This window comes from Bos indicus x Bos taurus, chromosome 10 (genome assembly GCF_003369695.1).
Source record: "Bos indicus x Bos taurus breed Angus x Brahman F1 hybrid chromosome 10, Bos_hybrid_MaternalHap_v2.0, whole genome shotgun sequence".
Taxonomy (NCBI): Eukaryota; Metazoa; Chordata; class Mammalia; order Artiodactyla; family Bovidae; genus Bos; species Bos indicus x Bos taurus.
Genome location: NC_040085.1, coordinates 48,648,271 through 49,224,986, shown reverse-complemented (window position 1 = coordinate 49,224,986; position 576,716 = coordinate 48,648,271). Strand labels below are relative to the sequence as shown.

At 39.4% G+C, this 576,716-nt stretch overlaps 8 protein-coding genes, 1 long non-coding RNA gene and 1 other non-coding gene across 28 annotated transcripts; 2 read left to right on the top strand and 8 right to left on the bottom strand.

Moving 5' to 3' along the window:
* Nucleotides 1-68,807: 68,807 nt before the first annotated feature.
* On the bottom strand, nucleotides 68,808-68,879 carry TRNAC-GCA. The gene has a single exon. It is a non-coding gene; the product is annotated as a tRNA-Cys (tRNA).
* A 186,879-nt stretch (nucleotides 68,880-255,758) lies between these two features.
* RSL24D1 (ribosomal L24 domain containing 1) lies at nucleotides 255,759-269,407 on the bottom strand. The gene is made up of 6 exons (XM_027553961.1): nucleotides 269,261-269,407; nucleotides 263,996-264,109; nucleotides 262,591-262,663; nucleotides 259,820-259,883; nucleotides 257,716-257,801; nucleotides 255,759-256,529 (listed from the first exon to the last, which is right to left on the bottom strand). Exons 1-6 carry the CDS (start codon nucleotides 269,339-269,341, stop codon nucleotides 256,456-256,458), a joined length of 492 nt encoding a protein of 163 aa, XP_027409762.1. The 5' UTR covers nucleotides 269,342-269,407; the 3' UTR covers nucleotides 255,759-256,455.
* A 4,926-nt stretch (nucleotides 269,408-274,333) lies between these two features.
* On the bottom strand, nucleotides 274,334-355,266 carry RAB27A (RAB27A, member RAS oncogene family). Of its 7 annotated transcripts, XM_027553958.1 has the most exons (7): nucleotides 348,374-348,478; nucleotides 336,464-336,580; nucleotides 301,008-301,182; nucleotides 295,876-295,961; nucleotides 293,543-293,646; nucleotides 288,458-288,581; nucleotides 274,334-276,648 (listed from the first exon to the last, which is right to left on the bottom strand). In XM_027553958.1, the coding sequence occupies exons 3-7, from the start codon at nucleotides 301,158-301,160 to the stop codon at nucleotides 276,450-276,452; spliced, it is 666 nt and encodes a 221-aa protein (XP_027409759.1). In that variant the 5' UTR covers nucleotides 301,161-301,182; nucleotides 336,464-336,580; nucleotides 348,374-348,478; the 3' UTR covers nucleotides 274,334-276,449. The 7 variants fall into 7 exon arrangements, with proteins under 7 accessions (XP_027409759.1, XP_027409760.1, XP_027409761.1 ...); XM_027553959.1 differs by lacking the exons at nucleotides 336,464-336,580; nucleotides 348,374-348,478 and adding an exon at nucleotides 354,213-354,306; XM_027553960.1 differs by lacking the exons at nucleotides 336,464-336,580; nucleotides 348,374-348,478 and adding an exon at nucleotides 334,588-334,736.
* Nucleotides 355,267-367,772: 12,506 nt separating this feature from the next.
* On the bottom strand, nucleotides 367,773-371,079 carry PIGBOS1 (PIGB opposite strand 1). Of its 2 annotated transcripts, none has more exons than XM_027553953.1 (2): nucleotides 370,441-371,079; nucleotides 367,773-369,114 (listed from the first exon to the last, which is right to left on the bottom strand). In XM_027553953.1, the coding sequence occupies exon 2, from the start codon at nucleotides 369,037-369,039 to the stop codon at nucleotides 368,875-368,877; it is 165 nt and encodes a 54-aa protein (XP_027409754.1). In that variant the 5' UTR covers nucleotides 369,040-369,114; nucleotides 370,441-371,079; the 3' UTR covers nucleotides 367,773-368,874. The 2 variants fall into 2 exon arrangements, with proteins under 2 accessions (XP_027409754.1, XP_027409753.1); XM_027553952.1 differs by having other exon boundaries at nucleotides 370,437-370,669.
* PIGB (phosphatidylinositol glycan anchor biosynthesis class B) lies at nucleotides 370,810-396,622 on the top strand. Its single transcript, XM_027553946.1, has 12 exons — nucleotides 370,810-370,968; nucleotides 373,723-373,855; nucleotides 374,271-374,388; nucleotides 377,815-377,919; nucleotides 379,478-379,608; nucleotides 382,364-382,504; nucleotides 383,786-383,837; nucleotides 388,731-388,942; nucleotides 389,856-389,920; nucleotides 393,202-393,415; nucleotides 395,386-395,566; nucleotides 395,895-396,622. The coding sequence occupies exons 1-12, from the start codon at nucleotides 370,833-370,835 to the stop codon at nucleotides 396,030-396,032; spliced, it is 1,626 nt and encodes a 541-aa protein (XP_027409747.1). The 5' UTR covers nucleotides 370,810-370,832; the 3' UTR covers nucleotides 396,033-396,622.
* LOC113900305 lies at nucleotides 393,554-395,028 on the bottom strand. Its single transcript, XR_003513116.1, has 2 exons — nucleotides 394,506-395,028; nucleotides 393,554-393,839 (listed from the first exon to the last, which is right to left on the bottom strand). It is a non-coding gene; the product is annotated as an uncharacterized LOC113900305 (long non-coding RNA).
* CCPG1 (cell cycle progression 1) lies at nucleotides 396,252-438,575 on the bottom strand. 9 transcript variants are annotated; one of them, XM_027553941.1, is made up of 12 exons: nucleotides 437,827-437,846; nucleotides 418,553-418,621; nucleotides 416,210-416,330; nucleotides 414,471-414,547; nucleotides 413,048-413,252; nucleotides 411,196-411,291; nucleotides 409,132-409,383; nucleotides 408,001-408,027; nucleotides 404,725-404,846; nucleotides 399,595-401,000; nucleotides 396,938-397,035; nucleotides 396,252-396,377 (listed from the first exon to the last, which is right to left on the bottom strand). In XM_027553941.1, the coding sequence occupies exons 1-12, from the start codon at nucleotides 437,839-437,841 to the stop codon at nucleotides 396,361-396,363; spliced, it is 2,505 nt and encodes an 834-aa protein (XP_027409742.1). In that variant the 5' UTR covers nucleotides 437,842-437,846; the 3' UTR covers nucleotides 396,252-396,360. The 9 variants fall into 9 exon arrangements, with proteins under 9 accessions (XP_027409742.1, XP_027409745.1, XP_027409740.1 ...); XM_027553939.1 differs by lacking the exon at nucleotides 437,827-437,846 and adding an exon at nucleotides 438,186-438,575 and having other exon boundaries at nucleotides 396,257-397,035; XM_027553937.1 differs by having other exon boundaries at nucleotides 396,257-397,035; nucleotides 437,827-437,845.
* On the top strand, nucleotides 438,459-446,291 carry C10H15orf65 (chromosome 10 C15orf65 homolog). Its single transcript, XM_027553951.1, has 2 exons — nucleotides 438,459-438,757; nucleotides 445,806-446,291. The coding sequence occupies exons 1-2, from the start codon at nucleotides 438,740-438,742 to the stop codon at nucleotides 446,148-446,150; spliced, it is 363 nt and encodes a 120-aa protein (XP_027409752.1). The 5' UTR covers nucleotides 438,459-438,739; the 3' UTR covers nucleotides 446,151-446,291.
* On the bottom strand, nucleotides 438,625-523,068 carry DNAAF4 (dynein axonemal assembly factor 4). 4 transcript variants are annotated; one of them, XR_003513115.1, is made up of 10 exons: nucleotides 522,884-523,067; nucleotides 522,354-522,501; nucleotides 518,379-518,512; nucleotides 489,689-489,920; nucleotides 476,578-476,723; nucleotides 475,174-475,283; nucleotides 459,859-460,012; nucleotides 458,737-458,842; nucleotides 453,087-453,189; nucleotides 438,625-438,704 (listed from the first exon to the last, which is right to left on the bottom strand). XR_003513115.1 is itself a non-coding variant. In XM_027553949.1 (10 exons), the coding sequence occupies exons 1-9, from the start codon at nucleotides 523,004-523,006 to the stop codon at nucleotides 456,753-456,755; spliced, it is 1,266 nt and encodes a 421-aa protein (XP_027409750.1). In that variant the 5' UTR covers nucleotides 523,007-523,067; the 3' UTR covers nucleotides 453,103-453,189; nucleotides 456,736-456,752. The 4 variants fall into 4 exon arrangements, 3 of the variants coding, with proteins under 3 accessions (XP_027409750.1, XP_027409749.1, XP_027409751.1); XM_027553949.1 differs by lacking the exon at nucleotides 438,625-438,704 and adding an exon at nucleotides 456,736-456,865 and having other exon boundaries at nucleotides 453,103-453,189; XM_027553948.1 differs by lacking the exons at nucleotides 438,625-438,704; nucleotides 453,087-453,189 and adding an exon at nucleotides 456,400-456,865 and having other exon boundaries at nucleotides 522,884-523,066.
* Nucleotides 523,069-531,909: 8,841 nt separating this feature from the next.
* Nucleotides 531,910-559,178, bottom strand: PYGO1 (pygopus family PHD finger 1). Its single transcript, XM_027553936.1, has 3 exons — nucleotides 558,878-559,178; nucleotides 541,018-541,103; nucleotides 531,910-539,938 (listed from the first exon to the last, which is right to left on the bottom strand). The coding sequence occupies exons 1-3, from the start codon at nucleotides 558,924-558,926 to the stop codon at nucleotides 538,814-538,816; spliced, it is 1,260 nt and encodes a 419-aa protein (XP_027409737.1). The 5' UTR covers nucleotides 558,927-559,178; the 3' UTR covers nucleotides 531,910-538,813.
* Between the last annotated feature and the right edge of the window lie 17,538 nt (nucleotides 559,179-576,716).

The window sequence follows — 576,716 nt, the reverse complement described above, 5'->3', positions numbered from 1 at the left end:
GAGTTCTTTATATATTCTGGATGCTATTCTTTAATCTCTTTATGCACTACCTATCTCTCAGCTTGTGGTTTCTCCTTTGATTTTCTTTATAGTATCTTTTGATAAAAAGTAGTTTTCAATTTTGATGTAGTAATAGCTGAAGTGAAGTGAAGTGAAGGTCAGTTATGTCTGACTCTTTGTGACCCCATGGACTATACAGTCCACGGAATTCTCCAGGCCAGAATACTGGAGTGGGTGCCTTTCTCTTCCCCAGGGGATCTTCCCAACCCATGGATTGAACCCAGGTCTCCAGCATTACAGGCAGATTCTTTACCAGCTAAAGCCACAAGGGAAGCCCAAGAATACTGGAGTGGGTAGCCTCTCCCTTCTCCAGTGGATCTTCTCAACCCAGGAATCAAACCAGGGTCTCCTTCATTGCAGGTGAATTCTTTACCAACTGAGCTATCAGGGAAGCCCAATTAATAGCTAAAGTTATCAAATATTTTCCCCTCTGAACTTTATTTTTGTGTGTTAAGAAACCCTCTTCTATTCTCAAGTCATAAAAATGATCTATTTTACTCTAAATTCTGCTTCCCAAATTTAGATCACCTACTGATTATGTCTGGTATATGTCTTTGAAATACCACTTGTTAATGAACAAATTTCCAGTGGCGAAGTAAAGAACCAGCCTGCCAATGCAGGAGACAAGAGTCACAGGTTCAATCCTTGGGTCAGGAAGATCCTCTGGAGAAGGGCATGGCAACCCACTCCAGTATTCTTGCCTGGAGAATCCCCTAGACAGAGGAGCCTGAGGGGCTACAGTCCATAGGGTCACAAAGAGTAGGACACGACTAAAGCGACTTAGCACACATGCGGGTTTATTCGCTGATTTATTAAACCCCATCAATCTATTTTTCTCTACCTACACCATGGTTTAAACTTATCACAAGGTTTAAGCTGAAATAAATCTTGATATCTCATAGGTCAGTGCTCCCAGATTCCCTCCCCAATTTTCTTGCCTTCAACTGTGTTTTAGATGATTACTTTGTTCTTACCTTTAAAATACTTCAAGAGCACATTGAGATTTATTTCACTACTTTGGGGAATGTAATTCTATCAAAAATTATTTTGGTAGAGAACAATGTCCAATGTGTACAAGTGTGATGGAGGACAGGAGTGGAATAATAGGAAAAAATACTGAGAATGCCCATGGTCCATCTCATCTACACCAACACATTGACAAGTCTGACCCTTGGTTGGACAAGTCTGACCCTTGTTTGAACAAGTCTGATCCAGGCCCTTCAGCATATTCCCATCTTTCCATGCTCAATGCACACCTAATTCTTTCTTTTCTGTATTCCTGCGTACATTTTTTGGAAAGAGCCTCTCAAAAAAAAAAAAAAAAAGAGAGAGAGAGAGAAAGAAATAAAGAAAAGGGCTTTAATATGTATCACTGAAACTCAGCAACTTAGGAAAAGACTAGAGCTAGGGAAGGAATTCTAGATTGTGACTGTTTCCTTAGACATACACTATCAGGCATCTAAGTTGCCCATTAAAAAAAACTAACCCTTCCAAAAGGTTTTATTCATTAAACTACACCAACTACTCTTTTATCCTTCACCACTAGTAATCTTCCAATGCTATGCCACTGCCTGCGAGGAAATAAAAAGATGCAAAAATCACTATAATAATTGCCACATTCTTCGTAGCATCAGCTTCTGAAAGTTTCCTCTCTTGGCATGCAGAAGTCTGGCAGCAGAAACTGATGAATTAATTATAGGCATTCAAAACCTTTATTCCCCTTTTAGAAAAGGTGAAGTGAGGGGCAAATTCAACCACTGTTCAACAATAAGCTTTCCTTGAATGACAGTACAATCTCAGTAAATATCAGATCACTGCAAGGTTATTTTGACAGCCCTCTGGCTTTTATACATTAATGTCCCTTCCCCTGCTTTGGGTTCTATTTCTCTAAACACATTAGCCCTTTATTTTAATAAAACCATATAAACTGTGGATTATACTTTTAAAACAGCATACACAAGCATGAGCTCTGATAAGGTGTTTCAAATGCAACTTACAGCATGGTGCAATTGTTAGGCCATAACTAGCCTCATTTTCTATTCAGGTTATTTTTTTCTCCCTTTCTAGGGAATAAATGGGACAACATAAAGCTCCCTACAAGGCAAAGATGATATGATCAACTTTTGCTAGCTCAGAATGCAATTTTCCACCACAGCATTATAAATTAATAGGATTCCTTCAACTCTCAGAGCCGGCTCCTGGAGTACTGAGAATCCCTCTGAGCTACTCTTGAGCCAGTCTTTGAAACTTTCATTATGAAATCCAAAACTTCAGATGACATCACTCCTAACATTCTACTGCTTATGTGTCTAGTAAATAATTACCAGGAGAGCTTTCCTCTTTATTAAAAATGGAATGGACACCCTGTTTGTCACCCCTCAATTCCACCTCCAGGGATGTACACAAGGGAAAGAGCAGATGGATTAAGAGTAGGGACTCAAGCCAAACTACTTGACCTCAAATCTCAACTTTGTCATTTACAAAATGTTTGATTTTGTATAACTTACTTAACTTCTCTATGCATCAGTAAAATGGAGATAATAGTAATAACTACCTCCTAGATTTACAGTAGGAATTAATAATTTAGTATATATAAAGTACATAGACAGATACTGGCATATAGTACCCTGTAGATAAGAGCGTACAGTTATTTAATAAGGATAATCACATTCTTCAAATCATTATTTGAGAGCAAAAGTTCTTTGAAAATGATCTAGATTCCCATTGATTATCATTTAGTTAAATCAATAGTGTACTACTGAGAAATCCTTAAAAATGAAGAAGCAGAACCATATCACTTTAAGAAAGCCTGGCAGCATGGTGCTCATATCAAGGCAATAAAGGAAGATGTGCTCTTTAAAAGTATATTGACCAACTGGGAAAAATCAGACTCTCAGCATGGATGGTCATACTCCAGAGTATAATTTTACTTATTCTGGAATAGGAGTGGAAGAAATTCAGACATTTAAAGACTCAAAGGTATCTCCCATGTACATTTTCTAACAAAATCACTTGAGGATGAATTCCAGCTGACACAGTGAGAATTTTAGAACAAAGGAAAACATGGTATTCAAAAAGCTGTGAACCAAACCAGAAGCAGGGAGAAGGCTGAAAACATCACAGGTCTTAGGGAAAAAACTGAACTGCAGACCTAGAAGAAGTCAAAACACTCCTAGAATCAAGCCTTTAAGAAAGTAGCTTTAACAAATATCTCACTTAAGATTTAACAATAGCCTTTCAAAAGACACAAAAATTGAAATGAAAAACTGAAGGTGGGGCTTCCCTGGTGGTCCCGTGATTAGGAATCTGCCACGCAATGCAAGGGACTCTGGTTCAATCCCTGTTCCAGGGAGATCCCACATGCCCAGGAGCAAATAAGCCTGTGTACCACAACTGTTGAGCCTGTGCTCTAGATCCCTCAAGTCGCAACTACTGAGCCCACACACGGCTATTACTGAAGCCCGTGTGTCTAGAGCCTGTGCTTCACAGCAAGAGAAGCCATCTCAATGAGAAGTCCATGCACAGCAATGAAGAGTAGCCCCGCACTCAGTGCAACTAGAGAAATCCCACACATAGCAAAGACTCATCACAGTCAAAAAACAAAACAAATTAGTCTTAAAAAAAAAAAAACCCACAATGGGGACAAAAAGCCAAACAAAAAAATTATGGTGATCAACTTACAAAGCAAACTGAAATGTAACAAGATCTTTAAATCAAGCAAAGGCATGTAAAACAAGATCATTCTTCTACCTTTATGCTTAGGATTCTTCTGTAAGCAGCAGACCTTTAGTCACCTCAGAGTCTATATTTTCAGAAGGCTCATATCACACTTTTATAATTTCAGAGTGAATAACTATACAGAGTTATTATGTTTATTGATCGTCAGGTTTTAGAATAAACATATGGACAAACACTTCATTATAGTTGCAAAATGTTAAGCACAAAATGTATCTTGTCTTTTCTTGGCCAAATGGTGTATTTATATGAATTACAAAATAGTATCCCCTCTGTAAGACAGTTTACTGTAATAAGAATGTGAAACATGATAAAGAAACAGTACCCCCTGGAGTTGTCCACAAAACTATCAACTGTGGCCCTGGATAAATTAACACAACTCAGAGAGTAAAAGCCAAAAAGGGAAGATTGCTAGAAATGCAAATTTATACATTTTACGTACAAGCGAGTCAAGACATATATTTAAGTTTATTGGATCAATAAAACTACACTTCAGTTTACTATTTATAGTTATTAAGCAAGTGAAAGAAGCCAATATCTTTTTTACTAAAATTTGTAAATTGGAGGAGAGACGGCTATTACTGTCTTTGAGCTAAGTTTATTTTCTAGTGTTGGGATCCACTGATAAATCTATAACAGAGTTATTGGTTATTATTTGGAGCTATAAAAGTAGCTATCTCACAAGAATAAAGAAGAGAATTGGTCAAAAACTTCTACATGGGGACTTCCCTGGTGGTCCATTGTCTAAGACTCTGTGCTCCCAATGGAGGAGGCTGGAGTTTGATCCCTGGTCCGGGAACTAGATCCCACATACTCCAACTACAGATGCCACATGGCGCAACTAAGACCCTGTGCAACCAAATAAATAAATAAATATTTTTTAAAAAATACTCCCGCATGTAGTAAGAGTGATGAAGAGGTGGTACTGGGTAAAACACTAACTTTTTATTTCTTATCATTAAATACTGTTTTATCATGCATTTAGATTATTTTTATACAGTTGGCCCTTGAACAATGCAAAGGTGAGGGGCACCAAGACCCTATACAGGCAAAAATCTATATGTAACTTTATGGTTGACCCTCCATATCCACAATTATGTATCTGCAGATTCAACCAACTGCAGATCCCAGACATATTTAGTGAAAAAGTTCTGCATGTAAGGGAACTCAGGCAGTTTAACCCTTTGCTTTTCAAGAGTCAACTGTCATTATTTTAAAGGATGATTCTGCATATTTATGAACATACATATATGTATAGTACATACACAATTTTATACAGGCTATATCAACCGTTACTTTTACTCATCTCTGGACTATGAATTAAATAACTTATTTTATTTTGGCTTTTGCCTACTTTACATTTTTCCCAATAGTCTTGTCAACTAGGTCACTTTATAAATCACCATCATCAAAAATTGAAATACTCTCATTTTAAGAAATTGATAGTAAAGTCTCACATCCCTTCCCTCTGTCTGTATTATCTCCCTGCTCTTCTTGCCAATGGAATTACAGCTTGTACATGAACCAAACCAATGCCTTGTAACCACTGTACCAGAACAGATTCAGCACTGTACCTTATACAAGTTGACAGTGGAAGGCCAGAAAATATCATTGTTAAAATGTTTAATCTATATCTATAATGTATCACTTCATAATGGGATAAGATTGCATTTTGCCAAGTAAACATACTCTTCTCTTACTAATGGATCTGTATGGAAACAGTACTCTGAAAAGTACAATTTGTTAATTTTTTATACAACAAAAATACAAGACTCATCAGACTGTCAACATCATGAGAGCACACTCAGTATTTACAATTAACTTCTCCTTGTTTTCCAGAGGATCTACAGTGGTATTTTCAATATAAAGACACTAAGTTGTCATTAAATTTGAAAAATGAACAAGTAACTGAGATAATGAAAAATCCAAAAGCCAAAATTGAGTATTCCTCATGTCTGGGCAATATATTTGTGCTCTGTGGCTACAGAAACGAAAAAGACTTGTTCATTTTGCAATGGCCATCTTTTCTTTTTTTCACCAGGAAAATTTCCACTATGAATGTGTTCAAAGAAACCTAGCCTAGCCCAAAGTTCAAATATGACTCTAAATGAACAGCTAGGAACTGTCTAGACATTGCTTAGCACCCACAGTACCATATATTCTTACACTAGGTGCTATATAGAGAATATTTCTAATTAAAATACACAAGATGCCTTGTGTTTCCTCTAGAGCATTACAATTCTGTTTGGAAAAGCATCAGAAACATAGAAAGCTTGAGAAAATTAAGCCCCAACAAATTAACACATCAAAGAGAACAGATTGCAAATGAATCTGTTACATGACAAGGGTACACTCATAGAGAAATGAGCCACAGGGGTGAACTCCCGTATCTCAGAGGCAACTGGGGAAAACAGTTAATGGAGAGCATCTTGTTACAGATTCTGGAAGCAAAGTAAAAGGTTCTATAAACAATAATCCAGTGAGACCATTACATTTCATTCCCAAGGATCCTCTTCACAAACTGTCCCAGACCCAAAGGGAACTTAAGCCACTGAAGAAATAATTTGGATAATGAAATACTCCCAAGTCCTCTCTGCAGAACCACACTCCTCACTGCCACCAACCCGGCTCCCAAGGAGCCTCTGGGGAGTACAGACCTTCAGCAGAACCACACATTCAATCAATGGCTGAAGATTACAGGGGGAAGGAATAGAGATGTTAATTTATATTTATGACATGTTTCTACTTATATTCATTTCATCTTAAAAATCACCTATAAAGAAGCTAACATTAGCTTATTTTACACATAAAGAATCAGAGTTTCGGATTAAAACACCTGTTCAATGACACATCTAGGAAGTGGTGGTACTAGGAATCTAGCTTTGAGACCCATACCCTTCTCACTGCATCACACTCCTTGGCTTATGGCAAAGAGCCTTCACCCTGGGAGTTTGGAGGTAGGTGTCCACCATCCTCATAACTGGCCATGTTTCTTTGACTCTGAAGAATCTTACCCTCAGTTGGTAAGAAACTGCAACTACACACCACAGAAAGATGGAATTCAGCAGGAGAACTTTGTGGAAACAAACACGGGCTCCCTTACACCAGGATATCCAAGTCACCGGAGGTCAGTTAACCCTGTCTCACTTTCCATCTTTAACATGAAGGAACTGGATTTGATCATCACCTCTTGACTCTGCACTTGTCCTTTGTATTAGTAAGTCTCAAGTGTGATAATCAAATACTGAGCATTGATGGAAGAACACTTCAAATGTTCTCTCTCTTTGTCCCTGTGCTTACTGGAACTGATCCTGAAACATATGTCAAGCATTGGGTAGCCAAAGCATGAGTGAGTGAAGGTCAAAATAAATTGAATTTCAGGAGCAGCACTAAGACTTCACTTGGAAAGAAAACTGAAAAACATTTAGGTGCCTTACTGTGCAAGCAATCTGTCATACAATGAAGTTAATCAGATATTAGTAAATACAGAGGTTTCCCCTTACCCTGCCCCCCTGCTTGATATTTATGCTAGAATAGCTCATAGACCTCAAGTGTTTCTCCTCTCTCTCCCCACAGGTATAGTTTTGTTACAAAGGATACCTTTCAAGGACTGGGTAGTTACATGTTTCAAAAGCTAAGTTAATTGTTCTTCTCACCTATGGGAGAAGACCAGGTGGTCCTTAGAATTTGAAACTTCTACATTGAGTTTATAGTTATTCAGGCTAATTCTTGTTTAAGTTGGGGGGGTTCAGGATGAAGGCCAGCAGGGATGAAGGTTAAGAGAGAATGGAGCTAGTGTGGTTATGATGGACACCATGGGCTGAGACCTATATAGGATGCTGCTGCTGCTGCTGCTAAGTCACTTCAGTCGTGTCCAACTCTGTGCGACCCCATAGACGGCAGCCCACCAGGCTCCCCTATCCCTGGGATTCTCCAGGCAAGAACACTGGAGTGGGTTGCCATTTCCTTCTCCAACGCATGAATGTGAAAAATGAAAGTGAAGTCGCTCAGTCATGTCTGACTCTTAGCGACCCCATGGACTGCAGACTACCAGGCTCCTCCACCCACGGGATTTTCCAGGCAAGAGTACTGGATTGGGTTGCCATTGCCTTCTCCGATATAGGATGCTACCTACTAGCAAATAAAAAGATTCTACATTGTTCTTCCATGGGCATGGCTTAAAGCGAGCTGTAAGCAGAGAACAGCAGCAAGGAAGAGATAGAGAACAGTGCTGTGCAGTGGGGAGAGATCTGAACAGGATCAGCCTGGAAACCGGGATTCCCAGGTGCTACCCAAGTTCCATCATGGGCTGTTTTTGTGACCTCAGCCAAGGTATTAACAGTTCATCTCCCTAGGTCTTAATTCTCCCATATAGAAAATCATATAAAGAGCTTCATGCTGACATCTAAAGTTCTATAAACTATAAGAAATGGAAAAAAAAATATTAGGCCAACGCATTTATTTTTATGTACCTCAAAATGTCAGTCATTCTTTCTTCCCTTACTGTCCCCTAAGGGTCCCAGACGACCAGTCAGCTTTCTTACTGCTTCCAGCACTATCATTCTCAAACAGTTTGTTAAGATTTCTCTGTCCCCAAACTGACTACAGAGTACCATCTTCACTCTGCATGAAACTTCCTGTTATCTAAAAAGCATTCCAGTCTTTTATTTTTACTGTTATTACAGGAACTAAATATCTACTCACAAAAGTTGCAAATACCCCTTACTCCTTTTAGAAATGGTATCTGCATATCCCAGTTGTTGCTCAGTAGCTTTGCCATCCCATGGACTGCAGCAAGCCAGGCTTCCCTGTCCTTCACTATCTCTTTCCCCAGTAGCTCTTATAATTTCTTAGAAAAAAAGCATTTCTTACATATTTCTACTCTGCATGAAGACCCCTTCTGTCAAGCATGTAGAACTGAAGTTAAAGTTAGGACAGAAATACAGGGAAATTAACAGGCAGCCCATCCACAATCCATGCTTTCTCAAGCATGCCAGATAAGGTGACATTATGGGGAACTAAGCTTTACTACCCCAAAGTTATTCAAGGACTTTTTCCTCACAAGAGAGAATACCTCCGTAGAAATGTCTGGAAGACCCTGTCTGGAAAGGGCAAAAAGACAGCTACCAAAAAAATCTAATTGACTTCAATACTAAAGCAATACTTTAAACTCTGACTTCTAGGCATGAAATCTAGAAAAATTAATAAATTGAATCAGTTTTGTATCTTTGGAAAAAGTATGTTTCTCTTGAATGTTTATGAAAATTCCATCCTTTTGATTTCTTTTACATTCCTGGTGCCCAGATCCTGGTAGAGAAAAACTATTCACTCCTGAGGCAATGTTTGCTTGACTTGATGGTTCCCACTTTTTCTACCTAATTAAATAGCACCACCTTTACATGGAGCTAGCCATCGGCTGCCTGGAGGATTCCTGACTAACCAATCACCATTTTCTCCCAACTCTCCAACACTTCCAATGGGGCAATGCAGGCTAGGAAATAATCTCAGATGGTACCTTCCCATCTGATAGGGAAAGAGTCACAAGGTTCTGACCTTGGTCCTGTCATGGTCACCACATTCAAGTAGTTTGGATGAAGGCTTGCATGGCAAGATGTTTAATTCGCAGCTGACACAGATCTTGAAGAAGAATCCACATTCCCAAGTATCTCTCTTGTTATACTGGAAACATGGATCAAAACCAACAGAAAGAAATTAAGCAGTAGTTTGTGTAGTTTTCTTTATCTAGGCATAAAAAAGAATTGAACATAGCTATTCATGGCTTTTGAACTGTGGTGTTGGAGAAGACTCTTGAGAGTCCCTTGGACTGCAAGGAGATCCAACCAGTCCATTCTGAAGGAGATCAGCCCTGGGTGTTCTTTGGAAGGAATGATGCTAAAGCTGAAACTCCAGTATTCTGGCCACCTCATGCGAAGAGTTGACTCATTGGAAAAGACTCTGATGGTAGGAGGGATTGGGGGCAGGAGGAGAAGGGGACGACGGAGGATGAGATGGCTGGATGGCATCACTGACTTGATGGACGTGAGTCTGAGTGAACTCTGGGAGTTGGTGATGGACAGGGAGGCCTGGTGTGCTGTGATTCATGGGGTCGCAAAGAGTTGGACACGACTGAGCGACTGAACTGAACTGAACTGATTCATGTCAAATAATACCTAGAAATTTTTGACTAGAAATTGTTCATAAACCAACAAATACCATAATACAGCTGCTAAAAAAATGGTGTGATCTGGACTGCACCAATAAAATTGTGATGTTCAGATGAAGAAAAGGAAGGAAATGGTTGAATGCCAGGTCCTATTAACACAAACAACTTGCCCAAGATCAACACATGATTGGACCACATACTGTATTCTCTCCTGGATGCTGCAGCTTTAGAGAAACATTAACAAACTGGGTAGCATACAAAAAATACATCTGGATGTCTGCAACATTCAAGGAATCAAAAATGCATATGTTCGAGATTTCAGGGGAATTAGAAATTTTTCCTGGAGGAAACATATCTGAGGATGAACTGCACTACATCAGTGCTCCTGCAGAGGAAGGCACCAGAGCCAGTGTACAGATGTTCTGTGGACGCAGATTCCAATTCAAAGTAAGGAAATGTGTGCTCTCAATCTGGGCTCTCAGAAAAAGCAATGGACTGCATTACAAAGCCCAGAGTTCCCTGGTAAAGTATTTTTTTTTACATATTTATTTTTTTAATATAAATTTATTTATTTTAATTGGAGACTAATTACTTTACAATATTGTATTGGTTTTGCCATACATCACCCCTGGCAAAGTATTTAAGCAGAGTCTGCAAGGATCACTATCAGGAATAGTGTAAAGGAATGCCCAAATGGCAAGGAAGTTTGAACTCTATTTTCAAAATCTTTTTCCATGCCAGAGTTGTGTGATGCAGCATGGGAGGAAGAGAAACTCGATGAGTTTTAGTTCCAACTCTACCACTATGAAAACAGAACTTTAGTTAGGAGACAGTCTTTCATCTAGTCTACTTCTTTCATTTTGCAAATGTAGAAAGTCAGGTCCTATGAACACAAATGACTTGCCCAAGATCACGCCATGAAAAAAAACAGTAGGTCTAGGTCCCCAGATCAAGTCTCTCTGGAAAAACTTACAGTCACTGATAGTGATGATGCAAATCGAGAATAAAAAACACATGATTTAAAACTAAGTGAAAAAATGCTTCTTATATGAAAAATATGCTTAGAAAAAAAAAAACAGAATGGAAAGAAACACTAATAGGTATTGTGCTGAGAGATGAAATGGTTATTATTTTCTCCTCTGAATTCCATAATTTAATTTGGTGAAGGTGTATAAATTTTACTATAAAGAAAATATAAAAGAGAACTGTTCTAATTTTTTAATGGATTCAACCCTGTTTGGTGACAGCAGAGAGCCAAGTAAGTAATCAAAGCAATAGCCTTCGTGTATACGTTGAAAACACTTAAAGTTACCCTCTAGGTAAATTTCAAATACAAATCTTACTTTATTTATAATGAGGTTACACCCTGATAAATCAATAGATTCTAGTTGAAAATACCTTAAATCAAAAATGCATTTAATACACCTAACCTTCCAAACCTCATAGCTAAACTTAGCCTACCTTCTATGTGCTCAGAGCACTTACTTAGCCTAAAGGTGAGCAAAATCATCTAACACAATGCCTATTTTATAATATAATTAACATTTATTTCATATGTAGGTAACTTGTCACACTGTAAAAACACCAACAGGAGGAAGGGTCATCACTTCTGAGGTCAATGGAAGTACTCCCCACCTAGTTCAGCATGAGGAGGTCCCTGTTTCATTTGTTTGGACTCTAGTTGCTTTTGTAGTTCACTTCTTTGGTCTCTTCCTTACCTCATCTGAGTGTCACGATATTTTCCAGGAAGAGACAGCTTCCTGAATCCATGGATTCAGTACGCTTTATTTCTTTCTTTATATTCTTTGACTCCTAAGAACACAACTTGCTAGCTATGAGTCCATGCAAAACCCGTTTCCCCAGCTCCTCAGTTCAGTCACTCAATTGTGTCTGATTCTTTGTGACCCCATGAATCACAGCATGCCAGGCCTCCCTGTCCATCACCAACTCCCAGAGTTCACCCAAACTCATGTCCATCAAGTCGGTGATGCCATCCAGTCATCTCATCCTCTGTTGTCCCCTTCTCCGCCTGCCCCCAAACCCTCCCAGCATCAGGGTCTTTTCGAATGAGTCAACTCTTCTCATGAGATGGCCAAAGTATTGCAGTTTCAGCCTCAGCATCAGTCCTTCCAGTGAACACTCAGGACTGGTCTCCTTTAGGATGGACTGGTTGGATCTCCTTGCAGTCCAAGGGACTCTCAAGAGTCTTCTCCAACACCACAGTTCAAAAGCATCAATTATTTGGTGCTTAGCTTTCTTCACACTCCAACTCTCACATCCATACGTGACCACTGGAAAAATCATAGCCTTTACTAGACGGTCTTTTGTTGGCAAAGTAGTGTCTCTGCTTTTGAATATGCTATCTAGGTTGGTCATAACTTTCCTTCCAAGGGGTAAGCGTCTTTTAATTTCGTGGCTGCAGTCACCATCTGCAGTGATTTTGGAGCCCCAAAAAATAAAGTCAGCCACTGTTTCCACTGTTTCCCCATCTATTTCCCATGAAGTGATGGGACCAGATGCCATGATCTTCGTTTTCTGAATGTTGAGCTTTAAGTCAACTTTTTCACTCTCCACTTTCACTTTCTTCAAGAGGCTTTTTAGTTCCTCTTTACTTTCTGCTGTAAGGGTGGTGCCATCTGCATATCTGAGGTTATTGATATTTCTCCCGGCAATCTTGATTCCAACTTGTTCTTCTTCCAGTCCAGAGTTTCTCATGATGTACTCTGCATATAAGTTAAATAAGCAGGGTGACAATATACAGCCTTGACATACTCCTTTTCCTATTTGGAACCAGTCTGTTGTTCCATGTCCAGTTCTAACTGTTGCCTCCTGACCTGCATATTGGTTTCTCAAGAGGCAGGTCAGGTGGTCTGGTATTCCCATTCTCTTTCAGAATTTTCCACAGTTTATTGTGATCCACACAGTCAAAGGCTTTGGCATAGTCAATAAAGCAGAAATAGATGTTTTTCTGGAACTCTCTTGCTTTTTCCATGACCCAGAGGATGTTGGCAATTTGACCTCTGGTTCCTATACCTTTTCTAAAACCAGCTTGAACATCTGGAAGTTCACGGTTCATGTATTGCTGAACCCCCAAGCAAAACACAACTGCTCTACAGTTTGGGGGCTTACTTCCAGGTTACTTTCCAGAACAGCCTCTCCAGGCATCACCCCTGTGGCGCCCATGAACTCCTTGGTGTTCACATCACCACCCACACTAGGTATCACACACTCTCACGAATGCCTACATAATGAAGAAGTGGCACATTTTATTTTGACTTGTATTTGCTACTGACTCTCTCTTCACAGTTTGATCACTTTCTAAACCTAAATCTAAATCATTTCTATCTTACAGTACAGTTCATTTTCCCTACCCAGCACTTGTACACCAGGCTTGCTGCCTCCATGCTCAGGGCTCTATTATACCAGATGTTCTATTGCAGAATGACAGAGGGGACTGGTTCTCTTCCTCTCCTCTCTGCGTACCAGTCCTCCTCCACACACACACAAACCTATGCTGTTTATGTCCGTATGTGTTCTCACAGACCTGGGCTCTCCAATTGAAACTCACCTTTAAGACAGTGACCTTCATCGTTTTTTTTTTTTTACACCTTTGGAACACAGATCAGTGACTACAGAGATCCTGACTTTATTAGAAATAAGCAGCCTTCATCTCATTGTCTTATAAAATAATTCAGTTTGGACAACTTAATATGCCAGACAGATCCTCCTTTAGCTCCCAAAAGGCAAGATTTACTTCCTTTCAAATCATTTCTTAGATTATTTCTGAAAAGGCCATTTTGGTAGAGTCTGTACTGTGTTCCTTTGCTCTCTCCCATCCTCTGTGCATTCTTTCAATTACCACTCATCTTACTTACCTCTGGATTCACTGGTGGCTCAGATGGTAAAGAGTCTGCCTACAATGCAGGAGACCTGGGTTCAATCCCTGGATCAGGAAAATCCCCTGGAGAAGGGAATGGCAACCCACTGCAGTATTCTTGCCTGGAAAATCCCATGGACGGAGGAGCCTGGCGGGCTACAGTCCATTGGGTCACAAAGAGTCGGACACGACTGAATGACTTCACTTTCATTTTCACTTTACTTACCTCCTAACCCCTCAAAAGTCCCCTGATATCATACATGACTTTCTCATCGGACACTCCTGAGGTGCTTTTGTGATGGCTAGGTCTCTGCAGGTCAGTTTGAACTAGTCCATGTGAAAGTCTATGATGTGCTTCTAGGAACTCCCTGAAGGATAAGAAAGCTTTCCAAAACATAAGGAACAGCTTCTAATTCTGGTGGCTCCACGTGGTATCCCAAAGGTATGAAGGACTCACAGAATTTCACAGGTGGCAACAACAGAGTTCTACTCCTTCATTTGCAAAGAAAGATACTGAGGGCCAGAGAAGTTATTCAAGTTCTTAAAACACACAGCATTCAACTAGAACACTAGCATCCAGGTTATTCTGCCTGCTACCCTGTAATAGTAGGCAAGAAGAAAGATTTTTAGAAAAAAAATTGCTATTCAGGAAGACCTTCTCATCTCCAGGTCAGTTGTCCCCAGGCAGCCTGAAACTTGAAAGGATTGGCTGCCAAACCCCAATTTGTGCTAGAGACCCAGAGGGCTCTGCAGTTCTGGGGTCTTTGGGTTGGGGTCAGCCTGGAGTCACCTTCACAGCATCAGGAAGCTGCAGCCAGGCCCTGCTAGCTTCCACATTGGAAAATCTCTAAAGCAGAAGTCATTTATGAAATTCCCAAACAGCATACAACCTTATGTCTGATGTGTGAGCTCTGGTTTGCTTTATTTGTCAGTCACCCTGAAATGCAGGCTTTATGAAAAGACAGATATATACGCTTTAATTTTTGAAGGGAAAATGCCATGGATAGCCAAGGATTAAGACTAAAGCTGGCAAAACTCACAAGGGCAAGACTGAGCTCAGAGCCAAAGAAAAACCTTCTGCAGGAAGTATCCTAAGGCTAAACATCAGCGCCAAAGCTTCGTCCTTATGGAAAATTTTGCCTTTGTAGCCTCCAAAAGTAATATAACGGCAGTGTCTCCAAACTGAATCCTGCTGTTTCCTAGGAATTAGTGAAGATTCACTTGAAAAATGAAGAAATTACTGTCGATACTAGTCCTCGGAGTTTTATAAGATACAAACTAAGTGAAGATTAATCACTAACCATCCCAGGATAAAACCCCTGGCTATTGGCCTCCTAGAAAAACCTGCCACCCTGAAAGGCTGCCTGAACCAGACAGGCATGAACAGCGCTGCTTAAAGTACCACTAGCAGGGAGAAAGAAACCAAAATCTAACCCGATGAAAGGGGGTTTTGATGAGTGACCACATATTAATATCAGGATGATTGTATCCAATACCAGTGTATTTTTCATGAGCTAGAAAATAAGCACAGTGCTGCCAAGTAATGGAAAAGCTGCAGTATTATTTCTAAGTCCAGTGCTGACACTAGCATCTGAATATCCTCAAGGATTTCTGCTGATAACCTGGGGAAAGAAACTAACATAATGCATCTTCTGTAGCCCCTCAGCAAGACTGAAAGCCAAACGACTCAGACAGAATTCTACAGAGAAATTCCAGGAGTCTTCTGTTACTGTTGCTCTGAATCCACCACTAGTGAATGAAACAAACAAAAAATAATAATGACTCTCCAGGGCTTCATAGCTCTGATTCTGATAAGGCAATACGCAAAGAAAAGCCTAAATAAAGTAGAGAGACTAAACAAATCCTTCATTTTGCTTTCTTTCACCGTAGGCGAGGTGGCCATCAGGTTAACAGCCTGATGCTGTTAAGATGTTGGACAAGAGAGATGATGATTTTAGCAAGCGGTTCCAGAAAGTCAGGATACCCAGGAGTCCACCAATAACAGCAATGGAGGAGACATTAAAGAACTCTCAGAAAAGATATTTCTTGCTGCCTTTTTAGGCCTTCCATGAGAAGGAAGGATCAAGTTCATCTTTGAAGTCTGGCAATTTTCTTTTTCAAACTCGTTTCCCATTTCGGTTGTTATATAACACTGAGAGCAGAGTTCCCTGTGCTATGCAGTAGGTCCTTGTTAGTTACCTAGTTTAAATATAGCAGTATGTGCATGTCAACCCCAAACTCTCTAACTAGTCTTCCTCAGACTGCAGCCAGATTCAGGAAACATTGTTTTCTTCCAATGTATTAACAAGGCACATGATAGTTCTACAAAAGTAAAAGCTTATCCAAAGGAAATTAACTACTTGGGATAATTCAGACACTAATCATGGACTTGAAAGAAAATTGGTATTTTTTCCACACCAACTTTTGGAGTTCGAGTTCTTGCATTCACAAAACCTGCTTGTAAGCTATGGAGGAAGTTGAAGAGCTCTACTTAGAGAGATTGGTCCAGCTGCTATTTCAAAATCTAGAAAGATCTAGAGGCTACTGGAGCTTTAAACTCTTGTTTTAATTCAAATATATGGAAATAAACATTCAGAAAGGGTGCACCATGGAAACAAATGATGAATTAACAAGAAAGGTGCTTTTGTGGGAGCTTCTTACAATGTGAAAACTCGCCCACAAAGGGTTTTGAGGAGAGATGAACTGTGGGCACTTGTTCTCATCTGCTACCAAGAATGAAGACCCATTTTCCAAGATCTTTATTTCATTTTTCAAACAAAATATCATCCCATGTTTACCTGTCTGGTAGCTATTCAGTCTGGCCCCCCACTTCTCCTCTCTGGTATTTTCTTTTCCCTCCTCATCTGTTTTATGGAGGCATAATTGGCATATGACATTGTATTAAACTGTGTAATGATGATTTGAAATGTGTATTGTAAAATCATCACCATGATGTTTAGTTAACTTACAATACTGCACAGTTATTTGATATAAATGTTTGAGTACGTGATGAGAACTTTTAAGATCTACTCTCTTAGCAAATTTCAACATATTGGGTTAGACAAAAGTTCATTCAGGTTTTTCTGGAAGATTTTATGGAAAAATCTGAACAAATTTTTTGGCCAACACAATATAGAATTGTTAACTGTGTCACCATGCTGTATATTTATATATATATATATACACACATATACACACACACACACACATATACATATATATATATATGTATATATATATCCCCAGGTTTCCTTTGGGCTTCACCAGTGGCTCAGTGGTAAAGAAATGGTCTGCAATGCAGGAGACCCAGAGTTCCATCCCTGGGTTGGGAAGATCCCCTGGAGAAAGGCATAGCAACCCACACCAGTACTCTTGCCTGGAGAATCCCATGGACTGAGGAGCATGGCAGGCTAAAGGTCCATAGGGTCGCAAAGAATCAGACATGCCTAAAGTGACTAAGCACACACAGGTCTGTCTCCTTTATTACTGGAAGTCTGCATGTTGTGACCACCTTCATCATTTCATCCACCACCTACCCCTAGCAAGCACATATCTTTGAGAGTTTAACGATCTCACTTATATGTGAAATCTAATGGCATTTGTCTTTTTCTGACATAATGCCCTCAAGGTCCATCCATCTATTTCTGCTTTATTGACTATGCCAAAGCCTTTGACTGTGTGGATCACAATAAACTGGAAAATTCTAAAAGAGATGGGAATACCAGACCACCTGACCTGCCTCTTGAGAAATCTGTATGCAGGTCAGGAAGCAACAGTTAGAACTGGACATGGAACAACACACTGGTTCCAAATAGGAAAAGGAGTACGTCAAGGCTGTATATTGTCACCCTGCTTATTTAACTTATATGCAGAGTACATCATGAGAAACGCTGGACTGGAAGAAACACAAGCTGGAATCAAGATTGCCAGGAGAAATATCAATAACCTCAGATATGCAGATGACACCACCCTTACAGCAGAAAGTAAAGAGGAACTAAAAAGCCTCTTGATGAGAGTGAAACAGGAGAGTCAAAAAGTTGACTTAAAGCTCAACATTCAGAAAATGAAGATCATGGCATCCGGTCCAATCACTTCATGGGAAATAGATGGGGAAACAGTGTCAGACTTTATTTTTTTGGGCTCCAAAATCACTACAGATGGTGATTGCAGCCATGAAATTAAAAGACACTTACTCCTTGGAAGGAAAGTTATGTCCAACCTAGATAGCATATTGAAAAGCAGAGACATTACTTTGCCAACAAAGGTCTGTCTAGTCAAGGCTATGGTTTTTCCTGTGGTCATGTATGGATGTGAGAGTTGGACTGTGAAGAAGGCTGAGTGCCGAAGAATTGATGCTTTTGAAGTGTGGTGTTGGAGAAGACTCTTGAGAGTCCCTTGGACTGCAAGGAGATCCAACCAGTCCATTCTGAAGGAGATCAGCCCTGGGTGTTCTTTGGAAGGAATGATGCTGAAGCTGAAACTCCAGTACTTTGGCCACCTCATGCGAAGAGTTGACTCATTGGAAAAGACCCTGATGCTGGGAGGGATTGGGGGCAGGAGGAGAAGGGGACGACAGAGGATGAGATGGCTGGATGACATCACTGACTCAATGGACGTGAGTCTGAGTGAACTCCAGGAGTTGGTGATGGACAGGGAGGACTGGTGTGCTGAGATTCATGGGGTCGCAAAGAGTCAGACACGACTGAGAAACTGAACTGAACTGAACACTCAACTGTGATTATGTGTATACACACACATACATACCCCACATCTTCTTTATCCATTCATCCATCAATGGACATTTAGATTGCTTTCCTAACTTGGGTATTGTAAATAATGCTGCAATGAACAAGGGAGTCAAATTTCTCTCTGAGATACCCTAACCACAGAGTGCCATTCAACTGGAGGTTCTGAACTCAACTGTGGGTGTGAAAGTAACTGCTGAAACTAAGTCTTACATTAATCTAGCATTACAGTAGCTGTTACTGTTAGTAACCCTAAATGCTGGTTGCCACACTGCTAAATAGTCCAATGTGTGATTCTGCAAAACTTAAACCTACTTGAAGGACTGAAATTCTGTCTGATATACTATTGAAAGCTGTACACTTTATTTTTGTTTAATATGAACATAATAAACTACACAAAATTAAAATCACTTGAGAGGCATTTTAAGCTTTTTAAAATGAAGATAATTACATATTGATTTTGTTACAGTCATTTTTTCCCATCAACCAAAATGTATCCAAATTCTAATTCCTTTAGAAAAAAAGGTATTTAGAAGTTAAGACCAGATCATTTTTAGCTTAACTGAATGTATTTTAATGTTTATCTCAAGATAAAGAATTCAGGTTTTTTTGCATTTTTTAAAATATCACAGCATTTATGGTATTCTCATGTTTTTAATGTACAGTTTATATAACAAAAATTTTAATAGTTATTCTAAGTTTTAGAATGCTTCTCTTGAGAAGCTTACAGTTGAGAAGTGGAAAGTAGTCATGTTAAACCATCCATAATAAAATAATCCCCTGAATATTTATATAGCACTTATGTTCTTTTATCATGTAGAAATTATCATGTATATTTAACTATAATTACATAATTATAGGTTATTATGTGAATTCATTTTCCCCTCAAAATTGATTTTGGTCTTATCTTATTGGAATAGAAATTTCTTACAGCTAAGAACCTTGGCCTGGTTCTATCACTGTTTTGTTAATTGCATTATTTTTTAATCACTCTTACCTAAAAAGTTGTGCTTTGCTAATGCCTAATGCATTCTGAAATAACTGCCATCTTTCAAGATTATCAATGCCCTTACAAAATTTCAGTTTAAAATATTCAGAAGCAAATAAGGTAGATGGGACAAACTTGCTCTGAGAATCTCTGTTTTAATGATGTTACCCTCCAGAAAAGTGAAAATGAAAGTCGCTCAGTCGTGTCTGACTCTTTGCAACTCTATGGACTATACAGTCCATAGAATTCCCTAGGCCAGAATACTGGAGTGGGTAGCCTTTCCTTTCTCCAGGGGATCTTCCCAACCCAGATATCGAACCTGGGTCTCCCACATTGAAGGCAGATTCTTTACCAGGTGAGCCACAAGGGAAGCCCTACCCTCCAGAAGCCTAATTCTATTCATTCTCTGCTCCTATAAACTCCATGAAAGCAGGCAAGAGATGGGAGCTGGGAGGGGGCAGTCTTCTTTATTTCTATCTTTTCAATGCCTCATACAGTTCCTGACACTCAAACACTAACATAGCATTAACTTCTTGTGTGTACAATTAAACATCTCATATCACTCCGGAAAATACAACTAGAAAGGATTCTTTAAGTCTGGAGTCTTCTCATAGCCCTATGAATATGATGATCAATTTTCCAGGTATTATTAGACTCTACAATGTAGCTCTTAAAATGCAAGTTCATACAAAACTAAGTCCTGAATCAGCTTTCAATTTTTCAAGGCACATATACAAATTTACTTTTACAGTATTTTTATAGACACTTTCCATATTCAAATTTTGTGTGGTCTAAAGGGTATATGAATATATGGTCAACATCACTCATCAAGAAGATGCAATCAAAAGCCCAGTGACATATCACTTCATACCTATTAGGATGGCTACTAGCAAAAAACAAAAGATAACATGTTGGCAAAGATGTAGAAAAATTGAAACTCTTACATACTGTTGGCATGAGTATTTTTTTTTAATTGTACAGCCACTACAGACACCAGTATGGAGGTTTTTCAAAAAATTAAAACTACAATATGATCTGGTAATCCCACCACTGGGAATGTATCCAAAAGAAGTGAAACCAGAATCTGAAAGAGAGAGCAGTACTCTCAAGTTCACTGTTAACACCAGTCACAGTAGCCAAGATGTGGACACAACCTAATGTCCATCAATTGACGAATGGATAAGGAAAACGTGGTATACATATGTACTTGCTCAGTCATGTCTGACTCTTTGCAACCCCATGGACTGTAGCCTACCAGGCTCCTCCATCCATGGAATTTTCCAGGCAAGAGTACTGGAGTGGGTTGCCCTTTCCTTCTCCAGGGGATCTCCCCAACCCAGGGATCAAACCTGGGTCTCCTGCATCGCAGGCAGACACTTTACCATCTGAGCCACCAGGAGGCAGTGATAATGAAATATTATTCAGGCTTAAAAAAAAAAAGAGGGGAATGGTACCATATGCAACAAGATGGATGAGCCTAGAGGACATTATGCTAAGTCAAAATGGCCAGTCACAGAAGGATAAATGTGCATGACTCCACTTATGTGATGTAGCTAAAATAGTCCAACTCATAGGAACAATAATAGCATGATGGTTGCCAGGGACTTGGAGGTTGAAGAAATAAGGAGTCACTGTTCAATATGTATAAAGTTTCACTTGTACAAGGTGAGTAAATTCCCAAGTTCTGCTGTAAAACATTGTGCCTATAGGTAATACTTGATTATGCGCTTAAAATTTTGTTAAGAGGGTAGATCTCGTGTTAAGCATTCTTACTATGATTTTTTAAAGGCTTTGTGTGGCCTGACACTACAATGGTAAGGATCATTAGGCAGGATATTCTCTTATTGGATTTGAAATACATCAACAATCTAATACGTAATTCCATGTTTCCTTGAAAAATACAGCAACTGAGCTAAAGGCACTGAATACAATTAACATGTGTCACTTTCAAAAAAAAAAAAGTGTCACTTTCATCAAGCCAGGATAGTCTGATGAACCACTCTTCCTCTCTGTAGAGAGATTTTTGCCAAACTAGAATATTCACATTTTCTGCTAAAGGACTTTCCTTTTTTAGATACTGTGGGACCAACACTGATAAATCCTTATTTAACAAGTCCATTTTCTCTGCTGGAATGGGTTGAATTATGTCTCCACAAAAGATACAATAAAACTCTGGATCCACATCCCAGAATGTGACATTTAGCAATAGAGTTCTTATAAAAAATGACTGAGTTCAAATAATGTGATTAGGTTGGAGCATAAGCCAGTATAATAACAAAAAGGAGAATGTGGGCACAAACCAGATACACACTGAGGGAAGGTGAGATGAAGGCACAAGGAGAGGATGGACAGGTGACAGGGTGGGGCATCCGTAAGCCATGGAACAGCAAGGACTCCTCACACACCAGATGCTAGAAGCAGCAAAGAACACTTCTCTGGAGACTTCAGAGGGAACACGGCCCTGGAGGCACCCTGATTTCAAACTTCTAGCTTTCAAGTCTATGAGAATAAATCTCTGTTATCTTAAGCCTCCCAGTTTGGGGTATTGTATTAAGGTAGACCTGGGAATCTAATACATCTGCACTTAACATGCACATCCTTTCGTATCTTATTATACCTTCATTATAGAACATTACCTGTTTCAAGGCTTAGCTAGACACAGTTTCAATCCCTGGGTCAGGAATATCCTCTGGAAAAGGAAATGGCAACCCACTTCAGTATTCTTGCCTGGAAAATTCCATGGACAGAGGAGCCTTGAGGGTTATAGTCTCAGTTCAGTTCAGTTCAGTCACTCAGTTGTGTCCGACTCTTTGCGACCCCATGAACCACAGCACGCCAGGCCTCCCTGTCCATCACCAACTCCTGGAGTCCACCCAAACCCATGTCCATTGACTCAGTGATGCCATCCAACCATCTCATCCTCTGTTGTCCCCTTCTCCTCCTGCCCCAATCCCTCCCCGCATCAGGGTCAATGAGTCAGCTCTTCGCATCAGGTGGCCAAAGTATTAGAGTTTCAGCTTCAACATCAGTCCTTCCAATGAACACCCAGGATTGATCTCCTTTAGGATGGGCTGGTTAGATCTCCTCGCAGTCCAATGGTCTATAGTCTATTGGGTGGTAAAAGACTTGGAAACAACTTTACTGACTAAACAAAAACAAAGTTGATCATGTGTATAAATTGGTTCATTTCCAATGACACATAGGAAGGCATAAGTATCTGATCTTTCATATACCTCCCTCCAAAGAAATTCTGTGCAAGTCATATGCCTCAGTCTCATCCTTTAAATCATTCTTTACTCTGTTCTTTTGGGACCTTTGGATGAGCACATTTGTTCAGTTACTCATGAGCAACTCAGGTGCTCAGTTGCTCAGTCATGTCCGACTCTGCAGCCCCATGACAGTGTTGTCTTAAATGTTGTCTTCAGGTTCCTCTGTCCATGGAGTTTTCAAGACAAGAATTCTGGAGTAGGTTGCCATTTCCTCCTTCCTGACCCAGGGATTGAACCCTTATCTCTTGCATCTCCTGCATTGGCAAGTGGATTCTTTACCACTAGTGCCACCTAGAAAGCCCGTTAAACTATATGAGACAGGCCAAAAGGGTTTTTCCAAAGCCCCGTTACTCTGTCCAAAATTAGATTAAGTGAAAATTGAGTATTACGCAAACTGTTCCTCAGATCTTTAATGGTGACATTTATTTCCCTTCTCAAAGTCCAAACAATTTTGGATACCCAGTAAGCGCAGAAACAAGAAAGATTTCCTCAAGGTCAACATTCAAACATTCAACTTAAAGAGTCTATGTCATAGGGCATAGGCATTCTGATCTCTTTTGCTTACTTACCATAGAATAGAAATTATCTACAGAGATGATATATAATTTTAATATTTGTTTTCTCATGTAAGGCAGTAGGAGAATTTTCCCCATCTCCTATAAGAAACATTAATATAGCAAGCATGTATAATTGCTAGGGCTCCCCTGGTGGCTCAGTGGTAAAGAATCTTCCTGCCAATGCAGGAGACAAGGGTTTGATCCCTGGGTCAGGAAAATTCCCTGGAGGAACAAATGGCAACCCACTCCAGTATTCTTGCCTGGGAAATCCCATGACAGAGGAGCCTGGTGGGTTACAATTCATGAGGTCACAAAAGACTTGGACACAATTTAGTGACTAAACAACAACAACAATAATTTCTAAGCAGAGAGAAAATAATTTAAATATATTACAGAACACAATCTTTTCATTGAAATATAGTTGACCTTCAATACCGTGTTAGTTTCATGTGGACAACATAGTGATTTGGTGTTTTTGAAGGTTATACTCCACTATAGGTTATTAAAGGGCTTCCCTGGTAGCTCATATGGTAAAGAACCCACCTGCAATGCAGAGACCTGTGTTCAATCCCTGGGTTGGGAAGATCCCCTGGAGAAGGCCAGGCAACCCACTCCAGTATTCTTGCCTGGAGAATCCCCATGGACAGAGAAACCTGGAGGGCTTCAATCCATGTGGTCGCAAAGAGTTGAACATGACTGAGCAACTAAGCACAGCACATAGGTTATTAAAAGACAGTGGGTACAATTCCCTGTGCTATACAGTAAGTCCTTGTTGACTCTGTTAATACCATACCCTTAATGCGTCCCTCCCCCACTCCTCCTCTCCTTTTGTAACCACAGGTTTGTTTCCTAGGTCTGTTAGTCTGTTTCTGTTTCATATAAACATTCATCTCATTTGTGTTATTTTTTGGATTCCACATATAAGTAATATCATTTATTTGTCTTTATCTGCCTGACTTTATGTCACTAAACATAATATTCTCTAGGTCAATCCATGTTGCTCCAAATGGCAGTATCCCACTCTTTTCTATTTCTGAGTACTAGTCCATCGTGTGTGTACACACACACACACACACACACACACACACGCGCGCGCGCGTGTCTTCTTAATCCAATCTTCTGCTATTGGGCCTTGGAATGCTTCAATGTCTTAGCTATTGCAAATAGTCTGTTGAGGGGCAATGTGTGTCTTATTATTTTCTACAGTTCCACTGCCTGTGCTCAGTTGTCAGTTACTCAAATGACTGAACACATTTTTTTAATAAATCCATCTCTAAGTCATATAGAAAGTTAGAGTGAGTCCTGAGCAGGTTTCCAGTGAGTAGATAACCTTACTCATAGCTTGTGTACAGTACTGTCTTCAGTATCAAAGGGATGTCCTTCCACAGAGTAATGTCTTGGTCTTTTTTGGACTTTTTTTTCTCATTTTCAACCTTTGCCCGTTTACTACTGACACATTAAATCAAACTGGATCATGGAAGGCCATTCCTGTCACTTTTACTCTATGTCAAACTCATTTCTTGACAATAAGATCAGTCACTGAAAACACCTATATTTAGGCTTATCCCTAAAATTCTGGGTTGCAACTCAAGTTACACCAACAAATATCTGTCAAGCATGCAAGAGAACACTTGGTAAGCACTGTGAAAACTATAAGATGAGCTTATTGTGCTCAACGTGCTTACAACCTAGTTAACTTTGGAAAATCTAAGTGGCAGTAAGAGATTTCAGTCAAACATTAAGAAAATCATTATTTAGAATAATCCTTCTCCCTTCTTCCGTGCAGTCCTATTAAACCAATTCAAGAACAACTTTCCACGGGAAGTTTATTTGTTTGTCAACATACCCCAGTAAACAGCATCCAGGAGATGCCCCTTGAGCTGATTTAGTGGAGTATAAAAAGCCAATATTTTGTACAAACAAATCTGAGTTAGAATTCAGATTCTGCATACCCTGATAAGTCTGTGACTTTGACAAGTCCATTTTTCTCAGCCTCAGCTTCCTCATCTCTAAAACAGGCAAAGTGACGTTTACCACATGAAGTGATGATGAGACAAATAAATCAACATTTTCATGTAATCAGCACAAAGATTTTTATGCTGATTTTCCTTTACATTGAGATGTCTTTACTCAGGTCACTGGAGAGTCTGTATCTTAGTAATTTTTGTTACATGTTTCAGTTCTACTCCCCTGTCCTGGGTGCTACGTCCACTAAGAAAGAAAACACCTCTTAAAATCTCCAGAGTACATTACGGCCAACCCCATCCACACTCATATACCTCCTCTGGGAAAAAAAAAATTAATTTTTAATCCTTTTAGGATGAATGATTTCTTCTGATGTTGTTAGTGCCAGTGACAAACCCAGAAAAGTTCATACACATCACAGTAGCTAAAGTTGAAAAATCAGCCCCACTGTGTCTTTACTTCTAGTAAACAACCTCTGCTAAAGAACTCTATTTTCATCTGTATTGCTAAGCAACACCCTCTGTACCCCCCAGTCTTATTTCTGGTTCTGCATTTATTGTCACAGACACCTACAAAGTTCTAGCCCACATACTGGAGTATTTTTAGGTTTCATTTGTGAGCAGTCATATCTGCTATCAAGTATCTCAATTCACAATAATGATGCTTCCTACTTGTAGAGAATTTATCTTCACTGGCAAACACATTATGAACATTCTCACCCATTTAACGATTACTGAACTGTTCACTGAGGTTGCCTCTGGTGATCTCAGCATGAAGGGAGATGGCTCACCTCAGAGCCCACCCCACAGGAGGTAAAAAGACTTCAGAGCAAAGGTCCCTTCCCAGGTCTCTCACCCCACCTACAATATGGAGCCCTTTGACAAGTGATGGGGCTCAGTTTTCTTATCTGTAAAATTCAGAGATTTTGCTTATTTCTATGCATCTACCATTTACACACCACCTAACATTTCATGGCCCACAAGGAATTTTCTTGCTTCCGGCTGACTTGTGCCCTTTTTACAACCAATTAATTTTGAAAAGTGAAACAAATAGAAATTTGACTTACGTTTTATAAAAACTGATGGAATATACAGATGAAGCCAGTATTTAGAAAAAGCTTTGCAAAAGAAAGAATTTTAAAAAGGTATCGTTGACTCAACGTTTTTATTTTACCTTTTAGCCCTGTCATACCCTGATCTTTAGGATCAGCAAATACCTAAGAATATTTAGAAGATGCTGCCCACCAAGGAACAATAATTATAGTACCAGGGACTCAGAAAATCATGGGATTTTAAAGTCAAAGAGACCTTCGAGACCAAAAGGCCATAAGTCACAACTAAAGGAACATTTCACAGGAGGATCACAGTTGGTGATACAGGATGTGGCTGAGAATCAGGAACGTGGCCTGCAGGCTGCACCCAAAGTCAGCTTCCTAGGCGGCCAGAAAACTATGCAGGAGAGCTCGGCTAGTCAGAAAAAGAAACGAGAGAGTGCAGCAAGAGGCTGAAATATACTTGCAACCGTAACCTTCCTAGTCTGTATATATTTGTTTATTTATATCCTATCTTGTTCCCAGAAAGCATTTCAAGCAGTTTAACAGCCAAACAATACAGCAATTTAAATAAACTTTAAAAAGGAAGAAAAGTAAGGCAGAGAATATATACAAGTAGGAGGTGTATTAATTCATAGCTTCTAGTGTTGCCGAGAAACACATTTATCCATTCTAAATAAGGAATTTCATTGTCGTGGCAGGAAGCATGGGGCTTAGCACAGTGCCTGGCACACAAATACATTCTGTGAGTTACTCTTCACGTTACTAATGTTGTTATTTGAAAATTAAAGAATGTTATTTATTTCTTCTTCAAATAAGAGGTCAAACTTACCCTGATGGGAAACTTCCTTCCTCTCCTATCTACTTCCTCCCAACTTCCTTTCTGTCCCCAAATGCTCTAACTTTATGAAATAATAACTAAAAATATAAAGAGCCTTCTAGGTCCTGGAGTCGGTATCTGCACTATTGGCAATACAGCCAGCTCCTAGCACAGCTGTGGCCACATTCCTCATCTTTTTTCCTGACTTCCTTCTTCTTCCCCTTTTCGTAGGGGTGCTTTATGCCTAGGGCATCTCTCCAACTCTTCTGCCCCACCAGTATAGGACACTTCCATTACTCAGAACTCCACACACAAACTTCAAGTCCTGCAAGGGCTACATTTTCAAATGGATCAAAGCTTAAAACCAAAGGCATTAACTTTTTAAAGTATAAATCCAGTTGCCAGTGGGTAAAGGGCACAAGAGGTTTGCTTTTTCAGAGAGAGATATAGAGAAGAAACTGTGAATCGTCTCTCATTAAATACAGCACAAAGTTCAGAGTACCAGCTGAAAGTATAATCCAAGTATCATTACAGCACCCACATGGCAGATGTCATTTAAAATGAATCTGTATTCCCCTAAAACTGAGTTCCCTCACCAGATTTATGATTAATCTATCCAAAGCTTTATTCTCTTTCTCATTCCACCCATTCCCCCTCAGGACTGAGGATTATAAAAGTGGGAACTGAAACAAATCAGGACCCTGTAGGGCCTTCCCAGGTATAAAAGTTTCTCCATGTCCCCGTTTCTTGTTTGTAGAAAAAAGCGTTTGGTCTCCTAGGCCTTCCTCTGGGATCCAAAGAGAAGACTCAGCAGTTAATGATGAGAACAATAGAGTCAAAGGACTGCTAGTTCCTCCTGAAGAGATACAGATAACAATCTGATGCAATTTTTGAGTTGTCCTGCAAAAATTAAAATGCCACACAGAGGAGGATGGTAATTACATGATGACCACAAGCACATAAAATTTAAGACTGCTTGGAACAGGAAGGTTGAGGACTGAGATTCCCAAAACATCACCCTGTTATCTCATCACCAACCAGTCAGAAGGTCCACAAGCTGATCAGACATCCTATGACCCTCTCCCCTGAGATTGTCTTTAAAAACCCTTGCCTTAAAGCCACTGTGGAGTTCAGGTCTTTTGAGCCTGAGCAGCCCTGCTCTTGCTTGTTCAAACTGTTCAGTTGCTCAGTCGTGTCCAACTCTTTGCAACCCTATGGACTACAGCACGCCACACTTCCCTGTCCTTCACCATTTCCTGGAGCTTGCTGAGACTCATGTCTATTGAGTCAGCAATGGCATCCAACCATCTTGTCCTCTGTCACCCACTCATCCTTGTGCCTTCTATCTTTCCCAGCACCAAGGTCTTTTCCAATGAGTCAGCTCTTCACAAAAGGTGGCCAAAGTATTGGAGCTTCAGCATCAGTCCTACCAGTGAAAATTCAGGATTAATTTCCTTTGGGATCAATTGGTTTGATCTCCTTGCAGTCCAAGGGACTCTCAAGAGTCTTTTCCACCACAGTTTGAAAGCATCAACTCTTTGGCACTTAGCCTTCTATATGGTCCAACTCTCACATCCATACATGACTACTGGAAAAACAATAGCTTTGACTATAGGGACTTTTGTTGGCAAAATGATGGCTCTGCTTTTTAATATGCTGTTAGGGATGTCATAGCTTTTCTTCCAAGGAATAAGTGTCATGGCTGCAGTCACCAGCTGCAGTGATTTGGGAGCCCAAGAAAATACAGTCTGTGACTGCTTCCATTGTTTCCCCATCTATTTGTCATGAAGTGATTGGACCGGATGACATGATCCTCATTTTTTGAATGCTGAGTTTTAAGCCAGCTTTTTCACTTTCCTCTTTCACTTTCATCAAGAGGCCCTTCAATTCCTCTTCACTTTCTGCCATAACGGTGGTGTTATCTGCGTATATGAGGTTATTGATATTTCTCCCGCCAATCTTGATTCCAGGTTGTGATTTATCCAGTTCAGCATTTTGCAGGATGTTAAATAAGCAGGATGACTATACATAGCCTTGACGTACTCCTTTCCAGATTTTGAACCAATCCATTGTTCCATGTCCAGTTCTAACTGTTGCTTCTTGACCTGCATACAGGTTTCTCAGAAGGCAGGTAAGGTGGTCTGGTATTCCTATCTCTTGAAAAATTTTCCACAGTTTGTTGTGATCCACACAGTCAATTTTAGCATAGTCAATAAACCAGAAGTAGATGTTTTTCTGTAATTCTCTTGCTTTATCTATGATGGATATTAGCAATTTGATCTCTGGTTCTTCTGCCTTTTCTAAATTCAGCCTGAACATCTGGAAGTTCTCAGTTCACGTATTGTTTGAAGCCTAGCTTGGAGGATTTTGAGCATTACTTTGCAAGCGTGTGAATGACTGCAATTGTGCCATATACTGAACATCTTTGGCATTACCCTTCTTTGGGATTAGAATGAAAACTGACCTTTTCCAGCCCTGTGGCTACTGCTGAGTTTTCCAAATTTGCTGGCTTATTGAGTGCAGCACTTTTACAGCATCATCTTTTAGAATTTGAAATAGCTCAACTGGGATTCCATCACCTTCATTAGCTTTGTTCATAGTGATGCTTCCTAAGGCCCACTTGACTTCTCACACCAGGATGTCTAGCTCTAGAAGAGTTATCACACCATCATGGTTATCCTTGTCATTAAGACCTTTTTTGTATGGTTCTTCTGTGTTTTCTTGCCACCTCTTAATATCTTCTGCTTCTGTTAGGTCCATACCATTTCTGTCCTTTATTGTGCCCATCTTTGCATGAAATTTTCCCTTGGTATCTGTAATTTTCTTCAAAAGATCTCTAGTCTTTCTCATTCTACTGTTTTCCTCTTTCTTTGCATTGTTCACTTAGGAAGACTGCTTGGTGTACTGCAAATAAACCCTTATTTGTTATAAACACTCTGAGAGTTTGGCTTTCCACCCCATGGGCATACAACCTCTTGATTGATAATAAAAGACAATGTTGATTTCACAATTTTAAAAAATGAAAAATTTAAGCCTTTCTGTATTGAAAGGCTTAACTACTTAATCAATATAGAGTGAAAGTACTTAAAATTCTTTGGTTCATCTTGGCTATTCTCATTCTCCTCTTGATGACAATACTTCCCCTCAAACTGTCCAACTTAATCCCAAAAAAAGACATTCCTGAAACAGTAATTTCCTGGTCCCTTCCACTCTCTAAGACTCTTTCTCTATTCCTTAGCAAAATTAACATAACAGAAGGTCAGCAGCCCAGTCTAAAGACCCTAAAGTTCCTTTAGAAAGGTGGCAAGGAAGGAGGAGGAGGGGAAGAAGAGAGGAAAGGAAAGAAAAAGAGAGAAGATCTGGCCCTGCTCTAAGGGTGAAGTTAAGATTGCCACTGAAGAGAGCAAGAAAGATGATGGGATCTAGAGCAGGACCTCCCAGAACCAGGAGGAACCTCCCAAAACCATACAAGATGTTTTACTCATAGAGAAAAAAATGTACCAATGAAACTACAGCCTCAATTTCATAAACAAATGGAAAGTAATGACAAGTAGTTGGAAGGAAAAATCAGGAATGCTCTTTAGGAAAGAGCATGTAAAACCATACTTGAGCCTACATTTCAGATAGTGTAGAGGCCAGTACATCTCAGAGCCAGTCTCAAGGAAGGTCGGGCTGAGCTGTTAGATATCCCAAAAGGATTATCTCCGCACACTCTTAAAATATTTGTTCCAGGCTGTATTTCCAAAGACAACTTTGACATCATGCTATCCTCTTGCCCTATAGACCTTTTGATGTCCACTGCCTTCCTCCTTCAGATGCCTTCTAATGTTTTGCACGTGTACTCATTACCACAGCTGCTTCAGATCAATATGAGACCCCTCAACCAAGGGTTTGTCTCAGGTGCAGAAGTAACAACCCCACCTTTACTTATTAGACAAGGACATCTTCCAGAGTTACCTGATACTGTCAAGGGCAAGAACACTGCTCTCTGAGGACATAAGGAGCTATTGTACATTATCACAACACAGAGCTATAGCTCAATTTGTCTAGACTTAAGCACCTGGAAATTTTACCCCCTACAAAAAGCAGTATTTAGCTGTGATGTCATTTAGCCATAGGTATTCAACAATGTTTACATTTTTCCATGTTTCTTTCATTTTTTCACATTGTCTTTTTGATGTCCAGTGGTTATATAAAGAACAAAGAATCATCTTTATTTCAGCAGAAAAGCAACTCTTTGCAAACTTAACCCAAACATGCTACAGCATAAAACTACATGAATTAAAAGAAATTCAATAACCACCAGCATTGAAACTAAAGAGCTTCCAGGATACAAACCAATACCTCCATAGTTCAGGAGCTATTTCTGCCCATAGTCATGTTAAAATCACCCAATATTGGTTTTCATTTCCAGTGATGATAGAGAAAGATAAAAACGAACCACATTCCTATGGTAACAAGATAAATCTAGATAAAATATTATTTTTCTTTAGGACTAAGCAAGAAAATGCTGTTGAACTGAATTCCAGAGATAAAAGCTATCTTCATAAGTGAGCAGAGAGTTTATCCGCTTCTATACCTGCGAACAGGGTCTGATTCGGGTAAGAGCAGTGGGAGGGCAGGTTTGCACCAGCCTAGGGACTTTGAAGGGGTGAGTACAGCATTGGATGACAGTACCAGTTGGAATCTGAAAGAACCCAAAACGTGAACAAATCACTCTCCACCCCAGATGCAGCAGTAAATGCAGGACTATGAAGTAGGAAAAAAACAGTAATCTTACACATGTTGAGAGCTTCAATCCCATGACCCTGCCAGAAATGAACATAAAGGTAGACCAGCATCATCTGATGTTACAGTCTAATCCCATCCCAGAGGAACTACTGGACAGATCAAATAGACAATACTGGTACAGGAGATTGGGGTTTGGGTTTAACAGAGAAGAATTCAAGTTGCTACCTGCCCAGTACAACTACATTGCAGGATGAATCTAAATGATTAGCCCCTTAACCTAAACATATTATGGATGAAGGCCTTCATGCTTTAGAAACTATATAAAACAAAAAGAAACAAACAAAAAGTAGCTGGGATATGAAAGCATCCTAAATTTCCATCAGTAGAGAAATGGATAAAGAAGATGTGGCTCATATATAAATAGAATATTACTCAGCCTTAAAAAGGGATGAAATTGTGCCATCTGCAGAGACATGGATGGACACAGAGACTGTCAGGCAGAGTGCAGTGAGTCAGAAAGAGAAAAATAAATATCGTATATTAATGCATATATGTAGAATCTAGAGAAAGGGCACAGATGAACCTATCTGCAAAGCAAAAATAGAGACAGAGAGCAAATATATGGATCCAGTGTTGGGAGGGGGGACGCGGAAGAGGGATGAATTGGGAGACTGGGATTGACATCTATACACTACTATGTATAACACACATAGCTAATGAGAATCTACTGTATATTTCAGGGAACTGTACTCAGCTCTCTGTGGTGACCTCAATGGGAAGGAAATCCAAAAATGAGGGGAGATATATACACACATACACACACACACACATATAGCTGATTCACTTTTCTGTATAGCAGAAACTAACATGGCATTGTAAAGCAACTATACTCCAATAAAAGGTCTCAGTCAATGAAAATCCGCAGACTTTTGTTTTATTATAGCCCTCCCATGTTCTTTTTCCTCTCTATAAATGTGTTCTCCTTTCTTTGTCATGTGGGAACTTGAATGCGTCACACCATGGTTGCAGACCCTTAATTGAAATTACCTGCTGATCCTAAATAAAACCAACTTTGCTGAAGAAATATATACCACTCTATTTCAGATCAACAAAACAAAATCAAAAAACTATAATTCAGTCTCCACTGTTGTATCATACATAATATCCAGTGTATGATAAAAAGTTGAGATGTGAGAAGTAGGTGAACGTGACCCATAATCAAGAAAAGTACAGCCAATAAAAACCACAAAAGAATTAGCAGCTAAGGACTTTAAATCCACTACTATAAAGATGTTAAAGAATTTATAGGAAAATATGGATATACTATGTGAAAAGAGGGTATTTCAGGAGAGAAATATAAACAGAAGTATAGAAAATCTAGAGCTGAAAAAAATAGAGTATCTAAAATAAAACACTCACTGGATAGCACAGATGCCAATTTAAAACTGCATGTAGAAGGTTGATTAGTGGCCAGAAATTAATTCCAACACAGTGGGAATATGTCTTTTCCACTTTTGTGATGTGACTTTGCCACTCTTCTCATACAGAAGTGGGAACACATTTCTACAACCCTTGAATATAAAATGGCTTTATAACTGGCTTTGAATTAAAAAAAAAAAAAAATGTAGCAGCAGTGATGTTAGTCTTTCTCCTAAGGTCTTAATCTGCTGTTCCTGCTGTGCTAAGTCGTCTCTGACTCTTTGCAACCCCATGGACTGTAGCCTGCCAGCCTCCTCTGTCCATGGAATTCTCCAAGCAAGAACACTAGAGTGGGTTGTCATTTCCTTCTCCAGGCGATCTTCCTGACCCAGGGACTGAACCCTCATATTTTGTCTCTCCTGCACTGGCAGGCAGATTCTTAACCATCCTGCTACCTGGGAAGTCCAATATGAGGTTAAGCCTAAAGAGACATTGAAATCTTTGGCATGCTACTAGGAAGTGGGGTGAAACGGCATGTGGACAAAGAGATACAACCCTTTTAGCTCTCCCAGCCGAGCTTAGCTTCCAGTCAACTCCCCCGTTGAATGCAGCTGCATTGTGAATTTGGATGCATTCAGTAGAATAATGCATGGTCAACCCATACACTTCTGACAAACATTAACTTGATAATGTTTTAAAACACTAAGTTTTGTAGTGGTTTATAGCAAGAGATTATGAATACATTGCGGGTAAAAATATCAGTCAATATGACCACAATTCAATAGATGTTACCCAAACTGAAGCAAAGAGATAATAGGTAGAGAATAAATAAGGCTCAAGAACCCCAAGCTGGATAAATACAGAGAGAAGCATACCTAGAAATATTATATCAAACTGCTAAAAAATAGAGAAAATGTCAAAAGTACTCACAGGATAAACAACAGCATTACACAGATGAACACGATATAGAGAACAAAAGCTAACTTCTCATCAGACACATGGAGGCCAGAAAGCAATGGAAAGGTAACTAATGACAAAATATTCCAGCAAATAAAAATATTTATGTGCCTCTATATGCGATATACATATATATGCATGTATATGGGATATGTGTATACCCACACAGAATCTTTTTTTAAATGTCAGGTTGATTGAGGTGTAATTTACATACAGTAAAATTAATTCATTCATCCTTTTTAGGTATAAAGTTGGATGAGTGAAAAGTTTATAGTTCTGTAAGCAATTCATTCCCTTTTGTTGTCAATTACTACTGCCACTCACAACCAAGTCCTGACTGATTTGATATCTATCCCTATTATCTGGCCTTTCCAGATGTCATATAAATGTAATCTTACAGTATGTAACCTTTTGTGTTCAAGTTTTGTGGTTTTTTTTTTAGCATAATGCAGATAACACTCATGCATGGTGTTGCCTATATTACTAATTTAACTATTTTTATTATTGGATAGAATTTCACTGAATGAAACATAATTTGTTTACTCAGTCACCAGCTGAGAGAATAATTTGGGGCAATTATGAATTAGACCGCTGTAAATATTTGTCCACCATGTTCTTCTGGTAACATTTTTTATTTCTCTTGAGTAAATACCCAGGAGTCAAACTGCTGGGTTACATATAAGTGTATGTTTATGGGTGTGCTCAGTCACATAGTTGCATCCAACTCTGTCCGACCCCATAGACTGTAGCATGCCAGACTATGTTTAATGTTATAAGAAACTTCTAAACTGTTTTCCAAAGTAATGCTACCATTTTGAATTCCCACTAGCAAAGTCCAAGAGCATGAGACTTCCAGTTGTTCCACATTTTCTTGGTACTTGGTGTTTTAATCATTATAACAGATATTTTGTGACATCTCATTGTGGCTTTAATTTGCAAGTCCCCAATGACAAGTGATGTTAGGCATTTTTAATTATTTTGTCATCCCTCTCTGGAAAGGTTTCTTCAAATCTTTTGTGATTCTTATGGGGGTATTTGTTTTCTTACTGAGTTGTGTAAATTCTATATGTATGCTGGCTGTATATCCTTGGTCAGGTACATATTTTGTAAATTTTTTCTTGAAGTCTGTAGCATGGTTTGTTTGTTTTTAGTATCTTTCAAGAAGAAAAGTGTCTCATTTTGATGGACTCTAATTCACACCATTTTTGTTTATAGTTTCCTTTTCATGTTTTCTAAGAAATCTTTGCCTAACTCAAGACCACAGAGATTCTTTCCAATATTTTCAGGAAATTCTATAGCTTTAAGTTTTACATTTAGGTCTGTGACATATTTAATGTTAATTTTATAAATAAGGGGTATAGGTTAGGTTTCTTTTTTTATATATGGATATCCAAGTGTTTTGGCACCATTTGTAAAAAAAAGACTTTTTTCCTTATTGAGTTACCTAGTCACCTTTATCAAACTTTTTTTTTAAAAAATGATTGTTGCTATGTAGGTCTATTTCTGAACGTCCTAGTCTATTCTAATGATCTGTATATATATCTTTTCACCAGTAACACAATATCTTGATTTCTGACCAAATAAGTACAGCAAATGGCGGGTATAAAATAGAGTCAAATGTGTAGCAACAACAGCATTAAAGATGAGAAGCTAGAATAAATAGAATTACAGTTTTACAAAGTTCATACATTGCAATCTTCTTAAAGGTAGACTATGATAAGTTAACTCGGTGAGAGGAGTATTCTCAGCAAAGGGAATAGCAAAAGTTTTGAAGAAATAATGGTATTGGTTTATCTCAATGGAAAGTACACCAGAAAGGTATGACATAGTGAGCAATGGGGAAAATACAGAAGGTTAAGAGTGGAGAAGTGTTCCAGGAAAAAACTGTTTCAGGTCTTAGAGACTGTGTTCGATATTTCAAATTTTCTTCCAGATGCTGTAGAATTCCCTTGAGGTTCTTATATGCTAAAGTGTGTGTGTATTAATCACTCAGTCATGTCAAACTCTTTGCAGCCCCATGGACTATAGCCTGCTTATCTGTTCATGGGATTTCCCAGGCAAGAATACTTGAATGGGTTGCCATTTCCTTCTCCATTTATATGCTAAAGAAATTGTGTAAAATTTTAATTGTATCTCTCTGGATATTGTGGGCAGAATGGATGAGGATTGGGGGAGACAGAGTACAAACAACAGAATTCACTTGGAGACCAGCTTAGTAGTCAGCAGGAAGTGTCATGGCTTCCAGAAAGTAGGTGCAGTAGAAACAGAGAAGAGGGTGGATTTGGGAAATGCAATTGATGAACTCGATAATAGGTTTTATGTAAAGAATAATGATGGAGAGCAGGGTATCAAGAATTCCTGTCCAATGACTGACTCCTGCTGCAGGTTGGTAGGTAGGAAAGATAAGTGACCAGGAAAAAGGACTGATAAAAAGACAGAACACTTTCTGGGATATGTTGGATTTGGGAGAATTACACACTCTTCCTCCTTGTGTGCCAGATACAGTATAGCCCCAGGGCAAGCAGAACCATGATGGAACTGCTAGGGGTAGGCAGCAGCAGAGATTCCTAGGGTCGAGAGTATCAGCACTGTCCTGCAAGAACCAGAAAGCCCTGATCACGTGTCCTCTACATAGCTACAAGAGCAGGAGTAAGGGTTTGAAAAGGAAGACAGAGTGATAATTTAAACTGAGAGCCCTGTTTGTAAGCACATGCAATGCTTCTGAGGACTGCCAGAAATATGAGAGTTTTGTGGCAATGAGGCACTAAGAGATTTAATAAGTACATGAACCACCGACTTAAGCCAAGCAGACATTTCTGTTGAAAGACTGGTAGGACTTGGCCAAATCATAATATAATACCACATATGAGTAAAGAGAATTTGATTCTTGGAAAGCAAGTTTGTCCTAGAAACAGTCATGTATTGAACAAGGCTGCTGCTGCTAAGTCGCTTCAATCGTGTCCAACTCTGTGAGATCCCAGAAACAGCAGCCCACCAGGCTCCCCCGTCCCAGGGATTCTCCAGGCAACAACACTGGAGTGGGCTGCCATTTCCTTTTCCAATGCATGAAAGTGAAAAGTGAAAGTGAAGTCGCTCAGTCATGTCCGACTCTTAGCAACCCCATGGACTGTAGCCCACCAGGCTCCTTCGTCCATGGGATTTTCCAGGCAAGAGTACTGGAGTGGGGTGCCATTGAACAAGGCAGAGTTAATAAAACAGCTTTAGGACTTACTATCCTGGGTCCTTTAATTTGCCTGAAATGCTTTGGGAAAATAGAGAATTTTTTTTAAGTTATTTATATTCTTTCAATATTGACTGTTGTTACTCAAGAAAATGTGATCATACTTAAGAACTTTTAATAGAACTGAGTATTTTTAATCCTTTAGGATCCCCCCCAAAAAAGTTTTGCCGAATAAAATACCCCTTCTCAGACTCCCTTGTAATAAAAACTTATTTAGATCCAATTGTTTCTAAAAGCTGTACTCTTTTTCAGACTTCTTATTTTGTATTGGGGTAGAGCAGGTTAACAATGTTGTAACAGTTTTAGGTAAATAGTGAAGAGACTCAGCCACGCATATACATGTATCCAGTCTCACCCAAACTCCCCTCACATCCAGGCTGTCACATAACATTGAGCAGGATTCCCTGTGCTGTACAGTAGGACCTTGTTGGTTATCCATTTTAAATATAGCAGTGTGTACATGTCCATCCCAAACTCCCTAACTATCCCTTCCCCCAATCCTTCTCCCTAGCAACCATAAGTTCTGTCTCTATTTCTTTAAAAAACTGTACTTTTAAAGAGAACAATTACGTTAGTAATTATTCATATGTACATATAAAGAGAAGGCAATGGCAACCCACTCCAGTACTCTTGCCTGGAAAATCCCATGGACGGAGGAGCCTGGAAGGCTGCAGTCCATGGGGTCGCTGAGGGTCAGACACGACTGAGTGACTTCACTTTCACTTTTCACTTTCATGCATTGGAGAAGGAAATGGCAACCCACTCCAGTGTTCTTGCCTGGAGAATCCCCGAGACAGGGGAGCCTGGTGGGCTGCCGTCTCTGGGGTCGCAGAGTCGGACATGACTGAAGCAACTTAGCAGCAGCAGCAGCACATATAAAGAAAGCACTCATTTGGTCAGGACTATTAGTAATAAGTTGAATAAGGTATCTGACGTAACAACATATTTTTATTCTATTTCTTTATAACATTTGGTACAGTGCTACATAAGAATCTGACATTGGTGATGTTATAGGTGAAACTGTGTTCCCACCAAAACTTTTTAAAAAGTTTAAGAAGATTTGAAGTCTTAACCCCTGGTACCTTAAAATGTGATCATATTTGGGGAAAAGGTCATTACAGATATAACGAGTTAAGATGAGGTCATACTGGAGCAGTGTGGGCCACTAATCCAATATGACTGATAGCCTTATAAGACAGTGTGTGTAAATAGAGAAACACTGAGAGAATTCCATGTGACAAAGGCAGAGACTGGCCTTATGTACCAACAAGCTGCTGCTGCTAAGTCGCTTCAGTCGTGTCCGACTCTGTGCGACCCCATAGACACGAGCCCACCAGGCTCCCCGGTCCCTGGGATTCCCCAGGCAAGAACACTGGAGTGGGTTGCCATTTCCTTCCCCAATGCAACAAGCTAACAGACGCCAAAGATTTTTAAACCACCAGAGGCCAGGAAGAGTGAAAGCAGGATTCAGAAGGAACGTGACACTCTTGACACCTTGACTTTGGATTTCTGGCCTTCAGAACTTTGAAACAGTAACTTTCTGTTGTGGTAGGCCACAGAGATTATGGTCCTTCATTAGGCAGCCTGAAGAAACTAATGCAGGTGGTTGGAGGCTCTTTACTTTCACTGAGCCCCTTGCACCATCCTGTCCGGCCCCAATGCCTGAAGTTCTTGTGGAGCCACCTGAGAAATTTTAATTATTCCCAACTCTTCAGTGGTGGCAGTGGTTTAGTTGCTAAGTCGTGTCCACTCTTTCACAGTTCCATGGACTGTGGGTCACCAGGTTCCTCTGTCCTTGGGATTTTTCAGGCAAGATTACTGGGGTGGGTTGCCATTTCAGGGGATCTTTCCAACCCAGCGATTGAACCCATGTCTCCTGCTTGGCAAGTGGATTCTTTACCACTGAGTCACCAGGAAAGCCCCCAGTTCTGGGTAACTCCGAGTTCAGTTGTCACTCAGTCGTGTCCAGCTCTTTGTGACCCCCATGGACTGCAGCACCTCAGGCTTCCCTGTCCATCATCAACTCCCAGAGTTTACTTAAACTCATGTCCATCAAGTCGGTGATGCCATCCAGCCATCTCATCCTGTTGTCCCCTTCTCCTCCTGCCCTCAATCTTTCCTAGAATGAGGGTCTTTTCCAATGAGTTAGTACTTCACATCAAGTGGCCAAAGTATTGGAACTTTAGCTTTAGCATCAGTCCTTCCAATGAATATTCAGGACTCATTTCCTTTAGGATTGACTAATTTGATCTCCTTGTAATCCAAGGGACTCTCAAGAGTCTTCTCCAACAGCTTTAGCACTCAGCTTTCTTTATATTCCAACTCTCACATCCATACATGACTCCCAGTAAAAATATAACACATATCCCTCATCATGTAACTTTACAAGCACTCTCATTAGAGTAGATGCCAATGCTTCCTTACTCCACTGATGAGCTTTTCCAGGAACCTGCTTTGACCACTGAAATGAGGAAAGACGAGCCAGTGAGCTAGTTTCAAGCTAACACCTTAAAGAGGCCTGGCAAGACTCTTACGGTCTTCCTGGCACTTCTGCCATCCACCATGTACCGCTAACCAGAGACAGACCTGAGGCCAAATCACTGTCCATATCAAGGCACAGACAAACCAAGTGAAGCCCAAGAAAGCTACAATAGCAAGACCAGTAAACCCATAAATGAGAAATACATATTTATTTTGGTAAACCTCTGAGCTTTAGGGGTCTTATTAAGTGTTATTATTAATAGCCAAGTGAAACATTCACGTAATCATAGCTTTTACTCCATGTTTGGGCTTCTGCTCCACATTCTAATCTGGTTTCCTAAACTCTAAGCTGAAATATTCAGATATTCCTATCTATCTTTTGCCTCTAAGTCCTTAAAAAAAAAACAAAACAAAAAAAAAACTGCCCACCCACCTCTGCATAGCCTTCAGTTCAGTCACTCAGTCATGTCCAACTCTTTGCAACCCCATGGAGTGCAGCATGCCAGGCTTCCCTGTCCATCACGAACTCCCAAAGCTTACTCAAATTCATGTCCACTGAGTCGGTGATACCATCCAACCATCTCATCCTCTGTCGTCCCCTTCTCCTCCTGCCTTCAATTTTTCCCAGCCTCAGGGTCTTTTCCAATGAGTCAGTTCTTTGCATGAGGTTGCCAAAGTATTGGAGTTTTTATATCTGCATGAGTCCTTCCAGTGAATATTCAGGACAGATTTCCTTTAGGATTGACTGGTGGGATCTCCTTGCAGGGGCAAAATAGCATTTTTTTGGATCAAACCCCTTGGTTTTAGAATCAAACCCCTTACTCAGAGGGCTCAAACAAACCTTGTGCGCACCTGGACCCAGAGACCGAGCAAGAACTGTGTTTGAGTGTCTCCTGAGAAGGTATGGGTCAGCAGTGGCCTGCCACAGGGGCAGGGGCTCTGGATGCGGTAGACCTGGGTATGGCATAAGCCCTCTTGGAGGAGGTCGCCATTAACCCTACTATAGAGCCGCCAGAACTTACACAGGACTGAGGAAACAGACTCTTGGAGCGCACAAACAGAACCTTGTGCACACTAGGACCCAGAATAAAGGAGCAGTGACCCCCAAAGAGACTGACCCAGAGTTGCCCATGAGTGTCCAGGAGTATCTGGTGCAGGCGTGAGTCAGTGGTGGCCTGCTGCAGGGTTGGGGGACTGAGTGTAGCAGTGCATGCATGGGCCATCTTGAAGGAGGTCACTATTATCTTCATTACCTCACCATAGTTTGGCCTCAGGTCAGACAACAGGGAGGGAACACAGTCCTGCCCATCAACAGAAAACTGGGTTAAAGGTTTACTGAGCATGGCCCTGCCCATCAAAACAAGACCAAGTTTCCCCCTCAGTCAGTCTCTCCCATCAGGAAGCTTCCATAAGCCTCTTAATCTTATCCATCAGAGGGCAGACAGAATGCAAACCACAATCACAGAGAACTAACCAAACTGATCACATGGACCACAGCCTTGTCTAACTGAATGAAACTATGAGCCATGCCATGTAGGGCCACCCAAGACGGACGGGTCATGGTAGCGAGTTCTGACAAAATGTGGTCCACTGGAGAAGAGAATGGCAAACCACTTCAGTATTATTGCCTTGAGAACCCCATGAACAGCATGAAAAGGCAAAAAAGTAGGACTCGGAAAGATGAACTCCCCAGATTGGTAGGTGTACAATATGCTACTGGAGATCAGTGGAGAAATAATTCCAGAAAGAATGAAGAGATGCAGCCACAGCAAAAACAAGACCCAGCTATGGATATGACTGGTGATGGAAGTAAAGTTCCATGCTGTAAGAGCAATATTGCATAGGGACCTGGAATGTTAGGTCCATGAATCAAGGCAAATTAGAAGTGGTCAAGCAGGAGATGGCAAGAGTGAACGTTGACATTTTTAGGAATCAGCGAACTCAAATGGACTGGAATGGGTGAATTTAACTTAGATGACCATTATATCTACTACTATGGGCAAGAATCCCTTAGAAGAAATGGAGTAGCCATCATAGTCAACAAAAGAGTCTGAAATGTAGTGCTTGGATATAATTTCAAAAACAACAGAATGATCTCTGTTCATTTCCAACTCAAACCATTCAATATCACAGCAATCCAAGTCTATGCCCCAACCAGTAACGCTGAAGAAGCTGAAGTTGAATGGTTTTATGAAGACCTGCATAGCCTTAATGAGGTTGATTAGTTAAGGGTATGGGGCATCCCTGTTAGCTCAACTGGTAAAGAATCTACCTGCAATGCAGGAGACCCTGGTCCAGTTCCTGGGTCAGGAAAATCCCCTGGAGAAGAGAATGGCTACCCACTCCAGTATTCTTGGGCTTCCCTGGTGGCTCAAACAGTCAAGAATCCTTGTGCAATGCGGAGACCCGGATCCGATCCCTGGATTGGAAGATCCCCTGGAGGAGGTCAACCCCTTGCAGTGTTCTTACCTGGAGAAACCCCATGGACAGGGAAGCCTGGAAGGCTACAGTCCATGGGGTAGCAGAGAGTCAGACACGACTGAGTGACTAAGCACAGCAGCACAGTGAAGAGTACCCTCCACTAGAAAGAGAAAAAGGATGAGAGCTCTACTTAAGGAGAGATCATTTCATCCCTTCCTCAAGGAAATCCTCACATTCAAACAGAACAGATGTATTGTTTTTACATTTCTCCATTTCCTTCTTAGGCATCTCAGAGCACCCCCTCCGTATTTCAAGACAGGGTAAGCATTACATTTATACTCATAGACTGAAAAATGGATTTTTGTTCCCTCATTTCACATTTTCTTCACTAGCAGCGTAAAACACTGCAGGCCAGTTTAGCACCTGACAGCCGCAGTTAGGAACAAGAATTATGCATCAAGCTATTCCCTACATTCTAACCCAGAAAGAATGAGATGGCTCCAGATGATAATTCCTGATTGACAGAGCAAGTTCTAAATTGGTATCTCAGCCATGACAGGTACACAGATACTCATGCAGATTCGAATGCCCTTTGTACAACCTCTTTCACAGCAAAAGCCAGGTAAGGTGACTTGGAAGAAAAATTGCCAAGTTTGGCAGGGCAATCAGTGAGGAAGGCTCCAGAGCGAATTTCATTTCTCGGCAGAGGTGAGGTCAATCCAGTTCAATTTGACTTTCATAGGACATTTCACACAAGGTTTTTGTAGGTATATTCAAAGTAGAAAACACCCACAGGCCTTGACCTCAAAGCCTGTTTTCCTTCCTCAGGACATAAATTGGGAAGCAGTTAAGTTTCCCCTGAAGAGGGTCAGCAGGTAAAGCTATAGGGGAAAACACAGTTCAGAGTAAGGGTCACAGGACTAGATCACTTTGAAAATGAAACAGAACACAGGTCTCCCACAGGGGAGTCTGCACCGGCACCAAGGGACAGGGGTTCAGCAGAATGCCCAGCAGTGGCCACTTAAGCAGTCACAAGCTGGAAGGTAAGACCTAGCCGTACTAAGCAGAGCTGGAAATGCGATGCCTCCTTCCCTCAGCCTGGGAATGACACTAAGTTCCATTTGCTCAGCTTCATGATACATCACTGCTTTCACATACATTCACATGTACGACAGCATCTGGTCCTCACAAAAACCTGGCAAGGTAGGAACAACTACTGTATTAGTCTGCTGTGCTGTGCTTAGTTGTCCAGTCGTGTCCAGCTCTTTGCGACCCCATGGACGGTAGCCCACAGGCTCTTCTATCCAGGCAAGAATACTGGAGTGGGTTGCCATGCCCTCCTCCAGGAGATCTTCCCAACCCAGGGCTCAAACTCAGGTCTCCCACATTGCAGGTGGATTCTCTACCATCTCAGCTAGTCTTTTAGAGCTACTATAACAAATTATCACTAACTGGGTGGTTTAAAACCAGAAATTTGTTCCCTCACACATCTAGAGGCTAAAAATATGAAATCAAAGTGTTGGGAGGGCCCTTCCTTGCCCCCACCAGCTGCTAGTAACCACAGGCATTCTTCAGCTTGCGGCTGCATCACTCCAATCTCTGCCTCAGCCTTCACAGGACTGGGTTCTCCCTGTGTCTCTGCTTCAGAAAGAGTGTCCTCTGCTTCTTGCAAGGCTAGAAGTCATGTTGGATTAGGGCTCCCCATCATGATTTTACCTTAACTTTATTGTGTCTGCAAAAACACTATTTCCAAATAAGATCACATTCCCAGGAAACACTAATTAGAGAACTTCGACGAATCTTTTGGAGGAACACAGTTCAGTCCCTGACAGTTAGCCCCACTTCACAGATAAGAAAAATGAGTTTTTAACAAAGGTCAAGTGACCTAAGTTGACACTATCAGCAATAAGCAGGAGCTAGGACTTCAACCATGTCTGATTTTTTTAAGTAAAAAAATCAAAGTAAAAAAGTAAAGCCTTTTTTAGAGTAAAACTTCTATTATCAAGTGACATTGAACTAGAAAAATATAAAGAATAATCAAAATTATTATCTAGAAAGCAGTGACAAAAAATCAGAACTATTCTACATAAAAACAACCAGTTTGAATATAATTGAAGAACAAGAAAATGATAAAATATACATAAAATAGATAACTAATAAGGACCTACTATATAACACAGGAAACTACATTCAATATTTTGCAATAACCTGTAACAGAAAAGAATCAAAAAAAAAGGATTCATGTGTATGTGTGTGTGTGTGTATAATTGAATCACTTTGCTGCCCAGCTAAAACTAACACAACATTATAAGTCATCTATACTTCAATTAATAAATAAATAAAAAGAAAAAAAAGATAAAACACCTAGGAGCAAATATAAGGATGCATGTCTGGTTCAACATAATGGATTACACACATATTTGCTGTTCTAAATCCCTACTAAAATAACAACAACAGAATAAAAATACATTACCCACCTGGATAAAGAGCAGGAGAAAAGAAATACATGAGAACTATCAGAACTGTCAACCACAGCTTTAAAACTTAAAAATGGATATTAAATCATCCTTACTGAGCCAAACTGATTAAGCAGAATGACTTTGGAAAGCCAACCCTAAACAAGCCACTTTACGTTCTAGGACCATAGTCTCTAGAAGTGGATGCACCAAATGATTTGAAAGGATCCCTTCTCCTAACACAAAAGAACTGGAACAGCCTTACATTTTTTAGGCCACAGAATTACTGAATTAAACTATATATCAAAATTGTAAATGCACATAACACTGACTCAGCAACAATTAATTTTTTCTTATGAGTGTACTCACATATGTATAGATGTGTAAAATGATTTTTAGAGTATCATATTAATTTAAAATTATCATAGTTAAACTATTAAATATAATAAACTGATATATTCATTATGAAATATATCTATCAAATGAAATATTTTTGGATAGTTTAAAAAGAGAGAGAGAGAAGTCTGCATGTGTTCATAAGAAAAAAATCTCCAAGTTAGAAGAGTTAAAACTCAAGTGTGTGGTATGCTCCCATCTTAGGCCATTCACCCATCCTCCTGTGGGAAAAGATTTTATCTCAATCCATTTAGCTTTTCACTGGAATTTGATCTACAGTGAGGTCCAACAGGTAGATGAACCCATCTGTCTATTGGACTTTGGAGAAGGCCTCAAACAAAAAGGGAAGAAAAGGGGGCCTCTGAATGAAAACCAACATGAAACCACAAGTCTGGCAGAATGGATCAGACAGGAAAACAAGACCTGTACACCCAAGGAAATAATAGTTCCAGGTCTAGGATGAGGCTGTGTGACCATTCCTGAATCAGTCTCTCCTCCACCAACCCTTAATCAAACCTCACTAACTCACAACTGCACAGAGAACAAGGGGAAAAGACACAACCATGTGGTCAAGGCCCAGCAGCTCTGCTATGGGTAACCCTTTGCAAACACCTGGCCCTGTAGTAGGGCAGAAGCTCCCTCTGTCCAGACCTGAGGGTAAATATCTAGACATTTTCATAGGAGGCAAAGAATCTAGTCAGCCCAGGACCACAGCCTGGTCAGGAAATCAAGGGCAGCAGGCAGCATCTCTGATCAGAATAGAGAAGCCATTCTGTGCACATCCATGCCTTTTGGAAGAAAAAACTGGACTTCTTGTTAATCAAGCAGGAGATTACTCAGAACATAAAACTTGCACACTTATAAAAGTGACACACTTATAGTCATTTACAGCAAAATAATGAGATGCAAGATAACCGGCATAACTAGAATGCTAGTTCTATCTTGCATTTTCCCCTTTCAAATCTACTATCCATTCTTTTTTGTTCTGCTCTATGCTTAGTGAGGTTGGCCGGTTCCCTTCTCTCAGGATTCAGGTCAGGTTTGGCCTTGGAAATCCCAGCTAGAGGTCATAGAAACGAAGGGCAGTGAGGTCAAAATATTTACTTCCCTAGTTTCTTCCCACACAAGGTTACGTCAGGCTGAGGATACACCTGCATCCAACATCTCAGTTCCTCTTCAGGGAGTTCTTCACCTGACTCTCCTCCCAGGCTCCAGTAACATTCCCTCCCCTCACACCTTCAAGCCAAGGGACAGTAACTGCCAGATGTCACTCACTTGATGTTTCACACCATCCCCTGTGATTTCTCAACACCCTGTCCATAACTTCTAAATAACCCATGTGTTAAACTCACCTCAAACTATCATCTATTATTGTTGGGACCCTGACTGAAAAGTGATTTTTAAGGAAAAAAACAAATTTGTCTCTCTAAATATGTTTCTGAAAGAATTTTTTATCACATGTGATATAAAAATTATGGGGAAACATTGACCAATATTAGAGACATTGACAATGTTTCATAGCAATTCATTCATTGAATCTGTAAATAATTGATAATGTATTAGTACATACCAATAACTCTTCAAGATGTTGAGAAGAAATCATTAAACAGACAAAACACCTAATTTATCTTCTTTGTTACAAAATTAGAAACCAACTGAAACAAAAGGTTAGGTAGTCTAAGAGGTAAAAATATATATACTATAATAACAGGACAGTGGGAAGGGAAAGTAGAAGAGTTTATTTTAGGTGAAGTAGTCACAGAAGGCTTCTCTCTGTAAGAAACATTGGAATATAGACATAGGTGAAGTGAAGATGTAAATCAAATAATTATAGAGAAAGAGTGCTCAAAGCGGAAACAAGGGGAATAATATGATCATATTTATATTTTTTCTAAAAGCACTCTATAAAAGAACAGGAAGTCCTAGTCAGAGCCAACAGGCAAAAAATAAAAGGCATGCAAATAGGAAAAGGAGTAAAATGGTCTGTTTGCAAATAATATGATCTAATGCTTTTATTTAATTAGTACAGTAAAGATCTAATGTATTGGAGTATTTAGGCATGTACAGAAAATCCTAAATACAAAAAAAATTGCTAGAAGTAATCAACAAATGCAGTAATGTTATACACTATAATATCAACATTCAGAAAACAGCTGTATTTATGTATACCAATAGCAAAACATATGAAAAAGAAATAAAGAAAATAGTCCCATTGACAATACCACCAAAGCAGTAAAATGATCAGTAATATATTTAATCAAGGAGGTACAAGATTTCCATGCTGAAAACTACCATCCTTTGATAAAAGAAATTGAAGGCACAAATGAATGGAAAAATACCCCATGTTCATAGATTGGCAGAATTAATAAGATTAAAATGCCCTTGTTATTTAAAGCAGTCTACAAATTCAATGCAATCTCCATTAATATTCCAGTGACATTTTTCACAGATATAGAGCAACCAATCCCCAAATTTGTTTGGAGCCACATAAGACTCCAAATAGCCAAAGCAATCCTTAGTGAGAGGAGCAAAGAAAGAGGCATCACACTTCCCAGTTTCCAACTATACTACAAAGCTATAGTAATCAAAACAGTGTGGTACTGGCACAAAAATAGACATATAGATGACCAAAACAGAATAGAGAAATAAACCCATACATATATGGTCAATTTATGACAAAGGATACAAGAATATACAACAAATAAAAATAGTCTCTTTAATAAATGTTGTTGAAAAGACTGGACAGTCACATGCAAAAGAATGAAACTGGATCACTATCTTACACTATATACAAAAATTACCTTGAGATAAATTAAAGACTTACATATAAGATCTGAACCTGTAGAACTCCTGGAAGAAAATATAGGGATAAATCTTGACATTTGTCTCCACAGCTACACATGATATCAAAAGTACAAGCAACAAAATAAAAAATAAGTGAAACTACATTAAATTTCTGCGCAGGAAAAAAAAAACAATTATATGAAAAAGCAACCTGTGGAATGGGGTAAAATGTTTGCTAATCAAATCTGGTAAGGAGTTAATATTCAAAATATATAACAAACTCATAAAATCCAATAGCAAAAAAAAAAAAAAAAAAAACTGTCTTTTTAAATGGGGACAACTGATTAGACCTTTTTGCAAAGAAGCCATATAGATGGCCAACAGGTACATGAAAATGTGACCAACATCACTAGTCAGAGAAATTCAAATCACACCTACAATGAGACATCACCTCATACCTGTTGAATGGTTAGCATGAAAAAGAATTAACAAATGCTGAGTGGGGTGTGAAAAAAAGGAACCCCTTGTGCACTGTTGATGGTAATGTAAATTGGTACAGCTACTAAACAGTATTGAAGTTTCTCAATCAACTCCGAACTACCGTAAATTCTAGTAGTCTCACTTCTGAGCATATACTCAAAGAGAATGGAGACAGGATCTTGTAGAGATACCTGCAATCCTATGTTTATTGCACCACTAGTCACAAGAGCCAAGATAAAAAAATAATGTAGAAGTCCATCAACAGATGAATGGATAAAGAAAATGTGGGCGAGCCCACACACACACACACACACACACAGTGTAATATTACCCAGCCGTAAGAAAGAAGGAAATCCTGCCATTTGTGACATCAGTGAAACTGAAGGACATTATGGCAAGTAAAATAAATCAGACAGAAAGAAATACTTTAGGATTTCACTTATGTGGACTTTTTAAAAGCTGAAATTAAAAAACATAGTATAGTGGTGGTTACCAGAGGCCTAGGAGTAGGGGAAGTGGGGAAATATTGGCCAAAAAAATACAATTTTTATTTATATGATTAATTGGGTCTGTAAAATCTAATGTAGAGCATGGCAGTTACAGCTAACACCATATTATATACTTGAAAGCTGCTAAAAGAGTGATTCTTAATTGCTCTCACCACACAAAAAAAGAGATGGTAATTATGTGACAAGCTGGAGGTGCTAGCTAACTCTCTGATGGTAATCACTGCAATGCGTAAATGTATCAAATTAACACATTATACACCTTAAATTTACGTCACATCATGTGTCAATCATGTATCAGTAAAACTGGGAAAAAATAAACTGGCAAAAGACATAAAGAAACATTTCACTGAAAAGGATATACAGATGGCAACTAACCATAAGATATTCGGCATCACCAGTCATTTGGGAAATGGAAATTGAGACCATAATGAAATATCATATACCTGTCAGAATAGCTGAATTTTTAAAGTGACAATACCAAATGATGGTGAGGATATGGAGAAATTGGACTGGTCATAAATGGCTGGTGAGAGTATAAAATTATCAGCCATTCTGAAAAACAGCTTGCCAGTTTCTTTAAAAGCTCACACCATGTGATCCAGCATTTGCAGTCTTGAACAGTTATCTCAGGAAAAAAAATTATATATATATATATAATATATATATTATATATATATATAATATATATATATATATCCACACAGAAATCTGTACGTGAATGTTCATAGCAGCTTTACTTGCAATATTCACAAACTAGGGGTAAGTCCCTCAATAGGTTAAACAACCTGGAGTACCTCCAGACTATGAAACACTATTCAGCAATAAAGATGAAACCAAATTGATTCAGCAACACTACCTCGATCTTTCAGAACATGGTGCTAAATGTAAAAAGCCAGTATCAAATGATCACAACTGTGATTCCATTTATGTGCTTAACATTATTAAAATGACTGGACTATAGAGATGAAAAACAGACGAGTGGATGCCAGGCTTAGGGATGTGAAGAGGGAATGAGAGAGTATAAAAGGGTAGCAAGAGGGAAATCTCTGATGATGGAATAGTTCTGTATCTTGATTGTGGTGGTGGTTGCCTGAACCTACTCATGTTGGAGAAGACTCTTGAGAGTCCCTTGGACTGCAAGGAGGTCCAACCAGTCCATTCTGAAGATCAGCCCTGGGATTTCTTTGGAAGGAATGATGCTGAAGCTGAAACTCCAGTACTCTGGCCACCTCATGCAAAGAGTTGACTCATTGGAAAAGACTCTGATGCTGGGAGGGATTGGGGGCAGGAGGAGAAGGGGACGACGGAGGATGAGATGGCTGGATGTCATCACTGACTCAATGGATGTGAGTCTGAGTGAACTCCAGGAGTTGGTGATGGACAGGGAGGCCTGGCATGCTGCGATTCATGTGGTTGCAGAGAGTCAGACACGACTGAGCGACTGAACTGAACTGAACTCATGTGATAAAGTGACATAAATCTACATACCTACATTGGAGCAATGTCCAGTTTTACTATAAGTACATAACTATAAGGGGAAACTGAGTGAAATGTACATGAAACCTCTTTGTGCTAACTTTGCAATTTCCTGTGGATCTGTAATATTTCAGAATATCAAGCTTTAATAGTTCATTCTGGTGGCTATGGGGGGAATACATCATAGGAGCAAAGGTGGAGCCAGGAAGACTGATTAAGAAGTCCTCACCATCATCCACATAGAGAGGCACGTGACTTGTTACTAAAGTGGTATCTGAAGAAGTGGTAGAAGTATTTAGATTTGACATATTTTGAATATGAAACTACAGGATTTGCTGGTGAATCAAAAGTGATGTAAGAGAATGAGAAGTAGATAACCTTTAAAGGTTGTGTTTTCCGTTTGTTTGCTGTTTTTTTACACCTAAAGTAATAGAGTAAGTGTCATTTTCATTCACAAAGGCAGAAGACAGGCGGAGAAATGGCTTATGGTTTATTTTGTTTGTTTTAGTTGCTAAGTCATGTCTGACTCTTTTGCAACCCTATGGACTGTAGTCCCCCAGGCTCCTCCACCCATGGGATTCTCCAAGCAAAAATACTGAAGTGGGTTGCCATGCCCTCCTTCAGGGGATCTTTCTGACCCAGGGATCAAACACATGCCTTATGTTTCCTCCATTGGCAGGCAAGTTCTTTACCACTAGTGCCGCCTGGGAAGCCACAGCTTATGGGTAGTGGGACTCAGTTTTAGCCATGGTGAGGTACCCATTAGCCATCACATGGTTATGTCTGGAAGTAAGTTATGTATGTAAAGCTGGAGTTCAGGAGGAACATTTAGGCTAGGATATAAATTTTGTGATCAGTTTACAGATGATATCTGAAACTCTAAGATTTTGAGGTCACCCAGAATGTATATATAGAGAAAAGGTCTAAAGACACTCCACAATTTAGCAGTTGGGAAAATTAGTGTTCAGCAAAGGAGCCTGAGAAGTAGCCAGTGAGAAAGGTAGAATTCCAAAGGAGGGCAGGATACCAAGAGTTATTTTGGGTGAAGGGAGGGATAATCAACAGTGTGAAATATTACAGAAAGATTAAAAGTGAGAAGAACTGAATGCTTGGGTTGAAGAGACAATAACACTGGAAAGAACAGTGTCAGCAAAGTGAAGATCCTATAGAGGCATTCAAGAGAAGATAGGAGGTAAAATAACTTCTGTAAACACCCCTGTGCAATGTTGGTTGTAAAGAAAGCAGGGAAATTGGGTGGTTACTGGAATACTGTGTACAGATCAAATGGAAAAGATTAAGATGGAAAATATCATATGCCTGTATGCTGGTGGGAATGTTGTATTAGAAAGGAGAAGTGATGCCACAAAGAATGAACACATGGATGAATGACGTCCTTAAGCAGGTAAGAGGGAATGGGACCCAGTGCACAAGTTGAGGCCTTAGATATCAACACTGGATAGAAGCAGAGAGTAAGAGTACAGATGCATACACGTCAGTAGATTGTGTGCTTGGAACACGTGGTGCACTCTGATGCTACTGCTATGTTCAGTGTAGTAAGGTTATTCACTGAATGCAAGGAGGGGACAGGGATATTAGAGCCTGAGAAAGCAGAGGTATGAGATCCTCTCTGAGGATAAGAGCAGAAGACTGAATTCACAATGAAAAAGCAATAGGATTGTTTGGCAGCACTGAAAGCCCACTTGCATATTTAGTTGATACGTATATGAATTTAACAGTGAGAGCAGTCAGCATGGCGGTGGGTTGTTCTTCCAGCCTCCTTAAGGTGTTTGGGTGAAAGTGAAATTGAGAAGAATGATAGCAGTAACGGAAGATGGAATCTAAACTGGAAAAGGAAGCCAGGCCCTTTGAGGGAGTTGACGAATAGTTAAAAAGCAATAAGGTCAACTGAAGGGTATTCTGGGTAGTAAGTTATTGGGAGTAAATTGGTGATGAAAGGAGGCGATGGTCAGAGAAGGATGCTTTAACCTGGTATGACATGAGAGCAGTGGTAGAGGTAGTCTGGAAGAAAGAAACAATAGAGGAAAGGAGTTTAAAGAACTGAAAAGCCAAGACACTGAATGAATCATCCCCATGGATACTGAAATTTTAAAACATGGTATCAGAAGTAGTGGTAAACAAAATACAGTAAGCCAAGTGCTAAAATCATCAAAATGAAAGAGAAAGATTCATAAATTACTACAACAAGCAGGCAATAAGATGCTTCAAAAGCCCTGAGAAGAGATGGGGAAGAAATGAACTGAGGTTTAAAAGCAGGATTAATGAACAAGAAGAATATCCACTCTACCTTCAGGACTAGGAGTACCCAGGGTAGGATAGAAAATAAAAGGAAGCCATGACTGGGAACACTGTAGAAGTGGTCACCATATGATTCTTTCTATATCAACCCTCATAGTGGCAGAGAGGTCTATACAACCAGTTATCAAGAGGAATTCCACACAGGAATGCTCAGCTGCTACATGACAGATAAAGGTATAGATAGTGGTATTAAAGCACAGAATAGTTGATGGTGGAGAGATGCCATCTGAAAAGATGTTTCTACTTCACAAATTAGCACATTCACCTTTCATTGCTTTCTCATAACTCATAACCAAGACAGATCTATTGTATATACACTTGTCCTCAGCATCCTAGAAGGTTTCTGATTCTGTCTTCTTCTGAATCAAATCTGTGAACTCAAACTGGAGAGTTCACTTTTTTCTACCCTTGCATAAAAGTGAGTTAGCATCTGATTAACAACTCACCTTCATGCATTTGATACTGCTGTACGCATTCCAAACTGGAAGGAGTAAGAGCTTCGGGGATCATAGTTACATAAACAGGCTGCAATGATACTGTTTTAACATAGGTAATTCTCTTAGGAGCTTAAAATGCTGAGCCACAGAAACAGCTTAATTAGTCTCAACTTTCCTGAGGTAGAAGGGATGCTATCAAGTATTCTTCAGTAAAGAGTTGAGGTTCAGAGAAGTTGTGCCCAACCTCCCCACCCTTCTGCTTGCTCAAGGAAGCAGCTAAAGAATCAGCCAAGTTACCTCAACTGAACTCTGCTACAAAGACGGTCTGCCTGAGAACCTCTGCAAGCTCTGTTCTTTGTCTTAATAGGCTCTAAGCCATAAGCTTGTTGGCAGTAATAAGTAAAATCATGCATATCCATCCTCTCTCTTCCCCACACATATGCACACACCCTTTTTAGAAGAAATAGATTATCGGTACAAGGGTGATAAGAGGCCTTACAATAAGACAAAGACATGCCACACACCTCTGTGTGCTCAGTCACATCTGACTCTCTGCGACCCTATGGACTGTAGCCTGCCAGGCTCCTCTGTCCATGGGCTTTTCCAGGCAAGAAGACTGGAGTAGGTTGCCATTTCCTACTTGGGGGATCTTCCCAATCCAGAGATAGAACTCACATATTCTGCATTGGCAGACAGATTCTTTACCACTGAGCCACCTGGGAAGCCCTACCCATACAGGTATTGAAACTCTGATCAGGATGTTACAAAAGTATTATTAATAGACAATGCTTATGGAGAACAAGATGCTGCTCTAAATGCTTTCCATGGTTTGACTCTCCTAATCCTTATACCAGTCATGAGATATATATTATCCCACTTTACAGAAGGAAAGTGAGGCACAGAAAATTGAGTAACTTGCCCATGGTTTTATAGCTAGTTCAGATAAAGTCAGAATTTGAAGCTAGTTGTTCTGTCTTCAGAGTCTAAAATTTTAACCAGCATGCTTTATTATCTAACACACATGCTCCCCAATCTCACCAACTGTATTCGCTGACAGAAATCATTTCCTCACAGTTTCCAGGAGGTGTGGGACCACTTCCCAGAGCAGAGGTAAGAAACCCTTTGCTGAAAGACAGGATGATGCTCTTGTTTAATTTCACCCCAAGGTCCCATAAAACACAGAAGCAGCTGCAACTCAGAGAATAAATTTGTTCTCAGCAGAAAATTATCCTCTAGTACAGTGTTGGAAAGTTTAATGATTATAGTGTTCACTTGTCCAGCTTATTAAAAATGCATTTTCAGGGGACCTAGTCCCTGGAGTCTGATTCACTAGATCTGTGATTGGGTCTAGTAACCTGTGCTTAACAAGCCTTGCTACCACCATCGCTGCTGCCAGGCAGACCTAATGAAGTTGGCTCCCAGACCCCACTATGCCAAGGGCCACTCTCAGGAAGAGACAATTCTAGTTATAAATTAGTAGAGAGGAGAGGGGAGTCACATGAGGTAATGAAATTTAGTTATTGGGTGAATTACAAAAACAAAGCCTTTAAAAGAAAAGAAAATACAAAAACAAAGCCTTTGATATTTCTTTGAAGTCAAAAAATCAACTTAAACCATTGCTCTCTTTGCTGTGTGTGCTTAGTCGCTAAGTCATGTCTGACCCTTTGCGACCCCATGGACTGTAGTCCTGCTAGGCTCCTCTGCCCATGGGGATTCTCCAGGCAAGAATACTGGAGTGGGTTGCCATGCAGGGGCATGGCATCCTCCTCCAGGGGATCTTCCCAACCCAGGAATCAAACCCAGGTCTCCCGCAATGTGGGCAGATTCTTTACTATCTGAGCCACCAGGGAAGTCCTAAATTGTTGCTACTAAAATGGTAATAAAATATATTAGAAAGATCTGAGAGTTAGAAATGTATGAATGAACCCCTGACTTCCTGCCTCACTTACCTATCTTGGGAAATTGGGCCTCCATTTTCTCCATTTTATAAACCAAATATGATATTGTGTATAATTCTGTTGCAAGATTAGACTATTTATGTTTATTCCCACCATATGCCTGAAAATTGGGCACATACTTTCCTTCCTGCTTGGGATGTGCACACAAGGCTGAAGGTTGAATAGCCATCCCGCCAAATGAAGTGAGCAGAACAAGAGGGGGAGCCTCGGTCTGACAGCATCTTGAAATGTCCTGTCAGCTCTGGACTGTCTATCTCTCGAGATTTTACAAAGTATACACAACTCCAAATTTAAGCCATGGGTTTTCAGATTTCTATTTGTCACTACTGAATGAGGTCACTGTCCCTTTATCATCGTGTAATGTCCTTGTCTGCCTCTTGGTACATTCTGTTTCATAATCTACTTTGGTATTACTACCATAGAACCACAGTTCAGCACACACTGGGGTGCACTGGGGGCTGCACCCAGGGTGTAGGGCCTGGGGTCATAGCCTGGCACAGGCTAGGGGTTTCTTCAAGGTGTGCTAGATCCAGAGTCCAGCATAGGTGGGGGCTTCTCCCAAGGTGCGCCACCTTGGTGAGGGGGTGGACGCCAGATCCAGGCCCAGGCTGAGAAGCTGGGTGCCGGAGTGGCTATGGCAGGCTGGCTAGAGCAACAGGTGCTTTGCTATCTGCTGCCCCTACACTGGACTTCGAGAAAGTTTGCATGCACAGTCTAAGAGCAGAGTGTCAGTGTCCTACACTCTTCCAGCTCTTCTGATTGTAAGCCGGGCCGGTTTTCAAACCCAGTTAAGGGCTCTCATCTTCCCAGTACTGGTCCCTAGGGCTGGGTTGTTCAATGTGGAGCTCAAATCTCTGGCTCCTTTGAGAGAACCTCCAAGTTTTGATAGCCTCTTCCTTTTTAGGCTCCCTTCCCCTCTTCTCGGTATGTTTTTCCCCTTATATACTTAATTACAGAAGAGCTGTTCTATATGTAATTATAGTTTGGATGTGTCCATGGGAGAAAGTGAGCTCAGTTTTCCTACTTTGTTTTGATTCCCCTATTTGCTATATTTTTCCAAAATTAAAAAATAAAGAAACCCTCCATGGGAAGAACATCTCATTTGTTCCCTCTCCAAGAAAACTCATATTATTAATTCATAACACTACAAGGCCTTATCTACGGGCTCCCAGAAGCACTAATTTTATTCTCTGTGAAGTCATACAGAATGGAAATAGCTCTAAAAGATTAAAGAAAAAATGCCTAGTGTATTTCCTTAGAGCATTAGACCAGTATGTTTACTTCATTCTCCCATTATGTTCTATTAATAGGCTATCAAACCATTTGTCAGCACTTCTAGAAAACAGTCATCGCTATAAAACAGTATGAATTCATTAAGAACAAGCTCTGTTAAATTAACGGTTTTACCTAAGAAATAGGTTTGCGGCATTTATTGGTTATAGTACAGATGTCCCTGGGTAAGGTGGAGAAACATGGATTTGCAGCGTATATGGCTTTTAATTAAACAACTATGCCCAAAGAGGGCCAATTAGTGAATATACGTTAAGAAAACCAACAGTATCAGTATTTTTCATCAACATCCTAAAAAGGTTTCAAAAGTCTATCAATTTTATAGATAAGCTAGGAGGAATAGTTAATTTGTTATATGAAGCAATCAAAATCTCATCCTCTCTCAGAGTAGACATAAGAGCTTTGCTTTTATGACCTAGAGGATAAAATACCCAAGAATGCTTTGTAAAACCAAGTTTGATAATAGTTGATATAAAAAAGAAAAATTCCAAATAATTATGTGTATTGAAATGCCTATAAAAGCTAAAATAAACTCAGGCTAATTCAACAAAGGTAACATTTTCTGATTGAGCTGTATTTTCTTGCAGAGAAGGCAATGGCACCCCACTCCAGTACTCTTGCCTGGAAAATCGCATGGATGGAGGAGCCTGGTAGGCGGCAGTCCATGGGGTCGCTAAAAGTCGGGCACCACTGAGCGACTTCACTTTGACTTTTGACTTTCATGCATTGGAGAAGGAAATGGCAACCCACTCCAGTGTTCTTGCCTGGAGAATCCCAGGGATGGGGGAGCCTGGTGGGCTGCTGTCTATGGGGTCTCACAGAGTCAGAAACGACTGAAGCGACTTAGCAGCAGCAGCAGATAGCCCTTCTTTTTCCCCCCCTAGATAAGAAATACAACAGCTTGATACTGGGGGATTGACTGCAGAGAAAAAGATAACCATGTTCTTCTCTGGTGGCTCAGACAGTAAAAAACCCACCTGCAATGCAGGAGACCTGGGTTCAATTCCTGGGTCAGGAAAATCCCCTGGCGAAAGGGACTGGCCACCCATTCCAGTATTCTTGCCTGGAGAATTCTATGCACAGAGGAGCCTGGTGGGCTACAGTTTACGAGGTTGCAAAGACTTGGAGATGACTAAGAGACTTTTATTTTTTTTAACTCCAAGATTTGAAAGGCTATGGGAGATAGAAATTCAAAATACCACTTACTAAATATTAAGAGCAAGTATTTCTTATTCCCTGATCAGCTGGGATGATGGATGAGGGTTGTCCTAGAGCAGAGGCAAGAGAGGGAAGAAGGCATATGCTCCACTCCTGCCTACTCAGGCTATCATTTGCCTGCCTGTTCTCAGACCTATTTCCCATTCTCCTTTGGCCTCATCTCCCTTGTCATCTGCCTTTTAGGGTCCATCATTTAGTTGGAGGCAATGAGTAAAGACTAAAGGGGGAGTATTTCTGCCTCTTCTATTTGGGCAATGCCTCTAGCAATAATTCTGCCTGTTGTATGGCTCCAGCTATCACTGAACAGCCTGACCTCTCCAGCCCTAGCTCCCATAAGGCAGCCCCCTCCACAGTTCTAGACATCATCACCTTCCTACCAGCCCACAATGGCCCTGAGTTTCTGTGAGAACCCCTAGAAGCTCCTTCAGTTCTTTTCTCATCTAAGTAACAAATTTGTTAAATTGCTTCTGTTAAATGGTCTGGTGTGTGGCTTCCCTGGTGGTCCAGTGGTAAAGAATCCGTCTTCAATGCAAAGGACACAGGTTGGATCTCTGGTCCAGGAAGCTCCCACATGCAGCAGGGAAACTACCCGTGTACCATAACTACTGAGCCCTTGCGCCTAGAGCCTGTGCTCTGTGACAAAAGAAGCCCTCGCACCACAACTAGAGAATGCCCACACACAGCAGTGAAGACCCAGCATGGCCAAAAATGAAACAAGTATTTTTTAAAACATTATCTGGTGTGAGTTGTCTTCCTTGACAGACCCTGACTGATACTGTCTTACCCTATCACTCTCACTTAGTTACTGACTGAAGGAGGGTAATTTTTTTTAATTACCCTTTATATTTGTAAATTAGAGTTTAATGGACTTATGCCTCACTTATGACTGGGACTGTGAGAGCTGCTGCCTCTAAGAGAATCCCCAGTCTGAGCATGGTAAGGGCAACAGAAGGACTCTACCAACAGAAGGACTCTACCACGCTGAGAGTCCAGTGGCTGCCAGAAGCAAAGAGATGCAAGAGTTCCCTACGGTTACATTGTCACTTCACATTCAGTCTTAGACCTTCAGAAATCTGACTTCTCTTTTCTAAAACTATTTTTACAAAGATATGCAGTGACCTATTTTTTTACTCTATTTTTTTTTTCAGTATTCACGCTATTTGACCACTTGTCCACATCTGACTGCATAACTAATCCCTCAGTCTGCAACTCCAAGTTGGTTCACCCTTCCTTGTTGGCCTTAAGATGTACAAAACGAGACCCAGAGCAATGAAGGCTGGGCATTTGCTGTAATCCCAGTTAGACTGGTGGTTCTAGTCTTCTCAGTTTTACCTACTTTTATGTTAAATATTTACAGGCATTGGATTCCTTTAGGTTTAAATTTGTGGGCATCTTCTATATCCTTAAAAATGCTTTTTGGCTGAGATATAGCTACTACAGCTTTAGGTTTCATATACATTTGGCATATCTATCCTTTCTGGACAGGCTAGAGGTTGGTTTTAACCTAACAACTTCTTTGCTAATTTTACTCTCTATTGAAACTAGTGATTAATTATTTCAATTTACTTCTGCCATATTACTCTGTTCCATATTTTGGTGGAGATTTTTCCTTGCTCCATTTTACTTTATGTAAGAGTACTTTATTTGGTGATGTAACCCCAGAAAACAACTGTAGCGGTGAAAAATGAGGAAGGGGTTCCAGGACAAAGATCTGTAAAGCTGGCTACCACCAAGTGCCTGGATGCTCCATCCTGTGAGACCCTCACAGAACTCATCTCAAGACATACATCCAGTGGAAGAAGTGCAGAAGATGCAAATAGAAGATGCACTTCTTCACTGGCTTGCACTTCTTCACAGCCAAAGTTCAGCCACAATTCAAACCCATAGGTTTGAATCCATAGACACTTGGTCACTCTGTACAAATTCATTACCAAACCCCCATTCACCCCCTCCCTCTGTTGTAGTCTAAAGTATCAAAGTCATCTCTTTATCAAGCAAGCATCTCTCATCTTCCTGGTCAAGATACTCTTTTATTGCCTGGGCCATGTTCACCTGATTCTGTTGACCTAATAAATCCTATTCACATGTTAAATAAAAACATAATTCCCAGTTAAATAAGCATTTCAAATAAACAAATTTTTAAGTATGCTGCATGTAATATTTGGATTCTACTTAAACAACAAACCCATTTATGGAAAACCAAACAGTATGAATACAAATAATATGGAAAGCCAAACAATACAAATATAAAAAGTCCAAACCACTTGGAAGGTTTATTACCCGTATAATGTTGTTGCTGTTTAAGACACTAAGTCATGTCTGACTCTTTTGTGACCCAAAGGATTATAGCCAGCCAGGCTACTCTGTCCATGAAATTTCCTAAGCAACAATACTGGAGTGGGTTACCATTTCCTTCTCCAGGGGATCTTCTTGACCCAGGGATCAAACCCATGTCTCCTACACAGCAGGCGGATTTTCTACTGCTGAACCACCTTAACCAAACAAATTTCCCTGTCTGTTACAATGTATTTTTCATCAGTACTACCAATATTCTTTATTGCCTTTAAGATAAAGCTCTAATCCTTATCCTGTTACACAAAGCATAACATGAATTGACCCCACCTTCATTCATTCCCCAGTATCATGTCTCACCTAATTGCATTCTTTTTTAGGCTACATATAATCTCTAGGACAGATAGCCCACATACTGCCCTTCTGCTCCTACACAGTGCTCCCCAGAGCCAATATTTCCCTGGGCTAACTCCTGCCTGTCCCCGCAAATTTAGCCTTTCTGCCAATTCTCAAACTTACTCTCTTCAGCTCAATTCCACCAAGTCTCATGTCACCAAAAATCTGTTTAGTGTCAGAACCTGATAGTCAAATTCTGCAGTTTGCTGAATATATTGTTCCTGACTTTATAGCCAAAAGAAAAGTGCCCATAAATTATGCTTAAGTCCTATTACTGATAGAAATACAATTTTCTGAGGAAAACTGTCCCCTTAAATGTATTAGAGCCGCACTGAATGCTTTCACTACTGGCCTCCTATAAGAGATCATTGCCTTTGGACTATCCTGCTTTTGCTCTTTTTTTCTCTCCCATGACCGATCAACTTCTCTGCAGGATGAATGTTTTGGGTGAGGGTGGTAGTGAAAGGATGGTCTGGAATTAAGTGCCACTCATTTCTCTCCCCAGATTGCACTGGAAAAAGGATTACCAGCCTCTCATCAGAAAAGTCAGTAGTTCACTGGGGCCAGCATGAACAGAATAAAACCAGAGCAACATAGAGCCCTCTGAAGGTGAGAATTTAACAAGGAGAGGAGATAGGTCAGCCATCCTTGAGCATTCCTTCATCACTTACTACCTTCCTAAAATCCCAAGATGGTTATATCACAATCCCCTCATATCCTAATTTCAATGTCTCTGAAGTTTAAAGGCAAAGCCTGACCTGGAGTGGTGGTAGTAGCTCACAGTGGTTTTGTGGTATCTGGGTCTCTCTGCCCTGACTCTCATCCATCTCTCCCCTCTTCTCTCCTTTGAATTCAAAGGGAGGGAAGCAGGTTAGGACCTGGCCTTTGGTTCTTCTCCAATATACATGTTTATTCATTGCTCTTCAGTTGCTAAGTTGTGTCCGACTCTTTGCGACCACATGAACTGCAGCATGCCAGGCTTCCCTGTCCTTCACCATCTCCTGGAGTTTGCACAAGCTCATATCCATTGAGTCAGTGATGCCATGCAACCATCTCGTCTTCTGTCGTCCCCATCGAACCAGGGTTTCCTGTGTTGCAGGGGGGTTCTTTACCAGCTGAGCTACCAGGGAAGCCCTGATTATACATAGTAGCTAGTAGTAAGAGACCACAAGAGCACAAATGAAAAGCAACCTAAGACTGAAGATAACAAAACAAACTTTTAAGACACCAATGTATACCAGCTGAAACAAAATTATTAGAACTGATAGATTTTGAGCAGCCTAATAAATATGTTTAAAATGATAAAGATATGAGAAAATTATTAAAATGTTTGTACTACCCAAAGAGATGTACAGATTCAATGCAGTTCTCATCAAAATCCCAGTGGAATTTTTTAAACAGAAATAAAGAAAACAATCCTAAAGTTTACATATAGAATTAAATAAGATTCTGAATAGCCAAAGAAACATGGAGGAACAAGAACAAGGCTGGAGATATCACACAGCTTAATACCAAAGGTTATTACAAAACGACGTGGTATAATCAAAACAGCATGGTATAAGCAAATAGACATATAAACAAATGGAACAGAAAGAAATCCCAGAAATAAACTCATGCATATATAGTAAATTGATCTTTGACAAGGGTTCCAAGAACACACAACAGGGAAAGAACAGTCTTTTCAACAAGTGGTGCTGGGGAAACTGGATTTCCACATGCCAAAGAAAGCGGTTAGACCTCTATCTTAGGCCATACATAAAAACTACCTGAAATTAATTATATTCCAGTGTTATATTTAAATCTACAAAACTTCCACAAGAAAATATAGGGGGAAAACTTCTAGACACTGATCTACATGAGTTATTTGATATGACACCAAAAATACAGATAAAAGAAAAAATTAAGACAAGTTGGACTGCAAAACTAAAAAAGCTTCTATATGGCAAAGAAAACCATCAGAGTGAAAGGCAGTATACAGAAGAAAATATTTGCAAACCATGTATCTGATAAGGGGTTAATATTCAAAATATGAGGAACTCTGATAACTCATTAGCAGAAAAATGAAATAAAACCAAAACCAACTTGATTTTCTCTTAGTGGGCAAAGGACTTGAATGGACCTTTCTCCAAAGACAATATACAAATGGTGAAAAGACACATGAAAAGATGCTTCACATTCTTCTTCTTCTTCTTCTTCTAAGTCACTTCAATCGTGTCCGACTCTGCGCGACCCCATAGACAGCAGCCCACCAGGCTTCCACCTAAATGTCCATTGACAAATGAGTAGTTTTTTAAAAAGTGGTATATATACACAAGGGTGTATTATTCAGCCTTTAAAGGAAATCTAGCTTTTTTTTATTTTTATTTTTTCATTTTTTATTCAATTTTAATTTAAAAAAAATTATACATGTGTTCCCCATCCTGAACCCTCCTCCCTCCTCCCTCCCCATACCATCCCTCTGGGTCGTCCCAGTGCACCAGCCCCAAGCATCCAGCATCGTGCATTGAACCTGGACTGGCATCTCCTTTCATACATGACATTTCACATGTTTCAATGCCATTCTCCCAAATCTTCCCACCCTCTCCCTCTCCCACAGAGTCCATAAGCCTGTTCTATACATCAGTGTCTCTTTTGCTGTCTCGTATACAGGGTTATCGTTACCATCTTTCTAAATTCCATATATATGCGTTAGTATACTGTATTGGTGTTTGTCCTTCTGGCTTACTTCACTCTGTATAATAGGCTCCAGTTTCATCCACCTCATTAGAACTGATTCAAATGTATTCTTTTTAATGGCTGAGTAATACTCCAGGAAATCTAGCTTTGTGTGACAACATCAATGAACCTCAAGGCCGTAAAGCTAAGTGAAATAAACCAGTCACTGAAATAAAAATATTGCATTATACTAGTTGTGAGTCATCTAAGATAGTCAAACTCACAAAAACAGAGTACAATGGTGGTCTCCAGGGACTGCAGAGCAGGAAACATTGGGAATTGTTGCATAACAGGTATAAAGTTGCACTTTTTCAAGATAAGTTCTAGTGATCTGTTGTACATCATGCCTATATTTTATACTGTATTACACACTTAAAATTTAAGAGGGTAGTTCTGAGGAGTTTTATCACAATAAAGTTTTGTGAGTGACAATAGGTGAAATTTTTTAATCAAAATATTTGGAGTAACTATTACAGCAAAAGTGCAAGACTTAAAGTTGGAAGCTCAGATTGAAACACTCAGAACACAAGAAAATATGAGAAAGTTTTCAAAACAAAGCATATGGAAAATAAATGTGCCAACAACTGACTAATAGAAAAAAAAACTCTCAAGAGGCAAAACTATTTCTGCTAAAATTTGACATCCATTCATGAATTCAAAAGAAAATATCAGCAATCCATGAATAAAGAAGAATTTCCCGAGAGTATCTACAAAAAATCTGCAGAAAGTATTGAGGAAGAAGATGAGAAATAATCAAGAAAAACTATTCGAATGAGAATATTCAGTTAAGACTGGATTCAAAAATCTTCCTCTGCCCCTCTCACCCCCTAAAAATCAATACCATTTCTCTAACCTAAGATGACCATATAGGAAACACAAGAGTAATTTATTTTTAATAACAACAAATACAAAGTACCCAGGTTTCAGCTTTAAAAACCAAAGTCCTCTATGAAAAAAATTTTCAAAAATCTAATTAAAGACACAGAAGGTGTCTTTTGATAAACAGATGAAGATTTCTATAATCACAGGTGAGAGGTTTCATTATGAGATACTATTTTATCTCCCAGATTAATCAAATTTAATGTAACCCCAATCCAAACTCAAGCTGGATTCAAGGAACTGATTTCTAAATGTGTAGGAAAATAAAGATGCATGCAAACAGCTTTGAAAAAGAATAAGAAAATGTTATGTTATGCCACAGACATGAAAATATGCTATAAACACCAATAAAAATGAGGATAGTGCTAGTACAAAAACAGAAATCATCTAATAGGATAGTGTAAAGAGCTGAGATACTCATTTACATATGGGGATTTATTATTTAATAAAAACAGTACCACAAATCAACAGTGAAAGGATAATTTACAGAGAGCTGGGAAAGCTGGTTCATGCCTTGAGAAAAATTAAAATGCATTCCTACTTAGTTCAAAAGGGTAGACTCCAAATGGAATAAGGACCTAGACATATTCATGTAACCTACAATGTCAACAAAATATAGAAGGATATCCTCAACATAAAGACAAGGAAGAATTTCTTACACCAACAGAAACAGACCACAAGGCAAAAAAAACCAAGCTGAATTTATACCAAAATTAAATTTTTCTGTACAAAGACACCATGGAAAGAATTGAACAGATGACAAATGTGAAGGAGATACTACCAATATGAATACTTAACAAGGGCCTAACTAAAAATGAAGAAATTCCTATAAATCACTATGATAAGAAGTCCAATGGGAAAAAATGGGCAAAGGATATTAAAGGATATCAACAAAGAACCAACCCCAAAAGCTAATAAGCCTGTGGAAAGAATTGTATACCTATTAGTAATCAGAAAAATGCAAATTAGAATAATGCAGTATCATTTTATGCCTAATAAACTGCAGAAAAATTTGCTAGAGAATGCCAAGTGTTCCTGGCAAGTGTACAGATTGATCTCTAGAAGGTCTGCATCAATCTGGAAGCACTTAATCAGGTGAACTAATTACATACTCTTTGACCTAAAATTCCGTACCTGAACTATTATCACAAAAATTCCCACACAGATCATCAGGGAGCATGTGTGAAGGTGTTTATTGCAGTTCTGTTGGTGATAGGATGGAGATACAGCTGTCTGCTTGGTTCTACAATGGGAAAATGGATACACAATATGATAGTTAAACCACAGTGTGCCATGAAGTAGTTAAGAAGTAGTAGACTAGATGTACACACAATCACAAAGATAGGTCACAAAAAAAATGGGTCAAGGAATACACAAAATATAAAAATATCGTAAGTTTAAAATATGTAAGATAAAAGATGAAGTCTGGAATTTGCTTCACAATAACCTGGATAGGATGGGGATAAGTGGTTAAGGTAGGGGAAAAATTATAGATAAAATAATCTGGGCCATCAGTTTATTATTATTGACACATTATAATTTTCTCTCTACTTTTGCATACTTAACATGTTGTATCATTATTAAATATAGAAAACTCAAATTTTACCCCAAAAAGAGAATATATGTAAAATGCACCAGAATAGTTGCTTGAGGGAGTAGAAGAAAGGAACAGTAAAGAAAATATAAAAGGAAAAATAAGAGTCCTTATGTTGGCCAGTGAAAATACAAGTATAATACTTATTGTTAACTGGTATACTGCTATTAATTTTTCACTTCAGAGAAGCTTCTCAGTCTGTGGCAGTGAAAGGCAATTGCTGTATGCACCATTAATTGGTAGTCATTGCTTTCATTTCTCAAAGCAAACTAAGATGAAACAGTGTTCCTCAACCCAAACATTTATTCAATACCATGACCCTCCCTGTAACTAGACTATTTTTCAAATGCCTCCTTTGGCATTTATTTCACTACTGAGTTACTATCACTGTTTACTCCTTACTTATTTCCAAGTAAATGGTTCATTCTTTCCCTCCCAGCATGATTCTCAGACCTGAATATTAAATATTGACCGTCTCTTCCTATGAAACTCATCTTTTCCATATTTAGGAACACCACACACAGCCAACTGGAACAATACCGGAATAAGAGCAAAAAGAACTATTTATTAAAATGAAAGGGTGACTACTTTTATTTATTTTTTATAATACTAGATCTTTCAGTCTCTAGATTAGATATGTGCTACTCTGGGAAATAAACTGAACAGGTAAATTGCATGTGCAATCGGGCCCATTGGATCCAAAAACCAACCTCAATAGCGTACTCCAGTAGAAGACTTTGTTTCTCCATGACTTACAAGTAGAAAAATAGAATAACAACACAGCAATTATTCTGGACCTGCAATCAAATAGGCCCCAAAAGAAAGAAAAGGTGGAGGCGATGAAATATAGTATAATTAATAGTTCAAGTTAGGAGTTCTCAAATGTTAGCTTATATCAGAATCACCAGGTGATATTGTTACATCATATGGCACAGCACCACTTCCAAAGTTTCTGATTCAGTACACCTGGGTTAAGACCCCAAGAAATATGGTTCCAGCAAGTTTCCAGGTGCTTTTGATGATAGTGGTGGCAGTATTCCAAGGCTAAGGTTTTCCATCAACCCCGCACATGTCCAGGCCCAAACCCTTGACCACTAGAGCATATTGCCTACCATACTCACCTGATTTTGCTTAAAGCATTTCTCCAAACTACCAAAAACATGTTTACTTTGAATGCATATGTATGAGAAAAGTCTTGAGGTAGGTTCACCAGGATAATACTTCACTTAAAAGAAACTCAGTTCTGTCAGTTCAGTCGCTCAGTCATGTCTGACTCTTTTGTGACCCCATGAACTGCAGTATGCCAGGCTTCCCTGTCCATCACCAATTCCCAGAGTTTACCCAAACACATATCCATCACGTCGGTGATGCCATCCAACCATCTCATCCTCTGTTGTCCACTTCTCCCCCGGCCTTCAATCTTTCCCAGCATCAGGGTCTTTTCAAATGAGTCAGCTCTTCGCATCAGGTGGCCAAAGTATTGGAGTTTCAGCTTCAACATCAGTCCTTCCAATGAATACCCAGGACTGAATTCCTTTAGGATGGACTGGTTAGATCTCCTCGCAGTCCAAGAGACTCTCAAGAGTCTTCTCCAACACCACAGTTCAAAAGCATCAATTCTTCAGGGCTCAGCTTTCTTTATAGTCCAACTCTCATATCCATACATGACTACTGGAAAAACCATAGCCTTGACTATACGGACCTTTGTTAGCAAAGTAATGTCTGCTTTTTAATATGCTCTCTAGGTTGGTCATAACTTTTCTTCCAAGAAGAAAGTGTCTTTTAATTTCATGGCTGCAGTCACCATTTGCAGTGATTTTGGAGCCCCAAAAAATAAAGTCAGCCACTGTTTTCACTGTTTCCCCATCCACTTGACATGAAGTGATGGGAACAGATGCCATGATCTTAGTTTTCTGAATGTTGAGTTTTAAGCCAACTTCTTCACTCTCCTCTTTCACTTTCATCAAGAGGCTCTCTAGTTCTTCACTTTCTGCCATAAGGGTGCTGTTATCTGCATATCATCTGCATATCTGAGGTTATTGATATTTCTCCTGGCAATCTTGATTCCAGCTTGTGCTTCATCCAGCCCAGCATTTCTCATAATGTACTCTGCATATAAGTTAAATAAGCAGGGTGACAATATACAGCCTTGACGTACTCCTTTCCCTGTTTGGAACCAGTCTATTGCTCTATGTCCAGTTCTAACTGTTGCTTCTTGACATGCACACAGATTTCTCTAGAGGCAGGTCAGGTGGCCTGGTATTACCATGTCTTTAAGAATTTTCCACAGTTTGAAAATGTGGTTGTCTGAGAGGCCTTAAGAATAGCTATGAAAAGAAGAGAAGTAAAAGGCAAAGGAGAAAAGGAAAGATATACCTATTTGAATGCAGAGTTCCAAAGAATAGCAAGGAGAGATAAAAAAAGCCTTCCTCAGTGATCAGTGCAAAGTAGAGGAAAATAGAATGGGAAAGACTAGAGACCTCTTCAAGAAAATTAGAAATACCAAGGGAATTTTCATGCACAGATGGGCACAATAAAGGACAGAAATGGTATGGACCTAACAGAAGCAGAAGATATTAAGAGGTGGCAAGAATACACAGAAGAGCTCTACAAAAGAGATCAAAGAAAACTTTGATCACAGTTTCAAACACTTTAAGAAGTTTCCACAACAGTTTGTTGTGATCCACACAGTCAAAGGCTTTGGCATAGTCAATGAAGCAGAAATAGATGTTTTTCTGGAACTCTCTTGCTTTTCCGATGATCCAATGGATGTTGGCAATTTGACCTCTGATTCCTCTGCCTTTTCTAAATCCAGCTTGAACATTTGGAAGTTCATGTTTTAAGTACTGTTGAAGCCTGGCTTGGAGAATTTTGAGCATTACTATGCTAGTGTGTGAAAGTGAAAGTCGCTTAGTTGCATCCAACTCTTTGTGATCCCATGGACTATACAGTCCATGGAATTCTTCAGGCTAGAATACTAGAGTTGGTAGCCTTCCCCTTCTCCAGGGGATCTTTCCAACCCAGGGATCAAATCCAGGTCTCCCACATTGCAGGCAGATTCTTTACCAGCTGAGCCACAAGGGAAGCCTAAGAATACTGGAGTGGGTGCCCTATCCCTTCTCTAGCAGCTCTTCCCAACCCAGGAATCGAACCAGGGTCTTCTGCATTGCAGGCAGATTCTTTACCAACTGAGCTATCAGGGAAGCCCCTGCTAGTGTGTGAGATGAGTGCAATTGTTCCGTAGTTTGAACATTCTTTGGAATTGCCTTTCTTTGGGATTGAAATGAAAACTGATCTTTTCCAGTCCTGTAGCCACTGCTGAGTTTTCCAAATTTGCTGTCATATTGAGTGCAACAATTTCACAGCATCATATTTAGGATTTGAAATAGCTGAACTGGAATTTCATCACATCCACTAGCTTTTGGAGAATGACATGGCAACCCATGCCAGTACTCTTACCTGGAAAATCCCATGGATGGAGGGGCCTTGTAGGCTACAGTCCATGGGTCGTGAAGAGTTGGACACGACTGAGTGACTTCACTTTCACTTTTCAGTTTCATGCATTGGAGCAGGAAATGGCAACCCACTCCAGTATTCTTGCCTGGAGAATCCCAGGGACAGAGGAGCCTAGTGGGCTGCCGTCTATGGGGTCGCACACCGTCGGACATGACTAAAGTGACTTAGCAGCAGCAGCGCAGCCACTAGCTTTGTTCCTACTGATGCCTCCTAAGGCCCATTTGACTTTGCATTCCAGGATGTCTGGCTCTAAGTGAGTGATCACATGATCATGATTATCTGGGTCATGAAGATCTCTTTGTAGAGCTCTTCTGTGTATTCTTGCCACCTCTTAATATCTTCTGCTTCTGTTAGGTCCATACCATTTCTGTCCTTTATTGTGCCCATCTGTGCATGAATATTCCCTTGGTATTTCTAATTTTCTTGAAGAGATCTCTAGTCTTTCCCATTCTATTGTTTTCCTCTACTTCTTTGCACTGATCACTGAGGAAGGCTTTCTTATCTTTCCCCCTATTCTTTGGAACTCTGCATTCAAATAGGTATATCTTTCCTTTTCTCCTTTGCCTTTTACTTCTCTTCTTTTCATAGTTATTCTTAAGGCCTCTCAGACAACCATTTTGCCTTTTTGCATTTCTTTTTCTTGGGGATGGTCTTGATCACTGCCTCTTGTACAGTGTCACAAACCTCCATCCATAGTTCTTCAGGAGCTCTGTCTATCAGATCTAATCCTTGAATCTATTTGTCACTTCTACTGTATAATCATAAGGGGTTTGATTTAGGTCATACCTGAATTGTCTATGGTCTTCCCTACTTTCTTCAAATTCAGTCTGATCTGAGCCACAGTCAGCTCCTGGTCTTGTTTTTGCCTGTATAGAACTTCTCCATCTTTGTCTGCAAAGAATATAATCAATCTGATTTCGGTGTTGACCATCTGGTGATGTCCATGTATAGAGTCTTCTCTTGTGTTGTTGGAAGAGGGTGTTTGCTATGACCAGTATATCCTCTTGTCAAAACTCTATTACCCTTTTCCCTGCTTCATTCTGTACTCCAAAGCCAAATTTGTCTGTTACTCCAAGTATTTCTTGACTTCCTACTTTTGCATTCCAGTCAATTTGACTTCTGGCAATTTGGTCTCTGGTTCCTCTGCCTTTTCTAAATCCAGCTTGAACATCTGGAAGTTCAAGTTTTTGAAAAGTTCCTAGTTTTGTATTCCATATAATGAAAAGGACATCTTTTTTGGTGTTAGTTCTAGAAGGTCTGGTAGGTCTTCACAGAACTGTTCAACTTCAGCTTCTTCAGCATTACTGGTTGGGGCATAGACTTGGATTACCGCGATATTGAATGATTTGCCTTGGAAACGAACAGATATGATTCTGTCATTTTTGAGATTGCATCCAAGTACTGCATTTTGGACTCTTGTTGTCTATGATGGCTACTCCATTTCTTCTAAGGGATTCTTGCCCACAGTAGTAGATATAATGGTCATCTGAGTTAAATTCATCTATTCCAGTCCATTTTAGTTCACTGATTCCTAAAATGTCAGTGTTCACTCTTGCCATCTCCTGTTTGACCACTTCCAATTTGCCTTGATTCATGAACCTAACATTCCAGGTTGCTATGCAATATTGCTCTTTATAGCATTAGACTTTACTTCCATCACCAGTCATATCCACAACTGGGTGTTGTTTTTGCTTTGGCTCCATCTCTTCATTCTTTCTGGAGTTAGTTCTCCACTGATATCCAGTAGCATATTGGGCACCTACTGACCTGGTGATCTCATCTTTCAGTGTCCTATCTTTTTGCCTTTTCACATTGTCCCTGGGGTTCTCAAGGCAAGAATATTGAAGTGGTTTTCCATTCCCTTTTCCAGTGGACCACATTTTGTCAGAACTCATTTTGTCAGAATTCTCCACCATTATCCATCTGTCTTGGGTGGCCCTACATAGCATGGCTCATAGCTTCATTCAGCTAGACAAGTCTGTGGTCCATGTGATCAGATTGGTTAGTTTTCTATGATTGTGGTTTTCAGTCTGTCTGCCCTCTGATGGAGAAGGATAAGAGGCTTATGGAAGCTTCCTGATGGAAGAGGCTGACTGAGGAGGAAACCGGATCTTGTTCTAATGGGCAGGGCCATGCTCAGTAAATCTTTAACCCAATTTTATGTTGAAGGGTGGGGCTATGTTCCCTTCTTGTTATTTGACCTGAGGCCAAACTATGGTGGAGGTAATGAAGATAAGGGTGACCTCCTTCAAAAGGTCCCATGCATGCACTGCTACACTCAGTGCCCCCAACCCTGCAGCAGGCCACCGCTGACCCACGCCTCTGCTGAAGACTCCTGGACACTCATGGGCAAGTCTGGGTCAGTCTCTGGGGTTCACTGCTCCCTTCTCCTGGGTCCTAGTGGGCTCAAGGTTCTGTTTGTGCCCTCCAAGAGTCTGTTTCCTCAGTCCTGTTTAAGTTCTGGTGGCTCTATGGTGGGGTTAATGGTGACCTCCTCCAAGAGGGCTTAAGCCATACCCAAGTCTGCTGCACCCACAGCCCCTGCCCTGCAGCAGGCCATTGCTGACCCGTACCTCTCAGGAGACACTCAAACACAGTTCTGTCTCAGTGTCTGTGAGGTCTCTGCGTCCTTGTGTGCACAAGCTGTTTGAGCCCTCTGTGCATCTCTGGTGGGCATGGGGTTTGATTCTAAAAGGGATTTCGCCCCTGATACCATCTTGCTGGAGCTTCTCCTTGCCCTTGGATGTGGGGTATCTCCTCAAAGTTGCTCCAGCTGCCACTCCAGTGTCACGCCTAAAAGAAACTGGGTCTCTAGAAATTTCAAGCTGCCCAAATACTGTGCCAAACACAACTCATTCTTGTCCACAAATGCTTATTAGGGACTAACCATGTGACCAAGTATTGCAATAAGCATTGTTGTTGGTTTTTTTTTTTTAAGTTTTAAATTTTTTTAAACTTTACAATATTGTATTAGTTTTGCCAAATATCGAAATGAATCTGCCACAGTTATACCTGTGTTCCCCATCCTGAACCCTCCTCCCTCCTCCCTCCCCATACCCTCCCTCTGGGTCATCCCAGTGCACCAGCCCCAAGCATCCAGTATCGTGCATCGAACCTGGACTGGCAACTCGTTTCATACATGATATTTTACATGTTTCAATTCCATTCTCCCAAATCATCCCACCCTCTCCCTCTCCCACAGAGTCCAAAAGACTGTTCTATACTTCAGTGTCTCTTTTGCTGTCTCGTACACAGGGTTATTGTTACCATCTTTCTAAATTCCATATATATGCGTTAGTATACTATATTGGTGTTTTTCTTTCTGGCTTACTTCACTCTGTATAATAGGCTCCGGTTCCATCCATCTCATTAGAACTGATTCAAATGTATTCTTTTTAATGGCTGAGTAATACTCCATTGTGTATATGTACCACAGCTTTCTTATCCATTCATCTGCTGACGGACATCTAGGTTGCTTCCATGTCCTGGCTATTATAAACAGTGCTGCGATGAACATTGGGGTACACATGTCTCTTTCAATTCTGGTTTCCTCGGTGTGTATGCCCAGCAGTGGGATTGCTGGGTCATAAGGCAGTTCTATTTCCAGTTTTTTAAGGAATCTCCACACTGTTCACTTGTAAAAGAATGAAACTAGAACACTTTCTAACACCATACACAAAAATAAACTCAAAATGGATTAAAGATCTCTACGTAAGACCAGAAACTATAAAACTCCTAGAGGAGAACATAGGCAAAACACTCTCCGACATACATCACAGAAGGATCCTCTATGACCCACCTCCCAGAATATTGGAAATAAAAGCAAAAATAAACAAATGGGACCTAATTAACCTTAAAAGCTTCTGCACAACAAAGGAAACTATTAGCAAGGTGAAAAGGCAGCCTTCAGAATGGGAGAAAATAATAGCAAATGAAGCAACGGACAAACAACTAATCTCAAAAATATACAAGCAACTCCTACAGCTCAACTCCAGAAAAATAAATGACCCAATCAAAAAATGGGCCAAAGAAATAAATAGACATTTCTCCAAAGAAGACATACAGATGGCTAACAAATACATGAAAAGATGCTCAACATCACTCATTATCAGAGAAATGCAAATCAAAACCACTATGAGGTACCACTTCACGCCAGTCAGAATGGCTGCGATCCAAAAGTCTACAAGCAATAAATGCTGGAGAGGGTGTGGAGAAAAGGGAACTCTCTTACACTGTTGGTGGGAATGCAAACTAGTACAGCACTAAGCATTGTTTTGTGCACTGCATAAAACAGACAATCTCTCCTTCCCAGAGCTTGCCCTGAATTCCCATAATACAAGTCCCAGCCAGGTCTCTACTAGTTCATATAGTGCTTTCCTATGAAGTATAAAAAAAATCCCCACCCAGGAAGTGGAGCACAGGCTACATTTAAACTCCTCCTACACCCTGGGTTGGTCCCTTGTACAGTATAGGACCTGTATAAACAGACAGTCACCCAGAGACTTGTTTATACAAAGCCCTTATGTTTAAACTTTGTCTTGTTTATTTCTATTTAATATGCAGTTCTCAAACTCAATTATAGGTTGTCAAATCCCACAGCATATTTCAAGGTTTTAGAGACCTTTACAAGGTTGAAGGGAAACTCAGGTACAAAGCCTGGACAATCATACTCCTCTATCCATGGGATTACTCCTCTATCCATCATGATTACTCTGTAGCAGATTCATGTTTGTATTTTGAGTCTTCATCACTGGTTTTCCCCTCTCCCCTTCCTTACAGGAAATATACTGTATTTAACAGTAATTATATGCATGTATCATTTTAATGTATGTGTATAGAAATGTACAAACCTGTATTTCTTTAAATATAATGCATTCATGTTATTTTAAGGTCAATGTGCTTTTAATTTCCGACATTTGCAATATGCTGTAGGCTTAACCCTACTTATGTTTTTCACTCAATGCTAAATTTTTTAATTCTAATAATACAGTTAAATGTACATCTAATTCATTACTTCTAGCTGCAACAAAGTATTCCATGGAGTATACCCACCATATTTTGTTTTTCCATTTGCCAAGTGATGAACACTGAGTTTACCACCAATGCCCCCAATTACTTCCAACAATGTTATAATGAAAATTCTGATACACATCTCTTAGTGGACTATTTCAGGATGAAATAATTACAAAGTGAGAAGTGATGGTGGGAAACAGGTGGAAAAGACAAGAAAATTCACAACCTAGGCAGAAAATAAGTTTTCAATGATTTTAGAATAAGTGTTGCTGGAGTTGCCTTTTTATGGGAAGCAAAGGAAAGGCAATAAAAATTTCTTCAAGGACTGATAAATGCTTCATCACAGATGTGCTCTAATAACCACTCATAAAGAATAAACTAGATGTATTAGAGTTCACGGCAAGTCACTTAATGAGAAGAATTAATTTATAAATTTAGAAAAGTGGTCATGGTAACCTAGCAAGGATTATTTTAGTATCAGCTGTGTAAGGGGGAAAAAGCACTATTCCACTTCCTATAAGGACACTGCCCAACTGCTCCAGAGGTCATAAACTCCTCACTCTGGAATAGTCCAGGAATGTTAGAAGAAAAACTGTTTTTATTACTTAGAGAAACAGAATCAATAATTGTTGTTACCAATGGTTCTTAGTGCTGCCTCACTTCAAAATCACCTATGAAAAATTCCATTGCCAGGGCTCCATGCTGGACTACTCAGCTCAGATTCTCTAAAAGTGAATTCAAGAGTGGTATATTTTTAAAAAGTGAATTCAAGGGTGGTATGTTTTTAAACTGTTCATATAACCCACATGTGCTGATAGGATCAGTAAAAATCATGAACCAACCACTTGAAGTTACAAATACTCAGTTTGCAAATCAGGATATCAACAGCAAGTAAGAGAAAACATTGCTTCAAACTGGCCTAAGTAATAAGGAAATTTATCAGCTCACCCAGCCACAAGTTCATAATGCAGACTCCTGTGAAGGCACATCCAGGGCACAGCTACACATCTCCAAAGTTCTGCCACTCCTGCTCTAACGGACGCCTTCCTTCTCAGGCTGGTAACAAGATGGCTTACAGCCACCTCGACGCCACACATCCCAACACAGCCAGTAACCGTTGCTTCTGGGGGGAGGGGAAAAAAACTGTTCCCAGCAATCCCCAATGCATATATACTCATGGCTAATTGTACACGCTGATAATGGTAACTGAATTATCAAGACCAGCTGAGACTGATCATTCTCAAATGTGAGTGTGCATTAGAATCACCTGGGAAGCTGGTTAATTCAGATCACTGCCCTCCTCCCAGGGTTTCTTTCTCAGTTCTTCTAGGGTTGTTGTCGGAGAAGGCAATGGCACCCCACTCCAGTACTGTTGCATGGAAAATCCCATGGATGGAGGAGCCTGGTAGGCTTCAGTCCACGGGGTCGCTGAGTCGGACATGACTGAGTGACTTCACTTTCAATTTTCACTTTCATGCATTGGAGGAGGAAATGGCAACCCACTCCAGTGTTTTTGCCTGGAGAATCCCAGGGATGGCAGACCCTGGTAGGCTGCCGTCTATGGGGTCGCACAGAGTCCGTCACAACTGACGTGACTTAGCAGCAGCAGCTACAGCAGGGTTGTTGTTGTTTAGTTGCTAAGTCATATCCTACTCTTTTGTGACCCCATGGATGGCAGCCTACCAGGCTCCAAAATGGAGCGGGTTGCCATTTCCTACTCCAGGGAATCTTCCCAGCCTAGGGATGGAACCCACATGTTCTGCATTGGCAGGCAGATTCTTTACCACTGAGCCAACAGGAATCCCTCTTCAAAGGTAGGGCCCAAGTATTTACTTACACAGTACCCACAGCAATTGTGATGTACTTTGAAAACCATTCTGAGAAACTGCTGACAATATAAGCAGCTTTCCCTAAAACACATGGCTGTGTCAAAGAGTAAACACCTGTGGTTATTTAAATATGACCACAGATTCTTGGACCCTCCTTTCAAAAGCTGGACTCAAATTTCCCTTCCTTTGTGAGTTGGACTTAGTGGCTCACTTATAACAAATAGAATAAGGTAGAAGTGATGGTGTATGACACAAATCATGAGTCATAAAACACACTGCAGTTTCCATCTTGGTCAGTGTCTCTTCTGGATTATCCACTCCAAAGGAAGCCAATGGCCATGTCATGAGGACTCTGATGAGCATCCCATATGGTAAAGAACCTCCAGACCATAGTCATGTGAACCAGTCTTCTTGGAAGCAGATGCCCCAGCTCCAGTCAGGTCATCAAATGACTGCAGACCCTGCTGTTATCCTGATTCAAACTCCTAAGAGATCCTAAGCCAGAACTCCCCCAAACAGACTGCTTCTGAATTCCTGACCCACAGAAATAGAAGATTATAAATATTTGTTGTCTGAAGCCACTAAATTTTGAGGATAATCTGTTATGCAGCAATAGACAACTAAGTAATAAGTAAACAAAACCGTATGAGAGAAGAGTGAAACTATCTTGAGGAATCCACAGTGTCTGGTGCAGCTTGCTTCAGTTAATGAAATTGTAGTGTAACAACACACATACCAAGAAACTCAGGAAATCCAAACTAGATTTAAGAAACCATGGAAAGTTAAAGGTCCATCTATATTCAAGCAACCTCTAAGAATCTCAGCATCAGGAGCTCAGGGATCTTTATTACAGTGCTGTTCCAAGGTTAATTAAAGAAATATTTATTCCAGGAGTGTGGGGGAGAATGGATACATGTATATGTATGACTGAGTCCCTTTGCTGTCCATCTGAAACTATCACAACATTGTTGATTGGCTATATTCCAATATAAAATTAAAAGTTTTTTAAAAATTTGTTCAATTCTCTTCTTCCTATAGACCAGCCATCTCATTTCTATCCCATATCTTTTGTTATTAATCTCATAATCTCCATTCCTTCCTCCTGGTTTGTGCCTCCACCCAGGGTTCCTTAGACTCTCTTACTGCTGTTCAAAGTGTGCTCTATGGACCAGCATCATTGGTTTCACCTGTTAACTTGTTAGGCCCCCCCGTGGATTGTAGCCCACCAGGCTCCTCTGTCCATGGGATACTCCAGGCAAGAATACTGGAGTGGGTTGCATTGCCTAGTCCAGGGGGTCTTCCTGACCCAGGGGTTGACAGGTGGATTCTTCACCACTCAGCCACCTGGGAAGCCCTAATAAATAACTTTAAAAAAGAGAGAGAGAGAAAGCATTTGATTAACCTGTGTTATCTTTTAATACAAAAGCATGTCATAGGCAATTAACCATACAATTGTGGGGAAGAGTGAGTATTGCAGGATTACATGACCCAAAGCATAACCACTGCTGCTAAGAAAGGCCATGAGGAATGTAGTTTCCTGTAGTGCAATGTTTCTCAATCTTGACTACACATTAGAGTAATCTAGGGATCTTAGAAATCTCAGTGACTAAACCCCACAGAACAATCAATTCAGAATCTCTGGGTTAGATTCAGACAGCAATAGTTAATCCACCCTTGGGACTTCCCTTGTGGTCCAGTGGCTGGAGCTCCATTCTCCCGGTGCAGAGGACTCAGGCTTAATCCCTGGTTGGGAAACTGAATACCACATGCAGCAACTGAGAGTTCACGTGCCATAACTAAAAAGATTCCACATACTGCAGCTAAGGGATCCCACGCACAGTAACTGAGGACGCCGTGTGCCCCAACCAAGACTCAGTGCAGCTAAGTAAATGAATAATATATATTATATATATTAACTACATATGTACATACAGCTAATCCACCTAGAGTATTACAATTTGCAGCCAACATTGGAAAACACTTTTAAAATAAAGAGTGGACACAGCAGGTGACATGTCTCTATAAACAGTATTACAAAACCAAAACAAATCAAAATGATGTTAGCTTTAAAATCATGGTTATTTCTTTTTCACCTCAATGCAAAATTAGCTGAATGAATGGGAGTATCATGTAATGAAAAGAACACAGGTTTTGAATCAAACAGACCTAATTAAATGGGGTTTAATTAACCCCTTGGTTGAGTGAATGGGGGCAAGTTTTTTAATCTTGATAAACTTCAGTTTCCTCATCCATAAAATAGACCAAAAAAACCAACTAACTCACGGGGTTCTAAGAATAATAAATTTTATAATGCACATAAAACACCTATGACATTGTAGGTAATAAAAGTTTTTTCTTTCTCTTCTGTTTATGGGGAAATATTTTTTTTAATGTAATTTGGTGTATTATTGGATGTAGACCTCTCATCAACCGCATAGGGTAGGAGAACTGTTGTTTTTCTCATTTTATAGCCAAGAAAACCTGAACTCAAGAAAACGTTAAATAATGAGCAGTGGCACTAGTGGTAAAGAACCCATCTGACAACGCAGGGGCCATAAGAGACATAGGTTCAATCCCTGGATTGGGGAGGTCCCCTGGAGGAGGGCAAGGCAACCCACTCCAGTATTCGTGCCTGGAGAATCCCATGGACAGAGGAGCCCAGCGGGCTACAGTCCATGGGGTTGCAAAGAGTCAGACACAACTGAAGCAACTTAGCACACACTCGATAAGCAATAAAACTGAGATTCAAACACAGGCTACCTAACCCCAAAGTCTGAATTCTTTAACATCCCATTCTACCACCTTTCAAAATTAGCTACCCCCTGGTCATGAAAGACAAATATCAGTGTGCAGACAAGGTGGAAGGAGACACTGGGCAGAGGAGAATCACATCTTAGTGACAGGGTGGGGCTCTTGTGCTCCCAGCATCCTACTAATTGTTCTGCTCCTTCTCTTCCCTCAGGCCAAGTTGTCAAGTGTAGACATATCGTCCTGCCCCAGAAGGTCACAGTGCAATTCTGCAAAGGTGGCACTGTCAGTACTGTTCTGAAAAATCACTAGGATGTGCTTCTTTTTTCATACACAATTCTTGCCTACACAAGCATAACACAGACTGTACTTTTATAAACTAAGGAGTGGAAGAGATACAAACCTATAAATAACTATTTCCAATTAACCTCTTCTACTCTTCCCATCTTTTAATTTGATCTGAGTTCTCTCTCTTCCAGAAGCCAATTACAATTGTCACTTGATTTTTTTAAGATATATTTCTTTTATTGTTTATACTGCTTCTTCTATCTTGTTGTAGCTAATTCCTGCAGTCTCCCATGGTAAATTCATTGACCAGGCTGGTTTTCAATTTAACTAAATTTTATTTCTACTTTTCTGCATCTTTTCAACACACTCATCTCTCCATAACCCTTTAGTTTAATATGCATGCATAAAAGATGTCTATCAACACTTGAAACTAACATAATACTATAAATCAACTATCTTTCCAAATTTAAAAAGTGAGTTTGGATAGCAATGAAAGTGAAAGTGAAAGTTGCTTAGTCATATCTGACTCTTTGCAACCCCATGGACTATATAGTCCATTCAATTCTCCAGGCCAGAATACTGAAGTGGGCAGCCTTTCCCTTCTCCAGGGAATCTTCCCAACCCAGGGATCAAACCAGGGTCTCCTGCATTGCAGGTGGATTCTTTACCAACTGAGCTATCAGGGAAGCCCCTTGGATAGCAATGGATGTCTATATTTAAAATCAATTAAATCACCATTTTTTTAATAATAATATATAAAAAAAAAACTCAGATATAGATTTAAGAGTCAGAACTGAAGCAGGCCCAAGTCCTAAATTTCAGTTTAAGTTAAAAAGTTATATGTTTGGCATACTTCACTTACTCTCTTTAGTTACTAAGATCTCACATATTTCAGAACTTTTCCTATTTCTCTTTGTTGAAATGTAACCATCCCTTACTAACGCTCCTTGATTCTCTGCTAAATAACAATTATCTTCTCTGTTTTCTGTGTTTCTATACTCCTTTCAACTGATTCATTCCCACTGGTATACAAGTAAAACAGGAGGGAAGAGGACGGGGCACAGCCTTTAAAAGAATAACACAGGACAGGAGAAGATGAAAACCAGTTAGAACCAACTAGGTCCAAGATGGTGGAGTATTCAGAGCTAGATCTAGAGCTCATCGTATGCTTATTGTAACAAATTAGCACAAGCTAAATTGCACAACCACCAGAGCCATGACAGTTCTGATGCTGACCATCAGAGACCAAAAAGTAGACAGTGGCACAATTCCTGAAAATCTCTGCCCATTCCCCAAAATAGTTGGAATAATCTTCTCACTCATTAGCCTTTGAAATTACCCAGCCCATAAAAATTAATCACACCATATTTCGAGGTTGCTCTCCCCTTCTGAGACAGCCCTGAAGAGTATGTTTCACTCAAGTCCTCTTGCCCTCTGAGATGGCCCACTCTCTATCTGGAGTGTGTTACTCTCTAAATAAATCCACTTTTTTCCTATCACTCTGTCTCTCACTGAATTCTTTCTGTGATGAGACATCAAGAACCTGAGCTTCATTAAATCCTAAGACCAGATGTGTCTCAGTTAAAAGAACCTGGGTTCAAGTTACAATTTGAGTTATATATTCAAATATTTCCCATCTTAAAAAGAAATCTTCCTTAAGCCCACATCATCTTGAACCTACTATCCCAACTTTAACACCATGTACAATAAAATCAATTTGGAGTTGTCCATAGTCATTCTCGACTTCCTCACTCTCTAGTCTCTCTGAAACCAGTCTGAGTCAGGTAATATCTGGGCTCCAGGCTAGGCATTTACAACTAGCCTTCTGTTTACATTTTCTGAGGAAGGAGGCAGGTGGGCTCTAGGGTAGATATTTACAGCCTTCTGTTTGCACTTCAAGATGGAAATAACAAGAACAGAGTAAATATCCAGACTGCCTCCCATGGACACTTTCTAAGATAACAGCTATGGCAGGGACAGTTCAGTTCAGTTCAGTCATTCAGTCATACCCGACTCTTTGCGACCCCATGGACTGTACCACGCCAGGCTTCCCTGCTGCTGCTGCTGATGCTGCTGCTGCTGCTAAGTCACTTCAGTTGTGTCCGACTCTGTGTGACCCCATAGATGGCAGTCTACCAGGCTCCCCCTTCCCTGGGATTCTCCAGGCAAGAACACTGGAGTGGGATGCCATTTCCTTCTCCAGTGCAGGAAAGTGAAAGTGAAGTCGCTCAGTCATGTCCGACTCTTATCGACCCCATGGATTGCAGCCTACCAGGCTCCTCTGTCCATGGGATTTTCCAGGCAAGAACCATGCCAGGCTTCCCTATCCATCACCAACTCCAAGAGCTTGCTCAAACTCATGTCCATCAAGTCAGTGATGCCATCCAACCATCTCATTCTCTGTCATCCCCTTCTCCTCCCACCTTCAATCTTTCCCAGCATCAGGGTCTTTTCAAATGAGTCAGCTCTTCGCATCAGTCCTTCCAATGAGAATATTCAGGACTGATTTCCTTTAGGATGGACTGGTTGGACCTCCTTGCAGTCCAAAGGACTCTCAAGAGTCTTCTGCAACACCACACTTCAAAAGCATCAATTCTTCAGCGCTCAGCTTTCTTTATAGTCCAACTCTCACATCCATACATGTCTACTGGAAAAACAATAGCTTTGACTAGACGAACCTTTGTTGGCAAAGTAATGTCTCTGCCTTTTAGTATGCTGTCTAGGTTGGTCATAACTTTCCTTCCAAGGAGCAAGCATCTTTTAATTTCATGGCTGTAGTCACCATCTGCAGTGATTTTGGAGCCCAAGAAAATAGTCTGTCACTGTTTCCATTGTTTCCCCATCTATTTGCCATAAAGTGATGGGACTGGATGCCATGATCTTAGTTTTCTGAATGTTGAGTTTTAAGCCAACATTTTTGGCAGGGACAGAGAGGGGCTAAACCCTGTTTGAGTAAAAGATCAAGAGGTCACATATTTCCCATCCTGGGGCAAGGGAGACATTGTACACGTGCAATGTCAAAATGGAATAAAAAAGGAGAGGGTGCCACTCCATAATAGCTGATGCCAACGCCCTCCATGGGCCTCTGAGGTGGGATCCATCTTGGAAAAAAGTTGTGCGTGCATGCTGGGGAGGCTTCCCAGGGCAGGGCAGGCATGAAAAAGGAAGCCAGATAATTGGCCAAAGGTAAATAAAGACCTGGAAGAACTTCCCTATATAAATGATTTACCTATCTCTTTACCATGCATATCCTCATTAGGAAGGACCCCCCACACTCTTTCTCTCTGGGTATGTATCTCTGCCTTGTTTCTGTCTTAATTAAACTATTTCTCCATGTGCTCTCCCGCTTGTTGCTCTATGCTTCTAATAATAAACTTTGCACCTGTTTTTACAGTTTTTGCCTCCTTAAAACATTCTTGCTTCAAATAGAGGCAGTTCAGTTCAGTTGCTCAGTCATGTCTGACTCTGCAACCCCATGGACTACAGCATGCCAGGCTTCCCTGTCCATCACCAACTTCTGGAGCTTGCTCATATCCAAACTCATATCCATCGAGTCGATGATGCCATCCAACCATCTCATCCTCTGTCGTCCCCTGGCAAGAGCCATGGAAATTTTGCTTCTAGCTTTTATCCCTTGCTGATTTAGTGGCTAGGGTTTCTGATTTTCATCCAGACTACCCAAGTTCAAATCCTGAGCAGGGAGCTAAGATCTTGCTTCAAGCCACCGCTCACTGCTGCCTCTCTGAGATCAAGTTCAACAAACTTTCATCCCCACCATTCCACAAAACAACTCCTCTACAAAATTACCAGTTACCTCTTTCTTGCCAATTTCAATGGACAGTTCTCTGCTTTCATCTTCCTCCATCTCTCAGCAGCATTTTACAGCATTATGACTACCTCCTCCCTGAAAAACATTCTGACCTTGGCTTCCATGATACCAGGCCAGGCTCCATGTGGTTTTATTTCTTCCATTAGTTGCACTTTCATAATCTCCTTTCTAGTGTCTTCTTCCTCTGCCTAACTTCTGAGTGCTATCCTTCATGCACTTATCTACTCAAATTTTCCCAAAGGTATTATCATGAGAATAATATTTACATGAGAATACTATAATAGCTAGGTGCTAAGCACTCCCATATTTACATCTCCAATCCTGACCTCTGCCCAGTTCAAACCTGCATATCTACTTGCAAAACTGTAAGCAGTCCACTTGATGTGAATTGTATGTTTAACAAGCATCTCAAATTTAACATCCAACACAAAACTCTAAATTTTGAAACCCAAAACCTGCACCTCTGCAAGCATTTCTATCCCACCTGGTAGCATCACCAACAGCCCTTTGCTCTTAATTCATTGACTCTTTCATCCTTCGCCTTTATCCTTGATTTGTCTCCTCATTCCCTTCATCTCCCTACCTCATCCCACATACCACTCATCAGTCCATCAGCTGATACTTTGGTTCTACCTCTGAAACATATTCCAAATCCAGCCAACTCTCATATCTTCACTGTTACCACATTACTTCAAGCCTGTGTCAGTTTTATACAAAGTAAGTGCAGTGCAGTTCAGTTCAGTCGCTCAGTCGTGTCCAACTCTTTGAGACACCATGGACCACAGAACGCCAGGCCTCCTTGTCCATCACCAACTCCCAGAGTTTACCCAAACTCATGTCCATTGAGTTGGTGATGCCATCCAACCATCTCATCCTCTGTCGTCCCCTTCTCCTCCTGCCTTCAATCTTTCCCAGCATCAGGGCCTCTTCAAATGAGTCATTTTGTCACATCAGGTGGCCAAAGTATTGGAGCTTCATCTTCAACATCAGCCTTCCAATGAACATTAAGGACTGATTTCCTTTAGGACGGACTGGTTGGATCTCCTTGCAGTCCAGGGGACTCTCAGGAGTCTTCTCCAACACCACACTTCAAAAGCATCAGTTCTTCAGTGCTCAGCTTTCTTTATGGTCCAACTCTCACATGCATACATGATACTGGAAAAACCATAGCCTTGACTAGACGGACCTTTGTTGGCAAAGTAATGTCTCTGCTTTTTAATATGCTATCTAGGTTGGTCATAACTTTTCTTCCAAGGAGTAAGCGTCTTTTAATTTCATGGCTGCAATCACCATCTGCAGTGCTTTTGGAGCCCAGAAAAATAAAGTCTGTCACTGTGTCCACTGTTTCCCCATCTATTTGCCATGACTCGATGGGACCAGATGCCATGATCCTTGTTTTTTGATGTTGAGCTTTAAGCCCACTTTTTCACTCTCCTCTTTCACTTTCATCAAGAGACTCTTTAGTTCTTTGCTTTCTCAAGGGTGGTGTCATCTGCATATCTGAGGTTATTGATATTTCTCCCAGCAATCTTGATTCCAGCTTGGCTTCATCCAGCCCAGCATTTCTCATGATGTAGTCTGCATTTAAGTTAATAAGCAGGGTGACAATATACAACCTTGATGTACTCCTTTCCCTATTTGGAACCAGCCTGTTGTTCCATGTCCAGTTCTAACTGTTGCTTCATGACCTGCATACAGATTTCTCAAGAGGCAGGTCAGGTGGTCTGGTATTCCCATCTCTTTCAGAATTATCACAGTTTGTTGGGATTCACACAGTCAAAGGCTTTGGCATAGTCAATAAAGCAGAAATAGATGTTTTTCTGGAACTCTCTTGCTTTTTCGATGATCTAACAGATGTTGACAATTTGACCTCTGGTTCCTCTGCCTTTTCTAAATCCAGCTTGAACATCAGGAAGTTCATGGTTCACATACTGTTGAAGCCTGGCTTGGAGAATTTTGAACATTACTTTGCTAGCATGTGAGATGAGTGCAATTGTGCAGTAGTTTGAGCATTCTTTGGCATTGCCTTTCTTTGGGATTGGAATGAAAACTGACCTTATCCTGTCCTGTGGCCACTGCTGAGTTTTCCAAATTTGCTGGCATATTAAGTGTAGCACTTTCATAGCATCATCTCTCAGGATTTGAAATAGCTCAACTGGAATTCCATCACCTCCGCTAGCTTTGTTCGTAGTGATGCATCCTGAGGCCCACTTGACTTCGCATTCCAGGATGTCTGGCTCTAGGTAAGTGATCATACCATCATGATTATCTGGGTTGTAAAGATCTTTTTTGTATAGTTCTTCTGTATGCCAACATCTGCTGGATCATGGGAAAAGCAAGAGAGTTCCCGAAAAGCATCTATTTCTGCTTTATTGACTATGCCAAAGCCTTTGACTGTGTGGATCACAAGAAACTGTAGAAAATTCTGAAAGAGATGGGAATACCAGAACACCTGATCTGCCTCTTGAGAAATTTGTATGCAGGTCAGGAAGCAATAGTTAGAACTGGACATGGAACAACAGACTGGTTCCAAATAGGAAAAGGAGTTTGTCAAGGCTGTATATAGTCACCCTGTTTATTTAACTTATATGCAGAGTAAATCATGAGAAACGCTGGGCTGGAAGAAACACAAGCTAGAATCAAGATTGCTGGGAGAAATATCAATAACCTCAGATATGCAGATGACACCACCCTTATGGCAGAAAGTAAAGAGGAACTAAAAAGCCTCTTGATGAAGGTGAAAGTGGAGAGTGAAAAAGTTGGCTTAAAGCTCAACATTCAGAAAACGAAGATCATGGCATTCGGTCCCGTCACTTCATGGGAAATAGATGGGGAAACACTGGAAACAGTGTCAGACTTTATTTTTCTGGGCTCCAAAATCACTACAGATGGTGATTGCAGCCATGAAATTAAAAGACACTTACTCCTTGGAAGGAAAGTTATGACCAACCTAGATAGCATATTCAAAAGCAGAGACATTACTTTGCCAACAAAGGTCCGTCTAGTCAAGGCTATAGGTTTTCCTGTGGTCATGTATGGATGTGAGAGTTGGACTGTGAAGAAGGCCGAGCACCAAAGAATTGATGCTTTTGAAGTGTGGTGTTGGAGAAGACTCTTGAGAGTCCCTTGGACTGCAAGGAGATCCAACCAGTCCATTCTGAAGGAAATCAGCCCTGGGATTTCTTTGGAAGGAATGATGTTAAAGCTGAAACTCCAGTACTTTGGCCACCTCATGCAAAGAGTTGACTCATTGGAAAAGACTCTGATGCTGGGAGGGATTGGGGGCAGGAGGAAAAGCGGATGACAGAGGATGAGATGGCTGGATGGCATCACTGACTCGATGGACGTGAGTCTGAGTGAACTCCAGGAGTTGGTGATGGACAGGGAGGCCTGGCGTGCTGCGATTCATGGGGTCGCAAAGAGGCGGACACGACTGAGCGACTGATCTGATCTGATCTGTATTCTTGCCACCTCTTCTTAATATCTTCTGCTTCTGTTAGATCCATATCATTTCTGTCCTTTATTGTGCCCATTTGTGCATGAAATATTCCCTTGGTATCTCTAATTTTCTTGAAGAGATCTCTAGTCTTTCCCATTCTGTTGTTTTCCTCTATTTCTTTGCACTGATCACTGAGGAAGGCTTTCTTATCTCTCCTTGCTATTCTTGGAACTCTGCATTCAGATGGGTATATCTTTCCTTTGTGCAATGGCCTCCTAACTTGTCTCTCTGCTTTTGTTCTTGTTTCCTTCACAATCTACACTCAGTTTAGCAGAGACATCAAAGAATCACTCTCCCCTGACTAAAGCCAGTGGCATTTAATTACATTTGGTATAACATTTAACTCTTTACTTTGGCCTACATTTCTGATGGTCTGATTCCTATGGTGGCCTTTTCTGCTTTTCTCCCTTACATATATCCTTTCTTCATATGACTGGCCTAAAGCCATGGCTGTCAAACTTGAGTGTCAAATCGCTGGTTCTAGGACAGAAACAGGAAATATTCAAGATGATCCTGGAGCATCTTGTAGTGTTATAAAGTAAGGAAGCGCTAACAGACACACACACACACACTGATAGAGGCATATCAAAAAGGCACAGGAGCCAACTGAAAGATCTCCCAATGACCAACATTGGGATAATCTGAGCAAGAAAATACATTAAGTAGTATTGGGTTATAATCCAAAGAATAATATCCATCAGTCCATACCAATATAAATAAATGACTGAATAAAATAAATGGGGAGAAGAAACAATCTCACATGTAGAAGGATTCCAAATAAATTATAGACAACCATAAAGGAGAAATCTGAGAAGCACTACTTCAGCCAGATGATCAAGGTCAACATCAACAGTCATAAATCATTTTGATAGTATGTACTCTTAATGGAAAATGACACTTCTGTGATCTTCTGAAAACTCATAACCACAATATAATCATGAGAAAAACATCAAATTGTAGTAGCAGGGCATCCTACAATATACCTAATAAGTACTCCTCAAATTGTCAATCAACAAAAACAAGAAAGTGTGAGATACACAACTGGGGGCTTCAAAGGTGGCTCAGTGGTAAAAGAACCCGCTTGCCAATGCAGGAGACTCAAGAGATTCTATCCCTGGGTCAGGAAGATCCCCTGGGATAGGAAATGGCAACCCCCTTCAGTATTCTTGCCTGGAAAATTCCATAGACATAGGAGGCTGGAGGGCTACAGTCCATGGAGTCCCAAAGAGTTAGACACAACTGAGCATACATGTGCATGCAAGAAACTATCATATCTAAGAGGAACCCAACAAGACAAAAATTAATTGTAATATGAATCTGAGAACAGGAAATGGGATCCTGGAACAGGAAAAAAATATTAGATAAACATAAGAAAATGTGAATAAACTATGAACTTTAGTTAACAATAATGTATCAAAACCACATCACTAGTTAAAACAAATATAGCAAATTAATGTCAATAATAGAAGAAAAGGTCAATAATAGAAGAATTTGGAGGGTGGTATATGGAAACTATCTGTACATTCTCTTCAGTTTTCCCATAAATTTAAAATTGTTCTACAAAATAATAACTGTCTTTTTAAATTTTCTTTCTTTTTTTTTTTTTTTAAGAAAAAAAGAAAGATAAACCTTCTGGGAAAATTATAAACTTTCTGAGTAGGCAGTGGATTGCTCCAGGGTTTGAAATAGGACTGTAAGTCAATCTTATTCAAATCCCGGGTAACTTCTGATTTACACCACAAACTCACTAAGATGAAACACAGCTTTAATGCTCTAGGCAAAAATAAAAATCTGCTTTCCTCTCTCTGTCTCTTCAAAAGCATTGTAAAATTGGTCTGAAGTTTCCTAGATTGTGTTTACCTGAAGAAGTTCTGAAATCACTTCTCTTTGGCTTTCTCAAACTTAGGACGATGACACTATTGTCAATAAATCTCACAAGTTTATACCCTGTTCCACTTTGAATCATTGTTGTTTAGTCGCTATGTCATGTCTGACTCTTTTGTGACCCCTGTGGACTCTAGCCCACCAGACTACTCCATCAGTGGGGTTTCCCAGGCAAGAAAGCTGGAATGGGTTGTCACTTCCTTCTCCAGGTGATCTTCCCAACCCAGGGATCGAACCTGAGTCTCCAGCATTGGCAGGTGGATTCTTTACCAATGAGCCACCAGGGAAGCCCTCCACTAAAATATATGTGCTTAAAACAAAAACTTGAGCAGAAATCAAAATCACCTGGTGGGCTTATGAAACCTTTGATAACTGGATGCCACCTTGAAAATTTCTGATTCTTTCAGTTCAATTCAGTTCAGTTCAGTCACTCAGTCGTATCTGACTCTTTGCAACCCCATGAACTGCAGCACACCAGGCCTCCCTGTCCATCACCAACTCCCAGAGTCCACCCAAACCCATGTCCATCAAGTTGGTGATGCCATCCAACCATCTCATCCTCTGTCATCCCCTTCTCCTCCTGCCCTCAATCTTTCCCAGCATCAGGGTCTTTTCAAATGAGACAGCTCTTCACATCAGGTGGCCAAAGTATTGGAGTTTCAGCTTCAACATCAGTCCATCCAATGAACACCCAGGACTGATCTCCTTTAGAATGGACTGGTTGGATCTCCTTGCAGTCCAAGGGACTCTCGAGAGTCTTCTCCAACACCACACTTCAAAAGCATCAATTCTTCAGCGCTTAGCCTTCTTCACAGTCCAACTCTCACATCCATACATGACCACTGGAAAAACCATAGCCTTGACTAGACGGACCTTTGTTGGCAAAGTAACGTCTCTTGCTTTTTTATATGCTGTCTAGGTTGGTCATAACTTTCCTTCCAAGGAACAAGCATCTTCTAATTTCATGGCTGCAGTTCACCATCTGCAGTGATTTTGGAGCCCAGAAAAATAAAGTCAGCCACTGTGTCCACTGTTTCCCCATCTATTTCCCATGAAGTGATGGGACCAAATGCCATGATCTTAGTTTTCTGAATATTGAGCTTTAAGCCAACTTTTTCACTCTCCTCTTTCACTTTCATTAAGAGGCTCGTTAGTTCTTCTTCACTTTCTGCCATTGGGGTGGTGTCATCTGCATATCTGAGGTTATTGATATTTCTCCTGGCAATCTTGATTCCAGCTTGTGCTTCCTCCAGCCCAGCATTTCTCATGATGTACTCTGTATATAAGTTAAATAAGTCTTGATGTACTCTTTTCCTATTTGGAACCAGTCTGTTGTTCCATATCCAGTTCTAACTGTTGCTTCCTGACCTGCATACAGATTTCTCAAAAGGCAGGTCAGGTGGTCTGGTATTCCCATCTCTTTCAGAATTTTCCACAGTTTATTGTGATCCACATAGTCAAAGGCTTTGGCATAGTCAATAAAGCAGAAATAGATGTTTTTCTGGAACTCTCTTGCTTTTTCCATGATCCAGCAGATGTTGGCAATTTGATCTCTGGTTCCTGTTTTTTCTAAAACCAGCTGGAACATCAGGAAGTTCACGGTTCACATATTGCTGAAGCCTGGCTTGGAGAATTTTGAGCATTACTTCACTAGTGTGTGAGATGACTGCAATTGTGCAGTAGTTTGAGCAATCTTTGGCATTGCCTTTCTTTGGGATTGGAATGAAAACTGACCTTTTCCAGTCCTGTGGCCACTGCTGAGTTTTCCAAATTTTCTGGCATATTGAGTGCAGCATTTTCACAGCATCATCTGATTCCTTAAGTCTTGTATTTCTGAGTGCCTACGTAACATTCATACCGTTACACTTTGAGAACCACTTAACAAAACCAAGCATGGTAACTCCATCGTTACCCTAGCTTTTTTAAGAAAAGGATGTGAGACCAAACTTAGCCAATGATATATGAAAGGAAAATAGATGAATTGCTTCTGAGAAAGCCTTCCCCATATTGAAAGGAAGGCACAGACTCCTCTCTTCTCATGCAAGTATTGTGCTGAAATATAGCAACCAGCTTAAGATTAAGAGGAAAACTGCGAAAAGATGGCCTAGCAAAAGATGGGGAAACCTGACATCATTGAGCTACTGAATCAACTAACCTTGGAGTCCACCCTCGCTCCAAACATCCCACATGAGATAGATTATTTCTTAATTCTTTATGCCAATCTGAATCATAATGCTTGGTTTCTGATAATAAAGATCATCCTGAGACACTACTTCCCAAATTCTATCCCTTTCCACTCTCCTCATTGTTTACTAGTTCCAGCCACAATGGTGTTCAGCTTCTCAAACCTACAAAGCTCATTCTACATCAGGTTCTGCCATTGCTAATCCCTCTCCCTGGACACTGGAGGAGGGCACGTCACCCCACTCCAACGCTCTTGCCTGAAGAATCCCATGGACAGAGGAGCCTGGCAGGCTGCAGTCCATAGTGTTGCACAGAGTTGGACACGACTGAAGTGACTTAGCACACATGCATACTCACTGGTCACTCTGCTACTTTATGTATTTTCTTGCTCAGATATTTCAGTATTGGTCTTTGGGAGCTCTTTCAGTTGGCTCCTTGATGTGAGTCTATCAGTGTGTATCACCTTGAATGTTTCCTGTTTCCTTCAGAACAGTTACATCATCCTAAATTATGTTCTTATCTTTGTTTCGTTTCAACCTCTACCACTCTCTTTTCTTTCTATTACATTAGGTCCATGAGAATTGTGACTATCACTATCTTGTTCATCTCTGCATCTCCAGTGCCTGGAAGAGTGCCTACTGCTGCTGCTGCTGCTAAGTCGCTTCAGTCGTGTCCAACTCCGTGCAACCCCATAGACGGCAGGCCACCAGGCTCCCCAGTCCCTGGGATTCTCCAGGCAAGAACACTGGAGTGGGTTGCCATTTCCTTCTCCAATGCATGAAAGGGAAAAGTGAAAGTGAAGTCGCTCAGTCGTGTCCGATTCTTCGTGACCCCACGGACTGCAGCCTACCAGGCTCCTCCGTCCATGGGATTTTCCAGGCAAGAGTACTGGAGTGGGGTGCCACTGCCTTCTCTGGGAAGAGTGCCTAGGAATGGCGTAATTAACAAATATTTGTTTAATGAGTAAAATCACTAAAAGAGCTAACATATGCTCATTTTTATATAAATATGGACTTTTTCCAAATTTCCAAATGAGAATTTCCAAATGAGAATTTCAGAAAGCTTCCTGAGAGAAGATATTTAAAGGTAATTCTCATAGATTCCCTTCAAAAAGAAATGACTCCATGTAGAGACCTATGTATTGCATCTGTGTATATGGCTCAGATGGTAAAGAATCTGTCTGTAATGTGGGAGACCCACGTTCAATGCCTAGGTCAGGAAGATCCCCTGGAAAAGGGATAGGCTACGCACTCCAGTATTCTTGCCTGGAGAATTCCATGGACAAAGGAGCCTGGCAGTCTACAGTCCATGAGGTCGCAAAATGTCAGACATGACTGAGAGACTAACACCTTCACAGTGCATCCACATTCTTAATGAGATCAAGGAGAGATGCCATCAAAGCTCTGGGTGTACAAAGAGATTTGACAATGTATTCATACACCAGACTGCAGCAATGCCAGCAAAAGAAAGGAAAGTGACTTTCAAAGACAAGAGTCACTAAGAGCAGAGAAAATATCCTATCTCTAACCCAGGGAATTTCCAGTAATTAACAAGATAAGGGATTATTTCATATGTTTGTGTTTTTAATAGTGATATACATTTCTATATAAGTCTGAGAGTGGAATCACTACCATTTACATGACCTGGTCCAGAAATTCAAGTCAGTTTCTTACAAGAGGAGGTGAGAGACAGGCTTAGAAAGGAGCACAGCCCAGGGGAGCTGACAAGCTTCATTCTTACTTGTTTTCAGAGAAAAACTCCCATCCAAAGGGCACCCTGAGGAGCATCTGGAGCACAGTGGTGGGATCATCTGCTTCTTCCTCCAACACCTGTGAGTTCCCTGTTTCCTGGATTGATTGTCTACTTTGAACTCACAGGAATCACCCTCCCTGACTCCTTCTGGGATATCATCACACAGGTCAAATGGATTCTTTCCATATTCTGTTTTCATCCTCCTTTTGCAATTGGAGAAGCCTCTTTACCAAGGCCAGGCTGTCCTGATGAACGAGCAGAACCAGCAGCTACTGATGATGTAGAATTCATAGTTGAGAGATGATGCCTTTGACTCTTGTTGACAAATTTTTACTTGCTCCTGATTCCTATAAACACACCTACATTAGTCCTGTTTGGTCTTTGTCTCTGTTTGTCTAATGATTTGGAGCTGCTTGCCTTGTTTTTGCTACTAAATTAATTATTTTGGTTCTTTATCTGCCTGACTACTCTATTAAACATTAACAAGAGAAAAATTTATTTTTAAAGATTAATCTTATGTTAGTTAATTTATTAGGACTAACAGGCTGTGCCCTCACTTGTTTATTTATAGTTATCAATCACCTATGTATCGAACATTATGTTAGGCACCATAGGGAAAAATTAAAATGAAGACAGTTTCTACCCATATGTTAGTTGGACCATGGTAAGAAATGTATGAAAACAAGTGTTTTATGAGGTAGAAAGTGGTAAATATGCTCCAGAAACTTCACTAAAATTTGACGAGAGGTCACAGATAGAATGGGTTTCCCAGGTGGCACAGTGGTAAAGATGCCACTGATCTGGATGCCAGAGATGTGGGTTTGATCCCTGGGTCGAGAAGATCCCCCTGAGTATGAAATGGCAACCCGTTTCAGTATTCTTGCCTGGAAAATTCCATGGACAGAGGAGCCTGGTGGGTTATAGTCCACAGGGTTGCAATGAAAAGGACACAAATGAGCAAGAGAGAACACAGCTAGACTATAACAGAGGAAAGAGAGACCATATTCAAGAGAAACAGCTCATTAGGACGCTAACAAAAAAATTTAAACCAACAGGAAAATTGGAGGCTAGAAAGAAGCTGCTGAGCATTTGATTTTAGTAAAATACAGACTTGGGGGAGGAGTAAAAAACTGCAGAATTATACAATAGACCACATAGCAAGCTCAGAAAATATATGAACTATTAAATTTTGATGCAGGTTATAAACTTTACAGGTACAAGTTATACAAGTGACACAGAAAATCAACAATCAAGACACCACATTTGGTCAAAACCTTATCTGAGAAATTCTGGACTTTGCTTCCTAAATGTGTTTCTCTCTGAAAGTATAGTCATCTGTGGAAACTGCTTCTGTAACAGAAAATAAGGAGTTAATTAAATGAAAATGTCAAAACCTTGAGGAAAAGTAATCATATAACTTTGGAGTTTTGCAACACACAGAAAAAGAGAAACTTGGCCAAATCAAGAGTACACATTATCTAGGAAGCCAGGTTCTAAGACATTCAAAAGAAAGGCAAGGTTGAACCCATACTCTGGTCTCCCTAAAAGAAAATCACTTACAAAGTTGGAAGATAATTTAAAATAATTTTCATTATATAGCATCAAGTCTTCATTGAAATAAGTGTTATATGGGATTTTTTTTCAAAGTCAAAATAGGTAGGAGGAAGGCTATGTAATGAGAGAATAGATGCCCAAGAGGTTCCCTGGAGACCTCACATTCTCACAAATTAACTTCATATTAATTTGAAAAAATATACAAAATTTGGAAATAAGAAACATAATCAGGAATGAATATAAAAGAAGTCTCAGAACTAGAAAAAAAGAGTGAGACATTGGCTAAATCCTGTAGTAAACTAAGGATTGAAGAAAAATTGGGACAAAGGGAAGAAGAATAAATATAGAAAGAATGAAAGAAAACTACATAATGAAATATTTTTAATGGCAAAGGAAAGGAATCAAATAATACCAGTTGCAGCTCATAGACAAAGGGAACAGTAATAGAGTGGTGAGTTGAGTTTCAGCGAAACTGGTTTCTTTCTCCTGGAAGTATACATTGACTTCCTTGAGTGTCCACGTTCATCTTGGCCCTGCAGTATTCTTTAGACCAGAAAATCTATTTGGATCTATACACAGGTGAGACATGTACTTGATCCACCGCCTTCTTCCCAAGACCTCCTTCCTCTAGGTAGATTGTTTTCTTTTCTCAGTCTGGCTCTTAGGCAGTCCTGATCAACCTTCTTAGAGTCCTTCTACTCAAAAGTGTTTAGGTGAATAAGGACAAATACTGGGTTGGCCAAAGTGTTCATTCCTTAACATCCTACAGAAAAACCTGGACAAACTCTTTGGCCAACTCAATACAGCTTAAAAATAAGACAACTGACCTGGTTGAAAATGGGAGAAGAGATTTCCTTCTCCTTTTTCGTTGAGAATTTGGAATTGTAAGTATTTTCTCATCTCTTTGAAATGTATATCTATACTTTTGAAGGCCAGATGGGCCTTTTGTCAGCAAGCCTTTTGTCTATTTTATGATTTTCTCAAGGACAGGGAAGCCATCTGTTTGAAATGCAAACATCAAAGAGGCAGCAGTCTTATCTCTTAGTTTTTATTAGAAGGTAAGAGCCTAATTTCAGTGGGCACCTTACTCCAAGTTACAAAACTACCTCCTTATCACAAAGAGATGAGAAGTTTGCTTTTCCTCTGAATAAAGCAATTTGGCTAATACAGATGGTCACCCCAATTATCAGGTAAAGTTAGAATGAATTGTGTGTGACAAATGGTGTTGTTGAGTCCTCTCATTTGAGGACCAATTATTCTTTATCTTAAAAACATATATGTAAAGGGTTATATCTGCTTTGCTGTATAAGGAGATGTGATTCCTTTCTGTCCTGAAATCTCTCAAAGCTGATTGTGTGTGACACACAGAGCATTTCTAGTTTAATGCTTATTCAATAATAAAAGTGTTTTCTTTGTTTTATTACCTTTGTGAAGAGAATTTCTGGGTTGAGAGAAGATTTTGTTTTTAATCATATTCCTTCCAAAGATACCAACCTTTGTTTCTTGATGGCTCATTGAAAACTAACATAAAAACATTCTTCAAAAGACATGTTTATGTCTAAGGGAAAGAGCAAAATTTAAAATACACATAGTTTGGGAGTGTTGCTTTTTTCCTGTCAGCAGTCAACATCTTCAATGTTGTATTTATTGTTGAATAAAAAATTTAAAACAACTTTTTTTCCCCCTTGATTCTAAGTAAATAAAGATCACAAGTGACCTAAAGTTGAAAATCTGTCCTAAAAAAAAAAAATTCTGATCCATTTATTAACATTGAAATGACAACTGGAAATTTTTCCAAATGGAAAAAAGGAATAGTATTCAGGTATTTTTATTGGTATATCTGAATACTACTAAACATGTGCAGGCTATATAGCAGGAGAATCATTGTGTTCTACTAAAATCACCATCTTTCTATAACAAAACATGTCATTAGGTTATTGAAACCATAGAAACCATTTGGCAGCATATTCTTTCCCACCAGCTGCTATGTACTGATATCAATTGGCCTTTGACAGATATTTGCTAGTGGAAGTGGTATGTTTCCCCATGGGGTAGGGGCTACCCCATTGGAAACAGGCGTCATTCTCACGCATAGTCAACAGCAAAGCAGAGATGGTCATGTGGCGACAGATACAGAGGGCTGAGTTCCCTGTGGTCCGGAAACAGTATGTTTTATGAATACAGATTTAAACGGAATTGTCAGAGATGTCATTGCAATGCTAAGATGAAGACTACAGATGATGCAATACTAAGATGAAGACTACAGATGATACATGAGTTTAATTCCATGAGCCAAATTTAACTGGTAATGATTGATTGGAATGCTGTGCTGAGGAAGATTCTGAGGTTGTGTCTATTATGAATGTAGAAACAGGGAACAGCAGTACATGGATTACATACTTACTTTTCTTCATATAAAGCTTCTTTTGTACTTTCTAGATGAGACATTGTACTTAATGACCACTCTACAAAGGAGACCCAGGAAATGACTACAATTGATTGGATGACAAATTCTGACACAGGCTAGAACATGAGGAATGACTGGTAAGTTTTGACCATAAGAATTCAACTCACCCAAAGTTATAATTTGGGAAGGAGACAACTGCTCAACATTCACCCAATTTAAGAGCTGAACATCTTGGCTTAGGAAAAAAAAACAATTTAACATAATTCAACTAAGTTCTAAGAAAGCAAGATTAGATCAGATCAGATCAGTCACTCAGTCATGTCCGAGTCTTTGCGACCCCATGAATCACAGCACGCCAGGCCTCCCTGTCCATCATCAACTCCCGGAGTTCACTTAGACTCACGTCCATTGAGTCAGTGATGTCATCCAGCCATCTCATCCTCTGTCGTCCCCTTCTCCTCCTGTCCCCAATCCCTCCCAGCATCAGAGTCTTTTCCAATGAGTCAACTCTTCGCATGAGGTGGCCAAAGTATTGGAGTTTCAGCTTTAGCATCATTCGTTTCAAAGAAATCCCAGGGCTGATCTCCTTCAGAATGAACTGGTTGGATCTCCTTGCAGTCCAAGGGACTCTCAAGAGTCTTCTCCAACACCACACGTCAAAAGCATCAATTCTTCGGCACTCAGCCTTCTTCACAGTCCAACTCTCACATCCATACATGACCACTGGAAAAAACATAGCCTTGACTAGACGAACCTTTGTTGGCAAAGTAATGTCTTTGCTTTTGAATATGCTATCTAGTTGGTCATAACTTTCCTTCCAAGGAGTAAGTGTCTTTTAATTTCATGGATGCAGTCACCATCTGCAGTGATTTTGGAGCCCAGAAAAATAAAGTCTGACACTGTTTCCACTGTTTCCCCATCTATTTCCCATGAAGTGGTGGGACTGGGTGCCATGATCTTCGTTTTCTGAATGTTGAGCTTTAAGCCAACTTTTTCACTCTCCACTTTCACCTTCATCAAGAGGCTTTTTAGTTCCTCTTCACTTTCTGCCATAATGGTGGTGTCATCTGCATATCTGAGGTTATTGATATTCCTCCTGGCAATCTTGATTCCAGCTTGTGTTTCTTCCAGTCCAGCATTTCTCATGATGTACTCTGCATATAAGTTAAATAAACAGGGTGACAATATACAACCTTGACGAACTCCTTTTCCTATTTGGAACCAGTCTGTTGTTCCATGTCCAGTTCTAACAGTTGCTTCCTGACCTGCATACAAATTTCTCAAGAGGCAGATCAGGTGTTCTGGTATTCCCATCTCTTTCAGAATTTTCCACAGTTTATTGTGATCCACACAGTCAAAGGCTTTGGCATAGTCAATAAAGCAGAAATAGATGTTTTTCTGGAACTCTCTTGCTTTTTAGATGATCCAGCGGATGTTGGCAATTTGATCTCTGGTTCCTCTGCCTTTTCTAAAACCAGCTTGAACATCAGGAAGTTCACGGTTCACATATTGCTGAAGCCTGGTTTGGAGAATTTTAAGCATTACTTTACTAGCGTGTGAGATGAGTGCAATTGTGCAGTAGTTTGAGCATTCTTTGGCATTGCCTTTCTTTGGGATTGGAATGAAAACGGACCTTTTCCAGTCCTGTTGCCACTGCTGAGTTTTCCAAATTTGCTGGCATATTGAGTGCAGCACTTTCACAGCATCATCTTTCAGGATTTGGAATAGCTCAACTAGAATTCCATCACCTCCACTAGCTTTGTTCGTAGTAATGCTTCCTAAGGCCCACTTGACTTCACATTCCAGGATGTCTGGCTCTAGGTCAGTGATCACACCACTGTGATTATCTGGGTCGTGAAGATCTTTTTTGTACAGTTCTTCTGTGTATTCTTGCCATCTCTTCTTAATATCTTCTGCTTCTGTTAGGTCCATACCATTTCTGTCAAGGGCTGTGCTAATCAGTGACCATGCGGGGCTTTTTTAAATCTCCTGGCTTGCTGATTTTTAACTTTTTCTTTGAATCCCAGCATCCTCTATTTATTGAATCCTAGACCTGGAAAGTATCCTGGAAGTTATAACTCCATCATTTTCCTGGAAAGGAAGAAAGGTGAGGTCCAGAAATGTAAACTTTTTAAAAGCACACAGCTTCCAAGTGGCAGAACGAGGTCTAAAGCCCTAAGATCAGAAGAGTCCAGTGCTCCTTCATTTCACTATTCTGTGGAACTGATTCTCCCTCCTTCACTCAACCTGGAGTTCTTTTCACAAGCAAACACTCACTTCATGGAAGGGCTCCACCAGGTCCAGCACAGAGACTTGAACACATGTCTTAAACGAATACTGTTGAGCACAGGGACCTACATGGCTTAACCTCATGGGCTTCTCCTATGATTCTTGTAAGAACTAGGTACTTGTTATCTCCCAAGTGTTCTTTGTAGATGCCTGCAATCCCATCAAAAGTTGAATTAGGCTTCCACGCTGGGAAAAGGCCCCATCCCACATTTCACATGTAGGGTCAATCCCATAAATAGTAGGTCCCTTCCCTCAGGGACCTCTCCATTCCTTGAGGCTTTCAGTTTAGCATATAACTGACTAGCATAACTGTAGTCCTAATGGGTCCCATCTCCTATTCCTGACAGCTTCTGAGCAAAGAAAAAAAAAAAAGTAGCATTCTTATTGTCCTTAGTTGCTCTGTTGTGTCCAACTCTTTGCAACTCCACAAACTATAGCTCACCAAACTCCTCTGTTCATGGAACTCTCCAGGCAAGAATACTGGAGTCGGTAGCCATTCCCTTCTCCAGGGGATCTTCCTGACCCAGGGATCAGACGCAGGTCTCCTACATTGGAGGCAGGTTCTTTATTGTCTGAGCCAAGAGGGAAGCCTACAGCACCCTTATTACCTGTTATGATTTCTAGTTTCTTCTTCCTTCTTAATGAGGCTGACTAAATTAAACACTCTTGACACGGTGGCTCAAGATTCTCAGGTCAAAGCCTGTGAAATGGAGTTCAGTGGTCAGAGACAGAAGCTGAATAGCCTGACTTCTTCCCAAGACAGGATAATGCTTTGGGGAAGAGTTTCACACTCTTTTTTAACCCGTCTTAGTTGTTTAGCAAGCTGAGGCCTCGTGGGACTTCGCACTTATTTCAAAAGATCAGGATGAGAGAACAACTTCAGATCAGACCATTCCTCTCTTTGGTCAGGTTCTGGGATCAGTGCCAAGGAGACTATTTCACACCTCTTCTGGTGCTTTACATTTTTAAAATATTTATTCTTCTCCAAGTTTATCTAAAACACAATGCTGTGTACCTTTTATCACATTGCCCATATTATGGAACAATTCAGAGCACAAGCATGAAAAGGTCAGTTCATTAATATTTCATGATTACTCTCAGTGCATTTTGGCAACCAAGACACCATGGAATTTCAGTGCTTACAAGGAGACCAATAATCACATAAATAATATCAGCAACAGGAATCTCTTGGAAGGTGAACATAAGAACATTAAAAGTCTTATACCACACATAGACAACAAAGTTTTCTCTACTTCTATTAAGACCTTTTCAGGGTAGGCAAGGTTCTCTTGGGCACTAACAGAGCCAGAGTCAACAGCAGGTTATACTCTACCATAAAGCAAACCAGGACCCTGGAGGCCCTCTACCAGGCTTCAGCCTGACAGTGTCGGAACACCTTAACTTCCTAAGTTCACCGCTGCAAGGGGGCATCAGAGAGGAGAAACAGCTGAAAGGACAGCAGTGAAGAATTACAAGTAGACACTCCTTCTACAGCTGCTAACAGTCAGAGGGCTGACACACTCCCTTTGATCTCATCTTTAAAAGTTGCTTTGAAATGAAAAGACTCAGAAACATCCTAGCAGTCATGATTTTAAAGGTCATTAATAGGAGCCCAAATATTTCACTCTAACATTATGGTTATATTGAGAGAAACAAATAGCCATTTACTTCTTGTGGATTTTGTTAAGAAGAGAGTCTCAGGACCATTATCTATATGCATGCTTTGTCCTGAGAAGCAAAATAGAAAAACTACCTGAAGTGTGAATCATGAGAAATCAGACCCACAACAGAAATAGTACCAATGGTATGGATGAACTGACAGATTAACGTCACAATAGTTCGAGGAAGAGCAAAGGGAGCAGAAGAGACCCTGCCCAAGTGAAGACAGAGCAGACATGAAATTGCCCCCAAAAAAAGAGCACACCAAGAACAAATTTGAAATTGGGTCATTTGTAGAGATGTGGATGGACCTTGAGTCTGTCATACAGAGTGAATTAAGTCAGAAAGAGAAAAACAAATGTTGTGTATTTATATATATGTAAATACATGGAATCTAGAAAAATGGTAAGATGAGCCTCTTTGCAGGGCGGGAATAGAGATGCAGACATAGAGAATGGGTGTGTGGGCATGGGATAGGGGTAAAGGGAGGGGGAGATGAATTGGGAGCTCTGGTTTGACGCATATTTGCTACCATGTGTAAAACACACAGCTAGTGAGAACCTGCTGTGTAGTGCAGGTCCTCAATGCTCTGTGACCTACAAGAGGAAGACTGGGGGGGTGGGTAAGGTCTCAAATGGAAGGGATGTATGTACCTGCCTGACAGTGCAGGAGACATAAGGGACATGGGTTCGACCCCTGGATTGGGAAGATGCCCTGAAGGAGGTCATGGAAACTCTAGTATTCTTGCCTGAAGAACCCCCATGGACAGAGGAGCCTGGTGGGCTACAGTCCATGGGGTCACAAAGAGTCAGACACAACTGAAGTGACTGAGCACGCAGACATGCATAGTTGATTCACTTCATTGTACAGAAGAAAATAACACCATATTGGAAAGCAACTGTACCCTGTAAAAATGCTTCAGGATAAAAAATTGATTAAAAACCATAAGAGCTTTTAAAAAATATTCAAATGATGAGTTTGGCAAGGAGGTCAGCAAAGCCACAGCCATACAGACATTACAGAGAAATGCTATAAACCCTTTGCAAGATCCACAGGAAAATGACAAATGAGGAGATGCCACAGCAGCTAAATGGATGCTGGCCTGGCTTTGCCTGACCCAAGTTCCTCATCAATTCAGTGTGAGGAGGTTATGCTGGTAACAACTAAATTCACTGTTGTATAACATGCCCAAAGTAAAGTGCATTCGTTAAATTTTTTAACTGTTTGACTGAATTTATTAGTCACACATCTCCCCAAAGAAGAGGTATGATTGGTCCTCTGTAGCTAATGGAAGCCCTCAGCTGTAGTATCAGCCTTTCACACCAGTATAGCTAGAGCCATCATGATAAACCACTGGAAGCACTCGAATGTAGAGAACGTCTCTGTTCCAGGCAGGCATTGGCTGGTGGAGCCCCAGATGGCTACCAGTTTTACTCCAATCCTTCCCTCCTTCTTGAAAACAGGGGTCAGCAAACTATAGTATCGTGTGGTCCAGACCAGGTCAGCTGCTTGATTTTGTAAATAAGCCTTTATTGGGACACTGCCATATCAATTTGTCTACATGTTGTCTGGGCTCCTTTATTTCTCTAAGAGCAGAGTTAAGTAGCTGCAACCATCAGGACACTTTCTCCATCACTTGCCTCCCTCCTCCTCCTCATCTTTCCTCTTTCCCTTTTTTAGGACTATTATTCAGCCACAGTCTTAACATCAGGAAGTGTCTGGATCCCCATATAATCAAGCGATCTAGAACCCAGCTGCCACTAGTGGTTTGTTTAGTTTTGTTTTGGCATTTGGAGAATTTCCATTGTTATTGCTTTGAATTCATTGAATTTATTAAGTTAAAAAAATGTCTTTTGGTAACAATCAAAAAAGGAAGAGTTAAGAATCTACCCCTTGCCCTCCATTCTACCTCTTGAAATAATCCATACTAATGTTTCAATCCTTACACACTTTTCTCTAGGGATGACTTCTAAAAATAATCTTTATTATTAAAATAAAGTTGATAGGATAAAACATTTAGTATGCAGAGCACATTTTGTCACTCAAGAAATATTTTTGAATACCTGTCTCTTTCAAGCACTATGTTAAGCACTGAAAAACCAATGCTCTAGGCCAGATATTTGAATATCAAATAGCATCAACTGTTTCTTCTCAGAGAATGGCTAAAGAACTCCACCATGCCTCATAAAGTGATGACAGTTTGATTGCACACACCAGCTAGTCAAGTCAAAGATGGATAACATTAGGCAAAAAGGAGGACTAATAAATAGTTGAAGGCAACTCTTTCTCTAGATTGAGAAAGACAATCAATTCATAATCCACAGTGATAATGAACCAGTAGATATCTTCTTATATAGTTGACCCTTGAACAACACAGGGCCACTTATACACAGATCTTTTTTCAATAAATATTTTAGAAAAAATTTTGGAGATTTGCAGCAGTTTGAAAAAACCCACAGATGAACCACATAGCCAGGAAACATCAAAAAAAAATTAAGATTAGGTATGTCATGACTGCATAAAATATATATAGATATTAGTCTGTTTTATCACTGTGGCTTCCCTGGTGGCTCAGACAGTAAAGAATCTGCCTGCAATGCAGGGTTCAATCCCTGGTTTGGGAAGATCCCCTGCAGAAGGAAATGGCAACCCACTCCAGTATTCTTACCTAGGGAATTCCTTGGACAGAGGAGCCTGGCGGGCTACAGTCCAAGGGGTCTCAAAGAGTCGGACATGACTAAGTGACTAATATACACAAATGATAAAATAATGCCTTCCCTGATAGCTCAGTCAGTAAAAAATCCACCTGCAATGCAGGAGACCCCGATTTGATTCCTGGGTTGTAAAGATCCACTGGAGAAACGATAGAGTACCCACTCCAGTATTCTTAGGCTGCCCTTATGGCTCAGCTGGAAAAGAATCCACCTGCAATGTGGGATGCCTGGGTTCAATCCCTGGGTTGGGAAGATCCCCTGGAGGAGGGCATGGCAACCCATTCCAGTATTCTTTCCTGGAGAATCCCCATGGACAAAGGAGCCTGGCTGGTTATAGTCCATGGGGTCACAAAGAGTCAGACACCACTAAGCGAATAACCACATGGCACATGATAGAACATACACAAATCCATTATATAAAGTTGAAATTTATCAAAACTTACACAAACATTCAACAGATCATACATGGCACCATTCAAAGTCAAGACAAATGTAAACGTAAAGATACAGTATTTAATCATAACTGCATAAAATAAACTGCAGTACGTATTGTACTACTGTAATAATTTCATGGCCGCCTCATGTTATTGCTGTGCTGAGCTCCAGTGTTGTGAGTATCCACTTAAGATGCCATATGACACCAGTCATCTCTATGTAAGCATTTCACCTTTCCAATAAATTGAGTACTGCAGTAAAAGCTGATCTCTCACAGTTCTTTTGTATTTTTCCTTGTGTTTAGTGCATTACCGTGAACCTCAAATAACACCAGGAGATGCACATAGAATGACACTAGTGATGCTAGAAGTGCACCCAGGAAGCAGAGAAAAGTCTGACATTACAAGAAAAGGTTGAGTTGCTTGTTATGTTCTGTAGATTGAGGTCTGTAGCTGTGCTTGCCCATCATATCAAGATAAATGAACCCAGTGTAAGGATTATTATAAAAAGAGAAAAAAAAATTTGTGAAGCCATCACAAAAGCTACACCAGCAGGCATAAAAAACTTGCACATTTTACAAAATATTTTTTATCTTGTATTGAAAATATAGCTTTTACATGTGTGCTGGATTGTTATAAGAAAGGCATTGTTTTTGTTGTTGTTGTTTAGTTGCTAAATTGTGCCTGACTCTTTTGCAACCCTTGACTGCAGCCTGCCTTGCTCCTCTGTCCATGGGATTTCCTAGGCAAGAATACTGGAGTGGGTTGCCATTTTCTGACCCAGTGATCTAACCCACGTCTCCTGCATTGCCGGCAGATTCTTTACCACTGAGCTACCTGGGAAGCCCTAAAAAAGGCACACCTACAGACTAATACTATTTGAGAAAAAGCAAAGTTATTATATGAAAATTTAAAGCAAAAAGAAGGTGAAGGTTCTAAAGCTGGAGAATTTAATGCCAGCACAGGGTGGTTTGATATTTTTACAGAAAGGTTTAGCTGTGAAAAAAAAAAAAAAAAGTAAAGATAACAGGAAAAGCAGCTTCTGCCAACTGAAAGGCAGCAGATGAGTTCTCGGATACCATTAAGAAAATCACTGAGAAGAAAGGATATCTCCCTAACAGTTTTTAAACGCAGATAAAAGTGCCTTATTCTTGGGGGGAAAATGCCACAGAGGACATTTCTTAGTAAGGAAGAGAAGTGAGCACCAGGATTTAAGGCAGGAATGGATAGGCTCACTCTACTGATTTGTGCAAATACAGTTGGGTTTATGATCAAGACTTGCCCTCATCTATAAAACTGCTAACATCTGAGCCCTTACAAGTAAAGATAAATGACACTGCCAGACTTCTGATTGTACAACAAGAAGGCCTGGACAACAAGAACACTTTGCGTGGATTGGTTCCATCAATGCTTTATTCCTAAAGTCAGAAAGTACCTTGCCAGTAGGGACTGCCTTTTGATAATGGACAATGACCCTGGCTACCCAGAACCCCATGAATTCGACACCTAAGGCAGTTTATTGATCTACGTGACCCCAAATACAATATCTCTAATTCAGCCTCCAGGTCAGAGAGTCATAAGGACCTCCAAGGCTCATTGCATATGGTATTCTATGGAAAGAATTATCAACACTATGGAATGAACCCCAACAGAGAGAACATAATAGAAATCTGGAAGGATTACACCATTGAAAACACCATCTTTGTTATAGAAAATGCCATGAAGGTCATTAAGCTCAAAACAATAAATTCCTGCTGGAGAAAACTATCCAGATACGATTTCAGAGTATTTACAACAGATCCAGTCAAAGAAATCATGTAAGAAATTGTAGACATGGCAAAAAAAAAAAAAAAACAATGTGGAAGGGAAGGTTTTCAAGATATGGATCTTCAGAGAACTCAAGAGTTAATAGACATGACATGGGAGAAAGTAACATAGGAGTTTGATAGAGATGAGAGCTTCCAAACCAGTGCCAGACGCTGATGAACAAGATGTAGAAGAATCAGTGCAAAAACAAATTGACTTCTGACCATCTGGCAGAAAGGTTCTGAATATTCAAGACTGTCTGTGACTTCTTTTATGACATAGACCTTTCTACGATACAGGTACTGAAAGCAAAGCAGTGGCAGAAGAATTGGTGCCACACAAAAACATTTTTAGAGAAATGAAAAAGCTAAACCCTAGACAGAAGTTACAATGTATTCCCATAAGGTTACACCAGGGACACCTGCTTCTCCTGCCTCCCCTGAGACCACAAGACCAACCCCTCCTCCTGCTCCTCTGCCTACTTAATGTGAAGATGATGAGAATGAACATCTTTATAATGACTCACATTCACTTAAAAATAGTAAATAATTATCTTGCCATACCGTTAATAAATGTGTCTGCTGCACTTGTGTGTGAAATCTATGTGAAAATCTAATAACAACTGTAAGGCAAGAACTGTATTCTTGTCTCATTGTTTTTATCATCACTTGAGTAGCCATTCTTTAGAATATTGCATGCAAGACTTGTATTAAAGCCTATCCTTACAAAGGATAAAATATAAAATTAATAATATATATGCCTTCTTACAATTTTATAACTTTGCTTTCAAAGAACTACATTACTATACAGTATGCCATCTCTTTCATCACTGGAGAAACTGCATATCAGACTATCATCACAGGTAAGTAGTTTCTAAAATGTAACACTGTTCCCTATACTGTATCATGAATACGACTGTAATACTGTGTGCCACAAAAATGGCATTAACGATTCATTCATTACTGTAGAAGCTAGGCTACCATGAAGCAACTGGAAAGATTATACTAGGCTACCATAACACAATCATATGTTATTTTATTATCTATGAGTGAATTGTTATACCTGTAAATAAACATGCATTTTCTTTTCATACTAGTTTTTCATTTTTTATGTCTAGTGTTAGCAATACACATAATAATCTTACAGTGCTTTGTGTCATATAAGACATTATTGATGTAGGTACTGACAAACTATTCATCTTATAAATAGATGATATGAACTTTATGATATCAATAAATATAGTACAGTATTATATTTTCTCTTCTTTATGATTTTCACATTTTTCTCTAGTTTACTTTATTATGATTATATATAGTATATATAACATACAAAATATGTGTTAATCAAATGTTTACGTTATCAGTGAGGCTTCTGATCAACAGAGGGCTATTGGTAGTTAAACTAGGGAAGAGTCAAAAGTTGTATGCAGATTTTTAACAGCTTTATAGTTGGTGCCCCTAACCTCCACATGTTTCAAGGGTCAACTGTACTTTTTGATAGTCATTAGTAATATTCAGCATCAAGTTTGGTTCTCTTCCTTGCAGGATCTTGGTAGGACTCCAGTATTCCACATCCTTCAAGTTAGATGGTACTATAGCACTTTCATTGGAGGTAGGAAATTGGGAAGAGAGAGACCTGTTATACCCACACAGGAATTAGGTATATATCAAAGAAGCAATTAAGACAGAAATAGGGGTGTTCTGGTAGAACATGTGTCTACTAGCAATTTTAAGATGAGAATTCTGTGCTGATAGGATGAGACACTGAGTGAGAGCAAATGTCCAGTTTCTGGCCTGCATAATTGGGTAGAAGTAGATGATGCCATTCACTGAGAGAAAGAACGGGATCATAACTGGGCAGAAGAAGGACCCTACTAAGTTGAATTTGACACAAAATGCATTTGAGGTACCATGTAAAGACCCACAAAAGTAGGCTATACAGGACTAGAATGCTGGAAAGAAATCTATAAATCTATAGTTACATAAGTAATAAAGTCACAAGCTTGAGTTCATTCTCTCAAAGACAGTCTCTAGAGCAGCACAATGTAAATTTCTGTGCTGACAGAAATAGTCTGTATTTTCCAAGTCCAGTACTGTAGCAAACAGACACATGTGGCTATGGAACACTTGAAATGTGACTGGTGCAACTAAGGCACTGAATTTTTTATTCTAACTTTGATTTATTTAAATTTAAATGGCCATATGCAGCCATTGGATCCCATAATGTACACCACAATTCTTGAATGAATAGTCTCAAGAAACATTGACAAGCCTACTCCATAAGTGTATATTTGCACACATGCCCATATATGCACTCAGTGTTTATCTGTGTCAATAGTTTCAACTTCTGCTTCCAGCCAAGATAGAGTAACAGAGACCAGATTTACCTTCCCACTTGAAACATCTTTTCACGAGGCAAATGCATATAACAAATTTTTCAAGATATTAGATCTCAGGCAGTGAAAGAACACTGATCCTGGAAAAATGAAACAGATGAGGCGAGCTTTTTGATTACTCCCAGTTTACTGCTTGGAGGAAGTCTCCAGGCAGTGATACAAAATTAGGGAACGTAGGTAGATCCTGGATGACTCTGTTAGTTAAAAGCAGACAGAGTTAGGAGGCTGGAAAGCCATGGCACCTATAATTTACAGAGCAAAATACCAAAGAGGACAGAGCTGCCCAGAGAGACAGAGACAAAGTCAGAGAGCAAGAGCCCTCTAGAGATTAGCAGTATTCCCTTCAGTTTTAAGTAATCAGCCCACTCATGTGAAGAAACCACGTGAGGTCAGGATTAAAAACCTGAGAGGGTTAGAAGGAACTATTCTTTGGGCTCATACAGAGCCAGAAATAGTTTCTGTTCCCATTAACCAGAGCAGAAAACCACATAATTCCTGAGCATTGGATGGAGTACTCAGAAAAGCTCGGCCTCGGTAGTGGAAAAAAATGAGTACTAGATGAGTACTTCTCAATCATGTGTGCTTTTTGTCCCAGGGGACATATGGCAATGTCAGGAGACAATTTTATTTGTCACACTATGGAGATTATGTATACGGAGTATATATGTATGCATGTAGATATGTATACGGAGATTGTGTATACCACAACACTGGCATACAGTTAGTAGAGACCAGTCATTCTGCCAAACATCTCAAATAGCACCATCCTCCACAGCAAAGAATTATACAACCCAAAATGCCAAGTGACAAGGTTGAGAAAGATTCCCCTAGACTAAATGCTGCTCTTGCCCCACCTAACAAAGCTTAAAAGAAAGACCTGAAAGGATCACACTGTTTCCAAATAACTACATCCCACAACAAAGCTCAAGAATACTCATAGGAATACAAACATATACAACACCCAACAATTTAAAAATGATTGGCATCCAATCAAAGATTATCAGGAATGTAAGCAAACAGGAAAATAGAATTCAAATGAAAAGAAAAAGCAATAAATTGAAACCAATGGAGAAAAGACACAGATAATAAAAGTAGTAGACAAGGATATTAAAGGTTAATATAACCATATTTCATATGTTCAAGAAGCCAGAAGATTGAACATGTTAAGACATGGAGAAAGAAAAAAAGACACAAATAGAATTTCTAGAGATGAAAGCTATGACTAAAATGAAAAGTGCACTACATAGGATTAACAGCAGATTAGCTATTGCAAAAGAAAAGATCAGTAAGCTTGAAGATAAAACAATAGAGTATCCAAAATGAAAAACAGAAAGAGAAAAAAGCTAAAAAAAAAAATTAATAAAGGGTCAGTGAGCCATGGAACCCAAGTGATCTAAAGCACATATAATTCAAGTATCTTAAGAATAGAAGAGGGGTGAATGCAAAAAGTATTTGAGGAAAGAAAAGCCAAATGTTTTCCACGTCTAATGAAAGCTATAAACCCACTGATCCGAGAAGCTCGATAAATCTCAATATGAAGAAAATGCAATTATTTCTGTCCAGATTTTGATACAAGCACCAAGACTGTGGATGCCAACCTTACCTACCAAACCCATCTGTCATAAGTTGATACATGTCCTCTCAAAATATCTATTGAGTTCCTAACACTCTACTTATGAATATGACCATATTTGGAATAGGGTCCTTCAGATGGAATCAAGCTAAAAGGAAGTGATGCTCAAATAGGGTAAGCCCTGATCCAGTGTGATGGATGTCCTTTAAGAAGGTGAAACAGAGACACAGAGACCCACAGGAAGAATGCCATGTTACGGCAGAGCCAGGGATTGAAGTGGAATCCAAGCTAAGAAACTCCAAGGACTGTTGGCAACACTAGAAAGTAAGAAAAAGTACTGGAACAGAATCTTCCCCAGATCCTTCCGAGAGAGCATGGACCTGATAAGACCTTGTTTTTGGATTTTTTTCCTCCACAAGTGTGAGAAAGTAACTTTTTCTTATTTTAAGCCACCCAATTTATGTAGTTTGTTATGGCAGCCCTAGGAAGTCAATACACTCGCTATGCATACAAGACCTGTAAAAACTGGCCCAAACTGCTTTCGTCACACCCTACCCCTGCCTTGGGGGCTTCCTAGATAGTGCTAGTGGTAAAGAATCTGCCTGCTAATGCAGGAGATGAAAGAGATGTGGGTTCGATCCCTGAGTCGCGAAGATCCCCTGGCATAGGAAATGGCAACCCATTCCAGGATTCTTGCCTGGAGAATCCCATGGACAAAGGAGCCTGGTGGGCTACAGTCCAGAGGGTCTCACAGAGTCAGACACAACTGAAGCAACTTAGCACACATGTACCCCTGCCTTGAGAGCATAAAACTGTTTAAACTAAAAAGTGCAGGATGTGGGAGGGGAGTGAGGTTCAAGAGGAGGTGATATATATATAATTATGGCTGATTTGTATTATAGTACAGCAGAAACCATCACACATTGCAAAGCAATTTTCCTCCAATTAAAAACCAAAAAAAAAAAAAATAGTGCAAGATCTTTCCCATGTGCTCTGAGTCTCATTTCTATCATCCCTCACTCAATGTCTGATGAATGAAGTGATGCAGAATAAGACTGCCTTCATGTCCAGGGTGGCATTATATCTCACCTGCCACCTACACACAGCCCCAAACCCACAAAGCTGGGCTACCAAGGCAACTGGATCAAAATGACAAGGAGTGAACATTTCTAGGAAGAGGTCTACTTATTTGAGTCTCCTAAAAAAGTGCCCTCAAGTACAAGAGGACCCAGCTGATGAAACTCCTAGAAGAAATGTCAGTCAATCAGGAAAGCTAAATAATTTGTCAGGCAGCACTGCTAGAGTCAGATGCAGGGTTCAGAAAATCACAGAAGGAGAGTGGACCCAATTGACCTCTGGCCGCCTCTCAAACACAGCGTAACTCATACCAGGCTGTGGTGGAGAGTTTTACAGCACAAAGACCCTTTAATTCTCAACAGGAATTCAGTGGTAGACTCTGAGCTCTGTGATAACAAAGACCTAGAGAACAGAGCACAAGCAGGAGCATATCCAGAAATGTGGGCCGCCTACAGGTCCCTAAGAGCAACTCGGCTGCCCTGTTTAGCTGCCATTGCCAGCAGGCCTCCTATTGCACACACAGCTGCTCAGCGAGGTAGCATATCTCTCAGTCCCTCTATATGTGAGGTGTGTGTAAGAGTGGGGTGAGTGTGTGATGTGTGTGGTGTGGAATGGGTGTGTGACTGTGTGTGTTCTGTGGCATGTAGTGTGTGGTGTGTATGTTTATGTGAGCGGTATTGTGTGTGGTGTATTGAGGGAAGATTATGTACAGTGTGTGAGGTGGAAGAGTGTTGGGAGGCAGGGAAGGGGCTTTGTATGCCTGGCTTCAGGCTTCTCTAGGTTCAGATGGAGCGAAGCAAGCCTTGAGTATGTAGCTGCAACGTAAGCAGTGACTTGGAGCTGATCCACTGGCTGCACTATTTTTAGCAATGACGCCCCATGACTTTGCACTCTTCCCTAGTATAACTGACGGCAGCAGGATCCCACCGGGAACAACTGCAGCTAAGCACTCTCTGCTTTCCAGATCACATCGTCTCATAATGCTTTTGAACAAGTCATGAAGCATTCCAGGACCCTCTGAGACATTTCAAACACTACATAATATTTTCCAAAATTTGTGGAGCTAAAGAAAAAATGATTCAATATTTCAACGCTAACTCTATGTGGGAACTTTCAACCAGCCTCTCGAGTCAACTTAAAATTTGGAAGCTAACTAAACAAATGCCAACCCAGTACAAAATCATGTGCTGGCCAAGCATCAATAAAGAAAGGAAAATGGTGCCATAATTAGCATAAATTCATTAGCCTCTAGGCCCACTGTAAAACTATAGGGCATGCAGTGAGTAAATAAAATATAATAGCTAGTATTAGTGTCCTTTTATAAAAGGATGCTGTATCACAGATATTATAAGAATCACATCAAGATTGCTAAGAGATAATAGTTGCCCCAGGAACTCTAGCTATTTCCTCTTTAGAAATGAAGTGGAAAAAAATATTACAGACAAGTTCAGGAACTCCTAGAATGCCAATCTGATAAAAAAATGCAAGTCTGCACTTTAATTGCATTAATAATTAGAAAATGCCTGTGAGAATCACAGGTTAATAATGAACGCTGTAGGAGACATAGAGGTTGAGATTTTTATTTTACAGGCAAGGAAATAAATTTTCTGAGAGGTTAAATGACTTGGCCAAGGTCATATTCAATGTTAAGTGGCAGCTCTTGAATTAATCCAAATCTTCCAACTTCTTGCCAAAAGTTCTTTACACTTCCTGGACTATCTTAGAACTCTCTATGCCTGACCAATTCTAGGAGCTGTAGAAACCACAAAAATTAATAAAACCCAATTATGGCCAACTAGGAATTTACTAGAACTCTCTTGCTAGTATGGGCATCCTTAAAGAAAGAATTCTGAACTATAACCACATTATTCCCCAGGAAGAGTTGAAGTCAAATCTCCAGAATACACAAACATTAGAAAATGCTTCATGAATGGAACTTGTTGGTGACTACTTCCTGTTCCTAAGAGTATACCATGCCAGAATCCTACCACTCAAAGCCTAAATAATGAGTTGGTCTGCTCTCATAGCTCCAACTAGAGAAGGAGTTGTCTCTGGGTGAAGGAAAGCCAAATATGTAGCTAAGAGGCAAGAGGGAAAATAATTTATTTCATTTTCATTATAAATATATACTGGTCTAAGCACTAAGAATACTAACTTGAATAGCCTTTAAAGATTTTAACTAACTGATAGTTAAATGTAGTAGGTGCTATGCCAGAGGTAGGTAATAAGTCCTAATCTAAGAAGCTTTTCTGATACTGAATAGAAGCCCAAGAATACTGGAGTGGGTAGCCTATTCCCTCTCCAGGTAATCTTCCCAACCCAGGGATCGAACTGGGGTCTCCTGCATTGCAGGTGGATTCCTTACCAACTGAGCTACCAGAGAAGCCCCCCAAAAGAGGAAGATATCATAAAAGACACAATCAACAGTGTGAAAAGGCACCTGGTGGAATGAGAGAAAATAGTTGCCAAACATATACCTATAAGGGGATAATACTCACAATATATAAAGAAGTTCTACAACTCAACAGTGACAACTAACCCTTAAAATAGGCATACAATTTGAATAGACATTTCTCAAAATCTGTTATGCAAATGATCAACATGCATACAAAAAGATCCTGAACATCATTAATCACTATAGAAATACAAGTCAAAACCACAATGAGATATGATCTCATATCCCTTAAAACAGCTATCACTAAATAAGCAAAAAATAAGTGTTGGTGAGGATGTGGAGAAGTTGGAACCTTGTGCACTGTTGGGAATGCTACAGCCACTGTAGAGGTTTATTGAAGTCCCTCAAACTAAGTAAAAATAGAATTACCATATGATTCAGCAACCCTACTTTGGGATATTTATCTAAAAGAATTAAAAGTAGGATCTCAAGAGATAATTGAGCATCCATATTTGTAGTGTGGCTTTCCTGGTGGCTCAGTGGTAAAGAATCTGTCTGCCAATGCAGGAGACACAGGTTTGATTCCTGGGTCGAGAAGATCCCCTGAAGAAGGAAATAGCCACCCACTCCAGGGATGGGGGAGTCTGGTGGGCTGCCATCTATGGGGTCGCACAGAGTCGGATACAACTGATGTGACTTAGCAGCAGCAGCAGCCAGTATTCTTGCCTAGAAAATCCCATGGACAGAGGAACCTGGCAAGCTACAGTCCATGGGGTTGCAAAGAGTCAGATGCTACTTAGCAACTAAACAACGGGCAGCATCATTTTTCCAAACAGCCAAGGGATAGAAGCAACCCAAATGCCAGTTGACAAATACATGGATAAATAAAATACAGTATTCACATACAATGGAATATCATTCAGCATTAAAAAAGAAGGGAATGCTGTCATATGCTACCACATGGTCCAACCTTGAAGACATTATGTTATGTGAAATCAGTTAGTCACAGAAAGATGAATTCTGTAAAATATGATATGATATGAATAACATAATATGAGGTATCTAAGGTAGTCCTACTCATAAAAACAAGCTACCAGGGGCTGGGAGGTAGGAAAAATGAGGAGTTGATGTTTAACAAGTATGTATACTCAGTTTTGCAAAATAAAAAAGTTCTGAAGATCTGTTGCACAATAATGTGAGTATACTTAGCACTATTCAAATGTGCACTTAGTAGTAAAAGAAGGTATATTTCATGTTATGTGTCTTTAATCATGATTTAAAAAAAAAAAAAAAGAGGCAGATATAAATCTCTCAGAAGTAACAAGCTCTCCTTATTTCTTCCCACCTTCTATCACCAAAGAAATAAAGTTCACACAGAAATTGAGAGTAAAGACCTCAAGCATAATCTAATCTAACCTCAAGCCCATAATCTAACCTTATTACTAAGACACGAGCACTGGGAAAGCACTGTAGTCCCTGGTGAGGTTGGAGAATCTTCAGGGCTTCTTATGCTCTGATCAGGAAGGGTGGTGAGTGCCCTAGATGGCTGGGAAGGAATACTGTTGGTGAACAGAGGCAAATCAGATCAGCCAAGGTCAGACCAGGAGACAGATGAGATGCATAACTGGGCCAGCAACAACACATCTGCAGACTTGCCCAAGAGGGAAATTGTTTCTCACTGATGCCCACAGACTGAAAAGAACATTGGATAATTGCTACCATGGGACTAGGAGATCCTATAATTTGTTTATTAGAAGAGACATAATTTTGCTGATTTCCTTTGCTTCAGTAACACTTTCTTCTGAAGCACTGCAGATTGCAAGGGGTAGAGTAAGTATCAGCTTTGGGCAACAGCCAATGAAGGAGAAAGAGCATTGTTCCTAGACTGTAAATCCAGTGGTAACACCTCCCCGTAAAGTAATTCAAGCAAATGATTACATTTTCTCATACTCAATATGCACATTAGAAAAATGGGAGTAGTAAGGTCAACTCAAAGGTCTACTGTGAAGATAACAAGAGAGAAAGAATACAGATAAAATCACTAGTAAAGTAACTGCACACTTAGAAAAATGGATAAATTAAGCCTAGAAACTTCGGTCAGTTCAGTCACTCAGTCATGTCCAATTCTTTGCCGCCCCATGGACTGCAGCATGCCAGGCCTCCCTGTCCATCCCCAACTCCCAGAGTTTACTCAAATTCATGTCCATTGAGTCAGTGATGCCATCCAACCATCTCATCCTCTGTCATCCCCTTCTCCTCCTGCCTTCAATCTTTCCCAGCATCAGGGTCTTTTCCAATGAGTCAGTTCTTCACATCAGGTGGCCAAAGTATTGGAGTTTCAGCTTTAGTATCAGTCCTTCCAATGAATATTCAGCACTGATTTCCTTTAGGATGGACTGGTTGGATTACCGTGCTGTCCAAGGGACTCTCAAGAGTCTTCTCCAACACCACAGTTCAAAAGCATCAATTCTTTGGCGCTCAGCTTTCTTCACAGTCCAACTCTCACATCCATACATGACCACTGGAAAAACAATAGCTTTGACTAGATGAACCTTTGTTGGCAAAGTAATATTTCTGATTTTTAGTATGCTGTCTAGGTTGGTCATAAATTTCCTTCCAAGGAGTAAGTGTCTTTTAATTTCACGGCTGCAGTCACCATCTGCAGTGATTTTGGAGCCCAAAAAATAAAGACTGTCACAGTTTCCACTGTTTCCCCATCTATTTTCCATGAAGTGATGGGACCAGATGCCATGATCTTTGTTTTCTGAATGTTGAGTTTTAAGCCAACTTTTTCACTCTCCTCTTTCACTTTCATCAAGAGGCTCTTTAGTTTTTCTTTGCTTTCTGCCATAAGGGTGGTATCATCTGCATATCTGAGGTTATTAATATTTCTCCTGACAATCTTGACTCCAGCTTGTGCTTCCAGCCCAGCGTTTCTCATGATGTACTCTGTATATAAGTTAAATAAGCAGGGACAATATGCAGCTTTGACATACTCCTTTCCCAATATGGAGCCAGTCTGTTGTTCCATGTCCAGTTCTAACTGTTGCTTCCTGATGCATACAGCTTTCTCAGGAGGCAGGTCAGGTAGTCTGGTATTCCCATCTCTTTAAGAATTTTCCACAGTTTATTGTGTCCACATGGTCAAAGGCTTTGGCATAGTCAATAAAGCAGAAGTAGATGTTTTTCTGGAACTCTCTTGCTTTTTTGATGATACAATGGATACAAATATTATCTTTTCAATACATGTATAAATGTACATGACTGTATAGATCAGCACCATCCTTACTTCTGGCATTCAGTTTATGGAAACTGTCTGCCCTTCCCATCACATTAGTCAATGACTGATTGTCCTAAAAATAAGAGAAGGAAGGACAGTGAGAAGGGCACACTCACCAGGACCTGCACCATCACATCCACATTTTCATTGAAAGTATTTGCATAAAGTACAGCTTGAGCCTTCTTATATCCTAGCTCAAAAACTTTCCATGGTTTCTGATATGCATGCTCAAGCATTTAGGGGGAACAGTAAGATGGATTGACCCACAAACAGAAGAATAGATGTGTTTAGATATGTAATTATACATACCAGTTGCTGGTTATAAAATTATTTCAACTTTTCTCTATGGTTGAATATTTTCATAATAAAATGTTGAGGGGAAAAAAGCTATCCACGGTTTGTTAACACAGCAGTTTATCTACAGAAGATGCTCAATACATGTTCAACTGATAAAACCACAAGTGAGTGATAAATACTTCAACAGTGACAATGCCCAGTGATGAAAACAACACAAAGCCCAAAAGGATTTAAACCTGGGTGCAGAATAGAAGATCTGAGGGACATGATAACCTCTGATCCTTTTTCCAAATCTTGTCAGTATCCACTGTGAGTGGATTTGTCTTTTATCTGGTACAAGTCCTCTGGAAAGCCACTATCTAAACCCACAACCGTGCTCGCTTCGGCAGCACATATACTAAACCCACAACCATCCACACAGATGTTACCATAGAGCTATATGTGTTTATGCCAACTTGAATCACATTCACTCTCTTAGCACTGGTTGACTAACCAGGATACAGGAATGTGTTCAGTATAAGTTGTAGTCTCAACTCTATGTTCAACCTTCTAGAGGACATTCATCAAGTTATTCATCAGTATTGTTCTTTGGGCCCCAAAGTCACCAAACAGGAGTCATGCTGAGGATATTAGACAACGGTGGAGCCAAAATCAACAGTGCTGCCTCAGTGACACTGCCCATGAGGCCCCTTGCTGGATGTGGTCATCAGAAGCCCTGTAAGTATTACCCATATATGTACCCAGTAACAGATATGGGGTGATCACCTTGACTCCTAATCTTCGGACAGTAGTTCACCATTCACAAAGTATTTTTCGCATATATTATCTTCTCTAATACACATAACATTGCTCTTAGGTAATGTTGTCCCTGTCTTGTAGATGAATAAACTGAGGATCAGCAACATTATAAACTTCTGTCAAAGTACATATTAAAGTCAAGGACCAAGCCCAGGTCATCCCATTCTGAATCTCACTATGCTCTCCTTGCTTTGTTGTCTATCCCACTCCTTAAACCACCAGGCCGTCCCATTAGACATGGCTTTCAGAGTGACCTCTCAGGTCACAAACTTAGGGCCTTTTATCATCTCTGTACCCCATTCCTAGCTGCCATTTTTACTCCATAGCAAATGAAGAATGAACACCACTGAGGCAGGACACTGGAAAATTTTCTTCCCCTTGCTGAGGCTACCCGATCATTTATCTTTCCTACATGTCCAACTCAGCACAGGAGAAGTTTAGACTGTACTCCAAGATCTCCTTCTAATTAAAAAGTGCAAATAGGCATCTCCATCATGAAAACAGGTACTTGTCAAAAGCTAAAATGGATCTTCAACACACGTCCTATAAAATATTGAAAGACATTTGTGCAAAGTGATGCCCACAGAACTTCAAATAAATAAACATCTGATACTTCTGAAGATATAACAAACATGTTAAACAGGAAAAATGCATCATAGGAATTTCAAAATAGATGGAAACTAAAGGGGACAGGTTTGACAGTAACTTTAACTATAGACAAAGCCTTGGTTTTTCCAGTAGTTACATTCAGATGTGAGAGTTGGACCTTAAGAAAGGATGAGCACTGAAGAGTTGATGCCTTTAAATTGTGGTGCTAGAGACACCACAATTTGGACAGCAAGGAGATCCAACCCGTCAATCCTAAATGAAATCAATCCTGGATATTCATTGGAATGACTGATGCTGAACCTGAAGTGTCAATATTTTGGCCACCTGATGCCAAGAGTTGACTCATTCGCAAAGACCCTGATGCTGGGAAAGACTGAAGGCAAAAGAAGAGGACAGCAGAGTATGAGATGGTTAGATAGCATCACTGACTCAATGACATGAATCTGAGCAAACTCTGGGACATAGTGAAGGACAGGGAAGCCTGGAATGCTGCATGCAGTCCATGGTGTCACAAAGAGTCAGACACAAATGAGTGACTAAACAACAACAAAGGAAACAGGAGATGAGGAGGGTGGAATGAGAAAGAAGCAAGTGCCAAGGGTTTCACATGCTTCATCTCAACAATCCTTACAACCATCTGGCCAAGTAGGTGTTATTATTCCATTTTACAATCAAAGAAACTGAGGATGAGTCATTAGGGCATATGCCCATGGTCAACTAGTAGATGACTTAGGAGTCAAACACAGGTCTGTCTGCAGCTAGTAATCATCTTACACCTGAGGACCAGGAGAGGAAAATAGAGACATCAGGCCCCTTCTTTTAGAAAGAGACATATGTCACTTGCACGTAGAAGCATTTACTCACTATGCCTGACACTGGCGTTCTTTTTCCTTGGTATGATCATCATGGGAGTATGTACAAAGAGGGAGCCTCTGTTAGTCTGGGTCCCTCAGGAGTCAATGAAGAGATGTTCATAGTCTTTTTCACCTAGCCAAACCATCAGTACCTCTACAGGCTGCATTATGTCTATTAACAGTTCTTTACCCAACTTCTGAAACACCATCATGCTCACTAACAGGACTTCTCAGTCTCTCCCCTGTAGAGGTCACTTGAATCCACACAAGCATCAGTGAAGGAATTCAATGGTAGATCTTCAGCATCATCTGCCAGTCACATTCCTGGTTCCCCAGCCAGGGATAGGTCACCTTAGCTGCCTTTGTCTTGGGGCGTCAAGGGGAAACCAGAAAGCTACGTAAGATAGACTGCATAGATTGTTCTCTAACAAGAAGCACAGTGCTCACCTTACCCAGAAGTGCAAAACAGGTTTGTGAAACTGAAATTCATACTAGTCAGATTTGCTCCAGTGAGAGAGAACTTGGCCAACCTGACCAGAATTAGCAGACTCTGGGCCATCCAAGAGACTTATAACATGCTAGGGCTGGACAAAACATCAGAGGTCTCCTTCCAGTGGTTTTCACTGAGAGCATCTGTCTGCATACATTTACACTTTAGGTTTACTGGTGGATTTCTTTTGAAATTTGCTGCTAGAAAAGAAAAATTCTTGAAAACAATCTATTAATTCTAAATCTTTCATCTTACCCATGGGAAACTGGGGCTTCCACACATGAAGGCAATTGTTCAAGATCACCCTAATCAGCAAGATGAGCAGGGGTATAACACTGTCACAAGAACTCCAAAACTCCAAGTGGCTTAACACTGCAAAGGTATATTTTTGTCTCACACTCTTTGCCCAGCATATCTCTTCATAACCCCTCAGGGACCCAGACTAATAGAGGCTTCCTCTTTGCACATGTTTGTAGGATGACCACACCAAGGAGAAAGAAAGCCAGTTTAATTTCAGTTTAAAAGGCAAAATTCCAAGCTTAAGAGGAGACAGTACAAACTGAGCCAGGCAATGCATTTTAGCCCTATGAAGCAATGTTTGTTAAAGTGAAAGTGAAGTCGCTCAGTCGTGTTCAACTCTTTGCGACCACATGGACTGTAGCCTAGCAGGCTCCCCCGTCCATGGAATTTTCCAGGCAAGAGTACTGGAGTGGGTTGCCATTTCCTTCTCCAGGGGATCTTCCCAACCCAGGGATCGAACCAGGTCTCCCGCATTGCAGGCAAACACTTTACCAACTGTTTGTTAGGTTGGATATTATTTAGTCTTTCCTGTTTTGCTTTGCTTTGTTCTACAATCAGCACTGATTCCTATTCTTCTGCTATGCTCTCTCCGTATCACAAGAGCAGGTCACCCAGAACTACAGTTTATAGGTTTCCTTGCCTGCAGAGAGATGGATGTGAATTATGTTCTGCCTCTGAGATGCATTAACATAAAATCTGAGAGGAGTAAAGGAGGCACAAGTCATTTCTTTGTCCCTCCAGCAGTAGCACCAGATATGTGGGCTCCGCACAAACAAGTTTTTCAACAGCCTGTGCATTTCCCTGCCATTCATTCATCTCAGGATATGAAAATTCTGTGAAGTCAGCAGCAATTTCCTGCAGGTTCCTGACTCTCTCAGGTAACAGCCCTCTGACTCTGGAACATGGACATGGCAAAATTAAAAACTGATGGCTGATTCTCTTTCACTCCTTCAGGCTCGAGTGATTTGTAGGCACCCAAATAGCAACACAAAATTATATTAAATTCCTGTTTTCCTCACTGAACTCCAACAGAAACAATCACTTACTTCTGATAATAAAAGTAATACACAAAGTATAAGTAATAAAGCAAGTATAACCCATGACCTAGATATTACACTGTATATATATTGATATTTTTACTTTTTCTTTTCTATACAACACTGCTGTACTCAGTCACTTCAGTTGTGTCCGACTCTGCAAACCCCATGGACTGTAGACCGCCAGGCTCCTTTGTCCATGGGATTCTCCAGGCAAGAATACTGGAGTGGGTGCCATTTCTTCCTCCAGGGGATCTTCCCAACCCAGGGATAAAACCCATGTCTCTTATGTCTCCTGCATTGGCAGGTGGGTCCTCTTATCAACACTATTCCAGTCCTAATTCAAGGAGAATTCCATATACACACAGACAATTCCAACATCCTTAGCCTTTCAGTTCTTAGAACTCCTCTTCTCAAATGACCTTGTCCTCTGCCTTGCCTCAGTCACTCACTCCCATGATCATGTCCATAATGACCCCAACATAACTAATAACTGCTACCCCTCCATGAGCTCATTCTCATACATCTCACTCCCTGACCACCATATTCCTTTTCTGCTCACACCCTCTGGTACCCAGACTCCATCTATACTAAGACCCCAGATAAGACCTCCTATTCATTGGTCCTATCTTTCTTACTCTCCCTCATCCACTGATACCCTCTCTTCCCTCCTTACCCAGCTTATTCCTTGGTAAATAATTATAATCAATCCATTCCTTTGTATTCCTTCATCTCCCTTGCCCCCTCTCACGTTACTACACTTGTTCTGGCAAAACCACACTAGTTAAACCCAACTTGCTTCTACACTATGCCTGCTCCATGCAGCTGCATGTGACTGAAGAAAAACATACAACACATGATAACCAGTCTCACTTTAAATCCACTCCCTGGGATCACCTCTTGATAAACATCTTGTATTCTTGTCACAGAGTATGCCCTTTTAAGGAACCAAAGCCAAGAGAAGGAATTTAGACCAATGTTTGTCAAAATTGTGTGTTATATAATCCTTTAAAGTTTCCCCAAAGGTACACATGAGCACTCATAAAGTGAAATTCAGTAGGAATTCAGAAGTATCTCAAAAACCACCCAATGAGGTTTCATTTTTACCTGTTTTATGCATACTGTGGCCCCTTATAAAATCTCTAAATATTAGACATACTAAACCTTACAAAATAGAAAACTTTGGGTACTGTGAAACCAGATCTCTAGTGATCCCTAACACCCCTCTTAGTTCTAATATTTGGTTCTTCTATCAAGACACTTGTGAGTATTCACATCCAGGGAAGTTTTCCACATTCAGCCTTTGCTATAAGGTTGTTACAAGCTTCTCAGGGAGGTACCAGAAACAGGTAAATTCGGAAGGTTTCCCAATAAACTAGTAATGCATCTATCTGGGAGCATTGCAGCACCTCATACCTGGCTGAGTGCAATTGCCTAGAGATGATCGCCTTCCTCCTGGAGAGTTCAGTGTCACTCATACCCACACAACTTGTTTCTCTCCTGTTACCTCTTACCTAAACATCACAGGCAATGATAACCTGGCCATGGGATGAATGGATTGAAAGTTGAGGAATGGGATGAAAGTCGAGGACACTCGACTTTCCTGCTTTTTCCCCAGTCAGAATCTGGTCAAGTATTTGACATTTTGCTAGGGAGCTGAGCCACTGGTGACTTTCCACTGGCATTTCCAACAGACTCCTACTCTGCAAATGAGGGTTGTTTGTTTGATGTAATTTACATAAATTACATCATGTTTAGCTTGGCTGCAGGGTGTATCAATATGGACAAAAATAAGTTAATAATTGCATTCCCTATTCCCCAGCACTCACAGCCTTACTGCTGATATTTGCTTGAATCCACATGCAAAAATCTAATTAAACTCTTTATCCCTGATTATATAAATCATTATAAGAATCCCCAGATTGCAAGATTGTCCCTTATTGCCAATATTCTAGTCCTAAGGCTCTACACATCTATTTCTCCCCACTTCCCATCCCGGCCATACTCTCTGGAATTCAATCAGTCATTCTCAAAATGCCCTTGCTCAACTTTGTACCTATCATTATTATCTTGTTTTAACTAAAATAGATCTTCCATGAGGATGCTACTTCTGTGAAGCTCTCACAATGGAGCCTATTTTTTCTTCCAGAGCCATCAAGCCACTGGACCCAGGGGTGCAGTACGTGTTATCCTTGTTCTTCATTGCTACTCTAATTCTCCCTCACTCTTCCCTAAAACTCTCCAACTTTGAATCTCAAGTTATCAGATTATATCACCTCTTATACCCCACTGTCACTGCTATCAGCAACACGCAGGCCTATCTCACCTGTTTCTCACTGATTTTAGCTCTTGGTTCATTGCTCTTCTAGTCTTGTTTTAATCTTTGGTAATTTTAACAAAATTATAAACAATTTCCCAAATACCCTGGCCACTGTGTTCCTCAACTACCTCTTCCTCATCCCCTGTCCTTCATCCTACCTAAACCACAGACTCCCAAGATCATATGTTGGACCTTGTTATTATCGATTGCTGAAATATTCAGACTCTATAACTTATCAATCCACCTGATGGCATCTCCCCTAATGGTCTTGCCTTTCACCTATTAAGAGAGTTAAACATATTTCTATCTAAAGTTTCTCCCCCAATTTCACATTAAATTCCATTCCACTCTCCAGAATTCCCCTCTCATTAATTTTTCCAAAGAGAACACACATATATTGTTAATTTCCCATCTTAAAAGAAACGTTCTATGTCAACTCACTTTCCCCACAAGTTAGTGCCTAATCCTTTACACCCTTTTTCAGCAAAATTCCTCAAAGAAGTGCTCCATAATTTGTGTCTCTAATCCTACAACTCTCTTTTTAATCCACTCCAATAAACTTTTCTAGGCCACAAAAAAAGTCTCAAAAGTAAGAAGACAGAAACTACATCAAGCATCTTTTCTGACCACAACAGTATGAAACTAGAAATCAATTACAGGAAGAAAATTGGGGAAAACACAACTGCAGGAAAACTAAACAACATGCTAATAAGAAGTTCAGGAGTCAGTGAAAAAAGTAAATAGGATATCAGAAAATATCTTGAGACAAATGAAAATAAAAACAAAACTTTCCAAAATCTATGGGATGTAGCAAAGCAGTTCTAAGGGATAAGCCTATAGGGATACAGCCATACCTCAAGAAACAAGAAAAATCTCAAATAAAAAATAATAAATGGTTATTTATGAAAAGAAAACAAAGTCAGAAGTGAGCAGAAGAAAGGAAATAATAAAGATCACAGAGAGGAAGTAAAGAAAATAGAGACTAAGAAAATAAAATAAAAAAGATCAATGAAAGCAAAAGATGGTTTTTCTGGAAAAAATAACAAAATCCATAAAACATTAGCGAGGCTCATTGAGAAAAAAGGGACCCAAATAAACAAACTAAGAAATGAAGACGAGAAGTTACAACCAATATCACAGAAATATAAAACAATCATAAAAGAATGCTATGACTAGTTCTATGCCTACAATTTGAACAACCTATGAGAAATGGATAAATTTCTAGAAATATACAATTTCTTAAGGCTGAATCAGGAATAGAAAATCTGAACACATCAATTACTAGTAATGAAATTGAATTAGTAATCAAAAGCTCCCAGAAAACAAAAATCCAGTACTGGATGGCTTTACAGGAGAATTCTGCCAAACATCAAAGAAGAACTAATATCTATACTCTCAAATTATTCCAAAAAAATTGAAAAGGTGGTAATACTCCCAAATTCATTCTAGGAGGTCACCATTGCCTTGATAGCAAAACCAGATAGACACTATAAAAAACAAGAAAACTACAGGCCAATATCCCTGAGGAACACAGATGCAAAAATCCTCAACAAAATGCTAACATGAGGATTCTAATAATACATACAAAGGATTATACATCACAATCAAGTGGGATTCATTCCAGGAATGTGATATCAACAAATCAATCAATGTGATACACCACATTAACAAAATAAAGGATAAAAACCACATGACTATCTCAATAGACACAGATAAAAACCTTTAAGAAAATTTAACATCCATTCATGATAAAAACACTTATCAAAGTTGGTATAGAGGGAAAAATATCTCAATATAAAAAAGGCCATATATGACAAACCCATAGCTAACACCATATTCAATGCATGAAGAGTTGAAAGTTCTTCCTCTAAAATCAGGAATAAGACAAGAATCCTCACTCTCACCACTTCTATTTAACATACTATTGGAAGTCCCAGTCACAGCAATCAGATAAGAAAGAGAAATAAAAGGCATCAAAATTGGAAAGTAAGAAGTAAAACCAAAACTATTTGCAGATGGCATGATATTATACATAAAAAACCTAAAGTCTCCATCCAAAAACTATTGGAACCAATAAGTGAATTCAGTAAAATTGCAGAATACAAGATTAATATACTGAAACTCTCTATACAAGAATAATGAACTATCAGGAAGAAGAGGCAAGAAAGCAATCCCATTTAAAACTACATCAAAAAGAATAAAATGTACTAGGAATAAACTTAATAACCAGAAGTTGAAAGATTTTACTTTGAAAGCTATTACAGCATTGATGAAGGAAAATGAAGATTATACAAAGAAATGGAAATACATCCCATGTTCATGGATTAGAAAAATGAATATTGTTAAACTGGTCATACTACACAAAGAAATGTATAGATCTAATGCAATCCCTATTAAAAATGCCTATGACATTCTTCACAGAACTAGAATAAAAAAATCCTAAAATTTATGTAGAACTATGAAAGATCCTAAATAGCCAAAGCAATCTTGAGAAAAAAGAACAAAACTGAAAGTACCACACTCCCTGACTTCAGACAAAATTATAAAACTACAGAAATCAAAACAATATGTGGACAGAGGAGCCTGGCGTGTTGCAGTCCATGGGGTCACAAAGAGTCAGACACGATTTAGCAACTTAACAACAATAACTGGCCCAAAACCCAACACGTAGATCAGTGGAAAAGAACAGAGAGCCCAGAAACCAACCCAGGCACTTATGGTCACTTATTAAGACAAAGGAGAGGAGAGAAGAATGTACAATGGAGAAAAGAGAGTCTCTACAATTAATGGCACTGGGAAAACTGGACAGCTCCATGTAAAAGAATGAAATTAGAACATTTTCTCACACCATATACAAAAATAAACTCAAAATAGAATAAAGACCCAAATGTAAGACCAGAAACCATAAAAATTCTAGAAGAAAACAGAGGCAGACCACTCAAAGAACACTTATTTACATAAATCGTAGCAATATTTTTATATATATTTCCCAAGTCAAAACAAAAGCAAAAATAGATAAATGGGACTTAAACTTTAAAGTTTTTGCTTTAAAGCAAAGGGAACCATTAACAAAAGGAAAAGACAACCACTGAATGGGAGAAAATATTTGTGACTGATACAACCAATAAGGAGTCAATATCCAAAATATATAAACAGCTCTTACAACTTAATATCAAAAAAACAAACAATTCAGTTTAAAAATGGGCAGAAGACCTGAATACATAATTCCTAAGAAGACATACAGATGGCCAATGGGCACATCAAAAGACGCTCAACAATGCTAATCATTAGAGAAATGCAAAACGAAACCACAATTAGATATTACCTTCAGATCAGTTCAGTCGCTCAGTCGTGCCCGACTCTTTGCGACCCCATGAATCCCAGCACGCCAGGCCTCCCTGTCCATCACCAACTCCCGGAGTTCACTCAGATTCACGTCCATCGAGTCAGTGATGCCATCCAGCCATCTCATCCTCTGTCATCCCCTTCTCCTCCTGCCCCCAATCCCTCCCAGCATCAGAGTCTTTTCCAATGAGTCAACTCTTCGCATGAGGTGGCCAAAGTATTGCAGTTTCAGCTTTAGCATCATTCCTTCCAAAGAAATCCCAGGGCTGATCTCCTTCAGAATGGACTGGTTGGATCTTCTTGCAGTCTAAGGGACTCTCAAGAGTCTTCTCCAACACCACACTTCAAAAGCATCCATTCTTCGGTGCTCAGCCTTCTTCACAGTCCAACTCTCACATCCATACATGACCACAGGAAAAACCATAGCCTTGACTAGATGAACCTTTGTTGGCAAAGTAATGTCTCTGCTTTTGAATATGCTATCTAGGTTGGTCATAACTTTCCTTCCAAGGAGTGTCTTTTAATTTCATGGCTGCAGTCACCATCTGTAGTGATTTTGGAGCCCCCAAAAATAAAGTCTGACACTGTTTCCACTGTTTCCCCATCTATTTCCCATGAAGTGATGGGACCAGATGCCATGATCTTCGTTTTCTGAATGTTGAGCTTTAAGCCAACTTTTTCACTCTCTACTTTCACTTTCATCAAGAGGCGTCTGAGTTCTTCTTCACTTTCTGCCATAATGGTGGTGTCATCTGCATATCTGAGGTAATTGATATTTCTTCCGGCAATCTTGACTCCAGTTTGTGTTTCTTCCAGTCCAGCATTTCTCATGATGTACTCTGCATATAAGTTAAATAAACAGGGTGACAATATACAGCCTTGACGAACTCCTTTTCCTATTTGGAACCAGTCTGTTGTTCCATGTCCAGTTCTAACTGTTGCTTCCTGACCTGCATACAAATTTCTCAAGAGGCAGATCAGGTGTTCTGGTATTCCCATCTCTTTCAGAATTTTCCACAGTTTTTGTGATCCACACAGTCAAAGGCTTTGGCATAGTCAATAAAGCAGAAATAGATGTTTTTCTGGAACTCTCTTGCTTTTTCCATGATCCAGCGGATGTTGGCAATTTGATCTCTGGTTCCTCTGCTTTTTCTAAAACCAGCTTGAAGTTCACGGTTCACATATTGTTGAAGCCTGGCTTGGAGAATTTTGAGCATTACTTTACTAGTGTGTGAGATGAGTGCAATTGTGCAGTAGTTTGAGCATTCTTTGGCATTGCCTTTCTTTGGGATTGGAATGAAAACTGACCTTTTCCAGTCCTGTGGCCACTGCTGAGTTTTCCAAATTTGCTGGCATATTGAGTGCAGCACTTTCACAGCATCATCTTTCAGGATTTGGAATAGCTCACCTGGAATTCCATCACCTCCACTAGTTTTGTTCATAGTGATGCTTCCTAAGGCCCACTTGACTTCACATTCCAGGATGTCTGACTCTAGGTCAGTGATCACACCATTGTGATTATCTGGGTCGTGAAGATCTTTTTATCTTACACCTGGCAAAATGCCTACCATCATAAAGAACACAAATAACAAATCCCCATAAGGATGTGGACAAAAGGGAATCCTAATACACTGTTGGCAGGATTATAAATTAGTGCAGCCACTATAGAAAACAGTATGGAAGCTCCTCAGAAAACTGAAAAGAAAACTACCACATGACTTAGCAATTTCACTCCTGGGTATGTAGACAAAAAAAATTAAAATACTAATTCAAAAAGACATATGCAAAAAATATATATACATATACATTCCAAAGTTCATAGCAGCATTATTTACAATAGGCAAGATAGGGAAGTAACCTAAGTGTCCATCAACAGATGGATGGATAAAGGAGATATATATACACATACACATACATACATACATGGAGTACTGAGCAATATAAAAGAAAGACATTTTGCCATTTGTAAATCATGGATGGACTTGAAGGGTATCGTGCTAAGTGAAATAAGTCAGAGAAAGACAAATACTGTATGTTATCACTTACACGTGGAATCTAAAAAATAAAGCATGCTAGTATATCAAAAAAGAAACACTCACAGATGTAAAAGACAAACCAATGGTTATTAGTGGGGAGAGGGAGGAGAAAGACCAAAGAAGGGAATTAAGAGGTATGAAGTACTATATATAAAACAAATAAGCTACAAAGATATATTATATGACACAGAGAATACAGACAATATTTTTAATAACTATAAATTGAGTACAACCTCTAAAAATTCTGGCCTACTATGTTGTACACCTGAAACTTACATAATATTGTACAACACTATGCATACATAGATACATACATACATAAAACCATTAAAAAACTAAAAATAGAACTACCATATAATCTAGCAATTTCATTGCTAGTATATATATCCAAAGAAAACTAAAACACTAATTCAAAAAGATACATGAACCCCAAAATCCACAGCAACATTGTTTACAATAGCTAAGCTGTGGAAGCAACTGTCCATCAACAGATGAATGGATGAAGAAGATATATTCTATATACAGTGGAATATTAGTCATAAAAATAATAAATTCTGCCATTTGCAACATTCAAACCTAGAGGGTATTATGCTTGGTGAAAAAAGTCAGAGAGAGATAAATACTGAATGTTACTACTTATGTGTGGAATCTAAAAAATAAGACACACAAATATGACAGAATCAGACTTAACAGATAAAGAGAACAAACTAGTGGTTACCAGTGGGGAGAGGGAATGGAGATGGACAAGATAGGGAAGGAATTAGATAAGGAATTAAGAGATACAAGCTACTATATGTAAAATAAACAGGAAATTCCCTGATGGTCCAGTGGTTAGGACTCGGCACTTTCACTGCTGAACCGCAGGATAAAACCCACATGTAAGAACTAGGGGAGGGGCAAATTAGTGGTAGGGAATTAAGAGATACAAACTACTATGTATAAAATAAATAAGCTCTAAGTATATACTGTATAGCACAGGGAATTTTATAGCTTTAAATGGAATATACTATATAAAAATATTGAATCACTATGTTGTTCACCTGAAACTAATGAATTGAACAAGATTATAAATCAACTATATTTCAATAAAAAAATTTTTAAGAAACCAAATATATTGGGAAAAGCTAATAATAATAAATAGCAGAACTACTATATGATCCAGTAATTCCACTTTCAGATATTTAGCCAACAAAGAATTTAAATCAGGATCTCAAAGAGCTCCCACGTTCACTGCAGCATTAGTCACAATAGTCAAGATGTAGACATACCTAAATGGCCATCAGTTAATGAATGGATCAGGAAGTGTGGTTTATACAGATCAGATCAGATCAGTCGCTCAGTCGTGCCCGACTCTTTGCGACCCCATGAATCCCAGCACGCCAGGCCTCCCTGTCTATCACCAACTCCCGAAGTTCACTCAGACTCACGTCCATCGAGTCAGTGATGCCATCCAGCCATCTCATCCTCTGTCGTCCCCTTCTCCTCCTGCCCTCAATCCTTCCCAGCATCAGAGTCTTTTCCAATGAGTCAACTCTTCTCATGAGGTGGCCAAAGTACTGGAGTTTCAGCTTTAGCATCATTCCTTGCAAAGAAATCCCAGGGCAGATCTCCTTCAGAATGGACTGGTTGGATCTCCTTGCAGTCCAAGGGACTCTCAAGAGTCTTCTCCAACACTATAGTGAAATGTTATTCGGCCTTATAAAAGAAGGAAATCCTGCAATATGCAACCTCATGGATGAACCTGGAAAACATTATGTAAAGTAGAATTAGCCACTCACAGAAGAACAAAAACTGTATGATTCCAATTATGTGAAAAGTCAAAGTGAAAGTGAAGTCGCTCAGTCGTGTCCGACTCTTAGCGACCCCATGGACTGCAGCCTACCAGGCTCCTCTGCCCATGGGATTTTCCAGGCAAGAGTACTAGAGTGGGGTGCCATTGCCTTCTCTGGAAACTTGTTATAGATACTGCTAAGTCAATTCAGTCGTGTCCGACTCTGTGCGACCCCATAGACGGCAGCCAACCAGGCTCTCCCGTCCCTGGGATTCTCCAGGCAAGAACACTGGAGTGGGTTGCCATTTCCTTCTCCAATGCATTAAAGTGAAAAGTGAAAGTGAAGTTGCTCAGTTGTGCCCGACTCTTAGCGACCCCATTAACTACAGCCTACCAGGCTCCTCCATCCATGGGATTTTCCAGGCAAGAGTACTGGAGTGGGGTGCCCTCTAAAATAGTCACCTCATAGAACCAGAGAGCAGAATGGTGGTTGCCAGGGTGAAAGGGGTGGGGGAAATGGGGAGTGCTAGTCAATGGGCATAAAAGTTCATAAAGGTTAATAAGTTCTAGAGATCTGCCATAGAACACTGTGCCTATAGCTAACAATATTGCACACTTAAAAATCTGTTAAGTGGGTAGATCTCAATGATTATGTTCTTACTATAATAAAGTAATTTAAAAAAATTAAATAGGTCAGACTCATTCCTTGGTCAAAGTCTCTACTCCATCCTCACTTACTCTGAAGTGAAGTGAAGTGAAGTGCAGTCGCTCAGTTGTATCCGACTTTGCGACCCCATGGACTGTAGCCTACCGGGCTCTTCTGTCCATGGGATTTTCCAGGCAAGAGTACTAGAGTGGATTGCCGTTTCCTTCTCCAGAGGATCTTCCCGACCCAGGGATTGAACCCGGGTCTCCTGCGTTGTAGGCAGATGCTTTACCGTCTGAGCCTGCTGCTGCTGCTGCTAAGTCGCTTCGGTCGTGTTCGATTCTGTGCGACCCCATAGACGGCAGCCCACCAGGCTCCCCCATCCCTGGGATTCTCCAGGCAAGAATACTGGAGTGGGTTGCCATTTCCTTCTCCAGTGCATGAAAGTGAAAAGTGAAAGTGAAGTCGTTCAGTCGTGCCCGACTCCCAGCAACCCCATGAACTGGAGCCTGCCAGGCTCCTCCGTCCATGGGACTCTCCAGGCAAGAGCACTGGAGTGGGGTGCCATTGCCTTCTCCGCCGTCTGAGCCTCAGATCAGATCAGTCGCTCAGTCCTGTCCGACTCTTTGCGACCCCATGAATCGCAGCACGCCAGGCCTCCCTGTCCATCACCAACCCCCGGAGTTCACTCAGACTCATGTCCATCGAGTCAGTGATGCCATCCAGCCATCTCATCCTCTGTCGTCCCCTTCTCATCCTGCCCCCAATCCTTCCCAGCATCAGAGTCTTTTCCAGTGAGTCAACTCTTCACATGAGGTGGCCAAAGTACTGGACTTTCAGCTTTAGCATCATTCCTTCCAAAGAAACCCCAGGGCTGATCTCCTTCAGAATGGACTGGTTGGATCTCCTTGCAGTCCAAGGGACTCTCAAGAGTCTTCTCCAACACCACAGGTCAAAAGCATCAATTCTTCGGCGCTCAGCCTTCTTCACAGTCCAACTCTCACATCCGTACATGACCACAGGAAAAACCATAGCCTTGACTAGACGAACCTTTGTTGGCAAAGTAATGTCTCTGCTTTTGAATATGCTATCTAGGTTGGTCATAACTTTCCTTCCAAGGAGTGTCTTTTAATTTCATGGCTGCAGTCACCATCTGCAGTGATTTTGGAGCCCAGAAAAATAAAGTCTGACACTGTTTCCACTGTTTCCCCATCTATTTCCCATGAAGTGATGGGACTGGATGCCATGATCTTCATTTTCTGAATGTTGAACTTTAAGCCAACTTTTTCACTCTCCGCTTTCACTTTCATCAAGAGGCTTTTGAGTTCCTCTTCACTTTCTGCCATAAGGGTGGTGTCATCTGCAAATCTGAGGTTATAGTGGTGGTCAAAGTTACATGATTTTTGAATACTATATGTCAGTGGCATTCAAATGGACATGTCATCTAAATATTTCTCCTGAACTCCAGTTTTATAAATCCAACTACTTACTTGACATCACATATACGTCTGCCTTGGTTTTCTGTTCCTATAGAACAAATAACTAGTAACAGTCACTTACAACAGTCATTTATTATTTCACAGTTTCTGTAGGTCAGAAGTTTGTGTGGCCTAGTCGGGGTTCTTTGTTTGGAGATCTAAGAAGACCACATCTGGAAAGTAAAACCGTGGTAAACAAATAAGCAAGATTCAGGTCAAAATTTAGACCTCTTTATAATATTAAAAGCCAGAAACCACTGAAAAACAAAAATGTTGGCTGGGGTGAGCTCTTCTCTGAAGGTTCTGGGGAAGAACTGACTGTGAGTTCGTTCAGATTACTGACAGAATTCAATTCCTTGCAGCTGTTGTACAGATGACCCTGTTGCCTTGCTGGCTGTTTGGTATAGGTTGCTCTCAGCTTCTAAGGGGCACCCACATTCCTCATCACACAGCACCCTCCATCTTCAAACCAACATCAGCATGGAGAAATCTTCTCATGCTTCAGTTCTTTCTAGCTTCCCCTTCTGCTTTTTCCTTCTGCCACCAGCCAGAAAAAAAAAAAAAAAAAAAAAAAACTCTGATTTTAAAGTGCTCACGTCATTACACTGGGAGATAATCCAAGATAATCACCCTATTTTAAGGTTAATCTATTAGTATACTTAATTGCATTTGCAAAATCTCCTTCCCAAGTAACATAACATATTCATGGGTAAAATATCATCGTCATAGTCCCAGGATTTAAGATGAGAGATCTAAGAGAGAGGAATGTATTTAGAAATCTGTCTTCTGCAATATATAATTGACATCTCAAACTAGACATGTCCAAAACTGAACCTCGGCTATTCTGCCACAAAACCTGCTTCATTGTCAACTTTCCCCATCTCAATTGCTCAGGTTAAATACCATGGGGCCTCTCATGTGGCACTAGAGGTAAAGAACTTGCCTGCCAATGCAGAAGATATAAGAAATGTGGGTTTGATCCCTGAGTTGGGAAGATCTGGAGGAAGGCATAGCAACCCTCTACAGTATTTATGCTTGGAGAGTCCCATGGACAGAGAAGCCTGGCAGACTATGTCCATAAGGTCGCAAACAGTCAGACATGACGGAAGCAGCTTAGCATGCATGCTCATGTACAATATAGCAACTGGAAGGGAATATTTTGATACCTAAATCAAGTTTTCTTCCTTCCCATTCTAGCTAGATTCAAAGCCAAAATCCTTACAGTTCTTACAATGTTCTCCATGATCTATTTCTTCCTTTATCTCTTTGACCTCATCCCTTATTTCTCTTCCTTCCTTCCTAGGTGCTCAGTAGTGTCCAACTCTTTTGTGAACTCTTGGACTACAGCCTGCCAGGCTCCTCTGTCCATAGAGTTTCCCAAGCAAGAATACTGGAATAGGTTGCCATTTCCTTCTCCAGGGGATCTTCCCTACCCAGGGATCAAACCCGCATCTCCTGCATTGGCAGGCAGATTCTTTACCACTGAGCCATCTGGGAAACCAGCATTAACTATACATAATAGTTATATATAGATAGAGATACTATTCCTTCCTAGGAAGTTAAGATGAGGCAAGATTGTAAAGAAAAGTCCACAAAGAGAGCTTTAAAATTCTACCACATGACTACTCTTTAGGTCTCATTTGTACCCAAAACTGAACAAAATTAATAGTGAAAATATAACTCTTATCAGGCTTTCTTCTCATAATCATCATGTCTATTAGAACATCCCAATGTGCCAAAGGATACAAAAAGTTCATATCCTACTTAATTCTGTGTTCTTTCCTTATCAACTTCCTGAATGATAGGAGTAAAGCTATATTAAATCTAATAAGGACTAGGATATAGAAGCGAACCATAGTCTAAATTCATCCCTTGCTACTTGAGCATCTCCTGAAACATGTATATGTCTTAAATATAGAATGTCCCCAACTTGGTTTCCCATGATCAACACTTCCTTGACAACCTCTTTCAAATTCTAGGTACTAAGATACCTTTATTTTGTTACCTTGAGTCTATAACACCAATTCTCCTTCCTTTGAATAAAAAAAGTATCCAATACTCACAGACTCTTTATTAGATGTCACATTATTTTGCAAGCCCTTTTATCATAAAAATACTAAGGTAGATATTATTATTATCTTCTTCCATAGATGAGAAAGTTATATGTGGAATGGCTCAGATTGTAAAGAATCCTGCCTGCAATGAGGGAGACCTGGGCTCGATCCCTGGGTTGGGAAGATCCCCTGGAGGGTGGCATGGCAACCTCCACTCAAGTATTCTTGCCAGGAGAATCTGATGGACAGAGTAGCCTGGCAGGTTATACTTTACAGGGTTACAAAGAGTCAGACACGACTGAGTGACTAAGCACACACATAGATGAGAAAGAGAAACCCAAGCATGCAAGTTTAAGGAATTGCCTTAAGTCCCATGGCCAGTAAAAGTGGTTGAGCCAAGCATGAAATCCAAGCAACTCTGTTTCACCCTTACATTCCACATATAACTTTCTACTTTTCTTTTTTCAATACTAATTGTCTCCTATTGCTCTCAACAAAGTAGTTGGTAACTATCACCTTGCTTAAGGTAGCTGGCAATTTTATATAGAAGCTGACATCTTATACCATCCTGAAATCAGGCTTCTGGTAGGAGTTAGAATGAAGTAGTAGTAACCTAAAATTCTCTTTTACTGTAGGAATGTCAGGAATTGCCAAACTATAGGGAACTCTGCTGCTGCTGCTAAGTCACTTCAGTCGTGTCCAACTCTGTGCGACCCCATAGACGGCAGCCCACCAGGCTCCCCCATCCCTGGGATTCTCCAGGCAAGAACACTGGAGTGGGTTGCCATTTCCTTCTCCAATGCATGAAAGTGAAAAGTGAAAGTGAAGTCGCTAAGTCGTGTCCGACTCTTCTCGACCCCATGGACTGCAGCCTACCAGGCTCCTCTGTCCATGGGATTCTCCAGGCAAGAGTACTCGAGTGGGGTGCCACTACATTAATAACTTTCAGTTATACATTGCTACATATCTCTATACCTTATATACATTATACATTGGTACATATCTCTGTACATGTTATATAAATTAAAGTCCATTTATTTATTCAGGAAATATTTGCCAAGTGTTTTGTCCATGCCAAGCACTGATAACAGTTCCATGAGGTAGGAGACTAGTTTTCATCATTCCTGTTTCACAAATGAGTTAACTGAGGCTCAGAAAAATCACACGATTTGTCCAGTACCACACAAAGTCACTTGATGACAAAGCAAGGACTAACCAAAGGCACTTGACTCAGAGTTAATGTCTTTATTATCCACACTTTCTACAAAGTATACATATTTTTCCCTGAAACTATTCAAGATGAGTTACTTTATTTGAAAATAAAATCTTATGCAGTCTATGTACTCTCTCCTACAGTTCTCTGTACCCTGTGTTGTCTTTTTTTAATTCATTTATTTTTAATTGAAGGATAACTGCTTTACAGTATTGTGTTGGCTTCTGCCAAACATCACCTATTTTTCCTTTTTAAAATAAGAAATTTGGAAATGAAAAAAAAAAAAAAAAGCGGCTCAGCTCTAGCTAGCTGAGATCATGCTTAGAAATGAGGGGAAAGTTTTGATCACCTGAAGAAAATTAACAGAGGAAACCAGGAGAGCCTAAGAAATGCCAAGGGCCTTCATACCTTTAGAAAACAAGTCTCGTTTACTCTTCCAACACAAAGATAGCAGTGGCTGCCTTACCCTTTACCCACCAAAATATCCATTTTGTTTTAACATATCGTAACACTTGTGATATGCTATGCTGATTTACAAATATTCCCTTAAGAAGTCATCGAATTGCTCAAGCATCGCTTCAAGCATATCATCCTTCTCAGAAACCTGCAATGCTTCCAACTACCTCTCAGACTAGAAACTCCTTATTAAGGATCTCAAACATGACATGTTCCTGCAGCTTTTTTGCAAAGTAGGAAATTCAGTGTAAGTAGAAGTTCCAACCTCCCTACCAGTAAATATTTTCCACCACGCCAACTTTTCCAGTTCCAACCTCCCTACCAGTTAATATTTTCCACCACACCAACTTTTCCTCTCTTTTTGTTGTTCAGTCACCCAGTCATGTCCGACTCTGCCACCCCAGGGACTGCAACACACCAGGCCTCTCTGTCCCTCAGCATCTCCCAAAGTTTGCCCAAGTTCACGTCCATTGCATTGGTGATGCCATCCAGCCATTTCTTCCTGTGATGCCCTCTTCTCCTTCTGCTTCCAATCTTTCTCAGCATCAGGGACTTTCCCAATGAGTCAGTTGTTTGCCTCAGCTGACCAAAATATTGGAGTTTCAACTTCAGCATCAGTACTTCCAATGAGTATTCTGGGTTGATTTCCCTTAGATCGACTGGTTTGATCTCCTTGCCATCCAAAGGACTCTCAGGAGTCTTCTCCAGCACCATAGTTCAAAGGCATAAATTCTTCAGCTCTCTGTCTTTACAATCCAGCTTTCACAATCATATTGACCACTGGGTTTCCTCTCTACTCTAAGCAAATAAACATTTCTACTCTTTTTTTCTTTTAACCAACTTTCCCTCCTCTCATCTCAATGCTTTCCATATGCTAATATTTTTTCAAATTCTTTGGACTTGGTAAATTTCAAAATTCTTCTTATAAGAGATCATAGCACATTTGAGAAACTAGGGAATCTCTGAGGCCATCTAGTCCAACCCTCTTAAAGGTAAGGAAACTAAGACCTAAGAAATTAAAATAATTTCCCAGTATTTAAGGCAGAACTGGAACTAGACACTGATTTCTAATCATTAGCCATTTCAGCAAAGAGAAAAATAAGCTACATCTGATGAACAAATAGGAAATCTAAGCACAGATGCATCTATGTAGGATTAATTTTTAATTTGGTTAAAATAGATTCATGTCAAGTAAAATTCATTTTTCTTTAAGACAATTTGTAATATTCATTTTCTTTTTAGGAATTTCTACACTACACTGTGTACCAGTATTGATTTATGCTCTGTATTTCATATTGATCCAAAAGGACACCTCCAAGGTCTGCTTTAATCTATATTTAAAGAAAAGCCTCCAAAGTTAATTCCAGGCACCTTACACACTGCTGTTTCACAATTAAATATGTTACAACAGTTTAAGGATACATTTTGTTCACTATTTCTGCTGAAAGAGAAAAATGTTTAAAATAAATGTCTAGTCATTTGAAATAACATTTCACATTTATATGCCCTCAGGTTTTGTTTAAAATGGTGCTGATTGACAGGAAAAGGGCAAGTTCACTGTAAATCTTTCCCCTTTGTCTCTTTCGTTAGGTAAATGTTCCCTGGAATTTTTTTTTAACAACAGCCAATTTAAATTCAGCAACCATATTCCTCTCTGGCACAAAAAGCTGCAGTAATTACAAGTTAAGAAAAGATTGAGCAGAAATATATAATGTGACACTCATGGAAATTCCATCAAAAGAGTAACCCTTCTCATGGATGAAGTGACTCTTGGCCTGGACCTCCAAGATGAATTAGGGACTTTTGTAGGCCAGGAAAGACAGTCTAGACAGAGGCATGAGCAGTGGTGCAAAGAGAAAAGTCATGGAACACAGGTGGGGAACACAAAAGATCCATTTGGCTGGAGCGCCAGGCAGCACCCAGGCAGTAGGAAATAGATAGAAACAGAGGTTAATATTTATTTTGCATTTTGAGAAAAGTCAGATGGTGACTCCCCACTCAGCCAAAGAGGAATGAATTCTCCTGTTTCAATCACCCTAAGAAAGGCAGGGAACATTTACTTCCTATTCTGTCTTTATCTCTTTAGTGTAGCTTAGCTTGATAAATGGCAGTGTAATATACAGTTTGAGAGCACAGGGCCAAATAGACTAGATTCAAATCTGGTCCTCACCACTTACTAGTTATGTGACATTGGATAAGTCTCACATCTTCTCTGACTTCACTATTTTATAATAAAATGGTCTAATAAAGTGTTACTTTGAGGACTCAAGGAAATTATTGATGTTAAAGCACATAGTACATTGCTTGCCACATCACACTCATCAAACATCAGATAATATTATGGTTTTGTTGCTATTAATTTTGCCTTCTTTAGCTGGCTTTCCTCACTCATAAGTGTAAGGTATATCTGTATATGCTGGGAAATAAGATATTTAACAACCAGTGTGGCTTAGGCACTGGCCAGTCAGAACATACATGTACACTGGCAGCTCTCAGCCCAAGGAATATGTAAATGTGTGAAAGTGACCATGGACATTAAAACAGACTATTTCACGGGCAAGTTAAATTGAAAATTTAGATGGATGGTAAATGAAATGAAGTGTTAACTTATTAAGCAAATGCAAACTACACAGTGGGTGTGGGGACATAAGAACTAACACGGTTATTTTTAAAGCTCATATACCAAGATCCTTCAAATGAGTACCAAATGCATAGATTCCAAGGAAGTAACAAATATAACTTACTCAGTTTTAAAGAAACTTCTGAAGGTGCTTCAAGTCAAAGAATATTTAAAACAACAATAACAAAGCATACTATGGGATCGGGCAAAAGAGAAAGAGGAATGCTTTTAGGCAGACTGAAAAAATGTATTATAGGATAATATTTTTAAATAAATAAATAGATACTTCTCTGGGGATCTAATGTACAGCATGATGACAACAGTCAACAGCACTGTATTGTATACTTAGGAGCTGCTATGAGAGTAGGGCTTTAATAGTCTCATTATAAGAACAACAACAAAATTATAATTATGTGTGGTGAATGATGTATGAAATAATCCTATCATGGTAAACATTTTGCAATAAATGTATATCAAATCAGCACACTGTATACCTTATACTTACAAAATGCTGTACATTAGATCCCCTGAACTTATTCATCTTGTAAATGAAAGTATGTACCCTTTGACTAACATCTCCCCATTTCCCCCAACCCTCAGTCCCTGGTAACCAACAATCTATTCTCCATTTCTATGAGTTCAACATTTTTAGACTATTCATAAAAGTGAGATAATATATCACAGTATTTGTCTTTTTCTGTCTGACTTATTTCACTGAGCATAATGCCCCTAAAGTCTACTATGTTCTTGCAAATTATTTGCAAGATACATGGGATCTAATGTACAGCATTGTGTAAGTATAAGGTATACAGTGTGCTGATCACTCTGTTTATTTAACTTATATGCAGAGTACATCATGAGAAACTCTGAGCTGGAAGAAACACAAGCTGGAATCAAAATTGCCAGGAGAAATATCAATAACCTCAGGTATGCAGATGACACCACCCTTATGGCAGAAAGTGAAGAGGAACTAAAAAGCCTCTTGATGAAAGTGAAAGCAGAGAGTAAAAAAGTTGGCTTAAAGCTCAACATTCAGAAAACGAAGATCATGGCATCCGGTCCCACCACTTCATGGGAAATAGATGGGGAAACAGTGGAAACAGTGTCAGACTTTATTTTTCTGGGCTCCAAAATCACTGCAGATGGTGACTGCAGCCATGAAATTAAAAGACACTTACTCCTTGGAAGGAAAGTTATGACCAACCTAGATAGCATATTCAAAAGCAGAGACACTACTTTGCCAACAAAGGTTCATCTAGTCAAGGCTATGGTTTTTCCTGTGGTCATGTATGGATGTGAGAGTTGGACTGTGAAGAAGGCTGAGGAGAATTGATGCTTTTGAAGTGTGGTGTTGGAGAAGACTCTTGAGAGTCCCTTGGACTGCAAGGAGATCCAACCAGTCCATTCTGAAGGAGATCAGCCTTGGGATTTCTTTGGAAGGATTGATGCTAAAGCTGAAACTCCAGTACTTTGGCCACCTCATGCGAAGAGTTGACTCACTGGAAAAGACTCTGATGCTGGGAGGGATTGGGGACAGGAGGAGAAGGGGACGACAGAGGAATGAGATGGCTGGATGGCATCACTGACTCGATGGACGTGAGTCTGAGTGAACTCCGGGAGTTGGTGATGGACAGGGAGGCCTGGCGTGGTCGATTCATGGGGTCGCAAAGAGTCGGACAGGACTGAGCGACTGATCTGATCTGATCTGACACACTATGGTTTCTTTATCCATTCATCTGCCAATGAACACTTCAATTGGTTTCATGTGTCAGCTATTGTGACTAATACTGCAGTGAATATGGGAGTCCAGATACCTCTTTGATAAAGTGATTTCATTTTCTGATATGTACCCAGGAGTAGAATTAGTGAATCATACAGTAATTGTATTTGTAATTTTTTTGAGGAAACTCCAGACTGTTTTCCATAGTGGCTGGACTAGTTTACATTCCTTACATCAGGTTTTCCTTTCTCCACATCCTCACCAGCATTTGTTATCTCTATTCTATCTCTATTTAGCCAGTCTAAAAGATGTAAGGTGATATCTCACTATGGTTTTCATTTGTACTTCCTTGATGATTAATCATATCAAGCACCATTTCACATGCTTGTTTGCCATTTATATATCCTCTTTGGAAAAAATTCTCTTTCAAGTCCTTTGCCATTTTTAAACTGGATTGTTAGTTTTCTGGGCTACTGAGTTGTGTTCCTTATATATTTTGGATTATCTCCTTCTCAGATAGATGGCTTGCAAATATTTTCTCCCACTCCATTGGTAACTTTTTCATTTTGTTGACTGTTTCTTTTGTGGTGTAGAAGCTTTTCTGTTTCATACAGTCACACTTGTTTTTGCTTTTGTTGTCGGCTTGTTGTGTCATAGCCAAACAAAATTCTTGTCAAGGTCGATATCAAAGGAGCTCTTTCCTTATGCTTTCTTCCGTGAGTTTTATTATTCCTAGGCAGTATGTTTAAGGCTTCAATTCATTTTCAGTTAATTTTTGTGAGTAGTATAAAATAGTGATCCCGTTTCATTTTTTCCATATGAATATCCAATTTTCCCAAAACCATTTATTAAAGACACTTTCTTTTCCCTATTGAATATTCTTGGCTTCTTTGTCAAATATTAGTTGACTATATCTGCATGGGCTTGTTTCTGCACTCTTAACTCTGTTACCTTGGTATATGTCTATCTTTATGCCAGTAATATACTGTTTTGATTACTATAACTTTGTAAAATAGTTTGAAATCAGGAAGCATGATGCCTTTAGCTCTGCTCTTTCTCAAGACTGCTTTGACTATTCAGGATCTTTTGTGACTCAAAATGAATGTTTCAATTGTTCTTTTTCTATTTCTGTGGAATATACCATTAGAATTTTTATAAGAATTGCATTGAACCTGTAAATGGTTTTGGATAGTATGACAATTTTAACAGTATTAGCTCTTCTGATCCATGAACATGGGATGTTTCCACTCATTCATGTCTTCTTTAATTTCTTCCACCAATGTCTTACAGTTTTTGGTGTATAAACCTTTCACTTCTTTGGATGAATTTATTCTTAAATATTTTGCTGCTTTTGATGCTATCATAAATGTGACTATTTACATTATTTCTCTTTCTCTCTCCCTTTTTTTGGGGGTGGGGCAGGCAAGGTGCGGTGTACCATGTGGCATGCTGGATTTTAGTTCCCTAATGAGGGATCAAATCTGTGCCCCTTGCAGTTGAAAGCAAGAGTCCTAACCACTGGACCACCAGGAAAGTCCCCTTTACTTCTCTTTCTAATAGTTCCTGTTAGTGTATAGTAACATAACTGACTTTTTGTATGCTGATTGTGTAATTCAAAACTTAATTGAATTTATTAGGTCTAGCAATTTTTTGGTGGAGTGTCTAGAATTATCTATATATAAGGCCACTGATATATAAACTTTAGAATAAGTTTTTTGTGTTCTTTATAGTTCTGCTGAAATTCTAAATTAGAACTGAATTTAATTTGTATGTTAATTAGTGGGAAAATGACTAATTTATAGTGTTAAAATATTCAGTCATGAACATGGTGCTTTCTCAGTTATTCAGATAATTGTTACACCCTTTATTGGGCTTCCCTGATAGCTCAGTTGGTAAGGAATCCACCTGCAACGCAGGATACCTAGTTCGATTCCTGGGTCAGGAAGATCCCCTGGAGAAGCGACAGGAAGGCTACCCACTCCAGTATTCTTGGGCAGTATTCTTGGGCTTCCCTTGTGGCTCAGCTGGTAAAGAATCTGCCTGCAATGTGGAAGACCAGGGTTGGGAAGATCCCCTGGAGAAGGGAAAGGCTATCCATTCCAGAATTCTGGCCTGGAGAATGCCATGGACTATACACGCCCTGGGATCACAAAAAGTCAGACACAGCTGAACGACTTTCACTTCACTTCACTTACACCCTTCATTAGAGTGGAAACAGGATTTAAAAAGCATTACCTAAGTTACCAAAAAAAAAAAAAAAGATTTTAGGATATATTTCTCTAAAGTACTTTTTTACATATCTGATGAACTAAAAAACTTACCATCTCCAAGAAATAGTAATGTCTGAAACTATAAATAAGTTGGAATATCCGCCCCCTAGGCAGTTAAAGGAAACACAGTGTGGCAGAACACACGTCCTTTGAGGCTGGCATGAAAAAATTCTCCCATCTGATATTATGCCCTCTGCTCTATTGTCAGGCAGAATTACAGGCTTCACATGTAGAATTCTCTGGTCTGATTCAGAGAGGCAAATATTACGCAAATGGAAGATTGTCCTAAGACATTTGTCTGTCAAACTGTATTCACCCGAAGAAAACAAGCATGAATAACTAAAAATAGAGGTGCAAGAGAACCTGCTTCTTAGGATGCAAAAATAAACATCAGTCACTAAGTAAGGGAAGGAGAAAATGCTGAAAAATGAGGAGTCCCATGTGCTGAAAATCCATTCATTTTGTAGCTAATGCAGGGAAAGAAGAATCTAGAAAGAAAGTTAGTTTATAAAATGTTTAAAATCCAAGAACTCATCTATAATCACTGTATTACTGGTCAGTGGTAAGAAATACATTTTACCCTCCCTTATTCTTTCAACCTACCCCTAGTCGAAGAGTCATAAACCATACATACTACTTCTCTCTTAAATTTTCCTGACAGTCATTTACAACACTGAAGGATATTTGTGCTGCAACCTGAAGCCACCGTGTAATTTCGTGCATTCGCTTAAGCTCTTCCTTCTGTCTGGAAAACCTTCCCCTTCCACTCTGCCTCCTATCATCCAAGAGAATTCTAATTTACTCACCAAGGCCCAGCTCAAATATTATCTCCTCTCTGTAGCTCTTCCTCATCTTCCCAACCTCACAGGGGGATTTAACTGATCCTTCATTTGAGATATCTTTCCCATTTATCTCACTGAATTTTAGTTTACTGTTTAACTAGTTAACACACATATAAAGTTCTTAAAATGGTGCTGGGCACATGATAACCATTACATAAGTGTTAGCCTATCATTACAGTTAGCACTATTATTGTTATCATTACTATTTGTGTATCAATTCAGTTCAGTTCAGTCACTCAGTCATGTCTAACTCTTTGTGACCCCGTGAATTGCAGCACGCTAGGCCTCCCTGTCCATCACCAACTCCCAGAGTTCACTCAAACTCACGTCCATTGAGTCCGTGATGCCATCCAGCCATCTCATCCTCTGTCGTCCCCTTCTCATCCTGCCCCCAATCCCTCCCAGCATCAGAGTCTTTTCCAATGAGTCAACTCTTCGCATGAGGTGGCCAAAGTACTGGAGTTTCAGCTTTAGCATCATTCCTTCCAAAGAAATCCCAGGGCTGATCTACTTTAGAATGGACTGGTTGGTCTCCTTGCAACCCAAGGGACTCTCAAGAGTCTTCTCCAACACCACACTTCAAAAGCACCAATTCTTTGGCACTCAGCTTTCTTCATAGTCCAACTCTCACATCCATACATGACCACTGGAAAAACCATAGCCTTGACTAGATGGACCTTTGTTGGCAAAGTAATGTCTCTGCTTTTGAATATGCTATCTAGGTTGGTCATAACTTTCCTTCTGAGGAGTAAGTGTCTTTTAATTTCATGGCTGCAATCACCATGTGCAGTGATTTTGGAGCCCCAAAAAATTAAGTCTGACACTGTTTTCACTGTTTCCCCATCTATTTCCCATGAAGTGATGGGAGCAGATGCCATGATCTTAGTTTTTTGAATGTTGAGTTTTAAGTCAACTTCTTCACTCTCCTCTTTCACTTTCATCAAGAGGCTCGTTAGTTCTTCTTCACTTTCTGCCATAATGGTGGTGTCATCTGCATATATGAGGTTATTGATATTTCTCCCAGCAATCTTGATTCCAGCTTGTGCTTTTTCCAGTCCAACGTTTCTCATGATGTACTCTGCATATAAGTTAAATAAGCAGGGTGACAATATACAGCCTTGATATACTCCTTTCCATATTTGGAACCAGTCTGTTGTTCCATGTCCAGTTCTAACTGTTGCTTCCTGACCTGCATATAGGTTTCTCAAGAGGCAGGTCAGAGGTCTGGTATTCCCATCTCTTTCAGAATTTTCCACAGTTTATTATGATCCACACAAAGGCTTTGGCATAGTCAATAAAGCAGAAATAGATGTCTTTCTGGAACTCTCTTGCTTTTTCCATGATCCAGCAGATGTTGGCAATTTGATCTCTGATTCCTCTGCCTTTTCTAAAACCAGCTTGAACATCTGGAAGTTCACGGTTCACATATTGCTGAAGCCTGGCTTGAAGAATTTTGAGCATTACTTTACTAGTGTGTGAGATGAGTGCAATTGTGCGGTAGTTTGAACATTCTTTGGCATTGCCTTTCTTTGGGATTGGAATGAAAACTGATCTTTTCCAGTCCTGTGGCCACTGCTGAGTTTTCCAAATTTGCTGGCATACTGAGTGCAGCACTTTCATAAAATCATCTTTCAGGATTTGAAAGAGCTCCACTGGAATTCCATCACCTCCACTAACTTTGTTCGTAGTAATGCTTTCTAAGGCCCACTTGACTCCACATTCCAGGATATCTGGCTCTAGGTCAGTGATCACACCATCGTGATTATCTGGGTTGTGAAGATCTTTTTTGTACAGTTCTTCTGTGTATTCTTGCCACCTCTTCTTAATATCTTCTGCTTCTGTTAGGTCCCTACCATTTCTGTCCTTTATTGAGCCCATCTTTGCATGAAATATTCCCTTGGTATCTTTAATTTTCTTGAAGAGATCTCTGTTGCTGCTGCTAAGTCGCTTTAGTCGTGTCTGACTCTGTACGACGCCATAGACGGCAGCCCACTAGGCTCCCCCATCCCTGGGATTCTCCAGGCAAGAACACTGGAGTGGGTTGCCATTTCCTTCTCCAATGCATGAAAGTGAAAAGTGAAAGTGAAGTCGCTCAGTCATGCCTGACTCTTAGCAGTCTTTCCCATTCTGTTGTTTTCCTCTATTTCTTTGCATTGATCGCTGAAGAAGGCTTTCTTATCTCTTCTTGCTATTCTTTAGAACTCTGCATTCAGATGTTTATATCTTTCCTTTTCTCCTTTGCTTTTCGCTTCTCTTCTTTTCACAGCTATTTGTAAGGCCTCCTCAGACAGCCATTTTGCTTTTTTGCATTTCTTTTCATGGGGATGGTCTTGATCCCTGTCTTCTGTACAGTGTCACGAACCTCAGTCCATAGTTCATCAGGCAATCTATCAGATCTAGTCCCTTAAATCTATTTCTCACTTCCACTGTATAATCATAAGGGATTTGATTGAGGTCATACCTAAATGATATAGTGGTTTTCCCTACTTTCTTCAATTTAAGTCTGAATTTGGCAATAAAGAGTTCATGATCTGAGCCACAGTCAGCTCCTGGTCTTGTTTTTGCTGACTGTATAGAGCTTCTCCATCTTTGGCTGCAAAGAATATAATCAATCGATTTCGGTGTTGACCATCTGGTGATGTCCAAGTGTAGAGTCTTCTCTTGTGTTGTTGGAAGTGGGTGTTTGCTATGACCAGTGCGTTCTCTTGGCAAAACTCTATTAGCCTTTGCCCTGCTTCATTTCATATTCCAAGGCCAAGTTTGGCTGTTACTTCAGGTGTTTCTTGACTTCCTACTTTTGCATTGCAGTCCCCTATAATGTGGAGAGGGCAATGGCACCTCACTCCAGTACTCTTGCCTGGAAAATCCCATGGACGGAGGAGCCTGGTGGGCTGCAGTCCATGGGGTCGCTAGGAGTCAGACATGACTGAGCGACTTCACTTTCAGTTTTCACTTTTATGCACTGGAGAAGGAAATGGCAACCCACTCCAGTGTTCTTGCCTGGAGAATCCCAGGGACGGCAGAGCCTGGTGGGCTGCCGTCTATGGGGTCGCACAGAGTCAAACACAACTGAAGCAACTTAGCAGCAGCAGCAGCCCCTATAATGAAAAAGACATCTTTTTTGGGTGTTAGTTCTAAAAGGTTTGTAGGTGTTCATAGAACCATTCAACTTCAGCTTCTTCAGCGTTACTGGTTGGGGCATAGACTTAGATTACTGTGATATTGAATGGTTTGCCTTGGAAACGAAGAGAGATCATTCTGTCTTTTTTGAGATTGCATCCAAGTACTGCATTCGGACTCTTTTTTTGACCATGATGGCTACTTCATTTCTTCTAAGGGATTCCTGCCCACAGTAGTAGATATAATGGTCATCTGAGTTAAATTCACCCATTCCAGTCCATCTTAGTTCGCTGATTCCTAGAATGTCAACGTTCACTCTTGCCATCTCCTGTTTGACCACTTCCAATTTGCCTTGATTCATGGACCTGACATTCCAGGTTCCTATGCAATATTGCTCTTTACAGCATTGGACCTTGCTTCTATCACCAGTCCCAACCACAACTGGGTGTTGTTTTTGCTTTGGCTCCATCCCTTCATTCTTTCTGGAGTGATTTCTCCACTGATCTCCAGTAGCATATTGGGCACCTACCAACCTAGAGAGTTCCTCTTTCAGTATCGTATCATTTTGCCTTTTCATACTGTTCATGGGGTTCTCAAGGCAAGAATACTGAAGTGGTTTGCCATACCCTTCTCTAGTGGACCACATTCTGTCAGACCTCTCCACCATGAACCCCCGTCTTGGGTGGCCCCACAGGGCATGGCTTAGTTTCATTGAGTTAGACAAGGCTGTGGTCCGTGTGATTAGATTGACTAGTTTTCTGTGATTATGGTTTCAGTGTGTCTGCCCTCTGATGCCCTCTTGCAACACCTACCGTCTTACTTGGGTTTCTCTTACCTTGGACATGGGGTATCTCTTCATAGCTGCTCCAGCAAAGCACAGTTGCTGCTCCTTCACTTGGACGAGGGGTATCTCCTCACGGCCGCCCCTCCTGACCTTGAACGTGGAGTAACTCCTCTCGGCCCTCCCATGCCCATGCAGCCACTGCTCCTTGGACATATATACATCTCCCCTATCAGCACTTGACATTTCTCAAGGGCTAGGACAATATCTCATTCATTTTCATTTCCCCAGTGCCTGGCACAAGATGTAGCATACAACAGAAATTCAAAAATGTTCACTGAATTAAGTTTCCTTAGGACAGTGGGAACTGCCATCTCCAAAACTAGAACATGATGCTGACTCTGACATTTCCAAGCTTATTCATCTAGAACTAAACCTTTGGCTGTTCTTCCCCTCAACTGATGTAGTCAGTTGGGTAAAATGCAGCCATGGCTAGTGAAATTGTCCATAATAATTGAGGTAAATGAAATCTATGGTGCATAGGGAAAGCTTGGCAAACACGCTCTCAGAACTCATACTCATCAGGAAAAGAACGAATTTATGTTATATTGGTTCACTGCCAGCACGCCTGAACAATCTTTACCCCTGAATGACAATAAAGTTTGGTAACTTTATTTCCTGCAGGTAAAGGACTGGATATTCTTGATTATGTCATCTTTTCTCCAAAATCAAGTGTGCCTGAGGCAGTGATAGGGAAACGAATCACAAGTACCATATCAATATCCACAATGACTTTTTTTAATCTGGAAGAATTAAGCCTCTCTTTCCAATATCTGTCATGTTTATGACCAAAGATGTCAATATCTCATGCTTTCAACTGAGTCAATTATCTACTAAAATGAATGTACTGCCCTTATTTCTCAATTCACTTCTGTGGAACTAGTCTTGAAAATATTCTGGAAGAAAAAAAAATACATTTTAGACATTTCTCATCTAGAGATTCAAATCATATCCAGATGATTTATAAACCCAAACCAGCTTCCCAACCAAAAATATAGTCTTGAAACCTACACAAAGGGCAAAGGGTGCACTTGACACTTATCAATGAAGTTGTACATACCTGTGCATCCTAAAAATACTCTGGAATACTCATTAAGCAAATGTGTAGTTTCAGGAAGGGCAATGTGGAGTTGTACAAGTAAACAAAATTACCTCTACCCACATTAACTTTAGAAACAGGCACTTGCCCATGCTGCCAGAGTCTTTGGTGCCTACTCAGGGAGCATGTCTACCACCTGCATCCTTGGTTGCAGACTACATATTTCCCAGCAAGCCCCCTACACAGCAGGTAATATCAGAAAAGTCTATAACATGAAGAAAGACAGAGTCTTCATCCTTTCAGTCCCAGCTCTTCTTCCAATGCAGTTGCCATACAGCTCCCAAGCTGAACTTCCTTAGCCCATGACTCTTGTATAATTTCATCTTTCTGGAGCAGGATGACACTCAGGAAATTTATATGATCATTTCAGTTATGTCATACTCTCTTACTGTCCAAGAAATTGTTGAAATCTTCAAAGAAATATCCCCAATGTCAGAAATTATTCAGTCAAGAGGCTGAAACTAGCTCTGAGAAACTGCTGAACTAATTCTATCTGGGATCAGGATTTCCCTGGAACATGTACTTTTGCCAGCCTTCTTGGCCTCTTTCTCTACTTCCCAGTACCATGCTGTCCATTTAAATTAGACAGAACCTACAGAGTCCCTTGGACTGCAAGGAGATCCAACCAGTCCATTCTAAAGGAGATCAGCCCTGGGATTTCTTTGGAAGGAATGATGCTAAAGCTGAAACTCCAGTACTTTGGCCACCTCATGTGAAGAGTTGACTCATTGGAAAAGACTCTGATGCTGGGAGGGATTGGGGGCAGGAGGAGAAGGGGACGACAGAGGATGAGATGGCTGGATGGCATCACTGACTCAATGGACGTGAGTCTGAGTGAACTCTGGGAGTTGGTGTTGGACAGGGAGGCCTGGCATGCTGCGATTCATGGGGTTGCAAAGAGTCGGACATGACTGAGCGACTGAAGTGAACTGAACTGACACAGATTTGAGCCTTATGATTACAGGGTGAAGTCCTAAAATTGATGCAAGTCTTTATAAGACTGATCATAGGGTGAGGAACAGAAACAAATGGACTTTGAGAGATGAAGCATAAGCAGGACAGTCTAGGAGCTTGGGGGACAGTGTAGCAGAGATGGTCATTCACTGACTTCTGCAAAGAGCCTGGCAACACTCTGGTGCCCTAAGCACTAGTATTTTGTGGGACATAAGGAGACAACATGCTCAGAGTGGACAATGCCATGCCCACAGTGGGTACTGGCAGCATAAAGAGTGGCGAGGCTCCCCCAAACATTTCTGTGCATGTGGTCAGTAAAGCTTGCTGTAAGAAATCTTGGTGGTTAAATCAATTCCATTTACAAAAAAAAAAAAAACACTCAGAAATAAACAAACTAAGGAGGTTAAAAACTTGTACATAGAACGTGACAAAACACTCAGTAAAAAATTAAAGACACAAATAAATGGAAAGACATCCATTATTCATGGATTGGAAGACTTAATATTAAGATATCCTTACCACTCAAAGCACTCTACAAATTCAAAGTAATCCCTGTCAAAATCCCAATCACAATTATTACATAAGTTTAAACAATTAAGTTAATATGAAGTCTCAAGGGACTCTGAATAGTGACAACAATTTTTAACATGAACAAAGCTGGAGTCTCACACTTGCTGATTTCAAAATATATTACAAAGCTACAATAATCAAAACAGTGTAACAGTGGCATAAAGACAGAAAAATGGACCAATGGAAAAGAAAAGAAAGCCCCCAAATAAACTCTTGTATAATGGTCAAATGATCTTCAACAAGGAAGCCAAGACCATCCATAGGGAAAGGATGGTCTTTTCAACAAATGCAGTTGGAAAAAACAGATATCTACATATGAAAAAGATGAGACTGGAACCATATCTTATACCATATATCACAATTAATTCAAATAGATTAAAGATCTAAAATGTAAGACTTAAAACTATAAAAATTCTGGAATAAAACATGACAACAGTTTCATAACATTGGATATAGCAATAATTTCTTGTATGTGATATTAAGCATCAAAAGCAAAAAACAGATACTTTTTTGTGCACAGGCATCAGAAGCAAAAAATAGATAAATGGGACATCAAACTAAAAAACTTTGTGTACCAAAGGACAAAATCAACAGAGTGAAAAGGAAGCATAGAAAATGGGAGAAAATATTTGCAAATCATATATCTGATAAAGAATTAATATCCAGAAGACATAGAGAATTCAAATAACTCAACAACAAAATTCAAATAATCCTATATAAAAATAGGCAATGGACTTAAATAGATTTTTCTTCAAAAATGGCATACAGTTAGCCAACAAACATATGAAAACATGCCTCAACAAATCACTAATGATATGGAAGTCAAAACTCCAATAAGATACTACCTCACACCTGTCAAAATGGCTATTATAAAAAAATAAAAATCACAAATGCTGGTAAAGATGTGGAGAAATTAGAATCTTTGTATTACTGATGGAATTACAAAATGGGGCAACCAGTATAGAAATCAACGTTAAACTTCAGCAAAAAATTAAAAATAGAATGACTATATGATCTAGCAATCATATTTCTTGATGTATATCTAAGAGAATTGAAAGCAGTGTCTCCAATAGATATTAGCACACCCATATTCATAGCAACACTATTCTAAGAGGTAGGCAAGCCAAATGTCCACTGATGAATGAACAGAGAAACAGAATGTGCTACATACACAAATGGAATATTATTCAACCTTATGAGATAAAGAAACCTGTCACATGCTACAACATGTATGAAACTTGAAGACATTTTGCTAAGAAAAATAAATCAATTACAAAAAGAAAAGTACTGTATGATTCCACTTACACAAGGCATCTAAACTAATAAAATTCATAGAAATAAAAAGTAGCATGTTGGTTACCAGAACCTGAGGCAGGGAAAAGGAGATGCTGTTTTTAATGGACAAAGAGTTTCACATCTGCAAGGAAAAAAAGTTTTGGAGATCTGTTTTATAATAATGTAAATATACTTAACATTATGAAATTTTATACTTAAAAATGGTCATGATGGCAAATTTTGTGTTATATGTTATTTACCACATTTTTTTAAAAAACTGAAAAATATATTGATATTGCATTTAATGAACACGTGTATATGCGCATGTCATGTGAGATGTATCTTGGAGGCGGGTCACAGAAATATCTGTAGGAACACTTTAAGGGACTGAGTTAATCCAGGGAAGACTTCAAAAATCATTTTGATTTGAGAATTAACATAAATGCATATCTGTGTATTTATAAGCAATTATAATTATGTTAGATATTGTATAATATATAATATGCATGTATAATACAAACTTAAAGATGAGCCCATTTTTCATTACATGATAAGACCAGGAGACAATTATTAGCATCGATGGTAGTCTTCACCCAAAAGGATGAAAAGAACTTTCTTTTCCACATTTATAAATAACTCCAAATATCTGGCCAGCTCTAAACATCACAAAATGTATCCCCAAATATTTATATTACCTTGTGTATTACAGCTCCATGTGATCATATTATATATATATATATATGTGTGTGTGTGTCATAACTTCTCAACACTAGGGGAGCAACTCATGGTTTCAAAATAGACACTTAAATTATTCCTGATTATAATTAATAATGTGATGGACTCAGAGGAGAAAATAATTCATGAACAAGATCTGAATTGGTGCCTTGGGGATTCTTTAGCACTAGAAGAAGATCTATTCTATATCAATCCATCACAGCTTAAGAATAATATGCCATGGGATTGTTAGCAAAAGCTAAATAATTCAAAAAGACAAGTCTCTTGGGGTATAAAGGAAAAATTAAGTTGAACTTTAAAGCAAGCCATAAAATTGGCTTTTGGATCTGTCAAGGTGTATGACAAGTCCATTTACACCTTACCAATCAATCCAGTAGTTTTTAAGTCCTCAGCATAGGGGTTGTTTAAAGCCAACACCTTATCAGAATGGATAAGATTTTCCTTTATGAAGGAGAGAGAATGGAAAAAATAGAATCAAGGGCATCAATTGTGCCTTGGGGAATGCAGAGATAGATGTAGAGGAAGGGGACAGCATGGTGTCATTCTAGCTGATGAAGTGGACAATGTTTCTCACAATGGAAGAAGGTTCTGCATTCATATGCCTAGTTTCTGAGGGTTAAGTGATCATCATATAGTAGCTCCAGTCCCTGAGGAGGACCCAGGAGTGGAGTCCCAAGATATCCATGGTCAAAAATTAATGAAGTGTGAGAAAAAAAAAAATCTTTGCCCAAGGCAGGAACCAAGTTGGGTCAGGGAAGATTAAAAACAAGGAAAAGTTGGATGAGGGAGAACAATAAAATTTAGTCTGAATCAAGCCACAGTGAAAGGTCAAATGAGATGTAAAGATGACCCTTTGGGGACTTTCCAGATGGTCTAGTGGTTAAGACTCTCTTCTTCTAATACAGAGGGTGCAGGCTTGATCTCTGGTCAGGAAACTAAGATCCCACATGCTGTGTGGAACATCTGTCCCAAAAAAAAGGATGACCCTTTGAACAAAATTACAGACTGACTAGGGTCCTGACTTTACCAAAACCAAACACCATGTGGAAGGATTCGGTGATGCTCTATACTTCGGGGCTGACTAGCCCTGTGAGTGAACAGAGTTCCAAGGACTTCTCTGTACACCATACACAGTGGTTAAGAGCACCAGCTATAGCATCATATAGACTTCCAGCCCCACCCTGGATCTGTCACTTACACTCCTGTGACTTTGGAATAATAACCTATTCTTTCCAAGACTTGGTTTTCTGATCTATAAAAGGGAGATGATGAGAGTCTACATGTCATAGAATAGTAGTAAGAATTTAATGATAATGTATGGGAAGCACTCTGGAGAAGGCAATGGCACCCCACTCCAGTACTCTTGCCTGGAAAATCCCATGGATGGAGGAGCCTGGTAGGCTGCAGTCCATGGGGTCGCTAAGAGTCGGACACGACTGAGCGACTTCATTTTCACTTTTCACTTTTCATTCATTGCAGAAGGAAATGGCAACCCACTCCAGTGTTCTTGCCTGAAGAATCCCGGGGATGGGGGAGCCTGGTGGGCTGCCGTCTATGGGGTTGCACAGAGTCGGACATGACTGAAGCGACTTGGCAGCAACAGCAGTAGCAGCAGCATGGGAAGCACTCAGTATAGTTCCTAGCACATTAGCAAATGTTCAGTAAAGCTATAAAGTAGGCTAAGCCTCACCAATTATATTTCCCCACACCAAGGGCCCAAATTCTCTCAAGTCAATTTGGGAGAAGCTATTTCTATAATGTGTAGAGTCATAACTTTTATTTCCCAATACTTGTGAAGTGGCACACAAATCCAGTGAATCCTAGGTTGGGGAAGACAACCTATTTTGTCTGGGCATCCTCTATAATAAAGAGGAACTATCTATCTTTCGTTCTGGAAGGCTAGTGCTCTACAGTGGAAAATGCTGTCATAAACAGGGCCATCTAATAAGCTATAAATTTCCCCAGCAATGTTATTACTACTTCCAGAAAGCATGAGAGCCAAAATGAAAATCAGACCTGTTATGGCAAGTCATGAATTCTCAGAAGTAAGAAGGTACTTTGGGGACCCTGGACTTACATTTGGACAACAAAGTTGCTTATATACCAGTTCATGAAAGGATATAAGGAAGAATAATCCCATTCAACAGAGGGAGAAACAGAGGCTTAATGAGATGACATGGTCTGCCCAAAGACACACCATGTAGGTATTTGTAATGCTTTCTAGAGACCCAGCATATTTTTAACACCTTGCTATGTTTGGAAAACCTTCCAAGTCACATCTTATATCAAGGTAAAACCTAGACAATGATGTATGATATTCCATGGTACAGATATACTTTATCCATAGTTTAGATGATGGGACTTTGGGTTGTCTCCAGTTTTTGTTGTTATGAATTGTTCTTCATTAAACATTTCTAGACAAATCATTTCAAGGAAAAAAAAAGGCAGAACCTAAAGAAATCTTTACCCCAAACTCCTTAAAAGATAACACATGGACATGTGCTCTAGACTTCAGATGACACAAAGACTCAGAAGTAAGAAACTAAATAGAGGAGGACTTTCAATTCTGTGAGTAACAGAAAAGGTATCTAGATTTGGGGGTTGGGAACAACCAGAAGGCCAAGTTTCCTGTGCAGAAGTAGCACCGGTGCTGGGCAAAATGCCAGTGTTACTGCGGTGAGGTGAGGTTCTGGACATGGTTCCTGGGAACTTAACCTCAGGCCTGTTCTCCAGTCAGGTCAATGATACTATGAGCTTCCCAGTATCCTTTGAACAAAGTATCATTTCACTTAGTCAGCCACAGTCAGCTTCTGGTGCATGCTTCTAAGAACCTTGATGGAGTGAGTCAGCAGTTAAACCTATAAAAGTCATATTACTTTCAACATAAGATGTTTCTTCTATAAGCTTATTTGCATATGATCTCAATGATAATCCTTAGTTCACCAGAACAGACCATTCACCAACAGTTCCAAATAAGACAAGAATTTATTATAATTCACTTTATGTTGGAAAGGCTATCCTATGGCTGTGAGTGAATTGTGTCAAAGAAGACAGCCAGTTTTGTCCAAAGCTCTGTCAACTCACCAGTGAAAAAAATAAGTCAAAAATAGGTTAATTTGTTCCACTGTGTATGACCAATATATTCTCCTAATTAAATGAATTGTTCTCTTTTTCAACCAACTGTGGCACTAAGAAAAGACAGCTTTAAAAATTATTTCTTCACTATAAATGTCAGCATGTTAAACAGTATATAGTTATGGGCAATAAACTTTTCTCCAAGAAAGGGAAATTGAACAGACATCTTCCTTCTGTCAACACCATATTAGATCACTGGGCAAAATAAATAGCATGTCAGCGACACCATTTGAAAACACGGTAACTTCACTCTAGCCACTCTACTACTATCTCCCTAAACTCCCCAACAATTTCCCCTAAAGAGAAAAAGAGAGAGAAAGAAAACATCTCCTAAATAGTTTTTAAGACTATTTGGAAATTTTATAACATAACACCATCATCACATCTTAGGAAATCCAGGACACTTTGTCTGGAAGCCCCACCACTAGAGAATCCCTTCACTCTTAGTGGGTCTACTTCCTCAATTTAACATTATCTAGGTGCCATCTTGGAGAAGACAATGGCAACCCACTCCGGTGCTCTTGCCTGGAAAATCCCACGGACAGAGGAGCTTGGTAGGCTGCAGTCCATGGGGTCAGGTCGCTGAGTGACTTCACTCTCACTTTTCACTTTCCTGCATCGGAGAAGGAAATGGCAACCCACTCCAGTGTTCTTGCCTGGAGAATCCCAGGGATGGGGGAGCCTCCTGGGCTGCCGTCTATGGGGTCGCACAGAGACGGACACGACTGACACGACTTAGCAGCAGCAGCAGCAGCAGCAGGTGTCATCTTCCAACATTTCCTCAATCCATGAATAATTATGCTTGCTTTGCTTCCCAGACCAGAGCCTCCTAAAAGACTTACCAACACCCAACTTGTCTCAGACTTCTGCACAAACCCCATTTTCTGCATACACCAATACCATTCCCAACATCACCTTCTCCCTTACCAAAGTGGATTTAAAGCTTTCCCAGGAAAAATAAAAACTTTTGAACAGTCTTAATCCTTCTTTAAATACTGTCTAAAATTAAAAATACTAACATGGGACAAAGTACTGCTTGGTCTTCAAACTACATACTGTTGCCATTCATACTACTATTGAGAATTATTAAGTAACCAAAGAAGACTGATATACCTGGGCCCTAGACTCAACACCACTCTGAATGGATGGTGACTAGGGAAAGTCTCTTTACTTTCCTGGACTTTGTTTGCTCAGTTGTGAAAAAATAATGTTAAACTAAGCTCTAAATTTTTGTTTTTATAGTACATTTATTTACTGCAAAACTACCCGTTTTGTTTATGTTTATATTTATATTAATCTAAGATAAGCAGTTAAATTCATCTCAGAGAAAGTATGGTATTAATTCTTTGTATTCACAGGTCAAGTGGTTGAAGGTGATCTAATTTTCTAGGAGTTTGTCCCATGATCCTATAGCATGAAGAAGCAAGAACTGAGGCCCACCATTTCTGGATCCCAAAGTAGAACCAAAGATGTCAGACTTTCTGATTTTTGACAATGCCTGGGCCACAAACAGGCATAACCAGAGTTCTGTCCTGAGCTTTCCAAAGGTGTAACAGACTATTTACAACTCTTTCAAGTAAAACTTCAGAGTCGTTACCATTGGCCTCTCTTGTGAATACATCTGGGATTGTAGACAGCACAGGAAATAATGACATTCGCTTCTCACATTGATCCAGCTGCTGGAGCAGGAAGAATCAATACACATTACTGCAGTGATTTGCTGAATTTTCCATTTGAAGAAATCAGCTTCTATTTAGGCTGAGGAACGAAATTTCTATGGCTCCTCAAAAGAAGTCTGAGAGCTGGGAAGAATATTTAAGTCACAAAGGAAGTCAACGTTGGGGAAATTAGATGGAAAAAGAAAAGTCTGAAAAGTAGGGCAACCAAGTTATTTGAAAAGTTCAGGGGCCTATTCTTTCTACCATGGCAGATGCCCAAGTGGTGATGACTTCTAGGTAGAACAACACTGCAGCTTAATATGGGCTCTCAGACAGGAGCAGTTTCTTCTCCCAAACTGTCACCAATTGAGAATATAAACATTGTGTTTTTTTTTTTTCACTTGAAAAAATTTTAATCAAAAAATTAAAATAAAAATGATAATAACAGTTACTTCTTTTACCATACTACATGGGATGTTGTTGTTGTTCAGTTGGTAAGTCATGTCTGACTCTGTGACCCCATGGACTGCAACACGCCAGTCTTCCCTGTCCTTCACTATCTCCTGGAGTTTGCTCAAACTCATGTCCATTGAGTCAGTGATATTATCTAATCATCTCATCCTCTGCTGCTCTCTTCTCCTTTTGCCTTCAATTTTTCCTAGCATCAGCCTCTTTTCCAATGAGTCAGCTCTTCGCATCAGGTGGCCAAAGTATTGGAACTTCAGCTTCAGCATCTGTCCTTCCAATGAATATTCAAGGTTGACTTCCTTTAGGATTGACTGGTTTGATCTCCTTGCTGTCCAGGGAACTCTCAAGAGTCTTCTTCAGCAGCACAATTTGGAAGTATCATTCTTCAGTGCTCAGCCTTCTTTACGGTCCAACTCTCACATCTGTACATGACTACATGGGATACACCAGCATAATTTCCTCAAAACAAAACCATTAAATGAGAAATACAGTCCTGTTTGAAAGTGTCTTCTACTTTAAGTCTTGGGACATAAATACTTCTAGGCAAGAGGACACAAGGACCATAGCTGCCTTCATGTATTGAGAAAGTAAATATAAATACATTTATACTCAAAATGTAATTTTTGGTCTCAGGAAATCATCCTGCCTCTCAAGATCTGGGAAACTTCCCTAAATAGATAAGCATCACTCTTAGGTCAGCTGTTACTTCCAGAACTTTATTCTTCCATGTTATGCAAAAGTCTCTCAGATCATCCCTTTCTTCCCCAGTGAAGGTCACTGGGCTTCCCTCTACCCTCCTGATCATGGTCTTACCTTCACTGAGAATTTTGACATCTAATTACAGTTTTCCTCTCCTCCTCTAATACTACCACCATTCTGGTAGATTCCCAAATTGGTGTGGGCAATCTATACAGGTCGAGGTCAATAGTTCCTTGATTTCCTCAGTACCAGTGACGTTCACCTCATCTCTACAATACCAATACCAAACTTTACTGGTTGGCACACAGAATTGTTTCACCTCAAGTTAGACTCCATTATTCCATTTTCTGACCAAATACTTCAGCTTAACTACAGATCACTTACCATATGATTCCCCACCTGCTTTTCTTTTCCTTTTTTCTTTTCAATTTGACCACACCACTTGACATGTGGGATCTTAGTTCCCTGACCAGGGATCGAACCTGCAGCCCCTGCATTGGAAGCACAGACTCTTGACCACTGGACCTCCAGGAAAGTTCCTTTTCCACCTCTTTTTTTTTTTTTTTTAACTGTACTGCTTTCTGTACTATCTTGAGCCCTTTAATTTTTCCCAGCTAATCACCAACTCCTAGATCCACAGCATATCCTACTAGATCCTTACAGACATGATCAACCCTGAGAGACACAATTTAGCATCCGTATTGCTGTGATTTCCCACCTCACCTCACCCTAGATCAATCCAGCCACCTGCTTTTATTCTTAAGTATTCAGGAGCTTGACTCTGAAATGCAAAATTAAGACATTTGGCTCAGATGGCAAAGCATCTGTCTGTGGTGTGGGAAACCCGGGTTCAATCCCTGGGTTGGGAAGATCCCCTGGAGAAGGAAATGGCAACCCACTCCAGCACTCTTGCCTGGAAAATTCCATGGACTGAGGAGCCTGGTGGGCTACAGTTCATGGGGTTGTAAAGAGTCAAACATAACTGAGCAACTTCACTTTCACTTTTGTAACTAGGGCTTCCCAAGTGGCGCTAGTGGTAAAGAACCTGCCTGACAATGCAGGAGACAAAAGAGATGCGGCTTCAATCCCTGTGTTGGGAAGATCCTCTGAAGAAGGAAATGGCAATCCACTCCAGTATTCTTGCCTGAAAAACCCCATAGACAGGGGAGGCTGGTGGACTATAGTCCATAGGGTCGCAAAGGGTTGGATACAACTGAAGCAACCTAGCACACACACACAGCTTTGTAACTACTAAGCATTAAATAAGGCACTAAATTTTGAGACACTAGATCTTAGAAATAATCTAGTTCAAGTCTGCCTCAATTTACAGATGAGGGAACAAAAACTCAAGGCAGTGAAACAACTGACAAAGGTCTCAGAGCTCATTAAGCAGCAAGGCTGGGATGAAATCCCAGGGTTCCTGGCCACCTGACTCCACGCTTAAAACTATTTCCTTTATGCTGCATCACCTCCTCTGGCTAGTCACTCACTGACAACTGTCAGATAGGAGTTTGAATAAAGGACGTGTTGTTCTCTGAGGCTGGCCATTTACACCATATAAGCATCCTTTAATACATTAGAATACATTCTCTATGTTTTGTTTCATTCTGTTTTATCAATTACTCCCTTACCCATCTGGGAAAAATAACTTTTAAATACCAACAACACAGTGATTATAAACAATCTATAATGATCAATAAAACTAAAAATAAGCACTGAATTATAATACTAATACCCTATGTCAAGAGTTCTCAATCCCAACAGACATCAGCGTCACCAGGGAAGTTTGTCTTTTTTTTTGGCTGCACTCGGGCTTCTCTAGTTGCTTCAAGCAGGTTTAGTTAACCCCAGCACATGAAATCTTAGTTTCCCAACTAGGGATTGAACTTCTGTCCCCTGCATTGGAAGGTGGATTATCAACCACTGGACCACAGAGAAGTCCTGAGGGTTTTTTTTTTTTTTTTTTTTTAACATAGAGATACAGGATTTTTTAACAAATAGAGATAGGATTCTTGTATTGTCATCCAATATAAACAATAGAACACATAATATGTGCAAATTCCAATCTTAAAAATATCTCTGCTGCTGCTGCTGCTAAGTCGCTTCAGTCGTGTCCGACTCTGTGCGACCCCATAGACAGCAGCCCACCAGGCTCCACCATCCCTGGGATTCTCCAGGCAAGAACACTGGAGTGGGTTGCCCTTTCCTTCTCCGATGCATGAAAGCGAAAAGTGAAAGTGAAGTTGCTCAGTCGTGTCCAACTCTTTGCGACCCCAATGGACTGCAGCCTTCCAGGCTCCTCCGTCCATGGGATTTTCCAGGCAAGAGTACTAGAGTGGGGTGCCATCGCCTTCAGCACGATATTTCCATTATTTAATTTGTGTATTATAATACAGTAGTCCCTTGGTATCCACAGGGTGTTGGTTCCAGGACCCCCTGTAGATATTAAAATCCATAAATACTTAAATTCCTTATATAAAATGGCATGGTATTTGCATATAACCTACACACATACTCCCATATACTGTGTCACCTTCAAGACTACTTATAATACCTAATACAATGTAAATGTTATGTAAATTGTTTTCAATACAATGTAAATGCTATGTAAATAGCTGCCAGCCCAAGGCAAATTCAAGTTTTGCTTTTGGGAATTTTTTGGAAAATTTTTCCATATGTTTTTCATTTTTGAAACAACAGATGCAAAACCTGTGAATACAAAGAGTCCACTGTATATATTAAAGTTATTTGGAAATTTTTAAGAAAAAGTGAGATAAAAAAATACCGAGACATTTCTCTCTCCAAGCTAAACATTAGAAGTTTTGGTAGTGAGGCCAAGTAATCAGGACATTTTTTTAATTGTCCCAGGCAATCCCGATGCCCATCTTGGTTGAGAATCTTTATCATCTATGGCCATACTACCCTGAATGCACCCAATATCTTCTGATCTCAGAAGCTAAGCAGGGTCAGGACTGGTTAGTACTTGGATGGGAGAATCTTTATCTCATGTAGCGGCATCCTTAAAGAATGAAGTGGGTAGTGTCTTTTGGAATCCTGTTTCTTAAAGCAACCCAAATTTCTTGGCAGCTGCTGCACCTGAGCTGAAAATTCCTGAACTGGGCTTATATAGAAATCAGTCCAGGTCCAAAGCTCATACTCACTGTTACTCAGGTGGATAATTCAGTCATACAAAAAGCTTTTTAAGAACACTGTAATGTCATTAAATGTAATGTTAGTGGCCTCATACAATATCCTCCTATGGTTTCTTTTTATTCATTTTTGTGTAACTTTACCTGTATGACCTGTATGGGTATGTCAAAACTACCCTGAGATATTATTTTCTCACCTTAAAAATTAAAAAAAAAGACTTGAATTACTCTTAGTCTGAAGATCTGTAGTCACTCCCAGTGATACCGAACAGGACACTGTGGGGCTTCTGGGTACAAAAACCTTTATGTGCCCCCTGTTTCTTGACTATAGGCTTCATTCAACCTTCATGACCTTCCCTGAGTTCCAGTGGTCAGGGTCAAACAAATGCTAATTAGGGAAGGAAGAATATGCAGAAACAGAGGATGAGCAGTCAAAAGGAAACAATAGTGCAGCCTTGGGGCAGAGCCCTGGTTCCCCAATGGGATATACAGAACAATATCTTAGAGCTGTTTTACAGATACTGAAACCTCCACCAGGGAGGAGAAATACCCACAAGCACATAAACCCAAGATAAGACCTGGCAAACCAGAAGCTTGATGAGGCTGTTACCCACTTACCTCACCACCAACCAGTCAGAAGAATGTCCATGAGCTGATCACACTCTCTTCAAACAATTACTATAAAGCTTCTTACTACCCTCTCTAGTTGGGGCACACAATTTTGAGCCTGCTGTGGCCCCTTTTGACTGACAAAGCAATACTCTTATTGCCAAAATAGATTTAAATTGAAACTCATTATTCAAACTCCTTATTGACAAATTCAGACATACATTGAAAATAGTAGGAAAAACCACCAGGCCATTCAGGTATGACCTAAATCAAATCCCCTATGATTATATAGTGGAAGTGACAAATAGATTCAAGAGATTGGATCTAATAGACAAAGTACCTGAAGAACTATGGAGGGAGGTTCATGACATTGTACAAGAGGCACTGATCAAGACCATCCAAGAAAAAGAAATGCAAAAAGGCAAAATAGCTGTCTGAGGAGGCCTTACAAATAGCTGAGAAAAGAAGAGAAGGGAAAGGCAAAGGAGAAAAGGAAAGATAAACACATCTGAATGAAGAGTTCCAAATAATAGCAAGGAGAGATAAGAAAACCTTCCTCAGTGATCAATACAAGGAAATAGAGGAAAAAAATAGAATGGGAAAGACTAGAGATCTCTTCAAGAAAATTAGAGATACCAAGGGAACATTTCATGTGAAGATGGGCTCAATAAAACACAGAAATGGTATGGACCTAAAAGAAGTAGAAGATATTAAGAAGATGTGGCAAGAATACACAGAAGAACTATACAAAAAGATCTTCATGACCCAGATAATCACAATGGTTTGATCACTGACCTAGAGCCAGACATCCTGAATGTGAAGTCAAGTGGGCCTTAGGAAGCATCACTACAAATAAAGCTAGTGCAGGTGATGGAATTCCAGTTAAGCTATTTCAAATCCTGAAAGATGATGCTGTGAAAGTGCTGCACTCAATATGCCAGCAAATTTGGAAAACTCAGCAGTGGCCACAGGACTGGAAAAGGTCCATTTTCATTCCAATCCCAAAGAAAGGCAATGCCAAAGAATGCTCAAACTACCACACAATTGCACTCATCTCACACGCTAGCAAAGCAATCCTCAAAATTCTTTAAGCCTGGCTTCAACAGTATGTGAACTAAGAACTTCCAGATGTCAAGCTGGATTTATAAAAGGCAGAGGAACTAAAGACCAAACTGCCAACATCCGCTGGATTATCGAAAAAGCAAGAGAGTTCCAGAAAAATATCTACTTCTGCTTTATTGACTACACCAAAGCCTTTAACTATGTGGATCACGACAAACTATGGAAAATCCTTTAAAAGACGGGAATACCAGACCACCTTACCTGTCTCCTGAGAAATCTGTATGCAGGTTGCTTTCACAAGAAGCAACAGTTAGAACTGAACATGAAACAACACATTGGTTCCAAATCAGGAAAGGAGTACACCAAGGCTGCGTATTGTCACCCTGCTTATTTAACTTATATGCGAAGTACATCATGAGAAATGCTGGGCTGGATGATGCACAAGCTGGAATCAAGATTGCTGGGAGAAATATCAATAACCTCACATATGCAGATGACACCACCCTTACGGCAGAAAATGAAGAAGAACAAGAGAGCCTCTTATGACAGTGAAAGAGGAGAGTGAAAAAGTTGGCTTAAAACTCAACATTCAGAAAACGAAGATCATGGCATCCGGTCCCATCACTTCATGGCAAATAGGTGGGGAAACAATGGAAACAGTGATAGACTTTATTTTCTTGGGCTCCAAAATCACTGCAAATGGTGATTGCAGCCATGAAATTAAAAGATGCTCATTTCTTGGAAGGAAAGTTAGACCAACTTAGATAGCATGTTCAAAAGCAGAGACATTACTTTGCCAACAAAGGTCCATCTAGTCAAGGCTATGGTTTTTCCAGTAGTCATGTATGGATGTGAGAGCTGGACTATAATGAAAGCAAGCACCAAAGAATTGATGCTTTTGAACTGTGGTGTTGGAGAAGATTCTTGAGAGTCACTTGGACTGCAGGGAGATCCAACCAGTTCATCCTAAAGGAAATAGGTCCTGAATACTCATTGGAAGGACTGATGCTGAAGCTGAAACTCCAATGCTTTGGCCACCTGATGAGTAGAACTGACTCATTAGAAAAGACGCTAATGCTGGAAAGATTGAAGGCGGGAGGAGAAGGGGACGACAGAGGATGAGATGGCTGGATGGCATCACTGACTTGATGGACATGAGTCTGAGTAGGCTCCAGGAGTTGGTGATGGACAGGGAGGCCTGGTGTGCTGTAGTCCATGGAGTCGCAAAGAGTCAGATATGACTGAGTGACTGAACTGAACTGAACTTTCTACTTCACCCAAAATTCTGTCTCCGAGAATTAGTTCAGTGCCAAGGCACAGAGGCTGGATTCTTATTCACTAGCTGCTCTTTCCTCATATGCCCTCTAAAGGCTCCCTCCTAGCCCAAGTTTTGGTAATCAGTTCAGTTCACTTCAGTCGCTCAGTCATGCCCAACTCTTTGTGACCCCATGAATTGCAGCACACCAGGCCTCCCTGTCCATCACCAACTCCCGGAGTTCACTGAGACTCACGTCCATCGAGTCAGTGATGCCATCCAGCCATCTCATCCTCTGTCGTCCCCTTCTCCTCCTGCCCCCAATCCCTCACAGCATCAGGGTTTTTTCAAATGAGTCAGTTCTTCAAATCAGGTGGCCAAAGTATTGGAGTTTCAGTTTCAGCATCAGTCCTTCCAATGAACACTCAGGACTGATATCCTTTGGGATTGACTGGTTGGATCTCCTTGTAGTCCAAGGGACTCTAAAGAGTCTTCTCCAACACCACACTTCAAAAGCATCAATTCTTCGGCGCTCAGCTTTCTTCACAGTCCAACTCTCACATCCATACATGACCACAGGAAAAACCATAGCCTTGACTAGACTGACCTTTGTTGGCAAAGTAATGTCTCTGCTTTTCAATATGCTATCTAGGTTGGTCAAACTTTCCTTCCAAGGAGTAAGCATCTTTTAATTTCATGGCTGCAATCACCATCTGCAGCGATCTTCGAGCCCAGAAAAATAAAGTCTGACACTGTTTCCACTGTTTCCCCATCTATTTTCCATGAAGTGATAGTAATACTGCCCAGTTAAAACCATATTTTACACATACAAGACCAAACTGAAATACAAGTATTAGTATTAAGCACTCCAGTTCAGTTCAGTTCAGTCACAGTCGTGTCCGACTCTTTGCAATCCCATGAATCGCAGCACGCCAGGCCTCCCTGTCCAACACCAACTCCCAGAGTTCACTGAGACTCACGTCCATCGAGTCAGTGATGCCATCCAGCCATCTCATCCTCTGTCGTCCCCTTCTCCTTCTGCCCCCAATCTCTCCCAGCTTCAGAGTCTTCTCCAATAAGTCAACTCTTCGCATGAGGTGGCCAAAGTACTGGAGTTTCAGCTTTAGCATCAGTCCTTCCAAAGAAATCCCAGGGCTGATCTCCTTCAGAATGGACTGGTTGGATCTCCTTGCAGTCCAAGGGACTCTCAAGAGTCTTCTCCAACACCACACTTCAAAAGCACCAATTCTTCGGCACTCAGCTTTCTTCACAGTCCAACTCTCACGTCCATACATGACCATTGGAAAAACCATAGCCTTGACTAGACCGACCTTTGTTGGCAAAGTAATGTCTCTGCTTTTCAACATGCTATAGGTCATAACTTTTCTTCCAAGGAGTAAGCATCTTTTAATTTCATGGCTGCAGTCACCATGTGCAGTGATTTTTGAGCCCAAAAAAATAAAGTCTGACACTGTTTCCACTTACAACAGGACAAATACTGTGCTAAGTATTTTTAAATATTACATTACATTTAACACTTTCAAGCCCTTACAGAGACAGACATCATTATTGACCACATTTACAGATGAGGAATTAAACTTAAAGAGATTAAATAATTTTTCCAAATGGCACAGTCAATGACAGAACCAAGATCCAAACCATATCTGGGTGATTCCAGAGCCCTCTCTTCAGTTTTACTCTGCTTCATGTTTAGAAACTCAAGTCATTAGATATTCCAGTGAGGACTGCCTCATGCTCACATTATTGAAAATTTGAATAATTGGGTTTTGGATCAATAAATTATGATTCTATTTTGTTTTTACAGAATCATAACCCTTTGTGCCTTACAGAGACCACTGTTTTCCATTACAGAAACACACACACACACACACTGGATAGCCAGTGGATACAGTCTCCAAATGTTTGAGAAGGATGCAGTCTCTTAAAGAATTACCCACTCCAACTCCTTTTTTACACATAGATGGTGAAACTGAGGCTCATAATCTTGTCTAAGGTCACAAATCTAGTTGGAGGCAGAGTTGAGAATCCTCTCCACTATTCATTCTGCCTCTCACAATTAGGCATTACCAAGTTCTTTACAGCCACAAATGATTTTTTTCATACACTTATCAATTTTTTAGAGACACTGATAAAATCCCATTTAAAATATTTCTGTGCAACAAAGCTTTTTCTATGGGGCAGAGAATAGTTCAAAATCATGCTACTTTGTCCTTCAAAGTCACATACAACCTTAAGAGTACATGAAATTCTGAAGATAATTTTTTTTTTCTGGTGTCCCCATGTGGGACAAGCCTGGCTGTGTATTTTTGTGTGTGTTGTTTCTTTTGAAATTATCTAAGCGTACCAACCTTTTGGTTCTTTTACATGAAAATCAATTGCTCTTTACTAACCCTTTCTTCTCCTGAAATATCAGATCCCTTTTATCACAAGGCTGCTGCTGCTGCTGCTAAGTCGCTTCAGTCGTATCCAACTCTATGCGACCCCATAGACGGCAGCCCACCAGGCTCTGCCATCCCTGGGATTCTCCAGGCAAGAACACTAGAGTGGGTTGCCATTTCCTCCTCCAATGCAGGAAAGTGAAAAGTGAAAGTGAAGTCACTCAGTCGTGTCCGACTCTTTGCGACCCCATTGTCTGAAGCCTACCAGGCTTCTCTGTCCATGGGATTTTCCAGGCAAGACTGCTGGAGTGGGGTGCCATCACAAGGCTACAGAACACCAAGTCTTGCTCCTAAGAGATATTTTAAGGAGATGCCCAATGCAGAGTCAGTCCTCATCATGGCTATATTTGGGAATATCCCATGCATATTTCCTATTCAAAAGAGAAGATTTCTACAATTAATTCATTGGGCTTACCATCTGTGAGCACCTCGTGGATACTTTCTATAAAATTCGGTGCTTGGAGCAAAGAGATGAACAAAGCAGAAATCCTGCCTTCAGAGAACTCATAGTCAGCCAAAGAAAATGGGTGTACACAATGAAATAGAATTTGATAAGTCCTGTGACAAAGATAAACTCAGAATACGTGGAATCTCAAAGAAGGGGCATTTAACTGTTTTCAAATGGCTATGAGACATGAGGTGGATCCTGAAGGGTAAATACAAATTCTCTAAAACGATTAGATGAAGAAGGAAGAGGAAATACCCTATGCAAGCACAAGCAGAAGAGAATACAAAAAATACTTCGGAAAGTGGAATCAGTGAAGCATGGAGTTGAAGGGTAGGAAGTGTCTTTGCCATAAATAGGCTTTAGCCTATGGACTGTAGGAATCCTACTGACCATTCCATTCATTGATAACTGGCAGTCTCCCAATCGTCTTCTCCATCTCAAAGTCCTATTATCCTTTTGAACAACTTCTATATCCAACCCATTTAGTCTTCATTTTACTTAGCCTTTACTCAGCTCTAATGACTTTGCTTCATTTTTGTATTAGAAACAGTCTTCACTCTTCCTTGCTGCTGCTGCTGCTAAGTCACTTCAGTCGTGTCTGACTCTGTGCGGCCCCATAGACAGCAGCCCACCAGGCTTCCCTGTCCCTGGGATTCTCCAGGCAAGAACACTGGAGTGGGTTGCCATTTCCTTCTCCAATGCATGAAAGTGAAAAGTGAAGTCGCTCAGTCGCTCAGTCGTGTCCAACTCTTAGCAAACCCATGGACTGCAGCCTACCAGGCTCCTCTGCCCATGAGATTTTCCAGGCAAGAGTACTGGAGTGTGTTGCCATTACCTTCTCCCTCACTAGTATCTAAAAGAAAAAAAAAAGCAAAGGTTATCCCTTCCTTTGTACTATACCATTCTTTCAACCTGGGCTTTTGAGCTTGTCCTTTCCCTGTGTCTTTGAGTCACTGCCCATAAATTGTCCTCTCTCCATCTTCTTTTGAACATGTTAGTTTTAACACTTCGCTATGTATCCTCACTCATTTTTTAGTATGTAATTTTTACTACCAAAACCCACACTATGCATTAGAATCTCAAAAGTTGAATAAGAAGGAAATGCAATCTTTAAGGAGTTCAGCCCAACAAAGAAAAAAGACATAAAAACAAATGTAACGATGGTACCAATGAATTTATTTGAAGAGCAGCAGTAGAGACACAGACATATAAAACAGACTTTAAGCACGCAGGGTAGGGGAGGAGAGGGTGGCACTCATGGAGAGAGTACCATGTAAACATTTACACTACCGTGTAAAACAGATACCCAGTGGGAATTTGGTGCATGGCTCAGGGAACTCAAACTGGGGCTCTGTGACAACCTAGAGGGAGGGGAGGGGTTGGGAGGCAGAGGAAGTTTCAAGAGGGAGGGGACATATGTATACCTATGGCTGATACATGTTGATGTATGGCAGAAACCAATACAATAGTGTAAAGCAATTATTGCTCAATGAAAAATAAAATTTAAAAACAAATATAAGTAAGTGCAATTATTTTGGTCTATACAATATAGTATGTGACATAGTTCAATGGAATCCTGAGTACCCACAATTAGTGCAGAGTTTATTTGTATGATCCATGAAGTGCCTAGAGAAACTATTTTTATTCTTTTTTTAACCAAGAAAGAAGCAACTCTGCCCACTGAATAATATTTGTAATGATCCATCTACAGGCATTAAGAATATCATTTATAGGGTTCCAAATCTGCTGATACTTCTTTCCTCCCCAACTTAGTTAATGATACTTTCAAACCATAAATCTGGGAGTTACCCTGGATACCCTACATCATCACCTATGTCTAATCTATAAAATCTTAGTCTTCAAACTATATCTTAAATCCATCTGCTATCAGCCACCTCTATCATCAGCCTGCATGATCTTGTCTGGACACTGCAATTGCTTCCAAATTGGTGTTTGCACTTCCACTGATGCTGCCTTTTGAGCCATTCTCAACTTATAAATCAAAATTATATCTTTAATTGTAAATATCATGCCAGAATTCCACTTTAAAACTCTCAATGGTTATCTCTTTCATAAATTTAAAAGTCTTTGACACGACCAAAAAAGATCCCTGAGAGATCTTTCCTCTCCCAACTTACCAAATGTGAAATATACAACACCACCCTTGCTACCAAGCTCTGACCAACTTGCCCTTCTTTAAGAGCACCAAACTAGTTCACACCTTGGAACAGGCAGATACAACTATCTAGAATGTTTTTCTACTCAATCTTCACCCAGCCAATTCCTACTTACCCTTCAGAGTTCAATTTTAAAGTCACTCCACAGGGTGTGATTCAACAATCATAAATTGAATCAGATCTACCCTACATGTCCTACAGCATCCTAGTCTTCTTTAGATTTCAGAGCACAGACATGTGCTTGTGTGAATATTTATTTAATATCTCTCTCCCCTAATAGAGTATATGCTCCATGCTCCATGTGAGCAAAACCTACAGGTGTTTTCTTTACAACTATATTAGCAGCATTGAACATAATGCTTGATAGAGTATGGGTGTTCAATAAATATTTGTAAGTGCATGAATGAAAGAAAAAGCCAGGAATTAAGGACAAAGAGAACAACTATACTGATAATCACATTAGAGAGACAAGTAGCACATAGTCATTCCAGAGTCATTCTAATTTCTCTATACATTCTCCTCACCTTTACTTTTTTTTAAACAGCTTTGTTGAGATCTAATTCACATACCATACCATTTGCCCATTTAAAGTACACAATTCAGCATTGTTCTGTATATTCATGGTGGCTCAGAAGTAAAGCATCTGTCCACAATGTGGGAGACCCGGGTTCAATCCCTGGGTCGGGAAGATCCCCTGGAGAAGGAAATGGCATCCCACTCCAGTACTGTTGACTGGAGAATCCCATGGATGGAGAAGCCTGGTGGGCTACAGGCCATGGGTTCACAAAGAGTTGGACACGACTGAGCGACTTCACTTTCACTTTTTCACTTTCTGTATATTCACAGAGCTGTGTGAACACCCTAACTTCAGCCCATACCCTTTAACAGTCACTCCCAAAACCCCTCAGCCCTAGGCAACCACCAGTCTACTTTCTGTCCCTATAGGTATGCCTATCCCAGACATTTCACATCATGGAATCATAAAATACGTGTCCTCCTATGCCTGCCTTCTTTTACTTAATATTTTTCCAAGTTCACCCATTCATGATACACGTTGTGGCACATATCATTATTTCAATTATTTTTACCTGCCAAATAGTGTTCCATTGTATGGCTATATTACATTTTATTTATCCATTCATCAGTTGATGGGCATTTAGGTTTTTTTCCACTTTTGGGCTATTATCAATAATACTGCTATGGTCATTTGTATGCAATATTTTGTGTAGACATAAGTTTTCATTTCTCTTGAAGTTTTTGTGTAGACATAAATTCTCATTTCTATAAAGCCTAGAAGTAAAATTGCTGGATCATTAGTAACTCTGTTTAGCCTTTTAAGGAAACGCCAAACTGTTTTCCAAAGTGAGTGCTCCATCTTACAATCCTACCAGCAACACACAGGAGGGTTCCAATTTCTCTACAACCTCACTAACACTTGTTATTATCTGTTTTTTTTTTTTTTTTAATTCTAGCCTTTTAGAGTGTGAAGTAATATGTCTTCATGGTTTTCTTTTGTATTTCACTGATGGTAATGACACTAGGCATCTTTTCATGTGATTATTGACCATCTATAGTCTCTTTGCCTTTACTTGCAAAAGCCCCAACCTATGGTAAATAGATTACATTAAGTACAATCATATCCCTCATGGAAGATAATATATATATCCCTTTATAATACATGTATTGCACTGCTACTGATTAGCTGGCAAAATGTTATATTTTGTAAACATTTAATTAAATATGTACTGATTTCAATTTTGTGATTTTATTTTCCTATTTTTAAATCAATAGAACATCATCATTGTGGATCACACTTATGATTCTTAATGGTCATTTCTATTCAATGGCAAAAGAGACTACTGGCATTTTGCATCAGATAATAAGGGAATAAAACTGTGCCACACTGCCTGAAGGGGTTATGAACGTGTAGAAGAATAATAATCCAGGCCAAATCAGAAGTTTTGCCTTAACTTTATTCTTTACAGTTCATTTCCAGTTTTGGAGGGAGGAGAAACTAAAAAGTAATGTGATAACTTACTATATAGCCATTTTCATTTGTCAAATAACTGTACATATTGTAATTTATATTTTTATTTCACAATATTAATTTTCAAAAAATTATTTTGCTACCTTCCTAACACCCCTACTTATAAACCACCTTCCCAAAAATTAGAATTTACTTAGTGTTCTGTGTGCCATGCTACATACCTGATATTCATTATTTCCCAATTTCTCCCTGGGAGGGGTCTGACTGAACATTCTCCTAACTCTGGCTTGAGGATCTGGCTTCTAATCAGCCTACATCAGGTGCTGACCATGATGTTCCCCTTCGGGACACTAACAGGTCACGACACACTCTCGACTACTGGGAGCCACTAAGGAAAAAGCACTATCAGTCTTGGCAACTAGGAATTCAGGCCCACTGATTATGTTCATCTCCTACATCAGACAAGTCTGTCAAGACTGGAAGACATTGCTGTTTTATCTAATGTGCAGAAACCAAGAGTCAAGGAGACATTGGTGAATGCTACCTAGAGATTGACAAGAGGCTACAAAAAAAGAAGTACCGTTAGAATTCAGAGTGACTAAGGAGAGGAATTTTTCTCTATTTCAGGACTACAAAGAATCTCTGACACTACTACTCCATTACTGAGCTTGTCAGTCTACTAAACTAGTATTTTCTTCTTTTTGACTGAAAAAGAAATAAATATAGTGAAACAGAATCCCTTGTATACAATGAAAATTAAATCTCCTTCCTACTCCACATCCACCCAATTCCTTGCCCTGTAGAACTACTATTAGAAGTTTCTGGTGTACCTATTAAAATATCTTCCATTTACAGGCAACAGACACACAGCTCTGCATCTTGCTTTTTAACAATAGATTTCTATGTTAGCACAAATGTATTTATTTATATCTTACTCTTTAATAGTGGCATAATGTTTCATAGTATGAATCAACCATAATTTACTTAACTGATCGCCAGTTGATAGATACATTTTTCTATTGCTATTAGAAATGAGGTTGGAGAAATATCTTTGTTTGTAACTTCTTTGACCACCTGCCTTAGGATAAATTTCTGGATGTGGAGTTACTAGGTCACAGGATACGTGTGCATCTTCAATTTTGCTAACATCCATTTGCTCTGCACTCATATTTCACTGATCCACAATGTATGAGGTCGAGAGCTTCTTCACTCTTCAGCCCCAGATCTTATCAACTGTCTAAATGTTGGCAATCAGGTAGGTATCTCCTCGTTTTGATTTGCATATCTTTAACTGTAACGCTATTGCTTATATTTGTATAATCCATTCACATATCTTTCTCTGTGAACAGCTCATTCCTATTCTTTGCCTGTATTTTCACTAAGTGATTATTTTTTCCCCATATTAAATCATCTAGTGCTACTTTGGCTTAAAATGACTGTTATAGAAAATAATATCTTTTCTTTCTTCAAGAAATATAAGAACCACTTGAGAGTTTAAGCTATTCTCTGTAGATTTATAAAGGCAAGATGATTTTTTTAAGTCACATATTCTGTTTTTACCACTACAAGGAAGGCCACAAAAGATATCTCATAATTTTACACTTATTGGGTTATCATTTCAAATTTGATAAGCCTGATTAGAGTCTGGAAAAACTTTCAACCCTAATCAGATGAATATTTAATATTAAGGTAGACACCCTTGAATTTTCACTACCTCTTTGTTTTCCTGCTCTATACTCTTTTGAAAAGAAGAATCTTCTCCTTCTTTGATTCCTCTGTAATTAATCTCCATTTAGTCAAATTCTTCACCATTGAAGAGTACTTGGCTTAAGGTGGATACTCCATAAACATTTAGGGGGCTCTTGAACCTGTATGTGGGGAGCATCAGGCCTCCTTCAGAACGCCTTTTCATTCATATGTCTGCTACTCTACTGCTTACAAGGACATCAAGTGATGCCCCTCCCATTTCTTGATAATAAAATCATGGGGTCCATTCCCATTTTATCCTCACTGTACACTATGCAGTTACTTCAGAAAAATCCATGACATTTTGTTGCACTTAGTTTATTTGATATTTACATACCTATCTATCCTACTAGACTGGAAACTCCCTGAAAACCAAGCTGTGTCTAATTCATATCTATATTTACTGCCAGCATAGACCCTAGCACATGGAAAGACCTCAGTAAATACACTGAATGAACAAAGAAATGAAGTTGTACTAGCTCTTCACTTACTACAAGTTAACACAAGACTAGAGGTAACATTTCCCCATTCATATTTGAGGAGCATTCTCAAATAGATCCCTTTCCCCAGAAGCAGGAGGATAATCAGGCTTTTCTGAAAATAAATCAGGAAAAGTTTTTGGAGCCTAATCAACCATTGTAAGATCTCCCTCAGTGCTTATTATAAGCTAAATTACATAAAAATCCAAGTTTGAAATATTATATAAAGTAATTTAAAACATTTAATAGGATACTGAATTCTCATAAGGCAACTGCTCTCTTTCCATGGCTATAAGATGCATTGTTTACCATCAGCCAAAAGAGGCAACTGATTATATGAAAAATAAATATATAACTAAAAGTAAAAGCTGTTATTAATAGACACTAGGATCTCTTAAGAAGCCAATCTGCCTTGGTCATGTCTGTGCTGCAGTTTCTATCTCCTTCTATCCTGAGACAGTCGTATTTTTGGTTTCATAGTATAGGAAAGCCTCCAGCCAGAAGGGCATCAGTATGCAGCCCAGCATCGAGAGAGAAGTCTCCTAGGGATGCAGGAGCAGGCTTCATTCCCAGCTTGAATTGTTTTCTTAGTGGAATTCTACAAGAAGGGAAAAAAGTTTTTGCTCAATTCTGTATGTACTGAAGCTTGCCACAACAAACTGATTAGACTGACAGCTTCGCTTGAAGTCCTAGGAGAAATACAATTGAATAGGTGCTAGGAGACTTGAGGGGAACCAGCCAACTGCTGATGTTGAGTGACTGATAAGAAGTAGCCTGGAGTCATGAAGTTTAAAGCTGGAGGGGAACATCTTAATAATAACAGATGTGAACCAGATGAGAAAACTCAACTGGTTGGCATCAGCTTTTCCTGGGTAGAACTGGAGCTAAAGGAGCTAAAGAAATGGAGATGGTGGGTGTTGATTTCTCTTTTCAAAAGTTTGGTGCTGAAAGGGAAGGAGGCAACTGGAGCTCTTAATACTTCATGACATGGCAAGGATTGTTGTCATAAGGATCTCACCAATGGAAAAGTTGTGAATGATTTGGGATTATTTTAAGAATCACAGTCATGATGAAAGGATGATGATATAGTAAGTTACAGAAAGTCAACTATTTTGACAGCCAGAAAGATACCATTTGGGTTGCACATGCTTTGTGTTGTGCCCTCTTTGCCACCCCATGAACTGTAGCCCGCCAGGCTCCTCTGTCCATGGGGATTCTCCAGGCAAGAGTGGGTTGCCATGCCATCCTCCACGGGATCTTCCCATCCCAGGGATCAAACCCAGGTCTCCTGCATTGCAGGCGGATTCTTTACTATCTGAGCACCAGGGAATCCTGCACATGCTTTAGATATATAAGTTCATTCTGCCTCTGTCTTTGGGGATCTAAGATCATTAGTTCCTATAGAATTTATGGAAACAAAGATGTTTAAAATCTAATCCCCAAAACCTATGAATGTATTACCTTACATGGCAAAAGGAACTTGGGAGATGTGATTAAGAAATGAGATGGGAAGCATATCCTGAATTATGCCGGTGGGCCCAGTGTAATCACAAGGGTCTTTATAAGAGAGAGGCAGGAAGGTCTGAGTAAGAAAGGGAGATGTGACTATAGAAGTAGATATCAGAATGAGGTGAAGAAGGGGTCATGAGCCAAAGAATGTACACAGCCCACAGAAGCTAAAAAAGGCAAAAAAATGAATAAATTCTTCCCCAGAATCTTTACAATGAGCATACCCTATTGACACCTTGGATTTTGAAACTTCTGACCTCAAAACTGTGAGATAAATTTGTGTTGTTTTAAGCTGCTAAATTTGTAGTGATTTGTACACCAGCAATTGGACCCTAACACAGAATCTAGAGTGGATTTTGAAGAGATTAATTTGCACATTAATTGGACTTCAACCCTAGATCAGTGGGGACTATAGACATTATCAATATGCAGCTGTGCTCTGACCACCACCATTCACCAACAAAACCACAATCTTCTACAACTCTATGCCATGAGCTCATTCTGTTCCCGTGGCCTACTGTTCCCTTTTGTCCTTTTCCACCTATCATATTCCCAATCATCTTTTAAAGCAATTCAAGTGTTATGACCTTGTTTATATGGCTTCTTGTATGCATGCTGTTAGGGAAATTAAAATGGAAGCAGTCTGTTCAGGCTTCAGAAGTAAGGGAACAGGCCTCTGACCAACTTCTGACCTTGTCTGGACCCTGCCTGGACTACCTGCCTGCTTACAAACACATCAAGGGTTACCAGCTAGTCAAGGGGCATTTTAGATAAGAAAGAGAGAGTCTTGGAATTTCTTAAGCCCCTGGGGGCCTGGAAACCCCATGTCCCACTCCCTCAACTTCAGGGTCTAGCAAAATCTTACAACTCACAGGTGAAACAAATAGCACTGTAAAAGTTAAAGAGAAATCAGAGCATTTCTGCACTAAAACTGATGATGGCATCTGTTTTCAGCCTGCGATTATAAGCGGGAGCCCCCAGAATTGCAATCTGAAGTCTAACCTGTAGGGTGGATGCACCACCTGAGACCTTTTCCCAGTTGAGACCCCAGACTGCTGCTAATGTGAGACTTCCCAGCGCTGTTCAAGTCTGGGTGTAGGTGTCGGCTCAATTTGGTGATGTATATCCTGTTACCTCTCTCTACCGTTTCTATTTCCCAAATGATTGTATATTGAAATTAAGTTAAACAGTCTTCTATTAAAAGTTGAAATTATTTGTGTGTAGCGAGTGGTTCTTTTAAGGAATTCTTCCAACCTAAAATGAAAGTAAAACACATGCCTCCAGGAAGACAAGATTTCCTCCTTTGTTTCCATCAGAACTCTGCTTTGCCCCTTGCTGTAGTCTGACTGTCATTAAATGTATTTCATGTCACCCCTACCACATCCTCTGCCCTGGTCTGAGTCTTCACAGGGGTAAATATTAATCCAATCAACAGGGCTTTTCTGGTGGTCTAGTGGTTAAGAATCCACCTTGCAATGCAAGGGACACCAGTTAGATCCGTGGTCCAGGAAGATCCTGCCTGCCACAAGCAACTAAGCCCACGAGCCACAGCTACTGAGCTCACACGTCACAACTACTTAAGCCTGTGCACCTAGAGCCTGTGCTCTGCAACAAGAGAAACCACTGCAATGAGAAGCCTGCACACCGCAACAAAGAGTAGCCCCCACTCACCATAACTAGAGAAAAACTGTATGCAGCAATTAAGACCCACCACAGCCAAAAAATAAATTAAAAAATAACTCTTTTTTTAAAAAATCCAATCCCCAGTTGGTAGAACATCAGGCAATTTTTTGGCAAAAGATCTCCCTGTTATTTGTTACAAATGCTCTTGCAAATCATTAGTACCACACTGTTTTGATTACTGTTCAGTTCAGTTCAGTTCAGTTCAGTCGCTCAGTCATGTCCGACTCTTTGCGACCCCATGAATTGCAGCACGCCAGGCCTCCCTGTCCATCACTAACTCCCAGAGTTCACTCAAACTCATGTCCATCGAGTCAGTGATGCCATCCAGCCATCTCATTCTCTATCATCCCCTTCTCCTCCTGCCCCCAAACCCTCCCAGCATCGGAGTCTTTTCCAATTAATCAACTCTTCACATGAGATGCCCAAAGTATTGGAGTTTCAGCTTTAGCATCATTCCTTCCAATGAACACCCAAGACTGGTCTCCTTTAGAATGGACTGGTTGGATCTCCTTGCAGTCCAAGGGATTCTCAAGAGTCTTCTCCAACACCACACTTCAAAACCATCAATTCTTCAGCGCTCAGCTTTCTTCACAGTCCAACTCTCACATCTATATGTGACCACTGGAAAAACCATAGCCTTGACTACATGGACCTTTGTTGGTAAAGTAATGTCGCTGCTTTTGAATATGCTATCTAGGTTGGTCATAACTCTCCTTCCAAGGAGTAAGCATCTTTTAATTTCATGGCTGTAATCACCATCTGCAGTGATTTTGGAGCCCCCAAAAATAAAGTCTGACACTGTTTCCCCATCTATTTCCCATGAAGTGATGGGACCAGATGCCATGATCTTCGTTTTCTGAATGTTGAGCTTTAAGCCAACTTTTTCACTCTCTTCTTTCACTTTCATCAAGAGGCTTTTTAGTTCCTCTTCACTTTCTGCCATAGGGGTGGTGTCATCTCCATATCTGAGGTTATTAATTATTATAGTAATCAGTAAGTCACACCTCCATATGTAGGTATAGATTGAGTGTTGCCTGTGAAAGGAGGTGAGTCAAGGTCTTCCTTGGATTTCTTTCTGGGTCACGTTTTATATCTTTAACATCTCTGCTTAACAAATTTGATCTTTCCTCTAGCCTCTTAAGTGAAGTATAGTTATAACAACTATTTTAAGAGTCTTATTTACTAATTCTGTTGTGTCACTTGGGGGTCAGTTTTGATCAAATAAACATCTTCCTCAGTATGGGACATATATTGTTTTCATCACAGGGAATTTTCTATTGGAAGCCAGATATTATGAATTTTACACTGTAATGTACTGGATATTTTGTATTCCTATAAGTATTCTTGAACTTTGTTCTGGAATATAATTCAGTTATTTGGAAATAAATTGATTTTCTTGAGACTTTAAAACTGTTTATATATCCTGTTTTTTGCTCCTGATTGCCACCTCATTAAACTCTAGAAATAGTTCAACTTTGGATCTTAGCTAAGGCTTCTTTGAAATAATTTTATGCCTTCTTCTTTTTTTAATGTAAGAATATTAATTTCTACCTGGCATAAGGAAAGATATGATACCTTAATAATGCTTTTATGTGAGTTTGCGGAAAACATTTGAGGATGATTTAGGTTTTACCTTTCCCTGAAGGGATGTAAAACAGAATGACAATCCTTTTCACACCTTAGATTCTATTTGTGTCTACTTTGTAATCTATTTTTATGGCTACAATCCAGTTTCACCTCCCTAGGTTGTATTTAATAGTGTCTTGACTTTGAGTCAGGCAGGATAGAAGAGGCTTGCTGTGGGGCGAGTTAACTTGGCCACACACAGACTCCTGCGTCATCTAAGAGGTTGTAAGAAAGGACTCTCTCATTTTGGTACTGGATATGTTGGGTGCACATGCACACATACACACACACACAAACACACACACACACACACACACACACACACACACATGCACGCACACACAGAGTAAATTTTATCTTCAGTTGGAGCCCTGGGGCATGTAAACAGCCATAAGAAAATCTCCTAGGCTTACAGGGTATGGAGAGCTAACCCTCTCCTATGTATTAACAGAAGTGGCAGATGGCAGCTATCTCGCCTAATAACCACCAGATGGCATGTAGCTGTGCCCTGTGGTACAGGGAAGAGGAAACTGGGTTGATTGTGTATTTTCTACACTTAAGCTCTTCTTACTTGATTGAAATTTGTTCATGCTATGAGTCATATATCTATATAAGAAGGACTTAAAGAATGTGACCAGAACTTTTTCATGCCTGAACAGAGCATTTATCTTAATTTCATGAAGTTTTAGCATATTATACAAGATAATAACTTTCTAGTTTGCTAAGCAGCTCATAGATTTCTGTTCACATATATTCTAAGTCATGATATCTGTTTGTACCATGCTGTGATAAATTCTAAAACCTTTTGCCCAGATGTTTTCAGGAATGATAAAATGTCTAGAGAACTGAAGTTTCATATTTTCAGTAGCAGAATTTTTATTGTAAAATTTCAAAATAAATGTAATTGTATACTAAACATAAATTAATTTTGCTGTTAGAGACATTTGTTATGATACATGTACAGTTGATGCTGTGGAAACAAATGAGATCAAAAGCAGAATGAACCTTAATCCTAGAACAAAAGCTCACAACAACTTGAAAAATAAGCTGTAATAGATATCCTTTTAATTAACAGATTATAATGACTGAATGGGAATGAAGAACCTAGTATTATAACCAAAACCAAACTATGACAACATTAATCTAACATGTTTCTGTGGATTTCTTAAATTATTTGGGTCCTGAATGGTAATACGTCTCTTTATATCTAATATTTTGTATGTATTTGGCTGTTAGGTTTAACTTTCTTGAATTAAATATGTAGGACCATAATGTATAGAGATGATATACAGTATTTTGAAAAGTTTCTGCGTCACTGACAATAGTTTCTAAATTGCTTTTTTGTGAAGACTGACATTTTACTTTGTGATTCCATTTCCTGTTTAGTGCTTTTGCCTAACAGACTGATTGCAGCCTTTTATTCTCTATTTTAATGTATACAGGTGTTTTTTATATTTTAATATAATGTAGGTTACATGGGCAAACAATGTCATATAAGAATTAATGGGCTAGAGCTCATTGATGAATTTGGTAAGGTTTCAGGATTCAAAATTAATACACAGATATCTCTTGCATTTCTATACACTAACAACAAAAGATCAGTTCAGTTCAGTTCAGTTGCTCAGTCGTGTATGACTCTTTGCAACCCCATGGACTACAGCACACCAGGCCTCCCTCTCCATCGCCAACTCCCAGAGTTTACTCAAACTCATGTCCATTGAGTTGGTGATGCCATCCAGCCATCTCATCCTCTGTCGTCCCCTTCTCCTCCCGCCTTCAATTTTTCCCAGCATCAGGGTCTTTTCTAATGAGTCAGTTCTACACATCAGGTGGCCAGAATATTGGAGTTTCAGCTTCAGCATCAGTCCTTCCAATGAATATTCAGGACTGATTTCCCTTAGGATGGACTGCTTGGATCTCCTTGCAGTCCAAGGGACTCTCATGAGTCTTCTCCAACACCATAGTTCAAAAGCATCAATTCTTCAGTGCTCAGACTTCTTTATGGTCTAACTCTCAGACCCATACATGACTACTGGAAAAACCATAGCTTTGACTAGACAGACCTTTGTTGGCAGAGTAATGTCTCTGCTTTTTAATAATCTGTCTATGTTGGTCATAACTTTGCTTCCAAGGAGCAAGCATCTTTTAATTTCATGGCTACAGTCACCATATACAGTGATTTTGGAGCCCCCAAAAATAAAGTCAGCCACTGTTTCCACTGTTTCCCCATCTATTTGCCATGAACAAAAGATCAGGAAGAGAAATTAAGAAACAAAGAAACAATCCCACTTAACATTACATGGAAAAGAATAAAATACCCAGGAATAAACCTACCTAAGGAGGCAAAAGACCTGTACTCAGATAACTACAAGTTGCTGATGAAAGAAATCAAAGGTGAAACAAACAGATGGAGAGATATACCATGTTCTTGGATTTGAAGAATCAATATTGTGAAAATGATTATACTACCCAAAGCAATCTATAGATTCAGTGCTCAGTAGTGTCTGACTGTTTGCGACCCCATGGACCATAACCTACCAGGCTCCTCTGTCCATGGGATTTTCCAGGCAAAAGTTTTGGAGTGGGTTGCCATTTTCTTCTCCAGGGGATCTTCCCAACCCAGGGATTGAACCCAGGTCTCCCACATTGCAGGCAGATGCTTTACCATCTGAACCACCAGGGACGCCTTAGATTCAATGCAATACCTATCAAATTATCAGTGACATCTTTCACAGAACTAGAACAAAAAATTTTACAATTGTATGTAAACACAAAAGACTCCAAATAGCCAAAGCAATCTTGAAAAACAAAAATGGAGCTGGAGGAATCAGACTCCCTGCCTCCAGACTATATAGCAAACCCACAGCCATCAAAGTGGTATGGTATTGGTACAAAAACAGAAACAGAGATCAACAGAATAGGATAGAAAGTCCAGAGATAAACCCACATATCTACGGTCACCTAATCTTTGACAAAGGTGTTAAGAACAGGCAATGGAGAAAATATAGTCTGTTCAGTAAATGGTGCTGGGAAACTGGACAGCTACACAAAGAAGAATGAAATTAGAACACTAACACGATATACAAAAATAAACTCAAAATGGATTAAAGACCTAAATGTAAGGCCAAATACTATAAAAACTCTTACAGAAAAACATAGGCAGAACACTCTGACATAAATCTCAGCAATAGTTTTTATGATCCACCTCCTAGAGTAATGAAAATACAAATAAACAAACAGGACCTAGTTAAACTTAATAACTTTTACACAGCAAAGGAAACCATAAACAAACCAAAAAGGCAACCCTCAGAATGGGGGAAAATATTTGCAAATGATGGAATGAACCAACAAGGGATTAATCTCCAAAACACAGAAACAGCTCATGTAGCTCAATTAAAAAAAAAAAAAAAAAGGACAAACAGCCCAATCAAAAAATGGGCAGAAGATCTAAACAGACATTTCTCCAAAGAAGATACACAGATGGCCAAAAAGTACATGGGAAGATGCTCAACATCACTGTGAGAGAGATTCAAATAAAAACTACAAAGAGGTAGTAGATCCCCTTACACTGGTCAGAACAGCCATCATTAAATAAATCTATAAACAATATATGGTGGCGAGAGTGTGGAGAAAAGGGACTCTTACATTGTTGGTGGGAATATAAATTGGTACAACCATTATGGAGAACACTATGGAGGCTTCTTAGAAAATTAAATATACAACTACTATATGACCCAGCAATCCTACTCCTGGGCATATATCTGGAGAAAATCATAATTCAAACAGATATATACACACCAATGTTCACTGCAACACTATTTGTAATAGTCAACACATGGAAGCAACCTAAAATGTCTATCAACAGAGAAGTAGATAAGGAAGATGTGGTACACATATATATATATGTATACATATAATGGAATATTACTCATCCATATAAAAGAATGAAATAATGCCATTTGCAGCAGCATGGAGTGAAGTAAGTCAGACAGAGAAAGACAAATATCATATGATACTGCTTATATGTGGAATTTTAAAAACTGGTACAAATGAACTTATTTACAAAACAGAAATAAATGTAGAAAACAAACTTACAGTCACCAAGGGGGAAAGCAGGGGAGGGATAAACTGGAAGACTGGGACTGATATATATACACACTGTATATAAAACAGATAATAAATAGGAACCTATTGTATAACAAAGGGGATCTACACAATACTCTGTAATAACCCATATGGGAAAAGAATCCAAAGAAGAGTGGATATATGTATAACTGATTCACTTTGCTGTATACCTGAAACTAGCATAATATTATAAATCAACTATCCTCCAATAAAAATTAATTTAAAAAAAGAAATAATGGTAAGTTAAATGGTATTGGCAATCCACATACAAAAGAATGAAGTTGGACCCTTATCTTATACCATACACAAAAATTAACTCTAAATGGGTCAAAGACCTAAACATAAGAGCTAAAGCTATAAAACTCTTAGAAATCATAGTGAAAAGCTTCATGACATTGGATTTGGCAATGATTTGTTGGATATGACACCAAAAACACAACCAACAAACATAAAGATAGATAAATTGTGCTATGTCAAAATTAAAAACTCCTATGCATTCAAGTCCATGGGGTTGCAAAGAGTCAGACATGACTGAGGGACTAACACACACACATGCATCAAAGGATACAAATAACAGAATATAAAGACAACCTACAAAAGGATAGAAAATATTAGCAAATCATATACACAATAAGGGGTTAATATTCAGAATATACAAATAACTCCTACACCTCAACAAAAGAATTGTACAGACATTTTTCCAAAGATGATATACAAGTGGCCAACAAGCACATGAAAAGATACTCAATATCACTAATTATTAGCAAAATGAACATCAAAACTACAAGGATGGTTACTATCCCAAAAAAAGAAAGAAAAAGAAAATAACAAATGTTGGTGAGGATGCAGACAAATTTGAACCCTGTACACTATTGGTGAGAATGTAACATGATAAAGCTGCTACAGAAAACAATACAGCAGATTCTAAAAAATAAATAAATAAAAAACTAGAATTACTATATGATCTATCAAGTCCCAATTCTGGGCCTTGAAGAGATATTTGTACATGTATCCATGTGTATATCAACAGATAAGTAAATAAATAATGGGATACTATTAAGCCTTCAAAAAAATTCTGACATGTGCTATAACATGGATGAGCCTTGAAGAAATTGTACTAAATGAAATTAGTCAGTCACAAAATAAAATAAGATATAATTCAACTTGAGGTATCTTAAGCAATCAAATTCATAAAGACAGAAAGTAGAATGGTGGTTTCCAGGGGCTGGAAGGGAAGGGGAAGACAAGTGTTACTATTTAAAGGGTATAGGATTTATGTTTTGCAAGAGGAAAAGAGTTCTGAAGGTTGGTAGCTGACACTGTGAGTATACTTATCACTACTTATAAATGGTCTGCACACTTATAAATGGTCAAGGGGGTTAACTTTGCATTACATATATTTTAACACACTTTTTAAAATTTTTTAATGTTTTAATCAATTAGTGCTATAACTTTCATGTATGGATTTATTTGTAGACATAAATTTAATTTCTTTGGAATTAAATATCCAAGACAGAAAATGCGGGGTCATATGGTAGTTTTATGTTTAGTTTTTAAAGAAACAGCCAAATTGTTTTCCAGAGTAACTAGACCATTTTCTAGTTACTCTAGTTACATCCAATTTCTCTGTATCTTCTCCAAAATTTTGGTGTTATCACTCTACGATTTTAGCCATTCCACAGGTATACAGTGATATCTCACTGCAGTCTCAATTTGCATTTCCCTAATGGGTAATGATGTTAAACACGTTGTCACCTGCTTATTTACCATCTGCATATCCTCTTTGATGACATATCTCTTCATGTCTTTCACCCATTTCCCAATTAGTTTTTTTACTACTTACTTTACAAACTGTAAAAGTTGGAGGAATCTCAGCAGCAAAAGTATCTTCCTATGAACAAAACAAACAGGAGCACAAATAAAATTTTTTTAACTGGACAACATATGGTTAAACAAATTTTAAAAATTACTCTGCAGCAGTCTCTCAGTGGTGAGATATAACTAATACCTGTGGTGCTAAATGTATTAGTAATTCTCTACCCGACTGAGTCACTTTGAAATGGATCCAGCAGCCTGGCTATCATCCATAGTGTGACAGCTTTCAGACCCCAAGCTCTGCGGGAATTGCTTTATTGTTAACCCCAGGGTCAGATTCCACTGATCCTGGAATTTATCGTGGTTTTCAGTCACACATGAGGCTGAAATCAGCCAGCAAACTTCATTTAAAGAGAAAGTTTGTTTCTTCATGCTCCCTACACTCTTTCCCAATTTCACCTGCAGAACAATAGTGACAATAAGAACAATAATAACTATGAGCATTAGCATAGCTTTTTCCTTTACAAAGGGTTTCAAAATCAACTTCACCCTCTGCTGACTTTCTCAGTAAAATTAAAATGTAATTGCAATAAAATTAACTGATATTCTGTGGTTCTTAGGAATGCTGTAAATCCAGAAAATAATTGTTAAACCTATACTTATTCTGCTGAATCAACTGAAGCTGTTGGAAGAAGCTTCAAACCCTTCCCCATCAAAGGTAGCTGTGCAGAGTTTAAAGAAACAGAGTTTATTTTCTCCAAAGACATGCCAGGAAAAAAAAATTTTTTTTTTTTTTACTTGACATCCCCAGGTCGATGAAGAGCTGAAATCATACTAAAAACTAAAACATCTTCCTTCTCTGTGAGCATCACTCTGGTTTTTCACCAAAGCTTTACAAATTCTTTTCAGTTACATCTTGAATGGGCATCTCACATTTCTACTAAAGAAATGAATTCAACTTCACATCGTGCTATACTGAGTTCAGAAATGATTCAACCAAACACTCAAAATGGATTTTCATCACTGGGATTTTTTTGTTTCCCATTCTAAAGTTTTTCCACTAAACAGCTAGTGTCTGTGTCCTTCCTAGATTCAGATTGTCCATAGATTCTTCTTGGTTAAACAACATACTTCTTCACTTTCTGAAGTTTTTCTTTCTCACTGACTTGTTTGCTTTTTGTAATCTGCATCTTAAGCTTCTTTGTAGTATTGAAGATACTACTGAGTATCCTACTGACTCTTTTAGTTAATGCCAAATAACAAATCAGTAAGCAATATAGACTGTCTTTCAAACATGAAAAGCATGGACATTCTTCAGGGTCATCATCTCTAGTAATTTTATTAAGAAACTTGGAACATTCTTCAGTATCTTCATTCACCTATTGGGTTCAGAGAACTGAGGATGCAACAACCAATCAGACAAGATCTCTGCCCTCAAGAAGTGCACATTTGAGGGAAAGATGTAAAAACCACAACTGCAGTACAGAATGTTAACTGACATAAAAGCTGTGAGCAAAGTACCATGAAATTCTGGGCAGGAAACTAAATAATTTGGAACACAGTAAGAATATGAATTTTACATAAAATTCCAAGAATGGCTGGATCAAGGGAATGCATATTTTAGAAACTTGATAGATATTTACAATCTGTCTTTCAAAAGGGTTGTGTTATTCTCTCTAATGTATTTCACTACATCCTGGTCAGCTCTTTTTTTTTCCACAGTTTTCATCTTTGCCAGTATAATAGGTGAAAAATAGTGTGGTACATCTTGGCTACTTCATTTCTCCTAAATTAAAAGAAGCAATAGGAGGACTGTTAACTCTGGACTTGACTCTGATCAACAGGGAAAACTGGTTGAAACTGATGTGAATATTGTGAGAAAATAACCCTCTAATCCTGGGATTTAGGATAATTAAAAAAAAAAATGCAGTAGGTACAATCACTGTCTTATTTCTTTATCATCATAACTCTCAAGGTTAGAGTGTTATTTTCTTACAATATGTCCCAAAGTTTAGGAAAATTTTGAAAGGGTTCAAAGTAAAATCATGGATGTTCTACAAGAAACTCTAAAATGAAGTGGTGATGACTGGGTTCCATTTCATATTCTAATGCCAATCAGCTGTCCCCTTGGAGTCCACTAATGAGATGGACTATGAAGAGCATACAGCTCAGTGATTTAAAAAGAAATGACCACCTAGTGATTTCTGCAGTGTCTACTACATGGAAGAGTGACAGTATATGTATCCCATCTCTTCCATCCTAAACTAAAAACAGCCACCGCCATTTTTAAAGATGAAGCAATACTCTAGGAAGTAGTTGTGAAGTAGAAACAAATAACTCAGTGCATCTACATTTGAATCCAGGTTTTGGGTTTTTTTGTTTGTTTGCTTTCCTTTTGTAACAATTATAGCAGTGGTTTCCAACAAGGAGCAGTTTTGCCCTCCAGGAGACATGTGGCAATGTTCTAGAGACATTTTTGGTTGTCACAGGTGTTGCTACTGGCATCTACTGGATAAAGGCCATAGATGCTGCTAAACATTCTATAATGCATAGGACAGCCACAATAACAAAAAATTATCTGGCTCAAATGTCAATTGTGCCACTGTGGAGAAACCCACACCTATAAAAGGAAGAGGGGTACTTAATTAGGGAACAAGTTAGAGCCACATACTTGGAAACTGTCAGCAAAACTGGCCAAGAATCAGATGAGGCTTGTGAACAGTGCTTAAAAAAAAAAACAAAAAAACAAAAAAAACCTCGTTTTTAAGTTTTGTTGTTTAGGGTTTCTTTCTTTAGCTGCTGATGAGAAACTCAGTAAGGATGGAGGAGAATCACCAATTAGGGAAGACGATTCAAAATTGAGAAAGACATTCAACTGAATACTTATTTTGCAAATCATCTCACCAGGGAGAGCGATTTCCATACCAGAAATAAATACTGAGTGGGAAGAACTGAAGTCCAACACATAAGAGAAGTCATGCTCTGCCCAGCTGTTTAGATGAACCCAACTGCTCAAATACCTTCAGGGCATTTAAAGTGCTTATACCATCCATGATTTGAGAAGTCATGAAGAATGAAAAAGGCTCCTGAAAGTGAGAGAGAGAGGAAATGTACCAGTTGTCCAAGGGATAGAGGGATAGGGACAAGGAGAGAAAAAGGTTTGTTTCCAGAAATTATGCAACAGCAGATTTGGTGTCTGCTCAGCTGTCCTCACTTTCAAAAGGTACTTTGGTGTAGTGGCTTAGAGTATAAAGAACTTAAAGTTATTGCTGACTCTGACAATTATCTGTATGGTCCTGTCTATGTTGATATCCTCATCTATGAAGTAGGGATTTAAAGATACCACAAGAACTTAACTTACTGGATTGTTAAAAGGATTTAACGAGTTATCACATGTGCTGGCACATGGTTGATGTCACATAAACTTCAGCTATTATTATTAATGGTCCATCGGCTTCCTAATGGGAGCCTCAGAAGACATCCCCAATCCTCCTTTTTCTTTTCCTGTCCCTCACCTTCTGTAGACCAGTGCAATGCATTCCCTCTGAGAATCATGACTGCCACCACAAACAGCAAAGGAAGGGGAGAGGAGCAGACAGAGAGGGAAAAAGGGAGAAAACTGGGTGGAAAATTTACAATGAATACCAGTCCTCAGCTTCCCTTAGGCCCTAGAAGGAGGGGTTTAGATGAAGAAAACTGAAATGTTTCAAAACAAAAATAAAACTGCCACGTTGAGTGTTAGAACACCTTCATGTAAATTAATAGGTATAGCACAACCTGGAAAAAAATGTCAAAATCAGAGGGAAACAGGGACTTCCCTGGTGGTCCAGTGGTTAAGACTCTGCACTCCCAGTGCAGGGGGCATGGGTTCTATTCCTGGTCAGAGAACTAAGATCCCACATGCCATGCAGCATAGCCAAAAAAAAAAAAAAAATCAGAGGGAAAGAGCCAGGAGTTTTGGCTGAAGTCTTTGGCCAACTGTGGGTATGCACTAGTTTATACTATACAAGAGTTCCCCACTGTCTCCAAGCCTAGTCATGGGGCCTAGCACATAACAGGCATTTAAAAAAATATTTGATGGATAAATGAATGAATGGTTTATGAGAACTATCACTCAGCCACTCTGTTGCCAGAACAGGGGTTGGAGATGACCTACCTATTCATATATCTGGCCATTAATATCAGTTAAGGAGATCCTTTAAAACAGTTTTTCCTTAGGTTATCTAATCAAATCTGTACACTATTTTTGCAAGAGTTTCAACAAAGGAAAAGACAGAGGAGGGGAGGGGAAGGGAGGGGAGGGAAGTATTGGGAGCTTGGGATTAACAGATACAAACTGGTATATATAGAAAGGATAAACAAGGTCCTACCACGTAGCACAGGGAACTATATTCAATATCTTGCAATAAATCATAATAGAACAGAATATGAAAAAGAATAGCTATATATACGTGGGTCACTTTGCTACACAGCTACTTTGGTCACCTTATGCAAAGAGCCGACTCATTGGAAAAGACCCTGATGCTGGGAAAGATTGAAGGCAGGAAGAGAAGGCGACGACAGAGGACAAGATCGTTGGATGGCATCACTGACTCAATGGACATGAGTTTGAGCAAGCTCCAGGAGATGGTGAAGGACAGGGAAGCCTGGTGTGCTGCAGTCCATGGGGTCACAAACAGTCAGACATAATTGAGCAACTGAACAACAACAACAAAATCAATAAAACTGGGGGAAAAGACAGAGGACCTTTTCAAGAAGACTGTTTATTTCTCCAATTATTAATCAGTATTTGGAGCCTGATCTAGGCTTTTCTGGGTATTTCTCACAAATTGCAATTAAAACCCCAAAGAATCTTTTCCTCCAAGTTTTTAACATTCCTTCTCTTTCCCTTAAATTTTTGTCCCTTCTTATGCCAATTTAAGTGAGAAAAAAAACCCATGAAGTGAGTAGACAGGAGGTAGCTGGTGCGGAAAGTGGGCTATCGGGAGGTTTCACGCCACCTTCTGTCAGTGCAGTGTTTCAAGCGGGAAATGTCAGACACTGCTAAAGTGTGGAGGAGAGGAGAGTGGTTAGACCAGGAAGTCTATATAAGCATTTTAGTCCTCACATTCAGTGGAAGCTGAGCATGAGATGTAAAAGTATAATAAGATTGGGCTTCTCCTTGGACTTTTAACTGGTTCTATATGCTAGACATGAACATATGTGCCCCCACTGCCACCTCCCCATCAAGGCAGGATCTGCTGCCCAGCTCTGTGACCATCAGGGCATCTTCTAGCCATCATCTCGAGCAGGGTCGGCTTCAGCTACAGGTCATGCCATTTCAGGGACAGCCTGCTTCCAGTGCTTGAGCAAGGAGGAGTAATAAAGGCTCATTCTCTGTGGTCTGAAGTGAAACACTCTACCAAGCAAGACTTGACCCATGGTTGACTGCCCCAGGTTAGTCAAGTCTTTGTCGGGTCTGCATCTCAGTTCAATTTCTCCGTCTGCTCAATCCTGCTTTCCCCCTTCCCTTCACAGGTGTTGAGCTCTAATAAACATTTATCACCTCAAACTCTGCTGGAAGTATCTGCTTCTGGCAAACCCAACCTACAATATTTTAAATGATGATCCCAAAGGATGAAGTCCTAAATTACTTGGAATAAGTATTAATAAATGACTTCCCAAGAGGGCTTTTTGAAGGAAAAAAAATGCTCAATGAGAGAGGTAAGCCCTATTATGTCAATCTGGGAGGGAGGTGAATTGCTTCAATACTTTATGCATATTCATTTTTTAAGGAAATGACTGTTATCCTTTTTTAGGGCAAAAGACAGAATTTGTGGCAGAAAAGGAATTTGTGATTCAGAGACTTAACGAGCTAAATTTGCCCAGAGTTTTGTGTCTTTTTGATGCTGGGAGGTAATGGTATGTAGTAGGAGTACAGAATGAGGAAAATCAATGCAAATCAGTTGACTCGTGCAAACTGAAGATGGATCTGCTTGTATCTTGTCAAGGAACAAGGTGAAGTTGCCATTGCTGATGAAAGGCAGCTCAAGGAAATGGAAAAGTTGTTTCCAAGGCAAAATAGAATAGCACCTGAGTGATCTTCACCACCTCTTTTCTACAGGGAAATCAGCAATGAGAACGGAGCTACAAAACAGAAATTTCTGAATTCATTTCCCAAGTTGTCCTAAGTGCCTGCCCAAAAAACTCTCCTCAGAGAGAACCCCTTATGATGACCTTAATGATGATGAATTCCAATTGTTGCAGTAGGAACAAAGCAGAAATTATGTGTATTTATGGTAATTCTATTTAAATATATGTTAGAAAGTTTTATTAAATATAGATGGAGCTATTGTTTATAGTTGATTAATATCAATGTTTATGGCTGTTTTTTCTCAAATGTTGTGGGGTATTTTTTGTTTGTTTGTTTTGGCCTGTGCTGAGTCTTCGTTTCTTCATGGGCTTTCTCTAGTTGCCACAAGAAGGGAATACTCTAGTTGTGGTACACAGACTTCTCACTGAGGTAGTTTCTCTTGTTGCAGAGCATGGACTCTAGACATGCAAGCTTCAGTAGCTGCATTACACAGGCTTAGTTGTCCTGTAGTATGTGGGATCTTCCCAGAACAGGGATCAAACCCATGACCCCTACACTGGCAGATGGATTCAATTAAAAGAATTTACATTTGTAAGAATATATACTTTAGACTTAACTGTGAAGATTTTTAGAAAAACTATTTTCTTAAGTGGTCCCCAAAGTCATATCATTCATTAAATGTATGACTTCCTTTAAACCTGAGCTACTTGCAGATAGTCCTTTATTCACTGAATTGACATAAGCATGTGTTAAAGTCAGAGACATCATTTGCCTCTCACTGGTGTAAACTGAAGTATTGGATTGCAAGTCTGAGCAATCTGCAGTTTCTATAAATACTTGATAAGATCTACTTTCTCAATTTAAAATGGAAAATCATTTAGACTCTGCTATAAGAGAATATATGTTCACTTGAGAAACATCTTTCCTGCTTATTCAGTTGTCTATATTATACTATTCTTAACCTTAAAATATGGAGAAGGCAATGGCAACCCACTCCAGTACTCTTGCCTGGAAAACCCCATGGACGGAGGAGCCTGGACGGCTGCAGTCCATGGGGTCGCTAAGAGTTGGACATGACTGAGCAACTTCACTTTCACTTTTCACTTTCATGCATTGGAGAAGGCAATGGCAACCCACTCCAGTGTTCTTGCCTGGAGAATCCCAGGGATGGCAGAGCCTGGTGGGCTGCAGTCTATGGGGTTGCACAGAGTCAGACACGACTGAAGTGACTTAGCAGCAGCAGCAGCCTTAAAAGAATTCATATTATGCAAAGGATCCCAAGTATTTCAACTTCACATCTTACCCATAAAAACACAGACCAGCAGAGCTTATGTAATTTGTACAGGGTCATATAGTTATTAACTGGTGATAAATCAGAACTGGATCCGAGGGTTTTCGCTACTAGTTAAAATATAAACATTCCTATACAATACTACTCTACCACTTATTTACTGTGTGATCTTGGGCAAGTTGCTTAACCCCTTGGGGTGAGGGATCAAGATGGCAGAGTAGGAAGATCCTGAGATCACCTCCTCCCATGGATACCCCCAAACTACAACACACATAGGAAACTCTCCCTGAGGACAACCTGAAGACTAGCAGAAATGTGCTTCTACAACTAAGGATATAAAGAAAAAACAACAGTAGGAGAGGAGGCAGAGACACAGTTGAGTCAGAACTCACATCCCTAGCACAGTAACTCATAAGCTGGAGGGAAAAATCACACACCAGGGCTCCTCTGTAAGGAGCAAGGGGTTTGAGCCATACATTAGGCACTCCAGCCCTGGAAATCAGCATGGTGAAGATCAGCCCCCATAGTATCTGGCTTTGAAACTCAGCAGGGCTTAGTTCCAGAGAGCAGGAGAGTTGCAGGAAACTGAGACTTCACTCTTAAAGGGCTCATGCACAAACTCACTGTGTCTGAAACTCAGAACAGAGGTAGCAGTTTAAAGTACATGGTACTCTAGCCAACCTGCACACTGCAGCACACCCCCCGGCAATGCCCACTCCAGCTTCAGCCACTCAGTCAAGATGACCCAGCTCAGCCTAGCATGACCGGGACACCACCCCCCAGGCCATATCCATCCATCTCCAGCTATACTGCCAAGGTGGCCCCAGCCTAACATGCCCCAGGACACCCCTAGCCTATTCCCACTCCAGACCCTGCCTGCCTGCCAAAGCCACCAACAATCTCAATGTATGAAGTTCCAAGATGGCGGAGGAGGAGGTGGACGTGGAGTACATCTCTCTGCATGGATACATCGGGAATACACCTTCAGACACAGAAGTGCATGCAGAACACCAGCTGAGAGCAGACAGGAGTACCTGACCAGTGGAAAATAATATATAGAATCACACAAAACTCGGTAGGAGGAAGGAACTAGGGGGAAAACAGTGTTAGTAGGACTAGACTTGCCCTCAGCGGATGGGGGAACTGAAGCAGGGGTCCGATCCCTACAGTCAGAGAAACATTTAAGGCTGAAACAGCTGATCTGTGGCAGCCTAAATGGAATGAGAATCAGACAGGCCTTGCCACAGCCATACACCAGACAGGAATACTGGTCTCCTGGAGGGGGCAGCAGGTGGGTCTGGAGTTAAGGGACTGTGGAGCAATCCCAGGTTGAGGGCTGCTGTTGACTGCAGAGACACAGAGTGAGGGGATGTGAGGGAGGAGATCGTGGTGGGAAATGCCAGTGGAGGAAAACCAGGCAGCCATGGAAGCAAGGCGACATACTGTTGAGTCACAAGGAGATGGGGGAGCCATCACCATAGCCTCTCTCTCTCCATACCACCATCAGCAACTGAACAATAGAGAGGTTGGCCCGTCAAACACCTGAGGCACTAAACTACAGAGTAGGACCCCACCCAGTGTGCCCCTTTAAGTGTCTGATGTGCCAATCTACAGAGTAGGACCCCAGTCAGGGGGTCCCTTTTTGTTCCTGATGCACCAAACAACAGAGAAGGACCCCAGGCAAGGGAGCCCTCTAAGTGCCTGAACGGGCGGAGCTATGGAGAATGACTGGACAAAGAGGCCTTCTGATGGCCAGCTACAAGAGACTCAAAAAAAAAGACTCAGGTGGGGCTGTAACTCCTATGACGGAGGCAGTTCGTGTCCCTGCACACTTGGTGCTGCCAGGGTTCCCACAAACCAAGCAGCTGCACCACCTTCATGCTCAACTCTAACTGGGGCAGAGCTGCCATGGGAAAAAAGTCTTGCATCTCTGCGCATTGGGTCACTTCTGTCGTGTCCAGCTCTTTGCGACCCTGTAGACTAATGCCTGCCAGATTTCTCTGTCAGAGAGGGGGTCCTCCAGGCAAGAATACTGGAGGTATTGGCCAATACTGGTTGCCATACCCTTCTAGAGCACTATATTTCCTGCTGCCCTAGCTGCCAACCCCATTGAGTACCTGGTGCTGCCAGAACCCCTGCAACCCAAGCAGCTGCACCACCTCCACACCTGGCCCTCACAGGGGCAAACCCCAGTCCTCCAGGGCAGCCTCAGGAGCAAACCCCAGTGGACGACCCACATGCAGAGGTGGAAATAAAACCACAATTGAAACCCAGGGGCAGTGTGGCTAAGGAAGGACACCCAAAACCTTCCCACCAGCTATACAAGCTGCAGATTAAATCCACACAATCAACTAAGCAGACTCTGTGTCTATGGAATATATAAAAGGCCACTGAGAGTTCCCACAAAAGAAAACACACTAGCTCTGATAGCTGTGGACATTGGAGGCAAGAACACACAGGAGGAGGACCAGATTAGAATCTCAGCTGCCCCCACAGCAGGTCCAGAGATCAGCACAGTGTTGGAGGACATGCTAGGGAGGTGAGGTGGTCTGTGACTCCCAGCAAGGGAAAGGACCCTAACAGCAGTGACTCAAGAAAAACATTTATTATTCTTATTTTTTTATTTGTTCTGTAGATTCTTTTGGATTTTTTTCTTTTCCTTTTTTTCCCTGTTGTAGTTGTTGATTTTACTGGCATGAAGAAATCCAATCAAGCTTTTAGCTTTTTTTCCCTTCAGTCACAATTTTTACTGTTGTCATAAATCTCTGCCTCTATGCTGGGCTTTTGCAGTTCTGTAGTGTTTCCCCCCTTTTTTTTTCTTTTCTTTTTTTTTAATTTTAATTTTTTAAAACTATTATTATTTTTTCTACATTTATTCCTTTGTTTGCTTTTCCTACTGTTCTTTTCTATTTGCAGTTAATCTTTAATGTATATAAATCTTCTTTGAGTGAAGTCGCTCAGTCGTGTCTGACTCTTTGCGACCCCATGGACTGTAGCCTACCAGGCTCTTCTGTCCATGGGATTTTCCAGGCAATAGTACTGGAGTGGATTGCCATTTCCTTCTCCAGGGGGTCTTCCCGACCCAGGGATTGAACCTGGGTCTCCCAAATTGTAGACAGATACTTTACCGTCTGAGCCACCATCTTCTTTATCTACCTCTATTTAATTTTGCATATTTATTCTTTCTTTCTCTTCTTTCCTCTCAACATATTTGTTAGTTTTATTTTCATTGCTTTATTCCCCAGTTGGCATCTTGCTTTAGTTTTGTTTTCCAGTTTGTCCTTTAATTAGTTTTGTTCTGGTAAATATAATTTTTGGTTTCCTTTGCTCACCAGGTCAATCCATTGTACTTTATTTTTGTTGGACTGTTTTGATTTTGCTAATGGGTGTATATGTGTATGTGTATATTCAGTCACACTTTCTATTGTTGTTATAAACCTCTGCCTCTACATTGGGCTTTTGCAGTTCTGTGGAGTTTTCCTTCCCCCTCCCCACCTTTTTTCTTTCTTCTTCCATTTTTTTTTTTTTTCTTTTTTTTATGAGCGCAGCACTTTCACAGCATCATCTTTCAGGATTTGGAATAGCTCAACTGGAATTCTGTCACTTCCACTATCTTTGTTCGTAGTGATACTTTCTAAGGCCCACTTGACTTCACATTCCAGGATGTCTGGCTCTAGGTCAGTGATCACACCATCGTGATTATCTGGGTCGTGAAGATCTTTTTTGTACAGTTCTTCTGTGTATTCTTGCCATCTCTTCTTAATATCTTCTGCTTCTCTTAGGTCCATACCATTTCTGTCCTTTATCGAGCCCATCTTTGCATGAAATGTTCCTTTGGTATCTCTAATTTTCTTGAAGAGATCTCTAGTCTTTCCCATTCTGTTGTTTTCCTCTATTTCTTTGCATTGATCGCTGAAGAAGGCTTTCTTATCTCTTCTTGCTATTCTTTGGAATTCTGCATTCAGATGTTTATATCTTTCCTTTTCTCCTCTGCTTTTCGCTTCTCTTCTTTCTTTTCACAGCTATTTGTAAGGCCTCCCTAGACAGCCATTTTGGTTTTTTGCATTTCTTTTCCATGGGGATGGTCTTGATCCCTGTCTCCCATACAATGTCACGAACCTCATTCCATAGTTCGTCAAGCACTCTATCTATCAGATCTAGGCCCTTAAATCTATTTCTCACTTCCACTGTATAATCATAAGGGATTTGATTTAGGTTATACCTGAATGGTCTAGTGGTTTTTCCTACTTTCTTCAATTTAAGTCTGAATTTGGCAATAAGGAGTTCATGGTCTGAGCCACAGTCAGCTCCTGGTCTTGTTTTTGCTGACTGTATAGAGCTTCTCCATCTTTGGCTGCAAAGAATATAATCAGTCTGGTTTCGGTGTTGACCATCTGGTGATGTCCATGTATAGAGTCTTTTCTTGTGTTGTTGGAAGAGGGTGTTTGTTATGACCAGTGCATTTTCTTGGCAAAACTCTAGAAAGTCACAAACAAGGTGAACCAAAGAAGTACACACCAATATATATCATAATTAAAATGGCAATGTTTAAAGATAAAGACAGAATTTTAAAGGCAAGAGAAAAACAATTAGTCACATACAAGGGAACTCCTATAAGACTATAACCTGATTTTCTAGCAGAAATTTGTAGACCAGAGAGAGAAAGAGAGCCATGATATCAACTGTTGAAAGGAAAAAACTAAAAGCCAAGAATACTCTACCTGGCAAGAATATAATTCAGAGTTGAAGGACATACAAAAATTTCCAAGATAATTAAAAATTATAAGTGTTCATCACCACTAAACCAGCCTTACAAGAAATGTTAAATGATCTTCCTTAAGCAGAAAAGTCCATAACTAGAAATAAGAAAATACATGAAAGAAAAAAAACTCTCACAGTAAAGACAAACAATAAAAGCAGAGGCTCACCACTTGCAAGACGAGCATGAAGGTTAAAAGACGAAAGTCATAAAATAAACTATATAAGTACAATAAGTAGTCAAGGGACGCCAAAAAAAAAAGAGGTATCCAAAAACTATGTAAAAAAATGGCATCAAAAACATAAACTGTGTGTTTTTGTACACTGGCCAAAACCACCAAGAACAGAAATTAAGAAAGCAGTTCTATTTAAAATAGCATCAAATAGTAAAATACCTAGGAATAAAGCTAACAAGAGGTTAAAATACCTGTACTGTACTTGGAAAACTACAAGACACTGATGAAAGAAACTGAAGGGAAAAAAAAATGGAAAGATCTATCATGGTCATGAATTGGAAGAAGGCAAATGGTCAACACCAAAATCAGACTGAAAGTATATTCTTTGCAGCCAAAGATGGAGAAGCTCTATACAGTCAGCAAAAACAAGACAGGGAGCTGACTGTGGCTCAGATAATGAATTCAAACTTAAATTGAAGAAAGTAGAGGAAACCACTAGACCCTTAAGGTGTGACCTAAATCAAATCCCTTATGATTATACAGTGGAAATGACAAATAGATTCAAGGGATTATATTTGATAAACAGAGTGCCTGGAGAACTATGGATGAAGGTTCATGACATTGTACAGGAGGAAGGGATCAAGACCATCCCAAGAAAATAAATACAAGAAGGCAAAATGGTTGTCTGAGGAGGACTTACAAATAGCCTGAGAAAAGAAGAGAGGTAAAAGGCAAAGGAGAAAGGGTAAGATATATCCATCTGAATGCAGAGTTCCTAACAATAGCAAGGAGAGATAAGAAAGCCTTCTTATCTGAACAATGCAAAGAAATAGAGGAAAACAATAGATTGGGAAAGACTAGAGATCTCTTTAAGAAAATTAGAGATACCAAGGGAACATTTCATGCAAAGATGAGCACAATAAAGGACAGAAATGGTATAGACCTAATAGAAGCAGAAGATATTAAGAAGAGCTGGCCAGAATACACAGAAGAACTGTACAAAAGTGGGTCATAATGACCTGGAAAACCCATCTAGAGCCAGACATCATGGACTGTGAAGTCAAGGGGGGCTTAAGAAGCATTACTATGAACAAAGCTAGCAGAGGTGATGGAATTCCAGCTGAGCTATTTCAAATTCTAAAAGATGATGCTGTGAAAGTGCTGCACTCAATATGCCAGCAAATTTGGAAAACTCAGCAGTGGCAACAGGACTGGAAAAGGTCAGTTTTCATTCCAATCCAACTCCAAAAAAAAAGGGCAATGCCAAAGAATGTTCAAACGATCACACAATTGAGCTCATTTCACATGCTAGCAAGGTGATGCTCAAAATCCTTCTAGCAAGGTTTCAGCAGTATGTGAACCAAGAACTTCCAGATGTACAAGCTGGATTTAGAAAAGGCAGAGGAACTAGGGATCAAATTGCCAACATCCGCTGGATCATGGAAAAAGCAAGAGAGTTCCAGAAAAGCATCTATTTCTGGTTTATTGACTATGCCAAAGCCTTTGACTGTGTAGATCACAATAAACTGTGGAAAATTCTGAAAGAGATGGGAATACCAGACGACCTCATCTGCCTCTTGAGAAATTTGTATGCAGGTCAGGAAGCAACAATTAGAACTGGACATGGAACAACAGACTGGTTCCAAATAGGAAAGGAGTTCGTCAAGGCTGTGTATTGTCACCCTGCTTATTTAACTTATATGCAGAGTACATCATGAGAAACGCTGGACTGGAAGAAACACAAGCTGGAATCAAGATTGCCGGGAGAAATATCAATAACCTCAGATATGCAGATGACACTAGCCTTATGGCAGAAAGCAAAGAACTAAAGAGCCTCTTGATGAAAGTGAAAGAGGAGAGTGAAAAAGTTGGCTTAAAGCTCAACATTCAGAAAACGAAGATCATGGCATCTGGTCCCATCACTTCATGGGAAATAGATGGGGAAACAGTGGAAACAGTGTCAGACTTTATTTTTGGAGGCTCCAAAATCACTGCAGATGGTGACTACAGCCATGAAATTAAAAGACGCTTACTCGGGGGAAGGCGCCAAGATGACGGAGGAGTAGGACGGGGAAAACACTTTCTCCCCCACAACTTCATCAAAAGAGCATTTAAACGTCGAGTAAATTCCACAAAACAACTTCTGAATGCTGGCAGAGGACATCAGGCACCCAGAAAAGCAACCCAACTCCTCAAAAGGAGGTAGGAAAAAATATTAAAGACAATAAAAGAGACAAAAGAGGGAGAGACGGAGTTCCGTCCCGGGAAGGGAGTCTTAAAAAGAGAGAAGTTTCCAAACACCAGGAAACCTTCTCACTGCCGAATCCGTGCCGAGCTTTGGAAGCACAGAGGACAACATAACAGGGAGAAAAAAACAAATAAACAATTAAAACTCGCAGATTGCGAGCCCTACGGTAACTCCTCCAGCGGAGAAGCAGCGCAGACGCCTGCATCCGCCATTAGCAAGCGGGGGCTGGGCAGGGAGGTGCGGCGCGGGCTGCATCGCTGAGAGTAAGAATCTGGCCTGAATACCCTGAGCACTATCTGAGCGAAATAATTTGGGCTAGCAAACCAGACTGTGGGATATCTACCATGCGAAAAGCCAGCCCTAACCTAAGACACCGCCAGCCCGCGCACGGAACAAAGGACTAAACAGAGGTAGCCGGCTGCAAACCTTCCCCCTCCGGTGACAGGCAGCCAGAGCCGGAAGGGGGCAATCGCAGCCCCAGAGAGACATTATCTATAAAACTGGCTTCTTTGCTAACTAAAACTTATTGGGGGTCTGGACGGTCAACATCTGCCTGAGAAGGTGCGCCGGTTTTACACCCAGATAACCAAGTGGCGGGGAGGCGATAAGTCGCAGCATTGGCGCTCGCCAAACACCTCATCACCTGAGCTGCTCGGACCTGGGAAGAGCACAAAACGCAGCCCCAACTGAGTCTGCGCCTCTGAGGACTACCTGAGTGCCTGAACCTGAGCGGCTTGGACCTGGGAGATGCATGCAACCCAGGGCCAGCCTCGGATTGTTCCCAGCGGAACAACCTAGAGCCTGAGCAGTGTGGGCAGGGAGGCTACAACGCGCCGTGAGTGGGGGCAGACCCAGTGTGGCTGAGGCACTGCGAGCGCACGCCAGTGTCATTTGTTTGCAGCATCCCTCCCTCCCTCCCCATAGCGCGACTGAACAAAGAGAAGAAATACAGCTCCACCCACCAGAACACCGACACAAGCTTCCCTAACCAGGAAACCTTGACAAGCCACCTCTACATACCCACACACAGCGAGGAAATGCCACAATAAAGAGAACTCCACAAACTGCCAGAATACAGAAAGGACTCCCAAACTCAGCAATTTAAACAAGATGAAGAGACAGAGGAATACCCAGCAGATAAAGGAACAGGATAAATGCCCACCAAACCAAACAAAAGAGGAAGAGATAGGGAATCTACCTGATAAAGAATTCCAAATAATGATAGTGAAATTGATCCAAAATCTTGAAATTAAAATGGAATCACAGATAAATAGCCTGGAGACAAGGATTGAGAAGATGCAAGAAAGGTTTAACAAGGACCTAGAAGAAATAAAAAAGAGTCAATATATAATGAATAATGCAATAAATGAAATTAAAAACACTCTGGAGGCAACAAATAGTAGAATAACAGAGGCAGAAGATAGGATTAGTGAATTAGAAGATAGAATGGTAGAAATAAATGAATCAGAGAGGATAAAAGAAAAACGAATTAAAAGAAATGAGGACAATCTCAGAGACCTCCAGGACAATATTAAACGCTACAACATTCGAATCATAGGGGTTCCAGAAGAAGAAGACAAAAAGAAAGACCATGAGAAAATACTTGAGGAGATAATAGTTGAAAACTTCCCTAAAATGGGGAAGGAAATAATCACCCAAGTCCAAGAAACCCAGAGAGTCCCAAACAGGATAAACCCAAGGAGAAACACCCCAAGACACATATTAATCAAATTAACAAAGATCAAACACAAAGAACAAATATTAAAAGCAGCAAGGGAAAAACAACAAATAACACACAAGGGAATTCCCATAAGGATAACAGCTGATCTTTCAATAGAAACTCTTCAAGCCAGGAGGGAATGGCAAGACATACTTAAAATGATGAAAGAAAATAACCTACAGCCCAGATTATTGTACCCAGCAAGGATCTCATTCAAGTATGAAGGAGAAATCAAAAGCTTTTCAGACAAGCAAAAACTGAGAGAATTCTGCACCACCAAACCAGCTCTCCAACAAATACTAAAGGATATTCTCTAGACAGGAAACACAAAAATGGTGTATAAACTCGAACCCAAAACAATAAAGTAAATGGCAACGGGATCATACTTATTAGTAATTACCTTAAACGTAAATGGGTTGAATGCCCCAACCAAAAGACAAAGACTGGCTGAATGGATACAAAAACAAGACCCCTACATATGTTGTCTACAAGAGACCCACCTCAAAACAGGGGACACATACAGACTGAAAGTGAAGGGCTGGACAAAGATTTTCCATGCAAATTGGGACCAAAAGAAAGCAGGAGTCACAATACTCATATCAGATAAATTAGACTTTAAAACAAAGGCTGTGAAAAGAGACAAAGAAGGTCACTACATAATGATCAAAGGATCAATCCAAGAAGAAGATATAACAATTATAAATATATATCCACCCAACATGGGAGCACCGCAGTATGTAAGACAAATCCTAACAAGTATGAAAGGAGAAATTAACAATAACACAATAATAGTGGGAGACTTTAATATCCCACTCACACTTATGGATAGATCAACTAAACAGAAAATTAACAAGGAAAAAAAAAAAAAAAAAACATGTATCTATAAAGTTCACTAAAGCAAAGCACAGTAAAATGAGGTATGGCAATAAAAGGCGTTAAATTTATCAAAAAAAAAAAAAAAAGTGTGAGAATGTGGGGTTCCTAGAAAAGAGATGGTGAGTGGAGAGAGGGAAAAAAAGAGCAAGAGAGATGGTGTGGAGATGAGTAACATGGATTGATCCCTATATAAATTCCCTATAGTGTGGTGACTAAGCACTTTCAGAATCGAGGATGCCTAATATTCATTTATAAATAAAGGATGTTTCATTAAAATAAATAAATAAATAAAAAAATAAAAGACGCTTACTCCTTGGAAGGAAAGTTATGACCAACCTAGATAGCATATTCAAAAGCAGAGACATTACTTTGCCAACAAAGGTTCGTCTAGTCAAGGCTATGGTTTTTCCAGTGGTCATGTATGGATGTGAGAGTTGGACTGTGAAGAAGGCTGAGTGCCGAAGAATTGATGCTTTTGAACTGTGGTGTTGGAGAAGACTCTTGAGAGTCCCTTGGACTGCAAGGAGATTCAACCAGTCCATTCTGAAGGAGATCAGCCCTGGGATTTCTTTGGAAGGAATGATGCTAAAGCTGGAACTCCAGTACTTTGGCCACCTCATGTGAAGAGTTGACTCATTGGAAAAGACTCTGATGCTGGGAGGGATTGGGGGCAAGAGGAGAAGGGGACGACAGAGGATGAGATGGCTGGATGGCATCACTGACTCGATGGATGTGAGTCTCAGTTAACTCCGGGAGTTGGTGATGGACATGGAGGCCTGGCGTGCTGCAATTCATGGGGTCGCAAACAGTCGGACAGGACTGAGGGACTGATCTGATCTGATCTGAAATAGCAGGGAGGGAACACAGCTCCACCCATCAACAGAAAATTGGATTAAAGATTTACTGAGCATGGCCCCACCCATCAGAACAAGACCCATTTTCCCCCTCAGTCAGGCTCTCCCATCAGGAACTTCTATAAGCCTCTTATTCTGGCAGACAGTCTGAAAACCACAATCACAGAAAACTAAGCAATCTGATCACATGGACCACAGCCTTGTCTAACTGAATGAAACTATGAGCCATGCTGTGTAGGGTCACCCAAGACGGACAGGTCATGGTGGAGAGTTCTGACAAATGTGGCCCACTGTAGAAGGGAATGGCACACCACTTCAGTATTCTTGCCTTGAGAACCCCATGAGCAAAAAACAAAAATGAATAAATTTTTGTTGTAAAAAAAACACACACACAAGAATTAGAGTCACAGATACAGAAGACAAAAAGGTGCTTGTCAGAGCAGGGATGAGCGAAAACATGTGGAAGATTAAGAGGTACAAACTTCCAGGTATAAAATAAATGAATAATAGGGATGAAATGCACTGCACGGGGAATACTGTCAATAATAATGTAACTTATTTGTGCTGCAATAGATGGTAACTAGATGTATTGTGGTGATCAATTTGTAATGAATAGAAATATCAAAATCACCATAGGGTGCACCAGAAACTAATACGTAATTGACCTATAAGGTCAATTATACTTTGAAAAACAAACTCAGAAAAAAAGAGATCAGATCCGTGGTCATCAGAGGTGACAGGTAGGGGGAAGGAGAACTGGATGACGGTGATCAAAAGGTAAAAACTTCCAAGATTAATAAATACTAGAGATGCAGTGTTCAGCAGGAGTAATATAATTAGCACTGATGTATGTTATACTAGAATGCTGTTAAGGGAGTAAATCCTAGGTATTCTCACTACAAGGGTAAGAATTTATTCTTTTTCTTTTATTCTGTATCTATATGAGAGGGTGAATGCTCTCTAAGCTTATTATGATAATTATCTCATGATGAATAATAGGTAAGTCAAATCATTATGTTGTACACAAATGTATACATAGCTGTATGCCAGTCTCAATAAAACTGGAAAAAAAATTATGATAAGTACCAAAATCCACTGAATCATACCCTTTTTTCTTTGCCACACTATGTGGCATACGGGATCTTAGTTCCTCAATGAGTGATCAAACCTGCACCCGTTGCAATGGAAGTGTGAAATCTTAACCACTGGACCTCCAAGGAAGTTCTGAATTGTATACTTTAAATGCTTGAATTGTATGATATGTGGATTATATATCAAGGAAGCCCTTTAAAAAGAAACTATGCACCTTGACCATCTCCTATTTTACTCTCCACTTCTGGTTTTCTCTATACATACTACAAAAGGAGAAAATACATAGTTTTTACCTATATCAAGAAAGAAAGTGATGGGCAAGAGTCCAGCAAGCGTCCATAACTAAATCATATTTAGCACCCTTCTATGATGCTTTTTTCCAAAACTCCTTCTTATCATAAGAAAAAAAAGTTGAAACATTGTTATTTTTCCAGAAATCTGGGTTCTGGAATACTATTTCAATTTGCACAATTCTAAGAAAGAAGTTATACAATGGCATCCCAGTACGTTTCCACAACAACAAGAAAAAAATAGTTCTAGTGACTGAGATCTAGGGCAAAAGGGGAACAGAGAGGTTTCAGATGCTGTATTTTTATTCAAACTCAGGAATACGAAGTTGAGAGAATGATGAGAAAACAGTTTCAGAAGTGACACAAAATAAATGGGAACGTATAGGAGCCTGAATTTTTTGACTTCTTGTAGATTTAATAATTTCAGTGAGCAAGAGAGGGGGGCGTCCTAACATAGACAGTCTAACACATCTTCTTTCTAACCATGCAGTGACACAGCAGGCTAGGTAGGATGAAAGCGTATTAATTCACTTACAAGTCCTCTTCATAATCAAATGAGAGGTTGAAAAGAATGGAAGGGGTGATACTTGGAATTCAGACAGTGTTGTTTTTCAAAATAATACAATGAGAGCCCTTGTATCTCACATTATTGGTAACAATTAGTAAATGAATAAAAGTCAGTAAGGATAGGGAATTACACAAAATGATGCACTCATTAGAATTTTTGTTTTAACTTATTAAATCCATATTCATTGATCAATCTTTTGATGTAGGACCGAAGCCTTTGCTTTTAATATGATAGAAATGACAATGATCTGATAGCAATATTTATTAGTGGTTTGCCTTTAGCAAATCTTTCCAAAACATTCAATGGAGCTTTCAGCAAAACAATTCTCTTTTCATACTTTGGTTTATATAATATTTAACTAAAGTACATAATTACAATATCAAGTACAACTGGTACAAAGAGCTTTGGGAACAAACACAGTTGACTCGTGGGAAGCATGTAACTCAACTGACATGGCGAGAGCCAGGCAGCAGAATTGTTTTTGAATTATTAATAGATGTTGAAGTTTATTGAAAGCTTGTACTGCATATATCAAAACAACCGTGAAAAAGTTATTAGTCAATTAAGATACTGAACTGGGATTTCTGAAGCTAAACCATCTTTACTTGATCTGATATCTGTAATATACCAATGGACTTAGGGATGATTATCTGGAATTTTCACATGGCATTCTTAAGCAGACCTATAATTATCTTTCCCTGTGCTGTCTTTATTTGGCTTACGGTCATACTATCCTAAAAAAAAATTAGTTGGGAGGTTTTCCTCTTTATTTCTAAAATGTATATATAACATTGATTTTCTTTCCTTGAAAATTTGGTAGAACTCTCCCATAAAGCCATTTTTGTCTAAAGCTTTTGGGGATGAGGGCTTTTAATTACCTCTTCAGACTCAAAAATTCTCTTTCTTCTTACATCAGTTTTGTAATTTCACATTTTTCAAGAAACTTAGTTCATTTAATTTTTCAAAACATTTTTGAAATAGTCTTTTTAAATCACTTTTGTGAAAGAAGACTCTATGTTGTGACCTCCTGGGAACTTCAGAAATCCTCTGATATTATAGTATGTAACCCTCTTGACACCAACCCTCAAGACCTGCCTCCTTTCATTTTAGCACATAGGTCTCAAAGTGGAGAAGGATGCTAAGAAGGGGAGAAGGCTTGAAGACCAGTATTCCTGCTTGCACCAACTGTAAACTACCACTGCCCCAGCCAGATTCACCTCTGCACTGTTAGACAGCTGTCAGGATGGCTATTATTTTCCTCCTTCATGGTAGCAATGCAGCCAACCACAAGCTACTCAGGTAAACACCAGGGCAAGGGATCTTATAGAGATGCACACCTAAAATCCTCTCTCACCCTACCAATTGCCTATAGTGCTCATTTATTTGACATTCAACCACTGTGATCAAGCTTGTATTTGTGGCAGGCTCTGTATGCAGGTCAGGAAGCAACAATTAGAACTGGACATGGAACAACAGGCTGGTTCCAAATTGGAAAAGGAGTACGTCAAGGCTGTATATTGTCACCTTGCTTATTTAACTTCTATGCAGAGTTTATCATGAGAAACACTGGGCTGGATGAAGCACAAGCTGGAATCAAGATTGCCGGGAGAAATATCAATAACCTCAGATATGCAGATGACACCACCCTTACAGCAGAAAGTGAAGAAGAACTAAAGAGCCTCTTGATGAAAGTGAAAGAGGAGAGTGAAAAGGTTGGCTTAAAACTCAACATTCAGAAAACTAAATCATGGTATCTGGTCCCATCACTTCATGGCAAATAGATGGGGAAACAGGTGGAAACAGTGACAGACCTTATTTTGGGGGGCTCCAAAATCACTGCAGATGGTGACTACAGCCATGAAATTGAGACATTTGCTCCTTGGAAGAAAAGTTGTGACCAACCTAGATAGCATATTAAAAAGCAGAGACATTACTTTGCCAACAAAGGTCCGTATAGTCAAGGCTATGGTTTTTCCAGTAGTCATGTATGGATGTGAGAGTTGGATTATAAAGAAAGCTGAGCACTGAAGAATTGATGCTTTTGAACTGTGTTGGAGAAGACTCTTGAGAGTCCCTTGGACTGCAAGGAGATCCAACCAGTCCATCCTAAAGGAGATCAGTCCTGAGTGTTCATTGGAAGGACTGATATTGAAGCTGAAACTCCAATACTTTGGCCACCTGATGCGAAGAGCTGACTCATTTGAAAAGACCCTGATGCTGGGAAAGATTGATGGTGGGAGGAGAAGGGGATGACAGAGGATGATATGGTTGGATGGCATTACCAACTCAGTGGACATGAGTTTGGGTAAACTCCGCAAATTGGTGATGGACAGGGAGGCCTGGCGTGCTGCGGTTCATGAGGTCACTAAGAGTCAGACACGACTGAGTGACTGAACTGTCCAAGATACTAGGAAACTCAATTCAGTTCAGTTCAGTTCGGCTCAGTTGCTTAGTCATGTCCGACTTGTTGTGACCCCATGGAGTGCAGCATGCCAGGCCTCCCTGTTCATCACCAATTCCCGGAGTTTACGCAAACTCATGTCCACTGAGTCCGTGATGCCATCCAACCATCTCATCTTCTGTCATCCCCTTCTCTTCCCACCTTCAATTTTTCCCAGCATCAGGGTCTTCTCAAATGAGTCAGTTCTTCGCATAGGGTGGCCAAAGTATTGGAGTTTCAACTTCAACATCAGTTTTTTCAATGAATATTCAGGACTGATTTCCTTTAGCATGGACTGGTTGGATCTCCTTGCAGTCCAAGGGACTCTCAAAAGTCTTCTCCAACACCACAGTTCAAAAGCATCAATTCTTTGGCACTCACAACATTTAAAGGAGTCTGCCTTTTGGAGTTATAGTCTAGTGTAATACTGTCCAACAGAAATCTAATGCAGCCATATGTATAATTTTAAATTTTATAGTAGCCACATTTTTAAAAAATAAAAAGAAACAGGTGAGTTTAATTTTAATAATGATATAGGGTGAATGAGCACCCATCCTCCAATTCATATGTTGAAATCCTAATCTCCAGTACTTCAGAATGTGACTGTATCTGCAGTTAGGACCTTTAAAGAGGTCTTATCTTAATTAAGTTAAAATGAGGTCACTGGGATGGGCCCTACTTCAGTGAGACTAATGTCCTTACAAAAAGAGGCAATTAGGACACAGACATACAGAGGAATGACAATATGAAGATACGTGGAGAGGACAGGCATCTAAAAGCCAACAAGAGAGGCCTCAGAAGAAACAGACTCCGCTGACATCTAGACCCTGGACTTCTAGGCTTCAGATATGTAGGAAAATCAATTTCTGTTGTTTAAGCTACTCAATCTATCCCCAAGTGGCACTAGTGGTGAAGAATCCAGCTGCCAATGCAGGAGACACAAGGTATGTGGGTTGGATCCTGGGTCAGGAAGATCCCCTGGAGGAGGAAATGGTAACCCACTCCAGTATTCTTGCCTGGAAAACTGCATGGACAGAGGAGTCTGGCAAGCTACAGTCGATGTGGCCACTTTGTTACAGCAGCCCTAGAAACTAATATAAATAATATGTTTTATTTAATCCAATAAATCCAAAACATTATCATCTCAGTATGTAAGCAATATAAAAATGAATTAGTGACATATATCACCTTCCCGTTTTTATAGTAAGTCTTCAAAAAAAAAAAAAAAATCTGGCGGGGGTGAGGGGATGAGATATTTTACCTTTGCAGCACATCTCAATTCAGACTGGCCACAGTGTAAGCACTCCATAGCCACCTGAGTCTGGTGGCTACCATATTGGACAGTAGAGATCTGGTCCAACTCTCTTCCAAACATTGCCATTTCACACACTCTGAAACCCAGGCAAAATCTTTGCCTCAGTGTTCCTTGGAGTTTGTTTGTTTATATTAGTCTACCAGACCCACTGATTTCCCTCTGGCTTCTGTAGGATGGTGGTGCAGTGGTAAAGAATCCATCTGCCAATGTAGGAGACAAAAGCAATGAGGGTTTGATCTCTAGGTTGGGAAGATCCCTTGGAGTAGGAAATGGCAACCCACTCCAGTATTCTTGCCTGGAAAATTCCTGTCAGGCTACAGTCCATGGGGTAGCAGAGTCATACATGACTGAGTGACTGAGCACACATGCACACAGAAAGGGGTTCAGGAACCCAGGCTGGGCGGGTCATCTTATCAGGAATCAGAAGTCTCCAAACAGGACTGAAGGTAGGTTTGAACACACACTGCCCATGGTTAGTATTCAAATCAAAGAGCACAGTAATGACCCAGTCATCTCCTTGCTCAGCCTTCCACAAGTTTGCCCTCTCTGGATAGTTGGGATTTTCCACAGCTTCAAAAACAAAGAAATTAAGTAGGATATTCAAAGTTTTCAAATGTGCCCTCGGGGCTATGAGAAGAAATAGTGTAGAACCCCTCCACTTCCAGATTCCCCATAGAAAAGACCCACTTCTGTGAAAGACCCTCCTGAGAGACACACAAATCAGATAATTCTTTACGAAAGACAGCTTGCTTCCCATCTATTAAAAGGAAGAACCACTTTATGCTATACATCAAACATTCCCTTCCCCTTCATGTTGAGCACTGGAGTTTCAGCTTTCATCTTCACTTCTGAAGTTCTGATACATGAACTTCTAATAAAAAATTTTTAAGTATATGTAATCTGGATATCAACTGGTGTTGACCTATTTCTTAATGTCTAGATAAAGACAGATTAAAATCTCCATGTTATCAACTGTAGAAAAGTGCAGCGGCAGCCTTGGGATTTCTGCTCATTTCTTCAGTGGAGCTTGAGGGTAGAGGGACCCTCTAAATGGCTGACTCTGCATCTGCGTCTGTTGAGTGAATACCAAGATCAGCAGTTCTCTCATCATCCATTCCTGTCCAGCTCAACTCTGCTCTGCCATGTTGTTCTTTAGTCGCTAAGTCATGTCTGACTCTGTGACTCCATGGACTAACCTCCCCAGGCTCCTCTGTCCATGGGATTTCCCAGGCAAGAATACTGAAATGGGTTACCATTTCCTTCTCCAGGGGATCTTCCTGAGCCAGGGATCGAACCCACACCTCCTGCATTGGCAGGCAGATTCTTCACCTCTGAGCCACCAGGGAAGCCACCCTACTCTGCCATGGGTTGTTCTTATCCTTAATTTCAACCCAATATGTCCCTCCAGTGAAGGCCTTTTGAACAAGGAGAAAGCATTACTGAAGGTTTTGGAAAGAAAAATCTACACTGCAGCAAAAATCATTTAAAATTCAAAAACAGATATCTGTATTGCTAAAGGTTGCTTGGTCATTTCCTTGCCTTGGGCACCAGTCACCCTCCATATTGTTGCTTTTCACTCTCTTCCTTCTGCTTTCTCTTCTGTCTCTCCTTCTACCTCCAGTCCCCTCTAAATCCCTGTTCATTTCTAAGGCACCTCACTTCACTTGTCATGAGTTTGCCTCAGCTCCTGCAGATCCCCACACTCACTTCTTTGCTTCAAGTAGCTTATCAAGGTATTCCTGCTCTTCAAAATGTATCTATCCTTATATCTCAAAAGGTCTCAGTTGGATCAGTTTCAAGATTTGGATACATATCTCTTTCTGTGAAATTAAATGATATCCTTTTTTCTCTTTCCTTCTATCCCATCACCTTGTGCTCTTTCTCTTCATTCTCTCTTCACTTACAGACCTATATTCCCTTCTTGCCAGCATCCCATTTTAAAAATAAAAATATGATATAATCTTGTAGTTTATTTTTATAGTTCCTTGTTTGAACTCTCTCTGGCTAAAAGCCAAAGGTGAGTCGATACTGCATTAAAGTGTTTCCTTTTTCACTGGGGCACTTGCATCCTAATAGAAGAGCTAGGACCTCACCAAGATGACCAAAGCAGGTAAAAATAAAGGCGACCTAATCTTGAGCACAAGGCACAGTTGTCTAAAAGCAGGAGTAATCTCTTGACCTTCTAGTCTTTGGTGGGGCAACACTGGACATGAGTAGACAGTTAGTCTTCTAACAAATAAGAAATATGATTTAGAGGAGCCTAAAACCAGAAGGGAAAGTAGACAGATCATGTAACTTATTTTCGTCTCTATTAAAATCTCAGCATCTTAAAGGGTACCTTAATTAGGTGCACACCCAACTATCTCGTAATGGAGGAGAATGGTCACTCTTCAAGAAAGGACCTAAGGTGTTAGAGTGTGTGTTAGCCCTCAGGAAGTGGGTTGTGCTCTTTCATTGCCCCTCCTCCCCAGCAGGTATCTCCTCTCCCTCTGACCTCACCCAGCAGCTGTTTTATCCATGCATTCTTTACATCACTTACCTGTTCTACCTTCTGTTACACGGATTTACCTTTACACCTTTTTTCCTTCTTAGAAATGAATTCCCTGAGGGCCTTGGTACTTGTTCTTCCCTTAGATAAATGTTTCTCTGATCAAATGTCATTTTAATAGAGAGGCCATCCCAAACCACCCTACCTCCATCACCTCTCTCTCCATTCCCTGCTTCATTTTTCTCTATAGTTCTTACTACTACTTGCTTGACCTCACGCTTCTCAGGTGGCACCAGTGGTAAAGAACCTGCCTGCCAATGCAGGAGACATAGAGACATGGGTTCAATCCCTGGGTTGGGAAGATCCGCTAGAGAAAAGCATGGCAACCCACTCCAGTATTCTTGCCTGTAGAATCCCATGGACAGAGGAGCCTGGCAGGCTACAGTCCATAGGATTGCGAAGAGTTGGACACGGCTGAAGCGACTTAGCATGCACACAGTAGTTGACATACATTTTTGTCTCACAAATACACATCCTGGGACTTCCCTGTGGTGCAGTGGTAAAGAATTTACCTGCAATGCAGGAGACATGGGCTTGATCCCTGGGTCTGGAAGATTCCCTGGAGAAGGAAATGGCAATCCACTCCAGTATTCTTACCTGGGAAATCCCATGGACAGAGAAGCTTGGCGGGCTACAGTCCATCGGGCCACAAGAGCTGGACATGACTGAGTGATGAAACCACCACCAAATACACGTCCAGGAACACAAATCACTGAGAAAAGAGACTTCATTCCTAGCTTGCAAACCAGAGCCTGGCACACCAGAGGCATTCAATAAATATTAATTAAATGGATGAACAAATCAATCATAATACTTATTCATCTATCTACATATTTCTGTATTCCCCACAGGACTCAGTACAAGGCCTAGCATTTCTTGAGAACCTACTATTTGTTGAAAGGAGGAAAATCAGGGGGAAGTGGAAAGGAATGAAAGAGGAAAGAAAGAAAGAAGGATGGGTGGAAGGAAGGTAGAGGGGAAGGAGGCAAGAAGGAAGAGCTAGATGACTAAATGAATGAAGACATAAACAGATTATACATAAGCAACCTGTCACCTTAGGAAATTATGGGAAAGATTGCAAATGCTATTAAAACCGACCATTGCAAGGAAGGAGGTCCAAATAGTGGTTCATTTCCTCGGTAGAGCCATTTAAGACAGAGAGTCAAGATGCAAGGAAAATTACTGTAGAAGAATGCCATTCTACAATCTGGCCAAGTGAAATATGAGATGAATTTAGGCATTAGCACTGCTTGGCCAAGAGCCACAGAGCTAATTGTTACTTGTTGTTTAGGCCTCTGAAGACTGCAGCATTAAAACTTGTATTTTAATATAATGAATAAATATCTATGAGCCCTGTAATTAGAAGATGGTCTACCAAATTAGGAGATTACTTTTTTAAAAAGAGGAAATTAAGACATGGAATCAGTTCAAGAAATTATTCAACTGCCTCCATATAGGACTAGTTAATACTCTCTTTCTGCCTCTTTAAATGTCTGTTGGCTATAAAACCACACATCTTCAGCCTTAACTGGCTCTCATCAACCAAATCATGCTGACTAGATTTCATGTTCCAGCTATTCAACCATTAGGCACAGATGAAGATGGGTTTATCCCCCACGAACAATAGAACAGCACTGAAGGTGTCCATGACCCAGGAAAGTACAGTGACTGAGAGTTTGGGATCCGAAGTCAGATTTCTGGATCTTTTAATTGCTATATGATTTTGGGAAAGATCTTTAACGTTTCAAGTCTCAGTTTTTATCAGTAAAATATGTGATGATAATAATGCCTAGTTCATTGTGTTGTAACAAATATGATACATGCAAAAATATGGTATACTGTAAGTATATTTCCTAGCAAACAATGCGTCTAATGAATGTTAATTCTTTACTGTCTTGTTTGCATTTGTCTTTTTTTCCCCCTGGGACAGGATAAATTTCTTAAAGGAAGAAACCCTGTTTTCCTTTCCTTGATAATGATACATTTTAAGTAATAAAAATGTTCACCGAAAAAAAAGTGTACTCACTTTCAGTGACTCAATCTGTCCCCAATTAGTAGTCACCACTTACATTTTCTTAAAGATAGTATCCAGTTATGAAGCCATCAGAAAGACCTCATGGGTTTGCAGGTGGTTAATATACACCTGCATGTTATTTTCAGCCTCATTGCTCCTTTAGAAAAATTGCTCCTTTTTCTCTTTCACTCTTGCTATTATCTTTGACTTCAAACCCCTACTCCAAAAAGTTACACTGGATATTTGCAAACTCTTTCCACTGGTTTGTTGTATAGTCATCTGAAACTCAAATCGCATTCTCCCATAAAACACAAATGCTTAACTGATGAAGGATAATTTAATTTCCCAAGGTTGGGACTTTGGTCTCTCTACCCCTCCTACTTTCTAAGGAGTCAAAACGCTGCCCCTCTGTTATCCGGAGGAATGGAAACAAGCATGACCGACATCACACTACTGAAGCCAGAAGGTAAGACACAGTGCTGACATCTTGGTCCTGGTCTGCAGTCCTGCTGAGTGACCTTGTCGACAAAGATTCTATCCTGCCAGTGAAGCTAGAAGGAACCATTCTATTAGCTCACGAAATTCAACCCACTGATTTGTCCTGCCTTCATGCCCCAATCCATCACAGGAGGGATAACACTGCAGTGGCAAGAAAGGATCTCCCACCCAGTATGCACTATGATAATTCAGGGACGTCCCACAGGAAAAGAATCAAGGATTTTTTTTTTTTAAAGGAGGATAATGGCTAATGGAAGCCTGAACATGTCCTAAAAAAGGCTCCTAGGGTCAAACAGAATACCTAGGCAGGATTATAAACTTGAGGATTCAGAAAAATAAAGGTATAGTTACTTTCTAAAGAATGACATCATATTTGGAGATGGCTGGGATAATTCCATTTTGTATTCCCTGTGGAATACAAAAAAAAACTGGGTTCTCAAAAAGAAATGCTACCTACTCTTCAGTATTTAAAAACTTGGATTTACTTGAATTTTTAAGTTAACCATCTGCCAAAAGTTTAAGCCTGTTTTCTTACATAATCAAAACCTGGGTTGCAGCTGGTATTAATAATACATCTGTATTACCAATAATTGCTTCAAGCTTCATTTTGGCACGATTAAGGATAGTCATAATCCTTTGAAAAGTCAATACTTTATTCTGTTTAAAGCTACTGTTAGAGTTTAATGCATTTGCATTTCCCTACCTTCCATTCAATTAATCTGACATCAAATATGCATTTCTTTTGATTGTGTCAACTTTTATTTTTCATTTCATATACCAAAATAATACATTTGAGTGTCTAGTAGATAGGAATAGATTTATGTATTTTGAATACCAAATCCTATAAAAATCCCTAAAATATGCACAATAGTATCACATTTATGCAAAGGTCATATGCAAAATGGCTTCAGCCATCTGGATGGAAGCTAAGAACCCATGTGTATTTGAAGGTCAATGTCTCTGGCACAAAACGTAGAGATTGCTTGTTGCTTCCCAGTGCTCCGCTACTGCTCCTTCACCGTCAGCCAGTGACTGCAACCAGCCAAAGTCAGACACAGTCTGCCAGAGGGCAGGGGTCACCACTGCCGGTACTCCAGAAAGACATGCAGCCCTCGGATACCTTCTCATGCTACTAGTCTACACATTTCATGATCCTTCTGTCACTCACATCGTCCTTGGAAACGCTAAGGACTCAACTTCTTCTTTCCTACCTTTAGCAGAAGAACTCTTGGCTCCACTCATTTCTGACTGTACTTTCAAGTACAGTCTATTTCAAGGCATCCCTCTCAAGTATTCAGGGGAAGGAAGATGCCAAAGAATGAAGTTATTAGCATTACTGCCCACCCACTACATACTTCTACAAAAATGCCAATTAATGACCCCAACTTACTCTCCTCTTCCCGGTGCTCAGCTTTCTGAATAGAAGGACTGTATCAACTCCATCTAGACTGAAAATCTAACATGTTGGTCAAACTTCCAAAACCAAAGCATTTGTCAGACCTTCCAAATCAGCAAAGCTTCCACCAGGAGGGAAATCACTTCTGCTTGATTCCCACACTCAGCATCCCTTTTCATCTGTCCTACAAGGGTTCCCTCAGCGTCCCAGCTTCCCCCAAAGAATAGGTGGGCAGCTTGAGACCACTGAGCCTGGCAGACTCATTTTGACAAGTCAACTCCCCTCCTCAGTCTCTAAACACAATGCCTTGCTAAGTGCCTCCAGTGCCCTGGGTTACCCTGCTTCTCACTCAACCATGCATATCCTAAGACACGGGTCTTGTCCTACTGCATGCAGGGCACATCCCTCCCACACCATCTGTAAGACACTGACATCTGCAACAACCATGCCTAAGACAGCCTGAGGAACCCTGCTAGTAATGAAGGTGGGGGATACCTCAGGCTCCCCTGTTTCACAGCCAAAGACTCAGGTCACAACAGGCTTTCTATGGCTACCCTTCTATTATGTAGGCCAGGCCATATATCAGACTCTGACACAAATGGAACCAGTGGTTATTAATAAAATGATGCATTCAAAATAGATTACTATTGAGGATTAGAATTCAAACTTTAAGAGCATACTCCACGTCTCGGTCATATTAATCTATAAAGTGAAAAAAAAAAAAAGAAGAAAAAAAAAAATCTATAAAGTGAGGTCCCCTTCATGTATCAATCTGACCAACAATGACCTGACTGCCTATAAGATACAGCACTCTGTGAAGTGCAATTAAAGATGTCTTTGAAAATTCATTATAAAACAATCTGTATTAAGGCATTTATTGCTAGGGAGTTGTGACATGTTAGATTTTCAGAAGAAAGTGCAGCTGTGCTTTAGGAATGGGAGAATTTTATGAAGGTTCCTAAGCTTAACACCACTTTCCTGACTTCCCTGGTCCAGTGGTTAAGCTCTTGTGCTCCCAATTCAGGAGCACAAGTAAGATCCCTGGATGGGGAACTAAGATCCTGCATGCGGCACTGCGCGGCCTAAAAAACAAAAACACTACTTTACTCCCTTTTGCTGTTATCGTTGTTTAGTAGCTAAGTTGTGTCCAGCTCTTTGCGACCCCATGGACTGTAGCACGTAAGCCTCCTCTGTCCATGGCATTTTTCCAGGCCAGAATACTGGAGTGAATTGCCATTCCCTCTCCCAGGGGATCTTCCTGACCCAGGGATCAAACTCGCATCTCCCGTGCTGGGAGGCGGATTCTTTACCACTGAGCCACCAGAGAAGACCTTACTCCCTTTACCCATTTCTTACTATCTTGGGAGAAAAGAACAATTTTTATTAACTCTCTATATTCATTTAATGTTGCATAAATGACATTTCTTAAAATTATTTCATAGGTACACTTTGAGATAAAGTCTGAAAAACAAACAAATCTTACTCTACATCTCTTATTTGCTTTCTCCTATTCCCCTTTCTTCTTCCTGCTAGGGGCCAAATTCACCTTTTCTCAACCTTCTCTTTTATGGATATCCTCAAGCTCTCTTTCAGTTGGTATGCTCTAGCCAACACGCCTGCCACTAGTTTCACCTGAATAAATTACCTTATAACCATCCTGGTTTAAGTCATATGCCTCTTTCCAACATAAATCATTCCAGATAAATTACTATCCCTAAAGACCTTGAGTTCAAGGATCTACCAAAGTGATTTAAATGAACCTTTACAAAATTTTAATTGTGTCAAAATAGAGATTAGTTTAATTTTTTTTAAGTGCAGATGAATTCAGAGGGAAGAGTTTAAGCATTCCCTGCTTAAGAGCAGTTTTATATTACTATCACAAATTTGAAGGTGCTGAGATATTACTAGTTTTTGCTTTTCTTTGATAATACATTTGTTAGTTGTTTTTGAGAGGTTTTAGACCTGCAGTAGTGAAAATTACATACCTGTCAGCCAGCTGTGACAGTGATACATTATCTGAAGAGAGAAATCTGAAACAATCCCCAAAGACAACAAAGACTAGAGGCCTGAAAAACCTAATGGGGAGAGGTATGTGAAGTGAAAAGCGAGAGAGCTCCCAGCGCTGGAGTGAGGCGGTTTGGCCATGTGCCCAAAGCAGCTGCCATGGGGTACAGACCTGAGAGGAACCCACTGAAGATGCCTTCCAAACTCAGTCGACTCCCTCCTGACCCAGCTTCCTCCCTATTCCACCCTCTTCTTAACTTTTTCCAACTGAGGTCTCTGGAAAAAGGAGAAGAAGAGAAGGCAACAGACCAGAGTCAATCACATTTCCGACAATACAAGAGCAGGAAAGGCACGACATAAGCTTACTAATCAGTTCCCCCAAAGAAGAAAAAACCCACCCACTCCAAGTTCTGAAGGAAGATAGGAAGGAAGAACGGAATTGAGGGTGGGAGGGAGGGAGGGAAAGAATCAGAATCCCAGAAGGAAATACAAAATGTTCCCTAGAAACTAGGTGTTGTATAATCAGCACTTTTAAAAAAAATTTTATTGGGGACCCCCTGGAGGAAAGCATGGAAACAAATTCCAGTATTCTTGCCTGGAGAATTCCATGGTCAGAGGAGCCTGGTGGGTGGGCTACAGTGCGTGGGGTCAGAGAGTCAGACACGACTGCACAGCACAGCATAGCACACAGTTGCTTTTCAATGTGACTTTCTTCTGCACAGCGAGGTGAGTCAGCTATATGTGTGTGTGTGTGTGTGCGTGTATATATATATCCCCAATTTTTTTTATCCTTCCCATTTAGACCACTACAGAGGACTGAATAGAATTCCCTGTGCTATACAGTAATTCCATATCAAAAAAACAAACAACTCAGTCAAAAACATGTCTATTTAGAAGACCTAAATAGACATTTCTCCAAAGAAGATATACAGATGGTCGAGAGGCACAGGAAAAGATGTTCACCATCATTAATTATTAGAGAAATGCAAATCAAAACTACAATAAGGTTATCACCTCACACCAGCCAGAATCTACAAACATTAAAGTGCTGGAGAGGGTGTGGAGAAACAGGACCCTCTTAGAATGTGGGTGGGGTTGTATTGGTACAGTCACTATGAAGAACAGTATGGAGATTCCTTAAAAGAACTAAAAATAGAGCCACCATATGATCCAGCAATCTCACTCCTGGGCATCAGCGTTTCTTTTATTTCAACTGTCTTCTACAAAGTTATTTCTTACAAAACCCAATGTGTGGGTAATTTAAGTACTTTACTATGACTCCCAGGAAAACTGAAATGTATCAGGTAAAGGGAGAGTGTGTGAGGTCCTCTAAGCTCTTTCTAAAACAGCCAATGTCTAAAACTTTCACCACATAGAATCCAAATCTAAGTGTATAGCTGATGAACTTTTCCATCTTCATTTTTAAGAATCCCATTGTGCTTCTAACACAATTAGTGAGATTTAAAAAAAAAAAAAAAATGCTGTGTGTTCATTCACTTTTTTCCCCCATCTAGAGGCCATGGACGGAGGAGCCTGGTAGGCTGCAGTCCATGGGGTCGCTAAGAGTCCGACACGACTGAGCAACTTCACTTTCACTTCTCACTTTCATGCATTGGAGAAGGAAATGGCAACCCACTCCAGTGTTCTTGCCTGGAGAATCCCAGGGACGGGGAAGCCTGGTGGGCTGCTGTCTATGGGGTCGCACAGAGTCGGACACGACTGAAGTGACTTAGCAGCAGTAGCAGCAGCAGAGGCTGGTAAACAGACTTCTCCAGCCCTTCCAAAATTATTGCAAATAGCCTGGCGCCCTCTATTGGCCTTCCTGCCACATTACTTCCTTATGGCCTCTCTGATTACCCGAGCTTTTAAAACATTCTACAACCACAGCTCTGCAGATAAATCGGTGGCGTAAGAAAAGTGATGTTTGGACGGAAAATCATTTAACAAACAAAAGAAGAAATGGGTATAATAGACTTTGAAATCAAGAAGTAAAGTTATTTAAGGCAGGGTCAACAGTTACGTTACTTTCCGCTTTCAAAACAAGATTTAATTTGATTTTTCTTAAAAAAACAGCTTTGTTATATTGCTGAATTACCATTAATTGTGGCTTTACATGACTGGCTTCGGAAGCAGACAATGAACGAAGTAAAATCTAACCAAAGTGACCTAGCAAGCTGAGGAGAGGTGAGAGACCACAGTGCTAGCCGGTAAGGGCTGAGGGGGGAGACAGGCCAATTTTCTCCAGGCTGATATCATCTCAGACCAAGCTGGGAATGGGCTTAGGGAGTCAGATGCTATGAGAAGTTCCTTGAAGAGAACAAACTGGTCACTTTTAGAAAGCAACTCTTTCAAACTCCTAGAGAACCATTTCTTGATAGGAACATTTATATTACAGTCTTTCTCCAATTGTTTTGTTTTTTTTTTTTCCTTAAATACATTATAGGGTAACCATTAATTGGTGGGTTTTTTTTTTTCCATTAGAAGACTTTGTCCGCCATACAAAAGTGTATTTTACCCTGTGTGAAAAAAATCAGAACTTCCAAATTAGGTGGGGAAAGAAAGGAAAAAGCCCACAATAATTTCAACTTAGGGCCTGCAAGGTCTCTGTGTGAAACAGAGAAGGGACACCACTATGGCCCCGGCCCCATCCTGACTGGTCTGTTCCTGGGACTGCTGCTGCTGCTGCTAAGTTGCTTCAGTCGTGTCTGACTCTGTGCGACCCCGTAGACGGCAGCCCACCAGGCTTCCCGTCCCTGGGATTCTCCAGGCAAGAACATTGGAGTGGGTTGCCATTTCCTTCTCCAATGCATGAAAGTGAAAAGTGAAAGTGAAGTCGCTCAGTCGTGTCCGATTCTAGCGACCCCATGGACTGCAGCCTACCAGGCTCCTCTGTCCATGGGATTTTCTAGGCAAAAGTACTGGAGTGGGTGCCATCGCCTTCTCCGTTCCTGGGACTAGAGACCTCGTAAGTGACACTGCCCTGCCACACTAGATACATACCAGAAGACAGCTACCCTTGCCACTAAAATAGGGAATTATGCTCCTGCCTCAGCACTGTTGAATCATCTGTGTGCCAGGCATTGGACAGGGGTTGGAGAAACAGAAATAAATAAAACACAGGCCCTATCTGCAAGGGTTTTCAGTCAAGCAGGATACAATACAAAGACAAGCGAACATAATTAGAACCTAACATTGTAAACCACATGATAAAAATATACATAAAGTAAGAGCGAAAAAGAGAAGGTTATAGCAGGAAAGATCCATGATTCCAAGTCACAGTTTGTCTTGTACCCCAAATGCATCACTTCATTCAATGAGGACTCGGGAACTGCCTGAATTCCTTTCATATCCTTTTGATGCATGGTTGCAAAGGAAAGCTGGTGATAAATATATTAAGTGAAATATGATTTACTCATATCAAAGAAGCATCAAATATAAACAACAAGCTATTCAAAAACACAGAACAGCAGACTTTCAAAGAGGATGGTAGGCTATGTCAGATAGAGACGAGGTTGAGGTACATTCAGACTGAAAGGATTGCTGGATTTAGCAGTAAAAAGTCACCGGTGACTTCAAGACAAATCACTTCAATAGAGTGATGAACACAAGAAGCCAAGCTCATAGAAAATGTGTTTTAAAAGGAAATAAACACAGCAGGAGCAGAAACTCTTGTAGGAGCAATTACTAAGTGAATGCCATGGGAGACAGCACAGGAAAGCATTTTCCTCCAGGACAATCTTCCCCGTTCCTATGGGGTAGAAGGGGGCTTCCCAGGTGGCTCACTGGTAAAGAATTAGCCTACAATGCAGGAGACACGGGTTCAGTCCCTGGGCCAGGAAGATCCCCTGGAGAAGGAAATGGTAACCCACTACAATATTCTCAACTGGAGAATCCCATGCACAGAGGAGCCTGGTGGGTTATAGTCCACTGGGTCACAAGAGTCGGACACAACTTAGCGACTAAACAACAACAAAAACATAGGGTAGAAGATGAGAGTGTGGGCTCCCCAGTCATAGAGACCCGGGTTCATATTCCAGCTGTGCCATTTAAAGGCATTTGCCACTCCAAACCTCTGTGAAGTGGGAGCCGCAGAGCACATACCTCACAGAAAAAATACCTAGCACAGAATAAACACTCATTCTGTAAACTGGGAAGTTGCCAGGGTCCAGGATACGATAGAATTAAAGATATAAAGAGTGGTTAAATAAGGATAGCTCAGTGAGGAAACTCAGTGGAGAAAAGAGGCTGAATAACTTGGTTTACGAGGAAAGCTAATAAAATTCCAAAATAAGGAATTTTGCATCACCTACATAGGCCGCAGGCGTCCTCTCGTTCTCCCGAAGGAGAGGAGACACTAAGGCCTCCCCGGTCAGATCTTAGAAGCCCAGGCAAAACTAGTAGGCTTGACGAGCCTCCCCGCCCCAGATGAAAATTCAGCCAGAAGGTGAGAGAAAGAACGACATGGGGAGACCAAGTTTCAGTGAACAAGGCCTGCACTTTATTTTCCAAAGTAGTTTTTATACCTTAAGTTATGCATAGAGATAATGGGGGAAGGGGTAGAGTCATGCAGTAAGCCAGGCTTTCTTCCTGCAAACTTATCATATGCAAAAGTTTAGGTGATTTGCATCATCTTCTGGCCCAGAGGCCTGTTAACATTTTAAGACCCTTTCTTCAGAAAACTTATTTTTCTCTAAAGGTGATTAGTCAGGCTCCACCCTCCAAAAACATTAGATAAAGTTGCATTCCTATAGGGCAAAGGTGTGGTGGGCTATAACAAGAAAAAGAATTAACTCAAGGGTCCAAGGTTACAAACATTAAAGCTACTACTTACACCAATTATATTAATCAATACACTGCCAGGGACACAGCAGGTAAGGGATATGGAAACTTAGCAGCAAACATTGGCCCAACAAGTGAAAAACCCTTCACCAGTACAATTTCTAATCAATCTTTTAACTGCTCAAAGGAATCTGTATTCAGACAGTTTAGACATCTCATGCCTCTCACGGTTGTGAACTAAAACACTCTTGTCACACCCAGGACAGCCTCCATAAAGTCAGAGGTGTAGGTGAAAGCACAAAGCAGATTCTGGTTTGGGGGGTAGGTGCTCGAGAATTTCCAGGGGGACTCCTGAGGCTCAATCCTGCCTTTGTGTATGCCAAGCCTCCTTCCTCATGACCTGTGCCACGGGCGGAGTTCCTCACGCTGGCTCCCGGCAGGAAGGAGTCAGAGAAAACCATCCTATTTCTTGAATTCTAAGACTCATATTTTAATATTTCTGAAATCAGCATACATCATAGTTTGTCAGTGTTTTCCCTTCTTAGCTAATGACTCATCTATCAATCAATGACATCTTGGATTTAAGGAGAGAGTTGGTCCCTAACCCTGGAGCAGTTGAGTAACTGACCTAACTTTATGCAAACTGGCTTATGAAGAAATGTTAAAGGGAACATTTCACTTAAATTCACAAGGGTTTCAGAAAATCTTCTGGGTCCTTGCTGCTCATATTATGGCCCACAAATCAGCAGCAGCAATAGCACATGGGATCTTGTTAGAAATGAAGAATTTCAGCCTCCATCTCAGACCTAGCAATAAGAATTTTTAGTTTAACAAAGACCTCAGGTAATCTGTGTGTACAATCATGTTTTAAAAGCACTGTTCTGGCTTTTTGTTTGTTTCAAGTTGGAGCTATTGATATAGTTGGACATTTGAATTCATTCCTTAACTACTCACCCAAATTTTAATCTTTCACTAAAAATATAATGGCAAATTGGGATGAAGATGATGTTTTCAAATCTTTCAATATTTATGATGTGTCTGGAGATCAATATAACTGTACATGGAAATCAAAATCTCTGGAAATCAGAGGGAATATCAATACCAAAGTTGGAGGCTGTGGAATCAAGTTTTAATTTAAAAATAAACTGTATCTCCTACAGCAGTGCTGAACTTGGTTTTCAGTGATGTTCCAAATTGACATATTTATACTGTTAGTCAAGTGGAATACTAACCAGATTAAATACTTATAATACAACACGATGAAAAATTTGGGGCTCCGATTAACCTGATCAACCAAGGAAAACAATATGCTGCCAAATATTTGATTGAACATCATAAAATTAGAATGATTAGACTGTTAAGAAATTTGTTGCTTGGTGACATCTACTGTGGAAAACACAAATCACTAATATGGACTTTTGTGATGCCCTGATTGAGGATAATGCAAGTATAATCATGACCAGAGGTAGCACGGCTTTGATTATCCTATTATTCCCTATGGTGGGTTCAATAAAAGGGAATGTAAAATCAGGAAGCATGACCCTGAAATAGAATAGTTAATCCTCCACATAAAGAGTTCTCTGGATTGGCTGCCAGAATGCAGAAAGCCAATAACTGGAATGATGAATGGGGAAAGATTAGCAATCCAGAGAAAGCCCTGGACACTGTTATTTTATAGTGCAAATAAATTAGGCTTTCTATAATTAATGTAGGCAGAAGGAATTGGATTTGAATTTTTTTTTAATCTTGCTTTTATTACACTGAGCAGGCACATGTGAAAATTTCTTCCACAGCCCCCAGAAAATCTGGTGTCCACTGCCAGCTTCTTGCTGCAGGAGTCCATTTGCTAGCTGACCAGAATCTAGCCAACCCACACAGGCTCTCTCTCACCCAGGCCCCTCACTCCTCCATGGGAGACACAGTCACTCTCCTTTGCCCCAACAAACACTGAAGTGTAGGTTACTCTGGGCGTGGTAACCTGTTTGATGCCCCCATCAGCACAGCAGTCTGTCTCTCTTTTCTGACTCCCAGGACAGAAGTCACATTCCTGTTCCCCACACCTGGCAGCCTCGATGGACATATGTCAAGCTCTCCAGTAGCACTGTAAAAGATCTATCTTGCCTTGGGTTCCCCCAGAAGCAGGCAATGGGACAGGTTTCAAGGGCAAGTGGTTTATTTAGGTGATTATCTCAGAAAACACTGGCAAGGAGTGGGAAGCCTAGGTCTACTCGGCAGTGACGTGTCACCCAGATCCCCTCATGCAGGCAGGTGGGCTGTGTTCCAGCCATCCTTAGCTCTGGGCCCTCTTTGGTGATTTTTGGCTGAAGACAACTGCCCCTCTCGAGGTCAGGCCTCCTTCTAGGCACAGCACACACCCACTATGATGCTCTGGATCCAGAAGGAAAGAAGCAGCAGACATGGAAGAGTACTAAAAATACCTACCACAATCAGGAGGGGGGTTGGAACCCAGAGAGCAGCCATAGAGCAAACATTGATCATGTGAATAATAATACCTGCCAGACTTCTACTGGGCTATTCTCACTGCTGAATTTATTTATTCTTCACAATTCTATGAGGCTTTTCTATGTCACAAATGAGGAACTGAAATTTAGAGGAGGGAAACTTGCCCAAGTGAGAAGCTTCATCCCAAATCTAAAGCAAAGTTCCATACCCTTAGCCAGACTATACTATTTCAGCTCTCCAGAAGTAGCTAATAGCTATCTCCAAAAGGGGTCATTTTTAGTGAAATGTTTTCACTAAAGTGAAACATTCTCCAACACTCTTGGAAGCCAAAGGGCACTACCCACAAGGCTAAGCACTTCACTTTTGTGAAAAGTGAAGAACCATGTTCCCTTTTGCCCCTGCAAACAGCGAGCATTGGTTGGGCGGGGGGACCAGGGTAAGGGTTGGAGATGGCAGAGAGAGGAGAAAATGTAATGCCATAGGAAGAACCCAATGGGTACATGAAATTACTTTATGTTTTTAAAATTTTCTTTACCACACTGGATCTTAGTTCCTCAACCAGGGATCAAACCCAAGTCCCCTGCATTGGAAGCTCAGAGTCCTAATAACTGGATCTAACCAAATCAGCTTATAGACAAGCAAGCCAAGACGAAGAGTCTCTTTTTGGTCACAATCTCCAGAATTTAGGAGGTATGTGAGGTACTGCAAAGGCTCTGAGAAGAATCCTTTCCTTTATTTCTCCTCAGGCACCAGACTGAAGAAATTCTCAAATGTTCTCTCATGGTATTGATATACAGACATTTGTTAGGGCATTTTTCCAGGAATAAGGTTTTAGGCTCAAAAAAAAAAAAAAAGTGAAGGGAAAAAAGTGATGGGACCACAAAGCCAGAGGAAAAATTCGGCATGTCAGATGACAGTGAGTTGGTAAGAAGAGAAAGAAAAAAGACACATGAAGAATCAAAAGAACAAAAGTAAAAGTTTTAGGTGGAAGGAGAGAAAGTAAGAAATAAAGGCAGAGCTGTTGTTTGCTCGTTTTAAAGAAAAAGACTATAACTGCAGACTCCATGTGAACTACTACTGATACTCTGAAAAGATTCTGTTTCTCTTCATCTCCTGCTGGAATTCAATTAACTAATAGATCACAGTTCACAGCTTATCAGCTGCTCTTTATCCATTTAAAATAATCCATGAGGAAATGTTTGCTAAAAGCACAAAACAAATGACATCTCTTAGGCGAATCACCTGGGAAGAAGTGGGGAATGCTCCCAACTCCAGTAAAGAAAAATTGCTACTCTTACAACCCCAGTAATTATGTTGTAAATCATAGGGTGGTTCTTTATTTTGGTGATGGGTAAAACCTCATCATTCATCTACAATACATCTAAATCTGGGACATTGGCTACCCCAGCCTTGTATACTAGACAGAGCATAAATCACAGGCCAGGGAGCTACGGACAGTGAAAGGCAAAAGGTTATGAAAATTGATAGCCTTACAAACAAAACCACGTGACAACTTATATACATATGTACTGTTTTATTTTTAGACCATTCACCACTTCATCATTTTGAATTTTGGGAAAGGCAAATTTGACACATCTGGCTACTTATAATCAAAACTCAAGTTTAAAACAGCACTCAAAAAAAGTGACAAAAACGCCAACTGCCACCAGTAAAAAATATTATTTATCAAAGAATTGCTTTATTATTAAAACTTTTTTAGGAATTTACTTCTTGGTCAAGATGATTAGTTTCTCTGAATCCTGTGAATACTGGCCTTTGCATAAAAAGATTAGAAGGGGACAATGGCAGGGAACAGTAATAGGTAAAGTAATCTTTTATTTTAAATTGGCAAGAGAGAAAAAGAAACATTATGAACTTTTTGGAAAAGCAAACTGCAGAATTGGATATATATTGTGATGACTTCTTAATAAACTATAAAATATATATGAAGAGAAAGAGAACCTAGTAATGAGATGATGGCCTGGAATTGTATTTATTAAACCCTAAACAATGATCCAAGGAAAAGAAACGCAAAAAGGCAAAATGGTTGTCTGCGGAGGCCTTACAAATACTTATGAATAGAAGAGAAGCAAAAGGCAAAGGAGAAAAGGAAAGATATACCCATTTGAACGCAGAGTTCCAAAGAATAGCAAGGAGAGATAAGAAAGCCTTCCTCAGCGATCAATGCAAAGAAATAGAGGAAAACAATAGAATGGGAAAGTCTAGAGATCTCTTCAAGAAAATTAGAGATACCAAGGGAACATTTCATGCAAAGATGGGCACAATAAAGGACAGAAATGGTATGGACCTAACAAAAGCAGAAGATATTAAGAAAAGGTGGCAAGAATATACAGAAGAAATGTAAAAAAAAAAAGACCTTCACTACTCAGATAATCACAATGGTGTGATCACCAACCTAGAGCCAGATATCCTGGAATGTGAAGTCAAGTGGGCCTTAGGAAGCATCACTACAAACAAAGCTAGTGGAGGTGATGAAATTCCAGTTGAGCTATTTCAAATCCTGAAAGATGATGCTATGAAAATGCTGCACTCAATATGCCAGCAAATTTGGAAAACTCAGCAGTGGCCACAGGACTGGAAAAGGTCAGTTTTCATTGCAATCCCAAAGAAAGGCAATGCAAAAGAATGCTCAAACTACTGCACAATTGCACTCATCTCACACGCTAGTAAAGTAATACTCAAAATTCTCCAAGCCAGGCTTCAACAGTACATGAACCATGAACTTCCAGATGTTCAAGCTTGTTTTAGGAAAGGCAAAGGAACCAGAAATCAAATTGCAAGCATCCACTGGATCATCAAAAAAGCAAGAGAGTTCCAGAAAATCATCTACTTCTGCTTTATTGACTATGCCAAAGCCTTTGACTGTGTGGATCACAATAAACTGGAAAATTCTGAGATAGGAATACCAGACCACCTGACCTGCTTCTTGAGAAATCTGTATGCAGATCAGGAAGCAACAGTTAGAACTGGACCTAGAACAACAGACCGGTTCCAAACAGGGAAAGGAGTACGTCAAGGCTGTATATTGTCACCCTGCTTATTTAACTTATATGCAGAGTACATCATGAGAAATGCTGGGCTGGATGAAGCACAAGCTAGAATCAAGATTGCCAGGAGAAATATCAATAACCTCAGATATGCAGATGACACCAGCCTTATGGCAGAAAGCGAAGAACTAAAGAGCCTCTTGATGAGAGTGAAAGAGGAGAGTGAAAAGGTTGGCTTAAAACTCAACATTCAGAAAACTAAGATCATGGCATCTCGTCCCATCACATCATGTATGGATATGAGAGTTGGACCATAAAGAAAGCTGAGTGCTGAAGAATTGATGCTTTTGAACTGTGGTGTTGGAGAAGACTCTTGAGAGTCCCTTGGACTGCAAGGAGATCCAACCAGTCCATCCTAAAGGAGATCAGTCCTGGGTGTTCATTGGAAGGACTGATGTTGAAGCTGAAACTCCAATACTTTGGCCACCTGATGCAAAGAGCTGACTTATTGAGTTCAGTCGCTCAGTTGTGTTTGACTCTTTGCGACCCCATGGACTGCAGCACGCCAGGCCTCCCTGTCCATCACCAACTCCCAGAGTTTAGCTCAAACTCATGTCCATTGAGTCAGCGATGCCATCCAACCATCTCATCCTCTGCCGTCCCCTTTTACTCCCTCCTTCAATCTTGCCCAGCATCAGGGTCTTTTCAAATTAGTCAGTTCTTTGCATCAGGTGATACGGTTGGATAGCATCACCGACTCAATGGACATGAGTTTTAGCAAACTCTGGAAGACAGTGAATGACAGGGAAGCCTGGCATGCTGCAGTCCATGGTGTCACAGAGTTGGAATGACTGAGCAACTGAGCAACATCAGCTTCTACCAACTGCACAAACCAATTCCTTACAATAAATCTCTTTATATATATACATATAGATAAATGTATAAATATTAAATATCTATATCCATCCTATTGGTTCTGTCTCTCTGGAGAACCCTGACTAATACACATAACAACCACCTCACCTTTTGTAGGATTTTGCTGTGGCAGATAATTCTTAGATTTGGCTGTCTCCAAAGGATTAAGCAGTTTAGCCTCGAGACAAATTTCAGGGAGTCACCTGTGGTTTCTCCTACTTTTTTACTTATAAATGCTGATTAAGAAAGTAAGTTGCAACAGTAAAGCTATTTTTCATCCTTTCCTGCTACATTTGACTCAGAACTATCAGGAGGCCAAACTACTGAGAATGCATACAAATCAAATACCACAAAGCCAAGATGAAATAGATGAAGTAACATTAACCAATGAGATAAATATTCAAATGAGTTGAGGACAAGAATAATCAGACCAAGAATGGTGATAAAATTGCATGGTACTTTACACTGATTTCAGCAGAGACACCCCTATTGAGCGCACAAAATATACTTGGATCATTTCCAAAATGAGTTTAGCAGTGGTTTAGTCGCTCAGTCATGTCCAACTCTTTGCGACTCCATGGACTGTAGCAGGCCACGCTCCTCTGTCCATAGGATTTTCAAGGCAAGAATACTGGAGTGGGTTGCAATTTCCTTCTCCAGGGATCTTCCCGACCCAGGGATTGAACTCGTGGCTCCTGCATCTCCTGCATTACAGGCAGATTGTTTACCACTGAGTCACTGGAGAAGCCCTAAAATGAGTTGAGACCACTTCCAAATGCAAAGTGGAAGAAGAAATGAAGTCTAGTGTCAAACCTGCAACTGTTATAAGGTTACCATCCATACACTACAACTGCAGTCCATCCGGCCCTGTGAACAATAATCTGAGCTGGTTTGCACCACTAGCAAGAACAATGACCCCAAAATAACACACATTTTAAAGCAACTCTGTTTAATTCTACTAATATGAGGCCATGTCTACTTCATTAAACATATTCGAAGAGAAAAGGGGCATTAGGTGTTTCACCGGCTTATGTGATTACTGCAAATCACAACTAACAACCCTATGTCTAAAAGAATTACACAACTGCATCATCACACAGCAACCTTGCTGGCTGTCTCTAGCTCCACCAGTGTCGGCTGCACTAGTCACCTTGAATCTGCCTTTAAACGAAGGACACAATGAAAACCAACCAGCACAACAGACTCCTACAATCCCCTACAGAACTGATCTGGAAGACAGCCCTTTCCCCACCACCAATAAAAGCTGTTCTTTTTTTTTTTTAACTGCACCACATGGTATCTTAGTTCCCCAACCAGGGATCGAACTTGTGCCCCCTGCAATGGAAGTGTAGAGTCTTCATCACTGGACCACCAAGGAATCCCCCAAAGCTGATCCTAATCTAACCCTCCATTGCCAAGCACCATTTCTAGCCTCTCATGAGACACTAAGTGGATCCCTCTACTTCTACGGAGGACTATGTTTTTGACCCTGGCTGATAACCATGGGTGGGAATCCTCCAGATTTTGCATGCCCTCACTCCCTCATTCTCTAACAGACACTGAACCAGATCATGGGGTGCAACAGTAAATCAGATACAGAATCTGTCCCCAAGGGGCACCCTGTCTGAGTGTAAAACTAAATAATTACAACCCCATGTTATGAGAGCTACAAATGAGACATGTACACATGGAGAATTTGAAACTCAGAAACTGTTAAGGGTTTCTCTGGTGGTTCAGGGGTAAAGAATCTACCTGCCAATGCAGGAGACACAAAAGATGTGGGTTAGATCCCTGAGTCAGGAAGATCCCCTGGAGAAGGAAATGGTAACCCACTCCAATATCCTTGCCTGGGAAATCCCAAGGACAGAAGAGCCTGGCAGGCTACACTCTATGGGGTTGAAAAGAGTCAGACACGACTGAGTGACTGAGCACGCACAAAATGTTAAAACCTCTGGCTGAGGAGAGGGAAAAAGGTATCTTCATAGGGAAGATTGAGTCAAGTTCAAAATTTTAAAGACCTGTTTACTCCTGTTACTTTCTAGCGCCCTATCAGTCACCCTCAATAACCATCCAACTTCTCACCTCAAGGCCCTGAAGACCAGCAAGTTCTTTTACTTCACTTCTATATGGGGTCAGAGCTTCCCTGGTAGCTCAGTCAGTAAAGAATCTGCTTTCAGTGCAGGAGACTCGGGTTCAATCCTTGGGTTGGAAAGATGCCCTGGAGAAGGAAATGGCAACCCACTCCAGTATTCTTGCATGGAAAATCCTATGGACAGAGGAGCCTGGCAAGCTACAGTCTGTGGGGTTACAAGAGTTGGACACGACTTAGCTAAATCCTATGGACAGAGGAGCCTGGCAGGCTACAGTCTGTGGGGTTACAAGAGTTGGACACAACTTAGCGACTAAACCACCATATGGGGTCAAGGGATAGTTTGTAATTGTTTTGTCCCTGGAGGCTAAAACAACAGCACTCAAGTTCCTGACAACACTATCAAACTCAGCTTCCCAAACCTGCCCTGCTGAACAAACAGCAGCAGACATTCTATTAACTGACTCCCATTTAACATTTCACCATGTGAACCAACTCTGTCCATAAAACACTGAGATGACAATGCGAACCAAGCAGTCACAGTACATGGGCCAGTCAGCTTCTCCCTATATATAAGCCACACGTTTCTGCTCCCCTAATAAGTTAGTTGTATTTTTGTTCCCAAACCTGTTTATGCTTGTCATATTACAACCTGAATGGGGGCTATGGTAGGCAGAATAAGGTTCCAAAGATGCCCTCATCCTAATCCTCAGAATTTGTGAGTATACTACCTTATGTGGCAACGAGGACTTTTGAGATGGGGAGAGGAGATTGAATTACCCAGGTGGAACCAATCTATCATGGAACCCTTGTAAGGAGAGAAACATGATGGTGGAAAAGCAGTGTTGTTAGCTTTGAAGGTGGAGGAGGTTAGTGAGCCCAGGAATGAGGACTGTCTCTAGAAGCTGAAAAAGATAAGAAAATAGACTCTCATCTAGAGCCTATAAAAATGAATGCAGCCCTGCTGACACCTTGATGTCAGTCTAGTGAAATGCATGTCAGACTGATGACCTACAGAACTGTAAAATAATACGTCTGTATTGATTCAAGTGGCTAAATTTGTGGTGATTTGCTACAGCAATGATAGAACAATAATACTCCCTCTCTCCCCCATCCTTAGCCCTGTGGCAGCTGTGGTGGTTTCCAGTGTGTAAGGGGGACTCTGCACAGGGGCTTTCTAAGCTGCCCCCGGAAGCCATGGCAAGGATGCCGGAATCCTGCATGGTTAAAACTCACATGGAAAATCAGAAAGCCAGTCTCTAGACTGGCGTTTATAACAGCTCTTCCAGAACAAAGCTTGTGTGCATTTCTAAGGTGGGAAAGTACAGAGCTGAGTAGAAAAATAAGTCATAGTTTAGACTTGCCATACTGACAGCCTATGAATGTACAAAAAATCTAGGGGAGGCATGTAAGCTGGTGAGAAGAGTATAACCTCTGGAAATAGGCAGGACTGAGTTCCTTGAACAAATCACCTACCAGCAAAATGGGAATAAAAATTAATTCACAGAGTTGAAAAGATATCAATGATTCACGTCCACCTCCAGGCACATATGCCTTCACTACATGGGTCACCATTACTGTGACTGGCAACAGGTGCTGGTTTCTTGACTGTTCCGTGGCCTCACGTAGAAACGTAACACCTGCCGCGCTCAGGGTTTCAGTTTACATGTCTTGCCGTCTTTAATCTTAACATCTTTAGAAGTAGACAGAGTAAACTTTATAGAGGTAGAAAGTGATGCAGTGATTTCTAGACTACTATTGAGCAACAAGGAAAAGTGGAGAAGGCAGACAGTCTGGTACTCACCCCTGTCTCCCCACCTGACGTCTCCTGAGCCGTCCCTAGTTTCCGTATGCAATGTGGTTCTATTTATGGAGCTTCCCAGCAAGCCCTTCGGAGCTGTTTCAATTGTGGCAGCGTCGTGATGCTCCTTTTCCCACACTTCTCGTGCTGACAGCCTCGCGCCTCCCTAAGCGGTGTCTAACAGGCTGCCTTTCCCCTAACCATCCACGGCTCAATCCTCCCACCTATATTGTGCTACAAAAGCACCTTGTCCAGACTGGCAGGCAGGGTCCAGATGTAGAGTTGCACGCTTGCTATCGGTTGGCAGTGGCGGTTCGAGCTGAGAGATCTTTAAGAGCGCAGGGTCAGCTCCATAAAGAAGTGTGACCATGCCCCCAGTCACTCCACAGAGCTGTAAAATGGTCCGAGGATATATCTATGGTGCCTCAGTTTCCCAAAATGGATCACTTTTCAGGATGCCAGTTGAAATATGGTACAAAGGCACACATCAAATGACTTGAGCAGTGTGTTGTATATGTGTATAAATACATACATATTCTTAGAGGTCTCAGTTACAAAGCTTTTAGGTGTTTCTTCTGGTTAAACCTGGAATATTCACCTTCTTAACATTTATGGAGCTCATAAGACTCTGGTACCAGGTAAGGAGTTAGACTATAGACCAGAAAGTCCACCTGCTCAATCCCTTGGTCCCCCTACTTTCACAACCCACCTTGGGGGAAGGGGAAAGAAGGGAGGAAGAACGGAGACTAACATATAGTGAGTCCTGACTGCCTGGCACAATGCTGTGGGTATGTGTCACATGGCCCAGGCAAGCAGACAGGCACCGTTCCCGTTACAGATGAAGAGCCTGAGATTAAATTACCCAATGTCACATGGCAAATAAGTGACAGAACTGGGACCCAAGCTCAGGTTTGACTCCAAAGCTCATGCTCCCAGAAGCAACTAAAGAGTACATCTAGACTAAATGATATTGTTGTGAATAAACAGCAAGTGATACTTACAAGGCAGGTGGGCAGGAACCATCCTAAAATGTTCTATGCAGTTCACTAGATGTGTGAGCCTAAGACCTTATTTTGTTTTCACACTCGGGCCTCCTCAGTTTTAGGGTTCAGGAAATGATTATGCAGGCCCACATTATGTGTATGCATGTGTATGAATAAGTTAAGATTTTTCAAGTGTCAGACATACCGTTTTGCTTAGCCAGTCTTTGAAAACCCAAGTTTAATTTTCATTAAATCACTTTTTGAAATAAAATTATAAATAAATAAAAATAAAGCTTATCTCACAACTTACTAGTCATCAACTACAGCTCTATTATTCTAAAAGTGGTTTTCACTAGTGAACAATCTTGCCCTCTAGGGAACATCTGGCCATGTCTGGAAATATTTTTGGTTGTCACAACTGGCATGTGGTCAGTACAGGCCAAGGATGCTGCTAAACATCCTACAATACCAGACAGTCCCACAACAAAGAACTATTCAGTCCAAAACGTCAATAGTGCTGATGTTGAAACTCTGACTTGTAAGAATCAGTCTCAACACTGACATATCACTGTCCTTACTAATTTATTTTTTTCCTGCTGCCTTTCTAAGCAAACTGACCAGAAGATTCAGTATCATACCTCTACTAAATACTACTACCATGACGATAGTCATCATTTACTGAGCACTTACTATGTGCCAGATACCAACCCTTTAATCCTCAGAACAATCCTACGAGATCGCTATTTTATGGTATTTTTATTTTCATCCCCGTTTTACAGATAAGGAAACATAAACCTAGGTTATATAACTTGCTACTAGTAGAGGATGGATTTAGGATTCAAATTCAGGCTAGAGCTTATTTGGGAGCCTGTGTTCTTTATTTTTTTTAATTTTTATTGGAGCATAGTTGACTTACAATGTTGTGTTAGTTTCTGCTGTACAGCAAAGTGCATCAGTTATGTATATACATACATCCACTTTTTTAAGATCCTTTTCCCACGTAGGTCATTACCAAGTATTGGGCAGAGTTCCCTGTGCTATACAGTAAGTCCTTGCTATTTTATATAAGGTAGTGTGTATATGTCAATCCCAATCTCCCAATTTATCTTTCCCCAACTCTCTCCCCCTGGTAAGCAAAAGGCTAGTTTCTACATCCGTGACTCTATTTCTGTTTTATAAGTAAGTTCATTTGTACCCTTTTTTAGATTCCACATATAAGTGATATATATTTGTCTTTCTGTATCTGCCTTACTTCATTGGGGATGACAATCTCTAGGTCCATCCATGTCGCTGCAAATGGCATTCTTTTGTTCTTTTTTATGGCTAATATTCCTTTGTATATACGTACCACATCTTCTTTATCCACTCATCTGCTGATGGACATTTAGGTTGCTTCCATATCTTGGCAATGGTATAATTCTGCTATGAATACTGGGGTGCTTGCATTTTCCAGAAACATATTTCATCTACTTACCTTCCCTACTCCTGTTACACAAGCTAAGGCATAAAGGCAAATATAAACAACTAGAAATGAGACTGGGTATCAGTGCTAGAAATCACAGAGGTGAAGTCAGCAAGTTTGATCCAGTTAGTTTCAAGATGATGACCTCTCAAATCTGAGGGGTTTGGGGAAAATACAGTACAGGAATGAGAAAACAGTGGTTTGTTATAAAATAAAGGAATGAGGTTGACAAGAAATCTTTTCTTAAATCTTATTTTAACTAGTAAGTGGACTGACCAGTTCTTAGGTCAAACAAGTGCTGCTTTTTAGTTTTTGATAACACTTTTATCAGTTGCTTTTCAACTAGCCATGAAAAGTTAAAATTTCCACATTTGTATCAGTAATCCAAACTCCAAACAGGAAAACAATCACCTTTTCTACACTCTGGTGGCATCCCATATTTGCTATGCATTTCTTTATCATTTCCTTTGAAATAAATTCATTATTTCCTATATCTTACATATGGGGTAATGAAATCAGAGCATCTGGGTTCTGAACACAGCTCCACAATCGATGACTGAGTAAATACTATGGGCCTACATTGTCTAATCCACAAAATGCTTTTACATAACATGACTTTGATCTCTCCAGCTCTGACACTATGATAAATTGCTTGCCTAAAAATTCAGTCTAGAACTAAGGTACCTGGTATTAGAATGGAATGAAATGCAGAGATGAGGAGTTGAGGAGAGAAAAGCTTTACTGAAAATCCTGTTTTCTCCTCTTAAAGGAGTAAGCATTCAACTTTATGGGCTGAAGGAAGTTCTGCAGAGGACAGTCCATGGAGAGACATTAGAAAAATTCAGAGAGAGACAGCTCTGCCTCACTGAGAGTCAAAACCATTTGATTGTGTATTGCTAGTGACTCCAATCTGGTGAATTTTTGTTTAGAAAAGCCTCAAGCCTAATTAAGAGAATGAAATCCCTGTTCAGAGTATTTCACATCTCACTCACAGAACCTGAAAAAAACAAAGAACACTTAGGCTCACTTCTGTGTTTACCCAGAGCTTGGTTTTTGTTGTTTATTTGTGGGGAGCGGGGGGGAGGGGGGGGATTGTGTTTTGGTTTCTTTGCTTTGGGGGGTTAGTTTTTTTGTTTTCTGGGGGTTTTGGCCAAGCTGTGTGGCATGTGGGATCTTAGTTCCTGACAGGGATCCAGTGCCCTTTGCGCTCCCTGTTGTGGAAACATGGAGTCTTAACCACTGGACCTCCAGGGAAATCCCAGAGCTCAGTTTTGCCATCATGTTGACCCTCTCATGTTTCATCTTCTCCAGATGTCTGGTTGCAGTTAACTCAGAAGCAGTGTCTCCATCATCAACTGGAATGGTTGTCCACTGTTGAGCCCATACAGGAGGTGTTTTTCAACTCTCTTCTTAGAAGTTTTTGGTTTTTTTTTCAATGCAGTTACTCTTTTCTTTGAACTCTTCTCCAAAATGTCTCTGCAGGCTTCCAGAGAGTCTTCTTATTCACAGCCTCTATCCTAAATCACACACTTCAACCTACCTCCTACTCAACTACCAAATTATCCTCAGTCTCCCAGCTCCTGACTCTGTTTCTTGGTTATAGTATCATTTCAGCCCTTGGAGAAGCCCTTGCCTTCTCCAGCTCTAAGACCTGGCCTCACCCCAGGACCATGATTTGGTCCACAACTCCCAGTTAAGATGCTTTCTGCTATTCTCAGTAAATATACTCTATATAATTCAGTTGACCCAGAGGAATACAAGTCTTTATGACCAATGTTTCCCCTACTCCAGGTGAACTCACAAGCAGAATCCAGACCACTCTGAGAATCAAGCCAAGTAAGAGGAGTCGTTCAAGGTTCTCCATAAAGTTATGAAGCAGGTGAGAAAATCTGAAGTCTAGCTCAGAAGAAATGACTGAGATAGTAAGGGTCAGTCCCCTGCCTGTGTCGCTGGAAGAATACCTAATGAGAACCAGCTCTTGGTTTTGAGGAAAAGGAGAGAATCATGAATATTGTTTTATCTTAAACACTTTCCCAAGTCCCCTGGCAGTGATTACTACAAACAAATGTTCCTTCTTGGATGTGAAACACTGATTGCCCTTATGGCAAATGGCCCCTAGCAGAAGACAGGAACTCCCCACTCTAAGGTAGCTTTATAAATGGAAAACAAGAGCCCTCCAAAAATTAGGAATACCTGTGCTACCCATAGATATGATTCATAGGAAATACTACCTAGTGAGTATCTGTTGGTACAAAAAATAAATAATAAAAGAAACATAAAGCCTTAATTCCAATATAGCTGTCTTTGACCATTCTCCTATGTACTTATGTTCTGAGTAAACATATTTTTATTCAACTAAGAAACATCACTGCAATATTAGATCCAGAAAATTAATTGGAATTTGCTTTGTTCATTTTCTACTTACTGATATTTTGAGAAAGTGTGGTCATTTAAAACTCTCCAAGCATAATTTTGGGGAAATAAAACTATACACCAAGAGCTCAATTGATTCAAGCCGTAATTACCCTGCACGAGGCTGCAACCAAATGGTTTCTCTTTTTACAAAGATTTTAAGGAAGAAATGTTCACCTTCAAGTCAATTTAAACTGAACTGTTCCTCCCATAGGAAAGATGCAGCAGTCACCATTCTCCCACTGTTAGCCCCAAGCTATTCCTCTAAATACCATAATAGCTGGAATCATCACCAAGGCAGATCCTGCCCCTTTTCTGAACATCTGAGTCATCTAAAAACTGGTCCAGGTCAAAGGAGAAGATGACATCTGCTGGTCATGCTAACAGAACTAGAGAAAACGTATTGAGAATCTGCTTCTAGGCAAAGCTCTGCCTTTAACTGGATACATGATCTTGGGCAAGTCTATTGGGCCTTTGTGAGTTTCAGTTCAGTTATCTGTCGCAGCGGAGTATGTGCTCTACAGACCGTTTAGGACTGCTATATACCTAAAGTGAGAGAAGTGTATGAAAATGCTTTGAAAACTTTAGAGCTCTGTACAAATACCAGATTACCATCTCTAAGTGGAATCTCATGGTAATGGAGAGACTTACTTCCAAAGATTTCCATAATCCAAATCATACTTACCCCATTTCTAGGTGTGTAATCTGAAATTATTTCTTGATACTTCATTGATGGGAAATACCCCAATCGTAAATAAGTTTATTTCACTATTTTCTTTCACATGGGTTTTCCCGTCAAATAAAAAACTCTCTGCCTCCTCCTCCTCTTCCAGAACTCCAGTTATTCAGATGTTTGCCCCTCTGATGGAAATTGACGCTCTTATAGTCTTTCTTCCCTTTTTCTTTTTAATCTTAATACAGTTAGAAGATGAGCAGGAACTACTTTTCTATTCCTATCCTCCAAGTTGCTGCTGCTTTCTTTCATCTGCTCTGCCCTGCTACAGATGCTGTGTATTGCACACTTAAGTCTCATTCATTGAATTGTTCAGCTCCAGCATTCATTTAGTTCTTTTTATATTTTCATTCTCTGTGGTAAAGAACTTCTGTCCATTAATTTTATTCATTATTCATTGAATGGCCTTTCTGAGTTTTCTTGTAATTTGTTGAATTTCTTCATAACAGTTATTTCAAATCTTCATCATTTAGATCATAATATTCCATGCCTTTGAGTTTTTAGCTATGGAAGAACTACTATTTTCTTTTAGTGATAATGTATTTCCTTGATTTTTCATATCATTTGCAGTTACTTCTGCTTTTGTCTTTTGCCTCTAAAGTAGCAAACATGTTAACTCAGCTTTTATACTTTACCTGATTCTTAATATTCACCAGACCGGCCATTTGAAACCTGCCTTTTGTATTCTAGAAGGTGGTGTTATAGCTCATTTTTGGCTTCTCACTTGCCAGCCAGCCATGGTCTATTTACTAAGCACACTCCCTACTTACTGGAGTTTGCTCTCACAGAGGCATTCAGGAGCACGTACAAGGATCCAGAAGTGGGTTAGGTGAGGTGTGTGCTTGGCACTGGGGCTCGGGAGTGCCCTGCCCAACCCTTTAAGACCAGTTGTCAGCCTGTGGCTTTCATGCATGCAAGCCCTGCTGGCTTTCAAAGTTACATGCTCTAGGGGCCCAGTCTCTCACCTCCAGCTCTTACAAGTTGGGGTGGCAATTTCAAACCCTGTGTTCCTCAGAGAGAATCAGAGTTGTAAGTTCCCTCCCGACTGTGAGTCACTGTGCCAGAGGTGGGATTCATGGAAAGGTTGTGTCAGTCTCTCCCACCCATTTTGCTGTGAGTTTTTCCTTCCTCACCAATGTGTAGGAGTTGCTCAGCTAGTTTTGGGTTTCCTTCATAGGGAACTGTTCTCTATGTAGCTGTAGATGTGGTATGTCCATGGCAGCAAGTGAGTTCAGGACCCTCCTACATTGCCATCTTGATCCAATCCCCTTTACTGTTTTGTTCTTTTCCTTTTGCTCCTTTGATTGGATATTTTCAATTGATCTATCTTCAAGCTCAATAATTCCTTCCTGCTTTTTCAGGTTTATTGGTAAAGCATACTATTGATTTTTTTTTTTTCAGTTCAGTCATTAAAGTCTTTAGCCCCCGAATTTCTATTTGGTTCTTTATGTTTTCTCTTTGTTAAATGTCTCGTTTTGTTCTTGTACTGTTTTCCTGATATCCTTAAATTGTATTCTCGTATAGTTCTCTGAACATTTTTAGAACAATTATTTTGGATTCCTCATTAGGAAATTCCTGAATCTCCCTTTTGGTGGGGGAGCGAATGGTGTTATTTACTGGAGGCTTACAGTAATCTTTTGGTTGAGTCCTATTTTCCTGGTTCTTTGTGATTTTTGTAGCCTTGTACAGGTGTCTGCACATTTGAAGAAGCAATCACATCTTCCAGATTTTATGAACTAACTTTGGTAAGGGAAGACTTTTACCTGCAGGTAGGGACATACTCTGTCCATGTAACCCTCTAGGCAAAAAGCCTGGAGTGGGTAGTCACTCTCTTCTCCAATGAGTCAGACAGTAAAGAATGTGCCTGCAGTACAAGAGACCCGGGTTCAACCCATACGTTGGGAAGATCCCTAGGAAAGTGAATGGCAACCCACTCCAGTACTCTTGCCTGGAGAATTCCATGGACAGAGGTGGCTGGCACAGGCTATAGTCCATGGGGTCACAAAGGGTCAGACTCGACTGAGTGACTAACACTTTCACTTTCTTTCAGGGACACACTGGAGCATGTTGTGACCCCAGGTCCACTGTGCAGAGCACCACGTGTTGGGGGGATGGGATAGCAGCACTGGGTTCAGGGGACTGTGATAAAACTTCTACTCAGGCTCCTGGGATCTGGATCATCAACAGCTGTGTAGTTTGGTGAACACCATGGCTGTCCAGGAGCTGCAAGGGCTATCAAGGTCTGATGTGGTGCCTTCTACTCTAGCAGCCAGGCACCAGGGCAGGCAGCAGTGGTGGCTGGAGCTCGTGGTATGCACACCCTCAGCTGCAGGGGCCTGTGTAGTGGCAGGGGCTGGTGGACAGACACACACATGTAATGGTGGGGGACAGAGCAGACAGAAAAGTCTGGAGCCAACTACAGGCGTGCTGGCAGCTGCAGGTACCCTGGCTATCATTATGCAGGCCTTGACTGTTGCTTCTCACCACTGATGCAGAGCAGTGGTAGCCAGCTACGGGGACCAGGCCAGGGCTCTGCAGCTGGAAGGGCTAGCAGAGGTGAGCACAGTGCAAGCAGTGACAGAAGACAAGGCCTTCTTCAGGCCCACAAGTGCACCTTTTTTTTTTTGCAGAGGGGTCTGGCAGTTGGTGTGCTCTCCCATGGCTGGACAACGTCCCCTTGGACACATGCACAGCAGTGGAGGCCAGTGACGAGTGTGAGGCCCGTACACAGCAGAAGGGGCTCTCCCTAAACGCACACACAGCAGAGGGGTTCAGCTGCAGGAATTTAGGCTGATGTCTTGAACTTGAGTGGCCTCACAGGCCTGGGATGGCTGCCAATATAGATCCTGGGCCCCAGCGGGGGCCGGGGCTGTGGGGTGTGAATGGAGGACTCGGGCAGCTGGCATCAGTGAATGTGTGAATACCTGTGGGTCAAAAGCCATGAAATCTGCAGGGGGTCGGAGGCAGCTCTGCTGGCCCTCGGTTTCCAGTGGGGAAAACAGTTTGCAGATGAGGTCACTGGGAGCTATAATTACTCCGGCTGTGTGGTTACTCCTGGCAGCTCCTGCTTCTCCTCTTCGTTCCAGGCCATCTCTGTATGAATTGGCTTTGCCGGCTGGAGTAGGATGAAACTGGTGGAGGGCATTCATGCAGTGTCCTAAAAGGTTGGGGAAACTGGTCACTCATCCCCACAACCTATTCTGAGGCAAGCTAGCCCTACCTACCTGTGAAGTCCATTTTTGGTGCTGAGCAGTGCCAGCTTGGGGATGGGATGATGTACACAAATGATGAAGCTGTCTTCTTCCCCTTTTTGAGCTGTTATTCTCAGGGGTTTTATTCAACTGTGTTGCTAAAGTTTAAGTGGATTCCAGAGCTCTCTCAGAGCTCTTTCTATTTGTATATAGCTATCAAATTGTTGATCTTTGTTGGGAGACAGAGGCTGGGGTCTCCTATGATACTGTTTTTATGACAGCATTCCTGAATTGTACTTTTGAATACTGTCCATCAGTTTCATGGTTTTAATTCAGTCTTTTCTATCTTGCTCAGTGCCTGGACTGAGGGATGACATCTCTGAGGACTAAATCAAGGACCTTCCTAGTCCCAGGTAGAATCTTTCTGATCTTTAAACACAAAGTCCAAAATGACTTTGGTTGAAGTCAGTAATTATCCCTGAAATCACCAACTTCATTTGTCTGTTTTATTCTCAAAACCAAGGTGACAGGAGTGTTCTCTGGGCAGTTAGCCAGCCCTTCCAGTATCATTGCTCTTTCTTCAGTAAGCATGGAATATGGGGTTTGAGACGAGAGCCCAGATGACTCCACAATAACTTTCAGAGGCTGGAAGTTCTGATAGTATTACGGGAAAGTTACCCTCTTTATTCACTGTGGGAAAGAGCTCCAGCCTACCAGATTCCTGGGCAGATAAAGCTGTCAAAAAGGATTCCTGCAATACAAATGATTATATATAAAATAGGTAAACAATAAGGTCCTACTAGCTATATACAATATTTTGTAATAAACTATAATGGGAAAGGATAAATATGTGTAACTGAGTCCCTTTGCTGTACACTGAAACTCAACATTATAAGTCAACTATAATCCAATTAAAAAAAAATCCTGCAGCAGCATATAGGCAAATGTATACCCCACTTTCTTGATCACTACTTCCCAAAAGAACAGCCTGTCTTTTTTATTTTTAATATCTATTTGGCTGCATCAGGTCTTAGTTGCAGCATGCAGGCTCAATAGTTGTGGCCAGCAAGCTCAGTTGCCCAGCGGCATGTGGGATCTTCTCAGACCAGAGATCAAACCAATGTTCCCCATTGAAAGATAGGTTCTTAACCACTGGACCACCAGGGAAGTCCTAAGAACAGCCTGTGTAATTATTTTCCATGGCAACTTCCTCCACACTGAGTCACGGTAGTTCGAAGCTGGCTCGAGAAAACTCATAATCTTTATTCCCAAGTTACTCTTCCAAGTAGCCCAGACAATCCCAAGTCATGCCAGCCTTTTCATCCCTTCCGGGGGTGTGGGGGTGGGGGTGGGGGTCTTTGCTGACATTAATGACTAGTTTATTCAGCTCTTGTGTAATCAGTGTGGGAATACAGATTAAAATATTTTTATAAAGCAATAGAAGAAGCCATGAAAAATACTAATATGTGCTCTCAAAGCCAGTGAAGAAATCTCAATACTTTGAAAAGCTTCCCTGTAGTAATATTGGTCGACATTTCACAAGGCAAGAGGGAAACCACTAAGACGTAATTTTCTTGGTCAAAGACTAATTTGTCCTTCAGTAGAGCTGCAAGTCTGAGCAGCATTTCATAATAGAGTCCCTCAGGAATGATTTGACACAGAATAAGCTACAGTCCCTCCCTCAATGATCATTCAACAAGGATTTATTGAACATTTCCTACATGCCAGGCTCTCTGGGGGCTCAGTGAGGTTTCAATGATGAATCAGTCCTGCATCCTTCACCACAGAAATTTGGCCAAACTGGCTGAAAGGAAAACAAAAGCATCAGTAGCATCACCATAATAGTTCCTATTTATCAGGCACTAGGAACTATGACAGGTATTCTCATTTCATCTTCCCCACAACTCTTCCAGAGAGAAATAAATGACAGAAGTGAGATTCAGAGGTTCTGGTAAATTGGGCAGCATATACACAGCTAGCATGTGGCAGAGCTAAGATGAAAAGCAAGGCCACTCTGATCCCAAAGTCTCTAATTTGATGCACACCACAGGACATAATCAGGCAAAGTACAGGAAGTCCTGAAGAGAAATTACATCCCAGCCTTTTGTTCGTGGGTATCAGACACCATCTTCATCTAGGCTCGGTAGTGTTCCTTTATGCATATTTAACATAAAACTTTCCTTGGCCCATGACTAAGCCCAGCAGCCCACTTCTGTTTCTCATGCCCACATCTGGACTGAACACTCTGGCTGGGACCCTTCCTCTCCTGAGCGGTCTGTCCTGGGGCAGTAAGCCCCACTCTCACCCAGACCGCTGTGTGTCCTGTCTGCCCACTTCCCTGTGTGTCCTTCCTCTTTGCTGGGGGACACCTTTGCCATATGGTTCCCTTAGGACTGATTCATATCATCCCTTTTCCCAGAGAACATGATCTAATCCAAGTGGCCAGAATATTCCATTCCCTGGCCTGAGTGACTAGCTCAGATTATGGAATGGAACCCAACCAAATCAGTCTCCCCAGGACTTTTCTGGTACTGCCAGAGTCTTTGGCCTCCGGGTGTTAAGTTGGAAGAGTATGAGTTAGGCCTCCATTTGCCATCTTGCCCAAAATAAGAGCTGAGAGACAGAGTGAAGGCCCCAGAGAACGCTGTTGTGATCTCGACCTTGCATATCTAGACTAGCCACATAGCAGCTGTCTGCAGAGTTCTGTGATTACACACAGCTCATCACTAAAAAAACTGAGGTTCACTCTCAAAATACATACACATGCATGAGTTTATTATATACTTGTGTTGCTGTGCCAACATACAAAGTAATTAATTAATACACAAAATACATACATCATAAAAGGTTGATTAAAAGCTAAACATAAATGAAAATTTTGTTGACTTAAACAATATTCACAACCTACAAGTTGAAACTTGTATTTTATTCGGTGGAAATTTTTAGGACTTAAGCCCAAAGGGAGCATCTCAAGCTTTGTATAGGTTGCTTTAAACAGCTGTGCATGGTAAGACCTGTAGCCTATATCTACTGCTTCAAAAGAAAAGAGACCACTTCTGATGCTCTCCCAATGACTTATTAAAATATAATAGTGAACATTCAGTGTATGTAACAAGCTCTTATATGCATCAGCTGAAAAATAACTACTATCATCCACAATTTACATATATGAAAACCGAGTCTTACAAAGTTCAAATAACTTGCCTGAATTCAGAGTCAGGATTCAAACAGCATGGTGTGACTTCAAAGCTGTGCTGTATCAGAACTTTCATTTTTTAAAGCAGCATTCTCTCCCATAGATGGCCCTGGCTTCAGTCCCTCCTAGCCAGGATCCAGGATCTCATCCCTGGATCTATAGTGAGTAGAGCCCCTTTTAACCCCTTCACGGACATTCTACCTCTCTGAGTCTCAGCTTGTCAGCACAGCACCTTTGCATGGTCCTACCCTACATGGACTCCTGAGTCTACAACTCTCTACTGCCCCCACCTGGCACCTAAAAGTACAGACTCCACCACTTCAATCTAATTCGTTCCTTAATGACTACTAGTCCAATCACCACGTATATAACTAATGACACGCAATTATGAAGACATGCCTGGAAAGATACACACCCACTTTGGAATAGTGGCTCCCTGGGGATGGAAGGAAGGATATAGGGTTGACAGTGTACAAAGTGAGACTTCAACAGTATTTTCAATGATTTACCGAAGAGGAAAAAAATGTTTAAGACAGGTAGTTAACGAACCACTACAGCTCAGATGTCCCTTGCCTAAACACTTTGTTCAGTCTCTTTGTAGTTTAGAGGAAATAAAATCAGCAAGTGAAATTCTTAATCTAGAGAGTTTCTAGATAAGCTTCCATCTAAAATGTGTTTTCCAAAGTAGCCCATCTTGCCACACGGCAAATCCTCACTTCCACAACAGTGACTTAGAAACGGTTAGAGAATCACAGAGACACAGTTATAAATACTGAACTTACCACCTAGACAAGTCTGGAAAGAAATGCCTTTCGAAACAATCTCATGATTTCAGTTAATGCACCATGACAAGATGTGCCTTGACAGTTTGCTCAATCTGTAGCATTTTTACTCAGAGCTGTAGACAGCAGAAGAAACTTAATTTTTTAAGTTTTTAAGAAGTTTTTAAGAAGAGTAATTAATGCAAAGTTAATTATCATGAAGGCACTGGGAATTTAATATAGTTCTTAGAGAGGGTTTAATTCCTGGACATTTTTTTATCAACATCTCCTAAACCATCTGTGCTTCTGCAGTATGGTTTCTAAACTAAAATTCTATGACTGTTTCCACTTGCTCCACGATAATTAAGCAAAACTGCGTGTTTTGTTCTATCTGATCCCAGTTCAATTTAAACACCCATTAAATGGGAAATAAATTAATGTGGTACAAGTGTGGATGGAATCATCACAAGCTGGCACTTACCCACAGAAACAAACCATCCACTAATGAGATAATTGGACTCTTTATTTTGGGGAAAATACTTGATGAGATCAAACGGAGTGCACACATTCATGGGCCCCCATAAATGAGTCTGTTACAAGAAGGATAGTAGGTTAATTTGAAGAAGCTCTTCTAGCACAGGATATGCAAGCTCTAGTTAGAAAAACGAGGAGTCCAACGAAAGATTAAAACATACTATCTACGTTGCCCACATGACGCTGTTTGTCCGACCAAGGTACTGTGACTTTCTTTTATTCACTACTGTATTCCCAGTGCTCAGAACTAGGCTTGGTACATAGCAGGTTTACATTAAATATCTGCTGAATGTGTGGATGAATGTTTTAGAACCCGTAAACTCTAGTTGGGCAGCAGCAATTCATCGCATTTCTATAATTTCTCTTAATACTCCTCCTCAAAATCAGATTACTCAGAAAGACCTCTTAGACTGCAGAGATGAGATTTGTCTACGGCAGCTGTCCCAACCATTTGGCACCAGGAACCAGTTTCATGGAAGACAGTTTTTCTACAGACCGGGGAGGGAGGAATGGTTTTGGGATAGTTCAAGTGCACTACATTTACTGTGCACGTCATTTCTACTATTATTATATCAGCTCCACCTGAGATTATCAAGCATGAAATGCTGGAGGTCAAGGACACTGGTCTAGGGGAACAACAATTGCAATATAATTTTGCAAAGGGTCTGGCACTAAAATAATTTGTGGGCACTATCATCTTCCATTCAACCAATATTTAACAGGTATCCATTATGTGCTTGGGTGTATATAAAAAGGTGATAGAGACCCTGCCTTTAAGAAGCTTTAGTAAGATTATTGCTATCTATTATTACTATATGAGATAAACAGCCCAAAAAAGTCATAACAGCACATAGCACTCAGGGTAGAGTGAATGAAGAAAACATTTCCAAGAGCAGTCGTCGTGAAAAACTTCATGTAAGAGCAGATATTTGAGATGGATCTTGAAGTACAGGTAGGATCTGACAAGTGGAGACAGATACTGCGCTACAGAGAAGCTCAAGGTAATGTGACTTTTACACAAAGATTGGAGACAACTAATTAATTCTCTGATGAATAAAGCATGCACATTTAAACTAATAAAAATCCCAGGTGGGCACCTGAGAAAGTGTCTGCAGACACAACTGACTTCCACAAACTAGCATAACGCCACTGGCCCTGGGTTTCCCTGCATATAAAACCTGGAGGTTCTTTAAAGGTATTTTATGGCTAATCTTTTATAGCCCATGGTAGCTTAAAAAGAAGTAGCTACAATATTTGAACCAAAAAAGACAGTTAACGATACCCCAGCTTTTCTGACCAGGATGGACTGGATCTGCCAAACTAGAGTTCTTAGCAGCTGAAGCAGTTATAGTGCACTTCTGTCTTTCTGGGACATGTGCTAAGTTAAGGGATCAAATGTCCTCTGACTTCCTCAGAATAGAACCCATGGATGTCTAAGTACATGCTATTCAAAGTATGAAACAGATGACTTTCTGGGGTGGTTATAGCTCATTACTAAGCAGGCAAGTGCATGCACTCATGTTATAGGAGTAAATGATGTCCATCACAGAAATGGAGGCACCACATCATACGATTTTGAAAACCCCAAATTTTTTACTGAAGTAGAGTTACAATCTTTTATCGGTTTCAGGTATACACACAGCAATGCAATGCTTTTATAGATTAGACTCCATTTAGAGTTATTACAAAATAATGGCTCTATCTCCCTGTATCATGCAATAGATCCTTCTTGCTCATTAATTTTACACACAGTAGTAGTTTGTAGTTCTTAAACCCTTACTCCTGTCTTGCCTTTCCCCGTTCCCTCTCCCCACTGGTAACCACTAGTACTTTCTATATAACTGAGTCTGTTTCTGAAACCCCCAACTGTCCCTTAACAATGTATCATATGCATCTTTCTATGAAATGAGAAACATTTCTGTGGCATCTGTTTTAATGGCTTCAGAATAGTCTACTACATGATGCACTTAAATAATTTAAACAGCATCTTGCCAGTCCTTAACTTATTTAACCAGTCTGTTTCCAGTGTTGTGCTAAAATATGATGATCTTTGTAGGTACATATTCCAGCACAAGATTATTTCTTCGACTGTATTTCTTAAGATTTCTGGGTCAAAATTGGGAGGAGGTGATTTTTTAATGTCCTTACTCCCCCTTGCATTAGTTTCCATTTGAGACTAGTGTCAGCCTTTATACCTGGGACATTCTCTCCCACACTGCGCCCTGAGTTGAGAGGTTTATTTCTCTATTTTCTATATCCTATGATACTCACATATTGTCCACATTAGCGCCTGGTACATAATAGCTGCTCAATGTCCACTGAATGGATGAATGGATACATGAAAGAATGGCAGCTAAAATTTCAAACTGCTTGCAAAATGTTCCTTTGAAACATCCAAAAGGAACACATTTAAGGTTGATTCTGGTAATAAATAGGCTGTAAATGTATGCTGACTTCAAAGAAGGAAGGGTATTAAGAGGCATATTAAAAGTTCAAGACCTGAACATTTCAGTTTCAAGTTTGCAGTTGGAATAAAGAGATTTTGGTGAGGGATATGATGAATTATTTATTAAGTCTCCCTAGCTCTGTTGCTTCTTCAGAAGATAATACCTATTCACTGCCTCATGATTTTACAGCTTCCTTACTGGGAAGAAAATAATAATACTGAAAGTTGTCTTTGATTATTTTTGTAAATCAAGACTAAGAAATTTGGGACTTCACTGGTAGTCCTGTGGGTAAGACCTGCACTCCCCAATGCAGGGGGCCTAGGCTCAATCCCTGGTCAGAGAAATAGATCCTGCATGCTGCAACTAAGAGCTCACATGCTGTAAAAAGATCCTGCATGGCACAACAAAAGATTGAAGATTTTGTGTGCTGCAACTAAGACCCGACAAAGCCAAATAAATACTAAAAATTAAGGGAAAAAAAAAATTGGGGAGATGCCACTTTGACTAAATGTTCGTGTCTCACAATGAAAACATTCCAAAATCAGTTTGAATAGTTCATCTGCATTAACACTTTGTACCTATTTATATCTAGTGGTACTCTTGCCTAGAAAATCCCGTGGACGGAGGAGCCTGGAAGGCTGCAGTCCATGGGGTCGCTGAGGGTCGGACACGACTGAGCGACTTCACTTTCAGTTTTCACTTTCATGCATTGGAGAAGGAAATGGCAACCCACTCCAGTGTTCTTGCCTGGAAAATCCCATGGATGGAGGAGCCTGGAAGGCTGAGGTCCATGGGGTCGATGAGGGTCGGACACGACTGAACGACTTCACTTTCACTTTTCATTTTCATGCATTGGAGAAGGAAATGGCAAGCCACTCCCGTGTTCTTGCCTGGAGAATCCCAGGGACGGGGGAGCCTGGTGGGCTTCCATCTGTGGGGTCGCACAGAATCGGACATGACTGAAGGGACTTAGCAGCAGCAACAGTGGACCTTAAACCCAAAAGTGATTGGGAAGCTATGCCTTGGAAGAAACACAAATGAAAAGTAAAGAACGTGGTGAGGGCCTCATTTAGGATTCAAGAAGTCCTAGCCAGGCCATTCATAATGGTGAGAATTAAAGAAGATAAAACATGTAGATCCTGGCAAATGGGCATGCCATCCTCACTGCTTAATTCCAAGGTCACATCTTTCCAGACAGAATATTAATCAAACTCTGATTTAAAAAAATGATTATCTCAGGGCCGCAATTTGTTTTAAAACTCAAGAAATATCCAGTTAACTATCATAGTGATGTCATTAGGTACTTGGAAAATTACATAATTGCTGCTGACACTATATACACATCATACTAAAAATGTTTCCTTCTGATTTTTGGCTTAGTTTATCCAATTCCTTCACATGAAAGACTGGATTGTTTGAGATCTTGCTTTTTCTTAATGTAGGCATGCAGTACAACAGTCACCCCACAGTATCAATGGGAGATCGGTTCCAAGATTACAGATACCAAAATGAGCAGATGCTGAAAGTCCCATGGTCAGCCCTCTGTATTTGCAGATTCTGCATCCATGGAGTCAACCAATCACGGGCGGTAAACACAGTACTCAGTCCAAAGTTGTCTGAGTCCACAGATGTGGATCCCATAGATACAGAGAACCAACTCTTTTGGAAAAAATGTCTAGGTACTACAAAAAATGTCTAGGTATTCAAACCTGTGTTATTCAAGGGTAAACTGCATATATAAACTTTCCTCTTTCAACTGCTTTTGCTGCATCTCATTAAGTTTTATTGTCTTTCCATTTTGTCTCAAAATATTTTTATTTCCCTATGATTTATTTGACCCATTGGTTGTTCTGGAGCATGCTGTTTAATTTTCTTTTATTTGTGGGGTTGTTTCCCCTAGTTTTCTTCCTGGAACTGATTCCTAGTTTCATATCATTGAGGATGGAAAGGAAGCCTGATATGTTTTTAATATTTTTTCCTCCAGTAGTTATGCTGTAACTGCTTGTACTGCTAAACTAATTTTTGAATTAAAAAAAAAAAAAAACCTTAATTTCATTCAACTTGCTGTCTGAATTAGATTCACTATGGGACAGATGATCACCTGTCAGTCCTAGAACTGGTAAGAAAAAGTGTCCATTCTAGAGTCACAAGTTAAACTACTCCATGAAATTTATCCTGTTCTCCAGGACACTTTCTTTATCTGCTAGATTTTGTTCCATAATGAATAAACGTATGTATACTGGGCACCTCATAGCTTCCCTCATAGTTCAGTTGGTAAAAGAATCTGCCTGCAATACAGGAGACCTGGGTTCTATTCCTGGGTTGGTAAGATCCCCTAGAGAAGGAAATGGCAACCTACTCCAGTATTCTTGCCTGTAAGAATCCCATGGACAGAGGAGCCTGGCGGGCTACAGTCCATGGGGTCACAAGTGTCAGACGTGATTTAGTGACTAAAGAGAGAGAGATACTGGGCACTAATAAGCTAGATGTGGTTTAGAATTTCAGCTAGTGATTGTCAGAGCTTGAATTTGAGTTCTGCTACTTGTTAGTGACAAATATATGGATGAAGCTATTGAGTTTCATATTCTCATGTTCCTCATTTGCAAAATAAAGACTAACTTAAAGGGTTATGAATATTATCACAGAATATATGCAATATACCTGGCTATAATAATTCCTGTATCACTGAGTTCTCACAACTCTGGAACAAGGTGGTACTACCTCTTGGCAAACATGTGATCAAAGGAACTGAAAGGTTAAGACCTAGATATTTTCTCCTTTGAGATATTTTGCCCTACATACAGTGGAATATACAGTGGAAATAAATGTAATGTATCTTCTGGAAATGGGAAAACCGTGTCTCTAAAAAATAAAAAAGCTACTAGCATTGATGTTTTGGCAGCACAAAGAATCTGAAGATATGATGAGAAATGCAGGGGACAGCAATGTAGTTTAACACTGTATGAGTCTGCTTATCATTTACTTTTAAATGTAGAGTCCTATTAATCAGGTAGAATGCCTTTAACTACTTTCTCACTGTCTGTACAGCATTCTCTGATATCAGAAGAGCTAATATGAAACCATCATTAAGTGTACACTGGAAAACAGTGTGGGGTAACTCATTGACTAGAATGGCATGCTTTTCATTGCTGTTCTTCCTAAGACTCCACAGCTTGGTGTCGAAACACACACACACACACACACACACACACACGAATGTATCAAACAAATCAAGTATTTAAAGCTGGCATTCTGAAAGCAAAGAGTTCCTCAAAATGCTAAGGGATCAGTCTCCTAGGGAGACTAAACAAGGGATCAGTTGGTTAGTTACCATTAAAGAAACAGTAACAAATTCACCCCAAATAATTGTCCTTATTTCCTTAGGCTCTGTGGTTCCTGAAGGAAGGCACTACTTCTATCAGCAAAGCAAGTTTCACACAAAATTTCCTTAAGAAACCTGCCAAAACCATGGCTTGGGATCAGATCTTCCTGGGATTTCTTGACATGGGAATGCTCTAGCCAGACCCAGAAAGGGTCTGTGTAATACCACTAGATTAGATCTAAGCAGCAAAGTCAGTTTTGCAACACAAGGCAAGCACTGTTGTTCTGCAAATCTTCCCAACAGTGCAGATACAATTAATGTCAAAATCACAATGTGTCTGCTATTATTCTTTATATCTTCCAAGTTACTCAGTTCAGATCAGTTCAGTCGCTCAGTAGTGTCTGACTCTTTGCGACCCCATGAATCACAGCACGCCAGGCCTCCCTGTCCATCATCAACTCCCGGAGTTCACTCAGACTCACGTCCACTGAGTCAGTGATGCCATCCAGCCATCTCATCCTCTGTTGTCCCCTTCTCCTCCTGCTCCCAATCCCTCCCAGCATCAGAGTCTTTTCCAATGAGTCAACTCTTCACATGAGGTGACCAAAGTACTGGAGTTTCAGCTTTAGCATCATTCCTTCCAAAGAACACCCAGGGCTGATCTCCTTCAGAATGGACTGGTTGGATCTCCTTGCAGTCCAAGGGACTCTCAAGAGTCTTCTCCAACACCACACTTCAAAAGCATCAATTCTTTGGCACTCAGCCTTCTTCACAGTCCAACTCTCACATCCATACATGACCACAGGAAAAACCATAGCCTTGACTAGACGAACCTTTGTTGGCAAAGTAATGTCTCTGCTTTTGAATATGCTATCTAGGTTGGTCATAACTTTCCTTCCAAGGAGTAAGTGTCTTTTAATTACATGGCTGCAATCACCATCTGCAGTGATTTTGGAGCCCAGAAAAATAAAGTCTGATACTGTTTCTACTGTTTCCCCATCTATTTCCCATGAAGTGATGGGACCGGATGCCATGATCTTCGTTTTCTGAATGTTGAGCTTTAAGCCAACTTTTTCACTCTCCTCTTTCACTCTCCTCAAGAGGCTTTTTAGTTCCTCTTCACTCTCTGCTGTAAGAGTAGTATCATCTGCATATCTCAGGTTATTGATATTTCTCCCGGCAATCTTGATTCCAGCTTGTGTTTCTTCCAGTCCAACGTTTCTCATGATGTACTCTGCATAGAAGTTAAATAAGCAGGGTGACAATATACAGCCTTGACGAACTCCTTTTCCTATTTGGAACCAGTCTGTTGTTCCATGTCCAGTTCTAACTGTTGCTTCCTGACCTGCATACAGATTTCTCAAGAGGCAGGTCAGGTGGTCTGGTATTCCCATCTCTTGAAGAATTATCCACAGTTTATTGTGATGCACACAGTCTTAGGCTTTGGCATAGTCAATAAAGCAGAAATAGATGTTTTCCTGGAACTCTCTTGCTTTTTCCATGATCTAGTGGATGTTGGCAATTTGATTTCTGGTTCCTCTGCCTTTTCTAAAACCAGCTTGAACATCAGGAAGTTCACGGTTCACATATTGCTAAAGCCTGGCTTGGAGAATTTTGAGCATTACTTTACTAGCATGTGAGATGAGTGCAATTGTGCAGTAGTTTGAGCATTCTTTGGCATTGCCTTTCTTTGGGATTGGAATGAATGCTGACCTTTTCCAGTCCAGTGGCCACTGCTGAGTTTTCCAAATTTGCTGGCATATTGAGTGCAGCACTTTCACAGCATCATCTTTTAGGATTTGAAATAGCTCAACTGGAATTCCATCAGCTCCACTAGCTTTGTTCATAGTGATGCTTTCTAAGGCCCACTTGACTTCACATTCCAGGATGTCTGGCTCTAGATGAGTGATCACACCATCTTGATTATCTAGATTATGAAGATCTTTTTCATACAGTTCTTCTGTGTATTCTGCCACCTCTTCTTAATATCTTCTGCTTCTGTTAGGTCCATACCATTTCTGTCCTTTATCGAGCCCATCTTTGCATGAAATGTCCCCTTGGTACTCTAAGTTTCTTGAAGAAGATCTCTAGTCTTTCCTATTCTGGTGTTTTCACCTATTTCTTTGCATTGATCACTGAGGAAGGCTTTCTTATCTCTTCTTGCTATTCTTTGGAACTCTGCATTCAGATGCTTATATCTTTCCTTTTCTCCTTTGCTTTTCGCTTCTCTTCTTTTCACAGCTATTTGTAAGGCCTCCCCAGACAGCCATTTTGCTTTTTTGCATTTCTTTCCAAGTTACTAGCTATCTCAAAAATAAACTGGAGTAAACCTAGCAAATGGCAACATTTAGTCACATTTATTGAGCATCTTCAATACAACAGGTACCTAATATGTGCCTGGTATAAAAAACAGTCCCTGTACTCTTAAGGGATTATGATAGAAATAGGTTACCCAGACTTGCTGGAGAAAAATGGAGATGTCTATCGATCACGATTTTTGGTTACAAATGCTGGCAAAAGGAATTTATTGGCAGGATCAAACAGAAGTCACAGAATCAGTGAAAGCCTAGAGAATCAGTTCAGGTAACTGGTACCCGATGGAAGGTCATGTAGTAGAAACATCACGTCCAACCTGTGCATAACAGCTTGAATTAAGATACAAAATGTAGGGAGAGTGTTTAAGCAGGAGAGCTTAAGTTAGAGGCTCACCCCATAGTACCAGAAACTAGTGATTGCTATTAACACACCCAGAATATAAGATAAGAAAAAAGTCTCTCCTTTAAAAAGAAATTCCAACAATAATTCAAATCATCATGAGGCTGAGGGTTTCCTTGGTGGCTTAGGGGTAAAGAATTTGCCTGCCAATTCAGGAGACATGGGTTTGATCCCCGATCTGGGAAGATCCTACATGTCACGGACTAACTGAGCCCATGTGCCCCAACTATTGAGTCTGTGCTTTAGAGCCAGTAAGCCACAACTACTGAAGCCTGAGCACCCTGGAACCCATGCTCTGCAACAAGAGATTAGCCACCGCAACGAGAAGCCCAAACACCACAACCAGATGGTAGTCCCCACTCAGCACAACTACAGAAGAGCCTGCACAGGAACAAAGACCCAACAAAGCCAAAAATAAGTAAATATACACACACAGACAAAAAAGCCATGAGGCTAATATACTCAGTATAAACACATACAGGGTAAAAGCTGTGGATTAGCTTTTCCACTTTGCTTTACATATCAATAAACTCCTTGGAAAATTCTTCCTATAGCCTTTAAAATTGATTTTTAATATATTTTCCCCTATTTTTCCAACACTCTTATTTCAGCAGGCTGATAAGTTAATTTTTACAAAGTGTAGTCTTCATTAAATATTAAAATTTACATTGAGTGACTGAAGTCTAATTTTTTTTTTTCCAGATCTCCATTTAAAATGTAAGCTAAAGGACAGAGGGAAAAAATAATTTCTCTTATATCATTAAATATAAGATTTAATTTAGCTCTTAAAATTATGGGTGATTATTTTTTTTAACTAATGCTGATGAACCAGAAATGTATTTCTCCCTCCCAATCTTCACAGCAGACAATGTTTGGGGAATGAGATGTTCTTAATAAATGAACCTGCCAGCTGACATAAAGGCTGAAATTCACATTCTAAATTATGTCCCTGTGTAGACCAAGTACACTGCACTCAATTGAGCACAGCTATCCCCAAACTCTAAGACCCTCCACCTTCTTCCCAAGTCAAACTCCTTTGCTGTTACTGAGTTTTGTATAGTCACACACCCAATCCTAACATTTTAACAGTAGCTTACCATGGTGGTGGGCTTGAAATGACTATTTTAGATATATTAACTAATTAGAGGAAAGGAAAGTTAGTCACACAGTTGTGTCTGACTCTCTGCGATCCCACGGACTGTAGCCTGCCAGGTCCTCTGTCCAAGGAATTCTCCACGCAAGAGTACTGGAGTGTGTTGCCATTCCCTTTGCCAGGGGATGTTCCCGACCCAGGGATCGAACCTGGGTCTCCTGCATTGCAGGCAGATTCTTTACCAACTGAGCTACTAGGGAAGCCCCATATTAACTAATTAGGTCCTCATAAAACTCCTGAGGGATTATCATCTCCATTTTTTCTTTTCTCTAGATGAAGAAACCAAAGCACAGTCAAGTCAGTTTACAGCCATCACCTGGACTTGTGAAGACGGGATCTGAGAGGTTCTGAATAAATCCCTTCTATATAAATGCAGGGCAATGCTGGAGACAGACTGGTAAGGACACAGATCCCGCCTCCTTCATCCTCTGTTACGTGCTATGAAAGGGAAAGTTACCTACACCCAAGATTTTGCCATTTATAAAACAAGAATAATGCTGACTGCTTCACAAGATATGGGCTAGTCCTTCTCAAACCTTCTTCTACAAACATCTTTCTACGGTTTCTATTTTTAAGAAAGGAGTTGTTTTTTTTTTCCATGTGAGAATTTCTTTCTGCATCTTACAAGGTTTTTTAAGAGACATTAAAAAAAAATTCTCTGACTTACAGACGATACTGCTTTTAGTATTTTCTGTGTAGTGAGTGCCTGGACAATTTATGTTTTTGTGCTATGCTAACTGCCCAGCAGAGGTCTCAACCAGACAAGTTAAAACAATAGTAACCTAAAAGCTCTGTACCACGCAACTCTCAAGCAAACTTTAAAGCGACAATTCATCCTTAGTGGTCCAACTACACTTAGAAAGCAGAGGGTGAATAAAATCACTGCTGCTGCTGCTGCTGCTGCTAAGTCGCTTCAGTCGTGTCCGATTCTGTGCGACCCCATAGATGGCAGCCCATCAGGCTCCCCCGTCCCTGGGATTCTCCAGGCAAGAACACTGGAGTGGGTTGCCATTTGCATCTAAATACTTAATGAGATCTAGTATCTCATAATAATATGAAATTCTGACAGCTAAGAGAACTGCCTGAATGTTAAACCTGAGATAGAATGTCAGCTTTTTGTTTCAGATCCGTTTCCCCAAATCAATGATCTCAAAGCCATAGCCAAGCTGCTAACTAGCACAGTAGGAAATTTGTTTCTTAACAGTATGTGATTTTAAAACAAGTTTATATTAAAATATACACAAACGTAGTATGGGATGAAAACTTAAATTTTACAAATGTTTTTACACATGTATTCCCCTATTACATCAATAATTTTGTTTACAAGTAAGTTTCACTTTATCAATAAGAACAAAGCTGGATTCAGGTCTTCTAACACCTGATTCAGTGATCAGTCCACTTTTCTACTATCTAATATTGAAACAAAAGTTTAGCCATTACCATATGTAACCCTAAGGATTTGTAATTTATTCTAAATTTGTCCTAAAAAACTGAATTACTTAATACTCTTAACATACTCATAAATAATGTAAGTTTAAGTATACATTTCTCTTTAAACAGATCTACTTCAGTAGTATGTGTGAACAAAATAATTTTCTTCCAAGCAACTGACACTTCATACCTTTTGTCTGATGCTGTGCTGTGCTGAGTTGTGTCCAACTCTCTGCGACCCCACAGACTGTAGCTCCCCAGGCTCCTCTGTCCATGGAATTTCCCCCACAGAATACTGGAGTGGGTTTCCATTTCCTTCTCCAGGGATCTTTCCAACCTAGGAATTGAACCCATATCTCCTGCATCTCCTGTTTGGCAGGTGGATTATTTACCTGGGAATATCTACCTTTTGTTTAGTACTTTTAAGAAAATATGTAGGTGGTTACTTTAGAAACAATTTATGTGCAAATAATTTATGTGCTATTCATACATCCCATTTTCCAAAAACGATTAGGAATTTTTGAAAAGAAAACCACACCAAAAATTGTAATAGGCACTGAAGTCATGGAAAAATAAAGTTTATTCTACTAGGAATGTCAACTTGTCACTGAGTATTCTCCAAAGTGGAAATTACACAGTGCCATTTCAGGAACAGACTGTTCAACTCACCCTCAACATCCACAAATGACTATCACAATAGTTAAACCACATCAAAACAGTCCAACATAATCAGGCTTCAATATATTGGGCCATTATGTTCTTCTAAGATGCTAATAAACCATAACCAGAAATATTAAAATTGAAAGAAAAGATATTACTTGAGGCTAATTATCATACAGATTGTTAGTTCCTTGCTGTATCCCATCCAGAACATTAATAAAGGAAATATTTTACTGCAAAGAAAATTTTATTTTATATATATTACTAGTCATGAATTTGTCATCATGACATAAATGCTGCCCAGTGCCATTAAGCAAATGGCATGACCATTTTATGTCCACAATTCACTTCTCTATTTACAAACATAGTTTTCATAATTTATAAAAGTGTATCTCTCAGTGAAGGTTGAACATTGAGATGCAACCTAGCATCCATAATATCTGCTGTTCTGCAAATATCAATGTAGGACAGAAGTATTTATTCCCCTTTCATCTGAGTGACCTTACGTGGGGAAAAAAAAAAATTCAACAATTTACAAGTTCTAAGCTTCCAAAGGAGATTTCCAGATGCACTTAAAAGAAATGCTTACAGACAGAGTTTTAAGAAACATCTTCCATGTCCACATCCTCTTGTAATTTCTGTACCATTTTGTCTTCCAGCTGCTTTCCTTTGCCTTGAAAAAAGAAATTAAACTCATTGATTTGGTGTGACCTTGTGGAAGTCATGTCCACACTTATAAAGAATCTTGGCTATTTTAAAATAACATTAAATATTCCTAAATAATTTAAGAATAGTAACTAAACTCACACAGGTCTTATGACTTGCCACACATTTGCTCATCTCACCTTCGTGACAACCTACATCTCAAAAATGAGAAAACTGAGGTCCAGAGACAAATCAATCAGTGACCTGGTCACTTGGCTAGTAAGTCCAGTAAGACAGAGGGGTTGGATGTAAACCCTGGCCATCTGGAGCCAAGATCTCTGTTCTCAACACTGCACTCTCTATCTCAAAAAGGGCTACCTAAAATCTTAGATAATAACAGTTCCTTTCTATTGTTTTTGGGGTGTCAGTCCATATAATCTATATGTGAAACAATGCTCCAGGATTCTTTTTTTTTTTTTTTAATTTGGTACAAAAAAGTCCTAGCTGGGACTCTTGCGTAAGTCTACCCAATATGTTGTTACAGAATTTGACTTAACTAAGATTTAGGCATAGCTAAATCCAACCAAAATCTCTCTCCTTCTGATAGATTGTACTCGGTGCCAGCTGAGGAAAAATACTGGTTTCCTAGCACCTCACAAAAGAAATTATGCACACAAACGACTGCCCAAGTGAGTGCCTACCTGTAAGTTACAGAAGGACAAGCGAGGCTTTAGCACAAAACTGCAGTTCTCAAACTGAGGTATCAGAATCACCTGGAGAGCTCCTGAAGCACAGAGGTCCAGATCCAAGGGGCTTGAACCTCTGTGCTTAATAAGTCCCCCAAGTAATTCCCACACCAAATGAAGTTTGGGAACTATTAATATGAAACATTGTCCTTTTAATCAAAACAGGTATGAGGCAAATTTAATTATGACTCAAATAATTTTGATTAACTTGGAAAGTGTTTTTACAGAAGCTAGGATTTTCTGAAGGGAGAAAAGAAACACCACACGCAATAAACTGAATGGAACTCAGAAATGCACTGAATCAGTATTTTTTATAAATTACCAAGTCATATCCTAAATGAGAGAGAATATTTACATGAAAAAAAAAATATTTATCCTCAAAAAGTTGGCTGGTACCCAATTACATGGACCACAAAAGCTTTCCATTTCTCTACAGAAGGCAGAGAGCTCCTGTGTATGCCTACTTACCTGCAAGAGGGGCCCGGATAAGATGGATGTTTTGCTTGACCTCTTTAACGTCCTGAACTTTCTGTAGTTCTTTATTTTTCTTCAACCTAGGATAAAACACATCAAGGCCAAAAGCTCAGTTACTAAAACCTCTTTAAAAGACATTAACTTGTAATTCGTAAAAATTATATTTAGTTAACCACACAGATGAGAAATGGGAATATAATGTTTCTCGTTCCTCATTAGCTTAATGATTCCTACACTCCCAATTTGCTCATTCACTGTTATTTCTAGTGCCTCGTCAGGAATAAATTGGGGGTTGAATATGTATTTGCTTAGTGAATGAAGAAATGTAACTGCAACAAAGAATTAACAAGCCTTAGAGATCACAGACACAGAATACAAACCTCTAATCATTAAAGTATCTGTTCTCTATTTGAGGAGAAAGATATAATCTCTGTGTTACCTGTTTTTTAAAATCATTCAGTAATTACAAGAGCACGAAACACATGAGACATTCAACAACAACAAAAAAAGTCAATAGATTAGTTCTCAAGCATTTGGGCCCCCTTTTTTTCATAATTAAAAAGGTTTAAAGCCAAAGAGCTGTTGACACATGCTTTTCTATGACAGACGTTTATGATGACTAGATCAAAAGTGATGTCTCTTCTAAAGAAATAGCCAGTTTCAAGCTGGGGCAGGGGAAGTGCAAGATGGTACTAGAAAATCTTAATAGCCATAAAGCAAGAAAGCACCCAAAGAATGATGAGGAATTGTCAAAATGACACAGAGCCTGCCTGAAAAACTCTCACTGGCCAACTTGGGGTACTTAGAACATCAAAATAAATAATGATAAAGAACTGTAACACACTGAAGACAGTAAGAATTAGTGTACACACCACACATATGATGTGAATAAATGAATAAAATAATAAATGTGGAACTGGGAAAAAAGAAAAATGTTCTTTCTTGGATAAAAAAGCCAACTAATAAATAGGAAAGGATGAAATTAGAAAAATCACCACTTGGCAATAATAACAATAGTAACAGATTCAGGCAGAACACTGCTGCTAAGTCGCTTCAGTCATGTCCGACTCAATGTGCAACCCAATAGATGGCAGCCCACCAGGCTCTGCTGTCCCTGGGATTCTCCAGGCAAGAATACTGGAGTGGGTTGCCATTTCTTTCTCCAGTGCATGAAAGTGAAAAGTAAAAGTAAAGTCACTCAGTTGTGTCTGACTCTTCGCGACCCCATGGACTGAAGCTTACCAGGCTTCTCCATCCATGGAATTTTCCAGGCAAGACTACTAAAACCAGTAGATACCACTTTGAGGAGTAACAGGTTCTTTGCTGAGTGTGTCTCCCTCAAGATGCACTGATTACAAAGAGGGGAATAAAGCAGTAAAGTAGTTTCCTCCATTTCCAGGGGAGAAAACTAGCAGACACTACTTTAACCAAGTGATAAAAGTTAACATCACCAGTAAGAGGCAACATGTACCTGGAAGACACATTTCTGTGACAGTCTGGCCAAAGATGCCTACCCTGAATCTAATCATGAAGGAAACAACAAACACAAAATGAGAAACATCCTGTAAAGTAACTAACCTGTACTCTTCAAAAATGTCAATGTCATTTAAGACAAAGGCGAGAAACTGTCTGGGTTAAAAAAGCTTGAGGAGACATGACTGCCAAATGCAATGCATGATAACATGATTTTCTGCTGTGATGAAGGACATTATTGGAACAACTGGTAAAATCAAGTAAGGTCTATAGATTAAATAACAATATTTTATCAGTGATAATTTTCTGATTTGATAACTATACTGTGGTTATATAAGAGCATGTTCTTATGTTGTATACTTGATACCAAAATAATGTTGTGTGTCAACTATACCTCAATTTTAAAAACCACACAGAAAAAGAACATACTATTTTTAGGACATATATACACTGAAGTATACTTAAGAGGAAAAGGCATGATGTCTTCAACTTACTGCACACAGAGTTAAACACAAAGTAAATCTGACAAAATGCTAACAGAATATACAGAGTTCTTTATACTATCTTAATAGTTTCTGAAAGTCAGAAGTTATGTGAAAATAAAGATATTTTAAAACATTCATACCTGTTCATTATAAATTTAGCTTGTCGCTTCTGTTTGATCTCTTCAACTCTCTTCATTGCATCAACTATTAAAAAAAATTCATTAAAGTTAACAAATGTATGTACATTCAAGCCAGATGATTATAATCAACAAGAGCTTTAACAATCACCTCTTTATCCTGATTTAGAAATGGACTAAACCAAACAAACTCACTGCAAAAACAATTCCTACTAAAGCTGACAAAAGTACGTCTCTTGGTTAACGTCACTTTTGACTCTTTCCCAAGTATCATTTCTTTAATCTTTACTTTGCAAAAGCCTTTATTACTAATAAATTTTCCTTATACTTGAAACCAGTCCAATACTTTTCAAATTTTATTCTACAGAGAACTTGGATTAATGACATTAATCCCATTCTTAGTTTGTCATCTCTATAAATAAAGACCCCTTTCCTGGTAATAAAAGCTACTTTTTTCTTCAAGTACCTGAGCTATGATCTCATTATGAATCACATTATATACCTGAAATATGATCACATTACAAATATTGGTAGAATAAACCTGTCAATTTGCCACATTCTTAACCACTAAAATCCAACAACTGTTTTGGAAAATTTATACAAGACCCTTGGTTATAAGGCAGTTGAGTCCAACTATACTCTAGAATCTGTGTAAGTACTGTACAATGTAAGATAAATCACATATGTAATTTACATTTTCCAGTAGCCACATTTTTTTTCAAAAAGTAAATGGGAACAGTTCAAAATTAAATTTAAGGTACATTTTGTTTAACCCAACATATTCAAATTACTGTCATTTCAACATGTAATTAATATAAAGAATTCTTTACTGAGATTTTATGCTTGTTTTCACACCAAGTGTTCACAATCCAGCATGTATTTTACATTCACAGCACATCTCAATTCAGACCAGTCACATTTTAATTGCTTGGCAGCCCCTCTGACTGGTGGCTACCATACCGAGCAGCACAATTCCCAACCAGATTCTTAAGGTGTAGTCTGTGTATCTGAGTGGGGCAAACGAATGAGGCTCTGTAGTAATACCTGAACCAACTACTGTCTAACAAATAACAAAATAGGAGTTCTCAGTAAAATGCACTGAGAGTATATGCCCTGTTCATCTTCATATACCAGAATCAGTGGTTACTGATTGTAAAGGATTTCTCAGTATTTCTCAGGAACAATAAAAACATCATGATACCAGCACAGAGGGTCTCAGTAACTGAATATCCACAGATGATTAAACTAAGATATGCACCTCAGTTTCCACATCAAGCTGAATACCCACCAAATAAAAGTAGTTATAGATAAAAATGGTCTGGAGCTGCTATCTTCAAGTAGGAACAAAGAAGAAAACAAAGGCCAAAATGAAATAAAACTCAATGGAGTCCAGAAATGATTTAGACTCTTTCAATAAAGTCCCCGCCAAAAGTGCTTCCAGGAATCAACTGAATAATCCTGTGAAAAATGTACAGCCCCATATGGGACCGATGTGTTTGTGCATACTGTGAAATGATCAGCACAGTAAGTCTGGTAGAATTCTAAGTCTTAAAGAGACTTCTAGTTAACAAACTACCTCACCTCCACACCAAAGACTAGAAGAGGCTAAGGCTGCATAAGCAGGCACGGGGGAAGAAGAAAAGGTAGGGCCAAGGGCCTCACACTACACATATACATGGTAAAATCTTTAAGCTAGATTAAGAAATTAAGTTTTACTACATATGAGAATTTTTTTTAAATTAAAGCCTCGTGAAGTTGATCAGTCGTGTCCGACTCTTCATGACCCCACGGACTGTAGCCCACCAGGCTCCTCCACCCATGGAATTTTCTAGGCAAGCGTATTGGAGTGGGTTGCCATTTCCTAACTTAAATAAGTAAATGGACAGAAAGAGCTAGGTAAGTAGGTATGCAGACAGGTAAGAACTAAAACATTACTGCTTATAGTTTAGTAGCCTCTAACTTCATTTTCACTCAGGTCAAACACTTAGAAATTCTCTTAGAAAATTTGTAATTATCATGCTTACATGCTGTATTTTTGAACTTTACAGAATCACTAAGTTTCATGAGGTATACAATACTTGTATCCCTAACAATACTTATATCCCTAAACCAAATTATCTAAACTGGCAAAGTGTGTTAAGTTTTTTGTATATCTTAACTATGTTACACCTCCACAAAGTATTCTACATCTCTATTTTTTTGTTGAGATATTTGACTGCTTTTAGATCTCTGTGCAGGCACTTCAAATTACAGCAAATTTAATAATTATGCTACTTTAATAATGGATACAGCAATCAGTTCTGAAAAGAGTTGGGATAGCTTATAATAAAAAACACAAATACAGCAGAGCCATTGAAATAAGGATAAAACTATAAAAACTAGGAGAAGGCAGTGGCAACCCACTCCAGTACTCTTGCCTGGAAAATCCCATGGATGGAGGGGCCTGGTAGGCTGCAGTCCATGGGGTCGCTAAGAGTCCGACACGACTGAGCGACTTCCCTTTCACTTTTCACTTTCATGCACTAGAGAAGGAAATGGCAACCCACTCCAGCGTTCTTGCCTGGAGAATCCCAGGGATGGGAGAGCCTGGTTGGCTGCCGTCCATGGGGTAACACAGAGTTGGACACGACTGAAGTGACTTAGCAGTAGCAGCTATAAAAACTAACCAATTAAAAGAATAAATTTAATATTTAAACAATCAACTGATATTAAAGCTATGGTAATATCCCAAACCAGTGTCTCCTGAAAACTCCTCATATTCCCTTGTGACTTACTGGTTTTATTCCACAGTTCTCGCTGGTATTTGACAGGTTCATTTCTACGTTTTTCAAATTCAAATGAATTATCCTGTAAAAAGAGGGAAAATATGGTTTTAAGAGAGATAGAAAAGAAGCATTTCTTAAAACTTTTTCTCCTTTTCACATAAGTTCTAAGTATTTCAAGCTACTGTTGTTCTCAGTTGCTCAGTCATGGCCGACTCTTTGTGACCCCATGGACTACAGCATGCTTCCCTGTCCTTCACCATCTCCAGGAGTTTGCTCAAACTCATATCCATTGAGTCGGTGATGCCATCCAACCATCCCGTCCTCTGTCGTCCCCTTCTCCTCCTGCCTTCAACCTTTCCCAGGATCAGGGTCTTTTCCAATGAAAAGCTATTTAGCTATTTCATTTAGATACACAAGACTCTGTTCAGATCACAGTAACCTCAGCCATGACAAGGTAACTGGTCACCAGCAAATGAATATGACCTAGCATTCTTCCTTCACTCATACAGTTGCCACCTGTATTTGAGATGCTACAGTTCTATTCATCCATACTGAAAATTATTTTTGTGACAACGATCATGATCTGGCCTTACAAGTTGTCAAAAAATATTCTTTACATTCACTGAAAAACTTCAGGTGTTAAGAAAGCCAGAAAAGGACTTCATAGCAACTACTTAAGACACTGCTTTTACAGAGTGGAAAGGTGGGAAAAAGTCATGGGTTTGGTGGAAGAGAAAGTACAGCAGGGAGAAGACAGCTGAAAGATCTCCCACCCTCAAAAACAACCTGTGCAACAGTTTCTCCTCCTTCCTTTTCAAGGATAGAGTGTGGCCAAGCCTCAGTGGGACCTCATACCAACTCAGTAAGAGCAATACTTGTGGGGGCTCATCTCATGAAACTCCCTCACCCCGATTCCTCATTATTCCTCCTTACACCAATATCATTAACTAAGTTCTCTGCTCTCAGACACAAAGTCCAGCTAAGAAAACTGAAAAACTGATAAACAAGTTATTACAAACCTCATCCGAGCCCTCACTGCTACACAAACATCCTTTTATCTCTTAACTTCCTTTCAAAATCCTTAAGTAACAGTTTCCGACTTTAATCCATTTAAATAATTCTCCCCTTTGTTACAAGAGCTAAAAATACTTTTTGGAGAATAAGAAAAATCATTTCTACAAACTAGATTAGGAATCTTTTTTTCCTTTTCAGAATTCTACAGATTTATAGTTTTGGGGATCGTGTGAGAATGAGATTGCCAAAGCCAAATACAAGTCAGTCAGTCATTAATCACTCTATGGGAAGCCTTATTAGAGTTAATTGATACTAACTCTAATTAACATCAATTGTTCCCCATCCAAAAACTAAAATTTTGAAAACTATAAAAACTATACTGATAGCTAAGTGTACTCACCACCGTGAGCTCTTTACCAGCTGCTTTCCGGAACGCTTTAGTCCATCTGACCTTGCGAGGATTGCGCTTCTTTTTGAAGTTTTTATGGCACTTGGATTTACAGAATCTGAACACCTATTTTAAAAAGTGTTAAAATAGTGAAAAGACAATATTAAAAACTTTTATGCCATAGGACATTACCCCACCAGACAAAATATACTATAAAGTCTGAGAAATAACAATGGTTCTCACTCACAACTGCTTCTACTTAAACAGCACCATTTAGAAATACGAGACGTATCACATGAAACGCAAATTGAACTATTTTTTGACTATCAAACATCATTATGACTAAGACTGAGGGCCCCCAAAATATGGTTAAAAACTAGCATTTTTATAGAATAACAGTAAAACCTTTACTATGATCTTGAATGAAGGGAACAATTTTAATTAAGTCATTTATTTAAATCCATTTGCAATTCAGAATAATTCTCAAAATTCACTTTGTATATATATCTCAATGAGGGGGGAGGGGTAAAGTTCCAAACAACCATTCTGAAATGTCCTTTGGTTCTTTTCACTGTTGCACAAAATAATTTCCCAAAAAAGCAACTAAAACTGGCTACAGATTTGTTTTTCTAAAGAATTTATTCAGAGATCTACTAGGAAGATTCTTCACTACTTTAATTCTACACTTTCATCTCCAAAGATGTGATCCTTTAATAGTGTTTACAATTTAATGATGATTCAAAGTGCTCCTAAGTGACTTACTGGGATTTATACATCTAAAATGCATCATTTTGTTACTCTGTCTTAGAAAAAGTTACAATTTGTATTACTAGAGGAAACCTGAGAGAAAAAGTATTATAATTGAATCTGTGGACCTTGGCAAAGAAAATTAAATTGAATTATCATGCTTAGATGTGATCCATTCAAAAAAAGGCCAAACTAAGGTACAGACATTTCAAGCTAAGAGACTCAGCAGTAAGGAATTCGCCTGCCAAAGCAAGAGATGGGTTTGATCTCTGGGTCGAGAAAATCCCCTAGAGAAGGAGACAGCAACCTATTCCAATATTCTTGCCTGGGAAATTCCATGGACAGGGAAGCCTGGTAGGTCCATGCAGTTGCAAAGAGTCAGACACAACTTAGTGACTAAAACAACAATAAAGCCTCTGTGTGCGGGTGCACATAAATCACAAATCACAATACTTTTCATTTTATGTGCACTGTTCTATGAGGACCTTGAAACAGGTCACTAATCACATTAGGACATAGATTTCTTAGAAACAGTCAATACTAGAGAATTCCCTGGTGGCCCAGTGGTTAGAACTTGGCATTTCACTGGGATGGCCCTGTGATGGATCCATGGTCCAAGAACTAAGATCCCACAAGCAGTATGGCAAGGTTAAAAAGAAAAGAAAAGGAAGAAACAAATGGTCAATGTTAGATCAATTTAATCGAGGGCCAGACTTCCTGGAGAGCCCTCTCTATGTTCTTGAATTAATTTCAAACAGCTAGAAAATATGTGAACTACAGTAGTTTTCTGGAATGCTGCTGCTGCTAAGTCACTTCACTATAAAATCATTATTGGTAAAACTTCTTTTGCATATTTCCAGCCCAAAGTACTACTACCGTTTTAAGTAAAAGCCGTCCTTGTTTAATATCTACTAGACAACTCCTACACAAGTCCTCACTGAGAAGTTTGAACTTTTCTAGGTCTTCTCAGTTCCAAAGAAAGACAATGGGAAGATACAGGGAAGCCTACTTAAACTCTGTATCTAACAGACTCACTTGAAAAAGCATGATAAAGTATCTGAAGAGACTGGAGTCAGTGAGATGGGATGGGGATTCCCAAATAAAGAGCAGCTACTATGTGCTGGATGTTGCAGTAGGTGCAAGAAGTACAAGAATAATTAAAACACAATGCTCTACCCTGAGACGCTTAGTCCAGTATTGTGATAAAGTCTCACTTTGCAAACAAGAGAAATAAAGATCAGACTAGGATATAAATAATGGGATATGGCTATACACAACAATCAAGTATAAAGTAACATGTAAATACACATTAAGGAGTGATTAAATCTCTACTGGGGTAGGTGGTGGATGATTCTGTGTGAGACAAAGCTTCATAGGCTCAAATTTCCCTTCTAATCTAGTCCTTGAGCACCATCCTCAGTCTTCAACATGCAAACAAATGATCCATCTGAGCTTCACAGTTCAATACTTTTTATGCCACTAATTCAACAAAGAATTATTAAGCACACCTTAAGAGTGTACATGTTTCTGTTTGCAAACTATGAAAATACAGAGCAGTAATATTTTACCCTGGTTGCTCAGACCAAAAAGAATCTGCCTGCAATGTAGGAAACCCAGGTTTAATCCCTGGGTTGGGAATATCCCTTGGAGAAGGGAATAGCTATCCACTCCAGTATTCGTTCCTGGAAAATCACATGCACACAGAAGCCTGGTAGGCTACACCGTCCATGGAATCACAAACAGCCAGACACGACTAAGCAACTAATATTTTCACTTTTTCCAGTATTTTAATTAGTAACACACTAATTCTGATTTCCCTGGTGGGTCAGCAGTAAAGAATCCTCCTGCAATGCAGGAGATGCAGGTTCAATCCTCTGTCACCAAGGACCCCTGGAGAAGAAAATGGCAACCTACTCCAGCATTTCCATCAGGGAAATCCCATGGACAGAGGAGCCTGATGGGCTACAGTCCATAGAGTCACGAAAGAGTCAGACACAACTTAGTGACTAAACAACAACAAACACTAATTCTACTCTTAAGAAGCTACTTGAGAAGCATAAGAGGGGAGATGTCTGTGAAAGATGGTCTCAAAAGCTACAAGCATAAATGGAGAAAAAATAGGAGGCTACAAAAGTGACAAGTGCCTAATCTGGGACCAGGAAGGCAGAAGAAAGCTAAGACACCACTATCCTTTGCAAAGGCAGCATGGATAGGACCTATAACTAGATACAAAGAGTGAAAAGATTCAACGGTAACTCTCAGTTTCTAGCAGAACTATCTAAGCACATGACTATTAATTCTGAGAGCAAAAAGAGCTGAGGTAATAAGAACTCTCTTTCAGGAGGCTCACTGTTAGGTACAAACAGGATTTCTCTGTCAAGTGGGAAATTCAAACCTGGAACTAGGATATAAAGATGTGGGAAGTATCAACAAAGGAAAAAATGAGGTGCTTGGTCTTCATTAGTGCTTCTGGGCCTCTACATCTTATTTCCCCAATCGACTCTGTTCTGGATACACTGGTCTTCCCTAGAGCAAGCGAGCTTCCAGCTAACTCAACACCATTCTTGCTAGCAACACAGACTTCCTCATCAACCTGAACTCCCACTGTATCTGCCAGGTCAACACCCAACTTTAAACAGCTCCCACTGTCCTAATTTCCATATCCAGCTGACAAACACTGATGGACAAAAATCATAAAATTATGACCACCAGATAATCTACAATGCCATAATGCCTACTGTGAATTACATTTCAACCCAGTGATCATTTCATTCACTGCTATAAATTCTTTGTCATGTTCCTGAGAGGAGGAATTAAGAATCACTTACATACTCTTTCAGGTTCCCAAATACACCTTTGGTGCCTCATTTCAGCAAGAACTCTTACTCCTAATTTAGTGAGGTCAGTATTTTTCATACAGAATACACATATAAGGTGAAGAAGTACAAACTGTAACTCCTGAGCGTGTCAAAATCACCTCATTGAATATAGATTCCTAGAGCCTCTTCCCTTCCCCTTGCTGCTGCTGCTAAGTCATTTCAGTCATATCCGACTCTGTGCAACCCCAAAGACGGCAGCCCACCAGGCTCCCCCATCTCTAGGATTCTCCAAGCAAGAACACTGGAGTGGATTGCCATTTCCTTCTCCAATGCATGAAAGTGACCCTTCCCCCTAGACATTCCAATTCAACAGATCTGGTGGGAATCAGGAGTTAGTTTTTTCCACAAGTGTCCAGTGATTCTGAAGCAAATATAAGAGAGCTCAAATTCTGAGAAACAACATTTTGAACAGAGGAATGGAATTCATTCTGGTATGAAAGGCAAATCCATGTATTATTCCTAAAGCCTTTCACAATGAGGCCTTATAATGACCGTGCCCAACTTAAGATGGTTCAACTTTACAATGGTGCAAAAGTGATACACATTCAGTGGAAATCATATTTCAAATTGTGATCTTTCCCAGGCTAGCCATGCAGTAAAATTCTCTCTGATGCTGGGCATCTGGCAGCAAACCAAAGCTCCCAGTCCACAGAGTGAACAACTTAATAGTTAGAATCATTCTGTTTTTCAATTCCAGTAGAGTATATCATAAATTACATGAGATATTCAACACTTCATTATAAAAGAGGCTTTGTGTTAGATGATTCTGCCCAACTGTAAGCTAATGTGTTCTGAGCATGTTTAAAGAAGGCTAGGCTATATACAATATTCAGTAGATTAGGCTTTTGCATCTTCGACTTACAATGGGTTTGCCCAGAAACAACTCCATCGAAAGTCCGGTAACATCTGTATGTATCTTGTTTTCAGACGTACCTTTTTAATATAGATTTATATTTGTATTTATACCTACCCCAAGCCTCTATCACCATCTGTAATCCGTCACTTCCTTAAACAGAGAAGTAACTGCTCCTCTGTCCCTTTGCTCAAATTGTTCATTTCCCTTCCTCCTAAAATGCTTTCCCCTCCTGCTCTTAAACAAAATGCAAGATACAGGATAAAAGCACCTCCTTTCAGTGTCTTTTCACATACGTCCTTCTCCAAATCACCTCCAATCACTTCATAAAACGTAACTCTGCTATCAAGTCATACCCAACATTTCTATCAACCTCTACACACTACGGCTGACCGCAAGTCTTATACATCTGTATAGAGATGGACCTCAGCAAAGATGCTTGACCCGGCATGCGTTCAGCAAGGTTTACGGAATTGAAGAATGTGGCCCACATACAACAGTGGGCCAACAGACTCCCAGCTTCCCCGTGGGCTCTGGCTGGAATCGTTCCTCAACCTCATTACTGCCGGCCTCTCCCAAGAGCTGCCTAGTGACCAGCTCTGCTCGGACCACCTAAAGGAGAAACTCCCCCAGCGGGAGCTGGAGGTCCGAGTCCGTAGTAAAGCCAGCCTCACGCGCCGAAATCCCAGGCCAAACCCCACGCCAAGTTGGTAGGCGCAGAGTAACCCCGCGCCGAGCGGGCACGGCTTCAGCCCGGCGGGAGCGCAGCTAAAAGCGCCCCACTCCCCACCTCCTCACCTTGCAGTCGTTACGAACGAACATCATGCCGTGGCCTGGGTAGATAGGGCCCGAACAGAAATAACACTTTTCAATCCGCATGTTGAATGCGCGTGGGGACTCGCCGGCCGAACGCCCAGCTGAAGAGGAAGTGACGTAGCCCCGCCACAGGAAGTGATTCTCTTCCCAGTTCTCCAGAAAGAGCATCCGGAAAAGGCGGTGCTCTTCAGGGCTTCTGGAAAGCGAGCCGAACGTGACTGCGCCTCCCCGTGGCCGCGCCGGGAAAAGCGCTGCCGTTTGGGGCAGGCGCAGAAATGCAGTCCGGTTGGCAGCTGGCAGTCTGGACAAGTGCAGGGTTCTGCGCCTTCTGAACTGGCTGTTACAGCGTCTAGTTTTTCCACTTACCGTATCATATTAAGTCAGCATTTACTCATGTCTTATATATCCTGTCTCTAGTTTGTGCTGTTCCCAGGCGGCTCTCCACACTTGGCTAGTCTCTAGGAACTCATTTCTCCACGGCTCGAGCCCCGCCGGATTCCAGTCCCTAGAGGACTTGCCTGGTGTCCACGGAGGGAACTTGCTGCCCCGCACTGCAACCGAAGCTGCTGAGTCTCAGGCTCGCAGGACTTAATCAGCTGTGTTTTAAAAACTTGTAGTGGTGGTCTTCTCCACCTTTACTCCCTCTCCGCCTTTTAATTAATATGCATATATTTAATTACTAGACATAAAAAAATCACCATTTGTACAGGAAATTGATGCTTTTGAACTGTGGTGTTGGAGAAGACTCTTGAGAGTCCCTTGGACTGCAAGGAGATCCAACCAGCCCATCCTAAAGGAGATCAGTCCTGGGTGTTCATTGGAAGGACTGATGCTGAAACTGAAATTCCAATACTTTGGCCACCTGATCCGAAGAGCTGACTCATTTGAAAAGACCCTGAGGGTGGGAAAGATTGCAGGCAGGAGAAGGGGACGACAGAGGATAAGATGGTTGGATGGTATCACCGACTCAATGGACATGGGTTTGGGTGGACTCCAGGAGTTGGTGATGGACAGGGAGGCCTGGCGTGCTGCGGTTCATGGGGTCATAAAGTCGGACACGACTGAGCGACCGAACTGGACTGAACTGAAGCCCTAATACTCCCTCTCTCTCGCTCTCTTAACCTCTCTGTACCTTATCTCTCTGTGCTGAATTCTGTGTAATTTCCTCCGGTCTATCTTCTAGTTTGCTGCTGCTAAGTCGCGTCAGTCATGTCCGACTCTGTGCGACCCCATAGACGGCAGCCCACCAGGCTCCCCCGTCCCTGGGATTCTCCAGGCAAGAACACTGGAGTGGGTTGCCATTTCCTTCTCCAATGCATGAAAATGAAGAGTGAAAGTGAAGTCGCTCAGTTGTGTCCGACTCTCAGCGACCCCATGGACTGCAGCCTTCCAGGCTCCTCTGTCCATGGGATTTTCCAGGCAAGAGTACTGGAGTGGGGTGCCATTGCCTTCTCCGAACTTCTAGTTTACCCATTCTCTTTTCAGACTTGCCATTTAACCTCTAATCATTACATTCTGAATGCCAGTGGCTACATTTTCCATACATGGAAGTCTTTTTCTAAATTCAAACCAGTCATGTATCTTTAATAAAGTCTTCTTTCCCCAGACATTTCAATTCCTTTTATGTTTTTAATTATTTTTTGATCTCCATCTGGTAAGCATATTATTTGAAGTTCTTAAGTCCCATATTGCTGGATTTTGGTTCACTGGCCCTTGCTCATGTTTGGGGCTGAAGCTGGTGGGGAAGGAACAGGTTTTCATTTTAAATAGTGAGCTCATCCTTAGTAGGTGTTTTCTGTAAAAATTCTGTAAATTCTGGGTGGAAATGTTCCCTCTGAAGAGATTCTGTTTGCTTCTCCCAAGTAATCCAGAGGTATTGCCAGTCACAAATTATTTTATGTTAGCGTATGTTCATTTTTTGGCTTAAACATTTCCAGGAAAAAAAGAAAAAACAGGAGAGGAGTAATGTAAACTTGAATCTTAAACCTGTGTAAAAGCACACTTATGGTTATAAATTCACAGGGGAGATTAAGACATAGACCAGGCCCTGGCTTTGAGTGTGTTTGGGGTTAGGCCCTCCATTCCAACATCCTACCTCCAAGGAATCCAAAGTTTTCTCTCATGATGGCATGTAGCCATTAAAGCTGAGCACCTTGATTACTGATCCTGCAAAATCCAAACCAAAAGCAAACCACATCCAGTATCAGTTTGTTACAAGATCCCACTGTTGTTGCTGATGTTGTCTGTTTTGTGGAGGAAGAGGGATGGTCTCTAGGTATTATCCTTACTTTCTTCAGAGATCAATAGTTCATTTAAAAAATACATTCATTATATTTTATCCAGCATCATCAAGTACCTTATAATAGAAGAGTTTTCTAGTTCTAAACTCATCCATCTTGCCAAAAATAGAAGACCTGTAAATACTATATAGAGTTTTCCAGGTTATAAGAAGCCAAGCAAAGCATTCTTTATTGTGCAAAAATAAACAAATGGGGACTAATCAAACATATAAGCTTTTGCATAGCAAAGGAAATCATAAAACAAAAAGACAACCTATAAAATGGGAGAAAATACTAGTAAACAATGTGACTAACAAGGGATTAATTTTCAAAATATACAGACAGCTCCTACAACTCAATATCAAAAAAAAAAAGCAATCAAAAAGTGGACAGAAGATCAGAACAGACATTTCTCTAAAGAAGACAGGCATATGAAAAGATGCTCAACTTCACTAATCATTAGAGAAATGCAAATCAGAACTACAATGACATATCACCTCACACCAGTCAGAATGGCTATCATCTAAAAGCCTACAAATAATAAATGCTAGGGAGGGGGTGGAGAAAAAATAATCTTTCAACATGGTTTTTGGGAAAGTAAATCCGTGCAGCCACTATGGAAAACAGTATGGAAATTTCCTTTAAAAACTAAAAATAGAGTTAGCATATGATCCAGCAATCCCACTCCTGGGCATATATGGAAAAGACAAAAACTAATTTGAAAAGATACTTGCTCTCCACTGCTCATAGCAGCACTATTTACAACAGTCAAGACATGGAAGCAGCCTGCCCCCATTGACAGATATATGAATAAAGAAGATGTGATAAATAGATAAAAATATATATACACACACACACACACACAATGCTTGGCCATAAAGAGAATGAAATAATGCCATTTGCAGCAACATGGATGGACCTAGATATTATCATACTAAAAAAATTAAGTCAGGCAGAGAAAGATAAATACTATATGATATGTCTTAAATATGGAATCTAAGAAACAGTACAAATGAATTTATTTATAAATCAGAAACAGACTCACAGACATAGGAAACAAACTTATGGTTACCAAAGGGGAAAGGAGGAAGGAGGATGAGGAATATATTAGAAGTATGGGATTAACAAATACACACACTACTGTATATAAAGTAAACAACAAGGCCCTACTACTATAGAGCACAGGGAACTATATTCAATAGCTTGCAATAACCTATAGTGGAAGAGAATCTGAAAAAGAATAGACACATGTATATTATATATTAATATATACTTATATAATATATATATAATGTTAGCAAAAAATTACTTTGCCAAAACAGATTGTAAATCAACTACAGTTCAATTTTTAAAAACTTCTAATTGGGAATTTCCTGTTCTGTCCAGTGGTTAAGGCTCCACACTTCCACTGTGGGGGCAAGGGTTTGATCCCTGGTCAGGGAACTAAGATCCTGCATGCCATTTGGAATGGCCAAAAAAAAAAAAACCCCAAAAGTCCATATTGAACATTTCTTCAATGGATCGTTAGCTATCTTGGTATCAACTTCAAAAGATCAAGAGTATACCTCTCAGAGTTCCTATGCTATGCTATGCTAAGTCACTTCAGTCGTGTCCGACTCTGTGCGACCCCATAGATGGCAGCTCACCAGGCTCCCCCGTCCCTGGGATTCTCCAGGCAAGAACACTGGAGTGGGTTGCCATTTCCTTCTCCAATGCATGAAAGTGAAAAGTGAAAGTGAAGTCGCTCAGTCGTGTCTGACTCTTAGTGACCCCATGGATTGCAGCCTAACAGGCTCCTCTGTCCATGGGATTTTCCAAGCAAGACTACTGGAGTGGGGTGCCATTGCCTTCTCCATCAGAGTTCCTTATCTCTTATAATAAACCAATATGGACTTATTATTTGAGAACCTTTCTAAACATTTTGAAGTCTTGGAGTCTTACTTTGAAAACTCTTTCATTTGACCCTGCTGCATCTTAAGTCCTCTATTCAGTCCAATAGCCATTTGAGGACCTACCATGTTCCAGGCCTTTTCCGGGTAGCAGCAACACAGTTTTGAAGAAAACTTCCCACGTCCCTATCTTCATGGAGCTTATATCTTAGTGGATAGAGACAAACATACAAAGATATTGACTGGTGATAAGTGACATGTACAAAAACAGAGCAGAATAACAAGGCAGCGGGGGACAATCTGATAGGGGCCGTGAGAGGGAGTGACTGCTGTTTTAGAGAAGGTGATCAGCAAAGTCCTTTTGGACAACACGACTTCGAATTGTCCTACAGGGTGGGAGAGGGAGCCATGTAGATATATGGAAGACAAGCATTCCAGGCAGAGGGAACAGCAGATATTCCAGGAACACACTTGACTGCTCCAGGGAGGCCAGTATGCTCACAGAGGAGTGAGTGAGGTAGACAGGGTGGCAGGAAATAAGGTCAGAGAGTCCATCTCCCCATATTCCCTCCTCATCCAGTTAAGTACCACACCCTCCCCAATGCTTCTTGCATCCCACCTCTCAGCCCCAGCCTTAGTTCAAGCCCTTACCATCCTTGCTTTGTTCACCTGTCAACAGCCGGCACAACACTTCATGTGCTGTCGGTGCTCCATCTGTGTTTGATGATGACATGTGTGAGTTACCTTCTCCAGAACATGTTATCTTGGCTGGTCCCTCATCAAGTACCTAATGGAATTTGTGTCTCTGAACGTGCTTTCCTTGAGCATTACATCCTCTGGGTTGAAACTTTCTTGTAAAGGGAAATGAAGTTATGTTCACACATAAATGACAGATTAGACCACTTTTTTATTATAAGCTTATCTGGCACAAAATTCACTGAAGATATACTTCACTTTTACAGAAGCCTGTAAATAGAAAAATACACTGACACACAAAAAAAGTTTATGTTGGTGCTTCAAAGTAAATTTAAACACGATTTCCAAAGAGAATACAGGTTATTGATGTCAATAACTAAAAATGGCTCTTGTGTGCACACTGTCTCATGTATATGTTTCACTGTGTATTATGTTTAAGGCCAATAGAATCTGTACGAATTGCTCGTTTGGTTCCTGATAGGCTGACACAATACAGATATTGTTTTCTTTTTCACTATACAAATAAATCATATAAAATGTTCCCTGGAACATAGCTATAAAATTATTTCCTCCACTTCAGTCTTACAGCAATTTTACAAGGCACTGCTTATGATGAGGACCCTGATCCAGAAATGGCTGGATCTTTTATCACTAGGATACACAATTCAAATGCATAGGACTCAGTGACTTCTTAGTATTTTAAGAAGTCTAAATTTTAAGGATAGAAATATATAAGATCTTACAAAGCACAACTAAGTTTCTTAAGCAGATGGTGGAAGGGCAGTGGAAAAAAAAAAAACAGGACAGATGGTCCATAAAAAGCCGTTTGAAAATTATCATGTACCAGTAGCTACTTTTCATCACAGTTTTATTTTTCTAATTACAGTTATGCCATCACAAAATACATTTATTTTTATTCTTTATTTAAATTATAATGAGTGGTATTTCTTCCTAAATAGCCATTAAGTTCTTTGGAAATGTTAATCTACTTAAACTACTTTAATAAATAAGAATTTTCCCCTTTGATTTTTATAAACAACTGCCATGAAGCATATTTTGAAACACACCTTTAATTTGGTAAAAAAGACATTTTGGCAGTGTGGAAGAGTACATGACCTTGGCAAGATCCAGCAAGTATAGTAAATACCCATGATCTCAGTGAAAACTACAGGCTATAGAATATTTTGTTTTTCTATTTTGAGACAGAATATGAATGTAATTGCTTAAATACAAACATCCATCTTCCATCAAACAGTATAAACAGACATGTTATGTAATTATAAACTAATTCCTTCAATTCCACCCGTATAAGAATAAAACAAGTTTCAAAGATCAACAAGATAGAGCCTGATGGTGAAAAAAAATGATGAGTCGTTCATAAGCTAACTGAAACTGCAGCCTGAGGATGCCAGACCAACATTATAAATATAAAGAAAAAGAAGCTAAATATTTGCTTATCACAAATATCTTCAGCATAAGCACCAGCTATGTTCAATATGGCCAGCACATAGGCCAAGTATAAATGCACATATCACTGTGAACTAAAGGCATAAAAATCTAATTCCCTGACCCTTCAATCAACCTTTCAGAGCAAAGGGAATTGAGCAGGGAGCCAGAAGTCCCCACTTCAGTCGCTTACACAACACTAAACCACCCTAGTCCTTACTCTCAAGGCCCTTCCCACCAAAAATAGTCACAGTGAGCATGAAATCGATCAATCCAGTTTATCCAGGGCCTATAGATATGGCCAACCATTTCTCCTATATTCATTTTAAAGAGAATGCTTACATAAATTATACTCAAGACATTGAACCATCATTTGTGTATATTCTTATTTAATATTTAAATTGTTTAGATGACATTTTAGAAAGTCCCCTGTGGTGCAAGAAGTGACTTAAATTTGTGTTAAGAACGGATATTACATCTAAGATCTTAAAGGTGAGACTCTGGGCCTATGTATGGTAAAGCAGTCATTATATCTTCAGTCATTATACATAATAAATGCGCTGTTCTGTGGCTACAAAATCCTGAATCCTTGAACGATCTACTGCCATGGGGCTAATATTTTATAAGGCACTTTTGGCTATGTGAGATATTTTGCCTAACTCTCAGGCTGAATCTTAAAGAATATTTACAAAGCTGCAGCAAAGTAATTTTAAAACGGGATGCTTTACTGATAGGTCTAATTGGGATGGTGAGAAGCAGTTTGCACGCAAGGCCTGTTTGCCTCTCTCTGAGTCATGTATCACCATAGGGAAGGTCACAGACATGGGCCCCTCGAATGGCTGTTCAGCTCACTAAGCCCCCTCAACAGCCACATGACCCCTTCTCCTTTACTTCGTTCAGCTGATCTGCAGAGGTGTGACCGTTGGAACGCACCACGCCTTCGGGAATCCAGGACTTGTCCACACACCGTTCCATTCGCTTCATTATCAGGTCCAGGAGCGTCTCAATAGCCTGGTTTATGTTTGTCCCATTGGCAGCACTAGTTTCAAAGTAGGGGACTCTGAAAGAAGCAACAACTTGGGTTACAGCGTGTGGTGGGAAAGGTCAGTGACCTTTGCCCTTGATAATTCAACTTAGAAAATCAGAAGAATATAAATATATAGGACAAGAAAGGCATTTTAGCACATTAAAAAGTAAAATAATAACTGACACTGCATTCCTAACAGAGATGTAAAACTTCTGGGAGTTTTTATCCCCATTTCACAAATGATGAAACTATAGCTCAGAAAGATGAAGTAATGTGCCCAATTTCCTAATGCTAGAAAGGAGTGGAACCAGGCTTTGAATCCACAGCTGTTCAAGTGTAACCAACTCAACCATAGGCTCTACTGGTTCCAAATTTACATGATGTTGTATGAAGTTCTCCAAAATAGAGAACTCTCACTTGCTGTCAATGGGGGAAAAAAAACAAGCTGACATGAGACATCAGAGATCCCTGGCCGTATTCGTCAAGGGCTTGGCCCCTTGTCAGCTCCGGGCGGTATTCCTGGACCACACCCTTGAAGACAAGACATTCTGAATTTTATAGCACTTGAGGGTTCCTCAAGCATATCAATCTTAAGTGTGTTTATTTTGTTATCCCAGGACCTGAGATTAGGTATAATTCTTTAGTAACTCACAAAGCATCGTTTCAAAACTATAAGGTTATTTTTCACATGTTCTTAAGACATCATCAGTCTTCTTGCAGTGGTCACCCTTCATACTTGGTCTTTGCAAGGGGATTAATCAATTACCTGCCAAATTCTTCCCCCTTCTTAATAAAGTCATGAAAATAATGATATAGTTATATTTTCTTCACACTGTTAACTTCATTCCCACCACTTAGTAAGGAGTCTGACCAAAAATACTCTTAGATGTAAAAACTACAAAAGAAAGTTGTTTAGCCCCTCAGGAGTCCTGCAATTGAATTCAGTAAAATATTCCTTACATTTATAGATACTTTAACATCCATCTCTATTACTCTTGCTGAAGAATGTCTGTTTTCCTGTGTTCTCATAGCATATTAACACTCCATCAATGACTCTGATTACAATTCCAATAGTTCTTTCATTACTTTCTGACTAGGAGCAGCTTCCACAGGAGAACTTTAACAGAATTGTTTTAACCTTCTTAGTGCTTTGACAGATATTTTCAGAACTGTTCTGCTTCCTAAGAATCACAGTCGGGGTGCATGTGGAGGCATGAAGGTTATCTGTCCATTATGATTCCTCAAGATGATGCCTTATTATCTGCTTGCTTCCTACAGGAACTAACAGGCCTTGCAACTGGACTCTATATTCTTTCCTGTTGGAGTGTAGCTCATAAAAACTGCTTGAAGAACCATCACTGCATTTGAGCAGAAAGACCTATCCATCTGTCTGTGAGGTCTGCTGGACATAGTTGTTCCACTGATCCCACCATGCCCGTGTTCATAGCCCTTCATACGCTGACTCTAAAATACCTTAATCAGGTGCTTCCCTGGTGGTCCAGGGGCTAAGAATCTGCCTGCCAAGGCAGGGGACATGGGTTCAATTCCTGACCCAAGAGGATCCCACATGCCAAGGAGCAACTAAGCCCATGTGCCACAACTACTTAAACCTGATGCCCTAGAGCCTGTGTGCTCAACGAGAGAAGCCACCCCAAAGAGCAGCCCGTGCACCACAACCAGGGAGCGGCCCCCACGCAGCGCATCTGGAGAAAGCCTGTGTAAAGCACCAGAGGCCCAGCACAGCCAGAAGTAAATACACCTTTTTAAAAATAAAGTAAATATCTTAATCAGAGAAGGTCTCACTGGGCAAATTACATCATCTTAGTGATTTTTAAACCTCTTGCCTGGCTATCTCTTTGGTTACTTTCAGTCTTTTTTTTTCCTACATCTTCATCTGGTGTCTTATCCACAAAATGAAGGAAATGCATTTTTCCCATCCCCCTGCTCACATGCAGTATTTCTCTACCAAGTTTGAAGAAGACATTCTTTATGGAAACTCAATAAATACTTATCAACTATCTATGTTATTAAGTCCCAGGGACACTTTTTGATGCTGCCATTTTTATATGAACTGAATTTTAGTTTAAGAATTCTCAAAATTTAAATACTTAGATTTTCTCCATCATGCTTTCTCAGTTACACCCAAGGAGAATTATTCAATGTCTAAGAATATTGCTTATACTTAAGGAGAAGGCTTGATCATTCTATCACCATTCAGAAAGCTATTGTTTCATGAAAAAACAACTGAAAAATTCATCTCTCCCTATGAGAATAATGGGTTGAAATTGGAAATACAAAAATAAAAAAGTAGTTGAGCAGAAAACTTTCTTGTAAACAGTGGTTACAATGGTTCACATCTCATTTTTAACATTTCCTCAAAGTCCATCATAAATATCTTTCCAACTATAGAGTCATCAGCCTCACTGAATTCCTCAACAGGATCTCTCTCCATTACGCTATTTCTACTTTTCATAGTTTCTTCCATCTCAGCTCCTAATACCCCATAATCATTTAAAGGCATAAATGAAAAAATTATAAATAGTCTAAAAATGATAGAACCTATACATGAGGGCTTCCCTGGTGGCTCAGATAGTAAAGAATCTACCTGCAATGCAGGAGACCAGGGTTTGATCCCTGGGTCAGGAAGATTCCCTGGAGAAGGGAATGGCTACCCAGTTAAAACTACGATTTTTCCAGTAGTCATGTATGGATGTGAAAGTTGGACCATAAAAAGGGCTGAGCACCAAAGAATTGATGCTTTTGAACTGTGGTGCTGGAGAAGACTCTTGAGAGTCCCTTGGACAGTAAGGAGATTAAACCAGTCAACCCTGAATATTCATTGGAAGGATTGGTGCTGAAGCTGAAACTACAATACTTTGGCCACCTGATGCAAAGAGCTGACTCATTGGAAAAGACCCTGATGCTGGGAAAGATCGAGACCAAGAGGAGAAGGGGGCAACAGAGGATGAGATAGTTGGAGGGCATCACTGACTCAATGGACAAGAATTTGGGCAAACTCTGGGAGATAGTGAAGGACATGGAAGACTGGTATACAGTCTTCATGGGGTCACAAAAAGTCGGACATGACTTGGCAACTGAACAACAACACCCACTCCAGTATTCTTGCCTGGAGAATTCCATGCACAGAAGTGCCCAGTGGACTAAATAAAGGGGACCCCATTTGTACATGGGGTCACAAAGAGTCAGACACTTAAAGACAGTCTGGACAATGGTTAACAGCCATAACTTCTGGAGCCAGGTTGCCTGGATTCAAATCCTATTACAACTCCATACTAACTGTGTAGCACTGCTGCTGCTGCTAAGTCGCTTCAGTCGTGTCCGACTCTGTGCGACCCCATAGACGGCAGCCCACCAGGCTCCCCCGTCCCTGGGATTCTCCAGGCAAGAACACTGGAGTGGGTTGCCATTTCCTTCTCCAATGCATGAAAGTCAAAAGTCAAAGTGAAGTCGCTCAGTCATGTCCGACTCTTAGCAACCCCATGGACTGCAGCCTACCAGGCTCCTCTGCCCATGGGATTTTCCAGGCAAGAGTACTGGAGTGGGGTGCCATTGCCTTCTCCGGTGTAGCACTGGCAAACTATAAATATCTGTGCCTTAGTTGCTTTATCCATAAAACCAGAAAATATCACTATCTTCCTATTAAGGATTAATTGAGTTAACATCTAAAGGACTTAGATTGGAGTCTGACACATAAGAAATGTGTTGTTCCTGACAAATCTGTCATTAATAAACATTTTCTATTTCAAACACAGTAATGGGTTACAAAAGTTTGTTTTTAACTTTGTTGTTTAAAACTCAGAATATATAGAATCACTGAATTGTGGAAAATCATAGCTCCAAGAGACCTTACCAAGATTATAAACATTAACTTTCCAGACTAGCCCACAAAAATTGATTCAATCCACTATGAAGCTAATCTCTAGTCTTGCCCTAAATTCTAGTAGTCTGAATTATACTTCTCTACATTAGAGATGGCTCCCTCAGATCTGTCCTAGCCAAAGCGTTTCATGCTCCAAAGCATTCATTTCCCTCCAGTTCTTGTCAAACCATACTTACTACCATTCCTTACTACCATAAGTGATCATCATTAAATGCTGAGAGAAAACAGATCTTACTTTACTGATTAATACCATAAAGAAGGCTGAGTGCTGAAGAACTGATGCTTTGGAAATGTGGTGTGGGAGAAGACTCTTGAGAGGCCCTGGGACTGCAAGGAGATCAAACCAGTCAATAAATCCTAAAGGAAATCAGTCCTGAATAGTCACTGGAAGGACTGATGCTGAAGTTGAAACTCCAATACTTTGGCCACCTGATGCAAAGAGCTGACTCATTGGAAAAGACCCTGATGCTGGAAAGATTGAAGGCAGGAGGAAAAGGGAAAGACAGAGGACAAGATGGTTGGATGGCATCACCAACTCAATGGACATGAGTTTGAGTAGGCTCTGGGAGATGGAGAAGGACAGGGAAGCCTGGCATGCTGCAGTCCATGGGGTCACAAAGAGTTAGACACAACTGAGCAACTGAGCAACAAATGACTGATGTTTCTAGCAGAACTATGAGCTATTCTCTAATGTTTACTAACTTAAGTAAACACTTACTTGATAGAATTTCAGGGTATATGAGTGAAAGCATACATTTTGAAGTCACTCATATTAAAAGAGGTACAATATTAAGAAGATATAGAGTTTTAATCTCAAATTCTACTAACAAACTAAAAATTAAAAGTGTATTTTCTGACCGTTTGTGAACCTCCAGGTGATGTGACCAGAAGTCAGGTTAACAACCTTAAAATCTTCAGACTAATTATTCAGAGTCTTCTAAGCAACTGAGGCACCCCACTCCAGTATGCTTGCTTGGAAAATCCCATGGACGGAGGAGCCTGGAAGGCTGCAGTCCATGGGGTCGCTGAGAGTCGGACACAACTTAGCGACTTCACTTTCACTTTTCACTTTCATGCATTGGAGAAGGAAATGGCAACCCACTCCAGTGTTCTTGCCTGGAGAATCCCAGGGACGGGGGAGCCTGGTGGGCTGCTGTCTATGGGGTCGCACGGAGTCAGACACGACTGAAGCAACTTAGCAGCAGCAGCAGCAGCAAGCAACTGAGGTAATACGGTTTTTATTCCTATAGGAATAAATGAATGATAGAGATCACTCCTTGCCACCCTCAGCTCTTTGAGCTGCCAGACAAAAAGTAAACTAAATGAGATGGACAGCAAAGATCCTGAATTAAGACTTTCTTTCCATCATAAAATGATGTCTCTGGGAACTCCCTGGAAGTCCAGTGGTTAGGACTCTGAGCTTTCACTGCTGAGGGCGTGAGTTCAATCCCTGATCAGGGAACTAAAATCCTGTAAGCTATGTGGTGTGACCAAACAAACAAACAAAAAATGATGCCCTGTGCTCACATTTGAAAATTGGACTGTTCAGCTTGTCCTAACAGCATAGAAATTATAGTATAGAATCAAACATATTTTTATGTCCATATCTTATTGATGTTCACTTTTAGAAGGTACTTGGGCTACTTTATCCGAACAGTTCTCTGTATTTGTAAAGAGGTATAACAGTGCTTCATGGGGTCTTAATAAAGAAGCAATAAGATAATACAGGTAAAGGGCTTAACACAAGCTTAGCGTCCAGCAAGTGCTCAATCAATGTTCACCCAATGGGATTCTCTTCTCTAAACATAATGTTCTGCTTTTCCTAAAACTTTCCAGGCAAAAATTTAGTAATCTTAGCTTAAATTCAAGTGGATCAACTGCCCCACTGTCAAGCATAGAGACAGGTGTCCTGTTCCTTCTCGCCACACGATGGTGCTAGTGCAGAACAACTAGGAAGCCGTTCGTCAAACCTTCAGAAAAAATCCTGTGCAGCTAACTGGTATCACTCCATACATGTGCACTAAATGGATTTTGGAACACTTGCAGAACACCAATTTTGATGTGCTTTTAATAAATAGGTACACCACAAATTTTTAAATTTAAGAAAATGAGGGGGACATGATCATTTGCAGTCTTTCACCAAGATACCTATATCCAGCTCATGTCATAGTTTAGGATCCAGTTTTTAGGTGTTCTCTCTTCTCTTACTTATTTCTACAAAACGAGACTATCCCAGGTCCCAGTTAGATGTTCCCAGGAATGAAAAGCAAGCGTATTTGGTGATTCCGTGCAACGGTTTTAGATATTTGGCTCACATGTGTATCCACAAATGATGGAGGAATTTTTCACTAAACTAAAAAGCGAGTCTCGCTACTTTTTATAGCCTGCTGGCTGCTGAGTGAACAAGCCTCTAGGGGGAAGGGTGAGGCACACGCTGCTGCACCCTGGGAGAGAGCGCCAAACGAAAGCCAGATCATCCTCTGAGCTCTGTGGGGCCCTGGAAATCAGTCTTGTCTGTTTAGTTTCAGCTTCTGTGTGTGGTTTTAAAATGTGCCCAATGATAAGTCATTATTTATTTCTTGAATAAAGAGAAGATATCATCAAGTTTTCAAAGAATCAAAGCACCAGAGATCAAGCTAGTCATACATTTCGTCTAGTTCAGACTAGATGAAATACTGAGTGCCGCCTGCTGAGCGAAACGACTGGGAATCCCAGAAACGGTCTGTACTCATATTATTAATGTTGTAAATAAAAGTTTTTAACACATCCTCCGTTCCAGAAACTCTTGAGCACCTTTCTCATCTTTAGCCAGTAGTCTCCAGTTGTGGCGGGTGGCGGGGGCGGGGCGGGGTGGGGGGGGCGGAGTTGTCTTCTGTATGCTGTCCTTAAGAGTAGATCCTAAAAGTCCTCATCATCACAAGAAGAAAAAAAAATTGTAACTACAGGGCACTTCCCTGGCAGGACTGTGGTTAAGACTCCATGCTTCCACAGCAGGGTGTCCAGTTTCCACCCCTCGTCTGGAAACTAAGATCTCAAATGCCTTGAGGTTCAGCAAAAAAGAAAAAACAAACAAACTGTAATTACACCGGTGATGGATGTTAACTAAACTTATTGTGGTGATTATTTCACAACATACACATAAATCAAACCATTAAGTCATATACCTAAAACTAATACAATGTTATATGACAGTTTTATCTCATTCTGTGAAAATTTACTGCTTATTTCTTTGCACAGCACATGTGATATACATATATTCAATTATCATACTTTCACCATAGTCATTATGTCCTCTATTTCCCTTAACCCTGAATCAAGAAAAAAAGGCTTATACTGACCAACACCTATCTTCTGTGAGTAAAGAAGAGGACAGAAGGACACTTAGATGCAACCATTTTCACCTACAGTGAAGTCTTTGCCTATAAGCTTATGGCTCGTGCTCGCTTGGTAACAATCCATGTCCTTGCCCCATCTATACCACAGCTGATATCATGAACTGTGTAAGAGAAAAAATCCTCCTGGACTTAGCGTGGATTTTCCAGTGATCAGTCGGTGAGCACATGTCCCTCCCCAAATGTGGCACAAGTAGACACCTGCTTCATATTCTGTTGCACCATCATTTTGTCCAGTTCTGTGGGCAAGGAAAATATCTGCCAGCATGCACAGCTCATGGTAACCTGACACCTACACGGGTGCTTCTCAAAGTGCTATCCTCAGTCACTAGTAGCAGCAACATCTAGGAATCAGCTAGAAATGTAAAATGTGGGGCTTCATCCCAGTCCCACTAACTAAGAAACTCAGTGGGACCCAGAGTTCAGGTGATGCTGCGGCACACGTAAGTCTGAGATCTAATAGTACCATCTAAAAGAGGAATGTTGCCAATATGCTTTCTGCTTTTTCTTCTAACATATTTGTCACTGACTTCACAGATATTTTTTAAAGTGTTTCAGCAACAAAGTGAATATCATGGTTTTGACTGGGAGAAGTACAAATCTGAATAACCCTCTGTTTTGCTCCCTTCTCTGATTTCATTGTCAATATTATTCAATATTGGAAAGCATTATTTTGTAGTTGTTCTAAAAAAGCTGGTTTATGGGCCACATTGCTTCGTTGTATTAGGAAGTGACCTAAGAGCTTCATGTTACAATTTAAACAAATGCTATAGCAAAAAAAGGGGGGGAGGGAATTAGGGGTAAAGGGATTCTTAGTTTACTAAAAATAAATTTTCAAATATTCATCATCATGCATCCAATTCACCCTTTCTATTTTGGGCTGCTGCATGAAGTTCTCATTCTCAAATTTACTTGTCCCAGCAGACACACATTTATATTTCTTACTTGCACTGCAGCATGTTTTTATTAGGTTTGCAAAGTTTTTCTAAGACATAGTCTTTCATCCTTAAATACACGTATATTTCAGAGAGCCACTTGTGAACCAACAACCCATTCTTATGAACTGAGGATAGACGGTAATGCAACGGTAACAAAACCCACAAATTTATCAGATAACATACAAATGATATGAAGATATCCCATAAACTACTGTCTTCTGATTGTTAGCACATAGATGGATTAACCAATATAGTCTTTTAGTGCATGTACAACTAATGAAAATATTACAATTATTAAAAATGAAAAAAAGATTTCTGTGAAAATAATCATTAAACTTAAATGTCAAATCTGTCCAATCCATGTGAACCAAATTTATCTTTTACACCTTCCTCCAAAACTCCCAACAGCCTACAGAACTCTATTTTATGCTTCTTAAATCCTAAGGGAAGTCTGCTTCCATCCCTTCCCATCTTCAATCAGATCAGATCAGATCACATCACATCAGTTGCTCAGTCGTGTCCGACTCTTTGTGACCCCATGAATCACAGCACGCCAGGCCTCCCTGTCCATCACTAACTCCTGGAGTTCACCGAGACTCACGTCCATCGAGTCAGTGATGCCATCCAGCCATCTCATCCTCTGTCGTCCCCTTCTCCTCCTGCCCCCAATCCCTCCCAGCATCAGAGTCTTTTCCAATGAGTCAACTATTTGCATGAGGTGGCCAAAGTCCTGGAGTTTCAGCTTCAGCATCATTCCTTCCAAAGAAATCCCAGGGCTGATCTCCTTCAAAATGGACTGGTTACCTCCACTATTTTATCTGCTAATCTCTCCTCTGCTCATTTTAACCTAGTTCAGAAACTTTACACTGAGCCTCTCTTACAAAATACTGCTCAGATCTTCTGAGCTGAGCACCGAGGAAAGGCGGCCCCTTTCGTACCCGGAGTCTCCATATAGTCAGAAGGTAACGGCAGGCTCTCCAATACTGGGCGGGATGTGGAATCCTGAGAATGGTCACAGAGGAAACAAGCAAAGGGCAGGTAAAGCCCAGAGAGGGAATGAGTCAATCCAGACCCCCCACAACACTTGACAATACAATTGCTGAGTCTAGCTAACTTTCCCAGCTGCCCTATTTTATTATTTTTTTCTCTTGTCTTTGCAAATACACTTCTCAAAAGCCTGGTCTAGCTAGGTCCACAGCTTCCATTGCTTCATCACTTACTTCCTCCTCACCCATTGCAACACAGCCGCCCGCTTCAACACTTCAGAATCCACCATGGTATCTGATCCCTCTTCCTTCCACTACTTTACAAAAGTGACTATCAAGATAGAAGTGGGCATATCAGGTGATCAGAATTGCCCACAGAGCTTGGTCAGCCCCCACTTCAGAATCACCTCAGTCAGAGGTTCTCAAGTTCTGCTCCAAAAATCATATGGAGGGATTTCCCTGGTGGTCCAATGGTTAAGAATTCACCTGCCGATGCAAGGGATGTGGGTTCAATCCCTGGTCTAAGAATACAGCACATGCCATGGGGCAACTAAGCCCAAGGGCCACAACTACTGGGCCCATGTGCCACAGCTACTGAAGCCCGTGAACCTAGAGCCCGGGCTCCCCGACAAGAGAGGCCACTGTAATGAGAAGCCTGTGCACCGCAGCTAAAGAGTAGCTCCTACTTGCTGCAACTAGAGAAAGCCCACATGCTGCAATGAAGGCACAGTGCAGCCAAAAATTAAATTAATTAAAAATAAATAAATAAATAAAAGTCAGTGGGACCATTGCTTTAAAAAAAAAAAACCACATGGAGAGTTTTTAAAAGACACCAATGCCCAGCCCCACTCTCTATCTGTGGTAGCTTTATGATCTGTCAACTTGTCTAGATTGAATAACACTTCCCAGAACTCCCTTTGCAGTTAAGGTGGACCACAGAGAGACGCAGGGCAGAAGTGAAGCAGCAGCCATTCTGTGGCACTCACATTTTGTCGCTTATTTGCTGGCTCATCTCATTGGCACAAACCAGCAACCAGACCTGTCTCCTTTTCCACCTTCCCCTAGATCCTCCTTTAGCTCCTCCAGCTTCTGGGCCAGGTGTGTTTGTGTTTAGCTCTGTGCAAAGAGCACTGGCTTCTGTTGGGCACCCATACCATCCAGGTCAAAAGCAACAGGGACTGACACAGCTTCAGTCCGTGGTCATGGTCCCAGCTGGTTCTGGCTCTCCCCACTTCAAATCCACCTTCCCTTCTGACTGCCCATCCTAAGGGCCTCAGCATCAGACACTCAGCAACCCTTCACAGGGACTGCCCAGGAGCTCTCCACTCCATCCTCCCCATCGCCCCAGACTGACCTGGGGAAGTACTCATAACAGCACTCCACGTTCAAAGGCCTTCAGCAACTTCCTGAGCCCCTGCAGATCAAGTCTACTCTTCTTCCCTAGTATTCAAATCTCTCCAGACTCTTGGTTCCTTCCTGCCCAGTCAACCTATCCTTCCACTCCCTCTCCAGTGTAAACCCCATCCTTGAGTGCTTTCTGAACTCTATCAGCCCAAAAAAGAAAAACGCAGGGTTCACACGATAAAAAGGCCAAGTCCCTCCTCTAGCTTCCTTGGATTTGTCTAACAACAGAGGCCACTAGGCGGTAACACCCTCTACACACAGTGCACCACCCACACCACCCTTCTCTCTTCCTTTCTCTTTCTCCCTCCCTCCCCTTCCTTCTCTACCCTACTTGCTGTCTCCCACTGATAATAAGAGTATTACATGCGCATTTGCATTCTCATTATATTGGAGGAAGAAAGTACAGCACAAATTGCTTTGTATACTTTATTGAGCAGTGGCTGACCCCTTCTATCATGTCCATGAATGCTGCTGCTACTGTGATCCTACCCCCTGAGCTCAAGGAGGAAGACAGTATTTAGCTGACTCTCCACCACAAAAATGGGGCTTCCCCAGTGGCTCAGTGGTAAAGAATCCCTGCAGTACAGGAGACACGGGTTCAATCCCTGGGTCAGGAAGATTCCCTGGAGGAGGGCATGGCCACTCAATCCAGTATCTTTGCTCCAGAGAATCCCATAGACAGAGGAGCCTGGAGGGCTACAATCCATGGGGCCTGCAAGTCAGACATGACTGAAGTGACTAAGCACACACAACAAAAAAACAGCTTAAACCAAAGGAGATCTTCACACTCCTCCACCAGCATAGGTATTTCAAGGCCAAGAAGGCCTTCTTGTATCCTGGAACTTGCCAAAGCAGAATATGGACTGGCTTTGAATTTTCCTCACTGAATAAATATACAGAATTTCCTTAACCTGGGCATCTTGTACCTGCATCTTGGAAAGGAGGCCTTACACAGTTAGGGTGTTTGTCCTTGAAGCTGTCTTTCTTCAAACACCAAGAGACTGAGAAAATGGTACTGAAGCACTGAATGAAGGCCCTCACCAATGGCTTTTTCTACGGTTCCCAAATCATGTTATATTAATATGCAAAGGAGGTGTTTGACACCTCCTCCCAAGGCCTACATCCCTCTCAGTTTTTTGCTTTTGCCCTTTTTGTTACCCATTCACGTGCCAATGCTTGCATCAGAAATTTGTGCTGTAGATCCTCCCCAAAAATACTCACCCGTATTTCTCTGCAAGTCCTCTGGCTTCTTCCTCTTTTACTACTCTTTGGTCTTCCAGATCACTCTTATTCCCACATAACACTATATCTGGGTTTTCACAATATGCATGCATTTGTAGCTGACCTATTAGTAGAAGAAGATAAGAAAATTTATTATAGTTAAGTAATATAAGTCTATGATCAGTGCAGAATATATGCAAAACTGCTTTAAAACTGTAAATGGATATACAGATATAAGGAAGTGCATAATTCTCTGTAATGCTTTCAAAACACCAATACCCTAAGCTATAAAACTAAATGGATGGGGCAGAGATGTAAAACTAATCCTGCCCTTATGCACATACTCCAGCTTATTTATATTGGAGAGGAATGGGAGAAATTGTTATCCCTCCAAAACTTACGTACACACACACACACACACACACACACACACACACATACCAGATAGCTATTTTCTTTATGAAGATCATTTGAAAAGAAAAAAGCACACTTGGAGGATTTCCTAGTGCTCATGACTAACCTTAAAGCTCTGTTTTTCATATATTTTCTCTCTACAGCAGTGGCATTTTAAAAATGAATTGTCTTTCTATAAACCTATTTCTATCTGAAATATTTTTCACATTTTTCTATTATCCTAAGGCAGAATCAATTTATCTGAAACAAACAAAATATAGGATCAAATGAAGACAGAAAACCCAGAATATATAGTCAATGATTCTGTCACCAGACCCAAGAAGCACAAGACTACAATTCTCACTCTGTAGCTTCTATTTCTTTTCACATGAAAATCTGTTAGTAGGCATATTAACAGTAATAAAAGCAAGGGAACTTCAACTAAGCTAAAGAGTTTAATCTCCCAAATAAGGAAAATAAGTCTTATTTCATACTCATCATGCCTCACAGTGAAATTAAAGTAACCCAAACTTGCACAATAAGACATCCTCAAAAATGTATGGCCTAATTTATTTTTTATCATGGTTAACCATTAGTTCCTCATTATCAAGTCATGTTCATTATATCTTATCATGAGAAAGTCAAGTCAGTTAGTATTTACTGAGCAATAACGGAGGCCTGATACTTGGTGCAGAATTTCAGGGCACTGCCCTTTGCCCTCACAGGACGGAAGCGGGGAACAGGACCTATACAGGCAAGACCAAACTGTACCGTTTCCAACAGCCACATCCTTTCGGTCTCCAGGCTGTTATGCATTCTGTCCCTAGACCCTGAATAACCAAACACAGCCTTCCTTCAGGGACATCCCCTACTTCCTTTACAACTTGCCTCTCAGTCACTTCTACTGTGGAACCTTTCTGGCCTCCAGGGAAGTTCAGTGCTCTATTAACACCTTACCCGTTCAGTGTCAAGGTTATGAAAATGAACTCAGGACTGAAGGTGTTTAAAGCTGAATCCTGGCTATGCCATTGACTAGCTGTGTGGCCTTGAGGAAGTTACATGGCCACTCTGTGCCTCAGTTTCCCCATCTTTAAATGAAGACAATGACAGTATTTACTTCATAGGGGTAAGGTAAAGGTTAAATGAGTTAATTCAGTTAGTCTTCAGGTAAGGTCCATGGACCAGCAGCCTAACAACCATCACCTGGGAACTTGCTAGAAATGCAAATTCTCAGGTACCACCCCATATCTACTGAAGCAGGAAGGCTGGGTTTGAGGTCTGGAATCTGTTTTAACAAGTTCTCTGGGGGGATCTAGATGCATGCTCACACTTGAAAATCATTCTTTTAATGCAATAAAGCATTTAGAGATGTTGTTTATTACCTGTAATGATGTTTAATAGTATTTATTTTGAGGAGTCTGGGAAGTATGATAATTGATCATTTTTCTTTTTTCCTAACTTTTCTACAAAGGTTGTGAATTATTTATATAAAAAATAAATTTATGAATTCTTTTAAAATATCTCACACAAAAAAAGCACATACATAAATAACTACAACTTGATATGGTATGTGGTAAGGATCATGTGTAAGTAGTACAAAACACAATAGGAGGCTTAACTCTAATTGAGAGGAATAAAACTGACATACACACCCCACTGGCCCAGATGGTAAAGAATCTGCCTGCAATGTGGGAGACCTGGGTTCAATCCCTGGGTTGGGAAGATCCCCTGGAAGAGGGTATGGCAATCCACTCCAGTATTCTTGCCTGGAGAATCCCCATGGACAGAGGAGCCTGGTGGGCTGCAGTCCATGGGGTTGCAAAGAGTCGGACATGACTGAGCGACTAAGCACAGCACAGGATATATAAAATAGATAATAAGAGTCTGCTGTATAGCACAGGGAACTCGACTCAATATTCTGTAATGGCCTTTATGGAGAAAGATCTTTAAAAAATAAAGAATGGATACATGTACAACTGATTCATTTTGCTGTACACTTGAAACTAATACAACATTGTAAATCAACTATATTTTAATATAATTTTTTTAAAGAGGAGAGAACAAATTTAATTCAACAAAGTTATCACAGAAAATTTCATGGGGGCCATATTTTGTCAGATTTTAAAGAGTAAATTGAACTCTAAAATTTTAAGACAATGGGAGTAAGTATGGAGAGGGCTTTTCAGACAGAGGGAATAATAGGAATTAAAATATAAAGGCAAAAATATGTTAAAAATATACTTGTTGGGCTCTTGTCCCACTTATGTGAGGCTACAGAAGAACAGTTTAGAAATATAGGCTACTTTGGAGTTTCCCTACAAAACATGCTGCCTGTGGGCACAACTGGTTCATACTTAAGCTCCAGAAGGACAGGTGAGTAAGACAACACTATCTGATTCCTCTTTGATTTCAAATTCAGGCCCAGAGGACACAGATCTCTGTTCAGTCTCCTAAGCTCAGCAGGGATCAACTTGGGACTCTTACCCGTTTCCCATGAGGACAGGAGAGATCTGGGTTCAAGAGAGAAAGGACTGCAATGCATCTCTGGAGAAGCAGAGAGTGCAGACCTGGTCTCTGCCTTCGCACCCAGGACTCAGTTACTGGTTCAATGCAATACTGCCTCTGTTCTGCTATCCACCATTGGTATATGTATATATATGTACACATATATATATGCTTGTGTGTATATATATATATATATATATATATAATTTATATATATTAAATACATTAAACATACAAAATACATTAAATATTATAATATACATTAAATATATATTTAATTTGACCCCCCCAAAGAAGAATGATCCCCTTAATATTCAAACTACTAACAGACAGAGGAAAAATAAAAAATATATATAATTAAATTTTTATTCCTAATTAAGATTTATTATTAATACATCTGACACTGAATCTTTCTGACAGTGAATACTTTACACTGAAGACATGAAATCTCCAATATGTATGTTTTCTTTGCCTAACTGAGCAAGAAGAATTCTTTTACACTATAAGGAAAACACAAAATAATACACAGAATTTCACATGATTTTATCCTTCATGTAACTAGCCATGAAGCCCAAATGGATGAGATTTACCTTGTCCTGAGTTTCGGTTTCTCCCAGTGAAAAATAGGTGGGTTGATGCTCTTCCTGTGCTAAGATTCTATGAGCCCATCTCTTACAACAATCCTTGGAAAGTGCTTAAGAAAGCCCCAGAACTGAACAAGGATAAGCAATTAGAAATAGTCACTGCCATTCAGCCAAAAGGGTGTGTGACTCAGACAGGCACTTAACAAAGTGAAGCCCAGTAAGCATGACTAACCCGGGGAACCTATATTTAAAGTACTAAATAGCTCTTCAACTCTTAGTGATTAGCTTAGTTGAGAAAGAGCATAAAAAGCCACTGAATCCCCCCATCCCCAAAAAGGCCACTAAACCAAAAGCCAAAAGCTCCATGTCCTTGGGCAAGCCTATTACTCCATAAGGCTAAGCATCTTTATCCTAAAATGAGGATACACCACCTCCCTAGATCTCCTCATGGGGGGAACATGGGGACTGGACACAAACTATGTAAAAATGCTTTGAAAACCACAAGGCATTCATCAATTACTTATTTCAAAACTCATTTTTAGAAACAAGGTTTTCTGCTATAAAAATTACATCCCATTACCCTTTCATAACACTGAAACTATAAGAAATTGTTATGTAGTAGGGGTTTCGGAGAAGGCAATGGCACCCCACTCCAGTACTTTTGCCTAGAAAATCCCATGGACAGAGGAGCCTGGTGGGCTGCAGTCCATGGGGTCGCTAGAGTCGGACACGACTGAGCGACTTCACTTTCACTTATCATTTTCATGCATTGGAGAAGGAAATGGCAACTCACTCCAGTGTTCTTGCCTGGAGAATCCCAGGGACGGAGGAGCCTGGTAGGCTGCCGTCTGTGGGGTCGCACGGAGTTGGACACGACTGAAGCGACTTAGCAGCAGGGGTTTATAAATAAGTTCATTCTAAAGATTTGGCTGTTAGGAATTTAATATCTCAGGCCTCCCCAGTAGGTTCTCTATGATTCCACCAATACAACCAACAGAGGAAAATGTACGTTTGGTCAAGTAGTAGGATTCTAAATGACTACTAACCAATATTGTAAGCTATCAGGCTGTCTCCAAAAAGCCAAATGCAGGTTCATGTATACTGTGCTGGGGACCACTCTGGCCAAGGCAGTTCTAGAGGTTTCTATGACAAGATCCTTCTGGCAAGTGCTCTGGCCCTTTAAATACAGAAGAGACCTTGATACAGGGTTAGGATCCATTAATTTTTCAAAAGGGTTAAGTACTACATGTTTTGAACCCTGGGATGGTATCAGACTCGATAGCACTTCTCTAGGCTTCTGTCTCCTTATCTATAAAATGGGGATAAGAGTCTTCTTTGTGGGAAAGACTGGTGAAGAGATTACACAGAAAACACTCCATGGATCTACAGTGCAAGATGCACTCAACAAATGCAGGTTAGCATGACCAGGGAAAGCAGAAGACTTCAGTTATCTTTGTTCCTGAACTAACAGTCGTGCTCCTTTAAATAGCATTTTAAATAGCATTAGGAGCTCTTACAAAATAACTTACAAAAGAAGTAGAATATAAGAAAGATTCTGTTTCAGGGAGTGGGAAGAAACAGGCAGGGAGACAATACTACTTACTTATCCAGTTTCTGACATTGAGAAAACTCTGCTCATTTGTCAGATCAAAAAGCAGAAGAAACCCCATAGCATCTCTGAAGAAGGCAGTTGTCAAGCTACGAAACCTGGGAACATAAAAGCAGACTGGTCACCTAAACCACACCCCTACTCTTTGAAACACAAAGCCACCAGCAGTCCCCTCAAGCCTTTTACAACAGTTCATCAATAACAAGTCAGATGTTAAACAACATGCCATCGTTTCTACTAACTTCGCATTATACATGCACACTATGCATAGATCTTACTTGCACAAGGTTTACTGAATTAGGCTATTACATAATAGTTTCAACAGTGTAAAATTAGGTACATAATCAATGACACTGAGTATCTTAAAAATATAGTAAATAGGTATTTAGAACAAGAAAAAATATTTGAAAACATATACAGACTTTCGAAAATGCCAAGTTATTGCAATTTTCTTTTAAAATAAAAACTAACTTTTTTTAATTTAACAAATTAGATGATGATATTCCAAATGTGTATAATAAGTTATTTATCTAACTGGTAGAAGTTTATGTGTTAATAAGCCATGTGATTTGAAAAACCAGCCTTCTGGACAGGGATACCAAGAACTAGCTCATGATCTCTTTGTCTCAGCCAAGAATTTATTGTACAATTAAAAGTTAAATAGGCCAAAAGCAATGGTGCTTGCTGTGTATGTGTCGTCCCCATCCTGTGAAAGCCTGACTTGGTTATCACAATGTGTTCCATTCATGACCTTTTAATTTCAGTCTCTACAGAAATCCCTTATCCCTGAGAACCATTCTTTGCTTTAGGGTGATGGTAATCAGACTCAATTTCCCCTTTCTTTGTACCCTCTCCACCAAGGATTTGGGCTTCCCAAGTGGCCCAGTGGTAAAGAATCTGCCTGCCAATGCAGAAGATGCAAAAAATGCAGCTTTGATCCCAGGGTGGGAAAGATCCCCTGACACAGGAAACGGTAACCTGCTCCAATATTCTTGCCTAGAAAATTCCTTGGACAGAGGAGCCTGGTGGGCCACTGCCCATGGAGTCACAAAGAGTTGGACACAACTGAGCACACACATGTATGCACCAAGGATTTATCCTGCCATCTCTGTGCCTCTCTCTCTCGCAGTAGGTTTTCTCTCATTTTGCCTTCATGCAAAGCCTGCAGCTGACAGGCATGGGCTCCAGAGAAGAAAATACTGGTTAAGAATTTGTCCTTTAATTAGCTATTTTAAGTGTTCTCAAACATTTCTAATCCATGTTTTTACAAAAAGAGTACTCATCTTTCAGAGATATGTACCAAAATAGTTACAAAGAAACAGTTCGATATTTGGAATTTGCTTCAAAATAATTGTGGGGCAGGGGTAGTGAGAAGAGGTGAAGGATATACACGAAGTAAGATGGGCCACAACCTGATGTTTGTTGAAACTGGTAAGTCAGTACCTAATTTCACTGTACTCGCCTCTCTACTTCTGTATATACTTGGAGTTTTCCATAAGAAAAAGTTAAACAAACAAATAAAATCCTTTAAGGAAATTGTGAGAGATAACACAGCTGTAGCTAACTGAAACCAACTTTATTTTTTATTTTTATTTTTTTTTATATTTTCTTTTACCAACTTTAAACAGACCTGTGGTAGCCAAGGGAGGGGTATGTGGGGGAGGGACAGATTGGGAGTTTGGGACTAGCAGATCCAACCTATTATACCGACAATGGATAATCAACAAGGTTCTGTTGTATAGTGCAGGGAACTATATTCAATACCCTGTGATAAACCATAATGGAAAATAATATAAAAAAGAATGTATATAATTGTATAACTGTATCACTTTACTGTACAGCAGAAATTAACACAACACTGTAAATCAACTATATTTCAATCAAAAAAAGTAACTTTATATGAAGATTTCATGTGACATTTTTGTCAAGCAACCTCTGATCATATAAATTAATTCCAACAAGATTTTTATGCTAGGTTCCAATAATCAGGTAAGGAAATGCATGCAACTCTAGCTTTCTTTGTGGTTGAGTAAACAAAAGTAAATGGAGACAAGTATACAGGTTTTTAAAAAGGGGGAGAAAAAGAAAGAAGTCCATAAGTAAAAGCATCCATTTTTAAAAGGATTCATTTTCCCTTTGACCTTGTATGAAATAAAGCCACTATTATCATTTCAGACTGATAAATTTCCTGCTAATTTGGCAGCATGGCTTATCCAGGTGCATATCAACGAATCAGTTGGCCTTTTCCTGCTCAGGTCACTGTGTGAAGAGCGCAATTGTTGTTCCCCTTTGTTCCAGCAAAGAGCACATGACTGAAGATCTCATACCTCTCTTGTCCAGCTGTATCCCATAACTGCAGGTGGATTCTCTGACCTCTGCCAACAGCTCCATCTGGCCCATTGGCTCTGTACACCTAAAATGGCAAAATGAAAAAGAAAAGAGAACTTCTGAGACTGGTGAACTCTTCTCAATTAGCTATTCAGTATAACTCCCCTAAGTATCTAAACTTCTAAAGAAAATTCCATCTGGAATACAATCTTATTTATATTTTATTTCAAATAATTGTCTCTGGATAACACAATAATTTGTATTAAATGATGTAAGCACATTTTTGTTGTTCAGTCACTCAGCCGTGTCTGACTCTTTGTGACCCCATGAACTACAGCATGCCAGGGTTCCCTGTCCTTGACTATCTCCTGGTGCTTGCTCAAACTCATGTCTGTTGAATCGATGATACCATCCAATCTGTTGCCCCTTTCTCCCCTGCTCTCAATCTTTCACAGAGTTAGGGTCTTTTTCATTGAATTGGCTCTTCATTATAATGTGTAAGCACATAATATATGTTTATAAATATATTAAAAAATGTACAAGTAATATATTATTTGGTGGGGCGGGGGGAAAGACAGAAAGAGGCATAAAAAATACTTGTGGAAATAACAGCCAAAAACTTCCAAAATCTGATGAAAAATATTTATGTGCATTTAAGAAACTCAATGAACTTCAAGAAGCATAAACTTTCTGATACTGACTAGACATATCACCAAACTGTCAAAAATCAAAAGACAGAATTTTTAAAGCAGCAAGAGAAAAGTGATTCAATACATATAAGGGATCTCAATAAAACTAAGAACTGATTTATCATTAAGAAACAAACAAATAAAAATGGAGGCCAAAAGGCAGTAGGACAATAAAAAGTACTGAAAGGAAAAAGACTACAAACTGAGAATCCTATTTCCAGCAAAGCTATCCCTCAAATTAAAAGGGAACTTAAAACATCCTCTGATAAACAAAAACATAAAATTCATTGCCAGAAGAACTGCCCTGCAAGAAGTAACAAAGACTGAGCTTCAGGCTGAGATGAAAAGACACTAGGCAGTAATTCAAATTCACACTAAGAAATAAAGAGCACCAGTAAAGGTAACTACATGAGTCAATACAAAAGACAATATAAATGGTTTTTCATAACTCTTTCCTGCATCTGATAAAACACAATTTCATAAAGCAATAATTATAAACTCGTGTAGATAGGTACACAGTACATAAAGATGCAATATGTATGCAATTTGTATGACAATAACAGTGAAAAGGAATTGGCAGGATATGGAGCCATATAAGAGCCGAGTATGGCATTGAAATTAAGTGGGTATTAATCCAAACTAGACTGTTAAAAATTAAGATGACAATTTTAATCCTCAGGGGAACTATTAAGAAAACAATTCAAAAAATAAAAAGTGAGAAGGGAATTTAAATGGTATACTAGAAAATGTCTATATAACACAAAATAAAGAGGGTGCCAAGAAGTAACAGAACAACAAAAAAAAGACATATAGAAAATAAGTAGCAAAATGGCAGACATAAACCCTCCTTTTTTAGTAATTATATTGAATGTAAATGGATTGAAGATTCCAACTGAAAGGCAAGGGTTAGCAGAATAGATTTAAAGATGTGATCCAACTATATGCTATCTACAAAAGACATACTTTAGATTCAAAAACACAAAAAGATTGTTAGGAAAAGAATGAAAAAAATACAATGTCATGCAAACAATAACCAAAAGAGAGCTACAGTTATACTAATATGAGACAAAATAGACTTGAAGACAAAAAGAGACAAAAAAGGATATTTTATAATGATAAAAGGGTCATGTAGTTACCATTAAGAATACATACAGATAAAAAGAGAAAAATAAACAATTTGACAATATTTAGAAATTTCAACACTCTTTTGATAATGGATAAAACAAGCAAGCAGATGAACAAGGAAACAGAAGAGCTGCAGAGCACTCTAAGTCAACTAGTCATAATATAGACATCTATAGAGGACCTCACCCAGCAACTGCAAAACACACATTCTTCTCAAGCACATATGAAACATTCTCAAAGACAGACCTTACGTTAGGTCATCGAACAAGTCTTGACAAGTTTAAGAGACTAAAGTTATACAAAATATATTTTCTAACCATAATGTGGTTTTAAAAAAAGATTAGAAATCACTTACAGAAAGGAATTTGGGGAATTCATAAGTATGTGGAAATTCAACAATACAGTCTTAAACAGCCAATGTGTCATAGAAGAAACCTAATGGGAACTAGAAAGCATTTTTAGATGAGTGAAAAGCACAACATACAAAAAGTAGCTTCACTGCCAAAGCAGTGCTCAGAGGTAAATGCATAGCGGTAAACACCTACATTAAAAAACAAGAAAGATCTCAAATCAATAACTTAAACTTCAACCTTAAAGAACTAGAAAAATAAAAGTAAACTAAATCCAAAGCAAACAGAAGGAAAGAATAATCAAGATTAGAGTGGAAATAAATTATCTTTTCTTTGAAAAGCTTAAGAAAATTGATAAACCTTTAGTTAGACTAAGAATAAAAATAGGAGATTCAAATTCTTAAAATCAGAAATGAAAGGACAACACTACCAACTTTAAATATATAAAAAGATTATAAAGGAATAGTATGAACAACCGTACGCCAAAAAATTGGATAGCTTAGAAGAAATGGAGAAATTTCTAGACACAAACAATTGAAACTAACTCAAGAAAAAATAGAAAATCTAAAGAGACATATAGCCAGTAAGAAGACTGAATTCATAATAAAAGTAACGTCTCACAGAGAAAAGACCAGGCCCAAATGTCTTCACTAGTGAATCTTATCAAATGTTTAGAATTAACATCAATCCTTCCCAAACTCTCAAAATACAGAAAAGATTTCCCCACTTCATTCTATGAGGGCTTTATTATCCTGACACCAAAAACAAAGCTATGAGGGGAAAAAAAAAACTATAGACCAATATCCATTTTGAATACAGACACCAAAATACTAGCAAACAGAATCCAACAACATATAAAAAGGATTATATACCATGACTGAGTGGAATTTATCATAAGAACAAGGTTGGGTTAACATACAAAAACCAATCAATATCGATTTATAATGGAACAGAACAGTTCTAGAATAAAGGACTAAAATCACACAATCATCTCAACAGATACAGAAAAAGCACTTGAAAAAATCCAACACCTTTCATAATAAAAATGCTCAACAATTAGGAATAGAAGATAACATTCTGGACCTGAAGAACTCCATCTATGAAAAATGCACAGCTTCTATTATACTTTGTGGTGACCGAATGTTTTCTCCTTAAATCAAAGACAAGACAAAGATGTTCTCCTTCAACATTTCTACTCAACATTTTACTGGAGGCATTCATCAGGGCAATTAGACCAAAAAGAAAAAAGAAAGTATATCCAACTTGGAAAGAAAGAAGTATAACAGAAGATAGGAGGATCTTGTATATTGGAAATCCTAAGGAATAAACACACAGATACACACACAGATACAGACACTCCCTACACTGGCACACATGCAGGTTATATTAGAAACAATAAACAAGTTCAGTAGTGTTCCAGTATACAAGCTCAACTTACAAAATAAGTTGTATTTCTATACACTGGCAAAGAATAATTCAAAAATAAAATCAAGGAAACAATTTACAATAGCATAAAAAATTAAGATACTTAGGAATAAATTTAATTTAAAAAGTATAAAATATGTTCTGAAAGCTACAAAATATTGTTGAAAGAAATTAAAGAAGATCTAAATGGCAAAAAAAATCCATGTTCACAAATCAGAAGACTTAATATTATTAAGATATGAATGCTTCCTAGGTGGCAGAGTGGTAAAGAATTTGCCTGCCAATGCAGGAGATGCGGGTTCAATCCCTGGGTCAGGAAGATCCCTTGGAGTAGGAAATGGCAACCCACTCCAGTATTCTTGCCTGGAAAATTCCATGGACAGAGGAACCTGGTGGACTATACAGGCCATGGGGCCACAAAGAGTCTGACACAGCTGAGCACACATGCACTCCCCAAATTGTTCTACAGATTCAGTGCAATCCATGTCAGAATTTCAGCTGGTTTCTTTGTAGAAATTAATAAGATGACCCTAAAATTCGTTTGAAATTGCAAGCATCCCAAAATAATCATGAAAAAGACAAAGGTATAAAATAAGCTACAAGGATATATTGTACAACACAGAGAATATAGCCAATATTTTATAATAACTATAAATGGAATATAACCTTTAAAAATTGTAAATCACTATATGGTACACCTGAAACTTATACAATACTGTATATCAACTATACCTTAATTTAAAAATAATTTTAAAACAAAACAAAACAAAACAGTGGTCATAGAAGAAAAGAATTCTGGTAGTGGAATAAAAGACTTGGGGTGGATCAGAAAGAATGAATTCTTCTGTCCTCGAAGCCAGAAACTGCATATTTCCCAAGTAGAATGTGCTCCACCAAAGCCTCTTTGTCCTTAGTCTTCCTGACTACTTGTGACCTGCTTTATGGGAATGGTTGCTTTTTTAGTAAGAAATGTAGTTCCTGGACACACCAACCTCCTGACTTCTTGTCTACCCCCAGAATAACTTGTCTTGCAGTCCTTTAAAAAAAATAAATACAATTCTTAAAAAAGAACCTCTTCTCTTATTCTGCAGAACCCTACTGTTCTTTTGGTACCTCCCAGATCCATATGCACACTCATTCCCACCCGTACTTAAACCTCACATTCCTGGTGGGGTCAGTGAGTTCTGCCACGTAGTGAATGGGACTGCTGAGGCCTTAATTAAGAGAAAAGCCATTAAAATGAGCAGGGTGGTTTGCAAGCTTCATAATAAAGGTAGACAAATCACTTTTTATAATTCAGAAGGAAGATACCAGCCAAAAGTATATCAAGGAAATTTTTAAAAAATCTTCACTTTTACTTTGAAGTGTCCTCAGTTACAGCCTTTAATCACATTGCTCAGACTGAACATAATACACTTTCATATGCACCCTTTAATTTTAGATTCCAACCTTTGTCCTCCTAATTCCTATGAAGTAAATAAAACAGACAGGCAAAGGTTGACTCAGAGATTACATTTTTATATGGAAGGATGCAGAACTTACCACTCTCTTTTCCCTGAAATCAATGCCGACTGTTGTGATGAATTTGGAGTTAAATTTACCATCTGTGTACTGATAAAGCACACTGGTCTTCCCTACTCCTGAGTCTCCCAGAGCTAAAAACTTGATGAGGTAATCATAGTCTCCATCAAACATAATGAAGAACTCAGTGGGTCACCTGAAAAATACAAACAAACGCATATTTACCAAAACTCATCAGAAAATATTAGAATCCTCTGCTAATAAAGTGACTTCTTTTAATATCCAGTTCAACAAGTACTCCTACATAACACTTATATGCCTAAGGGTTCTGTGAAGAAAGGGTTAGATATTATTCACTGTCCCAAAGACTTAATCAGTTGCTAGATAAGATGCTACTGAACTGTGCTATGCTGTTATAGTACCCTTAAGACAAAAATTCCAACTGAGAATGAAAATCAAGAAGATAATGGTCACTATCTTACATGAATATCGTGTATAATAAAAGTAACAAAACAAAGGAAGAAAGAGAATGTTTGTTGTTGTTTAGTCCTTAAGTTGTATCTGACTCTTTTTGGACCCCATGGACTGAATAGCTTGCAAGGCTCCTCTGTCCACGGGATTTCCCAGGCAAGAACACTGGAGTAAATTGCCATTTCCTTCTCCAAAGAGAATGCTATAGGAATAATAATAATTCTTAGAGTGCAAGTGGTCCCAACTGTACCTCCTTTTTCAAAGTCTCCTAGTGCTATATCCTTGGTTTCTCTCTTGGACATCTAGGCAATTTCATTTATCCTATGCATTTTCACGTCATTACAGTTCCTTCAAAGATAATGCTAATAAAACTTGGTTTGTAGCTTCCTCACATGTTATTATTGTCACCTGCTGCTGCTGCTGCTAAGTCGCTTCAGTCGTGTCCAACTCTGTGCGACCCCATAGACGGCAGCCCACCAGGCTCCCCCGTCCCTGGGATTCTCCAGGCAAGAACACTGGAGTGGCTTGCCATTTCCTTCTCCAATGCATGACAGTGAAAAGTGAAAGTGAAGTCGCTCAGTCGTGTCCGACTCTAGCGACCCCATGGACTGCAGCCTACCAGGTTCCTCCGCCCATAGGATCTTCTAGGCAAGAGTACTGGAGTGGGTTGCCATTGCCTTCTCCTACTACATATTAAATCAGATTTTTCTGGAATATCACTGCTTACTTGAGAACTGAGTTCCACCACGAAGGGCTCATTTACCTACACTTGCCTTGATAGTCTATAGGAAATGCTACCAATTCAGCTCTTCAGCACTGGCCAAAACAAGTCTACCTTTGAGAATAAATATTCTTGTTTGTATAGCAAGACCTAACCATGGTTACCTTTTATCTTTTGCAATCAGCACTTTTCAAAATTTATTTTTAATCCTTTAAATAGATTCAAACTATTCAAAGTATTAATCTGACTGGAAACAGTCTATATTCAGGGAAAGCTTACTTCTTTTTATCCTCCCATTTCTAATACCAATAAACCCTCTTGAAAATCAGAAAACCAATCATCCTGTTATCACTGACAATGCTAATGCTATCTGCCCATTCAACATACACATTTACCTATCCACATACAAATTATAAGTCCTGCATTAAACTCTGCTGGTTTGGGGGACCTCCCCCGTGGTTAAGAATCACCTTCCAATGCAGGGGATACAGGTTTGATCCCTGGTGGGGGAGCTAAAATCCCACATGTTGCCAGGCAACTAAGCCCATGTGCTGCAACTAGAGAAGCCCCTGCATGCCACAACTAGAGAAAGCCCACATGTGGCAATGAAGAGCCCATGCACTGCAATACAGACTCAGTGTAGCCAAAACAAAGGGAAAAAAATGCTGCTGATTTCCCTCTCATTGGCCCCTTTTCATTCTGTCAGCTCCTATCCAGAAACTTTACCACAATTCTCAATGCTTCCTATTGGATTATTCCTATAGATACATAAAATTAATAAAAGCTCAGCCAAGGACATTCACTGACTTTTCAAGGTTGCCTCCCCTAGCCCATCCTCAATTTGGTGACTCACCTTATGCTCAAAAATCCTGAATTCTGATTCCCAAGAGCGGCTGCAGCCTTAGTGCAGAGCTACGACCTCACATTCAGATATGGCTGGTCAGTCACTAAGGGCAAAGCCTCTACAAACATCCAGCACTCTGTTTGCACACTGTAAAGAGTGACACAGCGCAGATGATGGTTTTCCATTTACAGCGTCTGTACTCACAGGTGCAGCTTGCCAGTATTGATGGTGTGCAGCAGAACGCTTCTCCAGAAGATGACCACTTGGGTGCAAATAAAGACTAGCATGTCTCATCACAGCATCTGACTGGCTCCAAGTTATTCATAAATAAGAGATAAGAATTGAAAAGTAGGTCCAGATAACATCGAACCATTTTGGGGGGGCGGTTCCCATCCAAATAAATGAGAAAGCAGAAAGCAACTCCAAATTCTGCAAGCAGAGTGATGTAAGAAGTTTCTGTGGCTACCTTGTTTCCTCTTTATTTTGAAAAAAAGTTGGTCATTTCTATAAATATGTTTTTGTATCATTTTAGGTACAGGAGAAAATGTTGTCATCAATGGCACACTCTTCTAGAACTCTCTAAACCTATTTAAATGGAATTCAAAGACAGATGAACGTATCTTTAGGGCCCCAAATTTTAGTGTTTAGTTATCATGGGAGAAGAATTACACATCTAAGTCTATAAATGGTCTCCACGGGTTTTGTTTTCTATTCATGGTAACAGCAATACATAACAGTCTGTTCAAAACCAAACCATCATAAAAGAAGTGTTAACAAATGAAATACCACAACTGACGGTACACACACCACTGTTGGTGTTAATCATAGTTTATATTCTTTAGACTACACCTTTAGATAATTATCTGCCTTGTTTACCTGAAAATAAACGTTCAGACCTTCCATTTCCTGGGTTGTTTGCTAAAGAATAAAACAGAACCCAGAGAGTTTAACTCATTTGCACAGTCTAGAACAAATGTCTCCTAATTTCAAGTCTAATGTCTATTCTACCCCAAGCTTTGTGGCCATTCCTCAAATTTTTACAAATGTATGTTGGACTTAGAAGCAACCAGGTATGGGGGACTTCCCTGGTAGTTCAGTGGTTAAGAATCTACCTTGCAATGCTGGGGATGTGGATCCAATTCCTGGACAGGAAACTAAAATCCCACATGCCATGGAGCTACTGAGCCCACGTGCCACAACTAGAGAATCTGTGTGCTGCAATGAAAGATCCTACTTTACCATGATTAAGACCTGACAAAGCCAAATAAATGAATAAATATATTTTTTTTTTAAGTGGCCAGGTTTGGTATACAAGGTAGCCTAACAGGAAACACGTGACTTCTGAAGTCAGGCAGAGCTAGACTGATTCCACGTCTCCCACCTACTGTCTACTCTGATGTTTTTCAACCTTGGATTTTCAGGTTTCCATTGTATGAAAAAGAAGATAATGTACACTACTTCACCCCATTGTTCTAAGGATTGAACGAGACACTCTTTGTGGAGTGCCCAGCACAATGCTTGGGAGATGCTGGATACTCAGTAAATGCTGGCTCAAGCTCCTCTCCCCACTCTGGACAGATCCGACGGGGCTCTGAAGACCTAAAACAATTTTGAAATAGCCTCTGGGAAGCTTGAAACATGCATTTCTGACACAAAAGATTACTGACTGGCTCAGAGTAGTGCACTAAGTCAGAAAAGAAGACCCTCTTTTTTGGCTAAATCTAACCATTTTCAATTAATTTTAAGTAGATATGTCATTTTCAAGAGTTGGAACTAGCCTAAAATCAGGTTTAAATTACATAAAACACTTCAATCCATTCTAACCAATTCACACTTGTTCAAAAGAACCTCAATGGTTCATTCTGGTTGAGAATGAAAGAGTTAAGTTCAAAGACGTTCTACTTACAAAACCATTTCTGATTGATCTAAAGCCACTTTGGCTAAAACCACATGTGTCTAACCATTTAGGTCTGGTTTCAAGAGCTCAAATAGGCTTCAGGCTGGTTTTAGCTAGCTCAAATAAGCTCTCACATGGACAAGCAGGTTCTGACTGACTCACATGAGGTTTGATTGGTTCAGAATAAATTTCACTGCATCAAGTTAGCACTGACCAATTAAATCTATCTCTAACTGGGCCACAGTTGCTCTAAGTTTATCAAACCACTTGTAACTAGTTTAAGGTAAAAACTGGTTCAAAACAGTCCAAGTTGAGACTTCCCTGGTGGTTCATAGGCAAAGACTCAGTGTTCCCTATGCAGGGGTCCTGGATATGATCCCTAGTCAAGGAACACGGGGCTTTCCTTGTGGCTCAGCCGGTAAAGAATCTGCCTGCAATGTGGAAAACCTGGGTTTGATCCCCCGGTTGGGAAGATCCCCTGGAGAAGGGAAAGGCTACCCATTCCAGTTATTCTGGCCTGGAGAATTCCATGGACTGTATAGTCCACGGAGTCGTAAAGAGTCAGACACAACTGCGCAACTTTCACTTTCAGGGAACTAGATCCCACAGGCCACAACTAAGAGTTTGCATGCCACAACGAAGACTGAAGATCCCACGTGTTGTAACTAAGACCCAGTGCAGCCAAAAAATAAACATAAAAAAAAAAGTCCAAGTTGACTGATCAGATGTTCAGTTTAAGACTAAAAAAGTAAAATGATAATCAGAAGCACCAAAAGCAATGGTTTGGTGTTTTAAACTTATGTCAAATCAATAAACTTAAATTTTTATTTATAATCACCTCAATTGTAGACAACCTGTACTCAAAAATGTATCTCCACCACAGTATAGTATCTTTCGACAACTAAACAGTTTGTCCACGTTGGAGTACAGCATACTGGTTGGGAGAAAGGACACTGTCCAAGGAGAAAATGATAAACAGTAGGAAAAGGCATGATGAGTGACACCAGCCTCTTGGGTTGAGAACTCACCTCCTGACTTATCTCAAGGATCTGGCAGCAAACCATTGATCTGTGATCCAACAATGAAATATAAATTTCAGTTGGGCGGAACATTCAGCAAATTAGGAGGCTATTTACAGTTTGTCCTAAATTGGACACAATGACCAGGCTGGTTTGGGTTAACAGAGACCAGAATTCTAAACAGTAAGGAAGCTGCAAAGAAATACAAGGTTTCAGGGAACAGGCAGGTCTTCAAATTGTTAATAGAGATTTTTCAGGGTTTTGGCAGGATACTGATGGTGACAGGTTTCTTATCTGAGATTCTGGTAGGTCTTCACATAGAATCATCTTCGTACGAAAAATTACTTTTGTTACTCAAGTCCTGAGTGGTGTCTCTGGAGCCTATTCTTCAGGAGAAAAAAAAGTATTATACTCTTCAATTATGGAAATAATGAATTATTTTTCAGTATCAGTTTAGTCGCTCAGTCGTGTCCGACTCCTTGCGACCCCATGAACCGCAGCACGCCAGGTCTCCCTGTCCATCACCAACTCCTGGAGTTCACCCAAACCCATGTCCATTGAGCCAGTGATGCCATCCAACCATCTCATCCTCTGTCATCCCCTTCTCCTCCTGCCCTCAATCTTTCCCAGCATTGGGGTCTTTTCCAATGAGTCAGCTCTTCGTATCAGGTGGCCAAAGTATTGGAGTTTCAGGTTCAACATCAGTCCTTCCAATGAACACCCAGGACTGATCTCCTTTAGGATGGACTGGTTGGATCTCCTTACAGTCCAAGGGACTCTCAAGAGTCTTCTCCATCACCACACTTCAAAAGCATCAATTCTTTGGCACTCAGCTTTCTTTATAGTTCAACTCTCACATCCATTCATGACCACTGGAAAAACCATAGCCTTGACTAGACAGACCTTTGTTGACAAAGTAATGTCTCTGCTTTTTAATATGCTATCTAGGTTGGTCATAACTTTCCTTCCAAGGAGTAATTTCATGGCTTTTTCTTTTAATTTCATGGCTGCAATCACCATCTGCAGTGATTTTGGAGCCCAAAAAAATAAAGTCTGACACTGTTTCCACTGTTTCCCCATCTATTTGCCATGAAGTGATGGGACTGGATGCCATGATCTTCGTTTTCTGAATGTTGAGCTTTAAGCCAGCTTTTTCACTCTCTTTCACTTTCATCAAGGGGCTCTTTAGTTCTTCTTCACTTTCTGCCATAAGGGTGGTATCATCACCATATCTGAGGTTATTGATATTTCTCCTGGCAATCTTGATTCCAGCTTGTGCTTCTTCCAGACCAGCATTTCTCATGATGTACTCTGCATATAAGTTAAATAAGCAGGGTGACAATATACAGCCTTGATGTGCTCCTTTTCCTATTTGGAACCAGTCTGTTGTTCCATGTCCAGTTCTAACTGTTGCTTCCTGACCTGCATACAGGTTTCTCAAGAGGCAGGTCAGGTGGTCTAGTATTCCCATCTCTTTTTATGTTGGTATTTTAGCGCACAAAGGGGAACAGAATAAAATACACAATGCAGAATTTGAGGCACCCAAACAGCAGGTTGTGCACACAATTTCCAGCAAGTACTCCAACCTACTGATCTTTGGGAAGCCAGTTCATTAAGGCCTCCCAATTGCATTGCTCTTACTAAAAACATGTCAGATGCCCACATGTCAAGCACTTTGCATGCATTAGGGCAAAACCCTCATCACAGCCCTAAAGATACACATCATACATACTTCCTCCCTTGGAAAAATCTCGGTGCCATTCTATCATGAATGCCACAGTGAAAGGATGAGTAAGTGGGTCTTGGGCAGTCTATCACATGTTAGCATGGGCTCAATTCCAACGTATTGTTGAGAGACAGGAAGAAGTGGAGGTTAAGAGCATGGACTCTAGAATCACAACACATATGAGTTCAGTCATGTCACTTTAGAAAACTTAATGTCTTTTGCCTCAGGGTCTCCATTTTAAAAATGGGAATGATATCCTATTTTATGAATACTATTAGTATATGCTTTGTTATTTTAACTTTTTTGTAAGTAGGGTATATCTTATATTTCACAGTTTTACAACCTATGACAACTTGCAATTGTTTGTAAATAAAATGGCACTAGAAATACAGTTGTGTGAAAACCTTTCAATGGCATCTTCTAGCAAAATCAAGATACAGCATCAACACATTTAGATTTGATGAAGCACAATAGTAAATCTATCTCAAACATCTGTTGGGCGGATTGAGTTAGTGTATACATATAAACTTTGGAATAGTGCTTGGCACACAATAACTGCTATTAGCATCATTACCTAGCAGTCTAGTTCTGAAGGGTCAATACCCAGGCCATCTTCCTCCCTAGAAATCTAAAAAAAGAACTGAATCCCTAAAGTAAAAATAAGACATAAAATAAGAATCTATGGAGAGCGTTTGAATATAAGGTCACTTCTTTAAACACAATGCCTCCTGGAGGACGTAGCATCTAAACCTCAAGGAAATGTCTTCTATTAATAAAAGTCAAGAATGCCCTCAATTTTGGATAGGCAAAGACTTTCTTATCCAGCTCACTTCTTTCTCTCCTCCTTACACAAATATTTTTTCAAAGTACTCTCCACCCTCACTCTCATCAGAGTAACAATAGAAAGCAAGGAACACCCACTTCTTCAACAAGTATCATGTGGTGATAAGTGGCTGGTAAGAGAAAGTCAATGATCTTCTTCCTTATTTGAAAAATAAAATATATTTTAATTGCTCTTCAGGAAATAAGATAGAAGAAAATGGTTTGGCTAAAGCAAAGGGGAAAGATCTCTCTGTGTGTTTGAATCTGTGTCTCTGTGTGTCTCTCTCTCCCTCACACACACATACAACATAGTCCAAACTCTCCATGAAGCTTCCTATTAAATTCAGTCATAGATTCCGGCCTTAGGATCCCCTATCACAAGGCAGAGTCATTCTAAAGTTATCCCAGATAATCCAGCCAATTCTTGAAAGCCGATTTTCCCTCTATCAACCATATTTAGTACAGAGAGTAACAAAGCAGGGAGAGATACTATTACCGAAACCACTACCATATGCCACAAATGGTAGTAGACAGTCATGACTTTTTGTCATCATCCTTAAGGAAAACTTCAAGTCTGTATAAGAAAGGGATGTTTTCTTAATATGGTGGTAAGTAGGTTTGGATTCAAATTCTGAACCCTTGTTGGTGTGACTTGGTCCAAGTTCTTCACACTAAGCCTCCATTCTTAAACTACAAAGTAGAAATAACATTACAAACCTCACTGGGTTACTTTAAGGATGAAGTGACATAAACCACAGAAAATTTTAGCACACTGCTTGGTTTGCATTGTGTTCAATAACTGAAATTTCTCTTTATCAATACTATTACTAAAGCATATACATATCAATACGTATATCAATACATATACTAAAGCCTCATCACATTCTTATTAGGCAAAGCATGTAATTTTACAACCAGTGCCTGAACCTTCTGAAAAAATTGAAAAATTCAATTTAGGTGCAGTCATGTACAAGGTCTTTATCACAAAAGTTACTTTGGCATTCTGATCTAACAGTGAGTTTTAACTGGGTTATTTCAGCACTGTCAGAGCTAGAGTGTTCATCACCAAAGCATTTTATAATATACCAAGATCTGAGTAGGGGTAACTTGTGTTTACCAAATCAGCTCTGGCTACCACTGTCTTCAGTTCAGTTCAGTCGCTCAGTCGTGTCCGACTCTTTGCGACCCCATGAATCACAGCATGCCAGGCCTCCCTGTCCATCACCAACTCCCGGAGTTCACCCAAACTCATGTCCATTGAGTTGGTGATGCCATCCAGCCATCTCATCCTCTGTCATCCCCTTCTCCTCCTGCCCCCAGTCCCTTCCATCATCAGGGTCTTTTCCAATGAGTCAGCTCTTCGCATGAGGTGGCCAAAGTACTGGAGTTTCAGCTTCAGCATCAGTCCTTCCAATGAACACTCAGGACTGATCTCCTTTAGAATGGACTGGTTGGATCTCCTTGCAGTCCAAGGGACTCTCAAGAGTCTTCTCCATCACCACACTTCAAAAGCATCAATTCTTCAGCACTCAGCTTTCTTCACAGTCCAACTCTCACATCAGTACATGACCACCGGGAAAACCATAGCCTTGACTGGACGGACCTTTGTTGGCAAAGTAATGTCTCTGCTTTTGAATATGCCATCTAGGTTGGTCATAACTTTCCATAACTCCATAAGGAGTAATTTCATGGCTTTTTCTTTTAATTTCATGGCTGCAATCACCATCTTCAGTGATTTTGGAGCCCCAAAAAATAAAGTCTGACACTGTTTCCACTGTCTTAGGTCACTGCAATTGCTACACCCTGAAGTGAAACACATTTACTTTCACTGGGAAAGCAAGATGTGTACTGCCCAAGAGTGGGGCTCCCCATTTCTACAGTAGGAGACATTCTCTGCTCTCTGTGCACATGACCTTCCTCTTCTCAATTTCTGGTCTAGTTTGAATGGATACGTTTCTGCCCTCCTGAATAGGTTGACAGTGAAATAGATGAAATTATAAACAAAGAGCTTATTTTGTTTGTGCAAAGATCTTAGGTAGGGGCTTCCCTGATGATCTGGTGGCTAAGATTCTGAGCTCCCAATGCAGGGAGCCAAGGTTCAATTCCTGGTCAGGGAACTAGATCCCACATGTGGCAAGACACAGTGCAGCCAAATAAATAAAAGTAAATATTAAAAACATGAAAAGAAAAAAAAGATTTCATGTGCCATAACAAAGATCAAAGATCCCATGTGTTACAACCAAGACTTGGTGTAAACACATAATTATTCTTTTCAAGAAGATCTTAGGTAGAGAGAAGTTAAGTAGAAATGTAATGGGCTTTGAAAAATAGACAGGAACAGGAATCTCTTTCTTCCTTGTCTCCTTATTGAAAGATGAGTTTGGCTTTATCCAATTTCAGAATATTAGATTATAAGTGCACTACATATTCACCTATAACCTATGATTTGTAAATGGATTCTTCTCAATATAGTGTTTTGTAGTAATATCATACATCCACCATTAATAGCGAAAAGAGAGGCATGTGACTAAAAACTGACAGAATCTAAATTTACATATCTTAATACTTATACATGTGCCTGTTACATAGGAATATTCCATTTTCCCTATTTAAACAAAGTGAAAAGACTAACTTCTAGCAGATGATGATATCTAAATGCCATTTAGATGATATCTAAAGTACCAAATTATTCAAAGAAAAGAAAGAATTATCTACAAAAACTGTTGAATTAAATATACATTCCCAAATATTGCCAGGACATCTAAATATATCATTTGTAAAAGCATCCTTCAGACATTTGCAATTCTTTATGAGTATTAAAGAGAAGGTCCAGAATAAAGAAAAAATAAACAATTCCAACCCAAGAGTTGACCTACTATTTCTGAGATGTTACCATCACGTCTGTAAGTAACCAACATAAACCAGTAGAGCAATAACTCAAGCAACTACATAAAGAACAGGCACCAGAATGTTTAATGGAAGTAGAATATGTTCTTCTGGAAGACCACTGTCAACAACTCAAATGAGATACTGGCTTTTTTGTTTTTTTAAGCTATAGAGATCATTGATTCATTTATTCCAAATACATTATTTGTTGTCCACACCTCTTTTAGGATCAGAATATGAATGTTTACTGAAATTTATGAAAAGTAAACACTGGGGGTTGTATTACTCACAGTTTGTGACAAGTACATCTTGTTTTATAGACACAGGGTAACAGGAATAAAGGTGTACTACAGAATCTGTCACTTGTAAAATATAGGCAATACCATGGTAACAGGAGTGGCTGTTTGGTTTGCTGAGTAATATCTCAAATAATATGAAAGTATCCCCATAATGGTCACAATTACATGTCCTGTCAATGGAAAGTCTCACCCGTGGCTAAATATGCTTCTTAAAGACACCATGAAGCAAGGAAGACTCCAAGAATTACAAAGAAGTGCAATACCTGTGAAGTCTACTCCCTCGAAGACAATGAAACATAGGTGCCAGAGTCAAGGTCTCCTAAATTCAAACAGTGGGACACCACCACCCACCTGTGTAAAGTGAGTAACAAAATCCATGATGGAAATCGATATATTAAGGTTTGAAAACTGATATTATGACATTAAGACTGGTGTTTTTTCCATGATATCTTAAGAGGGACACTGAACCTAATAAAGCTCCCAAAGAATGGAGTAAAAATATTTTCTGAAAATGGAAAAGGAGGAGTGACCTAAGCTTGGTTCAGTTCAGTTGCTCAGTCGTGTCTGACTCTTTGCAACCCCATGGACTGCAGCACTCCAGGCTTCCCTGTCCATCACCAACTCCCAGAGTTTACTCAAACTCATGTCTGTTGAGTCGGTGATGCCATCCAACCATCTTATCCTCTGTAGTCCCCTTTTCCTCCTTCCTTCAATCTTTCTCAGCATCAGGGTCTTTTCAAATGAGTCAGTTCTTCACATCAGGTGGCCAAAGTATTGGAGTTTCAGCTTAAGCATCAGTCCTTCCAGTGAGTATTCAGGACTGGAGAAGGGAATGGCAAACCACTTCAGTATTCTTGCCTTAAGAACCCCATGAACAGTATGAAAAGACCTAAGCTACCTGGAAGGCAATATATCTGCAAGACTAACTGATTCATAGAGGAAATCCTGCTATTAAGTTTTGAAGAAGTAGAAGTGAAGAGTCGTTGGCTATGCCAGAGTGATGCCAAGCTCCCAGGGCCAAGAGTCAAAGATGGAAATATGAAGAGTGAGCATGCTGCTACCACAGCCAGGACTGGAAGGATTACAAACGAAGAAGCACTCAAAGGACCTGAAACTGAAGAATGCATTTCCAAGGTTGCAAAACACAGAATACCTTTCCATTTATGACTGAGAAACAGAGTTGAGGATTCTGCCAAGTCTGGTCCTACTGGAATGTGGGAGGGCTGGAAGGCCTTTGGCCAACACAACCTGGCTGTCCATGTGCATCTCACCTGCCTCAAAGCTTTTCATGTGAGGTAACACAGGGAAGATGCTGATTTCTCGGAGGAAATACACCCAATCAAGAAGAGAATCACCTCACTTTGTGATGGAGCAACAATGCTTCTTTCACAACAAGAAAATTTTAGGATGAAAAAAATTGTGAATTAAAAGAATCCAGACCTGTTGAAGATGACTGTCCAAACAATAAAAACAACGGGGTAAATATCCCTGAGTTGGCAGTAGCTGGGCAAGAGAGGGTTCCTTCATCATTGCCTTTTAAAAAACTAGGACAAAAACTCTATATTTATTCATGTAGAGAAACTGTGTCCAGAGTACACCACCGTCCTGCCTTTCTAGACTCCTTCATTTGCATACTAGGACACCATTGTCACTGTTGTTTTGTTAAGTGTGATTTTTTACAGTGTACTGTAACATTTCCCTGACTTCTTTATCAAAGGGCACAGACTGTACCTCATCTTTTCTGTGATGAGATGCACTGTGCCCCAGTGGCTCAGTGGTAAAGAATCACCTGCCAAGGCAGGAGATGCGGATTCCCTGGGTCAGGAAGATCCCCTGGAGGAGGAAATGGCAATCCACTCCAGTATTCTTGCCTGGAAAATTCCAAGAATAGAAGAGTCTGGTGGGCTACAGTCCATGGGGTCACAAAGAGTCGGACACAACTGAGTGTGCACGCACTGTATGTAAGTGCATACTCTCAGGAAGTGTGAATGGTGACGGCGCCTATTACACACTCCCTATTGAGGCGAAGCCCTGGTCTGGCATACAGATTCTCACAAAGGCCACCAGGATACACTGGGTATGTCTTTACTTCTCCCTCATTCTGCCGACCCCATAGCCTTGCCTGCGCTGACCACATCAGAGCAGAGCTGTTCTCTGCCCCAGGGATATGCTTCTCAGATGCAGGCTGGCTTATGAAAGCACATCATCTCTTCACAGCTGGTTTTCTTTTCCACAGTCTCCTATCCACCCTATGATTCCCTCCTGTTGAGTTCTAACAGTCCCACTTCTATTCATTACTCCGAGTCATGACCCCTCTGCCCTCTCTCCTTTTCTGGCTTTCCTGTCCCTCATCTCCAGGTACTCATCCTAAACTTCAGCTTGTGCGAGCAAAAACTGACCTTACACCAACAATGCCAGTCAATGAATACCGGTGCTCTCCTTATAACGGTGAGCGGCTAGGTCAATTTTAAGGTATTGGACCCTCCTTCCCAAGCTCATGCACTACTCTGTCTTTAAGGACTTCTGCTTTTCCAATAAGGAAAGGAGTTTTCCTCCAGCTAAGTCTGGGAACAGGGCCATTTCTGAAACCCAAGTGCTTCTCCATGGTGCCAGCTTGGGTTTTATCATATATTGACGAAAAGGCAGCATACAGAGACAAGTTGATCATGAGTTTAAAACACTATTGTCTGTAAATATTCCACCATATGTTAACTTAGTTCTTTTAAAAACAGTAAAATAGGCTCAGGAAAAAAATCAAACTATTTTCTGACGTTTTAGCAGCACCAGACAACAGTACTAGGATTCTTAGCCTCTCTCGTTTGGTGCTGATAAGCTCTAAACAGCCGGCTATAGGTCTTTCTAGCCTTTGTCAGGTCCACTCTCTCTGTTAATATATTTATAACACATGTTTAGCTGCTCCCTATGTATCATATTAACAGCTAAACCAGAAAGGAAAAAAAAAAAAGAAACTCACCTATGGCCCAGGTCCACTGGGATATACTTCTTATTGATTCTCAAGAAGTCTTGCCCAGTTCCACCTATTCAGTAGGCAGTCTTAGCAAGGGACTGTTTGCATTTCTATCAACAGCTGTGTATAGACTAGGGTGTGCCTTAAGTTTACTTATGCAAAAGAGGACAGAAGAACTTGCAGTCATCCAGCCTATTTCTAAATCAGCCTGTCAGATCACTGTTGTCTTTTTTTGTGATTATTGTTGTTGTTTTCTAATTTTATTACCTTTGGATCAGTAAATGTGGTCTGTTTAATATCAAATGGGGGGGGGGGTGTTAAGTATGAAAATAACCTGTATTCCCTGTTTGTTGCATGCAGAACTAGATATGTGCTAGTTCAAGCTAGTTAGCTGCATTTTTCAATCTGATATATCCTTGTTTATGTTTTCCGACTTCACCTGTTAGGTTCCAAGGAAATAATGTATCTTATTTTAGAAAATTAAGCACAAGACAACATCTTAAAGGAGATAAAAATAACACATCATAAAGAACAAGGCACTGCAGTCCTTATGAGAGGCCTCAAATCTGTGGGATCTCAAGTCTTCTGGGATCCATGGAGGTGCCTTAAGAGTCTATAAACTTTTATTCAAATGCCTTTTTTCCTCTTTATTATTATTTTTTAAACTGGAATAAAAATCTATAGTCAAATGAGTTATAATCCACACTCAGAGATCTCCAAACTTCTCACTGACACTGCCTGGCAAAGTTATTTGCTAAACTAGTGCACATGACAACCCTCTCAATTGATGATACATTTATGAGAGAATTCCAAATATTATTCCAAATACTATATAGTATTAGGTATTCTCATAAATGTGTCATTAATTGAAAAGGTCGTAATGCATACTAGTCTTTCTTTATTTTCTTTTATTTTTAAAAATCTGGAGTGAATTCACATGTCCACTCTTGTGAGAGTAGTTAAGGAAGCATGTGTGAGCCACACTCTGTCAGTGACAGCAAGGCTCAGGCATGTCTGTTCAGCACACAGTGGCTTTTTCCTGTTAGGATAGTCAATTGAGCAATAAGGAATGAACACATTATGTTGCAGCTGATTTTATGTTTGGGGAGCTTCTTGGCTGACTTAGAGCAGCTGTAAGTTTGGGTTACTTTTTGTCCCTAGCAGGTCAGCGTCTTCACAGCCAGCAGGACGTTCTGGCACTGGAGCTCAGAAAAACTACCTCACGTCACTGCCACAGATCCTTCACTCCCTCAGAAAAGTGCTCTTGTCCAGCTGGTTGCAAACTTTCCTTAGCAAGTTTCTTCAAATGAAATCTAACCTGGCGCTCTAATATATAAAACAGGTGAATTCAGAACCGCTCTGGTAAAAGAAGTGAAGGTAAGCCCACCTCCAAGGCCTGTGAACCCAACCAGGTCCTAACAAAAGGTCCACCGCACACGTGTGGAAAACCAGTGTGGAAAGCTCAACCTCAGATGGCTCTGAATCATCTCACTTGCCTTCAACTTTGTACCCAACACTTTCTTTCTCCCTAAACACCTCAGACTGACAGCTCATTACAAGGTCTGCGAGGCTTTTTCATTCAACATCTCCTAAACACACCATCTCTCAAATCTTGCCCACTTAACCACAGCCTTAGGACTCTTCTTATCTGGGAGCGAAAACCTGGAATGTATTGAAAGACCCTGGTAAGAATTCCAAAAAGGGCTAACTGGAGCTTCAGAAAATAAGGAAAGTGTCTTGGAAACAATGATCATTGAGTCACTCAAAGGGAAAAGAGAGCTGTGGATCTAAGGCTGAATAGTCCAGGGAAAATCTAGACCAAACTGGCCAGAGATGAACCAAGCAGTAGCATCTTCCTTGGGACAGAAAACCAGTGTACTTGCAAAATGGAACTACTGGAAGGATGCTTATAACCAGCTATACTGTTGATTTTTTCCTAAAGGGCATTATAAAGTACAGCCACATTATTCTTGATGGACTCAACAACCTATGCTTGGGCAGAACCCTCAGAAGTCAAAATATGCTTTGAAGAACACAATGAAATGACATAGCAAACTTACTATGTGATACAGCAAAATAACTGAAAATATATTATTTTGCTCTGTATCATAAGCCACTTTGTACTAAAGTACAGCAGAGAATAACAGAGCAGATGGGAGAAAAACCTAAAATCCTCTGCACTAACTTGACTTTTCCCATAAATTCAAAAGGAATTACTAGTATTGTATTTTCTCCACAGGACCCCTTGTTCCAGCTAATGGCTGTATCATGAGGAATGCTACACATGCAAGGACTGCCACTTAGAACCATCGGGAAGTTCCAGGGACGGAGGAAAGGGCACAGGTAAGATGGCAACAGAGCAACCCCTAGTGTTCCCTACACAAGAAGGCAGCCTCATATGAAGGTGGCACAGAACCAACTTCAGTTCAGAAGTGGTAAATACAAACGGAGGTCCCAGACAGGTGGACAGAATCACGCCAAAGTTGAACACCAACAAAGTAAGGAGTAGATCAAAAAAGGCGGAGAGGTGGCTTATGAATTCGAGGAATCAGGAGGATACCTACCCGTATACACTGGGAAGACCACTTAGCTCGTCAGGAACAACACTTGGAATCTAAGACCCAGGTAGTAGTTACTTTATCAAAAGCCAGAGAGATTCTTACCTAAGTCAGGGAAATGTTTCCAACTATTTGCTCCCTCCTGCTTAACCCATGCAATTTCCAAGCCTCCCTAATCTACCCAAGCAGGTTCCTGCCCTGCGCAAATGGAAAACTCAAGCATTCAGGTTAGAACTTGGTCCCCAAACCTACACCTGTCTTTGTCATCAACCAGGTAGTAAGCACACCTATGGGAACCAAGCTCCTATTTTCTTTTTTGGCCATACTGCGTAGCATGTGTTCCCACCGTGAACCCATGCCCCCTGCTTTGGAAGTTTGGAGTCATAACCACTGGGCCACAAGGGAAGTTCCAAGTTCTATTTTCTGAATGCACCTATGAGAAAGACATCTGAAGGGAGGGGACTAAGAATATAGGGGCCAAAGTCAGTGAGCAAGATGGTCACTCAGAAAGAATCTACAGGGCCTTATTAAAAGAAAGAGTGAATAAAGAGACAGCAATATAGGTACACTAAGGCAAAATAAAGATTCTGTGTTAGCAAGGAAACTATGAATCTGCAGGAGAACAAGCCAAGAGGGGAAAGAAAATTACAGGCAAGAGGAGCATAAAACACATGAAAGGAACACCGTGAGGATGTAAGTAGTTGTGCATGAATAACAGATTGACAAGCAACAACTTTAGAAACTTTGTTTGAGGGTTTGGAGGAAACTGAAGAAACATGTAATACTGTACTTCATCTTAATGAGGATAAGATGCGAATCTATATAAGAAAGAGGTGACTTCAAAGTAGTAAAAAAAAAAAAAAGTTTTATAAGCTACATATGGAAATCATTCACATAATTCTATAATCATGCTTTAATAAACCCACTTGTTAAAAGTATAAAGTTAGCCCTCACATGGGCTTCCCTTGTGGCTCATTTGGTGAAGAATCTGAGAGATGGGAATATCCTCCACCTGACCTGCCTCTTGAGAAATCTATATGGAAGTCAAGAAGCAACAGAACTGGACATGGAACAACAGACTGGTTCCAAATAGGAAAAGGAGTACGTCATGGGTGTATATTGTCGCCCTGCTTATTTAATTTATATGCAGAGTACATCATGAGAAACGCTGGGCTGGAAGAAGCACAAGCTGGAATCAAGATTGCCAGGAGAAATATCAATAACCTCAGATACGCAGATGACACCACCCTTATGGCAGAAAGTGAAAAAGAACTGAAGAGCCTCCTGATGAAAGTGAAAGAGGAGAGTGACAAAGTTGGCTTAAAGCTCAACATACTAAGATCATGGCATCTGGTCCCATCACTTGACAGCAAATATATGGGGAAACAATGGAACCAGTGACGACTTCTATTTTTTCAGGATCCAAAATCACTGCAGATGCTGACTGCAGTCATGAAATTAAAAGACTCTTGCTCCTTGGAAGAAAAGCTATGACCAACCTAGACAGCATATTAGAAAGCAGAGACATTACTTTGTCAACAAAGGTCCGTCTAGTCAAAGCTATGGTTTTTCCAGTAGTCAGGTATGGATGTGAGAGTTGGAGTACAAAGAAAGCTGAGCACCAAAGAATTGATGCTTTTGAAGTGTGGTGTTGGAGAAGACTCTTCAGAGTCCCTTGGACTGCAAGGAGATCCAACCAGTCAATACTAAAGGAATTAGTCCTGAATATTCATTGGAAGGGCTGATGCTGAAGCTGAAGTTTCAGCTCCAATACTTAGGCTACCTGATGTGAAGAACCAACTCAGTTGAAAAGACCCTGATGCTGGAAAGATTGAAGGAGGGAGGAGAAGGGGACGACAGAGGATGAGATGGTTGGATGGCATCACCGATGCGATAGACATGAGTTTGAGTAGGATCTGGGAGTTGATAATGGACAGGGAAGCCTGGCATGCTGCAGTCCATGGGGTCACAAAGAGTCGGACACGACAGAGCAACTGAACTGAACTAGCCCTCACATACCAACAAATTTGATTGCAAAAATTAGTAAGTTGAGCGCTTTGACCCCAAGGATTACCTTTCCATTAAAATAATGATGTTGTCACTGACATCATTTTAATTTAGAACTTTCTTATTTATTTGTACATCACGGAAAAATACAATTGCTATATAGCTATCAAACTGAAAATAAACCAAAAGTCGTAACAATGATACTGAAATTTTCCTAGAAATGAGTATCACCTTAAAAGTTCATATGCAAATGTTCAAGAAAAGCTTTTCCATATTTACATTTTAGATAGAACATGATAAAGAAAATTATTCTGCATAGAAATTACAATTTTTTATTTGAAATAATTTCCCTTAACTGCTAGTATCTCTAAGCAGTTGAGGTACATATAGCTTTAGCTTTTATAAAATAGTTCTAAATTGAACATTTCTGACACAGAGAAGAACAGACTCAACTTCTATTACTTCTCCTCTGAAAGCTCTTGATCTTGACCTCTGTAGGAGACAGAACTTAACAAAAGAACATGTGCAGGCTTCTCAGAGGAAACTGGACATTTACCGCATGTGTTCTAATGCAAGAGGCTTCACATCTGGTTCAGATGCAAAATGATTGTTAACTCAGGAGATGCAGTGTGACTTTCCAAACCAAAATCTGGAGCATGTGGTCTGTCAGTGGATTTTTATGACCCTTTTGGGAAAAGGCAGAATTGGAAATACAGTTTAGCTGTCAAAGTACTGGAATTTCTAAAGCACCTCACTAACTTTCAGGGCAATGCAAAGAAAGTAAAATGAAGCAGTACCAGAACAGCCATGGGCTGGTCATCACAACACATCTCTGGGCACGGAGGACACATGCAGTCATTTGAATTCCCTTCACTTCTGACCATCAGGGCTCAGGACTGAGACCCTACTGATCACCATAGTAGAGAAAAGGGGAGGGAAGTTGTTTCACCAGCAACAACCTCGTCTACTTATGTTCCTTTTCTCACAGCCTCAGTAATTAACAGAATGATCACAAACTAAGCCAAATGCTTCTCTATCCATTCAAATCTCACCCTAGAAATCAGTCCTCCAAAGCCACATCAAGGTCTGGATATTCCTTTAATCAATGTTTTCTCAATGTATCTGAGTGCTCTATCTTCATTAACCTGGACAGCTGTTAGGCTGCTTCTGAGTACTCCTCTCCCATCCCTCATCCCCGCAGTAAACTTTTTGTGTTGCCTGGACTGTGTTCTTATGTGCAGCTTCCCCTCCACCCCTCACCACTGGTCTGACAGCAGGCCAGCTGCCACTCCATTGCTAATTGTGTCTACCATCTGACTTTCTCTGACAGCTCATCCCTCCTCCGCTTCCCTCTGTTCCCTGCTGATTACATTCAGGAATGACTCAAAAAGTGTCTTAGAGTGCCACTGACAGCTGCTCTTTTTGGTAAATTAAGTTACATTTGCATTCAATTTAACAGTATTTGATAAGCAATTTCTACATGCCCAGTACTGTGCTGGCAACTACAAATGGCACAGGAGAAATATGTGATCTCGCCACTCTCCTCAAGAAGCTAGCAGTCAGGATAAGGAAACAAAATGAACTCATTTTCCACAAAAGACACATGAAACAAGATCCTCAGGAATCAAGATGTCACCCAGCACAGGATATCAAACATGTAATGGGGCTTTGTCACTTCCAGCTGTGTGATCCATGGCAAGTCATGTAACCTCTCCGAGCCTGTTTCCTCAATATGAGAGATTTTATCTATCAAGATCATTGGGAGGACTGAGGACCCTGAGAAGTCAGAAACAGGGCACAATCTGACCAAGGCTTCAAACAGGGGCCAGGTCTTGAGGTGAACACCTTCAAAGCGGTGAGGAGTAGGAAAATGGCATGTCTGGTACAAGAGTATGTTTTGACTGCAATTTAACAGGTACTGAGAAGCCCAGTTAACTACTTCAAAGGCAACAAATGTAAATAAGATATACTCCTTCCCCTCAGAATTTACAGTCAGAGAAACATAAGACAAATACACAAATAACTATAAAGCTGGCTATAAATTCAAAGGAACGCTTAGGAGGTAATGTGGCAAGTTGAAGAGGGCTGGACAACTAACCGTCAGTGTGCTGATATTAGTTTTAGCTCTGCTACCACCTGTGTGTGATCCAACACTTTCCAGGCCTTGCTTCCTCAAATATGAAATAAGAGGGCTGAACTCAATGGTCTCTTCCTCACACAGTTCTCAGTCCAAAGAGTTTGGCCATGAGAAGCTTACATGGGGTCCTGGTGGCAGCTGCCCCTTGTTTCACCTCTCACGCCTTAAAAATGAGAGCCTAGACATGAGAATAAGATGGAACAGAAATAGAGTGGACAATAGAATAGGAAAGACTAGAAATCTCTTCAAGAAAGTTAGAGATAACAAGGGAATATTACATGCAAAAATGGGCACAATAAAGGACAGAAACGATAAGGATCTAACAGAAGAGATTAAGAAGAGATGACAAGAATACGCAGAAGAATTATACAAAAAAGGTCTTAAAGATCCAGGTAGCTACAATGGTGTTGTCACTCACCTAGAGCCAGACATCTTGGAGCGTGAAGTCAAGTGGGCCTTAGGAAACATTACTACAAACAAAGCTAGTGGAGGTGATTAGCTGAGCTATTTCAAATCCTAAAAGATGATGCTGTGAAAGTGCTTCACTCAATATGCCAGCAAATTTGGAAAACTCAACAATAGCCACAGGACTGGAAAAGGTCAGTTTTCATTTCAATCCCAAGGAAAGGCAATGCCAAAGAATGTTCACAATACTGCACAACTGTGCTCATTTCACATGCTAGCAAGTTGATGCTCAAAATCCTTCAAGCTAGGCTTTAACAGTATGCGAACCAAGAACTTCCAAATGTACAAGCTAGATTTAGAAAAGGCAGAGGAACCAGAGATCAAATTGATAACATTCATTAGATCATAGAAAAAGCAAGAGAATTCCTGAAAAACATCTATTTCTGCTTCACTGAGTACACTAAAATCTGTGTGGATCACAACAAACCAAGGAAACTTCTGAAAGAGACGGGAATACCAGATGACCTAATCTGCTTCCTGAGAAACCTGTATGTAGGTCAAGAAGCAACATCAATTATAATCAGTCATGGAACAACAGACTGGTTCCAAATTGGGAAAGGAGTACACCAAGGCTATATATTGTCACCTTGCTTATTTAACTTAAATGCAGAGTAGTGAAGTAACGGAGAAGGCAATGGCAACCCACTCCAGTACTCTTGCTTGGAAAATCCCATGGACTGAGGAGCCTGGTGGGCTGCAGTCCATGGGGTCCCTAAGAGTTGGACACGACTGAGCGACTTCACTTTCACTTTTCACTTTCATGCATTGGAGAAGGAAATGGCAACCCACTCTAGTGTTCTTGCCTGGAGAATCCCAGGGATGGCGGAGCCTGGTGGGCTGCCGTCTATGGGGTCGCACAGAGTCGGACACGACTGAAGTGACTTAGCATAGCATAGCATAGTGAAGTAAAGTGAAAGTCACTCAGCCATGTCCGACTCTTTGCAACCACATGGACTGTTGCCCACAAGGCTCCTCTGTCCATAGAACTCTCCAGGCAAGAATACTGGAGTGGGTTGCCATTTCCTTCCAGAGAGGAACTTCCCTACTCAAGGACTGGACCCAGGTCTCCTACATTAGAGGCAGATTCTTTACCATCTGAGCCACCACGGAAGCCTCAGAGTACAAGATCCTAGGCTGGATGACTCCCAAGCTGGAATCAAGATTGCTGAGAGAAATATCAACAACCTCAGATATGCACATGATACCACCCTAATAGAGAAAGCAAAGAGGAACTAAAGAGCCTTTTGATGGAGGTACAATAAAGCTGGCTTAAAACTCAACATTTAAAAACTAATATCATGGCAGCCATACTCATTGTTTCACAGCAAATAGAAGAGGAAAAGTAGAAGCAGTGACAGACTGTTTTCTGGGGCTCCAAAATCACCATCAACACTGACATCAGATTGATTATATTCTTTGCAGCCAAAGATGGAGAAGCTCTATACAGGCACCAAAAGCAAGACCAGGAGCTGACTGTGGCTCAGATCATGAACTCCTTATTGCCAATTTAGATCTAAATTGAAGAAAGTAGGGAAAACCACTCGACCATTTAGGTGTGACCTAAATCAAATCCCATACAATTATACAATGGAAGTGAGAAATAGATTTAAGGGACTAAATCTGATAGAGTGACTGATGAACTCTGGACAGAAATTTGTGACACTGTACAGGAGACAGGGATCAAGACCATTCCAAAGAAAAAGAAATGCAAAAAAGCAAAACGGTTGTCTGAGGAGGCCTTACAAATAGCTGTGAAAAGAAGAGAAGTGAAAAGCAAAGGAGAAAAGGAAATATATACCCATTTGAATGCAGGGTTCCAAAAACTAGCAAGGAGAGATAAGAAAGCCTTCCTCAGTGGTCAGTGCAAAGCACTGAAATAGAGGAAAACAACAGAATGGGAGATACCAGAGATCTCTTCAAGAAAATCAGAGATATCAAGGGAACATTTCATGCAAAGATGGGCACAATAAAGGACAGAAATGGTATGGACCTAACAGAAGCCGAAGATATTAAGAGGTGGCAAGAATACACAGAAGAACTGTACAAAAAAGATCTTCACGACCCAGATAATCATGATGGTGTGATCAGTCAACTAGAGCCAGACATCCTGGAATGTGAAGTCCAGTGGGCCTTAGGAAGCATCACTGTGAACAAAGCTAGTGGAGGTGATGGAATTCCAGTTGAGCTATTTCAAATCCTAAAAGATGATGCTGTGAAAGTGCTTCACTCAATATGCCAGCAAATTTGGAAGACTCAGCAGTGGCCACAGGACTGGAAAAGGTCAGTTTTCATTCCAATCCCAAAGAAAGGAAATGCCAAAGAATGCTCAAACTACTGCACAATTGCACTCATCTCACACACTAGTAAAGTAATGCTCAAAATTCTCCAAGCCAGGCTTCAGCAATATGTGAACCGTGAACTTCCTGATGTTCAAGCTGGTTTTAGAAAAGGCAAAGGAACCAGAGATCAAATTGCCAACATCTGCTGGATCATGGGAAAAAGGAAGAGAGTTCCAAAAAAACATCTATTTCTGCTTTATTGACTATGCCAAAGTCTTTGACTATGTGGATCACAATAAACTGTGGAAAATTCTGAAAGAGATGGGAAAACCAGACCACCTGACCTGCCTCTTGAGACATCTGTATGCAGGTCAGGAAGCAATAGTTAGAACTGGACATGGAACAACAGACTGGTTCCAAATAGGAAAAGGAGTACATCAAGGCTGTATATTGTCACCCTGCTTATTTAACTTATATGCAGAGTACATCATGAGAAATGCTGGGCTGGATGAAGCACAAGCTGGAATAAAGATTCCGGGAGAAATATCAATAACCTCAGATATGCAGATAACACCAACCTTATGGCAGAAAGTGAAGAAGAACTGATAAGCCTCTTGATGAAAGTGAAGGAGGAGAGTGAAAAAGTTGGCTTAAAGCTCAACATTCAGAAAACTAAGATCATGCAATCTGGTCTCATCACTTCATGGTAAATAAATAGGGAAACAGTGGAAACCATGGCAGACTTTGTTTTGTGGGGGCTCCAAAATCACTGCAGATGGTGACTACAGCCATGAAATTAAAAGACACTTACTCCTTGGAAGGAAAGTTATGACCAACCTAGATAGCATATTCAAAAGCAGAGACATTACTTTGCCAACAAAGGTCCATCTAGTAAAGGCTATGGTTTTTCCAGTAGTCATGTATGGATGTGAGAGTTGGAGTACAAAGAAAGCTGAGCACCAAAGAATTGATGCTTTTGAACTGTGGTGTTGGAGAAGACTCTTTAGAGTCCCTTGGACTACAAGGAGATCCAACCAGTCCATCGTAAAGGAAATCAGTCCTGAATATTCATTGGAAGGACTGTTGCTGAAGCTGAAACTCCAATACTTCTGCCACCTGATGTGAAGAATTGACTCATTTGAAAAGACCCTGATGCTGGAAAGATTGAAGGAGGGAGGAGAAGGGGACGACAGAGGATGAGATGGTTGGATGGCATCACTGACTCAATGGACATGAGTTTGAGCTAAACTCCGGGAGTTGGTGATGAACAGGGAGGTCTGGTATGCTGCAGTCCATGGGGTCGCAAAAAGTCCTGAACTGAACTGAAAGTTACTGTGGACAGTTGATTGCAACCATGAAATTATAAGACACCTGCCCCTTGGAAGAAAAGCTATGACAAACCCACACACTGTGTTAAAAGTCAGAGCCATCATTTTGTCAACAAAGATCTGTATAGTCAAAGGTATGGTTTTCTCCAGTACTCACATACAGCTGTGACAGCTGGACCATAATGAAAGCTAAGCACCGAAGGATTGATGCTTTTGAATTGTAGTGCTGGAAAAGACTCTTGAAAGTCCCTTGGACAGCAAGGAGATCAAACCAGTCAATCCTACAGGAAATCAACCCTGAATACTCACTAGGAGGAATGATACTGAAGCTAAAGCTCCAATATTTTGGTCACCTGATGAGAAGAACCGACTCACTGGAAAAGACCTTGATGCTGGGAAAGATTGAGGGCAAGAGGAGAAGGAGATGACAGAGAGTGAAATGGTTGGATGGCATTACCAATTTAATGGACATGGGTCTGAGCAAACTCTGGGAGATGGTGAAGGACAAGGAAGCCTGGCGTGCTGTAGTCCATGGAGTTGAAAAGAGTCAGACATGACTTAGTGACTGAACAACAACTCTCTCCTCTGGGGAGCCTTTATTAGTACAGCAACTCAGATTCAAAACCTAGATATCAGATTCAAAACATCATCCTACACCACCCATCGGACCACATGGTAATAAAAATATAGCCAGGAATATATATACTAGCCAGGAGTATATCATTTTCCCTCAGCTTTCTTCTCTGCCTCTCTCATTTGGCTTGAAATAATTACCATGTTTACCACTGATATCAAGAAATGACAAGTCAAAACCCTTTCTAATTACTTAATGCCTGTGGCTGTTCAGAAGAGAATTAGCTAACTGAACTGTATTTCCCAAGTTTTTGTTCTCATTTTAAATAAAACAATACTTTTTTTTTTTTAATAAATATGCATGTGCACTGTCTCCTGATAAACGCCAGCAAGAGCATCTCCAGGAAATTGCTTCCCAACCATTTTCATGCTATTTATTTGACAAACTAGCCAAATGCTCATAATCAAAGATGACAGATCTGGGTATTCCAGCAATGTCAGGCCCTGCCTAGTAACCCTGAGGGAAGAAGGGTTTAGTATCTCAATACAGCTATGGTTTTTCCAGTAGTCATGTATGGATGTGAGAGTTGGACTATAATGAAAGCTGAGAGCCAAAGAATTGATTCTTTGGAACTGTGGTGTTGGAGAAGACTCTTGAGAGTCCCTTGGACTGCAAGGAGATCCAACCAATCCATCCTAAAGGAAATCAGTCCTGAATATTCATTAGAAGGACTGACGCTGAAGCTGAAACTCCAATACTTTGGCCACCTGATGTGAAGAAATGATTCATTTGAAAAGACTGATGCTGGGAAAGATTGAAGGTCAGAGGAGAAGGGGACAACAGAGGATGAGATGGTTGGATGGCATCACCGACTCATTGGACATGAGTTTGAGGTAAACTCTGGGAGTTGGTTATGGACAGGGAGGCCTGGTATGCTGCAGTCCATGGGGTCTCAAAGAGTCAGACACAACTGAGTGACTGAACTGAACTGAACTGACATCTGAACCAATTCAGAACATACCAAAGGAAAAGGATGGGTACCAAAGAATGACATTCCTGGGACATCGGTATGTACATGTTCAATAATACAAGACAATGCCAAACTGGGGGCTTCTCCAGTGGCTCAGTGGTAAAGAATCTGCCTGCACTGTAGGAGCCATGGATATGATCCCTGGGTCAGGAAGATTCCCTGGAGAAGAAAATGGCAACTCACTCCAATAATCTTGCCTGGAAAATCCCATGGACAGAGGAACCTGGCTGGCTACTGTACACGGGGTCACAAAGAGTTGGACATGACTGAGCAACTCAACTGCCACAGTTGTTTTACACTCCCAACTTCACATCTTCACCAACATCAGGTATTTATTGTCAGACTTCTCAAAACACTACCACACTGTAATCTAAATTGGTATTTATTTGATTTTCTAATGTGGTTGAGCAATTCAATTTCTTTTCTTTTTTCTTTAGTTTGTTGGCCATTCAGTTTCTTCTCGTGGAAAAGCATAGTCATGTCCTTTCCCTTTTTTTCTATTGGGTTGTCTTTTCCTTATGAACATGCAGGAATTCTTTTGAGAAGAATGTTCTAGGTACTCATCCTTTGACAGTTACAGTGGTTGCAAATATCTTCCTCCTATTTGTGGTTTGTCTTTTTACTTTTTAAAATTGAAATATAGTTGGATTTGCAATGTTGTATAAATTTCTGCTGTACAGTAAAGTGACAATTATTATATATATATATGTGTGTGTGTGTGTGTGTGTGTGTGTGTGCGCATGCGTGCATGTGCTAAGTCGCTTCAGTCGTGTCTGACTCTCTGTGACCCCATGGACTGTAGCCCACCAGGCTTCTCTGTCCATGGGATTTCCCAGGCAAGAGAACTGGAGTGGGTTGCCATTTCCTACTACAGGAGATCTTCCTGACCCAGGAATTGAACCCACGTCTTCTGCATCGGCAGTGGGTTCTTCACCACTGAGCCACCAGGAACACTCTCTCTCTCTCTCTCTCTCTCTCTCTATATATATATATATATTTTTTTTTTTTTAATATTCTTTTCCATTTTGGTTTACCTCTGGATATGGACTATATAGTTCCCTGTGCTATACAGTAGGACCTAGTCGTTTGTCCTTCCTCCTTTTCAATAGCTCAATATTCAAGTAGTCATACCTATCAATCTTTTATACATAGTTTTCTTTATATAATATAAAACAAATCCATGGACTTCCCTCATGGTCCAGTGATTAAGGCTCCACACTTCCACTTTGTGGGGTGCGGGTTGGATCCCTCATCAGGGAACCTCTGCATACCTCGTGATGTGACCAAAAACAAAACAAAAATACAGCTAAGAAATCCTTCTTTACCTAAAGTGATAAAGATATTCATCTACATTATTTTTCAAAAGATTTTGCCTTTCACATTGTCTTCAACCCAGTGGTAATTTTTAAGGTGCATGTAGGAATCCAATTTCACTAATTTTCCCTGAAAAACACCTATTTATCATAGTACCATTTATCGGGAAAAATTACTCTTTTCCTAGTGAGTCACCATATCGGGGCAGATATGTTTCAGGATTCACTCTTTTGTTCTTTTGGTCATTTTCATTACCCATGGGTCAATGTTATATGGCCTTAGCTACTATGACTTTATAACGGAGCTTTATACCTGAGTTATAAAGGTATTCCTGGGAGGACCAGATCCCGCTGCCTCACTGAGGACATTCTTGACCTTTCACGCTTCCATCCAAGTTCTTCAGAATGTAAGCATGTTGGATCAAACTGAGAAGACTTACATATTCATGATATTGAATCTTTCTATCCATGTATATGTATAATCTCTACACTTATTGATGCCTTCTTTAATGCCTTTACAAATGTCAAAGTAAATTCCCTTCATAAAGACCTTGTACGGTTTTAGACTTACTGATGCTTTATATTTTTGTTACTATTATAAGTGATATCTTTTAAATATATATACTTACATGTATATTACCATCTATTTATTAGTCACACTATTCTAATGATTTGTTATACATAGCTGAAAATAAATACATCTTTTTTTTTCTTTTCTAATCTTTATACATTTTGTTTATATTCCTTCTCTTACTGTGCTAGTTAGGACCTCCAAAAGTACTGAATAAACATCTTGATTCTAATGTTTCACTGTTAAGAATAACATTTGCTGTAGGTTTTTGGTAAACACTCTTATCAGGATAAGGAAGTACTCCACCTATTCCTCGTTTTCTAAGAATAAGTATTACAGATGTACATCAATTTTATCAAATTTTGCTTCTAAATCTATTGAGAAAAATATGTGAGTTTTTTCTCCTTTAATTTGTTAATTTACAAGCTTTTACAATTATTCTGCCTTTGATCTTTATTTTTCTTTACTTTTAGTTTTCTAACTTTCCTAACTTCTTCTTATTGATAATGTGTACCCAGGACTTCTCTTTCAAACTCATTGCTTCTTCCAAGTCCATTCTTGAGGAAAGGACACTATAATTCTCAGAGTCATTAATAAATATTTGGATGAATAAAAAATGAATTGTCTATTAAGTTCCATGTAATTGAGATGATTTACTCAAAGTTCAGTTCAGTTCAGTTCAGTCGCTCAGTCGTGTCTGACTCTTTGCGACCCCATGAAAAACCAACCTTCAAATATAACACATCACATTTTACATAAGTTGCTCTAGTTTGGGGCCAAAAGAAAAAGGGTCGCTCAAGATGCAGTCACTTAGAGACAGAAGTAATTATCACAGAAAGTTATTTCAACTGTAATAGTCTTTTATTACCTAGAGTAACATCAGAAAATCATTAGCTAGCTTTTGAATTTTCTTTTCAATACTATGTTGGACTTTTAAGTACTGGGGTTCAAGCACACACACACCCCATTAATAACACTAAGCATTGAGAGTAACACATTTAAAAAATGGTAAGCATCTTAAGAGAGATAAAAAGTGAAGCTTATATATATTTTGCAATTCAGCACAATCAGCCAAAGGAGCCAGTTCATGCCTCAAAACCTTGGTTCCAAACCTAAACCAGACCAGCCATGATGATCATCTAATTTGTACAATCTGAAGACAGAGGGGAAAATGTAGCTATTCCCTTTTGTTTAAAGCAGGAGGAACAAATCTAGTTCATGGAATGCTGCATCAAAGGGAAGTTATATGTCTACAAAAGACTGGACAAGTTCTGTCTTAGTAAAAGGTGATCACATGTTTGTTTTGTTCATTCATTTAACAGTTGAGTGCCCACACCCATCACTGTGCAAGGTGACAGAGATGCAAATAAGACAGATACAGCATCTGCATCTCCCCCACCAAATTTACCATCTAACGGACAATATTGACCACTGAAGCAAAACGCCAAGCATGGTTAGTACCTATGGCCGGCATAAAAAAAGGAGCACATGAGATTAACACCTAATCTAGATATGGGGGAGGTGAGTTCTGAGAGAAAACACACAAAAGGTTTGGTGTCTGGAAATGGATAAGTTCTCGAAGTAATATGCAGTCCTACAGAGTACATTAAAGCTGGGATTCCCTGGGAGGCAAGCACTCTAAAGTGTAGAACAGGAGAGAACAGAAAAGCTAAAAGATCCAAAGACCCTCATCCATACTCTCCCCCTTGTCCCACCTCATTGCCTCCCACACACACAACTGTGTGACTCACCAAAAGGTTATAGCTTAAAAAAAAAGTCAATGTATTCCCCAGATACTTGGAGAAATGGCTGTGACAGTGAATATGAAACAGGTTCCTCATCTTTCTTGCCTTATCATAAATCTCTTGGTATGCACTAGACCCCACCCAATCTGCCATCTCCCTCTGCTAGTCAAAAACTGTGATCTTCATGTGGTGGTTTAGTTGCTCAGTTGTATCCGACTTTTGCGACCCCACAGACTGTAGCCTGCCAGGCTCCTCTGTCCATGGGATTTTCCAGGCAAGAATACTGGAGTGGGTTCCCATTTCCTTCACAAGGGGATCTTCCCAGTCCAGGGATCGAACCCATGGCTCCTGCATCTCCTACACTGTAGGCAGATTCTTTACCGCTAAGTCACCAGAGAAGCCCCTGACCTTCATGCTGCTGCTGCTGCTAAGTTGCTTCAGTCGTGTATGACTCTGTGCGACCCCACAGACAGCAGCCCACCAGGCTCCCCTGTCCCTGGGATTCTCCAGGCAAGAATACTGGAATGGGTTGCCATTTCCTTCTCCAATGCACACATGCATGCTAAAGCACTTCAGTCGTGTCCGACTCTGTGTGACCCCATGGACAGCAGCCCACCAGGCTCCTCTGTCCACAGGAGTTTCTAGGCAAGAATACTGGAATGGGTTGCCATTTCCTTCTCCACCTGACCTTCATACACATGGCCAAAAAGCACATAAAAAGGTGCTCAACATCACTAATTATCAGAGAAATACAAATCAAAAACTACAGTGAGTTATTATCTCACACCAGTCAGAACCGTCATTATCTATCAAAAAAAAATCTACAAATAATAAATGCTGGAGAGAGTGTGGAGAAAAGGAACCCTGCTACACTGTTGGTGGGAATGTAAATTGGTGCAGCCACTATGGAGAACAGTATGGAGGTTCCTTAAAAACTAAAAACAGAACTACCACATGACTCAGCAATCCCACTCCTGGGCATCTATCTGGAGAAAAATCATAATTCGAAATGATAAATGCATCCCTATATTCAGTGCAGCACTATTTACAGTAGCCAGGACATGGAAGCAACCTAAGTGTCCATCACCAGAGGAATGAGTAAAGATGTGGTAGAAACATACAACAGAGTATTACTCAGCCATTAAAAAAGAACAAAATAACGCCATTTGTAGCAACATGGATGGACCTAGAGATTATCATACTAAGTGGAGTAAGTCAGACAGAGAAAGACAAATATATTATATCACTCATATGTGGAATCTGATTTTTAAAAATGATAAAAATCAACTTATGTACAAAACAGAAAGAGACTTACAGATACTGAAAACAAACATGGTGACCAAAGGGGAAAGGTGGGGGATGGAGGATAAATCAGGAACTTGAGATTAACAAACACATACTACTATATATACAAGAGAGATAACCAACAAGGACCTACTGTGTAGCACAGGGAACTCTACTCAATATTCTGTGATAATCAATATGAGAAAAGAATCTGAAAAAGAGCAGATGTATGTATAACTGAATCACTCTGCTGTACACCTGCAACTAACACAAAATTGTAAATCAACTATAAACCAATAACATTTTTAATGTGACCGTACCACTTTTTAAAAAGTGATGTCTTCATTTTAAAATTAAAGCAGCTGAAGCTACATTTCTATACTCTGGCTAATTATTTATGATGAATTTTTGAAAAAACTTTTTTCCAAGATTTTTTTTTCAATTGGTCTATACAATTATACTAAAGTCTGTATTTAACTCTATAAAATACAGCTATTTTACCAATATTGTTAGATGAGGCATGATCTAGAAATGAAAAAGGGCAATTAAAAGAAAGAGAAATCAACAAGCAGCTCTCAAACAAACTTCAAGTTCTTTGTCCTAAGAAAAGTAAATTAAAAATCACAAGAATATACAGAATTGTAGTTTATACCTGACTCCAAAGAGCTGCAGGGCCATTGCCAGCACACTTTCCAAGAATTATACATAAACCCAATGTCCTTAAGTATAACTGAAACTAAATGCAAAATGATATACAAATGTCAATCCAAAAGTTGTTAATAATTTTAAATGAAATCTGACAAGTGGACTGTCCTATACCAACGATCTAAAGATATACCAGCAAAGCCTGAAGACACTGAGGAGAGAGAAGCTAGGATGAATGACAGAAATGCAGGTGGTAGCTGATGAGCACATCAGCTCAGTCATGCACGTACCAAGTGAGCACTGAGAACAGCCCCTGCACGTGTCACTATGCCACGCACCTAGAAGGAGGCTACAGCAAAGCAAGTCTAATAGGAGTGCTGCACGTGAACATGAGCAATGAAGATGCAGTGGGACGAGACCCGTAACAGAAATATGCACACAGGACCGGGCAGCTGGGAGACCTGGGGCAGAGGGGGCCAGGGCAGGGGGGAGCCCACCAAGTCACCTCACAGAGGGGTACCCCAGCCACGGACTTGTATCAGCACGCAGAGGGATAAGTGACAAATGGGAAAGAACAAAATTACACGGTTCACAGATGACGTGGTAAAGAACTTTACCTCACAGGTCAGATGAGCCTTATCCTTTAAAGATAACAGAAACCTTCAACAAAAATATTATCGATGCCAATCTGAAAGGTGTAACTGAGTTTTGATGGAACTACGTAAGGGCTGTCTGACATCTGAAGTACAAAACACAGACAAGGCTTGGAGCCGTGAGAAGGGAACACGTAACAGACTGGGAGGGTGGGAGGCAGGGAAGAGCATCTATATTTGCAAAGGTCTAAGAGGGAAAAGGTTGTGATGCATTTAGGGAACCTCGGCAGATGCACGCCATTAGTGGACTATACCGGGATGGGAGAGGAGGTGTCCAGACAGGCTGAAAAGATGGGACAGGGTTTGGGACCTGGGCCTGAAAGGACTCTTACATGACACTAGAAAGTCTGTGTGTTATCCTCTGGGCAATGGAAAGTCACTGCAGGCTTTCATGAAGGAGAGGAACACGAGGTCTGTGCCTGAAAGTGATCTTTCTGGGGATACACAGAGGACCAGGAAGCTATGCTGAGAGATGGTGAGTGACTTGTGTTGGTGACAGTGGGATCCAGAGAAAGGGATTAATTCAAGATAGATTTAGGAGGTAGAAAATCAGTATAGCTCCTTAACTGACTGGTACAGGAGTTAAAGATAATAAAAACTTTCAGTTTATTAACTGAATGGAAGATACTATCATTAACTAAGAGAGGAAAGGGCTTCCCAGGTGACTTAGTGGTAAAGAATCTACCTGCCAATGCAGGAGATGCAGGTTCGATCCCTGGGTTGGGAAGATCCCCTGGCAGAGGAAATGGCAACCCACTCCGGTAATCTTGCCTGGAAAATCCCATGGACAGAGGAGTCTGGTGGGCTACAGTCCATGAGGTCACAGAGAGTCAGACACAATTGAGCACCCACACACAAGCACACAAGCAAGAGAGGAAAAGCTGGTTTGAGATGATTATAACAAATACTGAGTACTTTTCTAAGCCCTTTAATACATTAACTCACTAGAGCCTCACAACAACCCTATGAACTCTCTAATTTACAGATAAGAAAACTGACTCACAAAGGTTAAGTAAGTTCTCCAAGGTCACACAGTCAATAAAAGGCAAAGCCAAGGTTTGAACCCAGACACACTCTCAACTACTATGTAATCCTGTATGGAATATGACCAATTACATGTCCCTCATGTCACAGGGATATCCAGGGAAATGTGTTTAATTGGCACTCTGAAAACAGAATATTAGGGCTCGAAACAAAAATAAGGGTTAACAAGATGGATTTTAGATTCATCAACCAAGTTGATTTCCTGAGGCCATGCGAGAGAGAAGGCATTTTAGGAGGAAGAGGGCCAAAATGTAAGGCTCAGCAAGAGAGATCCAAAAATGACACTAGAAAGATTTTTCAAACAATAGTACATACCCTGCATCAGTTGCCACGGCAGAGTGGTATCAGCTTAAAGCTGTCTGGGCTTTCTCCTTCTTGTGAAAACAGAGGATCCACTTAACATTTACAGTGTGATAAATCCAGCACTTGGAGCTAAAGGATCCCCTTACAGGTTACATCAGGGAGAGGAAAAGCCTAATAGAAAATGAAATGGGCAAAAGCAAGAAAACAGGCAAAAAAAAAAAAAAAAAAATCGACCGCTCTCAGCTCTTGGGCAATTTGCATCTGTGTTTGAGCAAAGTGGCTCCTGCCTTCAGAAAAACAGCAGCAAAGCAAGCTCTCCTCCCAAGCAGCATCTCATAACCACCTCCCTACCCTCCAACCCCCACTGAACCCGGCCTCTGCTCTGCCAAGGGGGCAGGGCCCCAGCCACGCCAGCAACAACGGGAATGCCAAAAAAAGCAGGAAGGTGCCCTCTTGCAAGGACAGCTCTAAACAAGGATGGCTTCTGCAGAAATCAGCTTTTGTTTTTAATGGGCCTGTTCCAGCAGCTATCACATGTGGTGCACCCTGGCTCTAACTATAAATCAACCAAGTGCACAGGGAGGAAGAAGGGAATAGTAGCAAAAGAGAAAAGAGAAACAGAGCAAAGTGTGCAGCATGTCCTCTGTGAGCACTCAGGTTCTGAGAGACCGGACAGGGCAGATGCTGAAACGGCAGCAGAGGCAGCCCTGGGCTCCCAGCCCTGCCAGACATGGGCAGGTTCTGGTTGCCATGGTGCCACCCTGCTGGCTGGCAATGTTTCATCAGCACTCTCTTTCTGCTGCAGTTCCTGTCTTGTGGGCGGCAGCAGCAGCAGCAAGAAAGAAGGAAAAATGTTGTTTGTATTCTAATGGCTGCTGGGTCACTGAACAGTGTGTCTGAAAAGAATAAAGAGAACGTGGTAAGAGACAGACTAGCCAAGGTGGGAGCAATCTCCTTCGGGATGTATTAGGTACAAACTGGACATTCTGTGGATGAAATCCTCTCAGTCTTTTTTTTTTTTTTGGTACTTAAAATCCAAGAATCTCAACAGAGATTGTCAGCTTTTGATCAAGGCTCTTTCTCATCTGATTTCTAAAGAGACTTTGGGTTCACTCCTAGGTGAAAGCATGAACTTGTGACCAAGAAAACAAAATGATGTACTGGAGTAATAATTAGAAGACAAATTTAAGTGACAGAAGAAACACACCTTACACTAAAACACAGACTCACATAATCTCCACTAGAACTATCAGCTGGGAAGCTATTAGGGCTTCCCAGGTGGCGCTAGTGGTAAAGAACCTGCCTGCCAGCTCAGGAGGTGCAGGTTCAATCCCTGAGTCGGGAAGATCCCCTGGAGGAGGAAATGACAACCCACTCCAGTATTCTTGCCTGGAAAATCCCATGGAAAGAGGAGCCTGGTGGGCTACAATCCATAGAGTCACAAAGAGTCAGACACAACTGAAGTAACTTACCATACAGAGCACAGAGCTATCAACAGCATTAAAAACAAAATCCCAATTGAATTTTTGTGGATAAAATGCTCAAAAGATGAGCAGGACTCTTAGAGCTATTCAATTCCGTAATCAGCTCTCTTATTCCACATATTACCTGAGAATAAAAGCCTCTGTTACTTTGTTAAAGTACAGAAAGGAAAGGAAGAAAGCAGTCAGTATTCGTACCCACTCTCTGGTAACTGAAAATGCACTTTTCAAACTAAACATAAGAAATTTAGCAGACATCTTGAAGTCTTTGTTTGAAAAAAATTAATGTGTGCAGTGGTGTTTTATGTTAAATTGCACTATTTTAAGTACCTGAAAACTGGCACCTTAGCACTCGAAGCCTCTACCTCCCCACCACCACCAAAAAAAAAAAAAAGGCATAACCATACCTTGACAAAGTATAAATCCTGGTTGATTTTCCCAAAACTTTAGAGACTGGAGTTTCCAACACTTCAACAATTAGGCAACTTGTAATCACATGTCCTCTTCTAAAAAGATATTGTTGGCTATTACAAAGAGAAAGGTTAAAATCAGAACAGTCTACTTACAAAAGTTTTTCAAAAGAGTCTTTTGAAAAGCAGTTCGCTTCATCAACTTTCAAAATCAGTCATCTCTGGAAAAACCCACAATCCAGCTAATTAGTCTCAGCTGTTTGTCATATGGCCCACAAACCAGTCAAGTGATTTTGCCCCTTTCAAGCTTTTACTAAAACCCAATCTCCTGGTCTCTCAGACAAAAGGCAGCTGTATTAACCTCTTCCAGTGTTAGAAGACTTACATTTCAACTTTTTCTTTTCCCCCCAACCAAACAAGTAGAATATTTGTTTTCTTGATAAAACATATTAAAAGTATTGCGTTCTAAAGGTCCTTAAGGGTTATATTAATATTGTGTATGAGTGTTTAGTTGCTCAGTCATGTCCAATTCTTTCAGACCCCATGGACTGTAGCCCGCCAGGCTCTTCCGTCCATGAGATTTTCTAGGCAAAGATACTGGAGTGGATATCCATTTCTTCCTCCAGGGGGAATCTTTCCAACCCAGGGATTGAACTCATGGCTCCTGCCACGTCTCCTGCATTGCAGACAGATTTTTTTTTTAAACCACTGAGCCACTGGGGAAACTCTTACATTAATATTGCTTCTTTATTTACAATTAGCAATATTTTATTAATATTGCTTTCTTGTATTTACAAGGCCTGATTCAAGCAAACACTACATACAGGAGATCAGTGTAAGTTGAGGAAGTGAAGGGACTTCCCACACATTTCACTCTGGCCTCCAGACCCACAAGGAAAACTCTCTGCCTGGCAGTCCACCCAAATACCTTGTTGGCATCTTAAATTCAACATGTCCGGCCCTCCACTTACCTCCTGAGCTCTTCTCTGTAGACCCTGCTTCACACCCACTCCTCCTCCTGTGTCTTGAGTAACACAATCCCAAAGCACAGCCAGCCTGACATCTGATGGTCTTCAATGACTCCTCCCTCCCTCCCCTCCCACTTCCATTGACCACTGGAATCTTTCCTCCTCTAGTCTTTATTCCAAGTGTTTAGCATTTCTCATCTGGATGGCTATAGTCAACCACACATTTGATTTTCTGGCCCCCAACCTGGTCTCTCCACTGACCCATCCTCCACACTGCACCCAAACTGATCTTTCCACAAGGTAAGTAGGTGTCCATCACTCTCCTCTGTAAAACTAGTCAGTGGCTCCCCACAATCTTCTCAGTAACATGCCCACTCCCTAGGCCTCTGCCTTCCCTGTCATCTACTGTTCCCAGCCTCCTGACTCCAGCCACCAGAGCTAGTTGGAATTCTCTAAAACCAGTGATTTTCAAAATGAAAAAGCAGTGTCATCAGCATCATTTTGGAAGCTGTTAGAAATGCACATTCATGGGCCCACCCCAAGCCTACAGAGTCAGAAGTTCTAAGGATGAGGGCAGAAGTCTATGGTTTAACAAGGCCACCAGGTGACTTTGATACACTCACCTGAGCGCACCTGCTCTAAACCCACAGGCTCTGTTCACCGAGAGACTTAGCCCTTTGGTTCCCTCTGCCAGGAATGCTGCCTCAGATGCCCCTTCTCTGTGCTCCCTCTTTCCTAGGGCAGGTCAACCCTGTATGATAATTATCCAGTTGATTCCTTGCTGGTTGGTACATACCTCAAAGACAGGAACTGTGTCTTTTTTGACTCACTCATGCCACAAGTCTCTAGTTAAACACAGGCCTTTCACTGGGTAGATGTTGGGCATAAAAACGAATGATGTATCCTTTACCTCACGGGGCAGCCACTCTCTCATCTGACCACTCCAAGCGTGACTGAAGACTCCACTGATGCAATCTAAAGCCTCTCACCAACCTGCAGAACTGTGAGCAACTGAAAAAGCCTGAACAGAACCAGTCTGACATCATCTGGTAAAAGACAACCTCTGGGCCACAGACCAATACCTCCTGTCAGATCAGCAACAGCATCAGATTAGAAATAAAATGCACAATAAATGTGACATGCTTGACTCACCCTGAAGCCATTTCCCTCCCCCGCCCCACTTCATGGAAGAAGAGTCTTCCACCAAACCTGTACCTAATACCAAAAAGGTTGGGGACCACTGCTCTAGAATTTGGAGAGTGATTTAGTAAGGGAAAGTACCAAAATGTGTAAATCCCACATGAAAATTCATTACAGTTAGTTTATTCGAAATTACAGTAGAAGTTGAGGAAAGTTTGATATTAGCACTTCTCAATCTTCAATCCCTAGGAGTCTCCCAGGGATTTTTTGTTAAAATGCTAATTCTGATTCAACAGGCCCAGGTAGAGCCCAGGATTTCTGCATTTCTAAATAGCACCCAAGTGATACCCAGGTAACAGTGATGTTCCTAGTCCTAGAACTACACTATGAGTAGCAAGTAAAACTTCGACAACCCCCTTTTTCATAGAACTGTATCAGTCTTCCCCTTCGTGCAACACCGCCTTTTTATGACCCCTTTGCATTGAAAGCTTTGTCCAGTGCCTTTCAGGCTTCAGGATAAAGATAGCACACTAAATACATTTAGTTCTATGACTAAATGCCTTATAAAGCAACTACACTCCAATAAAAATTTTAAAAATAAATATAAGAGCTTTAAACTGTAACATTTTATATTGACTTACAGAAGTTACCTTTGCTAACTGCACGCTGTGTGGTGCTTCTGTTTCCTGAAAGATGGATTGGTTTAAATATATATGCAGTGATGTGCTGGGAAAAAAAATAAGAAAAAAAAAAAAAAGTAGATGAACGTGATTAGCAAACTCAGGAAACCAGACTCCTTATCTGCCAGTAGAGAAACACAAGGAGCAACTCATCACAGAATCTCCAGAAAGGGCTTAGGCAGTCAGAGCCCCAGTACCTTTGGGGGAGGGGAGAGCATAAAGTGAGGCTAAAATAATGGAAGAATGTTTACACCCCAAACCCCAGCGTTGCCAGCCTTGTGATTCCTCTAGCTCCAAAAGAAGTCGAACGTCTATTCTCCGGAGAGAGTAAAACTCCAAGAATCAAACTCGCAGCGGGTCTCTGAGTCATACCAAGTTCAGTGGAGGCAGGGGAGGAGTTGCACAGTATTAATAAATATGAAGACACCTCCACCCCACACCTCCATGCTGGACCTCCAAAAGGCAGGCTTACTCCACAGGCAAGCGGTTCAAGTCATCTTCTCAGGAGACTGCCCAACCCAGAAGGGAAGCCTAAACACAAATAGAAGCCCATGACATACTGAGCTAGCTACAACTGTAATGTAACTGCTGGGAGAAGGAGGAGATGGAAATCTTATGCGCGTGTGGTTGGGGTGGGTGGAAAAACACACTAAAATTTTCTTTTTCCATAGTAAGGCATCAGTAGAAGATGCCTAAACTGAAAACCAATCGTACAGAAGTACAAGTATGTCATTAGAGACAGGACACAACCACCAGCAAGTGTCAACTCACTGCAAGAACTGAAAGCAGTTGACTCTGGGGAGCAGGAAATGAGCCGCGGGCGGAGATTCTGATAGCTTCTACTAGCAGTCCTTGCAGAACTATGCCCTGATAAAATTTTTTAATTAATTAATACAAAAAGACATGTAATGCCCAACCTTACAGTTTTATTTTCCCCCCTTTGGATATTCCGGCCATCACAATAAACACCACTAATGTGCGCTACTCTCTCAGGATCTAAGGCCTACATGGAAACAGGATGCTGAGGACCTGGGGCCTGGACTCAGGCTGCCTGGATCTGAATCCCAGCTTTACTACTCACTGGCTGTGTGACCTTCACCAAGTTACCTAACCTCTCTGTGCCTCAGTTTCCTCATTGGTGGAACAATAGGATTATTTTGTAAAAATGAGTCATGTTATACTATAAAGTGCTTAAAACTGTGTTCGGCACCTAGTACATGTTCAATAATAGCTGCTCTCTTTTAAGGTATGTTTGCCACTATATTAAAGCCTCCTGACACTGTATTGATTTTGTCTTTTATTAGTTTATGTTTCATTTTCCCTGCCTTCACCTTCTCTGTCAGTCGGCCAGCTGTCCCTACTCACAGTAATCAGAGGGCCTTTCCAGGGTCACTCCTCCCCCCACCAATGCGCAGCTTCTAACTGACAAGGCATCTGGAAACCAAATAACCAAGATCAGAATTATGTATGCAATGGAGAAAAATATGTACCACGAAGTGTTGGGAAGGCCTCTCTGTGAGGCGAATCAGCACACTTCCATATATGTACCATCTATCAGACAATTGAGAATCCTTTGGGCTTACTTCCTAGCCATCAGCTGTAGGTCAGTGAGCTGGGTGACATTCAGGCTAACTAACTATCCTAGTTTACCCGGGCCTGCTCTTTAGCAAAGCCCTGCATACCTGGAAACCCCAGTTTCAACACTGGTCCAATTACACAATCCTTTTGAGACTGTTTCATCAGCTGTAAAATGAAGGATAATATTTACTTTGACAGTCTATTGAAGAGTAAATGAGAGAATGTTCATATGACTCTTGACACACAGTAAGCTTGCAATAAATGGTAGCTCTAGCTACTGTACTCAGTTACCTATTGGTATTTCCAATTCTGATATCAGCAGCAAAATAAATTATCCTTAGAAACTTAACCGATACCTTGATTATTTTCTTACCAGAAAAATAATTTACCTTATACACAGTGGATTCCAGGAAGCTGAAATGTTTGCTTTCCCAAATTTCCTTCCAATCTTTTCCTAATAATTTGTTTCAGGGACTAGGCCTTATTAAAGAAATGTAATATTTCACCAATGCTGACTTATCCACTGGGCAAAAGCCTGAGAGGTTTCCACCAGCTCTGGATATATGCATTGTTTTCACTATGAAGATCCTGGGGTACTTAGGTAAACTTCTGGAGGAGAAATCAGCATTCCAACTCACACAAGAAAAAAGACATCAGGCATCATACCTGAAATTATTTTTAAATTTGCATCTCACTTTTTCCCTTCATAATGGCACCAAGTCATTGTCTCCTGATGGATTGACAATTTATTCACTAAATATGTCCATTCTATGACTGAAAAATAAGAGATAGCATCATCAAACAGATGAAATGCCATTTCTTGCCTCAAAAGCCAAAGCAACTCAGTACTCGACAGATACTTATTTCAGCCTGGAGGAAATGGCTCACTTTGGGGCAGTTCACCAACACATGAGTGAAGTTGTTACATGAAAAGTTGCACAATTTTGGGGTAGATAACTGAAAGGATCACAAGTTACTCAAAGCCATAACATGGCCTGCAAACACCGAGGCAGCAGAGAGAGCAGGAACAGACAGGCATATAAGAACCTTCTCTGGGGGCTTCCCTGGGGGCCCAGTGAATAAGAATCCACCTGCCAATGCAAGGGACACTGGCTCGGGAAGATTCCACATGCCTCGGAGCATTATCTAACCTGGTGTGCCACAACTACTGAGCCCGTGCTCTAGAGGCCTGGAGCTGCACTACTGAGTCCAAGTGCCCACGGGCCAGCAAGTCGCAACTACTGAGCTTGAGTGCTTCAGCTGCTGAAGCCTGTGCTCCTAGAGCCTGTGCTCCGCAACAAGAGAAGCCACTACAATGAAAGCCATGCCCTGCAACTAGATAGCGGTCCCCGCTCTTCAACTAGAGAAAGCCCACGTGTAGCAATGAAGACCCAGTGCAGCCAAAAATAAATAAATAAAGCAGTGGGTACACGTCAAAAAAAAAAAAAAAAAAAAGATCTTTCTCTATATGAGCTACCAAGCTCCTTCCTCCATGCTCATATTTCTTCCCCATCCATTGCTCAAGGTCTGTGAGCACAAAACACTGGCAAACCACATAAACTCTGAGGAGCCCTGAGAGACATCTGCTCCAACTATTGAAGCAAGAGTGAATGGATCCAGGAGAGAACTTTCTCCAAGTATAGTCTGATGCCCACTGGCACCAGAATCTCCTAGAGTACCTGATGAAAATCCAAAGTCCTGGGTTCCATCAGGCCCCTGAATGAAGCCCTCTGGGAAGGCAGTGAGGGAATCTGCATTAATGACAAGATTTTCCAAAGGACTCCCAATTGTGCATAAAAAGGTTGGAGAGCAACTGCTCTAGGGAGACAACAGATAGCAAAATGCACAACCATAGCTGGACAAATAACTCTTGTTTAACCTCCACCAGCCTCAGATTCCAAATCTGTAAAATAGGGATAATAATACCTACACAGCAGGATTCCTGGTTGAGAATGATGTGAGAATTACATAAGAAAAGTAATAGCTTCCAACACACAGCTTCACATGCAGCAGGTGTTCAACAAGTATTAATCCACCCCACCTTGTGTAGCAGACTAATGAAGATTTATAACAAAAGTCCCTATTTTGAGCAACTGTTACCAAGGAAAGCAGATGGCTAGCTTAAGTTAAGGCCTCCATGTTAATGAGTCACCAACTAAAAGGCCAAGGCCAGCAGCTTTAACCACTGGTTGGGTTGTAAAAAGTACAAGCTTCATTGGGCATGAGAATCTCCTGGATGGCTTGAAAACACAGCCCACTGGGCCATCTCTGGAGTACAGAATCAGCAGTTCTGGGCTGAACTGAGAATCTGTATTTCTAACAAGTTCTTGGGTGGTGATGGTGGTGTTGGTCTCGGAACCACACTTTGGTCATTACTCTATTAAACTCAAACTGATCTGACACCTTGTAATAAAAAAGGACAGCAATGCTAGATGCATTTCCTGTTTGACACCAGACTGGTTAGTTACACGTCAATAAAGAAAAAAGTAATGAACCCACAATTTCCGAGGCAGCCCCACCTCTGTCCCTGAGAATCTTTCTCACTACATTTTTGAATGGTGCAGAAAGAAGGCTGGGAGACTTGAGTGTCATCTCCCAGCCACTCATGTGGGTACCCCTGAATGAGACACCTGATCTCTTTGAGCCTCAGTGTACTCACCTGGGGACAGAGTTGGGCTCAGTCACTGGTTCCCAAACCTGGTGGTGCACCATCCATTGCTACAGCAGCATTTTAGATAAAACATGAATTCCCTAGCCCTAAAGCCAAGCCTAACAAATTAGAATCTCCTAAGAAGAGACTGAAAAACATGTGGTTTTGCATATGTTTTAAATAAAAGCTCGCTATGTGATTTTGGGGCTTCCCTGGTAGCTCAGCTGGTAAAGAATCCACCTGCAATGCAGGAGACCCCAGTTTGATTCCTGGGTGGGAAAGATACCCTGGAGAAGGGATAGGCTACCCACTCCAGTATTCTTGGGCTTCCCTGGTGGCTCAGATGGTAAAGAATCTGCCTGCAACACGGGAGACCTGGGTTCAATCCGTGGGTTGGGAAGATCCCCTGGAGGAGAGCATAGCAACCCACTCCAGTATTCTTGCCTAGAGAATCCCCATGGATAGAGGAGCCTGGCAGGCTGCAGTCCATGGGGTCGCAAAGAGTCGGACCCATCTGAGCAACTAAGCACAGCACAGCACATGTGATTTTCATGGGCAGCCAGTTCTGAGCAACTATCCCCAAGGTGATCTTTGAGGCCCCTTCCAGGACTAAAGCCTGGATCTTTTGATTTCTAAGCCCCTATGCCAGAGTCTGTGTTTACCAAGTAGCTCTGTCCTTTTATTTGTTTCCCACAGAGTTCATACTAGAGGATCTGAATACATTCGTCTTAAAAGAAAAGAAACTAGTCTGCTTAACACTTCCATTTTTCTCATGTATCAAACTCATATTTAGGTTTTAATTTTAAAAAATAAAGTCCAATCCTTAACAGCACAAAATAAACAACCCAATCAAAAACTCAGCAGAAGACCCAAATAGACATTCTTCCAAAGAAGACATACAAATGGCCAAGAGGCCCATGAAAAGATGTTCAACATTGCTAATTATTAGAGAAAAACAAATCAAAACTACAATGAGATATTACCACACACTGCTAGAATGGCTGTTATCAAAAATTCACAAGCAGTAAATACTGGAGAGGGTATTGAGAGAAGGGAATCCTCCTATATTGTTGGTGGGAGTGTAAACTGGTACAGCAAGTATGCAGAACAGTAGGGAGGTTCATTAAAAAACAGAGCATCCACTCCTGAGCATATATCTGGAGAAAAACATGATTAAAAAGGTTACATGCACCCCAGTGTTCACTGCAGCACTGTTTACAACAGGCAAGACATGGGAGCAATTTAAACATCCATGGGCATTGGAATGGGTAAAGATGATGTGATACATATAAATATAACAGAATATTTACTCAGCCATTAAAAAGAATGAAATAATACCATTTGCCACAACATGGATGGACCTAGAGATTGTCATATTCAGTGAAGCCAGACAGAGAAGGAAAATATATGACATCCCTTACATGTGGAATCTAAAAAGAAATGATACAAACAAACTTACAAAACAGAAAGAGACTCTCAGAGAATGAACTTATGGTTGCCAGGGGAAGGATGGGGAGAAGGGTTAGATGGCGAGTTTGGGACGGACATGTACACATTGCTATATTTACAATGGATAATCAGCAAGGACTTACTGTATAGCACATGCGACTCTGCTCAGTGTTATGTGGCAGCCTGGATGGGAAGGAAGTTTGGGGGAGAATGGATACATTCTCCCTTCTGTGTTCACCAGAAACTATCACAACATTGTTAATCAGCTATATCCCAATACAAAATAAAAAGTTTAAAAACAATTTGGTCACAGCAGGGAAGGGAGAAGGTAGGAAGACCTGAGAGCGTAGTACTGAAACATATATATTACCATATGTAAAATAGATAGCCAGTGGGGATTTGCTGTGTGATGCAGGGAACCCAAAGCCGGTGATCCATGACAACCTAGAAGGGTGGGATGGGGAGGGAGGTGGGAGGGAGGTTTAAGAGGGAGGGGACATGTGTATGCCTGTGGCTGATTCATGTTGATGTATGGCAGAAACCATCACTATACCGTAAAGTAATCATCCTCCAATTAAAAAACAAATAGTAAAAAGTGTAAAAACAACAACAAAACATAAAGTCAATGTAGGAAAAAACAGGAATTAACACAGGCCATGCAATCTTCTCTCACACCAACTTCCTAGTTACCTGCTCCATCATTCACTCAGCATCACCTTAGCATCTCCCACATGCCAGGCATTATTTTAGGTGACAAGTACCCAGAATTCCACAAAACAAAGTCCCTGCTGTCACAGAGAGAACAATCAGCAGAAAGAGATAGATAATGCTAACATGGAGATAAAATAATTTCAAACATTAAGAAGTCCTGTGAAGACCATAAAGTGTAACAGGATGGAGGCCGACTGAAGACTACTCCCAACAGAGTGATCAGGGATGACTCTGCTGCCAAGGGACCACCCAAGTGAGACTCTAGAGAAAAGAACTGTGGGCAAGTGCAGATGCTCTGAGGAAGGCAAGAGCTTGGCGTTTTTAAGGAATAGAAAGGAAGGAGGCACAGGGATGAGCTGAGGACAAGGAGGCCAACAGGGCTCAGATCATGGAGACACTTACAGATCATGGTTAGAACATTTGGATCTTACATTAACCACAGTGGTTAGTGACTGGGGAATTTCAAACAGAAGAAGGATATGATCTGATTTACATTTTTAAAAATATCACTGGCTTTGCATGAGGAATGGGTTACGGGGAGGCGGGGTTAGCTAGAATGAGACCAGAAAAACAGCAGTCCAGGCAGGAAACAATGGTGGCCTTTAACTGGCAGCTAGTACATAGCCATAGCAGATGCTCAGACATTTCTGGACCACTTTAACATAGGTGAAAATCATTAATATATTTGTTTCACTTCCTGTGATATCTCACAGGAGTCCAAGGGAGAGACACTGCTGGTTACAATTAAGAAACATTAGCACAGGGGCACAGAAAGAACCAGCAGACTTGTCTTCTGGAACCCTCTCTGCCATCAGTTTGTCATGTGACCGTGGGCACAGCTCTGAATCTGTCAGATGGAGGAGAGGCTGGGCTCCCTGGTTTCTAAGATGCCCACCAGACCTTAAGTTACATGATGCTATAAGTGTAGCAAGTGAGGTTTCCTTACCTGGGTGGCAAGAGGGGCTGCTGACTCAGGGTTGGGGTTTCTGCGGTTGACTTTGAATCTCCCAGAAAGGCTCAAACTAAGCAGGAGATGGGGTTTCCATGAAGAAACTGTCCAGTCTTGCTATATCCTTTGGAAACTCTGGGATCTGGGGCACCTCTAGTACAAGCGTATAGTGATCAGCTGGGACTCTGCGGAGTAGACACTCCCGGGCATGTGAGAGCCCGCTGTGCTGAGGGGCTGGGGGCTCCATCTCTGAGGAATTCAGGGGCCAAGCCCTCAGTCACAGCCCTCCCTGAGGACTTGCTGACAGACTTCCACCTGCACTCAATCACATGGCAGCCAGGCCCTGCCGCCTGGCTCTTGCTTCCTACTGGCAGACTGTCCCCACACTGTCCACTCCCCTTACATGACCCACCGGGCACCTTGGCGAGGACCTCAGCCCGGGATCCCTAAGGGCAGGGCCCTCAATCCTAACTGCCCATCAGAATCCCCAGTGGAGATGTAAAATACATACACATGGATGTAAAATACATACACAAAGATGTATGTAAAATATATACACATAGATATAAAATACATTGGAGAAGGCAATGGCACCCCACTCCAATACTCTTGCCTGGAAAATCCCATGGATGGCGGAGCCTGGTAGGCTGCAGTCCACGGGGTCGCTAAGAGTCCGGCACGACTGAGCGACTTCACTTTCACTTTTCACTTTCATGCACTGGAGTAGGAAATGGCAAGCCACTCCAGTGTTCTTGCCTGGAGAATCCCAGGGATGGGGGAGCCTGGTGGGCTGCTGTCTATGGGGTCGCACAGAGTCGGACACGACTGAATCGACTTAGCAGCATAAAATACATACAAATAGAGATGCCGGGGCCCTATCTCATATCTGATGACTCACTCAGAATTGGGGGTAAGGGAGAGGTTAGAAAGACCACAGAAGTGAAGTTAGGCTTAGTTCACTTTACATGATGGAGAGAATGTGGACTTTAGGAAACTGCAGGCCAGAGAGGTTCCACAACATGTCTAACGCAGGGTTTCTCTGCCTTGACCCACTGACATGGTGGGCAGGATGATTTTTTGTATTGAGGGGCTGTCCTGTGCACTTTGGGGTGTTTAGAGGCATCCCAGGTCTCTGCCCACTAAATACCAGCAACTCCCCAGGTATGGCAACCAGCCACATCTCCAGATGTTGCTCAATGCCCCCCTTGAGGAAGAAGTAGCTGAAAACAGCCTAATTAAGAACCGCCAGTGTAATACCACTTAGTTAATTATTGGCAAAGTTAGAAACTAAAAACCGATCCACTAGTTCCTGGCGGAGTCGGTTCCTCCACACTGAAGCAGGAATTCTGGAACACACAGCTGAGTCACCCCCCAAGGAAATACCACAAGCTGCTCTGCGGCCCTCTGTGCCTAAGTGGAGCGGGGCGATGAAGAGCTGATCTTGCCCTTGACAAAGGAAGTCCAGCCTGGAATGGCCAGCAGCTGATCTGGCCATGTTTGGTCTCTAGCATCTGATTGGAAGGACGACACCTTATCTTTTCAAGGGCTGCTAGACCTCTTTACTCATCCCTGGGGTTGCTCCCTTCCAACAGTGAGATTCATTATGAAAATCAATCACACTGCAGGAAACAAAGGAAATCCTGACCGCACCCTTGGATTATGTTTTAAAATTCTCAGGTATCTCAAATGGACATTTAAGTCAAGACCTATTTCTGTATGTCTCATTCCTTCCCGTATTAGGACTAATACAGCAAGAAGAAGAATAATCAAAAAAAACCTTACCATAAGCTTCCGTTAGCTGATTGAGGCCCTGTTTTTGTGTCAAATGATACAAATACACAGGCGATAAGTAACCAGCCATATGCAGATAAGACTCGACCAGCTGCCCACGTGGTGGGATCAGAGCAAGATAGATGAGTAGCAGTTAATAAGAATGAACAGATTTTTCAGTCTCTTGGCAACCAATTTTATTATTATGCTTTGACCTGGCAGCTGGTAAGGCTTTATATGAATTAATCAACAGGCTATGAAAAAACAGGATTAGTGGCTCTGAAATATGGTATTCTCACAGCAGTCAGAGGAAGGATGCTTTTTTCTAAGGCCACTTTCTTAAATCAGTACAGGTAACTGTAAAACAGTAAGCAAACTGTGTTTTAAAAGAACACATCTCTAAAGAGGAAGTTACATACACCTATCTACTGCATCGATCCTTACCATGTATCTTCCATATCTGTTGTAGCAAATTACAAGAAGATACAGAGTGTCAAAGGACTTGGCCACTCAAAGCAGGCGCCCTTCAGTGAGACAACACTTGGTGGTTGTGGAATTATTCTCAGCCAAGTCCTCCTGAGTCAAAGCACCTTACAGTAAGCACTCAAAGGGGATGAGAAGAATAACCAGACCTTAGAAGGGATAAAAACACATGGAAAGATGGGATTTCTGGCATCACCACAGGCATACAACCAACGGTGGCTTTCAACGGCCCTGCGGTTCTCAGAGAAAAGTCAACTGTGTTCTTGAGGGTGGCTTTGCCTGCAACACAGCAGATCCAAGGACCAGAAGGGCAGCAGGACAGTGCAGCAATATGGGAGGGAGGCAACAGAAGTGACTAAAGATCAGCATGAAAACATAAGCAACTATGTGTGATCTTTCAAGGGAAGATTCCGTGCAGCAGACTAACCACTGGACCCGGAGTTCCAGTTCCGGCTTTACCACTAACTGTGTGATCTTAGAAAATGACAACATCTCTGGAGAAAAATTTCCTTCACCACAAAACACTAGAGGAAATGGAATCTTCTCCCACTGTCCTCTAATTCTAATAATCCTTGAGTTTACACGCCCTCTCCTTCCTAAAATGGAGACATGTGCAATTAGCAAAATGAGCCATAGCTCAGTTATTCTGTGGACATTATCATGATCAACGCATTTCCTGCCCAAAAACATAAATTTATCAGACCAGAGTTAACACATTAAATCCAAGACACCAGTTAACTCTACCGCTCATAGGAAAAAAACTACTAATTTTTTAGTATAAGTGTGTCCCAAAGATTGCATGGGACATACTTATAGTAAAATATTATTTGTTGTTCTTCCAATTTTTAAAATCTGGCACACTACCTTTGACCCCACATTCAAAGTATAATCTCAGCTCTCAAAAGTCTGATTTCATACAGGTGGGTGGTTCCAAGTGTGGCTGAAGCACTAAATGTGAGGCCTTCTCATGGGTGACATACATAGAGGCAAAAAATAAAACAAAACAAAAGCAGGCAAGGAAGAATGACTTGCAACATTTGTTTTGAGTAGGTGAGGCATCAAATTTTATTAAACAGTGAGTAGAATATCAATGTTAGTAGACCTCAATCATACAGGGAAAAGAATGTGGTATACTTCCTGACCAGACAGGAGGCCAAAACACAGTGGATGGAACAAGATGGATGCTCACAGCTCTAACCTTCTGGACACAAAGTTAATTGCAAACCTTTTATCTCTTCCTCCAACTCAGTGCTCATGTCTGCTCCCCAGATAAATCAGCTTAGGGAAACCAGACCATAAACTGGAACTTCCTGACTACAAGGCAGAGGAATAAATTTGATCAAGTGAAACCTGCACACAGCATATAAAGCAAAGGCAGTGAGAGGGAAAAATTCCTCTCTTCAGAAGGCAATCTTGTTCTAACAATAACAAGGCAATCTTGCTGCATAGGGGCTCACAATTCATCTGTTTTTTAAATTGTGGGCCACTTTTTTTAAATATATAATTTTATTTTCTTATTTATTTTTGGCTCCAAAGCACAGGCTCAATAATTATGTCACACGGGCTTAGTTGCTTGGCAGCATGTGGGATCCTCCTGGACCAGGGATCGAACCCAAATCTCCTGCATTGGCAGGCGGATTCTTTACCACTGTGCCATCAAGGAAGCCCATCAGCCAACTTTATTGAGGTATAATTGAGATATAACATTGTAAGATATTTAAAGTGTACATCACGGTGATTTGACATATGTATACATTTTGAAAAGGATTCCCCCACCCATCAAGTTAACTAGGGCTCGCATTATTTACACCCACACACATATACATGCCATGGGTTTAAAAATACTCCTTTCTCATAGTTTGTAGTGAATATATAGATATGGCATGTTCCAAGATAAGTTTAACAATGGAAAGCTAGATCAATTTTTAAAATACCACAGTGATTACTATACTCTCCAGGCCAGTTAATTCAATTCTCAGTGAGAAAGGTCGGCAGGAAACCTCTCTCAACTCTAGCCAATACTGCTTTATCCGCAACAGCAGGATGAGGTGGACTAAAACAAGATACTTAACATCTACAGGCTGAGAAAAATTAAATATATGGACTAGAGGTTTCTAATGATGAAAACAAATCCAAGGTTATTCATTAACTTATGGGCACATTCAGCAAGAGTTTATTGAACACTTCGTTTGCCTATGATAGCTTGCAGTACAGGAATCACAAAGGAGATGAAGCCATGCTCTGCCTCCAGGCTATTACAATCTCATCATGGAAATAAGGCCACATATGCATAATCAGTTGACAGTCTGAAGTCATTATGCAATTAAAAGTCAAAATGAGTCTCATAATTGGAAATTTCAGTTAGAAGCCAGAGAAAAATTAAATTCACTGCACTGCAAAATATTCATCAGGAAATGAAACTCCATTTTCTCAAATTTCCAAGGAATTTCACTCTCCCTAGATCAGCACAAGAAACCAAGTCACTAGACAGGCGCTGAAGGCCTCCTCCCAGTCTGCCCAGGTCCTGCCCTCGGGAAGGACCCAAAATCCTCACCTTTCTGCTTTGTTTGACCTTTCCCTTCCTTTGTTTGACCTTTTTTTGACCTCTCCCTTTCCATGAAGAGTAAGGCCATTCCCTCCAGGGAAAAAAGTAGATAGAAAAGGAGAGAAGGAGGAGTTGCTGGTGTAGCTATGGACACTGCAAATGGGAAGGAAGAGTGAGAAAGAAATAGCAGAGTGATCCCCATTTCTCAGCTTCTCATTCCCTTTTCATTCACTCAATATATATATATATATATATATTTTTTTTTTTTTTTTTTTTTTCAGGGTTTAATATGTGCCAAAAACCATTCCAGGTGCTACCTCCACCAGAGCAAACAAGACAAATTCTGGACCTTCATGGAGCTTGTACTCTACCAGTGGGAGACAGATGTGTGTGTGCAATGACAAAGAATGCTACAGATACTCTAAAGAAAAATAAGGTCAAGAGGAAGAAAATGTTGGGGTTGGGGGATGGGGGACGCTAATTTAGATGGGATGGGACAAGAAAGCATCTCTAAAGAAATGACTTGATTTGAATGAAATGAGTGAGTAAGCAGTGCAGACTTTTGAAGGAAGAACATTTCAAACAGAGGAAACAGCAAAGGTCCTGAGGTGTGGCTGAAGGCAAGTGAGAAAAGAGGGGAGTGATGGAAGATGAAGCCACACACCATGTAAGGGATTGCAGGCGACAGAGGTTTCCCTCTGGTATAACAAGCCACTGGTGAGTTTTGAGCACAGGACTGAGTGATATAAGTGGCTTCGGCAACTTTGTTAAGAACAGACCATAGAGTGGTGAAGGTGGAAGCAGGCTGGGCCTGCAGGAGGCTTTGGAGTAATCCAGGTTGACAAACAAAAGGAACTGGCAGGAGCAGTGAAAATGTTACAAAATGGTTCCTATCCTAGATATAGTTTCTAAGCAGAACTAATGAACTCTGCTGAGAAACTAGATGTCTGATATGAGACAAAGAAAAGAATCAGGGGTGACCCCAGGGTGTTTAGTCTGAGCACCTGTAACAATGAAGTAACTGAGACAGGGGAGACGGAGGGAAAAGCAGGTTTGGAAGAGGAAAATCAAGAGTCTGGTTCCTAGAGACTGTTGCCCACTTCAACACCCATTGCATCTGTTGTAAAATCAGGCAACAGCAATTGAGACGCTGATCCTAAATTACAGATGGAAATTCAAGGGACCCAGAATAGCCAGAACAGTCTCAAAAAAGAAAAACAAAGTGGGAGGACTCACACTCCCCATCTCAAAACCTCTCGCGTACATAGTTAACAGAGGAGAGTATGATACTAGCATAAGGATAGACATGCAGCTCAATGGAGTAGGGCTGAGAGTCTAGGAATAAACCCTCACATTTCCTGACAATTTATTCTCAACACAGGCACCAATGGTATTAAAAGGGGGAAAAATAATCTTTTCAACAAATGGTGCTGGGAGAACTTGATGCCCACATGCAAAAAATTGTTAACACTCCTACCTCACGCCATGTACAAAATTAACTTAAAGCAAGCTAAAGATGGAAATGTAAGAGCTAAAACTAACAACTCTTAGAAGAAAACATAGGCATAAATCTTCAGAACTTTGGATTGAGCAATGCTTTCTTAGATTTGACACCAAAAGCGCAGCAAGAAAAGAAAAAATTAGTTATACTTCATCAAAATTAGTAAAATCAAGGCAGGTCATGGAAATTAAGGGAGGGAGGGAGTAAGGAAGAAACAATAAAGGAAAGAAGTAGGAAGGAAAACTAACATAAAATACAGATCCTCAGTCAAGTTTTTCAGCACTACATTAACCTTTCTTTACTTGTAACCATCTGCAAAAATTCTGTCTTCCAGACTGTGTTTTCCCCCTAAAACAAGTTTCTAAGAAGGCATAAATAAATCAATAAAACAGGAACAGTGAATCACCAACAAACTAAATCACTGATAATTATAGAAACTTTATACAGCATAAGAGGATACCCCCAAAAAATAAAAATAAAAAAAAAGAGGATACCCCCAACCTCTGACTGATGAGCCAATCCCAAAGTTAAGAATCCATCCAGTAGGGGAAAATAGCTGTTAGCCCACAGAAGACCCCTGAGACAGAGGATCTAACAGATGATGCTGAGGCCATGCAGGGGGCCCACAGGAGCCAAAATTATGGGAAGGCAAAGTCATGGGTTCACAAGATTTCCTTCACTTCAGGCCTGACTTTGCTTAATCCGTGATCTATTGGGACAGAGACAAAAGCTTTGGCAAGAGTTACCGAAACCTGTCATCACATCGGCTCTACCGCCAGTCAAGACAGAAGGGCCTGACTGCCTAGTAGGGTTTTCTGTCTGACTGGCAGGGAAAGGAAGGGGGGACCCTCTCCCACCCAGACAGTTTGCCGTCCAGACCCCGCCCAACAAAGGTGTCAAGACTTTAAATCATTCAACTGACAAAACCGGAGGAAGTAAAGAATTAGAGAGGCCCTGCAGGAGCCTCCTCTCCTGCCTGAGAAGTTTCCTTCCTCCCACCCCGCCACCTCCATGCGGCCCCTAGCACCTGGATGCCGCCGGAAGGTGAGCTCAGCCCCCAACCTGGGACTCCACCTAATCGGCACCTCGCCCAAGCTGACCCCTACGCCCGCGATTGTCATCGTAGAGTTTGTGCTGAGGGCCTGGGAGAAGCAAAGAAGCTTCTCCGGTGGGCTCTGCCTCCCAGAGAGCGGAGAGGAGCTGCAACCCCAACACCCGGCCCCAGGGCCAGACCCTCGGTGCGCCCGCTCCGTCGCGCTGCCCCGCGGGGTGACCGGCGCCCCGAGCCCGAGCGCGCCTCCCAGCCCGCGCCTCCGCCTCACCTGCTCCGCCCGCGGTCCCCACGCCGCTCTGTCTCTGCGCGCGGCGTCCACCCGCTGCCGGCCTTTTCGGGTCCTTGGCGGGTATTTTCCGTCTGGCCCCACATCACTTCCCGTAAAGGAGCGCGAGGTGGGGGCGGGACCTCCTCCCCGCCCTCCACCTCCAGCTTCCTCCTGTCACTTCGGGGCGCACCCCCGCCCGACAGGGCGAGCCCGCCGCCCCCAGCCCCTACGTACCTGCCCAGGGGGCCGACACAAAGTTCCCCACTCTTCTCTTTTAGCCCAAACCCAGTCTCCACTGTCCTTTCCTGGAAGGTGCCAAACCTTAAGGGGTTGTTTTCGTTTTGAGACACAGGGATGACATTTAAAAACTGCTCTGGGGTCGGGGCACTATAAGGTATAGTTTGGTGCCGCTCCCCAAATCTCCTCCCCCAAAGCCATTTTCTACAGGTATTTTTCAGAGCGTCAGGGTCAGTGTCTGTCTCTGGTCGCCACAGGTGCTGAGCGGTTGCAAAGTCGGCCCTGAGACCAACGGCTCCTGAGGCCCTAAGCGGGGATCTGAGGGGCGGGCTCCCAGCTTGCAGTGACTGCCCACTTCGTCTGGCTTCCCCGGGGGCCAGATCCGCGCTGGGCGTCCTGGCTTTGCCACTGTCCATCCGGCCCCGCCTGCTTTTCACTCGGGTAGCCTGGCACTGGTGTTCCTGGAGTGAGGGAAAGCTCTGGGATATACTTGAGAATGACTGGATGACTGGAGCGGGGTGGGGGGATAGGCCGTCAAAAAGGGTAGTTAAGTGGGGTAGTAAACAGGGTCTCTGCTCTTGAACAGTCGAGTTCAGATTACAAAATCTCTCTTATTTAAATTTCCAAGTATTAGAGCAATTCGTTAAAATTAAAAAAAAAAAAAAAACTTGAAAGACTAGCTCCTGTAGCGAGACACCTGCGAGCCTCTGCTGCCCCCTAGCAGCTTCCGTCTCTCAGTGCCGACGGCTTTCTGTGGGCCGCTTGGACCTGTGGCTGTGAGGCAGAGGTGGGAAGCTTCAGGCCCGCAGGTTCTCACTGCTGCTGCTGCTGCTAAGTCGCTTCAGTCGTGTCCGACTCTGTGCGACCCCATAGACAGCAGCCCACCAGGCTCCGCCGTCCCTGGGATTCTCCAGGCAAGAACACTGGAGTGGGTTGCCATATTCTTCTCCAATGCATGAAAGTGAAAAGTGAAAGTGAAGTCGCTCAGTAAGTGTCCGACTCTTCGTGACCCTACGGACTGCCCCCTACCAGGCTCCTCCGTCCATGGGATTTTCCAGGCAAGAGTACTGGAGTGGGTTGCTATTGCCTTCTCCAGCAGTTTCTCACTAGAAGCGCCAAATTCCTCCTCCAGCGCCCTCAAGGTCTGAACAGAACTTTTGGGCCTACCCCTGTGAGCTTTCAGGCAAAGCATTTTTTATTTATTATTTTTTTAATTTTTGACCACATCAGGAGGTATCTGGGATCTTAGTTCCTGATCAGAGACCCTGCATTGGAAGAGCAGAGTCTTAACCACTGGACTGCCAGGGAAGTCCTTAGGCAAAGCACCTCTCAACCAAATAAGTCTACTTCTCAGCAAAGCAAAATGTTTGGAAGTCCTAGTCCACTGGCTCCTCCTATCTGTTCTATCTCACAAATTCTTCTTGGATCACAAATTCCAGCTGTCTCAAGGCCACCTGCCCAATTTCATTATCCTTTCAGACTACTCAGTTTGCATTACAGCACAATGAGCTTCTCAGATTACTTTAAAAAATCACATATAGGATGAATCATATGAAGTTGCTAAATATTGAATACATATTCATTTTAATAGTTCCAAGCAAATATAATGCAGTAATCGCAGAGTTAGGGATAACAGATTCACTATAGGGTGATGGTTTCAAGGGATATTCCTTAGAGAAAAGCCATCATGTCAGTGGAGGTTAAAACAGGGAAAGTAGTTCCATGTTCATGTGTAGAGGAAGTCTTGGGAGTCACTGATCAGCTAAGATCTGTTGAGGGTGGGGGTAAGGGTGCCAACAATGCAGCAACTGCTAATGGTTCACATGATTCAAGGAGCGCTCAGCCCTCCCCACTCCTACAGCCAGGCAGGGCTGTCACCAGGACTTCACCAGGCAGGAGATCAGAAAACAGCGATGCTGTGGCTCATACATTTGTCCTTTCATCCAGCAAGTCAAACACTGTGTTAGGTCCTAGAAATGCAATAGTGAACAAGGCAAACTGGTCCTTGCCCTCAGTGATCCTGTCCTCAAAGAGATCAACTTCTGTGCAGTGAGATAAGATCCTTGATAAGGGAAGTTGTTGATAAGGGAAGACTTAAGTGGCTAAGTCTGACTAATTGGAACACAAGTTAATTGATACCAAATCAGTACTTCCCAGAGACAAGTGATGTATAGATTCAGTTCAGTTCAGTTCAGTCACTCAGTTGTGTCCAGCTCTTTGCGACCCCATGAATTGCAGCACGCCAGGCCTCCCTGTCCATTACCAACTCCTGGAGTTTACTCAGACTCACGTCCATCGAGTCCGTGATGCCATCCAGCCATCTCATCCTCTGTTGTCCCCTTCTCCTCCTGCCCCCAATCCCTCCCAGCATCAGAGTCTTTTCCAATGAGTCAACTCTTCACATGAGGTGGCCAAAGTACTGGAGTTTCAGCTTTAGCATCATTCCTTCCAAAGAACATCCAGGACTGATCTCCTTTAGAATGGACTGGCTGGATCTCCTTGCAGTCCATGGGACTCTGAAGAGTCTTCTCCAACACCACAGTTCAAAAGCATCAATTCTTCAGCGCTCAGCCTTCTTCACAGTCCAACTCTCACATCCATACATGACTACTGGAAAAACCATAACCTTGACTAGACAGACCTTTGTTGGCAAAGTAATGTCTCTGCTTTTGAATATGCCATCTAGGTTGGTCATAACTTTCCTTCCAAGGAGTAAGTGTCTTTTAATTTCATGGCTGCAATCACCATCTGCTGTGATTTTGGAGCCCAAAGGAATAAATTCTGACACTGTTTCCACTGTTTCCCCATCTATTTCCCATGAAGTGATGGGACCAGATGCCATGATCTTCGTTTTCTGAATGTTGAGCTTTAAGCCAACTTTTCACTCTCCTCTTTCACTTTCATCAAGAGGCTTTTTAGTTCCTCTTCACTTTCTGCCATAAGGGTGGTATCATCTGCATAGGTGAGGTTATTGATATTTCTCCTGACAATCTTGATTCCAGCTTGTGCTTCTTCCAGCCCAGCGTTTCTCATGATGTACTCTGCATAGAAGTTAAATAAGCAGGGTGACAATATACAGCCTTGACGTACTCCTTTTCCTATTTGGAACCAGTCTGTTGTTCCACGTCCAGTTCTGTTGCTTCCTGACCTGCATATAGGTTTCTCAAGAGGCAGATCAGGTGGTCTGGTATTCCCATCTCTTTCAGAATTTTCCACAGTTTATTGTGATCCACACAGTCAAAGGTTTTGGCATAGTCAATAAAGCAGAAATAGATGTTTTTCTGGAACTCTCTTGCTTTTTCCATGATCCAGCAGATGTTGGCAATTTGATGTCTGGTCCCTCTGCCTTTTCTAAAACCAGCTTGAACATCTGGAAGTTCATGGTTCATGTATTGCTTAAGCCTGGCTTGGAGAATTTTAAGCATGACTTTACTAGCATGTGAGATGAGTGCAATTGTGCAGTAGTTTGAGCATTCTTTGGCATTGCCTTTCTTTGGGATTGGAATGAAAACTGACCTTTTCCAGTCCTGTGGCCACTGCTGAGTTTTCCAAATTTGCTGGCATATTGAGTGCAGCACTTTCACAGCATCATTTTTCAGGATTTGAACCAGCTCCACTGGAATTCCATCACCTCCCCTAGCTTTGTTCGTAGTGATGCTTTCTAAGGCCCATTTGAAGGATGAATAAGTGGGGAAGGTGGGGTGGTTTAGTTGCTAAGTCGTTTCCCACACTTTCAACGCCATGGGGTTTAGCCCGACGGGCTCCTCTGTCCATGGGATTCTCCAGGCAAGAATACTGGAGTGGGTTCCCATTTCCTTCTCTAGGGGATCTTCCTGACCCAGGAATCGAACCAGGGTCTCCTGCATTGCAGGCAGATTCTTCACCAGCTGAGCTACAAGGGAAGCCCTGGGGAAGGTGAGAAGAGAATTCTATGAAAAAGATCAGAAGAATGGCCTGGAGGCAAAAAAGAGAGAATGAGAAACTGGAGCAACTGAAAGCTCAGAAAAGCTGAAAAGAGTGGAAGGAGCAATCAAAGAAACTGGAGAAATAAGCAGAGGTTGGGTAATGAAGGACCCTGGAATGCTTATAATAAAGGCTAACATTTATTGACCATTTCCCTGAATCAGCCAATATGCTAAGAACTTTACATATATCACCTCATTTACTTCTCACAATTGCCCTATGAAATAAGCACTATTCTTGTCTCCACATTACAGATGAGGAAAAGGCGCATTAAAGAGATTAAGCAACCTCACCAGTTTTACATAGCTAATAAGTGGCAAAGCCAGGACCAGAATTCACAATCCATTTTCTTAATGGCTGTGAGGCTAAGAATTGGCTGGGAAGGCCAATTAGCATGCTGAAATCCAAGTGAGGGATAACAGTGATCTGGTTGAAGGGGATGGCCATGAGGATGAGGATGAGGATGAATAGACAGAGTTGAGATACTCAGGAGAGTGAATCAAGAAGACTTGGTTGTAGATGGGGAGGGAGAAGGAGGGATTCATGGAAATGCTCAGGTTTCTGGTTTGGGCAACTAGGAACCCCTAAGCAAAAGAAAGCAACAGGTAGGGAGAGTGAAACAGACCATAATCAACAGGTTCAGGACATTTCAACTCTGACATGCCGGCACCAGCAGAATATCCAGGTGAAACTCTTTAGTATGCAGTTGAAAGTGCTGGTCTGAAGCACAGAAGACAAGAACTGGAGCTATCACCACGCAGATGTGAGGGGCAAGGAGTTAGTCTAGAAAATGTGCTGAAAGGGTGAAAAGGGGACTTGGTGCAGAATCCAGAGGATTGCCCAGTTATTTAAGGCATGGGCAGAGGAAATTCAAAAAGGAATTTGAGAAAAGTGTACCCAGAGGAAAACAAAAGAAAGTTATTACAGAAACTGAGTATATTAAACCTCAGTTAAGAGCTTGCTTGTTTTAACTGGGACTGTCAAAAATATTTTTGTTTATAAGCTACATTAACAAAACTTACCTGTCAAATACGTCCATTGCAAATGTCAAAGTATATTCTTAAGTATTTTGTATCTAGTTGTAAATGTGTTAAACAATAAATTTTTCAGAAAATGCTCAAAAATAACACTTCATATCGGAAATAAACACTAAAAAAACCCCAAAACAAACAAACAAACAAAAAACAAAACAAAACAGAAAAACAGGGCCAGCTTGAAAGGACTCCAACTGACCAAATCTGGAACAATTTGAACATAAAAATAGTGATCATCAGGTTGGCTTCGTGGTCATGCAACCAAACACCACACAGGGCCCAGCACACAGAAATTATATTGCTCTGCAGTCACCGTCTTAAAGTTTTCAATAATTTTATCTTTGAATGTGTGTCTTACAAGTGAAATCTGATGGCACAATGGAGCATGATGGAGGCTTGAAGCCTCTGTATGTACATGGCTCTGACTCCTGCCACTGCCCACGCCTTTCTTCCTGGTTCAGAGAGTCAATTCCTAGGTAGTGTCAACTACAAATTGGCACTTACCAAGAGCATCTGCCATCTGCCATGGGGAGACTGAACCCCATGTTGAGACAGCTGTTGACCTTCAACAACCCCTGGGAGAGTTCAGGGTGGAGTGAGGCACTCCGTGCTCCAGGGAATCTGGTGGGACAGGTCTTTAAATAGTTGGATGTTTTTAGTGTCATGCGAGTGTATGTTCCTCGGCTCTTTCTTGTCACAACAAAGATTTGGAGTAACGGACATTAAAGCCCCCCTCGGCATGTCACAGCTCTCAGGTCTTCGATAGACGGTGTTATAGCTCTCAGGTCTCGAATGGACTGTGTTATAGCTCTTAGACAAATCAGTGTTACAGCTCAGTGTTATAGCTCTATTTTATTTAGAAGATAACAGGAAAATCCATCTTTGAGGCGTGAGGGCACGTCGATCCAAAGACACGAGGAGAAGAGTGCCCCAGCGCGCGGGGGAAGGAGAGAGAGAGAGAGAAAGAACTAGCTTTGGCTCCTCTATTTATATGTTTATCTCTCCCTGGGCCTGTCCTTTGTAAATTGGGCCAGCCAGGAGTGTTGTTTGTTTTACCTGAGGTCCTCACTCTGGTCCTTGGACCTCCTTTTGTTCTATTTTCGCGGGCTTTTCTCTTCCTTGTCTTTTGGCCACCGCCATTTTGGACTCCTTTTCCCTATTCTACCTACCTAACATTAGGAACAGATTTTATGATCTCAATTCTTGCATCTCCTCATATCTAGAGAAGCACTAAATCCCTTCATGGTGACATCAGATCCTCATGATGAACAACCAAAACCTTATATATTGACTTTCCCCCACTGCTGCTTTGGAGCAGTCTCTCAGAGCTATCTGAGATGCTGCGTCCTGGCTGCAGTCCTCATTTTTGCCCCAAATAAAACTTAACTCACAACTCTCAAGTTGCACCTTTTTTTTTAGTCGACAGTAGGTTGATAAGAAGTCCAGGGTCCTTGAAGAGGAGATAGGGGCCTGGGGCTCTCAAGGAGGTGATAGGGGTCTGGAGTTCTCAAGGAGGAAAAAAGGATAAACTTTTTCCTACATTGCTTTGTCTTAGTCAATATAACAATGTATCTTGCTTGAGGACGTTTCTCCTTCTTGAGATCCTTCTGACTAATCCTGTCATCTTAAAATGTATATTGTGGAAGTGGGTCTGGTAAAACCTTTACAACCTTGAGATATTCTTTTGATTTACTGTAATAACCAACTGAAAAAGTATAAAACTCCCTTGCTAAGACTAGCAAGGGAGAACTCTCTGTCCCCCTTCTGAAGTCAGTCAGAAGCTTTCTCTGTCACTTTTTATACTTTAATAAAACTCTGCTACACAAAAGCTCTTGAGTGATCAAGCCTGGTCCCTGGTCCCGATGCTACATCTTCCTGGGAGATCACGAATCCAACATCGTTCACTGTAAGCTATCAGTCCCCTGGGACCTGCACGGCCTTGCATTCGCAACTCCAAAGCAGTGACTTGGTAACCTTCACCTGGGGAGGCCCAATCCACCACCTTCCACATGGCCAGGAGCCTGGGCGTGAGTACAGAAGAGATCAGGATTGAGCCCATGCCCCATGGCACCATGGGGTGGGCAAGAAGGCAAGTGTCCCTGCCCTAGTCTGACAGCACCATAGTACATTCTATGTGCCATGCAGCAGGGGCCTCCTGCCACCACTAACCAGGAATCAAGAGCACTCCAGCATGGAAGTTTGTAAACTCTGGGGGTTGCACACTCATCATGAGTTGGAGAAGTGGGTCCATGGAAAGAGACTGACTTTCTGATCCCTATCCATAGCCATGTATCTTCATTTTGCACTGAGCCCCACAAATCATGGGGTCAGCCCTGGTGATAATAATAGATTATAATTCACTGAATAAAATAGGAACCTGTGAACCATACCAACACATCACTTCTGCAGTATTCCCACCAAAAAGGTATAACCTGAAGCTATCTAACCCTCAGTTCAGTTCAGTTCAGTCGCTCAGTCGTGTCCGACTCTTTGTGACACCATGAATCGCAGCACGCCAGGCCTCCCTGTCCATCACCAACTCCCGGAGTTCACTCAAACTCACGTCCATCGAGTCAGTAATGCCATCTAGCCATCTCATCCTGTCGCCCCCTTCTCCTCCTGCCCCCAATCCCTCCCAGCATCAGAGTCTTTTCCAATGAATCAACTCTTCACATGAGGTGGCCAAAGTACTGGAGTTTCAGCTTTAGCATCATTCCTTCCAAAGAACATCCAGGACTGATCTCCTTTAGAATGGACTGGCTGGATCTCCTTGCAGTCCATGGGACTCTCAAGAGTCTTCTCCAACACCACAGTTCCAAAGCATCAATTCTTCGGCGCTCAGCTTTCTTCACAGTCCAACTCTCACATCCATACATGACTACTGGAAAAACCATAACCTTGACTAGACAGACCTTTGTTGGCAAAGTAATGTCTCTGCTTTTGAATATGCCATCTAGGTTGGTCATAACTTTCCTTTTTTAGGTGTCTTTTAATTTCATGGCTGCAATCACCATCTGCCGTGATTTTGGAGCCCAAAGGAATAAATTCTGACACTGTTTCCACTGTTTCCCCATCTATTTCCCATGAAGCGATGGGACCAGATGCCATGATCTTCGTTTTCTGAATGTTGAGCTTTAAGCCAACTTTTCACTCTCCTCTTTCACCTTCATCAAGAGGCTTTTTAGTTCCTCTTCACTTTCTGCCATAAGGTTGGTGTCATCTGCATAGCTGAGGTTATTGATATTTCTCCCGGCAATCTTGATTCCAGCTTGTGCTTCTTCCAGCCCAGTGTTTCTCATGATGTACTCTGCATAGAAGTTAAATAAGCAGGGTGACAGTATACAGCCTTGACGTACTCCTTTTCCTATTTGGAACCAGTCTAATCCTACAGAAGCATTAAACAAATTCAAATTAAGGGATATTTTACAAAACAAACCAATATTCTTTGAAAATTTCAAGGTCATAAAAGGCAATGACTAAGGAACAAGAATAAATTAAACCAAAAAACCATGAACTAAATTCAGATGTGACCCTAAATTAGATCCCAGTTCAGAAAAATATTTTTGTCTTGTTCTAAAGGACATTAATAGGACTTAGTAGACTCTGAATGAAATCTGAGATTAGATAATAATATCCTATCAATCTTAACTTCCTGATCTTGATTATTACACTATAATAAACGAGAACATTCCTGTTTTTAGGAATTGCACACTGAAATATTTAGAGGTAAAGGGAATCACATGGGCAACTTAGTCTGTTTCCAAAGGATTTCAGTTCAGTTCAGTCACTCAGTTGTGTCCGACTCTTTGTGACCCCATGAACTGCAGCATGCCAGGCCTCCCTGTCCATCATCAACTCCCAGACCATGTCACCAACACCAAACCCATGTCCATCGATTCAGTGATGCCATCCAACCATCTCATCCTCTGTCATCCCCTTCTCCTCCTGCCCTCAATCTTTCCTACCATCAGGGTCTTTTCAAATGAGTCAGCTCATCGCATGAGGTGGCCAAAGCATTGGAGTTTCAGCTTCAGCATCGGTCCTTCCAATGAACACCCAGGACTAATCTCCTTTAGGATGGACTGGTTGGATCTCCTTGCAGTCCAAGGGACTCTCAGGAGTCTTCTCCAACACCACAGTTCAAAAGCATCAATTCTTCCGTGCTCAACTTTCGTTATAGTCCAACTCTCACGTCCATACATGACTACTGGAAAAACCATAGCCTTGACTAGATGGACCTTTGTTGGCAAAGCAATGTCTCTGCTTTTTTATATGCTGTCTAGGTTGGTCATATCTTTCCTTCCAAGGAGTAAGCATCTTTTAATTTCATGGCTGCAATCACCATCTGCAACAATTTTGGAGCCCAGAAAAATAGTCAGCCATTGTTTCCACATCTATTTGCCATGAAATGATGGGACCAGATGCCATGATTTCATTTTCTGAATGTTTGAGCTTTAGGCCAACTTTTTCACTCTCCTCTTTCACTTTCATCAAGAGGCTCTTTAGTTCCTCTTCACTTTCTGCCATAAGGGTGGTGTCATCTACATAGCTGAGGTTATTGATATTTCTCCCTGACAATATTGATTCCAGCTTGTGCTTCATCCAGCCCAGCGTTTCTCATGATGTACTCTGCATATAAGTTAAATAAGCAGGGTGACAATATACAGCCTTGACGTACTCCTTTTTCTATTTGGAACCAGTCCGTTGTTCCATGTCCAGTTCTAACTGTTGCTTTCTGACCTGCATATAGGTTTTTCAAGAGGCAGGTCAGGTGGTCTGGTATTCCCATTTCTTTCAGAATTTCCCACAGTTTATTGTGATCCACTGCTGCTGCTACTGCTGCTAAGTCACTTCAGTCGTGTCCGACTCTGTGTGACCCCATAGATGGCAGCCCACCAGGCTCCACCATCCCTGGGATTCTCCAGGCAAGCACACTGGAGTGGGTTGCCATTTCCTTCTCCAATGCATGAAAGTGAAGTCGCTTAGTCGTTTCTGACTCTTAGCAACCCCATGGACTGCAGCCTACCAGGTTCCTCTGTCCATGGGATTTTCCAGGCAAGAGTACTGGAGTGGGGTGCCATTGCCTTCTCCGATTGTGATCCATGCAGGATCACAATATGATCAAAGGTTTTGGCATAGTCAATAAAGCAGAAACAGATGTTTTTCTGGAACTCTCTTGCTTTTTCCATGATCCAGTTTAGAAAAACAATGCTTGAGTGTGCATAATATCCAAGCACATATATATAGAGAGATTAAAGCAAATGTGGATAAATGCTAACATATGTGGAACCTGGATAACAAGTATATAACAGTTTTTTATATTATTTTTGTACTTTTTAAGTCTGAAGTTATTTCAAAATAATAGCTAAAAATTTCTTTAGATTCTCTTCAGAAAATCCCATAGGATCAAGTCAAGTGGCCCCCTTGAAAATCTATCAGTCGTGGCTTTCCCTCTTTAACTTTCTTGTTCTCCCTATCTCACCCTGCTGACTTTGGAGTCAAAATAATGGATTTGTGATGAGACTGCAGAACCACCACCTGCTGTTACCTGAAAGGCCCTGATGAGGCACTGGTGAGAAGGCCACTGACATGGATGTCCTTTATGAGCTGAGACTGACAGAAGATGCTGCAACAGGACTCCCAAGTTAGAAATAAAAGAATTTCCAAGTGGCAAAGGTCTGATGGCAAGTCATAACTGCTAAAATGGGAAACCAGGCTGGAATGCACCCAGGGTGTCTTGACTTGATAGCATACAGGGATATATGCCAATAGCTTAAAAGATCACCATATTCTGAAGGAATAGATGGGTGTTATTGTTTTGGGGAGAGAAAGGGGTGTTTCTTGACTCACATATTTTTAAAAGAAAATTAAGAACAGGGAACAGAAGGCTGTTGGTTTTCACACTGGGAATCAAGATCTTTTACCAGTTTCCTGATTTAAGTCATTGCATAAATTTAGACCTAACGATTAAAAGAAGCTGTGTTTACCTGAGGAAGGACTCAATGCCAGAAGAATCTACCATAAACTTTCCTCTGCTCCTACTGAGAGACCCAAGGCCTTTAACCAGGACAAAATTCACATCTTGTTGACTGCATGATCTGAGGCTGGTACAAGGAAGCTCTAAATGCGACCTTAGTCCCTCAGTTTAGAGTGCAGGGTCATTGGGGGTGGGATAAATGCAGGTTTAGCCCAAATTTGTTTTAGAGGAACCCTTTGTCATTCCTCCCCAAATTCAGGTCCATGGATAGGATATATATAAATATATATATATATGTATACACACATATTCACACACATATATATACACACTCAGTAGCCGGCAGGGACCTCACATTGATCTTACAGGAAGAGCTGTGCCTTAGTCTATTCAGACTGCTATTAATAAATTCCACTAAATAAGTGGTTTAAACAACAGGTATTTTTTTCTCACAGTTTTGAAGGTTGAGGTGTACAAGATCAAGGGGCTGGCAGAGGTAGATTCAGTGTATGATGAAGCCTCTTTTCCTGGTTTGCAGACAGTCACCTTCTTGCTATATCCTTACATGGGTGAGAGAGAGCGCATGTCTCTGATATCTTTTCTTTAAGGGCACTAATCCTATTGATGCTTTTAAACATAGGTGGCTCTGATGGTAAAGAATTTGCCTGTAGTGCATAAGACCCGGGTTGGGAAGATCCCCTGAAGAAGCAAAGGGCCAACCACTCCAGTACTTCTGCCTGAAGAATTCTGTGGACAGAGGAGTCTGATGGCTATAGTCCATGGGGTCACAAAGAGTTGGACAGGACTGAGCAACTAACACTACTATTAATCCCACTGATAAGGGCTCCACTCTCAGGACCTAATTACCTCCCAAACGCCCCACCTCCAAATACCCTCACAAGGGGATCAGGGCTTCCCCTCCTATGAATGGGGGGATGCATTCAGTCCATACTACATCATTATTGTATAAAGAACCAACTGAAAGCCTCTCAATCTGCTTTCCCTGACTATGACAGCAAATTGGAGGCAATTCGTGCCAACAATTGCAGACATTAATGCCACCTTCAAATATATGAAGGATATAGGCGTGGGGCATCTCCACATTGCCATTCAAGTCACTTCTTTGGGCCTTGCAAAGACTAAACAAACGTTTTAGAGATGGACGGTGATGCTGGTCACACAACAATGTGAATATACTTAATGCCACTGAAATGTGCTTTAAAATCATAAAAATAATAAATTTTATGTTATATATATTCTATACCACACACATATACTAGATAGATTATGGAAGAAAACAATGGACTACCCCAACTGCAGCTGCTACTCTGGAAGCAATGGGGTTTTTTTCCTCCTCTCTGACAGTGTTTTTTTTTTTTTTAATTTTATGTGGCTACATGAGTATTCACTGCTAGGCACAGGTTTACTCTAGCTGCAATAAGCAGGGTCTTCTCATTGCAGTGGCCTCTCATTGCAGAGCACAGCCTCCAGTAGTTGCAGCATGTGGGCTCAGTAGTTGTGGCACATAGGCTTTAGTTGTCCCGTAGCACGTGTAATCTTTCCAGACCAGGGATCAAACCCATCTCCCCTGCATCAGCAGGTGGATTCTTAACCACTGGATCACCAGGGAAGTCCTCTCTGACAGTTTTATTGAGATATAATCTCACATAATAAAGTTGTAAAGTGTGCAATTCAGTGGTTTTTAATACATTCACAAACCTGTCACTGAACACCACTATCTAGTTCCAAAACATTTTCATTATACTAAAAAGTAACGCTATATCCATTAGCAGTCACTCCCTGTACCTTCTTCCCCTTAATCACTGGGAAATATTTAATACTAATTCACTTTGTTTCTATGCATTTACCTATCTTGGACATGTCATATAAATAGAATCATACAATATGTGGCCTTTTGTGATCCTCAACAAAGTAATATTCCATTGCGTGGATATACCATAATATATTTATGTGTTCACTGGCTGAGACATTTGGATTATTTCCACTTTGGGGCTATTATAATAATGATGCTTCGAGTATTCATTTACAGATGTTTATGCAGACATGTTTTCACTACTCTGGGATGTATGTCTAAAAGCAGAATTGCTGGGTCATATGGTAACACTGTATGTTCTTCTTTTTGAGGAACTTCCAAACTTTCACAACTGCCAAACTTGTTTTATATCCTCACCAGCAATATTCGAAGGTTTCAACTTCTTCACATTCCCATCAACACTTACTACTTCCTCCCTCTTTGACTGCAGTCATCCTAGTGTATGTGAAGTGGCATCTTCCTATAGCTTTGATTTGAATGGCTACTTAGCAGCAGCAGCAGTACCTTTACTGGAAAAAAAAAAAAAATCGACTCATTCTCTGACAGTTGGTATGTGACTACCAAACAGACAGGTGCATCCTTCTCAAAATGACCAAAAATGGTTCAACTTCACGTAAAGTTAAATAGGATTATCATTCCTTGGGCAACAAGATGATATATTAGTGCCCATGGTTATGTGACATGCTCTAAATCAGCAGAATATAAAGAGACATCTGTGGCAACTGAGCAGAAGCTTACAATTTCATGCTTCCTCCTGGCCTCTCTCTCTCTTAATCCTATTACTTACACTGATCTCAACATAGATAGCTTATATTAAGTTATAATGAATTTATTTAAAGAAAAAAAATGAGTTGATTTACAGTATTTTGTACAATGTGATTACATTTAAGCTCTCACTGAAAATATAAAATTAAATCAGTTCTTAGCAATTTCCAAAAAACCCCTTAACTATATGAATAGCTTCATAAGAAATTAACTCTTCCATGATCGCGATTATTAATGTCAATTTGCCTAGTGAGTTAAGTAAACAGACTGTGTCATGTTTGCCACCCTATGTGACACCATCTACCTTCTCAAAAACCTCTATTTAATTTGAGCCATCCTGATTCTCAATTTACACCTCCATTCGGCCTGGGATGAGAAAGCCAGGAATTGAAAGAGTGCTGAAGTATATTAAAGTAGGCTAATTGTAGGCTAATTGAGGTGCATTCTGCATGAGGTAGTTGACTTGGTTAACTTCATTTACAAACATAACTGTAAACACAATTCCAGCTAGTTTATATACTCTAGACTGCCAATGTATAGGCCGCATTCCCAGAAAAATAAGCCTCAACGAGGAAATAAAATATTCCTTAACACATTCATTTTTGCTTAAAAGGAAACATACTCATAGATCCTGGTGAAAAGACATAGAATGGCAAAAAGTAAAAGTAAACATTAAAATTGACAGTGCTACTTTTAAAGCTAATTTAAAATCACTATCAATAATGTATTTACATTTAAAGTATAATTGATAACTTTTTACTATTTATAGGGAATAACTTTTTACTAATTATTAATACTCAATGCATAATTTCAATGGAATTTTAAGCAATTACAGTTCAACTCCATGTAGTATCAACTATTCTTCTCTTCTGAGTCTTGTACCAATTTCATCTTTTCTTTTAACTCCTTCTGATCTCTGTAATACTGTTCAAATACTGGTTGATAAATATATATTCCTCCAGCAATTCCAAGGAGGCTAGCAAAAAGCAGTTGTGGAAAAGTCAATCTTCCAAACATTTTTTCATCAAACACTTCACAGCGCAAGGATGGTTCTAAAAAAACAAACTCCACATCCAGGAACTCTCTTCAGGTCTGTATACAAAGAAAATGGGAAGCAAAGCAGAAACTCAGTACTATATCCTTTATAAAGCCTTCATGCCACAACTTTGCTCCTGCATAAACAGTATTTTTCTCATAATATGTAAATATGCTTTTTGATGTAACTAAAATAGGAATATAGACACAAAGGGAATATGAGAAATGAGGGTTAGAGGATGGTGTAAGATAAAGCTAAATGCTATTATAGAATGTTTTCAGAGGTTTTAAACTGATACTTTATTAAATGGCAGAAGTGTTAAAAAATAGAGGAACATACTTTTTATGCCTTTAAAGGTATACAAAAAAAAGGTATACTATTAAAAGAAACAGCCGTCCACGAAAGTTAAATGTGATTGCCAATCTCATCTAAAGGGGAGAGATTTGTTACTTTTCATTATTAGCTCTTTACTATTTCATGACAATATGTGTGATTAAAAACAATTTTTACAAACTAAAAGATTTTCTAGTTTCCTCTGATGCTATAGTAGATACAAACTGGCATCACCTCTAAGTCATCTACTATCCATTTTTGACAAAAAATAAAATAGGGATTCCACTGGTTTTACTTTTAACAATTGAAGAGTTAAGATTCTAGAACTTCTCAGAAAGTTATATTCCTTGCAGTAGTCTATAGTCTGATAAGTTCTATGGTTCGGAGATACTAAGTACATATTTATAAACAGGTAAAACAGAGCGAATCATTTTTATGTTTTATTACAGCAATATTTCACAGCATCCTAAGCCAGTCTCCGGGGTCACAAAACTCAACAGTGGCGGAGTAAATAGTAGCTGCTTCTTGAAAGTGAAAGTGAAGTAACTCAGTCGTGACCGACTCTTTGAGACCCCCGTGGACTGTAGCCTACCAGGCTCCTCCGTCCATGGAATTTTCCAGTCAAGAGTACTGGAGTGGGTTGCCATTTCTAAAGTCGTAATTTACTATTTTTCTGGGGGAAAAAGTCTTTTTTTCTTCCTGGACTCTACACTTAACTAGATAAATGAGAACTTCACCAAGCAGGTTTTGGTTCGATGACTAAGTGTAAGAAAAGGAGACATTTGCAAGTCACCTCCTTGTAAAACAGACAATTAAACCGCAAGTAAATTCGGGAAGGTTCCCCTTCCGCAACTAGTTCGCTAAATGACCCTGACCAAGTCCTTTAACCTTTGTGGGTCTTCATTTTCCACATCTGTACATGAGGCTAAATTACCCTTATCCCGCCCACGTCGCTCAACAAATAGTCACTGTAAGATCACCCAAGGCATGCAACGTTACACCAACACTTCCGTTTGTAATTATCAGTACTATTATTACCACTCACACACCGTTCTGCTTCAGCTCCCCGCCGCCTCCTGCCTGCACCCGCAGAGGTGAGATCCAGTTCCTTTCAGCAGTTTCCGGACCCCAGCAGCAGAAACCACGAAACCAAAGGAAGGGAACAATCCCTCGAGAAAGAAATGTAGTAGGGAAAGCGTGGACCAGTCCACGGCGAAGACGTAGACGCGCTGCCGAACCAGCAATAGTGGGCCGCGGGGACCACCGTTGGAAGTGGGCGGGACGAAGATGCCTTTTTCCCGGCTATCTTCGCGCTTTCCGGCACGGCAGCTTACAAAGGCCAAACTTAGTGGGCGGAAGAGCAACGAGCGCCGCTCCAGCCATCCATTGCTGGGGACGCTGGCTGCTGGCGGTCCCCAGTGGACCTCAAAGCTGATGCAGAATGGAGCGAGACGACGGCGGAGGCGGCGGCCTCTTTTTCCGCGGTCTCCAGAACCGCTCTCATGAGAAGACGAAGCTGCGAACGAGAAAGTCCACCTTGTATCTCAGCCCGCAGAAGAGCACCGGGCGCTGTGGGGGTGAGTGAGGGGGTGTGGACGCCGAGCTGGGTGGTGATGGCGGGAAATCGGCGACCCTGAACGAGGGCTCCATCTACTGGGAGGCCGGGAGTTGGGGGGGCGTGATGCGCCAAGAAATTGCGTTGCGCTGGAGATGGGATTCTAGATCCCCGTCTCTTGCAGGGCACTGTATTCTGCATTGTTTTGTGCCAGCTTTCCGCAGCCATGTGAAGTGAATAAGCATGATGTGGCCATCCCAAGTCAGCGAGGGAGTGGCCACCCTGACCCAGTGTTCCCAAAGTTTCGTATCGACGGAGGGCTGATTCCTGGAGTGGAACCAGGTCTGACCCCCCGCCACATTGCTTTTTCCTGCTGGCCCCTCCGCCTTTTCTTTGGTCTCGACCCCAGCAAGTGGGATTCTGATCTGTCGGAGTGGGTTTGTAGATAGGTTCCTCATTCATTCATTATATATTGCGTGCCTTGTATGTGCCGAAGGCTGTTATTTAAGGGCCAGTTCTGAGTACAGTTTTTTCTGCCTAAGGCCACAAAGAGGAGAAAAGGAGAGAACAAGGTTTTCGGACAGCAGATACAGTCCAGTAGGGAGGTTTGTTTCTGAAAGATTAAAGTTCACAAGGGGCACTACGTGGTGTTGAATGCACCAGTGAGAACATTTAAAATGTATTCCTGCATTCTTTGACCTAAATCACAGCAGGATCCTCTATGACTCACCTCCTAGTGTAATGGAAATAAAAACAAAAATAAACCAGTGGGCCCTAATTAAACTTAAAAGCTTTTGCACTACTAAGAAAACTATAAGCAAGGTGAAAAGACAACACTCAGAATGGGAGAAGATAACAAATTAAACTGACAAAGAATCTTCAAAATATATAAGTAGCCCATGCAGCTCAATACCAGAAAAACAAACAACCCAATCAAAAAGTGGACAGAAGACATGAACATACATTTCTCCAAAGACGACATACAGATGGCTAAGAAACACATGAAAAGATGCAGAACATTGCTCATTAGAGAAATGCAAATCAAAACCACAATGAGGTATCATCTCACACCAGTCAGAATGGCCATCATCAAAAAGTTTACAAACAATAAATGCTGGAGAGGGTGTGAAGAAAAGGGAACCTTCTTACACTGTTGGTGGGAATGCAAACTGATACCACCAATGGAGAACAGTATGGAGACTCCTTAAAAAACTAGGGATAAAACTACCATACAACCCAGAAATCTCACTACTGGGCATATACTCTGAGGAAACCAGAATTGAAAAATACACGTTGTCTTGAATTGAAAAAGTACCCCAATGTTCATTGCTGCACTATTTACAATAGCTATTACATGGAAGCAACCTAGTTGTCCATTGGAAAATAGTACACATACACAATGGAATATTACTCAGCTCTAAAAAGGAATGCATTTGAGTCAGTTCTAATGAGGTGTATGAGCCTAGACCCTGTCAGAGTGAAGTATGAAAGACAAATGTCATATATTAGTTCATGTGTATGTTGACAACTGAACGATGGAATCTAGAAAGATGGTGCCAGTGTGCAGGGAAGCATAGGCACAGACATAAAGAACAGACATTTTGGACCCAGAGAAGGAGAGGGTGGGATGATTTGCGCCAGTAGCATTGAAACATGTATGTTACCTATGTAAAATAATAGCCAATGGAGTCTGAGTATGACATGGGGCACTCAAAGGCAGCGCTCTGTGACAACCTGGAGGGATGGGGTGGGGGTGGGGAGTTAGGGAGGGAGGGAGGGGACACATGTTATACCTGTGGCCAGTTCATGTTGATGCATGGCAAAACCATCACAATATTTTAATTACCCTCCAATTTTAAAAAAGGAAATGTTCCTGAAGAGTAAGGAATGAAAGTGCAGGAACCCAGAATGATAGTAAAAGACTCACAGTGGATCAGAGGCAGGCTGCAAACTCAAGTTGCCAGGAGACAGAAGAGGCAAGGCTAAATACAAGTAAGAAGTCAAAGGACCCTATATTTCAGTACCAGCCAGTTGTTTGCCAGCTGAGCTCTATGTTGCCAGATCTTAAGGAGTTTTGATATGCTACAATACAGATGTTAACATAAAATCTGATTTTTAAGTGTTGGCAACTAAATTCACATTTAAAAAATCTGTAGTGTGTAAGATGTCCATTTGTGGTTAAGAGGACTGGAGTCAACATACAGACCTGGTTTTCAATCCTGTTTTACAACCTTTCTAACTTGGGAGAAGGCAGTTTAACTTCTGAGCCTCAGTTTTCTCCTATAAAATAGGGCTAATGCTACCTTCCCCCTAGCAATGAGGACTAAATGACATAGTGCATGTAAAGGAATGAATTCAGTGCCTAGCATACAAAAGCATCAATAAGGACTATTTAAAGTGTACAAAGGACCATTTTATATGCCAGCATATGCACATATACAAAATGTTGCTTCCGAAGTTAGTAATTTGTTAGCTGGTTTCTTTCATTATATACACATGTATTAGCTTAAGGCCTTAGTTAACCCAATCTCTTTCAAAATGTATCTTAATATTTGATTTGTTAAATGAAAGGAGTGGTAATCCCCCATTGATAAGGCTATGGCGCTTTGCCTAACCTCCCACACAGGTCTGCTTTTGAGTAGTGTGGAGGGGCTGGAATTCACTACTGCACTTTAACAGAGCCTGAGCAAGGGGCCCATCAGAGCAGATTTTTGTTCTCCAAGTGGAAGTTGCCTGACTCTTGTGCTACAATTACCTGTTTGTTCATTTTTTTCAGATCTTGGTGAAAACATTTATCTGGTCTTGTTTATCATAGCATTACGAATATGTAACTGCTTTTTAGTCCAGACAAGTTTTGTTCCAGATGAATACTGGCAGTCTCTTGAAGTTGCACATCGTATGGTTTTCAAATATCCTTTGTAGTTTTCTATTCCTGGACTAGAAATGTGTATTCATCTCAGAAACTGTGTCAGCTCTGACATGTTTTCAATCAATTTTCCATATCTTCTCCGAGTAATTTTAACCTATAAAAGTGTGCCATTATTTTAGGCTAATATTTCTTCTGTACTTTCTTTGGTGTTAATGTACTAAGCCTTTGGTATATATTCCCACAGTGCTCAGTAATGTGGAGGATATAGATGAAGTAAAAAACATTCCTGCTTTGAAGAAATTGTTTAGTTAGCCAACTACATTTTTATTTCCAATACCCTGTATAAAATACTATGTTTTTATTTAAGCTTCTTTGCTGAAAAATAAGTTTTATATGTAGAAATGAAAAGAGGTTCTGTTTCAATGCTACTTAACATTAGTCCTTAATATTACTAATTATGGTTATTTGACCTGGGAATGGACAGAAAGATTGAGGGGTTATACTTACCCCTTAATCTTTGCAAGCATTTACAAGATTCTGCATCTTTTGGGGAAAGACAGTGTTCATTTGCTGGTAAGTTTAAATAAAAGTAATCAAAATAGTCATTAACAGATTTCATCCTTTTTTTAAGGTTAATGTATATTAATATTAAATGTTAATGATTATTATTTATGCAAGTTTGTTTTTAAAATACTGTTGCTGAACTCTGTATCTGGGAAGCCCAGGGTTCAAAGACACACGGTGATGTGTAAGCGTTCAATATGTGCTAAAAACGTTAAGCATTAGTGTTCTGCTGTGAGAAATTCTATTAAGATATACAGATGTTCAGAATGACTATATATTATTTGTACTTTAAAAGTAAATTTCCTTCATAAAAGAATCACTTAAGAAAGTGATATATCTTATTTTTTTAACTTGTAAACATAAAGCCATGTTATGTGAGCCTATGAAAACTAAATACATATAAACCTACTCAGGATTTAGTGCTGAAATTAAAAATTAGGCAAATTAACTTGACAAAAATATATTGATATGTACAGTCATTGTGGTGTGTAGTAATTAACCATCAAGAGTGAGCAGGGTTGTAATTCCAAGATAATGAATTTCTGGGGTCAGTGGCCAAGAAAAGATACAAAAGAAGAACTAACGTTGCAGAAGTTTTTCTAACCTCATTATCAACATCCTTTAAGCTATCATCAAGTTGGACTCAACAGTTTGGCCCTTTCCCATTTTCTGTTCGGGAAGTGGCCCAGAATTCTAAAGGCAGCCCAAATCCTGAAAGGTTTTTTGAAGCCTGGAAAGACACCGAGGTTGTGGAGTTTGGTTTAGTTCTCTTTTTTTTAAAGGCTGTATTGTACCCTCCCCTTTACAATGATACCTAATTACCCATTAGTGAAAAACAAAGACCATATTGGTGAAATTGATGCTTCATTTGAGAATATCACAGGGAAGGAAAATTGAGAGCAGTAGGAGTTGTTTCTCCCATTAACACATGTAGAAGTTAGGAACTGTGAATTGTTTTTTCATCTCTCACGACTACCCACTAGCTTCTAGATATGCAGGATATTCATATTTGCCTAGGCAAATGTATATACTATCCCAGAAAATAGGTTAGATTATGAATGAAGGAGTCTTCAAGATAGAACTTGAACAGAGAACCATTATGATTCTGTCAGTCATCATACTCTCATCTTGATTATTTTAAAATAGATTATATAATTTTGAAACCAGAAGGTTGTCAGAGAAGTGATGAAGAAAACAGACCAAAGTCACTGCATATTAAAAGCTAAAAGTAGATCCTATGTCTACTTATTCACAGTCCAGTGCTCTTTCCAGATAACTTCTCTCTAAACTTCATAAGGTATGTGGACAGAATTAAGGATGGCTTAGAGCTCTGCTGTTCAATACAGAAGCCACCACTCACATGTGGCTACTCAAGACTGGAAATGCTAGAAATGTGGCTAGTCCAAATTGAGATGTGCTCTTAGTGTAAAATCCATACCAAATGTCAAAGAACTAGAGCAAAAGAATATAAAATATTTCTGTAATTTTTACATTGATTAAATGTTGAAATATTTTAGATATAATGAGTTAAATAAAAGTATTGAGGTTCATTTTACCTGTTTTGACATTTTTCACTTTTTGACTACTATAAGATTTAAAATTCAGTATATGGCTCACATTGTATTTATACTGGAGAGCACTGGCTTGGAATATTGTGAGAAGAGGAATAAGAAGGGAGACCTGTTGCGGTGGGAGCAGTGTACCATAGTGGGGGTTTTGAACAGTCAGAAGATGGCACACAGACATCCAGCTCCTGGAGCTTCAGGAAAGGAAGGGTCAGGATCTTAAAGAACAGGAATATAGAATGGTAAGCTACCAACAAAGGCCTAATCTTCAGGGTTCACTCCTGTCACATTCCATCTTCTCTTTACTCCATCACACTAGTTTTTATTCTCCAGCAGCCATGTGTAACACTTTAATTCTTGTCAAGGCCTTATTATAACCTGGAAAATTATGATAAAGTCTGGAGAGACTGCTAACAACCAGAAATTTACAACTCCATTTATTTTCGTGTTCAGCTAAAATCTATCTACTTTTAAATTCAAGATTTTTACATAACACTTCAAAAAGTCCTATTTATCCAGGATAAACATCTCCAGTCTTAAAACCTCATAATCATCTTGTAATTTATTAATGTCTAATCTTAAAATGTGGGTCTTGAAACTGAACACAATAGTGAAAGCTAGGGCAAGTAGCTCAGAATATAGTGGCTCATTAAGTTCATAAATAACTATACTTATCTCAGTGCACAAGAATTCTTTTAGTGTTTTAGTGGCTACCTCAACACTCAGCTCATATCAAGTTTGTAGCGAAATTAACTTTTCACATGAAGTATTTGCAGACCTGGGAAGTGAGGAGGAGGCTGATAGATTCTTTTGCAGGGCAAACAGAAGGTGAGTACAGAGGTGCCTTTTACTGTATATTACGGGCACAGTTTAAGTGGAATTATGAAGTACAATGTACCGTTATGATTTAAACATATACTTACAGAGTACTGATAAAGGACATAAAGCTAAAGTGTTAGAAATCACTGACAATTGAAAGTAAAGCAGCTCTAATTATAACGTAAAATTAGTGAAGTTTGATGCAATAAAATACAGATTTCCATGTAAATTTTTAGAAACACATCTTCTGAACAAACTAAAATTAAGTTGTGATCTACCAGCAAGTGTTTAGTTTGTTAATGATAACTGTGACACATTTTAAAACTCAAAGATATTAACGTATGATATAGAATCATTAACTGTAATTGTTATAATACATTTACTTTCTTTTTATTCTTCTTTAATATCTGAAAACCATATTTCTATAATAATAGACTACAAAAAAAGAAGCAACTCACATTACTGATATTGCAGGATAGCAAAGCAATGTAGTTTAGTAGCTAAGAGCTTTGGAATCAGGCAGACGGGTTTGAACCCTGACCTCCACACTAACTAGCTCTGCAGTTTTGTGGATATCACTTAACCTCTCTGTCCCTGTTTTCTCATTTATAATCCTGTCTCATAGGATTGATAGAAGGACTGAATGAGCTGATATACATGAAGTACTTAGTATGATACTTAGCCCACAGTATTGTAAATGTTTCATTTAAAATTACCTACTGTTTTGCTAATGAAAACAACTAAATGTGCTTCTAAACTACAGCCTTCACACAATGAAATGGGCTGCTGGCTACTTAAAATTAATAGTATTGTAATACATATATTATAGAGAGAACGGGAAAGATAAAGCTATCTTTTGGTATTTCCATGAAAATTAATGCAGTTTTTTTTGTAGAAAAACAGGTATTTTTGCAGAAGAACAGAACAATGCATCTTTTTTTAAAACTAAGAATGGCTTTCAATCAATGTTGGATAAGCCTGTTGATTTCTTATGGTTTTAAAGTGTGAACTAACCAGATGTTTTTAATATCTTTTTTTTTAACTAATGAAGATTTGGATTCCTAGACTTGCCCAAGCACTTCTGTCTGCTATAGCAGACTTGAGGCTTTACTCATTAATGAAGCAACTAGAAAATCAGCAAGTAGCACGATGGGTGGTAAGTTTAAAACACGTTAGAAAATCTATTTCCTTCATTTCTGTGAGCGTGAAGCACGTGAACAGGGCAGTCAACATGACTGATTTTCCCAAGGCAGTTTCAGAAGATAACTTGTACAACTTTACAAAGGCACTTCCATAATTCAGAACAGTAAGATGCAAGTGGACATGCTGTCTCCTTCTGAATGAGCCCTACGTGGCAGAAACCATTGGTGCCCTGCAACCCTAGAGAGGCCGAAGCCTAGGACACAGCCTTGGGAAGCACCATGACTCAGCTCAGTCCTTGTCTCACTTGCCATAATATTCAGTAGGAACAGTTCTAAACTATTGCCTACCACATGGACTACCTCAGCTGTTTACAATCCTTTCACTATTCCTCCAACTACCTGCAACTCAGGCCTAAGAATTCTCTTCTCACTGATGCACTCTTTCACTTTTGGCTAGAATAATGGAAAAAGTACAGAAGATTGTCTTTTGTTATTTGACTTACTTCACAGTGAGGAGATTCTCAATCTCCCATTCAAATCCTGAATGATTTTCCCAGTTAAACTATCCTAAAAAGAGTTATCAATTAAGTAAGCTTATATAAGCCAACTTAGAAATATTACCTTTTTTATATTTCTGTTGGCAAATATATTTCAAATTCCAGATAACCAATTTACCAACACATTTCTGAAATACAATTTAGTGTTAATTTATTAACATTATTATTAATATGACATTTCTGCAGATAGTGTTGTTGATTTGCATTAAAGACAGATTACTTTAGCAATCGAGTCCTTCAAGGATTAAGTCGGTCTCTTTAATTTGTGCTTATATACACTGCCCAAGGCTGAACCTAAAACATCAGAGACATAATGCCTTTAAAATCCTTCCTCCAAAGTGGCAGTACTATGATCGTCTAGTTCAGGAAGAGCCTTTAACTTCACAAGAAGTTAATTGGGAACATGTTTTAAAGTCTGTATTGGAAGAGATAGGAAGCTGGTATGACATGTTTTAACATCCTTGAAGCAACTAAGAAGTTTCTTTTAAAGGCATTTGTTTTTCAGACTTAATGATGCTTCTGTTTGCATGTTCTACCTAAAAGTAGTTTATTAATTTAGTCAATTTCCAAATTAGAATTTAATGCTTTTTCCTGATAAGTCACTTTATGTGTGTGTGTGGTCTTCAATTTCCCATCAGGAAACAGGACATTCCAAACCAGGTCAATAAAAATATCAAGAAAATGTCAGTAATATACTACAATTTGAGTAATACCGATTATTAAATTCTAGCTATGAATTTCAGTCTTTAAACTCTGCCGTCAAGGAATCTGCATTTTTTTATATCTTTTATTAGTGTGAAGTGAGATTTAAATCAAATGAAATGTACCTGAAAGAATAAACTTAACTTTAACAAATATAGATCTGATTATCATAGACATGTGTTTGATATAACTTCTTAAAAACGTTTGGGCATGCCCATTTTTAACATTAGACTTGCTTGCTATTTTCCTTAGAAGATAATACTAAGCTTTTCCATTTCCTACTCCATATATATTTGCTTATAATTGTTCTTAGTTTTTTTGCCAGTTATGCTCTTGGTTCACGTGGTATTGCTGTACCAGAACTCTTACAAACACCATGGAAACTGTTCTCACTATAATTGCACTTTTCTACTATCCTTTGGAAGGTTCAAAGTCTATGAACAGGTGAGTTACAGTACTGTTAAAATTATGTACAAAACTCTAAAGCATGGTTTTGAAAAATCTTAAATTATTAATATATTGCAATATCCAGTGGACTCCCCCAGTATTCATGAAGGCTATCAGAACCACAAATTCAGAGTTGATTACAGCAGGAAAGAGAGTTTAATAAAAGGACTGTTTACAAAGGTATAAACAATGTTTAGAAAAGCTAGTAAGGGGATACCATAGTATCTGACGGAGAAAGCGATGGCACCCCACTCCAGTACTCTTGCCTGGAAAATCCCATGGATGGAGGAGCCTGGTAGGCTGCAGTCCATGGGGTCGCTAAGAGTTGGACACGACTGAGCGCCTTCACTTTCACCTTTCACTTTCATGCACTGGAGAAGGCAATGGCAACCCACTCCAGTGTTCTTGCCTGGAGAATCCCAGGGATGGGGGAGCCTGGTGGGCTGCCGTCTAGGGGTCACACAGAGTCGGACACGACTGAAGTGACTTAGCATAGCATAGCATAGTACCTGAGGGCTAGTCACACAGAAGTTTCTGTTATCCTTTGGCCTCAGGGAGTAAGGAGAGGAAACTGTTACTGAAATCCCTAGAACTCTTTTAGAGAGGACCCCAACAATAGAGGGGTACAGCCAGCCTTTATCCAAGCAAGGTAAGAGCAGGGTGAATAACATACACTGACTCTTCTGCCCTCCAGTCAAAGAGAAGCCAAAGAGCAAGGCAGCCCACTGATACAGTCCAATAGGTCACCCTCCCTACACCCTGGGCAGGTGAAGAACAGAGTAGATCGTGAATGGCAAATAGAAAATACATGGACATGGTTTGGGTTTATATAAATTGGTATAAAATACTAAGAAAAAGGAACATCAGAATAGGGTTTCACTGTATTCTGGGCAGGTTGTCTGGAGGAGCTAATGTGTGGGAGAAGAGAGGAATGAGGCTATCATGGCATTTTGCCCTTCTCCAGAATTCAGATTTTATAAGTAGCAGGGTACCAGTAGCTTTGAGAAGCATGACACAATTAAACCTGATTTAGAATTCTCTCCTAGTAGCAATACTGAGGATATATTAAAAGGGAGAAAGCTAGAAAATCTGGGAATCTAGTTAAGAAGCTAGTATCCATTCTTCCTTATATACAAGGTTGTTGAGGATCAAACCAAATAACATCATTTCTGCATTAAGACTCTTGACTGCTAGAATAGGCATTCACTTTCGTTACCTATAGATGAGGATGTATAAACATTGATTTCTATCAAATGAGAATAGAGCCACTTTCAAGAATTAAATGAGAATCTGTAGACAGTGTGTCCTATTACACAGTAAGTGTTGAGTAAGTATTGACTGTGACAATGATATTAAGAAATATTTCTGCAAAATTAGAAATAATGACTATGAAAAGATTCCAAGCAGGAGACACAACTATGAGAAGATTTTAGGCAAGTGAGAAGACTTGATGTAAAATCATGGCAATGAGAAGGAAAGTGGATGTATGGGATGAAAAGTTGGGATTTAAGGTGACTCCAAATTTTTAGACAGAAAATGAGTGATACTGTTAAATACTAGACACTAAACAGGTTTGTGAGAAAGTTAAGGGGTTTATTTCATATACTTTGATTTTAAATTCCAGTAAGAATTATGTAGAAATATTCAGAAAGGAGTAAGAAATCCAAGTTGGAAAATTTGGAGTGAGGTTAGGTAGGACTAGATACATTTGGGCATCCTCTAGGTAGTTTCACTATGGCAGAATTTGCAATTAGGCTGACTACAAGTTCAGACCAAGCCAGCGGTGTTTTATTTCACCTGCTCAGTGTTTTTGTTCTTTACCTTAACTACTTGGCAAATTTTTTAAATTGGGAGATCTTACCTAAAATCTTGATTTCTAGTTTCTCTTGAAAAAATGTAAGGCCTGGCAACATTCTGGGCCAAGCTTCCTTCATGACACTATTGGAGGTTCCATGCAAATTTTTATTACTTACCTGGTCTCCATAAGAATTTGAACTTGAAATCCCTATTACATCTTCAACATTGGACATTTCTTTATAGTTACTTATTAGTCAATAGGTATATCATAGTACCATAAAGTTCTTTTGCCACTGTCTGTCGCCTTGATGATTAAATTATTAGGTGCTCTCCTTCAACTATTTATTGAAAGAGGTCCTAATAGTAAAAACCCACATTTCTATCCATGATCATATAGGTTTTTACAGTAAGCTTTTTTAAAATCAGGTGTATATCTATATATGTATACACAGATATATGTATCTTTCAGATGGGCAAAACTACAAGCCTACTTTCTGAACAAAACCACATGTGCCCAGAAGCCCAACATTGCCTAAATAATCCCAATGGTTCTTTAAAAGAGTTTTTTTTTTTTCTCCCTTAGAAAATGTGTGACTGTCTTTTATTTTGGTAGGAGACACTTCCACCAGAAAAGGATTTGACAGAGTTTTATGGTTAAAAGTTAATATATCTCTCAGTAAATAAAACTAACATTAAGATTAGAATAACTTCTTACTTGGAAATACTAGAATATTAAGTAAAGCTGGAAAAGACCTTACATACTACCTCTTTTTTATGAACAAGAAAAATTAAGAACCATAAAGTTCAGGTAAGTTCCCCATGTTCAGATAGCTATTTATACCAAAAAGAAAATGCTCTAATTAAAAAAATAAATATATATAATACCACAGAGTAAATAGATAACCTCTGAACTCACTTCCAAGTTGTCTTAATAATACCTTTTCCTTACGTATAGTGTGAAGTACTCATCCCTGGTGGCACTTGCCTTCATAATCCGTCCCACAGCTGTTATTCCATGGATACCTTTGCTGTTCAGACATTTCTGGCAAGAACAGAGAAAGCTTGATCTTATTCTGCATCAGTTTTTACCTGTAGGGTAAGTATGGCTACAATCCATCATATTAATTTTAATAAATTAAAGATTATGAACAAGATTTTACATCTTTTTAGTCAGGTATATCTTCTAATATCACTGAGAATTATCAGACCAAGGAAACATAGTATTTCCAATTTTATATTTTTAGTTGTGATTCTGAGTATTTTAATTTGCTTAAATGATCCTGGGAGTTTTTCTAAATTAGAACTTTCCTATGCTTTATTTCTTAAATATTTTTCAAATATATTTTAAGGATATTTGATTCCTTCACGTTTGTATCGGGTTTTATGATAACCATACAATATATATTCACATATTACCTGATTTCACAATTCTTGGATCTAGGCAATGTAGGTGTGTTTTTACTTTGTGATACAGAAAATGGAGGGCTTGATGAAATTAAACTAGCCAGTGTCACTGGGTTGCTATGATGAAAATGGGATTGAAGCCCAGGTTCTCTAACTATATTTTGAGCTCCTAGGATCAGAATTATACCAGGTACCTAGTGGAATATACAAAATAATTATTCATTGAAGGAATGAATGCACTTTGACACTTAAAAGAGTGATCTTTTTAATATATTAGTATTCACTCTGTACAGGCTATTTCTGGTAGCTATTAAAAAAGGACAAAATCACATGGTGGCTAAGTTGCCACTATTGTCATTTCTCAGATTTATTAACTGTTTTGATTGTAAAGCATTCATTCAGCAAATATTTAATCCTGATATGTGCTAGGTGCTGTTCCAGATGCTAGAGATACAGCAATTTAACAAAACAAAGTCCATTCCTTCATGAATTATACATTCCAGTTCGGGGAGACAGCTAAAAACTATGATTAATTTATGTGTGAAAAACTTGAGAAGTGACAATGCATGCTGTAGGGAAAAATCATGAGAACCTTCAGCTGAAACTACAGACCCAGTCAATATCCTAAAAAGTTATGAGATCTTGAGTCAGAGATACCCAGCTAAGCTCTGCCTGGATTCTTAACCCACAGAAGCTGTGAGATAATAAATGCTCATAGTTTTAGGTTGCCAAAACATTTGGTGGTAATTCATTATGCAGCAATAGGTAATACAGAATTTATTACTTTTAAAAAGTTTAAATACAGCTTTTTTCAATGAAATATCTTTCAAAACGTGTAAATCCATATTCAGCTGGAGAAACTTTTGAAGCATTTTTAAAGTGGCTTTTGATGCTATATGCCACTAAGTCATATGCCATTGCTGGATTTTCAGTAGGTTCAAAGTGTTAGTCACCATTCTGTTTTGTTTTTCAGATTTGTCACTTTGAGTTTGTCTCTGATAATTGATCGTATTTTTTTTGGTCAAGTAAGTAAAATTAACCTTTTTTTTTTTAAGTTACTTTAATATAGTCACTTTATTACACTAAAAACTCAGCCTTACTTTTTAATCCATGAGTATTTAGAAACATAGGCAAACCATTTTTTTAATGATATGGGATATATTAGGGAAAAGCTAGTAGCATATGCCTTTGGTTCACTTTGCTGTACTTTCCATATAACAGAATTGTGTATTAATTGAAGTTCTAAGAAATCCATTTAAAGTACTATTGTCAGGTTTGTAACAATAAAGGTTAACTTTTAAATGATTTTAGTTAACTTCAATTATTAAGAATTCATTTTAACCAGAATATTCTTTAAGCATCTGGTTTAATCTTATTGGTAATAGATTTAGTATCGGTTCAGTTCAGTTCAGTCGCTCAGTCGTGTCCGACTCTTTACAACCCCATGAATTGCAGCACGCCAGGCCTCCCTGTCCATCACCAACTTTCGGAGTTCACCCAAACTCATGTCCATCGAGTCAGTGATGCCATCCAGCCATCTCATCCTCTGTTGTCCCCTTTTCCTCCTGCCCCCAACCCCTCCCAGCATCAGAGTCTTTTCCAGTGAGTCAACTCTTTGCATCAGGTGGCCAAAGTATTGGAGTTTCAGCTTTAGCATCATTCCTTCTAAAGAACACCCAGGACTGATCTCCTTTAGAACGGACTGGTTCGATCTCCTTGCGGTCCAAGGGACTCTCAAGAGTCTTCTCCAACACCATAGTTCAAAAGCATCAATATAGGTTTAATCTAATAATAATGGTAATAAGTTTAATTGGTAACAGCCTCTGGTTGATTTTTAGTTCCCTGTTTTTAAGTCACTTATAGGTCTGGAATCAGATGCTATTGTCTAAAGCCTAGTGTATTAAGATGTAAGATCTTGGACCAGTTATTCTTGCCAGTTTCCTTATCTGGAAATAATTGTGGTACTTGTCTCTTAAGGTTGGAGGATTAAATGAGATAACACATGTAAAATACTTACAACACTGCATGGCAAAAGTGAGCACTTAATGTTAGCTGCTATTGTTATTACCTACTTTATGCTGTTATGCTGTAATTCAAAGTGCAGTGTTTTCATTGCTTTATCTTAATAGGTAATGTGTGATGCCATAAGATGGTACTACAGTAAAATTTTTAATATGGGTACCAAACATATAAAAATTATTTTCATTAATTCTTTATGTCTACATGCTACACTGTCAAAATGGGCATAAACAATTATACTCTCTTGAATCTCAAAAACCTAGTGTTTTGCAAAGAACACATTAATACTTTTAAAAAGTTAATAAATGATTTCACTGTTATTATAAATGATAATGAAAAGAGAACCATACAAAAATCAATCGGACGCAGCAGAAGCAGTTCTTAGAAGTTCATAGTGATACAGGCTTTCCTCAAAAAACAAAGAAATTTTAAAATGAACAACCTAAACTTACCATGTAAAAAGAGTTAGAAAAAGAAAAACAAAACCAGAAGTCAGCAGAAAGAAGGAAATAATAAAGATCAGAGAGAAAATTAAGAGATGAAAAAAATCAGTAAAACCAAGAGCTGGTTCTCTGAAAGGGTAATAAACAAGATTGACAAACCTCTGGCCAGGCTCATCAAGAAGAAAAGACAGAGGACCCAGTAAATTAAGAAATGAAAAAGGAAATGTTAACAACTGATACTATATAAATACAAAGCAACATAATACTATGAACAACTATATGCCAACAAATCTGACAATCTAGAAGAAATGGACAAGTTTCTAGAAACATTCAGTCCACCAAAACTGAATCAAGAAGAAATTGATTCACTTCTTCTTGAATTGTGCTCTTTCAATCACTAGAGGAGAAATAGAATCTGTAAACAGACTCACTACAAACAGAAGTCCAGGACCAGATGGCTTCACAGGCAAATTCTACCAAACATGTGAAGAGCTTATACTGATCAGGATCACTCCCAAAGACATTCTAAGAAGCAAAACTAGACAAAGATATCACCAAAAGAGAAAATTACAGGCCAATACTTTTGATGAATATTGATGCAAAAATTCTCAACAAAATATTAGCAAACCAAATCCAAAGACACACAGAAAAGATTGTATACCACGACCAAGTGGGATTCATCCCAGGTTCACAAGGATGGGTCAACATAGGCAAATCAATGTGATACGACACATAAGCAGAAGACAGAAGCCACATGATCTCACTAGATGCAGAAAAAGCATTGCCATAACTCAACATTCATGATAAAAAAACTCTTGCCAAAGTGGGTATAGAAGGAATATATCTCAACATAATAAAAGCTATTTAAGACAAACCCATGGGCTTCCCAAGTGGCTCAATGGTGAAGAATATGATTGCCAATGCAGGAGACACAAGAGACGTGGGTTCAATACCTGGGTCAGGAAGATCCCCTTGTAGGAAGAAATGGCAACTCACTCCAGTATTCTTGCCTGGGGAAAATCCCATGGGTCGAGGAGCGTGGCAGGCTACAGTCCATGGGGTTGCAGAGTCAGACATGACTTGAGTGACTGAGCACACATGCATGACAAACCCATAGCCAATTTAATACCCAATGGTGAAAAGATGAAAGCCTTCCCACTAAAATCTAGAAGAAGATAAGGATGCCTACTCTCACCTCTTCTACTCAACACAGTACTGGAAGTCCTAGCCATAGCAGTCAGATAATAAAAGAAATAAAAGGTATCCAAATTGGAAAGGAAGAGGCAAAACTGTCATTATAGCAGGTAACATGATACCATCTATAGAAAACCCTGAAGACTCCACACATAAACTACTAAACTGATAAATGAACTCAGCAAGGTAGCAGGATACAAAATTATCATACATAAATCCTTTGCATTTATTTACACTAACAATGAAATATCAGAAAGGGAATGTAAAAAAAATAATACCTTTCAAAATCACACCACTCAAAATACTTAGGAACAAACCTGACCAGGGAGGTGAAAGGCTTATATACTGAGAACTATAAAACATTAACAAACGAAACTTAAGATGATTCAAAGAAATAGAAAAGATATCCCATGCACTTGCATTGAAAGAATTTATATTGTTAAAATGGCCGTATTACCCAGAGAATCTACAGATTTAATGTGACTGCTCCTATCAAATTACTCATGACATTTTTCACAGAACTAGAACAATCCTAAAATTTATATGGAACTGTAAGAGACTCTGAATTGCTAAAGCAATCCTTCAGAAAAAGAACAAAGTAGGAGGCATAACCCTCCCAGACTTCAGACAATACTACAAAGTTACAGTAACAAATCGGCATGGTACTGGCACAAAAATGGATATATGGATCAATGGAAGTGAATAGAGAGCCCAGAAATAAACCCACACACCTACAGTCAATTAATCTTTGAAAAAGGAGGTAATAATATACAATGGAAAAAAAGACAGTCTCTTCAGCAACTGGTAATAGGAAAGTTGGACAGTTACCTATAAATTGATGAAGTTAGAATACCCTGTCTCACCATACACAAAAATAAACTCAAAATGGCTGCTTAAACATAAGACATGACACCATAAAACTCCCTAAAAGAGATCATAAGCAAAATATTCTCTGATATAAATGATGCCAATGTTTTCTTAGGTCAGTCTCCCAAGGCAACAGAAATAAAAACAAATTATAAACAAATGGGGATGGGGAACACATGTACACCCATGGCTGATTCATGTCAATGTATGGCAAAAACCACTACAATATTGTAAAGTAATTAGACTCCAATTAAAATAAATTTTTTAAAAAAGAAAAATACCCAAAAAGAAACCATAAAAAAGAAACAAAAAGACAACTTGAACAGGAGAAAATATCTGCAAATGATACAACCAACAAGGGACTTAATTTCCAGAATATGCCAACAGTTCATATAACTCAACAACAGAAAAACAAACAACCCAATCGAAAAGTGGGCAGAAAACCTAAACAGACATTTCTCCAAAGAAGAAATACAATGGCCAATAGGTACATGAAAAGATGTTCATCGTCACTATTAGAAAAATGCAAATCAAAATTATAGTGAGATACCAGTTCACACTGGTCAGAATGGCCATCATTAAAAACTACAATTAACAAATGCATGAGCGAATGTGGAGAAAAGGGAACCCTCTTACACCTTTGGTGGGAATGTAAGCTTATGGTACAGCCACTATGGAAAACAGTATGAAGGTTCCTCAGAAAATGAAAAACAGAATTACCATGTGATCCAGCAATCCCACTCCTGGGGCTTTTTCCACATATCGAGACAAAACTTAAATCTAAAAAGATACTGGCACCATTATGTTCATAGCAGCATTAGTCACAATAGACAAAACATGGAAACAATGTAAATATCCATTGACAGATAAATGGATAAACATACAACAGAATACTACTCAGCCATAAAAAAGACTGAAATAATGCCATGTGCAGCAACATGGATGCAACAAGAGATGATCATACTAAATGAAGTCAGTCAGATAAAGACAAATACCATTATCATTTATATGTGGAATCTATAAAATAGGACACAGATGAACCTATCTGTGAAACAAAAACAGACTCAGGAACATAAGAGAACAGGCTTGTGGTTGCCAAGGGGAAGAGGGTGGAGGGAGGGTTGGATTGGAAGTTTACGATTAGATGCAAATTATTATATGGACAATGGATAAACAAGATTCTATTATATAGCACAGGGAACTGTATTCAGTATACTATTATAAACCATAACAGTATAAAAAAGAATTATTACATATTCAAAATTATCAATGTAAACTACCTAGTATTCAGACTTCATTCTGATTTAATTTCATGATTATGCCAAATTCCCTAAGGCCAAAAACCCATACTTGGCATTAACACATTTCTATTTCTTTTTCCTTCAACTATCCCAGTGGACTCTGGTTCAATACAATTTTTTGAAATTCAATGTGCTACAGGATTTGGGATCATTTTATGGTTCTCATCCATGGCACTGGTACTTCAGTCAAGGATTTCCAGCTGTCCTGGGTACTCACTTACCCTTCTTTATTCATGGCTGCTTTCTGGCCCCAAAGAGGTACAGGATATTTTTGGTGACTGTGCTATGGACACTGCTAGTTTATAGGTAAGATTTTATTTGTTCAAATAGTTCATTTTTTAAATGTTACCAAGAAATTAAATTCTTTGAAAGGTAAACTATTTATCTTTTGCAGGTTCATTAATTCTTATGATTTGTTAGTGGGGATTATTTAGCAGATTGAAAATGCAGTGATTATGCTGGTTCTCAGGGCTTCCCTGGTGACTCAGTGGTAAAGAATCCGCCTGTAACACAAGAGACGTGGGTTCAATCCCTGGGTCGGGAAGATCCCTTGGAGAAAGAAATGGCAACCCACTCCAGTGTTCTTGCCTAGGAAATCCTATGGACAGAGGAGCCTGGTGGGCTGCAATTCATAGGGTTGGAAAGAGTCGGACACGACTTAGCGTTTAAATATCAAACAAATGCTGATGCTCAGACCGTCTGAATACTTTTAATACATTCTCCAGATCTTCCCAACCCAGGGATCAAACCCAAGTCTCCTGCATTGCAGGCAGATTCTTTACAGTCTGAGCCACCAGGGAAGCCCTTCTGATACATATAGTTTGCTTAATAATATTATATTCAATTTTAAGAGGTTGAAAATTGTATTTGCTTTTAAAAAACAGAAACCACAATTTTAAGTACTGTAATTCTAAATGAAAATGTACATTTCTATTTGAAATTTGAGTAATATTACTTGCGTTGGTAACAGAAATCCCTTTTTTTAGAATGCAGTTGTACTTTAGAATTTCACTTTGACATCAACTGTTGGCATTACTTTTAACACATCATCACCACCATATAACTGAAAAATAGACTGATTCCTGAAGCATGAAATTCAGTCTCATAATTACAAAAACAGATCATGTTAATTATATTCATTTTAAATACATTAATTTCTTAAAGTATCATTTAATATGAGAAAATAATATCTTCTTTGAATATCTTCTTTTTATTATAGCATGTTGAGCCACAAAGAATTCAGGTTTATCTATCCAGTTTTACCATTTTGTATGGTGTTCTGTGGTAAGTATTTTTGTAAAATAGAGAAAAAAAACAATAATAAACCAAGGACAATCAATGCTTATTAAACTCTAAAATATTATTTTCTACTAGGCTAAGTAAGGATTGCTCCTTAATTACAAATTGATTATATTACTGCAGCTTTCCCTTTCTGTAGCCAAAATATCCATTTTCTTCCCTAAATGCCCTTTTTCCTGTGTCCTGTAAAGTGAGATAAAAATATAAGGATCCAGCATCTATAGCACCTTTTGATGGTGGTCCTTCTGGCTGTTAGAAATCTTTCACTAAAAAGTAATACGTCTATTTCAGAATAGCTAATTTAAATTTATGGTTAAACTACAAGTTTTACATTCCACAAATGGAAAATTAATGTTGAAACTAGTTTTTAATGCTTTATATACATTTATCCTTTCAAGACTCAGTCCCAACGCATATGCAGTTTTTAACGTGATTCACACCTCTGGTTTCATTTGCCACCTTTCTCCGTATCTCCACTAGGTCTTTGCAGTAAGTTTTTTACATGTGACTTCTAAAAGTTTTATATTACTAAGCTCTGGAAAATATGAATTTTTATGTTGGTTTGGAAAATTTATGAATTGAAACTTTATTAACTTAAAGTTTAATTCAGAATGATTTGTTGGCTTGCTTCAAATATTAATCACTAAAAAAAGAAAAATCACTGGACTATGGAAGGAAGAAATGATAATCAAACTGGACCTGGAGGCTCATAAAAATGAGGGCATTAATGGTATCAAACTTTTTACTTAAAAAACAAACAGAAAACCCTCCAAATTCATTAAGTAGCCTTCTTTGGTCAAGTATAAATATCATCTCCCATATCTCAGCTGTATGTACTCTCTTTAGACACAAACACACATATCTATATATTTGAAATATCTAAAGTACTAAAATGAAAGTGTCATATAATATCTTTATATAGTCATACTTCATCTACAGATGCAGACACAAAAATATAAAAGTCTAAGAGCTACTTGGCAAGTCTTTAGAATAGTGGGATCATTTAAGAGAACAATTCTGTTCATAAAATACTATTCAGATTTAGTTTTTTTCTTTTTAACAACCACTTGAGTTAGTTACAATTGTTTACTTTTCACCCAGGTGAACACTGCCAGATGCTACCAGAGGACAAATATTTCTGTGCACATTTTGGTTTCGTTAATTTAGGAACTTGGTTACATTTCATTTTTATAATCTGTTTTTTCCACCATTCTATTTCTCTGCTCTGTGTCTTTAATAGAGTGTTTTAAAGACTGAGTTGTCTAAATCCTCATTCCCATTCCAAGAGAGTGAATCTTTAAGTGGGAGGGTCTTGGTAACCTGTTTCCAGTCCCAAACACTGAGATAAAATGTTCATGTGGGTTGTAGAGACACCTTTCTAATGAAAAGAATCTGCTTTTCTTCCATCTTGTGTCCATTCAGATCCTTCAAGGACAGAGACCTAGAAAATCCCCTGATCTTCTCACAGGATGTGAGCTTTTCCCTCAGACACGTGTACCTAAGGTTCCTGAGTGAGCCAAAAATTCTGATTCCTTGGAGACTTGTACTTTCACTAAGAATTAGAACTGTTAGGCCGAGTTCCAACAACAAGACTAGTTAAGTAGTGAGTTCACCTAGACCAAAGTCTGGATGTTCAAGAATGATTTCAGACAACAGTCTCCTTGGAGTTCCAGATGTTTTAAATGGCACAGTTTTCTGGCCCAATTTTCTTTTCTAGCCACTTGAAATCTTGAGTTATATTATACCTCAAATCTGTTTTTACTCTATTCTTATGTGACCCATATTAACCTGATTTTATATATACATGACAATTCTATTGGCGATTGCAGTGTAACAAGTCACCTCAACACTCAGTGGCTTACAATTATTTACCAATTGACAGCTCAGGTGGGTAGTTCTCCACTGAGCTCACTTATGCAAATATAATCAGCTGCGGAGGAGGTAGGCAGCTCTGCTGAACTAGGCTGGGCTGTCGCATACTTGGGATTCAGCTGGCTATTGGTCAGGGTACCTCACCTCTGTTGGGGGCTCTCATTCTCCAGCAGGCTATCTGGTGCTGAACAAGCTGGGTGTAGGCAGGGATCCAAGGGAGGCCCAAGCATGGAACCGGCACACTGCCACTTCTACCACATTCTTTTAGTCAAACCAAGTCACAAAGCCAAGCTAAATTAAGAGGACAAACTTCAGGCTAGTGTGGGGACAAGACACAGGAAGAGAAATAACTACAGCTGTTTTTTTCAATCTACAGTAACTTGTCTTGCCTAATTTGAACTTTCCCCAATCCCACCCAAAACACCTTAATTCTAGATCAGAATGTTGGCTTTGATCCTTAGTGAACTGTATAACCTTGTACCTCAGTTTCCTTACCTGGAGAAGAAAGGTGTCACTAGTCTAATAATGCTGAAATTCTTAGAGTGAACTTGTCATTTGAGCTGTTTCCAGTTCTGGGCTGGGTTTTTGCTTAATCTGTTTTTACTACAGTGGCCATTGCAGACCTGCTTGTCTCTGATTAGGCCACTTTGTTTTTCCATATTCTAATCTTTTTAGCCAAACCACACTTGTGCTGTTTCAAAAGTCAGATAACCAGTGTTACAGAACTGGTTCCCATACCCTCCCTCCAATGACCATGCTCAGAGGCATCACTTACACCCTCTTAATTTTCAGCATCTCCAGATTGCCCAACACAACAGTGAAAGAAACAAACAAACATAAATCTACTTCCAGAAACAGATCCATGCCACCACTCACAAACTGACCACTGAAAATCTCCCAGGAGCCTACTGGTATATTTTTCTAAGAATAATACATAGTTACATTTCCTCCAGAATTACTGAGACTTGTATGTACACAATCTGTCACTAGTGCTTGGGAGATAAAAGAGATAAGTAAATGGAATAAAAGCAAGTTCTATGTATTTATCAACGATGTACCAGGACTGGCGCTGTACACACATTTCCCCCTAATATTTGAAAAAGGTACTGTTGTGGATGGGGAAACTAATGCCAAAGCTAGAATTCAAATCTGGATTCCCTATAGGTCAATTCCTTTTTCTAGAAAAAGGTCAAGACCTGGATGATACTGGACAATGACAGTGAATAGTCAAGAGAAATTACAAACATGACCCAATGCTTATTACATGTTTTTCCATGACAGCATTTCAGCTTGTAGTACACTTCCATTAAAGATTATATTTGCAATTAATATTCACTTAGCTATAAGAAAAAAAATTACCAGTGTTACCATTCAATGTGTCTATCTTTATATAGGATACTCGCTAAACAACTTGAAAACATGGAAGAAACCAGCTCTAAGTTTTCTGTTTTTATCAAATATGCTCCTTGCCCTCTATACTGGTTTAGTTCATCAACGAGGTACTCTTGATGTCATGACTAATATTCAAGAACTCTCTTACAACAGTACAAATATATCTTCAGCTTCAGTACTTATGATGATGCCTTGTCATTCTACCCCTTATTACAGGTAATAAAAGTTGTTCACTAAATGCTATGACTATAAAAACTACTTTAAAACTCCTTTCAGATTCCTGAATTTAAATTAATTGGTCAAATGATTATAAGGCATTTGAAACTCCTGTTTATGTCAATGAAAATCATATACCACTTTTAAATATACTTTAATATTCAAAACAACTTACATTTAAATACTCTGATCAAATAAACTTATACAGCATTTTATACTACCTTTAAAAGGTACTCTTCGTAAAAAAAAAAAAAAAAAATTCAGGTATCATTGATCTTAATACAAACCTTTGTGATACATCTTATATTTACATAATTTGTAAATGATCTCAGAACACAGGATTCAAGTCCAGATTTACTGATGGGGACTGCTGTCCTGGTCTTAAACCAGTGTTTTTACTTTCTTTAGGTATCAGCTGTCTTGCCTGTAAAAGTTAGGGAATTCAATTAGATGATATTCTAATGCTTGGATTAAGTGTGTCTGGGAAATAACAGTGAACGTGCCTTAATTATGCAGGGCATTTAAAAATACATCATGGACACTAAGCTTGTATTTCAGGGAGCTATATACATCAATTGCCTAATAAGGATAAAAGGACAAAAAAAACAGCTTTCCTTTAGAAAATTCTTTACATGTCTAGAGTTAATCTGAAGTTAATTTTCCATGTGCACATTCAGTCAGTATCAAAGTTGGTATCATTTTACAGTAATTGAACACTTTTGGAATACTCTGCTTAACTCAATCATTAATGCCAATCATTAATAGGCTTTTTTGGAAAATTGGGATTGTCCAGCAAAAGCCAGTTAGATGGATGCAAGACCTCAAACAGCCCTTTAACTTGCAGATAGGATCTAGTCTATATAAAAAAGACTAGAGCTGAGAGAGGGATGTTCACTCTCCCCATATTCTCAGTAGTGGTAACTCCACAGAGAACAGGAATCCTAGAGGTACCATGATGCTCTCCCATACATGGTTGTAGTGACTGGTATCTTAGGCTTTGCATAGTTCACCTAGTTCTCATCTTAGTTTTTCCAACAATGCACAATGGAGCATGCGCACACACACACACACACAAAAGTATGATACCTACCTCTGAAATATAAGGCTGGCAGCCTTTTCTCAATTGTTTCTGCTTTCCCCTTGAAGCAAGACCTTCATCTTCAAAATTGTAAAAGTCATGAAGTATTAAGATCCTGTGTAAATTTACTTTGTACACATTTCATAGATAAAAATAAACCTCTATCAAATATTTATATTAATTTTTCTGAGGCAAAGTTGTAAACATGGCTTTTTGCATGTCCCAAGTAACTGCTTAATCCACCTTTTCTGCTGCTGCTGCTGCTGCTAAGTCACTTCAGTCGTGTCCGACTCTGTGCGACCCCATAGACTACATATACTCTAATCTTCCAGTGCCACAGTAAAACTGTTACTTATTTGGATTTTGATCCGTGAACCTATGTTGTTCTTTTTACTAAATCATACTTATATAAATATTTAAGAACAACAAAAGAAATAGGAAAAACTTGTCGCTTAAGAATTCAGAGCAGAAAGAGGAAAAGAAAAAAGAATTCTTTATCCTTTCGGGTTCATGACGAGTTTTCTGCTTTGCCAGATATTACTCTCTTATTAACAAGTAACATACCTGGTCCCAAAGCCCCTGTGCCTGGAACACCTACTAATGTTCGAGAGTATTGAGTCCCACAAGCTGCGGACTGACTTCCCACCTTCACATGGAGTTTCACTCTTTACTTTGGACTTGAGGTTATGCTACCTACACTGTATAAGAATCTTTGTCTCCATTTTTTGAGAAAACTGCATTAAAGATGTGCCTCTTCACCTTAAGTGAAACCCAGTTTAGATTCAGATTTCACATTTTGTTATGTAAACATGATGTATCTTAAGTGTAATTTGAAAACTGTCACAATTTTTTTTAACTTCTTGTAACTATAATGGTAACTTTCTTTTTATAGCCATGTCCACTACCCGCTTCCAATGAGATTTCTCCAGTGTCCCCCAGACCTGACTGGAAAAACTGATTATCTAGTTGAAGCAGATATGTTTTATCTAAATCCCTTAAAGTGGTTGTATATGGAGTTTCAAAATGATTCACAACTGCCTACTCACTTGATCATCTTCAGCGTCTTGGAGGAGGTAAGGGAATATGAAAAAAGGTATAATTTGGTATTTTATTTTATCTCAGGTTTAGCAAACACTCAGATAAATTTACAATATCACTTTTTTTAATGGTCCCTTACAACACATATTTTATTAACTGGTCTTTTCCCTGGTCAAAATCAGCCCTAGTTCTATAGAACTACCAAGGAATATGTGTTACTTACCATGAGTTATTTTATTATGAAATTGCATTGTTTTATTAAGAAAAAAGTTGCAGAAGAACAAATAGGTCATTCTTAAATTCATGAACAGTACTCAACAAAAGGTGGCTTTTATTTGCTTAAAAACATTTATTTCCTTCTAGGAAATAAGTCCTTTCCTAATTTCAAACAACTATGAGAGAACTGCCGTTTTCTTCCACACTCACTTTCCGGAGAGTCGAACTGGAAGTCACATATACGTCTATGAACGGAAGTTAAAAGGGAAACTCAACCAAAGATGAAATTCTGAACTATGTTTAGATCTTAGAGAAATAGAGATTGATGAGCAGAAATATTCAGATGTTGCTGAAAGATGCTACTAAATACTGGGTAAAACTCATGGAACTAGCCAAAACCACTATGAACTGCTTTACCAAACAGCACTACTGAGGAAATGTATGGGAAAAAAATCACAATATAAAATCATATATTAATGCAATGCCAGATTTTAAATAAAGACCTTTAGTTTTCCTCATGGTGTAGTTTTATTGTTTCTTCCACAGTATTCAGATGTGCAAGAAATTTCACAAGAGAACAAGTCAGCAAGTTCATAAGAAGGCAGCAAATTCTTCACAAATCAACGGGCTCTTGAACCCACAAAAAGACAAGAAGCAAGTGTAAGGTTATAAAATGTTAAAGATGAAATTCCATCACAATGTACTTTTTCAAGCTCTACTGGAAATTTAACACAAATATCAGTGTTAATTACACTTTGTCATGTATGATTTGAGCTTGCTTTAAGCTCATATACTGAAAGGAAGTCTCATTTCATGCACAAAATGTGTTGCATGCTTGGCTTCCTTAATAAAACTACAGTTGAATATTTTCAGTGCCAAAAAAAAAAAAAAATTCAGCAAAACTAAACTACAGGAAAATGCAAGTTAGTAAGCTTTTGCTTGATACTTCTGAGTAATAATATAAAATCATCAAACTATACTTAGAAATGATAAAAAGACATTGTTATCTTGATAATTTCATCTTAGTTTCAACACCAAACAGTAAAGAAAGCATCCAAGTTTCTGTTACAGTTTTCTAATTTAACTTAGTTGTGAAGGTCAATATTTAGGATCAAAAGGTAACTGCCCCAATTCTATTTCAAGGTTTGCCATGTGTCTTCCATTAGTGCGACCATATTTATGCCATTTACCTTCCCTTTTATAAGGTTGTGGCTGAGGGTGCTTCTGCTCTTGTTTTCGATGCCTGGAGCTTTCAATATTTACCATACGTTGCTTTTTATCTGGTCGACTGAAAGCAGTAAACACATTTTTCATCCAGGTTAGAGTTAAATTTATTTAAACAAGAAACAATTTTAATGTTTTTTCTCCATTAATCTATTATCTGAACACTGAAAAAGGATAGTAAATGAATCTGAAGTATATAATCCTAGTATAACCATATAAAAAAGATTTCAGTGAGTTTATACTTTTATCCTACAGAAAGAAAAAATGGACAAACATAACTGTGCTGGCAAACAGGGGCAACACTCAAAAGATAAATAGAAATGTGACAATAAAATAATGAGATGTGTTTCCATTATTTTTTCTCCTTTCCTATTAAAATTAATTCCCCCTCCCCAAGTGGCTTCCTCCCTCAGCAGGGATACATACACAGTTCCAACAGAGTTCCTCCCTCCCTCCCTCTTTTCTGCATGCGCATGCATGCTCTAACGCATGCTCTAACAGCTAAGGCTTATAAACAATATCTACATGTAGTTCTTGATCTCCATAATCACACCTTTGTCACTACTTCAACAAAACACTCCATGGCCGTCCAATTCCCAACCAAGACATCCATTCTTTTTTGGGGGGGACGGGGGGGCAGCATGTAACATTATTCCTTTTACTTGAGATGATTTTCGATTTTCACAGTGCCACTCTCTGCCCATCATTCATTCTCAGCCTTCTTTCTCTACAATCCCTTAGATGTTGGTGTTCTTCAGGAGTCTGATAAACACCTCCAGCCTAGACTATCTACATATACAGAGTCTGGACTAGAGACAGAGTCACATAACTAATGGCCAACAAATTCTCCCTACTTATGTCAATAAATACCAACCACAATTCTCATTTTCAATTCCCCTCACCCAAGCCCTGGTATTCCTTAGTGTAGCTAATGTCCATATATAACTAGACAGTTATATATATAATATACATATATATACACACACACCTATAACTATAGACATATATATGTAACTATATAACTAGTGACCCAACCCAGAAATCTCAAAAGGCATTGTTACTTTCTACTTCTATTTCACAAGAAATAGCACCGATTTTACTTACTATATACCGTTCAAATCTGTCCCCTCCTTTCTATTCCTGCTACTGCCCTAGTTCAGATACTCATCAGCTCATGTCTGTATCATTTCAAAAACCACTTTTCAGCATCTAGCTTCACTCTTTCCAATAAACCCTTCAGGCTGCTGCCAGTGACCCAAAATGCAATAAAACAAGTCCTCCAGCATAAAAGTTCTTCATGATCTGAATCTTTTCTTCTGTTCACCCCCCACCTCTACCTTGTCTCCTTAACACAGCATGTCTTCACATCTCCAAATCAGTGCAAATGAAGTTCCCTTTGAGTGCAATGTACTCCATCTGCTGCAGGCAAGTTTTCACTACTTCTTCAAAAACCAGTTAAAAAGAAGTTCAGCTCAAAGGCCATCTTATTATGAAGCCTTCCCAAACATCTGTTGACTGAGGCCAGCATATAATATGCCTCCACATCTCCACTGCATTTCTTGTATTGACCTAATTCTCCAAAAGCTTCTGAGCTCCTTGACAGCAAGAATTTTTCATTTCTTTCCTCAGGACAGCCTCACAGTACTTTGCTCTAGATATGTATTTAATGACTAAAGACACCAAAATCAGTCTCATTATTTTATTGACACATTACATTTATTCAAAAAGCTATATAGAGAAAAATATCTCAAAGGTTAAAAAATAAAGCTAACATTCAAAGATTAGGAGAGTTTTGTGTTACAGAATAGAAAGCTGGTAAGCAATGGATAATACAATGTTATTTTTAAAGGTTATATATAAAGCACACGCATGAGAACTTGTGGCTTGCAAAGTTTATCCCTTTGATCATGCCTCTACCAATAATAATTCTATAATAAATGTATTAAATATCATAATTTAGTTGGTAAGTAGAATAGACAAAGCAAGTGGGACACTTGAATTGTTACTCTGATTTCAAAGTGAAATTTGTATTTTTCACTCCTAGCTTCCCAGAGTGAGTGAGTAAATAAAAGATTAAGGAAATAACTTAAGGTGATTATCTTTTCATATAAAGTATAATGAAAAAAATGAAATAGGCTAAAATAGAATTTTATATCCTCAGATTTTTTAAGGTAGAAATTAAACCATTTGCTCAAGTCAAACTGATTTTATGAAATTTTCAGTTTGTAATAGATTTTAACTTAAAATTTAATCTTTCAATTTATCCTGAATTCCAAGGCAATAAAATACTTTTACAAATAGTACTTTTGTTTACAAAAAGTACTTTTACAACAAATACAGCTGACCCTTGAACAATGTGGGTTTGCACTGCTTGGGTCTATTTATACCTGGATATCTTTCAATAGTAAATACTTCAGTACTACATGGTCTGTGGCTGGTTGAATCCTCAGATGCAGAAATGCTGATACAGAGGGCTGACCATAGGTCATATGCAGACTAACCCCCCATGTTGTTTAAGGGTCAACTGTAGTAGCATTCTAAAAAACTTATCAAATTATAAAAATGCTATTCAATCTACAAATGTTAAAAACTATTATAATAACATGGTGCTATGTAAACCGACCTGGGTCCATATGGAGGGGAAAAGGTGTGACCAAAGAAGTGTCTATATATATATCCATCCAACTTCTCAAATACGCCATCATTATCTACTTGATATTCTTTCATGTCTTTAAGATAATCTTTAACATCATTAACAAAGTCAGTGAAGAGCTTCTGATCATGTATAAAGACACCATTTAGGAAAAACTTATTGATGAAGTGATCAAGTTCTTTCCAATGATGAAAACTATCCAGTTTTTCTAATAAATACCCTTCAATTAACTGTCTAAATTCATCTATCCTTACAGGATTCAACATTTTAACATTAAAAAGGTTAATAGACTCCTGTTGAGCACATTCAAATACACCAGAACAAGCCTTTCTGAAAGAATTATAATTTCCACCACAGTCATGCTCAGCACTGCATTTCTGTGAATTTGTATTTTTTCCAAATTCTTCAAAATGAGGCTTTTCTTTCCTTCCCTCTCTCTGCATAGTAGGGCCTCTACTATTCTGGTTTTGTGTACGTGCCTTATACTGTGGATGGAAATATTCACTAAATGTTGTCGGTTTTTTAGCTGCGGTTTCTTTTGTAGCGCCAAATCTTTTATTGCCTTTTTCATCAAAGATATTCTTGGTGGTATCTTTGAAATGCCTGAAAGTGGATTTAACTGAATCTGAGAATTTTTTCAGATTTTCTTTTACAGCTTCTTTAGCCTGTTTAATTTTTTCTTTATGATGCCTCACAAACTCCTTAGTAGAATTCTTCATTGCATCAAATGTTTCCTTAACAGAACCCAAAAATGTTTCCTTTGATTTATTTTTAGCTCTGTGGTTTCCTCTGTTCCCTTTCTTTTTCCCATCAGTTTCTTGTTTCTCATTTTGATCTTTTGCTTCAACATACAGTCTTTCCCACAAATCAGAACGCTGTTGCTCAAAGGTTAGCTTGCGCTCCAGCTCAGTCAGTCTTTCCCGTAACATTTCTATTTCCTTTTTCTCAGTCACTACACTGGGCGAGTCTGGGTTGCCATACGAGTGGCTGGAGCTTAGCTGTTGGAGTTCTACCCTTAAAGCCATGGTTATTAGTCGTTCTCTTTCCAGTTCTTTCCTGAGCATCTTTGCTTCTGCCAACAGAGTCTCCCTTTGATTAAGGAAACTGTGTGTTTTCAGCTTTTCTTCTTCCAAATGCTGCTTAAGTTTCTGATTTTCTGTAACTAATTCAGCGCTTGTCCCTTTATCTTCTAATATCCTAATCTGTTCTCTTAATTTCCTTAACTCTTCCTGTAATGAAGACAAAGCTTTTTCTTCCTTCTCCAGAGATGTTCTTAGATACTGATTTTCTGTATCAAGGTTCTTTTTCTGAGTTTCAAAGGACATCTTCTCTGCTTCAGTATGGGTCCAACACCTTGCAAGGTTTTCCTTCAATGACTAAATTTTTTTGAAAGATAAGAAAGAAAAATATCAAGTAAAATATCAAAGATGAATTTAAATCTTAATGGTATAACAAATACTCCATAAATGTTTAGTGTCTATCTCCATAGAGACTATCCTTTATGTAGTATTTTCAATACATGAAAATTGGAAAATAAAAGGTTCATATGCAAGAAAATGCACAGCAAACAGCTACATGAAAATAAAAACAAAGCATGCTGGAAGAAGACTGCCTTCTACCTTTTAACTACAGGACTCCACAATCTGTACTGGGAAGGCTCCTAGAGAGAATTTAGGAAGGACTAAAGGTTCTCTGATCCTTGAGTGATGGAGATTATCTTATAAAAAGTAAAATTATATTAGATGACTTTAGGCTTCAAAAGTCCGTTATATACTCATGGCACTCTCTAAAGGAAAAAATTTTCAATAATCTCGGTATTATTTGAAAGATCTTGGTCCTACGCAAATGAACACCTTAGTTCAGGTAAGTCATATAAGTTCTCCCACAGTTCAGAGAACAGACTAAATCTTGGTAACACTTACAACTAATTTCTCCAATTTCAATGTTTCTGAAGAGACTGACCAGATTAGCAATGTAACTCTGAAGTCAGCACCATTTCTGAGAGAGAAATTATGTCCAATCAAGTTTATAGAACTTTTGCTGCAGTGCTAGGTAGCCTTGAAGGGCCTGATTTTCCTGTCAATACATGTATTAGTAACAAACTTTTATCAAAATAGCAAGAAATTAAACAAATTAATGGTTATGCTTAAACAGATTAATGGTTATAACACTATCTAGTCAGTTAAAATCTCTTATAAATCAGCAAAATGATATTTCAACTTTGTTTAAAATTGACTACAAACATTATGACTGTTCCCTCTTTAAAAAAAAAAAAACAAAAACACCTTCATTATTTTGTTTTTCACTTTTTGACCCACGTGCACAGCCGTGAAAGCATTGAGTCCTAACTCCCAGACCACAAGGAAATTGCCAAGACTTTCTTTTTTTGGCCATGCCATGTGGCATACAGGATCTTAATTCCCAGAACAGGGATCAAACTTGTGCCCCCTGCATTGGAAGTGTGAAGTCTTAACCACTGGGCTGCCAGGGAAGTCCCATGACTAATCCATTTCAGTCAGACCATAAAAATATCTGACAGAGACAAAAAAAAAAGTCCTTTTAATGACAAGATTTTCCACTTAAAAATTAACTATCTGAGATGGATATTTCACTGTCTGGCTCATTAATCTTCAAAGAAAAAATTAAAAATCAAAATTTCCTTACAGTCATTTCATCTGCTCTCCCTGTGTGAGAGAAAACACGTTTCATTTATCCAACAGAAGTGGACTCTGGAGAATACTATGCTAAGTGCAGTAAGTCAGAGAAGGACAAATACTGTATGATATCACTTATATGGGGAATCTAAAAAATAATACAAACAAATATAAAAGCAAAACAGAAACACAGATATAGGAAACAAATTAGTGGTTACCAGTGAGGAAAGGGAAGGGCGGGGCACATTATGGTATGGGATTAAGAGGTACAAACTACTGCTCTGTATAAAGGATATATTGTATAGAACAGGGAATTATAGCCACTATAATAACTTTTAATGGAATATAATCTGTAAAAAATACGGAACAACTATGCTGTACTCTTGATACTAATACTGCAAATCAACGTACTTCAATAATTTTTTAAGTGAACTATGGAGTACAACAGACTAATGCAGTATTATTTTTAAATGCACAAGCACAGGGAGTGCCACCAGATGACTAGAGGGTACAATATTCTGTATCCAGTAAACTCTAAAATCTTGAATTAAGTGGCAAAGCAGATCCTGGACAGGTCTTCCATGAAGATCTTCAAACTCCAAACCACATTTAGCAGCTGGAGACAAGAGGTTTGCAAGAACTGATTCAGTAAAGATCCATACAGGCTGAGTTTCCTTAGAGCCAACATCATTCTATGCAACCAGAAACCGTCATAGTAAAGAAGAAAATGGCTGCTCCTTTCTGTAACATCCTCTGCTCAAGGCAACTCAGGAGGTTATAATTCAAGAGGTTGCCACGCCCTTCTGGAATAGGGCATAGCTCTAGTATTCTTGCCTAGAGAATTCCATGGACAGAGGAACCTGGCAGCCTACAGTCCATGGGATCGCAGAGTCTAACATGACTATCACACTGCTCAAGGCAGAGAAAACTACACTATTTACAATTAACTTCAGTAGTCCATCCCTGAAAGATATAATTTAGATGTTAAGTGGGATTGTGTTTTCCAAAGAAATACAACCATAACCCTATAAAGAGTATATAAAAAAAATAAAACAAAAAGAATATATACATAAAGAAGGGAAATTTACATTGTGAAGCATATACATTGTGAAGGTAATTTAGGGAAATGGAAGGAAAAAGGAACAGTTTACCTTTCTACCCTGAGTTTACTATAATCCCAACACCCTTCCAAAGCAAGAACTAGAGAGGAAATACTTTGCTAATCCTCATAAACCCAGAATGGAAAGCAGAGTCCTGTTGGACCTAGGTGAATTTCAGGTATTTTCATGGCATGCTTTCTCTGTCTTCATAACTGATATGAGACCAGAAAAAAGGACCGCCTGATTATTCCTCACGAGCAAGGGTAGCTCCTAGAGAAAAGTACAAACTCTCCTCTTTCTCTCTCACTGAATGAAATGTTTTGCTTGGCTCTATAAAAATAATGTTAATAATAATAATGGTTTTTTAAAATTTATTTTTGGCTATGCTGGGTCTTCACTGCTGTACGAGGGCTTTCTCTAGTTGCAGCACGTAGGGGCTACTCTTAAATGTGGGGCTTGGGATTCTCATTGCAGTGGCTTCTCTTGTTGAAGAGCACAGGCTCTAGGGCATGCAGGCTTCAGCAATTGTGGCACACGCGCTCAGCTGCCCTGCAACATGTGGGATCTTCCCGGACCAGGGATCGAATAGGTGTTCCTTGCCTTGTAAAGTGGATTCTTTTATTTTTCAACTTGTTAATGTGGTGTATTACATTGATTGATTTGCGGATATTGAAGAATCCTTGCATCCCTGGGATAAAGCCCACTTGACCATGGTGTATGATCTTTTTAATGTGTTGTTGGATTCTGATTGCTAGAATTTTGTTAAGGATTTTTGCATCTATGTTCATCAGTGATATTGGCCTGTAGTTTTCTTTTTTTGTGGCATCTTTGTCAGGTTTTGGTATTCAAAGGCTTTCTCTGCATCTATTGAGATAATCATATGGTTTTTATTTTTCAACTTGTTAATGTGGTGTATTACATTGATTGATTTGCTGTAAAGTGGATTCTTAACCATCGGACCACCAGGGAAGTCGCCTAATAATGTTTTATATATAATATCAATTAAAATAATGTTAACTATAATATAGTGATTAGGAAGAAAATCTTTGGAGTCAGATAAACAAAATTAAATTCAGCTTTGTTGATTGCCAGACTTGAGAAAGTTATTTAGCTTTTTTGAATCTCTTTCCTATCTATAAAATAAAATTAGTATCAATACTTGCTTAAATCACTGGGATGTGGCAAGAAATGCTGTATGTAAGGTACAACACTGACCAGGACACACAAGTACTCAGTCAACAATTACCAATACTATTATTGATTTACTAATCTGCACTGTACTTGTATCTGAATAGCACAATAATTATTGGATGACACAATTTTATAAATTTGTTACTAGTACATACCTTATATTCTATTAATGACTCTTGTTCCTGTTGACACTGGGAAAGATAATCCTTCATATCATTCAGTTCATCTTCATGTATCTTTTTGACTAACTGTTGACGCTTCTGAATCTGAATTGTGCCTAAAAATAAAAATTTTTTTATTGAAGATATATAAATGTCACAATTACCAATATTTTAAAATATACAACGAAACACATAATTTGCATATTATTTAACTGCTTGATCCAGAGAGGATCATTTTCTTCAAAATACAACAGTTTTACAAAATATTTCAGTTTTAAAAAATTCTGATTATATAAACAAAGAAAGAATAAGTAAAATCTTATGGTGTCATTCATTAAATGGCAACAGATGGATGCTAATTTATAAATCAGGCCAAATAGGTTAATATAATTTTTATTATATTTAGCATACACCAGGTATATTTAAGCAGTTCACTATTCTTTTGATTAAAACAAGCCAGACCATATTACTCTACCAAGCAAAATAATTTATGTCATGTTTCTGTCTTATTATATTGAAAGCACTCAAGTTTGTTGTATTTAAGGGCTCTCTGAGGTACATAAAGTGTTGCATTCCCCACTTCAACAGAGAAAAGAACAAATCATGCAGTCTAGTCACAGGTTATAAGTCACTAAAGAAAAATGAAAATTTTTTTCTCACTATATTTTGCCTAAATGATATAGCATAAGCCTAAAAAGAATAGCAAGGAAAACAACTGGCTAACTATGATTATCCACCATTCTCAAAGCCAGCTCTTTGAAGAACTCTGCACTAGTTAGGCCTGTATGGGAATATCACCATCCCTACCCCCATGAATCATAAATTAACCAGGATGCTCTATATTTTCACCCTAAAAATCAAACTGTTAATTTGCCAAGACATGCTGTTCACATGCTGCTACATGCTTCATGCATGAGAAAAAACATTAAATCAAAAAGAAGGCCAAATGCATCTGGCAACCATAATACTACATCTCTGAGTGGCATCACATCACAGAATTTTGTAGTGAAAGAATATAATAATGAATAGTTTATTGATTTCTGAAAAAATAACTTATTTCTTTAATACATCTTGAAAATCACTAAAAACTTTTGCCAAATTACAGACAACTATTACCAGCTAACAGCTATGATACTCTGTCAGAATTCACTTCTCAAAAGAACAAAAACAGAAATACAAAAAAAAAAATTCAAATATGTTTCCCTATTATTCTGAAAAATCTCAGATCTTTTGAAATATTAAAATAAATTTATCTATAGTTCCAAGGCAACAGAAAATTGCTTCCCCCCCCCCCCCAAAACTGCTAACAGAATGATCTTTGGCCACTGGGAAATATCTTAAAACTATGTGTTGAGATCTGAGTTTGTGGTACTATTACGCAGCATATGTTTGATGACTATCAGCATGCCCCTTATCAATCAATCCCACCATTAGCTTTTTTTTCCCTTCTACACCTTCAGCTGTAAACCATAAAGTGTTACAACCCAGGGTGTACGGCTTTCTGGTTCTGTCCACAAATCTGCCTACCTTAATCACATTAACCCACTGTTGGTTTTTGCTACCACTGCAGTAAGGCTTCTTTTCTACAGATAAAGCGTCTCAGTCTCACCAGAGCTTCCAGCCAATACATCCATCTGCCTGCCGGGCACAATTTTTGGGGTGTCTTCAGTAAAACAAAACAAAACTACTTCAGCACCTGCCCTAATTCACTCTAAAATAAAGTTCAGTTCAGTTGCTCAATTGTATCTCTTTGCAACCCCATGGACTGCAGCAGGCCAGGTAAACCAAACTGTGCTCACCATCTATTAACTTTATCACTGACCAAAAAATGCATCCCTCTAATTCCCCCCACCACCTAAAGTAAAGAAGCTAACACACTTCTTGGAATTTAAAAAGTAAACCACCACTATCTCAAGTATCCCTGGCTCAAAGTTATGTTTTCCACTGGTATTCCATGTTCCTTATTTCACCAACCTTCTCTCTATCCCCACCTACACTACAACAGTCAAGGCCCTGATCACCAAATACCTGAATTACCAAACCTTCTACTTGACTATTCCCACACTATCCCACACTATCTTTTTCACTTTTCCTCTAAAATTACTGCTTCGGGTCACTATAAATCAAACTCTCCTGCTCAGATTCCAAGATGTTTTACAGTATAGTTGCATCCCACATATTCCAACCTGATATTCCATTATTTCTAAACATCTATTCTATACCTGGCTATACAATCCTGCCAGTCTTTTCAGTGCTCCCAAACTTATCAAGTTTCCTTTCAGGTTATCAGGTTCTCCACTGCTAGCATGTTCTGCTTTCCTTCCACATTAGAGTGTGTGGAAGTCCAGACCCAACTCAAATCCTACCTCCTCTTGGATGACTGACTCAGTGTCATAGCCTGAGCTATGATTCTTGTTTGTGCTTCATAACTTAGCACCTAGTTATATCGTTACGTTATTTGCTGAAAAGCAGGGCAGCCTATACTTAAAGCAACTCCATGAGGAAAACAAATCAATTAAATTTCACTGTCAATTTAGAATATGAACAGTCTACAGGTAAAAGAAAGAACAAGATAAGTGCTTCATTGTGATTTTCAAAAAATTTGTAAGGACTTTCAGGACCTGAAGCAGTACCAGATACCTACAGTATTCTTTTACTATCCTCAGCCCTTCCAAATAGTTCTCTCTTCCATCCAACATAGATAGGACACTCCAAATTTACATGGTGCCAAGGTTGGTGAATGTTCTGAATGATTTAGTAGTGTGTTCTTGATAAATGATTATAAAGCAAATGACTAATTATGGAATGCAATGACTGACTTCACACTGCCTGGGAAATTCAAGCTAGCTCTAACATCAACTCAAAAGAACTCAAAGTATTGAGATCAGTGCCACAATTAACAAAAAAAACCCTGTGATATACTTTAAAAGTAACCATGAAAAACTTTTCATTCAGATTAAGTTTTGTGTTCACTGAGCCAGTCTCATTAATGTATAGACCTATTATTATGAAGGTTGTTCCAATTCTGAAAAGCTAATCTGAAGTACTACAGGAAAATATTTTCAATATAATTAATAAAGTATATTTTACAAGTAACAAAGTTCTTAAAAAAGAGGGCAATAATTTATCAGTTTTTAAAAGCACTCCTAAGTTAATCTTTCTACAAAATACTTAAAGGTCATGCACTTTGCAGAGCTTTAATGCAATGTGGATTAACATTAAATCACTGTCCAATTTTTTTTTAGTAATAAAAAAAGATTAAAATTACACCTTCTCCTTTGTTACCTCCACGTTTACCTGCAATGGGAAAAAACCATGCTCAAAAGAATGTTCATACATTTGCTCCAGCTAGATAATAAACAAGTTAAGTATATATTTCAAGTCAAATCTCACTATAACAAACTTCAAGGGAAGATACAAATTAAAAGGTCCCAGTATTAAATTCAAGCAGACATCCACCAGGCATCTAAATACTTATTTTTTATTAATATAAAGTTAAAGACAAGAAGAAACAGATTTATTTTTCTCTCACTTTAAACAAGAATTGATTATCTTCACTAAGTTTCTTCTCATATCACACTATACTGAATAATACATCTTTTCTATGAATCAACACAGGGTACATGTAATTCCTGAATCTTAAGGAACACACTACTGGAAGGAACCAGATTACTCAGAAAGCTAAACTGTGTATTATATAGGCAAAAATCCTAAATGTAGTTAATATAAGGCAAACTGCAAGTTGTGAAGTTGGCAAGATCTAAGACATTTGTTTAAACTTTTTCAAAATTTTAATAAAGCAAAAAGTACAAATGTTCAGTTCTCAAATAGTCTTATCTTTGTACAAATATACAACTTAAATAAGATTCAATGGTTAGGCTCCCAAAAGAAAAATACCACGTGGCATCCCTTCCTCTTTCACGAGGGTAGTTTCAAAGGCTTTGCATCAAGAAAATAATTAACCAATGTAAATAAGATTAATTAACCAATGTAAATAACACTGAGCAAAGTATAATACAAGTGAATTCTTAAGTCATGTGAATCACAGAAGTAATAACAAGTCATAAAATATAATGCCTGCATGAACCCTGAAGGTAGAATGAGCACCAATTACTACTGTGACATTCATTTCAAATGTAACAAATAGTTACAAATGGAACTTAAATAATCCTCCTAATAATATATATATATATGAACAGCCCTTACATTTCTTAAATACTGTTTTCATTTAAGTGCAAATAGCTTTGTAAGGCAACACTACCCCAATTTCCACAAGAAAACTAAGGCTCAAACAAGTATGTTTTCTAAGGTCATATATTTCAAGGATGACACTGAAAACAGCTCCCAGAATGCCTCACTCTTCACCATCACTTTATATAAAACAAATTTTCAAATACTTACCATAGAAATGTCCAAATCCCATGCTGATCGCAATCACCAAAGCAAGTATAACACATTTATTGAGACCACTACTGAACTGCCGTTTACATAGCTCCTGAGGGGGTTCAGGCTCTTGTTCAGCAAGTAGCCTTTCTTCAGATTCTGAACTAGACACAGTCTTCTTCCTGGCACGACGTCGTCTAAAGGTTGCACTGGGCTGATGGCTGGTTTCGTCACTGCTTGATTCGTCGTTGCTAGGCTGAGATGAAAATACTGTTTAAAAAAAAATGGAGATAAATACTTTAGAAAGCTTTCCTGATAAATATGATTTAGAATGCCATCCATATGTGCCTTTTTACATAAGACAGCCAAAAATAAAAACAACACAACAGAAACAAATCTTAAATTTTCAAATTTATCAACATAAAACCAAAGATTTCAATTGTGATACCTAAGACTTTTTTTTAACTATTTTGTGTGCCACTGAGGGTCTGGTTTTGGCTTTTTTCTTTTTTTAACCTCCCATATACTTTATACCATTAAAACAATTATTCTCACAGCCTATTAAGTTTCACTGCTATTAGCGCCATAAATGCTATTTCTAGACGTGAAAAAAAAAAACAACTCTATCTCTTCAATTTCAAATGGAGGTAATTTAAGCTCAACTGTTTAAGGAACAGAGGGAAGTATACAAGCAGTTCCTGTGATTTAAAAAAGATAATAACTACCAGAAGTTTCCCTGAGTGTACTAGCCCCTAGTTTTATTTCCATCCTATGAGCCCCAAATCAAGGTTCAAAGCACTGTAGTTTAACCCAGGCTTCCAGAAGTCAGATGAGCCCTTCCCTTCGACTGCCACTCTTACTAGAAGGTTATTAATTTTACCCTCTAGTAAATATGTCAGCATGAGGAAGTGACACAACAGCTATCTCCGATATTAAGCACTAGTCTTGTGCTGCTCCTTTATGAAAAGAACAATAAAGAACAACAAATAGAAAAAAAAAATCACAAGAAATCTCAAGTACTAGAAGCATAGTCATTGGAAAAAACCATCTTCAGTTTTTTCAAATGTATTATTTCTTAATATTGTCCCATATATCAATACACTATATGCTGAGGCAGATTAGATGTCTCAGTAATAATTTCCAAACGCCAGGGAGAAGGAAAAAAAAAGCACTACAAGTAAGAATAAAATGTGAACATAAATTTGATACAAAGAGCTCCAAAAACCACAAACATTCATGCTTCAAAAAAGCAAAACACTTCTTCAGAAGACAGGGTATCCATGCCACAGCAAAGCTGCTGACTTAGGTTAGACAATACTTTTAAAAGTTGGATCACAGAGAATTCGGTTGACTCTCAACTTAAACAGTAAACACAAAGACAGAAGGTACTACTGAATATTCATTCAGTATTATATTATATTATATTCATTCAATATTATATTCCTAATAGTTAATGACAAAGATGTCACTGAGAGATCTTTGGGTCAAAACCCTTATGCCCATCATGTTTATCTGGTTATTCTTGATCACTAGTTTTTCCAAGATGTCATAGCCTCAGCTGTGAGCTTACATTTCTTGGACAAAGAGAAAGAAAGGAAGACTTTAACAAAGCATCACATAATATAAAGGCATTCATGATCATGGCTGAAGTACTTAATTCAGACTTTCTGACATAATTAAGATGGGTAAATATAAAAACAAACCATTTCTAAATTTTTAAAATTTTCAATTCTACGTTAACTTATTGCCTACATTATGCATTCTAAGTAAACTGATCAGGCTGGCCCAAATGAAAAAATTCACATTCTTATCTAATGCTTCCATCTTTTTTAACCCATACATATGACAGCTGAGATCCTTTGATTTTCAAACTTCTTTTAAAGCATAATTTGGCCCACAGTCCAAGATGCAAGCAGTGCAAAGGCATGCAAAGAGCTTAGCCAGCTTTATCATAAGATCAATTTTGAACACCTGTTCAGAGTATCACAGATTACAATAGATATCTTTAAAGCACTAAGTAAATAGTAAATGTGACTAGGAACACTCAGCTCTAGAAAAGCTGATCAGATTTAGTCACACCACCTTGGAAAGTGAGTTGGCTAGGAACATGGTGTTTCAGCTGATCATCCCATCCCCTTATGCATTCAGGAATCTTCCACAGCTTCTCCCACCATCTTTCTTTTGTGAATAAACAGGGAAAAAAAGATGTATAAAGCTTTATTATAAAGAATAAAAAGGAAAAAGAGAATTGAAAAATACTTAGTTTAATTATCACTTAACATGATCACACATGCTCCATCAAAATCTAAAAATCATGACTTTTTAAAAAACACATACAACACAAACTTTTATACAACTACCAACTCTGCTTCCTTAGGGGAGGAGAGGGTCATATGGAGGGACTGGGAAATGTTCTTACACCAACAAAAAGGTTACTGCCACAAGAATCTAATTTATAAGAAGAAAAAAAAAGAAGCTGAAACTCTATAGAGATGGAGAAGACAGGGCAAGGGAAAAAACAAACAAAACTAAGCAACAGATAGCAGGAAATTTTACCAACCAAGAAAAATATCTGCTAAGGGAAGAGAACAAAAATTCTTAACAACTGATGCATATAGACTATTTTCAACATAGTCCAAAATGTTATTTAAAATTAATTTTTTAGCATTTCTTTTACTGAAATAATTCCCTGGGAAACAGAACAATGGATAAAAATACATCTGAAAAATATTCTGCTTAAGTGAATCTAAAATTCTAGGATGTCCAAGTTCAAAAAGGAGATTAAAATTAGAATAATGTGCTTTGAAGTACTGAAGTTCATGGAAAAACAATCAACAGTGTGTGGCATCATTTCTTAAATGTCTACTTGAACTCTTCCACAATGCTCCTGGCTTCAATCTGACTACACCTCTGGCCCACAAATATTCTCCAATTAAATCAGCATCTAGTTTAACCCTACTTGAATTTTATTAGCTTAAACTGGAATAACAGAATCCCCACAGTCTGATTCTGGCAAATGAAACAAAGACTGGTAAAATCGAAGAAAATGATCTGAAATAAATACTACACATTCTTGTTTTTGCACCAAATTAGGAAATTCTTATTAACACTAGCAATGCCCCAGGTGTCTCTCCCATAATCCACCCTAAATTATAACTGGGGGTTAATAACCTTTGGTTAAATATAGATTTCTTTCTCTTATTTTCTATAACTTTGTATTTAAATATTTATATTACCCCAAAAGATGTTACATATGTCCCTAAAACTGAGCCAAAGAATTACAGAAGGAATTGGCTCAGTAACTCACATTTCACCTCCAAATGATTCTGTCTGAACAACAGGCATTAACTGCATTAAGCATGTGACTCATAATAGCTACATTTTCATAACTCAGTCTAAAGTGAAAGATTCTAGTTTGGGGGCTTTAGGACACTCCTGTTTTGCCAGTCCCTTAAATCCTGTTTGGCACACGGTAGCACACAAAAAATGATTGTTGAGTGACTGATAATTAAATGGATCTGGAAGGCTCAAAAAAAGTTTCTTTCACTGTTTCTGTAATAAAAAATTTGTACCACTGTAACTCAAGATCTTAATATTCTCCTGCTTTTTAGGTATAATGGGTCAATCTCCCACTCCTAAAGACCTTAAAATTGTCCAATGCATGTTGGAGTGTTTGAGACATTAACAAATATCTTAAAGCTATTTTTTTTCCTTCTTTTAATGATAAAAGATAGTATTTATTGGACTACTGTGCTCTAGGCCCTGGGTCTAGGAAAACACTAGATAAAATGGTAGATTTTTACAAAAAATTTTCTTGCATTTTACCCAAATATATTCATAACTTTGATATTTAGGGTCAGAAAACCAGCCATTACATACAATGTGATCACAGGAGTCCTAAGCCTCCATAGTGTATTCGCTATGTAGTTCTTACCTGTTTCTGGCTGACAAAACGTGTACTGGCTGCTAGAGGAAGAGCCCATGTTAAAGTCTTCTGGACTCTCTGCTTCTTTAACAATTAATGCTTCTTCTTGATTTCCAATGTCTTCTAACTTAGGTGGCTCAAGTGTAACAATATCAGAATCATCACTGACAGTTCCAAAATAGAGATTGTCATCAGGTAACTTTTCTTCCTCTCCCTTTATAATTAGAATCATAATTTTAGAGACATATTCAACAAATACATATGGCCCTCACATTTCCTAAGTATACTTAAGTAGCACGATGATTGGGTTTAAAATAAGTCCTGCTCAATAGGAAAGGAGTACTCAAGAGTAGACTCATCTTTCAGCCTGAAAACACCATCAAACCTGACAGCAACTCTCTCTCAGAATTAAATCAAACTGCTTGCCCACCATTCATTCCTACAGGAGTTGAGAAACAAATCCATCTTTCAAACCCAAAGTCCACAAAAAGGAGAGGATTAATTTCTCACCAGTACTATGGGTTTATTTGGGTTGTAATAAATAAATATGGGTTTATTTATATGGTCAGGAAATCCATAAAAGATTGATTAAATTTTCTAATACACTTCAACAGCTGTAACATGTAAAGATCATCCAGCTATTTAGTTTTTTTTGAGCAATTTTTGTTACTTTATTACATTTGATCAATACAGTATTATATTTGATACACAACTGCACTTAAAAGTGTGTTTTTTTTTTGCCACTTTATTTTTTTAATTGAAGGATAACTGCTTTACAGAATTCTGTGGTTTCCTGTCGAACATCAACAAGAATCAGCCATAGGTACACGGAAGTCAAGTAAAATGCCAAAGGACAAGATTTAGTTTGTTCTCAAGCTTGAAAATTAACTTTCATTTTACATATGAACCCTTAATTTCTCAATATAATTCAAGAATGTAATATATTTCCAAAGAAAATATTAGATGTTAAAAGAATAAATCTTTAACACATAACCAAGAAATCACTTTTCTAAATTAAAAGATGCTTCACTTAATTAATAATGTGCTTCCCTGGTGGCTCAGACGGCTCAGCGTCTGCTTGCAACGTGGGAGACCCGGGTTCAATCCCTGGGTTGGGAAGATCCCCTGGAGAAGGAAATGGCAACCCACTCCAGTACTCTTGCCTGGAAAATTCCACGGACTGAGGAGCCTGGTAGGCTACAGTCCATGGGGTCGCAAAGAGTCGGACACAACTGAGCGACTTCGCTTCACTTCACTTAATTAGGCATTAAAATGGACGCTAACTTTAACTTTAAAACTGACCAACCTGCAAACCCAAATTTTTCAACAAAAGCTATTTATAGACAAAATGCACAAACAGAAATGGCAGCTTTAATTAGTATTCTCTAAGAATTACTGTTTATCAAATATCCAGAGTAAAACACAAGGTTACCTCGAGTGCTGACTTCATTTCCTCCAAAGCAGGGTAAGCAGCTCCTCCCAGTAACACTGTGCCATTTTGGCTGCTCTCTGACATAAAGCAAAGGTCAATTTAATTATATTTCATCAACTTTTTATAGTCTGCATATAATATGAGTAAATAAAATCTATTCCTCATTTTTAAAGTGGATGCAATGAAAAGCTACATGCAATTATAACAATCACTCTATTGTTGTTAAAAAAGATCTCTGCATTTCAAATATAACTACTGGAAATTGTTGAGATAATTTTAGTGAACTGAACTCATTTAAAAATTTACAAAAACTATAAACTCTAAATAAACAATCTCTACTTTACAATTCCAAAGTACTTAAGCTAAGGTGTTTATAAAAACCTGTTAATATGGAAAACTCATTCTCAGATCCGTGAGAGCACATTTCCTGAATTCTTAAGTTTATTCAAAATTCCTAAATGTACCACTATTCTAATGACTGTCAATGCCTGGTAACACAAGGATCAAAACTATGGCTTCAAATTACAAATTCTTTATAATAAAAAATGGACTATAAAAAACAATGACTCGAATACAGAAAAACTAAATAATGTCACCATAACAGATATATTTTATAAGAAACTTATAAGAAAAAAATATACAAATTAGTTTATAATGTCATATTTTTAATGAAAAAGGCTGTAAAATTTTAATAGAAGCTAAAAATGAAAACAGTACATAATAAGCACCAGGTTTTATGCATAGCAAAGCACATGCATTGTTGGTATAATCTTCAGAATCAAAAGAATTATAGATGGCTTTGAATTTTTGGTCATCCTTTGCTTTTCTATCATAAATGTGTATTTTTCATTATCTAACTCCTCCAAAATAACAAAAGAACAACAAAAAAAAGAAACCACCATTTGTGCATGTAATATAGCCCCAAAAGAATACTAATTTGGAGATAAGACTCCTCAACAAAGTTGGTCTTGGGTCCAAGGACCCCTGAGGAAGTTATGAAAAAAAATTTTTATAACACATATCTAAAGATATGCATTTCTTTGAAGAGACCATGCATAGCTTTCAGATTCTCAAAATCTGACCCGTGAAAGATGAAAATCACTGCTCAAATGAGAACAGCAATCAACACATGGGCTCAAAACAAGATTAACAGGCATAAATCTTTTATTTTTCTGGCCTTAACACATCCACTTTATTCTCCTGATGGAGAAATGCCCTGTTTACATTTTAATGCAATTTTAAAAAAAACTTTAAGAAGTAATTTAAACATGAAGATGCATTAACTATTTGCGTTTAATTCTCTATATAATTAATGTGGGCATCAAATCCCATAGAAGAATATTTAACATCAATGCAATACAGTAGTTAAACACCATTCACTACCTATAACCAAAGGTACTCTGAAGTGTGGTAACTGTAGAAGAGTTGAGTAAACCCCTTCTGATGAATAAATAATTCTGTGTATCAACAGTCTTAATCAAGATTAATAATATTTAGTTACCAATTACACTAGCAGTATCAAACATTCATACTGAAGCCCACTATAGCTATAAATAAGGCCCCTGGGCAGGTTGGTGCTACTGGGTTCTTTAGGTCTGCCCACCACATCACACTAGTCTTTCAGTGATCTGCTGGTTTAGACTAACCAGAAAGGCTGCCCACCTAGAAAGAAGGCAAGATTCATGTTGCTCACATATCCTATCAAGAAAAACAAAAAAATCAGACTTCTTTACACTTACCTCCCTGCTCTACCTGCAATTCTTGCAGCTCCTCTTGTGATAAAGATGCACATTCTGGAGCGGGCTTACAGCTGTCACTAGCTGCACCATGTTCAGAATTCACCATCTCGATATCAGACCCCTAGAGAAAAAGCGATCATCAGTTAATTGTCTATCAGCTACCCAAAGCTAGATTTGACTACCTGTAAATGCTTCCATTATTAAAAGTCCCAGATGCTGCTATACTCCAAAGGGAACAGTATCTATTGCTTTTGTTCAATTTAGTCCATAAAACCTACAGCAGAGAAACAGCAGAAAGGAGCCACAGATTTAGACTCTGAAAGGAGTCAGTCCAGAAGTCAAACACTCTAACTGCACTAAAAACCCAAGAGTCAATCTGAATCCCAGAGGATTTCTACATTTAGCTATTTCTATTAATTTGCTTCTACTCAACATTTATGGAACTATTCTAGCCAAGGCATTTTGCTAGGTGTCACAGAGTATAAAAAACTGAAATCTAAAATTCACATTTAAAGCCTATTCAGAGAAACAGTCACAAGTAAATATTAATAACTACTTATTACAACATCTGACTAAAAATTTTTAAGGGCAAGCATTAAAATTAATCTATTAGATTAACATGGCAGGCTATAGTCCATAGGGTCGCAAGAGTCAGACACGACTTAGCGACTAAACCACCACCACCATTACATTAATAGAGTAAACGTTCTCTGTAAAAGTAGACTCTTCTTTATTCTTCCAAGGTTTTTACTTTGATGTCAGATTGTCTTTTCTTTAATAAAAGTGGATCTTAACAGATTTTTTTTCTCATCTTAATTAGCAAAATAAGTTATCCAAAAATGACTCAGTCTCTCTCCAGATCCCTCTCTCAACCCTATAGTTTACTGATCATGAAATCAAAAGGTCTGAGTTCTCCTGAGACATGTAACTCAACATAACTAAGAGACTTCATTAAAGGAGTGAGTTTGAGTTGAATCCTAAAGAGAATTCTGAATGTAAGACTTTGGGCTTGCTAAAGTGGCAGAAGAACAGTAGTAACCGACACAAGGTTTGGGTTGAATTTTGAGCCACTGGGAAGACCAGTCCTGGCCTCGGCCAGAAAGGAAGCAACAGTAAAAAAAAATAAAGGAAATACACGGAAGAGACATTAGCAAGAAAGAGCAGAACCTGATAACAAGATATGGAGGGAAGAGGGATAAAGGTACAAATATAATCAACTCTGTGACAAGGTATCTCTACTACAGAACACCCAAATGGCACACTTGGCTACACGCCAGAGAGGTTTGCTCTCTTACGTCACACTGACGATTCCCACAACTGCCTTGCTCCTACACTGTTAATTATCCTTGAAGGAGTAATTGTTGCTATGAGAGTTGATCTAAGCTTTGGAGAAACACATTAAAAATAGAAAAGTCATTTATTAAAAAAAAATAAAAGAAGAAACAAAAGAAACCACTCAATTTTAACTAGTACAGCTGCTAAGGAATGTTAAAACTTTCTTGCAGAAAGTCTGGTTAATGTTGTTGTCTAAAAGACATGACTAACCAATTGTCTAAACATTAAATTATCAGGGCAATCGTAAAAAAAATACCATTCAAAATTTTTATTGATGCAGGAAAATAAGTGAAGCCTAAGAGGCTGGAAAAAAAACATGAAAACTATAGATAAATCCATTAACACATTATATAGGTATAAATAATTTTTATCCTTTTGCTTCTATTTATCACTATTTTATTATTTTTTCTGTAATTAATATATATTACCAGTGTGAGAGAATAAATTAATATTTACTATATACTGTCATATAACATCATACTTCTGTAATAAAATTCATTTTGTGACAGAGTTCTAGTCATAGTCTTTTTTCCTGTCAAGTTCTGCAATGTAACATAACACAACACAGGTGGAACACGTGTTCTTCATGCTCCTTTCTGGCCTGTTTAAATGCACTCGCTGATGTTTTCTAGCTGTATAATCTTGGCCAAGGTACTAAATCTCTCTAAGCTTTGGTTTTCTCAACTATGAAATGAGAATGAAAATCTATGCCACAGAGGGTTGCTTAAAATTATATGAGAACATAAGCACAAGGCCTGAATGACCAATAGGCCCTCAATAAGTATCTGCCTACTGTCTCAAAGTTGGGGAAACCAATGTACATTAAGATGCTGCCTCATGAAGAGTTTTCAGCAGTGAGTGTAATGTAGGAGGGAAAATGTCCAAGCTACAGATCAGTGGAATCTTATGCTTAAACGTAAAAAACTAATGGCCTTCAAAGAACCAGTTTACATCATTATTAACACTATAATACTACAAGCTGACGTACAAAAAATATTAAATACATACCTCATGATTGATGACAGTCCAACCACAAGATGAATCACTGTCACTGGAGTTCTCAGACATTTTTCGGGTCTACAAATACAAAAACATATTGATATGTGGAAAACACTCTAAAAAATTCTATAGGCAACACAGTATGTGACTGGTTTACTACCTCCCAGGTGAAACTGAGACAACCCACCCATAGATTTACCAGACAAGACAAGTTTGCACATCAATATGGACAAAATACAACCAAACTTAGATTCCCCTGAGCCAAAATAGTCAGATGGTCGCATTGTGGAATGAAGAGGCAAGCTGGATCTGAAAGAAAATGTAGGATTTGGTCAGGCAGAGAAACAAAGTTGAGGAGGAGAAATCGGACTGTGAGGAAGTCAACTGTTGAGAGAATGATGAATTCATCATTCTAGGGGACAGTCAGCTAGAGTAAAGTCTATGTTTTCAATGAACTGTACACTGTGAAAATCATGGCTGAGGAAACCACATAGGGAAACTGGAAGAGTTAAAAGGCCAAGCAAAATGAAGCAGTTCATATTTTCAAGCAGGGAAGGAAGATAATCAAATGGTTTTTAAGAAAATAATCATGTTGGTAATGCTTCAGTTAGATTAAAACACGAGAAGAAAAAGACCCCAAAAGTGGATCAGAGAGTTGTGGAAATTGGCAATAACATAGGCTTTTACTCTAGCTGACTGTTCCCCATTCATCATTCTCTCAACAGTTGACTTCCTCACAGTCAGATTGTTCTTCCTCACCTTTGTTTCTCTGCCTGACCGAATCCTACATTTTCTTTCAGATCCAGCTTGCCCTTTCATTCCACAATATGACCATCTAACTATTTTGGCTCAGGAGGATTTCCTTGTCTTGCCAGGACTAGACAGACTCAAGTCCTAAATCAGAACACACTGGTCACTTTACCTGGTTTGTTCTTCCCTTGCTATCTAAACTCCTAAATTTCAAAACTAAGCTCATTAAAGTGCTATCTCTACACATATCTTATAAATGTTTCCGTTATTGCACATATCCTGGGAATCCATTATATCTAAGCTGATGGTTAGTGTTTTAACGGAACTCTATTGTAGATAATACAGAACTAAGGCACAAATGAGAACAGGGCAAAAAATACAGACTTGAACCATTCATCAGTGATTCTGAAAACTCTTATAAATTAATATTTTAAAAAGAAGATACAGAGACGTGGCTGGTCACTAATACTACAAAATAAGTATGTTTTCAGACAAATTATTCAAAATCTAGAATAAGACATAAAGATAATTGTGTGAATTTTAATATCACACTAGACAGAATGTTTTACAGTAAGTTTACCTGAAGTAAACTGATTGTTTCATTTACAACTAATTAGGGCCTAGGCAGTTTCTAAATTTAAAGGTAACTGTAAAATAAACAAACAAAAAAACTATTAGAGTGAAATACATGTTTTCTGTCTAGTAGAAAATACTATCCCCCAAAGGTTCAGTCTAAATCCCTATAGGCTATTAACCAATTTTATATTTTAGCAATTTTATTTCAGCATTCCTTATTAGATTGACTACATAAAGCCCAATTTCTCATTGAACCAGTTTTCACAAGTTTAAAACAACTTTCTGATGTTACTATTTGTATGTGAATTGTTTTATAACAGCTTAAAAGTTACAAGTTAACATGAGACTGCACAAAGACTGAGTAGTTAACTTAGCAGGAAGAAAGAATGGTTAAAGCAGGCTTTATAAATGAGGTTGTAAGGTTTTTAGACATGCTGCTGCTGCTGCTAAGTCGCTTTAGTCATGCTAGGCGGCATGTTTTTTAACTGAAAAGCAAAAATTTTTTAATTGAGAGATATCACAAAAAAATTAAGGTCTAGTTCCTCATTAACAGCAACAACAAAATGACATGGAAAAATTTCCCAAGAGATAATGAGGAAAGCACTATGGAAACAAAGGCAGAAAAAAAATGACCTGTGGGATAGAAAGAATCAACGCAATATTCCATGGAAAAGATGAGCACCTAAATTCAACCAGTATTGACAAAGGGGGAAAGGGTAAAGAAGATGAGGAGGAGTCAGATTTGAGAAGACAAAGTTGAAAGATTTTTAAAGAACCGAATAACCAAATACAGAAGGGAGAACATATAGGATATTTTGGTTTAACTGACTATTTGGAAAAACCATTCTACACAGAACAACAAGTAGGTAGGGCTTTGAGATTAAGAAAATTGGCTGAAGCCTAAAAAGGCGTTCATTCTTCACCATGTGAAAGCCCCTCCTCCCTCTGCAAATCCCCACTTCTGAACCTCCTCAAATAGCTATGGTTTTTCCAGTAGTCTTGTATGGATGTGAGAGCTGGACTATAAAGAAAGCTTAGTGCTTTTGAACTGTGGTGTTGGAGAAAACTCTTTAGAGTCCCTTGGACTGCAAGAAGATCCAACCAGTCAATCCTAAAGGAAATCAGTCCTGAATATTCACTGGAAGGACTGATGCTGAAGCTGAAACTCCAATACTTTGGCCACCTGATGTGAAGAACAGACTCACTGGAAAAGACCCTGATGCTGGAAAGATTGAAGGTAGGAGGAGAAGGGGACGACAGAGGATGAGAGGGTTGGATGTCATCAGTGACGCGATGGACATGAGTTTGAGTAGGCTCCGGGAGTTGGTAATGGGCAGGGAAGCCTGGCGTGCTACAGTTCATGGGGTTGCAAAGAGTCAGACACGACTGAGCGACGGAACTGAACTGAGTAGCCCATAGGCTTCCCTGGAAGCTCAGCTGGTAAAGAATCCACCTGCAATGCAAGAGACCCCAGTTTGATTCCTGGGTTGGGAAGATGCCCTGGAGAAGGGATAGGCTACCCACTCCAGTATTCTTGGGCTTCCCTGGTGGCTCAAACAGTAGAGAATCTGCCTGTTAAAATGGGAGACCTGGGTTCGATCCCTGGGTTGGGAAGATCCCCTGGAGGAGGGCATGGCAGCCAACTCCAATATCCTTGCCTGGAGAATCCCTATGGACAGAGGTGCCTGGCAGGCTACAGTCCATGGCCTTGCAAAGAGTTGGGACATGACTGAACAACTAAGCACAGCACAGTAGCCCATATTCTCACTGCTGTTCCATCCCACCCCCCAACATTTCCCAGTGCATATCTTGGCTTGCACACAGGCAACCTTCTAAAACTGCAGGAACACCAGACCTTATCAGTCAGTCAGTTCAGTCATTCAGTCATGTTGGACTCTGCAACCCCATGTACTGCAGCACACCTGGCTTTCCGGTCAGGGATATTTAATGTGTATGTATCTCTTACCCTTATCTAGGTAATTTCCATTTAAACAGTTCATTTAACAGATAGTCCCCAGAGAGTTATCTGTTTACCAATCAATAATTCTAATTGCTCTGAAGATAAAGACAAGATTTCAAAAGAAAGTTACATACATTGCTAAACTGACACTTTTTATCATATTTAAATTTCTCAAATCTAGGAGCCCACTTTAATTAGATCCCTGTTAAATTCTATTTAAATTCTATTGCAATTCTATTGCCCTGGAGAAAGAACAAGCTTGACATCTAGCCCAAATGAGGAAAAAAAGATTCCCTACTGGCCATAACTCCAAGAGTCTGGAGAAGCAAAAATCACAGCCCTATTAAAGAACCCTCTTAATTCAGATGTTTTCAAAAATTTGCATGCACTAAAATTTTAGAAAGTATATGTCTAAGCCCCATTCTAGACACACTGACTCTGAAAGCCTCTATCAACTACAAACTGGCACTTGCCAAGAGCGTCCACCAGCAACTGAACAACAACGGAGTTTGCCATCTGCCTTTGTGGAGACTGAACCCTGTGCTGTCGTAGCTGTTTAACATTAAACACCCTCTGAGGCCATTCAGGATGGAGTGAAGCACTCTGTGCTCCAGGGAATCTGGTGGAATAGGTCTTTAGATAGTAAAGTAAGGGCTTGATTGCACTGAACTCCCCTTCACCAAAGCCTTACATATCAACCTTCCCCGACTATCTCTTTGGAGCAGTCTCTCAAAGCTATCTGAGGTGCTCTCAGGTTGCAGTCCTCATTTTGTCTCAAGTAAAATTTCACTCACAACTCTCAAGTTGTGCATCTTTTTTCACAGACACCGCCATTGCATTTGAACCTCCTCATTACAGAGTTATCTGCTTAAAACGGTATTTTGTCATTCCTTAAAAATGTTAAGATTTTCATAGTCTTAAAGATAATGCTCACAGGCCTTAAATATCAAGTGTTCTGTTTCTAGCATTTCATTCACTCTTCATTTCTTCTTTTTTCCCTTAACCTTTTCAAGTAACCTAAAAAACTTAGCTTTCTCTTAACTCAGGCACACTGCATATTCTGATCTCAGTTCCTCACCCCCTAACTTCTACCTAAACTCTGGTGCCCACTCTTCTATCTCAGCTAAGGCATCGCTTTGTGAACCATTTCCTGACCCCATTCCCTGTTCCACTTCGAGGGGCTTACTAATAATAACTTAAAGCTATAAAGCTAAGGATATACTTTATGAAGATGATAAACTTGAAGCCCTTTTCCAGACTCAAGTGAAAGTGAAGTCGCTCAGTCGTGTCTGACTTTTTGCAACCCCATAGCCTACCAGGCTCCTCCGTCCATGGGATTTTCCAGGTAAGAGTACTGGAGTGGGTTGCCATTTCCTTCTCCAGGGGAATCTTCCCAATCCAGGGATCAAACCCAGGTCTCCTGCATTGTAGGCAGATGCTTTTACCATCTGAGCCACCAGGGAAGTTCCAGGCTCAGGCTTCCTTTTATTCCTCAGGGTAGTTTCTTATCCCAATCTCCAGCTACAGATTTTCCCAGTGCTTTCTGGATGACTGTAGGTTTCTCAGCATCTACAAGACTAAGATCATCTTCCTGCTGCTCTTCCTGTTTCTATCTCAGAGAAGAGCATTAACCAAAAATAATATGGTTATAAGCAAAACCCACCAAACATCATGTCAAAAATCCTAGATTTAAGGATAACTACACTTGAAATGGGCTTCCCAAGTGGTTCAGATGGTAAAGAAGCCACCTGCAATGAGGGAGACCTGAGTTCGATTCCTGGGTTGGGAAGATCCCCTGAAGGAGGGCATGGCAACCCACTCCAGTATTCTTGCCTGGAGAATCCCCATGGACAGAGGAACCTGGTGGGCTACAGTCCACGGGGTCGCAGAGTCGGACACAACTGAGCTTCTAAGCACAGCACATTTGAAACAACTAAAACTTTGCCTTGACCCAAGTCTAAATACTTATGCACTTCCTAATCCAACTTTATCATTTCTCATTTCAATTACAGTGACAATTCTCTAACAGATCTCTGCTTACAGTTTCAAATTCCTCTCTGGTTACTCCTTCCCAAGGCTGCCCCTACTATGTTTATCCTACAACATAAATCTGATCACTTAATCAGTCAATCACTTAAAATTGGGTCTCCACTGCCTTCAAGGCAAAAGTCTCCAAACTCCTTTATAATAAGATCCTCCAGAACAAATTACTGAAAGTGACTTTCACTTCATAAGAAATCCTATGGAACATTTCTTCACAGCATGAAAGATTTGTAGAACTCTATGGAAGAGAATTTGGCACTAAGCATTACAAATATGTGGTTTCAATATAGAATATAGCACATACTAGGCATATTAGGATGTACATTTATTACACGAATTCTCACATCTCCTTTATGAAGCTTCTTAAGGTAGAAGGATTATACTACACTAGTATAATCACACTCTCCAGCAGACGGGCCTATAGTTGGTACCATTTTAAATTCATTCCTTTATCCATCTGCTCATTCAATATTTATTCAGTTCTTAGCACACGCGAGATACTGAAAATATATTAATGTATAAAGCAAATAAGAGTCTTGCCTTCCTGGAGCTTAAATTCTATCAGTAAAACTATCTGAGCCTGTGCTCCAGGAAAGCAAGGAAGGTTGAGAAATGTTCCCATCCTGTTTTGTGTTCTGACAAACAGCTAACTTGCAAAGGACCAACCTGCCCTCAAAAAACCCCAGGTTAGACTTCCATCCATCCTGAGCCCCTTACTTCACTTGCCTCCATAAAATTCCCTGGTTTTATGAGATACTCCTCATTAATGAACTTTCTGGCTACTGCAACAGTCTGAATTAAACTCATCTCAATTTTCCTATGCATTTCATCTTTCACACCGGAGTCATCCGATAAACAACATATACTGACAGGATACGCAGTGTGTTTGATGGTGTATCTCCTACTACAGAGAAAGCATGGGAAAAGAAAACAGAAATGCTCGGATGGAGAGGCTTAATTTCAGAAAGGATAATCAGGAAAGCTTCCTTGAGAAGATATATTTGCACAAAGATTTCAATGAGTGAGTGAATCGCTGTGCAGTTAACTGGGGGAAGAGTGTTTCAGACAAAATGAACAGTAGGTACAAGGTTGGAACCAAGCCCGTATCTCTGAGAAACAGCAAGGAGGCCTGTGCGATTCGAGAGGAGTGGCCAAGCAGGAAAGTGGCAAGAGATGAGGACAGAGAGGTAAGGAGTGGGAGATGAATGATGCATGACCTTACAAATCCTAAGACTTTTCACTTAAACCTGAGTGAAATTAAAAGTCACAGGAGAATTTTGAGGAGAGGAATAGGAAGATCACCCTGGCTGCCCTATGAGGACAGCACTGGGAGGGAGCAAAGGCAGAAGCAGGAAGACCATCTGCAAAGCAACAACAGTAATCCAGGTGAGATGATGCTGGTTTGGACCAGACTGGTAGCAAAGACAGTGAGAAGTGGACAAATTATACACGTGTTTTGAAGGATTAGCCAACTGGGCTTCCTGATGTACTGAATATAAGGTATGAGGATGACTCCTGTCCTAAGTAAATACAAGAAAAAAATGGCCATTGAGACAGAAAGACTTTAAAAGCAGCAAGTGATGAAAAAAAAATTGGTAAATTGGTTGGGAACATACTAATTTGAGACAACTATTATCATATCCAAGTTGAAACATCAAGTATGCAGCTGGGGACTGAATCCAGAGGAGAGATATAGACTAAACACATAATTTTAAAACAACTTGAGGTGGCAGCTGTCAAAACTAATAACAGCAACAATATTAATTTCACCTAATAAAGTACAACTGGAGTGAATATTACCTGATATGATGGTGCCCCTCATCATTCTTGAGTAGCTACATTTTACTATGAAAAAGGTACCATTTCCATTTCTGTATCTTCTAGAATTAGATACTATGGAGAAGAATGGGGGCATTATTCTCCCACACGTCTACAATTCCAATGTAAACCAACCAATGGGCTGTGAGCAAAGGTCCCAAAAATGCTGCTGCACTGTAAATGTGATCAAAGATGAGACACTTAATCTAGACAGCTTTCAGGAACCTATTTCTATCCTGCTTTTCAAAGGTTCTGGAACTTTCACCTTCCCAAAAGGATATGAAAATGCCTGCTTGAAACCAGACCTTGTTGGATAAAGGAAAGAGGACCCAAGATCCCAACTAATAAAAACCTTTTAAACATCCTTTTTGTCCAATAACAACCCTACAGAAATAAACAAGATACAGAAATAAACAAGACAGATACAGTAAGTCAGCTGGTGGAAAGTACTGTGGAGAAAAAGTAAATGGGGGTAAACAATGCAGAGAGTAGGGGGTAGGGAGGGATCAGAACTTTAAATAAGGCTGTTAGAGAAGGTCTTTCACCAACATACAAAGGTACCTATTTCTCTACAACCTCACCAAAAGGTAACAACCATCTTTAACTTCTGATCATGTCATGAGCAAAAAAATAAAACTGGGTCATTAATTAGTTCATTTGCTACTTTTTTTCTTAGAATGCTTCAATTAAAAAAAGTATCTTCAGGGCTTTCTTGGTGGCACAGTGGTGAAGAATCTGCCTGCTAATGCAGGGGACACAGATTTGATCCCTGGCTCAGGAAGATCCCACATGCTGAGGAGCAACTCAGCCCATGCACCACTGCCTCTAGAGCCTGGGAGCCACAACTACTGAAGCCCACGAGCCCATGCTCAGCAACAAGAGAAGCCACTACAAGGAGAAGCCCACACACCCCAACTATAGTGTAGCCTCTGCTTGCAGCAACTAGACAAAAGTCCATGCAAAAACCAAGACCGAGCACAGCCAAAAATAAATAAATAAGTAATAGCTTCTATCACAAATATGTTTTTAAATTTTAGGTAGTAAAATGTTGAGAATGGAGAATAGGGTCTCTGTTTATATTTTACACCTTGGTTTAGAAAGTCTTTCTCACTCTCAAAATTGTAAATTATTTCCTGTATTTCTAATATTTTGTCAGATTTTAGCATCTGTTTAGTGGAGAAATAACTCCAGAAAGAATGAAAGGATGGAGCCAAAGCAAAAACAATACCCAGTTGTGGATGTGACTGGTGATAGAAGCAAGGTCCAATGCTGTAAAGAGCAATATTGCATAGGAACCTGGAATGTTAGGTCCATGAATCAAGGCAAATTAGAAGTGGTCAAACAGGAGATGGCAAGAGTGAATGTTGACATCCTAGGAATTAGCAAACTAAAATGAACTGGAATGGGCGAATTTAACTCAGATGACCATTATATCTACTACTGCGGGCAGGAATCCCTCAGAAGAAATGGAGTAGCCATCATGGTCAACAAGAGAGTCCGAAATGCAGTACGTGAATGCAATCTCAAAAATGACAGAATGATCTCTGTTTGTTTCCAAGGCAAACCATTCAATATCACAGTAATCCAAGTCTATGCCCCAACCAGTAACACTGAAGAAGCTGAAGTTAAACGGTTCTGTGAAGACCTACAAGACCTTTTAGAACTAACACCCAAAAAAGATGTCCTTTTCATTATAGGGGACTGGAATGCAAAAGTAGGAAGTCAAGAAACACCTGGAGTAACAGGCAAATTTGGCCTTGGAATACGGAATGAAGCAGGGCAAAGGCTAATAGAGTTTTGCCAAGAGAACGCACTGCTCATAGAAAACACCCTCTTCCAATAACACAGGAGAAGACTCTACACATGACATCACCAGATGGTCAATACCGAAATCAGATTGATTATATTCTTTGCAGCCAAAGATGGAGAAGATCTATACAGTTAGCAAAAACAAGACCGGGAGCTGACTGTGGCTCAGATCCTGAACTCCTTATTGCCAAATTCAGACTTAAATTGAAGAAAGTAGGGAAAACCACTAGACCATTCGGGTATGACCTAAATCAAATCCCTTATGATTATACAGTGGAAGTAACAAATAGATTTAAGGGACTAGTTCTCATAGATAGAGTGCCTGATGAACTATGGACGGAGGTTCGTGACATTGTACAGGAGGCAGGGATCAAGACCATCCCCATGGAAAAGAAATGCAAAAAAGCAAAATGGCTGTCTGGGGAGGCCTTACAAATAGCTGTGAAAAGAAGAGAAGCGAACAGCAAAGGACAAAAGGAAAGATATAAGCATCTGAATGCAGAGTTCCAAAGAATAGCAAGAAGAGATAAGAAAGCCTTCTTCAGTAATCAATGCAAAGAAATAGAGGAAAACAACAGAATGGGAAAGACTAGAGATCTCTTCAAGAAAATTAGAGATACCAAGGGAACATTTCATGCAAAGATGGGCACAATAAAGGACAGAAATGGTATGGACCTAACAGAAGCAGATGATGTTAAGAAGAGGTGGCAAGAATACACAGAAGAACTGTACAAAAAAGATCTTCATGACCAAGATAATCACAATGGTGGGATCACTCACCTAGAGCCAGACATCCTGGAATGTGAAGTCAAGTGGGCCTTAGAAAGCATCACTACAAACAAAGCTAGTGGAGGTGATGGAACTCCACTTGAGCCATTTCAAATCCTCAAAGATGATGCTGTGAAAGTGCTACACTAAATATGTGAGCAAATTTGGAAAACTCAGCAGTGGCCACAGGACTGGAAAAGGTCAGTTTTCATTCCAATCCCAAAGAAAGGCAATGCCAAAGAATGCTCAAACTACCGCACAATTGCACTCATCTCACACGCTAGTAAAGTAATGCTCAAAATTCTCCAAGCCAGGCTTCAGCAATACATGAACTGTGAACTTCCATATGTTCAAGCTGGTTTTAGAAAAGGCAGAGGAACCAAAGATCAAATTACCAACATCCACCGGATCATGGAAAAAGCGAGTTCCAGAAAAACATCTATTTCTGCTTTATTGACTATGCCAAAGCCTTTGACTGTGTGGATCACAATCAACTGTGGAAAATTCTGAAAGAGATGGGAATACCAGACCACCTGACCTGCCTCTTGAGAAATCTGTATGCAGGTCAGGAAGCAACAGTTAGAACTGGACATGGAACAACAGACTGGTTCCAAATAGGGAAAGGAGTACGTCAAGGCTGTATATTGTCACCCTGCTTATTTAACTTATATGCAGAGTACATCATGAGAAACGCTGGGCTGGAAGAAGCACAAGCTGGAATCAAGACTGCCGGGAGAAATATCAATAACCTCAGATATGCAGACAACACCACCCTTATGGCAGAAAGTGAAGAGGAACTAAAAAGCCTCTTGATGAAAGTGAAAGTGGAGAGTGAAAAAGTTGACTTAAAGCTCAACATTCAGAAAACGAAGATCATGGCATCTGGTCCCACCACTTCATGGGAAATAGATGGGGAAACAGTGGAAACAGTGTCAGACTTTATTTTTCTGGGCTCCAAAATCACTGCAGATGGTGACTGCAGCCATGAAAGTAAAAGACGCTTACTCCTTGGAAGGAAAGTTATGACCAACCTAGATAGCATATTCAAAAGCAGAGACATTACTTTGCCAACAAAGGTCCGTCTAGTCAAGGCTAAGGTTTTTCCAGTGGTCATGTAAGGATGTGCGAGTTGGACTGTGAAGAAAGCTGAGTGCCGAAGAACTGATGCTTTTGAACTGTGGTGTTGTAAAGACTTGAGAGTCCCATGGACTGCAAGGAGATCCAACCAGTCCATTCTAAAGGAGATCAGCCCTGGGTGTTCTTTGGAAGGAATGATGCTAAAGCTGAAACTCCAGTACTTTGGCCACCTCATGCGAAGAGCTGACTCATTGGAAAAGACTCTGATGCTGGGAGGGATTGGGGTCAGGAGGAAAAGGGACGACAGAGGATGAAATGGCTGGATGGCATCACCGACTCGATGGACATGATTCTGAGTGAACTCCAGAAGTTGGTGATGGACAAGGAGGCCTGTCGTGCTGAGATTCATGGGGTTGCAGAGTCGGACACAACTGAGCAACTGAACTGAACTGAACTGAGCGTCTACATTTAGCTATTTAAACTATGAATATGGATTTTTTCCCTTTTAGTGTGAGTTTAGAAATAATCTCAACTATTAAATAGTCCGTAATTCTATGATTTAAAATGCCATTCTTTGTCACATGCAGTCCCATATATTTATGAGTCAGTTACAGGTCTGTTCTCATGATCTATATTTCAGCACCAAAACAATGCTGTTTAAATGACTATGGTATTCTCATCACTTTCTACAGTGCCATTTTTCAACTGTTTCCTTGCTCCTTCCCTAAACACACACAACCACCCTAAAACACTTAAATATAGGCAATGTTGAAATTGACTGCGGGTTACATATAATACTTATCCCAAGTGCTAAGATTTTTTTTTGTAACTTCCCTTGCAGAAACTCTCTCCATGACCTTGAGAATAAGATTTCTGTACTATAAAGTCAAACTCCTTAGGGTGACATCCAAATGTTCCACTATCTGGCTCTAGCCATTACTGCAGTTGATGAGATCTCCCCTCAAGAACTATCTCATCTGATCAAAGGATCTACTTGCTACAAGTAGAGGAGGAACTGTAGCAATCCTCCACGTCTCCACCTACTCAAGTCATACTTCCTGAATGCCTTCCTTCTTCCTTTCTTCTATCTTTAAGGCTTAGTCCTCCTCCATGAAGTTTTCCTTCATGTTTCTGACACACTGATCTCTCCTTTCCCTGAATGTACAGCATTTATTTATTAGCATAACTTCTATACTTCTGAGCATAACTTGCCTAATGTCAGCTTCAATTACTTTTATCCATGAGTTACTTTACTATGCTATGCTATGCTATGCTATGCTAAGTCACTTCAGTCGTGTCCGACTCTGTGCGACCCCATAGACGGCAGCCCACCAGGCTCCCCCATCCCTGGGATTCTCCAGGCAAGAACACTGGAGTGGGTTGCCATTTCCTTCTCCAATGCATGAAAGTGAAAAGTGAAAGTCAAGTCGCTCAGTTGTGTCTGACTCTTAGCGACCCCATGGACTGCAGCCTACCAGGCTCCTCCATCCATGGGATTTTCCAAGCAAGAGTACTGGAGTGGGGTGCCATTGCCTTCTCCGGTTACTTTACTAATTAGTATTAAGTTCAAAGCTCTGACAAGAAATTCTAATTTTATTTTTAATGTCTTTATAATAGCTCAAAAAATTTAACTGCTCTCTATTAGTCAGAAGTCATACAATACAAACATAATAATCTCTCATCTTTAATCACTTAAATACTCTATTTTATCTACAGAAAAGGACATACAAGCATGTTTACTCAGATCAGGAATTAAAGGATCAGAAATAGGAATGTAACTACAGGTCTAATTTCAAGTCCAGCTGCACCCTTAAGCTTGCCTCTGTTAAATGTAGCACAATTATGAACTTTTTTATTTCTATTTTCAAAAGTGTGGTAGCGTCACTAAAATCACTGAGCACCACAATTAAGGGGTTGAAACAGAAAAGCTTAAAAATTCCCAAGATTTTCAGTCTAAGAAAGCATCTAAAACTGTTACTGTCACTATGCTTTATGGTAATTTGGCACAAATTCACATTTTAAAAAGTATTGTGACAAATACCTCTGGAGGTAAATGGTAAGAACTGTATCTCTTTGGGGAATTAAGGAGTCTTCAATTCTGTTCATTGGAAAGGGGAGAGAACCTTTCACTCTGTTGCTTCTTTTTTTCCAAATAGTCTCATCTTAAGTGAAGGTGAAGTTTATATTTTTTCCCATCTACAACGTCAACCTTATTTCAGCCCCCAGACTCCGACAATAAATAAGCCTAACCTAGGAGTGCCTGGCCTTTGTGCTGTCACCCTAGCAAAGCTAATTCCAAAGCTTACTGGCTAGAATGGTCAAGTAAACTCTCTATTTGAAATAGACTGAGTTTTTGTATGGCATTTTAACTGTTATAGCAGATAAATCCTGCAGCATATTTTCACCATGTACAGGCCAAACTAAAGCTGCTTCCAAGCAGCAGCAAGAGAAGAAAGATCTCACAGGCAATCCTGCATATGAACTCAAGCACCGGCTGCCATTTTGGATGCTCACAACAGCACAAAAGCTTTCTATGGTTTTTGTGAAAGGTAGAGGATGAAAGAGATGCAAAAGATAGGAGTCATTTTCACATAAAATGCCTCTGAATTTAAAAAGAAAGTAAATTTCACTGTTCTCCCTCTCCTGACTCCCGAAGGGGGGGAAATCAGGTTTTTTTTTTTTTTTTTTTGCCAAATTGCATCACTCAGAAATATAATCTCAATTAGACTTCATAAATGTGATGTTGCAAAAGGCTTTCAGATTGATGTCATTTCTCCAGTTTGCCGTGTGTAAGTTCAGCATTATTAATGTAAGGCTTCATAAAACCTTAAGACCGCCTGGCAAAAATACAGCCCAGAGATTTAAACATATAAGATAAAAACACAGGGAAAAAAAAAAAAAAAGACTCGAAACCGAAAAGTTTTAAAATCTTAAAGATAATCTTTTTCTAGGCTTTACACAAAACCTAGAAACTATATAGGAGAAGTTTTCCGTTGTACAAAAATCATAAACTTATTTTAAAAGTCATATAAGTAAGAATGAATACTAAGCATATTTGTAACATATATATAACAGAGTTTTTAAAACATTTAAAATACACCAATAAGTCAGTAAGAAAAAAGGTTTAAAACTGAACAGAAAATTTAACAAGGAACAAGAGTAAGCAATGTATGCTATGCTAAGTCACTTCAGTCGTGTCCGACTCTCTGCGACCCCATGGATTTTCCAGGCAAGAGTACTGGAGTGGGGTGCCATTGCCTTCTCCGAAGCAATGTATAGAAGCAATGTATAGAAGACACTAAAATAGCTTATAAGGAAAAATGTTCAACATTACTAGCAAAGATACACAAAGAGAAGCCAAATTACTTTAACACCTAAATGATGAACAAAGATTAAACAGGTTAATATGCTAAAGAAAAATAAACCCTACTGATACTAATTTATATGCTTTAAATGAGTTAAAATTTTAAAGAGTGTATTTCAAATCTAAAAAAAAAAAAAATTACATGCAATATGTCTGCTAAATTTCAATAAGCTATTTATTACCTTCATAACCAGCAGGAAAAGGGACATCTTTTAAAATGAAAAAACCAGCCCAATACTAAGTAAATGATTAACTGAAGCAAAATCTAATCATCTTCTGGAGGACCAGTCTTTTCAGGACAAGTTAAAGGACTTAAGGGAATCATATTAAAATACTTATATCTGAGGTATCAGAAGTTTATTGTGGAAAACTAATATTAGAGAAAAAAGAACATAACCCAGAGCTTTGAAGAGTCCACAGTGTAGTAACTATGGGATCAAGATGTGGATCCAATGGCTGTCCTTCCTCTTGTTTACATTCATCTTTTAAGTGGATGCAAAGATAACCACTCCATAGCAAACAGGCTTTCCTAGTTTTAATGGAGTGAATTTCATTTAAACACTGAAATCTGTTGCTAAAGACAGGCATCTGGAGATAAGTCTCCAATAGGAATAGTATTAAGAATTTCACTTTATCCACCCCAGAAATAGGCAGCAATACTGTTATAATACAGGTTAACTTTTTGATTTACAAAACAAATTCTGCAAGAAGTGAGCCAATATACAATTTCTTCACAAGTTTCCTTTTATGATGTAATATCCTTCAAATGGGGAAACAAAAGCAACTACTACTATATTTGAAGACAGAAGTATCCCCTTTTGCCTCCACCTTTGATAAAGAAGCTACACCTTTGATAAAAAGTTTGAAATAAAGTAGTAAACAACATGGATTCAAAATGCTGGAAGGAAATTACGATACTGATTAATATGGAAATATCCTTTCCACCAGGTTTTCTGACTCTGAGAAGAATCCTAACTTTCCAGAATTGTTACATCTTAATTTTGAAAAAGGCTAAAAGAACCAAGAGTAAATCTAAAAGCTTGACTAGCTCCATACTGCCCTCACTTGGACACTGTTAAGTCCCTGGTGACTCCTTTTCCCTTTTCAGAGATAAATAAGTAGAACTATATAGCTTGATGTTTTCTTCTACTCTCAATTAAAAAAAAGTTTTTACTTGTTAAAATGTATGTATTAATCATATATCTATTATTTTTTAACATACTTTCCACAAAAAAGATAATTTGTCATAATTTTTTTTTTTACAATTCTCTTCTACTTTTCTGTTGGGGAAAAAAAAGCCAGAAAGATTGAAAACAAAGGGATTATTTTTTGGCGCCATGCTAGCAGCAAGTAGGATCTTAGTTCCCGACCAGGGCTGGAACCCATGCCCCATTCAGTGGAAGTAAGGAGTCTTAACCACTGGGCCACCAGAAAAGTCCCCAAAGAGATTTTATATATTTTTATTGTTTTCCATTTTTTTTAAGTATATAATAGACAATTAAGTATACCCCCACTGTTACTTTCACTTATATTTGTTCTCATAAAGTCCTCAGAATTGATTTATAAGTTTCTAAAAGACTTGAATGCTCTGTATGTCAACCAAACTTGATGTTAATCTCAACGGTCACATACAGACAGGGTTGATGTCCCCAGAAGGAGGTGTCCAAGCTCTAAACTATTCCTCTCCCTCAAAGATAAATGCTTACACACACGTCATGCATCTCTGGGAGGACCTGGGATTTGACATTCAATGTAGGCTTACTACTCATGAAATCAACTTACAGTACCATTTTAGAACATTAAAAACAGCATTCGCTTCCTACTGTTAAGTCACACTGATGATCTTCCTTATACTTTAGATGCGCAATTAAAATAATTCAAAACCAAAATTAAAGGCCCAACCATAAAATCACACTGCTATTTCAGGACCTTTAATGCAGCAAAGTGCAAAGTCACAGTCAGGAAAGGGGCCAGGTTTCCTTCGACCTAGTAAAAGCCAAAAAGCACTACCAAAAAGTCAAATGAAGATATCATTTGACTTTTTTCCATCAAACTTGTCAGCCAAAAGTGTGTATCACATTAAGTCATCACATTTCAAATGTATAACATGCTTTATGTAAATGTTACTTACGAAAGCCAATAATACTTTGCATTGGTAGATCACTCTGACACAAAGTAATATGATTTTTATACCTGATCTGATTTTCATGAATATGCCATGAAATGTGGCAATGGCTATTATTTATAACATAAAATTGGAAACTACAGATTCATAAACTGAATTACTGTCAACATCATTAAACATTCTGACTCCTAATCCAATTCTTTTTTCACATTTCATCATGCTGGCAACATGAACCAGAAGTGATTTTAGTAAAGTGCTTCATGGGCAAATACTGAAGAAAAATTAGATTCTGACTTCCATGCTAATACTTCCTTCAGAAAGCCCTTACACAGGTTTCCATACATTAAACACCCTTTAAAAAAATCCTCTAAATCAAATCAGTTAGTTGCAGTCTTCCCATTATAGAGCTAAATTTCACTTTAGAACTGTTAAGATTTTTTTTCAAGTTCATCTGATACAATAAACATGACCTTTGAAACAAACTCATATTTTTTAACTGTTTTAAATTAATCAAGACTGCAGAATTGTCAGACAAATATGGTATGATATCACTTACATGTGGAATATAAAAAACATAACAAACTAGTGAATTTAACAGGAAAAGAAACAGACTTCCATATAGAGAACTAGTGAGGGGGGCAATACCGGGGTAAGGGAATGAGGTACAGACTAGTGGGTATAAGACAGACTCAAGGATGTGCTGTGCAACACGGAGAATACAGTCAGTATTTTGTAATAATAAATGGAAAGTAACCTTTAAAAACTACAAAAAAAATTTATTACAAAAAAGAAAAATTGCACAACTCCCAGAAAGAAGATTCTTGAAAATATAAGTTATTACTTACAATATGGCAACTTCCTCACTTTAACCACACATGAAAACAAAAACAATTCAGCCTCTACTAGTTCTACATTGTTAGATGAGTCTGCATTTTCTGTTTTAAAATACTCTGGGCTTAACAGGCCTTACACTGTGTCCATATTCTTTACATGTCAGAAACTACTACTTCTAAGATCTCAGTTCAAACTCACATAATTTTTTAAATATTAACCTGCATAAAAATACAATATTATAATCTAGAACCAGTTAGTAAATCAGACAAGTTAAGCAATTATGAATGTTTCTTATGCCATGTAAAGGAACTCAAATTTTTAACAAGGTATTGAACTAACACAGGGCACAAGACACACAAACCAATACAAAATACTGACAAGAAACTGAAATTTGGGGAAAGAAACAACGCTCCAAAGAAAAGAATCTAAGAAAACAAAGTATGACTTCTACAGTTTAAAAAAAGGGGGGAAAAAAAAAAAGCTGTAGAATGGATATTTTATTAAGAATAAATGAACACTTGGAATTGAGGTAAACCCCAATTTTTCAAGACTGATAACTGCAAAAATACACAGACTATTCTTCTCAAAGAACAATGCAGCCCTGTCTTTAGAACAGAAAACAAAGTGTGGCCCAAACATGCAACTTACCATCCATATCCAACATAATCATAATAGAAAATGAAACAAAAACATAATCCAAAATATCAGGCGTATCAAACACAGTGCTTAAAATGATTCAATGAAAACAAGCTTAACATCCCCTATTTTATAATAATGTTTAACTTCTTTATTTCCACTGGCAAATGATAAATGAAAAAATCTTGCTATATCCAGATCTTTTCAGATTAACATGCCCATGCTTTGTCACCTTGAGTTACAGGAATAATCAAGACTGCACTGCCTTAACTGAAGAAAACTAAGGAATTTTGTCTTTTGATTTTACTGTCCAAAATAAAAACAGATCAAGATAAGATGTACAAATGCTGAGAATGTGTCATATTTGTTTTGTTTTCCTTTCCAGTCCAACCAAAGCATTTCTTGTCATTTCTCCACAACTAACTGACATTTAAACTTGTTATTCATAGTTTGTGGATGCAGTAACAGGGGCTCTGCCTATGTTGTTTGTCGTTACTTCTTTTTAAAATTAATGTTTAAAGAGTTTACATAACTGGAATTGCTTTATCTGTATCCCTTTTTTAAATTAAATTTTGCCTATAGAAAATTTGGAAAATACTAGAAAATGTAAAAAAAAATTGTAGTTGCATCATCTAATCACTTTCATAACTATGACTCTGAGTCTTATTTCTAAAACACATATAACCACTTCTAGTTCTATAGTTTAGTAAACAAAATTAGAATTACACTACTTTCTAATCTATTTTCATTTAAAAACTAATATTTCCCACACGCTTAAATATTATTTGAGAGCGATTTTTAATGGATTCTTTTTTTATATATATTCATAGCAACTTTATTCGAATTCTTAGCCAATCCTTAGGTTGGGGTAAAGGATTAAAAATAATCCCCTCACTTTCTCCCTTCCCTTCCCCTTTATGACCATAGTGTAGAAAAGAATTGTAAACCATTCACACTAGTGTCCGAGATGTGATAAATAGCCCCCTGAGAAATGCGGGGCCTAATAAGATTCAAACTTGACACAAAGAAGTGATGCGCTAATAACGACGTTTCAAGTACTATTCAGTAGATGTGACCTTACTGGAGGCAAATTTCCTAAAATTTGCGGTACTAAAATAATTACCTAGTCTAGCTACAAGAAGGCTCCATTCTATTTCTTAATAAAGCTAGACTGAAGCAGCACCAATTTCACCCGCTCAAGAAAGTGCCTAATTGGCCGAGTTCGTCAAAATTGGCGCTCCCAATGGCAAAAAGTTGGACTCATGAAACAAAATAAACAGGTAACGCGTACAAGACATGGTGTGGACTGACGCTACGGTGGGTGCTTATCGATTAGGAAGGGGACGGGGGGGGGGGCGGGGGAGGGGAAGGCAGGGAGATTTGATGATTATCAGACTGGCGCACAAGCAGAAATCTCAAATGCATTATTTAATCTTTCTGCTCCTGGCATCACAAGGCTCAAATGTCACCAAAAAAGACCGGCTGGCTGAAAACCCGGCGGGGTGACGCACACAACATCTTACCATATGGATTCTCATCAATCAGGACCGAGAAGAGCCTTAAGCCAGCCCAGTGGAAGAAGGCGGGTGCGTCCCCCGGACCAACGGCTCCCCTACAACCCCGGCGCTCCGCTCGCGTCTGCACGCAGGAAACCGAGGATACAGGACCACCGGACCGGACGCCTGGGGATCTGCTGCGCCGCGGGGACTGCGGCCCCGCGTTCTGAAGGGGCCACCCAGGCGACAGCAAACGCCGAGAGCCTAAGGGTCAAGACTCCCCTCAGCTGAGACCCCACGAATACTTCCACCAGACGACTGACACAAGAACCGCGACAGTCGGCGCGGACTCCCCTCCCTGGGTTCAAACCCGCCCAGGACCTTACCTGAAGGGGCAGCGCCACCTCCGCCCGACGGCGCTGGCTGTCGCGGTGGCGGCGGTCACAACTCCGAGAGCAGTGACGCCTCTCATAAAAACAACCTGCTCACAGGCGTCCGCAGCCGGGAGGCGGCGGCCGGCGGGGCGCCGCGGCGCATGCCGGGACTCGTAGTCTGGTCCGCGCCTCATACCCGGCGGCGGCCGAGTGAAGAACTACGACTCCCGAAGAGGAGCGCAACGGGCCGCCGGGAAGCTGCTGGAAGCTGGGCCCCGCGGCCGAGATCCTGACAACATCCGGGCCCCGGCGCTGGAGTGGCGCCGCGGCCGGTTACTATGGAGACGGGCTGCTACAACCACTTGGCAGGATTCCACCCTGGAGGACCGCTCCTGGGATTAGGCGGATTAGTTTATGCGTATTGATCCAGCCGACCGCTCACCAGCTCTTTGCTGCTTTAATTGGGTGTAGAAAAAGAGCCGCGTCCCCTCGGTGCTCCCTGGCCTTTTTGCCATCAGCTGCAGGAAAACACTGCGTTTGCGGAAAAAATAAAGAAGACATCGAGAATGACCGAGTGCGACTGGGTGGGTATGGGCAGAGGGCTGGATGTTTTTGACTGTTGGTACTCTTTACTATAAATTTTGGGCACCTCGCATTCGCACCCACCCCACGCTCCAAAAAAACCACTTTTGTAGGCAATCACTGGACTACACAGATGTAACATACACTGCATTAAGCCGGAATTGCCTCTGAAGGTATAAAGATGATTGGGGATGGTATGCAACTCATACCCCACTGCAAAACGGGGTGATGGTTTTGAACAAGAAAAATGTTCCTTGTTAATTCACATGTTTACATTGTCTTGTTCAAAAAAGGATATGAGGGGGCGAAAGAATATGATGCATTTATATCACTGTTGATAGAAACAGTAGAAAGTTAAGGTTTAATTCTCTGTCCCTAATTGTGGCCAATTTTTTTTTTTTTTTTTTTAACATGAGCAAGTAGGATGCTTGGGCCTGAGGAGAAACAAAAGGGTGCCTAAAAATTAGGCCTTAGGGAATTTTTTGCTTTTGGTGTTACTGTGATTAACATCAACTGTGAAACCAAAACCAAAGAAGAAAAAGCACTTTTAATGTTATAATTACAGCTTCTATAATGGGCATTTTTATTTCAATGGCTTATTTATCTTTATAAAAATGTGTGTTTATAACAAAAGACTTGCAAAAGTCAAAGTGGCCTAGTCTTCTCTAATTCTAGGAGAGCCTGAGTATTAAATTAGTAAGAAAGCCAACACCATTTATTTGTAGATTTCATTCAAGGCACTTAATTGATTTTAAAAGATTCATTTATAATTTTCATTAACCTTCTTATCCTTCACTAACAGTCGCTGACTCAGTGTGTAATCTAGTAGAGAATTTAATCTTTTTATTATTCTATTAGGCTGTTTTGTTTTTAATGTATCCGTTTTGAACTCCACATTTCAAGAATATCAGATTTGAAGAGGGCTAAACCTAAATAAGAAAGCTGCAGTGAGGACCTAGGATATAAAGTAAAAGCAATGGGTATTTTTATTTTATTTCAAAGTCCATAAACATTTGTGAATTGTTCTGGAGGTACAAAAGATTTAGGTGGACAGTAACTTCTACAGATTGTATGGTACAGATAATGCCAACAAAATTTTTCAGCTCATTTGTCTTCTATTTTGACTACATTCTGTTTTCTCTATTACATTGTGGAGTCAAAGTTGATCTGAATTTCAGAGCCAGTTGTAGAGGGTAATTTGAAAGTCACAACCTCTGTGAGTGAGGTTGCCCTGGGCAACCTGACTGGTGTCCATAAATTATATCAGGATTGGTACTTTCTCTCACAAGTCACAAGGCAGCACCTCCCACTTAAGAAAAGTGGGAACCTTGACATTTTGAGACAAAGTGACCTGTTGTCAGAATGCCATAACATTCTGGCAACTTACTCTGCTCCAATGTCTCTGCTCTGGATATTTAAAACAATTTAATAAGCAGTGTTAAAAAGGATAAATAGCAAGATCTGATGAGTTTTATTTCCAGCTTTGCCAGCTTCCTACAAGATGATAAGTGTTAGTAAATGGGAGCATACTAGTGTAAATGTTCTTAACCTGTAAATTTCAGAACTGAATTGTGGAAAATGGTGCATATGCATTGAGGTATACCTGCAAAAGAAAAAATGATAAAAATTGGTTCCATTTATATAGTAATGTATCATTTACATCTGATTTTCTTTCACTTTCCAACCACAGGAATTATAGCAAAATTTTTTAACCAGTTTTACAGACAATATAAAAACAAAGGTGCAGTGATGATAAAGGATTGAAATGTAGGTCACAGAGTTCTCGCCTTGTGCTGCTCCCCTAATACTATCATACTTCTTCAAATGTGAACAAGTGGATTATGAATTTTAGTATCTCAAATTAGATCCATTAAATGTGAATATAAAATAATATATAGGTCTAAAATTTGAAGCTATAAAAAGAAGGTGGAGCAAATACTTCACATTTGCAGACTAGAACTAAAGATTTCAAAACAAATAGGTTTTTGATGGTGGGAAACAATTTTGCTGAGATACTAAGTGGAATCACCCAGGAATTCAGAGTAAGCTGGGTTATTTTAAGAGAAACCAAGCTAATCTGACCCAAATTTGATCCTGACACAACAATGTGGCCAATATTCTTTCCTCCATTTTAGAGTTGGAGAAACTGAGATTTTATGCTTGCTAGTTTTAAGAATTTAGAATTCTTAAAGGGTCTGAGCCTCATGAATCACAATAATCTACTATAAAGTCTTCAAAGAAAAAGAATTGTAATGCATATAAGCAACCTTCTATTTAATTCAACCTTAAAAAGTCACAATTACAGTACCCTGGGGCTTTCCAGGTGGCACCAGTGGTAAAAAGACGGCCTGCCAATGCAGAAGACAAACAAGAGGTAGGTTCAATCCCTGGGTCAGGAAGATCCCCTGGAGGCAGGCACAGCAACCCACTCCAGTATTCTTGCCTGAAGAATCCCTACGGACAGAGGAGCCTGGTGGGCTACAGTCCACAGGGCTGCAAAGAGCCGGACAGGACTGAAGCAACTTAGCACGCACGCACGCTCTGTACCCTGCCAACCTCTCTATAAGGTTAGATTATAATAATATAAATTCTGATCTGAAAGGACTTAGATGTTAAGTATTTCAGAAATTACCAAATTTGGGGTTTTTTTTAAACTGCTTATGCTGACATGGACCCCACAGAATGCATTTTTAAGGACCTTATCACAAGTAAATGTACACTCTTCATTCATGTTTTTCAAATAACTGAAGATCACTTTCCTATGGCTACATTTGGAGAGCCCTTATATCCTCAGATATGCAGATGACACCACCCTTATGGCAGAAAGTGAAGAGGAACTAAAAAGCCTCTTGATGAAAGTTAAAGTGGAGAGTGAAAAAGTTGGCTTAAAGCTCAACATTCAGAAAACAAAGATCATGGCATCTAGTCCCATCACTTCATGGGAAATAGATGGGGAAACAGTGGAAACAGTGTCAGACTTTATTTTTCTGGGCTCCAAAAGCACTGCAGATGGTGACTGCAGCCATGAAATTAAAAGACGCTTACTCCTTGGAAGGAAAGTTATGACCAACCTAGATAGCATATTCAAAAGCAGGGACATTACTTTGCCAACAAAGGTCCGTCTAGTCAAGGCTATGGTTTTTCCTGTGGTCATGTATGGATGTGAGAGTTGGACTGTAAAGAAGGCTGAGTGCTGAAGAATTGATGCTTTTGAACTGTGGTGTTGGAGAAGACTCTTGAGAGTCCCTTGGACTGCAAGGAGATCCAACCAGTCCATTCTGAAGGAGATCAGCCCTGGGATTTCTTTGGAAGGAATGATGCTAAAGCTGAAACTCCAGTACTTTGGCCACCTCATGTGAAGAGTTGACTCACTGGAAAAGACTCTGATGCTGGGAGGTATTGGGGGCAGGAGGAAAAGGGGACGACAGAGGATGAGATGGCTGGATGGCATCAGTGACTCAATGGACGTGAGTCTGAGTGAACTCCAGAAGTTGGTGATGGACAGGGAGGCCTGGCGTGCTGCAATTCATGGGGTCGCAAAGAGTCAGACACGACTGAGCGACTGATCTGATCTATATCCTCAGATTAGGAAACAAACCTATCTAATCCATCTCCTGTTTTATATTTATAGACAAGGAATTTGAATCCTTGCGAAGTAACTTCATCAAAGTCACGCAGCTTTTATTACTGGCAACATCAGAACCTAGAACTGGTGACACCTAATTTTGGAGGCGAAGACCTACCTTTTTTAAAAATAACTAACCAATTTCCCAACATTATTGAGCTGGTTTCTTATGTGCTTATCTCCTATACAATAAAATGTGGAACTTCAGATTTTTAATCACAATTTTTCCAGCATCTAACAATGCCCGGCACACAGTAGGTACTCACTATTTGTTGAATGAGTGATAAATAAGGTCCGTATAGTCTGTTCCATGTGAATTCTTTCACCTTCATGATTGAAGCTTGTTGATTTTAATGGACATGACTTTACTGAAGATAAAGCATGTTATGTTCATGTGCTAGAAAATATCACTTTTGTATTCATTCTTTTTACTGTCTTGCTCCCTCCTCCCCCAAATAGCTAAATTATTTTGAATATTTATTGAATTTATTATGTATGTTAGTTACAAATTGTAGCAAATGACCATCTACCCAAATGTTTGTCCATAAATCTGGGGGTCTTCCTTGATATGTTCCTCTTCCTCTCCATCCACATCCATCAGTCACCAGGTCCTATGGATTCTACTTTCAAAATATGTCTCAAATTTATTTCCTAGCCTCTCTGTACCACCATCTTTCTATAAATCATCATCATCAGTCACATGGATTACTGAAGCTCCTCTCCACATCCATTCAAGGCTCTGACAGCCAAGTAATCGTCCTAAAAATTATGTTTCTCTTTAAAACTCTTCAATAGCTTTCCATAGCTTTTACCATAAAGATCCAAACTTCTCACACAGTCAACCAGACACTTCAGGTTCTGCCCCTGCCCCTCTCTCCTCATCTTAAGCCATTTTCACTCCACTTGGGCCATGCATTTTCTCTGTGCCCTTTTCTATCTTTTCCTTCCTTGCCTTCCAGTCTTAGATTCAACGACACTTCACCAGAATGGCCTTCCTAGGCCCTCACACTAGATTAGAACCCCCCTGAGTCTTCAGAAATACCTTGAATTTTTTTTTCTTCATAGCATTTACAATTGTAATTAGTTGTTGTGGAATCATTTGCTTAATACACAAAGCAAAGATCCACAAGGTTCAGATTGCTGAATGTTTGTTTATCTTGTTATTTTTTCACTCTAAAATTCAACTGTACGTCCTCTTTGAACTATGATCTATTGCATCTTATTCTATAATTTACACATTTTTATAAGTTCTCATAGTTCTAGTACGGGATTTTTAAAACTTATCTTGTACATACTTTTGAAAAGTTTGCTCTGTACAGACATATATAATTGAAATATATATATATTTAATATACATATATATGTGCTTAGTCACTCAGTCATGTCTGACTCTTTGTGACCCCATGGAATGTAACCTGCCAGGTTCCTCGGTCCATGGAAATTCTCCAGACAGGAATACTGATGTGTGTTGCTATGCCCTCCTCCAGGGGATCTTCCCAACCCAGGGATTGAACCCAGATCTCCCGCATTGCAGATGGATTCTTTACCATCTGAGCCACCAGGGAAGCCCATACATATATATGTATGTGTATATATACATATATACATATATATATATATATATATACATATATATATATATATTTGTTCAGTCACTAAGTTGTGTCTGACTCTCTGTGACCCCATGGACTGCAGCACACCAGGCTTCCTGGTCCTCCACTATCTCCCAGTTTTCTCAAGTTCATCTCCATTGTGTCAGTAATGCTATCTAACCATCTCATCCTCTGTTGGCCTCTTCTTTTGCCTTCAATCTTTCCCAGCATCAGGGCCTTTTCCAATGAGCTGGCTCTTCCCATCAGGTGGCCAAAGTACTGGAGCTTCACCTTTAGCATCAGTCTTTCCAATGAATATTCATGGTTGATCTCCTTTAGGAGTGACTGGTTTGATGTCCTTGCAGTCCCAGGAAGCCATTATAATATAATGGCTACTCTTCAATGTCCTCAAGAGAAAAGACTCCCAAAAGGAGAGTAGATGGGGCTAAGTTTTTGTTTTCTTCTGTTTTTCTACCTTTATTAAGATATAACTGACATATAACATTTGTGTAAGTTTAGGGGGTACAACCTGATGCTTTGATATATATTGTGAAATGATTAACACAGTATGATTAGCTGATACATCCATCACCTCACATAATTACAAATTTTTGTGTGTGAGTGTGGTGAGAACATCTACTCTCAAACTTTCAAATACAGTATTGTTAATGGCAGTAACCATACTGTATGTTAGGTCCCTAGAACTTACTCTTCTTACAACTGAAAGTTGTAAAAAAAGTTGATTCTTTGACCATCAATCATCTCTCCATTTACCCCCATACCCAGCCCCTGATAAAAAAAAAAAAAAGAGCAGAATGGTAGTTAAGATTCTACATATATGTGAGATCATACAGCATTTGTCTTTCTCTGATTTACTTCACTTAACATAATGATTTCAAGGTCCTCGATATTGCTGCAAATGGCAGGGCTCTTCTTTTATTATGACTGATAGTACTCCATTCTGTATGTGTGTTTCTCCATCCATGCATCTGTTGATGGATACTTGTTTCCATGTCTTAGCTATTATGAATAATGCTGCAATGAACATGGGAGTGCAGATATCTCTTCAAGATGTGATTTCATTTTCTTTGGATATCTAAGAAGTGAAACTGCTGGATCATATGGTAGTTCTATCTTTAGTTTTTTGAGGAAATTCCACACTGTTTTCCATAGTGGCTGTACCAATTTACATTTCCACCAACAGTTCCCTTTTCTCCACATCCTCAACTCTTATTCTCTCTTAACTTTTTGATAATAGCCATTCTTCAGGTGTGGAGTGACATCATATTGTGGTTTAGGTCTGCATTTCTCTGATGACTGGGAATGTTCAACATCTTTTCATGTACTTGTTAGTTATCTATGTATCTTTGGGGGAAATGTCTGTTCAGATCCTCTGCCCATTATTTAATTATATTGCTTGGTTTTTTGCTACTGAATTGTATGAGTTCTTAAGGTATTTTAGAAGTTAACCCCTTATCTGATACATGGTTTGCACATATGTTTTCCCATTCCAAGTTTGCCTCTTCATTCTGCTGTTTTTGTGCTGTACAGAAGCTTTTTAGTTTGTTGTAGCCACACTTGTTGATTTTTGCTTTGGTTGTTTGTAGTTTTGTTGCCATATCCAAAAATCATTACTAAGGCCACCTCCAAGGACCTTTTCCCCTGTGTTTTCTTCTAGGAGTTTTATGGTATCAGATCTTACATTCAAGTCTTTGATCTTTTTCAGTCAATTTTTTTGAGTTGTATAAAAAAGGTTAGGGCTTAATTTAAATAATTGTTTTCTTTTTTTCACAACTGTGTAATTGATAATTATTTTATGCATTTATCTTTTAGGAAAAGAAAAGTACTTCAGCTTCAAATTCAGACACAGAAATGAAACCTGAACTGCCTCCCTGTGTGAATCCTGGCAATCCGGTGTTTTCATGTATGTTGGATCCAAAGACACTCCATACGACTACCTCACTATCAAAACCTAAGATGATTATGTATAAAACCAATTCAAGTAATTACGGTGAATTTTTACCTATGCCACAGTTTTTCCCCTGCTATTATACTCCAAGGGAGCAAGTATTTTCTAGTCATATCAGAGCGACTGGATTTTATCAAAATAATACTCTAAACACTGCACCTGACAGAACAAGAACCCTTGACTTCCCTAATTTTCAACACACTCTATGAAAGTATGTTACTCTTAAAGAGAAAATGTATTCAGGAAAAACGAGTTTTAAATCTAAACTAGGATATCTAATTTGAAATATAAAAAAGCCTTGAAGTAATTTTTAAAAATACCTTTGACAAATAAAGCATTTCAAATGATAAGTGAATGACAGTGACTTCTTAAATAAAAATGTGTTCAAAACAGAATAAATGGTAGAAAGCATTTTATTATACCTAGCTTTATTTAGCTCATGTAGTTCCAAAACTTCAAAATGTTTTCAGGATTTCAACTTGTCTACTGAGTATATTTACCCAGACAAAGGAACACAGGAATTCTAATTAGAAAAACTGAATTGAACAAGATTTTGATGAGAAATTTCTTACTTTTCTGTTACTTCAACTAATAGCTTAGAACCTGGGGAAATGTTAGTTCTCACTGCTAAGCTGGTGGAAGAGAAGATTTGAAATTTTTTCATTCAGTTATTGAACACCTACTTATGGCAGGCACTATTCAAAATAAGTGGGCTTCCCTGGTGGCTCAGTGGGAAGAACCTACCTACCAATGCAGGAGACACAAGTTTGATCCCTGGGTTAGGAAGATCCCCTGGAGAAGGAAATGGCAACTCACTCCAGTATTCTTGCATGGAAAATTCCATGGACAGAGGAGCCTGGCAGGCTACAGTCCATGGGGGTCACAAAAGATTCATACATGACTTAGCGACTAAACAACAAAAAATGTGTAAAGTGAACACAGAAATGAAAGAGAGTTTGTTTTATTGTTTCAATAAACAATATTTGGGGGAAATGAGATTAGCAAATTAATAATGTGTGATAATTTATGTAATATAAAATACATAAAAGGTCTTTCAGACACAGAGACCCAATTGGCTTAAACAGAGACAAGGAGGTCAGAAGAAACATCCTAGAGAAGGTAAAGCCAAATCAAAGGAAAGACCAGTCCAGGAAAAAGAAATCTTAGATATAAAAGAATGAAAATGTGTAAGAATGTTGCACATTTTCACAAATGCAATTACTCTGATACATCTTCAACACAGAGCATGAGCAGTGACAGATGATGGCCTATGCTGCTGCTGCTGCTAAGTCGCTTCAGTCGTGTCTGACTCTGTACAACCCCATAGACGGCAGCCCACCAGGCTCCTCTGTCCCTGGGATTCTCCAAGAATACTGGAGTGGGTTGCCATTTCCTTCTCCAATGCATGCACGCGTGCTAAGCTGCTTCAGTCATGTCCGACTCTGTGTGACCCTATGGACAGCAGCCCACCAGGCTCCTCTGTCCATGGGATTCTCTAGGCAAGAATACTAGAGTGGTTTGCCATTTCCTTCTCCAATGATAGCCTATACAATTCTTTAAACTCTGAAATCACACTACACAGAGATATATTTCAGCTGCCATCTGTTGAAACTGCCTGTTCAATTGGAACTAAACTGCTTTACTGGAAAAAAACAGAATCACTATTCTTATTTTTCCCTGTTGGTTTCAGATTCAGGATATTAACATCAATTAGAAAAAATAATCTTGTGAGTAACTAGGGGATCAGAAAAGTTGGACACAGAAAAGTTGAATCTTAGGAAACAGCTCAACCTTTGCAGCCTCATGAAATTCTTTCAAATATCCCAAAATATGATATGGGCAGAGGAAAGAAAAAAAGATTGACTTTGTTAACTTCCTCTGAAACATCAAAAATGAAGGCACTGCACAAGATTTCCAGGTGAATGATGCAACAGAATTTGAGTTTACCAGACTTCTTTGGCATAAACTATATAAACCATTTTACTCCTTCACTGTAGGTGCTTGATTTGTACCAAGTGAAGTCAACTTTTTAACATGTAAAATCTAGAGGGTAACCAAAAGTTCCTTACTATGATAGGTGGTTAGGCATTTTTTTGTTTTGTTTTGCTGCTGTTGCTAAAATTCTTAAGAAGGATGAGTATCATGGAATCAAGCATGTTGTCTGGAATGCAGTTAAGTAGTCATTCAGTGTCTATTAAAGTCCAGGGACTTCTAGGCACCTAGCTTCATGGACGGAGAAGGCAATGGCAACCCACTCTAGCACTCTTGCCTGGAAAATCCCATGGACGGAGGAGCCTGGTAGGCTGCAGTCCATGGGGTCGCAAAGAGTTGGACATAAGTGAAGCAACTTCACAGCAGCAGCAGTAGCAGCAGCTTCATGGAGGTTAGATTCTAATAAATTCTAGTAGGGGAAAACCACCAAAAGACATATGTATAAATATGTATATACATTTATATATAAATGTATATACATTTATATATATATATATACACTTTCTAAAGTAAATGTTTCTCTGTCTTTATGTTACACTGACATAGGTAGTACACATGTATTTATACACGTGTAGACATACAGCATGCTGCAGTCCATGGTGTTGCAAAGAGTCAGACATGACTGGGCAACTGAGCAACACGATGTAGAAATATTTACAAATACTTACTTACATGTATAAATATATAAATTTAAAATATGTGTAAATCAGTCAGTTAAGTCACTCAGTTGTGTCTGACTCTTTGCAACCCCATGGACTGCAGCACACCAGGCTTCTCTGTCTATCACCAACTCCCAGAGCTTACTCAAACTCATGTCCATTGAGTCAGTGATGCCATCCAACCATCTCATCCTCTGTCGTCCCCTTCTTCTCCCTCCTTCAATGTTTCCAGCGTCAGGGTCTTTTCAAATCAGTCAGTTCTTCGCATCAGGTGGCCAAAGTATTGGAGTTTCAGCTTCAGCATCAGTCCTTCTAATGAATATTCATGGCTGATTTCCTTTAGCATGGACTGGTTGGATCTCCTTGCAGTCCAAGGGACTCTCAAGAGTCTTCTCCAATAGCACAGTTCAAAAGCATCAATTCTTTGGCGCTCAGCTTTCTTTATAGTCCAACTCTCACATCCATACATGACTACTGGAAAAACCAAAGCTTTGACTAGACGGACATTTGTTTACAAAGTAACATCTCTGTTTTTTAATATGCTGTCTAGGTTGGTCATATGCATATCTGTGGTGTCATATGCATATCTGAGGTTATTGATATTTCTCCTGGCAATCTTGATTCTAGCTTGTGCTTCATCCAGCCCAACGTTTCTCATGATGTACTCTGCATATAAGTTAAATAAGCAGGGTGACAATATACAGCCTTGACATACTCCTTTTCTGATTTGGAACCGGTCTGTTGTTACATGTTCAGTTCTAACTGTTGCTTCTTGACCTGCATACAGATTTTTCAGGAAGCAGGTCAGCTGGTCTGGTATTCCTATCTCTTGAAGAATTTTCCATAGTTCATTGTGATCCACATAGTCAAAGGCTTTGGCATAGTCAATAAAACAGAAGTAGATGTTTTTCTGGAATTCTCTTGTTTTTTTGATGAGCCAACAGATGTTGGCAATTTGATCTCTGGTTCCTCTGCCTTTTCTAAATCCAGCTTGAACACCTGGAAGGTCACGGTTCACATACTGTTGAAGCCTGGCTTGGAGAATTTTGAGCATTACTTTGCTAGCGTGTGAGATGAATGCAATTGTGTGGCAGTTTGAGCATTCTTTGGCATTGCCCTTGAAGAAGGTGCTATTGTGAGCACCCTCACTGGCTTATATGTATACATATTTACACATAAATATTTATGTTGGGTTTCCCCAGTGGCTCAGTCAGTAAAGAGTCTGCCTGCAAAGCAGAAGACTAGGGTTTGATCCCTGGGTCAGGAAGATCTCCTGGAGAAGGGAATGGCAACACACTCCGGTATTCTTGCCTGGAAAATCCCATGAATAGGGGAGCCTGGTGGCTACAGTCCATGGGATCGCGAAGAATCTGACACGACTGAGTAACTAATAGCAGCACCATAATGTGTACATATTTACACATAAATATTTATGTCCATGTATGTATGTTAGTTGCTCAGTCATGTCTGACTCTTTGCAACTCCATGAACTGTAGCTTGTAGGCGCCTCCGTCCATGGGATTCTCCAGGCAAGAATACTGGAATGGTTTGCCATTTCCTTCTCAGGGGGATCTTTGCCACCCAGAGATCTAACCTGGGTTTGCATTGCAGGCAAATTCTTTAATGTCTGAGCCACCAGGGAAGCCCCCATATAAGTACAACATTTACATATTTATGTTACATAAATTTTACTTATGTAAATATTTTATTTACATGTTACTGACATGTGTGTGTGTGTATATATATATGTATACAACATGCCAGGTGAAAAGAAATATAGGGAAAAACTAACACAGGGTTAGCGGAAGAGTGCTTGGACAAGGAGGTATTTAAGGTACAGGAGTGTCTGATCAGTTGGTATTTGAAGATGCCCCTGAAGAAAGTCAAGAGAAAGTCAAGTTATTGTGGGAACTGAATATCTAGTCTGATGTTCAAGGAAGAAGTTGAATATAATCAATTTAAACAATATTCACACAAAGATATTATTTAAAATCATGAGATAAGATAACAAAGTGTAGGCAGAATAAAGACCAAAGGACTAATCTTTAGGCAACTCATTTAGAAGTCAGGGGGATGACAAGGAATAAACAAATGAGACCAAGAAGTAACTAGTGAAGTAGGAAGAAATGAGGAAGACTGTGATACTCGGAAGTCAAGTAAGGAACTTGTTTCCTGAACAGGGCATGACCCACCTTTGGGAAACTATCTTGGAAGCTAACACATAGACTGAGACCTGAGGGTTTGATTAGGCAATGTAGAGATAACTGGTGCCTCAGCAAGAAGTATCTCAGTGGGGTTGTAGAGAGGAAAACCATACTAGAACAGGTTTATGAAAGCCTGCAAGAAGTAAAAACTTTTTAGTAGCTTTTCTGTACAGTGAATATAGAGATGGGGTAATAGCTGGAAATACATGTGGGGGCCAAAGGTTACTTTTTAAAAAGAAGAAGCATATTTGCATTTGATGGAAGCACATTTTGAGAATCTCTCACCCACAGTAATCAGTTCCACAGAGAAAAATGTAGCTAAAGATGACTGCAGAGTAATGTTCTGTAACATGGACTAAAAAAAGTAGAGTGTATAAAATCAAACATATAGACAGGATGGACACAGAATTATCCATCAATTTATAGTATACTTAGAACCAGGATACATAAGAACAAGCTAAAAATAAAAGCATTGGAATATGGACTGTAAAGTATTAATTTATTTTGTGAGCTACACCAAATAAAGCAGTACATTTGAAATGGCACCCCACTCTAGACTTTTGCCTAGAAAATCCCATGGACGGAGGAGCCTGGTAGGCTGCAATCCATGGGGTTGCTAGAGTCGGGCATGACTGAGCGACTTCACTTTCACTTTTTACTTTCATGCATTGGAGAAGGAAATGGCAACCCACTCCAGTGTTCTTGCCTGGAGAATCCCAGGGACAGGAAGCCTGGTGGGCTGCCGTCTATGGGGTCGCACAGAGTCGGACATGACTAAAGCGACGCAGCAGCAGCAAATTGTAAAAAATAAACATACTCAGTAATTTTTCCAGAAAGAAAAGACTCCACTTCAGGTAACAGTTTGAACAATAAATTCCCCTGGAAAATATTTAAAGCACATTAAATTAAAAACTCACATACTTTAGGAAAATTTTCCTACCTTTACACAATTATCAGAATATTTAAAGTTTTACCTCCATTTATTGACTGATTGTCTTCCCTGGTGGTTCAGTTGGTCAAGAATCTGCCTGCAATGTGGGAGACCTGGGTTCAATCCCTGCGTCGGGAAGATCCCCTGGAGGAGGAAATGGCAACCCCCTCCAGTATTCTTGCCTGGAGAATTCCATGGACAGAGGAGCCTGGTGGGTTACAGCCCACGGGGTCACAAAGAGTAGGACACGACTGAGTGACTAGCACTTTCACTTTCACTGACTGATTATTTCTAGAAATAGAGCATTAAGTTAAACTAAAGGCTTATCTTCCCAAAGGAATATTTTACCAGTTTATTTAGGTCTTTTTCCTCTTTTAGCTATAAACTAAACCCCATCAATAATCTAATTAATGTATTTGACCAAATAATGTTGGTTTTTACTATATGTAATAGTTCAAAATTATGCTTAGTTTATTATGTTCTAGGTCCTATACAAGGCAGTCCATTTATTAAATAAAAACCATGCTTATTTAGGTCATGCAAAGGCTAAAATGAAGTGTGTTCTAGTACTGTCAAAAGTAGCACCTTAAAAAAAAAAAAAAAAGCAGTTCCCTGAAGAGAGTGTCTTAAGAAAGAGATGGCCTTAGGAGTCACATTCCTTTAAAACATTTTATAAGGCGGAATCACAATATCGACTAAATAAATTCCTCTATTAATATTCTTTAATAGGAAAAAAAAAAAAGGCAAATCACATCTCAAAGAGATGATACTGGTAACCCTATCATGACCTGAAGAGTTAACCTGGTTTTATTGTTAGTACAAGAGAGTTAGTTATAGTGAAGTATGTCTTAAGGCTTGTAAACAAAGGGAATTAGCCTAAACATTTTAGGAAAAAGGAAGCTTGTTATGTAGAACTGGATGCATGATGCCATGAAACAGTCCATTCATTAAAGTAATTTTCCTTGTTCTGAGTCCATGTCTGTCAAGCAAATTTATGATTTACCATATCAAATCTGCTTATAAAGAGAAATGAATTTTCATTTAACCTACCATGACCATGAACATCCTGTCAATTTCTGATTATTGCATTAGTAATAAGTATGTAATCTGTTTTACTTACTCTCCTGAGCCTGGTTAATATGACTCTGATCCTTGCAGATGAGTCAGTCTTGAGGGTGCTCGGGAGTCTCTGAGAGTGAGACTGAGGCAGATCAATTCAGTAACATAATGAAACACACCCTTGTTTTCAGGATTCTTAGGAGACCACATACCAACTTTTTCCCCCAGAGAGTATATGCAAAAGTCCTTTCCCTTTATTCTCCACATAGATGAGGTGTGTTGGAAAAAAACCTGGCTTACCAGTGCCAAGTGGTCTTTCCTTGACCAAACTCTAAACAGGCTCCTCTTAGCCACTTTTTTAATTAGGCCTCATCCTTGTGTAAGCAGATGGGGTAGGGGGTCCCTGGAGAAAAAAACCAGATATAGTTTTTGACAAAAGAGAAGTCATTTGAGGGCTAAACCATTTTGTGATCTAAGCCTGGTCACAATGCTTGACCTTGATCCAGTCTTGATAACAATGATCTTACAGGAACAAAAGAACAAAGCACTCTTATCAGGCAAGGAACAACAGTAAAGATAACAAATCAGATAATAAAGACTTCCAAGTCTGCTTCAGTGGTAACACCACTTCCCTGGTGGCTCAGATGGTAAAGTGTCTGCCTACAATGTAGGAGGCCCAGGTTTGATCCCTGGGTTGGGAAGATCCTCTGGAGAAGGAAATGGCAACCCAATCCTCTTGCCTGGAAAATCCCATGGATGGAGGACTGTGCTAGGCTACAGTCTATGGGGTTGCAAAGAGTTAGACATGACTGAGCGACTTCACTTTCTTTCAGTGGTAAAGATTAGCCTGAAGCAGTTTCTTGAGTTGTTTTGAAGAATTTAACGCCCCTCCAGGGCTCAGAGTTGGACCATAAAGAAGACTGAGCTCTGAAGAACTGATGCTTTTGAATTGTGGTGCTGGAAAGACTCGAGTATCCCTTGGACAGCAAGGATGTCAAATCAATCAATCCTAAAGGAGATCAACCCTAAATATTCATTGGACAGACTAATGCTGAAGCTCCAATACTCTGGCCACCTGATGCAAAGAGCTGACTCACTGAAAAAGACTCTGATGCTGGGAAAGATTGAAGGCAGGAAGAGAAGCGAACAGCAGAAGATGAGATGGTTAAATAGCATCACTGACTCAATGGACATGAATTTGAGCAAACTGTGGGAGATAGTGAAGGACGGGGGAGCCTGGTGTGCTGCATGCCATGGGGTCACATAGAGTCAGACATGACTTAGCGGCTGAACAACAACCAGGGCTCAACCACCAGATCTACCGGAAGTTAAGGGATGATGATGTTGGACCTTTTCTGACACTCTTAACTTCAATCAGCTAGAGCTTGGAACTCTATTTACTTGGCCAACTCCAAGGAGAATTCTTTGCTCAGCGTGTTTCATGAATATGGATGCACCTTTAGCAAAAACTTCCCCAATTTTGGCGCTTGGGGGAAAGTCCCCAGTGTTCTCCTTACTTGCTGCAAGTAATAAATCTTTCCCTGTTTGACTTGGTCATGTCTAAGGACTACCATAATAATTTTTCCTTTTAACAATTTTTTACTCTAAGTTTTAATGATATCTCTATTTGGGAAGCATGCTTTTATCACAAATGAAATGGGAATGTGCATATCTCTAATTTAACTCTATCACTACTTCAGTCTAAGACAAAAGTCCCTTAACAGAAGATTTGCTCAAAAAAGGTCAAGTAGTTCATGAATACAAATGAGTATCTATTGCTTTTAAACCAAGACTTACAGGATAGGGTCAAAAATAATAACTAACTACTTAAAACTCCCTTCTACCTCCTCCAAAAATAGATCCTTTGCGCTTAGGGTAACTCTTGGGCCCAGGTTTTTGTTTCTGGTTGGGATGTAACAGGAATGAGACAGGAGGGAAGGGAACAGGGCACAACCTTTAAAAGAATGCCACAGTCATTGAGGATAGAGAAAAAACTGGTTAGAAACAACTAGGTCTAAGATGGTGGAACATTTTTGACTACCAGTAGCCCCTAAGCCTCATTATATGCTCACTGTAATACATTAACTAAATGATACAGCCACAGGCGCCATGACAGTTCTGAGGAAGACCATAAAAGGCCAAAAAGTGGGCGTGGCCCAATTGCTGGAAATCTCTGCCCTTTCTCCAAGATAGTAGGAATAATTCTCCCACTCAGTAAGCCTATGAAACTGTCCAGCCCATAAAACTAACTACTCCCACACCCAGGCACAGCTATCACCTTTTGAGGTGACCTGTATTCTGTTTATGGAATGTGCATCTCTAAATAAACCTGCTTTCACTTTACTATGACTCACTCTTGAATTCTTTCCTGCCCAAAGCCAAAGAACCTCACTTGATGGGCTGTCCCTGGGACTCATTGAGACCCGGGACGTGACCATCCTCTCATGCCCCGTTTTTCCTGCAATAGGAAGAGCCTGAGAAAAGACTAGTTAAAGTATTGGTTGGTTAAAGTATTCTGAATGTCAAACTGGAACATGATATACAGAAGAACCACCTTTTTTGTTTTTTCATACTTAAGATAAAAGTTCATTTTTCTCCCACATAACAGACAAATGGTTCAGGATGGGTAAGTAGATCTGATTTGCAAAGTCATTCTGGGACCTAAGTTGATGGGTTATCTCTGCCACCGTTAACATGAGACTTCCATCTCTGGGTCTACAGTGACTCCATTTCCCAGAGAAACACCTGTACTTTGGTCACATTTATTTTTAAAAATAAAAACAAACCAGGGCTGTTTGTAAGAAAAAGCAATCCTACCTCACCAGAAGGTCTGATAACTGGGCAGGACTGCTACAGAAGCTATCAAGAGTTGCTTTATAGAAGTAAAAGTTTCAAGGTTGCTGAACTAGGATACATATTTACATATGTATACTTACTTACATATACTTACATACATACTTACATTTTTACATATGTATACTTACTTACATATACTTACATACACACTTACATATTCAAAAAAGTATTACATCTTTTTTCTAAAAAAAAGACTGTTTTATGATCTACTTGAATGACATCTGACGACCAAATACTGTAAAACTTATTCCTAAAAATTTTGTGGGTTTTTTTCCCCTAAAAAAAAACCCTAAATATAATCACAGAGAATTGTGACAACTGTTAGATGCAAAAGGGAAGCTGTGCTGGTTTTGCTTAACACTTGCATCATCAAGTGACACAACACAACTGGTGGTGCAATCCAGTGCCAGTATCACAATGTTTTAAGTTAACATTTTCACCTTTGCAGTCTTTTTTTTTTTCCTGGTATACTTGACAGTACTAGAAAACAATCTTACTAGAAAAATCATCATCAGATAGTATTATAAGATATGATCCATGCTTTGGCTACACTCCCTACAGCTGAAGATAAGGTTTTCCAAACAGCTGTTTTATTAATACTAAGGTAAACTAGTCTAACCTAAAACAACAGGTAGTGGAGCAGTATTCTTTTAAAAGAAGGTTCTGTGCATTTGGAAACTAAGTGGAAACATCAATATTGATTATACCAAGGCCAAGCATTCAGACAATTAAATTGTGTATTTAATACAAACAAAAATATTTTATAAACATAATCTTTTATTTTAAACTTCTTGTTAAAAATGAATCAGTAAGTGTCCTGGTAATCACATCAACAAATATATTGTTAGTTATAAGGGCAAGCTGAATTCAGTAACAAAAAAAATCCTGTAGTAATATGAAACAAATAATTTAAATAATTATTCCTATTTTGACTTACTTATTCAAAAACCATTCAAATCAAACATTTCATTTTCTACAGATTTATAATACTCTGCCCTCTATGGAACTAAAGGCAAAGTGATTCTGTATAATCAGCCATAATATGCACAGATTTCTAATGCCTCCAGTTATTTTGTTAAACTTAGAACAATACCTAGTTGCTTCTTGTAGTCATTTAGATTCTACTTCTGTTCCTTGAATTATATTCCGAATCTTCTCAGCATCATTTTGTACAATTTTGTTGGATGGATCAATCTTAAGAGCAGCTTCATAATCCTGTAGGCCTATATTTATATAGCAATGATGATCAATAAAATATTTTCTAAGTACCTGTGTTATCTAGACAACATTTTTTAAAAATAAAAAAAAAATCGTTAAATCCATGGTTCAGCGTAAGTAATAGGTTTTAGTCAGATTCCCAGTTTCACATACATGGTCTAGACTAAAAAAATTTTTAAGTAATTTCAGAAATAATTATAATGATTTTAACCAAGATTCAGTAAGAAACAGTAATTTTAAACTGAAATACAAATAAGCTAACAGCTTAAACTCATTAAAGCATGAACAGACTCAAAACTCATATATCAAAAGGACATTTTTATCACCTCAATTAAAAAGTAATTAATGTCATCATTTCAAAATTCTAGATCCTAAAACTTAATTTTGGTAGACTTAATCCATACTTTATATAACTCATAGACTATAGTTTGTACTTTTTTTTGTAGTTATTCTATCTATAAAGTTTCTTTGTGAAAAATTGGTTAAAAAGGAAAGCATTGTAGACTGGATGTTAAAAATATATAACTGAATCTAAATCTTTACCAAAAAAATCAGTGGGAAGAATTTCTTTGTGAATAACTCTGGTGGCTCAGCGGTAAAGAATCCGCCTGCAATGCATGAGACACAGGTTTGATCCCTGGGTTGGGAAGATCCCCTGGAGAAGGAAATGGCAACCCACTCCAGTATTTTCATCTGGGAAATCCCACGGAGAGAGGAACCTGGCAGGCTACAGTCCATGTGGTCACAAGAGTTGGACACAAATTAGGGACTAAACCACCAACCACGAAGGAAACTTGCGTTCCAGGTGCTATGGATTTGACATGCCACTTCAGGCAAATCACTTAGAATGTCCCAAGCCTCCATTTTCTCATCTTTAAAATGAAGGTTCAATAAAGTCTTTAAGTTCAAAAAAGTCTATGATGCTGTAATTCCTAAAGAATGCTTACAGTGTTTCATTCCTGTCTTGATAATTCTTATCCTCATGAAGCTGGGTATGACTCAAAGAAAGGATAGGCACATAAACCTAATTTGGATGCTTTGGTTAGAAAAATCTAAAAATGACAGAAATAAGTCAGAAATAGAAAACTTTATAAGCTAGAGCCCATTTCCTGGCAAGACATTATCAGGAATTAGGCCTTTAGGTCTTAAATGAAAAGAAACTGAACTGGTATCTGGGTGGGGGGGTATGAGAAGAGCATTGAAGATAAAACTCTGGGACAACATGAATAACTGCAAATAGTTCTTAAATACATTAAAAACGAAAAACAAAAGAAATTAAAACACTAAAAATCAAATAAATATGGCTTCTACATACATGGGACTGAATTAAAAACCTTAGTACATTCTCACAAAAATAAGCAATTGCTCATGCACTGTGCTACATCAATTGTTTCTGAGCTTACGCATGTATGTATGTATGTATGTCCTGGAGTAGGAAATGGCAAATCACTTCAGTATTCTTGCCTGGAAAATTTCATGGACAGAGGAGCCTCGTGGGCTACAGTCCATGGGGTCAAAGAGAGTTAGACACAACTGAGCATGCATATGTATGTATGTGCTATCTGTGTGTCTGACCAAAGAAGCTAATTTTTAAAATTTCCATTATGTCTTAAATGATTCATTTATATCCTTTATCACACATTTTTTCTACAAAAAGTTGTCTGATATTACAGCATCTCCTAGACCTAGGGAGATGTTTATAACTTGCATTAATTCCCTTCTACAACGATTTTTAAAAATATTTCAAGTCATCTTTTGCCAGATAAATTACAAAGAATTAAATGCTCAAAGTATAAAATAATGGAGTCTCTTGAATAATGGCAATGACATTTTTTTTCAGAGTATAATCTGGATCTTAAAGCATTTCATCTCTTACCTTCGACATACAATTCTAGTTGACAGAATGCTGTTCCACGACGTATGTGTGCCTTCATTCTTGCATTAGCATTGTCTGCAACAGGTGGTGTCAATATTTCTAGTGCCTTACAGAAAAAATAGGGAAAAACATAATTTCCCATTTTAAACTTGAGCAAAAACAAGATAAAATTCAACTTTAAAACAAGCCTCAGGCCCTCACCCACCTAAATTTTTGGCTTAACTGGACAGGAATTTATCAAATATATACATTTATGTTGAACAATTTTAGGACTTGTTTGATTGTTCCTATATGAGATTCACTCCCTTGCCCCCAGACTTATGTTTTGGTTTATCATTTGAAACCTTTACAGCAGAGATGGTTAAATAGCATTAATTTAGTTAATGTTATTAATTCTAATAATAAACATAACTATATATAATGCTTTTATATTCAAATTTGGTGATTCAGTTTATTCATTCATTCAGTAAATATTTGTACATGAAATTGTGCTAGTAAAATGAAAACTGGATCTTGAAAATATTATCAGATCTTCAATAACTTAATGAGATTGAAGTATGAGGACTTAACTGTTTCCTCCATATCCTCAATCTCAAGGAGACACGTAACAGATTTTGCATGTGAGTTTCCCTTAAAATGTTACTTTGATATGGAAAAAAAAAGGAAAAACTAGAAGTTTAAGATAATGACATGTTATTTGCAATGGTAATTAGGATATACTAAGTTACTCTGAAAATGGAAAAATGATTATGGAGATATCCTTTTATTGTGCAAGCTGTAGTTACATCAAGTCTCTTTCTGTCTCCCATTGTCTCCAAAACTTTATTAAGAAAAAAGATGGGTACAAAATGATTACCATTTACTAATTTCCTTTTGAACTTCAACTGATACGCTAAGGCAATTGATAAGGTATCTCTAATCTAACTTGAAGTCTCAAACTACACCAGTAACTTATCCATAAAAAAATTTTTTTTCAGTAAAAATATGTAATAAGCAAGAAGATTCTTAAAATCATTGCATCTCAATTATTTAAATTTACCCAACAAAAGATAAAGCCATCATTTCAATCAATAATGGGAGCAGAGAAATTTTAAAGCAATATATATAAATAGATACACATACCTTAGAAGAATCTTCGATAGCCTTGTGTAAGTTTTTCAGTTTTAGGTGGCAAGCAGCCCGATTCAAATACAGTAGTGGAATCTTATTATTTAGTCTTATGGCTAAGTTGTATGCATTAATAGCTGCCAAATAGTTTTCTGTTGCAAACAATTTGCTAATGAGACAAAAACATAAAAGAAAAACAATCTAAGACTGAAACAGAAACACAGAAATACTATCTAATTATATCTGGCAGAGGAGATGGATGGCTGACCTCTCTTTCCGTTCCTTGAATCATACTCTGGACATGGCACTAACGTACCTGTCCTCCAAACATCAGCATGTAATCTGAAGGGGACTGGCCTCACCTCCACCTCCAAGGGCAGTTAATTAGTAACTTAAGCCAGTAGGCATATTTCCATCCTTCTTGCTACAATGATTGACACGGGATGGATTTTTGACCTAAACTGCGTTTTCAGAATGAAGCCTGTGATTTTATATTACCAAAGTTGGAGAGCGAAAAATTGGGAAAACGCCCCCTGCTGGATACAAATGTAGAAAGCACACAAGTCAAAATTGTTGCTGACGGTTTTGAAACTGTGGGAGGAGCCAGCACTAGAATAAAGCTAATACTATGGAATTATGAAAAGGATAATAAGGCAGAAGGAAACTCGAGTTCTTAGTGATACAGTTAAGCTGCTGGATCAAGCTTTAACCAACAAGTAACACACCTTTAGTTTTTTAGTTATGTAAGCAAATAAATTCCTTTAAATATTGCTATGCCTGTGCATGCTCAGTCGTGTCTGACTCTTTGTGACCCTGTGGACTGTAGCCCATCAAGCTCCTCTGTCAGGAAATTTTCCAGGCAAGAATACCAGAGTGGGTTGCCATTTCCTCCTCCAGGGGATCTTCCTGATCCAGGGACTGAACCCACATCTGTGTTTCCACATCTGTGTAAAGGTGGATTCTTTACCCACTGAGCCATCCTTTAAACATTAAGCCAGTTTAAATTGGGTTTCTCAGTTACTTGCAAACGAAAGCATTCTAATAAATACACTCTTTCAGTTCAAATCTCCCCAAATTCTCTTCAAATAAAGATATATACATAATTAAAAGATTTATTTAAAACATAATTTCTTTTCTGTTTTTTATGTACAATTCCTAGTATTTTGAAAAATACATAAACATAAGGAAAATTAAAAGTCTTTGCCAAATATTAAAAGTGCCATATAAACAACATTTAGTATTCATTTCCAGGCAACTGTACTATATACACTTCACAATTTTAGAATATTAAACACAATGACTTCAAAAGCAGACCCATAAAAGCACCCTGCAAATCATGAATAAAAGGTAAAAGGACACCACAGTGACATCTAACCTAAGTCTGACTCAAGTTTAAAATAACCTGCACAAACCAGAAAAGCTAATTCTGTGGGAACATTTACATTTCTGAAATGTCTCATATCAGCTAGGATGCTTCTGACCACAAGTAACAGAACCTCAACTCAAACTGCTTTAAACAAGGAAGGAAACAGATCACCTCACATTAAACTAGCTTAGAGGGAAAGGATCCAGGCCCCATGTGATCAGTAGCACATGGGTCTTATCAAGGCCTCAGGTTCCTGCTTCATCCTGGGGCTGGTTTTCCTCATGCGTGGCTCAAAGAGCCACACTCAGGCATGATATTCATTAAAAGAAAATAAGACAGTATCTTCTGGTATATGCTTCTTGAAATCAAGAAAACCTTGCCAGAAATCTCCCAGTTTACCACCTTTCCCAAATCTCATGGATCAAAAATACCAAGCCTTAAAAAGTATTTTGCCTTAAAAAAAACCTACCAGTTTCTCTTGTTCTCAGTCCTTCCACCCATTCTCTTTCTCCAATTTCATTCCTCAGTTCTATACACTGCTGTTTGGAAAGTTCTTTAAATAATTCAACAATATGACCATCTTTCCATGTTAACAAATACAGAAATATACTATTTTCACAGAGATTTTCACAGAGGTTCCCTCATTTGTGCAAGGATTTCTAAAACCAGTCTGTCCCTACTGATGGACACTCACGTGTCTTGTTTCCCAATATTCAGCTTTTATAAACAATACTGTAATAAACATTACTGTGTACACACACACACATATATATATAATACACACACCAGCAGTGTAATGACAATAATCTTGATATGCTGCAGTCAATCCAGAATTTATTCCTGTCTATGTGACCCTAAGTCACATAGATAAGGTCTACACGCCTAAACAAAATAGGGACTCTGTCAGCAAGGATAAAAGGAGACAATAAACGTTGGTTAGATAATCTCTTGTGTCCACTACAAACCTTCTTTTTAAATTAATTAACATTTAATTCTAAAATTTACCATTTTAACCATTTTGAAGTGTACAGTTTAGTGGCATTAAACACATAAACACTTAACACGCTTTCGTACAACCATCACCACCCTCCATATCTAGAATGTTTTTATCTCCCCAAAACAAAACTCTGTTGAATTTAAGCCAAGGGATGAAATGCATTCATCTCCAGAGGCTTTGTTTCATGCTAGGCTTTTGCAGAAGGAAATGGCAACCCACTCCAGTGTTCTTGCCTGGAGAACCCCAGGGACGGGGGAGCCTGGTTGGCTGCCATCTATGGGGTCACATGGAGTCGGACACGACTGAAGTGACTTAGCAGCAGCAGCAGCAGCCTTCTTATTTACACAGACGTAAACAGTCCAACTGTCCTTTACTGTGTTTAAACTCATGAAACAGTTGTTCACAGAAGTGTTGAGGTGGACAAGCATTCCAAGTTTGAGAAAACTGTTCATGAGCTTGTATCTACATACTACTATATAAAAAAGATAATAAGAGCCTACTGTATAACACAAGGAACTCTACTCAATACTCTGTAATGACCTATATGGGGAAAGAATCTAAAAAAGAGTGAATATATGTATATGTATAACTGACTCACTTTGCTGTACATCTCAAACTAACACAACACTCTAAACATCTGTATGCCAATCAAAATTTAAAAAAAAGAACCACTGTAGGAGGTTTAATAGGAAGAAATATGAAATATTAAACATTTTCAATGTTTGCATATATATTAAACTATAAATGCAATGAACATTATATTCCTAAAAGTTTAACACCAATACAAACATTCAACAAAGTATAATTTGTTTTATGACTTTCAGAATGGTTCTGAACTCAGAAATAGCTGAATTTCAAAAGGAAAAGGGGAAAAAAATAAACCTCAATGTTAGGGGCAGTAGCATTTGAACAACAAATTTAAATACAGAAGCTAATAACCAGGAAGTCTTGCCTGATGGCTCCAAATAAAGCAATGACAGTGAAAAGAATTATGCACAAATACTCATTCAAAACATACTGAGTCCTTATGGTACTGCCTGTACAGAAAAACAGAAGAGATGTGGACAACTGCAAACACTACCGTCATTTTTACAATGATTGATTGGTTTCCACTGTAAAGAAAGAAACATCATGATTGGCAATAGCCAGAAAGGCCAAACATTTTGAGCAACAGTTGAACATAAGAGCAGCCATAAATTAGAAAGAAGCAATTTGGACGGAAGTAAAGAAAGAGACAGTAAAAGAAGTTAAAGAAATCAAAAGCAGTGGGGCTTAGAAACAGCAGTGGAGGCCAGGAGTAACACATATTCTAACAGAAGACACAACAGCTCTGTTTGGTGGGCAATAAGAACTGTAACAGCACCTACCGCTCCAAAGATTTTGAAGGTCCTTGTTTCTCTCAACATCTTATATGGGTAGAAAACATTCTTGGTATTTCAAGAGCTTCTAAAACTGAGTATTACTGCATCTTAGTGAAGGAACATCAATCAGTACAATTTAGCACTCAGGATGGAAGGAGGAAAAGGATGCTGTACAACTAAATAATATGACAAGTTAGGCCATAATGGTGACTGCACTGCAATTGAATATTCTGGGTTGTAAAATGCATACAATCAATCAACAAACAAAATCATAATTATGTCAAGTTATTTTAGAATATGGATTCTAAACTTCAAGTCAGGCAAAAGACAGTATAAGAAAACTGTCTTATCTCTACAAACAAACAGACTTGTAAAAAATGCAGGAGAGCAAGGCAGATTTGGCAGATCTGTTCTGAAAGTAGGCAGATCCAAGAGGATACCGGGAGACAATTCTCCACGGGTCTTTTATGTTCTTGCATGTCATATGTCAACAGATGCACTGAGGGCTTTTGCTTGGGACTATCTTTTCATAGATGTTTGTATAGTGGACATCCTTGGATGACAGAGACATGGTCTCTCTCTGAGGCAAATAATAGATTTGTTTGCTGTTCAGTATAATAAAGATATTATCACCCTGTGAGGCAAAAGTTGGACAGGTTTGCTTATAAGACTCTTGTAAAAAACTGCATTCCTTAAGCTTGGCCTTCTCAGCTCTGGGACAAACCTACTTTGTGTACAGCATCCACTTGGGTCCACTTCTGCATTGCCCTATGGGATTTCAGGCACAGAAGGAACTAACATGAAGGTTATACTGTGTGACATGCCTTGAATAATAAAGTCCTTCGTGTTTGACTCAAGAGTCTCCTGACTTCTGCCAGCATCTGTGAAACTGTGGTAAGCTAATTCTTCACAGTTCTTGCCAGGGCATGGATCCAAACCAAAGTACCAGAAAGAAATTCAATCTGGCAAGCAGAACCATATCCTGTGTTGGGAGAAATTGGTAACAGGTGGTTAACAATCAGCATCAAAAAGTTCAACATGAAGTAAAAGGATATCCAGACAGGCAGGCAGAGTCCAGCTACAGAAAATTCACAAACGGCAAGCAAACAGGGATTCAGACTGGCACAAGTTGGTACCAGGTGAGTCAATGAGCAAATGGCAGGTTCCTACACACAATGCTGGGGTTCAGAAGCAGAATTAACCTGAGTGGCAAGAGAAAAAGTAAAAGCAAATCACAGCCTCAGTCTTAAAAGGACTGGAGGATTAGGCAGGTTATTAATGCTGGCACTTAGGCCAAGAGAAAAAAAAAGGAAAATTCAGACACTAGAACTAGTATAGGTAATTTTATGTCGTGACAATAATATGCTGCTGGGTGCTACTAGATTCCAGAATTACATATCTTTAGTTTCCTCCTATCTAACAGTATAATTTGCTGTACAGAGTGAGGTATGCAAATGGTATTCAAGTAGGCCTACATCATGAGAAGAAGAAACTTTAGTCTGTGGTTAAGACAGTCCAAAAAAACTCATGCTAAAACTCAAGTACAGACTAACATAGGTGGGATGAAACAACGATCATGCTAACCTTACATGACTAAAAGTGTCTGGAAGGGTAGTTATTAGTTATTCACAGATTCTGAGTCATGTAAGGCTGTTAAATAACAACACACCATGTGAACATCTAAATTAGAGCCAGAGACTGTTTTATGTGAAATTTCTCACTAAAAAGCTATCTGGTACAATGTTAATTGCAAAAGGTAAAATGTTTTCATGAACAAATAAAATTACCTTAGTTGATTTATTTTCCTGAAATGTAGATTTGGCATTTAAACTAAAGACCGGCAGTAAAAGACTAGGTAAAGAAAAATGAAAACATTCTATGGCTTTTTCTCTTTTGAGAAAGGGTAGACTCAAAAGAGTCTCTTTTGAGTAGATACAATCCCGTGAAGAGTTTTCTCAAATGACTGTTCTTTTGGAAGGCTTGTCCACTCCTACCCTTTGTGAACAAGTGTCCCGTGAGTTTAAACACAATAGAGGACAGTTGGACTGTTTATGCCAGTGTAAATATAGAAGGCTAACGTGAAACAAAGCCTCTGGAGATGAAAGCATTTCATCCTTTGTCTTAAATCCAACACTGCTTCTGAATGGCGTCTATTACGTCTGTTTCTATATTCTGTACTGTGTTACATGGCTAAAGAGGATACATTTCTCTCTAATAATTACTACCTTTCCTTTTATCTGTTCATACTTGGCACTATGATTAGCTGTACTTTGTTTCTCTGGATGTCACTAGTTACTAAGTTTTCTTCCATCTCTCCTCATTTTTAACTCTCCTATTTTGCCTCTCTTTGTACCTAACTGTCGGCAACACTTTACAGCATTATCTTTTAGGATTTTAAATAGCTCAGCTGGAATTCCATCACCTCTACTAGCTTTGTTCATAGTAATGCTTCCTTTGGGACTTTGCCATCTTTACCCTACATCCTAACTGGTACAAAAAACCAACAGAGACTAAGGTGATTATAATTTACCAGTCACACTTCACCACAATCAAGTACACTTTTTTGCACTAGGTTGTTACCAATTCAAGGCTTTTGCCACTTGTCATATGCACACACACTTCTTTCGCTGTACCTGTGAGCAAAATTCCAACACTAGCTCAATGATCTCATCTGTCCTTTCCATTCAAATCGAAATCACATCACTGGTATATCAGAAATAACCAGGGCTTCCCTGGTGGCTCAGTGGTAAAGAATCCTCCTGCCGATGCAGGAGACACAGGTTTGATCCGTGATCTGGGAAGATCCCACATGCTGTGGAGCAACTAAGCCCGTGTACCACAACTACTGAGCCTGTGTTCTAGAGCCCATGAGCTGCAACTACTGAAGCCCACACACCCTGGAGCTCACACTCCACAGAAAGAGATGCCACCGCTATGAGAAGCCTGAACACCGCAACTAGAGAGTAACCTGCACGTTGCAGCTAGAGAGTAGCCCCCACTCACTGCAACTAGAGAAAGCCCATGCAGCACTGGAGACCCAGCACAGCCAAAACATAAACATATAAATAAATACATTTACCTATAAAAAAGAAATAAAACCAGACTACACACTGTCTAGGCCCATTTAGCCAGTCCCAGCACCATAACACATTGTGTGTGCCAAAGGACTTTCTAACTGTCCAACAACCTGTAATCTTCGGGCACTGATCAAAAAGCAGCTGCTGCTTTGCCCTCACATGAAAGTTCACATTTGCTGGTTTTTCCTGTTCTCATCCCCCTTTATTCCTTTACACTTTCTTACTTGTGATCCAAGCATAAATGACTCCAACTCCCATCCCCATCGTTTCTTAATCCTTAATTTTTCCACACAATGCTTCTTAAAGTATACCCGGCTCTCTCTGGAGGGCAGTGCTGTATCTACCACCTTCTCTACGGAGGATTCCCTCCCCATATCACGGGAGGGGCTAGGACCATAGGCATTCTCCAGACTCACTTCTGCCAAGTTCCAAGCTGTAACTCTCCTTTAATAAAAAAAAAAAAAATCATCATTCTTTAGGACTCTGGCATCTTTACTCTATAACCTCTGGTCACTGTCATCTAACTGGCTTTTTAAAATCATTCTTCTCTTATTCACTGAAGTCTTTGATACCTGGCTCCCAGCATCTGTTTCCAACCCAATTCATGCCATAATTCCAGAAGATTCTAAAGTTTAGGTATATGACCCATTTATCCGTTTAGCCCTGAAATACCTGGGACTCCTTAACTCAAGGTGGCAAGAATACAGAAGAAATATACAAAAAAGGTCTTAATGACCCAGGTAACCAGGATGGCATGGTCTGGTCACTCACCTAGATAGAGCCAGACATTCTGGAATAGAAGGTCAAGTGGGCCTTAGGAAGTATTACTACGAACAAAGCTAGTGGAGGTGATGGAAATCCTGCTGAGCTATTTCAAATCCTAAAAGATGACGCTGTTAAAGTGTTGCATTCAATACGCCAGCAAATTTGGAAAGCTCAGCAGTGGCTTCAAGACTGGAAAAGGTCAGTTTTCATTTCAATCCCAAAGAAGGGCAATGCCAAAGAATGTTCAAAATACCATACAGTTGTGCTCATTTCATATCCCAGCAAAGTAATGCTCAAAATCCTTCACGCTAGGCTTCAGCAGGATATGAACCAAGAACTTCCAGATGTACAAGTTCCATCACTTCACAGCAAATAGAAGGGGAAAAAAAGGAAAACGGTGACAGACTTTATTTTCTTGGGCTCCAAAATCAGTGGACGATTATTGCATCCATGAAATTAAAAGATGCTTGCTTCTTCTAAGGAAAGGACAAAAGGAAAGAAAGCTCTGACAAACCTAGACAGCATATTAAACAGCAGAGACATCACTTTGCCAACAAAGGTCCATCTAGTCAAAGTTATGGTTTTTCCCGTAGTCATGTACCGATGTGAGAGTTGTGCCATAAAGAAGGCTGATCATGGAAGAATCGATGCTTGTGAATTGTGGTGCTTGAGAAGACTCTTTATAGTTCCTTGGGCTGCAAGGAGATCAAATCAGTCAATGCTAAAGGAGATCAACCCTGAGTATTCATTGGAAGGACTTATGCTGAAGCTGAAGTTCCAATACTTGGGCTACCTGATGTGAAGAGCTAGCTGACTCACTGGAAAAGACCCTGATGCTAGGAAAGACTGAGGGCAAGAGAAGAAGGGGGTGACAGAGGATGAGATGGTTGGATAGCATCACCAGTTCAATGACATGAATTTGAGCAAACTCTGGGAGACAGTGGAAGACAGAGGAGCCTGGCATGCTGCAGTCCATGGGGTTGCAGCCAGACACAACTCACTGGCTAAACAATAACAACCTTAACTCAAATGACCTTTCCTTCACTTTTGCTACCCACTCCAGGACCACCTCCTGGACTTGTCATCACCTGATCTACACTACTTCACTGATATCAAACTCTGGAATCCCAGTCACTGACTAGAACTTTCTATCCTGCAAACTATCCCTTCATCAATCTTCAACCTTATAGTGTCCTCTAATGTCTTAACTGCTCCATTTTTCCTTAGTCCACTGGATCACTATGGCATCTATTCCTTTCTAACCCAGCCTAGATTTCTATTTTTAAAAAATAGATTATTTTTTATTTTTTTGGCCATGCTGCACAGCATGTGGGATCTTAGTTCCAGGTCAGGGATCAAACCCGAGCCTCTTGCATTGGAAGCACAGAGTCTTAACCACTGGATTGCTTGGCTAGTCCCCCAGCCTATATGTCACAGCTAGATATCTAAGCTATTTTTCCAATCTGGTCCTTTGTACTACTAGTCTTCTGTTGTACTTGTCCATCAAAATTCCAATCTTGGCGCAATAATCTACTCTTAAATCTGAAACACTAAACACTATTTAGAAGATAAATCACAGAGCTGTGCTGAATAACATCTCCATAAATTCATGCTCTCTAACCTAGTAGAGATCTCAATAGTGCCCACTAAGCAATTTTTGTTAGAAATTTATCTAGTTTCCCATTTGTCTTCACTTTCTTTCCTTCCACCTCAGAAAATCAGTTCAGTTCAGTTCAGTCGCTCAGTCCTGTCCAACTCTTTGTGACCTCACGGACTGCAGCACACCAGGCTTCCCTATCCATCACCAACTCCCAGGGTTTACTCAAACTCATGTCCATTGAGTCAGTGATGCCATCCAACCATCTCATCCTCTGTCATCCCCTTCTCCTCCTGCCTTCAATCTTTCCCAGTATCAGGGTCTTTTCAAATCAGTCAGTTTTTCACATCAGGTGGCCAAACTACTGGAGTTTCAGCTTCAGCATCAGTCCTTCCAATGAATATTCAAGACTCATTTCCTTTAGGATGGACTGGCACAGTCCAAGGGACTCTCAAGAGTCTTCTCAACACCACAGTTCAAAAGCATCAATTCTTCGGCACTCAGCTTTCTTTACAGTCCAACTCTCACATCCATACATGACTACTGGAAAAACCACAGCTTTGACTAGACAGACCTTTGTTGGCAAAGTACTGTCTCTGCTTTTTAATATGCTGTCTAGGTTGGTCATAACTTTTCTTCCAAGCAGTAATGCTATGCTATGCTAAGTCACTTCAGTCGTGTCCAACTCTGTGCGACCCCATAGACAGCAGCCCACCAGGCTCCCCCGTCCCTGGGATTCTCCAGGCCAGAACACTGGAGTGGGTTGCCATTTCCTTCTCCAATGCATGAAAGTGAAAAGTGAAAGTGAAGTCGCTCAGTGGTGTCCGACTCTTAGCGACCCCATGGATTGCAGCCTAACAGGCTCCTCCGTACATGGGATTTTCCAAGCAAGAGTACTGGAGTGGGGTGCCATTGCCTTCTCCGTCCAAGCAGTAAACTGTCTTTTAATTTCATGGCTGCAGTCACCATCTGCAGCGATTTTTGAAGCCCAGAACAATAAAATCTGACACTGTTTCCACTGTTTCTCCATCTATTTGCCATGAAGTGATGGGACCAGATGCCATGATCCTTAGTTTTCTGAATGCTGAGCCTTAAGCCAACTTTTTCACTCTCCCCTTTCAGTTTCATCAAGAGGCCTTTTAGTTTCTTCACTGTCTGCCATAAGGGTGGTGTCATCTGTATATCTGAGGTTATTGATATTTCTCCTAGCAATCTTGATTCCACTTTGTGTTCATCCAGTCCAGCATTTCTCTTCATATAAGTTAAATAAGCAGGGTGACAATATACAGCCTTGATGTACTCCTTTCCCGATCTGGAACCAGTCTGTTGTTCCATGTCCAGTTCTAACTGTTGCTTCTTGACCTGCATACAGATTTCTCAGGACACAGATAAAGTAGTCTGGTATTTCTATCTCTTTCAGAATTTTCCACACAGTCAAAGGCTTTGGCATAGTCAATAAAGCAGAAGTAGATGTTTTTCTGGAACTCTTTTCCTTTTTCAATGATCCAATGGATGTTGGCAATTTGATCTCTGGTTCCTCTGCCTTTTCTAAATTGAGCTGGAACATCTGGAAGTTCATCGTTCATATACTGTTGGAACCTCGCTTGGAGAATTTTGAGCATTATTTTGCTAGCATGTGAGATGAGTGCAATAGTGTGGTAGTTTGAGCATTCTTTGGCATTGCCTTTCTTTGGGATTAGAATGAAAACTGACCTTTTCCAGTCCTGTGGCCACTGCTGAGTTTTCCAAATTTGCTGGCATATTGAGTGCAGCACTTTCACAGCATCATCTTTTAGGATTTGAAATAGCTCAACTGAAATTCTATTATCTCCACTAGCTTTGTTCTTAGTAGTGCTTCCTAAGGCCCACTTGACTTCACACTCTAGGATATCTGGCTCTAGGTTAGTGATCACACCATTGTGATTATCTGGGTCGTGATGATCTCTTTTGTATAGTTCTTCTGTGTATTCTTGCCACCTCTTCTTAATATCTTCTGCTTCTGTTAGGTCCATACCATTTTTTTCCTTTATTGTGCCCATCTCTGCACGAAAAGTTCCTTTGGTATCTCTCATTTTCTTGGAGATCTCTAGTCTTTCCCATTCTATCTCTATCACAACTTAATCTTCCAGTATTTTCTAGACCTCAGTAACCAATCCAGTAGGAGAGCACATTCAGCTACGTGCACTTCAGCACCTCAGGCCTCAAGGAAGAGCAATTCATAGCTGTTGAGGTCCTTTAATGGACCGGAACCTGGTGGTCCGGAGTCGACCGATAAGAAAGTAAAGGAGAGAGAAAGAGGCTGATATTCCTTGGTTTACACAGAAAGCCAATAAAGCCCCTGACGTGGGGCTTGCTCTGTTCACGGAGGCCTCAGGCGCCCTCTCGATGGGGTGAAGGTGCAGAGCACCTTCTCGAGAGGGTCTTAGAAGCCGAGGCAGGAAAGTGAACTCAGAGAGCCTCTGCACTCCAGGGGATCAGCCTGAAAAAGAGGAGAGAGAGAGAGAGAGAGAGAGAGAGAGAGATAAAGACACGGGGACCAGAGCTCTGATGGAGCAAAGGTGTTTTAATCAACATGGTGTGGGCATATATACCATCTTACAAAGTAGTTATTCTCAGCAAAGATAAATATTAAAATTCTAGACTTACAAAACATAGGCAATCCATATTAAAGAGAGAGATTTGTAAACAATCACTTTTACCGCATGGTTCACAAGAAGGAAGAGGGTACTTATCAACATATAGAAGCACTAATGAAGGAAATGCCTGGATTCCTCAGCCCCTGGGACAGGCTTGCCTCTCCTCTTAATTCCTGAATATTCAGGAATTAATAAGGAACAGAGAATTCCTGACAGATCCAAAACAGCACACAGGAAGCCTCCTGTTAAATGCTTCCTGACATAGAGCCAGACCACTTGGGCTGTCTTTACTAAGGCTAAACAATCAGAACAAAAGGACAACAAGAATTTTATTCATCTGTGAGGGTTATACAACACTATCTGGAACAAAAGCTTTGTAATCATACTGACATGGGACTGAATCCTGGTTTTATTTATAAACCACCACTATAGCCAAATTTCTCAACCTCTCTAGCCCTCTTTCTATATTTTAGAAACTTGGGGTAAAGATAATAATATACAACTAGTTATACTGTTAAAGGAATTAAAAGAGTTCGTTTGTGTAAAGCAGCTAGCTTTACAATAAACATTTGTTAAATGAATGCAAAAGCAGTGGTTCCTAGCTAACTACAGTAGTAAGGATTTAATGAAATTGTATGGGCAAAGCTCTGGTAACCTATCACAAGCTATGAACGTAATAACTGTGATTATGACAATGACAGCTTAAAGATAAGCAAATGTAATTAAAGAAATATTTAGACTGGATATATCTGAGGGGCAGGGAAGGCAGAAGGCCAGCAAACTGGGTAAAAACCAAGGGGAACTTACATTTGATGTGCAGTGTACATTTTTTTCAAAAGGTATATCTTTATTATAAAGTGTAAAAATGAACACAACTTTTAACGAAAGGAAAAAGAATAACAAAATCAAGATAATCCATTCACCATTGGCCTTGACTGAGTTTTCCCCACTCTTCTAGAGGACATTTCAACCACTTCTTTTGTCTCATCTGCACATCTTTTTGAATCTTTTCTATTTGTAAAGAGGGCTTGCTTCCCTGGTGGCTCAGATGGTAAAGAATCTGCCTGCAATGCAGGAGACCCAGTTCGATCCCTGCGTTGGGAAGATCCCCTGGAGAAGGGAATGATGAACCACTCCAGTATTCTTGCCTGGAGAACTTTTAGAGAAGAACAAGACAAAAAAAATTCTTAAAAGTTTTTATTCCATCGGCTTCTGAGACTACTTCTGTGTACAACTTTATTTTGCCAGATCTTCAAATACTGTGGATCACAGGGTTCTAGTCTTAGGCCACTACTCCCCTTTATACCCTATTTTTAGATACCTCACCTACTCTTATAAATCAACTGCTGCATAAATGCTGATGACCTCCAAATCGATAACACAGGGCTGGACTCTCCTCTGGGTTTCAAACTTGCTGGACACTGTCAGCTTGACCAAAAGACACCTCTAACTCAACATATTCAAAACTGACCTTTACCTATATTTCCCCCTAATTGGCCCTCTTCTAGTGTTCTCTAATTCAGTTGGTGTCATATAATCAATCCTTTAAACTAGAAACCCAGAAGATGTCCATAACTACTTCTCTACTCCTCAACAGTCACTCAGATGTCCTCCCTATTTTACCTCCTGAATATTTCTCACATGGCCCTCGCCTTCCCCCCTCTACAACAATGTCACTGTTCAAGACCTCCACCTTAGTTACTGCAGCACATTTTCCTCCACCTTACAGAATAAAATTTAAGAATAACACAAGGCCACTGCCTATTTTTCTAGGTTCATGTGTTATTACTCTTAGCTTCAAATTTATGTTTTATCAAAAAGTAAGCTACCCATAGTTCCTGGCCTGTATGTCACACTATTCTTGTCTCTGAGCATTTGCTCACACTGTATCCTCTGCCTAAAATGAACACCTTTCTCTCCCTTCCTCCTGAAACTCCTACCTATCATTAAGAGGAACTCAGGTGCCATACTCTTTAGGAAGCTCTTCCTGAAACTACCTCCCTTCTTTTAAGGTTAAGTGCCCCTCTTGTGTACTCTCATTTTATCATGTGCTTTCTATGTATTGCACTTTCCATATATGTCTCTATCCTCTATTTCTGTAGTTCAGAGCCTAGCCTACAGCCTGACAAACCATAAATAATCAACAGATATTTATGTAATGGTTCAAAAGATGGAGAGAAGGGAGAGAAGAAGGAAGAGGAGGAGGAGAAGGGATTACTCTTGGGAGTAAGAGGAACAAACCTGTGAGCCTCAGGCTTCCGAACTTTAGAAAACTGTCTACTCCAGCTCAACTTCACAAATCAATCTCTGGTGGTGTTTTCGATAAGAGAAAAGACCAGGAGAACAGAGAAGAGATGAGAACAGGAAAACACAAAGATAGCCACATCCTAACTCCCCAAAACCTGTGAATACATAAAATGGTGACTTAGAAAGAACCTTGCAGATGTGATTAAGAATCTTAATGTAGGAGATTACCCTGGATTATAAATACAAGGGTGTTTATAAATGAAAGAGGGAGGCAGCCAGAGTCAGAAAAGGAGATGTGACTATGGAAGCAAAGGCTAGAGTGATGCAACTACTGGTTTGGGGCCATAAGCCAAGGAATGTGGGCGGTCTCAAGGTTGGAAAACCCAAGGAAATAGATTCTCTCCTACAGTCTCCAGAAGGATTGCACTTGATACTTGATATTAGTCTAATAAAACCCACTTTAGACTCCTGGCCTTTAGAACTATAAGATAATAGATTAGTATTGTTTTAAGCCAGTAAGTCGGTGGCAGTTTGTTATGGCAGCAACAGGAAAATAATACAAACATACAAAATAAGATATAATAAATAATATCTACAATTGCCTCAAAATATGAACTCAAATTGCCACAGAATGTACCAGAATTCATTATTTTTGATAATTGTCTAAAATTTACAGTCACATATAAATAAATAAAAAGATTGTCTAGACATAAAATGATAATTTATAGACTGATTTGATAATTTTTTTTTATTAGAGGATAATTGCTTTATAGTGTTGTGTTAGTTTCTGCTGTACAACAAAGTGAATCCACTATATGTGTATATATATCTTCTCTCTTGAACCTTCCACCCCACCACTCCATGCCACCCATCTAGGTCATGACAGAGCAACAAGCTAATCTGATAAGCTTTCAAAGACTGACAGAACTAATCAAAGTAATTCTAGTTTTGAAGAACCATGATTTTAAGGGAAGTATTAGCAAGGACTTATGTCAAACACTGAGTAATTTTAAAAGAGACTTTAATAAGCAGTCCAAAGATGTTATATTTTTTCATTTCCATGACATTTAAATATAAAAGCAAATAAAAATAAGAATCTCATTTAATTGTTATAGGATCTGACTTTTTAAACACAGAGGTGCTACCTACATAATTGGCAAACTTACATTATTTCTTCCCAACAATCACATTCACACATATGTCAAGATATCTAGAAAATGTTATAAGTACTAATATCTACATAGATTTATAATAAGTCTCATGGCCAGGGTGCAAACAACTTACTTTCCTTTGTCCTTCAACCATTCTGGGTTCTTTTCCTCTTCTTTTAAATCACAAAGTTCAGGAATATCAGTATTCATTGCTCTTTGTGCCTCTGCTTGTTTATGTAGCCACTGAAATGAGAATGAGTTTAATGAAGGACACAAAGGTATTATTTTATTAACTGTTCCTTTTAGATTTCCCATCTTCCTACATAACATGGAAATACTATTTGTTATGTACTGAATGTTTATGTGCTCCAAAATTAGTACAGTGAAGCCCTAACCACCTGTGTGATGGTATTTGGAACTATGGCCCTTGAGCGATAATTAAGTTTGGATGAAGTCATGAGGATGAGGCCCCCAAGACAGGATTAGTATCCTTATAAGAGAAGAAAGAAACTAGAGGGCATGCTTTTTTCTACACCCCACCCCCATATCCTCTCGGCCTCCAGAACTGTGAGAAATAATTGTCTGTTCTTAGAGCCAGCGAGTCTACGTACTTTGTAATAGTATTCTAAGCAGACTGATACAATATTTGATCATGGTGATTTTAAACTTCCAGCTTTTATACATTTTCAAATTTTTTTTTTAATTTCACTAGCTGATTAAAATCAAATATATAACAATTTCTAGTTCAAACTTTGTCCAAATTTCTGGTAGTTCATGTGAATATTATTTTACTTTTCTTGTTTATAATATGTATGTATTTTTATATTATAAAAATATATAGATTATTTTTAAAATAATTATAATTTTATAGTTATAGAAATCCTTTTATAAATAATGAAATACAGAAATATATTGCTAATATTAAGAAAAAAGTTAATATTTATAAATTATCATATATTAAGAAACTTCAATTATTTTCACAACTTTTCAACTGAGAGAGGTATCAGTTCATACCTGATAGTAAAAAAAAAATTAATAAAAGCAGTTCTTAGAATTCTTAGTGCTTATACAACTAGATATATGACATTCAAAATCCCAGAGCTCAGGAATTTATAAATGAAAGACATCAATGCCAAATGTCACATTAGAAATACTTGACGTTACTAATTAATTGTAATAATATAATAAATTTACAAATCTTTTCTTACCACAACACACATAGTCTCAAAGTTTACAAATCTATTATGGAAAACGATATATTTAACAAAATAAATGCACATGCAACAGATTATCTCCTAGAATAAGCAAAAATGCTGACTATTAAATCAGTGTTTTCTCATCAGCATTCTGAAGCCAAAAAAATATAGATCCTGCAAAATATATTTTTCTCAAAAAGAAATATTAAATTTTTTCATGAAGTAATATCTGTAGTGCAATGAATACTTTAAAAATTCAGATCCAGTAAGTTTCAACATATGAAGTAAAAAATTAAGTACTCTCATGTGTGGTCACTGTAACTAACGGCAAGTGTACCAACCTCCTCTTCTTCTGCTACTTGTGATTCCCGGAGAGCTGTCGGGAATACTCGAGGAGTAAAGCTGATTTTAATACTGCCAACAGAGCGAGGAGCAGGAATACTGTCTTCTTTTAACTTCTCAAAAAATATATTTTCTGAATTTCTCCCTTCAGAAACAATATTAGCAACTAAGTTATTTATCTTTTATTTCCTAGTTAACAATCAAACAGACTTTTATGGCAATTACCCATTAAAGTTACTTTTAAAATTCTATACAAATAATCCAAACATATTTTCTACAGGAAGGAATGTAAAATTCCTCATTGAAATTATGGAAGCTAATTATCTGTTCTTTAATCAATGACTTCAGCTACTTTTCTGGGGTTCTCTTTGTTAAACCACACAGTGTCTAACTTACATTCACTATAGAGGACGGCACTCTTATAACCTATGTCAACTCTACAGGAGGGTACCTAGGCAAAGTCATCACTTTCCATAAGCTCCTATAACAGTTATCTTCTACAGGCTTCCTGGTAATGACAGAAAAGATTTTCAGCTATTAGAGAAAGCTAATGGGAACAGGCAAAGAGTTATGATGAAAAGCTATACATCTATACAAAGGCAGTTAGATACAATAATTGTTCTGTCAATATAAGAGAAGATATTAATCTATATGTTAGAATATAAACTGTATAAGTAAAAGGAAGGAATGGTACTAAAAAATGAAAATATCAAAACTGATCAAAAATGATTTTCTACAAACATGACAGAGAGTTTATATCTTTGATATAAAATGAACACATATAATTAAGATATAAAATTTCCACTTTAAAGAAAAACTGAAAAGGGCCTGAATTAACATTTCAAAGGGAGAAAAGAGGGGATAGGGAAGAAAGAATAAGGACTCAAACTAGAAAGTAACATCAACAAAAATTTAAACAAACAATTTCTATAGATGGTTGTGGTTGGGAATGCTATCATCCAGTATCCTATCAATTCTCCCCTCTCTGTTTAAGAGTAGGTGCAGTTACGTGCCAAACCTGACACAACGCAATGTGAATATAAGCGATGTATACAATTTACAGATCATCATTTCACCGGTAAATCTACCTGCAGTGGACATCTTTCCCCATCCCACTGGCTAAAAAACAATGCCAACTGCATTATCCACCTTGGACCCAGAGATGGAAGCCAAATAATGGTACAATAGATGTTAACCCACCACCCTGGAAGGCCCTGTGGAACAAAGACATCTATCAGGCCTAGACTGATGACTGTTACATAATAAGTATTAGACAACATTCAATTTTGATCTTATTTGATCTATGACTTTGTGTGCTGTGCTTAGTCGCTCAGTTGTGTCCACTCTTTGTGATCCCAGGGACTGCAGCCTGCCAGGCTCCTCTGTCCAAGGGGATTCTCCAGGCAAGAATACTGGAGTGGCAGTTCTATTTCCAATTTTTTAAGGAATGTCCACACTGTTCTCCATAGTTGCTATATTAGTTTGCATTCCCACCAACAGTGTAAGAGGGTTCCCTTTTCTCCACACCCTCTCCAGCATTTATTGCTTGTAGACTTTTGGATCGCAGCCATTCTGACTGGCGTGAAATGGTACCTCATAGTGGTTTTGATTTGCATTTCTCTGATAATGAGTGATGTTGAACATCTTTTCATGCCTTATGACACAGCAATCCCACTGCTGGGCATACACACTGAGGAAACCAGAAGGGAAAGAGACACGTGTACCCCAGTGTTCATCGCAGCACTGTTTATAATAGCCAGGACATGGAAGCAACCTAGATGTCCATCAGCAGATGAATGGATAAGAAAGCTATGGTACATATACACAATGGAGTATTACTCAGCCATTAAAAAGAATACATTTGAATCAGTTCTAATGAGGTGGATGAAACTGGAGCCTATTATACAGAGTGAAGTAAGCCAGAAGGAAAAACACCAATACAGTATAATAACGCATATATATGGAATTTAGAAAGATGGTAACAATAACCCTGTATACGAGACAGCAGAAGAGACAATGATATATAGAACAGTCTTTTGGACTCTGTGGGAGAGGGAGAGGGTGGGATGATTTGGGAGAATGGCATTGAAACATGTATAATATCATATATGAAACGAGTCACCAGTCCAGGTTCGATGCACGATAATGGATGCTTGGGGCTGGTGCACTGGGACGACCCAGAGGGATGGGATGGGGAGGGAGGAGGGAGGAGGGAGGAGGGTTCAGGATGGGGAACACATGTATACCTGTGGCAGATTCATTTTGATATATGGCAAAACCAATACAATATTGTAAAGTTAAAAACAAAAAAAACATTTGATGAAAAAAAAAGAATACTGTAGTGGATTGCCATGCCCTCCAGGGGATCATCCCAATCGAGGGATCAAACCCAGGTCTCCTGCACTGCAGGCAGATTCTTTACCATCTGAGCCTCCAGGGAGTGGGTAACCTGTTCTTTCTCCAAGGGATTATTCCAACCCATGAACTGGACCAGGGTCTCCTGCATTGCAGGCAGATTCTTTACCAAGTGAGCTACCAGGGATGCCCAATCTATGACTTTGGACCACTTATTTCAGTAATTGGCTTGAACCTACCTAATACAATGTCCAAGAATTTTATACCCAGTATACTACTATTCACTTATGAAGCCAAGAGACATTCCTAGATATTTAAGAACTAAGTAAATACACCATCTAGCCATCTTTTCTGAGTAAATTACTCAAAGAAATGTACCAGAACATGGAAGAACAAAATTAAGATCTCAGGAGTGGAAAACTTGAGGGTAAAAATGAAAAATGATAACCTGCTGTTGTTGTTGAGTCACTAAGTCATGTCCAACTATTTGTGACCCCATGGACTGCAACACACCAGGCCTCCCTGTCCATCACCAACTCCCAGAGTTTACTCAAACCCATGTCCATTGAGTCAGTGATGCCATCCAACCATCTCATCCTCTATTGCCCCCTTCTCTTCTTACCCTCAATCTTTCCCACTTTTCCAATGAGTCGGCTCTTTGCATCAGGTGGCCAAAGTATTGGAACTTCAGCTTCAGCTTCAGTCCTTCCAGTGAATATTCAGGGTTGATCTCCTTTAGGATTGACTGCTTTGATTTCCTTGCTCTCCAAGGGACTCTCAAGAGTCTTCTCCAGCACCAAAACTCAAAAGTATCAATTCTTCACTGCTCAGCTTTCTTTATGGTCCAGCCCTCACATCAGTACATGACTACCAGAAAAATCATAGCTTTGACTATACAGACCTTTGTCAGCAAAGTGATATCTCTGTTTTTTAATACATTGCTTAGATTTGTCACAGCTTTCCTTCCAAGGAGCAAGCATCTTTTAAATTCATGGCTGGAGTCACCATCCACAGTGATTTGGGAGCCCAAGAAAATAAAATCTGTCACTGCTTCTATTTTCCTCCTTCTATTTACTGTGAAGTGATGGGACCAGATGCGATGACCTTAGTTTTTTGAATGCTGAGTTTTAAGCCAGCTTTTTCACTCTTCTTCACCCTCATCAAGAGGCTTTTTAGTTTCTCTTCACTTTCTGCCAGTAGAGTGATATCATCTGCATATCTGAGGTTATGAATATTTCTCCCAGCACTCTTGATTTCAGCTTGTGATTCATCCAACCCAGTATTCTGCATGATGTACTCGGCACAGAAGTTAAACAAGCAGGGTAACAATATACAGCCTTGATATACTCCTTTCCCAACGTGAAACAAATCAGTTGGGATTTGTTCTGGTTCTGGTTCTAACAGTGCTCCTTGATCTGCATACAGTTTTCTCAGGAGGCAGGTAAGGTGGTCTGGTATTCCCATCTCTTTAAGAATTTTCCATAGTTTGTTGTGATCCACACAGTCAAAGGATTTAGTGTAGTCAGTGAAGCAGAAGTAGATGTTTTTCAGGAATTCCCTTGCTCTATGAGCCAATGAATGCTGGCAATTTGATCTCTTGTTCCTCTACCTTTTTGAAATCCAATTTGTACACCTGGAATTTCTCAGTTCACATACTGCTCAAGCCTACCTTGAAGGATTTTGAGTATTACCTTGCTAGGATGTGAAATGAGCACAACTGTATGGTAGTTTGAACGTTCTTTGGCATTGCCATTATTTGGGATCCCTATCAAGCTACCAACAGTATTCTTCACAGAGCTAGAACAAATAATTTCACAATTTGTATGGAAATACAAAAAACCTCGAATAGCCAAAGCGATCTTGAGAAAGAAAAATGGAACTGGAGGAATCAACCTACCTGACTTCAGGCTCTACTACAAAGCCACAGTTATCAAGACAGTATGGTACTGGCACAAAGACAGAAATATAGATCAATGGAACAAAATAGAAAGCCCAGAGATAAATCCACGCACATATGGACACCTTATCTTTGACAAAGGAGGCAAGAATATACAATGGATTAAAGACAATCTCTTTAACAAGTGGTGCTGGGAAATCTGGTCAACCACTTGTAAAAGAATGAAACTAGAACACTTTCTAACACCATACACAAAAATAAACTCAAAATGGATTAAAGATCTAAACGTAAGACCAGAAACTATAAAACTCCTAGAGGAGAACATAGGCAAAACACTCTCTGACATACATCACAGCAGGATCCTCTATGACCCACCTCCCAGAATATTGGAAATAAAAGCAAAAATAAACAAATGGGACCTAATTAACCTTAAAAGCTTCTGCACATCAAAGGAAACTATTAGCAAGGTGAAAAGACAGCCTTCAGAATGGGAGAAAATAATAGCAAATGAAGCAACTGACAAACAACTAATCTCAACACTATACAAGCAACTCCTACAGCTCAACTCCAGAAAAATAAATGACCCAATCAAAAAATGGGCCAAAGAACTAAATAGACATTTCTCCAAAGAAGACATACAGACAGCTAACAAACACATGAAAAGATGCTCAACATCACTCATTATCAGAGAAATGCAAATCAAAACCACTATGAGGTACCATTTCACACCAGTCAGAATGGCTGCGATCCAAAAGTCTACAAATAATAAATGCTGGAGAGGGTGTGGAGAAAAGGGAACCCTCTTACACTGTTGGTGGGAATGCAAATTAGTACAGCCACTATGGAGAACAGTGTGGAGATTCCTTAAAAAACTGGAAATAGAACTGCCTTATGATCCAGCAATCCCACTGCTGGGCATACACACTGAGGAAACCAGAAGGGAAAGAGACACGTGTACCCCAATGTTCATCGCAGCACTGTTTATAATAGCCAGGACATGGAAGCAACCTAGATGTCCATCCGCAGATGAATGGATAAGAAAGCTGTGGTACATATACACAATGGAGTATTACTCAGCCATTAAAAAGAATACATTTGAATCAGTTCTAATGAGGTGGATGAAACTGGAGCCTATTATACAGAGTGAAGTAAGCCAGAAGGAAAAACATAAATACAGTATACTAACGCACATATATGGAATTTAGAAAGATGGTAACAATAACCCGGTGTAAAAAAAAAAAAAAGAAATAGAAACTGACCTTTTCCAGTCCTGTGGTCACTGCTGAGTTTTCCAAACTTGCTGCTATATTGGGTGCAGCACTTTCACAGCATCATATTTTAGAATCTGAAATAGCTCAGCTGTAATTCCATTACCTCCCCTAGCTTTGTTGGTAGTAATGCTTCTTAAGGCCCCCTTGACTTCATACTCCAGGATGTCTGGCTCTAGGTGAGTAATCACACCATCATGATTATCTGGGTCATGGGTCATGAAGATTTTCTTTGTATAGTTCTTCTGTGTATTCTTGCCACCTCTTCTTAATATCTTCTGCTTCTGTTAGGTCCATACCATTTCTGTCCTTTATTGTGCCCATCTTTGCATGGAATGTTCGTTATCTCTAATTTTTTTGAAGAGATCTCTACTCTTTCCTATTGTTTTCCTCTATTTCTTTGCACTGATCACTGAGGAAGGCTTTCTTATCTCTCCTTGCTATTCTTTGAAACTCTGCATTCAATTAGGTGTGTCTTTCCCTTTCTCCTTTGCCTTTCACTTCTCTTCTTTTCTCAGCTATTTATAAGGCCTCCTCAGACAACCACTTTGCGTTCTTGCATTTATTTTTCTTGGGGATGGTTCTGGTCACTGCCTCCCACACAGTGTTATGAACCTCCATCTATAATTCTTCAGGCATTCTGTCTACCAGATATAATCCCTTGCATCTATTTGTCACCTCCACTGTATAATCATAAGGGATTTGATTTAGGCCATACCTGAATGGCCTCGCAGTTTTCTCTACTTTCTTCAATTAAAGCCTGAATTTTACAATCAGGAGGAGCTCATGATTGGAGCCAGTCAGCTCCAGGTCTTGTTTTTGCTGAGTGTAGAGAGCTTCTCCATCTTCAGCTGCAGAGTATAAAATCAAACTGATTCCAGTATTGACCATCTAGGGATGTCCATGTATAGAGTCATTTCTTGTGTTGTTGAAAGAGGGTGTTTGCTATGACCAGTGTGTTTTCTTGACAAAACTGTTAGCCTTTGCCTTGCTTCATTTTGTATTCCAAGGCCACACTTGCCTACTACTCCATGAATTTCTAGACTTCCTACTTTTGCATTCCAATCCCTAATGATGAAAAGGACATCTTTTTACGGTGTTAGTTCTAGAAGGTCTTTGTAAAACTATTCAACTTCAGCTTCTTCAGCATTAGTGGCTCTGGCATAGACTTGGATTACTGTGATGTTGAATGGTTTGCCATGGAAACAAACCAAAATCATTTCTGTTGTTTTTGAGATTGCACCCCAGTACTGCATATTAGATTTTTTTGTTGACCGTGAGGGCTACTCCATTTCTTCTAAGGGATACTTGCCCACAGTAGTAGGTATAATGGTCATCTGAATTAAATTTCCCCATCCTCATCCATTTGAGTTCACTGATTCCTAAGATGTCAATGTTCACTCCTGCCACCTTCTGCTTGACCAGTTTCAATTTACCTTGATTCATGGGCCTAACATTCCAGGTTTCTATGTAATACTGTTCTTTACAGCACCAGACTATACTTTTAATACCAGATACATCCACAACTAAGCATCATTTCTGCTTTGGTCCAGCCTTTTTATACATTTGTAAATTTTAAAACAATTCTCCCTAATAATTGGAGACCAAAAAAATTATGATGGCTTGCAAAATATTTGTAACCACATGACAATGAAAAAACAAGATGTCAAGACTTGATGAATGTATTACACTTCATATGCATGAATTAAAAGATTCAAAAATTAATGCAAACAAATTATATAAAAAAACAGAGAAAACTCAAAGAAACTAGGAGTAGCGAAATAAAAATACACACAGGAATTAATGGAATAGAAAACAAATAAACAATAAAAGAATCAATAACATCCAAAACTGCTTTTTGGAATAGACTAATGAAATTTGCAAAATGCTGCAATAATTGATTAATGAAAAATAAAATAGTATTAGGAACAAATATGACACAACTGAGCAACTTCCCTTTCACTTTTCACTTTCACGCACTGGAGAAGGAAATGGCAACCCACTCCAATGTTCTTGCCTGGAGAAACCCAGGGACGGGGGAGCCTGGTGGGCTGCCATCTATGGGGTCGCACAGAGTCGGACATGACTCAAGTTACTTAGCAGCAGCAGCAGCAGGAACAAATATATATTTTTTCAGATTCTTTTACATTATAGGTTACTACAAGACACTGAATACAGTTCCCTGTGCTATACAGCAGGTCCCTGTTTTTCTATTTTACAAATGCTGCTGATAAATTGCTTCAGTTGTGTCTGGCTTTTTGCAAACCCATAGAACATAGCCTGCCAGGCTTCTCTGTCCACGGGATTCTCCAGGCAAGAATACTGGAGTGTGTAATTTTACATATAGTAGTATGTATCTGTTAATCCCAATCTCCTCCTTTCTTTCTCCCTCCACAACCCCTCACTAAAAAATTTTTAAATTATTTCTTACATGTAGAATCGACAACAAAAAATGGAACTCATAGTTACAGAGAGCAGACCAGTGGCTGTCAGAGACGGGGGTTGGGATGTGGACAAAATGGGTGATGGTGATCAAAAAGTACAAACTTCTAGCCATAAAATAAACAAGTCCTAGGGATGAAATGTATAGCCTGATGACTATAGTTAATACACTGTACTTTATATTAGTAAATCTTAGAAGTTCTCATAAGAAAAAATACTGTAAATATGTATGGTGCTGGACAGATTTACTAGATTTACTGTGGTGATCATTTCACAATATATACATATATCCAAACATTATATTGTACACTTAAAACATAATAAGTCAGTTATATCCAAATTTAAAAACAGATTTAAAAAAAATTATTTCCTTTCCTGTTTCTCCCTTCTCTCTTCCTAATACTTCTATTATTTGAATGTTGGGACAATGTGGCTGTATACTCTAGTTGTTTCATCTGTTCTATTTTATTTAATTACATTAATTTATCTGTTTATTTATTGTTATTTGGCTGCATCAGGTCTTAGTTGTGGCACCCAGGACCTTCATTGTGTTATGTGGGAGATTTCATTCTGGAGCATGGACTCTGCGGTTGCAGAATGCAGGCCCCAGAGCAGGTGGGCTCCAGCAGTTGCAGCGTGCAGGTTACCCAGTGGTGGTACATAGGCTCCAGCGCATGTGGGCTCAGTAGCTGCAATGCCCAGGCTTAGCTGCTCTGCAGCATGGGGGAATCTTAGTTCCCCAACCAGGGATTGAACCCGTGTCCCCCGCATTGCAAGACAGATTCTTTACCAAGGGACCATGAGAGAAGTTCCATCTTTTCTATTCTAAAATCTCTTCATCATTTTTTTCTATTTTCTGGGGAAAATTTACTATATTCCAACTATCTGATCGAACGTTTTATACATTTTAAATTTCCAAACTGTTTTTATGGAAAACTCTTTGTTACAGCCTCTGTTTTTGTTCAAGGTTAAAATATGTTTTCATCTCTCTGAGGACGTTAATTATGGTTCTTTTTAAGTTTTCTTCCATTCCTACTTGTTTCATACCTGGTCGTTCCAAGTTATATTTTTCTGTTCGGTTTTGGCTATCTGTTCATATTAAAAATGCTAAGTATAAATATTCTGACTGGAAGTTGTGTACATGAATCTGAAGATTGTTGATGAATAAGCTTCAGCATGGTGAATTAGCTGGGCCATTAAAAACGACAAGATTTTTGCAAGGTTTTGGCTTCCCTGTAGAGGAATTGTTCAATCTGCATCCCAGGTACACTGGGCTCATGTATGCATATGGCAAAGAGTATAGGACTTGAAGGGATCTCTTGAATCAGTATTTAGATTTTCATAATGCAGACTTTCCTCAATCTCTGTATTTTCAGAGCAGAATCTCATTGAGTCCTCAACTGTACAGAAAGTAAACCTCCAGATGTCTGCTCTGGTAGAGGAGGAGAACTGGTAAGCAAAGTCTTACACACTTTCAACCAACCTTATTTTCTCCAGACTTATGCTTTCTCCTACCTTTAGAAATACCTAGTTCTATGAAGTTGAGAATGGAAAAATCCACGTGCTCTGAAGTCTCATCTTTCCCTCTACAATGCTTTTAGTAGCTTAGCAAATAAGATAGCTCAACACCACAAAATTAGTTCAACACAACAGGCTGATACCGGTAACTGACTTCAAGAGTTTATCCCTTTTAAACAAAGCTCTTCCTAACAAGACAAGGAAGTTTCCAAAGTTGTGTAACTAATTAACGCTCATTGATTTTACTTTCCCTTATAAAAACAGACATAAAAGCAAGGACCCTCAAATGAAACCACTTGGGGGATGGCCTCATTATGCCTGGCCCTAAGCACTACTGTGGAATAATAAGAATTTGAGGAAATCATATACACTTTGATGCTTTCATGCTTAAAAATAATAAACATTTTTTCCAATTTTATTGAGAAATAATTCATGTACAACAACTGTACTTAAAGCATATTAAATGAGTTCTGATAAATGCACATACTCATGAAATCACAATCAAGACAGAAAATTTCTATCATCTCTAAGAGCCCCCTATAGCTCTGTGCAGTTCATTCCTTCCTTTTGCTCCTGGTCTCAGGCAACCACCAATGTGCCCTCTTGTCTTAATGCAGCAGTTAGGACCTCCAGTATAATGCTGAATGAAGCAGTAAAAACAGAAATGTTTGCCTTACTCTTCAACCTCAGGGGCAAAATATCCATTATTTCATCAGTAAATAGGATGTTTGCTATAGGTTTTTGTGTAGAAGGCCCTTACCAGATCAAGAAAGTTTCTAGTCCTAATTTTTTAAGCAATTTTTATTATAAATGGGTGTTGGATTTTGTCAAACGCCTTTTTGTAATATTGAAATAATCACATTTTTCCTTTAATTAACTATACTGAATGATTTTCAAAGGCTAAATCAACCTTGCCTTCCATTAGCCATTTCCAGTAGTCAAAATTCTCTAGGATACATGAATAACAAACACAATTAAAGTGGTTTAATCATACATGGGTTTGTTTTTCTCACTTAACAAGTTTGAAGAAAGATACTCCAGCATGATTTATAAGCTCTCCAATGTTATTAATGTCCCAAGCTCCTTCTTCCCTGTTCCATCACTCTTAATGTATGACTTACCACTTAATGATCTCAAGACGATAGCTAATTCATTTCCTGGCATAGATCCTCATCTTAGGTAGAAAAAGGAAAGAGGAAGCAAGCAAAAAGGAACTAGGGACACTCATCTTGGAAAAGTAATACTTTTCTATAAATCATTAGCACATTTCTATTTCAAGAGTCAGAGCTGTGTCACTTGGCTACATGTCATACATATGTATGACAAGTGACATACATGTGTCAAGGTACATACATATATATGTGTGTGTGACATACATATACACCCAAGCGACATGCATATACAAGTGACATACACGTGTCACTTGGCTACAAGAGAGTCTGAGGGAGCTGAAGGTGAATTTTGTTTTCCTTTTTTCTTTTTTTTACTAATTTAAAATTACTTTGAAAAATGAATAACTGTTTGATCCTTATTTTTTTTCCATTTTATAATAAAAAATTTCAAATATGTACAAAAGTAGACAGGAAAGAATAATTACCATCATGCATTCATAACATGACTTCAATTATCAACTCATGGCCAACACCACTCATCATTACCTCTATCCACTTTCACATACCACACTATTTTGAAGCAAACCTCAGACACTGTATTTTTTAATCAATAAATATTTCAGTAGTCACCTCTACAAGATGAGGACTTTATAAATCTAACTATAATATCATTATCACATGTAAAGAAAAAAATGTAATTATTAATTTCTTCAAATATCCAACCAATAGTCAAATTTCCCAGAGTTAACTTTTTTTTAGCTGGACACATTTCTTCTGTTCCCTACCCCCAAGTCATGATTCTATCAGTGAAAAGAAGAGTGCACAGTGAGTAGGCAAGCTGCAGTACCTGCCACGCCACCTGTATTCTATATATACTACAAAAGTAGCTTGTCCAAAGAGTGTTTCTGGGGAAAATAATACAATATGCTTTCTATAGTTAAAAATGCTATCAAATGAGCATTTTTAGTTAACAGTGACATTGAAACAGTAGTAGTATTAGACTTTTTAGGAGCGGCCAAGTTTCCTGCTTCAAGAGGTCTAACTTTATTGACCAATGAGATATTTGTGAATTTTTTTAAAGCAGTTATGTACAAATCCCAGCTAACTGAAGATATCTGTATCTATAACAGTATATGTTCCTTGAAGGTACTGGCCACATGTTTAGTCATAAATGTATATTCCATAACTTCCAGCACAGAGGAGACATGCAGTAAATAAATATCTGTTAAATGTATGAAAAAGATGGAAGAAAGTAACCACATTTGTCAGGCATCTGTAATGACACAACTTAAATAAGGGGGGGGGGAGACTTCTAGAGTAAAAAAAAGGGTGACATGTATTTTTTCCCTCTACCATGTTTAATTTCCCTTATATCCATGGATGAATTTTTTCTAAGCATCTTCAGGATACCTCACACCTATAAAAGTATGTTTGTGTTCCAACAGTATTTAAAAACAATCAATTTGTCTAGCAGTATTTGAAATTTGGAAGGAGATGTTTCCAAATTCTCTAGCTGTATCAATATTTTGCTGAAATGGCATTAAAGGAGATAGCATAGTAGTTAACTGGCATGTCAATATTAAACCATGAAAAATATACAAATTTAATAATGGCTATTGCTTAATAGTCACTATAAATGACTTTTTAACATGCTAGATCTCACTGTTATAGTAGTAAAGACCTATAGCCTTTGAAAAGAATACAGGTTTCAGAATCAGACAGATCTGGGTTCAAATCCTACAGGTTTGCTTACTGGGTAGTTGTTTATCCTTTCAAAACATGTTTTTCCTTTAAAATAAGAATTACAAAATAAAACAAAAAAGAATAACAGCACTTACTCCAAGTGCTATTGTGAGAAAACAGTGATACAATCAATAAAATTACCTGACATACAGTAATCACCCAAGAAATATGAAGTTACTATTGTGTAAGATTTTACTACAAAATGTTCCATTTAGTAAATATAAATAAGCCCAAAACAAAGTTTAATATTCTAATATCAGATAAAAACAAACTCTTAGTTTTCAATAAAGAAAAATGTCCTCTCACTTATTTTTGAAAATACCAGAATCAAAAGCCAGCAGAGTTCTTATCTGTTTACAACTAAATCTGCTTATTAGTACTTGCTTTCCTGAGTTACATGAATAAAAGACCTTTTAATGAAATTCCTAGTTTCTTATCTCTAAAGAATAAATGAATGTTTCTGGTACTGCTAATTCACTCCAAGTCTTACTGTACCTGAGTTAAACCCACAATTGATAATACTTGCCTAAAAGTCTAAAGAAAGCATGTGAGTAAAAACAGTATTGAATCTTTGCTCATTATGAAAACTTAATTACTTTTTGGAAGAAATAAGTCTTTCACTTTATTCTCTGTATTGTAGTACATCATATTCTAAAATAATGACCTAATACTGTGGACAGATTCTCTCTGTCACACACACATACACACACACACACAATGACATATATACTTCACTAACATGACTCACTTTCCCAGAAACTGTTAATCACCGTACCTTTTGTGGCAAGATTTTTAGATGCTGAATTCCCAGTAAGACATTTATGTTTTAATTTTTTTCTCTCTTCTTCCATTTGCTTTTCTTGATGATATAATTTTTCTTCTCTCTGAATTATTTTAAGTTCTTCAGCTTTTCTTTGACATTCTTTCCAGGCTTCCAATTCTTTAGTTGCTTTTATCCGTTCATTTTCTTTCATATCTTCTATTTTTTTCCTCTCTTCTTCTTCAATCTGTAAAAATTAAAATTACCAAATCCTTTAAAACATATAAAAAGCAACATTTTAAAAATAAGAAATTCATTATAATAATTATTTACTTTCACCTCTAAACACTTGTCATTAAAACTGCAGCAATAGTTAGCAATGAATAAAGAATTAAAATAGGAAAGGCAAATGATTTAGGAGAATGCTCAACAATCTGGGCGTCACTAAACACATACCTTAGTTTCAGGCTTCCCTGGTGGCTCAGATGGTAAAGAATCTGCCTGCAACACAGGAGACCCAGGTTTGAGCCCTGGGTCAGGAAGATCCCCTGGAGAAGAGAATGGCAACCCACTCTAGTATTCCTGCCTGTAGAATTCCATGGGCAGAGGAGTCTGGCAGGCTACAGTTCATGTGGTCACAGGGTCGGACATGACTGAGTGACTAACACACACACACATTGATATGTTCTTGGGCAGTCACTTTCCCTAGCCTCAGTTTACTTGTATGTAAAATATAGGCACAAATTCAATTAGATGATATGTAAGAGTTTGGTTTAAAAAAAAAAAGAGAAGAAAAATTTGTTATTCTGAAAGTTAAGTCACTTGTCTCAAACCCTTCCATATACACAAATACGTATATGCAAACATTTGGCTTTCAAAAATGCCAGTCTTTCCTGTCTTAGGACTGAAGTTGCACTGACCTTCATCTGAGGAATGAGGACATAATAAGAAGGGATACAGAAAGCAGGAACTAGAGAGTTAGTCTCTGGTGGGTGGAAATGTTTGAACTTTGAACCCTGCTGTCAACTATGTTTGCTGCTGCTAAGTCGCTTCAGTCGTGTCCGACTCTGTGCGACCCCACAGACGGCAGCCCACCAGGCTCCCCTGTCCCTGGGATTCGCCAGGCAAGAACACTGGAGTGGGTTGCCATTTCCTTCTCCAATGCATGAAAGTGGAAAGTGAAAGTGAAGTCGCTCAGTCGTGTCCGACTCTTAGCGACCCCATGGACTGCAGCCCACCAGGCTCCTCCATCCATGGGATCGTCCAGGCAAGAGAACTGTAGTGGGGTGCCATTGCCTTCTCCCAACTATGTTTGCAGTGAAGTTATTTGAAATTTCCACATGAAAAGCTAAATATCAGATGAATCTGAAAGCAATACATTGCTCAGTTGTGTGCCAACTTTTCTCCCTTTCACAAACTTCATATGGTCAAGAAAAAAAAAATCTGTGTAACAGAGTAACTGGTTAGTATATATGGTTAACTCCACTTTTCTAACTTTCCTATGGTAACAAGTATTTCTCACCTCTATCCTCTAGAGAAGCAGTGTCTAACAGAACTTTTATCAGAGGTAGTAATGTTCTGTACTACTAGCCACTTGTGGCTAATGAAGCACTGAAAATGTAGCTAGCGTGACTGAGGGACTGAACTGTTCATTTTATTTAGGTTTCATTAATGTAAATTTAAATTACATTGGACATCTGACACAACTCTAGAATGACATGCTGGGAAGAAATTTATAAGAGGCTGAATTATTTTAGGATATGGAATTAAAACTACATGTATGAAAACTGTGAAGTACCAAAGAAATATTTGCATGAGTTAATACCCTCCTCTAGAGACTAATTTTTTTTCCTATTAAACTGTGAAACACTGACATTAAAATAAATTTCATAGATTACTAACAGAAGTTTCTTGTAATCCTAGAATTGCTTCTAAGACCTAAACTAAGCACACAAGATGCTAACTACTACATGTCCCAAGTTCAGAGAGCTGCAGTGAGCTGTCAACAGGTTGGACCAGGACAAATCTGCATAGGGCAATTAACCAGCATTTAAAGGCCTCACAACAGGTCATGATGAACAGTCAGTATTAGCTATAGGTAGCCACAACCTAAAGGATGATGACAACTTCCCCTAATTTAGTAATATATTTGCCTTTTTCCCCCTCCTTCCTCTCCGCTCCAACACGTGGAAGGAGGAAAAAGTATGTGTAGAGTCAGAACACCTTCACCCCTCATAATCCCTGTTAAGCAGAATAAATTTTTTTAAGTTTTATAAAGGCACAAACTAAGTCTCAATTACCAAAAATAAGACTGTTCTTACAACCAAAAGTAACAAGAAAGTTCTATTATGCCAAGATGTAGTTAAGGGAAATACGTGTGTGGGTAGCCACACATGCATATGTACTATAAATACATATGTGTATATAATGTATAATAGGCTGTATCACAAACATAAAAGTAGTCTTCAGGGATTAATGAGGAAGCGGAATAATTACAAAAGGCATCAAAGAACAGGTCACAGAATGAACTGGAATGAAAAGAAAAACATGAAGAAGGTAATACCTTATGATTACGATAAAGAGAAAAGGGAGACTCCATACAGCAAAGAAACAGAGACTGACAAACATTAAATAATCCTTGATGGTCTTATTTTTTTACAAAATGCAATCAGGGGAACATACCATTTAAAGGAAGAATGTGTGGTAACAGAAAAATTCAGAAAGCTAGAAAAATAATCACCTTACATGAAGGGATTTTAGGTCCCTTGTACTGCTCAAAAAAGGATGCCATACAGTCTGGGATATGAGTTTAATATAGACAGTAACTGAATAATGAGCAGCTTCTAATCCAAATTCCTGAAGAAAGGGAAGCCTATAATTATTTCAATCTGGAATGAATCTCTGGTTTATCAAGGCAATGTTCTTTACAAACCAATCTCATTTATGAATTAAAATGCAAAAATAATAAAATACTAGGAAACTGAATCAAGGAAAATATTAAAACTATAATACATCTTGATCAAATATGGTGCTTCTTATTTATATTAGGCACTCAAAAGAAAAAAATATGATCTCAGTACATGCCAATATACTAGTTTATACTGAAAAAAAAATTTTTTTAGATCAATAAAAGGAGTTACACAATATCATACTTCATGATGATGCATTAGAAATATTTCCAGTAAACTCCCTAAGACCAATATGACTACTGTTTTACTATTTTCCTGGACGGCATAACCTACACTACAGAATTTTTACAATAAATACATTTTTAAAATTAAAAACTTTAAGAACTACAAACAGATTATACAGAGATAGAACCATCATTATTTGCAAATAATATCATAGACTACCTAAAAGAATACAAATAATAAGTTGACAAACTATTAGAATGAAAGGGCTTTCCTGGTAGCTCAGCTGGTAAAGAAACCACCTTCAATGCAGGACACCCCAGTTCAATTCCTGGGTCGGGAAGATACCCTGGAGAAGGGACATGCTACCCACTCCAGTCTGTATTCTTGGGCTTCCCTGATGACTCAAACAGTAAAGAATCTGCCTGCAATGCAGGAGACCTGGGTTCGATCCCTGGGTTGGGAAGATCCCCTGGAGGAGGGCATGGCAACCCACTCCAGTATTCTTGCCTGGAGAGTCCCCATGGACAGAGGAGCCTGGCAGGCTACAGTTCATGGGGTCACAAAGAGTCGGACACGACGGAGTGACTAAGCACAGCACATCAAAATGAAAAGATTTCAGAGGCAATCACATACAGGATCAACTTACACAAACTCATAAAAACTAACTTTCCTACAAACTGGCAACAATCAGAAAATACAAAAAAAAAGGTCATTTCATTAGTAATTGCCATAAAAGCTTTTATAATGCTACAAATAAGCTTAACAAAATATGAGCCAGCCCTATATGTAAGCTAAATAATTTTGCTGAGGAATATAAAATGTAAGTCTGAATAAAGAGAGATAAATGCCACATTCCTGGAAGAAAACCTCAATGCCTTAAATATGTTGACATTCTGCAAATTAATTTATAAGTCAATTTAAATCTAATCAAAATACCAACAGAATTCTTAGGAATTTTGGTAATAAGTAAATGTGAAATTCATCCACAGCAGTAAACATGCAGGTTTTATGGAAGAATGAAGACGTTGGCAATTTTCATCCATAAAGATTAAGTATAAAACTAGACAAATTTATCAAAAATAATCAATTCAAGGCAGTGGGAATTAACCAAAGGTAGCCTGCAAATTGATAATTGTTGATTCCAGAGAAACTGCTAATGTCACAAGTTAAAAGCTGTGAGAGGCTCTGCCCTTCTGCCCAAGGTTTCTTCCAACCACTCACTCCAGCCAGGATGACAAGACCAACATTTTCACTAACATGAAACTAACAACAACAACAAAAAAAACCCCGGCAGCTTTGTTAGCAAAAACAGTGGACTCATTTCAGGGTGGGGTAGTGAAAACCTGTGGCTTTGGCGGAGAAAAGTAGTAAATTTGGTTGGGAATGAAAAGGGAAAATTTGCAGCTGAGGTCTGAGGTTGAAGTCCCGGTTAGGGTAAGTGCTTGACTACCCAGAAAATTAAAAGAAAGAGCATGTAAATTAGAGAGCCATGGAAGGTCTGTAATAAACTCACCATACACCCCTGGTTAAATAGAAAGTGATGCATTACTGAGGGATACTTGAGGAAGCCTGGCATAAAACAAAACCAAGGGATACTTGAGAACTTGCTCTAACTTTGAATGTATTCCCAAATCCACATACAGACCAGTCAGCATAGGGGTAGAAACCTTTCAGGCTGAAGGTATTTACCACCTGTGCCCAAGTCATTAGCTAACAAGTAGCTATGCAGACACAGGGAAGACACTTAAGGAAAAAAGCGTAAGAAATTAAAAATAAGAATGAGAAAACTCAGCAGAAACATCAGCAGTTGTTTACCACAAGTGAGTCTAGTGTGACTCCACAGTTAAAGTCCAGGCAAGTTATTAAAAACTAAACAACTATCAATCAATAAATAATTTTTTAGAACTCAGAATTATTATAATCTACGAAAATATCTTTCCTGGTGTCTCTGTCCATAAAGAATCCACCTGCAATGCAAGAGATTGCCTGCAATGCAGAAGACGTCTGTTTGATCCCTGGGTTGTGAAGATCCCCTGGAGAAGAAAATGGCAACCCACTCCAGCATTCTTGCCTGGGAAATCCCATGGACAGAGGAGCCTGGTGGGCTACAGTCCATGGGGTAGCAACAGTTGGACACAACTTAATGACTAAATTACCAACCACTAAAATGTGTAGTTTCCAACTAAAAATACATCAAGAAATAATTACCAAAAACTTCTCAAATCTGATGAGAACATTACACTTTTCAGAGAATTTCAACCAAGAGTAAAATAAATACAAAGAGATATACCTAGATAAAGCTTAGTCAAACTACTAAATTAACCCAAAGACCAAACAAAAACTGGAAAATCTTTAAAGCAGAGACAAAAAAAAGGACTCATCGTGTACAGAGGAATAATAATACAATTAAAGGCTGATTCTTCATTAGAAACAATGAAGGACAGAAAGCAGCGAAAGACCTGTTGTTCAAAGCACAGACAGACAGAAATTAAAACTGCAAGTTCTAGATCCTGCAAAACCATTCTTCATAAATGAAGATGAAATAAGCACATTCTAAGACATATGAAAACTGAGAGAAACTATTTGTCACAGACCTGCCCAATAAGATATACTAAAGAAGATTCTTCAGGCTGAAAGGAAGTGATACTAAACACGAACTCAGATCCGTAAGTGGGAATGAAGAATATGGGAAATGGTAAATATATGGGTAAGTATAAAAGACAATTCAAATGGATAAACAAAATGTGGTATATACATACTAACAGAACATTTTTCAGAATTAAAAAGGAAGAAAATTCTGACACATGCTAAAAAGTAGGTGAACCCTGAAGACATTATGCTAAGTGAAAGAAGCCAGGCACAAAAGGACAAATATAGTATGATGGCACTTACATGAGACACCTAGAGGAGTCAAATTCACAGAGACAAAATAAACTGCTGGTTGCTAGGGGCTTAGGGAAATGGGGAATGGGAAGTTACTATTTAATGGGTACAGAGTTTCAGTTTGGGAAAATAAAAAAAGTTCTGGAAATGGATGGTTGGTGATGGTGGCAAAACAATGTGAATGTATGTAATGCGACTGAACTATGTATTTGTAAATGGTTAAAATGGTAAATTTTATGTTATTTATGTTTAATCCATTAAAATTTTTTAAAACACAGTATTTGATTGCTTTTCTTCTCTTTCTTTGAAAACTTGAGATTTAAAAAAAAATAATTTTTAAAGTAAAATTATAACACATATTATTTATTTATAAAATCCATATACATATACCTATTCATGAATGGCAATAATAGCCCAAAAATAAAGAGACCAAATGAAGCAGTATAAAGCAAACTTGCTATATTTTACTGGAACTGAGTCAGTGTTAAACTGAAGTAGATCATAGATTGTGATAAGCTAAAGGTGCATATGGCAACCATTAAAAACTTGTATAACCTAAAATTTATATCCATATCATAAAAATTATGTTTATTTATATAGAGTATGTATGCACACATACATATAGACACACACACATATATATATATAAAGCTAAAAGGTCAACAAAGGAGCTCCAGCTTCCATTCTGACACGCTAAAAAGTTGTTATTCCTATCCTTATAACATAAAAAGATGGATACACTAAAAACAAAGCTTTTTGGACCCATCAGAAAAGTAAGTCACAGAGAAAACTGCTACTCTGAAACCCAGAGAGACAAGTGTGTCCAGAAAGACACAAAGATCTGCTTGTCTTTTCCAGAAGCAACTGGAGCTATAAGCTGGCAAAAACACTTAAACGGTAACTTTGACAAAATGCTGGAGTCTGAGTGTGGCCCAGCACGGCAGTGAGAAACTCTGGGGAGCCACAGTCTTAGGGGGTGACCCCATATTTTTATGAGCTTTACCATCAGAAACCCCACTAGATTACCATGACTAAGACCTGAATAAGAACTCTGGAAGAAGGTGGAGAAGAATAATCATTGAGAGCCTGCTATACAGAGTGAAGTAAGTCAGAAAGAGGAAAACAAATACCGCATATTAATGCATATATATGGAATCTGGAAAAATGGTACCGATGAACCTATCTGAAGGGCAGGAACAGAGATACACACAGAGAGAGAGATTTTGGACACAGTGAGGCAGAGGGGAGGAGAGGGTGGACGAATTGAAAGAGTAGCATTAAAACATATACCGTATCATATGTATTAATGAAATAGATAGCTAATGGGAAGCTGACATATAACACAGGAAGCTCAACGCAGTACTCTGTGACAACCGAAAGGGATGGGATGGTATGGCGGGTGGGAGGAGGTTCAAGACGGAAGGGATATATGTGTACTTATGGCTGATTCACACTGTTGTATGGAAGAAGCCACACAATACTGCAGAGCAATTATCCTTACAAAAAGAATTTCAAAAAATAATCATTGTGAAATACAGAAATACCCAAAGCATTCTCCATAACAAAGATCGACTCTCCAGGAGAAAGCAACCTGTCAGAGCTGAAGTCCCTTATCTGCACTGGGAGAAGGGAATTCCTCCTACTCCTGTCCTCCCCAGACTTCTTGTCCCACCTGAAGGGAGAAAAAAAAAAAACACAGTTAGCTGTCAGGCTTCAGGAAAATAGACAGGAACAATGCAGCCAGGAAGAGAATGAGGGCCAGGGGAGAAAAGCTGTATCACTGGAAGAACACGTGTAAAAAGATCACACAACCAAGATACAGACCCATGAAAAGACTGGGATTTGATGGAAAGATGACAGAATATTTCCACTCCCTTACAATTTACTACCACACCAACAGGGTTCCAGGATAATGACACTTGATCACAGAAGAAAGAGCTGCATGACAAAGGCTCTTTCTGAGGATGAGTAGATAGAGAAGCCGAAAATCCAAGATTCAAAAGAGAACTGGAAAAAAAAAAAACACTAGAGGAATTTGAAGCCTCTAATACCTATACCTCTACAGCTAACACAGCTAACATTAAACATAACCCCAAATCTGTTACAGTAAACAAATTTACTCACTAAAGTCCTACTAACCTTAGTTTCTATTACCTGATACAATATGACTAGTGTTTAACAACAACAAAATTGTAAGGCATGCCAAAAGGTAAGTAAAAACACATTGCAAAGAAACAAGCAATAATTAGAACCAGTATCAGATACAACACAGATGTAAGAATTATTAGGCATGGAATTTAAAATAACTGCTTAAAATGTCAAGGGCGATAATGGGGAAAAAAAAAACATGCAAAAATGCCTAAGAGTATCTTTAAACTTTATTATCTTTGTCAACAAAGAACATTCATTGACTGTCGTTCCGGTAATAAACAATGTTGTCCACCATCAAGCCATCAGTCACTGCAGATGCACCAGTGGTGCAGAATACTGGCCCTAGACAGTTGACAAGCATTTCAAAGGAATAATTTCAATAAGCACATTATCGAGCATCTTCCCATACACAGAAAAGCACTAAAAACATTAACTTGAGATGTCTGTTTCTTGTGACAAGCAGTAATCTTTTGATGTTCAACTACATGGTTTTTGTTCGTTTTTTTTCAGCAAGTTCAATTCAGTTCAGTCGCTCAGTCGTGTCAGACTCTTTGCGATCCCATGAATTGCAGCACACCAGGCCTCCCTGTCCATCACCAACTCCCGGAGTTCACTCAAACTCACCTCCATTGAGTCGGTGATGCCATCCAGCCATCTCATCCTCTGTCGTCCCCTTCTCCTCCTGCCCCCAATCCCTCCCAGCATCAGTCTTTTCCAGTGAGTCAACTCTTCGCATGAGGTGGCCAAAGTACTGGAGTTTCAGCTTTAGCATCATTCCTTCCAAAGAACACCCAGGACTGATCTCCTTTAGGACGGACTGGTTGGATCTCCTTGCAGTCCAAGGGACTCTCAAGAGTCTTCTCCAACACCACAGTTCAAAAGCATCAATTCTTCAGTGCTCAGCCTTCTTCACAGTCCAACTCTCACATTAATACGTGACTACTGGGAAAACCATAGCCTTGACTAGACAGACCTTTGTTGGCAAAGTACTATCTCTGCTTTTCAATATGCTATCTAGGTTGGTCATAACCTTCCTTCCAAGGAGTAAGCATCTTTTAATTTCATGGCTGCAATCACCATCTGCAATGATTTTGGAGCCCCAAAAAATAAAGTCAGCCACTGTTTCCATTGTTTCCCCATCTATTTCCCATGAAGTGATGGGACCAGATGCCATGATCTTCGTTTTCTGCATGTTGAGCTTTAAGCCAACTTTTTCACTCTCCTCTTTCACTTTCATCAAACGGCTTTTTAGTTCCTCTTCACTTTCTGCCATAAAGGTGATGTCATGTGCATAGCTGACTGAGGTTATTGATATTTCTCCCGGAAATCTTGATTCCAGCTTGTGCTTCTTCCAGTCCAGCGTTTCTCATGATGTACTCTGCAAAGAAGTTAAATAAGCAGGGTGACAATATACAGCCTTGACGTACTCCTTTTCCTATTTGGAACCAGTCTGTTGTTCCATGTCCAGTTCTAACTGTTGCTTCCTGACCTGCATATAGGTTTCTCAAGAGGCATGTCAGGTGGTCTGGTATTCCCATCTCTTTCAGAATTTTCCACAGTTTATTGTGATCCACACAGTCAAAGGCTTTGGCATAGTCAATAAAGCATAAATAGATGTTTTTCTGGAACTCTCTTTTTTTTTGATGATCCAGCAGATGTTGGCAATTTTATCTCTGGTTCCTTTGCCTTTTGTAAACCAGCTTGAACATCTGGACGTTCACGGTTCACGTACTGCTGAAGCCTGGCTTGGAGAATTTTGAGCATTACTTTACTAGCATGTGAGATGTGTTCAGTCATAGCTAAAACATAATAAAATTGATCTTCACTTCAGTTCTCTTTTCCCTAAAAACTGAATCATGTTCCCCCAAATTTGTGTGTTGAAACCCTAACAGTCACTCAATGAAGCAATATTTGGAGATAAGGCTTACAATTACAAGGAGGAAATTAATATTAAATGAGGTGATAAGGGTAGAGCCTTGATTCACTAGGATTATTGTCTTTATAGAAATGACACTCTATCTGTGTCCATCATGTAGGGACACAGAGCTGCAAGCCAGAAAGAGAGGCCTCATCAGAAAATGAACTGACCTGAAGCCAGATATTGAACTTCCCAGCTTCCAGAAGTGTAAAAATAAATTTCTATTACCTAAGCTGCACAGTCTGTGTTTTTGCTGTTGGTCTGTTATGGCAACCCAAGCAGACTAGGACATTTTCTTTTCCCTTTGGCAGATTTTCAGATAGGCCAAACGTGGCCCAAAGACATCAGTGAGAGCTGTAAGAAGAACCAAAGGCTAAATAATTCACAAAGGGAAAAGTCAAACTCAGAAAAACTGAGAGGAACTTATTTAACTCAGCAGCAAATTTGGACATAGGGATTCTACTTTTCAGTTTACTTAACTAAACTGAAATCTGGACTTTCACACAAAGCGTAAGAATTTGTAAGTGCCTTGGAAACTACATGTGTGGATAAGGACGGCTTCCCAGGTGGTTCAGTGGTAAAGAATCTGCCTGCCTATGCAAAAGACACAGGAGATGCCAGTTTGATCCCTGGGTTGGGAAGATCCCCTGGAGGAGGAAACGGCAATCCACTCTAGTATTCTTGCCTGGAAAATCCCATGGACAGAGAATCCCAGTCCAGGGGGTCACAAAGAGTCACACACAACTCAGTGACTAAGCACACAGACAAAGATAAGAGTAAACTCTTACTAAAGTATTAGCTCTATCTGTCCTTGAAGAGCAGTTATCACCTGATAGAAATTCTTTGGTATTACACTATATGACTTTACAGTCTTATCATGATTTGCTGGTATCTTTTAAAGATCCAGCTTTGGCTTACTGTTGAAGAAATCATCCTGAAGTCAATACTCGGGTTTACTACACAGAGATACAGTACTGATATATTTAATGTTATATATGCTAAAATGCTTCTATTAAACTAGCCTTCAGCTTCAAGGAGCAAAACTGACAGAATGGAGGAACAGAAGTAAAATTTAGTTTTTTAAACAAGATTTTGACTAATGGAAATTAGTTAATATCTTACTCCTGTACCCTACTCTTTACCTTATCCTTGCTGCTCAATAGTAACTTTATTCATCTCTTATAACAGACTTTTGCAAACAATTTCTTTTTGGAGGTGTCCTATTGAGCTAAGCTACTTCTGGTTCAAAAGACCTTGCTGTTGAGATGATAGGAACCATCAACATCTTAAATTCTTTCAACTTCTTTCTGAAACCAAAGTATTTCTTCTTCCACACTCTGTTCTTTTCAAAGCTAACTAACACCCTAATCAGTATTATGAATGCATGACCTTACACCAACCATCTCTTTTCCATAATACATATACTTAGCCACTAACAACTCAACTGGTTTTCAAACGTAACTCTATAAAATATGGGCAACTGACTCCATACATAGAGCATTAAAAAAATTACTGTCCTAAAATTATCTACTTACAAACCTTCAGTAACTTCCAAAAAGCTCACTAGGGTCTAGATTCAGGGACCCGGGGAAAGGTGAGCAAGAAGACCAACTGTCCTGCACTCAAGGTGTAACAGCTCTGAAAAACTGACCACAGACTTTCTCTAAGCTCATGGGGCAACAGGACAAATGAAATTAAAAAAAAAAAAAGATTTTAACCACACCTCTGGAAAAGATGAAAAAGCCTGCAGTAAACAAAAAAGTGGACATATATATAATTGCTGACATTTTATTTCTGCACAGACTCTGTGAATTTGAGATATGCTTACACAAAAAGGAAGTAAGTCAGTAGACTTGACAAACTATAAATATAAGAAAGACAGTCAAAGATACTCCTTTTTCTCATGATACCATGCTAATGGCTATAGTTAATTTTTCATATGTTTGGAAATTGGTAGATGTACATAGAGTTTTAGTAAATTCCTGTTAGAACAAAAAGAAATTAAAAGTCTAAAAATGATCATAGGAAGATAAGCATTGTTCTGTTTTCAAAAATAAATGTTTTCTTATTAGGAAAAATAAATGTTTATTATTAGAAAAACATAAAAATAAAAAAAAAAGAGAAAACTACAAGAAATCTTACTCCCCATTCATTTTCTATACTTTCTAAATTATAAAAATAAGATTTCATGTAAAGGCCTTTTCAAATTGTCAGAAAACACATAGATATCGTATAATATTAACTGAAATAGAAGTCTTTCTTCAGATTCAAATGTAGTAACTACAAGGGACCCAGAATAACCAAAACTACAAAGCTGGAAGGCTCATATTTCTCAATTTCAAAATATATTATTTACAAAGCTCCAGTAATGAAGAAAGTGTGGTATTGGGTTTACCTGGTGGTCCACTGGTTAAGAATCTGCCTTGCACTGCAGGGGACTTGGGTTCAACCCCTGGTCAGGGAACTAGGATCCCACACGCCATGAAGCAACTAAACCAACGCACCACAACTACTGACGCTGCGTGCCACAACCCGAGAGTCTGGGCACTGCAGCAAAAGATCCTGCGTGCCACGACTAAGGCCCGACACAGTCAAATAGATTAAGTAAAATTAATTACTTAAAAAAAAGAAAGTGTGGTACTGACATAAGGACAGACACAGAGACCAATGGAATAAAATTGAGAGTCCAGAAATAAATCTACACATCTATGCACAGACAGGTTTTTGATAAGGTTACCAAAACCTTTCAAAGAGGGCAAGAATAGGCTTTTTAACAAATGGTGCTAGAACAACTGAATATCCATCAGCCAAAGAAAGAGACAGGACCCATACTGCACGCCATATACAAAAATTAGCTTAAAATGGAACAACAATCTAAATATAAGGAGTAAAAACATAAAATTCTTAGAACACATAGGGTAAATGTTCATGACTTTGGATTTGGCAACAGATTTTTAGATATGACTGACACCAGAAGAATGAGCAACAAAAGGAAAAAAAATAAACATATTGGCCTTTAAATTTAAACCTTTCATGAGGCTTCCCTGGTGACTCAATGGTAAAGAATCTGCCTGACAATGCAGGAGACAACGTTCAACCCCTGGTCTGGGAATATCCCAACATGCCACAGAGCAACTAAGCCCATGTGTCACAACTATTAAGCCTGCGCTCTAGAGCCCAGGAACCACAACCACTGACCCTGCGTGGCAACTACCGAAGCCCGCGCCCCCCAGAGCCTGTGCTCCACAAGAGAAGCCACCACAGTGAGAAGCTCACACACTGCAACTAGAGTGAAGCCCCTGCTAGCCACAACTAGAGCAAAGCCCAGTCAGCAACAAAGACCCAGCACAGCCAAAAATAAATATATATATTAAAAAAAGCAACTTGGTGTACCAAAGGATACTACCAAAGAAGGATACTATCAAAGTGAAAAAACAATCTACAAAATAGAAGAAAGTATCTGAAAGTCATTAATGAAGGCCTAGTATCTGGAATATGTAAAGAACTCTTACAACTCAACAACAAAAACACAGAGAGAACAAGATGGCGGAGGAGGAGGTGGACGTGGAGTACATCTCTCTGCATGGATACATCGGGAATACACCTTCAGACACAGAAGTGCATGCAGAACACCAGCTGAGAGCAGACAGGAGTACCTGACCAGCGGAAAAGAATATATAGAACCATGCAAAACTCGGTAGGAGGAAGGAACTAGCGGGGAAAACAGGAGTGTTAGTAGGACTGGACCTGCCCTCAGCGGGTGGGGGAACTGAAGCAGGGGTCCAATCCCCACACTGGGGCAACTGTCTGAGTCAGAGAAGAGACATTTAAGGCTGAGAGGGGGAAAGCTGATCTGTGGCAGCCTAAATGGAATGACAATCAGATAGTCCTTGTGGCAGACAGGGACACAGGTCCCCTGGAAGGCGCAGCAGCTGGCAGCTGGAGTTTAGGGATTGTGGAGCAATCCCAGGTCAAGGGCTGCTGTTGACTGCAGAGAGACGGATAGAGGGGATGTGAGGGAGGAGACTGTGGTGGGAAACGCCTGTGGAGGAAAGCCTGGCAGCCATGGAAGCAAGGCAGTGCTGCTGAGTCATGCATAGTGGGTGGAGCCATCACCATAGCCTCTCTCCCCCCACACACCAGCATCAACAGCAGAACAATAGAGAGGCTGGCCCATCAAACACTAGCCCCACTGAACTACAGAGTAGAACCCCATCCAGGGTGTCCTTTAAGTGCCTGATGTGCAATTTACAGAGTAGGGCCCCAGCAAGGGGGGCCCCTCTATGTGCCTGATGTGCCAAACAACAGAGAAGGACACAAGGCAAGGGAACCCTCTAAGTGTCTGAATGGCAGAGCTACGGAGACAGACTGGCCAAAAAGGCCTTCTGATTGCCAGCTACAAGAGGCTCAAAAAAAGACACTGATAGGGCCATAACTCCTGTGGAGAAGGTAGTCCATTTCCCAGCACACTAGGCACCACCAGGGTCTCTGAAGCCAAGCAGCTGTGCCACCTTCATGCTCAACTCTCACTGGGGAAGAGCTGCCACAGGCAAAAAATGTCTTGCGTCTATGCACGCAGGGTCGCTTTGGTAACGTCCAGCTCTTTGTGACCCTGTAGACTGTGGCCTGTCAGGCTTCTCTGTCAGGGAGATTCTCCAGGCAAGAATACTGGAGCATATTGGCCAATACTGGTTGCCATACCCTTCGAGAACACTATATCCTGCTGCCCTAGCCGCCAACTCCCCTGAGCACCTGGTGCTGCCAGAACACCTGCGACCCAAGCAGCTGCACCACCTCCACACCTGGCCCTCACAGGAGCAGACCCCAGTCCTCCAGGGCAGCCGCAGTAGCAAACCCCAGCAGACGACCCACATGCAGAAGAGGAGATAAAACCGCAATTGAAACCCAGGGGCAGTGGGGCTAAGGAAGAAGACCCAAAACCTTCCCACCAGCCGTACAAGCTGAAGATTAAATCCACATGATCAACTAGGCAGACTCTGTGTCTATGGAATATATAAAAGGACATTGAGAGCTCCCACAAAAGAAAACACACTAGTTCTAATAGCTGTGGACATTGGAGGCAAGAACACACAGGAGGAGGACCAGAACAACCCAATTACAAGAACTGAAATTGAAGCTGTGAACAAAAATCTCCCAAAAAACAAAAGCCCAAGACCAGATGGCTTCACAAGAGAATTCTATCAAACATTTAGAGAAGAGCTAATGCCTATCCTTCTAAAACTCTTTCAAAAAATTGCAGAGGAAGGAACATTTCCAAATTCATTATACAAGGCCACCATCACCCTGACACCAAAACCAGACAAAGAACACAAAAAAGAGAACTATAGGCCAATATCACTGATGAACATAGATGCAAAAATCCTCAACAAAATTTTAGCAAACAGAATTCAGCAACACATCCAAAAGCTCATACACCATGATCAAGCTGGGTTTATTCCAGGGATGCAAGGATTCTTCAATATACACAAATCAACCTATGTGATACACCATATTAACAAATCGAAAGATAAAAACTATATGATAACCTCAGTAGATACAGAAAAAACCTTTGACAAAATTCAGCACCCATTTATGATTAAACTCTTCAAAAAATGGGCATAGAAAGAACCTGCCTCAACATAGTAAAGGCCATATATGATAAGCCTACAGCAAACATTATTCTCAATGGTGTAAAACTGACAGCATTCCCTCTAAGATCAGGAACAAGACAAGGGTGTCCACTTTCACCACTACTATTCAACATAGTTCTGGAAGTCCTAGCTACCGCAATCAGAGAAGAAAAAGAAATAAACGTAATCCAGATCGGAAAAGAAGAAGTAAAGCTCTCACTGTCTGCAGATGACATGATACTGTACATAGAAAACCCTAAAGATAGTATCAGAAAATTACTACAGCTGATCAGTTAACTTAGCAAAGTTGCAGGATACAAAATCAATACACAGAAATCATTTGCATTTCTATACACTAACAATGAAAAATCAGAAAGAGAAATTAAGGAATCAATCCCATTCACCATTGCAACAAAAACAATTAAATAACTAGGAATAAACTTACATAAGGATACAAAAGAACTGTATACAGAAAATTTTAAGACACTGATGAAAGAAATCAAAGACAACATAAACAGATGGAGATATATTGCATGTTCCCGGGTAGGAAGAATCAATATCATGAAAATGACTGTACTACCAAACACAGTCTACAGATTCAATGTAATCCCTATCAAATTACCAATGGCATCTTTCACAGAACTGGAACAAAAAATTTCACAATTCATATGGAAACACAAAAGACCCTGAATAGCCAAAGCAGTCTTGAGAAAGAAGAATGGAGCTGGAGGAATCATCCTGACTTCAGATTATACTACAAAGCAACAGTCATCAAGACAGTATGGTACTGGCACAAAAACAGAAATATAGAACAATGGAACAAGATAGAAAGCCCAGAAATAAACCCATGCACATATGGGTACCTTGTTTTTGACAAAGGAAGCAAGAATATGCAATGGGCAAAAACAGCCTCTTTAATAAATGGTGTTGGGAAAATGGGACAGCTACATGTATAAGAATGAAATTAGAACACTTCCTAACGCCACACAAAAGGATACACTCAAAATGGATTAAAGACCTAAATATAAGACCAGAAACTATAAAACTCTTAGAGGAAAACAGAGGCAGAACACTTGATGACATAAATCAAAGCAAGATCCTCTATGACTCACCTCTTAGAGTAATGGAAATAAAAACTAAAGTAAACAAGTGGGACCTGATTAAACTTAAAAGCTTTTGCACAGCAAAGGAAACTATAGGCAAGGTGAAAAGACAACCATCAGATCGGAGAAAATAATAGCAAATGAAACAACTGACAAAGGATTAATTTCCAAAATATACAAGCAGCTCATACAACTCAATGCCAGAAAAACAAATAACCGAATCAAAAAGTGGGGTAAAGATCTAAACAGACATTTTCCAAAGAAGACATACAGATGGCTAACAAACACAGGAAAAGATGTTCAACATCGCTCATTATTAGAGAAATGCAAATCAAAACTACAAAGAGATATCACCGCACACTGGTCAGAAGGGCCATCATCAAAAAGTCTACAAACAATAAATCCTGGAGAGGGTGTGGAGAAAAGGGAACGCTCTTGCACTGTTGGTGGGAATGTAAACTGATACAGACACTGTGGAGGACGGTATGGAGATTCCTTAAAAAACTGGGAATAAAACAACAAAAAGACAAATATTCCAATTATAAAATGAGCAAATGGCTTAAATAGACATGTTGGCAAATAAGATATACAAATGGCCAAGAAACACATGAAAAGATGTTCAAAATCACTAATGTCAGAGAAATGCAAATCATAACCACACTGAGATACCAATTCACATCTGATAGGATGGCTATAATTTAAAAAAAAAGGAAAATAACAAGTGTTAACAAGGATGGAAGAAACTGGAATCATAATATACTGCTGGAAAGAATGTAAAATGGTGTACCAATTATGAGAAATTATTTGGTGATTCCTCAAAAAATTAAATATACGATTACAAATGACCCAGCAATTCTATTCCTAGGTTTATACACAAATCAGTTGAAAACATTCACTTACATACTTATAAGTGAATGTTAACAGTAGCACTATTTACAAAAGCTAAAAGATGAAAAGAAACTAAATTTCCACCAATTGATGAATGGATAACAAACTGCGGTACACTCATGCAATGGAATATTGTTCAGCCATAAAAAGAATAAAGGTCTCAAACATGTTACAACATAGATAAATTCTAAAAACATTATATTATGTGAAAGACTGAAGACACCAAAGGCCATATACTGTATGTGAGAGGTCCAGAATAGGCAAATTCATAGGGACAAAAAGGAGATTAGGGATTTTTAGGGGAGGGAAGAGTGAGGAGTGACTACTAATGGGCACAGGGTACCTTTCTAAGGTGGTGAAAATATTCCAAAATTACATAGTAATGATGGTTGTATAACCTGTGAATAAACAAAGCCAAAGAATTGTACACTTTGTTTTTTTTATTATTCCTATATATATGTATGGAACGCCATGGTGGCTCAGTGGTAAAGAATCCACCTACCTCTGCCAGGAGACACAGGTTCAATCATTAGGTTGGGAAGACCGCCTAGAGAAAGAAATAGCTATGATACTCTAGCATTCTTGACTAGGAAATCTCATGGACAGAAAAGCCTGGAGGGTTACAGTCCATGGGGTTGCAGAAGAGTCAGACACGACTTAGTGACTAAACAACAACAAATATATATGTACGCACACACACACAAAACAGAGTATCATTCAGCCTTAAAAAAGGAAATCTTGCCATGTGCAGTAACATGGAAGAACCTGGAAGGCAGTACACTGAGCAAAACAAGCCGCACAAAGACAAATACTGCATGGTACCATGTGCTGAGCTTAGTCGCTCAGTCGTATCTGACTCTTTGCAACCCCATGGACTGTAGCCCACCAGATTCCTCTGTCCATAGGGATTCTCCAGGCAAGAATACTGGAGTTGGTTGCCATGCCCTCCTCCAGGCGATCTTCCCAACCCAGAAATCGAACCCAGGTCTCCCGCAATGCAGGTAGATTATTTACCATCTGAGCCACCAGGGAAGCCCATACATGGAATCTTAAAAAAAAAATCAGAATCACAGAAAGTTGAGTCGTGGTGCCAGGGGCTGGAGAGGAGGTGAGGAAATGGGAACACATTGGTGAAAGGGCACAAACTTTCAACTGTTGGATGAGTAACTCCTGAGGATCTACTGTATACAACATATTGGTTATAGTGATAAACTGTACTACATAATTGAAAGTTGTCAAGAGAGTAGATCTGAAGGATTCACCTCAAAAAAAAAAAAAAAAAGATGAAAAAAAGGTAGCTATGTGAAGTGACAGATATATTAGTGAACTTGAAAATGTGATTCCTTTCACTGTATAAACATGGATCAAATCTTCACATTGTATGGTTTAAATATACTACAATTTTGTCAATTTTACTGCAGTAACTGGGAAAAAACAGCTTAAAAATTTAAAAAGTCACCATGGCAGCAGTATGAAGAAGGAACACAAACAAAAAGCCAAAGTGCATTTGGTCTGTAGAACTTGTTATTTGAAATATCAGAAATTAGAAAGATAAAAAAAAAAAAAATTTAAAAGCAATGGTGATGGGGGAGTAACCAAGACAGCTGAGTAGCAAAATTTCACACACTCAAAGACCCAGAACAAAGGCAGTAAGGTGAAAAGAGCTTAGGTCAAAGCCATTGGCTGATACTGGAAAACTCTCCAAAGAGCTAGGAAGTGACTTGGATTCCTCCTAAAGACACTGGCAGCAGGCACTCTGGGGAGCTTGTTCTATCACGAGAACACTGATGCTAGGAACATTCTGGAGTTCTCCCTCTAGCAGGAAGCTTACTTGCCCATCAGCCTATCAGCACCAGTACCAGGACACGTATGGTCAAGCTGCAAGCTTCACAGGAGACCTAGCTTTCCTCCCCAGGGGGCAAGCACCAGCCTTGGCTACACAGCCTTCCAGCCAGGGCCAGATCCCAAACTTTAGGATCTGGCCCTGCCCACCGGTGGGCTGACACAAGACACAGGATCCCCTAGGATCCAACCCCACCTTCTAGCAGGTGACATGAATCCTGAGATCCCTCAGGCCCTGCAGCCAGATGTTCCAGGGTCCCCTGCCCACAGACAGCCTCAGTGGGACCTGGCCCCACTCACCATCAGACTGGCACCAACTTTGGGACAGCCGAAGCCATGCAGCCAAAATACCAAGACCCAGCTCTGTCCATTGTCAGCTGACTACTTCCCTATAAGAAGGGCCTCACACACAACAGGGATAGGGGTGAGCCCTGTCTACCAGCATGCCCATCCCCACAGTAGTTGGCCCTGACACAAGAGAAGGCCCCACTTAGCCACATAGGAGTTAGCCCTAGAACATATAACTCTGGTGACCCAAGGAGAGGATGTTGTTGGGTCCCACAGGATTATCTTTTACATAAGGTCACTTCTCGATGATCAGGAAACATAAACCATCTACTTAATACCTACAAATAAACACAAAGAATTAGGCAAAAGGAGGTAACAAAAAGACTATGTCCAAACAAAAGAACAAGACAAAACTCCAGAAGTAGAACTACACAAAGTGAAGACAAAGAATCTAACCTATAAAGGATTTAAGAATGAATAAACACAGTGTGAAGCTTAACAAACAGCTAGAAAATATGAAGAACCAAACAGAGCTGATGCATCTAATAAGTGAAATAAAAAACAGTAGAAGAAATCACAGTAGGTTATATGATATAGAGGAATAGATCATCGAATTGAAAGACAAAGTAGTAGAAATTACCAAAGCTGACAAGAAAAAAAGAAAGAATTTTTAAAAAATGAGGACAGTCTTAAAGACCTCTAGAACAACATCAAGCAAACAAATAATCACAATATATGGGTCCCAGATGCAGAAGAGAGAAAGGGGCAGAGAACTTATTAGAAGTGATAATAGCTGAAAATTTCCCATTCTAGGAAAGGAAACAGACATCCACGTCCAGGGAACACAGAGTTCCACATAACATCAATCCCAAGAGGTCCACACCAAGACACATAAATTAAATGGCAAAAATTAAAGAGAGAATCTTAAAAGCATCAAGGGAAAAGCAACTAGTTACATACAAGGGAGCTCCCATAAGACTGGTAGATAACTTTTCAGCAGAAACTTTGCAGGCCAGAAGGGAGTGGCATTATATATTTAAAGTGATGAAAGGGAAAAACCTATAACCAAGAATACATGCCAAAGCTACTTCAGATGTGAAAGAGATAATCTGACACACAAGGAAAAGCATAAAGTTTAGCACCACTAATCTGGCTTTACAAAGAATTAAAGGGTCTTCTCTAAGCAAAAAAGAAAAGACCAGAACTAGAAATATAAAAGTTATAAAAGAATACAATCTCATTGGTAAAGGCAAATATACAGTAAAGGTAGTAGATTAACCACTTATAAAGTTGGTAGGAAGGATAAAATAACAAAGTAGTAAAATCATCTATATCCATGATAGGCAGTTACAGGATAAACAAAACAAAAAAGTAAAAAATAATGTCAAAAGCATTCAATGTGGGGAAAGGGAGAGTAAAAACAGTCACATACATATATAGGTTACTGTATACAACTTCATGGTAACCACAAACCAAAAATGTATAATAGAAACACAAAAAAGAAATGAATCCAAACATAATACTAAAGAAAGGAATCAAATCATAAGGGAAGAGAGCAAGAGAAGAAAAGAATAAAAAGAACTACAAAAACCACCCCAAAACTATTAACAAAATGGCAGTAAGTACGTACCTATCAATAATTACTTCAGATGTAAAAGAACTAAAAGGATCAATCAAAGGACAAAGAGTGGCTGAATATATACAAAAACAAGACCCATCTGTATGCTGCCAACAAGAGACTCATTTCATATCTAAAGACACACAGATTGAAAGTAAGAGGAAGGAAAAAGGTATTTCATGCAAATGGAAATGGAAAGAAAGCTAGAGTACCAGTATTTATTACCAGACAAAATAGACTTTAAAACAAAGACTGTAACAAGAGAGGAAAAAAGGACATCACATAATAATAAAGGAATCAATCCAACAAGAAGATATAATCATTGTAAATATACGTTCACTCAACATCAGTTCAGTTCAGTTCAGTCGCTCAGTTGTTTCCGACTCTTTGCGACCCCATGAATCGCAGCACGCCAGGCCTCCCTGTCCATCACCAACTCCCAGAGTTCACCCAAACTCTTGTGCATCGAGTTGGTGATGCCATCGATTTAGTGATGCCATCCAGCCATCTCATCCTCTGTTGTCCCCTTCTCCTCCTGCCCCCAATCCCTCCCAGCATCAGGGTCTTTTCTAGTGAGTCAACTCTTCGCATGAGGTGGCCAAAGTATTGGAGTTTCAGCCTCAGCATCAGTCCTTCTAATGAAAACCCAGGACTGGTCTCCTTTAGGACAGACTGGTTGCATGTCCTTGTAGTCCAAGGGACTCGCAAGAGTCTTCTCCAGCACCACAGTTCAAAAGCATCAATATAAGAACACCTAAATACATAAATGTGAACAAACATAAAAGCAAAAATTGACATTAACAAGTAAAAGTAGCAAACTTCAATACCCCATTTAAATCAATAGACGATTCAGACCAAAAAATCAATAAGGAAACACTGGCCTTAAATAACACATTAGATCAGATGGCTATATATATATAAGATCAGATGCCCTTATATATATATATATATTAAATACTTTATTCAAAAATAGCAAAATAAACCTTTCAAGTGCACATGGAACATTTTCCAGGATAGATCACATTCTAGGCTACAAAATATGTCTGAACAGATTTAAGAAAACTGAAATCATATCAAGCATCTTTTCTTACCACAACGCTGTAAGCTTAGAAAGAAAGTGCAAGAAATACAAACACGTGGAGGCTAAACTAAATGCTACTGAGCAAAAAACATGTCACTGGAGAAATCAAAGGGGAAATAAAAAAATTCCTGGAGACAAATGAAAATGGAAACATAATGACTGAAATCTATGCCATGGAGCAAAAGCAATTCAAGGAGGGAAGTTTATAGCAATACAAGCTTACATCATGAAACAGGAAAAATCTCAAGTAAACAACCTAATAATACATCTGAAAAACTAGAAAAAGAACAAATAAAATCCAAATTAGGAGGAAAGAAATACAAAGATCAGAGAAGAAATAAATAAAATAGAGACTAAAAAACAATTTTAAGAAACCATGGAAACTAAAAGCTGAATCTGTCAAAAAATAAAATTGATAAACTATTACTCAGATGAATTAAAAAAAAAAACAGGCCCAAATAAAATCAGAAATGAAAAACGATGTTATAATTAACATCACAGAAATACAAAGGATCATAAGAAATTACTTAAACAATTTATACATCAATAAAATGGACAACCTAAAGGAAATGGATAAATTCTTAGAAACATAAAATCTCCCAAAATTGAATCAAGAAAAAATATACAATATGAACAGACCAATTACCAGTACTGAAATTGATTACTGACTTAAAAAATTCCCAGTGAACAAAAGTACAGGACAGACAGTTTCACAGGTGAACTGTACCAAATATTTAAAGAAAAGTTAACATCTATCCTTCTAAAACTACTCCATAAAACTGAAGAGAAAGGAATGTTTCAGAAGTCATTATACCAGGCCAACATTACCCTGATACCAAAACCAAAGACACCACAAAAAAAGAAAATTACAGGCCAACATCACTGGCGAACACAGACGTGAGTATCTTCAACAAAATATTAGCTAACTGAATCCAAAAGTACATTAAAGGGATTAAACACCATGATCAAGTGAGATTTATCCCAGGAATGCAAGGATATCCACAAATAAATCAATGTGATACACCACAGTAACAAACTGAAGAATAAGAATCTTAAGATCATCTCAACAGATGCACAGACAGCCGTCAACAAAATTCAACATCCATTTACAATAAAAACTGTCCACAAAGTGGATACAAGAGGGAATATACCTCAACATATTAAAGGCCATATGACAAACCTAGAGCCAAATCACATTCAACAGTAAAAAGCTGAAGCATTTCTTCTAAGATCAGGACAAGACAAGGATTCCCACTCTTGCCTCTTTTATTCAACACAGTATGGCCAAGTCCTAGCCATAACAACCAGACAATAAAAAGAAAATGAACCCAAACTGGAAAGGAAGAAGTAAAACTATTTCTGTTTACAGATGGCATGATACTATATAAAGAAAATCCGAAAGATGCCACCAAAAAACTATTAGAATTAACACATGAATTCAGTAAAGTTGAAGGATATAAAATTAACCTATAGAAATCTGTTGCATTTATATACACTAACAACAAACTATCAAAAAGAGAAATTTAAAAGTCATATTTACAAGAGTCCCCTGCTGGCTTAGTGGTTAGGATTCCAGGCTTTCACTACCATGACCCAGGTTCAATTTCTGGTCAGGGAACTGGAATCCCATAAGCTACAAGGTTAAATACATAAATAAAACAATCACCTTTACAATTGCATAGAAAAAAAAAATGAGAAAGCAGTTACTTGTAGCTTTTCTATTCCTTAGTTATACATGCTTCCAATAAACAGGGCATGTGGTTTCACCCATAAGGACTTTTTAAAGGCCCTATAGTATAATCTAGACAACTCCAGAAAGTAACTCACGCATAATGAGACAAAGTTATTTTACAGTTCCACGCTTCTGAGTTTCAACTTTAAAAAAATAGCAGAAGAAAGCACTTCAAATTTGACCTATTTAGGTTAAAAATTAGTGGGAAAACAAGCTCCTTAAAAGAGAAAATAAAATAGAACCAAAAAATTCAAAATAGAAGATAACCTACAAAACGAAGAGTGAAGAAAACAGGAAAAAGTAGGCAATAGTAGTCCAAAGTAAAGGGGAGAGGGGGAAGCATGTTTCAGATTAGCCTGGCATCAATAGTCCAAGCTTCTAATTAGTCTCCCCTACTCCATCTCAATTATTCATGCCCTGGGTAGATGAACTTTCTACCTTCACCATGAAAACAAAGGATTACTTTAACTATCTGTGTCATGAAAAATTTTCCAAACCCTTGGTGATTCTTTATTCCTGCCCTTTAGTCAAAAGATAAAATAGCCCCTACTGCATAGGACTTAATTTTTTCACCTGTTCCAACCTTCATCCCACCACAAAAAAAACTGCTTCATCATCAATCCTCTCTCCTGGTTATATTATCAATCTATCCCTCTTTACCGGCTTCTTTCTTCAACACATAAATATGTTCAAAATTCTTTCATCCTAAGAATACAAAAATTCTGCCTCCTCCTTGCAACCTCTTCAAACTCACTTGCCAGAATGGGCTTTCTAAAACACAAAACCAATTATTTTGGTATTCTTGCTGAAAATTCCTAAAAAGTTCCCCTCCAGAGATTTTTCTAAATATCAAGATTTTATTTCTCATCACAACTGTTCCTCACTGTGCCAAATTTTGTCGAGCACTTATACAAAACTGATAATGCCATTTTCCCATTTATCCCTAGGTAACTGTAGCTCATTCTCCAGTATTCAGCACAAGCTACACTGCCTCCTATTTCCTGATCATCCTTTCAGACTGAGATACCAATCTTTGGCCAGTGTTTTCTCTTTATCTGCCCATGATTTCTTATGCATTCTAGGCTGTAATCTTTGCTTTTTATTGTCTGTCACCCTCTCTATACTATGAGTAAACTGAAATCGAAGACTGACTTGTCAGCTCTGCCTCAATATCTTTTAAACTATTCAGTAAATGTCTGCTAAATGAATGACAGATCAGCAGCAAAGATAAGCAGACATGGACACAGTAAACCACGATTGAAGCATCAGACTTGAAGTAAAGATATATTTGCACTTATGTAAAACTGACTGCCATGTGAAATATCATTCTACAGTATATAAAGCAATCATTTTATGGGGCTTGAAAGGGAGCCAACGGAATAGACAGTCTGTCTCCTGCTGGCTCCTGGTTATGTGCAGACGTGGATCATCTTCCTATCAGCCTAAGGATGAAGCAGTTACAAAGAAAAGGCAGTGCTAAGGATGTTGTAGAGAGATGGAGTCAGGGCTTGGATTCACTGCTCTGTCTCTGAACTTCTCCTGCTAGATGAAATCAAATTATCTTTATTGCTTAAACTCCAATCTTTTCAATTCAAACTAAGTTGTAAAATGGCCAAAAGTTCCTTCCTTAATTATAAGCATGTTCCTTTGCAATGTGACTTCACCCTTCTTCCCCAGAAAAGGTGCAGTCTATTTCTCTAACCCTTAATTTGGGCTTGGTTCTATGCAACATTAGGTTAATGGAACATTAGAAAATGTGACACAGAAGTGTGTTTAAAAGGGCTTGTACATTAGGGCTTTCCCATTCCCACTCTCAGAAACACTAACTATGAAGTAAAGAAATCTGTGCTAACCTGGAGAATGAAATACCACATGGAGAGGGACTTCGGCTTTCCCAAGCAAAGCTCTAGACATGTGAGTGAGGTCATCCTAGAATATCCAGCCACAACCAAGGCAAACTCAGACCACAAGAACTGCCTGACCAACATGCAGAATTGTGAGAAATAATGTGTGAAGCCACAGGTCCCCAATCTCTGGGCCACAGACCAGAACTCCTCAGATCAGTGGCAGTTATTAGATTAGAAATAAAGCACACAATAAATGTGCTTCAATCATCCTGAAACCATCATCTCCACTCCTGGTCCATGGCAAAATCCACGAAACTGGTCCCTGGTGCCAAAAAGGCTGGGGATTGCTGTATAAGCCACTGAAGTTTGGATAGTTTTTACAGTGTTATTGACTAAACATTTGGTTTGGTGGTTTAGTTGCTACGTCATGACCGACTATGTAGCCTGCCAGGCTTCTCTGTTCATGGGATTTCCCAGACAAGAACACTGGAGTGGATTGCCATTTTCTTCTCCAGAGGGATCCTCCCAACCCAGGGATTGAACCTGGGTATACTGTACTGCAGGCAGTCTCCTGAATTGCAGACTAGATGTCTGTGTCCCCTCAGATGTGTTAAAGCTCTAACTCCTGTTTACATGGGTTTCTGAGGAAGTAATTAAAGATAAATGAGGTCATAAGGGTGGGGCCCTGATACAACAAGATATGCCCTAATAAGAAGATACACCAGAGAATTTTTCTCTCTCTTTCAGTTATCTGCAAGCCAGGAATAGACTTATTACCCGCTATACCTTGATCTGAGACTTCTAAGCCCTAGACCTGCAAGAAGACCAATGTGTGTTGCTTTGTCATTCACTCTGTGGTGTTCTGTTAGGGAAGCCCGAGCAGGTTACCACTATACAGCATAGCAAACTGAACAGTGAGTCTTAGCACTAGCCCTGCTCACTCTTTTTAAAAGATTACTGCGAAAAAAAAAAAAAAATGTTTTGGGTATATGTAAATCAAGTTTTAAGCTAATTTATGGTTTAAGCTAATAATGAGATGCCTTTTGTCATCATATTGCTTCATTTACTCTTAATTGACCATCAAAGTTCTTTTCTAAATGGTGTCTAATACTGTACAGAGTAAAATTATCTACATTTATCCACCAGAATAGAATTTTACTATGATTACAGAGTACTCAAACAATGTAGTCACATTAATTTATTCAAATATTTGAGCACCTACTATTTACTTGGCAATGGTTATGATAAGGATGAAAGAAAATATAGTCTCAACTCTCAACAATACTCAGGAGAAGAGACAGACAAAATAAATAGTTTGTAGTATAGGGTACAGACTTTCATAGGTTCTATTACTTCAATGTAAACTACAGCTTCATTCTTTCTACATTAATGACCCTAAACTACTGTCACAAATACCAAAGTCAGACTTTCATATGTCAGGAGATATTTATCAACTTCAAGGTACAGCATTGTGGTACTGCCTGGCAATCAATTGTTCAGCTTTGTTATATTTACCAGTGCAGCAGTATGTGGGCTATTATTTATCAGTTCAACAAATACTTATTTGTTGCCACAAATTTTATACTATTTTGCTCGTATTTTTTTTACATTCAGTAAAAGTTTGATAGTAGTAATAATACGATCAAGAAAAGGTGGAACTCATCAAGTATACTGAAAGCAGGAATCTTCGGATGGCTGACCACATGTTCAATTATTAAGTAAAAAACGAAGTATACTAACCATTGGCAATATTTAAAAATCAAGTAAAAGTGATAAAGAAGCAGAGAAGCCTTTGGAATTATGGACTGGAATTATGAACTGTTGATTATAGAAACAATACTAGTGATCCAAAAGCAAAAGAACAATCATGAGTCCACAGAACTCTTGACGAGATAATGCTCGTTATAGACTTCTTAGTCATTTCAAAATGAGAATTTAAGATGGGAAATTATTTGTAAAAATTAGTCAGAATAGGTAAACCTATAGAGACAGAAGGTAGATTAGTGGTTGTCTAGGGTTAAGAGGTTTGGACGAATAGGGAGTGACTGCTCATGGTGCAGAGTTTCTTTTTGGGGTGATGAAAATGTTCTAAAATTGATTGTGGTGGTGGTTTTATGACTCTAAATATACTAAACCCACTGAATTGTAAGCTTTTAATAGGCAAACTGTATGGTATGTGAGTTATATCTCAAAAAATATATTGCTGATCAAAGCTTTAACTTGAAAGCCTCAACAGTTAAAAGATATTATTGGTCAATATTCAGTGTTCAATCTATGTTTTTCTTGTTTTAAATAATAATGTCCATCAATTTCAAGATAAAAAAAGAAGTAAACACTTCCACCATAAAACCTTATAACTTTTGTTCCCCTGGAAATAGAACATTCTCCCTAAAACAGGTAAATCTATTGTTGAACCTTCATGCTTTCATACAGCTTTTCAGAAGTAGCAGACAACCTATGTAACACAGCAAGTCCTGTAACCAAGGTATAAACAAAAAGGTGAGAAAGTACGTAGATGGAACAAATTATCACTGCATAGTTTACTATTATATCTTTAATTAAAGGACCTTCCTATCAATCTGCAACTTACCTTCATCATGACATTTAGTGTATATTTTTGATCTTCCCTCCTTGCCACAGCTTTTGCTTCCATAGCTTCTTTTGCTCTTTCCTGTGCTTGTAGGATAGACTTCTCCCTTATTCTTTGCATCATCTCTTTGTCAACTAAAACAAAGAATATCACTAAATTAGAATCATGATGAATTTGTCTTACTTAGGAGAATTTGTTTTTCTTACATATTGATCTGGGATAAGATGGTTTTGGACCCAACTTCACATGGAGAAGTAAGAACATTTCTCAGTATTAAACTAGTCAAGAAGCTAATAAGAGTGACTGTAACAGTAATGAATTAGTAAAGAATGGATGCCTTTGTGCACTGAGACAGACAGACACAGAGAGACAGAGAGGGAAGATATGAATAAGAGACAAGAGGAGCAATGGAGACAGGAAATAAGACAGGGAATGAGGATGCGGACAGGGGAGGAAGAGGAGGAGGAGAGGGTCACAGGAGGGAGAGAGAGGGTATGCAATGGGAGGGATGGGGAGAGGCAAATCGGGCAGGAGAGGAGGAAAGAGAACACACTGATACTCCTCTCTCTCCTATTAGCTTATAAACCTGATCACAATAAAGCATCACTAGGAGGTCTCTTAGAAAAGAACACGGGTTGAGATCATCTAACATGATCAATCACCTTCAAAAACATCAATGGTTAGTCTTATGTATGAAGAGTACAGGGCAAGCTTTAGGAAAAATTATAATGTCACACGACATGTTACATACAAAACTTTACAATTCACAGTCATTTTTTATTCAGTGATTCAGTATTTTAGAAACTGCAGGCTGTGATCCATTATGGGGTAAATTATCTTAAGAGAAGAAGGATTAAGGAAGGGATCCAGACTTTGAAGAAAAAAAAAAGGAGGGGAGAGGAAACTTGGGAGAGTGAAGTAAGAAGAGACAAGGAGGGTAGGAGTGGAGGGATGACTAGTAAACCCTTATACTAACCCTTTATATTGTTTTAAAATATATGAAAATAATACAAAAAGAAAACTAGTTACAAAGTGTTATATTAAAATACTTACAAAATATTAAGTGTTATATTAAAACACAAAACATTAAGTTTGTGATATACAAATACCTGCTTCTTTATTAATGCATTAAATAATACATAGCAAAATGTCTAATATATAATTTCAAAGTAGTGCATCTAAAAGACAAAGGTACCTGATATGAACATGTTGTGAATTTTATTGATACTACTTTTGATTGTTGTCTACATTCATAATTGAAGGGAATATTAAATTTCAGTTAAAAATGAGTAAAGAGTATGGAATTTTTACCCATCCAAGATCCTGGCTGGAAATCAGGACTGGAATGAGGTCTGAAGCCTCTCCCCAACCATACACCTGTTTTAGTAAGAGGGTGGCAGAGACCTGGACCAGCTTCAGGGGCAGAAGTAATTTTTTTTTTGGGGTAGAAGTAATTTTTAAAAAATCAAGTTTCTGAATTAAATGCTCCACATCTAAAAGAAATGAAAAATGGATCAAGAATGAACTTCAAAAAAAACTGGAGCAGTATTTTGTGAATAATGAGGGAGGCAGGCTTGGAGTAGATATTGGAGTTTCATAATACTATATGTGGAAAAAAAGATTGCTAAAACAATTTCACTGAATTGCATGTAAAACTGAGTCTGAAAAAAATAAAAAATAAAAATCAAGGTTAAGAAATTAAAAAAAAAAACTGAGTTTGACATCTAAAAGAATCTCAAACTTGGTTTCTGAAGTAAAGTCAATGTTCATTACTTGTTACATAAGTTAGTTTTAAGACTGTTTTGATTCATCTAATTGGTAATTATGGTCAAACCCAATCTGCTGCCTGATTTCTTACAGCACATAGGCTAAGAATTATTTTTAAAGTTTTAAATAGTGGAAAAAATCAAAATAATAGTAATATTTAATGACATAAGTGGCTCAAACTGTAAAAAGTCTGCCTGTGATGCAGAAGACCTGGTCCGGGAAGATCCCATGGAGAAGGAAATGGCAACGTACTCCAATATTCTTGCCTGGGAAATCCCATGGACAGAAGAACCTGGTGAGCTATAGTTCACGGGGTTGCAAAAAGTCGGACATGACTGAGGCAACTTAGCATGTATGCTATCTGTTTAAGTCATTATATTAGATGATGATTCTGGTCTCATCTAACTTCAAAATTAAGATTATCAACATCAAATGAAATAAATCAAAGTATTTACATTTAATTTTAGGTGAGAAGTCAGAACATCCTGTGTGTGTTTCATGACATATTCCCAGACACCATCTCGGACTTAAAGAATCAAAAAGTAAGGCAGGGGTAGGAGAGAACAAATCTGGTTTTAAAAACCCCTCAGTTAGTCTAGGATTCAATACAGAACTAAAGTAAGCTGGCTATGATAATCTCCCTTCCAGTATCTTCTGAACTCAAAACCACATTGTAGAGAAAAATCTTACCTAGTACCAAGAACTAAAAAATTTAATTCCACTGCAAGATATGAAGAAAACATTAATATAAAGAGTGGCTGCAATTTTCCCATTCTCAATAGTTCCAACTCAAGGCTTAATGCCAAAGACCTAAGAGAAATCTCAGACAGTAGACAGAAAACACAAGAAAACATGGTAACTGTATCAGAGAGGAAGATAATAGAGCTAAAACAGTAGAGGGCAATTCAGTTCAGTTGCTCAGCTGTGTCCAACTTTTTAGGACCCCATGAATCGCAGCACGCCAGGCCTCCCTGTCCATCACCAACTCCCAGAGTTCACTCAGACTCACGCCCATCGAGTCAGTGATGCCATCGAGTCAGTGATGCCATCCAGCCATCTCATCCTCTGTTGTCCCCTTCTCCTCCTGCCCTCAATCTTCCTCCCAGCAACAGAGTCTTTTCCAATGAGTCAACTCTTTGCATGAGGTGGCCAAAGTACTGGAGTTTCAGCTTTAGCATCATTCCTTCCAAAGAACACCCAGGGCTGATCTCCTTCAGAATGGACTGGTTGGATCTCCTTGCAGTCCAAGGGACTCTCAAGAGTCTTCTCCAACACCACACTTCAAAAGCATCAATTCTTCGGCGCTCAGCCTTCTTCACAGTCCAACTCTCACATCCATACATGACCACTGGAAAAACCATAGCCTTGACTAGACGGACCTTTGTTGGCAAAGTAATGTCTCTGCTTTTGAATATGCTATCTAGGGCAATTACTGACCCACAAAGCTGATTTTGGCAGAAGAATAGAATACAGATTAACAGTACAGACAACAGGAGATCTCAACTTGGGACTGTACATTTTAATCTCTAAAAAACATTTTAACAATTTAGGTCCCACTACCACAAACTGATTTTATCTGTCTAGGGTAAGATTCAGACATCTGTATTCTGTAAAAGTTCTGTTGTTCAGTCACTAAGTCACATCCAACTCGTTGGGACCCCATGGACTGCAAGCACACCAGGCTTCCCTGTCCTTCACTATCTTCTGTAGTATACATCTTCAAACATGTAGCCACTGTTGAGTGTGACCTTCGGCAATTACTCAACCTTTCTGCACCTCAGTAGCTTCACCTTAATAGGAAAAAAAAAAAAAAAATGGCGGGGGTGGTGGAGTACCTAAGTGATAGACTATTACAAGGATTAACAGATGAAAGAGTCGGACACGACTGAGAGACTGAACTGAACTGAATGCCTAATACAAAATGAGCGCTCATAAAGGCCAAACCGGGAGGCCTTACCCTCTGAAGACAGAAGCTCACATCGTTTAAGAGCTATTATTAACAGACTCAATTTTTTAGAAATTCGGTTACTCAATAATTAGGTTATTGGGTTATTTAAGAGACAGCTGAAGCACTACCTCATCTAAATGACGCTCGTGCCTGTTTTGTTTTCCTAGAAGAGCAACATAATTATTTCAAAAGATAGATTTTTGAATGGTATAAAGTTTTAAAAGCACAACCAGCTTAACATCTTTTAGTAAAGAACTTACCACCTGACAGAGAAAGGGTCTCCCACATGGCTGCTTCTTTTTTGCGCAGGGTGAAAACAATAGTGTTATTCCCAATCTTAGCTTTGCTGCTCTCATCGTCTATGGGAGCATAGAGAAACACCTCGAATAAAAATGGAGGGCAGTTCACCTATTCAGAAGAGGGGAAACGAAAGTTAATATGGCTACACAAAATGAAAAACACACCGCTTAAGAAATAAGTGATGGAAGCCAAAATCATTTTCTTAAATTCCTGCTATAAATTTATTCCCAGGTCACGATAAAAGTAGCAAGGCATACGGAAGCCATGGATAAAATCATCCCTGACCCGATGACATCTATCTACAGACCAGGTGTCACCTGTATGAGATTCGTATCTTATTTTGTTTGTTTTGCTTTGTTTTATTTTTAATAGGACTAATATTTTAGGATGCTTATCTGCAAGGACGCGCCTCTTGCGCGTCCACAGCCATGCCTTCGCAGACGCCTCAGACCACACCCCCAGGGCCGGCTGGCACGATTTGCGTTCCTACCTTCAGATAATTTTCGGTGCAGAACACGTCCGCGTCTCGGACGCTGACGCCTCGGAGAGGCACAGAGATGAAGACCGCAGTGCTCGTCTGCTGCCAGCTGTAATTGCTAACGTGCAGCGGCATCCTGTGAGGCAGCCGGCGAGAGTGAGGCGGACTCACGCCCGCTCGGTTGCTAGGGAAGCCGGGGTTACCACACGCCAGCCCTTCCGGGTCAGGAGGGCCGGGGCACCCAGCGTTCCCAGCGTGCCCCGGGCGCGCCCCTGCGGCCGCCCTGCGGACTCCCCTCGCGACCGCCTGGGCCAGATTGTGGGGGCGTTCCCGCTGTTTGGGGTCTTATCCCTTCGGGAATCTGCGAAGTAGCAGACCCACTTCCGCTTAAGCAAGAAAGAAGCTTCACGCCTAAAAATGCAAAAAAGGGATGTAGGAAAGCGTGACCCGCGAGAAGCAGGTGCGACGCCCACGCGCCGTGGCAGCCTGGCCTTTTGTTTGTTGTGACGGAAGCTGTAGAAGTTAGCACCATTTGGTGTTCTTGTTCGGGGAATTTCCTGCTCATATAGACGTTTTGGCCTAGAAGCCTGCTGTCCAGTTATAGTCGTTCAAAGCCTGTCAGTCGGAAGCCACTCACAGGCGTGTAGATAGGGTTCGCTCCTTGGTTTGAGAACTTAATGACCGTATGACTCACCTGAAGAATGCTTGGCAGCAACTCAACTGTAGGATAAGTTAAATTGACACTGATATGTTTTATAATTGCTTAGGGAGACTTGTAACTTTCGCGCTGAAACGAAACTTGAAGACCATGTTAGTCTTCCCACATGCCGTGTTTAAGGAATCTGAGATCCATATACCCAACCCTGTTGTCACTTGGATTATTGTGGCTACACCGTGATTAAGATCCTAATGCCGTAGCTCCCAATATTCTTTCCTTGGAGACGCTTTAAAAATTACCGGAATTTGATTTTTTTTTTTTTTTTTTAATAACATGAAAGCAGTGGCACCCCACTCCAGTACTCTTGCCTGGCAAATCCCATGGACGGAGGAGCCTGGTAGGCTGCGGCCCATGGGGTCGCTAGGAGTCAGACATGACTGAGCGACTTCACTTTCACTTTTCACTTTCATGCATTAGAGAAGGAAATGGCAACCCACTCCAGTGTTCTTGCCTGGAGAATCCCAGGGACGGCGGAGGCTGGTGGGCTGCCGTCTCGGGTCGCACGGAGTAGAACACGACTGACGCAACTTAGCAGCAGCAAGCACCTACAAACTATTTGCCACCTAGAAATAGGGATTTTTAACATTTTATTTTGTAAGTCACTAATAAAAATTTAAAAGCTACTGAAAAAAATCCTTGAGGAAAGCTAAGAAACAACAGACTTGGGAGGGAAAAAACACCATCTTTTACCCTGCAAACAGGCCACCCCTCAGTACAGTTCATCGTCTGAAGATATCCTAACTTTGAATACTGGGACCATGTTAGACTTCTTGTCTCTGGTCCTCCCAAGCAGAGAAACCTAAAAATCAATCCTGTAGATTATTTTTCATGTTGCTTTTAACATTTTTCCCTCTTGTGTGCAATGCCTACTTTCACCATTTTCTTTCAAACTCTCTTTTGTGTCTTCTAAAGACAGTTTATGTATTCCAAAATTTTAAAGTGTAGATTCTGCCACTATAAAGAAATACAAGTGATATAATGTATTTATGGTAAATTAAAAGTATACTTTGAGCTGTTTGCGAGTTTCAGGGAAATTATCACTTTGTTAAGCACGTACAAACTTGTGTGGTGAAATTGTTCTATCAGTCTTATGAAACTTTTTGCACTCTGAATGAATATTTTTAAAAAACTTGATCGGTTTTATTACTGAATCATTACACCAGCTGATACCAATTTAAAACACCATTAATCTGTATACTTCAAGACTTAGGTACTTACCTAAAAAGTGTTTCACAAGCCTTGAAACTAATTCAATCCTAAAAGTGTTCCTTATCTGTGTTCCTTAACAGATTTAAAAAACAAAAAGATCTTAATCTAACCCAAGTGTAGATGGAAATTTGATATATGGCAAAAGTGTGCACATAAATGGGGAAAAGCAAAGAAAGGAATGACTATTGAATACATTGGTGTTAGAAATTGTAACCATATGGGAAAAAAATGAGATTGAATCGCTACATGCATATGGTGTCACACACAAAAATGAATTTCAGATGAAGATATATAAATTTAAAACTTATATGTATGTATTTTTATATACACATACATGTGTGTATATATGATTTTGTCATACTTAAGCTTTTCTTAAGTATGATATCAAAAAGCACTTATGTTAAAGAAAAAAGATTGAAAACTTGAACTAAGATTAAGAACTTGTATTCACCAACAGGCACAATAAAGAATGACAAGATATATATTTTTCAATATATATTGGACATCTGTAGTTGAATAACTTGTGTTTTATTCAGTCACTGAGCAAGGAAGAACATGTGCCACCCTGAGTGTCTCAGTAAGGGGGTTCAGAACTAGGGGGAAAGTCTAAGGGAGGGAGGGTTTCCTCTAGATTGGATCCTTTCATAAAGAGAGGGAAACTCTATGCTTGAATAAAGAAGTAACTGTCCATAGCAGCTTCCTAGCAAAAACCTGAAAACAAGCCAAATATCAGTAGGTATATTCATACAAAACAATATCATCCAACAATAAAAATTAATTATAACTTTATATTGGGTGGATGAGTGGAAAAAAAAAAGCAAAGACCCTTAAGGAATAATGCCATTTTTATAAAATTTTAATGAAAAGCAAATCTGTTGGTTAAGGATTCCTGTATATGTGGTAAAACTATAAAGGAAAGATAAGATGTCAGAAAGGATAACAGTTAACTCCTAGGTGGAACTCTGGCAAGTGACATTCTTTGTGGTAGCCAAAAGAGCTGATTTCTGCATAGACACACTGCATGAATTAAAACAAATTTGCTCAAAGCATGGTCCCCTGACAACAATGTCAGCATCATCTGGGGACTTGCTAGAAATACAAATTCCCAGACCCCACTGAAGACCTGCTGAACCAGAAAACCTGGAACTGTGGCCCAGCAATCTGTGTTCTAACAGAACCTCCAGGTAATTTTGATACACACCAAAAACTGAACCACAAGGGTAAGAGATAGCTTTTAATAGGGGAAAGGAGAAACTCACAAAGCCAAGAAAATAACAAAACAACCCAGGTTCCCCCATTCTCCCCTCATCCCAAGGAGAAGCATATAGGACCCAAAGCAATATGCTTGATCTGCAATGTAGCTTTGCATTATAGGAGAGGAATTCCATCCCCTTGCTGTCCTCCCTTCCATAAGAAAGGAGAACATACAGGTTTAAAGCTTAAGTATATGTATTTTTATATACACACACATGCACGCGTGTGTGTGTGTGATCTTGTCATCGTTAAGTTTTTCTGTAAGGTTTTATCTGTAAGGGCAAACATGAAGGGGAACCTTTTCAGGAGGGAAACTAGTGGGACCCAGGCAATTCGTGGCTTAGGTGCAAACTATAAGAATTATCTGAGAAAGCCAGCTACCCAGTATCTGGAGACCTTGATTCACATGGAAAGATTAAGTTGGGAAAAAAAAAATTACTAGCACTGGTAAGATGAGTTCAGGTGCAGCTCCTCCCACTGGAAGACAGGAGGATATTGGCTGGTTCCCTAGAAAAATTGAGAGAACACCTCAAATTATTTTTGATTTTGTTCATTATAACAAAGTATGCCATCAGAGAGCATCAAAAAAATTGCTGTTTTTTTTACCCTTCTGCCTCTAGTTTTGGTGATGGATTTGCTTTATTCATCTTTTGACTCATAATGTACATATACAAATCTCTATATTATTTGTATGTAACAAATATTAGAAAAAGTAAAAATTTAAAAACAAGTTCTATAATAGAGGCATGTCCTTATTTTCTTCTTCCGTACTGTCAGGCTTTTAGGGAGTGAAAATGTACGTACATTACAAAGCAAAAATTAAATCCGATTTATTATTCACCTAAAACTAATTAACCATAATTTATTCTTTGATCATCAAAGTCAAATTTGGCCATAAGGAAAGACTCATTTATGATTTTTTTTAACACCACCTCAGAACTTTTTAAAAAACCCTTTGAAAAAAAAAGCCTTTATTCTTGCAACAAAATGATTTAGACACACTTGGAATTTTTTTCCTTTTTTACTCTAGGAAATGGAATCAGTCATTCTCCAAGAAACTTTAGTTCATTGGAAGGACTGATGCTGAAGCTGAAACTCCAATACTTTGGCCACCTCATGCGAAGAGTTGACTCATTGGAAAAGACCCTGATGCTGCGAGGGATTGGGGGCAGGAGGAGAAGGGGACGACAGAGGATGACATGGCTGGATGGCATGACCGACTCGATGGACATGAGTTTGGGTAAACTCCAGGAGTTGGTGATGGACACAGAGGCTTGGCCTGCTGCGATTCATGGGGTCGCAAAGAGTCAGACACGACTGAGCGAGTGAACTGAACTGAATGCAGAATAGCTTTCAAGTCAATATCTCAGCACTAGGTTTTAAATGCATTCACTATTTTACTATTTTAAATTTGGGCTTTAGGAAAAGACAATGTGATTTACAGCTAGACAAGAATATATAGGTAGAGCTCATGTAGAGAGTGTGAAGTGCCATTTATCCTTTTTATTTTTGGCCAAAATATCTTAGGTTGACATTTACAGAGTATAGATCTTAATGATTTTTCCGACTAGACTTGTTTTAGCATATCAGTTTTTTTTTAAAGAATTTTAAGTGTTTCTAGTTCCTGAACTGGCGTTATGCAGCTTGGAAGTCACTCCATCCCAACAAGAAAAAGACTGAAGAAAATGAAACATCAACAACTCTTCTTAACTGCACAAGACAAGTAAGGTCACAGAGCAAGCCACTGTCCCCCAAATGGGAGAGATTGTATGTATGGTGAATCACAACCAATCAGAGCAGAAACGTCCATGGAACTAGTGCCAAGGCAGGAAAACCTGAATGTAGTTAACAAATTGCTAGAGGCTCACTGTGGGCAGATCTGAGAGACAAAAGCTAGTCTAGGGGGACTCAGCCCCCAACATTTTTGTGAGTTTTACTTTCTGAAACCCCACCAGTTTCTCACAGTTTATATTTACACAAAAATATCCTCAAGCTCTCATCAGGGGGATGGGAAATGAATGATTTTGAAATATGCCAGAGCATTTATTTGTTCTTAGCAATACCTTACCTTGGAAGAAATTATTTAACCAGAGCCTAAACTGCTAGAGTTTTATCAGAGTTTGACTAGAAAAAAATTTATAGCATTAAATGCATATGTCAGAGAAAGATCTAAAATCAATCAGTGTCTACCTTAGGCAGCTAGAAAAATAAAAGCAAAATAAATCCAATGTAAAAAGTATTTTAAAAGGAGAAATAATTTATAATTAAAGCATAAATCAATGAAATTAAAACTAGGAAATCAAGAGAGAAAATCAATAAAACAAATCTGGTTTTATGAAAATAAAATCAACAAGCCTCTAGCCAGCCTACATAAGGGAAAAAAAGCGGGGGAGTAAGGGGAGTGGAGAGGACACAAATAACTAATATGAGAAATGAAAGAGGCGATATCACTGCAGACACCATGAATATGAAAAGGATAATAAAGGAGTAGTACTATGAACAACTCTGTGCCTACAAATTTGATAACCTAGATGAAATGGGCCAACTTCCTGAAGGACATGATCTGCCAAAACTAACACAAAAAGAAATAAACCACCTGAATAGGCCTATATCTACTAAAGAAATTGAATCAATAATCAATAACCTCCCAAAAGAGAGCGTTCCAGACCTTGATGGGGGTCACTGGTGACAAACATTAAGGAAGAAACTATACCAATTATCTATAGTTTTTCAGAAGACAGAGGTAGAGGATATACGTCCTAACTCATTCTACAAAGTCAGACATACCAGCACCTAGAAATCTCCAAGACAGGCCAACCTTGTGCCTAGTCTTGAAGTCGGGTAGTGTCAGTCCTCTTTCTTCTCCTTCAGTAATGTGTTGACTATTCTGGGTATTTTGCCTCTCCATATAAACTGTAGAATCAATTTGTCAATATCTACAAAATAACTTGCTAGAATTTTGATTGGGATTGCATTAAATTGATAGATCAAGTTTGAAGTACAATAATCAATGTGGTGTGGTATTGGTGAAAGGACAGGCAAATAAATCAGTGGAACAGAACAGAGAGCCTAGAAATACACCCACAGGAATATAGTCAACTGATCTTTGACAAAGGATCAAAGGCAATATGATGGACAAAAAACAGTCTTTTCAACAAATGAAACAACTGGACACCCACATGCAAAAAAGTAAATCTAGGCATAGTGGTTCTAACCTTCACAAAGTCTATTCAAAACAGATCACAGACCTAAAATTAAAATGTAAACTTATAAAACTCCTAGAAGATAACACAAGAGAAAATCTAGATGACCTTGGATTTAGTGATAAATTTTAGGTACAACACCAAAGGCATGATTCATGAAAGAAAACTGGTAAGCTGGACTACATTAAAGTAAGTTTTTTTCTGTCCTATGAGTGACACTATCAAGAGAATGAAAATACAAGACACAGAATGGGAGAAAATATTTGCAAAGGATACATATGGTAAAGGACTGTTACCCAAAATACCTAAGAATTCTTAAGAAAACAAACAACCTGATTAAAAGATGAGCCAAACCTTAACAGACACCTCACCAAAGAAGATACACAGATGATAAATAAGAATATGAAAAGATGTTCCACATCATATGTCATAAGGGAAATGCAAATTAGAGCAATGACATACCACTACTAAACACATATTATAATGGCCAAAATCCACAACAATGACAACACCAAATGCTGACAAGGAAGTGGAACAAGAACTTTCATTCACTGCTGGTGGGAATGCAAAAAATTTAGACAGTTTAGTGGTTTCTTACAAAATGAAACATTCTCTATTTGCTCTAGCACCTCACCTCACCAGGCTCAGCATTCCCTTATTTCTTCTTAGCACTTAAACTCTAATTCACTTTTAGTTTATTTTCTTTTTCTATAGAATAAAAATTTCATGAGCGTAGTGAGTTTTGTCTGCTTGATTTATGGCATGCACTGCGATGTTCTTAGCAGTTAGAACAGTGACTGACATAAATAACACTCATTATTAAATGTTGAATGAATGAATATCTTATCTATATATTGGATTTCATAATTTTTGTTTTTTATTCTTTACCTTTCAGGATCCTGAATTGTACTTCTCTTAAAGTCTTTTTCAGGCTGTGCTGTCATTTTCATTGAGTGGATCAAAATTTTAAAAGATGTTTGTTGGCTATTTTTATCATTAGTTTTCTTCATGCTTTGAAATTTTGATTTACAGTGGGTTTTTTTTTTTTTTCTTTCCTTTTACTTTTGTTTCTTTCTTCTAGGTTCTTCCTTTCCTTTCTGGCAGTTTTAAGTTGCCTCTAACCTGTGTCCTAGGAACTCCAATTCAGCCAAGTGTTACGTCAATTTACTGTTTCAAATTCTTTGGTGATACTGTACACAAGTTACCAACTGAGAAAATTACAAAACTGTGTATTTGTGCCACATTAGGCCCATAAGCTAGAGTCCCAGGTATCAGCTGGAGCCAAGTTTGCTTTTTAACCTTTTTCACATGTGAGGCAGCAACACAAGTAATCCCAGCTCACACCAGGCTTAAAGCAGTTATTCCTGTTCTATTGACCACTAAAAATAAATCAGTTTCACAAATTTCACCAAATTGAAGCCCATCAATTTTATTCACCTTTTAAATAAACTTTTATCTTTTAAAGATTAACCATTTAAATAAATCTTTTAAATATTAAATCTTTTACATGTTTTAAATAGCCAATTTGTGGCCCTATTATTCCTCTCTAGTGTTTGTTTTCTATTCTATTTTCTATTGTCTTATTTCCTTCCTCTACTTTCCTTAGGATTTTTTATTCCTTAGAATTTTATTCCTTAGGATTATTTATTTCTTATGCTCTTGAGATCAACACTTAGCTCACTGTATTTTGGGCAAAGTTATCTAAAGCTATACATTTCAAGTACTGCATTATTGCATCTCAAGTTTGGAATGTAGTAGCACTTAGACCTCATTACCCTGCCAGATTAGAGTTTTTGACAGATTTCTGTCTTGGGCTCAGAGTCATACAGCATGCTGCTTCAGCATAGTTTGTTTTTTCCTTTATTTCTTATCCTGGTGTGGAGATACACACACACACACACACACACACACACACACACACACACACGTATATATATATTTGTTTTGAACCCAATCTTTTTATATTTACATTTTATATGTTTGAAACAAAGTGATACCTTAGAGCATCAGTTTCATAATGTTATTTGATCAGAAGTCTCTGTACATCTTTTTCCTACAACAGATGGGATAATTTTTTTTTCCCTTCCACACATTTAAATAAACCTTTGGTACATTCAAATTTTACCTTGATGTACTTTTATCTTATTGTCACCTTTATTACCTCTAATATCAAGTTGCATCAACCGATACAGTCATATTTTATGCATCTTTGTTTTTCTCAAGGCACCCGATGACTGTTTCAAACAGACTTTGGGTGTCTTTTGTAAACCTAATTTTATCATTCAAGCAAGTTTGTTCTTAATATTGCTACAGTATTAGCAATACTGTATCTCTACTTCAAGGATCACTATGCTGCTGAGATTGTAGAACTCCTCTCCAATTAATTTTCTATTAACAAAACTAGAGTCCTAATTTGTAACAATCAAAATAGAGGTATGTTCATGTTTTCTTAAGGAAACTCAGGGCTCAGTGTTATATACAAACTTCATAGGGATAACAACAAAAATCTTGGTTTGCTCCTCAGTATAAAACTAAATTCCTAGTAAACTGGAGCTATGGCCCTGGCTTAACACTTCCTGGCACATCTCCTACCCACAGCCAAGACCATCACACTTACTTGTCTTGATGAAAGTCAAGCATTTAAAAAACAGTTATTTTTCTCTTTAAAAACTAGCTTTATTTAAAAGAATCTAAAGCATAACACTAACAGGAAACAAATTTACAATACATATTGTTCAAGAAAGCCTGCCATACATAATTTCAACTAATAGTAGGTCTATATACTGGTAAATAACATTATACAATGCACAAATGACATTTAGCATGATCCCTGAAAAGAACAGCCAACAATAACACAGACTGTTTTGATAGAACCTCTACACATCTTACTACTTACCTATAGAATAAAAAACTAAAATGTGGAAGATAAGTTAAACTCCAATTTTAAAATTCTAGCAGATGTTTAAGGAAAAAGAATAATAAGGAGGAAATTAGTATCTTAAAAAGAGAAATGAAAACTGGCTTACCATTATTTACAGTAATTATTAAAAAGTATTCAGAATTGAGAATTATTTGGTTTACTAGTTGGAAGCCAAACTGCCCATTATCTACTGCATTGAGTTACCAAGCCAATTTTCTCTGAAAACTGTAACCTGCATGTTAACTACATAAAGAAAATAAACAATTTGGAGGTAACCTAGTCATTTCATACTTTATTCAAATTTTTCCACAAAGCAATTCATGAATCATTTAATATGAGTACTTCTTTAAAACTCTATGATTCAAATAGAAATAGATCCAGTTCTAAAAGACTGTATATGAAGTACCAGGAAAAAAAAAAACATGTAAAACTAAAATACAAAAAAAAAAAAAAAGAAACCCATGAAAACACTGAGTATTCAAATAAAATATAATGGGATTATGACACAGTATGGCATCTGGAATTTTTTTTTAAGTAACTGAGATTCATTGCTATGTCAGTTCTATCAATAGCTGACAATCAAATGTATGATACATACCAAAACAACCATGCCAAAAATGACAACATCAGTAGACATTAACCTTGTAATATACATCACTGATATAGTAAAGTTTTATCAATCCAGGATAGTTTAAATTGATAAAAGTCTGAAATTTTGAATATTTTAAAAAGATATGCAGTTTAAGCACTCACAAGCATTTTTTTTCTGTTAAGTGTGTAATTTCAAATATGCAAATCTGCAAGTATTATCTATTACAATTCTTTTGGGTACTTGGTTTGATGACAAAAGAATGCTTTTAAACTAGTATTCTGAAATAAATGCTTATAAAAAGCTAACATTTTTTTCAAGATTAAACATTTTTCTTTAAAATCTTATTATTTTCATTAACAAATCTTTTCATCAGAGTACAAACACCAATCAAGCCTTGAATCAATGGTTACAAATTCTAACTAGAGGCATTTCATGTTATTTTAATAAATATTTTCTCAATAAATGAAGATTACTATTACTATTTATTTTGATTATGGTGGAGTGAATGATATCTTTCTTGGTTGGAAGACATTAAAATAAGTTCAAAGTCTAGTATATAATGATATAGGCTAAAAAAATCTAATATGCACTGTCAGTTAAGATAATTCCTTAGTAAATTATAACTGTAAAAGGAAGATCAAATTTTTAAAAAGTATTTATTATGAGTGCTTCTAGGAACTGCCAACACCAAATTTTATTCCTCTCTTCCATTTCAGACATCAGGCCATCTATTAATACTAACCCATAAATACTGATGTCTCACATACTTCATAGAGTAGCTTAAACATATCAGCATAAGAAATAATTAGTATTACATAGTAATTTCCTTTGCCATAGGAATAAATGTTGGACAAAGTCTGGAAACATTTTATTTTCCAATTTGAATTACAGTAATTTTGCCACAGATCACAGCACTAGTGCATGTGTTACTTTAAACATGCTCTAAGAACAAAACAAAAATTTACTGCAAAAATACATGTCACCAATGTGGAACACACTCAGATTTGTATAAAAGTACTGAACTAATATCCCAAAAAGAGGTATATGTAAGCAGTACATAAGGAAGAAATAGTTTTAATATGAAACAGTCATTTAAGTCACATACATCATGATAAGAAGCAGGACTTTCTTTTATAAAAGGTATTTTAACTAACAAGCAACATCATCTACATCACCTACAGAACAAGAAAAGGACAGGTATTTAGAATTTTAATATAATTACAAATAATGTGTTTTGACAAAATATGACATAAGATGAAGCTTATCCATTGGCTTTCATTAAGTTTTCAATGAAAATGTCCTTCCCTTTACTTGCCCTAGACCACTTGTCTTGGCAAATACTAATGCCATCCTAGTTCCTTTACTCCAGGGGTGCCTCTAAGCTCCCATCACTGTACCAAGAGTTGGAAAAATACAGATGCGACTTCTATACTACTTTACAGGATAAATGAAATACAGGAAATGGGGAAGTTACTGAAATTTGGAAATAAGAAGGAAATCTCTGAGTTCTGAAGCAGAGAAAAAGTGAAAAGTCTCAAAGGAAACTGGGAAGTACTCTCAAGGTATCGATCTAATAAAAATACTGCTTTCTATGGTGCCTGAAATGTGGTCATATTGCCGGAAATCTAAGATATTAGGATTCATTCTGCATAAAGTCTTTAAAAAATGAGAAATTTAATCCCATATTCTTCACTTTGTTCAAGACTTATTGGAAAACATTTTCCCCTTAAAAATCTAGCCAACCACAGCCAACAAAGAAGTGTGACTTCTGAGGAAAGATATGAAATTTTGAAGTATAGAACATCCAGGAAGGGAAAAGGCAGGTTGGTTTCTAGAGCATTTCACTGGAGAATTTAAGATGGTAGGAGGGCAACTGGGAAACACTCACACCAAAGTACGTAACCTTCCTGTGTCCAATCAGGAAAAAGGTAAGACCGACCTCTCCTTTCTCCTTCCTACATTGATTGGTTCTCCTAAAGAAGGAACACTCAACATGATACTATTGGCTAACTATATGAGGTTTAAATAAGCCTTTATGAGCTTCCCTAAGAATCTAGTCATCTTATAGAGAGTTCTAAATCGCTATTTACAAATGAACTTTGGGAATCTTGATGCTTTTAATTAAAAAGACCTTAAATAACAAGACACTCATGCATATGAAACCTCTATACACTGCAAAAAAGAAATCAAAAAACTCTCTCGAGCTCCCTTTAAAAATCATTGCTTATATATACATATATATATTTACTATTAAATACAATTACTATAACATGTTGAATAGTAAGTACTAGCACTCAGTTTGTTCAAGACAAACAAATTTGGAAGAGTATTAGAAGAAAACTCCCGATATTTACCTGGATGATTAAAGTCAGCAGATATCAGGGTGACCTATTATTGCAGTTTTTTTCCTACCACTAGGAAGAGTTGGGAATCTAAACACATACACACACAAATTGGATTTCTTGTATTGTGTTCATCTAAGAAGAATAAGCACTAGTACAAGAAAATCTTCAGTTTTATGTACATAATCTTCTAGTTTGGATAACAAGAATCATAATAGCAGTACTCTAAAGTATTTCACACACAAGGAAAACACGGATCACAAATCTAATTCTAAGCACTCTATCTGAAGAATAATTTATTTTTCTTTTACAAGCTAAATTATTTCTGTATTAGTGAGTCCAGTAGCATCTGGAAGCAAGTGGTTCAAGAATTCTCTCGTGAAATGAACAAAGCGAGTTCTGAGAAAGGAACTGATGATTTAAAACTTTCTATCAGTAACCAAGTCTTGTTGAGGGAGCCAGCTGCTGACAGCCAGGCTGAACTCTGGCAAAACTTGAGAATGTAGGAGAAACTCCAAGATTTCCTGCTCAACTGCACGTGTGTGTGTCCTTGTATATATGTGTGCATGTGAGATGAGGTCCTTTCAGTGAAGGAAGAGGATTACGCTAAAAAAGGTGTGATGTTACTAGAAGATTATGCATCTCATTCCCTCTTTAAATATTTTGAAATTAGGGCAACTCATCACTTGCATTATGAAAGCCACATCAATTTGTGTAACAGTCTTCTTTGAGTCATATTAGGCAAATTAATATCTGGCCTTCTTAAAGTTCATCACTTCCCTACCAAAAAGCCTCTAGAAAACTTCTGACAGTGTTATATAGACAAATGTAGAACTAGTAAGAAAATTAATTCAAATAGATGAAAACATTCGCCAGTTATGATTACAGTTTGCCTGTAATTCATTGCTGGAATCAACCATGTTTTTTTCCTCTTTTGGATATTTAACAGATTTTTATCTAAGTAAGTTAGGTGTTCTTAAGACCTAAACACATGAACAAATTCACTTGTTTGTAAAATTTTAAAAACAATTATTTGGAAATGGAAAATAAAAGTCACATTATAAATCAAGTATTTTTAGACTAATTTGAGAGAGGTTATTTCCTTTTCACAAAACATTCATAACTAATAAAACTGTAAGCAACAGAGGGCTTTAGAAACTGCTTCTCACCAGTTTTAGCAATGAACACAGCGAGTACTACTGTGTTAACTCCTGAGGACACTGGAAGGTTCTACTCAGTATCTAACTGTACTCAGTCATTTCTTTTTTAATCACCATCTGATGCTAGAACTGGGTTTATAGCATGCAGTGCATTATATCTTAAAAAACAGCATTCATTGGGATTCCAAAAACAACTTAACTAGATCCTTACATATTTAGAAAATAACAAAAGCTACAATGTAAGCAAAATATGATCTTCAAGTATGCTACTGAACAATGTAAGCAAAATATGATCTTCAAGTATGCTACTGAACAATCAAATGTCAAGAGTCAGCCCAATGTACTGCATTTTAATCTGCTTCAAATGGTTAAATTTTCACACAAAGGAGTACCTAGTATGAGAGTTTATATCATTTCCTAGAACTATAAAGATATTTATCTTACAGCTATGCTTAAAATATTTTGTACTCACCTCTAACTAGTCACAGGTAAATGGGAAAAACCTTATATTACCTTGTACCATATGAAATTGCTGTTTTTGTTGGTCACAATTAAAACACTATTTAAAAAAATAAGTTTTATTCAATCAAAATACGCATCATGAGCATTAATAATTTTCTTCTAATAGGATATTAAATATTTCATTTTTATAAAATTCATCATTTGCTATGTTGTATAAATTGTTCAAACCCTCCAATTACCGTTTCTCAACTGGAGAACATGTAGTTTCTTAGAAAAAGCTCCAAACGATGCAAACTACACCAGTTCACTGGATAAAGTTCTGGTGACTATGCTGGAAACGACAGAATCAAATAATTAACTGCTTGGTGGCTTGTGACATGTGATGCCAGTGCTGTCATGTAAAAGTGTCAGTTCATGTTTACTAATCAAAGGGTATATAATCAAAATTTTCAAGCATAATTTAAGTTTCTTGGCAATATTGCTGCTGCTGTCATTTCACCAAGGTTTAAATGGTTGTCACTATCCCTTTTGCAGATCAACACACAGTCTTCAGATTTGGTCACAACAGTAATGATGGTTCAAGTTTGGGAGCTTTACCAACAACCAACCATTGTGTAAATTGCTATCAACTGTCATATAGAATCCTTTTTTTGGGTCACAGGTTTTGATCCACTCCAAAAACAGGTTTCTGTTGTTTCAAATCTTAATGAGTGTACCTTCAACTGTCTCCATTCTTGATCTTCTCTCAAGAGAATACCTTTAAGTCTATTTTTACACTCTCCCCAGCCCCAGCAGAAACTTGTGTCTCCTGCAGGGCCTCAAATGGCTGTCAGTAAGCTCTCACCTTGGCTCTTAATTGATCTTCACTTAAAATGGATTTTGAAGTCCTGTGAGGCTCATTTTTAAATTCAGATCCCAAGAACAAGGTTTTTCAAACCACCACTGAGTAGTTCTTCTGCCAGCAGAGCCCTGTAAGGCCAAATTCATTTTTCTATGTCCCAGTTTGAAATGATATTAAGAAAAGTATTCACAATTCTTCTGAGAATACTGTATTATTTATTTCTCTGGAAAACAATAACAAAACAACTCAATAATCAAGGAAAACTGAAGAGTGAAGAGCATAATATTGTTATATTTCTAAATAAAAGCACAACTAAAAACAGCCTTTATGACAACTCTACTAATCGTAGTCAATTTTCAACTGATCTTACGTTAGCAATTTCATGTGGTACAATCCACAAGTTAATCAACAAATACGTATTGAACATCTACTATATGCTAACATCTGTCTTGTAGCTGTACAAACAGACATCCTGGAAAGACTGACTTGATAATATGAAAGTCACTAATTTCAAGAACACCAGTAAGGGAGGAATCTGGTGTCATACTCTACTATTTGTTAGATGATCCATTAAAATGTATGTTTTCATGTTTTAGCTACATATATTCTTTCTGAAAACACATTACATGGATTCTCAAATATTCTTTGAACTAAATGTTTAATTTGATATTGCCGAAGTTCAGCAGTGAAATACACTTGACCCTTGAACAATGTGGGAGCTAGGGGTGCCAATCTCTTCACTGTCAAGAACTGCATACAACTTTACAGTCAGCCCCCCAAAACTGTGTTTCCCTATCCTAGGATTTAACCAACCAAGGATCATGTAGTACTACAGTATGCGTTTACTGAAAATCAGTGGACGTATGCAGTTCAAACTTGTGTTGTTCAAGGGTCAACTGACACATCTTTCAATGATTTTAACTTTTAAAAAAGTAAAAACTTGCCTACGTTTGCTATACATTATCTTGAAGCTTCAAGAGGCTTTTATGTTTAACAACAGCTAAAATTTATTTGTATAGTACTTTCTAATGCACCCCCATATACATTATTCTTATTTATGATAGCAAACAAGACAATACAAAATACGCACTAGCAATGAAGTGGAGTATTAATAAAAACTAAAAGGTAAATAATCTTTTCATGTATGCATTTTAAAAAATTATGTAAAACATTAACATCCTGTGTCACTGACCCTCTGTAATACACAGAGGGTGGGGAAACACTGAAGTGAATGCCTGTTATTAGCCATCACTGCCCACTGCAGGTGGACCGAATGTTTCTCTAGTGCGCATTAACTGGACATCTTTGTCAGCCATACAGGTATCACAGCCCCATACTGCTGACGCTTCTGCTGTTAGGAGGCCATAAGCTGTTTCGGTCATTCCAGTGCAGATCCGATGAAACCATTTCTGACAAGAGGCTTCACATAAGATGGCATCCTGATCATCATTCACTTCATTTGTACAAATTCCACAAGGATACACTGGGTCAGAAGAAGAATGCCCATGACGGCTTGGGTGGAGAGCGGATTTATTGCTTTTCTCAGTGGTGCATGTATCTGTGGCACCTCTAGGCTGTCGTGGTTTACTCTGTGTCCCATTTGCATGGCTGTTGTTTGTAGCTTCAGTGCTACTCGAACGGCTATTCTCTTGACTGACGACATTGTTTCGATTCACATTTTTTAATTCAATATTACTCTGATTCACTGTGTCATCCATGTTTAAGTGAGGTGGATGAGCAGAGGAGTTTTGATTTGTGTTTTTGGTAGCTCCTTGACTAAAGTCTTGTTTTGGGGGTGGTGCTTTTGCTTGACCAAAAGTGTTTGGGGGAGGGATAAAAGAATGATTAGATTCTAACGGAGAACTAAAATTGGAATTACTTGCAGGGACAAAGTTAGATGCCAAGTCAGGGTTAGATACTTGGCTAGCATTCTGCGGAGGAATCTGATTGAAGTTTTCAGCAGGATTTTGTCTAAAATGTTGATTAGGCATGTTAACATTCTGAGTCAGTGCATTATTGTAAGATGGATTTCCAAAACTTGAATTATCATGTGGCCCAAAGTTAAAAGCATGAGGTCGATTAAAACCCATGCCCAAAGGATTCTGAGGAAATGGGTGTGGCTGATTCCTGAGTGAGTAAGGACCACAGTATGGGGAAGACATTCTTGGAGGAACGTGAGGTGGCATTCTGAATGTGCTGTAGCCTCCAAAGCCAGGATAACCAGGGCCAAGATACGGATTTGATGAAGGTAGTGGTTTATAGGAAATAGTATTGTAGTTGTCATCAAATGGATTAGCAGCCACTAGATGGTCAGAGTTTGGATTCGGTGGCGGAGCATACTCAGACAATGGAGGAAAAGAAGGCCCCTGAAATGAGAATGTAAAGTGAAATACATGTTTTTGATCAAAGAAGTCATAAATGTTAACATTTATGAACCCAGGTTTTAGTTAAATTTCTTTTGAAATTTATGAAATTTTAATTTATGAAAATTTATGAAAATTTAATTCTTGACCTTTCAATTCCAAAAAACGTTTATATTTAATTATATTTAATGATAAAAATGTGTAGGTTTCTTTCATTTAGGAAAGGAAATATGGTATTTTTTTTTTAGCTCAAATCAATTATTTCAAACTCTAGATGTATTCAGTCTTCAAAAGAAGCTTCATTACCATAATTTTCATTTAATATGCTAGCCTACAACTATAATCTTTCACTTAAAATTTTAACTAAAAATACCTTTATGCCTCCAAATAGCTATAAAATTAAATAACAGTAAACAGGACCTAATTTTTTTTTTCCTGGCTAAATTTCAGGGAGTAGCTACTGAAGTAGTCCCAAAGCACTACGTTCTAGACCTCAGACTAGAAAAATTAACTGCCAGTTTTAGTCACACTGCAAGTTTAACAGTGTAGCCAAAATGGAAAAAAGTAAAATGTACACACTTCATACTCACTTGCAGTCTTTACAACAAAAAGAGTGCTTCAAATTTATAGAGGATAAATCCAAGAAAGTCAGTGTTTATAAATGTTTATTACGACCAAAGATTATAGACAAAAGATGCTTTCTGCTTCATGTTATGTACATACATACTGATTTATTATAATAGTTGAACATTACTCCAGGTTAAACTTGTGTCCATGTATTTTTAAATCTTTTCATAAAACTACAGGCATCTATTCCTTTGAAGTTAGATTTAAGAATAAGCATTTTAATTTATTTGCCTACATTTCCTTCTTGCAGTATTCACTCTAGGCCTACAGTCCAATAATAGCCATGAGTTGCAGAGTAAAAACTAAATAAATGAATAAAAGTACAATCACTGCAGAATTTACTACTAGGTTCAGAATGAGGATAGTAAACAAAATCCAAGACCAAAGTTAAATTTACCTGATAGCGTGATCATATCAGTGAAGAAAAACTGTTAACAAAGAAAATGCCAATTTACCTGTGTATTTGTCTTGCGTTTTTTCTTATCTGGGCTTCCTAGTTGCACACCTGGTCCTCCTAACCCATCCAGTCCACTATCACCACCTAAAAATAAGTAAATACATCCAAATAATATTTCTATTCATAAGTGAAATTTTATATCTTTTATACCATTATAGCTACCTGTTAATATGTTTTCTATTTTTATTAGATAAAAGTAGTATTAAGCTTTTATTATCTTTGTTCTTCAAAAAGCCTTCCCCATAATCTCAGCCAGAGTCATTCACTTCTACTCCCACAGCATTGTTTTTTAATTTTTTTTTTTTCAGTGAAAAAGTAAGTCTCTATATTACCCTCAAACCTTCAGTCATCTGGTTTCCTATTCCTGAAGCAAACACTGTTGCTAGTTTCTCTCCATCTTTCCAAAGATAATCTAGATTAATTCTAGTGTATCTCTAGGGAGTACAAAAAGGATGCCGTGTTTAGTATAGAACAATGGTTTGTACCTTGCTTTCTTACTTGGAAATCATTCTATGCCATTACATATAGAACTGTTCCATTCTCTAACAACTGAGTAGTATTTCATAGTATGATTATACCATAATTCATTAAACTAGTCTTCTCCCTATTGATGGATTGCAATTGTTTCCAAACCTTTGCTTTTCTGCAATGAAAATCCATGTATAAATGTCTTTACACTCATGTACAAGTCATTCCTAGAACTAGAATTATGGCATCAAAGGCATATGCCTTTTAATTCTGAAAGGTATTATCAAAACACAACAATGAATGTGGGCATGATTTTCTCAATCAATTAAAAGCAAAAGCTTGACTATGTTAAAAAGTAAGTTTATCAATGGAACTTTTTTCCATTAAAAAAGCACATTTTTTATTATAGAGAATTCTGAACATATACAAAACTGACAATAAAATTATGTACACATATATGTAGCCATATAATACATATTTATAACAGATTAATAAATAAATTCAATGGGTTGACAGAAGATTTTAGGAGACTTGCTCATACACGTGGATTCTAAGAAAGAGACACTTAAACTGACACCTAAAAGATGACAAGAAATCTCTCATCTGAAGAGCAGAACAATAAGCCTGTAGGCAGAGAGAATAAATAAGAAAGGAGCACAAATGTGTCTGAGACATTTAAAAGAGGCCAGTGTGTTAGGGGACTCTGGAGAGTGCCTTCAGAAGAGGCTGAAGAGACAGGCAGGGACCAGATCATTTTAAAGTGTTAATGGACTGATTGCTGTATCCCCCCACAATTCCTATATTGAAGCCCTAACCCTAATTTGAGAGTATTTGGAGATGAGGGGTTTGGGAGGTAACTAGGGTCATACTAGGTCACAAGGGTGGGTCCCTTATAATGGGATTAGCAGCCTTAGAAGAAGAATAAGTGATTGTCCTTGCTCTCTCTCCCCTTCCCTTCCTTCATCCCTCATGCATACACTAGGAAAGACCACGTGAGGACACAAGAAGATGGGCATATACCTACAAGCCAGGAAGGAAGCTCTGACCAGGAACTGACAAACTGGCTGGCACCTTAATCTCGGACTTCCTAGCACCAGACTGTGAGAAAATAAATTTCTGTTGTTTAAGCCCACCAGTCTATGGCATCTTGTTGTGGCAGCCCAAGCTAACTGAGATATAGAGCCTTGTAGTTTATGATAAGGAATCAGGATTATATTTGGAGAACAGTGGATGATCATTTAAGAATTTCAAACAGGAAAGTAACACGATTTGTGTTTTTAAAAGATTACATTAGCATTTGTGCTGAGAATAAATTGGTAATGAGAATGAGGTCAGGAGCAGGGAGACCTGTAATGATATCTTTACAACAGTAGCTCAGGGAAAGAAATGGTACATAGCAATAAAGAGAAATCAGCATGCTGGCAATAGTCCCACACATAACAAAATGCAAAGCAGATTTCTGTAAGGGCTATTTAGAACAAGTTTAAATACTGTGGAGGTAAAAACTATGACAAATAACAAAATTTTAGTAAGGATTCTGGATGTTAAATTAATATTTAAACACCAAAAGCTTTCATGTATAAAAACCACAACTAATTAAAAGATAAAGAAGAAGAAAAGTTTTCATTTTCAGGAACAAAACTAAACTAAAATAACTAGCAATAAACTTAAGAAATGCACAAGACCAGTATGAATAAAAACTTTTTAAAAGCCCTATTGAGGGACAGAGAGGAAGTCTTCTAATGAGTGGAAAGGTACTCCCTGTTCTGGCTAACCATCTGGAACAAAATAACACTGTTTTTCTTTAGAGCACATATTATCCCAGGTAGCCTGATTGTGCCCTCCTCAGAGACATCAGCACTGAGTCACTAGTCCCATCCTCTAACCCCATGGGCATTTATACCAGCCTAAGCAGCACCTCCTTCTCAGAGACCGGAGTTTAAACTCCACAGGGTCCCTCTTGTGAGTGGACATGTTTTTATAATTCCAACGTGTTTCCTATGTCCTACAGCCATGAGGACATGCGGAGCTTCTTCCCACAGTTGTTACCTCTGTAAAATCTTTAGTATTCCATTTTGCCAGTTTAATATCTGTTAGCAATACTTTATATCAAATTCTTTACATTAAAAATAATTGGTATGGTTTCTGCCTCCTGACTAGACCCTGACTGATACATACCTCAAACCCTACCAGCCAGAAACTATCATTACTCATAAGTTAACATCAGTCCAGACTTTTAGCTTACTACCTACCTACCTACTTTCACTCCTGTGTATAAACACTGATAGTAATATTTTTACAAAAATGGGATATATTTAAATAAAAGCATTAAATGTCAACTTATTCAAATTTAATAAGGAAAAAGAAACAAGTTAAAATGATGAATATGCTAAATGTTTCTTCATCAAAAGAGAATTCTCTAAGGCTGCTGCTGCTGCTGCTAAGTCGCTTCAGTCGTGTCCGACTCTGTGCGACCCCATAGATGGCAGCCCACCAGGCTCTGCCGTCCCTGGGATTCTCCAGGCAAGAACACTGGAATGGGTTCTCTAAGGCTAAAACATCAATAAAAACATTAAATAAAAAAACATTAAAAACATGGTTTTTCTTTTTTCTTTAAATAATGTTGACACTTCCTTCATTGAAAGTTGAGGACTATAAATTTTTACTTTTTCCTTTTTGTCCTGTAGGTTATGGTTTCTTCATCTTCTGCATGCTGTTTTTCTTTTTCTTCACTATGTGTGTTAGTTCATTAGTTTGCTATAGCATGTCTGAGTAATTATCATGCTTTTATTTTTACCCTGTAACTTTGCCCAGACCTTTTAAACTCTGATTTAATGTATGTGACTTTGACTCCCTTTTATTCTTATCTAAGGTTGTTTGCCTGGCTTAGGTGGTTTTCTTGGCTTATGTGGTATGTATCTAATCATATGATGTTTTTCCTTTACATTATTTTAATGTTAAACCTAGCCTGACATTCCTAGAATAAACCCAATATGAATGTTACATTTATTAGACTGGATATTCTCTTTAAAATGTTTGCCTATCTTAGTAAGGTTGTTAACCTCTCGTGTTTCCTTGAAACATCCAGGATCTTAATTTTGAGGTTTTGTTAAGTGCATATCTACTTATTTGTAGGGTGCAGTAATCCACTCACATTAGAGTATTCTCTTGTGTTGTCTTATTCACCTTGTATCCCTGAAGACTTCTTTTCTCTCAGAGAGAGTCCTTTAAAAACAACAACAAACCTGTTTTACTCGTTTTTTTTCTCACTCAAAAAAGTGAGACAATAAGAACACTTGTTTAATTTGCTTTTCTCCAGACCTGGGGTTACTAGTGAGCATTCTCAAAATTTTGTAAATCACCAACAGCTCCCAAGAGGAAGGGGTTGTTTTAGAAGCCTAAAACAGTGATCCAGATTTCAGCCTATTCCAGATTTATGTTACTGGGCTGTGCCACTTCCCTTGTTTGTTGCTGACATTTTTTGCCATTTTTTTTTTTCCAACTGTTTTGGTTCATTTCACTTGAAATTTAAGAAGAGACTCTGTAGTTTTGTACTAGCATCTTATCTTAAAGGTTTCTATCTAACTGTATCTATGTTCCTTCACTTAATCTTCATAACAAACCTATGAGGAAAATCATCCTCATTTTAAAAAAGAAACAAAGAGAAATGAAATTGTAAAGGTCTGGGCCATACCTCTGGTAAAAAGCAGCTCTGAAATCTGAAACTGGGATTTGTTTTCTTTTACTTGTAGGTGTGCAATTCAATGGGTTTTTGTTTTGTCTTTAGCATATTCACCACCACCAAGCAGTGTATCTATCACCACTATTTAATTCCAGAACACTATCATCATCCCAAAAAGAAACCACGTACCTGTTAGCCATATAATATGTGGCTCTGTGTTTGGCTTCTTTCACTTAGCATAATATTTTCAAGGTTCAGCCATGTTATTTTATGTAGTACTACTGCATTCTTTTTTATGGCTGAAGAACGTTCCACATTATTTTTATCCAGTCATCAGTTGGTGATCACCTGGGTTGTTTCTATTTTGGATGCATTTATGTGCACTTTTTAAATGAAAGTGTATTTTCAATTCTCTTGGGTATACACCTAGGAGTGCAGTTGCTGAGTCATGATATCTCTATGTTTAACATTTTGAGGAAACACTAAGCTGTTTTCTACAGTGGCTGCATCATTTTACATTCCCCGCCTCTGAAGTCTGAGAGTTCTGATTTCTTCATATCCTCCCCGAGATTTATTTTTTTATTTTAATAGTGACTTTAGTGAGTGTGAAATGGTATCTCCTTGTGCTTTTAATTTGCATTTCCAAAATTACGAATGATGTTGACTACCCTTTCGTGTATTTATTGATCTTCTGTGCAGAAATGCTTTTTCAAGTTCTTTGCCTATTTTTTCACTTAGATTGTCTTTTCTGTTATGTTTTAAGAATTCTTTACATATATATTAAGGATACAAGAGTCTTATCAGATGTAAAACATGTAAGATTTTAATTTTGGTGAAGTCCAACTTATTTATTTTTGCTTTGTTGCTTAAGTAAAACTAAGTTTATTCAATTTCTAAGATATAAGTTTGCCTTCCAGAAATCTTATACATATAATGTCTTCCTCAATGGCCCACAAAAGGCATAACAGTATATACTAACATACTGAACGGAGAAATGTGTTGTTCTTATATCTGAATACCTAGAAATTTCGTGGAAAAGAATAAGCAGTGGGCCTGAGGTCAAATAATAAAGTGATTATATAAACAAATAAAGAGGCCAAACATTAAAGCCCTGTCTTTCCTAATGCTTGTTATGGGTACTTCATTATAACAAAAGTGTAAATAGAAAAAGGTAATGCTTAATAATAAAAATTCATTAATACACCCAGAAAAGATGTCCTTTTCATTATAGGGGACTGGAATGCAAAAGTAGGAAGTCAAGAAACACCTGGAGTAACAGGCAAATTTGGCCTTGGAATACGGAATGAAGCAGGGCAAAGGCTAATAAGTTTCACCAAGAGAATGCACTGCTCATAGCAAACACCCTCTTCCAACAACACAAGAGAAGACTCTATACGTGGACAACAACAGATGGCTAACACTGAAATCAGATTGATTACATTCTTTGTAGCCAAAGATGGAGAAGCTCTATACAGTCAGTAAAAACAAGACGGGAGCTGAGTGTGGCTCAGAACTGAACTCCTTATTGCCAAATTCAGACTTAAATTGAAGGAAGAAGGGAAAACCACTGGACCATTCAGGTCTGATCGAATTCAAATCCCTTATGATTATACAGTGGAAGTGAGAAATAGATTCAAGGGACTAGATTTGATAGACAGAGTGCCTGATGAACTATGGATGGAGATTTGTGACATTGTACAGGAGGCAGGGATCAACACCATCCCCAAGAAAAATCAATGCAAAAAGGCAAAATGGTTGTCTAAGGAGGCCTTACAAATAGCTGTGAAAAGAAGAGAAGTGAAAAGCAAAGGAGAAAAGGAAAGAATACCCATTTGAATGTAGCGTTCCAAAGAATAGCAAGGAGAAATAAGAAAGCCTTCCTCAGTGATCAGTGCAAAGAAAGAGAGGAAAATAATAGATTGGGAAAGACTAGAGATCTCTTCAAGAAAATTAGAGATACCAAGGGAACACTTTATGCAAAGATGGGCTCGATAAAGGACAGAAATGGTATGGACCTAACAGAAGCAGAAGATATTAGGAAAAGGTGGCAAGAATACACAGAAGAACTGTACAAAAAAGATCTTCATGACCCAGAAAATCACGATGGTGTGATCACTCATCTGGAGCCAGACATCCTGGAATGTGAAGTCGAGTGGACCTTAGAAAGCATCACTACGAACAAAGTTAGTGGAGGTGATGGAATTCCAGTGGAGCTATTTCAAATCCTAAAAGATGATGCTGTGAAAGTGTTGCACTCAATATGTCAGCAAATTTGGAAAATGCAGCAGTGGCCACAGGACTGGAAAAGGTCAGTTTTCATTCTAATCCCAAAGAAAGGCAATGCCAAAGAATGCTCAAACTACCGCACAATTGCACTCATCTCACATGCTAACAAATGAATCCTCAAAATTTTCCAAGCAAGGCTCCAACAGTACGTGAACCGTGAACTTCCAGATGTTCAAGTTGGTTTTAGAAAAGGCAGAGGAACCAGAAATCAAATTCCCAACATCTGTTGGATGATCAAAAAAGCAAGAGAGTTCCAGAAAAATATCTATTTCTGCTTTATTGACTATGCCAAAGCCTTTGACTTTGTGGATCACCACAATCTGTGGAAAATTCTGAAAGAGAGGGAAATACCAGACCACCTGACCTGCCTCTTGAGAAATCTGTATGCAGGTCAGGAAGCAACAGTTAGAACTGGACATGGAACAACAGACTGGTTCCAAATAGGAAAGGGAGTACGTCAAGGCTGTACATTGCCACCCTGCTTATTTAACTTATATGTAGAGTACATCATGAGAAATGCTGGGCTGGATGAAGCACAAGCTGAAATCAAGATTCCAGGAAAAATATCAATAACTTCAGATATGCAGATGACACCACCCTTATGGCTGAAAGCAAAGAAGAACTAAAGAGCCTCTTGACGAAAGTGAAAGAGGAGAGTGAAAAAGCTGGCTTAAAGCTCAGCATTCAGAAAACTAAGATCATGGCATCTGGTCCCATCACTTCATGGCAAATAGATGGGCAAACAGTGGAGACAGTGGCAAACTTTATTTTTTTGGGCTCCAAAATCACTGCAGATGGTGACTGCAGCCATGAAATTAAAAGACGCTTGCTCCTTGGAAGAAAAGTTATGACCAGTCTAGACAGAATATTAAAAAGCAGAGACATCACTTTGCCAACAAAGGTCCATCTAGTCAAAAGCTATGGTTTTTCCAGTAGTCATGTATGGATGTGAGAGTTGGACTATAAAGAAAGATGAGCACTGAAGAATTGATGCTTTTGAACTATGGTGTTAGAGAAGACTCTTGAGAGTCCCTTGGACAGCTAGGAAATCCAACCAGTCCATCCTAAAGGAAATCAGTCTCGAATATTCATTGGAAGGACTGATGCTGAAGCTGAAACTCCAATACTTTTGCCACCCCATGCAAAGAACCAACTCATCTGAAAAGACCCTGATGCTGGGAAAGATTGAAGGCGGGAGAAGGGGACGACAGAGGATGAGATGGCTGGATGGCATCACTGACTCGATGGACATGACTTTAGTAAACTCTGGGAGTTGGTGATGGACAGGGATACCTGGGTCCTGCAGTCCATGCAGTTGCAAAGAGTCAGACAAAACTGAGCGACTGAACTGAACTGAACTGATTAATACATTAGTCTCTTCTGCTGCTGCTGCTGCTAAGTCATGTCAGCCATGTCCAACTCTGTGCAACCCCACAGACAGAAGCCCACCAGGCTCCTCTGTCCCTGAGATTCTCCAGGCAAGAACACTGGAGTGGGTTGCCATTTCCTTCTCCAATGCATGAAAGTGAAAAGTTGCTCAATCATGTCTGACTCTTAGTGACCCCATGGACTGCAGCCCACCAGGCTCCTCCATCCATGGGATTTCCCAGGCAAGAGTACTGGAGTGGGATGCCATTGCCTTCTCTGAGTCTCTTCTAGTACATATAAATTACCTTTTCCACAGCATTATTAAGACTACTGAATAGCTGTAACTTTTTCTATTAAAATACTGTAATTTAAAGATGAACAAAATCTACTCTATCATCTCTGTTCACTTTCTGAAACTTTAATAATAATTTCTATATTTACTATAAGGCAAAACTCTGACATTTGGAATCATTTAAATAAATTCCATATTTTCAAGTAATCTGTGAGCAAAGCCATCTAAAATTCTTTTTTGAAAACTGAATTTTATAGTATTACTTTTTTATTTAAGAGTCTAATATTTTCCTCCATAAAACAATCCTTCAAGTTCCCACTGGTCTCTGTTGCCCCACTGATTATTCATCTAAAAAGTTAATGAGGCCATTTCCAATGGCTTGACTCTTGGCCTTACCTAGGTCCCTCCCATCACTGTCTCTAATAATGCTGGTTCTGTCATCTCCATGATATAATAAGTCACGTTAAATCAGATTAATGCTCATTGGGGCTAATTAGAATATAAGCTACCAAGAATTTCTGTAATTATTACTCCTTAGAAATGAAGCTGCAAGGCCAAAATCCCTAAGGAGGGAAAGTAGTGATTATAGAGGTAGTTATTTAGGTTATCTTAATAACTTGATGCCAGAGCTTCTCTCTATCTGCTCTACACTCTTCAAGGGAAACCATGACCATTTCAGCCAGAAGTTGAGAGCTGTGGGGCACAGAACCAAGAAAAGGGAACTTTCAAAGCTTGTTGTAACAATGGCTACTCTGATCCTTTTGTTAATTCTTGAACTTCTTAATCTTATCTCTTCACTCCTACCTGCCCAGTGCCCTCCGAATGCACAAGGGGCAGAGAAGTTGGAAGGAGTGATGTCCACAATAGGGAAAGAAACCTCTCTCATCCTAAGAAAGTAAAGGAATTTAATCTATATATTATCACCCTTCATTATGTCAATCAATCTCAATTAAGCAAAATAAACTTTTACCTTTTATGTAGATCTGGAAGCTTATTTCTCTCCTTATCATCTTAGGGGAGTTTCCAACCTATTAAATGAAGCTATTTTTTCCCATCTAAAGACTCTACAAATTAATGATTTTTATATGAAACTCATTTATAAGGATAAAATCATTTATTTGTATGTGTTAGTCACTCAGTTGTATCCAACTCTTTGCAACCCCACGGACTATACCCTGACGGGCTCCTCCATCTGTGGGATTTTCCAGGCAAGAATACTGAATCGGGTTGTCATTTCTTTAACAAGGGGTCTTCCTGACCCAAGGACTAAACCCGGGTCTCCTGCATTGCAGGCAGACACTTAACCATCTGGGCCACCAGGAAAGCCAAAGTGAAAGTGAAAGTCGCTCAGTAGTGTCTGACTCTTTGCAACCCCCATGGACTACACAGTCCATGGCATTCTCCAGGCCAGAATATGGAGTGGGTAGCTGTTCCCTTCTCCAGGGGATTGTCCCAATCTAGGGATCAAACCCAGGTCTTCCGTACTGCAGGTGGATTCTTTACCATCTGAGCCACCAGGGAAGTATTTGTAAGCACTTTTTATTTCTTAAAATCAATTTTTTCCCTTTTTAAAGAGTGGATTATTTACTTTAGGCCTCTTATGGTTTTTTCTTGGTCTAGGTACAACTTCTTTATTCTTTAGGTTTAAGACTCAATCTATTTTGGCACCAAGTCTTTAAAGGGAACATTATTCTTGTACACTAGATATGAGTGTGCCTCCTATATTTTAAATTTTCTTTTATTAAACTCATTTTATTCATTTTATCACATTATGGTTTGGTATGTGATAGTAACTGTTCTTGTAAGTAATATGACTGCATTATTTTAAAACATTTTTGTTGTTCAGTCGTTCAGTTGTATCCAACTCTTTGTGACCCTGTGGACTGCAGTATGCCAGGCTTCGCTGTCCTTCACTATCTCCCAGAGCTTGCTCACACTCTTGTCCATTGAGTCAATGATGCCATCCAACCATCTCATCCTCTGTCACCCCCTTCTCTTGCCCTCAACTTTCCCAGCATGAGAGTCTTTTCCAATAAGTCGGCTCTTCGCATCAGGTGGCCAAAGTATTGGCGCTTCAGCATCAGTCCTTCCAATGAGTATTCTAATATTTTCCTTTAAACAGACCTGCTTCAGCATTATTCCAAGTGTGTATTTTAAAATGTGAATGAATTAGAATAAGTATGTACTCTAGACCAATTTGACTCAAACCAGGTTTTGCCCTCCGAAATACTTATGTTGAAATCCTAATCTCAGTGTGATGGTATTAGGAGGTGGGGTCTTTGACAGGTGATTAGGTCAAGTGGGCTCTGTCTGCCCCTATGAAACAGACCTAGGAGAGTTTCCTCACCCCTTTCCATATTAGGACAGAGTAGGAAGACTTGTCTATGAACCACAAAGTGGGTCTTCACCAGACACCAAGTCTGCTGGCTCCTTGCTTTCAGATTTTCTAGCTGTCAGAACTGTAAGAAATAGGACTTCCCTGGTGGTCCAGTGTTTAAGAATCTGCCTGCCAAAGCAGGGGACACGAGTCTGATCCCTGATCTGGGACGAATCCACATGACTGCAGGGCAACTAAGCATATGCACCACAACTACTGAGCCTGAGCGGGGTGACTACTGAAGTCTGCGTGCTCTACAGCCTGTGCTCTGCAACAACAGAAGCCACTGCAATGAGAAGATGCACACTGCAACTAGAGTAGCCCCTGTACGCCACAACTAGAGAAAAGCTTGTGCACAGAAACAAAGATCCAGCACAGCCAAAAATAAGTAAGTAAATAAAAGTTTTTTAGAAAAGAATAGTAAGAAATAAAATATCTGTTGTTTACAAACCCCCGCGTCTATGGCATTCTGTTACAGCAGCCCAAACAGACTGAAACAGTACCTAATACACTGCCTGGCACAGAGCAGACCCTCAATTGCTAGTCCTCATTTTGTTTCCCTTTAGACTAAACTTTATCACTAGCGTACTTCACTTCCGTTTCTACAGTACTTAACATCCTATCAATATCTAATAACCAGCAGTGACGACACAATCACTGGACACTCAAATATCAGTTTTTCGTAACAGCACAGAAATCTAGCATATACTGTCAGTTGGATGTGAGCTTCTTAGCTAAACAGCTTTATCTTCACCTGAAACATACACTTTAATAATACTGGTCTCTACCATGGAATGGAAACATTGTGAATGCGTGAATATAGTGTTACATGAATTCCATCAAGCATTTGGCAAAACGGCCGTATATGACTGAAATGAAAAACACATTATTTCCTTTTCAAATGCAAGGCAGAAAGTGTCCACTATATGATGCCTCAAATCTATATCAATCTGGGCATGTAATAAATATTAAACTCAAGCCCTCAACCTCAGTCATTTAAGTTTTTAAATATTTGTGGTTCCTGTGCCAGCTGTTCTCCCCAAACTAACAATCTTTGCATTACTGTGGTGCAGTTTAAGGCTGCTCACAAAGGTAAAGCTTAGAAGGGTGGGTAGATGGTGTCCAAGAGGAAAGCTGACTCTATACAATAACACCTCTAATAATGGGAGGTCTCAATGGAGCTGATGCTTTGAAGATGGGTATCGTAGCAAAGTTAGGAAAAAGAAGAGGACATGCCTAGCAGAAGGAACAGAATGTGCAAAGAAAAATGTAAAGGCAAGAGAGCTCATGACATCTAGAGAGGAAATGTGAATATTTCAGAAATGGAGCATGGGAGACAAGGATGAACATGTCATGAATATGAAGGATGGAGGACTAAGTGGTAGGCCTGGGTCAAATAAGAAGATAGGAATGTTAGATTGGGTCAACATAAGAAGGTTGGATTTTCATCAGAAATGCAACGGGAAACCAATGAATTTTACAAAAAAGAGTAATGTGACTAAACTGTGTTTGGGGAGCACTATGTGGCTAGGATTTGAGGCCCCAGAATTTACATTCTAGCTTTGCCACTTACTGGCTGGGTAGACTTGAATATGGGCTTCCCAGGTGGCACTAGTGGTAAAGTTCCTGCCTGCCAATGCAAGAGACACCAGAGGCGCAGGTTCAATCCCTGGGTCAGGAAGATTTCTTGGAGGAGGAAACGGCAAGCCACTCTAATATTCTAGCTGGGAAAACCCCGTGGAGAGGGGAGCCTGGCAGGCTATAGTCAATGGGGCCACAAGGAGTCAGACATGACTGAAGCAACTTAGCAGGCAGACTTGAATATGTTACATTACCACATATTGCTAAACCTCTCTGAACATCAGTTCCTCAACCGTAAACCTAGAATAATAATAACATAACTTACAGGGTTATCGAGATGATTAAACTACTTAGAAAACTGCTTGGTAAGTACTTAATAAATGGCAGTTATATATCACCAGCAGGAAGTAGCAATGTGGAAAATGGGTTAAAAAAGACAAAATGGGTCACTGAAACCAGTGACAGGGTTAGTGTAATAATCAGAGATAAGCAAAATCTGAACTAAAAGAAGTAGCTGTGGAAAGACTAGGAGATGACAAGTACAAAACATACTAAAGAGACAGAATATCTAGGACTCTGGGACAGTGCTGAGTTGCACTGGGGGATGGGTTTGGGTTACTAAATAAATGATCTTTATCAAGTTAGGGAATATGGGAGGAAAAGCATGCTGAAGGTCTCACAGACACCTTTCATTCCATTGTTAACAACAAAACCCATTTATCGCTCCCTCATCAATTATTCTTTTATATATCTGTGACACCATTCTCTTCTGTTTTTCTCTATCTCTCTGGCTACTCCTTGGCATTCTGTTTTTCAGCGCCCTCTTTTCCCTCTTATCTCCTAAACATTAGTGTTCCCAAAGTTGCTTTCCTCAATGCTTTTTTCTTCTAACTTTTCACTCTCTTGGGCAAGCTCATCTACTCCCAAGGCATCAAATTAATATTCACATGTTTACTGATAACTTCCAGATCTCTATTTCTGGCTCAGACCACCCACCTCAGTTCCAAACCATGTATATCCATTGCATACTCTGCAACATCCCACGGGGATACTCATTCAACGTGCTGAAAACCAAACTCGCCTTCCTGACACTCTGCCTAGTCCTTACTTATGCTAATTAAAAAATAAAACAAAACAACGATCCCCCTCAAAATTCTGTCCTTTAGATTTTCTCTCACCGGTTGCTTCCCTCAGTTCTATGACTACGTAAATTATGCTTACTCTTCTATCTTAATCCAAATCTTCCATACACTCCTCTTATCAAGATGGTCTGTATTTTTTTAGTACCGTCTACCATGTATGCTTCTGTGACATTTCTGTGTTATTATGCCACTCTAAAATACATCCTCACCTCTTCAGTGTCATTTCAACTCTGGTTAAAAGCTTTTCACCTGAAGGTTACAGTCTTTTAAAAGCAGATAGCTATTTAATCACTTTTGCCTCATGACTAGTGAAATTTCTACTAAAGAACTATCATTTATTCATAGTCTAGATGGAATTATCTTGATATTATATAGTGTTCACCACAGTTCTGACATGAGTCATATAATGTCAGCTGTCTTAATTTTTCCACACAAAATCAGTAGTAAATCAGACAGAATTGTATTTGAAACAATAAATGTGACATTTATGTAAAAAAAATAGCATTTCATCTGAAATGAATGCTTCAACTCTAAATTTGCTTTTCTTCTTCATTTTCTCTTTAATTCTCTAAGACTAACTCTTCATTTGCATCCTTGATGCTATTCCTTCTCTCATATGCAGAAACTTGATTTATGAGGATAGGAGCCTTGTCTATTTCATGCCCAACTTCCACAACAGCAAGTACCTAGTACACAGTAGATATTTTTTTATATGTACTGAACGCTTTATTAATGAATTATTCTCTTTTTCCGTTGCTTTTTCAGTGTCTCCCGTCTTCCTCTAAATCAGGTCCTTCTGTTGGTCTACTAATATGTCTATTATTGTTCAAGGGAGAAAAAGTAAACAAAGAGAACCCACACAAACTTTGTCTCGACTCTTTTCAATCTATTGGCTACGTATTTCCTTCCGCCACCAAGCTTCTTTTAAATCACATCTTCACCACTTAACATTCAGCACTTTGAAATATGGTTTTCTCCCAAAAGTGCCTTCTCAAAATCATCACTAAGTTCCTAGACCTTCTTCTCACCCCTCATCCTCCTTGCTGCTCTTTCTACATTTAAAACAAAGGAACACCCACTGCTTCTTAAAACTTTCCTCCAGGAGGCCTTCCTTGACTCCCTTAAAGAGGGGTTATATGTTTATTTTTTCATAGATGATCACAGCACTTATCACACTGTTTGTAAATGATTACTTTTCAGTATCCCAGACTACACTAAAAGTTAGTGAAGACAAGCGTTATGTCTTCTTATCAATGTATTCCCATTGTCTACCCAATAAATATCTGTTGAATAAATGAACAAGTATTGTCATCAGAATACTGGATAACAGGACTGTTGGTTAAACTAAGGATGATGGTAACATTTTAAGGGAAAAGGGCAAGTAAAAACTGGTGGGAGAGGCTATGGACAATCTGAAAGCAGCATAAAGATATGAACGAGTTCCTTCATGTATTCACTCATTCATTCATCTAGTATCTCCTGTGAGCAAAGCAGTTAGGGAAGAAAAAGAAAAAGAATCAAGATATTGCACATATCCTCATGGATCTGTCTTTCAATCAAGGGCTGAGGGCTTGGGAGCTGGTAAGAACTGGTAGGAAATATGAGAAAGATACTTGGCCTTTCTAGATATGAACTCTGAATCTAATATTAAAATATCAGGACAAGTTTGGAAAACTACCAGTCCACTTCCTCTGGTCCACTTACCTATCATAACCTAGGTCTAACAACAGCAGTTCTCAAACTTTTGTGTACATAAGGACCCACAGGAGAGCTTGTTAAGGATGCAGAGAAATCTTTCAGAAATCCTAATTCTGTGGGTCCAGGAAGCTACATTTTGTATAAGCATCCTAAGGAATCATGGTGCTTTAGGTCTACAGAGTATACTATTATAAAGTCCTTAAGTCATTCATGTTGTCCTAATTTTGCCATATCTGAGTTATACCTATAATATTATTTTCTAATAATTCTTCTAAATTTAAATATATATATAGGTCTCTCTAGAGATAAACATGTAGAGATACATGTGTAGATAGATATATGTATAGATAGAGATATATGTATAGATAGAGATATATGTATAGATAGAGATATATCTATACATATATCTCTATCTATACATATACAGATATGTAGAGAGATCTATCTACCTATTATGTCTATCTATCTATCGTCTATATCTTAGCCTTATCCTCAGCAAGAGGTTTGATGACTTACACTTTTTATACACATGAAATACATAACCATTAAAAAGTCTGCCTATGTATATCAATGGATGGAGAAACAGTTTGAGAAGCAATGTTCAAGAGATTATGTTCTGCAAACACCACATTCTTATAAGCAGTCAGATGACATAAATTATAACCAAAAGCTTCAGGGCAGTGAAGTTCAGCAGAACCGTGCTTCAGAAGAGCTCAGGTAGATATACTGGTACCTTTTATGGATTATAAAATAATTTTAGAATGCTTTAAAAATTAATGTTCTAATTAGTACAAAACGACTTATTATAAAAACTCCTCTTCGTATCAGCTTTTTATTTTAAAAAGTGCTTTGTCTTATATTCTGGTACTTAACTCTCACAGTATTCTTGAACTGATACCTGAGTGAATTCCCAACATCTAAGTTAAAACCAGCAGTTGTAACAAAGCAAAGATAGATTTGTGCTCTTGACCCACAATGACATACCCATCAATTTTATTTAAAATTACATTTGAGTAAGACTGACAATTGAATTCAAAGGTATAAACTTGATAACGATTTCTTTTCCTTCAAGCCCAAAATAATTTACAATAATAGGCAAAACAATATGGTACACATATCAAAGAGATAACTATTTCAGAAAGTCTGCTTCTTAAAGGCTTTGGCAACTCATAACCACAAAGAGAAAAGAAAAGTTGAAATAGAAAATCTTCACCAAGAGAAAGACTGTGCTGATGTTAAGCCTGTAAAAACAATATTCTGCTCTAAATTATGTTTTTGCTTAAATGTTTAAGAAAATCAATCTCTATCTAAACTCAAGTGATGTTATTTGGATCCCACATTGTCACTGTGTCTCAAGCCAGTTCTACAGATTTAATATCTAGTCACAAGAAACAAAAACACAGATGAATGGCTGCGGTCCTCAGTCTCTACATCACTTAAATCAACTGGAAATTTACCTTACTACTGATTTATAAAGCACTTTATCTTGTTTGGCTGAAAGGTTTATTACAATAGCCTCCTAAGTAGCCTCCCTTGTTAGCCCTTGTTCGCTACAGTCTATTCTCCACACAGCGGCAAGTAAAAACCTAAGTCACGTCAGTCACTCTCCTAGACAAAACCATCCAGCACCTATCTCAGAGTGAAAGCCAAAGTAAAATCTTTCAATGGCTCACAAGACCCCCAATACACACTCACCCTATCCTTCAGCTCAGCTCACACTACTGTCCCTTTGCTCACTCCATGCCACTTACAAGAGTTTCTATGCAGCTGCTTGAGCACACTAGACAACTTCCAGACCCAGGGCCCTTGCACTTGCTGTTCCTCTTGCCAATACTGCTATTCCCACGCCTATCCGTAGGGCTCTGCTCTATCACTTCCTTCGGATCTTTGCCAAACTTCATCTTCCAGGTGAGCCCTCTTATAAATAATCACTACCTCCCCACCCCCATACATACTTTCCAACCACTCTCCCTGCTTTGACCTTTTCCATAGCACTTACCATTTGACATTCTATACCTTTCATTTGTTCATCATTTGTTTACCCCACTAGTTTGAATTCCTGGTGGGTGAAGATGGTCTTTTTGCTTTGTTCACCGTGGTATCCCAGTGTCAAAAACAGTGCCGAGCACAGAGTAGATGTTCAATAAATATTTGCTTAATGAGCAAACTGTATGACTTCAACTTTAGGACTTTCAACCTTAACCTTATTGAACGCTAGAAATAAAGAGCTGGAGGACACTCCCCAAATTTCGAGACGGCACTTGACGTCTGAACTTATAGGCAGTATCTTTTGTCTGGCACACGTTCCCTCTGATATTTCTTAGTAAGGCAGCAGGGAAATTCCTAACTCGTGTGCGAGGAAGAAGCCAGCCGACCGACCGTGTGTAAAACTGATTTGGGGCGACTTGCTTCTTATCCACAAGCCAATAGAGGAAAGCGTTTTCAATGAATATAGTTTCTCCTTTCCTAAGGAAAATAAGCTGCATGTTTGTTGCCTTTTGGAAGGTGGGAAGGGGGCCCGGGAGAGACGCGAAGGCCCGGCACACCTTCTGCAAGAGCGTCAACTCCAGTGCGGTCCAACTTACTTTTTTGTGGGGGGTAGGCACCGTTCGTGGTCTCTGCCGGGGGTGTTTCTTTCTCACCCTCTGAGCTGCCTATTGTGCTGTGTCTGGCCAACGAGGTAAGGTGGGCGAGAAGCGGGGTATGAAGGGATGCGGAGTGCGGCTTCAACTGCCTCCTAACACAAAGTCGGGGCGGCCAGGGCCCGGCGCGGTGGTCCTGCGGGCGGGCGAGCGCCGGGGCCGCGCGCCTTCGACCGCAGCCCGGGCCCCGGGGCGCAGGCGGGACGCGGGCTGCGCGGAGTTAGGCCCGGACAGAGCCCCGTGGCCTCCCGGCGGCCGGGCACGCGGCCCCCGCGCGCCCCGCTCACCCCGCTTCCCTCAACCCGGCGCCCTTCTCGGTTACCTCGAACTCTCTTCAGCGAAATGGGATCCTTCTCCTGTTCTGCTGACATTACAGACCGCAAAGCATGACTCCCCCCCAGGCCGCGGGAATTCGGTCTCTTTGATGCTGCGGCGGCGGCTCCTCCTCCTGCTCGCGGGGCCGCTGCGGCTGCGAGGCGAGCCTCAGAGCTGAGGCGCGGCCGAGGGCGGCAAGGACGCGGGGCGACTTTGCAAAGTTTGGGAGGAGGACGAGGCCTCCGGGCGGCCGGGCGGCGTGCGGGGTCCGGCCGGGCTCAGCGGCGGCGGCGGGAGCGCGGCCTCGGGGCGGCCCCCCGCCCGGGGCCGGCGTGTGCGGAGGACGAGTGCGCCGCCGCCGCCGCCTCCTCCCACTCCTTCTTCGCCGCCGCCGCCGCCTCAGGAGCCGCTGACAGGGGAGGCGGGAGGCGGGCGGTCGGGCCCAGGAGGCGCACTCACAGCGCCCTCTGAGGAGGAGGTCTGCGCTCTCACCGCTCCCGAGTCGCAGACACAAAAGCTCCCAGCCTGGAGCCGCCTGCAAAACCCGCTCTGGGGCGGGCGAGGGACGTGGCGCGGCCCCGCGGCTTCCCCGCCCCGAGCTCCCCAGCCCCGCGCGGGGACGGACTTCGGTGGGGCGGGGGGGCCGCTGCCTGGTCCCGCGGTGCCTCCCGCCGCCGCCTAGCGCTCCGCCTCGGCCCAGCCCCCACGGCCCGCGCGCGCCTCTCGCTCCGCGCGGGGCTAGCGGGCCCGCGGCCCTGGCAGTCGGGGCGGGCAGCGCGCGCCTAGGGGCCGCCCCGCCCAGCCCCACGCTGCTCCGAGCGCGGCGCTGCCCCTCCGCCGCCGCCACCACCCGGCTAGAGGACGCCCGGCTCGGCGGCCGACGCTCCCCGGCTTCTTCGAGGAATCGGCATCTCCGAACTTCTTCCGAGGCCACAGCAGGCATCTTGGCCCTCGCGGCCAGGGATCTGAAAGAGAAACGTACGAACCGAGGAAACTTTGTATGCGGGGGCTGGAGAGTTCTCCGCGGGCAAGTGGAGACCCAGATTCCCCACTCCGTGTCCGTGGTCTGGACACCTGCTTGTAGAATGCCACAACTGCAAGTTTTCACGACCTGATTCTTCGGAAAGCGATGCAGAATTAATATAAGAAAGGAGGGTGGGTGGGAGTGATGGGGCACCTGAACCTGATGTAGACGTCAAATTTTAGGAGAAGGACCCCCCTGCCCTTTCCCCCCCAACACACACACAAAGCCGTGTGATTGTATGATTACTGATTCCACATCCATTTATGCTGTGTGACCTAAAGCAACTTAAGTAACCTCTCTGGGTCTCAGATTTCTGATCTTGAAAAGGCAGTGGGGCTACATCTCAGATCTCTTCTGACTCTGACATTCTTTGACTTAACTTTCACGGAAATGTTTTCCCTGTTTGTTAGGTTTCCAGTTCTACTAAAGACATTCTGTAGGTGTAGACTTTAATCTTCAATCAGGTGAGGCACTGACCATTCTAATCGAGAATCACTGAGAAGCACTCATTAATCATATGATTACAAACAGGAGTCTCTTCCTTTCGAAGACAAGACCCATAGAACTCATTGAGTTGCACAGATAATGACAGAACAGGTATAAACACGAAGCCGATGTACGGTCTTAAGAACTACGTGACAGACAAGCACCAAAGCAGAGGAATCAGCTTCAAAGACAGGATATAGTGTGGGCATGGAACAAATGTTACCCTTTCTCATTTAATAGGTTTGGAGAGAAATTTCTAATTTTAAGATTCAGACTAGGATAGGCTAGGAAAATTTTTACAGGAGGCACGTGTAAGGAGAACCACCCACCGACCCCCGACCCCCAACAACGCAGGCCCCACAACTAGAATGTAAGCTCCATGCAGGCAGGAATTTTATGCAGTATGCTATCCTTTGGTACCTAACAGTGACTGGCAAGTGTTTAAAAATTTTTTTGTTGTTGAATAAATGTGTGAATAACAGACTGGAAGTGGTCCTTAGTGAATTAGATCGACAAGATTTTGGTAAGTGTGATAAACTCAAGCAAATGCTAATATTGGATCATATATTCTAACTCACATGGTCCTTGAGAGAAGATGTGAAAGCACTTTGAAAATATCAGGTAATATGGAAACAGAGTTTCCTTATATGATCCTTAGTGCAAGAAAAGTGGTTGGGAAAAATCATGGCTAAGAGATTTTGAATTCTTTATTGTATTTCCTAAAGCTAGAGACTCAGGAATAATATATAATGAAGGGAAACAAACTGGCCTCTTCTTAATGATTCATCAAGAATAAAAAAACAGAGTTCCCTGGCATCCCAGTGGTTAAGACTCTGAGATTCCACTCCAAGGAGCTTGGGTTCCATCCCTGGCCAGGGACCTATGATCCCAAGTCCCTTGGACTGCAAGGAGATCCAACCAGTCCATTCTGAAGGAGATCAGCCCTGGGATTTCTTCGGAAGGAATGATGCTAAAGCTGAAACTCCAGTACTTTGGCTACCTCATGCAAAGAGGTGACTCATTGGAAAATACTCTGATGCTAGGAGGGATTGGGGGCAGGAGGAGAAGGGGACGACAGAGGATGACATGGCTGGATGGCATCACTGACTCGATGGACGTGAGTCTGAGTGAACTCTGGGAGTTGGTGATGGACAGGGAGGCCTGGCATGCTGCGATTCATGGGGTCGCAAAGAGTCAGACATGAATGAGCGACTGAACTGAACTGATGGCAAATTGGAGGCAAAAAAAAAAAAGACCATTTTACTTGGCCATGGATTTTTAGGTCATTTTTACTTCCAGATCCTGACGACTTGCTACATATCAGAATCACCTGAAAAGCATTCAAAATTTCAGATTCCCAAGTCTCTCCCCAATTGTTCTGAATCAGAATCTCCAGAAAGAGGTCTAGCAATCTGTCTTTAAATGCTCTCTCGGTGACTGTACAAAAAGAACATGGTGCATGATGCCCAGGTCTTTAGTCTCTCGTCTGAGAAATACCCAGGTCAGTAGGTGCCCAACATGCTACTGGAGATCAGTGGAGAAATAACTCCAGAAAGAATGAAGAGATGGAGCCAAAGCAAAAACAACACCCAGTTGTGGATGTGACTGTTGATGAAAGTCTGATGCTGTAAAGAGCAATATTGCATAGGAACCTGGAATGTTAGGTCCATGAATCAAGGCAAATTGGAAGCGGTCAAACAGGCAATGACAAGAGTGAGCATCGAATTTTAGGAATCAGCGAACTAAAATGGACTGGAATGGGTGAATTTAACTCAGATGACCATTATATCTACTACTGTGGGCAAGAATCCCTTAGAAGAAATGGAGTAGCCATCATAGTCAACAAAAGAGTCTGAAATGCAGTACTTGGATGCAATCTCAAAAATGACAGAATGATCTCTGTTCATTTCCAAGGCAAACCATTCAATATCACAGTAATCCAAGTCTATGCCCTGATCAGTAATGCTTAAGAAGCTGAAGATTAATGGTTCTATGAAAACCTACAAGACCTTCTGGAACTAACATCCCAAAAAGATATCCTTTTCATTATAGGGGACTGGAATGCAAAAGTAGGAAGTCAAGAAACACCTGGAGTAACAGGCAAGTTTGGCCTTGGAGTACAGAATGAAGCAGGGCAAAGGCTAATAAGAGTTTTGCCAAGAGAACACACTGGTCATAGCAAACACCGTCTTCCAACAACACAAGAGAAGACTCTACACGTGGACATCACCAGATGGTCAATACCGAAATCAGATTGATTATATTCTTTGCAGCCAAAGATGGAGAAGCTCTATACAGTCAGTAAAAACAAGACGGGAGCTGACTGTGGCTCAGATCATGAGCTCCTTATTGCCAAATTCAGACTTAAATTGAAGGAAGTTGGGAAAACCACTAGACCATTCAGGTCTGATCTAATTCAAATCCCTTATGATTATACTGGAGAAGGCAATGGCACCTCACTCCAGTACTCCTACCTGGAAAATCCCATGGATGGAGGAGCCTGGTAGGCTGCAGTCCATGGGGTCGCTACGAGTCGGATACAACTGAGCAACTTCACTTTCACTTTTCCCTTTCCTGCACTGGAGAAGGAAATGGCAACCCACTCTAGTGTTCTTGCCTGGAGAATCTCAGGGACGGGGGAGCCTGGTGGGCTGCCGTCTATGGGGTCACACAGAGTCAGACACGACTGAAGTGACTTAGCAGTAGCAGTAATGATTATACAGTGGAAGTGACAAATAGATTCAAGGGATTAGATCTGATAGAGTACCTGAAGAACTATGGATGGAGGTTCGTGACATTGTACAGGAGGCAGTGATCATGACCATCCCCAAGAAAAAGAAATGCAAAAAGGCAAAATGGTTGTCTGAAGAGGCCTTAAAATAGCTATGAAAAGAAGAGAAGCAAAAGGCAAAGGAGAAAAAGAAAAATATACGCATTTGAATGCAGAGTTGCAAAGAATAACAAAGATAAGAAAGGCCTTCCTCAGTTATCAGTGCAAAGAAAGAGAGGAAAACAATGGAATGGGAAAGACTAGAGATGTTTACAAGAAAATTAGAGATACCAAGGGAACATTCCATGCAAAGATGGGCACAATAAAGGACAGAAATTGTATGGGCCAAACAGAAGCAGAAGATATTAAGAAGAGGTGGCAAGAATACACAGAACTGCACAAAAAAGATCTTCATGACCCAGAAAATCACGATGGTGTGATCACTCATCTGGAGCCAGACATCCTGGAATGTGAAGTCGAGTGGGCCTTAGGAAGCATCACTACGAACAAAGTTAGTGGAGGTGATGGAATTCCAGTGGAGCTATTTCAAATCCTAAAAGATGATGCTGTGAAAGTGCTCCACTCAATATGCCAGCAAATTTGGAAAACTCAGCAGTGGCCACAGGACTGGAAAAGGTCAGTTTTCATTCCAATCCCAAAGAAAAGCAATGCCAAAGAATGCTCAAACTACCGCACAATTGCACTCATCTCACACACTAACAAACGAATGCTCAAAATTCTCCAAGCCAGGCTTCAACAATATGTGAACCATGAACTTCCAGATGTTCAAGCTGGTTTTAGAAAAGGCAGAGGAACCGGAGATCAAATTGCTAACATCAGCTGGATCATGGAAAAAGCAAGAGAGTTCCAGCAAAACATCTACTTCTGCTTTATTGACTATGCCAAAGCCTTTGACTGTGTGGATCACCACAATCTGTGAAAAATTCTGAAAGAGATGGGAATACCAGACCACCTAACCTGCCTCCTGAGAAATCTGTATGCAGGTCAAGAAGCAACAGTTAGAGCTGAACATGGAACAACAGACTGGTTCCAAATTGGGAAAGGAATATGTCAAGGCTGTAAATTGTCACTCTGCTTATTTAACTTATATGTTGAGTACATCATGTGAAATACCAGGCTGGATGAAGCACAAGCTGAAATCAAGATTTCCAGGAGAAATATCAGTAACCTCTGATATGCAGATGACACTACCCTTATGGCAGAAAGGAAAGAACTAAAGAGCCTCTTGATGAAAGTGAGAGGAGAGTGAAAAAGTTGGCTTAAAGCTCAACATTCAGAAAACGAAGATCATGGCATCTGACCCCATCACCTCATGGCAAATAGACTGAATAACAATGGAAACAGTGGCAGACTTTATTTTTTTCTGCTCCAAAATCACTGCAGATGGTGACTGCAGCCATGAAATTAAAAGATGCTTGCTCCTTGGAAGAAACGCTATGACCAACTTAGACAGCTTATTAAAAAGCAGAGACATTACTTTGCCAACAAAGATTCGTGTAGTCAAAGCTATGGTTTTTCCAGTAGTAATGTATGGATGTGGGAGTTGGACTATAAAGAAAGCTGACTGCCAGAGAACTGATGTTTTTGAACTGTGGTGTGGAGAAGACCCTTGAGAGTCCCTTGGACAGCAAAGAGATCCAACCAGTCCATCCTAAAGGAAATCAATCCTGAGTATTCATTGGAAGGATGATGCTGAAGCTGAAACTCCAATACTTTGGTCACCTGATGCGTAGAACTGACTGATTTGAAAAGACCCCGATGCTGGGAAAAATTGAAGGTGGAAGAAGGGGATGAAAGAGGATGAGATAGTTAGGTGGCATCACTGACTCAATGGACATGAGTTTGAGCAGGCTCTGGGAATTGGTAATGGACAGGGAAGCCTGGCGTGTTGCAGTCCATGGGTCACAAAGATTCGGACACAACTGACCCACTGAATTGAACTGATGGAGAGATGCAGGTAAAGCTAGCTGTTGTTGACAGGCCTGTCCCTTTATTTTAAAAAGTACATGCTCAGTCATGCCTAAACCACAGTAGAATGCACAGCTTAGGCTAGAGCATGGATCAGTAAACTTTTTCTCTGGAAGCCCAGATAATAAATATGAGTTTTGTAGGCCATGCATTCTCTGTCACAGTTACTCAATTCTGTCTTTATATAAGGAAAGCAACCATAGACAGTGCGGCCACGTTCCAGTAAGACTTCGTACATAAAAACAGTGTGCTGAGTTTGGCCCATAGGCTGTAATCTGCTGACCCCAGACTATAAACTGGATCATGTAAAGGACTCTGGAGATCAGAGGACAGGCATAGGCTGCATATACAAATAAGGAAGACATTACCTAAGACTGGATAAACTCACCCAATACCAATGAGAAATGAGAGCCAAAAACAAAATCCAGGGAAATGCTGACATTTTAAAGGATGGACTGAAATAGAGGAGCCTGTAAAGGAAAATAAGAAGGAATGAAAAATTAAAAAACACAAAAAACAAAAGTAGGAGTGTTAGGGCACTCAAGAAAAGGGAGAAATGATCAAGATTTCCACATGCTACAGAAAGAAATACTCATTTCTGTCATATCATCCTTGGCCTGGAATCTACTCAACCTCCTTGTTTTCTTATATTTTGAAGTATTTTTATAGTGTTGCTGTTAAATTTTTACATTTCAAAATTTTACCTGTTTATAAGTAACATAGTGAATACAGTAGAGTTGTTAAACATAAAGATGCTAATTGAGGGCAGGAGGAGAAGGAGGCAACAGAGGATGAGATGGTTGGATGGCATCACCTACTTAATGGACATGAGTTTCAGCAAACTCTGGGAGATAGTAAAGGACAGGAAGCCTGGTGTGCTGCAGTCTGTGGGGTCACAGAGTCAGAAAGACAACAACTGAACAACAACAACAACAAGTTGGTTTAGATTAACATGTCAACTTTTTTTCAGAAAAAGGGAAATATTTTATAAACTATTTTTAAACTTGTAAAATCATAGATTTTTCACATAAAATAAAAATTTAAAAATCCAATTCTAGATATTTGGTAAATTTGCAATACTGGTTTAAATGCTTTCAGAAGACAATTGAAACCATGGTCAGTTTTGCAGCCTCTATATATTGGTCACCTATATCCAGGATCCCTTTGTTGACAAATACAGATGAGTTATTAACGCTCAATGTTTAGGGAATCAAAACAGCACACTTTGGGGGACTGCTTGTTTGAATCAGGATTCAATCAAAACATAAAAATCATGTAGTAATTTGAACAATAAATGAAGAATTACTGACTATAGCAGAAGGTTGCAGTGGGGAGGGATTGGATAGTAGAGTAAAGAGAATGCTAAAAAATAGTAGTAGTAGTAATGTTAGTTGCTCAGTTGTGTCTGACTGTGACCCCATGGACTGTGGCCCGCCTGGATCCTCTGTCCATGGGATTCTCCAGGCAAGAATACTGGAATGGATTGCCATTCCCTTCTCCAGAGGATGTTTCTGACCCAGGGATCGAACCTGGGTCTCTTTCATTGCAGGCAGATTCTTTACTGTCTGAGCTACAGAGAAGATCCAAAAATAGGAGAAATGCAAATATAATTTGGGAGGAGCTACAATCCTTCAAACTGAGTTAGAGCTCTCTCACTCTCCAGGCTAAGATCCTGACCTGACTGGAGAATGTGCAGCCAGCAGTCTAAGGGGAGTGCCAGAGAGTGTTGCTCCCTGGGTGCTGCCTGGATTGCAGGATCCTGGCACTGGATAAGTTGCCAGCATGGCAGGAGCTGCACAATGGAAAAGCCATGCTTGCTGCAGGGAGCCTACCAAGAGGAGAAACTGGAGCAGGAAGAAAAGCCCCTTCCTCCTGTAATGTCTCTCTAACCCCCTCTGCTGAGAAAGTATAACATCATGCTGGTTGACAAAGGGAAAACAAAGGGTTCATATTCCTTTGTGGAGAAAAGGCAAAGAAGGGTAAATTGGAATGGAGAGGCAATAAATTTTTTTAAAAATCTTTTGGCCATGCCATAGGGCATGTGGGATCCCAGCTCCATGACCAGATGCCCCCTGCATTGGCAGTGTAGAGTTTTAACCACTGGACCACCAGAGAAGTCCCTAATAAATTGATTATTTATTTATTTATTTTTGGCTGTGCTGGGTTTTCATTGCTATGCACTGGCTTTCGCTAGTTGTGGTCAGTGGGGGCTACTCTTCAGTGCATTATGCGAGCGTCTCACTGCTGTGTCTTCTCTTGTTGCAGAGCGTGGGCTCTAGGTGCCTGGGCTTCAGTAGTTGCAGAGTGTAGGCTCAGTACTTGTGGCTCTCAGGGTCAGTTGTTCTGCAGCATGTGGAATCTTTCTGGACCAGGGATTGAACCCATGTCCCCTGCGTTGGAAGGCAAATTCTTATCCACTGTACCACCAGGGAAGTCCCCCATAATAAACAATTTTTGACACAACAACAGTGTGTACTTGAGGCTAGCAAAGCTCCCCAGCTCATAGCAACATCGCCTTTGGTTGTGGAATATGCTGTCATAAGATGATGGCTTCCAATTTTTTGCTGTCTTGTGCTAAATGTATATTTATTTTCTAGGGTATGAAATATGGGGGAAAGTTATTACTTCAAAATACCCTGGAATTCATTCTTTTCAACCTCTTATATCCCATCCATCACCAGATTCTAAAAGTTTTCCTTTTTACCTTCTAAATATTTCTCTGATGTGTCCATTCATCTCTCTCTCCCTACTGCCACCACCCAAGTTCAGCCATGATCATTTAGCTTTTTTCTAGACTACTATAATAATCATTCAGTAGTTTCTTCTATATCAGCCTTAACTCCAATCTATTTCCTACTCTGTAGCTAGAGTGTTCTTTACTTTTTAAATTTTTATCTTGAAATAATTATAGCTTTAACAGGAAGTTGCAAAGAAATGTACAGGGAAGTCCTGTGCATTCTTCCCTCAGTCTCCCCCGTGTTAACATCATGTACAACTATGTTGTTGTTGTCCAGTCACTAAGTTGTCTCCAACTCTTTTGCGACCCTATGGACTATCGCCTGCCAGGCTCCTCTGCCCTTGGGATTCTCCAGGCAAGAATACTGGAGTGGGTTGCCACTTCCTTCTCCAGGGGATCTTTCCAGCCCATGGATTGAACCCGCATGTCCTGCATTGGCAGGAGGATTCTAGAACCACCAGGGAAGCCCCATGTACAGTTATAGTACAATCAGTTCAGTCGCTCATTCGTGTCCGACTCTTTGCAACCCCATGGACTGCAGCACACCAGGCCTCCCTGTCCATCACCAACTCCTGGAGTTTACTCAAACTCATGTCCATTGAGTCGGTGATACCATCTAACCATCTCATCCTCTGTCGTCCCCTTCTCCTCCCATCTTCAACCTTTCCCAGCATCAGGGCCTTTTCAAATCAGTCAGTTCTATACATCAGCTGGCCAAAGTACTGGAGTTTCAGCTTCAGCATCAATCCTTCCAATGAATATTCAGGACTGATTTCCTTTAGGATGGACTGGTTGGATCTCCTAGCTGTCCAAGGGACCCTCAAGAGTCTTCTCCAACACCACAGTTCAAAAGCATCAATTCTTCGGCGCTCAGCTTTCTTTATAGTTCAACTCTCACGTCCATACATGACTACTGGAAAAACCAAAGCTTTGACTAGACAGACATTTGTTTGCAAAGTAATGTCTCTGCTTTTTAATATGCTGTCTAGGTTGGTCATCACTTTTTTTCCCAAGAAGCAAGCATCTTTTAATTTCATGGCTGCAGTCCCCATCTGCAGGGATTTTGGAGCCCAAAATAATAAAGTCTCTTGCTGTTTCCATTGTTTCCCCATCTACTTGCCATGAAGTGATGGGACCGGATGCCATGATCTTCCTTTTCTGAATGTTGAGCTTTAAGCCAACTTTTTCACTCTCCTCTTTCACTTTCATCAAGAGGCTCTTTAGTTCTTTGCTTTCTGCCGTTAAGTGTGGTGTCATCTGCATATCTGAGGTTATTGATATTTCTCCCTGCAATCTTGATTCCAGCTTGTGCTTCTTCCATCCCAGCATTTCTCATGATGTACTCTGCATATAAGTTAAACAAGCAGTGTGACAAAATACAGCCTACTCCTTTCCCGATTTGGAACCAGTCTGTTGTTCCATGTCCAGTTCTAACTGTTGCTTCTTGTACTATATAGTACAATATTGAAAACCAAAAATTTAAATTTTAAAGAAATTTATATTGGTACAATCCATAGAGCTTATTCAGATTTTAGCAATTATACATACAGGAGTGTATGTATGTGCGTGTGTGTAGGTCTATACAATTTTATCACATGTATAACCACTATCACAACCAAAATACTTATACTATATCAGCACAAGTTCCCTGATAATGATTCCCTAGTGTTCTCATCACAGCTACACCCATCCACTCTCCTAACCCATTATTGGCAGCCACTAACCTATTTTGCATTTTTATAGTTATCTTATTTTATGAAGGTTACACAAATGAAATCATGCAGTATGTATCCCTTTGAGATTTTGTTCATGTAATATAATTTTCATGAACTTAATCCAAGTTATAATGTGTGTCAATATTTTACTCCTTTTTAACTGTTTAGTAGTACTCCTATTCCATGATATGGATGTACCACAGTTTGTTAAACCATTTACCCACTGAAGTATTACATAGGTAGTTTCTTTTTTTTTTTTTTTTTTTGCTATTATGAGTAAAACCATTATGAGCATCTGTGAACAAGTTCCTGTATAAAATTAAGTCCTCATTTAATGCAGTTGCTGGGTTATATGGTAAGTTCATTTTAGTTTGAAGTAACCACCAACCTGTTTTCCAAAATGTACAGTGCTCTTTTTAAACACAATCTCATCTTGTCATCACTTTACATAAAACTTCTCAATGGCTTCCCACTGCTATTACAATTAAGGCTAGATTTTTTTTTTCTGAACACAAACTATAAGGCTTATACAATAATTTCCACTGATTTCTCCAGCTTCATCCTATACCACTGCCCTTGCTCTTACTGTTCACAGACCTTTTAAAAGTTTCTTGCAACATTCTCCTGCCACAGGGGCTTTACAAATGCTGTTTTCTATTTCAGGAATGCTCTTCTCCCTACTCCTAGTCCAATTAACTCAAACTCATTCATTCTCAAGTATCTTTCTCCTCAGGGAAGCCTCCCTGTAGTCTACCTCAGATGCTGTTTTTTCATGTACTTTCCTTCTTAACTTCTCTCAGTTTGAAACTACATATTAATTTTTGTGACTATCTGATTACATTTTGTCTTTATTGCCAGACTTCAAAATTCATGAGAAAAGGGTTGTCTTGATTTTTATTTATTATTATCTGGCACATATTATGTGCTAAACAAACATTTTTTGGAATGAATGAATGAATTATATACTTGCTGAGAATTCAGTGTCAAAGTTTTAACCTTCTATAATTTTGTCTATTGATTACTTACGTTATACTAACTACTCTAAGCTTCCCTGGTAGCTCCATGGTAAAAAATCTGCCTACCAATGCAGGAGACGTGGGTTTGATCCCTGGGTTGGAAAGATTCCCTGGAGAAGGAAATGGCAACTCACTCCAGTATTCTTGCCTGGGAAATTCCATGGACAGAGGAGCCTGGTGGATTATAGTTTATGGAGTCATAAAAGAGTTAGACAGCATCTTCTCTGGCAGTCTAGTGGTGACGACTCTGCTCTTCCACTGCAGAGGACACACGTTCGATTGCTGGTTATTGAACTAAGATCCCACATGCTGCACTTGGCAGCCAAAAGAAAAAAAAAAAAGAAGAGTCAGACAGGACTTAGTGACTAAACAAACTACTCTAAAGCTGGGGGGAAAAGATACATTAACTACTCATGTTTAAAGTGGTCAACTAAGTAATAGATTCCTTTAGCCAAATTTCTGCTTCCCTGATGGCTCAGTTTGTAAAGAATCTGCCTGCAATGCAGGAGACCCTGATTCAATTCATGGGTTGGGAAGATCCCCTGGAGAAGGGGAAGGCTACCCACTCCAGTATTCTAGCCTGGAGAATTCCATGGACTATATAGTCCATGGGGTCACAGAGAGTCAGACACAACCGAGCGACTTTCAGACAGAGACAAATTTCAGTCATATACAGTTTAGATGAATACATTATGAAATATATTATTTCAGACCAAGCATTTTCTCAGGATTCCTCCTGGATAATTGTTACTGAAAAATAACAAAGAAAACGATTGACTGGGCATATGTACTCCTTTTAACATATTCAGGAGTTTAGCAATACAAGAAAGGGGCAAGTGTCTCTGTAACTGTTCATATTGATCATTGTCATATGAACTTGACATACCCTTTGTAATAACCACAGACTTGAATTTAAGATAATCAAGGAAGGTCCTCAGAATCTTTCCTGGGACAGTGTGGTTAAAGCATTCATGGTTAAATGAGGTGCCTCCAGTGGGATGCCTGTGTCTGTGTCTGATCTTTGATTCTAAAGACATAGTGAGTCATGTACTTATGTGACAGCTGATAAAGCAATATGGCAAAGTAATATGGGAGTTTTGCCTTGTTTTGCTCTGTTTCTTACAGCAAAATGGGAAAAGAGGCAGATTTTTTTGAGGATATAAATACTGCCAACATAGGCAGACTGCAACACTGTGGGTGCTTGAGAAATTTTTTAAGAGCATGTGGGAATGAGAAAGATATGTGCATATTTGTGAATGAAACACAGCACAGCAGGACTACCTAAGGAACATGACAAATCTGGGTGTTAAAACAACAAACTGTAAATATGGAACAATTGTCATTTTTAATGAAATCTCTTTTAAAAGGCAGAAAATGTGCCAATTTTAAGCCTTTTTAGTTTGTGTGTGTGTTGGCAGGGAAAGATTGGGAAAGGGGAGGTAAGACAATGACAAGTTGGCACAGGAACATTTCGTTGAGTTCCCCCAGTTTTTGTACATTGAGATTTTTTTATGAAGATATAATTTATGTCATAAAATTCACCCTTGAAATATGTACCATTTAGCATATAGTATAATTCACTTTTTAGTGTGTATTAGTATATTCAGAGTTGTGCCAACCATCACCACGATCTAAATCTGAATATTTTTATCACCCCAAATAGAAACTCTGTGCTGATCAGCAGTCACCCCCTATTGTATTCATTGGTGATTCTTACCTGAATCAGTTATTACTGTCATAGGTGCAAAATGGTCATTTCTAACTCTGCCACTCCTCTACACTTCTTACTCGACATTCTAGTATAAGAAAGAGCTTGCCTTTCTCCTTTTTTTCCTCTCTCCCTCCTATCTTTCCTTCCTGTCAGAATTAACTTATTTTAGTCAAGGAATTATAATAGTAATTCATTATTCATTATACTATTCAATTTGTTCTAGATTTGCTAGTTGGAGCCCTTTGGGTGATTCCTGTAATCTTTTAAACATATCCCATAATTTCTTGAACAATTACTTTCCTTCTGACACAAGATGTTCCAGGATGAAATACTGTCTCTGCCCCAGCCCTAGATTTAGCAATTTTCCTCAAGAACCCCTGGTTCCTTTTCGTGGGAAATGGTATTTAAAAAACAGAGTGCTTAACGCACTCATTGCCAGTAAGTGTCATTGTTTATAGACCCTGGAAAAACGCAGTTTCATATGGTGCACCTACATACAGTAAATCATGAATTCATATCAATACATATGAATGCCTCCAATTCCAAGCCAATTTCACATGGTTCTTGGCTTTACCCCTTCCATCCTAGTATCTTTCTTCTCCTGAATTGAGAACCCTGGCTCCCAGAGTTCCCATATTTATTGTAGCTTTTGTTATAAAATAAGCAAAATGTAAAAGTACAGGTTTTCATATTCAAATGTCTATTAACAATGCATACAGATTATAAGTATATACACTCATGTATACATGCACAGTTTGAGAGTATATGGTCATTCGTTTGAATTTTAGTCAGGCTCTTTTTTCCCCAAAGTGTCAACCTCACCACTTGTTCCTCCACTATTATTTTGATGTCACTTCACCATGCTTTTGGATTGTAAAATTTTTGCCCTGGTTTTAAAGAATTATCTATTAAAGATGTATACTACCTAGCTCTAACCACTTTATAGTTTACACCTTACAAAGCAATTAGTAGATAGCTCTTATAAGACTGAACTGGAAGGAACTCGAAATGAAGAATGGTGAGAAAGAGAGCAGTAAGAATTGGAGGAAGTCAGGGAGGGTCTAATAGAGCAAAAGGCTGTTTTACTAATTATTAAAGAGGAGAGTGAAAAAGTTGGCTTAAAGCTCAACATTCAGTAAACGAAGATCATGGCATCTGGTCCCATCACTTCATGGCAAATAGATGGGGAAACAGTGGAAACAGTGTCAGATTTTACTTTTCTGGGCTCCAAAATCACTGCAGATGGTGACTGCAGCCATGAAATTAAAAGACGATTACTCCTTGGAAGGAAAGTTATGACCAACCTAGATAGCATATTCAAAAGCAGAGACATTACTTTGCCAACAAAGGTCCATCTAGTCAAGGCTATGGTTTTTCTAGTGGTCATGTATGGATGTGAGAGTTGGACTGTGAAGAAAGCTGAGCACCGAAGAATTGATGCTTTTGAAGTGTGGTGTTGGAGAAGACTCTTGAGAGTCCCTTGGACTGCAAGGAGATCCAACCAGTCCATTCTGAAGGAGATCAGCCCTGGGTGTTCTTTGGAAGGAATGATGCTAAAGCTGAAACTCCAGTACTTTGGCCACCTCATGCGAAGAGGTGACTCATTGGAAAAGACTCTGATGCTGGGAGGGATTGGGGGGAGGAAAAGGGGAGGACAGAGGATGAGATGGCTGGATGGCATCACTGACTCGATGGATGTGAGTCTGAGTGAACTCTGGGAGTTGGTGATGGACAGGGAAGCCTGGCGTGCTGCGATTCATGGGGTCGCAAAGAGTCGGACACGACTGAGCAACTGAACTGAACTGAATTTTCTTTATGCTGATCTGAATATATGTATAAATACATGTAAAATAAATCAGTATGTATACTGGCTAAGTACCAAGACACCTGGATCCAGGTTGCCTGACTTCAAATCCTGCTTCTGCATTTGTTGTGTAATCCTGGGAGTTCCTTGATCTTTCTGTGCCTCACCACTCTCATCTACAATAGGGACAATTATAGCATCTACTTCAAGGGGCTGTTTTGAGGATTAAATGAGTCAATGTACATCAAGTGCTTAGAATAGTAGCAAGTGTATATAGGATTCTGCTGGGCTTTTTACAATAAGGTCTTTAATGTTTTGTTCATTTATCTGTGGTTTTGTTCATTTAGATTATATAGGTGTCCAAAATTATCTTTTTCATGTGGAAATTTCTGTGAGAAATCTTCTTAGGATTTTTATTTGAATTGCCTTAAGTATATAGACTTATTTGGGGATTTTGAAATTTTAAAAATAATGAATGTTCCTATCCATTAACTTGGGCTCTCTCCTTCTGTAAATAGTTCTTCAAATATGTCCTTCATCAGAGCTTTATAATTTTCTCTGTAAAAGGCTTACATGTTTGGTATGATATTTTTAATCCTTAATTACTGTTGATATGGTAAATTATACCTTTAAAAATTACACATTGTAGGGGTTTCTTGCTGATAAATGAGAACTCTATTGTATTTTGTATTTTGATCCTATACCCAAGAATCTTGCTTAAATCTTCTGTTTGGACCAGTGGTTTGTCTATAGACTTCTCTTGGATTTCCTATGTAGACAGTTGTCATATGCATGTAATGATAGTTTCTTCATTTACAATTCTACCCACCTAGTTCATGTGAGCTGGTATTGTTTTCAAGGTTCATCAATGCTGTAACATGTATGAGAACTTAATGTCTTTTTATGGGTGAATAATATTTCATATTCTGGACACACTGCATTTTGTTTACCTATTCATCCGTTGATGGACATTCGGGTTGTTTCTAACTTTAGTTATTGTGAATAAACCTGCAGTTAACACTGGTGTACAAGTATGTGTTTCAGTCTTTGTTTTTATTTTGGGGGGTATGTACCTAGAAGTAGAATAGGTGGCCCACATGGTAACTCTTTTTTTTTTTTCATATGGTAATTGTACATTTAGCTTTTTGAGGAACCCAAATGGTTTTCCACATTGCTTCACCATTTTGTGTTCCTACTAGCCATGTGTGAGGGCTCATTATAGCCACTGTAGTAGATATGAAGTGGCATCTCATGGTAGTCTGATTTGCATTTCTCCTGTGACTCAGGATGTTGAACATCTTTTCATATTCTTGTTAGCCATTTGCCTACTTCTTTGGAGTAATGCTGAGCTGTTTGTATATTTTGGAAATTAAGTCCTTATTGGCTAAATCATTCACAAATATTTTGACCCAGTCCACAGGTTGTCTGTTTCATTTATGGTTTCCTTTGCCGTGCAAATACTTTTAAGTTTAACTAGGTTCCATTTGTTTATTTTTGCTTTTATTTCTATTGCCTTGGGAGACTGGGATCACTATGTTTTAAGTGGCAACAACATACAGGAAGATTTTTTCATCCAACCCTTAAAGTAGGAGTAATTTGTTTACTACAGATATAATTGTCTTTTTCCTACCATATTACTCTATTCTTTTTCTCAGGGTTATCTTTGCTTTTTTTTCCCCCTACTTCATTGTCTTCTCTTAAATTGATTGTGTCTTCATGTCCTTTTCTACCTAAATTAGTAGACTTAGAAATGGTAACTTCTGTATTATTTTAGCACTTAAATTTTTAACATAATTATTTTTTTAAAGAATGGTAGAATACTTTGGCTCTGCTCAGTTTTCTTTTAGCCTTATGGTTTACTCTTTCTAGTATTTTAGTTTAACCTTGTTTTAATATAAAATTCTAGTAGTATTTTGGTTTTATATAGTCAATGTTGATTTAGATTCACCCACGTTTCTCTCTTTGCTCATCATGAGTTTTTTTTAAGTTTTACTGAGATGTAACTTGTGTACCAGGGACTTCCGTGGTGTCCAGCAGTAAAGGCTCTGTTTCCACTGCAGGGGGCACAGGTTCGATCCCTGGTCAGGGAACTAATATCCCACATACCATGTGGTGTGGCCAAAAAAAGAAAAAAGGTAGTTCATATACCATGCCAATTAAATTATACAATTCAATAGTTTTTTTTTTTTTAGTATATTCACAGAATTGTTCAACCATCATCACAATCAATTTCAGAACATTCTCCATCTCTCCAAAAGAAACCTCATACCCATCAGTGATCATTTCCCATTCACTACGAGCTTCCAGTCCTTTGCAACCACTAATCTACCTTCTGTCTCTATAGATACATGTTGCTCTTTTAGACTGCCTTCATTCACTTAGTATTAAAAAAAAACTCATGCTTGCTATAGCATTTAACAGTACTTAATTCCTTTATATTGCTGAATAAAGTCCATTGAGTTAATATACCACATTCCATTCATCCAGTCATGAGTTGGTAGATATTTGTTTTTTTTTCCACTTTGGAGCTATTATAAATACTGCTGCTGTGATTATGCCTGTACAAGTTTTTGTATGAACATGTTTTATTTCTT

Coding starts and splice junctions, on each gene's coding strand:
- PIGB (XM_027553946.1), top strand. CDS start 370,833: ATGGAGCGAGACGACGGCGGAGGCGGCGGCCTCTTTTTCCGCGGTCTC. Junction 379,609..382,363: donor GGTTCAAAGTCTATGAACAG/GTGAGTTACAGT, acceptor CCTTACGTATAG/TGTGAAGTACTCATCCCTGG. Junction 389,921..393,201: donor ATTTTGTATGGTGTTCTGTG/GTAAGTATTTTT, acceptor ATCTTTATATAG/GATACTCGCTAAACAACTTG.
- PIGBOS1 (XM_027553953.1), bottom strand. CDS start 369,039: ATGTTTGGAAGATTGACTTTTCCACAACTGCTTTTTGCTAGCCTCCTT.
- DNAAF4 (XM_027553949.1), bottom strand. CDS start 523,006: ATGCCGCTGCACGTTAGCAATTACAGCTGGCAGCAGACGAGCACTGCG. Junction 489,921..518,378: donor CACTAAATGTCATGATGAAG/GTAAGTTGCAGA, acceptor TAATTTTTACAG/ATTGAAGAAGAAGAGAGGAA. Junction 458,843..459,858: donor CTATCGAAGATTCTTCTAAG/GTATGTGTATCT, acceptor TTTTTCTGTAAG/GCACTAGAAATATTGACACC.
- RAB27A (XM_027553954.1), bottom strand. CDS start 354,865: ATGGACAGTGGCAAAGCCAGGACGCCCAGCGCGGATCTGGCCCCCGGG. Junction 336,581..354,212: donor GGGGACCGCGGGCGGAGCAG/GTGAGGCGGAGG, acceptor TCTTTGTAATAG/CCAACAATATCTTTTTAGAA. Junction 312,023..336,463: donor AGGATTTATACTTTGTCAAG/GTATGGTTATGC, acceptor CACTTTACACAG/GTGGGTGGTGGTGTCCCACT.
- CCPG1 (XM_027553937.1), bottom strand. Junction 414,548..416,209: donor ATTGCAGGTAGAGCAGGGAG/GTAAGTGTAAAG, acceptor GCTTTATGTCAG/AGAGCAGCCAAAATGGCACA. Junction 408,028..409,131: donor GGGATTTGGACATTTCTATG/GTAAGTATTTGA, acceptor TTCCCATTGCAG/GTAAACGTGGAGGTAACAAA.
- PYGO1 (XM_027553936.1), bottom strand. CDS start 558,926: ATGTCAGCAGAACAGGAGAAGGATCCCATTTCGCTGAAGAGAGTTCGA. Junction 541,104..558,877: donor TTCGCTGAAGAGAGTTCGAG/GTAACCGAGAAG, acceptor ACTTATTTTTAG/GTGGTGATAGTGGACTGGAT. Junction 539,939..541,017: donor AACGCAAGACAAATACACAG/GTAAATTGGCAT, acceptor TTCTCATTTCAG/GGGCCTTCTTTTCCTCCATT.
- RSL24D1 (XM_027553961.1), bottom strand. CDS start 269,341: ATGCGGATTGAAAAGTGTTATTTCTGTTCGGGCCCTATCTACCCAGGC. Junction 262,664..263,995: donor CTGGTAAAGAGCTCACGGTG/GTGAGTACACTT, acceptor CTCTTTTTACAG/GATAATTCATTTGAATTTGA. Junction 256,530..257,715: donor TATCCGGGCCCCTCTTGCAG/GTAAGTAGGCAT, acceptor TCTTTTTTCAAG/GCAAAGGAAAGCAGCTGGAA.